Source organism: Xenopus laevis, chromosome 6L (assembly GCF_017654675.1).
Source record: "Xenopus laevis strain J_2021 chromosome 6L, Xenopus_laevis_v10.1, whole genome shotgun sequence".
NCBI lineage: Eukaryota > Metazoa > Chordata > Amphibia > Anura > Pipidae > Xenopus > Xenopus laevis.
This window is the reverse complement of record NC_054381.1, coordinates 82,421,628-82,998,343: the sequence shown is the minus strand read 5'-3', so window position 1 is coordinate 82,998,343 and position 576,716 is coordinate 82,421,628. Positions and strand designations below refer to the sequence as shown.

At 38.5% G+C, this 576,716-nt stretch overlaps 2 protein-coding genes and 2 long non-coding RNA genes across 6 annotated transcripts; 3 read left to right on the top strand and 1 right to left on the bottom strand.

Moving 5' to 3' along the window:
- Positions 1–93,265: 93,265 nt before the first annotated feature.
- LOC121394865 lies at positions 93,266–93,940 on the bottom strand. Its single transcript, XR_005962047.1, has 3 exons — positions 93,790–93,940; positions 93,594–93,676; positions 93,266–93,312 (listed from the first exon to the last, which is right to left on the bottom strand). It is a non-coding gene; the product is annotated as an uncharacterized LOC121394865 (long non-coding RNA).
- A 26,775-nt stretch (positions 93,941–120,715) lies between these two features.
- Positions 120,716–122,500, top strand: LOC121394465 (piggyBac transposable element-derived protein 4-like). The gene has a single exon (XM_041565621.1). It carries the CDS (start codon positions 120,716–120,718, stop codon positions 122,498–122,500), a length of 1,785 nt encoding a protein of 594 aa, XP_041421555.1.
- A 1,221-nt stretch (positions 122,501–123,721) lies between these two features.
- LOC121394864 lies at positions 123,722–125,560 on the top strand. 2 transcript variants are annotated; one of them, XR_005962046.1, is made up of 3 exons: positions 123,722–124,001; positions 124,412–124,491; positions 125,527–125,560. It is a non-coding gene; the product is annotated as an uncharacterized LOC121394864 (long non-coding RNA). The 2 variants fall into 2 exon arrangements; XR_005962045.1 differs by lacking the exon at positions 125,527–125,560 and adding an exon at positions 125,143–125,189.
- A 47,497-nt stretch (positions 125,561–173,057) lies between these two features.
- LOC108705572 (cadherin-18-like) lies at positions 173,058–558,822 on the top strand. 2 transcript variants are annotated; one of them, XM_041566239.1, is made up of 12 exons: positions 173,058–173,322; positions 320,454–320,935; positions 392,007–392,301; positions 418,779–418,898; positions 454,105–454,272; positions 478,068–478,249; positions 490,438–490,691; positions 513,727–513,863; positions 524,790–524,908; positions 536,092–536,209; positions 550,355–550,606; positions 558,127–558,822. In XM_041566239.1, exons 2-12 carry the CDS (start codon positions 320,708–320,710, stop codon positions 558,615–558,617), a joined length of 2,364 nt encoding a protein of 787 aa, XP_041422173.1. In that variant the 5' UTR covers positions 173,058–173,322; positions 320,454–320,707; the 3' UTR covers positions 558,618–558,822. The 2 variants fall into 2 exon arrangements, with proteins under 2 accessions (XP_041422173.1, XP_041422174.1); XM_041566240.1 differs by lacking the exon at positions 173,058–173,322 and adding an exon at positions 272,780–272,850.
- Positions 558,823–576,716: the final 17,894 nt, after the last annotated feature.

Below are 576,716 nucleotides of genomic sequence, written 5' to 3'. Positions count from 1 at the left end.
GACAATCCATGTTCTGCATGACCTTGATGCCATAGTAGAATAATGGGACTCCTAGGTACCGGATAGTTTTGATCATGGGAATGCAAACATTCTTCCATTTTTCAGACCCCACTGGAAATTAGATCATATTATAATTGTAACATTATTCATGATGAATAGTCTAAGTGTAGTTGCATCACAGAAAGAGTACAGGTTTAAAGTCTTAATTTTGTCAAATTTGCTTTGTGTTAGAGCTTGAACTTCTCCCCAGGTATCTGCTTTTGAGTTCTTATACTAAATGTGTTTGTTATGTACCCACCTGTAAGGTACCTTTGGTCGCAGCTCAGTCTTCTCGTGGACGCAGGCGCAGGGGTGTGCAGGGTTCTGCGCATCCTTGGCGTCTGTTTCCGGCGCCCGCGTCTTTGCGCGGGCGCGCGTCCGTTCATTCGGGCGCGCGCGCGTCGCGACGGTTGCGGGCGCGCTAAAGTTGACGCACCGCGTCCTGACGCTGCGTCCTTACGTTTGGCACCAATCTGTCCCTATTTATCCTTGTCGAAAAAAGCAAATAGCGCTTGGTGATTATTTTCCTTGCTCCTGAACCTTTGCTGTTGTACCTCTCTTTGAACTTGATTCCTGGATTTTGACCTCGGCCCGTTTCTGACCACCGCTTGACTTCTGCCTGCCTATCGACCCTGCTTGTTTTGACTACCGCTTGTACTCCGCCTGCCTTCTGACCTCGGCCTGTTTCTGGTTTGCTTGAACTCCGCCTGCCCTTCGATCTCTGCCTGTCTACGGATTCTTCTCTACTCTAACACGGCCTGCTACCACCACCTGTGAGCTCCTGCTGTACACTAAAGCAGTTTTAACTGCTAAGCTCTTCTCCAGTGGCTCCTACCCTCCTGGCACTCCTGACAGAATCACCAAGCCAGAATGGAGCCATCAGAAGAGTTGCCAACTCTAGTCGATCTGTCTCAACAGATTGCTGCTCTGACCCACGTTGTGAGGGATCTTCGGGGAGACTATCAGAATGTCCAAGAACAACTTCAAGACATTCGGATGTCCACTGCTGCCTCGCCTCCTTCCTCTTCAGGACAGTCGGATTCGGGAACTGCAGCTGCTAGTGCATCAGATGGGGAACCCAAGGTAGCGATGCCCGACAAGTTTTCTGGCGATCCTAAGACTTTTAGAACTTTTATTAATGGTTGTCGCCTCCTCTTTACCCTCAAGCCCCACTCTCATGCCACAGATCAAATCCGAGTGGGGGTTATGATTTCCCTTTTGCAAGGACAACCACAAGCCTGGGCCCATCGTTTGTTGGAACAGAATAGCCCTCTTCTTGCCTCCACTGATTCCTTTATCCAGGCGTTATCCAAGATCTATGAGGATCCTCATAAAGTAGAGACTGCTGAAGCGGCTATCAGTAATTTACGTCAACTCCATAGACCTGTGGAAGAATACGTGACGGACTTTCGTTGTTGGGCACCAGACACCTTGTGGAATGACAGGGCCCTCCGGCATCAGTTTCGCAAGGGTTTGTCCGATCAACTCAGGGATGAGTTGGCTAGAGTGGGTCTTCCTGGTTCTTTGGAAGAGTTGATTCTTCTTGCCATCCAGATTGACAGAAGATTAAGGGAGAGACGTCAGGAAAGAGGGTCCAGTATGCCAAGTCAGGCATGGGGCCATGAATGGGTGCTTCCTACAGCTCCTCCTCCAGTCCTTGTTTCTCCTTCTTCTGATGGCGAGCCCATGCAAATCGGGGTGGTACGCAAGACCCTGTCCACGGAGGAAAGACTGCGACGAAGACGGCTAAATTTATGTCTATACTGCGGTCTTTCTGGACATTTGTTAAGGAATTGCCCCACTCGACCCAATGGTAATTTCCTCTCACAGCAATCTTCTAATACTCCCTTGGTTCCCTCTCTCCAGTCTTATGTTCTTCTACGTCTCTCTTTGCAGTGGAACCAAAGAAAGATTGAGGTGGATGCCGTAATCGACTCCGGAGCTTGTGGGTGCTTCATAAACCAAGACTTCGCGAGTCAATACAAGATTCCTTTTATTTCCAAGGCCCAGCCAATACCTGTTAAAATGGCTGATGGTAATTTTGTTTCTTCTGGTTCTGTTTCGCAAGAAACCCCATATATTTTTGCTTCTTCTTTAAGAGGTCACTCTGAGTTAATAAAGTTTGATGTGATGGAAAACCTTCTTTTTCCCGTAATTCTTGGCATTCCCTGGTTGAGGGGTCATAATCCAACTATTGACTGGCAGGCTGGAACAGTTTTCTTCAACTCGGATTACTGTCGTTTGAATTGTTTTCCTCCAAAGATGCTGGGTGCAACCATTTCCGATGATGAACTTCTCCAATTTGTCCCACAAGTCTACCATGAATTCGCTGATGTCTTTAACAAGAAAGCGGCTGACTCACTTCCTCCCCATAGGAGTTATGATTGCCCGATCGATCTTCTCCCTGGCGCATCCATCCCTTTTGGAAGAATATATCCTTTATCTGAGCCTGAGTTAGCTACTTTGAAGGACTATATTGATGAGAATCTGGCTAAAGGCTTCATACGTCATTCTTCCTCTCCTGCCGGTGCAGGTATTTTTTTTGTCGAGAAAAAAGACCACTCCCTAAGACCCTGCATTGACTTTCGTGAACTCAACAAGGTGACAATTAAGAATCGTTACCCGTTGCCGCTCATTTCTGATCTTTTTCAAAGACTTGGTCGTGCTACAGTTTTTTCTAAGTTAGACTTGAGGGGTGCTTACAATCTGATTCGAATACGTGAAGGGGACGAATGGAAGACTGCCTTTCGTTCCCGATATGGTCATTTTGAATACACCGTCATGCCCTTTGGCCTTTGTAACGCTCCTGCCACGTTTCAATATTTTATCAACGATATTTTTCATGACTTACTGGATCAATTTGTCATCGTATACCTGGATGATATTCTTGTTTTCTCCAATTCTTTAGAAGATCATCGTTCTCATGTGAGGGAGGTTCTGCTTCGTCTTAGGAAACATCTTCTCTACGCCAAAGCTTCTAAGTGTGAGTTTGAGAGATCTCACATTGAATTTCTAGGATTCCGAGTTTCTAGTCAAGGTTTCAAGATGGACACTAAGAAAGTTGAGGCGATTATTAACTGGCCACCCCCGAATGACCGAAAAGGGGTTCAACGTTTTGTGGGATTCGCAAATTTTTATAGAAGGTTTATCAATAAATTCTCTTCCATCATCAAACCTCTCACAGATCTTACAAGTTGTAAAATTAAATTTTCCTGGTCCCCAATTGCTCAACAAGCCTTTGAACTTCTTAAAAGACTTTTTATTTCTGCTCCCATTTTAGTCCATTCCGATGTTTCCAAACCTTTCGTTCTTGAAGTGGACGCCTCTGAGGTAGCTATTGGAGCAATTCTTTCACAGCGAGCTGGCCCCAAAGACAACTTACATCCGGTAGCGTTCTTCTCTAAGAAGTTAACTCCTACTGAAAGGAACTATGATGTTGGAGATCGTGAGTTGTTGGCGATTAAAGGTGCTTTGGTAGAGTGGCGTCATTTATTGGAAGGAGCTGTCCATCCTTTTATCATTTTCACTGACCATAAGAATCTGGAATACTTAAGATCTGCAAAGCGTTTAAATCCTCGTCAAGCTAGATGGGCACTCTTTTTCTCTCATTTCCAATTTCATATAACTTACAAACCTGGGGCCAAAAATGCAAAGGCTGATGCCCTGTCCAGAGTTTTTCCGGTGGAGAAGGTGTCCATGGTTCCTGATACAATTCTTCAGTCTGGACATTTTTTACTTCTGCAGTCTTCTTTTATTGATCGTCTAAAGAAGGTTCCTCAAGCTCCAACAGATTATCCTGGTGTTGAAGATATTTTTGCTCAAGATGATTTACTTTTGAGGAACAATAAGTTGGTGGTTCCACCAAATCTTCGGGTGGAGGCCTTGAGAATAGTTCACGATCATCCTTTAGCTGGGCACACTGGTATTCGAAAGACCTTAGAATTGGCCAGACGTCTTTTTTGGTGGCCCTCGTTAATAAAAGAATGCACTGCTTATGTGCGATCGTGTGAGTCCTGTGCTAGATCCAAGTCTTCTTGCAACAAACCTGTGGGTCTTCTCCGTCCCTTACCCCTTCCTGAGAGACCTTGGAGTTCTATTTCCATGGATTTTATCGTTGAACTGCCTCCATCCAATGGGTGTAATACTATTTTTGTGGTTGTCGATCGCCTTACCAAGATGGCACATTTTATCCCTCTTCCCCGGCTCCCCTCTGCTGCCATGACTGCGGATGTGTTCATTAAAGAAATAGTTAAATTACATGGTCTTCCTAAAGAAATTATTTCTGATCGCGGTACCCAATTCACATCTAGGTTTTGGACTGTGTTGTGTAAATCCCTTGGTATCTCTTTGTCTCGTTCTTCAGCCTATCACCCACAGACCAATGGGCAGACCGAGAGGACTAATCAGACGCTGGAGCAATACATTCGTACTTTTTCTTCCTATTTGCAGGACAATTGGGTGTCACTTCTTCCATGTGCTGAGTTCTGTTATAATAATTCTATGCACTCTTCTACTGGCCAGACTCCTTTCTTTTCTAATCTGGGTTTTCATCCTATCATGTTTCCAGATGTCCTTTCTGAGGTGACCCTTCCTGCATTACAAGATCGTTTGGAGTTTCTTAAACAAAATACGTCTTTTTTGAAAGAACAGATAAGTAAGGCTCAACAAAATTTCAAAACTTTCGCAGACTGAAAACGAGGGAAGGATCCTGAATTCAAGAGTGGTGACAAGGTTTGGCTCTCTTCTTTGAATCTTCGGCTCGCTACTCCTTCCAAGAAGTTGGCTCCAAAGTTTCTGGGTCCATTCGTTATCAAGAGGGTCATTAATCCTGTGTCCTTTGAATTAGAACTTCCTGACTCTCTTAAAGTATATCCTGTGTTTCATGCTGCTCTGCTTAAAAAATTTGTGCCTAACATCTTTCCAGGTCGTGTGTCTCCACCTCCTCCAGTTATCTCTTGTCAAGGCGAGGCTGAGTTTGAAGTGGAAAAGATCTTGGACTCCAGAGTTCGTGGCAGAAGGTTGCAGTACCTCGTCAAGTGGAAAGGTTTTCCAAATGAAGAGAATTCCTGGGAACCAAAGAACAATGTTCATGCTCCGAGGTTAACCACAGCCTTTCATAGGAAATATCCTGACAAGCCTGCTTTTGACGTCCTGAGGCCGCCCCTCAGGGGGGGCAATGTAAGGTACCTTTGGTCGCAGCTCAGTCTTCTCGTGGACGCAGGCGCAGGGGTGTGCAGGGTTCTGCGCATCCTTGGCGTCTGTTTCCGGCGCCCGCGTCTTTGCGCGGGCGCGCGTCCGTTCATTCGGGCGCGCGCGCGTCGCGACGGTCGTGGGCGCGCTAAAGTTGACGCACCGCGTCCTGACGCTGCGTCCTTACGTTTGGCGCCAATCTGTCCCTATTTATCCTTGTCGAAAAAAGCAAACAGCGCTTGGTGATTATTTTCCTTGCTCCTGAACCTTTGCTGTTGTACCTCTCTTTGAACTTGATTCCTGGATTTTGACCTCGGCCCGTTTCTGACCACCGCTTGACTTCTGCCTGCCTATCGACCCTGCTTGTTTTGACTACCGCTTGTACTCCGCCTGCCTTCTGACCTCGGCCTGTTTCTGGTTTGCTTGAACTCCGCCTGCCCTTCGATCTCTGCCTGTCTACGGATTCTTCTCTACTCTAACACGGCCTGCTACCACCACCTGTGAGCTCCTGCTGTACACTAAAGCAGTTTTAACTGCTAAGCTCTTCTCCAGTGGCTCCTACCCTCCTGGCACTCCTGACACCACCTCAAATTGAGTGGATTGCCATTTTGCTGGAGATTTATCTATAGTACATTGTACCTGTCCCTCTTGGATTTCAAATAAATCACAAGGTCTCATCACTTTATATACTGAAGTTATTGTAAACATGTGGGACTATGGTTAAAATGCAGGAGACAGAAATTGTTGTTAGAAATGAGAAGTTGTGAGAAGTCAAGGTTTGGTGCAGGCAGCATGAATCAGGCAGATGCCAGCAATAGAAAATAATTGCAGGTGAATGGTTCACACATCGGGTAGCTGCAGGCAGCTTCACAATAATGGACATGACATGTGCCCTGTGGTAATGTTTGTGCTGTAATACATGCATTTTCTTCTGACAAAACAAAAGTTATTGGCATCGATATGGGTAGTGTCTTGTGTCTAAACATAGATCAATATTCTGAGTGAATTTATTCCTCTGTGTAAATTTGAGCTGCTTGATAAACAATGGGGAATACAAAGAAGAATACCCCATTCCATGTTTTTCAGAAAGTGTGCTATTAAGTTGCATCATTTAGTTTTATGGACTCATTGCTTATAATCCAGAAAACCCTATGCTTTCAAAACCTGCTGCTGCTGTTCCTTATACTCTCCTGAAAATGAAAGAGACCTTTATAATGCCACCACTTGTATCAGGGGTCCCCTACCTTTTTTACTCGTAAGCCACATTTAAATGTAAAAAGACTTGGAGAGCAATACAAACATGAAAAAGTCCATGGGGGTGCCAAAAAAGGGCTGTGATTGGCTGTTTGGTAGCCTCTATATGGACTGGCAGCCTACAGAAGGCTCTGTTTGGCAGCACATCTGGTTTTTATGCAACCAAAACTTGCCTTCTAGCCAAGAATTCAAAAATAAGCACCTGCTTTGAGGCCACTGGGAGCAATATCCAAGGGATTGGTGATCAAAATGTTGCCTCGAAAAGCTACTGGTTGTGGACCACTGACCAATATTATGGAGGGAGATTTTTGGCAAGACTGTGGTTGGGATATTGCATTGGTATTAGTCTCGTCTCTGTGTGAAAGGAATTACCCTTTTATGTATAATGTAACCAATTTCCACAGTATAATTCAGAAAGTTTTTAATGTGTATAGTTGTGTAGCAGCTGCTGCTTAATGCATCATACAGCTTACCGTATATAGTCGAGTATAAGCCGACCCGAGTATAAGCCGAGGTACCTTATTTTACCTACGAAAACTGGGAAACCTTATTGACTCGAGTATAAGCGATCCCCCCAGCGATCAACCGGACTTCTTTGCAAAGTTGATGGTGACAGAGAATTGCCAAATGGATTACTGTGTGCATTGTCCCACTGTCCCACTACCATGTGCAGAGGGTGCTGTGTGATATTGCCATCACTGTTAATCTTTCGTATAACCAACAGAGGGCGCTGTGTGATATTGCCATCACTATTAATCCTTCATATAACCAATAGAGGGCGCTGTGTGATATTGCCATCACTGTTAATCCTTCATATAACCAACAGAGGGCACTGTGTGATATTGAAGTCACTGTTATTATTTCATATAACCAACAGAGGGTGCTGTGTGATATTGCAGTCACAGTTATTCTTTCATATAACCAACAGAGGGCGCTGTGTGATATTGCAGTCACTGTTAATCTTTCATATAACCAACAGAGGGTGCTGTGTGATATTGCAGTCACTGTTATTCTTTCATATAACCAACAGAGGGTGCTGTGTGATATTGCAGTCTCTCCCAAGCGAACTGTTGGTATAGAAGTGACTGCAATCTCAGCTACTGCCAGCTGACTCAAGTATAAGCCAAGGTAGATTTTTTCAGCACATTTTGGATGCTGAAAAACTCGGCTTATACTCGAGTATTATGGACGCTTTTCTTTCACACTGAGATAGAATTCCTATAAGCACAGACACAGGGAGATTTAGAAACTTTGTGAACAAGTTGCTCAAAAGGGAGGTTATTCAGTCTATTTTTACAATCTGTTGTTGATGTATACTGCTGACTTATTTTCATCAGGGGCTAATTAACCTACATGTTGGTTTTTGGAGCATAAACGAAAACTAAAGTACAGTACCTAATGCTAACCCACAGAGTCAAGTAAGCATTCACAACATGAAGCTAATGCCATGGTAAGACTTCAGTGCTTGAAGGCAGCAATACCACCATAACTGTAGCCCTGGTTATGTTGTCAACTTAACCTGATATTTTTCTGGAAGGCATCAGTGGTTGTGCTAACCAATAATGCATTGGCATAGTAGCTATGAAGAAGATCAAATGTTCATAAATACAGTAGCTATGAAGAAGATATATATAGATAGATAGATAGATAGATAGATAGATAGATGATAGATTGGTGACTATCGTGCCTATAGTCTTCAGGATGAGAATAGGATCACTATTTGAATAGCAGCGCCACATTAGCAATTCGCCAGTCTCTCTGGCATCAGTAGTAGAATTACTAGAATTGGGTCTATTGAAAAGTAAATCCTGATTAGCTGCTTCTTCAGTTGTGTACATAGATGAATAGTAACAGTTAAGAATCTCTGTTTTTTCCTTTTCTCATCCATCAAATTACCTTCATTTTTATTTACTATTTAAATAAATATTTAAAGAATAATTTGGGATTCATTTTACTCCTACTGCAATACCATTTTCCATTTCTAGTTAAGCTTGCCTATCAGTTTTTTTAATGCTTTATTTGCCTCCTTGTAACTGAGAAAAGTTTCAGTTGGTCCAGCTAATGTAACTTGAATGCCTTACAAGGATAGATAGATAGATAGATAGATTAGTTGCAGGTACAGGTGCAACATACAAAACGGAGCTCTTCAGTCCTCCTCAACTAAGGTGTTAATTCTAGAACTCCATTGAACAGTGTTGGTGTGCTCTATACTTAGCACCTTTGCGACTTTTTCAGAAACGTACCTCTCAGCATTTTGTCAAAAAATGCAAGTATAAAAGAGCATGTATAGATGCAAGAACATTAGTTAAAAGTATTTCATTGCACTTGTCCTAGTGACTCTTCTATGAAAATGAAGTGAATGTTTGCCAAAAAAAATATTCAAATAGACTGAATTCTGAAAGAATATGTAAAAATACTTACTAAAATAAGATAATCTCAATGTCAATAATTTGAATGTGTCTCTGCAAGAAAATTACTATTTAATTTTATTTTGTATAAATATTGTATTTTACTTTTATTTTTCCCATTTTGACAGATAACATGGAAATTAATTTTAAATTTATGCAACAGTAGCAAGGATGTAATCCTAAGAAGTAAATTAAATATTGCATGTCTAGTAACAAGTTAAAAATTCAAAAGTTAAAAGAGAATCAAGTAATAACATGACCTTAGTTTTACTAGAAATCTTTTTCTCAACAATTAGGTTTAAACTGCAAAAGATAATAAAATCAAAGGGAAATACATCAAATTAGCCAATAAAGAATTTGGAATTGAATTGATTTGATTTTGACCTGTTCCCTCCGTTGTCATCATTAATGAGAAATTAATCAACGTAAAGAAAAATATTTATTAATACAGATAATCTGTAATGCTTTAATGTGAATTAGTGTTACTGTGTGAAACATAGGCATTGTCTACAATTTGTCATACAAAAAGCTTTGATTAACCTCAATTCAAAGTATCAAGACAGATTTTGTGGTGGTTGTTCTTTGTCTGAAACTAAGTTGTTGCACAGAAGAAGCCATCAGGATTTGACATTATGTTGCACCAGGTCATGCTTTGTAATTTTTTTGTGATTTATCTACCACCATCTAGAGGCATGACTTAGCACAAAAAAATGTCTGGACAATGTGCGACAAAATGAGAAATCCCGGTGGCTTAATCTGTAATTGAAATTTATATTTTCTCCACAGTCTTCTCATTAACATATGGTTGCCACTGGATCCACTGTGCTTGTGTGCAGTTGCCCATGCAGAGACATTGACACTTCCTGGTTCACCAAGTGCACAACAATTTGGTTTAAACTGCAAAGAATACTAAAGTAAAAAGAGAGATACATCAATGTAGCCAATAAATAATTTAGAATTGAATTGGCATGTTCCCCTCTTTTATCATCATTGATGAGAAATTAATCCACAGAAAGAAATATTTAGTAAGGCTAATAGAATCTGTAAGAACTGTAAGAATCTGAAAGGCTGTAATGTCCTCTTCTCTGATGCCTTAAAGAAAAACTAAACCCTAAAAATGAATATGCTTAAAAATTCCATATTTTATGTATTGAACTTATTGCACCAGCCTAAACGTTCAGCTTCTCGATAGCTGCTTATATAGTAGAATCAGCTCCCAAACTTTGTTAATTTGTGGGTCCTGGTGCACGTACCCAGAAAAAAAGAAAAAAGGCTCTGTGTAGCCTGAAACGTCGCTTATCCAGGTCCTGTCAGTGTTCCAATAAAGGCATTTTTATTCAAGAAAAGATTTGTGGTGCAGTACTGTACTTCAATCAATAGCTTCTCAATAGCAGCAATGATCCAGAACTTTTCACAGGGGGTTACCAACCCCACCACACATGCTTAGTGGGCTCTGAGCAGCTGTTGAGAAGTTAAGCTTAGGGGTCATTGCAAATTATCAAGCAGAAAATGAGGTTGGTCTGTAATATCAGTTGATGCTACAAGCCTGATGATTAAATTCTGATGCTAGTTGCACTGGTTTCTGTGCTGACACGTAGTAATTATTTATCTGTATTAATTACTAATCAGCCTTAAATTATGACATTTATATTCTATGTGTACTGTATATTTTGAGTCGGTCCCTAAGCTCAGTAACTGACATCAGCACAGAGCATGTGCATTGAATCAGCAGATAAGAAGATGGGGAGCTACTGGGGAGTCTTTGGAGACACATATCTTCCCTGCTAAGTCCACCAATTGACTCCAAATAGGTCATAGGAGGTCCCCCATAGGCTAAAACAGCAATTCGGCAGGTTTTAGATGGTGAATGGTTGAATTCTAATTCAGTACTAAGACAGTACATGATACATTTTGAAATTGCAATTTTTAAAATTTTTTGTAAATTCAAATCGAATTTGGACTATTCCCTAATCGAGGTACTCAAAAATAACTCGAAATTCAATTTTTTTTTCATTTAAAAAATTCATCTCGACCTTTGATAAATCTGCCCCCTAATATCAAAAGGATTAATTAGGTCTCATCAAGCAGCAGCACCAAAAATATCAGTATACAGTATGTCAATGGTTTTCATACGAAAAATTTGGGGTTTTAAGGCGAAACTCGAGACTTTTTCTGCACCAGCTTTTTCGAGCTGATTATTTATTATTATGAATGAGTTGAATTTATGGATGGGAGTTAGGTCGACTTGAGATAAATGAGTTTTAGTAAATACCCCCATTTGTTGATGTATCCCAGTCATAGAGCCAATAATTATTTACTATTAAAGTGATACTATCACACTCCTATGAAAAGCCATAGGATTGTGACAGTATTACTTAAAATAGTCAGTATTCTCTCTAATTCCTTTTCGGCTATGTGGGCAAAATAAAAATCTTTTTGCGAACATTTTAAACTTTTGTGCACAGTGTGCTCAAGTCAGAATTATTCCGACATTTCGTGGTTTCACACAAAATTATTTTTGCGCACAGAGGGAACATTGATGAGCATTTTGTTTCTCAAAATGACCACTAAACCACCCCAAGGATAGTCAATACTTCTTCATGTATCCAGTAACAGAGAACCAACTGCATCAAAAACTCTGAACTAAAGGTGCGGAGATCCTTCAGTTAGGTTTTGTTTGGTTTAGAAGGTATCTGATCTGTATATTTAGAGATACCAGAGCATGATACAATCAAATCATGATAAAGATACTAGTAAGATATCACAAATAGGGTGAACTTGATACAGTTTCACCTTGCATATATATTCATGCATTTTGTTTTTTGCACTGGTAAAAATACAGAAAAAAACTGAAATTGTCTGAAATTTTGCGATAACACACATTTTTCCATAGTTTTGCGTATTTTTCAGCAATTTAAATGTATTTAAGTATCACAAGTACATCTCCTTTTTATTCTGCAGCACATAGTATATGTAAATAATGATTTTTTTTTGTTTGAGCGTTGTCAGACACTTTATATGAAAGCTCATTCCAATCTTCAGACATGGATAATCAGAGTGCTATATAATTAAATGCAAAGTCATGTTATAAAGCAGTAGACTAAAACATTTCATTAAGATTCACGATTAGAACAAGAGCTTTTACAGAGTTGTAAAGGTTACAGAAATGTAGCCCAAGCTTAAGATAAATGTTATGGAAACAATGTAATTCAGAATGGAAAAAAAACACTGATTCTCCCCAATTATGCTACCATTTACTGCAAATTTTCATTATCCCAGTCGTCCAAGGTAGACGTGAGTCTCTTGTTCTGCAAGAAGGGAAAATATTCTGCATAGTCACCATGCTCAGAAACAAGTCTTACCCTAAACAGATGGTCAGAACTTATTTGTAGTTTACATTCTTCTTCTTCATTCTTCTTTTACTAAGGAACCACTTGGGAAAGTGACTTAAAGTACACCAATAAAACCAGTTAGAGCATACTGAGAACAACATTAGATGCACCATAAACTCATGTTGAACTTTTATTTTTTTATTGCTTCATCATAAATTACCACGTCTGAGTTTGTTCAATATTTTTACATTGATCTTCTAATGTTGTGAAATAGTCTAGGAAAATCAATGCAGCCTCTTCTAACTTTTGATGTACACTACTTCAGGTTTAGTCATTCATATTAGAGAAAAGGGGTAAAAAATGTTTATATAATTAAAACAATTCTTACATTTTCACATATACAAGTTTAATGTGTTAATTTGTTCTATATATAATTTTCTTTTTAACTAGTTTAATTTAGTTTAATCACATGAAACTCAAAAGAGATACACTTTTTTATTTTAAGTTTTAAATTTATTTAAAAACTATAATTTCCTCTCTAGTGGCACTAATAAAGCTTAGATACATGTCATATCAGACAACTAATCCATGTTTTAAGCTTTGATTCCAGCTATGTTGTGCAGTTCATAAATTACATTTAAATTAACAATTTGGCTCATTCATCTAGGTTAAATTCATTTTTCTATGGGGTATTTTTCACTAGGGTATTTAATTTAATCTCAAATGAAACCTTATTTGAAAAGCCTGTTAAGTGGCATTAACTTCATTTTTACCCTTTGATTAATGTTCAGTAAAACATATAAGGGCTCATTTGGTATGGTTTCTATTTTGCAAGTGACCAATGCCTGATTGGAAAGTTCTAATAACTCTTCCAAACCTCTTAGTTCCCAACCACAGTGATGGATTAGCAAACAAATTACTCGTAATCCTTACTATTAACCTATGGCCAAGATAACATAAGACCTGTCTCTGTCCCTATTTGCCATTAAGGTGAGAAGTCAGTGGTGGCATTTATAACACTATTGCAGTGAGGACTTTAAAGGAGAAGGAAAGGTATTTTTATACTCCTATTGCAAACTGTTGGTTACATTCCTTCCTCCTTAAACGCCATAGTTTAAGTAGCAAATTTAGTTTAGTTTAATTGTACCGGCACGTTGAAATAAATCACCACTGTGGCCTTTGCGGCCGCCATCTTGGTTAAGGTCACGCCATATCCTCTATCTCTGGACTATGAAAATAGTAGGAGAGGAGTCTGCTGCACGTGCACTTGGGATTAGAAAAGCAGGAACCAGCGTGCGCCAACAGTTTGTTTTTTCTAAGCTTGTTCATGCCTGACTCACTGCTCGTTCTGGTTCATTCTGGGAGGATCAGAGCTTGCTAATTACTGCACTGTAAAATGCCATGTTTAAGATCGTTATTGTTGTTGTCAGCAATCATTAAAACAAAGCTTTTGATATTCCTTGGAAAATAATTTTATCAAAGCAGTTGAACAGGTCAGAATTCCATTTAGACAGTCGCAGATCTTTGGAATGTGCCTGGCTTTGAGCTGAAGGGAGCTGGTCATCTGTAGGAGAGTTTCTTTCCCGTGCCGGATTGTTACTACTCATGCATTTCGGCAGCATAGTGATCACGAAAAGCAGCTGTGCTCTGAATAGTTGAAAGCTTCTCACAGTTCAAAGACAGGCACATTCCTTATTGCTGTGTGGATTTTACTGCAGCTCTGTAGCCACTGACATGTTTACAGGAGGCAGGCGCTATGACAAGGGGAGGGAGGATCTGCATAACATATGGCTTCTAATGCAGCCATTTCCTCTGAAGTTACCAGCCTCGGCAGTAAGCAAAGCTGCGAGGGAGTTCAGAGTGATTTTCTCCTAGACACTCATATTACAGCATTTGTGCTCTCCCACGAAGAGAACTGAGGGCGTGTCTGTCTTTACCACATGACCTGAACATCATCGCTGGTCTGAGGGAAAGTAGACTATCATTTGCTCATGAGCAGGGCTTGGATGATTTGTTCAGCGCATGTACAAGCCCTGTTGTGCAGTTTTCTATCAGCTGAGGGATGTCGTTTATATTTTATACACTTTTCAATATTTTTAAAGTCGATCTTTGCCTACAGCTAAGCAGGAACTTGTATAGAGGCAGCATTATTGTAAGTAGCTCTTCACTTAAGGGGCAATCCATAGAGCTTTATTTATATTTTATCTTTCCTTCTCCTTTAAGATGTATCAAGTACAGGTATGGACCAGTTACCCAGAATGCTCGGGACCTGTGGTTTTTTGGATAACCTATCTTTCTGTAATTTGGATCTTCATACAGTCCCCAAATCAAAAACACAGACATACATTTACCCCTAATTAATATGTTTTACTGAAATTGTCAATGCACCCTTGACAAATAGATCAATGACAGAGAGCAGAGAGTGTTGTGGGATGGGATGCACTGTGATCAGTTCTATTTATCCGTAACATTATTAATGGTTTAGCAAGTAAGGTTTCCTTATTTGAATACAACCGTAATCTTTGTAGATCTGTAAATCGGTTTAATCAGATTAGGCGTTTGTTCATTGCACAGCTCAGCAAATGCAAAATCTACTCCAATTATATTAACTAGGATCATGACACATTAGGTGTCCAGAACATGCATCGATCAATGTGCGCTCTAGCTTCTGGGTCAATGAATATTGTAAGGTATTTTTAGAGAATTTTGTTTTGGTGGTACAGAGCCATGCACTTAAATTTTGGAACATATAGGAATACTGGCACAAATCCTCTGGGTATGAACTTTTAATAATGGCTGGTTGTAATGTATATTGATAACTATATCCTTTTGTATGTTGACTGGGGTTTATTTACTAAAGCTCTGATTTATCGCATATTTTTATTAAACCAAGCTCCACCAAACTCCCTTCCAATATTTATCTTATCAATAAAATAACTCAAAAAAGTCTTTCAGGTTATCGCCCAAAACCTCACAATTTTTTGGAGTATTGGAGAGAAACCCAGTGCAGAACAAAATATCTTCAAATTGTAAAAGGGACATCTCCCATGGACTGATACAAGACTCAACAGATTTGAGATGGCATTTTTTTTTTTGATTCAGACCTTTTGCATAGTCAGGGTATAATACAACTCTAAAATTTTGTGGGTTTGTATCCATGAAAAATTCAAGTTTTTCTCCAAAAAACCTTGACCAGAAAAAGATGAGATTTATATATCTATATATATTATATCTATCTATCTATCTATCTATCTATCTATCTATCTATCTATCTATCTATCTATCTATATATATATATATATATATATATATATATATATATATATATATATGGGCTGCTGTAAGCCTCTGTGTAGTTGAACTAGCTGCACAGGCTATATGTCTATGCATGATTTATTGTACAGGTATAGGACCTGTTATCTAGAATGCTTGGGACCTGGAGTTTTCTGGATAAGAAAATTCTAAATGTTACAGATCATTTAAACATTAAATACACCCAACAGGGTTGCTTTTCCACCCATATGAATTCATCCAGCTCAGTTACCCGTACTTTAAATATTCTTAAAATAGACTTTATCTTAAGATAAATAGGCCTTCCCTTAATTCATCAGCATAATAACAGCATGTTTACCCATCACATCCAGTTTGAAGGCTTGCAGACTTTGATTGGAGAGAATGAGCATCTAAACTGGAGTTCCAGTTTCTGGTTGGCATACAACTTGGGGTAAATCTGCACAGCAAATGTGACACAGCTACCTTCCCTCTTGTTCTACTCTGCATTTGTATCCTAAGTACAAACCAAGGGGCAGTACACGAGGAAGGGTGGTAGAAAGGAAACTCCTATTGAAATCAGGGGTATTTATTTCCCTTTAAGGAGAAAATACAGACCCACAGTTGAGACCTTTGCTCTTTTATAATGTGGAATCCCTTCAACAGTACTATGCAACAGTAAAGTTTGTAGATGTATTAAAACTTCAGATAGTAAGAAATTGCATTTGTAAATATCTGTAGAGAATCTTGCTAAATTGGTAATAAAAGCATCTGTTGGCAAACTACGGTATATTTACAATATAAAAGTGATTATTTGTTATAGCATATGGGAGCATAAATTTATCTAGATTGGTTTATCTATGGGACCCAAGTAATCTTAAACACTTGCTTTTCAATAAAATCGTCTCTTTATCATTCCAAGAATGTTGTATTTATTTGGTTTTATGTATTTTCAAATACATTTTACCTTAACTGCACTTCAGCATTACTTCATATGTACATAAAATATATGCAGTGAAAACTGGTGTAACAATTACCATTATGATATTTTGACTGTATATAAAACTTTGGTTTCTTTTTTGAGCTATAATTACTTGTGTAGCCTTCCAGCAAAGTATGCTTCATCCATGTTACAAGTTAAAATCAATACATTCATTACCGACAACTGAACTGGATATGATTAACCACTTCTGTTTATCTTGCATTTGAATGTGCAGTATATCTGTGATTCTGCATGCAGGCTATTTATGTTATGATAAATATAAAATATATATAAATATAAAATATTGCGCTCACAGCAAAATATGATATTATCACTGGAACTTAAATGTCAGGATTCTAAAGGCACATTTTTTTTTACTCTATTTCAGATTGTTAAAGACATTAGAAGAGCCTGGTCATATTTGCAGCTTGATACTGTACATAATGTGTTAGCAACAAATGGTACCTTGCCAACATAAAAGTGTAAAAGTAGATGTGACATCATGCAAACAATAACAGTTAAATAATAATAATAATAATAATAATTAATACATACTGTATGTTTTTTTCTAGAATTCCTTTTCTAGGGTGATAATTTAGACAGACACTTTACCTTAATATCAGACTTTTTCAAGTTTTTCAAGAGTTCAGAATTCATTAAAAGAAAGAAACAGTATCACTTATATTAACACAAGCTTCCTTATGTGTTTATTATTGCATGTCACTTAGATATACAGTTGGTTAACATTCAAATCATTCACAGTAAAACATCTATATGTTTACATAAAACAGATCTATATTATACACCCAAACAGTAAATCTTAAAAAGTATAGGAAGAGGAACTTGGCCCAGTATCAAACAGTATGGCAAATGCAGGGACAAATACATGACATTGCATCCTCTACACCTTAAATTCCTATAAATAACAGGACATGCACATTTTATAAATTCTGTTGGAAATGTTATCTTTTGTCACAGCTTTATTACCATAAACATGTTACACAGATTCTGATAATACCAAAAACCATGAACACAATAACAACCATTGTTCTGTAACATAACCCTTATTAATATAGCTGAGTAATCCTGGCAAGGGTCCCTGGCAAGGGTCCCAAATAGGTGTACATGTAACCATACCAGCCACCAGCCGCTCAACCTCCTCCAGCATGGTGGGTATGCCGGGTTTCAATGACCTACTATACATCCTTGTCATATCCTGTGACAGACTCACTCTGGCCACTCCCCCTCTCCCCTACACCACAACCCTTCAACATTAACTCCCCCCAGGCAAGATTGTCCCACCTTCTCATGCCCCCTGTCGCCACATACACTGCTCTGGGGTAACCTGAATCCATGTAGCAGTTCCCTAATTACAAAAGAACTGTAACGGCACCCAACACCAGAACAAATGCCAAGCACCCTGGTCTCGGCTCGTGCTTCACCTGTAATGTGACCGCCTTTGGCTTCGGGAAGAGCCCTCAGCTACTTGGATGCCACCAGGACTTAAACGACAGGTGCAAGGCCAGATGTTCTGGATAGGCAGAGGGGCACGACTGTTTAGCAAGAGTCTTTGGGCAGAAGGTCGCAGTACAAGGCATTAGGCAATAGAGTAGTCAGATCATGCCAGGTCGGGGCAGGCAGAAAATAAACGTAGTCAGGCAGGCAAGGGTCACACCAGGAAGTCAATCAGAGGGGTTAAGCAGAATCAAAGTCGGTAATCAGGCAGGGGTCAGGATATGGAGAGTAGAATCGTCAAAAGCCAGGCAGGGGTCACAACAGGAATCAAACAGGTTCCAAACAGATTTAGCAAAAGCTAAGAAGCACCAGGAACAAACACCTATAACGGGCAAAGATTCGACATCCCTTTTAAACTTTTGAATTTCGCGCCAATTGCACACTGACATCATGATGCCAGGCGTCCCTGCCGTCCCCCCACTAGACCACCAGGGTGAGTAACTGCTGTTAAAAGAACATACAGGTAATTGTTTCAAAGCAAACATCTTGTTTATTTTTAAACAAACTATTAATAATTAAACAATAGATAAACTACAGTGGATTAGTCAAACTATTTTCCAATGTTTATATTGAAATAAACTTCAAAATGTTCCCTGTTCATACAGGGTACTCAACTTCCTTATTTTATATAGCTAAGTAAGACCAAATCTTCATAAACATGCGCTGGAAGCAATTTAAAATAATGGTGGTAAATCTGGCATTTGCGTGTCGTAAAATTTACACACACCATGCAATATTTTACACAGCTTTTTACACAATTTTTTTGGGCAAATTTTGTTATATACACAGCATAATAAATTTGCCCCTATATGCAACCTTTGCATGCATACTGATAACTGCTTTTGAAAGGACCCTAAAGATCAAAGGAAAGGGATTTTAATTGATAGTTCAACCTGATGAATTATAGAATACGTAAAGAGTAAAAGAATTGCTGGGAAGAGGAAAACATGATTAATTAATGCTCCTTAATTTTTCTGTCCTTGGAAATTTTGATGTTGTGATATGGCTTGTTGCCTGACTGTAGATTTATAAAACCCAGAAACCTAGAATCCATGGCTTTGACCTGTAGGTACTCATAACACATGCAAAAAAGACATTGGTCATTTCGCTTTTCCCTATACTCTTCAGTTAAGTTGTTATCTGGCCCAAAATGTGTGACAGTTATTTACCTCCCAGACCAGTTGAAATAACAACAGTTATGGATATTATTAGTTATAATATTAAACTAAATGCTTGCATGCCTGAAACTTAAAAATGCATATATATATTTCCTTGTTCTAAAATATAAGGCTTGTAAATTTCCTTGGAGCTCCATCACCCTGGTTCAGGACCTCATTACTTTATATATTACAAGAGGAGTTAGAGTATTCCTTATACAGGTAGAGGATATGTTACTTTATCTGGAATACTTGGTAATTGGATCTTTCCATAATGTGAATCTCCATACCATAAGTCTGCTATAAATTATTTAAATGTTAAATAGACCCAATAAAGAGAAAATTCTGGTGCATGGTGCTACTGAGCCCTATTCTTAACCGGTGGTAAGTACAGTACCGTTCCTTGAATTTTTGGTTGGTTTCCGGCACAATGAGCAGGCAGAGTAGATCCGCTGTTTTATTCATAAAACCAAGGCCATGTTGTGGCTTGTCTAAATAGGCACAGGATTTACATACAGGACATGACATTATGCAGTCTAATTCTAAAAAATACATTATTTTATACAAAATATCTTTTGTGCAGGGGATTTAGAACTCTTGTATTTTGGGTAAATATTATGTGTCTTGCTTTTATTCCTTGTGTAATGCTTTCTACTATGTTTTTAGATCTTGTTTTTATAATCCTTGTCCTAATAAAACAACAGTACTTTAAATTGATATTTAGTATTTTATGGAAAATTTTATTTTGTTTTAAAGACTAGAAGAATTATTCACTACTCTAAACAGTGGTTAATAGAGACCTCCATACTCAGTCGAGGTTGTTAATATTTTCCCTGCTATCCTGTGTCTACTATTGCTCCAAATGAATTTGTGGTAGCATGATTGAATGTCTCTCAACACATATAAAAGAACAGAAATAGGCAATGTTTGAAATAAATATAAAAACTTAGGTAAAATACTCATTTAACATTTGGATGTCGCCATCTGTTAGTTTAGGGAGTCCTGCCTCTGTGAGGAAGTTAGACAGTAAATCTGGGTCAACTTGTTGGGCCTGTCGGATTTATCCTCCCATTGTCCTCCAGGGATATAAGATTCTCAGCCACGATGAGTAAGTCCCTCTTGGATTTGAATAAATACTTACTCAAATCGAGCCTGGCCCCGAAGTTCCTCCTGGGCCTGACTTGAACCAAACAGATTCTCTCAGGAAATTAACCAGACAGCTTTATTTGAGATATACATTAATACAGAGTATTACAATACAGAGTATTAAATAATAGCTCACACGTGCTGAAAGCTCGTGAGGACGTTGGGGGACATTTCAGTAATATTACATGCAACCATTTAACCATTTCTTCCCTCATGGGGCTGATCCCCTGACATCCAATCATCGTCCTTGGTTTAACATAAAAAAGCCTCTCTGTCAATTTTAGTATAATCCTTCCTGACCCAAGTTTAGTCCAAATAAGTATATTTGCTGTGCTAGCACAGTGTCCAGAATGGTATCTATTGTGTGGGTTGATTGAGACCATATGAGATGGTTCACATCGCCCTCTGTCGAAAAAGCATTTTCTATAAAACTCCAATTACTGTTTGAGGTCCATCTGAACCATGCCAAAATTTATTTAAGTTGAGCAGCTTCATAATATTTTTGAATGTCAGGAACTCCGAGACCTCCATACTCAGTCGAGATTGTTAATATTTTCCCTGCTATCCTGTGTCTACTATTGCTCCAAATGAATTTGTGGCAGCATGATTGAATGTCTCTCAAAACATATAAAGGAACAGAAATAGGCAATGTTTGAAATAAATATAAAAACTTAGGTAAAATACTAATTTTTACTGCTGATATTTTGCCAAACCAGGAGATTGGATATGCAGACCATTTTCATAACAATAGTTTCATTTGCTGGATTAGAGCGGATAAAGTTTTTCTTAAAAAGATAAGGGTAATGTGGTGTAATTTGGGTCCCCAAATAGGATATCGAGACTGTCTTCCATTTATATTGGAAAGCTGATTGTAGAGCCAACAGGGTATTCTGAGGAATGTTAAGTGGAAGCGCATCTGTTTTACTAACATTGACTTTATAATTAGAAAGTTTGCTATAGATGTCCAGAATCCTATGTAAATTTGGTAGGGAGAATTGTAAGTTTGTCAGCGTGAGCAGCACATCATCTGCAAATAATGCTTTTATGAACTGCGTCCAATTAACATTTACCCCTGTTATGTCGGCCAAGTTCCTAACAGTGGCAGCTAGAGGCTCTATTCTTAGTGCATATAGAAGTGGGGAAAAAGGGCGCCCCTGCCTTGTGCCATTCCTAATGTTTATAACCGACGCTGCCTGACCCGAAAATTTCAGCTGTGTTGTCGGGTGACTGTACAAACGTTAAAGATCCAACAGAAAGGGGCCTGAAAAATGTAGGTGTTTGAGAAGGGCAAATAAGTACGGCCAGCTAAGACGATCAAACGCCTTTTCAGCGTCAAGGCTCAAGAGTAGTGCCTGTTTGCGCTTTCTGTTTAACACTGCTATTAGGTCAATGGTACGCCTTGTGTTGTCGCCAGCTTGACGACCTTGAATAAACCCAACCTGGTCCTCATTAATCAACCTAGAGAGAATGGGGGCTAATCTATCAGCTAGTATTTTAGAAAAAAGCTTTAGGTCTGAATTTAACAGCGCTATCGGCCTATAGTTGGTGCAATTGGTATGGTCTTTATTTTCTTTAGGGATTAGGGAGAGATAGGATTTTAAATTTGAATTTGGGATTGGGCCACCTTTTAGAAATTCATTTAACAACTTTACCATGTAGGGTCTTAAAATGTGTGCAAATGCCTTTATAATATTTATAGGGCAGGGCATCAGGGCCCCGGGTTTTCCCAAAAGGTAGACTCTTAAGGGTATTAGTCAATTCCTTGAGTGTTATCTCCTCATTTAACATTTGGATGTCGTCATCTGTTAGTTTAGGGAGTCCTGCCTCTGTGAGGAATTTAGACAGTAAATCCGGGTCAACTTGTTGGGCCTGTCGGATTTATCCTCCTTTAGTCCTCCAGGGATATAAGATTCTCAGCCACGATGAGTAAGTCCCTCTTGGATTTGAATAAATACTTACTCAAATCGACATTTCAGTAATATTACATGCAACCATTTAACCATTTCTTCCCTCATGGGGCTGATCCCTTGACATCCAATCATCGTCCTTTGTTTAACATAACTATGCCTCTCTGTCAATTTAAGTATAATCCTTCCTGACCCAAGAATAGTCCAAATAAGTATATTTGCTGTGCTAGCTCAGTGTCCAGAATGGTATCTGTGCAGTGGGTGTGTTTTTGAGGCTATAAGTGTCTTTCTCAACCTTGCACTAGGAATACTTGTGACATGAGACAACAGATGTATTCCTAGTTCTGTGCAAACATTCTACAACCCTAATTAGTAGAAAGGCCTCTAACCTTGAAGTGTAGAGTCTAACATAGCTGTTCTGTGGCAGTGTCCTGTTCTCTAACCATTGCAGTTTATACAATATATAACCCTTATATATATATACTTTTAATCTAAAATCCAGATATCTACAGGGCCGACTGTATGTTATATAACTGGTGATAGAAGTCATAGAATATTTCCCCTATCTGTTTTTGGTCATAGGTGAGTTGGCCTGTAGAGGTTTGTATAGAGGAAATTCAGGACTGCGATTGTTGGTCTTTTAAGTTTCTCGCTAATAACGTGTGCTGCTTGTCCCCTTTCTCATAAAATCGTTGTTTGGTCCATATAATAGCTTTTTGTGCTGCTGCATAGTGAAGCGTAGCCAACTCCTTCCTAATGCCTAATATCTGTGCTAACAACAGTCTGGAGTGACTTTTGTTGTATTGGTTTTCAAGGGTAGACAGCTGTACTGTTTTCCTTTGTGTTGAAATAGCTATAATGTGCCCTCTTATGGTGGCCTTATGGACCTCCCACAAAGTAGATACAGAGCTAAATGACCCCTCATTAAGTTGAAAATATTCCCTCAGCATTCCTTCCATTTGTTGGAGCATCACAGGATCATGCAAGAATGTCTCATGCATTCGCCAATAAGGTTGAATGCCCTTTATATACCGGGGATTTAGTATGTGTGCTGACGGTCTATTGTGGATTAATCCTCCAGCAATTAAAAAAAGAAAACTGTCTTACTAATTTCCTAAACTCCTTTGAAAGGCTATGAGCTGAGTGATCAGGGGAGGGTTGGGTTCTATCCTTGGTTTGTAAGAAGACGACATTCAAATCTTCTCCTATAATCTGATACGGTGTTAAATCTAGAACATTTTGTGAAAACCTTTTTTAAGAACTTAATTTGGCTCCTGTTTGGCGCATAGGCATATACAGTAAGAACTGGTACTTCCATATATTTACCCTGCAATATAATGTAGCGGCTATTTGGGTCACAAAGAGCCTGGTCCACTGCCAAGGGGCAATCCTTATGTATAAGGATAGCCACCCCGGCTTTTTTCTGCACATGTGAGACAAAATAACCCTTAGGGTAGTATTTAGACTGAAGCTGACAAGAAGAGTCTCGAGCAAAGTGAGTTTCTTGGAACAGAGCTATATCCGCTTTTTGTTTTTTTATCTCTTTTAAGACTAAGTTCCTCTTAGTGATAATATTCAGCCCTTTGGCATTGATAGAAACAAACTTAGCCGTTATAAATTATAACAAGATTAGCTTTGTACCTCATACCCACTTGGGGGGATGTGGAGAATGTATAATTACGTCGACCAGACTCTTTACCTAGAAGAAGGCCCATCATCCTATTAAACAGCTCTATAAATAAGCAATAGCTTGATTACCCAAATGAACATGGTCTAGCTGCAAAATAGTCACAGTTAAGAATCAAAAAAAAGAATATGAACAGTAATAGTCATGAACAACCAACATATAACATGCAACAATTATAACCTTTAGAGATCCAAAGCAGGCACATTGTTGTGCAAACGGAAAGAAAAAAAATAGAAAGGTTAGCTCTTGAGGTTAAAGACAAAATATTCAATCCCACAGATTTGGTTTCAGTCAATGCGGGATAAATGAGTGGCTTCCGGCCTCTCGGGTTAGGGGTGGTTGCAAGCTACCGGAGCAAACTAGTGGAGAACTTGTGGGAATTTGTATAACTGGTATGGAACTTATAGTTTTTCACAATTTAGTATCATCTGCAAAAATAGAGATTGTACTTGCAATGCCAAATTCAAGCTCATAAATAATATTAAAAAGCAAAGGGCCAAGGATAGATCCCTGCAGCACTCCACTAACAATTATTATTAACACTTGAAGCTTTTGCATTCACACCTGTAGGCTTCACATTTGCAGGCGGCACGTTACTTCTCATACAGTACATGCAGGCTGAACTTTGCCATTCACCTTTGCAGGCTGCACATTAGCACTCACATTTGTGGGTTGTACGTTTGCACACACAGCTGCAGGCTGCACATTTGCACACACAGTGGAATGCTGCTCATTAGTATGCGTGCCGGAGGGCTGCTCATTAGTATGCATTCCTGAGGGCTGCACAGCAGTATTGGCATGATTAACCTGCTCAGAAAAAGGAGTAGCATTTACACACACAGAAACTTTTCTTTCTGCAACAGAATATTCTGATTCTGACCCAACACAACAGCAATAGCAGCAGTATTAGGAGCAGCAGGGGACCCATCAGAACCCACAGGTGCATTTTCTTTAAACAGTTGAGAAACTTTAGTGGATCTCAGCACAGCCACATCCCCTCCCCCTCCTGATCTCATCAAACTGCTTTTAGTTATCATACAGTGCTTTCCATGGTTCCAACACAGTCAGAACATATTTTATATGAGCCTCAGTTTCCTCCAAGTCCTTATTCAGGTAGGCCAGTTCCCTGATAGTGTCAGTCCTTCTCTGTCCTTTCAGCAGTTTCAGGTCCCTCAGGGGCGTAACTACCGGGGGGAGCAGGGGGTGCAACTGGGCCAGGGCCCGCACCCCCGCAGGGCCCCCCCGGTAGATGGCGCTCGCTGCAGCCGGCTGGAGTCGGCTGCAGAGTCAGAGAAAATCACGCAGATGAGGGTGGGGGCGGGCCCGGCTGCACGGCCCGCACCAGGGCCCGCCCCCACCAAGTTCCGTTACTGAGGTTCCTAATGAGCAGATCAATGCCCTTAGCCAGAGTACGATGCTTAGGGGTATATTTATCAAAGAGTGAAGTTAATAGTGAAGTTCTGCCACTAGGGTGAAAATCCGCCACTCTCCATTCATTTCTATGGGATTTTTATAGGTGTATTTATCAAAGGGTGAACTTTCACCTTCACCCATTGATAAATATGCCTTTCAAAATCCCGTAGAAATTAATTGAGAGCTGCGGAATTTCACTCTAATGGCGGAACTTCACTCTTTGATGAATTTACCCCTATGTCTCTTTCAGTTCATTTAACCCTTTAATCATGGTATCAAATTAAATTGTCAGACTGCCACTGGCCACATAACGGTCTTTAGCTCCAGTCTCTACAGATACAGGCTTAGCTGAAAGCACAGTCTCTGTATCCACAACCCCCCAACATCCCCCTCAGCTGAAAACAAGTCTTCACTCATCACTATGCTGGGCCCGAGCTTTGCATCGGGAGTCTTTGGATCATCAAAGCTTTGCAGGGCACATTCAGCCACCCTACCTGCAACAGCACCCGCAGCATACTCTGCACCAGCAGCCATTTCCAGGTCACATGACTCCCTGTGACCACTCTCAGCCAGACTCTCTTTCCCTTCCAGCTTCATAGTTTCAACAGTAGCGCCACAGCTCCTCGTAGCTCCTACTTTATCAGCACCTGGATCTGCCATCACAGTTCTCCTCTGCATCACTGCTCGAGGACGTACTACTTCCTTTCCTCAAATGGCTGTTTGCTGCCTTAAACTGGCCATAGATGCAAAGATCCTCGTACGAATCGAGGATTTGTATGATTTTCGGACCGTGTGTGGAGAGTCCCGACATTTTTCGTCCGGTGGAGATTGGTCGTTTGGTCGATCAGACAGGTTAAAAGATTTCTTTTGGCTGCCGATAATATCTCTGCATGTATTGGCAATCGTACGATTTTCAGAGGGAGACTGTCACTAGCTTTGGTAGGTCATAACGTTCGTACAATTGCTGTCAGGGGCAGAACATCAGCTGATCTGTTCTTTTGTACTTTATTTGATCGGAATGGTTAGTGGCAGGTCGGGAGATGGGAAAGTCCGATCGTACGATGATTCATACGATCGGATCTTTGCGTCTATGGCCAGCTTTAGACATGCAGGCTCTCCTTGCTGCACACTCCTCAGACACTGCCATGCTGGCTTCAGCAGCCCTTTTCCCATAACCCAGCTGGATTCTCTACCCACTTGCAGGGGCCACAGCTCCCTTCTTTCTCATCTTGAGAAAAGGAGGGAAAAAAACAAGGTGGAAAAAAAATTAAATAAAAATAAAGCAAAACAACAACAAAAAACAAACAAAAAAGGAATCAAAAATCAATGAGGGGTATGTGGGAGGGGGTGATATCACTCCAAATTGCAGTATTGCAGTAAAGAGTGACTGAAGTTTATCAGAGCACAAGTCACATGACTGGGGACAGCTGGGAAACATTGCTGTACATTTCCCTCTTGCATCCTCATGTGTCCCGTCTGTCTTTCTGCTCCTTTTCTTTCCTGTTTCACTGGCATGCCTACAATTTGGAGATTGCACATTGCATTCCTTCTAGTCCTTTTTTTTAACCTTGCATCATTTATTAATGTATCACACTTTCCCAATTGTCAAGTGGGCCAGGGATATCTTTCCGTTACCTATGTTTTCACTACGTGAAAGCCCATAGAAAGTAGAGGGAATGCTTACTTTTCAAATCAACCAGAAATCGATTATTGCGTGAAGGCTTTTGCGATAAATTCCGGTTTCCCTTACTTGAACTGGCGGAAATGCTCTCTAAAGCCTTTTCACCCTCTTTCCATCTTCTATTTTCACACATGCACCTTATCACACAAGTGTTTAAAGGCACTTGAAATACTCTACGTGAAATAATCGTCATCATCCACTGGATTGTCATTTGTGGGGTCTAAATGGATGTCGTCTTCTGACCCTAGTGGAATGACTTAAAGAACTCCTTGTTCTTGTACCAGAACTACAGTATGTGAGCCATATTTGGAGTTGGTGACTTGATTTCACTTTCACTTGGTTCTTTGGGCACATCACCATGTGGGTTTGTCTCATCAGAACCACCTTGGACTATGTTAGGGAAACTTTTCTAGACAATTTTTCGTTTAAGTTGGAAAAAATATGTTTAGGCCTTTGAGACACATGTATATACACAGTGACATAAACATCAAAAAATGACATTTGCTACACAGAGAAGATTCAGCGTAATTGAAGCTTTCAAAACAAATATAGCATGGTGATAATGTTAACTTTTTGTTAATTGACTAACTGTTAATTGACGTATTTTTGTGTGGCATCATAGCTACTGCTGTTTTTCCTTGCAACACTTATCTAGTTGTTAAAGTATGTGACCATAGCAATCAAACCAGTTGTGTACTGACAGACTAGAATAGTATTATAAATGGACACAAACATAAATTATTTAGAAACCTAAAAAAATAAAACCTGATAAAATATGACAGTAGAATCAATGGCCAATCATGTAAATATTATAAAATAAATATTACATTATGATGAAATAATTATTACATATTTTTAAATGCACATTCTGAAGAAGCCAAATCATATTTAGACTAAAAATAAGTGAAAAAATTAGACATGATCAGTAAATGGTTTTAAATAAGTAAGCATATGCTTATTTGGATTGTTGTAGATGATGTTTTGTAATGTTATAGATATTATGAATGTTAAAAATATATTTGTGCAGATGTGGATTATTTTTGCACTCAAACATTAAACCTCATTTTGAAATAACAAACATACATAAGAGAAGATGAACACTTGCCAAAAATTAAAGATAGATGATCTATTTGGAAGGCTGGTGAAGGTCCTTTTCAGCTGGCATGGTGCACACTATAAAATGATATTGAGGATATGGTTTAGAGTGCAAGTTGACATTTTTAAAAATGTCCTTCAATAAAAATGTGAGGCTGAAGTTGTTTTTGTACACAGTTAGGTTAACATGGTTGTCTTGTGGGTTGTTAAAATGCACATGTGTATGTTTGCAAGTTCAAGCATACCTCGAATAGCAGACTTGGAGCATGCAAGCACATGCAGCATTGAGGGCAAAAGGCAGCCACAGAAAAAAGATATCTCTCTGGAAGGCTGGAGAAGGTCCTTTTTGGCTGGTTTGGGTACATTATAAGATGATATAGAGTATATGGTTAAGAGCGCAAGTGGAAAAAATGTAAATGTGTGGGAAAAAAAAGTGATGTTGAGGTTGTTTTTGTACACATTGTTAACATGGCTGACTTGTGGGTTTTTACAATGCACATGGGTGTATGCTTTGCAAGGCCAAATCTACCTGAACCTACCTGGACTTGGAACACACAAGCACCTGCAGCATGAAGGACAAAGGCAGTCCCACAAATTTTCCAGAACCGCAACTTTTTTATAGCATGTCTCGGTGTGGTGTTTAAGCAATAACCTTTAATTAGTTTGGATAAGCCAATATAAAGTAAGATGTTCCTAGAAATCTTAGGAAGCATAGACCTTTAGAGGGAAACCCTAATTTTTTTCTGTAATTAAAAAATTAGTAATTTGACATATGTTATATTAATGTATTCTAGACAGAGTTAGAATTTTATGTGTTAAGTTGTATCGTGATTTGTGGAAAAAACACCAGTGGGATCAATTGACTATATCTGGAAATGGTGGGAGCTGTATTTTGTGGTCACAACCTCATTGCATCCCCGCCTAATGGTTTTAAAAATTAGTGGTGAGCACAACTTTCCCTTGTCTGTTCTAGTTATACAGGAGCAGTGACCAGCTCCATGTTGTAGCTCCCACCCTTTCCAGCCATAGTCAGGTGATCCCACTGGTGTCTAATAAAAGGGCAGCCAAGTTTAGGAGTTTTACTTTGAAAGCAGCTAGTAAGGTAAAACTTTGTAAAATGTATAATGAAGCAATAGAATTCTTAATGAATCAGATGAAATCTGAGCGTAGGACTGGCCAGATATGGGATGACTTTGACGTGGTTTTCCAGCTTAAATATATTGCAATATATGGACAAACAATCCCTGTGTTGTTTAAAGGGCAAGGCATTTTTAGTAGCAGTATGCACAAAATGTCTCTGTCAGAGGCTCTCTTGTCCTTAAAAGTGACATATAACACGTTAATTAAATGGGTTAAATTTATCAAAGCAGTAAAACTCCCCCATCTGCACTACAGAAACCAGACAGGAGGGGGGAGAAGGGGCTGCAGTAGCCTCGTGTGTAGTCACACATACACACACACTCACACTAAACCACCAAAAAAAATTAACCCCCAATGAACATATTTTGGCCTGCAGAATATACCAATATGGCAATGTTATACTCTCAAAGATGATTTTGAGAAGTAAGCAACAATATTACATAACAGATTCTTGGAGAAGGGTTACCATGAGGCTGTTATTTCTAGGTCCTATGGGGCAAATTCACTAATATGCGAAGTTGCGCCAGGCGCAACTTCGCCGCACTTCGCCAGGCGTAGTTTCGCCAGGGCTCCGTAAATTCACTAAAATCCGAAGTTGCGCACAGGGGTAGCGTAAGGTTGCGGAGTTGCGCTAGCGTTGATTCGCTATATAAAGCGAAGTTACGCTAGCGAAGGCTAATTTGCATACGGCGCGAAATTCAAATTTCAATGGAGGAACACGTATCTGCACTACAAATGCCTAGAAAACCTTCAAATCAGCAAATAAAAATTTTATTTTGCCCTACACATGTGCCCACTGTCTAGGTAAGTTGCCATGAGTCAGGAAATGTAGGGGGGAGGAAGGGGAGCCCCAAAAAATTTTCGATCTTTTTCAGCCTATCAGCCATCATGTAGAAAACACGCCAGCGTTTTTTTGGGACTTAGAAAAAAATTGACTTTTTTTTAAACAATCCCTATCTACTCTATTGCGCTTCGCCAGGTCTGAGGTGGCGAAGGAAGTCTAGCGTAAAAGGTAGCGTTCAGTACACTGCACAAGTTAGTGAATTTGCGTAGTTTCGTCGCTAGCGAACATTCGCCTGGCGTAAGGTTGCGAAGTAACACTAGCGAAACTACGCCAGCGTTCGTTAGTGAATTTGCGCAGTAGCGAAAATGCCAAACGCTAGCGAATTAACGCTAGCGAATTAACGCTAGCGTTCGGCACTTCGCGGCTTAGTGAATTTGCCCCTATGAGAGAGAGCAATGGATATGAGTAGAAATGCTTTATTGACAACTGCAGGCTACCCCTGTATTTAAGAAATTATGACAACATTGGCATATTAAGAATTTGTTGGCCCTTTTAATATTTTCACTAGGCAACAACTGATGATTGTTAGGGGTGTTTATCTGTTAGATATACTGTAAGTGTCATGCTAGCAGATGTGGAACTTGTAAATTAGTTGCACCTAAGAGGATACATGATGAGCTTGATTTACCTACAGCAAAAAATTTTATCAATTGAAAGACTATATAAGTAGTCTACTTGCTAGTCTGTCCCTATGGATTAAAATATGGGGAGCATGTAAGAAATATCAGGAACTGCATGTTAAATCACAGTGCACCCCTACATTTTGTTGAACATCATGTTGGTGATCCAAGGGGCAAGGACAGTAGTAACTTTTGTGTAGTTTTAATAATCAAAACTGGAATATTTATGCAATTAAGCATATTTTGCTGACATTTGTTCTCTACCCTAGCTCAACATAGTTCTGGCTTGTGGAGATGCATTTCTTACAATATTTCAAATATGTTTTTGATGATACAGTATATGCCAACAGCAGATAAAATATTGGATATTGTACAGCTGTACGGATTTTATAGTGATTTTTCATCAAATAAAACAGAGACGGTTGGGTTTAGTTGTTCTTTATTGAAAGCTTACTTCACAAACTGTTTAAATGCCTCTATGTGCAGAAATAATAACACAAATATTTGTATGATTTTATTTGATGCACATTTTCACTACCTCTAATGCATTATAACTTTGAAAAGAACCTTTTTATTCAGTACAAGCACTTCACATTACATAAAACAGGAGAGAATATAAAAGGTACAGTATCCTTAGCACTTTCTTTAAAATTTGTATTCATTGCATTTTTCTATCTGCCATTAAAGTTGTAGAACAATTTGCATAATAGGCGACTGGAGAGCATGAGTCACCTAGGCACTTAAGCTGTAAAAGTAGCCCTGACAACATGCAACTTATAGATGTACCATACCTCATACTGTAAAATGATTATTTTCCTTAAATCCATCTATTTAGTGATTTAGTTGCATACTAACTTAGGCTGAAGAAAACTGCTGTCCATCATATTCAGTCTTATACAGAATTCATCCACAACACAAACAAACTCGAAAAAAAATGCAGATATTTTGCATTTTACCAGTAGAAATGAAATAAATGGCTTTGTGAGTAGCAGTCAGCATATATTTTAGAAATAAAACTGCAGTAATAATAACATGATGTAATGAACATTTTTATTATTGCTATTATTTATAAAACATTGCAGTGTATTTTTCATTCTACAGGAAGAACATGCAAATAGATTTTTGTTCTAGGCCCATGCTTATAGCAGCTTTAAAACTAAAGGATATTTTAATATGATTCTGATATAATTGAATTAGGGATGGGCAAATTTGGGGCGTTTAGCTTCACTGAAAAATTTGTGAATTTCCAGGGAAATTCGCGAAATGGCAAAAAAATTTAGAAACAACTCCGGTGTTTCGAATTTTCACAGTGGTTTCGCAAATTTATTAGCCGGTGGCGAATCATGCCGAATTCGCCCATCATTAAATTTAATATATGTGTCTCTGCTTTCAATAGAAATCGAAACAATTTGCTTATAGAGTATGATTTCTTAAAACATTTTCATGTTTCAGCATTTTATTTTGCAAGTTAAATAATATTTCCTTCCTTTTAATGTATATATATATATATATATATATATATATATATATATATATATATATATATATATATATATATATATATATATATATATATATATATATATATATATATATATATATATATATATATATGCAGTGAACGTGTGATTGAAGATAAATAATAAAGACGCATTACATCTGACACATTACAAACCTTTTGTTGGCATAAAAGTGGCTTGAGTCAGCATTTATATTTGTTTGCTCTGGAGAAATTTTTGGACACAGAAATAGAAATCTGCATTATGCTTTTTCTTCAAGTTTAGTACAATTTAGTTTGTGAGGTTCTGATCTTTATAATGTCTATACAGGGAGTTTTCTAGTTTGTCTAGCCACTTCTGAAAATCGCTTCCTTATTATAGATAAGGAAAACTATTGTGCTATTTAATTATCTACTGCCTAAAATGTTTTATAAATTGATCAGTTATTTCTAGCAGGCATACTCAGTCTCTAATGTTTATATTAATACAGTTACCAATACTAAAATGAATCTGATTTCTAATTTCAGCAGTAATATTTGTGTTCTTTGTATAGATTTTTGGACATAGAAAAAGACATCTGCATTATGCTTTGTCTCCAATTTAAAGTTTGTAAGTTTCTTTAGAAAGTCTGTAAAGGGAGATTTGTGTGAAAGTTTTAGTACCTGAAACCCCCTTCTTTATTAGAGACAAGGGAAATGATTGTGCTTTCTAATTATCTGCTGTCTGCCCAAAATATTTTATTACAGATCATAAACTGATCAGTTATTACTAGCAATCATAATTACAAGTCTCTAATTTTTGCATTGAGACAGTTGCCAAATACAAAACAATTCCGAATACTGAACTAAGTCTGAATTATAAGTTTTGTTTCAGAATTATCAGATGTTTGTCCTAAACTATCAGTATATATTTGAAATGCATGTTGTCTTCAGATATTCACATACAGTATATTTGAGTGAAATTAAGGGTTCACATCCAGATGCTGTTAATGAGGAAAGGAGGGATACAGGCCTCTTTGAGTATCTGTGTTCCTAGCTCTAGGCTAGTTATCACCTGAAATAGGTTAAACATGTTATATAAGTTTTTCATACACTTTTCATACAGGAATTTGTTTATGAAATGGTTGAAGGGAGCCTAGCTGTACATGTAGCCATTTAACCAATCTACCTAGATTTGAACTAGGGACTGGGTTCTGTAATTTTGTCTTCTTCACAAATGCTTAGTAGATACTAGTATAGTAAATAGTAACTGGACTGCTATTTCCTGTATCCTGTGTTATTTCATGTTGTGACATAAGTTTATGCAGAGATCTGGGCAGTCCGATGCAAATACTGGTCAATACAGGGAGTTTCAAAATAGATCACTAAAATGTGATTTTAAGATAATGTTTGCCTTTGTCAAATTTGAACAACTAATGTCATTAAAAACATTTATGTACTGTAATTGATCTTGGTTTTTAAAAGTTAAGCGGTTTCAATATACAGTATCTACCATTTCTGCTGGGTTTTTTTTTTTGCATGTTCCAAAATTTCTCTACCCAACACTAATGGGCACATCTACTAATGGTCGAATTTCGAAGTTAAAAAACCTAGAAATTCAACCATCGTATTTGATACTTCGATAGTCTAAGTATTTTTTCCATTGAAAACGTTCGTTTACTAGCAAAGTCAAAATCATTCAATTGAATGATTTAATCCTTCGAATCGAATGATTCGAAGGAACATACAAAAAAAAACCCTTTGACTTCTAAAAATGTAGCCAAAGACTCAGAGAGTTTCTAGGAGGTCCTCCATAGGCTAAACAGCAATTCACCAGGTTTAAGGTGGTGAAATGTCAAAGCTTTTTAAAGAGACAGTACTTTGATTTTCAAATGGTCGAATTTGTGCCCATTCCAGGTTAATCTGCATGTCTTTGATACTATTGGCTGGCATGATTCAGACAATAGGATCTATGATGATCTACAAATTAAAGGAGCACTTACAGTAGTCTTGCTTAACTGAACCTACCTCTTTGGGCAAGGCATGCTGTCGCAAGCAGGGGGTTGACAATTCCTCCAGTTTATGGAAATTTTAGAACCAGTAAAAAGCAGCTGCAGTGGTAGATCATGAAAATGTTTAACTTTTAAATACCCTATATACCATGTTTGAATTTGGACATTTGTCCCATGATGAACATTCCTCTTGTGATGTAAAGAAAATCTTAGTTCATACAATCTTATAAATTATTGGTATTGTAAAAGGTCAGTGGTACACCAGGTGTTTGTCTGCAATTGTAGTTGAGTCAATGCTCTAGAATTCTGACAAGGGACACATATAAAATGAGTAGCTGGAGACACACTTTTTCCCAAGCTGTCAGCAATGTTTTGTTATGGTAGGAATCTATATCACACTCCAGTGCCTCCTGACATTCGGAGCCAGGCAGGACAGGCTGGTAGGACAGAGTAAAAGTACACTATATTTTGCTGCTATAAAACCCTTATCATTGTAAACTTCCTTTTCAAGATTAGTAGGCCTCTTGTCATTCAAGGGCAAGGGGAGCTTTTGATTGTGGAGAGCAGTGCTGTCCAATTTCTGTGGTACTGAGGGCCAGAATTTTTCTGACCTACATGGTGGAGGGCTGATAATGGAAGCCAGTGTTAGCCACTCCCTCTTTTAAGCCACACCCACTTTAAACCACACCATTGTTACCACAAGTCTGTGTACACATTAATTTAGTAGCACACTGAAAAAACTAATGGTTGGTGCTCACTGCAGGAATATCACTCATGTGAAAAAGTTACATTAAGACATACCCTTATATACATATGCCTCATCCTCCCCTGTGGATAACACCCTCCAGCACATGATTAAACACCTTAGGGACCCCTTACAACAATTTTCAAATACTACAAAAAAAAAAAACCAGAACAAAACTCTACCAGGCTCATGTTCCACAGGCAGAACAGGGCAAAGTATGGCACACCCAAGTAGCATAGGACAGGCAGAGTATGGCACACACACAGGGAGCATAGGGTAGGCTGAGTATGGCACACAGATTGGCACGCATAGATTTGTGGTGAATTTCTGTTTCGCTGCTCGTGAATGTATTCACGAAATTGTGGAGAAAAAAAAAAATTGCCACGCGTCAGAATTGTCACTTGTATAAAAATTGACGAGCGTCGAAATTATTCAGACACCCCCTGTGACTTTAATGCATTCGGGAAAAAAAGCCACGCCTATAAAAATTGTCGATTGCTTCAAAATTATTTGGATGCCCATTGACTTCAATGGATTTGAAATTTTTTGGCCGTTTTAAGAATTTTTTCGCCGTTTCGTTAAAACCGGACAGATTCATCCATCAATACACGTAAATAATTGGGGCAGTTTCAGTCTACATCTCAGGGGTGAACAGTACAGGACTTTAGGGGTATGAACAATAGAGGCGTTACATGTGTGAACAATGCCGGGGGATTTCATGTGTTAGCAAAGCAGGTGTTTATAGTCTGAATTTGAGGTTAAAGCAATGTAGGGTCCCGTTAATCTCGGTACTGATACCTTTTAAATCTTATACATGTTAAGCAGACACATGACTTTCATGTGGGGGGGCCACACATGTGGGTTCGCCAGTTTGACAGCACTGGTGAAGAGAACCATGTGGAGTTCTCCCACACTATTTGACTTCATAAAAGAAGTGCCATCTTAAATCCTAATCTCACCTCATGCTAGAATAGCCCTGCATTTTTAGACAATACTCTTTGCTAATATGCATCAATTTCACTTAAGGTAAGGCAGGTTTTAGTTATAGGGAATGCAATTGTTAGAAAGGTGGATAGGGTAATGTGCCATAAGGGCTGCTGCTTGCCTGGTGCTAGGGTTTGGTATGTGGTGGAACAACTGGAAAGAGTATTGGGTGGGGCTGGGGAAGACCTGGTGGTCTTGGTACACATAGTTAACAATGACAAATTTAGAGGAGGTGGTGAAGTCCTTAAGAATGATTTTAAAAACTAGGTGTAAAGTTACCTGTGCCACAAGCAACGTTAAGAAGACAGCAGGAGATTGATGCGTGGCTGAGAGATTGGTGTAGGGAGAAGGGATTTGGGTTTCTTGAGAACTGGGCTGATTTCTCAGTCGGCTACAGGCTCTTTGCTAGGGTTGGGCTGGACTTCAATGATGATGGTGCAGCTGTTTTGGGGGAGAAGATGGCTAGAGGGTTGGAGGATATCTTTAACTAGGTGTGGGGGGTTTGAGTTCAGTGAAGGATTCCATGGAAGACAGGTTAGATGAGGTAGTGAGCAAAGGAAGTGTAAATATGGGTGATATTTTTCGTGGGTGTACTGTTAAGGACAGGAAGGACCACATTACCAGTATTACATTTATGTTTGCCAATGCAAGGTGTCTGACTGGTAAAATTGGAGAGCTAGACTCGGCAGTTAATACGATCAGCTATACTTTGTTTCGGAGGGACAGAGGCAAAAGAAAAGGAGGAGTTGTATGTCTGTTTGTTAGGCAGGATTTAAAAGCTACTATAAAGGAGGAGGTGATGTTAGAAATTGAGGGAGCAGAAGTCTTATGGGTAGAGCTCTTCACCGATTGTAAAGAGTCCAGCAAATTGATTGTAGGCATATGCTATAGACCCCCTAATGTAAGTGAGTAGGAGGAGGAGACTAAGCTCCTGATGCAAATAGAAAAAGAAATGGAGAAAGTAATGATAATGGGGGGTTTTAATTACCCAGATATTGCCTGGAGCAACATTACTGCCAGATCAGTTAATGGGAACAAGTTTATAAACTTGTTGCATGAACAATTTTATGACAAGTTGTTGAAGAGCCAACCAGTAAAAATGCCATACTGGATCTAATGATCTCTAATGACCAGAACATATAGCAAATGTGCAAGTATACCCCTGGGTAATAGTGACCATATTGTTTTATTTAATGTCTGGTGCAGAAAAGCTAATTTTAGTGCCCTAAGCCCTCAGAGCATTGAATGGGGCATTAAGTTTTCATCTTAAAACACAGAACAGAAATGATTGTCATTTAAAATCATATCCAATTGTTACTGTTCTCTATGTATTCCATTAAGGAGTAAATGTAGAATCATAAAGAAAAGCATTTAAAAACGACAAGTCTGTTGGGACAGAACTGCATTTAATGAATGCAAAAATAATAACAACAGTCAGGAAGGCTATGATAGGAAATGAGGATTGCATTGTGGCTGAGGCTAAGACTAACCCCAAAATGTTTTTTAAGTATATTAATAGTAAAAAGATGCTCCTTAAAATAATGGTACCAGTATGGTTGTAACAGACACAGAAAAGGAAAATGTGGGAAATCAGTTCAGTGTATACATTAGAGCAGTCGGAGTTCCCAGGCTCACTTCATAGCTGCACTGTTGGCTCAGCTCAATCTAGTCAGTGGCTAACTCCACAGCTTTAATAAAAATTTATGTAAAACAAGGCACCAGGGCCAGATGATATGCACCCCTGAGTTCTAAAAGAGATTAGTTCAGTTGTAAACCCTATTTCTGTTTTTTTCAGAATTGCTTTCATCTGGTATGGTACCTATGGATTGGAGAAAAGCTGATGTCATTCCAATATTTACAAAGGGATTACGATCTTAGCCTGGCAATTATAGCCAATAAGTTTGACATCTGTGGTGGGCAAATTATTTAAAGGCTTGTTAAGGGAACACATTCAACATTTTGTCCTAGTGAATAACATTATGAGCAACAATCAGTATGGCTTTATGAAGGTTAGGTCATGTCAGACAAATTTGATTGTTTTTTATGATGAGGTAAGTAAGATGCTGGACAGTGGGGGAGCAGTAAATGTGATCTATTTGGATTTTGCCAAAGCTTTTGATACTGTTCCCCACAAATGACTGCTTTCTAAACTAAGGTCTGTTGGACTTATAAGTCGTTTGCACATGAATAGGAAACTGGCTACAGGATTGGGTACAGAGGGTGGTTGTTAATGCTACATTCTGTGCTTGCAGTAAGGTTCTTAGTGGGGCTCGGTATTGGGTCCACTTTTATTTAACTTTAATTTCATTAATGACTTAGTCCAGCCCAATTAATTCCATCCAGGATGTAGCATCCTTGCAGCAAGATCCTGACAGGCTGGCAGTCTGGGCAGATGCGATTCAATGTTGATAAATGTAAAGTCATCAGGGATGTAAAAATATCCAAGCCACGTATACCCTTAATGGGACTACTCTAGGCAAATCCATAATGGAAAAGGACTTTGGAGTCCTTGTAGATAATAAACTTGGCTATAACAAGCAATGCCAGTCATCAGCATCAAGGACAAATAAGCTCCTGAGCTGTATTGAGGCATTGATTCACAGGAGGAGGGGGGGGTCATTCTTCCACTGTATAGGACACTGGTAAGGCCCAATCTAGAATATGCCATACAGCTTTGGTCTCCAGTGCTCAAACGGGACATTATTGAATTACAGAGGGTACAGAGAGGGCAACTAAGCTGGTAAAAGGTATGGAAATGTCAGAAGCGCCCATTGGCACTCCCGTTTCCGGCAGCATCCAGATCAAGATGGCAGCGCCCACTCTCAACGTGGGCCGATGCCGGCGCCTTGACGAGCCCGGCACAAACTTTGAATTAATAGGACTTCCAGGTCACAGGTTCAATGTCCAAATATAGGAATTGCTATATTGAGTTCCTGGGTTCTTAAATTCCTGCTTCCTGACCCTTGACTTGACCCTGATTCTGATTCCTGCTGCCTGCCTTGCTTAACATTTGCCTGAACTTGACTACGCTTACTCCTGACCCCTTTCTGGATACTGCAAACTTGGACTTCACCCTAAGCTTCCTCCTTGGTCCTGGGAGCCGATAGGCCCCCTGACAGGAAAATCTTAGCTATGAGGAAAGACTGGCCATATTGCGATTGTTTATGGTGGAGAAGAGGCGCTTAAAGGAGAAGGAAAGCTACGGAGGCATTTTATTGCCAATAGATTAGCTGCAATAGTGCAAGCTAGAATGCTATATTTATTCTGTAGAATGTTGTACCATACCCGAGTAAAAAGCTCTAGAAACTCTCTGTTTGTTTAGGATAGGAGCTGCAGTATTAACATGGTGTGATATCACTTCCTGCCTGAGTCTCTCCCTGCTCTGGGCTCAGATTACAGTAGAGAAGGGAGGGGGAAGAGGAGCAAACTGAGCATGCTCTTGCCCAGGGCAATGAGGTTTAAGCTGTAGGCAGGAAGTCTGATACAGAAGCCCATGAGTACACAATAGAAGGAAAGAAATGTGGTGTTTCTTTTGACAGAGGACTCAGAGCAGCATTACTTTGGGGGTTTACTGGTATATTTAGATGGACCTTTCTGATAAGGCTTAATTAGTTTTAACCTTTCCTTCTCCTTTAAGGGGTGATATGATAACTATCTATAAATATATAAGGGTATCATATAAAAATCTCTCTAATGCTTTATTTATAAGTAGGCCTTCCCAGCAGAAGCTGGTTACCCATTCCGAGTAGAAGAAAGGAGGTTCCGCCTAAATATTTGGACGGGTTTTTTTACAGCGAAAGCTGTGAAGATGTGGAATTCTCTTCCTGAAATCAGTCGTACAGGCTGATACATTTTATTGTTTTAAGAAGGCGTTGGATGGCTTTTTAGCAAGTGAGGGGATAAATGGTTATGAAAGATAGCTTATAGTACAAGTTGATCAAGGTACTAGTCTGATTGCCAGTTTGGAGTCAGGAAGAAATTTTTTCTCCCTCTGAGGCAAATTGGAGATCCTTCAAATGGGGGTTTTGCCTATCTCTGGATCAACTAGCAGTTAGGCAGGTTTACATAAAAGTTAAAAGGCTAAACTTGATGGACGTGTGTCTTTTTTCAACCTATCTTACTATGTTACACAGCATAATGCAGATCCAACCAGTAACATTTTATTTTTCTAATTGTTTCCTTCATCTAGCTTTCAACAGCCTCCATTAGAATTTTTTTTGGAATAAAATGGGGCAGCCATCCTTAAAAATGCAGTATTTATATTCTTATTAACCCACAATTTTGCTGTCATGAATAGTATATCATTCTGTCAGATTGTGGCTATTACAAAACACATTTAAAGCACTAGTTTCAAATATTAAAATGCTGCTAAGCTTCACATTATAGATAATAAATTACTATACAGCTATAAACTGATCTCATTAAATAAAGTGACATAGATAAAAAAGAAGCTGCATGAGGAAGTGTGCAATCTACAACTGTCATTTCAAAATCCCTTGTTAGCGTCTGACTTTTAATTCTATTGGGGATGAAATACATTTCAAGTACCTAATGCTTGTTTAATAAAACTTTACATAAATCTTTTTCTTAATTAATTGCTTTTTAGTAAGATTTTTGAGAAAGAAAAATAATTAACATTTCATTTCTAGAATACTTTATCTAATTAAAATGAGCTGAGGACCTTCATTCATAACTAACCATTAAAAATAATAAAAGGTGCCAAACAGTAGGCGATTATATGGATAATATATATCTTACATTAATCCAACATAGACAATGCAAAGCTAAACATGTAAAGCCAACAAATACAATATAATTATAGTTAATATAAATGGTGATAAATATCAGCTGGCAACAACCAAAAATACTTGTTTTATTTTAAATCCCTGTGGTTTCATTAGCATGCTTTTAAAAATAATATGTATTTTTAATGACAGTCAGGCCTTCCCGATTCTTTTTTCATTAGCTATTTAAATTGGTCTCATACATCTTGGCTAATGTTTAATTGGAATTGTTTGCACCTCTGTATAACAGTGGGCAGCTGGTTAAATAAGACAAAGACAGGAATTATGCACTTAAATAAAGTCACATGCCCTAGGCAGTGACAGCACAGTCATAATTTGGTATCGTTTGCAATTAAGGAAAACAGAGGGATGAAGAAAATGTATATCTGTCGCAAATCTGGTTGAAAACAATGGATCAATAGATGTTGGAATTAATTCTATTCTATTTATAGACGTACAAACTGTGGTCTTACATAACCCAAAATGTTGAAGAGCCTTTATGTAATTCTTCAACAGCTTAATGCCTAGATTTTTAATATTCCTATTTATTATTGTGGTATAACATTACTAAAATGAATGTACTGGTGCAATTTAGCAAATGACTTAGTAAAGCATAGTACTAATTTTTTTAATCTAGTCAGAGTGCAATAAATGTTGGAGTACATACCTCTCTTAGGTATATAAACATTGAGTTGTTTTTGTCTCAATTTACAGTTTAAATGCATCATCTAATCATTGTACTTTCAGACCTTTGGTCTTTGTCATTATTTTGTCATTAGCATGTTGCTGCATCACACATAGAGGAAAGCTAGAACTGTAGCACAGTTACTGCAAAGGGTACACATTATACTTCACACAGAAAATTGTAAATTTTTCTAGCAATGCCAGAAATTCTCAAGACATTCTCAAGACATTTTTTATTGCCTTTTGTGTTCATTGAGAGACAAATTTAATAGTAACATATATAGTAAACAGACTGTGTGTACATTCTTCCGTATCTCTATGTAAGATGCGATGGTAGATCGTCTGGTTCTTCTGCCTCCAGTCTGTGGGGCATAGGCACACCCGGCGCTGATGTCACGAGCCTTTTACTGACGCCAGCTTCACTGCACTGCCATTGGACGCTGAGCATTAGGACGCTTGCTTCTTGATGCCAAGAGTCATGACGTCATCTTTTGTCGTAGTTATTTTAATTTTGGTGCAGAGATCCTTTTAAAAGGCCCATTTTCCATTTTGAAAGTGCTTAAGCTGGCTTCTGTTTTTCAGATCCTGCCTAAGCGTTTGTTCTGTGTTTTGAATTCCTGGTTTTGATTCCTGACTGATTATTGACTTTGATTCCTGCTGCCTGCCTTGACCCTTTTGCCTGATTCTCAACCACGTCTTGTCTAATCCTTGTCGGTACCTCGTTTACGGACTTTCTAGTATATGCACTAATTCCGAGTTGGTTTCCTCAGCAGCCCCAAAAGGGTGTCAGTGAACACCAGAATCAACAGGGGTTCCCTGTGCATGTGAGTGTACCCATCATTGTTCAAGGTTCCTGATAACGAGAATGTTACACTTGTCTTAGAATAGTGATATGTAACAAATGTTAACAGAATGAAAGTTTGCAAAAATAAGAATAAAACATAGAGTTCCACAATGTAATATTGTTCATTAGACAATTTATTATACTGTAAATTTTAATTGCACATTATACATTTTTAAAGAGATATTTTATGTACAATGTAACTGCATTTTCTGCATCAAAATATAGGCAGTAAAGCAATGGGGGTATTTTAATGAGGAGTGTGCCATACATAAACATACACCCCAGGATACTTAGGATACTGTTATTTATACAGGTATAGGATCTGTTATCCGGAAAACCCATTATACAAAAAGCTCCAAGTTAAGGGAAGGCCATCTCCTATATTGAGATAAAATTAATTCAAATCAGAGGCAAAACAAATTACTGGAAGGGGGCTATCTCCCATATAATTCATTTTAATCAAATAATTCAATATTTTAAAATGTATTTCCTTTGTCTTATAATATTAAAACAGTACCTGGTACTTGATCCAAACTAAGATATAACTAATCCAAATCAGAGACTAAACAAATCTATTGGGTTTAATTAATGTTCAAATGATTTTTGAACATAGTATAGAGATCCAAATTTTGGAAAACCCCGCTATCTGGAAAACCTCAGGTTCCAAGCATTTTGGATAACAGGTCATACAGTGATAGCTGAGAAGATGTGGAATTTTCTCCCTGGATCAGTTGTGCTGGCTGGTTAGATAGCTTTAAGAGGTGGTTAGATGTCTTTTAAGCACGGGATAGAATACAGGGTTATGAAAGATAGCTAGTCATACGAGTTGATCCAAGGACTAGTCTGATTGCCTTCTTGGAGTCAGGATGTATTTCTTTCTGAAATTAAAGAGATTTCAAATGGGGTTTTTGCCTTCCTCTGGATAAACTAGCAGTTAGGCAGGTAATGTATAGACTTAAAAAGTTACTAATGACATAATTAATAGTAGATGGAGAATCTTAAAGAGAGAGTTCATGGATCTAGGTTCTAAGATTAAGGAAAGTCTTTCAATGTCATTTTTTCTGAAATTTTTGCTTTGCCACGTGCAAGTTTAGGAAGACAGTGGGAGCTTAAAGAGCTAAATGTATGGCTTAAGTCTTGGTGTAGGAAGGGTTTGGGTTCCTAGAGCACTGGGCTGATTTTTCCTTGGTGTTCAACATATATAGTCATGATGGATTCCACCTCAATGGAAGAGGGTCCACTGTGCTTTGGGAAAGAATGGCTTAGAAGTTTGAGGAGAGTTTAAACGAGGCAAAAGGGGGGGGAGTGAGCTAAAAAAATATAGGGAAGCTGGGTAAGTGGGATTAGTAAGGGGTCATGGGAGAGGAGTGAGGGGGCATACAGTTTACCAGCTAAGCAGATCCCTATGTTACAAGGAAAACAGGCTAACACTAACTTAACATCTAATTCTTCATTATGTACATTTCAAAGGGAAAATTAGTCATTTTGTCAGATATTTAATTGCATGCTGTGAAAATTATGACATAATTGGTACCTGAGACCTGGTGGGAACATCCGACTAGACTGTGAATTTAAACGGTTACACCCTTTTCAGGAGGGATAAAGGGATCAGAAATTGTAGCGCAGTATGTTTGTAAATTTGTTTGTAAAGCCTGAATTAAAGCCATGCTCTAATTAAATAAACAGGGATTACACGGGGGGGGGGGGGGTGATCCCTCTGGGTAGAGATTTCAACTGGACAAAACGTTACAAAGAAAATTCTCATTGGCTAATAATGACTTGGGTAATGGGGTTGCTACAGTAAATCAGAAAAAGCTAACAGGTTTGTAAATATGCTGAATGACAACTTTTATTTCAGCTTGTTCAAGAACCTACTAAAAATGACTCTCTTTTTGGACCTTGTAATAACTAATAATACCAAACTCATCTCTAGTTGGGATGGGTGAATTTGACCCATTTTGTTTCATTAAAAATTTGCCACCGCCGAAATGTTGCAGACGGCCATTAAAGTCTGTATGCGCCAAAAAAATGTTGACGCGCAGCAAATAATTTTTTTTGACGCAAAATTACATACAAGTCTATGGCCATCATTTCCACTGCGAAACAAGGCGAAAAATTTGGCCCATCCATAATCTCTAACCTGGCATGGGTGAGCATTTAGGGAATAGTGATCATAAAATTGTCTCATTTGAGATTATGTTGCAGAGACAACTCTGTAAGTGTGTAACTAAAAACACAAGATTTTAGATGTGTTTGACAGTTTAAGGGCATCTCTGCCACATATTAACTGGGAAAGGCTTTACATAGGGTTAAACACAAAACAAAAATGGGATGTCTCTAATATTTTGTGTAACAAATAAATGTCAGTTTAACCCCCTTTGTAAGCAAGAAACATTGTTGCAAAACAAAACCTTTGTGGTTCAATAGAAGTGTTGGAGTTGAGGTGCGTAAGAAAACACATGCTTTTTTTTTTTTATAAATTTTTTATTTATATAATTTTTTTAGGGAAGGATACAGAAAAAAGAAAGGGGGAAGAACATCGGTAACAAGGGTAGTTGAGCATAATATTCTCATTCAACTAATGATATCATCAAAATTACGATACAAATAAAAACAAAAACAAGCTAATTCGCTATTTCAATCATACCTTACACCTTATTGTTTATTCAGAGTTTACTATTTTCATGTAATGTTTTAATGTAATTCTCCCAAGGTGACCATATTTCCCAGTATTTTTCACTTTGGTTATGTATTAACAGTCTGATCTACTAGGATGATAGGTCTCAAGGAGTAATTTATACATATTGGATAACGGTTTACTCAGTTCTTTCTTAAAAATAATTATCGATTCCCAGGGCGTTTCCATTCTATCCCAATCTTCGTTCAATCTAGAATGTATAAACCCTTGTAGTTGAGTATAGCCCCAACTATCTCTGGGATGTAGGCCCCATCTATTTTGCATTTCTGCCAGGGAAATTAATCTCTTATTTCTAATTAAATCTCTTACTTTGGTGGTTTTAGTTCCCCAATTCTCCCATCTACTTAAAGCCCTGTACTCCATACTCGGTTGGAATTCCAAATTTTGTATTAATGTTTGTAATATATAAGGGGGTTTTGTCAGCCCCAATTGTTTCTTATTATTATGCCAGATTTTTAAGGTAGCGCCTGCTAAGTTGTAATATTTCAGTTGGTACTTTACCTATCTCCGTCCATAAATTATGTTCAATTAGGTATTCTACTATGTCTTTCTCCAAATCACACCAATCTTTTGATTTAGTACTATCACACCAGTCCCAGATTCTTACTAAATGAACCGCTATATAGTAGCGGTAAGGGTCAGGTAATCCCACCCCTCCTTTTTCCTTTGGGGCGGTTAATACTTGATATTTTATTCTCTGAGTCTTTCCTTCCCATATAAACCTTGATATTACTGTTTTAACTGAGGAGAAAAATGATTGAGGTATTGCTATAGGCATTACCTGAAAATAGTATAGTAATTTTGGCATAAAAATCATCTTGATAACTTGTATTCTCCCCAACCATGACAATTAAAGTTTTTTCCAGTTATCTATTAATTTCTGAAGAATACTTAATAAGGGTATATAGTTTTCTTGGTATAATTTCTCTGTTTCTGCCTTATTTTGATTCCTAAGTATGTCACTGATGGGTGTGCCCATTTAAACTGAAAATTCTGTTTAAAAACTCTTGCACTAGCTTCGGATATATTTATATTAAGTAGCTCCGATTTATTATAATTGACCTTAAAATTAGATAGATCTCCAAATTTTTTCAATAGGTCCATTACTTTCCGTATCAATAGGTGCGGTTTTGTAATATATAATAACAGATCGTCAGCAAAAGCCATGCATTTATATTCTATACCCTTTACTGTAATGCCGGAAATGTCAGAATCCTTCCTAATTTGTGCCAATAAAGTTTCCATAACAAGAGTGAAGAGGATTGGAGACAGCAGGCACCCCTGTGTAGTTCCATTAAATATTCGTATTTTCGGATGGAGATAATATCCCATTTATTTTAATTCTGGAAGTTGGGGTATCATATAATGCAAATATTCTCTGTATGATAGATGGACCAAATCCAAAGCCAACTAATGTTTCCCTTAGAAAACTCCATGATACTCTATCAAAGGCTTTTTTGGCATCAGTGCTAAGTTTGACCGATGGGATATCTTTTTTTTTTAGCTTGATTAATCAGTGAAATGATTTTAAAGGTATTTTCTTTCCCTTCTCTTCTAGGAACAAAACCTTTTTGATCCTTATTTATTAATTCAGGTAAATAGATTTTGATTCTATTGCTAATTATTTTTGCATAAATCTTCATGTCTATATTAATCAATAAGATGGGTCTATGGCTGGAACATATTTGGGGGTCTTTATTAGGCTTTGGAATAACCGTAATTAAAGCCTCTTGTGCTTGTGGATGGAATCTACTTTTCTCAGTAATACTATTAAAATACTCGAGTAAATATGGAGATAGTGTATTTTTAAAAATTTTATAGAATGAGGCAGTGTACCCATCCAGCCCGGGACTTTTCCCTTCCGGTATAGCGTCAATACAATCCTCACTTTCTTTGTTCTGAAAGGAGCATCTAGTATTTGATTCACTTCTTGTGGTAGTTTATTAATACCTGATTCATTAATAAATTTAATGATATTATTTATTTTATCATCTCCTGACGTTGAGTTCCTAAGTTTATACAGTTCTTGGTAGTATTCCTGAAAGGCTTCGGCAATACCCTTAGTGTCATACCTAATCTCATTGGTATTATCTTTTATGGACATGATGTTATTTTGGGGTTGAAGTTTCTTAATTGTTCTTGCAAAATGTTTATTACACTTATCCCCAAACTCATAGAATTTCTGTTTAGTTACTAGATACGCTTATAATTCAGTAATGACTTGAGTTGTAGTCTTTTACTTTCTAGGGATAACAGAGTTTTTTGTGCAAGACTCTCTTTATGTGATTGCTCTAATGTAGCTATTTCTCTTAAAAGATTAACCACTTCTTTTTCTCTTTCTTTCTTTAGGTTGCTGCCCAGGGCAATCAAATTCCCTCTTAGTACACATTTTAATGTTTCCCATAATGTCCCTGCCGATACAGTATATCAACTGTGTTATTATTTTACAATATTCCTTCTATCCAACTTTATATCTGACTTCGATGTATTTCCTTATGTAACATAAATTCGTTAAAGCGCCATGTAAATTCTGATTTTAATGTTTTAGGGATTAAAAATTCTGCTGACACCGGCGAATGGTCTGACAGAGTTGCATTCCCTATCTCTCCCTTTGTGAATAATCACAACCAGTGATGCGAGGCAAATATATAATCAATTCTTGAATAAACTGAGTGTACTCTAGAGAAATATGTGAAGTCTTTTTTTTCAGGGTTAAGTACCTTCCATATATCAATTAACTGTAATTCTGCTAACCGGTTTTTAATCTCCTTCAGTCCTCTATACGATAAAGAATATTTATGGACGATGCATCTGATAGTGGGTTAAGTGTTATATTAAAATCTCCTCCCAAGATTATTAAACCTTCACTGAAATTTTCTAGGACTTGAAGAAAGTGTTTTATATAATCTACTAGCCCCGAATTTGGGACATATACATTTGCTATGGTACATACTTGATCTGACAAATTACCTTTAATCAAAACAAATCTACCATCTTTATCTGTTAGTGTTTCTTGATGTTGAAAGGGTAAATTCTTGTGTATTAAGGTCATAACACCTCTGGTTTTTTTTAATGGGTTATTACTCATGTAAATATGAGGATAATTTTTTATGTTCAATATCGGGGTATGATTCAACTTAAAATGTGATTCTTGTAATAATACTATCATTGCTCTTTGAGCTCTACATTCATTAAATACATGTGCTCTTTTTATTGGCTCGTTTAATCAGTTCACATTTAGAAAAAAAAAATAAAAAAGCATATAGAACGGGAAAAAAAATTCTATAGAAACATAAGAAATAATAAAAAAAAAAAGATATGCTGTTAAAGGGCATGTAAAGTCTAAAATAGAATAAGGCTAAAAATGCTGTATTTTGTATACTAAATATAAACATAAACTTACTGCAACACAAGCCTAATCAAACAAATGATTTATGCTTTGAAAGTTGGCTATAGGGGGTCACCATCTTGTAACTTTGTTAAACATCTTTGCAAGACTAAGACTGTGTGCACATGCTCAGTGTGATCTGGGCTGCTTAGGGATCGTCATAAACAAAGCTTCTTGAGTTCTGCATGGCTGGGAAGTAAGGCGGGGGCTCCCCCTGCTGTTCATAAGTATGATTGTTTTCCTGCTCAGCAGTTAGGGACTGTATGACAATTCCTATCCACAGCAGTAAATTAAGGGAGAATTTCACTGCATACAGTCAGGTTTCTTATAAAAACGGTACACATTTTTTACTTAAAGTATATTGGAGATAGGTTTCTTTTTCATTAAAGAAAGTTAAAATGGGATTTTATATTTTTGCATTTACATGCCCTTTAAAGGCTTACATGGGAACCTGTCCATTGCTTGGTGATTACCACAACGGCTAAGGTGCTAAGCACCTGTATATAAGGGACACATTACTGTGAAATATCAAGAAGCCTCAATATAAGGCAATATTTAAACTGATCTGTAATCTGGGTCACACGGTAAAAGATGCACTGGCATAGCTTTACAAGGGGTTTTTATCATATTGTATATTGCCTTCGAACTTAAACAAACTATGGGCCATTTTCAACTCAGTGAGAAAAAAAATGATGGACGAGATTCCATTTGTGATGTTATTCAATGCAGAAAAACTTACCCCGCTGTTTATAACATGAAAACTATATTGAAGTCTATGGGAAAATAATGGAACTGAATTTAGAGAAAACATTTTTCTCTTACAATTGAATCTCATCTGTAAGTTTACAAGTGATAAATCATGAGATAACTTTTTGAATCTGAATCACTGGCCCTATATGTGCAAGACCTTTTATTTTGGCCCTGTAATTCCTCCTCAATAGAGCTCACATCACATTTTCTTTGCCAATGTAAAAAAAAAGCCACTAGAGAAAACCCCAGTTTGGACCTCCTCTGCTCGTATGTGTGTGCGCATTTGCAAAACTGTTACCTACCCTGTCAGTGAACATACAGACCAGATGTGAGCACTGACAGAAGTAAAACATGTTAGTAAGACAAATGTGGTGTGACAGCAGACTGAAGTATATGAGAGATAAGAAGGCAACCTACACAGGTAACACAGTTGTGAGTAAGGAATCAGAGACAGAGTGAGACAGATACACTGTAAATTTATCTGTCACATTCTGTCTCTGATTCCTTATTTCATTAAACGTAAAGTGCTGCTTAGTAGATTTGGATACAGCATATTGAACTGCATATTGTTTTGTTTAGCTTTAATGTTGAAACTCTTTTAAAACAATTTCCCTGTAGCTGCATTTATATTGCAGCCTTGTTATATATTGATATGCACACCTTTTATAACCATTCATCCCTCATCTTCTAGAGAAAATACCTACTTTGGTGCAGTACTTTGCTCTACTAATGCCCTACTTTGATTATTTTATTACTCATACAGTGAGCTAATTAGGAAGAGCTGTTTTCATTCTGACCTCTCATTAGCAGCTATAACCAATAACCCCTTTCTACGACATTTCTACTACCCCAAACTCATTATGTTTTTGTTCATTGTTATGAACAAACCCTGGAATAAATACTGAAAGAAGGCATGCTTTGTATTTTTCTCTTCATTATAAGCTAATTGTCAAAACATTCTCATAAAAGAAGTAAAACAATCACAATTTAGTTAGTGTACTCAACCAACTATGCAGCCATAATTGCAAAAATGGGCTCATGTATTTTATGTGCAACTTAACAAAGGTGAGGATCTTAAACTAATAATAAAGTTTAGCTTCTTCTTTAAGATACATTGAAGTTTACATGCTGTTTATTATATGTAATTAACTTAAACTAATGAGGTTTTCTACACTTATTAGTAACATATGCCAAAAGATATGTATATTTATATGTTTACCTGTACTGCAGACATTCTGTTTCGACAAGATAGATAATTTAGCCTAAGAAGCAAATTTTGCTGCGCGTCAAAATAATTTTGTCGCGGGCGCGTATCAGTGTTTTAGCGCGCAACATTATTTTTGACACGCAGTGCAATTTGATGAAACCCATCTTCTATGAGTGTTTTGTTTGTATAACCTTTTTTCACCTTTGGGGCTACGAATAAAAACATTTCCCTTCATTTCAAGCTTTGTAGTCTGTGATGATAAATGAATATGGTATCTTTTGCTTTGTGTCTAGGGATGTCGCGGACTGTTCTGCGGCGAACTTGTTCGCGCGAACATCGGCTGTTCGCGTCCGCCGCAAGTTCGCGAACGTCGCGCGACGTTCGCCAATAGGCGTTCGCGTCAAAATCGTTCGACCATTCGACCATTCGGTCGCTAAAATCGAACGATTTTCGTTCGATTCGAACGAAAATCGTTCGATCGAATGATTAAAATCCTTCGATCGTTCGAATCGAACGATTTTCGGATGTTCGAAGTTCGCGAACTGTTCGCGAACTGTTCGCATTTTTTGCCGGTGTTCGCGAACGGCGTTCGCGAACACATTATCGGCGGTTCGCTACATCCCTATTTGTGTCTGAATGTGCTGAATTGGATTGGACTCAATGGGAAGACCAATACACACGCGTGTTTCACTTAGTATACTGCTACACACATGCCCTGCATTGTTAGAGGACTCTTATCTTGAAAAAAATGTCTCCCATTTTGCAAGTTTCTTAAACTTTTAACGTTTGTGGATTTTTTTACATTACATTTTTTTTACATTTTATACATTACCTCTGGTAATGGTATCTACTACTACTCTGTTGCTATCACTGTTTAACCAAAAAGTACCATCTGTACTTTATATAACTAATAGTAGATTACAAACACAAGTACAACTAATAAATCTGAACAGATAGTATCTGGATGCTTAGTATATCAGATAAAAATGAATAAACCATACAGTATGTTTATGTGAATGAACCTTGTATTTACATCATGTAATTGTAATAATTCTGAAATACTATGTAATTTGAATGACTCCGATTAAGAATAGTCATCGTTGTGTTATTAGAATCCAAACAATTTCAAGTACCATCTGAGTATTAGTTTAGTTAAACGAAAAATGAACTCAAAATATAGAGATATAAAAAACTTTTTTAATAAACAAAATAGCACAACGGTGCTAGGCCAAGAGAAGAATAATACAATTACAGTGGAGGAGGAGCAATGACCCTCTGCAGGGACTCCACTATGTCCCTGACCTCCGCCAGATCCTGCCTGATGGCATTCACCTGGTGGACCAGGGTGACCAGGAGCTCAGTGTAGTCATAATAGGCATTCCCAGTCTGAGTGCCTACACTGAGCCCCTGGTTAGGTGGTGGTGCTGCCTGGTCCGGTGGTGGTGCTGCCCAGTCAGGTGGTGGTGCCCGGTCCGGTGGTGGTGCCCGTTCGGGTAGTGGCACTGCCCGGTCAGGTGGTGGTGCCCGTTTGGGAAGTGGCGCTGCCCGGTGAGGTGGTGGTGCCTGGTCAGCTGGCGGTGCTGCCTGGTCAGGTGGTGGCGGTGCTGCCTGGTCAGGTGGTGGTGGTGCTGCTGCATCATCATCAGGATCATCCACATCCTGGATCCACTCAGCTGGCAATGAATGAATTTCAGTTTGAGTAACACAGCAATTGCATTTGTACAGTATGAATTATACAGGATAAGGTGTCATGTTGTAACTACAGGAAAATTAACTTTGTTGTAGTTAAGAAGGGAAACCTATTTATTCAGTTTAAATAAATCTACCTTTATGTGAAGTCAAATTCTTATTAGCCTTGCCACAGTCCTAAACAAATACACATTTGCTCCAAAATAAATAGGAATCAAGTGCAGGGCCAGATTTACATAGTAGGCACCCCTAGGCCCACTGCCATTCGTCGCCCCAGTCCCCTCCCCTTTATTCAGGCAAATTTTTATCATCTGGACAGGAGCAATGGGGATTGCTGCATGGGAAACTATTGTATCTCCTGTGCATCCCCAGTGTTTCTGAACCAATATGGGTGTGGTTGGGCAACATGCCGCCACCCTAAAATCCTCCAGCCCTAGGCCCGGGCCTTGGTGGCCTTTCCACAGATCCGAGCCTGATCAAGTGGCTTTATTGTAGTTAAGAAGGGAAACCTATTTATTCCGTTTAAATAAATCTACCTTTATGTGAAGTAAAATTCTTATAAGCCTTGCCACAGGCCTAAACAAATACACATTTGCTCCAAAATACCAAAATAAATAGGAATCAAGTGGCTTTATTGTAGTTAAGAAGGGAAACCCGTGTATAAATCTATTATAATCTGTTTAAATAATCTCCAGTTGACAGCTCATTTACTTGTTATCTAACTTGTCTGCAATTATGACAGTCAATCGAAGTCAACTGTTCCAATCCTAATTACAGTATTCACTTAAATACATTTTTGCTGTAAAATAGCAAATCATTATAAGATGTTTTCTTTTTAAATAACTCTACCTTCAACCTCCATGCGCAGTTCTTCAACGAATGCGCTGTGGCGCCTTTTCAAATCGCTCCAGATCCTCTGGAGCACCCTCAAAGTTCGGCGAATGGCAAACTTCTTGCGCAGCCTGCGCCTCAGCTGCTCCATAATGCTGCGGCGGAGTGCCTGGATGCCTCTCACACCAGGAGGGATATTGTCGTATCCCTCCCGGTGCAGGACCTGATGAAGTACCGCAGCTGCTGGTTTGAAATCATGCCAGGTCCTGCCATTTTGTAACTGCACTCCTACAACTGTAAGCAAGGGCGGGGCTATATATAGTGGCGGCGCCCGTTTTTGACACACGCATGACGCACCGAATTTCGACGCGACGGCGCCAAAATTGATGAATTGACTACTGTAACACTCAAATACATTGATATTTTAAATACATTATAGTCACACTATATTTGCTAATTAGGCACTATTAGAAGTAACATTATTCCCCTAGCAATCATGCATTGATTTAAAATAAGAGACTGGAATATGAATAGAAGAGGCCTAAATAAAAAAAAGTAGCAATGACTAACAATACATTTGTAGCCTTACATAGTATTTGCTTTTTAGTTGGGGTCGGTTACCCACATTTAAAAGCTGCAAAGAGTCAGAACTCAGAAGAAAAAGGCAAATAATTAAAAAACTAAAAAAAATAAATAATGAAAACCAAATTAAAAGTTGCTTAGAATTTGCCATAATATTGCATACTAAAAGTTACCTTAAAGGTGAACCACCCCTTTAAGGGGTTTGCATTGGATCTATGAATACGTTGTGTAAAGTGTTTGGAAACAAAGGATGGTGTGTGTTCTCTTTGAAGGTTATGGACAGCAAACTGGGACAAAACTGCTTGTGAAGTTGAAAGTTGAAAAATAGCAGATGCAGCTGAAAGTGGGATTTAAGATATACATCATCATGGTTGGGGCCTGTTTGGGCCTCTGTGTAATTTGAATGCCAGGGCCTATTTTGACTCCCAGACCAGACATAGCTTTGGGGCTACCATTAAAACATTTCCCTTATTTTAAGCTTTGCACACAGTGATAAATGTATACCGTATATACTCGAGTATAAGCCGATCCGAGTATAAGCCGAGGTACCTAATTTTACCTACGAAAACTGGGAAAACTTATTGACTCTAGTATAAGCCTAGACACAACTACAGCCCTGTCTCCCAGCAGCTCACCTTCCGCCAAAGAGACTCCCCCAGCGATCGACCGGACTTCTTTGCAAAGTTGATGGTGACAGAGAATTGTGCAGAGAGTGCTGTGTGTCATAAAACCATCACTGATCTTTCGTATAACCAACAGATGGTGCTGTGTGATATTGCCATCACTGTTAATCCTTTATTCAACCAACAGATGGCGCTGTGTGATATTGCAGTTACTGTTATTCTTTGATATAACCAACAGATGGCGCTGTGTGATATTGCAGTCACTGTTATTCTTTGATACAACCAACAGATGGTGCTGTGTGATATTGCAGTTACTGTTATTCTTTGATATAACCAACAGATGGCGCTGTGTGATATTGCAGTCACTGTTATTTTTTGATATAACCAACAGATGGCGCTGTGTGATATTGCAGTCACTGTTATTCTTTGATACAACCAACAGATGGCGCTGTGTGATATTGCAGTCACTGTTATTCTTTGATACAACCAACAGATGGCGCTGTGTGATATTGCAGTCACTGTTATTCTTTGATATAACCAACAGATGGCGCTGTGTGATATTGCAGTCACTGTTATTCTTTGATACAACCAACAGATGGCGCTGTGTGATATTGCAGTTACTGTTATTCTTTGATATAACCAACAGATGGCGCTGTGTGATATTGCAGTCACTGTTATTCTTTGATACAACCAACAGATGGCGCTGTGTGATATTGCAGTCACTGTTATTCTTTGATATAACCAACAGAGGGCGCACTGTTATTCTTTCATAAAACCAACAGAGGGCATTGTGGGATATTGCAGTCTCTCCCCAAGTGAACTGTTGGTATAGGAATGATTAAAAGTGACTGCAATCTCGGCTACTGCCCGCTGACCCGAGTATAAGCCGAGGTAGACTTTTTCAGCACATTTTGGATGCTGAAAAACTCGGCTTATACTCGAGTATATACGGTATATGCCATGTTTTGCTTTGGAGTCAATGGGAAGAGCAATTCGCACCTATGTTTCATTCAGTAACTGCTACACACACATGCCCTCCCTGTATACATTTTTAGAGCACTCCTATCATTTCAAAAGAAAGAATAATGACTGAGGCACAGGACTTTTGGGTCATTTCAGGGGTAATAATAGTGTGACTACATTTGCCAACCAATGCGGCAGTATTCGAAGAAACATTTTTAGAAGCCATGTTAGGCCTCAACCAGAAGAAATTAGCCAACTAAGCAGCAAAAACAGAAGCAACATATTTAGAGGCCATGTTAGGCCTCAACTACTAAAAAAATTTGCAGGGAATGCAGCAGTAGTGTCAGTAACAGCAGTAGGAGCCTTGATAGGCCCCCACCAGACTTTTGCCAAATAATGAGGCATTAGTAGCAACAGCAGCAGCAACAGTCATGTTGTAATCAACTCTGTATTAGAGCCAGAAGAATTAAATGAGACAGGCCTCAACCAGAAGACCTTTGCCAAATAATGAGGCATTAGTAGCAACAGTCATGTTGTAATCAACTCTGTATTAGAGCCAGAAGAATTAAATGAGGCAGGCCTCAACCAGAAGACCTTTGCCAAATAATGAGGCATTAGTAGCAACAGCAGCAGCAACAGTCATGTTGTAATCAACTCTGTATTAGAGCCAGAAGAATTAAATGATGCAGGCCTCAAACAGATGACTTTGCCAAATAATGAGGCATTAGTAGCAACAGCAGCAGCAACAGTCATGTTGTAATCAACTCTGTATTAGAGCCAGAAGAATTAAATGAGGCAGGCCTCAACCAGAAGACCTTTGCCAAATAATGAGGCATTAGTAGCAACAGTACTAGCAACAGTCATGTTGTAATCAACTCTGTATTAGAGCCAGAAGAATTAATGAGGCAGGTAGTGATGGGCGAATTCGCAGCGAATTTGGGCAATTCGCGAAACGGGCGCAAAAATTTGCGGGTGTCCAAAAAAATGGACGCCGGCGTCAAAAACGAGACGCCGGCGCAGTTTCGCTAAATTTTCGCAGTTTTGCGAATTTTGCATGAAATTCGCTAATTTTTCGCCGAATCGAAATGGCGCAAATTCGCCCATCACTAGAGGCAGGCCTCAAACAGAAGACATTAGCCGCAAAATTATAAGAAATATATTTAGAAGCCATGTTAGGCCTCAACCAGAAGAAATTAGCCAACAATGCGGCAGTATTCAAAGAAACAGTTTTTGGAAGCCATGTTAGGCCTCAACCAGAAGAAATTAGCCAACTAAGCAGCAAAAATAGAAGCAACATATTTAGAGGCCATGTTAGGCCTCAACTACTAAAAAAATTTGCAGACAATGCAGCAGTAGTATCTACGATAGCAATAGGAGCTTTGATAGGCCCCCATCATAAAAAAATTTGCAGACAATGCAGCACAGCAGCAGTACTACTAGTGCTAGTAGCAGGCTGCAGCAGCAAGGGCAGCAAGTGCAGACAGATGGGGAATGGGCAATACTACTGAGGAGGAGAGAATGGGCAGCAATGGAGAGAGGAGGCTAAATCTGTGAAGAGGAGGAGGAGATGAGGCTAGTCTCTGCTGTCTGCAATGGGCAAAGGCAAATGCCTCATCCAGAAGCTTAGTTCACATGCCCCCCCCCCATCAAAGACAAGTATCCAGTCATTCATCCCTCCAGGATCATTGTCTCTCCTTCTTTCCTCCCAAATCCACTCAGCACAATTTGCTTTATCTCCTGACATTCCCTTTGTTATGGTTTATATTCCTTTTGAACTCTGCCCTCAATTTTGTGCATGAACCACAATTCTAGACAAGCCAACCATCTAGGATTACAAAACATATTTGAATTATTAAATTATCTGGTTTGGTGGTCCACCATGTCAATATGTCAAAGACTTTGTTGCTTCCTTTTTGTGCCTCCTCCAAAACAGCCACTTTGTTTCTAACTGAAGCATAACTCAAGTATATTTATAAATCTTATATCACTCCTATATATATATATATATATATATATATATATATATATATATATATATATATAGGTAATGGGAATAAAATCTTATATTACCCATATATATATATATATATATATATATATATATATATATATATATATATATATATATATATATATATATATGAAACGTCATCACAGGAGACGTGAGAGAGAGATTGGTTGGGGGAAACTCTTATACAAGTCTGCCCATATGTAGACTTGCCTCCATGCCTGGTGACTTTATCTATTCATCACTAATTGGGGCCTAGCAGCAGAAGCAGCAACAAAGGCGTGTGGAAGAGCTTTTTCAAGTCAGGCAGCAGCAGACCCTGTCAACACTCAAGGTCATCACCAACAGCAGCTGGAGCATGGTGGTTGACTACATGGGGTCTGTTAGTGTGCAGTATGTCACGCACACCGATGATGACCCCATGCATTTTTTGATGTTCAGGCTCGACCAGATTAATTATTAGTTGTGCCTGTGTTAGTAAGCTATTTGTAATATATAAACTATAGATGGTACTTTTTGGTTAAACTGCAGTATAGACTGAGTAGTATTAGATACCATTACCAGTTAACCAGAGCTAATTTAAAAAACCACAAATGTTTTTAAGAAACTGGCAAAATGTCAGCATTTATTTTTATTTTGAAAAGATAGGAGTCCACTAACAATGTATGGCATGTGTGCAGTAGTATACTGAGTGAAACATGCGTGTTAATTGGTCTTCCCATTCACTCCAATGCAATTCAGCACATTCTGACACAAAGCAAAACATGCCATATTCATTTATCACAGTCTATGAAGTAAGTGAAATCTTTTATTGGTAGACCAAAAGCTGAAAAAAGGTCACACAAACAAAACACCCATAGACTCTAATTTACTTTCAACAAATTGCATTGCGTGCCCAAAAAATAATGTCAGATTTGTGACGAAATTTGTTTGACGTGTGTAGCATCCATTATAAGAAATGTACTCTACTCTTCATTCATCTCTCATACAGGTAAAGAAAGCAACAATCTATATAAAATGTTTCTACTCTCTAAATGGTGCTACACCTGTGATGCATCTAAGCTATAAATGGGTTTGCATTTGATTTTCTATCTCAACCTAATTTCAATTAAATCGACTTGTAGTCTTCTAAAAAACTTTTTTTTTTTTACATAAATAGAAGCAAACATCGTTTCATCTGTGAAGACTAAAATAAACATATATTTTCCTTCATTGTGGGTTTAATCTCATTACTATATATTAATTTTACCCGACACATTTAACACATGATTCAAAATAGCATAACATTTTAATAATGTGTTAGATGGTTAGGCTTTAAGCATTTGTTCTGACAAGTAGATTAAACCTTGTTCTACTTAAGACAGTTGAAACAAAACAAAAGTTTTACAAATAATATATTTAATATATTAAGAAATGTAATCTCTTATAAACAATATACAATTCATCTGTTAAAGGGTTTGTATATCATCACATAAACCCACTTATTGTCCATTGTTAAAATGAGTTTGTGGAACTTTAATAGAGCCATTAAAAGAGGAAGAGGTAAAATGGAAATATTTTACTTGCCCAAGATGCAAGATGAGTACTGTTGCAGGTGACACAAATCAAATAGCAAAATGAACAAAATTGTGCAAATTTAGTATAGCTTTTATAGCTAATATACTGTAGCTTTTGCGAACCCGGAAACCATTTAACGACCACTTCTGATAGTGGAAGAAGGTTCTTGAGTTTTTTGTGCCAGTGCACATTCAATGTAATAAAATTTCTTAATGAAAAAGTTGTTACGTTTGCACCAAAAGATTACACCACCTTCAAGCAATAAAAATTCGCAATGCGCAATGAAAATTCACAATGCGCAATGAAAATTCGCAATGTAATAACAGCTTAAGGAAGAATATTATATTGTGAAATGCACATTTTTATTCTTATTTGTGCAAATTGTTTTGCTCTTTGCAAACTTTGCAAACTTTTATCATATTCCCTCAATAGTGACACAAAATGGTGTCATTTTGATCTTGACTTCTGTAGCTGCAAAAAAGAGGTGAAAAAGAGGCAGGTGTCAGTTATAGTTAAACATATAAGGGCTCATTTACAACCACAGTTGGAGTAGCACAACTCATTGGGGTCATTTATACAGTTTGCTCTCAGCAATATCTCCTATAGACACAAGTGTGTGTGGGAGGGGGGATAAAGCCCGTGAGATCATTGCATTAGTCAGAAGACATTGTAGGGAGGTGCCAGGCTGTAAAAAGTTCCTTGGCCTCATGAAATATATACAATGTTTACAGTACAAAAGGCAACATTATACATTTTCATTAAAATAACTCTTTTCTAAAGATATTTAAATTTAATTTAAATCTAATGCATTCAATTTTTGAGGCACATTTGCAAAACAACAAAACAGGTTTGGAAGTTCTGTTTAGAAATATTTTATTTGATTTTCACTTGAACAGGAAAAAATCAACATGACAGCTAATACCATGTAGATTGTGCACACACAATAGCATGCTATTTTTCAATAGATCAATAACATTGAATGGAGGAAGCTCTGAAATAAAGTTAGGTTTTCAATACTGAAACAAATATTTTTCTGAAGACCACATCAAGTAATTTGTTTGTCTCTGCTACTAACCATGAATGCTGCAGGTCTGGGCCTATAAGGAATTTGTGTTCATTTGCCTTCAAGACTATACGCTTGTTTGTATGACATCATCATTTTAAGAAATAATATAAATAATAGCGAATTTACTGCGAAAAATTATTTTGATGACGCAGATGGTTTCCACGCTGATGACAATTTAGACAATGGCAACGATTAACGGATGCCCAGTGACTTTAATGGGCACTGGTGTCAACTTCAACTCAGGCGCCAATTTGTTGCTGGTGTCAAGATTCGCACTTTGCAAATTTTTCGCCCGTTTCGCAAATTTCGCTGGAAATTCGTGAATTTTTTGGTGAACGAAATGGTACAAATTTGCCCATCACTAATTAGCTTTATATTTTGGGGGTAAGCATGCACCTCTTTTCTCATAAGACTTGCTTCAAGTTGTTTAGTCTAATGCAGTTTTCAAAAGGTGCCACAGATTCACTTGCTTTTGGCATCTATATCTACTTTTTTAATACTATAAAAGTATTAAAATGTCAAAAAGGCTAATTGATCATATTTCATATTTTCATAATAGTAATTTCACTTGAAAAATTATGACTTTCAGAGGCTGAGAGAAAAAAATCTGAATGCAACCTTTTTCCTGTAACCACATTTTTTGAAATTTTAAAACATGAGCATATTTAAGAAAAAAAACAATTAAAATAACTGCATTGTGTCTTGGAAAGAAAATTGCTCCTATACAGAAATCACATAGTTCTATTCATTTTCAATGAGGCTATAAAATCTTGACTGTTTTCATAAACATGAAAAAACTCAAACATATACTTGTTTGACACCCACTGATTTCTAAAGAGATTTGCCAGATTATATTTGCCAAGTGTTTTTTCATTTTTTTTCATTTAATCATTTAAATGTTTTTTTAAAACATATTAATTCTCTAATAATTCAGGACTATACAAGTTTAAACTACTAATAAAACTATAAGAATATTTTTGTTGCATTTTTTTAACCACAGAAAAAATGTCAGATTTTAATAAATTTGCCATAAAAAATTATCATGAGAACAAAATGTTATTCAATAAAATTAAAGAATCAATAAATGGTGAATGCTTTTTGCAAGGCATAATATAAGAAGTATGTTTTCAAACCAGATTATTTTTTTACATAATACAACCTGTTATTTGGAGTTGATGTATAATATTTAGTTGAAGTTATTTATCTTTGTCAAAAACAGATATTTAAACAGAAGTATACAGTCCGCATAGGATTCTTCCCATGAAGGTCAGTATCCCCAACTCAGCTTCCTCAAAGAAGAAATGTATGGCTAACAGCAGGTAGGGTATTTTTTGTTCCCCAAAAGTGAAGTCTTGTGTGAAATTCCCCCTAGGTTTTGATAAAAACAGATAAGCACACAACAAATTCCTCTTGCCTTGAGTGTCACATTACTGCCAACATAAGTACAATGTGAGGACAGCATTTATACCTTGTGCTTTCCTTAAAAGAACAGTTCAGTGTAAAAATAGAAACCGGATAAATAGATAGGATAAATATACTAAACAATTCCTTTAAAAGCTGAACAAAAGAGCTTTATCCATAGGATGTTACAGGTGAATAATAGAAACTCCAGCCCAATAAGGAATGTTTCTCAAATCCAATGTGTGAATATTCTGATTTCAAAAATAAAACATGAAAAGCCTAGCACTAAATCAGCTCAAGAAACAAAGAGAGCAAGAGAACAAAGAAAAAAACATGTAGTGTAATAATCTTTGCTATAGTTATTTTTGTTATTCATCTAGCAGATTCTTTTATACCTGCAAAGATCACTTATATAATTTAGCTTTATGAAATTCTGCTTGATGTCTAACTTAAAATAATGTGGTTCATTAAGAGTTGAAAGTATTAGTAATTTGTTTAAAAATGAACAGAGCCTGCACTTGTTTTGAACTTGTTCATATTATTTAAGTAGAATTATCTATGCTTTTTTTTCCAGTATTCTACAAGACATATACATAAACCAAACTTTTACCTTTGTGTTTTATCTACTACTGTCTTCCCTCAATGTTCATGCTTGGCTATTTAGATCAATATAGTGACCTAAGGGTCAATATAAGATCCATTTGTTTTTCTCATCTATCCTTCTTAATTCTCACAAATATTTATACATACTGTATGTTTACAGTGTGTATTGAAGATAAAAAAATAAACTGTAAAATGTTATCATAGCGATATGATATGCAAATCTGTCCCATTTCGCCTCACCGAAATAAATTGCGAAACTCTTTTGTGAAACAGCAAAAAAATATGCAAAATGCATTGAAGTCAATGGGAGTCAAAATTATTTTGACATGTGAAAATTTTTGCATGTGCAAAAGTTTTTACACACATGACTTTTTTATCCAAATGCATTAAAGTCAATGGCCTTTAAAATATTTTTTTGAAGCAGTTTCGAGAAAAAGTTTGCAGGTGACGAATTTACTGTGAATTCATGCCTGGCAAATACATTTTTTTTTTTTTGTATTCATTTTATTGTATTATTCAGAAATAAAATCAATGACCATTTACATCCGTGTAATAAACGCAAGTAAAAGGAAAAAAAAAAAAAACACTTACATTAAACATAGTTCTTGCAAATATTAATCATTGGTATTCATATCAAAGCTAGCATAAGAAAGCTTCTCGGTGTTAGGTATTGATTGAACATGTAGTGATAATTAAAGTAAACTTTTAACATTTTTAACAGAAAGTTAAACCAAATATTCCAAAACGTGAAATCTTATTCATGTACTAAACATACAAAATCAATATGGATAAGCAATTTTTTTTTTTTTTTTTGTAATTATCTGTCTTTTCTTTGCTTTCTTTCAGGTGTATCGTGGAGAGTGGGGAAGATTGCTTACAATCAGGTAGGTTTCGTTTGTAGCATAATGTCTTAGTGAGTCTCAGCATAATAAATACTTAAGGTGGAGAATGGATGGATATGTATTCTCTCCAAGGTAACCAGGTTGCTGCATAATCTAGATACTTATTGTTTATGGAAGCTGTAAGTTCTTCCATTAAGCAAATTTCATTGATTATATCGAACCATTTCTCTATCGTCGGGGTTTTTTTTTGCCTCCATAACATGGGTATTTGAGCTTTTGCTGCTATTAACATTTGTAGTAATAAGTTTTTCTTAGTGTTGTTTTCGGGTTCAAAATCATGAAATAGTAAGATTGCTGGTGGGTTGGTTTTCACTTGCTCTCCTATTATTTCAGAGCATATTTTGAACACTTTTGACCAATAAGTTTGTATCATGGGACATGTCAACCAGAGATGAGATAACGTGCCAGCGTCTAGTTCACATCTCCAGCACAGGTCATTGTCTAATAGGCCCATTTTTTTTAAAATCACTGGAGTTCTGTACCATCTAGATAATATCTTATAGGAGGATTCTTGTAGACGGTTGCTAATTGAGCATTTGTTGATATACTTAAAGATTTTTTCCCATTCCCGCTCACCAAGTGACATGTTCAGATCCTCTTCCCACCTTCTAGTGTAAGCTGGGAGATCTGAAAATTTAATGTCAATAATTATTTTATAGATTCGCGAAAGAATGTGGCTAAAATTATTTCCAGGTGAACATAGCATTTCAAAATTCGTCGGTTCTCTGGAGGGCATTCCAGATAATTTGTGTGAGGATATGAAGTTTTGAACTTGGGTAATTCTCCACTTATCTCTATTTGACCAATTTTCTTTCGTGTTATCAGCCTCTGGGGGAGCCCTTGCGTGGATTTGAGAAAGTGTCTTAATTGAGGGTTTTCTATATTGAAGGCTGAGGAGAATCCTTTATCTGCTATACTAGGTGGGAACTCTGTGTTATTATGAAGAGGCATGAACGGTGAGGGATATTTTGACAGTTTATTTGCTGAGTTGAGCTTGTTCCAAGTATTTATTCCATTATTAATAATAGGATGGTCTTTGGCAGTTTGGGGAACATTCCCTTTGCGCAACCAAGCCAGACTATGTAAGCTACCTTGTGTCCACTTATCCTCCAGGGAGCGCCAAAGTTTAGGTGAATTAAGATCACAATAATCAGGAAAGGCAGACAGTACTGCCGCTTGGTAATATGACTCAAAGTCAGGCATTGCAAGGCCCCCTCTACCCTTGGGTTGAAATAGTGTTTCTCTTCTGACTCTACCTCTTTTTGATTTCCATATATAATGGAAGATAGCTTGATTTAGTTCTACAAAGTACCTCTTTGGGATTGCAATCGGGAGAGCATTAAACAAATATGTAAACTTTGGTAGAATTGTCATTTTGACACTATTTATTTTCCCTTTCCAGGTGAAGTGCTTTGTTGACCAATTTAATAACAGCTGTTTGGTTTCCTTTAAAAGAGGTGTGTAATTGTAGTCAAATAGTTTTGCTATGTCTGCTGAGATTTCAACTCCTAAATATTTCAGTTTACATTCTTGCCATTTAAAGGCGAAGGACGCTTGCAGGAGTTGTTTTAGCTCTGCAGGGAGATTTATTGATAGAGCCTCTGACTTGCTCATATTTATTTTGTAGTTGGACAAATGCCCATATAATGTCAATTCTTTCAATAAATTCGGTAGAGAGACAAGAGGGTTTGCAATAATCAATAGGAGGTCATCAGCAAACACTGCAGCCTTATGTTCCAGTTTATCAATACAAAGCCCTCTTATGTCTGTATTTTTGCGAAGTGCAACCAAGAGGAATTCCATGCAAATTACATATAATAGTGGGGAGAGTGGGCACCCCTGTCTAGTTCCATTTTTTATCATAAATGGATTGGATAAGACTCCGTTTACTCTTACTTGAGCCGATGGGACTGAGTATAGAGCCATAACTTTTTCCCTAAACTGAGGAGGCAGACCAATCTTCTGCAACGCTAAGTCTAGGAAGTCCCAGCTCACACGATCGAATGCTTTCTCAGCGTCGGTTGACAAAAGCATTGTTGGGTTCCGACCTTTCTTCCCCCATAAGATCCAATTAATTACCTTAAGAGTATTTTCTTTTGCTTCTCTCCCTTTGACAAATCCCACCTGATCCCTGTGGATACAGTGTGGTAGTACTGGGTTGAGCCTTTGAGCTAGAATTTTGGATAGAATTTTCAAATCTATATTTAATAATGAGATTGGTCTATAATTTTCACATAGTGAATGGTCTTTCCCCGGTTTGGGTATCAGGGTTATATGGGCCTTTAAAAATTCTGGGTTTAAGGGAGAAGTAACTGAGATGGAGTCCATAAAAGGAAGCAATATTGGAATAAGTTTATGTTCCAACAATTTATAAAATTTAGCTGTGTATCCGTCAGGGCCAGGTGCTTTATTTAGTTTAAGGGATTTTATTGCCTCTTGTATTTCTAGGCCTGTGATGGGAGCTTGCAAGCTTTGTATGTATTTCTCAGGGACTAATGGAATTTCATTGTCTTGCAGATACTGCTGGATTTTTTCTCTAAGTCTATTCCTATTTTCTGTTTTAGATGGGTTTAAGTTATATAACTTCCCATAGTAGCTCTTAAATATTTCTGCTATGTGTTCTGGTGCCCACTGCGTTTTATTATTTTCATCTTTGATTTGTCTAATATATGCTCTATTTTGTTTAGTTTTTAAAGCTCGTGCTAGAAGTTTCCCTGTTTTGTTGCCATGTTCGAAGTATTTCTGTCGAACTCTGGATAAAATGTTCTTATTCTGGGCATTTAAGTAATGATGGAGTTCTAGTCTGCTTTTGGTTAATTGATTGAGTAGTTCTTGTGTTTGGTCTACTTTATGAGCAGATTCTAATTCTTGTATTTTAGAGATATGTGATTGTATTTGAGCTAGTCTAATTTTCTTCAGTCTAGTACCGTGTTTTATTAGGATACCCCTTGTCAAACATTTTAAAGCTTGCCATTTTGCAATGTTCGAAGTGGGATCTCGTTGTATGGCTGATTTGTATGTGTTTAGGGTGTCTTGTAAATCCAGGAAACACTCCTTATCATCCAGTAAAGAGTCATTTAATTTCCATTGCCAGGGGGTTCTGGAGCATTTTGGGAAATTAATTAGAATCTGTACAGCTGCGTGGTCTGACCATAGAATGTTTTGTATATTAGCTGATTTGATCCAACTGATATGTTGCTGTGAAATTAAGATGTAATCCAACCTTGAGTAAGTTTGCTTAGCATGCGAAAAAAATGTATAATCTCTCTCATTTTCATGGAAGCATCTCCATGTGTCTAGCATCCTGAGTTCAACCAAAGCTTTTTTAACCATATTAGTTGCAGAATAGGGTATTGTGGAAGTGCCTGTGGATGTGTCCATCCTGGGATTTAAGGTCATATTCAAGTCTCCTCCCATAATGACTATTCCTTCTACAAAGCTTTCTACCTCCTTCAAAATTTTAAGCAGAAAGTTTACTTGATGATGATTTGGAAGATAGACACATCCCAAGGTACATTGAGTATTACAAAGTACACCCTTAACAAAAACATATCTCCCTTCTAGTTTGTCTAGAAAGTCTAGTTTGTTGTGAATACCTATCGCTACTCCCTTGGTTTTGGAATCCACATTATTGCTATAAAACCATTGGGGGTATTCGTGGTATTTCTTAAGAAGTTCCGATTCACCCTTTAAATGAGTCTCCTGTAACATTATTATAGATATTTTCTGTCTTTTCAATTCTCTAAAAAGATTACTTCTCTTTTCAGGAATATTAAGGCCATTAACATTCAACGATAATAACTTAACATCAGCCATATTTCTTAGGTAAGAATATTTGCTTAGACCATAAAACACTGAGAGAACTATATGTCTTCATTTCCATAACAGATTGTATTCTAATTTCTTTATCTAATGATTTTGTATTTAAAGTAGCATTTTCACATTTAGGTATAACTGTAATTGTAAAAAAAACAAACTTGTGTCTAATATAAGACGCTTTCAACATTGGGGAAAAATAAGCCTGTTGTATCGGCTATGTGTGGACAGGTATAGCCAGTATACCTGTCCTAACCCCTGGGGGGAGGTGTACGAAGGGTTAAGGACTTAAGGGCCATAAGTAGTACCGGTGTATGTACTTGAGTAGGAAGAGGACCCACGGTTTTCCAGGTCCTGAGGATCATATTATTTGGTGGACTGATACCAATATCTTAAATTGTAGGTAGGGCAGGGCAAGATAGATCCTTGTATATATAACAAATCTCAAAAGAAAACATTCAAAACCCTTAAACATTCTTGGCTTTCTATATTTACCCTGAGGGGTCTGTTGTCGATGGGTAAGTATATGTCCAAGTTTATGTAAAAGGAAGGTGGAGGTATGTGAGAGAGAAGAAAAACTGTCAGTCAATTTACTCCTCACCACCCTTTCTTTTCTCTGGTGTCATCTTTGTCTTCTTTTTTTTGGTTTTAGGTGATTCAAACTCTATCCAATTTTCGCGGGAAGGCAGATCCGGAATTTTTGGATGAATGGTAAGTTTGCACCATTCCGATAAGTCTGGTTCTTTTATTCCACAGGCTTGGCAGAACGGCGATATATCCTCCGGGCTTGTTAAAGTTGCTGTAGTTCCATCTTTAGTGACTTGTAGTCCAAAAGGATAAGTCCATCTGTACAATAGTTTCTTGTCTTTTAAGCTTGACAATAGCGGTTGTATGAGTCTGCGTTGTTGCAGGGTATGCCAGGAAAGGTCTTGTAGTATAATTATTTCAGCGCCCATGAAAGTGATAGTCTTTTGCTTCCTTGCTCTGGTTAAGATTTCCTCCTTAATAGTAAATCTGGACAGGCAACAGATTATATCTCTTGGTTTATCTTTAGCTAACCCACGCGGTTTAAGTGCTCTGTGCACTCTTTCAATATCTACTGTAAAAGTGTCCGGTTTTTCTAAGATAAGTCTGAACAGTTGTTGTATTTTGGATTGTAAGGTTTCATTTTCATGCGATTCGGGCAGGCCTCTGATGCGCAGATTATTTCTGCGCCCTCTGTTATCTATGTCATCAAGACGCCTTTGCATAGCCCCAATAGTTTTGATATGGTGATTATTAGCCAGAATCAAGGCTTCCACGGTGGTTTCCACCTGGTCATGTCTTTCCTCTGTTTCAGCTATACGGGTATGTAAGGCTGCAATGTCTGCTTTGACACTACCAATTTCCTCTTTTAGGGTTGATTTAAATTGCGCGATCATTTCTGTGAGATCGGACTTAGTGGGTATTGATTTTAAGTGTGCTAAAGTTATCTTTCCTGTACTTACAGGTTCGCTGTCTGAATCTTCCGGCGGGCTGCGCGCTCTGCGCTGTGTCGCCATCTTGGGTCCTTGTCGTGGGGTGCGCGGAAGATCAGATGTTGCGAAGTACTGCTTCAATAATCTCTGTGAGTCTCCGAGTTTGTTAGTTTTGTTGTCGTCGCTATTTTGCTCCTTAGATTTGCCGTGCTTGCCCATTCCAGCAGTCCATCTGGCTATTACACCGGTACAAGGCCTAGGAGCTCAGCTCTCAAGCGTCCTCCATGCTCCGTAGCTGGCCACGCCCCCCTGGCAAATACATTTTTATATAGATTTTAAGGAATGTTATTCACATATTATATACGTTGTGATTCACGTCACTTTGGGTTCCCACCACACATAGTATTTGAGTGGATGTTTGTTAGTTATTATTCTTGCCCAAGAATGTACTGCATATATCCCTTCCATTCACCAGCTCCATTGGATTTTCATAAAACAAATCTTCTCAGCTTTCACCCAATGGTCATTTTCTTTATCTGTGATGCTTACATCTCCAAACAGCTCATGTTTGCAAAGACCCTTATTCAGAGTAAACTTCATGCAATCAAGAATGCAGGCTTATTTTACTAAAAAAAACCTGCTTTCATTGAGCACTGAAATTGTTATGCCTCCAGCATTGTTTATAGTTTTGTATTGCATCCAATTGTCATTCATTTGTATGGTTATGCCTTTTCTATAGAAATGTCCTTCTTAGGCCACCATACCCCTACCATGTGATCCTGTGTAATACCAGGAAATGATCACTCTAGCTGCCATCTTTTCACTGTGCACAGCTAGCACGTCACTATCTGCAGCAATCCTACTCCATCCAGCTTCATGGTAGCATCGTTGGTTAGTATTGTTTATATCCCAAGCCTATCTATAAAGGCAGATAGTTATTTACTTGTTTGTACATTTATATGCAAGTTTATATATGTTACATATGCAGCTACCTCATGGCACTGTTATACTGTATATACCCCTGCCCAGGTATCCAGGCCCTGTTACCACTCATCCCTTTAGTTTAATATATGCTACATATGTATTTATATGCTATGTTGTATTTTACAACTTACTAAGAACTGTCATTTCTGTTTTTCCGTAGTTTTACACCTTGCCCTTTGTTAATAAACTGAATCTGTGTCAGTGGGTTAATGAAGGAAGGAGTTTAGCTGCATGTCAAGCTACACACTACCCCAGGGTAACACATAGTGAGGACAGAACAGTAATAGTTAAGTTGAGCTCTGGATAGGGGGTTAGGGGAAAATTAGGAGCTGGCAGGTAGAGTAGAGATTCTATGGGAACCTTCTATGGGAACTAGCAATGCCATCTCATTATTGGTGACTAGACTGAAGTGAGCTTGTTTAAAAATCTAAGCTGAAAGATTTACTGCCTCATGTTCAGTAGTCAACATCCAAAATAAATTCTCAAGGCAGGGGGTTGAGTGGATTAGAGGAGAAGGAATCCTAAGTGATTAAGTTATTGCTGTAGCTATTAACCTTTGACAACTGGAGTGGCAGAGGCTGTTCACATATTACATTTTTGTGGGATGTTACATGTCCTTTAATGCCTGGATTGGATGTCTTAATAGCCATCAAATAACAGCCAGAACCCAACCTCCTGCTTTGCAGTGCTCTGTTTGCTTTTGAATCTGACCTGCATAAGGATCAATTGAAAACTCACTGAAGGTTTATGTCCCATGTGGCCCCTTTTCAAATCACTGACTAACTAAGAGTTAGAGAGATGTAAAGCAGGTTGGTTATTTTATTAGACATCTGTTCACTCATTTTTACCTAACTATATTAGAAACTTTTTTTAATTTTGCAGTCTATTAACAGTTTTTATTTTTATACTGAACTGTTCTTTTAAACCTAATTTGCTAATTTTCTGCCCAGTTCTACAATTTGGTAACATCTTTCTGCAAAGGGGTAAGATCCTTTTTGGGTTCTGCATAGTTTTGCACAATTTTGTATCAATAGCAAAACACACAGTACTTAGACCCACCTCAAGGTCATTACTAAACAAGTTGAAAATCAAAGATTAATAGATCCTTCTCCTCTTATAAACTTTTTAGGAGCTTAGTTGTCCCTCTCTGGACTCTCTTAAATTCAATAATATACCATTTCAGAACTGTAGAACAAAACTTTTTTTGAAATACTCTAGATGGGGCCTTACCAGCACTATAAAGTGGACAAATAACCTCCTCCTCCAGCAAATCTATGCCCGTTTAATACAGCTCAAGATCTTGTTTGCCCTTGCAGCTGCAGACTGGCATTCCATGCTACATTCAAGTTTATAATCTATAAGGACTCCATGTTCATTTTCCATTTTTTTATTTGGCTAGTGAATAATAAAATAATAGTATAATAGCATATTTTTACATCTCAAGTACATGACCTTACACTTATCAACATTAAATCGTATCCGCCACTTAGCTGCCTAGATTGGCAGTTTGCCAAGATCCTGCTGCAAGGATGCCACATCCTGGATGGAATTAATTGCACTGCATAGTTTTGTGTCATCTGCAAACACTGATACATTACTTACAATACCATACCCTGACTCAATAATAAACAAATTAATTAAAAGTGGACCCATTACAGAACCCTGAGGGAACCCACTAAGAACCTTACTTCAAGTAAAGAATGTACTATTAACAACTCTCTGCACCCAATACTGTAGACAGTGCAAATTACTTATTTGTGGTCAACAGACCTTAGTTTAGAAAGCAATTGTTTGTGGGGCACTGTATCAATCACTTTGGCAAAATCTAAATAGATCACATCTCATGCAACACAACTGTCTAGCTTCTTACTAACCTCATCATAAAAAGCAATAAAATTTGTTTGACATGGCCTACATTATCCTTCATAAAGCCATGTTGATTACTGCTCACTAGGGATGGGCGAATTTTTTCGCCTTTTTTCACCAAAAAATGACGCCCATAGACTTGTGCGTTGTGCGTCAAAATAAAAAGACGCACGTCAAAAAAAAAATGTTGTCGTCCAAAGACTTTAATGGGCGCCAGCGACATTTCGCCGCCGGCGAATTTTGGGCGAAACGAAACGGGTCAAATTCGCCCATCCCTACTGCTCACACTGCCATTCTCTATAGCATAATTTTGAATGTCTGAGAAAAACAGGTTCCTAAATTGAAATAAGCTCTTGCAATACCCGAGGGTGTATTCCATCGGGCCCTGGTACCTTGATCACATTAATTATGAGTAAACTTTTATGTACCATATCCTGTGTCAGCCACTAACTAGATTAAGTGCAAAAAAGTGCATCTATCAGATGGGTCTTGGAACTCCTCCATTGTATAAACTGAAGAAAAGAACTGATTTTGCAATTTTGCCTTTTCTGTGTCTGTTACAACCATATTGGTAAAGTTATAGGGTAAAACGTTTGATATGAGGCATAACAAAAGTAATGCAAAGGTGATATGTTTATTATGCCAACTACCTCAACTAACATGTTTTCCTCAGAATTCCTGTCAGTGGTCGGCACCTACAGGCACCTACAGGCACAATGTCCCACACAGCGGTCAAACTTAATAAAAATGCCCACTTGTTTCCTTATTCTAAACTTTACACACTGCATTTGCATTGGTAATAAGACCTTTTTGTCTCCTCGCACCCTTCTCTTCTACAGTGCCCATTTATATAACATAGTAACATAATAAGTTAGGTTGAAAAAAGAAAGTCCATAAAGTTCACAATTGAAGTCCATTTTAACCTGCCTAACTGCTAGTTGTTCCAGAGTAAGGTAAAAAAAAACCCATTTGAAGCTTTGTGTGACCACAACTGTGCTCAGTGTCATAACACCCACCCAGCCACAGGCACACAACTCTTCTAACCACCCATAAGTAAAACACAAGGGATCATAATAAATGATATTGCTTAAACTTATGCCTAGGGGGCAGTAGAGGGGGCATGACCAAGCACTGGTGGTGGGGTCCAGCTTGTACTTTTGAAAAATATAAACAGGACACTGATATAAGAATACTTTGGAATACATGTGAAATTCATTGCATGGTTACATAACTATACTAATAATACGGGCTATTGAACATTTGCCCCATGGGTATCCTGGGGATCCTCTTCTGCACAGGCTTGCACTGCTGCCTCTGCAGGGGTCTGACAAGAGGCCACTCTCCTCTCTCTGTGGTTCCTTGTTGCTGTGGCGCTGGTGCTTGAGTGACAAGTTAACAAAAGGAAAAAGAATGCTTAACAAGGTTTTTAATAATGTAACAGACCAAACGTATACAACAGTCAATATTACACATTGATTGTGGAAAGAAAATGACATATAGAAATTAACATTGTTTCATGTGTTCTGATATAATATATAAATATTTATAGGGCTGTTGCACCCAAAGGATCAAGTAAGAGAAAGAGGTCCTTTCAGCAAAGGAAACAAACATAGACATTGATTAATATATTAAAAAGATTTTTCTAAGAATTGTAAACTTATGTATCCTTACATGTCCAGATATTCACCTTCAAACCTGCATACCTCTTTGCCGATGGTGTCCAGAAGGTGGTGTTCAAATGGCTTGAGGGGTGGTGTAGTCCCTCTGCCAGCCTTCTGGACCTTTGCCCTCCAGACCACCAACCTGTTTCTGATGGACCTCTTCAGGTTGCTGAAGCACATGTCTGTCATGGCACACAGCACTTGCAGCACTCACATAATCCACTACATGCTGCCACAGTTGACTGCATCTTGCAGCAGTGATCAGATAGGACTGCACACCAAATAACAAGTGCCATTGTTACAGCACCTCATCCGCTAATACTGCATTCTTCTCACTGGAAAACTTCAGATTTTTAGAGACCGTCCTTCCGCTTCCTCATCCTCTTCCTCCTTATCTTGTTGGGTTTGGGGACCCTCCTCTTAACCCACCTCTTAACCAACCTCCCTATTAAAAGTCTATTCAAATTTATTCAAATTAGAGCCAAATTCAGAAGAAAACTTTTCTTGTGCTTTACTTGGAAGTGAGGTTGTCTTATGTTATTGGATGTAAGTGTGCGGAGCAAACTATATTTTTAATAGCCCACTCAGCTAAATGTTATGTTTATTAGTCATGGCTGACCGCCAACTATACTTTTACTTCCCCCAACTAAACTGGTCTCTTAACACTATGCATTTATATCAGTCATGTAGGTGCAAAGTGACCCTGAATATTTTGCAGAACCACCAATATTTAGTAAATAATTAGGCACAGCCGCAGTCTAGTTTCCAGATTGAAGGGAATAGGTTTAAATTTTTCTCTCTCTTCAATAGGATATAATTAGAAATTCAACTTTATTAAATGTACTTAGTTGGGAACTGCAATAGCAAAGGAGTGTCCCAACCTTATAAAATGGAACTAATTAAAATGAAAGCAGAAGGTAAAATTTATTGTACATTCTGCTTGTACACAGTTGGAAATTCTAATGAACTCAGTAAAATAAGAGCAATGTTTTTAACTTATTGTACCGGGTACATGCAAATTAAATGTTATTGCAGTAATATGAACTAAACTACAGTTAGATAATCAAAATTATAAGAACACTTATACAAAAGATATTCAAGATATGGGTGATTGCGATATGGGTGATTGCCTTTATCTGAAAATCAGCTTTTTTGCCATATACCATCAATTTCAGGCTTAGGGTTAACAATTGCTGCTTATGTGAGTCACAGAATTGGTTATGGTTTGACTTTGAGAATTTTTCTCTAGCTAAGTGCTTTCAACACATAGGGGTTTTTTTAACAAGGTCTGAATGTATCTCAGTATTTCTAATATCAAACATCAAGCAACTCCAAACATCAAGCAACTCCAAATTCCCAAATGGACCTTATTTATGAATAAAAAAGCCTGAAAAAATAGGGTCGGGCAAACTTCTGAGCTTTCCCCGAAACCCCAAAATCATCGGATTTTGGTACAGACATCAGCGCAGACACTGGGACCTTTCCCATTGCCTTATACAGGACCTCAAGAGCTTTTAGATGCCGGGAGACAAAAATGTCGCCATAAGAAAAAACACCCATTGACTTTAATGCATTTGGACAAAAAAAGATGCAGACAAAAAAAGTCGCCACAAGAAAAACACCCATAAAAAATTGTCAGTCGTAAAAAATTTTTTGATGTCCTTTGACTTCAATAGATTTTGCACATTTTTCGCAGTTTCGTGAATTTTTCACTGAAGTCAAATGGGACAGATTCACTCATCACTACTTCTGATTTGAAAAGTTCAGTGATAGCAATTTTTGAGTTATGGATTTCTACCTTACAGCCATATTATTGCGGATTTAAAATTTAAAAAAATGAAATGTAACCAAAAGTTAAAAAATGCCAAATGTAACAAAAAAAATCACAGAGAATTCACCAATGATAATGCTGTAAACAAAAAAAAAAAACTATGCAACATTTTCCAAAAGGAACATTTATAAGAATGAGGAGTTATTACATGAGGGATTTTTCATATAACATTGAAATATTAGATCAATTTGTAGAGAAATCATATAACAGAAGGTTTTTAACTAAATAATTCCTTAAAGCAGCAGGTTTGGATTTCCAGATAGATGTACCACTATTGGGGAAGGTCTTTCATATAGACAAGATAGGTCAAGTCATGACAATGTTGTATCCAGATATTAAACGGGATGATACATTTTAAAGCCTGGGAATAGAGAAGATGGAGTAAAATGAGACCAAGTTAAATACAATGTAGAAATGGCGTAACAGAAAGAAAGTTGAAACTAAAAAATAAATAAAATAAAAACAGGGAGATAAATATGTATAATATTACAATAAAAATGTATTTAAGAAGTACTATGTAAATAAGGTAGAGAACATGAACATGACAGTCTGTTGCCAATGAACTGCTCAATTTGACCCTTGTGGTCAGATATCACTCAATCAATTATAGATTGTAATAAATATAGTTGAAAAATATTGGTCTATAATTTTAAATTATCCTAATATTAAAAATATAGTACCTTAAAGGCTACTACTTACATGTAGAAAAAACAAAACTTTAATAATCTTTTAAAGAGTCTTTTAGCTCCAAATGTTCTTAGGCAACATAAAAGTAAAAACAATAATGAGAAAAATAAGATTTTAAAGAACAAAAGTGAGGTAAAAAGTGAGGGGGGTACAGGAGGAATATAGAGATGAAAAATTATAAAAATGTTGGTTAGTTAACTTGAGTGGCAGGCTAAGATGCAGGCGTTACAGCATCTGGAATATAGAATCAATAATTTTATTACTTGTTCATCCCAATTTGTGATATACAACCTATATGTAAAAAATATCTCTAAGATCAGGGAAGTAACTAGGGAAATGCTGCTGTATAGACATTTTGGTGGTATAGATAAGTCAGATACAACAGACCAGATTCAATGCACTGAGAAATAAACTAATGGATCAAATTCAATTTGAGATGCAATTAAATTCAGAAAAACTTATCTCACTGTTTATCTTGTGAAAACTCTATTGAAGTTCATGGGGAAAAAACTAATTGAACTATGAGAAAAAAAAGTCTCCTCAAATTCAATTTTGTCCATGAATTTCACATGAGATGATAAACCATGAGATAACTTTTTCTCACTGAATTGAAGCTAGTCCTATGTACCTAAGAGCATGGTGATATAACTATGGAAGAGGAAACAGGATAGATACTTTGGACAAAAGAGAAATGTACTGCATGTTTACATTTAGTAGTTTTGATCCAAATGTTTTTAATAGAAATTGGAAAATTAAACTATTTATTAAATTATTATTAGATAATACTAAATACTACATTAGTATTAGGGTGAAATGTCTGTGTTTTATTAGAATCTATAAAAGTATTAACATGTAACTAGATGGTGTCGTTTCTGAAGAAACCACAAGATGTTGGCTTTGAAACACAAGAGGTGTTGGGGCCAGTCGCCCCTGGTGCATAGAGAGTACACAAAGTTGGTAGAATCTGGTTTAAAACGGTGAAAATTGAAGCACATCAAATTGTACTATTAAAATCAATCAAAAAAACTGATTGGCTGTTTTTGGCTCCACCCACTTTTAAAATTTGAATCCCAGTCCCCCTGTGACCGACTGTGCCAAGTTTGATGTCCCTGCCATTAACTGTGAAAGAATGGCAGCAACTTATATATTGACATTGATTAGCAATAGGTAACATTTGATTGGCTGTTTTAAGCTCCACTCAGTTTTCCGAATTTTCACCCCAGTCACCCAGTCATGGTCTGTACCAAGTTTGGGGCCTCTGGCTTTAAAACTGTGAGAATGGCAGTATTTGAAACTTTTACATTGAAGTCAATAGGTAAAATCTGATTGGCTGTTATTGGCTCTGCCCACTTTTCCTAAATTTTGACCACAGTCACTCAGTGAGTAATTGTGCTGAGTTTGGGACACTTGGCATGGACGCCGTAATAATAGCAGCAATTTTGCGTTTTTCATTAAGGTCAATGGCTGAAGTCCGATTGGCTGTTGTTGCCCCGCTCCCTTTTTTTCCTAATTCTGAACCAGAGTCACCAAGTGACTAACACTTTAAGGTTTCGGAATCATAACATTTAACATGGAAAAATGGCAGCAATTTTATGTTTTTCTATTGAAAATCAATGAATGACATTTGATTGGTTGTTGGTGGCTCCACCCACTTTTCCTAACTTTGAAGTGCAAACACCCAGTGACCACATTTGTGATATTCGAGGTCCATGACATCAATAACGTGCAAATGGCAGCAATTTTAATTTTTTCCATTGAAATCATCAAAGAAATCTGATTGGTTGTTTTTGGCTCCACCCACTTTTCCAGATTTTGATCCCGGTCCTCCAGTGATCAACTGTGCCAAGTTTGAGGACCCTCCCATGAACAATCTAAGAGCGGCGACAGTTTTAACTTTTCCCATTGAAACAAATGGCTAATATTTGATTGGCTGTGGTAGACTCCGCCCACTTTTCCAAATTGTAACCCCAGTGACCCATGGTGCCAAGTTTTGGGTCTCTGGCTTTAACACTGTGGGAATGACAGTGTTTGACATTTTCTCATTGAAGTCAATAGGGAAAATCTGATTGGCTGTTTGTTGCTCCGCCCACTTTTTGGAGTCCCCAAAATGTGACTGAACTTTTCAGGTTGACCACATGACTAAGTGACCCAAGTTTGGTGAGTGTAACTTTAATGCTGTACGAGTGGCAAAAGTTTAAAATTTTCCAATGAAAGTCTATGGGAAAAAATGGGGTCTTTGGGGGGCCGCCACAGGGCCACGGAGGGTGGGATTGCTTAACAGAGCACAAGCAACCTATTTGGGTATGAGCCGAACAAGTGTGCAAAGTTTCATAATTGTACTCCTAAAACTCTGGGAGGAGTAGCGTTTAGAAAATTGCTAAAATTTCATTGGCTGTTGGTAGCTCCGCCCACTTTGGGGTGCCCCCCCAAAATACATATTTTTATTCGGGGTGGCACCAACAATATGTGGTCCAAATTTGGGGAGTGTAGCTTCAAAACTGTACGAGCGGCAGCGATTTGAAAATTTTCCCTGTCAAAGTCAATACGAAAAACGGCGTATTCGGATGTCCGCCGCACGGGCGCAGTGGGTGGGATCGCTTACTAAAGCACAAGCAACGTACTTTGCTATAAGGCGAATAGGTGTGGAAAGTTTGGCGCTTGTACCCCTAAAACTGTAGGAGGAGTAGCGTTTAGAAAACCGGGGGGCGCTAATAATAATAATAATAACAAGAAGAAGAATAAGAACGAGCTGAACTAGTAGATCAAGATGTTGGCTTTTTCAAAGCCAACATAATAACTAGTAGATCAAGATGTTGGCTTTTTCAAAGCCAACATAATAATAAGAAGAATAAGAACGAGCTGAACTAGTAGATCAAGATGTTGGCTTTTTCAAAGCCAACATAATAATAAGAAGAATAAGAACGAGCTGAACTAGTAGATCAAGATTTTGGCTTTTTCAAAGCCAACATAATAATAACTAGATGGTGTCATTTCTGAAGAAACCACAAGATGTTGGCTTTGAAACGCAAGAGGTGTTGGGGCCAGTCGCCCCTGGTGCATAGAGAGTACACAAAGTTGGTAGAATCTGGTTTAAAACTGTGAAAATTGAAGCAGATCAAATTGTACCATTAAAATCAATCCAAAAAACCTGATTGGCTGTTTTTGGCTCCACCCACTTTTAAAATTTGAACCCCAGTCCCCCTGTGACCGACTGTGCCAAGTTTGATGTCCCTGCCATTAACTGTGAAAGAATGGCAGCAACTTATATATTGACATTGATTAGCAATAGGTAACATTTGATTGGCTGTTTTAAGCTCCACCCAGTTTTCCGAATTTTAACCCCAGTCACCCAGTCATGGTCTGTACCAAGTTTGGGGCCTCTGGCTTTAAAACTGTGAGAATGGCAGTATTTGAAACTTTTACATTGAAGTCAATAGGTAAAATCTGATTGGCTGTTATTGGCTCCGCCCACTTTTCCTAAATTTTGACCACAGTCACCCAGTGAGTAATTGTGCTGAGTTTGGGACACTTCGCATGGACGCCGTAATAATAGCAGCAATTTGGCGTTTTTCATTAAGGTCAATGGCTGAAGTCCGATTGGCTGTTGTTGCCCCGCCCCCTTTTTTTTCCTAATTCTGAACCAGAGTCACTAAGTGACTAACACTTTAAGGTTTCGGAATCATGACATTTAACTTGTAAAAATGGCAGCAGTTTTATGTTTTTCTCTTGAAAATCAATGAATGACATTTGATTGGTTGTTGGTGGCTCCACCCACTTTTCCTAACTTTGAAGTGCAAACACCCAGTGAGCACATTTGTGATATTCGAGGTCCATGACATCAATAACGTGCAAATGGCAGCAATTTTAATTTTTCCTATTGAAATCATCAAAGAAATCTGATTGGTTGTTTTTGGCTCAACCCACCTTTCCAGATTTTGATCCCGGTCCTTCAGAGACCAACTGTGCCAAGTTTGAGGACCCTCCCATTAACAATCTAAGAGCGGCGTCAGTTTTAACTTTTCCCATTGAAACAAATGGCTAATATTTGATTGGCTGCGGTAGACTCCGCCCACTTTTCCAAATTGTAACCCCAGTGACCCATGGTGCCAAGTTTTAGGTCTCTGGCTTTAACACCGTGGGAATGACAGTGTTTGACATTTTCTCATTGAAGTCAATAGGGAAAATCTGATTGGTTGTTTGTTGCTCCGCCCACTTTTTGGAGTCCCCAAAATGTGACAGAACTTTTCAGGTTGACTACATGACTAAGTGACCCAAGTTTGGTGAGTGTAACTTTAATGTTGTACGAGTGGCAAAAGTTTAAAATTTTCCAATGAAAGTCTATGGGAAAAAATGGGGTCTTTGGGGGGCCGCCACAGGGCCACGGAGGGTGGGATTGCTTAACAGAGCACAAGCAACCTATTCGGGTATGAGCCGAACAATTTTGCAAAGTTTCTTGATTGTACTCCTAAAACTTTGGGAGGAGTAGCGTTTAGAAAATTGCTAAAATTTCATTGGCTGTTGGTAGCTCCGCCCACTTTGGGGTGCCCCCCCAAAATACATATTTTTATTCGGGGTGGCACCAACAATATGCGGTCCGAGTTTGGGGAGTGTCGCTTCAAAACTGTACGAGCAGCATCGATTTGAAAAATTTTCCCTGTCAAAGTCAATACGAAAAACGGCGTCTTCGGTGGTCCGCCGCACGGGCGCAGTGGGTGGGATCGCTTAATAAAGCACAAGCAACATACTTTGCTATAAGGCGAATAGGTGTGGAAAGTTTGGCGCTTGTACCCCTAAAACTGTAGGAGGAGTAGCGTTTAGAAAACCGGGGGGCGCTAAAAATAATAATAATAACTAGAGGGTGTCGTTTCTGAAGAAACCACGGGATGTTGGCTATGAAACGCTATAGGTGTCTTGCCCAGTTGCCCCCGGTGCCTAGAGAGTACACAAAGTCGGTAGAATCCGGATGAAAACGGTGAAATTTAAAGCCAATCAAATTTTACCATTGAAATCAATCCAAACAAACCGGCTGTTTTTGGCTCCGCCCACTTTTAAAAATTTGCATCCCAGTCACCCAGTCACCAAATGGACCAAGTTTGAGCACTCTTACATTAACAGTGTAAGATTGACAGGAATTTAAATATTCCCATTGAATAGCATTAGGTAAAATTTAATTGGCTGTCTTAAACTCCGCCCAGTTTTCTGAATTATAACCCCAGTTACCTAGTCATGGTCAGTGCCAAGTTTGGGGCCTCTGGTTTTAAAACTGTGAGAACGGCAGTAATCCAAAATTTTACATTGAAGTCAATAGGTGAAAACTGATTGGCTGTTTTTGGCTCCACCCACTTTTCCTAAATTTTGACAGCATTCATCCAGTGAGTAATTGTGTTAAGTTTGGGACACTTGGCATTAAATATAATTATATTGCTATTAAAAATTAGCAGCAGTTTTTTTTTCCATTGAGATAAATGGCTGAAATCTGATGTTTTCCCGAGCAAATTTTTAAATTTGAATTCCAGTCAACTAGTGACCAAATGTACTAAATTTGAACACTACTCCATTATTAAATGGGTGGTTCACCTTCAAAACAACTAGATGGTTTCAGAAAGATCACCAGAAATAAATACTTTTTCTAATGACTTTCTATTTTCTATGTGTGACCGTTTTCTAATATTGAAGTAGAAAGTGTATAAACTGTCATTCTTCACCTTCTGAAGCAGCTCTGGCAGAGGGGTCGCCGACTCTGTAAGCTGTTCTAAATGGATACATTCAGTTCATACATTTCTAATCTTTCTCCCTGCTGAGCAGAATCTCTGGGTTTCATTACAGACAGCTGTTAGACTTGATACAATAGTTACTGATACATTTAGTTTTTACATTTCTTATCTTTGTCCCTGCTGAGCAGAATCTCTGGGTTTCATTACAGACAGCTGTTGGAATTGAAACAATTGTTGCTAATACTCCAGAGATGCAGAACAGAAATGTATCAACTAAATGTAGTAAAATTGTAACAATTACAGTCTGCGCCTGAATTACTGAGCTACCAGAATCAAAAACCAGCGTCTGCATCCGACAGTCGCGTCGTGTCGGATCAACGCTGCGACACCATGCGACAATTCTATTACTTACCTTAGTTTTGTCGCAGCGCGTCGGATCGCGTCAAAAACGCTCGTGGAGTCCTACCCTTAAGCTCCTCTTTGAAGTGCATTAGAGAAATCTGATTGGCTGCTACTGATGTCACTCTAGCCTCAGTGTTCAGAGTAGTTGTTGGGCAAGTTGCTGTGCTATGTGAAACAGTCAGTGATAAAGACAGTGCTAGAACAGTATATATGGACATTTATAACATTTTAAAACCTGTCTTTTAGTCTGCTTAGGAGAACATTTTCTTGTGTGCAGTCTGTGTAAGTCTTTCAAATCAGCCATTAAAGCAAAGAGACATAGAGAAAACAGCTTGATTTTCCCCATTGAAATGCATTAGAGACATGCTATTGGTTGCTGATGCTCTGCCTCTAGGTTTGATTAACATAACATCTTATTCCACCAATCAGAGTCAGCTATGTTTCTTGGTGGTGACTGTCATCTGATTGGACAAACTGCTTCACCTCACAGGACACAGTATAAAAGGAGATGTTAGCTGTCATTCTGTGCTGTGTAGAGAGGAGTTACAGGTGAGCTTACTGTGATTTGTGACACAGTGAGCTTACACAGTGATAGAAAGACAGTGCTGGGAATATTAGATATGATTTATAACACTGTTTTTAAAATGCTTTTACCAGTGTGGGAGGATATTTTGTTAGATGCTGCTTTTTTTTACTGATTTTAATTGGCAGGCAGGCTGATGTAGATTAATAGTGTACTGTGTGTGAGGGAAGTAAAAGGTTTTTTTTACCCTGTCCATGAAATAGCAGTATTTTATATTACATGTTTATGTCAGTATTACTATGACATTCACAGACAGAGCAATTATATCTCAGCAATCACTGCTATTGTCAATGAGTGTTCATTGCATGTGAGGGAAAAAATATTTCATGTGTGGAAAAAAAAAATTCTGAAAAATATCTGCAGTTTTTCTATAGAAATAATATAGCAGTATACTAAGTAATCCACACAGAAATGAAAGTATTTGTACATTAACTGCTTTTTTGACTGACCGTATATTACTTGAGAGTGTGAGGGAAGTAAAAGGTTTTTTTTACCCTGTCCATGAAATAGCAGTATTTTATATAGCATGTTTATGCCAGTATTACTATGACATTCACAGACAGAGCAATTATATCTGAGCAATCACTGCTATTGTCAATGAGTGTTCATTGCATGTGAGGGAAAAAATATTTGGAATATTTGCCCTTTTTAAAAGAATCATATATCAGTATTCAATGTAGTCAACACACAGACATGAAAGCATCTCTACATTCACTGACCATGTATTGAGTGAGAGGAAACAAATATGTGTACTTGCAAAGTGTGCAGTTTTTTATACCAACTAAATAGCAAGATTACTGTGAGATCCATATACAGACCAACCCCATGTATACTAATGCACTTTTTGTGGTGTGACAGTGTTTAATATGAGAAATTGTTTTCTCTCTGTATTATATATATAGAATCTTTTATTTAGCAAACAAATAACACTATTACCATAAATGACACCCACAGACAGCACAATTATATCCGATCAACCACTGCTATAGTAAATGACCATTTCATGTGTGGAAAAAAAAAATTCTGAAAAACATCTGTACTTTTTCTATAGAAATAATATAGCAGTATACTAAGTAATCCACACAGAAATGAAAGTATTTGTACATTAACTGCTTTTTTGACTGACCGTATATTACTTGAGAGTGTGAGGGAAGTAAAAGGTTTTTTTTACCCTGTCCATGAAATAGCAGTATTTTATATAGCATGTTTATGCCAGTATTACTATGACATTCACAGACAGAGCAATTATATCTGAGCAATCACTGCTATTGTCAATGAGTGTTCATTGCATGTGAGGGAAAAAATATTTGGAATATTTGCCCTTTTTAAAAGAATCATATATCAGTATTCAATGTAGTCAACACACAGACATAAAAGCATCTCTACATTCACTGACCATGTATTGAGTGAGAGGAAACAAATATGTGTACTTGCAATGTGTGCAGTTTTTTATACCAACCAAATACAAGAGTACTGTGAGATGCATATACAGACCAACCCCATGTATACTAATGCACTTTTTGTGGTGTGACAGTGTTTAATATGAGGAATTGTTTTCTCTCTGCATGATATATATAGAATCTTTTATTTAGCAAGCAAAAACCACTATTACCATAAATGACACCCACAGACAGCACAATTACATCCGATCAATCACTCACTGGTATAGTAAATGACCATTTCATGTGTGGGAAAAAAATTCTGAAAAATATCTGCAGTTTTTCTATAGAAATAATATAGCAGTATACTAAGTAATCCACACAGAAATGAAAGTATTTGTACATTAACTGCTTTTTTGACTGACTGCATATTACTTGAGAGGAAAGAAGTCTGTTTATTTCCAGTGTTTGCAGTTTTTTTGATAACAACCTGATAGCAAGAGTACTGTCAGATTCACATACTAAACAATCCCATATACACTAATGCACTTTTGTGGTATGAAAGTTGATTTTGAAGATTTTTTTTTTCCTCTGAATGATCTGCAATTATTTATATAGCAAATATATACTACTATTACCATGTATGAGATCCACAGACAGAGCAATTCAATCTGTGCAATCAAAATTAGATTGTGAGCAACTCTGAGGGACAGTTACAGTAAGTGACAAGACTACATACTGTGTATACAGGGCCGTTCCTGCCATGAGGCAAGGTGAGCACCTTGCCTCAGGCGGCAAGGAACGGCCAGTTACAGGGGGCGGCAAAAAGCCGCCTCCTGTAACTTTAAGAGCAGAATTTCCGGTTTTTAAATCGGAAATTCAGCTCTGCTAGTGCAGAAAGCGCTTGTATGCGCTCATTGCACTAGCGATGCCGCTCCTTTTGACCCGATCCGACGCTAATCTTTTAAGCGAGGAGCGGGAGACTGGGGCGGCATCGGGGTTGCTGCCTCAGGCGGCACCAACCCACGGATTGCCACTGTGTGTATAGCGCTGCAGAAGATGTCAGTGCTATACAAATACAAAATAATAATATTTACAATTGCTGGTATTATAACTGACCATTTCATGTGAGGGGAAAAAAACTTTTTTTTTTTTTAAATATTTGCATTATTTCTATATGATTCACATATATGAATTCTAATTAATCTGTACAAAATGAAAGTAGCTGTACATTTGCTGCTTTGCAACTGTGATTTCGTGTGATGATAAAAAAAATCCAATTGTACAGGCAGTGAGTTTACATGCAAAATTATTCCCCAATACTATGTATATTATGTAGATACCTAATTTCTTTAAAAAGTATAGATATTTTAAACACACTAAACTCTGCTTCACAAACTATAAATTATAATTACAAAGATACAGATGCCATTATTCTTTTTGAGGTGCTCTTAGTTTTAACAAAGGAGAATATTTATTTTTTCATATAAATTAAATGATTTGTCATCACAGTCATTGTATTTATGGGACTGGTCTGTGTATGGATCTCACAGCAGCAGTACTATGATCTTTCTATAGAAAAAACTGCAGATATTTGAAATACATCTTCCTCACTCAGAATTAATGTTCAGTGACAATTGCGATGGTTATAAAAATAGTCTATGTGTTAATCATACAGCAGTAGTATGTTTTGAATCCTATAAAAAAAATGCACAGTGGTTTTCCCTTTCATTTGCATATAAATGGACAGGTCTCTTAATTATACCCAAAAGATCCAAAAGATGCATCTTTACAGGATTTTGCCCCTAGACTTTCACCCTAGAAATTGGGTTCTGATTGCTTCAGGTAACATTAGTCTTACATGTGTAGTAATAATAATAGTTTTTTGTTTGCCCTTTTTCCCTTGGGGATGTGTCCAGACCTAAAGTCCCCTCCCACACAGACCCAGACAGCATTAAAAGTAATACAAAAGATTCTGTCTACTGTCCTTAGCACTGTCTCCTACACTGTCTAACTCATTGATTCCCCAAATATTATGGGTAAGTGATTTAATGTGTAATGTGTGTAATAGGTATAGAAAGGAATTATCCCCTTCAAAATATTCAGATTTTGTTGCTTTATTACTCTGCCTATCACTAACCTCTCCCACTTAACAGTAACCTTCCCCTCTGTTCATTCTTACACTCACATCTCCTCTCTTGTGCCTAAAACTAACCTTCCTTCTTCTCTGCCTAACATCTGCTCTCCTGTGCCTAATACAAACATACCCTTTCCTCTGCTTTACACTGACTTTCCCTCTCCTATCTACTTAACATTAAACTCTACTCTTTAAAAATACCAAACACTGACCTCCCCTCTCCTCTGCTTATGAAAAATCTTCCCCCTCCTTTACCTAAGACCAACCACCTCACTTCTTTGTCTAACACTAACCTCTCCTCTCCAATGCCCAACACTAACCTCGTCAGACTACATACAACTTAATTTATATTTTTTTTTATTACAGAGTTTAGTAACGCTAACCTCCTCAGCCTACATACATCTTTATTTATTTATTTTTTTTATTCCAGAGTTTACCCACTAAGGAGTAAGCAGTTTACAGTTTTCAATAACTACCACTTTCTAACTTAGTTTTCTGTTAATAAACAGTTAACCATGCCAAGACAAACGAAAAAGTCTCAGATGTCAAAGGAGCGTGAGAAAATGAAAAGAGCTTTAAAGGAAGTTGCACGTCCTTTACAGAAGGAATATATTGCAAGGAGTGAGTCAACATTGGCATCACATTGGCAAGGTGATGCTAGGTACAGCAATTTTTCGCGAGGGTTCCAGTGTACCTGTAATGCTTTGACATTCCTTGCTGAACACAATGAAAAAAACGGCTTACATCAGCAGGACCTGGACAGAATCTTACAAAAAGGTGACTCATTGTATACCAGTGTCAAACTTGGATTGCAAGCAGAAGGCAATTTTATATCAAACTTGCTAAATTTTGATGAGCTACCATCAACAGTTAGCACAGAAAAAAAATTGCTACAATGTTGTAAAACATGCTGAAAAATTTGGGTTACTGAAATCCACCACCCATCCGGAAATGCAGGAATATGCCAATCTAGAGACCACACTGCATTGTCTAAAACATCAAGTGATGAATGCATTGCTTTTAATTGGTGGCACATGCATAGCTATATTTAGAGATTTAGCAGGAAGATTTGGCTTCTTTGATTCTCACTGTAGAACACCAGTAGGATTAGTGGCTAGTGAGAGCAATGGCACTGCTGTAATGATAACTTTCAGCACAGTAGAGGAAATGACTGAAAGGTTACTTCTTTTATATCTTAATGACCTGTGACTCAGCAGTGAAACACAATATGAACTTCAGCCTGTTTCATTTGCAACCATAACTTCTGCAACAAATACAGATGTAGGCCAGATTTGTCAAGATAATCATATGTTGAACATAAATCAAACAGATTTTACTGAAAATAATCCACCCGAAATAACAGAAGGTAGTACCAACATTTTACCTTTGGTAGCACATAAGATGAGATTTGATCAAGATTGTCATTTACACCAGTTACAGAAACAAAAAAAATTAAATAAAATACAACAACGACGAACATATTTTCAGAAAAAGGCACAAGGTCAGAAACATACATGCACCTTTCAAACAGAAGATGAACAAACTATCTGCAACAATATGAAGAATAAATTAAAATCAAAGCATTTGGAATTCACAGAAAATGAGAAAATACGCAAACATTTAAGCTATTTAAAAAATAGAGATCAGCAAAAAGAAAAAATCAGACAGCAGTACAAAAACAATGTGGCATACAAAGAGAAACAAAGGGAATATATCACTAAAAACTACAAAACTAACGCTATGTACAAAGAGAGGCAGAAATGCTATATCACCAAAAATTACCAAGAGAATGCTGCATACAGAGAGAGGCAGAAAGGCTATATCACCAAAAATTACCAAGAAAATGCTGCATACAGAGAGAGACAGAAAAAATATACCACCAAAAATTACCAAGAAAATGCTGCATACAGAGAGAGACAGAAAAAATATACCACCAAAAATTACCAAGAAAATGCTGCATACAGAGAGAGGCAGAAAGGCTATATCACCAAAAATTACCAAGAAAATGCTGCATACAGAGAGAGGCAGAAAGGCTATATCACCAAAAATTACCAAGAAAATGCTGCATACAGAGAGAGGCAGAAAGGCTATATCACCAAAAATTACCAAGAAAATGCTGCATACAGAGAGAGGCAGAAAGGCTATATCACCAAAAATTACCAAGAAAATGCTGCATACAGAGAGAGACAGAAAAAATATACCACCAAAAATTATCAAGGAAATGCTGCATACAGAGAGAAAAAGAAAAAATATGCTACCAAAAATTACCAAGAAAATGCTGCATACAGAGAGAAAAAGAACAAATACCAAATTAAAAGATATTTAGAGGATTTTGTATACAGGGATACACAAAGGAATTATTTTACTCATAGAATGAGAAGTGATAAAAACTTCTATGAACAAAGAAAACATGTCTTTAACAGAAGGTATAGAACTGATAATATGTTCAGGTCCCATGTCAGAGAAAATTTGCGAAATAGAAGAAAATGCAAAGATTACATACTTAAGAGACTTCACAATTTGCAAAGTGCCCAAAAAGTTTTAAAGAAATATAGATTTTATCAAGCACATCACAAACTATCAAGAAATATTAATTTCCAAACAGAATATAAAAATATTTTAGTTTTGAAAGCACTAGCCAATTTTAACAAAGTGATAAGATATGGCCCAACTTATGTTTGCACTGTTTGTCACAGAACATTATTTCCTGATCAAGTTTGTCTATGTGTGCACAATTATCCAAAAAATCCTACGGTTACCTCTATTTGTCTATCTGAAAAATATGTGCACATTTGTTCATCTCACTGCTCAAATAAGTGTAACATTGAGGAAAGGAAAAGTGAATGGATCTGCCACAGTTGCCACGATAACCTAAACAAAGGAAAGATGACAGCTATAGCAGCCGCAAATAAACTTGAACTTACTCCTATCCCTATCCTGTGAATTAAATATCTTAGAGAGACACATAATCGCAAAATACATCCCTTTTGCTAAAATTATATCACTTCTTAAAGGTCAACAAAAAGCTATTAGGGGTGCAGTTGTATCAGTTCCTTCTGAAGTAGAGACTACAGTAAATGCTTTACCTCGTCCTTTAACCCTTTAAGTGCCAGCAGAATTTCACATTTTGGTTACGCGAAATGCCAGCCGTTTTTAAGCATTTTGTACTTGTTCAGATTAACAAGGTTTAATTGTAGGAAAACCTCCACGAAACTAGGAAAATTATATATTGTTTTTTTCGTTACAAATTGGGCTTCGACATGCAAGTGGAATTTTGTGACTTTTCAGGAGATTTAATGTATATTTTGGGTGAAATATGTAAAAAAAATAAAAATTTGTTAAAAAATTGTGTATATCTTGAGTTTTTTTTCCACAGAAAAGTTAATTTTACATGAATTTTTTTTCTGTTTCTAAAAGCCCAGATCCTGCCAAGTCCAACGATACCAAATATGTATCAGTAACCCACTTTCTTTGTCCAGGAGTAACCCCCAAACTAAAACAACAGTTTGTATAATTTTACACCAGAACAAAGTAGATAAGCACACGTGACAGTTGATGCTGCATAACTTATATGTAAATCTAACTTATCCCTTCATGTTTGGTATTTTTAAAAACTACAGACCTTCAGGTTTCTAGGGGTGGTGTAGTTTTCACTCAAAATTCAAACACATTTTACCAGTGCATCATGATATTTAGAGCTTTTTTGTTGCATTTTTAGTTTTTTTCTAAAATGCAAACTAAGACGCAGGAACAAATGTAAATCTGACAAAATAACACCGTTCTAAATGCTATAACTACAGACAATTTGAAAGACAAACTTCTCTTGAATAAAACGATACCCCATATGTATGGATACACATAGAGACGCAGCCCCCAAATACCCCAAAACAGGAGCAACGCATAAGGGCAATTGCAGTTGAAAATCTGGGGGCTGCGCTCTATGTGTACTACTTGCAGTTCTTCAGTCTAAACACCCCCAAACTGTGAAATAACCCCCACAAACCATATATGTCCTAAAAGTGCACTTCTTCAGCTATTCAAAGATGCGATTGTTGCTTTTCTACACGGAAAATTGTGGGCGCAGTCATTCGGAGAAGTCAGCGATTTGGTCTGAAATAAATGAAAAAAGAGTTCCAAAGTTAGATTTCTCCCTAAGTTTCCATGGCAACTAACAAAAACCTGCTCAATAACAATCTGCAGGTTCCCCTGAATAGAACGATACCCCATATGTATGGATAAACATAGAGAGGCAGCCCCCAAACACCCTAAAACAGGAGCAACACATAAGGGTAATTGCAGTTGAAAATCTGGGGGCTGCGCTCTATGTGTACTACTTGTAGTTTTTCAGTCTAAACACCCCCCAAACTGTAAAATAACCCCTACAAACCATATATGTCCAAAAAGTACACTTCTTCACCTATTCAAAGATGCCATTCTTGCTTTTCTACATGGAGGATTGGGTCCGCAGTCGTTCATAGAAGTCAGCGATTTGGTCTGAAATAAAGGAAAAAAGAGTTACAAAGTTCAATTTCTCCCTAAGTTTCCATGGCAACTAAAAAAAACCTGCTCAATGACAATCTGCAAGTTCTCCTGAATAGAACAATACCCCATATGTTTGGATAAACATAGAGACGCAGCCGCCAAACACCCCAAAACAGGAGCAACGCATAAGGGCAATTGCAGTTGAAAATCTGGGGGCTGCGCTCTATGTGTACTACTTGTAGTTTTTCAGTCTAAACACCCCCCAAACTGTGAAATAACCCCCGCAAACCATATATGTCCTAAAAGTGCACTTCTTCACCTATTCAAAGATGCCATTCTTGCTTTTCTACATGGAGGATTGGGTCCGCAGTCGTTCGTAGAAGTCAGCGATATGGTCTGAAATAAAGGAAAAAAGAGTTACAAAGTTCGATTTCTCCCTAAGTTTCCATGGCAACTAAAAAAAACCTGCTCAATGACAATCTGCAAGTTCTCCTGAATAGAACAATACCCCATATGTATGAATAAACATAGAGACGCAGCCCCCAAACACCCCAAAACCGGAGCAACGCATAAGGGCAATTGCAGTTGAAAATCTGGGGGCTGCGCTCTATGTGTACTACTTGTAGTTTTTCAGTCTAAACACCCCCCAAACTGTAAAATAACCCCTACAAACCATATATGTCTGAAAAGTACACTTCTTCACCTATTCAAAGAAGCCAGTCTTGCTTTTCTACATGGAGGATTGGGTCCGCAGTCGTTCGTAGAAGTCAGCGATTTGGTCTGAAATAAAGGAAAAAAGAGTTACAAAGTTCAATTTCTCCCTAAGTTTCCATGGCAACTAAAAAACACCTGCTCAGTGACATTCTGCAAGTTCTCCTGAATATAACAATACCCCATATGTATGGATAAACATAGAGACGCAGCCCCCAAACACCCCAAAACAGGAGCAACGCATAAGGGCAATTGCAGTTGAAAATCTGGGGGCTGCGCTCTATGTGTACTACTTGTAGTTTTTCAGTCTAAACACCCCCCAAACTGTAAAATAACCCCTACAAACCATATATGTCCGAAAAGTACACTTCTTCACCTATTCAAAGAAGCCAGTCTTGCTTTTCTACATGGAGGATTGGGTCCGCAGTCGTTCGTAGAAGTCAGCGATTTGGTCTGAAATAAAGGAAAAAAGAGTTACAACGTTCAATTTCTCCTTAAGTTTCCATGGCAACTAAAAAAAACCTGCTCAGTGACAATCTGCAAGTTCTCCTGAATAGAACAATACCCCATATATATGGATAAACATAGAGACGCAGCCCCCAAACACCCCAAAACAGGAGCAACGCATAAGGGCAATTGCAGTTGAAAATCTGGGGGCTGCGCTCTATGTGTACTACTTGTAGTTTTTCAGTCTAAACACCCCCCAAACTGTAAAATAACCCCTACAAACCATATATGTCCGAAAAGTACACTTCTTCACCTATTCAAAGATGCCATTCTTGCTTTTCTACATGGAGGATTGGGTCCGCAGTCGTTCGTAGAAGTCAGCGATTTGGTCTGAAATAAAGGAAAAAAGAGTTACAAAGTTCAATTTCTCCCTAAGTTTCCATGGCAACTAAAAAAAACCTGCTCAATGACAATCTGCAAGTTCTCCTGAATATAACAATACCCCATATGTATGGATAAACATAGAGACGCAGCCCCCAAACACCCCAAAACAGGAGCAACGCATAAGGGCAATTGCAGTTGAAAATCTGGGGGCTGCGCTCTATGTGTACTACTTGTAGTTTTTCAGTCTAAACACCCCCCAAACTGTAAAATAACCCCTACAAACCATATATGTCCGAAAAGTACACTTCTTCACCTATTCAAAGAAGCCAGTCTTGCTTTTCTACATGGAGGATTGGGTCCGCAGTCGTTCGTAGAAGTCAGCGATTTGGTCTGAAATAAAGGAAAAAAGAGTTACAAAGTTCAATTTCTCCCTAAGTTTCCATGGCAACTAAAAAAAACCTGCTCAGTGACAATCTGCAAGTTATCCTGAATAGAACAATACCCCATATATATGGATAAACATAGAGACGCAGCCGCCAAACACCCCAAAACAGGAGCAACGCATAAGGGCAATTGCAGTTGAAAATCTGGGGGCTGCGCTCTATGTGTACTACTTGTAGTTTTTCAGTCTAAACACCCCCCAAACTGTAAAATAACCCCTACAAACCATATATGTCCGAAAAGTACACTTCTTCACCTATTCAAAGATGCCATTCTTGCTTTTCTACATGGAGGATTGGGTCCGCAGTCGTTCGTAGAAGTCAGCGATTTGGTCTGAAATAAAGGAAAAAAGAGTTACAAAGTTCAATTTCTCCCTAAGTTTCCATGGCAACTAAAAAAAACCTACTCAATGACAATCTGCAAGTTCTCCTGAATAGAACAATACCCCATATGTATGGATAAACATAGAGACGTAGCCCCCAAACACCCCAAAACAGGAGCAACGCATAAGGGCAATTGCAGTTGAAAATCTGGGGGCTGCTCTCTATGTGTACTACTTGTAGTTTTTCAGTCTAAACACCCCCCAAACTGTGAAATAACCCCCACAAACCATATATGTCCGAAAAGTACACTTCTTCACCTATTCAAAGATGCCAGTCTTGCTTTTCTACATGGAGGATTGTGTCTGCAGTCGTTCGTAGAAGTCAGCGATTTGGTCTGAAATAAAGGAAAAGAGAGTTACAAAGTTCGATTTCTCCCTAAGTTTCCATGGCAACTAAAAAAAACCTGCTCAATGACAATCTGCAAGTTCTCCTGAATAGAACAATACCCCATATGTATGGATAAACATAGAGACGTAGCCCCCAAACACCCCAAAACAGGAGCAACGCATAAGGGCAATTGCAGTTGAAAATCTGGGGGCTGCTCTCTATGTGTACTACATATAAGTTTTTCAGTCTAAACACCCCCCAAACTGTGAAATAACCCCCACAAACCATATATGTCCGAAAAGTACACTTCTTCACCTATTCAAAGATGCCATTCTTGCTTTTCTACATGGAGGATTGTGTCTGCAGTCGTTCGTAGAAGTCAGCGATTTGGTCTGAAATAAAGGAAAAGAGAGTTACAAAGTTTGATTTCTCCCTAAGTTTCCATGGCAACTAAAAAAAACCTGCTCAATGACAATCTGCAAGTTCTCCTGAATAGAACAATACCCCATATGTATGGATAAACATAGAGACGTAGCCCCCAAACACCCCAAAACAGGAGCAACGCATAAGGGCAATTGCAGTTGAAAATCTGGGGGCTGCTCTCTATGTGTACTACTTGTAGTTTTTCAGTCTAAACACCCCCCAAACTGTGAAATAACCCCCACAAACCATATATGTCCGAAAAGTACACTTCTTCACCTATTCAAAGATGCCATTCTTGCTTTTCTACATGGAGGATTGTGTCTGCAGTCGTTCGTAGAAGTCAGCGATTTGGTCTGAAATAAAGGAAAAGAGAGTTAAAAAGTTCGATTTCTTCCTAAGTTTCCATGGCAACTAAAAAAAACCTGCTCAATGACAATCTGCAAGTTCCCCTGAATAGAACGATACTCCATTCGTATGGATACACATAGAGACGCAGCCACCGAACACCTCAAAACAGGCACAATGCATAATATTGGGGCTGTGAATTTATGTGCAGTTCTCAACTCTTTTCATTCTAAACTGCCCCTTACCTGTGAAATAACCCCCACAAGCCATCTATTTCCTAAAAGTACACTTCTTCAGCTTTTCAAAGATGCCATTCTTTCTTTTCTACACAGAGAATTGTGGCTGCAGTTCTTTGTAGAAGACAGCGATTTGGTCTGAAATAAAGGAAAAGAGAGTTACAAAGTTCGATTTCTCCCTAAGTTTCCATGACAACTAACAAAAACCTGCTCAATGGCAATCTGCAAGTTCCCCTGAATAAAACGATACCCCATATGTATGGATACACATAGAGACGCAGCCACCCAACACCCCAACACAGGCACAATGCATAATATTCGGGCTGTGAAGTTATGTGAATGCATCCATATTTTATCCTAAACTGTCCCTAAACAATAAAATAACCCCCACAAACTATAGATTTCTTGAAAATAAACACCTTCAACTATTCAGAGATGCCATTCCTGCTTTACTACGTGGATAATTGTGGCCACAATCCTTTGTAGAACTCAGTGCTTTGGTCTGAAATAAAGGAAAAGACAATTTACAAAGTTAGATTTATACCCAATAATTTTGGGACTACTCTGATGGATCTGCATCTGGGCCCCACTACCCCAAAAATATATTTCACTCACCCTTTTCGATTTAGTGGAGCGTCTGAGTTTCATCTGTCCTGTTGTGCAACGACTTCATCTGTCCTGTTGTGCTTCTTCCTACACTTCACCAATGACAAAATCTGTACCACATTTGCAAATATATTTACCAACAGAATCCATAGTAATCATGCAAAAAATGTAGGATAGGAAGGAGCATTACAATCCGCAGACTTGGCTGCAAAATACCTTTATTGTCACAACATGTTTCGGATCATCATGGATCCTCACTTGAAAAAGGATCCATGATGATCCGAAACATGCTGTGACAATAAAGGTATTTTGCAGCCAAGTCTGCGGATTGTAATGCTCCTTCCTATCCTACATTTTTTGCATGAGTAAAAGTTTGGCCTGGCTGGTGTGGCCTGAGTAGGAAAGTGAGCTACACAGGTGGAGATCGTTTGGACAAAACTTAATTTTTGCAAGAATCCATAGTACATTTGACCCATAAATTATGCAAGTGTCCTAAGAAGTGCACACCAGAAGTTTGTAAAAAAGCTGGTGCCCTACTGGTGGCAGACATGGCACGTGATCAAAGTACTATTCCTATTCAGAGAGCCACTGCAACTTGTCCAACCTAATTACTGCATAAATATTCAATGTGCGCTACAAGTACAAAAAAAATGGATTGTTCCAACCACAACTTTTCGGGAAAAAGATTCTGAATGCCTACACTATAAACAATTCTAAATGGAAGACCATAGTGTTCCGCCACCCTGTGCTCAAAAACCGAAAACTGAAGACATGCTACCCACAAATCCAGAGATGCCTAAATCTACAAAAACAAATGCAAATGTTGCCCAGAAATACAGACAAAACTATAGATAAATGCGCTGATAGAGGAGCTTTTGAGGTGCCAGTAAAAAAAAAAACTTGTGGCATCAGCATTAGAGATGCACATCATCCCATGTATTCATCACACACCACAAGTTCTATCGTGCGCCCTCTCGACCAACCAGCACCTCAGTTTGCTATAGCACCAGCGCAATACAAATGCTATCCATAAAACTACAACTGGCCTAAAGCACCATAGCTCAACACAAAAGCTGAATGCATAGACTAAGAACAAACCTACATACAATTGTTTTTACTGCTACACTGCACAAAAAAATTGCTCACCCTGTGCCAAATTCTACACCATAAATCACTACCAAGATCACTACTATACAGAAAAAAAAATGCCAACTTTTGCATCGTCAAACTTTTTTTATCAATATCTATAGATTACCAATATCTATAACCTAGTTATAAGCCAAGTAGGTACCTGCCAAAATGTTAAATCTCAAGGGGGGCTTGAATCTGAAAAACCACTGCACAAAACAAAAGAAATGCACATCATTTTGCCAGCACATATAACCAGTTATTGCTAGTTCATGCATAAAAACCTAGAGCGTGAAATGTTAGAACTCGATGGGGGGCTTGAATCCAAAAAACCACTGCACAAAACACAAAAAAGCGCATCATTCTGCCAGCACACCTAACCAGTTATCGCTAGCGTGTGCATAAAAACCTAGAGCGTAAAATGTTAGATCTCAATAAGGGGCTTGAACCTGAAAATAAAGAACAAAGAAGGACCGCTACTGCTCACCGCTCTTGCCTATATCCAGGTGCTCAGTCAAACAGTGTCCCCACTGTGGACGCTACAAAACTCGCCAGACAGGCGGCACTTCTGGAATAGGTTTATTGGGGTTGCTGCTGTAAAAACCTAACGCGTTTCGGGAGTAGATCCCTTAGTCATAGGACCTATGACTAAGGGATCTACTCCCGAAACACGTTAGGTTTTTACAGCAGCAACCCCAATAAACCTATTCCAGAAGTGCCGTCTGTCTGCCGAGTCTTGAACCTGAAAAACCACTGCACAAAATACAAAAGAAAAAGCACATCGTTTTGCCAGCACACCTAACCAGTTATTGCTAGCGTGTGCATAGACACCTAGCGTGTGAAATGTTATATCTCAAAAGGGGCTTGAACCTGAAAAACCACTGCACAATCACAACTTCAAAAAAACACGAAATAAAAAGCATCACTTTGCCAGCATGTGCATAAAAACAGAGCATGCCAAGTTTACTACATCCTTTTACCACCAACAAACCCAGAGAACCCTAACCTACCAACACAACTCATGGCCTCTCGTAGTGTACCACAGTGTGGTACACCTCAAAACAGGGTTGGAAACACAAAGCAGGCTTGCTAGGACACTTGGGACAAAAATATCGCACATCTTTTCGAACACCCCTGGAACGGCAAACCTTACAAGTTCTCTGGGCATATCTTTTATTAGGAGTTGGTGGAATTTGTGCAATGAAATGCTTACCCACCATTCGGGCAACATTGTCATTGCCAGGCATTTCTGGAACCTCCTGTACATCACCAAACAAAAGGGCAGGGAGCAGTTGCAGCAGATAATTGTATAAAGACAATTTTGGGCCTGGTACTGCCGCCTTGTAAACGACATAGGAATTATAAAGGGCCATTTGAATCATGTAAATTGCTGCTTTTTTGTACCAGGCCCTGGTTTTTCTGGTGGCGTCATAGTAAGTTTGAATTTGGTCTGTTTTATCAACGCCACCCATATGCTTACTATATTCTTTACAACAGAGTGGCTTTGATTTTGCGGGCCTGCCACGTCTGTGTTGGACAACTACACTCTCATTGTGGATAGTAGTAAGCATACAAACATTTTTTGTGTCTGCAAATTTTAGTGCCAGGAGCTCATCACTTCTAAGAGCATAAACTTCTCCACGTTTTAATTTCTTTTGCACCAGTTCCTTAGGCAGTCCTTTGCGGTTTTGCCTAACGGTGCCACAGGCTGGGGTGTCCAACCAGTAAAGCGTTCTAAATAAGGGGATGCTAGTGTAGAAGTTATCCACGTATAAGTGGTAACCTCGGCCCAACAGTGGAGATATGAGCTCCCAGACAATTTTACCACTGGCAGTCAAATCAAGGGGACAACCGGGGGGGTCCAAATTAGTGTCCTTTCCCTCATAGAACATGAAAGAATTAGTATAGCCCGTGCTGCTTTCGCAGAGTTTGTAAAATTTCATCCCATAGCGAGAACGCTTACTAGGGATGTATTGGCGGAATCTTAGGCGCCCTTTGAAGAGCAAAAGGGACTCGTCCACACATATATTTTGGGAGGGGGTGTAGACCTCTGCGAAGCGCTGAGACAGGCTATCTATAAGGGGCCTCAATTTGTAAAGCCTGTCGTGACCGGGCTCATTAGGGGGAACAGCCGCTGCATTGTTGCTAAAATGAAGAAACCGCAGTAAAATTTGGTAGCGGTTTCTTGGCATAACGGCTGAAAAAAGAGGGATGGAAAGGACTGTAGTGGTATCCCAGTATGAAGCTAAGGTATTGCGTTCTACGAGTCCCATTGCCAATGTGAGCGCCAGGAATCTTTTGATTTCATTTACAGTAGTGGGATACCACGCCTGGGCTCTTGAATACCCTGGTAAAGGGTGGCTGGCAAGATACTGCTCAGCGTATAAATTTGTGTACTGGACCATGTCCTGTAGGATGGCCTCTGTGATAAAAAGATTGAAGAAATCTATGATTTGAAAGTTAGTGGTGTCCACCTTGACGCCCGCGACTGCAGTGAATGGGGGAATTTCGGGGGCATAATTACAGGGAGGCCCCCACATAGGCGCTCCAACTGCTGCATCATCACTACCCTCACCCTCTTCAACCTCCATGGGTGCATCTGGCACACTGCCACCAGCCTCTGCCTCTTCCTCTGCTTCTTCAGCAGTAAGCGTGCCGCCACTACTAGCCTCTGCGCTAATAGTGCTGCTATCACCAATCTCTGATTCCTCACTAGAGTCATCAGATGGGACATACTCAGAATCGGAATTACTAAATTCCTCTGAGCTGGAGTCCTCGCAATACCTAGCCGCTTCCTCAGCGGTATAAAACCGTTTGGCCATTGTGCCAGAAATTTACAGACAACTACAAAGCTAAGAATCAATAGGCAAGTCAAACAAATAAAAAAAAAAGCTAATACAATCAACCACAAGAAAAAAAAAAAAAAAGCAAGCCAGCAAGATGACTGAGACCCCTGCTAATATAAACAACCAGAAGAAAAAAAAAAGCAAGGCTGCCAGATATGACCAACAGTTAACCCCTGCTAACAGAAACAACCAGAATAAAAAAAAAAAAAAAAGCAAGACAGCAAGATGACTGAGACCCCTGCTAATATAAACAACCAGAAGAAAAAAAAAAAGCAAGGCTGCAAGATATGACCAACAGTTAACCCCTGCTAATATAAACAACCAGAAGAAAAAAAAAAGCAAGGCTGCAAGATATGACCAACAGTTAACCCCTGCTAACAGAAACAACCAGAAGAAAAAAAAAAGCAAGGCAGCAAGATATGACCAACAGTTAACCCCTGCTAATATAAACAACCAGAAGAAAAAAAAAAAGCAAGGCTGCAAGATATGACCAACAGTTAACCCCTGCTAACAGAAACAACCAGAAGAAGAAAAAAAGCAAGGCAGCAAGATATGACCAATACAAACAAGCAGAAGGAAAAAACCTTGAGCTTGAACAAATGAACCTTATGGAATGCTATGGAATAAAGATATGGCACAGTTTACAATCCACGTAATCCCTGACTTTCTGGAACAATCACCTAAAATCAGAAAACAGAATAAGACCACTAAATGGTGTCACAGCAAAGGGAACTATCTTTTGGGGCACTAAACAAGCAATAAAGTGTGCAATAAACAGTGCAAAGAAAACTCCTGAAAAATCACTAAAATGCAACACTACTCAAAGCAATAAAAGAACAGCGAATACACTAAAATCAGCGGTCAAGGGTCCTAGATTCACTAGTGACCTACAAAGGGAACTTTTTCGGGGGAACTAAGCAAGCAGTAAAAACAGCTAAAGCAATAAAAAAACTGTTATTGGAGTGAAATTGGTGGTCAGAACTATAGATCCACCAGCGTCACTGCAAATGGAAAGTTTTTTGGGGAACTAAACTAGCAGCAAAGAACAATGCAAAGGGTAAACGTAATAAAACCACCAAAAGCAATACAGTGAACAGTTATTTGGGTAGGGGAAAACTTTTCTAGAAAACTAAACCAGCAGTAAAGAAAAATATAAAGAATAAACGTAATAAAATCACTAAAAGCAATAAAATGAAGTTATTGGAGTGAAATCGGTGGTCAGAAATCTAGATCCACCAGCGTCACTGCAAACAGAAACGGATGAGAACAAAACAAGTAATAGCGCAATAAAAGTGCAATAAAATCACAAACCAATGATGAAAATGGCCAAAAAACAGTAAAACGCAATCAAATCAGAGCAGAAATAAAGTTTGAGCAACAAATAAAGACAAATGACTAAAGAAATCAAAGTAAAAAATAAGTAGAGATAAAAAGTAAGAAAGTAAGTGTGTAAGTGTGAGTGTGTGTGTGTGAGTGTGTGTGAGTGTGTGAGTGTGGGAGTGTGAGTGTGAGCTTGGCAAAGTTGCCTGTAAGTGTGCTAAGGCCAAAGACAGAAGAAAAAAAAAGAAAAAAAAAAGATTTTTTTTTTTAGAGAGAATATGTAAAGTAAAGGGTGTAGAGAGGTGCAGTTCAGCTCACAATGTTGAATCCAGGCAATCCAGGCGACCAATCCAGCGATCAAAGCTCAGACAGGCAGCAGGGGGAACTCCAGCAACCATAAGTGCGCAGCAGGAGGGAAGGTGTGACAGTTGGGGGGAGTTATTTATAGGGGGAGCAGTGGAGACGTCATCAGTGTGCTCCTCATGGTCTCCACTGCTCCCATTGGCTGCCTGCGACGATCGACGAAGGGATCCGGTAAGTGGACTGCCTCTGCTCGTTGCCTAGGGGGATCTGTGCCTGTTAGAAGCGATGCGCCGGTTTTTTTTGCGCATCGCTTCCTGGCCTGGGGGAAATGCTGCAGAACGTAGAATCTACGTTCTGTGGCATTTCAAGTTACTTTGCCTCAGAACGTAGATTCTACGTTCTGTGGCACTTAAAGGGTTAAGTGAATCACAGTTGCTCACAGTAAAACTAAAAAGAAGACTTTGTTACCAAGGTCATTACCAGTTTCACCATCTCAACATGCAAAAAGTCTTGTCTGCCCTTCTGAAATTAAAAGAAATGCATTCAGAATACAAAGACATTGTACTAAACCCTTTAAATGACACAGAAGGATGTTTTAACTATCTTCACCAACCCACAGATGACATGAGAAACCAAATGGACATTGAAGAGGAACATAATGGACCAGAACAAATTCCTGAGGATTCTAGTGAACAAATATCAGAAAATATTAACTCTGGTCTTATTTTGGACACGTGTCTTCAACCACCTGATCTTGGACAGCAACTTTTATCTTTTAATGATGGGATTTTTGCATTGCACCTGCCGAGGGAAACACACCTGTAAGCATGTTTAAGGTCCCTAGGCTAGAATCCATGGCTTTTCCTGTGCAGTTTCCTGATGGCAAAAACACATTGGATGAACCTCACAGAGAGATAGTGCTATCACCTAGCAGATATTTTAATGCAAGGCTATTCTCTGTGGATAATCGTTTTGCAAGAGATACAAACTATATTTTTTTTGCACAGTTTATAACAGAAATACATTTAGCGTTTTCAAGCATGTCTATTCAGTTAAGAAAATCAAAATCAATAACCCGTGATGGCCGCAGAATCAACAGTTCACTATTGCAAGAAAGATCTGAGCTAGATAAACTTGTGCAAAATAATGAGGTGACCAGGTTTATGCAGCCCTTGAGAGGAACACCTGCCTACTGGGAAAAAACATTACGAGATTTGTTTGCTATGCTTAGACAGCTAGGAACTCCCACGTTTTTCTGTACATTTAGTGCTGCTGAGATGAGATGGCCAGAGGTAATAACTGCAATTAAAGCACAACAGGGAGAGTCCATTGACTTTTCAACAATAGACTGGCAAGAAAAATGTGATATATTGCGATCTAACCCTGCAACAGCTATGCGAATGTTTGAAAAAAGAGTAGAAGCTCTCATCAGCCTCATACTGTCTCCTGCACAACCTATTGGAGAGGTGATTGACTGGTTTTACAGAGTTGAGTTTCAGCAAAGGGGGTCACCGCATATTCATGCTTTGTTTTGGGTGAAGGATTCACCCGTATTTGAAGATGACCCTGATCAAGCTATATGTGATTTTGTTGACCAATACATATCCTGCAAGCTACCAGATTGTACCAGTTATCCAGAGCTCCATCAGATTGTAACAGAAGTACAGACTCATAGCCGTAAACATTCAAAATCTTGTAAGAAGAACAAAAAACACTGCAGATTTGGATTTCCTAAGCCACCCATGGCAAAAACAATCATAACTCAGCCTAAATATTCTGCTGAAGCAGTTGTTGAAGAAGAGATTGAAGCTGAAAGAAATGATCATCATTACAGAATGGAAAACGCTAAGAAAAAGGTTCAGGTTGTGTGGGAATTGTTAAACAACCCCTCTCAAATATTTGAAAGCATCACAGAGCTGCTAAACAAAGCCAGTCTCTCATATGATGAGTACAAGGAATATGTTCAGACTCTAACATCTTCTAGTGTTATTCTAATGGAGCGCCAGCCAAAAGACTCTTGGATAAATGGATACAACCCTGTCCTTCTAAAAGCATGGAATGCAAACATGGACATACAGTTTATTCTTGACCCATATAGCTGTATAATGTATATACTGTCTTATATTTCAAAAGCGGAACATGAGATGAGTGACTATTTGAAGAGAATTATTAAAGAATCCTCTCACACCACATCTGAACGTGAAAGCATGAAAGAAGTGATGCACGCCTATGCAAAAAACAGAGAAGTCAGTGCACAAGAGGCTGTTGCTCGGACGTGTAGTTTGAAACTAAAATCTTGTTCTCGTACTGTAATTTTCATACCAACAGATGACAATGCTGTACGGATGAGTTTGCCAATGAAATCCCTTCAGAATAAACATCCTGATGATGAGAATGTATGGATGACTGGACTCAAGGAGAAGTACCAGGCCAGACCAAATACTCCAGAGTTTGAAAACATGTGCATGGCAGAATTTGCTAGCGAGTATCGTATTCTTTATGGAGAACAGAAAAAAAGCAAAAATGTTTTGCCATTACAAAATAATAAGGGACACATTCAAAAACGAAGCAGAGGCAAGCCTGCTATAATTCGATACGCACGATTTTCCCAGCAAAAAAATCCAGAAAAATTCTATGGCACTCTACTCAAATTGTATCTACCTCATCGAAGAGATACACAGCTGCAGTCTATAACGTTCAGAACATATCAATCATTTTATGCATGTGTGTTTGTACAACTGAGTGGCACTAATATGCTTCAGAGCGTTTATAGCATTGTGAAGGAGAACAAAAAAAGTTACGAAAAACACAGTCAAGCGATTGAGAAAGCCATTGAGGATTTTCAGCAGTATGGCCCGGTTGAAGATGCCTGGACAACGTTAGCTCCAGAAACTGAGTTAATCCGTCTGGAAAGTATCATGGAGTGCCAACCCGCAGATCCTAATGATTTAAATGAGCAAGATGATATTCCAGATTGCATTAATTATGCTGCTGTTAAAAGCTCTGTTACACCAGCAGTAGAGGTTCCACGGGTAAGTCAAGCACAAATCAGAAAAATGTACCAAAGTCTGAATGAAACACAGGCATCTATTTTTTATGCAGTGCGTAACTGGTGCAAATCCAAAGTGTGTGAGGAAACTCCAGAACAGTTCCTTTGGTATGTTTCAGGCACGGAAGGCACTGGTAAAAGCCATCTAATTAAGTGTGTCTATACAGAGGCATCAAAGTTGCTATCGAAAATGTCATGTGTAAGTGAAGAGATTGACATTTCCCAGCCCACAGTACTGTTAACAGCATTTACAGGTACAGCAGCTTTCAACATTAATGGCCAAACTCTTCACTCACTCCTTAAACTTCCTAGAAGCTTAAAGCCCCCTTATCAAGGACTTGGAAACTGTCTAGATGAAATTAGAGCAAATCTATGCAAAACACAAATTTTAATTATTGACGAAATTTCTATGGTGTCAAAGCCATTGTTCGCATATGTTAACTGGAGGTTGCAACAAATAAAAGGAAACAAAAAGCCCTTTGGAGGAATTTCAATATTGGCAGTAGGTGACTTCATGCAGCTACCACCAGTAAGAAAAGCAAAGCCGTTGTGTGTATATGAACAACATGTGCCAGATTTTTGGAGAGATCATTTCAAAATGATCACACTGATAGAGATAATGCGGCAGAAAGATGATCTTGCCTATGCTGAAATGTTAAACAGGTTTAGGATTAAACAAAAACATGAGCCATTATCTGATGGAGACAGAGAAATGCTGGCAACAACAATAAAGTCTCCTGAAGAATGCCCCACTAGTGTGTTACATATTTATGCAACTAATAAAGAGGTAGAAGACCACAACTCAAAATCGCTATTCTTACATTATTCAGATATTATAAACATTGAAGCTGAAGATTTCAAAAAAGATCCACAAACTGGTCAAATGAAAATGCAAGCAACAGCTGTTGGAGGAAGCAAATCTGAACTAAGTGACACACTGCAGATTGCAGTTGGTGCAAAAGTAATGATTACAAGAAATATAGATGTAGAAGATGGTCTGGTTAATGGAACATTTGGCAAAGTAGAAAAAATAATTACCAAAACACAAAATAATGTACCTTCTGTTGCCATGATAGGATTACAACTGGATAATATCAATGCTGGAAAAAAATATAGAAAAAAAGACAGCAACACTAAAACTAACAATACTGTATATATAGAGAGAGCAGAGGAACCCCTAAAAAGAAAGGGAATCATTCGAAGGCAGTTTCCTTTAAAGCTAGCTTTTGCTTGCACTTGCCATAAAGTCCAAGGAATGACTACTACGTCTGCTGTTGTGTCTCTTAAGCACATTTTTGAACCAGGAATGGCGTATGTCGCTCTTAGTAGAACAACATCACTACAGGGATTGCATATCATTGACTTTGATGAAAAGAAGATCTTCAGTGATCCCGAAATTACTGAATCTTTAAATAATATGGCAAGAGTCGACTTATCAAATACTCAACCACTACTTCAGATTGTAAAGGCTTCAAATATTCAGTCATCACTTACTATTATTCACCACAACACAGAAGGGCTACAGAATCATATTGAAGACATAAAGAACCACCATGAACTTCTTTTAGCGGATGTACTGTGCCTAACAGAAACACAATTACATGGATCAGTTGCCCCTGACAATCTAAACATCAATGGCTACACCTTATTCACTCGCAACAGACATGTGTCCTACACAAATCTTTCTTACCTTTCAAACAGGAATGGAGGTGGAGTAGCACTATATGTCAGAAACAGCCTTGAAGCTCATCCTATGCAGTACATACAAAATGTGACTGACTTGGAATATTATGTTCTAAAAGTCAAAGCCCCTCAGAAGGTACTTATTGCATGCATCTACAGACCACCAGACTACAAACTGACTGAGTTCTTACCAAACCTTAAAGGCCTTTTGACGTCTTTAGACATAATTGGCTACAGACCCATTGTGGTTTGTGGTGACTTCAATGAAGATCAGCTCTCATCTGCTAAAAAGCCTATTTTAGAAGTATTTAATGAGAAAGGATATGCGCAAGTAATAAACTCTGCCACTACTGAGAAAAACAGCCTATTGGATCTACTGTTTCTTAGCAGTTGTGAAAAAAATGTATCATCTGGAATCTTACATACCTATTACAGCTACCACAATCCAGTATTTTGTGTACTATAAAAAGTGGTAATTTCCATTGTAACTAAAGCTGAAATACAGCATATGTTTACTTTATTTGAGATACCTAAAGTAAAATGCTCTTAACAAATGGATGTCACTCAAAAATGGTGCCATATTCTACACAATGTACAAATGTCTTTTTTTTATTATGATGTTTGGTCATATTTACAATCACTTTGTTGAAAAAGTATGTTTTTTTCAGTTTACTACAATGGAGAATATGTTCATAGTTTAACAGTTTTTTAGTTAGATCTTATATTATTATTATTATTATGTAGATGTTGTACAGATCTCCAAGCATACATCCTGGATGGCAGCGTCATTTTCTCTAACGTAGAGCAATGATCCCTTTAGAACCAGGTGTGAACTGGGGAAAGAGCAAAGGTTAGTTTTGGTAACCATGTGTTGCCAGTTTTTGTTCTCGTGTGCAGGTAAGGATCAGTGAATGGTAGCACAATTTAGTTTTGCAAAACTGTGTTGGTGTAAGTGGGCCATGAGAAAGGGGATTAGCTAACCCTGGTTTCCACCTCTTGCCATTGCACTCCATACTGCACAGCCACCCTCCATATACTTCCTCCTCCACTGCCAGAAGAAAGAAATATCAGGAGGATGTAAAGATGTGCATAGAATAATGACCAGAGGCAGTAACCAGGGTGAGTTAACCCCTAATCACAGCACACTTTCACCAATGATATGTTTCAATTTCACCTTAGACAGAGCTGAATTATACTGCCAGTCTGCCACCCTCTTATCCTTACCTGCAGGGACCTGCAGCTCTGGAACAGGGAGGGAGGTTATTGGGTGGGACCCCCTGTTCCACCCCCACCCCATACCTTGTTTTGGAGGAAGCCAGGCAGAGCGAGAGAGAGAGAGAGAGAGCGCTTTCTGCTGGAGGCAAAGCTCATTTATGTACCACTACTGTGAGATATTGTGAAATTTAAAATACAGCTGTATAAGATTTACATTTGTCCCTGAGTAAAATATAATATACATGTATTTTTTTTTAAACTGTCACTTATAAAAGGTACTAAAATCTGATGGGGTATATAGGAAGCAGGACACATCCAAAGCAGTTTCTATGACTGCAAGTGTTTATTGAGGAAAATTGCACCACAACATGTTTCGGGCTAGGCCCTTTGTCAAGTGTGAGTGAACAAGCAACAGGAAGCATTTAAGGTTACATTGGCCTTTCACCTCTTTAAGTGATTAGTGAATAAGTAATACAATAAGTTATACAAAATTTTAAAATACAGTACTTCCTAAAAGTTGCAAACATGTAACATCAAATCATTCCAATTAGACCTGATTATAGATAAAACTGTGTAATAAAACACTATACTGAGTCCTGGTGACTCCTGGTGAACAGTAACATCCAAAAAATTTTGCCGTGTCCATTCCCACAGACGTATCCAAAGTTCAAAATTTTGTTAAAAGATACAATGTAAATGTTATTTTTCTCTTTCACAAAGTCCATTCTCATTGCAAAGTATAACACTTGGCCACTGCCTCTGTTGGCCTAACCTGTGTAAAAGGGAAACTGCTTGGTTAAGCCTATCCAGGCTCTAACGTGAAACATGTTTACAAAATGTAACATTATATCAAATTAGACTGTTGGTAATTAATGTTACTAATGTTATTGACTTATTGAAACATTATTAGACCATATTCTGATATATCTACTAGAAACTTAAGTTGCAACAAATCTTTACCCACTGGTTACTAACTGAAAAATAAAATTCGACTCACCATCATCTGATACAGTGCTGCTTCGTAACCTGAGACTATCTGTCTATCATTATCTCCTGAAAAATACGAAAAAGTTACATAGAAACAATTAGAGAAAACATGTTAGATTCAATTGCTCATTCATACCCTTAGGTTGGGTACATTCTAACCGCCTACTCCATCGAGCTTCTCTCTGTAACAACAAAGTGTTTCTATCGCCTCCTCTGTCTGGCTTTGGTACTGCTTCCAACACTTTCCACCTCATTTGGCAGACATTATGCTTAGCATTTGCGAAATGTCTAGAGACAGAGTTATCGCTGTATGTATCAGCTTTAAAATTCTGGATAGCATTTTTATGTTCCTTTATCTGGATATTCACAGATCTAATTGTTTTTCCCTACATATAACATCCCGCACGGGCATTTCAAGACATAGACTGCATAAGTCGTAGTACAGGTAGCAAAACAATTTAACTTAATTTCCTTGCCTGAAACTGGGTGATTGATATTAGCCCCTTTTATGATAGAGTTGCAACAATTGCAACTTAGGCAAGGATAGATGCCAATTTTCGGTTTACCTTGAAAAAGTCCCCTTTTTGGCTCCAACCTATTGATTGGACAGAGTATATCCCGCAGAGATTTACCCATTTTGTAAGCAAAACATGGCGGTTTGGAAAAAATTTGACCATAGGTATTATCAAGCTGCAAAATCGGACAATATTTTTTAACAATTCTTTCTATATTCTTACTACGTTGGTCGCATTTGCTAACAAAGGTTAGTCTATCATTATCTTTTACTCTTTGTTTATGACTTAAGAGGTCATGGCGAGTTACTTTCTGGACTTCTTTCTGTATTGCGGAGAGTTTCCCTTTAGGGTAGACCCTTTCAACAAACCTTTTTGTTAAGTCATTAGCCGCTTCCTCATAGGCCACATCTGTTAATGCTATCTTCCTAGCTCTTAAATATTGGCCTTTGGGGATTGCCTCTAATGTTAATGGATTATGGTAGCTCTTTTTATGTAGGAGGTTATTCCTATCCATTGCCTTCTGGAACAAGTTGGTAAATATCTTATTATTCTCCAACAGTATATTAATATCGAGAAAGTTAATCTCGGTATTGGAGAATTCATAAGTAAATTTAATTGTTTTATGTGATTCGTTTGCAACTCTCACCATATTCTCAAATGTCTCCAGCGGTCCATTCCAAAAAATTCGAATATTGTCCACATATCTGTAATATTGTTTAATGTGGCACTTAAAAGGTTCTTTAAGGAACAATTTCTTTTCTAATTCGAAAACAAAAAGATTTGCAAAGGATGGTGTGACTGCTGAACCCATTGAGGTCCCCTGTACTTGCCAATAGAAATTATCCTCAAATTTGAAGTAATTATTTTTTAATACGACTTCTAGACAATCCAACATGAAGTATATTTGTTCATTGGGGATATTAGTTTCCAACAAAGCTTCTTCAATACATTTTAAACCCTCATCTTGCGGTATTGAGGTAAAGAGGCTTTGGATGTCAATGCTACATAATAGGGTGCCAGCCAGGGTCTACTGTTAGTTGTTGGTTCAATGTGTTCAACAATTCCTTAGTATCCTTAAGGCATGTGGGTATTGTAGCTACTAATTTATGGAGGTGAAAATCTACATATTTAGATAGGGGCTCTAAGACCGAGCCAATTCCTGACACTATCGGTCTACCCGGGGGATCCACAAGTGTCTTATGCACTTTTGGAAGAATGTAAATCATAGGGATCCACGGGTAGTCGGTAGTGAGGAATTCCTTGGTTGATTTGTCAATTAACCCAGTAGAATATGCATCAGTGACCATTAGGTCTATCATTTTTTTTCAATTTCTCTGTAGGGTCTCTATCAATAGGAGAATAGTGGCCTGGAGTATCAAGTTGACGCTTGATCTGAAGTAGGTATTTATTTTTATCCATAACAACCACCAAACCTCCCTTATCTGCCTTTTTTATTACTATCTCCGTGTTGTTTTTAAGGCTTTGAAGCACTTTTCTATCAGCATAAGGGAGATTTTGGTGGTTGGTATGGGATTTTAATTTCCAGTTGTTTTTAACCTCGTCCAGAACCACCTGTGAAAAAGTGTCCAATGCATTACACGTAATATCTGATACATAGGTACTTTTCTTCTTTAGACCTTGTGGTCTTAAACTGGGTAAGGAATCTGAAAAACACATTTTTAACTTGGTGGAACGAATAAACTTAATGTGTACGGAAATGCATATGTTTAAAAAACTGAAAGTCAACTACTGTGAACTGTATCTTCACCTACCTCTCTTTTTTATTTATTTTTTGATGTTTGTATGTTATTTTGTGAAAACAATAAAAATGATTTTAAAAAGAAAAGTACATAGTGAAAAAATAAAGATTTGCATATGAATAATGAACATTCTACACATATGTATTTCAAATTTAACACATTTTATGACACTAGTCTTTTAAAAGCACACCACATCAGCTGCTACTGTGCATTATTATACCTGTCTATATATATAGTGTAGATTTACTCTTACTAAATAGTGAGTCCCTATAATGGTGTGTGGACATGGACTAAATTTGGACACTGGGATATTTCACGTCTCAGGAAATTAGACTTACTACTACAAGATGAAAGTATGCTGTTATTAAATTTTCCTTTTCTAAAAAAAAAAGCACATTTTGTTTAAGAATTTTTTCTGGGTCTAAATACAATATACTTTTTAATTTCATATCTCTGGCCTGCATACCACCTGTGGATCCAGAACTCTCCCTATGGACCCACTGACCAAATAGTGAAGTGTTTACCATTCCGACTTATAGAATGGCAAAATATTTATATAGTATAGTCAATAGGTGGAAATTGATTAGCTACTAGTGGCTCCCTCCTTTTTCTGAATTTTAACACCAGTCACCCAGTGGACAAGAGTGCCTATTTTAAGGACCCTTCCATTAACAGTGTAGGAATGATACCAATTGAAATATTCCCATTGAATAGCATTAGGTAAAATTTGATTAGCTGTCTTAAGCTCCACCCAGTTTTATGAATTTTAACCCCAGTTATCCAGTCATGGTCTGCACCAAATTTGGGGCGTCTGGCTTTAAAATGTTGAAAACGGCAGTATTTGAAAGTTTTACATTAAAACCAATAGGTGAAAAATGATTGGCTGCTTTTGACTCCACCCACTTTTCTTTAATTTTGACCGCAGTCATTCAGTGAGTAATTGAGCCAAGTTTGGGACACTTGGTATTGAAACTGAGAAAATAGCAGCAGTTTATCTTTTTTCATAAAGGCCAATGGCTAAAATCTGATTGGCTGTTGTTGCTCTGCCATTCCCCCCCCCCCCTAATTGTTAACCACACTCACCCAGTGAGTAACACTCCAAAGTTTGTGAATACTAGCATTTAACATGTAAAAATGGCAGCATTTTAATTTTTTTCTATTGAAAATCAATGAATGAAATTAGATTTTTTGTTGGTGGCTCCGCCCACATTTTCTAAAATTAAAGTGGAAACACCCAGCAAACACATTTGCGATATTTGAGGTCCCTGACATCAATAATGTAGGAATGGCGGCCTTTTTAATTTTTCACATTTAAATCAATCAAAGAAATCTGATTGGTTGGTTTTGGCTCCACCCACTTTTCTGAAATTTAATCCCAATCCCCAAGTAAACAACTGTGCCAAGTTTGAGGAGGCTGCCATTAACCGTCTGAGACTGACGGTAATTTTTAATTTTCCCATGTAAACAAATGCCTGAAATTTGATTGGCTGTTGTAGACACCACCCACTTTTTATCAATTTTAAATCCAATCATACAGTGACCCACTGTGCAAAGTTTTGGTACTATGGCTTTAATACTGTGTGAAAGACAGCTGTTTACATTTTCTCATTGAAGTCAATAGGGAAAATTTGATTGGCTGTCTTAAGCTCCGCTTAGTTTTCTGAATTTTAACCTCAGCCACCATGTCATGGACAGTTCCATGTTTTTAGACCTCTGGCTTTAAGACGGTGAGAACGGCAGTAATCAAAAATTTTACATTGAAGTCAATAGGTGAAAACTGATTGGCTGTTTTTGGCTCCACCCACTTTTCCTAAATTTTGACCGTAGTCACCCAGTGAGTAATTGAGCCAAGTTTGGTACACCTAGCATTTAAATCATGATAATAGCAGCAGTTTATCATTTTTCATTAAGGTCAATGGCTGAAATCTGATTGGCTGTTGTTGCCCCGCCCCTTTTTTTCCCTAATTTTGAACCACAGTCACTCAGTGACTAACATTTCAAAGTTTGGGAATGCTGTCATTTAATGTGTAAAAATGGCAGCATTTTTATTTTTTTCTATTGAAAATCAATGAATGAAATTTGATTGTTGGTGGCTCCGCCCACTTTTTCTAAACTTGAAGTGGAAACCCCCAGTGACCCCATCTGTGATATTCAAGGTCCCTGACATCAATACTGTGAGAATGGCAGCCTTCTTAATTGTTCCCATTAAAATCAATCAAAGAAATCTGATTGGCTGTCTTAAGCTCCGCCCAGTTTTCTGAATTTTAACCCCAGTTACCTAGTCATGGTCAGTGCCAAGTTTGGGGCCTCTGGTTTTAAAACTGTGAGAACGGCGGTAATCAAAAATTTTACATTGAAGTCAATAGGTGAAAACTGATTGGCTGTTTTTGGCTCCACCCACTTTTCCTAAATTTTGACCGTAGTCACCCAATGAGTAATTGAGCCAAGTTTCGTACACCTAGCATTTAAACTGTGATAATAGCAGCAGTTTATCATTTTTCATTAAGGTCAATGGCTGAAATCTGATTGGCTGTTGTTGCTCCGCCCCTTTTTTTTCCTAATTATGAACCACAGTCACTCTGCGACTAACATTCCAAAGTTTGTGAATGCTGTCATTTAATGTGTAAAAATGGCAGCATTTTTATTTTTTTCTATTGAAAATCAATGAATGAAATTCGATTGGTTGTTGGTGGCTCCGCCCACTTTTTCTAAACTTGAAGTGGAAACCCCCAGCGACCACATTTGTGATATTCAAGGTCCCTGACATCAATACTGAGAGAATGACAGCCTTCTTAATTGTTCCCATTAAAATCAATCAAAAAAATCTGATTGGCTGTCTTAAGCTCCGCCCAGTTTTCTGAATTTTAACCCCAGTTACCTAGTCATGGTCAGTGCCAAGTTTGGGGCCTCTGGTTTTAAAACTGTGAGAACGGCGGTAATCAAAAATTTTACATTGAAGTCAATAGGTGAAAACTGATTGGCTGTTTTTGGCTCCACCCACTTTTCCTAAATTTTGACCGTAGTCACCCAATGAGTAATTGAGCCAAGTTTCGTACACCTAGCATTTAAACTGTGATAATAGCAGCAGTTTATCATTTTTCATTAAGGTCAATGGCTGAAATCTGATTGGCTGTTGTTGCCCCGCCCCTTTTTTTTCCTAATTATGAACCACAGTCACTCTGCGACTAACATTCCAAAGTTTGTGAATGCTGTCATTTAATGTGTAAAAATGGCAGCATTTTTATTTTTTTCTATTGAAAATCAATGAATGAAATTCGATTGGTTGTTGGTGGCTCCGCCCACTTTTTCTAAACTTGAAGTGGAAACCCCCAGCGACCACATTTGTGATATTCAAGGTCCCTGACATCAGTACTGAGAGAATGGCAGCCTTCTTAATTGTTCCCATTAAAATCAATCAAAAAAAAAATCTGATTGGTTGGTTTTGGCTCCACCCACTTTTCTTAATTTTAATCCCAGTCCCCCAGTGACCAACTGTGCCAAGTTTGAGGACCCTGCCATTAACCGTCTAAGAGCGGCAGCAGTTTAACATTTTCCTATTTATTTGAATGGCTGAAATTTGATTGGCTGTTGTAGACTCCGCCCACTTTAGGTAAATTTTAGCCGAGTCACCCAGTGACCCACGGTGCCAAGTTTGGGAGCTCTGGCTTTAATACTGTGAGAATTACAGCTGTTTACATTTTCTCATTGAAGTCAATAGGGAAAATCTGATTGGTTGTTTGCGGCTCGGCCCACTTTTTTGGGTCCCCAAAATAGGACAGAATTTTTCAGTTTCACCCCATGACTAAATGAGCCAAGTTTGGTGAGTGTAACTTCAAAGCTGTACAAGTGGCAAAAGTTTCAAGTTTTCCAATGAAAGTCTATGGGGAAAAAAGGGGTCGTCGGGGGGTCGCCACAGGGGCACAGAGGTTGGGATCGCTTAACAAAGCACAAGCAACCTATTCGAGTATGAGTCGAACAAGTGTGCAAAGTTTCATAATTGTACTCCTAAAACTCTGGGAGGAGTAGCGTTTAGAAAATTGCTCAATTTTCATTGGGCGTTGGTAGCTCCACCCACTTTGGGGTGCCCCCCCAAAATACTTATTTTTATTTGGGGTGACATCAACTATATGTGGTCCGAGTTTGGGGACTGTATCTTCAAAACTATACAAGTGGCAGCGATTTGAAATTTTTCCCTGTCATAGTCAATGGGAAAAAAGGGGTCGTCGGAGGGTCGCCACAGGGGCGGGGTGGGTGGGATCGCTTATTAAAGCACAAGCAACGTACTTTGCTATAAGAGGAATAAGTGTGGAAAGTTTGGCGCTTGCACCCCTAAAACTGTAGGAGGAGTAGCGCTTAGAAAATGGGGTTCGCCAATAATAATAATAATTTTAATAATAAGAAGAAGAAGAACGAGCTGAACTTGAAGAACAGTATGTTGGCTATTTCATAGCCAACATAACTAGATGGTGTCGTTTCTGAAGAAACCACAAGATGTTGGCTTTGAAACGCAAGAGGTGTTGGGGCCAGTCGCCCCTGGTGCATAGAGAGTACACAAAGTTGGTAGAATCTGGTTTAAAACTGTGAAAATTGAAGCAGATCAAATTGTACCATTAAAATCAATCAAAAAACCCGATTTTCTGTTTTTGGCTCCACCCACTTTTAAAATTTGAATCCCAGTCCCCCTGTGACCGACTGTGCCAAGTTTGATGTCCCTGCCATTAACTGTGAAAGAATGGCAGCAACTTATATATTGACATTGATTAGCAATAGGTAACATTTGATTGGCTGTTTTAAGCTCCACCCAGTTTTCCGAATTTTAACCCCAGTCACCCAGTCATGGTCTGTACCAAGTTTGGGGCCTCTGGCTTCAAAACTGTGAGAATGGCAGTATTTGAAACTTTTACATTGAAGTCAATAGGTAAAATCTGATTGGCTGTTATTGGCTCCGCCCACTTTTCCAAAATTTTGACCACAGTCACCCAGTGAGTAATTGTGCTGAGTTTGGGACACTTGGCATGTACGCCGTAATAATAGCAGCAATTTGGCGTTTTTCATTAAGGTCAATGGCTGAAATCCGATTGGCTGTTTTTGCCTCGCCCCCTTTTTTTCCTAATTCTGAACCAGAGTCACCAAGTGACTAACACTTTAAGGTTTCGGAATCATGACATTTAACATGTAAAAATGGCAGCAATTTTAAGTTTTTCTATTGAAAATCAATGAATGACATTTGATTGGTTGTAGGTGGCTCCACCCACTTTTCCTAACTTTGAAGTGCAAACACCCAGTGACCACATTTGTTATATTCGAGGTCCATGACAGCAATAATGTGCAAATGGCAGCAATTTAAATTTTTCCCATTGAAATCATCAAAGAAATCTGATTGGTTGTTTTTGGCTCCACCCACTTTTCCAAATTTTGATCCCGGTCCTCCAGTGACCAACTGTGCCAAGTTTGAGGACCCTCCCATTAACAATCTAAGAGCGGCGACAGTTTTAAATTTTCCCATTGAAACAAATGGCTAATATTTGATTGGCTGTGGTAGACTCCGCCCACTTTTCCAAATTTTAACCCCAGTGACCCATGGTGCCAAGTTTTGGGTCTCTGGCTTTAACACTGTGGGAATGACAGTGTTTGACATTTTCTCATTGAAGTCAATAGGGAAAATCTGATTGGCTGTTTGTTGCTCCGCCCACTTTTTGGAGTCCCAAAAATGTGACAGAACTTTTCAGGTTGACCCCATGACTAAGTGACCCAAGTTTGGTGAGTGTAACTTTAATGCTGTACGAGTGGCAAAAGTTTCAAATTTTCCAATGAAAGTCTATGGGAAAAAATGGGGTCGTCGGGGGGTCGCCACAGGGGCACGGAGGGTGGGATCGCTTAACAAAGCACAAGCAACCTATTCGGGTATGAGCCGAACAAGTGTGCAAAGTTTCATAATTGTACTCCTAAAACTCTGGGAGGAGTAGCGTATAGAAAATTGCTAAATTTTCATTGGGCGTTGGTAGCTCCGCCCACTTTGGGGTGCCCCCCCAAAATACATATTTTTATTCGGGGTGGCACCAACAATATGCGGTCCGAGTTTGGGGAGTGTAGCTTCAAAACTGTACGAGCGGCAGCGATTTGAAAATTTTCCCTGTCAAAGTCAATACGAAAAAAGGCGTCTTCGGTGGTCCGCCGCACGGCGCAGTGGGTGGGATCGCTTAATAAAGCACAAGCAACATACTTTGCTATAAGGCGAATAGGTGTGGAAAGTTTGGCGCTTGTACCCCTAAAACTGTAGGAGGAGTAGCGTTTAGAAAACCGGGGGGCGCTAATAATAACTAGAGGGTGTCGTTTCTGAAGAAACCACGGGATGTTGGCTATGAAACGCTATAGGTGTCTTGCCCAGTCGCCCCCGGTGCCTAGAGAGTACACAAAGTCGGTAGAATCCGGATTAAAACGGTGAAATTTAAAGCCAATCCAATTTTACCATTGAAATCCATTCAAACAAACTGGCTATTTTTGGCTCCGCCCACTTTTAAAAATTTGCATCCCAGTCACCCCTTCACCAAATGGACCAAGTTTGAGCACTCTTACATTAACAGTGTAAGATTGACAGGAATTTAAATATTCCCATTGAATAGCGTTTGGTAAAATGTGATTGGCTGTCTTAAGCTCCGCCCAGTTTTCTGAATTTTAACCCCAGTTACCTAGTCATGGTCAGTGCCAAGTTTGGGGCCTCCGGTTTTAAAACTGTGAGAACGGCGGTAATACAAAATTTTACATTAAAGTCAAGAGGTGAAAACTGATTGGCCGTTTTTGGCTCCACCCACTTTTCCTAAATTTTGACCGCAGTCACCCAGTGAGTAATTGAGTCAAGTTTGGTACACCTAGCATTTAAACTGTGATAATAGCAGCAGTTTATCATTTTTCTTTAAGGTCAATGGCTGAAATCTGATTGGTTGTTGTTGCCCCGCCCCTTTTTTTCCTAATTATGAACCACAGTCACTCAGTGACTAACATTTCAAAGTTTGTGAATGCTGTGATTTAATGTGTAAAAATGGCAGCATTTTTTTTTTTTCTAGTGAAAATCAATGAATGAAATTCGATTGGTTGTTGGTGGCTCCGCCCACTTTTTCTAAACTTGAAGTGGAAACCCCCAGCGGCCACATTTGTGATATTCAAGGTCCCTGACATCAATACTGTGAGAATGGCAGCCTTCTTAATTGTTCCCATTAAAATCAATCAAAGAAATCTGATTGGCTGTCTTAAGCTCCGCCCAGTTTTCTGAATTTTAACCGCAGTTACCTAGTCATGGTCAGTGCTAAGTTTGGGACCTCTGGTTTTAAAACTGTGAGAACGGCAGTAATCAAAAATTTTACATTGAAGTCAATAGGTGAAAACTGATTGGCCGTTTTTGGCTCCACCCACTTTTCCTAAATTTTGACCGCAGTCACCCAGTGAGTAATTGAGGCAAGTTTGGTACACCTAGCATTTAAACCGTGATAATAGCAGCAGTTTATCATTTTTAATTAAGGTCAATGGCTGAAATCTGATTGGCTGTTGTTGCCCCGCCCCTTTTTTTTCCTAATTGTGAACCACAGTCACTCAGTGACTAACATTCCAAAGTTTGGGAATGCTGTCATTTATTGTGTAAAAATGGCAGCATTTTTATTTTTTTCTATTGAAAATCAATGAATGAAATTCGATTGGTTGTTGGTGGCTCCGCCCACTTTTTCTAAACTTGAAGTGGAAACCCCCAGCGGCCACATTTGTGATATTCAAGGTCCCTGACATCAATACTGTGAGAATGGCAGCCTTCTTAATTGTTCCCATTAAAATCAATCAAAGAAATCTGATTGGCTGTCTTAAGCTCCGCCCAGTTTTCTGAATTTTAACCCCAGTTACCTAGTCATGGTCAGTGCTAAGTTTGGGACCTCTGGTTTTAAAACTGTGAGAACGGCAGTAATCAAAAATGTTACATCGAAGTCAATAGGTGAAAACTGATTGGCCGTTTTTGGCTCCACCCACTTTTCCTAAATTTTGACCGCAGTCACCCAGTGAGTAATTGAGCCAAGTTTGGTACACCTAGCATTTAAACCGTGATAATAGCAGCAGTTTATCATTTTTAATTAAGGTGAATGGCTGAAATCTGATTGGCTGTTGTTGCCCGCCCCTTTTTTTTCCTAATTGTGAACCACAGTCACTCAGTGACTAACATTCCAAAGTTTGGGAATGCTGTCATTTATTGTGTAAAAATGGCAGCATTTTTATTTTTTTCTATTGAAAATCAATGAATGAAATTCGATTGGTTGTTGGTGGCTCCGCCCACTTTTTCTAAACTTGAAGTGGAAACCCCCAGCGACCACATTTGTGATATTCAAGGTCCCTGACATCAATACTGAGAGATTGGCAGCCTTCTTAATTGTTCTCATTAAAATCAATCAAAGAAATCTGATTGGTTGGTTTTGGCTCCACCCACTTTTCTTAATTTTAATCCCAGTCCCCCAGTGACCAACTGTGCCAAGTTTGAGGACCCTGCCATTAACCGTCTAAGAGCGGCAGCAGTTTAACATTTTCCTATTTATTTGAATGGCTGAAATTTGATTGGCTGTTGTAGACTCCGCCCACTTTAGGTAAATTTTAGCCGAGTCACCCAGTGACCCACGGTGCCAAGTTTGGGAGAGCTCTAGCTTTAATACTGTGAGAATTACAGCTGTTTACATTTTCTCATTGAAGTCAATAGGGAAAATCTGATTGGTTGTTTGCGGCTCCGCCCACTTTTTTGGGTCCCCAAAATAGGACAGAATTTTTCAGTTTCACCCCGTGACTAAATGAGCCAAGTTTGGTGAGTGTAACTTCAAAGCTGTACAAGTGGCAAAAGTTTCAAGTTTTCCAATGAAAGTCTAACTCTGGGAGGAGTAGCGTTTAGAAAATTGCTCAATTTTCATTGGGCGTTGGTAGCTCCGCCCACTTTGGGGTGCCCCCCCAAAATACTTATTTTTATTCGGGGTGACATCAACTATATGTGGTCCGAGTTTGGGGACTGTATCTTCAAAACTGTACAAGTGGCAGCGATTTGAAATTTTTCCCTGTCAATCTCAATGGGAAAAAAGGGGTCGTCGGGGGGTCGCCACAGGGGCGGGGTGGGTCCCCAAAATAGGACAGAATTTTTCAGCTTCACCTCATGACTAAATGACCCAAGTTTGGTGAGTGTAACTTCAAAGCTGTACAAGTGGCAAAAGTTTCAAGTTTTCCAATGAAAGTCTATGGGGAAAAATGGGGTCGTCGGGGGGTCGCCACAGGGGCACGGAGGGTGGGATCGCTTAACAAAGCACAAGCAACCTATTCGGGTATGAGCCGAACAAGTGTGCAAAGTATCATAATTGTATTCCTAAACCTCTGGGAGGAGTAGCGTATAGAAAATTGCTAAATTTTCATTGGGCGTTGGTAGCTCCGCCCACTTTGGGGTGCCCCCCCAAAATACTTATTTTTATTCGGGGTGACATCAACAATATGTGGTCCGAGTTTGGGGACTGTATCTTCAAAACTGTACGAGTGGCGGCGATTTGAAATTTTTCCCTGTCAAAGTCAATGGGAAAAAAGGGGTCGTCGGGGGGTCGCCACAGGGGCGGGGTGGGTGGGATCGCTTATTAACCCTTTAAGTGCCAAGAACGTAGCTCCTACGTTCTGGCTTAAAAAGGCTCTAAGTGCCAGACACGTAGGAGCTACGTTCTTTACTAGAAGCGCCGTCTCTCTGCACTTCAGCCGCAAAGGAAGTGCAGAGAGGCGCTCCGGGCAGCATAACCCCCTAGGCAACGAGCATACTAGCCTGTCTTGCTGCTCCTGCCCTGCGATCGCTCCCACGGCGGCCTCCAACAGCAGCGACGTCATCAGAAGAGGTCTGCCGTGGGAGCATGTCGCAGGAGTCGCCAGAAGGCGATTTTGCAGCAAGACAGGGGCGCTCCTGGTGCCTAAACCCCCTAGGCAACGAGCAGACTCACCGCTCTTCTTCTGGTGCCCTGCGATCGCTCCCACGGCGCTCCTCCAGCAGCGTGACGTCATCAGGAGAGGACTGCCGTGGGAGCATGTCGCAGGAGTCGCCAGAAGGAAATTTTGCGCAAATACAAGGGGGCTCCTGATGCCTACACCCCCTAGGCAACGAGCACGCTCACCAATCATTCCTCCTGCCCTTTGATTGCTCCCACGGCGCTCCTCCAGCAGTGTGACATCATCAGAAGAGGACTGCTGTGGGAGCATGTCGCAGGAGTTATTAGAAGATGATTTAGCAGCTGCTGATAGGCTGCTCCAGTTCCCTGAACCCCCCTAGGCAAAAAATATTCTGGCTAAATCCAGCCCAGTGATCACCCCCAAGATGACCCTCCTGCTCCAGTGATGTCATCAAGGGATGCCAGCTACAGGAGTATAAAACTGCAGTCCCCAAACACCTCCCCCTCACTGTGTTGGTCGTGGATTTTCGAGGAGCCTTCCTGCTGTCTGCTGTGGTCCCCCGGTGTCGTGTGCCAGCGTGATCTGACTTGCCTGAACCAGGTACACCTGTTACACACCTGTTACACACACTTGATTGTACATTTTTGCATAATCTGACTTTTTTTGCAGTGTTTCATTTTTTTCCAGTTAGTTGAGCACACACACACATACCCTGATACACGTATACAGTAGTATTTTGCACACTAATCCGTGGTTGTCACGGTTGATCACTGTTTTTTTTTGTATTTTATTGCTTTTCCAGTGGCTTTATAATTTGTATTGCTATTCATTTGCTGTGTTTTACTATTTTCTTGCTTATTCGTGATTGTTTTTGATTGTATTTACTGAATTTGTGTTTTTTTTTGTTTCCATTACTTTTATTTCACTCCTTTTGCCCTTTTCAACAATTTTTATAGCATTTTAGTTTGTGGTGTTTGCTGGCTTTCGATTGTTTTCCATCTTGATTATTGTTCATCTTGATTGGTTTCTTTTATTATTTACTGAATTGTGCCTTCTTTGTTCTTTATTACCTTTTATTGCTAGCATTTGTTCTAGTACATTTTTTGTCCCAGTTTCGGGTATTTTATTAAAATTTTAGTTGTGTGTTGCTGATCATTTTGATCATCTTTGGTTGTTCTCAATCTTTATTGTAGTTATTGAATTTTCATCTCTATTACTTTTTACTGCTTGCGTTAGGTTTATTACGCTAGTGGTTAGGTGTCCTTAACTTTGTTCTTTATTACCTTTTATTGCTAGCATTTGTTATAGTACATTTTTTTTCCCAGTTTCGGGTATTTTATTAAAATTTTAGTTGTGTGTTGCTGATCATTTTGATCATCTTTGGTTGTTCTCAATCTTTATTGTAGTTATTGAATTTTCATCTCTATTACTTTTTACTGCTTGCGTTAGGTTTGTTACGCTAGTGGTTAGGTGTTCTTAACTTGAATCATTTCATAGTGTGACTAGTGATCAGATTGAATTTGTTGGTTCATAGGTGTTTTATTTGCTGTTATTGTTATAATTGCTATAGAATAGTGAGGTTTCTGTTCTAGAAAGATCCAGGGAGTTGCAGGGAGTTCAAGAGTTCATTTTTTTTCTTTGCCAGATTTGTTTATATTGAGTTTTTTTTTTTCTTTCTCAAGTCTCTGCCTTGGTGAGTAGTTTCTGTGTTTGCAAAGCTGTTAGTGGTAAATCACACCGCATAATCACTTTCTGTTTTATTGAATTTTTCATTGATTTTATTGAGTTGGTCATATAGTTATATTACTGTTCATTATTGCTGTTTCTGTTCATAGTTTGTAAAACCTGTCCATATTGTTGTGTAACTAGTGATCAGGTAATAATCACTGTTCAATCTGTTGATTTTTGATTGAAGTTGTTGGTTGATAGGTGTTTTATTAGCTGTTTATTGTAAGTACTATAAATTAGTGTGGTTTCTGTTCCTAGAACGTTCTAGGGAGTTTAGAGGTTGACCTTTTTTTCTTTGCCAGATTTGTTTATATTAAGTTTTTTTTTCTTTTATAGTCTCTGCCTTGGTGAGTAGAGTAAGCTGTCAGCCTTTTTTTTTTTTTTTTTTTTTTGACTGCAGATCCCATTTCTGATTACTTTGTTTACTGTACTGTATTTCACTGATTGTAAGCTATAGATTTTGTTGGCAACATGGCCAAAAGGTTCTTTTCAGCTGAAGAGGCAGCTGCTCTGTGCATGGCATCTAGCTCAGAGGAGTTTAGTGACTCTGACTCTGATTCTGAGTATGTGCCATCAGATAGTGACTCGTCTACTGACGAGTCACCAGGTGGGAGTAGCAGCACCGTTACTGCCCTTGAGGAGGCCATGGAGCTTGAGCAGGATTTGGATGATCAGGTTGATCAGGGTGTTGAGGATGAGGGAGAGGGCGATAGGGCTGATGCTGCAGTTGGAGGAGAGCCTGCGTGGGGGCCTCCTGGTAATTTTCATCCTGAAATCCCCCCATTTACTGCAGTCTCAGGTGTAAAGGTGGACACCAGAAATTTCGAACCAATTGATTATTTCCAATTATTTTTGACGGAGGCCATCCTACAGGATATGGTCCTCTATACGAATTTGTATGCCGAGCAACATCTTGCCCAAAATCCCCTACCCAGATATGCTCGAGCACATGCGTGGCATCCCACACATGTTAACGAGATCAAGAGGTTTGTGGGCCTCACTTTAGCAATGGGTCTCGTAAAAGCTCATTCTTTGGAGTCCTACTGGGATACAACTACAGTGTTGTCTATCCCTGTTTTTTCAGCCACGATGCCCAGAAACCGGTATCAGCTACTGCTCCGGTTTCTTCATTTCAACAACAATGCCACTGCTGTACCCCCTAATGAGCCGGGACATGACAGGCTACATAAATTGAGGCCCCTTATAGATAGCCTGTCACAGCGCTTTGGAGAAGTGTACACCCCCTCCAAAAATATTTGTATAGATGAATCACTTCTCCTCTTCAAAGGGCGCATAAAATTCCGGCAGTACATCCCAAGCAAACGTGCCCGCTATGGGATCAAATTTTATAAGCTCTGCGAAAGCAGCTCGGGGTACACCAGTTTTTTTATGATTTACGAGGGCAAGGACTCCCAATTGGACCCCCCTGGTTGTCCCCTTGACCTGACTGTCAGTGGCAAAATTGTATGGGAGCTCATCACTCCACTTCTGGGCCGAGGTTACCACTTATATGTGGATAACTTTTATACAAGCATCCTCCTATTCAGAACCCTTTATTGCTTGGACACCCTAGCCTGTGGCACTGTAAATCGTAACCGAAAAGGTTTGCCCAGGGATCTGATAACCAAAAAATTGAGTCGTGGAGAAATTTATGCCCTGCGAAATGATGAGCTCCTTGCCATCCAATACCGCGACACAAGAAATGTATTCATGCTGACGACAATCCACGACGCGTCAGTAATTGCAGAACAGAGAGTTGGCAGGCCCCCTAAAAACAAACCTCTCTGTTGCAAAGAATACAGTAAGAACATGGGTGGTGTTGATAGAACTGATCAAGTCCAACATTACTACAACGCCACCCGGAAAACAAGGGCCTGGTACAAAAAAGTTGGTATTTATTTGATTCAAGTGGCCCTTCGAAATTCCTATGTTGTGTATAAAGCAGCAGTACCAGGCCCCAAATTGTCATATTATAAGTACCAGCTGCAGAGAATCCCTGCCCTGTTGTTTGGTGGTGTAGAGGAGGTAGTGCCCGAGATGCCTGCTAGTGACAATGTCGCCCGATTGCTTGGGAAGCACTTTATCGACACTCTTCCACCCACTCCTGGCAAGCAATTTGCACAAAAAGCTTGCAAAGTGTGCCGCAAAAGGGGTATCAGACGAGATACACGGTACTATTGCCCAAAGTGCCCTCGCAACCCTGGGTTATGTTTCAAACCATGTTTTGAAATATACCATACGCAGCTACACTATTGAAATATAAATTGTTGTGTGCACTGATTGGCTATACTGTATAACAAGAATTGGTATCCCCTTTGGAAATTGTATATTGTATGCATTTGGTTTATATGTGTTCAGGGCAATAGTAGGATTTTTCTTTTGTTTTTAGTTTGGTGTTTTTTTCCCTGCTGCACTGGGAGGTGTAGTTATTTGAGGTGTAGGTGAAGGACAAGGGCGCCTAAAAATGTGTGGTGCGTGATGACTCTTGAGATAATTTCATCTTGCCTGCTGATGATTTCGTCTCTCTGATGCCACATATGTTTCTTTACTGATACCTCATAAGCTCACATTTCAGTGCAGTTGCTAACGCTGTATTTCTGAGCAACATATTAAAGTTTTACTAGTATATTAGGTTTCCCTAGAATCTTGGTTAGTAGGGGCTTCAGCTTTTTTTGTAAAGTAATCTTGGCACATTCAGGGTTTGCAGTTCTGCAAATAAAGTTATGGTTTACTGGCAGATGTAGACAGATGGCGTTTCAAACTTTTAGGATAGGTTTAGGGCAGAGACACATGGTCAGATTCGGGGAGATTAGTCGCCCGGCGACAAATCTCCTCTTCTTTGGGGCGACTAAAATCCCCAAACTGCCTTCCCCTGCCTTCCCACCGGCTAGAATGTAAATCGCCGAGGGGATGACACTTGGAGTGCTTTGTTTTCCGAAGTCACCCGAAGTTGCCTCTTGAGGAAACTTCGGAAAATGAAGCGCTCAGAGTGCCATCCCGCCGTGGATTTAAATTCTAGTCTAGGGAAGGCAGGGGAAGGTAGTTTGGGGAGATTAGTCGACCCAAAGAAGAGGAGATTTGTTTGCGGGTGACTAATCTCCCCGAATATGACCATGCGTCTCTGCCCTAAACCTATCCTAAAAGTTTGAAATGCCATCTGTCCACATCTGCAGAGTTTTGTTTAGGCTAGGTTTAGGGCAGAGACACATGGTCAGATTAGGGGAGATTAGTTGCCCGGCGACAAATCTCCTTCTTTGGGGTGACTAATCTCCCCAAACTGCCTTCCCACCGGCTAGAATGTAAATCGCAGACGGGATGACACTTGGAGTGCTTTGTTTTCCGAAGTCACCCGAAGTTGCCTCTTGAGGAAACTTCGGACGACTTCGGAAAATGAAGCGCTCAGAGTGCCATCCCGCCGTGGATTTAAATTCTAGTCTAGGGAAGGCAGTTTGGGGAGATTAGTCACCCCAAAGAAGAGGAGATTTGTCGCCGGGCAACTAATCTCCCTGAATCTGACCAAGTGTCTCTGCCTTTAGGGTCAGCTTCTTATATAGCCATTATATTCTTTACTTTACCACTTTTGTTGTGGTGGTGTAGCCTACGGAGGTTGGTTGTTTTCCATAAATGTGCAGATTTAGTGTTCTAAAAGTACCTTCCCCCCCCCCCTAAAAAAAAAAGCGAAGAAAAAACAGCACTGCCGATGACATGAGTACGGATGAAACAAAAGGTCCAAAGAAGCTCCACTAAACTGATATAGGTAAGTAACTTTTTATTACTCGTCTTTGGGGAAATTGGAGAGAAATCAAATGATGAATCTGTAACCGTGTAATTCTGTGAAGAATAGCCTTCAGAAGTTTGTATATACAATGGCAAGGACAGCACTTCTACAAAACTAAAGGTGTGTATGTTCAGTACTTATACAATTTGTGGGGTATTTCACAGGTAATGGGGGAAAATCTGCAAGATGTCATCTTGAGCGCACAACCCCAAATTTAGCTATTGCCTCAGTTTTAGGGTGTTTGGTTTCTGCCTCTTTAGATGCACCCATATATGTGGGGTATCTTTTTGTTCAGTAGAAGTTGAAGACTGAGATTTAGTAGGTTTTTTTAGTTGCCATGGCAATTTTGGCGGGAAATCTAACTTTGGAACTTTTTTTTTTTTTTTCAGGTCAAACCGCATTTCTACGGAGAACTACGCCCACAGATCTGCATGTTGGAAGCAAGGAAGGCGCCACTGAGTAACTGCAGGTGTGCACTTTCAAGGCATATATAGTTTGGGGGGTATTTTAGATGTAAGGTGTGTTTAGACTGAAAAACTGTAAGGTGTGCACAACCCAAAATATAGCTATTGTACCAGTTTAGGGTGTTTGGAGACTGGGTCGTTAGGTGCAACCATACATGTGGGGTATCATTTTATTCAGAAGAAGTTCTACATTGATGTTAAGTAGGTTTCTTTTAGTTGTCATGGCAATACTGGGGAGAAATCTGATTTTGGATGATTTTTTCTTTATTTCCCGCCAAACTTCAAATTCTATGGAGAACTCTGTCCACAGTTCTGCATGTAGGAAAGTAAGGATGGCGATACTTAATAGCTGCAGGTGTGCACTTTCAAGGAATATATAGTTTGTGGGGGTATTTCACAGGTAAGGGGGTGTTTAGACTAAAGAAATGCAAGGTGTGCACTTCGAGCGCAGCCCCAAATCTTCCATCTGAAATTGCCTTTGTGTATTGACCTTGTTTTGGGGTGTATGGAGGCCGCGCCTCTAAGTGCACCCATGCATGTGTGGTATCGTTTTGTTCAGGACAAGTTGCAGATTGATATTTGGTAGGTTTTTTGTAGTTTTCATGGGAATTTTGGGGAGAAATCTAACTTTGTCTCAAATTTTTTCTTTATTTTAGGCTAAACTGCAAGCTACTACGGGGTGCTGCGACCACAATTCTCCACGTACGAAGGAAAGGATGATGCCGCTGAATAGCTGCAGGTGTGCACTTTTTAGGAATATATGGTTTGTGGGGGGTATTTCACAGGTAAGTGGGTGTTTAGACTGGGAAACTCCAAGGTGTGCACTTCGAGCGCAGCCCCAAATCTTCCAGCTGAAATTGCCTTTGCGTATTGACCTTGTTTTGGGGTGTTTAGAGGCCGCACCTCTAAGTGCACCCATGCATGTGTGGTATCGTTTTGTTCAGGACAAGTTGCAGATTGATATTTGGTAGGTTTTTGTAGTTTTCATGGGAATTTTGGGGAGAAATCTAACTTTGTCTCAATTTTTTTCTTTATTTTAGGCTAAACCGCAAGCTACTACGGGGTGCTGCGACCACAATTCTCCACGTACGAAGGAAAGGATGACGCCGCTGAATAGCTGCAGGTGTGCACTTTTTAGGAATATATGGTTTGTGGGGGGTATTTCACAGGTAAGTGGGTGTTTAGGCTGGGAAACTCCAAGGTGTGCACTTCGAGCGCAGCCCCAAATCTTCCAGCTGAAATTGCCTTTGCGTATTGACCTTGTTTTGGGGTGTTTAGAGGCCGCACCTCTAAGTGCACCCATGCATGTGTGGTATCGTTTTGTTCAGGACAAGTTGCAGATTGATATTTGGTATGTTTTTTGTAGTTTTCATGGGAATTTTGGGGAGAAATCTAACTTTGTCTCAATTTTTTTCTTTATTTTAGGCTAAACCGCAAGCTACTACGGGGTGCTGCGACCACAATTCTCCACGTACGAAGGAAAGGATGACGCCGCTGAATAGCTGCAGGTGTGCACTTTTTAGGAATATATGGTTTGTGGGGGGTATTTCACAGGTAAGTGGGTGTTTAGGCTGGGAAACTCCAAGGTGTGCACTTCGAGCGCAGCCCCAAATCTTCCAGCTGAAATTGCCTTTGCGTATTGACCTTGTTTTGGGGTGTTTAGAGGCCGCACCTCTAAGTGCACCCATGCATGTGTGGTATCGTTTTGTTCAGGACAAGTTGCAGATTGATATTTGGTAGGTTTTTTGTAGTTTTCATGGGAATTTTGGGGAGAAATCTAACTTTGTCTCAATTTTTTTCTTTATTTTAGGCTAAACCGCAAGCTACTACGGGGTGCTGCGACCACAATTCTCCACGTACGAAGGAAAGGATGACGCCGCTGAATAGCTGCAGGTGTGCACTTTTTAGGAATATATGGTTTGTGGGGGGTATTTCACAGGTAAGTGGGTGTTTAGGCTGGGAAACTCCAAGGTGTGCACTTCGAGCGCAGCCCCAAATCTTCCAGCTGAAATTGCCTTTGTGTATTGACCTTGTTTTGGGGTGTTTAGAGGCCGCACCTCTAAGTGCACCCATGCATGTGTGGTATCGTTTTGTTCAGGACAAGTTGCAGATTGATATTTAGTAGGTTTTTTGTAGTTTTCATGGGAATTTTGGGGAGAAATCTAACTTTGTCTCAATTTTTTTCTTTATTTTAGGCTAAACCGCAAGCTACTACGGGGTGCTGCGACCACAATTCTCCACATACGAAGGAAAGGATGACGCCGCTGAATAGCTGCAGGTGTGCACTTTTTAGGAATATATGGTTTGTGGGGGGTATTTCACAGGTAAGTGGGTGTTTAGGCTGGGAAACTCCAAGGTGTGCACTTCGAGCGCAGCCCCAAATCTTCCAGCTGAAATTGCCTTTGCGTATTGACCTTGTTTTGGGGTGTTTAGAGGCCGCACCTCTAAGTGCACCCATGCATGTGTGGTATCGTTTTGTTCAGGACAAGTTGCAGATTGATATTTGGTATGTTTTTTGTAGTTTTCATGGGAATTTTGGGGAGAAATCTAACTTTGTCTCAATTTTTTTCTTTATTTTAGGCTAAACCGCAAGCTACTACGGGGTGCTGCGACCACAATTCTCCACGTACGAAGGAAAGGATGACGCCGCTGAATAGCTGCAGGTGTGCACTTTTTAGGAATATATGGTTTGTGGGGGGTATTTCACAGGTAAGTGGGTGTTTAGGCTGGGAAACTCCAAGGTGTGCACTTCGAGCGCAGCCCCAAATCTTCCAGCTGAAATTGCCTTTGCGTATTGACCTTGTTTTGGGGTGTTTAGAGGCCGCACCTCTAAGTGCACCCATGCATGTGTGGTATCATTTTGTTCAGGACAAGTTGCAGATTGATATTTGGTAGGTTTTTTGTAGTTTTCATGGGAATTTTGGGGAGAAATCTAACTTTGTCTCAATTTTTTTCTTTATTTTAGGCTAAACCGCAAGCTACTACGGGGTGCTGCGACCACAATTCTCCACGTACGAAGGAAAGGATGACGCCGCTGAATAGCTGCAGGTGTGCACTTTTTAGGAATATATGGTTTGTGGGGGGTATTTCACAGGTAAGTGGGTGTTTAGGCTGGGAAACTCCAAGGTGTGCACTTCGAGCGCAGCCCCAAATCTTCCAGCTGAAATTGCCTTTGTGTATTGACCTTGTTTTGGGGTGTTTAGAGGCCGCACCTCTAAGTGCACCCATGCATGTGTGGTATCGTTTTGTTCAGGACAAGTTGCAGATTGATATTTAGTAGGTTTTTTGTAGTTTTCATGGGAATTTTGGGGAGAAATCTAACTTTGTCTCAATTTTTTTCTTTATTTTAGGCTAAACCGCAAGCTACTACGGGGTGCTGCGACCACAATTCTCCACGTACGAAGGAAAGGATGACTCCGCTGAATAGCTGCAGGTGTGCACTTTTTAGGAATATATGGTTTGTGGGGGGTATTTCACAGGTAAGTGGGTGTTTAGGCTGGGAAACTCCAAGGTGTGCACTTCGAGCGCAGCCCCAAATCTTCCAGCTGAAATTGCCTTTGTGTATTGACCTTGTTTTGGGGTGTTTAGAGGCAGCACCTCTAAGTGCACCCATGCATGTGTGGTATCGTTTTGTTCAGGACAAGTTGCAGATTGATATTTGGTAGGTTTTTTGTAGTTTTCATGGGAATTTTGGGGAGAAATCTAACTTTGTCTCAAATTTTTTCTTTATTTTAGGCTAAACCGCAAGCTACTACGGGGTGCTGCGACCACAATTCTCCACGTACGAAGGAAAGGATGACGCCGCTGAATAGCTGCAGGTGTGCACTTTTTAGGAATATATGGTTTGTGGGGGTATTTCACAGGTAAGTGGGTGTTTAGGCTGGGAAACTCCAAGGTGTGCACTTCGAGCGCAGCCCCAAATCTTCCAGCTGAAATTGCCTTTGTGTATTGACCTTGTTTTGGGGTGTTTAGAGGCCGCGCCTCTAAGTGCACCCCTGCATGTGTGGTATCGTTTTGTTCAGGACAAGTTGCAGATTGATATTTGGTAGGTTTTTTGTAGTTTTCATGGGAATTTTGGGGAGAAATCTAACTTTGTCTCAATTTTTTTCTTTATTTTAGGCTAAACCGCAAGCTACTACGGGGTGCTGCGACCACAATTCTCCACATATAAAGAAAAGGATGACGCCGCTGAATAGCTGCAGATGTGCACTTTTTAGGAATATATAGTTCGTGGGGGGTATTTCACAGGTGGGGGGTGTTTAGGCTGGGAAACTCCAAGGTGTGCACTTAGAACGCAGCCCCAAATTTTCCAGCTGAAATTGCCTTTGTGTATTGGCCCTGTTTTGGGGTGTTTGGAGGCCGCGTCTCTAGGTGCACCCCTGCATGTGTGGTATTGTTTTGTTCGGGACAATTTTTTCTTTCATATCTGGCTTCATTGAAAATTTTTATTGGATATTTTTTTCTCAAATGGAATTTTGACCTTGTGACTGTGTTAGTGTTTCAGAAAAAAATTAAAAACTTGAAAAGTATTGTTGAGTTTTATGGTGGTTTGTGTGACGGCGACTACATTTACAGAAAAAACTACACCACGTCTAAAAACCTAGAAGTATGCTGTTTCTAAAAATACCAAACTTATGGGGGTATTTAACGTCTATCATTAGATACACCACGTTAACAGAGAGGTACACAGAGAGGTTTTGTTTTGAGGTAAAATTGTACAAAATGCGGTTTCATTATTGGGGTGTCCTGTGGACAAGAAAAGTGGGATACCAATATGTATTTGGTATCGTTGGATTCAGCAGAATCAGGGCTTTTACAAACAGTAATGTTTTTATCAGCATACGTAATATATCTTGGAAAAAAGACACAAAATGTAAGTACTTTTTTCTTTATTTCACTTTTTTTTTTACATATTTCACTCAAAATTTTTGTTACATCTCCAGAATAAGTAAAAAAATTTTTTTACAGCGTTCAAGCCAAGATCGTTACAAAAAAAACAATATATAATTTGCCATATTTCGTGTAGGTTTTCTTGTCAAAAAACCTAACTAAATGCAATGAGTTCAAAATGTCTGAAAACTGCTTGGCAGTAGACGTTCACTTATGGAACATATCGGCTGGCAGTTAAAGGGTTAAAGCACAAGCAACGTACTTTGCTATAAGAGGAATAAGTGTGGAAAGTTTGGCGCTTGCACCCCTAAAACTGTAGGAGGAGTAGCGCTTAGAAAATGGGGTTCGCCAATAATAATAATAATTTTAATAATAATAAGAAGAAGAACGAGCTGAACTCGAAGAACAGTATGTTGGCTATTTCATAGCCAACATAATAAGAATAAGAAGAACGAGCTGAACTAGTAGATCAAGATGTTGGCTTTTTCAAAGCCAACATAACGAGCTGAACTAGTAGATCAAGATGTTGGCTTTTTCAAAGCCAACATAACTAGAGGGTGTAGTTTCTGAAGAAATTACAAGATGTTGGCTTTGAAACGCAAGAGGTGTTGGCGCCAGTCGCCCCTGGTGCATAGAGAGTACACAAAGTTGGTAGAATCTGGTTTAAAACGGGGAAAATTGAAGCAGATCAAATTGTACCATTAAAATCAATCCAAAAACCTGATTGGCTGTTTTTGGCTCCACCCACTTTTAAAATTTGAATCCCAGTCCCCCTGTGACCGACTGTGCCAAGTTTGATGTCCCTGCCATTAACTGTGAAAGAATGGCAGCAACTTATATATTGACATTGATTAGCAATAGGTAAAATTTGATTGGCTGTTTTAAGCTCCACCCAGTTTTCCGAATTTTCACCCCAGTCACCCAGGCATGGTCTGTACCAAGTTTGGGGCCTCTGGCTTTAAAACTGTGAGAATGGCAGCATTTGAAACTTTTACATTGAAGTCAATAGGTAAAATCTGATTGGCTGTTATTGGCTCCGCCCACTTTTCCTAAATTTTGACCACAGTCACCCAGTGAGTAATTGTGCTGAGTTTGGGACACTTGGCATGTACGCCGTAATAATAGCAGCAATTTGGCGTTTTTCATTAAGGTCAATGGCTGAAATCCGATTGGCTGTTGTTGCCCCGCCCCCTTTTTCCCTAATTCTGAACCAGAGTCACCAAGTGACTAACACTTTAAGGTTTCGGAATCATGACATTTAACATGTAAAATGGCAGCAATTTTATGTTTTTCTATTGAAAATCAATGAATGACATTTGATTGGTTGTTGGTGGCTCCACCCACTTTTCCTAACTTTGAAGCGCAAACACCCAGTGACCACATTTGTGATATTCGAGGTCCATGACATCAATAACGTGCAAATAGCAGCAATTTTAATTTTTCCTATTGAAATCATCAAAGAAATCTGATTGGTTGTTTTTGGCTCCACCCACTTTTCCAGATTTTGATCCCAGTCCTCCAGTGACCAACTGTGCCAAGTTTGAGGACCCTCCCATGAACAATCTAAGAGCGGCAACAGTTTTAACTTTTCCCATTGAAACAAATGGCTAATATTTGATTGGCTGTGGCAGACTCCGCCCACTTTCCAAAATTTTAACCCCAGTGACCCATGGTGCCAAGTTTTGGGTCTCTGGCTTCAACACTGTGGGAATGACAGTGTTTGACATTTTCTCATTGAAGTCAATAGGGAAAATCTGATTGGCTGTTTGTTGCTCCGCCCACTTTTTGGAGTCCCCAAAATGTGACAGAACTTTTCAGGTTGACCCCATGACTAAGTGACCCAAGTTTGGTGAGTGTAACTTTAATGCTGTACGAGTGGCAAAAGTTTAAAATTTCCCAATGAAAGACTATGGGAAAAAATGGGGTCTTTGGGGGGCCGCCACAGGGCCACGGAGGGTGGGATTGCTTAACAGAGCACAAGCAACCTATTCGGGTATGAGCCGAACAAGTGTGCAAAGTTTCATAATTGTACTCCTAAAACTCTGGGAGGAGTAGCGTTTAGAAAATTGCTAAAATTTCATTGGCTGTTGGTAGCTCCGCCCACTTTGGGGTGCCCCCCCAAAATACGTATTTTTATTCGGGGTGGCACCAACAATATGTGGTCCGAGTTTGGGGAGTGTCGCTTCAAAACTGTAATAGCGGCAGCGATTTGAAAATTTTCCCTGTCAAAGTCAATACGAAAAACGGCGTCTTCGGTGGTCCGCCGCACGGGCGCAGTGGGTGGGATCGCTTACTAAAGCACAATCAACGTACTTTGCTATAAGGCGAATAGATGTGGAAAGTTTGGCGCTTGTACCCCTAAAACTGTAGGAGGAGTAGCGTTTAGAAAACCAGGGGGGCGCTAATAATAATAATAAGAATAAGAACGAGCTGAACTAGTAGAACAGTATGTTAGCTTCTTCAAAGCCAACATAATAATAATATAGTGAATAAAGTACCCCCTCTTGTAAAATATAAGGATATTATAAGTTACCGAGGAGTTTCATGACCATATAAAAACACGAGGCCGAAGGCCGAGTGTTTTTATACAGGTCATGGAACTCCGAGCTAACTTCTGATATCCTCATATTTTGCAACTGGGGGTACTTTATTTATTATAATACACAAATTTCAGTGAGTCATGTGACAGAAATGACATCAGAACTCACTGTTTATAACTGATGACATCAGAACTCACCGTTTATAAGGATATAATTTACAAGATATTCATGGCTTTTGTGTATTATAAGAAGAATAAGAACGAGCTGAACTAGTAGATCAAGATGTTGGCTTTCAAAGCCAACATAATAATGCTGATGTATACATCAGATAGGTTACAGTATATCTATCTCTGATTCATGAATCCCTTACTGTTATTTTGCTATGAATACCTTTATAACTCATGTTTGATGGCATACAGGTATGGGACCTATTATCCAGAATCATCGGGACCTGGGGCTTTCCGGATAATGGGTCTTTCCATAATTTGGATCTTCACACCTTAAGACTACTAGAAAATCATGTAAACATTAAATTAACCCAATAGGCTGTGTTTACTTCAAATAAGGATTAATTATATCTTAGTTGGGATCAAGTACAAGCTACTGTGTTATTATTACAAAATTTTGGATTATATCATTATAATGGAGTCTATGGGAGACAGCCTTTCCGTAATTCGGAACTGTCTGGATAGCGGGTTTCCGGATAACGGATCCCATACCTGTAAAAGACCCCCTAAGGGAACCACTGCATGAAGTGAGTGGAGCTCTCTAAAGAGATTATTTTTCCTAACCAGAAGAGATAGTGTTTTTAGGTAAAGTTCATTATTTTATTTTCAGGTCTACAGTATATCTAAGAAGGGTCCTTGTATAAGAAATTGGGCCATTCTATTAGAATAAGACTTGAATATAATTTAAGGTGTGCATGGCATTTGTCTTAGGAGAGTTGAGTGAAGTTTTTATAATGTAATAATTGCTGACCATAATATTGTTTCTACAATCTATATGCTGTTATTTTATAGTGAATAAAGTAGCCCCTATTATAAAATATAAGAATATTACTGAGGAGTTCCACGGCATCAGGATGAAGGTGACTTCTAATATCCTATAAACTGCGATTATAATCGATGACATCACCATTTATAAGGATATAATTAACACAATATTCATGGGTCTTGCGTATTATATAAAATTATCCCTGGGGAAACTGAAATTTTAGGTATACTATGCTTAAAATATAATCAATCTATTTTGTGAATTCCATTGATTGTACTATTTGTGGGGGTGTAGATTTTACACAGTTTAACCTGTAAACCCAACATGTGTTAAGATTTTTTTTTTGAAAGCAATATAGCTAGATAAAAATTGTACCCAGCTCTCCAGTGCTATAGCCCAATTAAATTGCAACTTAATCCTTCACCTGATCTGTGTAAAGCTGGCCACAGATGCAAAGATCCAATTGTACGAATCAATGTACGATCTGACTTTCCCATCTTCCGACCTGCCACTAACCATTCAGATCAAAGTCTTACCATTCCGACCAAATAAAGTAGTTAAAGAACAGATCAGCTGATGTTCTGCCCCTGCCAGCAATCGTGCGATAGACAAAGCTAGTGACAGTCTCCCACTGAAAATCGTACGATCTGCAATACACGCAGAGATTTTATCTGCAGCCGACAGAAATTTTCAAACCTGACCGATCGCTGGATGAAAAATGTCGGGACTCACACGTTCTGAAAATCCTCGATTCGAACGATGAGATCTTTGCGTCTATGGCCAGCTTAAATCTGGCTCCATATTTGTTCCTGCAACTGGAGCTTGAAGCTTTAAGGTGCTTTTTATCACAGAATAACTACTTCTGATATATGATTAAAGAGTAGCCCTAAATCAAACTGCACAATATTCTCAGTGCAAAAGAAAACATCAAAATGACTGGCATTACTCTGGCAAGCTACATCCTCACTGGTGAATTATCATGCATCTGTAATTAAGTTTTTGGTAATTTACAGTTTTATAGAGGGTTTATATCTCCCCTTAAGGGTGGCATAATACTTTTAAACTTTTACTACCTAATATGTTATGTTACTATCATAAAAACAAAATCAATGTTCAGTTATCAATAAAAGAGACTAGCACAAGAAAAAAACAATATTTATTTTAAAACTCTCTGTTTACATATCAGCTATGTACCTAAGCATACAGTATCTACAGTTTTTTTCTATGATTTTAGCTCTGTCCCTTATGAAAATAGTATACATATATGTTCTTTTATCTTCCAAGTTTTAAAGCTAATACTGTATTTAAATTTAAGGTAATAGCCACTGGTCTTGTCTATACAGACACCTATACATACAGCAAAAATTCAATTAGAGCAGAAGGAATTGAAATATTCCTTTATGCAACTGAAAATGTGGCTAATTGTTTAATTATCTGCTGATATGAGGAAAGTTGCAATGAAAATGTCGGTCATCTGTGCATACGTTGTGTCATTGCATGTTTAAGGAATTTCTTGGTTTACCTGATATCCTATTTTTATTTTTTAAGAATGGAAGCAGGGACAGCGCCTCGAGGGATAGTAAAAGATAGAGGATGAGGTGAAGATGCTGTATTGAGATATGATATAGAGAAAGTGTGGTTTGATGGATAAGAAGAGAACAAAAACATCTCTAAGCCCAAGTGATTGTAGAGTTCTGATGAGATGGGGGTGATATACAGTGTGAGATGCAGCTGAGAGATCAAAAAACAAAACAATAGAAAGTATCCTTTTTCTTTGGTTGAAAAATGTCATTTGGGATTTCATGATGACTTCATGATTTAGCAGATATCTTGGAGTCTAGAATGTGACTCTCTGTTAGTACTTCAGACTAGTTTTTCTCTGATATTGTATATAAAAAAATAAATATTTGTTTTATTAGTTCAGAAAATATTTAGTCTGCATTACTACTATTGGTTGAAAGGAATGCTCTTTTTAGAGCTGCTTTGGTTCTATATTGGGGTCATAGTTCTTGGTCTGCTTCAAGGTTGGACAGTGTTAAAATGGCAATTTGGCTTTTTAAAGGGAATCTTCGGCGCCAAATGATGACATAATGACACTGAGCCTCATGACAGAGAGAGAGAGAGATACATGGGGGCAGTGAAGCCATAAATAAAATCTTTATACAGTCTATAAGGTAGTAGGAGATAATTATGGTATGTTTTTTTACTGTAAATGAACTGAGGCAGATTGAAACAATGAAAAGAACGAAGGCTTTATTAACCACTGTTGTAATGGAGATGTGGCTGTCTGAATCTCTGACTTTAGGATACAGAGACATGGTCAGTGTAATAAGTGAGTTGAATTAGAGTACTATAACGTATTTGGAATTGATAATGTGATTCTTGATGAAATGCAACTTTTTTCCTGGAACTACTTGTGCTACACAGTAATAGGCAGAGGAACATTTTTTCAAACCAGTAGGCACATAAAATGGTTGTTAAGCTATAAGATCTCCTTAGAGGAGGATCTAAGGAGCTGGTTAGGTTTAGAGTATCATATTGAGTATCATATTGAGACTATTGTTTAAATTTGGATTCATGATATTACATTGTACAACGGTAATCCAACACTGGAAAAGAGTGCATATTGCTTTTTAGCCGTATTATAATTAGATTCTACTTGTAGCAATAAAGAACATACAGCAAGACACAAATCAGGAGGAACACTGGCCTTGAAGAACTGAGGAAAGGTTTTTGTGATCAATATTGCTGTAAGACAATATACAATTACCCACATGTTAAAGGCATGTTGTGTTCACTCTTAATAATAAAGTGTACAGGGATATGTAGTCCATCAACTAACTGAAGTATTGTTGGGCAGCAATATTTAAATTCTCCATAATGCCTGTTTTATTTGTAACCTCATGCAACTCATGCAACACTATGTCATTTATTTTATTGCTAATTTGCTTACTTGTGTTACACAGCAATAGGCAGGAAAAAACAAAAATATTTGAAACAAAATGGCTAATAAAACGTCTGCCTTGCTATATGCCCAGTCAATCAAAACAGAGGCAAAAGCATTATTTTACTGCTGTTTTGATATCTTAACAATACTGGCTGGCTCAGGCACTTTAACAGGGTCTTTAGATGCCCACTTTGAAAAAAAGGACATTGTATCAGTAGAGAACCAGGATTTTAACTATGTTGGCAACTATATACAGTAGACTGTCTATCTCTGTCCAATAACAATACACACACACACACACACACACACAAAACACAGTATATTTACCTGGAATATGAAAAAAAAGACCAAAACAAGATTATTTTGACCCCTTTTTCCAGTTCCTGTTTCTTTTTAGTACTTCAATTACAAACAATCCCACTTGTCAAACCAGTAAAAATAAACCAATTGTTTCCCCTAGTAATTGTCCAAAAAACTTGAATTTTTAGAGGTTTTAGAGATATTCATATTTTTGATAGCATCATGTAGCATTTTTTCTGTTTGTACTTTTTTTTGGATCTTTTAATAACTTTCACTGGAATTTGTGGTTTTGGAGAAATAGAGTATAATTGTGGTCTCAAAAAGCTCTAATAACACTTCAATTTGACCATTAATAAATGGACCCCTATATCACGCAATACAAATAAGAAGAGAATGGTATTGAAGTCAATAAATAATGCAACAACCATGAAATAAACAGAGTACACGTGGCAGTTCACTTACTGACATGCATCAACAGCCACAACCGACATATGACAACTGAATTATTTTTATTAATGTTGTGTGGCTGAAGTACTATTCTATCTACTGGCTACTCAAACATGTATTTTATAATTCCAATGCAACCTTACTCTGTGTTTTATATTGTGCTTGTTGATATTTGTGTCCTGATGCTGCAATTCTTTGCATTCTGAAGCATAAAATTATTCAAAGAAAACAGGAGTTACAAAGCAAAGAAAGTGATTGTCATAACAGGGTATCTTGGTTTAAGACAGCCACCTTCTTAGTTTTGGAATACACTATGCATATAATAAGAGTTTGTCTGAAGCATTAAACATTAAATATTTTTAGGAAAATAATTATCCTACTGTATCCAGTATGAAATGCCAAAGTTTAAATACCAATTTTATGCAGTGCGTACACTTTAATGCAGATATTTATTTCTGCCATGGATTCAAGACAGGGGGAAATAGTAAGGCCATGTCGCTATATGGGTGAATTAAAAATTATTCACTGACTTTATTAAGAACATAAGTATATATAATATATACTAAGACCATATATACGGAAATATAAGTCATGTCATCTGGTATAAACATGCTGAGAAAAATAGGGAGGAAAATAGTGTATCCAGGGGGAATTGGTTGGCAGCCATCCTTCTGGAGCAGCGAGGTGAAGCAGCATGGCTAGCTCTGATATCACAGCCATGCTGGAGACCTTGAGGCCACAAAAAGCTCTAATACCACTTAAATTTGACCATTAATAAATGGGCCCCTATATCACGCAATACAAATAAGAAGAGAATGGTACGGGATCAATTGGGGGGGCATCAGTGACCCCCAGGGCGGTGCTGTGTCTTCTCCCAGCAGGCCGCAGCGTCGATGCAGGCCCCCAGCGCGCCTCAACCCTGAGGCGTCGGGTAAGCAGAGGCGCACAGTTAGTCCGAGCCCACGGACGGTGAGGGCCCTAAGGAATGATGGGGCACCCAATCAGCCCCCTATGGCTGCTGGTCGGAGTGTCCGGAGCGGTGCTACAGGCCGCACAGGAGAGCGGGCTCCTCTATTACCAGCAGCAGTACGAGCAGGGGGCGGAGCCTGCGCTCTAGCCGCAGCTCAGTGCACCGTAACAGAAGTGATGGCGCTTCTTTCCCCCTGCTCTCCCAGTCCCCACCACACAGTGAAAACACCTCACAGGGACCCGGGGGCAGGCACGGGGGGCCACTAATGAACCTCCCACACTACCAGGCGGCTCTAGTAGGGCCCCTCTATCACCCCACAGGCAAGCTGGGCATGCTGCTTCTCCCTGCCCCAGCTCCAGTGGGAGGGCTCTGGACAGCCAGGCAGCAGCTGCATGGGGACAGAGTTAATGACAGCCCAGAACAGGGCTCATGCTGGGGCATCTGGACAGCGCAGAGAGAAAAGGGGGCATTCCAGGAGAGACCCAGATAACAGCAGGGCTCCAAGGCAGGACACAGGACCAGGGAGATATTTTCTTCCAATAGACAGCACTCCAGTAGTATTAAAACCGTCTTTATTTGTAGGACAGCAGCACAGATGCAACGTTTCGAGCGGCACCCCACTCTTTGTCAAGCACAGGACCAGGGAGGTTGGGGAGAGCACCATCAACAAGGCCAGAGAGACAGGAGCAGGCCAACAGCCTTCCGGGTTCAGACTCAGACAGCTCCCAGGACAGGACCGCACGCCGCAGCTGGCTGCCATCACACCCCAGTAATAATACTACAGAGCAAGGCTATGCCAGGGAGGAAACTGCAGGTGTGGACCGCATAGCAGAGGCAGGACGCCCAGACTAACGGCCAGAGACTTCCCAGGCTGTTACGGGTGGTGAGTACACTGCTTTGCCATTGTTACAGTCGCAGCGTGTAGTCTTAGCGCAAGCTGGAACTGGTGGGGCACAGGGATCATTGTTGGGTCTGTTTGAGGGGATTAGGGACATGGTGGCATCATGAGAGATCGGTAAAGGGGGGACACCCCCGGTGTGAGGGGCAAGCCCCTCTAGGACGGAAGGGCAGACGACAGTGATATCTGGCAACCCCGCACCCATTGGGGGGATGGAACAACCCGGTACGGGGGTGAGTGTGGTGGACCCTGCAGAGCAACAGGCTACTATGGTAGCCACAAGTGTAAAAGGCGTGGGGGTCCAACTCGCGGACACTGCCTTAGGCGGGTCATACTATTGTTGCGCTGGTCCCCTGGGGGTTCACCTTAAGCCCGAGGTGAAAGATAAGATTTGGAAAGGGGAGTTTATAGAGTTGTACTCGTTACTCCCTAGGGAAGATTTTATAGATGTGAATGAAGAAAAGGATAAAGAGAAAGCAAAAAAGCGTGAAGAGGAGGAAAAGAAGCGATATAGAAAAATCCCAAAAACATTTGGGACTTGGCTGAGGGCTTTTTGCATATATGCCGGGGTTCTGGGGGAAAAACAACCCCAATTGTGTTCATCCCTCTTCTGCTATGTGGATGAGATCTGGTCGGCGAGCATAGACTTTGGGGGATATGCATGGTGGAGGTACGATGAGCACTTTCGCCAATGGAAGGCTGCGCACCCCACCATGCGTTGGGATTATAAGGACATAAATTTATGGTTGAAGAGGGCGCCAGTGGGCTCCACCAGCCCGGCTCGCTGGCAAGCACGAGAGAAGGGAAGCCGGTATGTTTTCAATTTAATGAGGGACAGTGCCGGTGGAGGAACACGTGCAGATTTCGGCACGAATGCTCCGGTTGTGGTGGGGGGCACCCCTTTGCCAGATGTTTTAAAAAAGGCAAACCAGGCAACAAATCTACAGAAGGGAAAGGGGAGCACTCCCGTGAATCTAAAGGGGATGGAGCGATGGCTAAGTAGTTACAGCCGTCAGGGGGATGCAGTCTTGTTGAGGGACGGCTTCATGAGGGGATTTTGGATCCCTTTTCAGGAGACCCCTGGGTTGGAATGTGGGAAAAACTTAAGGTCGGCGTCCGATCATCCGGAAGTGGTGAGGGAAAAACTTGTTAAGGAGGTGTCGTTGGGACTGATGGCAGGCCCCTTTGAGACATTGCCCATTCATAATTTGCGGGTATCACCACTGGGGGTGGTCCCACAAAAGGAACCCGGCAAGTTCCGCCTAATTCACCACTTGTCTCACCCAAAAGGGGGTCGGTCAATGACGGCATTTGCCGAGATCTGGCAACAGTGCAATACACATCCTTCGATGAAGCCTTGGACTTGGTCAGGAGCGCTGGTAAAGGAGCGCTGCTGGCTAAGGCCGATGTGGAGTCTGCATTCAGGCTGCTGCCAGTGCACCCAGACTGTCAACACCTGTTGGGCTGCAGGTTTGAAGACAAATTTTACGTGGACCTTTGCCTGCCCATGGGGTGTTCCATCTCCTGCTCCTACTTTGAGGCATTTGCCCGGTTCATTGAGTGGGTGGTGAGGTTTGAATCGAATTCCAAAAAGTAACCCTGAAAGAGATGCAATCACTAGTGGGCAAGCTGAACTTCGCATACAGGATTCTCCCGATGGGGAGGGCCTTCAGCAGGCGCCTCTCCCTGAGCACATCGGGGGTGGTGAAGCCACATCATCACATCAGGGTTACTAGTGGAATGCATGAGGATTTGAGCGTTTGGGGACAATTCCTAGACTCCTTCAATGGACGGCAGTTCATTCAGGAGAAAGAAGTGGTGGCTGATTCTTTGCAGCTATACACAGATGCGGCTGGCAGCACAGGCTTTGGTTCGTACTGGGCCGGTAAGTGGTGTGCTGAACCTTGGCCTGCAAGCTGGGCGGATTGTGGCCTAGTAAAGAACGTGGCATTCTTGGAGCTGTTCCCGATCCTGGTGGCGGTAGAGTTGTGGGTCAAGGATTTTGCCAATCGAAAGGTGCTGTTTAATTCGGATAACATGGCAGTGGTATCTGCTATTAATAGCTTGTCGGCGTCTTCGTTGCCGGTCTTGGCATTGCTGCGGTGGCTGGTGCTACGCTGTTTAGAGCTTAACATCTGTTTTAAAGCAGCGCATGTGGAGGGTTGCAGGAATGTGATAGCGGACTCTTTGTCTCGTTTCCAGTGGGATCGATTTCGGACAGTGGCGCCTACAGCGAAGAACGTCGGCTGTCATTGCCCGACTTGGCTCTGGACCGTGGGACAGAAATATTGGGGTCGGTAATTTCAAAGACCCTTGCCCCAACAACATGGCTGGCATATCGGAAGGTTTGGAGACTGTGGGAGGAGTTGGGCGTGGACATAGGCTCTGTTGGAAACTCTTCTATGGTTTCTTTGCAGGAGAATCCATCAGGGCTGTTCTGGGGCTACGGTGGGTAGGGACCTATCTACCTTGTCATTTTTGTTTAAACTGCAAGGTGTCAGAGATTTGACAAAGCATTTCTTAGTTAAGTTGATTAGCAGGGGTATTCGGAGGAACGCCAGGGCTAAGGAAGGGAGTCGACCCTTGTCTTACGAATTCTTGCAACGCATTTTTAAGACACTGAAAACGGTCTGTGAAACTGAAGAGGAAGTGCTGCTATTTAAAGTTGCATTTGCATTAGCGTTTTTCGGTGCTTTTCGGGTTGGGGAGCTGACCAGCGCAAGCAAAGCACGCCCAGGTGTAATTATGGTGGGTGATGTTAAACCATTCAGAGTAGGGTGGAGATTTGGCTGAGGAAATCGAAGACAGATCAGCAAGGAAAAGGGGTGCTAGTTTCTTTGGAGGTGATCGGGGGGGAACTATGCCCAGTTCAACTAACACGCCAATTTTTATTGAGTCGAGGGGATTCCCCGGGCCCCTTTCTGCTGCATGCGAATTGTACCCCGCTAACCCGATATCAATTCTTTTTTATATTGCGAAAAACCTTGGGGGAGTTAGGACTTAATCCTATGGAATTTGGAACTCACTCTTTTCGGATAGGGGTGGCCACAGAGGCGGCTCGGCTAGGCCTGTTGAACAGTTCCATCAGGCGTATCGGCAGGTGGGAGTCTGCAAGTTATAAGTCTTATGTGCGTTTGGATGGGGACTGGTGGCATGCGCTGGGAATAGGTATTGCTCAAATTTTCAGGGCAGGTCAGGATCGCTACACCACCGGATATATTGGTGGTATATTGTGGAGGAAATGATCTGGGCTGAGTAACCCAGAGGGAGCTGATAAGAGTCATGCGACGTGATGTGGAGCGGATCCTGCAACTGGCGCCTAAGGTGAAAATTGTTGCATGATATGAAGAAAAAAGGAACTGAAATATTACTACTGGAAATGTTGTTTTCTTGTTTTCTTATAAACATTAGTCCTGCTAATGAAAGTGTAGAGGTATTGTGCAGAGGTATAGTATATAGAAATACCGAAAAAATACCAGTCTTTGATTGCATGTAAATGTGCCACATCAATAATATTATTTAACAATCATATCTTGCCAAGAGTATAATTTTATCGTTTCTGGCCAAAAAGCAAATGAGAAAATAGTGGTTTAGTGTCATATCTTAGACAGAACTGAATGATGAAGTGTTTGAAAACCTCATTAACAGAAAATAAATATAGTGGGCTTTTACTCTAACACATTTTTTAATGGACCACCCAATGACTGCAAGTGGATCCTTGAACACAAATCCTGCCTGTCCTATACTTGCCTTAGTATTTTTTCCCAGTGATTTTTCACTTAAACACCACAGTATCTGCCTTTATAGTGCGTTATTACTGTGCAACTTTAAAAGCCAAGACTCTCCTTATGTACATTACCAACCAGATGATTTTGTTAATGGCTTACTCAAACAATATCTGCCTGAAAATCTATCAGGCATGTTTTTAAATCCTGTCAGGCTGAAAACATCTTCTCATAGGTCTTCTTAGCTCTTGATTATGATTGCATTATTGCATTTTTTTTTTCAGGAATTATGTGGAGAGAGATACAAGTATATGTCTCTGTTGCCAAAAATGCTTCCCAAATTAATAGTGTAATGACTCATGTGCATTATTATATTTAACAGTAATCAAAAGAAAACAACATTTAGTGAAATGTGTCCTAAACATCCAACTAGTTGGTCATTGGAGTAGATCAGTATAGTACAAGTTATTGTTCCACATGGACTATACTGCACTAATATTGGTCTGATTGTATAATGGGACCAATATACCTCAAAGGGATCTCATTGTGGCCAGCTTTAAAACAAGCAGCTTACAAATAAACAAAATTATTTTAGTAAACATCAAGGCTTGCACAACGTTTTGAAATGGTCTTGACAATAGGGTAATTGCAAATATATTTCTCTTAATGGTTTCAAATTGCTATTTGCCTTTAGTCCTTTTTAATGGCTGAAGAAAATGTAACATGCAGGTTTCTGAACAGGTAATGTATCTTTAAAAGCCTATTTGCTCCAAGGAACTGTAGGGGAGGGGGTCATATTAATAGAACTTACTGGTTTATACAAATGCATGAATAGTGTAATATAGTAAAAATGTAGCTTACATTTAACAGCAGCAAAATGTAGTTATACATAATTTTAGAGGAGACATTTTTCTTAATGATTTTAAAGCGTACATTTCCCTAATGATTTATTTATAGAAAACAGTCATTTCAAATACATTTTGTTTGGCATTGTGAATATGAAATTAAACAGCTTGCAAATATATCTGTGATTCAGTATGTGCCAAAATTTAAATCAGTCACCCAAATGTAATGCAGAAGTGCATTCTGCTTTGATTTTCAGTAATGCTATCTTACTTTAATGTGACTGAGACGGTGGACATTTTACTTCAAAACAGCAAAGAAATCATTTGTTTTGAGAAGGGAATTTCTTTTAAAAGGAAATATACATGGGAAAACACCATTTTTTGCAGTACTCATTTTTATAATTTTGTTCTTGGAAAATTTAAATTAGAATTATAAGATGTACTACATTTTGTATTTTCAAACAGTTGAATTTATTATTTGTTCCTCAGGTTCAGGCATATCATTGTAACAAAATGCAATAGAGATCTTAATATCATAGTAAAATAGTAACTTAAATAGAAAAAAGATATGTCTATTAAGTTCAACCTTTTATGTCTGAATGTGAACTACCAAACTTCTGTTAATTCAGTGGAAGGAAAAATCCCCCATCCAAAGCTTCTCCAATTTGCCTCAAAGGGGAAAAATACCTTCCTGACTCCAATATCAGATCAATAAGATCAGATCAATGGGACCATTCCCTGAATCAGTTTTGTACTAAGAGCTACTTTAAATACCCCTGCACTTTTCACTTGCTAAAAGGCCATCCAGATACCTTCTTTAAGGTATCTAATGTATCTGCCACTTGCATTTTTTTTTTTTTTTAAATCAATCTTTTTTTCCACTATTCTGGATAAAAAAAAAAAAACACAATCACATTTACTATAACATTTTCTCATGATATTCCTGAGCACATGGTACAAATTATAATAAATTTGCCCCTTTGTGTTGCTTTGTCTATGAGACACAGAATCAGACTGGCCTTCTGGCATAATGGTTAATATTTTTCTGGATATGGGATGACTTTGACATACATACATATTTACATAGTAACATAGTAAGTAAGGTTGATAAAAGACACATGTCCATCGAGTTCAACCTTTTTTTTTTTTTTATTAACTACCTATCTGCCAGTTGATCCAGAGGAAGGCAAACAAACCCATCTGAAGCCTCACAAATTTGCCTTAGAGGGGGAAAAATTCCTTCCTGACTCCAAAATGGCAATCGGACTAGTCCCTGGATCAACTTGGACTATGAGCTATTTCCCATAACCCTGTATACCCTTACTTGCTAAAAAGATATCCAACCCCTTCTTAAAGCTATCTAATGTATCAGCCTGTACAACTGATTCAGGGAGAGAATACCACATCTTCACAGCTCTCACTGTAAAAAACCCCTTCCGAATATTTAGGTGGAACCACTTTTCTTCTAATCGGAATGGATGACCTCGTGTCAGCTGGAAAGACCTACTGGTAAATAAAGCATTAGAGAGATTATTATATGATCCCCTTATATATTTATACATAGTCATCATATCACCCCTTAAGCGCCTCTTCTCCAGCGTGAACATCCCCAATTTGGCCAGTCTTTCCTCATAGCTAAGAATTTCAATACCTTTTACCAGCTTAGTTGCCCTTCTCTGTACCCTCTAATACAATAGTGTCCTGTTTGAGTGATGGAGACCAAAACTGTACGGCATATTCTAGATGGGGCCTTACAAGTGCTCTATACAGTGGAAGAATGACCCCCTCCTCCCTTGACTCTATTCCCCTTTTAATACAGCTCAAGACCTTATTTGCCCTTGATGCTGCTGACTGGCATTGCTTGCTACAGCCAAGTTTATCATCTACAAGGACTCCAAGGTCCTTTTCCATAATGGATTTGCCTAGTGCATTCCCATTAAGGGTATAAGTGGCTTGGATATTTTTACATCCCAGGTGCATGACTTTACATTTATCAACATTGAATCTCATTTGCCACTTAGCTGCCCAGATTGCCAGTTTGTCAAGATCCTGTTGCAAGGATGCCACATCCTCAATGGAATTAATTGGGCTGGATAATTTTGTGTCATCTGCAAACACTGATACATTACTTACAACACCCTCCCCTAAGTCATTAATGAACAAGTTAAATAAAAGTGGACCCAATACTGAGCCCTGGGGGACCCCACTAAGAACCTTACTCCAAGTAGAGAATGTCCCATTAACAACCACCCTCTGTACCCGATCCTGTAGCCAGTTTCCTATCCACGTGCAAATGACTTCATTAAGCCCAACAGACCTTAGTTTAGAAAGCAGTCGTTTGTGGGGCACAGTATCAAACGCTTTGGCAAAATCCAAATAGATCACATCTACTGCCCCCCCACTGTCCAGAATCTTACTTACCACATCATAAAATGCAATCAAATTCGTCTGACATGACCTATCCTTCATAAAGCCATGCTGATTGTTGCTCATAATGCCATTCATTAGGACAAAATTTTGAGACTGAGATCGTAATCCCTTTTTAAATATTGGAATAACATCAGCTTTTCTCCAATCCATAGGCACCATACCAGATGACAGTGAATCTGAGAAAATCAGAAATAAGGGCTGATCTAAAACTGAACTAAGCTCTCTTAGAACCCGGGGGTGTGTGCCATCAGGCCCTGGAGCCTTGTTTACATTAATTTGTATTAAAACTTTTTGAATCATATCCTGAGTCAGCCACTGACTAGATTGAGCTGAACCATTCGTGCAGTTATTAAGTGAGCCTGTGAACCCAGACTCCTCTATTGTATACACTGAAGAAAAGAACTGATTTAACACATTTGCCTTATCTGTATGTTACAACCATACTGGTACCATTATTTAATGGAGCAACACTCTCAACCTGCATCTTTTTACTATTAATATATTTAAAAAACTTTTTAGGGTTAGTTTTCACCTCCACCGCAATTAACTCTTCATTTCTTTTCTTAGCCTTCCGGATTGCTGATGTTCAACATTTATTACAGTGTTTATATTCATTAAATGCAGCTTCTTTCCCTACAGATTTGTAGTTTTTAAATGCCTTTCTCTTCTTTCCCATTAACTTCTTTACTTCTGTATTAAGCCACACAGGATGATTCTTAGAACTTCTACGTTTAGTCCTTAAGGGAATAAATTGAGAACAGTAATGATTTAATACCATTTTAAAGGACAACCATTTCTGTTGAAAGCTGAAAACCTAATGCCCCAATCAATGCTCTGTAGGGCTGCCCTCAAGGAACTAAAATTAGCTTTTCCAAAATTCATGGTTTTTGTTGCCCCAGTATATTTTTGTTTTTTGCACCAGACATTAAAAGATATAACATTACGGTCACTATTACCCAGGGGTTTAATGACTTGCACATTTGCTATAAGTTCTGGGTCATTTGAAATCACTAATTCAAGAATAGCATTTTTTCTGGTAAGCTCTTCAACAACCTGTGCTAAAAAATTGTCGTGCAATAAGTTTATAAACTTGTTCCCATTAACTGATCTGGCAGTACCGTTGCTCCTGTCAATATCTGGGTAATTAAAATCCCCCCATTATCATTACTTTACCTAAACTAGCAGCCTTTTCTATTTGCATTAGGACGTAGTTGGCCATCTTAAATATATTGCAATATATGGAAAAACAATCCCTGTTTTGTTTAAAGGGTAAAGCATTTTTCAGTAGCAGTATGCACAAAATGTCTATGTCTTAAATATATTGATAATGGGTTGAGTGCAGAGGACCTCTTGTATTTGTTTATATGTATTTTGTTGTCACAGCCTCATTACACCCCCACCTAATATTTTTAAAAATTAGTGGTGAGCACAACTTTCCCTTATTTAATATTTTTCTGGGCCCAATGTCTAAAGGAATTATTTTACTTCATTCATTAATTGTATTTTTATGATGGGTATTAAAAGCATTTTATTTTGTTGTGCACTTGAAACAGCATAGCATATGATTCCTGCATGCCCAAGCCACACCCCTTACCCACTTGTGACAGCACCAATCGTTTTGAAGAATGCAAATATTATGTTAATAACTGGTGCAATAGCTGTAATGTATCCAACAAGAACTCTTAGCATGCATATGCCTGGCCAATAAAAGACTTGAGCTGCTTTTCTAACACTGGTTATGTAAATTCTGTTTAGAAAAACAGGTCAAGTCTAATATTACCCAGCATACTTTGAAGACATAACTCACTGACAAGTGAATGAACATTGAACCAGGATGAACATCAGACCAAAAAACATATTCACTATATTATATGGATTTTTTTTCTGTAAGTTTCTACAAATCTAAAATTATGCATTTTTTAATTAATACAAATCTTATTTAACCTCCACTGGGCAGGGACTGATGTGGGTGATGTACAATATCTGTGTTGTAGACTATGTCAACACTATATAAATAAAATAACTAAAGAATGATAGTAATATACAGTAAGTCTTACAATGCTATTATCTTATGGCTTTACTTTTAGGTGACATTTAGGGAGAGGACATACTGTTTCTAGTTTTGAAAGATCGCATATGATACAAACACTGGCTCATTTTTGACATCATCCTCCTGGGCCTGACCTGTTTCCTCTCACTCTGAAATGATTTATTTGTTTGTGTAATGAATTTACAGATGCATTTGTTCTTTTCATGTTCAAAAGCTTTTTCTGGTTCCACTTAGTCTACCATGTGTTTAATAACTACACTGTTTGTGCAACTATTAGCTGCTTATTGACTATGATTTATATTTCATATGAAACAACACTCACATAGAACTTGATTACCGTGTAATTTATGTCAACAAAAGGAATGCTGATTGTAGAAGGTCATAGATCTTTTCTCCATTATCTAAAAACCTTATATTAATCAAGTCACTTTGGAAAAGTATGCTGTGGTGCTTGACATGATGAAAGTGCTAATGAAAATCTGATAGGGTGTAGATGGATGTAGATAAAAATAAATTGACAGATAGACAGACAGACAGATACATCACAATCCGCAAGGTCTACTTCAGGATAGATGTCTCAATCAAAATAATTTACTCCCTGTCTGATCTTATACATCTTAAACCTGGGTCACAGGACTCATGAAAGAATTTTGGTGGACTAAAATAAATAATGAATTATGATAATTTGTGCAGGTTAATTATAATTATTTACCATAACACTACTGTATAATTTTTTTTTTTATGAGAGAGTATCCCAGCATGCATATGACACAGGATAGGTCGATGCATCCTGCAATTCAATGTCACATGCATGCTCATGATGCCAGAGCTGGGGCACTCAGCACTTTATTGTATTTTATTAAGTATCTGTTGAGGAAGAGAGCTCATTATCTCCATTTCAACAAAGTCCCCTGTTAAAAGGGAAGAAACAGGAGGCAGTTCAGGGAAAGTTGCAGAAAAGTTTTTCTATGTGTATACTGCCCCTTTAATGTTTTAAATATGTAAAATTACATTCAATTTTTATCAATAAAGCATGCGTCTTTACTTGGCTGTTGATCCTTAGATTGCAAAGGATTAATAGAAAATATTGTAGTTAAATGCTAGCTTTGGTTACTGAATCTGCACTTTATATGTGAAATCATGTCTGTAGAGAGAAAGACTGCTAGAATAAAATATAAGCAAATTAAAGTTTTGACCTTTATCCTCATCACTGGATATGGAACAAGCTATTTAAAACCTTTCAATTTCACAAAATGATGCTACTTGCTACTCACAATTCCTATTCTTCTGCTTAGATAATTCTGCAAAATAATATTACAGCAATTATTATTGCTTCTGTTAATACAATGCAACTAGCATACCCTCTATCCATAATTAGACTTTATCCATCAAATTTGCACTGCAGATTAAGTCTAGATCATTTACTATTCTAAGGTACTGAACCTCCAAAGTGTTTAGAAAATGTATGAACAGGTATGGGATCCGTTAACTGGAAATCTGTTATCCAGAAAGCTCTAAATTACAGAAAGGCCATCTGCCCCATTTTATCAAAATAGTCAAAATTTTTAAAATGTATTTTCTTTTTCTCTGTAATAATAAAACAGTAGCTTGTACTTGATCTAAACTAAGATATAATTAATCCTTATTGGAAGCAAAACCAGCCTAAAGGGTTTATTTAATGTTTACATGATTTTCTAATAGAAACTTAGTGCAGGGCAGATTGGTTCACACAGTGAATATATTTGCCCTGCGCATGGTTACATTTATAAAGCTGAATAATGCGCAAACAGAATTGCAATTTTTTTTATCACAATGCAAATGTCTTTAAGAGCTTTTTAAATATGTCAAAAATCGCAAATTGCGAATATTTATGTGCAAACTCTTCGTTTGAATTACGCCACAACTTTGGTGACAGAGAAAATATTCGCAAAACAGTTTCACAATTTGCGAATTTAAGTTACTGTCAACGCTATTTTAGCACACAACAACCTCACACAGTGGGTGCACTCACGCAAACATCTGTGTCATTTGTGAGCCATTTTCAAAACTGTACTTACAATGCGAATTCGAAAAAAACAGAAAGACAGGCAGAGTAGTGCAATAAATCAGCTTTCAGGAAAAAACATGGACAATACAAGCATTTGCGAATAAATATGCACTGCGGAAACTTTATAAATGACCCCCAAGTTATGAAGACCCACATTATGGAAAGATCTGAAACCCCAGGTCCCAAACATTCTGGATAACAGGTCCGATACCGGTATTGAGAATGAAAAACAAGGAATTCCTGCCAAGTTCAAATATTATTGCATATCTTTTAGAGTTTAGCTTAGAGACACATTTATGGGGTTATTTACTAAACCTCAAATTTATCTGATTGGGATTTTGGGGGGAAAAAACCTTGAATCTTTATAGATTTATTATACCCTGATTCAGCAAAAACCCAAATCTGAAAATCTGCCATCTCAGACCTGTTGAGGTCCTGTAAAAGTCAGTGGGATGTGCACCTATCTCAATTTGAAGCTGTTGTGGTTTGCGCTGGCTTTAGAACAAAAATGCAACTTTTGGGGGGGTTTTCGGGCAAAAACATTTGAAAAAAATAGAATGATTCGGGAAAAAAAGCCCCAAAAATGTGTTCAATTAAGTTTTTCACTTGAATTAGAGTTTTTCCACAATCTGATTCATTTGGGTTATTTTATTCATAAATAAGGTCTTTAACCCCTTTTTGGCCACCCCTCTGTGCCAAAGGTTATACATCACATTTTTCCTTATCAATGCAGGTCCTGAGTCCCCTTTGCAACGTGAAAGGGTACAGGGAATTATCTCTCATGGCAGTGCCTCCACCTAATGGGATCCGGGAAAACACCTGCGGTTGGCCCCATTAGGAAAACATTCAAACACACAAAGTACTGTGTAGCAAATAACTTTATGTAGAAGAAAGGCAAAGTAAAATACATTTACATATTCATTGACCCACTACCCTGGGAATATATGCAGCCCAAATCCTGGCCCTCCGTCCTGAAGTCAAAGTCCCGAAACTCCTTTGGCAGACAAAGAGTCTAAGTCCCCTTTTCCCAAAAGAGTACCATTGTCCCCATGTAGCGCTACCTGCCCCAAATACCTTTCCCACTGGACAAGATATTGGCTCCCAAATGGCAGGCACACAAACCGCCTGTTTCACAAACAGGAGCTAAGCTGGATCCATATTCTTTTTCTACCCTCCCTCAGGCACAACTCACCCGAGGGATTCACTCGACGCTGTCTTTAGCGTGAGCACACAGAATTCCTCCCCTGCAGAACTACAGCTCCCAGCACTCTCCATAGCACAAGCACAATAGAAATCCAGATTTGGAAATCAGGAGTTCTAGACTCTCTTGTTCTAGCATCCAGGCTTGTGGCTGCTGCACCCCCCTTGGCAGCCAGAGTCTTACTCCCACTCTGTCCTCAGTGAAATAAAAACAACAAATCCACACATGATCACATGGCATCTTCTATTGATAGCAGCGACACCTTGTTACATCCTCTGGTATCTACTAGCATGCTGCACAGGGACATGGCTCAGCCCCACCCAAGACCCGAGGAGACCCTCTAGCTGTACAAACAGAGGATTTTCCACCATATGGTTCAGATTATCAGTGTATCAGGGTAATTTGCCCTCTGTATCCCTACAGGTCAAATCCAGCATGAAAGTTTGGTCGTAGTTTTTAAATATGAGATAAATTCGGATTTTAGTTAATAACCCCTTAAGAGTTTGCTTAGAGACAGTAAACCGAACCACTAATCCGCTCAAATGCACCCACAAGTTTCTAGTTTTTCTCTTTTTCACAATCAAATTAATTATGTATGAAAAACTATTCACAAATGAGAATACTACTTACTAAAAAATTCAATTATGATGCAAGATAATTTAAGAACACACTGATTACCAGCACTATTTCAGACATCCTGCCTTTATTATACATGTATGTAATTTTAGCTTCATTATATTACACTAGATTCAGACATGGGGATAAAGGTCAGACTAGTTCAGTGCTAGGAAACTGTGTTTAAAGCATCCAACTCCAGTGGCAGGAGCAAAGACCATGGAGCCATGGACCCTGGTGAGCTGGCGAAGTTTTATTGAACTTATTGCTTTAAGAACATTGATGTTGCAGAAATACAGCTCTTGTCATGCCTTGACCTTAATAACATGTTAAAGTATTCTGGAATGTGTTGTTCCACAACATCTGAGTAGTGATATGAGTGTGATTGAAAATTGCAGTAGAGTTTAGTGTCCCTTCCAGGATATATTGCACCATAATCTGAGGACTGAACCAACTTTATTCTGATTGTTTTGCTGTAAAAAAATGCACACATCATTATTATGCACCCCTTGCCTTCCACATTAACTAATGTGCCCTCCACAGCCCTCTCCTTTTCTAGTTAAGGAGTTGATTAGGCATTGTTTTCAGAAAACATTGGTACCATGAGATGTTTTTTTCCTATTAAGAAAAGCTGTGTAGTGTGGTGTAGTGTAGATGCTAAAAACATCTTAATCACAATGCATTTCATCTGCATTTCCGTGATTTCACAAATTTGCACCAGTTTTGCTCATTACTACTAAATACAAAGTTGCTAATAAATGTGTTATTCTGAATAACACTGCATAAACTATTCTGTGTATTTTTTTCAATACAAATATTAAAGCAATGTAACTCCTATTCTAAATGTATTTTAATATTGGAATGATGTGTGCTTTATCCTTACACTGCACTCTTTACGTGTCTTGTTTATAAACTCTGTGCCCTATTCACACACACTATAGAACATGCCAATTCATTGCAGTTCAATGCATTGAATAACTTGGACATTCAAAGTCTTAACATTTTGTGTAATTTCTGTAAAAATAGCATTCATGTACATTATGAAAAAGAATAATATACCACCTACTGTACATAATATATAACAAGGCATCTCTATAAAGACACTCATGCTGTGGCCTTGTATATTAATATGGTCATAGAAACTTTTATTGATTTAAAATATTTGTATAGACTAACAAATCATTTAATCTTGTTTTTTTGTTATGGAAACTTCCATGAACTTATTAAAGTTGAGGAATTTTTATTACAGTAAACATTGCTCTTCATTTAGTATTCAGATGAATGCTTTATTAAAATGTAAACATTTCTCCTTTTGCAATGTTAAAGTCATATTGATGTATTCCTTTAATAATAGGAATTAGTAATGAGCTAAAATTTTTTCTACAAGTTTTGCTACGAAAACAACACCTATAGACTACAGATGGTGAAAAAAATTGTTGCGCGTAAAAAAAAATTTGTGTTGCCCATAGACTTCAATGCATTTCTGCTAATTTTCAGTGAAAGGGGTCTGATTTGCCCATCACTAGATGCAAGGCTGCTCACCATACAGCTGAGCCATACCAACACTCTACCACAGGTTAAGTGCAAAGCATGGAGAACAGGTTCTGTTAATCACATTAATTCTTTAAGTACTGTTTTACATTTGTACACCAGTCTACAAACATTGTCCAGCTCAACAACAATGATTGAATGCTTGTACTGATTACAGCTAAGAGTCCTGCAGTCTAAATACAGCAGGGTGGCCGACTTAGTGAAGCATAATCATTATCTATTAATATTCTATTACTTGTGACATGTTCTTATACATTATAGGAATGTGTTAGTATGTTTGTACACTTTAATAGACTTAAAGGGACAATACACCCCCTTGTTCAACATAGGGTTACCACCTGTCCGGTTTCGACCTGGACAACCTGGTTTTGGAAATTTGGAAAACCAGGCAGGATTCTCCTAGATTGACCTGGTGATAGAGCAATCGCCGATTGCCACACTGTGATATCAGTGACCCACCCTGCAACATCAGTGGTTTACCCTGCAACAGCACGTACATGCCCCCCTGCCTGGATCGCACGGCCCCGAAAAGTGTCAACCTTAGTTCACAGGGCCGAATTTACATAGCGGGTCCCTAGGCCCACTGTCGTTCATCTCCCCCCGTCATCTCCCTTTTATTCACATAAATTTTCATAATCAGGACCGGAGAAATGGGGATTGGCGCACAGGAAATTATAAAAACTATTTTATCTTCTGCAAATCCCCAGTGTTTCTGAACCATTGTGGGTGTGGTTGGCCAGCATGCCGCCCCCTAAAATCCTGCCACCCTAGGCCTGGGCCTTGGTGGCCTTTCCACAAATCTGGGCCTGTTAGTTCAACATGAGTTGAATGATTGTGCTGAATATACTTTATTTACAATATACTTTACTTTGTTTTAATCAAGACAAATACATAATTTGAAAACCATTGCACAGATGAGCCAAAAATTCATTATGCAGGGGGTTATTTGTGCCCTGGTAATATTTACCACACAATCAAACATGGAGTATCTTTAATTTCCATTTTTGCCCTGTTTAGCTCATGAAATAACAAAAATCACAAAAGTATATTCAACTCATTACACCAAGGCTGAACTATATGGTATACAGCCACTTTAAACAGAGGTACATTTTACCTATTATATTGAACACAAATATGATCCTTTTAATTTTTCGTGCTCATTATTATGTGCAGCGGATTATAAGGATGGATACATTTGTTTGTTTCTTAAGTTTGTTGGTTTTTGGGGTTGGGTTTTAATATCATTATAAGTTTCAAGTTTTATTTTGAATGTTTCTTCTTCAAATTTTATCTAGCTTATGATATAGGCTTAAATAAGGTTTCAAGTTTTGATTTTTTGTTTTTTACAGTGTCATAAACAATAGGATGTCTGCTCCTTTCAGATAAGAATCATTGATCTTTCCCTGTCTGCTTGTTTGTTTGGAAAGTTGTTCATAAAATATCACTAGACTGGTGATTTTTGACAGAAGAAGTAGATGAAAGTGATTGAAAAAAGCTGTAAAAGTAACTGTAGTATTAATTTATTAAGGGAGTCATACTTTTACAAAAATATGTTTCTATTTCTAGATTATGTTTCTAATATAAACCAAGCATCGCAAACCAGGTCTGAATGCTAACATTTGATTTTGAAGTCAATTGGGGAAATTTAATAAAATGTATAAATGGAAAAAACACAACAAAGAAACCTATTTTACAATGTAACATTTTTCAGTAGACAGATATTGCACAAATTAGAAATCCAACTCAACATGGTTAAAACAATCATCATTTCTAGTTTTTTTCAGTGAGGTGTGATGCTTTAAGCAAAGCAAGTCTTATGCAAAGCCATTAGAATGCACCCTATATGTCTGAATGTAACCATTTGGCAACTGTTTTTAAAATTATTCATTTAGAATATGTGCTGACAACATGGTGTTTTTTTAAATAACTAGACTATGACAATTGGATATAAGCAACTCGCCTGTAAAACTAGATGACTAGTGCAGAATTTGGATTGTTATAAACTGCTTACTCTTGTAATGGTGTCACTAGTGGTTAGTAAACCTCTGTTACTAAAATGTTGTAGTTGCAATAGGCACCTTGCATCTGTAGGCATTTTGCAATACACCTGTAGTTATATTTATTGCACATCCATAATGTACCATTAAAGCTTATCCCACATGAATTTACTTAACATCAACAATTTTCTCTCAAATTCATTTCGCCAATAATGTCTGAGAGTAAGGGGCAAATCAATCAAGGGTCGAATTTCGAATTGAAAAAACATAAAAAATTTGAATTCAAAAAGACCAACTGAAATTGAGTCAAAGTTTTTTTTTGGTCGAATATGTCTGTTTTCGATCGAATAAGTCCGTATTCAGCTGAATTCAAATCGTACGAATCAAAGTAATATCGAATTTGAACGAATTCGAAGTTTTTCCCAAAAAAACAGCACCAATTGACTCCAAATAAATTCTAGGAGGTCCCCCATGGGCTAATACAGCAATTCAGCAGGTTTTAGATGGCGAATGGTCGAAGTCAAATTTTTAAAGAGACAGTATATGATAAATTTCGATATTCAAATTTTTGAATTTTTTTTCAAATTCAAATCAAATTTGGACTATTCACTAGTACACAAAAAATAGCTTGAAATTTTAATTTTTTTCATTCCAAAATTCATCTCTACCTTTGATAAATCTGCCCCTAAGAGTAAGATAGCGAAAGAAAAGCCTCATAGCAGAGCAGCTTGTAGAAATTGTGAGATTGCCTTGTGTCCTATTACAGGTCCCTTTCTGTTGTGTGCTAGACATCTGAATCACCGCACTGCACACACAGCACCCCAGGTTTAGCACACTGACCTGAATACTACACACTTACTCTTAACTGTGGCTTCATCCCAAGTTCATAATTGTGACTTGGTCTGCCCCACTCACTAGCCTGTGTAACTCACTCACCTAGTGTGAGAAGCAGTTCCTTCTTTCCTGTCATTGTCTAGGCCTGTGTAAGATAACATGGAGTGGCACATATACCAAAAAGGCTATTCCTTATAAATATAATATAAAATATCCATATAAATATCCCAATTTCTGTATGTTCTGTATGTTTCTGTGGGGAACACCCATTGGTTTGCTGCCATCTATTGCCCTTAGTAGGAATGACACTTAACTATTCACATTACAATAAAAATAATTAACTTACTTCCACTACTTTTCTGTTACTGAGTATACAGAAATGAGTGGGGATGTTTCATGAGTGACTGTGATTCACATCTATTTCTGAGCTGTTTTCAAATCTGGTTCCCAAATAATTACAGTTATACAAATGATATGTACACTATGAGGTGGGTCTCTCACCTCATAGTGTACATATCATGATTATTTAAAGAGATACTGTCACCTGAAATTAAACTTTTTTTTACATCTATAATATTGGCTTTGCAAACTACTTCTAACTTTGCCATAACGTATTTGCATGATGCTTTTACATTACCTGTCTGATCCGCCATGTTCTTGTATGAGGGGGCTGCCATATTTGTGCAGCAGGAGTCCGTTAGCTTTAGAAACTGTAACTAACAGGCTGAGATGGGACAGTCAGGTTGGCAAAGTCAGAGTGTCAGAGAGTCAGGCTTAGGAACTTCAACTAACAATTATATACAAAAACAAACCTCTCAGCAAAAAATGATCAACATGACCTATAGGTAACATTTAATGTACATTCATATGCTAAAATTCATTTTTTAGTGTCAGTATCACTTTAAGGTACTTTTGATTTTAGAGACTTGCCACTAGTATTGTACGTTTTGTGCAAACTACTAAATTACGTTTGCTCAAAGGAAAAAATTATTTGCACATCAGAATATTTTTCTTCATGAACATATTTTTGATAATATGATCATTTGATCATATTAACACCACTGTCAAAACCTGTCACTTTTTCTTACGCAATATTGCCAAAATCCGTCCCTTCCTTTCACCTGATACATCCAAGACGCTCATGCATGCTCTCATCCTATCCAGACTAGATTACTGTAACCTTCTACTAACTGGCCTCCCTAACTCCCATCTCTCCTCTCTACAGTCTGTATTAAACACTGCTGTAAGAATTATCCTCCTCTCATCCAAAAGGGTATAAGCCCCTCCGCTGCTGAAGTCCTTATCATGGCTTCCTATAAAACAAAGCATAACTTATAAACTCCTCCTCATAACCTTCAAAGCCCTTCATTCCTCTGCACCTAACTACATCTCATCTCTTGTCTCTCTATATGTTCCTGCCCGAAACCTCCGCTCCTCTCAGAGCAACCGCTTGGTTGTACCCCCCAATACTAATGCTGTTTCCCGCATCAAACCCTTCTCTCTTGCGACTCCTTATATTTGAAATGCCATTCCTGAATCTCTCAGGAGAGAATCCTCCTTCAATGTTTTTAAAACAAAACTCAAAGACTACCTCTGGGAGCACCTAGATAACACCTGAACTGGCACTTGTATAACAGTGTAACAAACTGTAACCCACAGCACCTTAACACCCCTCTGAATTGTGTCTGTATGTTACCCTCCCTTTTAGACTGTTAGCCCTACAGGGCAGGGTCCTCTAGCCTTTTGTTTCCTTGACACTGAGCACTTAATCTGCATTGTAATTATATTTTATATTTATGTGAATTGTATTCTAATAATGCACTTATTGTTACTTTTCATTCCAATGACCCCTTGTTTGTTACTACTAATTTATTGTTTTGCTGTAAAGTGCTTTGCCCTCAAGGAGCACTTTACAAATAAAAATATACATACATACATAGTACATACATTTTTCCATTATTTACTTTTATTACCTTTCCTAAAAACATATTAATCATGGCAATTTATGGGGAAAAAATAAAACAAATATTTAAAACATAAACCTATGCAAGACACTTGTAATAGAACCAAACACATCAAGGAACACATTCAGTATTGTTCTGGATAGAAATGTTGTTTATTTTAATTCCATTCACAACTGCAAAGATATACTAAATGCAGATGTAGTAAACCTTTAGGGGTTTTTTTCTCAGATAATTTGAGATTTGCACCTGCTTCAATGCACATACAAGGAACCCACTGAGAGTTATCAACACCAGAATACTTTCTACAGCAGAGCAAACCAGTATGCCAAAATTGATCACAAAGGACTTCTACATATGTTGAAGTTCCTTAACAATTAACATACTTTATTTAGATGAACTGTAATTTATTTTATTGAGAAAACAGAAAGCTTCCATGTAAACAAGCATGTTTAACCCCATAGTTAAACAAATTTAAACATTAAACACCTTTCCAGTGCCAGTTGATTTTTGCCCTTAACTGACAGTAAATATAAACCAAGTTTTGAACATTTTTGTGCTCTTTAGGATCATTTCCTGGGGGAGAGCTTTTACTTTTGGTACTATATATTGTTTTCTTTTCAGATGTCTGAAATATACGTATATTATTACATGCATGACCATAACGGTAAGTTGGCCCCAGAAAACCATATATTTGTTGAACTTACACATTCTAAAATTTCTGAAAATTAAAGCTGACATTTCAGCTAATGCAACACATGGCCCATATTCTGTAAAAACACATTAAAGATGACCCCAGAAAAACATACAAAACTTATTTTATTCTTCATGGGTCTATATAAAGTTTTAGTGGGAAAAGCTATCACTGAGAACTCTTACTGGTACTCCAAATTGAATCTTCAGTTCATGCACTGTTTGTCACTACTAACACTTTTCATTCACCTATGGGGGTCCCACCTGTAGATGGATGTTATTACAATTAGGCAGACAGAATGTTGGTCTCTCCAGACATGGAACAAACCTCCACTCAAGCATGCTCCAAAAGATTGTTTCTGACAGATCCTTCCAATTTTCTTGGCCCACAGGCAGCCCTCTCCTTTTTTCTACTCCATCTGGCTTTGCTGGACTATCCAGCTCCATTGTCCTTTTAATGACTCCACAAGGTCAATTTATTAAATGTCGAAATGTAGTGGTTTTACAGGTTTTTGAAACCACGACTAAATTCTCTTACTCTAAAACCATGAATGCCATAAAAAGTATTAAAAGATCAGAATAAAAAAAAAGTATGAACTGAAAATAATGCTGAATACCTCTAAAACTTCTAAAATTCTAGCTTCTCAGACAATTTCTAGCTAAAACAATATCCAAAACCTCTAAAAGTCTGAATTGATTAAAAATTGTGAGCAATGAGGTTGATGTTTAGCTGCCAAGCAACTGCTTTCAAAAACATAGCAGCGCCGATAGAAAAACATAGACTCATTCTACACAGTTCATTCTTCACTACAAAAAACTGCTGCAGGAGGGGGGTGTGTACTGATCTAACACTACAGCCCTACTAGGGATGGGCAAATTTTTTTGCCATGTTTCGCCGCAGGATTGACGCCCATAGACTTGTATGGCAGCGTGCGTCAGAAGAAAAAGACGCACGTCAAAAAAATTTAGCCACACGTCAACAATTTTTTTTACTTTAATGGGCGTCGACGACAATTCGCCGGCGGCAAATTTTTGGCCAAACAAAACGGGTCAAATTCGCCTATCCCTAGTCCCTACACAAAGTTTATGGATCTGTGATTTTCGCAGGAACAAAGCACAATTTTGATCATGGTAAAAAACACAATAAGGATTTTGCCCAGAATTTCAGCAAAATCACAACCGAAAAAATGTATACGTTTGCCTCTAAAGTGACGTGTAAAACATCTCCTTTAGATAATTTTCCTCACGCAAGAAATAAATATGCATATTCCTTCTGAGATTTATTAGGAATGAAGGATTCTAATTTTATTGTTAAACTAATATGTATTGACTAGATCTATTATTAATAACTGATAAATTGTGGCTGAGCTATAACGCTAAATTGACGTGTTCTGCAAATGATGAAGTCTTTCATAATTCTATCTTTCTCTAATATCTAAACTTTGTGGTGGCTTAAAATAGAAGTAATTTCTGTTGAAATTGCCTAGTAAAATAAGAAGACTTGAGGAAACTTTTTCTTTCGAATCAGTGTGAATCAGTGTAAGTGGTTCTTCACAGTGAGGTTGTGGAATGCTCTGCCGGGTGATGTTGTTATGGCAGAGTCTATTAATGACTTTAAGGGTAACTTGGAAGATTCCTTGAACCAGCATAATATTCACTGATATTGGATCTTAAGATCTACAGTTTATTTAGCATAAGCATCGATATATACAATTTGGGGGTTATTTCTCAAAGTCCAAATTTATCTCAATATTTTCTGCTACAAATGTCAAACTTTTGTGCTCATTACATTTTCCCGGAAATTTGCTTTGAAGGAAAAAAATTAGATTTTCATGATTTTTTCAGGATTTTCCTTCTGATTTTCACGATTATTTCGTATTTTTCACCCGAAAATGTCAATTTTTTTCCTGAAAACTTTTTTCGTATTGCACAAAATCCAGCACACATCAAAAAATTATTGGGACTTCTCCCATTGACTTATAGACAACCCCGACAGGTCTGAGTTGCTGGATTTTCTCATTTGGACTTTTCCATCCTCGGGGTTTCAGAAATTCCGAAAAAGTTGTGATTTTTTAAAAGTCTGATTTTATAAAAAAAAGCACTAATATTTAGAGTTCAGTAAATAACCCCTAGATGTATATATGTAAGTATATAAATACACCTGTATATGTATGTGATACATGTGCACAGGGGTTCATTTGGAGGGGTTGAACTTGATGAACCTTTTGTCTTTTTTCAACCCAAAAAACTATGTAACTATATATTATAACTGATGAATATATGTATTTGTAAAGACTCTTTTATATAAACTACAGCTCCAAGCATATTATCATATCTATTTATCACCATCTAAATTCTATATCTGGGAACTAATGATTATGTTAGTGTTACTATAGATAATAATTTAAGTTTTACTGCTGATTTACTGATTTCAAGTGACATGTTATTTTAAAAGCATATCATATATAACATCAGGGTTGCTACACCATGAGGAATACAGCTTAAGAAAACTCTTGAGTAAAACATGTCCCATTTTCATGACTTTATAGGAGTTGAGCAACCATTACTATATAAAGAGGGGATGCCATGATATAAAGGCATCATAACATTTATGTTTGTATGGAATCCATCAGCTAAGATATCTGTTTGATTGAGACTGAGAATGACTGAGCTTAAGGGCAATGGCATAAGGGACAGTTCATTGCCTGCTGTACATCTGGGAAAATAAGATGTACCGTAATTTTACCAAAAAATGTCTTACTTTTGCAGAATCATTTAATATATGTTAACATGTTGGTGTTATGAACACCTTGGTTGTTATCACAAGCATGTATGTAAAGCATTTTGTATTGTATTTATTTATATAGCACCATTCATGTACAAAGTGTTTTAGAAGGCATAAACACAAACAAGGGTAGAGTTATTATAAATTAGAATAAATACTTCAGTTTACACACTAACACAAAAAATACCAAATTGACCATTGACACCTCTCTTCTTTTTTGTTCCCTATCAAAAAGACAAACTAAACCACTGTCTCATTCTGTGTTATGAAATATTTTGAGTGCACTAGGGCCCAGCCACTTTTTTCCAATTTTCCAGTATAGAAAAATTATAAACTTTACCTGTAATTCGTTGGGAAAAATGGGTCATCAAAACCACTCTGATATTTGTCACATCACACTACTGAGACTGAAGCTAGGAATCAAAACGTTTGCATGAAATTTGATGCACTTTGATTGATAGTAACTGTACACAACTATTTTTTTTCAATTGTACTGTCTTCCATAGTGCTGTAACTAAGCATCATTCTTAGCAAGACCTGCGGTTTAAAACATCAGTCCTACACTCATCTTAGTGCGTGTGCAGGCAGACCAAAGACATTTAAATTCCAGGTCATCAAACTCTGTTGTCTGCACCTTGCCATGATGTTATCAACTTATGTTTATTTGATGCTGTTATCCTATAAATATATTTATATCTTAACAAAATTGTGCCATGTTCCAGTTTATTATTTACTGTATATATGCATTAACCTGTCATATTTCTGTAAATATCCTTAAATACACATAAATACAAAGAGATTGATTAATTGACACAAATATCTCACTAGAGATCACAGCATGTATTTGCATATGTTGTGTAAATAGTTGTGTGATTATAATAGGACACATAATTAACTTTGCCATTACATTAGAATATGCACTTTTTAAAATAATGTCTGCTATTGGAAACCAATTTACAAGGTAAAACACTTGCTTAAGGTATGGTAGTCAATCAACACAGGGTCGAAGGGTAAAAGGACATTACTCAGCCCCTCTCTTGCACACAGTAGTATGGGACACTGGATAACTGATGGATGAGCCAACACAGCAGCTGGATGTTTAGCAGTCCGTGAGGAACAGGAAGAATATAACTATACATTAACATCTTGTCACACATGTGCCCCCACCTTTTTGCATCTCTTTTCATTCTCTTACACCTCCGGCTCAGCTGGCAGTAAACATTTTCCCTTTTTCAGCCCACTCGCAATTATCACTGAACTCAGCTGTAATTTCTCAAATCCAGTTACAGCAGAGCTGGTCCGGTATTCTGGACAGCGACATGTTTTTTTCTTAACCTGGTTAGCAGGATGATTGCATTTATTATTATTATTATTATTATTTTCATCTTTTTTACTGCTTGAGGAATCTCTCTGCAGCCAGAAGGTTTTGTACAGTCAATTCTTTCTGACACAAAGTCTGAGTCCTGGCAAATTCTTTTTATTGTGTATATTGTGTATCTGGACAGCCTTATAGGAGTGGTTTCACGCTGTGCACGAGCACTTACAACTGCAGGGTCCTAATTCAGTTGCTGTGCAGTAAACTACATTTGTATTCTATGAGGCTTTTAAGTGCAGGCACTGTAGTGGAATCTGGCTTTAACCCCCAATGTCATGGTTTGTGGTAGCATTTTTCCATGTTTAATGTAATTTTGTCAAATCAGTATTATTATTTATATCAATCTAGAGTAGATAAATAAATTAATATAATAATAATTATTAATGCATTTTAGCTAATTCTGCGATATCCTCATCTTAATTCATACAACAGTTAAATGTGATTCATGGTTATGGTCATTTAGAGAGAGCATGTAGATCAGATGGTGGTTTGTCAAAAATACATTCAATTATATATATATAGGTTATATATTTGTGTGTTTGTATAGTTTTTTTACCCTTATGAGTAAGGTGGGGTCTCGGAGATCAATGCTGTGATCAGGTCAAGCCAATGTCCAAACATGTATTCAGCTAAGGAGTATTGTCCTGCCATATTGTCATGTTCCTCATTCCCTACCAAACAGAAAAGGTCAAAATATTGCTACTGATTTCCCCCAAGAAATCTTCAAAACACTGGTATACTTTTAAATTTTGTTACTACTACATTTTTAGGGACTAGGTTAACACTCCTATCTACACTATGCAGATAGACATGTTCCCAGCTTTGGGATTTCTTAACCTAGTAAGGGCTTTTGGAGATGCTCTTCCTTAAAGAATTTAAATCCTATCCTAGACCTAAAATAAACAACATTATGCTTACATGTGTGTGTTTTTTTAAACTTAAAGGTTTTTTTACTACCAGTAATGTTATTTATTTGGTCAAATGCCCCTGTGGCAAGGCTTACATAGGCCAAACCAAATGAAAGTGAAAGAATGAATTAAAGAACATAAGGGAAATATTAGAAACTTTAAACCTATTGTTAAAGAATGTTACATAGTTAATTAGGGTTGAAAAAAGAAAAAAGGTCAACCCCTCAAGATGACACCCAGTACATATTTTTGGATCAATGCACTCACATATAAATTGTAAATATACATAACTATGCAAAATTAACTTTAGATTTTGATATCTCTGTGTTACAATAACTTAATACTACATGTCATGTGACATAGTCAAGTAATTTCCTGACTAGTATAAATTTTGGATGGAAATTTTGCTTCAAAACATAGAGACCTAACCAGTATTTGGGCTACCTTTCTTTGGGTGCATTACCAACATGAAGTAGGCATGGACAGTAGGTTGCTCCTTGGGTGGATATATGCAAGTTTTTTTTCCATGGAAGAACAGTAGCTGGTTGACTGAGATAGTTTTACCTTTTTGGAAAAGACCTATGTGCCAGCTACTGTTACAGCGCCATATCAGGAACCCAGAACATGACATTAAAATAAGTGCATTTTAATCAGGCCCTTACTTGAATTTAAATTATGCAAACGTTTTACATTCTTAACAACTGGTACCCTATACTAAGTTAAATTATAAACCTCAAAGTGCATGGCTCTTGGTTTTTCAGTTAGCGTACTCTAATCGTAAGGAGCCAATTTTTTGGAAAAATACATGATCATGCAATTAGTGTTAAATAACTGGAATGCGGATTAACACTTTTGTGGCATAAAGGAGTGGGAGAAAAGAGTGTTTTTTGACACTCTGCAGAGACTAAATATATACTGTAGAATAAAGAATTGTGTAGAGCCAATATTTTCAAAAGCAGCAAACCTAGAGTACGGTTCGCGAACGTCGCGAACCCCATAGACTTCAATGGGAAGGCGAATTTTAAAAGCTAGAAAAGACATTTCTGGCCAGAAAAATGATTTTAAAGTTGTTTAAAGGGTGCAACGACCTGGACAGTGGCATGCCAGAGGGGGATCAAGGGCAAAAATGTATCTGAAAAATACATTGTTGACACAGCGCTGCGTTTTGTGCTGTAAAGGGCAGAAATCACACTACGTCACTCAGGTGATGTTTCTGGACACGGAATGTGAAAAAGCTCACACAGCTAGGTGGCACTTGGTTAAAGACTGGGCAAACAATGCCTGCAAGGGCAACGTATACAGTAGTGGATACGGAATATATTATTGCTGCTGTAAAAACATCACTCAGGTGATGTTTACAGACACGGAATTATTATTGTTATTTAGACAGAATGTGAAAAAGCTCACACAGCTAGGTGGCACTTGCATACCTCCCAACTGTCCCTCTTTTGACCACTCAATCCCCTGTCCCTCTTTTGTACTGGAAACTCCCTCTTTTCTCTGCACTGAACAGCCAGAAAAAAACCAGTTTCTAACTTAATTGGCTTTTGGCAGAGAGCTCAGAACAGCTAACAGGTGCAAATAAGATACTTTGTAACAATTTTGACTCTGGTTGGTGTTGGTAGTGGTGAACTACTAGGAGGAGCAGCACACCAGTCCCTCTTTTCTCTGAACTGAACAGCCAGAAAAAAAAACAGTTTCTAACTTAATTAGCTTTTGGCAGAGAGCTCAGAACAGCTAACAGGTGCAAATAAGATACTTTGTAACAATTTTGACTCTGGTTGGTGCTGGTAGTGGTGAACTACTAGGAGGAGCAGCCCACCAGTCCCTCTTTTCTCTGCACTGAACAGCCAGAAAAAAACCAGTTTCTAACTTAATTGGCTTTTGGCAGAGAGCTCAGAACAGCTAACAGGTGCAAATAAGATACTTTGTAACAATTTTGACTCTGGTTGGTGCTGGTAGTGGTGAACTACTAGGAGGAGCAGCACACCAGTCCCTCTTTTCTCTGCACTGAACAGCCAGAAAAAAAACAGTTTCTAACTTAATTAGCTTTTGGCAGAGAGCTCAGAACAGCTAACAGGTGCAAATAAGATACTTTGTAACAATTTTGACTCTGGTTGGTGCTGGTGGTGGTGAACTACTAGGAGGAGCAGCACACCAGTCCCTCTTTTCTCTGCACTGAACAGCCAGAAAAAAAACAGTTTCTAACTTAATTAGCTTTTGGCAGAGAGCTCAGAACAGCTAACAGGTGCAAATAAGATACTTTGTAACAATTTTGACTCTGGTTGGTGCTGGTGGTGGTGAACTACTAGGAGGAGCAGCACACCAGTCCCTCTTTTCTCTGCACTGAACAGCCAGAAAAAAAACAGTTTCTAACTTAATTGGCTTTTGGCAGAGAGCTCAGAACAGCTAACAGGTGCAAATAAGATACTTTGTAACAATTTTGACTCTGGTTGGTGCTGGTAGTGGTGAACTACTAGGAGGAGCAGCACACCAGTCCCTCTTTTCTCTGAACTGAACAGCCAGAAAAAAAACAGTTTCTAACTTAATTAGCTTTTGGCAGAGAGCTCAGAACAGCTAACAGGTGCAAATAAGATACTTTGTAACAATTTTGACTCTGGTTGGTGCTGGTAGTGGTGAACTACTAGGGGGAGCAGCACACCAGTCCCACTCCCCAACACAGCTAGACTAATAGCACTGGGCTCTTACAGTAGCAAAGTAAAAAAAACAAAAAAGAAAATAAAAGCAGTCCTTACAAGGACTATTGGGTTACAGGCAGCAGTCAGCAGATGAGAGATCAGCAGCAGGGCAGCTGCCCACAGCAGCTACATACAGAGCACTGCAGTAGAAGGTAGATTACAAGTCAGCAAAGCTAACTAACCTAAACTCACTGTCCCTCAAATCCCTGCAGAGTTCTGTCCCTACAATACAGAGCAGTATCAAGTAGATTACTAGCCAGCAAAGTTACTATCAACTGTCCCTCAAATCACTAAACAGCTCTCTCCCTACACTAGCTCTTCCAAGCACACACAGGCAGAATGAAAAAACGCTGCAGGGCTTCAGTTTATATATGGAAGGGGAGTGGTCCAGGGGGTGTGGGGGTGGTCCAGGAGGGAGAGCTTCCTGATTGGCTGCCATGTATCTGCTGGTCTGGGGTGAGAGGTCAAAAATAAGCGCCAGCTAAGGCGAACCCAAATTGGCGAACGTCGTGCGACGTTCGCGAACATTCGGCGGACGCGAACAGCCGATGTTCGCGCGAATTAGTTCGCGGGCGAACAGTCCGCGACATCCCTACTCAACACTCTTGGAGCATCACAGATGAGGCATGCTAAACTCCATCCATAGACCTAACCTGCCCATGATGTCAGACTGATTCCTCCAACTTCTCTGCACTGATGCTTATTTATATGGTCACAACTGCACGCACATACAAATGTACTGCAAGCAGTACATTTTAGGGCATTTTAATTTCATCAAAACTGAAAAGAAGATTATGAGTGGAAAAATAAAATGAAATCACTGGGTTGTAATAATAGTCAATTGTCACAAACATAAACAGTAATTTTATTCTTGTATTCCTCATGTATATTATCTATATAAAGTGTATAAAAGGTTTTACCTATTGTATCTAATTTGAGTATGATAAACAGAAATGTTTATTTTTATGTATTAATTGCATTCATGTCATAAACTAATTTCTGCATATATTGAATATCTCCTAAACCCAGCTAAGCTGAAGGGTTCTCAAATCAGAATAAAGTGATTTTGAAACTAGTAAGAAAACAAAAGATTCTGATTCTCTTGGGTAAGATTATCAAACTAAAGCACACCTCCAAAGCTACATCAGGCAACAGAAAGAAAAACTGAATCACACAAATATATTTCAATTGTAGAGTAACACCAAAATTTAAATTATTAAATGGATGAAAGTGTAATGACTATACTGTTTATCACACAAGCTGGATTCTATGCTTCACAGACTGTCTGGACTTACAGCAATTCGAGAAACAGGTCCATAAACGGGCTGAAGGTCAGGGCTGGCGGCAAACAACATAAGTCCTTATAAACAGGCCAGTGGTCAAAACTGGGAGATCTGCTATGCAGGAGGATTGAACAGACTTACTCAGGAACATAAGGAACTCTGGAGCCAATGAGCTCAGGGGCAAGGGGCCAGATCAAGGAAAATACTCAATGATCCAGCAGAGGGGGTAGAAAGAGGTTGTCTTAAATGGGCCATTGATTAGGCAATTACCAGTGGTTTGTTTAAATGAAGAGATGTAGACAACAGAGACAATATAGACTTATGATGGCTGTCAAGATACCTTATGCAAAAGAACTCAAAAGATTCCAGAGGATCAATAGGATAATGCAACAACTTATGACAACACAGATCAGGATTTGAACCCTGACAGTTAGCTGGGATCAAGTACAAGGTTCTCTTTGACAGTCAGTTAGGATTAAGCACTAGGTACTTTTTTTTATTGTTATCATTTATATATACAGATATATATATATATATATATATATATATATATATATATATATATACAGATATATATATATATATGAGAATCAGCACTCAACTGAAGAGGAAGTGGCGCCACCAGGTATTCTCACAGACCCATTCTATATGGGTACTTTTAGACATTTAGCTTTTTTACTTTTTGATCTGCCCATGCTGTTCAGAAGTCCCAAATGGCGAGCTGACTGGAGTTGTTCTTTCTATTGAGACATGCAATAGAAAGAACAACGCCGGCCAAATTCAGGGCTTTTGAATAGCACGGGCGGATCCAGGTTGATTCGATATACTGTACCTACTAAAACATTACCACTTTGAGTGTACTTTTAAACAAAGTTTTATTTGTAGTAAAGGTTTTGCACTATATTTGCATTCTGCATGTTCCATAATAACAGGAAGAACCCTCTGGCTTTCTCTTATTGGGTTTTTTGATACATGCAAGTCAAAAACTAAACACCTGTAAGTACCCATACAAGACCTCCACGTGGTGAATTTAAACCTAACCAATATACTTCACAGTGTCTAGAAGGGCAGATGATAATATTGTTGGGACCTAAAAAATAAATGTCACCATACTGATAATACAATATACTATATCATCTTTTTGCTATACACTTTTTCCCTGAGCTTCACTTAGCACTGTCTTACATTTGTGGGTTCTATAGAAGCAATGATCAGCCTTGCCAATTACCTTGCAAAAATGTATAAGGTCAAGCTGTTGACCTTAAAAATAAGATACCATTGCCCAATTTCTATGCAGCTTTCCATTATACATTAAACATGTTTATTACTTGTAAATATATTTGTAAATATAATTAATATCACTGTCCTTTTCTCTGCATTTTTTGTTCTGAAGACATGTATTAACTTGGTTCTCATATGCTATTCCTATTAATAACTTGATTTCATATGGGTGATTTAGTGCCATGTTTTGATGGCTATAAAGTCTGTAATGTTGTTACATCACTGACGGCATTTTTCTGCTAAATCTAACACCTTTAAATATGAAAGTACTTTCTGTCCATGGCTTTACACCTACAGTGTAGAATGAGGATAAGAACAAGATTTAATTGCACCCTATTTTTGATGGGGAAAGTTGTGTGGAATGACAATGAATAAAGTAGAGAGTATGTTATAAGAGAGGTGTGTGGGGACAGGGAACTGGAAAGCAACTGGGAAAATGGGTTCTGAACCCCAGAAACCCCAGAAAACCCATAATTGCAATTTTAAACTGCCTTAGGGAAAAGGCACCACCATTCACTACTGAGGGGAGGCCGAGAGACTGGTATTCCTCTCATTAATGTCCTTTGTAATTTTGTGAAACCTTCCTCCACACCTGCATGTGTGTAATCTGGAGAACCAATAATATGAAGGACTGCAGTAGAGTGATAAGCAAAAAAAAAAAAAGCCCATAGACTCTAAATTATTGTGCATTGTTACATTTGTATTCTAGGTAAATACTGCCAGTTAGGGGCTCTGTTATGGCTCTATGTTTACAATGGCACCAACATCCTTTGTGTATCACTAAATAAAATTACTTAAAATTATATCCCTGACCTCCTAGTTCCCTTGCCTGAATAATATACTAATCTAGGAGCCTGAGGTTGCAGATGAGTTGGCCTGTTACAACATGTTACAAGTCAGCGACATCCAAAGGCACACAGGTCTACAGGAATTCTTCCAAAAATTCTTTATTTACGGATTGCAAATGCATTTGCAATCCGTAAATAAAGAATTTTTGGAAGAATTCCTGTAGACCTGTGTGCCTTTGGATGTCGCTGACTTGTATCCTGTCGTGAGGTTGCCGAGCCTCTACCATCGTGCACCAGGCGTCTCTCAATTTCCTATAGGGTGTGCGGGGTCCTACACTGCTGTTTACCTGTTACAACATGTACCTGTAAAACAATATTGCATTAGCTCTCCACCAGTCAAGACTCCAAACACCACAATACTGTGCAATTCCTGTGATTAACAGACCTGTAAAAAAGTGAATCCCAGAAGAGTGCACGCCATTGTACTCTCTCTGGAGGAAAGCTTACTACTAATATATTGTTTCAACTGTAATCAGGATGAGCAGTGGGAAAAATCAAAAGCACTAGACAGATAATGTTCCAATTAAGCATTTTCATTACTGTTAGTATATGGGTTGAGTTCCTATATAATCAGGGCAGATTTAAAGGATTTCATTGTACAGAACATTTCATCCAATAATACAGAACTGGAAACATCTAGTAAATGGATGCAGATGCACTCCGTGTCCTAATAGCTTTAATTCTCCTATACATCCCAAGACCTTCCCAGAATAGTCTACATTTTCAACTTGTGTATTAGTACCCTGACACTGACAATTTAAAACTGAGACACTAAAATGTTGATGAGTGTATGGTTTTTCATAAGGAACATATAAAACAACAAAAAAGGGGCTGAGAGGTTAATTTTTAGATTTTCATTTATTTATATTTAACTATGTTAAAATGGGCATGTGGGAGGTTTATTAAAGGGATACTGTCATGGGAAAAAAAAAAATTTCAAAATGAATCGGTTAATAGTGCTGCTCCAGCAGAATTTTGCGCTGAAATCCATTTCTCAAAAGAGAAAACAGATTTTTTTATATTCAATTTTGAAATCTAGACATATAGTCAATTTCCCAGCTGCCCCAAGTCATGTGACTTGTGCTCTGATAAACTTCAATCACTCTTTACTGCAAGTTGGAGTGATATAACCCCCCTCCCTTCCCCCCCCCCAGCAGCCAAACAAAAGAACAATGTGAAGGTAACCAGATAACAGCTCCCTAACACAAGATAACAGCTGCCTGGTAGATTTATGAACAACACTCAATAGTAAAAACCCATGTCCCACTGAGACACATTCAGTTACATTGAGAAGGAAAAACAGCAGCCTGCCAGAATACATTTCTCTCCTAAAGTGCAGGCACAAGTCACGTGACCAGGGGCAGCTGGGAAATTGACAAAATGTGTAGCCCCATGTCAGATTTCAAAATTGAATATAAAAAAATCTGTTTGCTGTTTCCGATGACAGGATCCCTTTAAAGTACTTGGTGGCGGGCTCCACCATATGTAATTCCCTTCTCAGACTATCCATTTTTAAAATAAAAATCTATATAATGTACATATATGTATTATATATACCCATGCATGGACACACATAACCCTATGGTCACATATCTCCTGCATAACTGCTCTCATCATAACTGCATCTCATCAAAGTATCATGTAACCATCAATATATCAGTGCTAACTGAATATGCTCTCTGACAATGATATATGCACTGGCAACTACAGAGGAAGCAGACACTATTGTGTTGAAAGCTCCCTACCCGCTGTTTTATTTTTCCTTAAATTGACGTGAATATTTTTCTGGTGGGGGGGGGTCCAGAGCGCTATTGTTACAATTGTTTTCAAATATAGCATACAGTTCATCAGAAGGACCCGCACTCCATATAGCGTGAAATAAACTTATTTAAATGCATATCCAACATTTCGGCCCACATTGATCAGTTGGTACTTGATAAAGGCCCTAATGTGGGACAAAACGTTGGATATGTATTTACAATAAGTAAGTGCGGGTCCTTCTGATTAACTATAAATATATAGTATATATATATATATATATATATATATATATATATATATATATATATATATATATATATATATATATATATATATACACACACACACACACACACATATACACACACACAAATTATCTGACATGCTGCCACTGATAACTCAAGTGTTGCTGAAAAACTTAAAGAACAATGTAGGTCATTTAGTTATGGGATAGCTGTTGCATGTGAAAATAATGTGGCGAGGAAACGGAAAGTTAAATATAGGATGAACGGCAGTTCTTACTGGACTAACACTCACAACATACCCTAAACTGCCTTCAGACACTGGAAGCTACAGCTCAGCTTGAGGGTAGCAGGTCAAAACCCCCTGGTTCAAATTAAAAGGTAATTAATAATAATAATACAGGTATGAGATCTGTTACCCAGAAATTTGTTATTCAGAAAGCTCTGAGTTACGAAAAGGTTGTCTCCCATAAACTCTGGATAATAGAAAGATGGAATAAACAGCTTCAGAGGTAGTAATTTTAAACTGCAAGTGCTTTCTTTAGTTAGCAGTGCTGGCACCTAAAAATTATGCCTCCCATAAACTCCATTTTAGCCAAATAATCCACATTTTTAAAAATTGTTTCCCTTTTCTCTGTAATAATAAAACAGTACCTTGTACTTGATCCAAACTGATATATAATTAGTTCTTATTGGAAGCAAAACCAGCCTATTAGGTGTACTTAATATTTACATGATTTTCTAGTAGACTTAAATTATGAAGATTCAAATTACGGAAAGATCCATTATCCAGAAAATCCCAGGTCCCAAGCATTCTGGATACATTTAATAATAATAATAATAATTTGAAATATATAAATATTGATGCAGCAACTGAATAACAAGCAATAAAAATCAGAAACAAATGATCTATTCATGGAATGGTTATAATTAGGAAAAGTGAGGTAAGAAATTGGATATGACATAAGAAGTTTCAATACAAGGAAATCACATTCCTTGACAGTATAATAACTGTTGTAACAATATCTGTCTTGCTATGAATATTCACTCCACTACTGGTCCTAAACCCTGAAAGAAAACAGAAAGAAATAAACAAATACTGCTTTTAGGTATATTTCTCTTTGCATATAACTTAAAAACATTGACAAATTGAATTCATGTATTAAGCACTGTCTGTTATAATGACATTTTCTTTCTTTGTGCAAAAACAATTTTTGGTGGAGGTTCCCTTTAATATATGTATTTCAGCACCACGGCCAGCAACACAGTTGTATTACTTAGGACCCTGCAGCTACTGCCTGCTCATGCCCTGCACTAAAACCCCTCCCATAAGGCTGTTCTGACTGGAATCTTGCAGGATACAGTCTTGTTGTGTACCTGTCTGCTTCTTCCAAGCCATAGTGTGAGTCATATCACTGTTTTAGGCATACTGTAGGGGGGAAAATCATACCGGATAAGAAAAGCAAAGTGGAAAGACTGCTAAGAAAGCAGTTTGGAGGAGGAGAAGACGGAGGCAGGGCAGTGATCAGTAACCAATCGAAGCAGCCCCAGTGAGTTGCAGCAGCACAGCAGACAAGCTGAGGGTTTTGAAGGTGCACAGTGCTGGAGTCGCTTGCCTCTCTGAGGACATGAGAGCAGCTGTGCTGGGAGCAGTAACAAACTCCCCTATTTTCTTCAAAAAATAAGTTCGTTGACAGCAGTTTAGGGCAAGTCAGCCAAGGTAAGGTTAAATTAAACAGCACTTAATTATTCCAGCATATAATCTACACTGCAGAGCAGCACTGGCACAGTCTATGCAGGGTCATTTATATTTGGCAAGATGTTACTATGCATGGAGTCAACTGCATTTTCTATATGGCATTATCCCAAGTGTGCAGCACAGAACCTTTTCTTTCATGTGTTTGCTAAACTAACAAGTCCAATAGCTGAAAGCTTTCCTTTTTGTCTGGATGTACTTGAGTATAAACATACAGTGATGTGGCATGTACAGCTGAGCTATGAAGGGGGGAAGACTTGCTTAATTAAGGTTTCAGCCTATGGCTTCTTTAAATATATTAACTAACTACTGAGATGCCAGGCATTTATTAGAGAGTCACCTTTTCATTTGTGATGATGTGGTTTATTTGTGTGGAAATGTGCAAGTGTTCTTGTGCAAATACGACCTAACTGCGTGCAAACTTCACATGGATACGCTTTACCTTTTACCCCCAAATGGAGGCAGGTTAAGTCCAGGACAGATGTGTGTGTGTATATATTGATATATATGACACTTCTAAAAATTCAGATGCACCATTTCATATTTTTTGAAATCATGCTCGTTGTTAAAAGCGGAATAGGCTGTGCAATATCAAGTTATTGTATTCATTTAAACTTAAAACCCAGACAATGAAAGCAAATTTAAAGCATTCACATTTTTTTATCGATTCCCTACAACATATAGTAACATATGGTTTAAATTTAACACTTAACACTGTGTTGATGCATATTTACTCCTGATTTTTAAAATTAAATGCAGAATTATGTTGTGTATACGGCAAGGGTTTTTGGTCTGTTATATGGGAATGTTATGCAGTGCAGATTCAGGAATTGTTTTAAATTGTTTTTAATTGTTCTAAATGTTTTATATTAATATGAGCTTAAATGCCTAGACAACACTTGAAGTGTATTGCGAGAAAATCCCCTTTCATGTAAAATCTAAAATATGTATATGTCAAGAAGAAGCCAAATACCTCTTTTGGTGGCAAAGTCTAGTGTATATCTGTCCACAATGTAACTACCACAATAAACACAGCTGATGAGTATTTATATGTCCTGTAGGAAAAATAAAATAAAATATATATATATATATATATATATATATATATATATATATATATATATATATATATATATATATATATCTATATATTACAAGCATACATTCCTATGATTTATTAACAAGAGTAGACTGCACTATCACCATATTTGCTTCAGATATATAAAATAAACTTAATGATGGGTATTCTTTCTGTACCCCCAACCCCCCCATCATATACGTATTTGATAAAAGTATTAAATGTCTTACACAAACATTCCCAGCTCTCTAAGGCTAAGCATCTTTCCTTGTCAGCCATCATTTTATTTTTCTGATTGTCAGTTCCCATAATACATATACCACACAACATATGTAGCTGAGTGTCAACATGATTCTTGGCTAGTAGTTTTTCCAATAAAAAAAAGACTACAACATACTGTATGCAGGAAGGGATTACAGATGTGCTGGCTAACACAAGTACTGCACACCTCATTATTGTGTCTATTAATCATAGGTAGCATCTAAAATGCAGGTGCTAAGACACACACACTTATGGAAAATACCCAAGAGGATATTTACTTAAATTGACAAGAAGATGCAACTCAGAACTCAGACGTGTCTTATTGAATATCATTTCTTAGAAGATATGGGCCTTTGAGAGTTTACCAAAGCCCCTTGTACTACAGTGATAAGAAAGGTATAGCAGGTATAACAGCAGTTCTTTTAAATTCTAGGAAAATGATTAACTGCATCCCCTCGTGTAATGTATTCATTGTCATTATGATACTTTTTCTAATTATTCGAAAATACAGCAGACAAAACATGGAATTGTCTTTATGAGTACTGTCCAGAAAAATCAAATATTACCTTATATTATTTGTCAGAAGAAACACACATTGGTGTTAGTAGAATGTGTAAATTATGTTTCCTTAGTATTAATTTAGGGATCAATAGTCCTAGGAAGTCATTAAACATATTCAGCAAATAAAGCACATGTCAAGACAGTGGGAGGCAGAGAAGGTGAAAGACAGGGAGACAGAGAGAGAGAGAGAGAGAGAGAGAGAGAGAGAGAGAGAGAGAGAGAGAGAGAGAGAGAGAGAGAGAGAGAGAGAGAGAGAAACTCAGGATAAGAGAGAATGTAAAAATAGAGAAATAGAATGTCTGCAGGAGACACTGTTTATATTTACTGAGCATATGCACATCATTAGCATAATCTTCATATTTTTTTTTCAATGGCTGTAATGTACTAGCATGTTTATTTATTTCTTTGGATTTGTAAATATAACTGAAATCTAAGCAATTCAAGTGCATTTTCCAGAAGAGAAAAATAACTGATTCATGCTGCTCTGAACTGGGTATTATATTTAGTCAATCTGTGGAGATCAGAGAGTATATTTAAAAGAAACACCCTCACAAGCAAAATGCTAACATTTCACTTCTTTGTATCCAATACAATGTTATTCTCTACTCAATGTAGTGCTGTGTTGATGCAATTAATCAAAATGTGACCTTCAGTTATTATGGTATAATTATAATGGTTATGTTATCTCATTCAAAGTAGAAATATTCATAGTCAGCAGGAAAAGCAGGCACATGTTTGATTTTCATAGAGGAATTCCCAAGAGCCTATGACAGCATTTTCATTGTTTTGATATGTTCTAGAATAGGCAGCTAAACATCAAAAGCCTTATAATCAGCATGCCATTTTAGTAAAATTTTAGTACAAAACAGGAATTAAGAAAAGTATGCCAACCCTTTCAGTGAAAGAACTAGGGATACATCACAGCGAGCAATGATGGAAACCTATCACCCTTATGAGACTAAAAATATGGGACCATGCAACAGAGAGGAATAAATTATATGCATTTTCTTTCACACCATTAGAAACAACAATGCATTTCAATTAGTCACAAATTAAGTTTAAAGAAAACAGGAATTTAAACCTGTTTAAAAGATACAGTCAAACGTGGTATTGCTAGATAGAATTTTGGATGAAAGGAAAAAAAAAAAATATATATATATATATATATATATATATATATATATATGTTTTAACCGAGACACTGTTAGGAGGAATGAACTGTTAAAATTTGCAGTGTCTTGCAGTCTTTCTTTCTGACTGGCCCCTTAACCCTGTTAATTCAGCACACTGCTTGGGGGTCATCTTCAACCATTCTCTCTCCGTCTCTAATCATATTCGTACTATTGTCAAAACCTGCCATTTCTTCCTTTGCAATATAGTCAAGATATGCCCCTTTCTTTCACAAACAACATTCAAAACACTAATCCATGCCCTTATCCTATCTCGTTTAGACTATTGCAATCTCCTACTAAGTGATCTTCCCAACTCCCACCTCTCTCCCCTCCAATCAATCTTAAACTCTGCTACTAAGATACTTATGCTCTCTAGAGCATTAGTCTGCCCTTACCTTTTGCACTTTTTCCTATCCAATATTTGCCTGTATGTTAGCCAACCACCCACTTAGACTGTAAGCTCTACAGGGCAGGGACCGCCTTCCTACTGTGTCTCCTAACACATAGCACTTAAGCTTTGTGTCCTTATATGAGCTCTGTGTACTGTGTATATTTATTGTATTTATTGTCTGACTTGCCTTCCCGTGTGTACTTTTATATATTCTACTTTTATTTATATTGTACTTTTATGCATTGTACAGCACTGTGGTTGTTAGCATGACTTTACAAAAATGTTATACATACATACATACATGCATCACATGACAGAATGGCAATTGTTTGTGATTGACAGCTTCTCTTACATGCAGACTGAGGAATAATTGCAGAAGTTTATCTTTTATTAAATACCTTAATGTAGGCATGCTTTTCTGCCTTTAGCAGCCACCTCTGGCTTTAGGCCTGTTCAAGCCAAACTACTGAGGTGTCTTCATATCTTACTGCACAAGAATCCGAAGACTTCCACTGGGCAAGCCAAACATATAACTCTGGTAATGACCCAGTCCAGACAAAAAATAGTAAGATGAACCAAGTCAAAACCAATAACCAATAATAGAATTGTAAGGAAAACTCGTAAATAGAATCAAGCTAGGTTCAAAACCAGGCATAGGACTAAGGCAGGAGTCAGGATCTAGAATAAAGTAAAAGGAAACAGTAATCATCACACCTAGGTAAAAGCAGTTTATATACAATAACCAGTAAATTAGTTTAGATCTGGGGATTATATAAGGAGGCTAATGGTAAACTCAAAGCATCTTTAGCCAAATGAATGACAGCTGAACAAACTTATGAACAACAAAGCACTGAACCAAGAATTTAGCTGTCAGCTCATAGAGAGGAACTGTATGACAACCTGCCTAGTAGACAGCAGATCCCTGTTTCAGGTCCGGACAGGATAATATAGATCGCCACCAGTAGTCTAGTTCTGTAGTCAGGTTCTTTATTATTATTGTTACAGATAACACATTGATCAAAAATGAAGAATTGTATCAGTATCAATTATCAGCCTGTCAAAAATCCACTAAGACAACTAACTTCTTGCTTGTTTCTGAACATTTCACTATTTGTCACAGTTTCAAATTTACCCAAAGTATTATATATATTTAAACAATACCACTGCTATTACTACTAAGGGTACTAATAATATTACTAATAATAAATGTAACAATAGTTTACCCTGGTTGTCTAGTGGCTTACCCTGGTGGTCTAGTGGCTTACCCTGGTGGTCTAGTGGCCAGCGGGGACTCCCGTTGCATGCTTCCTTCTGTCTCCAGTGCACTTCCGGGTTTTATGCACCAACGTGATGACGTAATTGCGCTTGGAGCAAAATTCAAAAGGCATTTAAAGGGATTTTGGAATTTAAGTAGTTGCCCATTGTTAGGTCTAACTTGCTTAGTTCCTGGGTGCTATATCTACGTGAATCTTTTGGTTTTGACCCTTGCCTTCTTGCCTGACTATTTTGAACTCTGTAATCCTGACCCTGGCCTGCCTGATTATTCTGAACTCTCCAATCCTGATCCTTGCCTGTTTGACCTTGCTTGAACTCTGCCTGTACCGACCTGGCCTGTTTGAACTTGCTTGAACTCTGCCTGTACCGACCCAGCCTGTCTGACCACACTATTCCGCTGGCTCCTCCCGAGTTGTGTGGCTTTCCATCCAAAATCCTTGGTAAACAATTGTGCTCCTTTGCTCAACCAGAACTCTTGCTAGGCTCCTCTCTTATTAAGACCTGGCGGCATCTGATTAGCGGAAGGCTCCTCCCGAAGTGAAAGGCGGCTGCTACAGGCAGAAGTGGAGCCGAGACCAGGGAGCCTAGCACTTTTTCTGGATTTAGGGTGCTGATCAAACTGATATCTTCCCAGAGATACACACATTTAAATATCTATGAAAAGGGAAATAATGCAAGGCAGTAGCTAAATCTGCTTTTACACATTGTTCATCTAAAAGCACAAGATGTTTTATGTCCTTTTTAGCATTGCCTGACTAAAGTCATGCAACTGTTCACAACAGGGTACTGGATTATGATGTTCACTGAGAAACCTTCTATAATGCCATATTTTTAACCTGACCAATTTTCTTGTATTTACTTTTCTTTTATTGTTCATATAAGCTGATAGAATTTTTATCTTCTTTCATTATTTGTGCTAGCGACAGAGACATGACAATAAAATAGCATCTAGGAGCTTTGAAAACAGATTTGAATATATTGTATTTGTCTCTTTTCATTTTTTTCAGTAATATTTAAAAAAGTTAAATGCAAAAATACTTAAAAGAGTTTGTAGGGAATATAAAGACATATGTATAAAGGCATATAAAGAATGTAATAATTATACCACATAATCCACTTTACCACTGATACCGTGTCAACTTATATGTATCCTGTAATGAATTCTAGTCAGATATACACAGGTAGGCCTATTTATCAAAAATCTTAATTTTTGCATAATTTTGATTGAAATCACAGAAAAAATCTGGAATACCTAAAATGTCTGAGTTTATAAGCTCCCAAAACTTGAATTGAATTTTTTTTTTATGTGGACCCTGCAGAATGCTTCCCTCAACAAGCATAGTTTGAGATAATGTACTGTAGGTAAGTGCCAGCAGCTACCTCCCGTGTGGGTGTCCACCAATCTCGCTATATCTGCACCACTGCCACAATAAATCTCCCCAAATGGTTTATTGTTCAACAGTTGCACGATCTGGGTCAGGGCCAGACTGGGAGTTAAAAGCAGCCCTGGCAAAAACATCTAAGCAGCCCACGTCCGGGCATGTTATACAGGTTTTAAATGTTAACAAATGCTATACACAAAATGCACAAGGTTTTCTCAGGAAAAGTAACCCATGGCATCCAAGCTCAAGTTAGAATGCAGTTATTGGACCCTGCAAAACTTTATGGCAGATATGTTTTTTCTATGTGTGAAATTTCTCTGAATATAACAAGGTCAACATAAAGGATTCACCAAAAACCTAGAGAGTTTAAAATCACAGACATCATTGTAAACATTCTTTGAAAAGTGGACTATTGAGTGCAGAAAATAGGTTAGCTATGCCGCTACAAAATGAGGACTATTTCATATATACAGTATAAATACCATAGAACTTATAGTAGGATGGCACAGAGATTATTTCAGAACTCATAGTAGGATGGTATACCTTATTTGGTAGCAGGGCCGGAACTAGGGGTAGGCAGAATAAGTGGCTGCCTAGGGCGCCATCATTGAGGGGCGCATTAAAGATGATTTTTTTTTTTCTTTAGTTTTTCTTTTCTTTTTTTTTTCTTTTTTTTGCGCTTATTCAATAATTTATTTCTATAAACATGGTACTCGGGCTGCCAGGCAGAACGGAATCCACCTCCCGCCTTACCTTCCTCATCTTCTCCCTCAAGTGCTACAGCTTAAGAGCTGCTTCTGTGTGGTGGGCTTGTTTGCCAGGTACATGTGCAGTATGATGGTTGGCTGCATATACATATTTATATAAATGAAGATTTTCATTCATTAATGTATTGTATACTTTTATTGCTTTCTTTATTTAAATATCGTCATGGTAAGGTGGGAAATGGTAATGCCTGAAGGGGGGGGGCCTAATTGAAGCTCTTGCATAGGGTGCCAAACTACCTTGGCCCAGTCCTGTTTGGTAAAACTACAACTCTCTAATTGTGGGTAGTCAACATTAACTGATATTGCAGTTCCTCCAAATAGATTTACAGATAATTCATTGGGGTTGGAAGCAGAATGATTAAATAATGAATTATAGGTTGGCATACCAGCTGAATCTGAGAGCTGTAGTTCTACCACACTTAGCAGTATGATATACATAATAATTGCTAGCATGTGCTGTATTAGGAAACCATTATATTAAAATGAGGGGAAATCAATGAGCTCTTGTACATTTCCTTCTATTTTAATGACAGTTATTGTCATTAAAAAAAATCAGGCAGACATCTCCTATTGAGCATTTCCTCCTTGCTGCCAACTACAGTCAGGTACAAGTTCTTACTGTTTTGTCTTTAGCTTGGGCCTGCTATGCTCAGGCGCTCCCTCTCTGTGCAGATCTGTTCAGATCCAGGCTAAGGGTTAATTGATTCCTGCACGGTCGCACAGCCCCAGTCCCCACGGAGCCAGAGAGATACGTTGGCTGCAGGCTCTCTAAAAGAGGCGCGCCTATTGTATCTTCTCCTATAGGTCAGTGAGTAAGTCATCTGACCAATAGAAAGAATTGGCTGGCTGCTGCAAGATAATGTAAATGTACAGCAGTTCGGGACCCAGGAAGAGGGAGGGAATTATTTCAACTCCTGCACACACACTGCAAAGCTCTTCAGTACGGATGTTCAGATTCTTTATTTCTAATTGCTTCTATTTGTATAATGGAAAGGCCCCAGCAGCCCATTTATATAAGGAAGAGGGCAGCCCATCGGGCAATTGCCCGATCTCACAGACGGTCAGTCCGGGCCTGATCTGGGTCATCGTAAAGAATTGCCATGCTGTTAAAGAAAGTGTCAAGGGAATTAACGAGCAGGATCAGAGGAAGGCAGCCTTAGGGCCCAAAATTGTGGGTCACCCAAAAGCAGGGTCATTACGAACCTTACTTTCTCCTCACCAGATTGGAATGAGTGAGGGAAAAAACGAATGTATAACTAACATGCCTCTTTAAAGACGAAAAATTTAGTGCGATCCCCACTGAATTTCTCGGGGAACACAATTTTGGGTTCACGAGGTTTAGATGAGTTACCCCAATTGGGGTAAGAACCCACAGGAGGTGCAGGAACAGGATTAGGCGGCTGCTGCGAAGGCCCCAACTGACGGGTCAGATTGTGGAACCCTTGAAGCAAATAGTTCTGCTTTTGCTCTTGCTCCTCCATACGTTGCAGCAAAGTAGAGAGCAACATCTCAGTGGAAGTTTGAGGAGATGGTGTAGCAGAGGCAGCAGCAGCTTCATGAACGTCGTCCTCCATGGCCCGTGATTATGTCACGGCCGGCACCCAATACCAGAACAAGTGCCAAGCACCCTGGTCTCGGCTCGGCTTCACTATTAGTGTGACCACTGTTGGGCTTCGGGAGGAGCCTTCAGCTTACTTGAGTGCCACCTGGACTTAACAAGGGGTACAAGGCGAGATGTTCTGGCTGGCAAAGGGGCACAGCTGGAAGCAGAGTCTTTTGGGCCAAAGGTACAAGAGGATTAGGCAAGCGGATGGTCAGACAGGCTGGGTCGAGGCAGGCGGATATCAGAATCGTCAGGCAGGCAAGGGTCAAAACCGGGTAGTCAATCAAGGGGTTAAGCAGGAACAAGTTCTATCATGGGCAATTACAAACAGACAGACTGGGCTTTAAATAATATTTGAATTTTGCCACTGACGTCATACGTCAGCGCGCCTGCGCCTTTAAATAACCAGGAGGCCACGCGCGCCCTAGAGAGGAGCCGGTGCCAGCGAAGACACGCTGGCGTGGCTAGAGGGAAGAGCGGTGCGGTGGGCTTCCCCGCCGATGGCGCGGCGGACGACCCAGCCACACAGGTATTCTTACAATAACCCCCCATTAATGTGATATTTCAGGAAAGCCATAGCACTTGTACCAGTTGTATAAATTCTAGAACCATTTGGTAAAGGAGCACACTGAGATTGCATGTTAACCGCTTTCCCACTGTTTCATCGTCATCAGATCAGGACAACTGTAAAGATGAAATCATTGAAATTATTATATTTAAAGTTATCATTTTTATTTGTCCTTGGGAGCATTTACAGAATGTTTTCTAAATCCACAGAATACATTTTAATATGGTTTAATTTAATATGATTTGAGTTTCTAAGGGTTACATTATCCAGGTTTACTATTTACTTGTTTAATTATGATTTATTTAGGTTCACAATTTACTAGTTAGGATTAGATTTTCTCAAGATAAAAACCTAGATAGTGAGCTAGACAAGAAAACATTCAGGTGAGCTTGCATTGGGAGGGATAAAGAGATCAGAGCTGAAACATAGGGAGGGGTTTCATTGTTAAGGGCTTCAATGTGAGTATTAGTAATTTGAATTTGATTCTAGAGTGATTGTGAGCCAGTGAAGAGATATGCATAATTGAGCGGCTGATGTTGAGTGGTTAGATAAATGAGTCTTGTGAAAGGAATGTGATGCAATGGTTGTAAAAAGTAAGTTGCAGCAGTCAAAGTGGCAAAAAATAAGAGACTGAAGTGTTTTAGTTGTAAGTGTTACAGATGTTGAATGTGCAGTGAAAAAGATGTGTGTCTAAAATAATTCCTAGGCAGTAGGCCTGTGTGGTTGAAGCACTTTTTTTTTTACTTTTAAGGAGAAAATGCCATCAAACACAAGGTCCCTACCAAACATGTGTAAACTTTAACACATTTTTTTTATTAGTATTTTATTAGGTTTCAGAACTTAAAGGGGGTTTTCACCTTTAAATGAACTTTAGTATGATGAGATACATTTTTACACAATTTATATAATTTGTTTTCAATTGCATTGATTGCTATAAGAGACTGGAATGTGAATAGGAGAGGGCCTGAATAGAAAATAACAATTCAGGCTTACAGAGCATTCATTTATAGATGGGGTCATTGACCCCCATTTGAAAGTTGAAAAGAGTCAAAAGAAGAAAACTACAAAAAAAAATAGGTCAAATGAAAACTTGCTTAGAATTAGCCATTCTATAACATTAAGGGGCAGATTTATTAAGGGTCAAATTGAAAATTCGAATTCTCAATTTTTTTTTATGGTCAAAACTCTCAAATTCAAATTGGCCTAATAATGCATCTGTGTTTCAGAGTGCTGCTAACCCTGACATCTAATCATTTCATGGACATGTTTTTCAATCTACCATTTCCTTATTTGTTTATATTTCATGTGCACTCCTGGTTACCAAGCACACAGGTTCCTACCCACCAGTCTCACACCTGTGATATTCCCTGATAGACAGGTACTACTTAGTACAATTGTATTTGCACATGACCATCACTGACTCTGTTGCTTTTTTTTAACTGACCGATGAAAGCTATTTATATGGGTATATAGGGTGTTTATCTGCCAGATGTGCCATTAACCAAATACTCTTAATACTCTTAGTCTTGAAAATCACATGCTTAGTACACATTTATAGTAAATATTAATTAAGCCACCTTATGAGTTGCTGCCTTGTCATACAGCATGGCAGGCCTTAGCTTTTTGAGTGGTTAAAATAATATGCAAGTGAAGAACAGGGAAAGTCTGTGTCAGTGCTGATGCAGGCCACTGCAAACTAATGCACACCATCGGTATCCAAAATAAGAAATATTAAAGTCTCTTAAAACACTGAATTATATGATAACTGTAGCATTCCAATGTCATCTTTTCTGAAATTTTGTTTAGTTTAGGGAGCTAAACGCGTGGCTCAAGTATTGGTGTGGGAAGGCAGGGTTTGGGTTCCTAGAGCACTGGGCTGATTTTTCCTTGGGGTGCAACCTATACAATCGTGACGGTTTACACCTCAATGGAAGGGGGTCCACAGTGCTAGGGGAAAGAATGTTGGAGGAGTGTTTAAACTAGGCAATGGGGGGTGGGTGAGATAAAGAATTATGTGGAAACTAGGGTAGATGGGGCAGTGGGGTTAGTAAGGGGTCATGGGGGAGGAGCAAGGGGGGGCGTACAATTTACCAGCTAAGGAGGTCCCTCTGTTACAAGGAAAACAGAATAATACTAACTTAACATATAATATCTCCACTAAGTAATGCAAATATCAAAAGTAAAAGTAGTAACCTACGCTGTATGCTGGCAAATGCACAGAGTTTGTCAGGTAAAATCGAGTATGAAGCCCAGCTACTCTTGCAGATACAAGCTGCTTCACAGCTGGGTCAAGATGTTGCTATGGGTGACTTCAAGACAGTAATGGGGTTGCTAAAATAGAAAAAGCTAGCAGGTTTGTAAATATGCTGAATGACAGCTTTTTATTTCAGCTCGTTCAACCTACTAGGAATAACTCTCTTTTGGACCTTGTAATAACTAATAATACTGAACTAATTTCTAACATTTGTGTGGGTGAGCATTTAGGGAATAGTGATCATAACATGGTCTCCTTTGAGATTCTGTTGCAGAAGCAATTCTATAAGGGAGTAACTAAAACACTAAATTTCAGATGTGCAAACTTTGACAGTATAAGGGCATCTTTGCAACATATTAAGTGGGAAATGCTTTTCACAGGGTTAAACACAGAACAAAAATGGGCAGTCTTTAAAATGCTGCTTAATAAATATACTTGTCAGTATATTCCACTTCTAAGCAAGGAACGTCATTGCAAAGCAAAACCTTTTTGGTTCAATAGAAGCGTTGGTGTTGAGGTGGGTAAGAAAAGACATGCTTTTAAGGCTTTCAAGTTAGCTGGGACAGCCAAATCATTTATAAGGTACAAGGAAGCCAATAAATCATGCAAAGAAGCTATAAGGCAAGCTAAAATTGCTATAGAAAAGGATATTGCAGCAAGCAGTAAAAAAAATCCAAAATTATTTTTTAAATATGTTAACAGTAAAAAAATGAAGCAGGAAGGGGTGGAACCCTTACTATCAGAGGGGGGTCAGCTGGTTGATGAAAACAAAATAAAAGCACAGATTCTGAACTCATATTTTTCATCTGTCTACACAAATGAGGAACTAGTAAGAGAAGGTTTCCTTCTTAATAGTCCAAATTCTAGTAATACAACTAATGATGCATGGTTCTCACATGAAGAAATTCAAAAGAGACTAGAACATGTTAAGATTAACAAAGGTCCGGGGCCAGATGGCATTCATCCCAGGGTAATTAGCGAGCTTAGCTCTGTGATTGCCAAACCTCTTTACTTAATTTTTCAGGATTCATTGAGATCTGGCATAGTGCCGAGAGACTGGCGAATTGCTAATGTGGTGCCTTCAAAAAAGGACCCCGTTCTCAGCCTCAAAACTATAGGCCAGTTAGTCTGACGTCAGTGGTAGGAAAGCTTTTCGAAGGTTAATAAAGGATAAGATACTGGACTTCATAGCAAATCATAATACTATGGGGCAAATTCACTAAGCCGCGAAGCGCCGAACGCTAGCGTTAATTTGCTAGCGCTTGGCATTTTCGCTACTGCGCAAATTCACTAACGAACGCTGGCGTAGTTTCGCTAGTGTTACTTCGCAACCTTACGCCAGGCGAATTTTCGCTAGCGACGAAACTACGCAAATTCACTAACTTGCGCAGTGTACTGAACGCTACCTTTTACGCTAGACTTCCTTCGCCACCTCAGACCTGGCGAAGCGCAATAGAGTAGATAGGGATTGTTTAAAAAAAAGTAAATTTTTTTTCTAAGTCCCAAAAACGCTGGCGTGTTTTCTACATGATGGCTGAAAAAGATTGAAAATTTTTTGGGGCTCCCCTTCCTCCCCCCTACATTTCCTGACTCATGGCAACTTACCTGACAGTGGGCACATGTGTAGGGCAAAATAAAATTTTTATTTGCTGATTTGAAGGTTTTGTAGGCATTTGTAGTGCAGATACGTGTTCCTCCATTGAAATTTGAATTTCGCGCCGTATGCAAATTAGACTTCGCTAGCGTAACTTCGCTTTATATAGCGAATCAACGCTAGCGCAACTCCGCAACCTTACGCTACCCCTGTGCGCAACTTCGGATTTTAGTGAATTTGCGGGGGCCCTGGCGAAACTACGCCTGGCGAAGTGCGGCGAAGTGCGGCAAAGTTGCGCCTGGCGCAACTTTGCATCTTAGTGAATTTGCCCCTATGAGTTTGTGCCAGCATGGTTTTATGCGTAATAGATCTTGCCATACTAATTTAATTTCTTTTTATGAGAAGGTAAGTAGAAACCTCGATTCTGGGATGGCAGTGGATGTGATTTACTTAGAGTTTGCTAAAGCATTTGATACAGTGCCACACAAAAGGTTACTGGTTAAATTAAGGAATATTGGTCTGGAACATAGTATTTGTACCTGGATAGAGAACTGGCTAAAAGATAGACTACAAAGAGTGGTGGTAAATGGAACATTTTCTAATTGGACCAGTGTTGTTAGTGGAGTACCGCAGGGTTCTGTACTAGGTCCCTTGCTTTTCAACTTGTCTATTAATGACCTGGAGGTGGGCATTGAAAGTACTGTTTCTATTTTTGCAGATGATGCTAAATTGAGCAGAACTATAGCTTCCATAGTGATTTGTCTAAACTGGAAAACTGGGCAGCAAACTGGAAAATGAGGTTCAATGTTGATAAATAGTGATGGGCGAATTTGCGCCGTTTCGAATTTCGTGCGAAATTCGCGAAACGGCGCCGGCGTCTCGTTTTTGATGCCGGCAACCGTTTTTTCAAAAGAATTAAATTTGGACGCCCGCGAATTTTTGCCGCAAATTTTCGCGAATTTATTCGCTGGCGGTGAAACGCGCAAATTCGCCGCGAATTTGCGCCTGGTGAATAAATTCGCCCATCACTATTGATAAATTCAAGGTTATGCACTTTGGCAAAAATAATATAAATGCAAGTGTGTTGGGAGTTTCCATAAATGAGAAGGATCTAGGAGTCTTTGTAGATAACAAGTTGTCTAATTCTGGGCAGTGTCATTCTGTGGCTACTAAAGCAAATAAAGTTCTGTCTTGCATAAAAAAGGGCATTAACTCAAGGGATGAAAACATAATTATGCCTCTTTATAGGTCCCTGGTAAGGCCTCATATGGAGTATGCAGTGCAGTTTTGAACTTCAGTCCTTAAGAGGGATATAAATGAGCTGGAGAGAGTGCAGAGACGTGCAACTAAATTGGTTAGAGGGATGGAAGACTTAAATTATGAGGGTAGACTGTCAAGGTTGGGGTTGTTTTCTCTGGAAAAAAGGCGCTTGCGAGGACGGAACATTACACTTTACAAGTACATTAGAGGACATTATAGACAAATAGCAGGGGACCTTTTTACCCATAAAGAGGATCACTGTACCAGAGGCCACCCCTTTAGACTAGAAGAAAATAACTTTCATTTGAAGCAAAGTAGGGGGTTCTTCACAGTTAGGACAGTGAGGTTGTGATGTTGTGATGGCTGATTCAGTTAATGCCTTTAAGAATGGCTTGGATGATTTTTTGGACAGACAATATCAAAGGCTATTGTGATACTGAGCTCTATAGTTAGTATAGGTATGGGTATATAGAATTTAATTAAAAGTAGGGAGGGGTGTGTGTATGGATGCTGGGTTTTCATTTGGAGGGGTTGAACTTGATGGACTTTGTCTTTTTTCAACCCAATTTAACTATGTAACTATGTAACTATTTAGTTGTAGTTATATACTATAGGATAACATAGCTTGTATCTAGTAACATGAGAACATGGTAAGCTGAAAAGATCTCCTACGAAGTGTAAATGCATTACCTAAGTATATCCATTGGTAACTGACTCATATATTAAATTTAAAGTCTTTCAGACTGCTCACCAGATGTAACGCACATTAGTACCACTTGACATACAATGCTTCACAGCTTAGACAGAAACTCAATTTGAAGCTAGTGAAATCTCTCATTGAAAATGCAATGCGTGATGACTTTGAACTTATAATTGATTGCTTCCAAATAATACATATCCTATAATAAGAAAACTAATACCAACTAAATTATAATATTCAGTAGTATAATCTGTCATAATGTTTGAATGTTTGTTTGCTGCATGAGAGATATTTAAATATGCTTTAGTCATTGCTTTATAAATTTAAAATCATTTATGTTATATTTTTATATTACTTATTCATTTAAGAATATGTTCACATGTTCATATGTACAGATGTTAACTTCTGTAGAGATGGAGCAGCAGATTATTGCAGAAAAGACCCATCCTTAGACCCATCATTAATCCACTGACTGTTAAAAGTTGTGTGATCCCTTTCAATTTAGAGGACATTTACATATGGTCCACATATCCTGTTTTTACCAGATGAAGGCAATTGATAAATAAGATTATATAATTAACTGTAGATGTTTCCTCTCAGCTAAACACCTCACATATTTTCACGTTATTTAAATTCCACAATTGCCCATATGGACCAAATGTTGTTTTGACAGCACCATGGCACAATATGTCTTAGCTTTTATTTCAATTTAAGAAAGGTGTGACCGTAATCTATTTACATTGTAGATCAAATTGTGCTCTCCTATATTTATTTATTTTTTTTGGTGCCCCCCCAAATGAAATAATGCTCAATGGCTTTATAGTTTCCATATTTACAGCTTTAACGGTAGAATGTAATAAAAGTCGCAAAGAGAAAAACAATTTGCACAAATAAGATAAAAAATTGCATTTAACAATGTAATATTCTTCCTTAAACTATTATTGCATTGCAAAATTATATTGCAACCTGAAGCTGTTGTAATCTTTTGGAGCAAACATAACTTTTACAGTAAGAAGTTTAATTACATTCACTATACGATTTGCAAACTTTATTCCACTGTCAGAATAGGTGGTTAAACTGTTAGGTTAGTTATCTGAGGTCGAGGTTGTGAGGTTTTTTCTACCTTGAATAAACTCACAACTTGAATGTTTGCTTATTTATGAGAAAACTCGAATGTAAAAAACCTTGAATGAATGCAATCAGGGGTAATAACTGGAATACCCAAATTGATTGAGTTTTTGAGCTCAAACCACAGAAAAAAAACCCCTGAAAATCATGAAGGCTAAAAACATCTTCAAATGGTTAAAGGGTTCTCTGCCATTGACTTCTACATGACCTTGACAGGTTCTAGCAGTTTGGAGCATAATAAATCTTGAAAAATTCATGTTTTTTTAACCCAAAAAATTTGAGTTCTTACTGAAACTACCCTCAAAAACTTAAAATTTTCAGTAAAAATACAATTCTACCTTGGAAAATTTGTTCATGCAAAGGTTTAACTTTTCATATTGCAAATAGTCTTTGTGTTACCAACTTTATTTACATTCAACCATAAGTCGTGTATTAGTATACTATAGTCATGAATTTTAAAAAGTACAATCTTTTTATTGACAGGCCCTTCTTTTGTTTTGTAGTTAGTAATTGGAGAATCTGTCCCAAATTAGTAAAACTGCAGAAATATTTGCAAACTTTGAAAAAAATAGCAAAATGCATCAATGGCTATTTTGTGGTGTTTTTTTTGCAGAAAATACATTTAAGTTAATGGGCTTTTTTTTCATGCAAAATGTATTAAGTTGATGGGTTGTTTTTCCATAGTGCTCACTGAGTGCAGCATCAAAAATCTGGCACTTGGTTCCAAGAGCAGTATCAGGAGGTGCAGCTCAGTCCAATTGCAGACTTTTTTGCACACCGAGTCCTGCATTTTGACTGTACAAAACAAGTGTATGATTGGTTGTTATTACAGTGTAATGTAAGACCTATGATCATAAACCAGCCCCTACATCTGGACCACAGGGTGCACTTTTATATTTAAATTTATGGAGTACTGTAGATATTACTATCTAGTTCTGTTGACACTAAGGGGCTGATTTAATAATATTTTAATTTTTTTTTTCACAAATCTTATTTTTTTTTCTAAAAATTCATGTTTTAAAAAATGTCTCTAAAAAAAGAGATTTATTAATTGTAAAAACCACAAACACAAAATGTCTCCAAATAAAAACAGTTGAGGTCCAATATCCTATTGGACCTTTTTTTAACCATTTAAACTGTTAGAGGTTCTTGGATTTTTTTTATAGTAACTGTCCAAAAAAAAGATTTTTAGAGGTTTTAGAGCTATTCATATTTTTTTGTTAATAATTCATAATTAGGTATATTTGAATCTATTAAAATATTTCATGACGTTCCTGGTTTTAGAGAAATATAGTTCGTTTGTGGTTTCAAAAAGCTCTAATACCACTAAAATTAATAAATGGGCCTCTAAATAACGAGTAAGTTATGCTTACAAATGATCTGTTTAAAATGGTCTCATATTTAAAAAATTTTTGCATCCATTAACATTTTTTTCATTTTGAGATATACTTAAATACTCATTTTTATACTGTGTGTTATTGCCTAAGGATTGCAAGATCCATTGGAATGAATAAATAAACATTACCCAAATATGTGATATCTGTTGCAGGTAAATGATGTGAGACGGTTCAGTAAACACATCATAGTGAATTACAACATATGTGTCTTTAAATTTGAAAGAGCTTGGAATATTCAACTCTTGAACTCTTTAAAAGGAACTGCATATTTATATCACTCCTAAAAAGAACTAGGAAAAAAGAAAACTAATGCATGACTTCTAAATGACTTATGCAGAAGTTTATGTTTAGTGTGTCTGTGTAAATAACATAATTGCAAGGCATCATCATGCAATCAATTTCAGAAATACATGACAAGATGTCTGCTCACATCCTACACATCAACGCGTCTAAAATTCCCTTCAGAGTTCAGTCTGAGCACAGAAAGAGCACATTTGTTTTTAGCAGAAAATCTGGGCTTTGTTGTGGAAAACAAAATACAAATAATGTGAAAAAAGGAAACAAAACACAAAGAATATAGGAATTATGAGTGATGACTAATAGTCTTAATTAAAATAAGAATATAGTGGGCTGGTGCCTTCTCTACATACAGCAGTTCTAAGTGTAATAATGAAAAAATATATTTTGTCTATCGTAGAGGTAGACAATTAAGCTGAAGTATATGCAATTCCCTCTTCAATGCAAAACACATTTGCGCTGGGCAGATTGGTTTGCACAGTGAATATATTTGCCCTGCGCATGGTTACATTTATAAAGCTGAATAAGAGTGTGCAAACAGAATTGCGATTTTTTTTTTCACAATGTGAATGTCTATAAGAGCTTTTTAAATATGTCAAAAATTGCAAATTTCGAATGTTCATGTGCACACTCCGAATTACGCCACAACTTGGTGGCAGAGAAAATATTCGCAAAACAGTTTTGCAATTTCGAATTTAAGTTACTGTCAATGCTATTTTTGTGCACAACAACCTCGCACAGTGGGTGCACTCACGCAAACACCCATCTCATTTGCGAGCCATTTGGGAAAATTTATTCACAATGAGCAGTGCAATATATTAGCGTTCAGGATAAAACACAGTTACATCAACCAAGGCATAATAAGGCTTATTTAACATTATGCAGAAAGTTATATCACAGGAAGCAAAGAAATCCTTTAAATATAACACAGTTCTCCGTTAACTTGAAGGAGCAAATAAAAAAAAAATTCTATTTCTTGATAAAGCAGAACCACCTGGAATCAGAGTAATATAAAAGAGAAATAGGCATGACTTAAAGTATCCCTATATTGACACATAAGTAATGACTTACATATATTTGTGTAACCCAATGTATTATTTATTTTTTATCCAAGTTTTCATACAAGTTTTAATACACGTTATAAAACCAAACAATCAGAAAAATACAGGAAAACCACCAAAACACGTTTTGAACATTTTGTAAACCTAGGAATGAACTAAAAATGACTACTCAGTTTCAGTTTTGTGGCAAGTGGACCAACAAGGTATATTTTATGTCTAATTACCCTTTTAATAAATAAATAGCACAAATAAACATTTGTCATTTATGCCAAAAACTGCATTGTGTATAGCCCACAGGGAAAGTAAAAATGGAACAGGAGGTAAAGCTGCAATATGCTAACCTGTCACCACTTACTTTTTTAATACCTGACACACAGGTACATACAGTAAGTGAATTTGTTTGGGATACCTATGTATGCACTATCCATACATGTTGTAGGAACATAATATAGTATAGTTAAAATGGAAATGTTCAAATAGCTTTACATTTAAGGTATGTATACATGTCTTCCTCTTGGGAAATGATGCTAAGAAAAGGCCACACATTTATATTCCACCACCTAAAACCTAAAAGAAATGAGGAATATATGAATAACATATATTGAACATTTCTGGGATATGCTTATCCATGACTTGCCAAGTTAGAATAAAATGGTGCCTTTGACTATCTGTCTGTCTGTCTGTCTATCTATCTATCTATCTATCTATCTATCTATCTATCTATCTATCTATCTATCTATCTATCTATCTATCTATCTATCCATCTACCTATCTGTCTATTTTTCTATGAAGTTTAAAATATAGAATTGTCATGTATGGAGATTCCTGCATAAATATATATATGGACAAAATATAGGCTATATTCCTTGCATATTGGTTTTAATACTGTTCTTTCAGTAGAGAATATAAATGACCCAGTATTTCAAAACCCATGTAGAGATAAGCAATACATATAGAGGTACATTTATCAAGGCTCGAACTTTGATTTTATGTGAGTTTTTTGAAGCTCACATAAACTCCCATAAATTCAAAATTTGACAAATCTAAATTTATTAATAAAATTAAATTTTTTCAACTCGGACAAATTTAAATGACCCCAAAAACTCAAATTGAATTCAAATGAAATTTGATCAAACTCAATTCAAGTTTTTTCTTAGAAAAAAACTTGAATTTCAGGAAGGCTGCAAACATCTCCCAATTGATCCATGGACCTCTCCCATTGACATAGCAATTCTGCAGGTTTTAGGTGGCGAATAGTCTAATTCTTAAAGTGCCAGAGTATGATAAATCTAGAAAATCTAGTTTGAATTTTTTAAAATACTTGAATCGAGTTTGGATAACTCCCTTGTAGAATTTGACAGTTTAGACCTTAAAATTTTTTTTAATTAATTAGATTAAAATTTTAAATTCAACCCTTAATAAATCTGCCCCTTATTGTTAATGTAGGCACACATTATCTGCTGTAACTGTGTTATTCATTAATGTGAGACCCCTCCAAAACCATATAGAACTATAAGTAAAGTAAAACAGATCTGTCCAAAATGTATTCATAAATACAAAATGGGATTGATCAATACAAATTCCCAAGCCCACGTTTTAATTTTAAAAGTTGATCTTTGAAACCATTGCTTTGGTCAGGAGGGACAAATAATCAAATAATTATTCAAATAATGATTCAAATAATCAGGGAGGTGTCATCCTATAAAATATTATATGACATATCGATCATTGTATGTGATTTATATTAATATGGTATGGTGGCTTAGTAAATTTTACGATCATAAAATTGTAAGTAGAATACCCTTACTTGTTTTTCTGTATAAAGGAATGTCAGACTTCCTGATATTTTTAGCACCTCCAAACCTGCTCATTGTGATCTTATGCCTAAATTCCTCTTCCAGTGCCAACCCCTTTACCCATAGTTCTATGGGATCCGATGGTCTGGGCTAGGGTACATGCAATGGCTTAGTTGTGCCTGAGGCACAGTATAATCCATATGACTAGCAGTTTCACCCATATTAGTGCATATACCTTACCATTCGAAGGGAGGGATCTCTAAGTGGGTGAAGGGGTTGGCACTGGAAGTGGAATTACTCGGGTGGCTCTGCCGGTGATTGCAATTCACTATTAAGGCATACTGTCACTGTCATGTGGCTTGTTAATACATTTATAACACAGCCGTATATTGTTTATAACAGATAGAACAAATTGAAATTGCCTTTAGTCAATCTGCCTTCTTGTCATTAACTAATATTTGAATCCATATACACTGGACATTGTATTAATGCTTTATTAAAAGTTATTTTTTAATTACTATTATACATGAGTTTTGGATTCAACGGACGGGAGGGTGCAACCATATGGGTCAGTTCTTTTTTTTTCTTTTTCATACATGCTTTACTGTTAAGTGCTTGCTGTATGTATGCAGCTGTCAAAATGCTTTATAAAGACAACTCCATAGGTAACAGAACATAGCAACAAAACTGGATTGTGTTTTATTTTTGTTTCACGCAATTACTGTTTTTTAAGTATTGCTTTGTATGCCTTGGTTAAAATTTCCAGAACATCATAGAAGTTTCTGTTGCTGTTTATAGCCTTGGAGTAGTAAACATTAAACCTGCTCTTGTGCTATATTAATATGGATATTCAATGACAATCAGTCACAGTATATTCTGCTTAATTGAACATTTCACCTCTTTAAAACAATAGACAAAACAGTATATGCTGCTGTAAAGCACTGAACCAGAATGGTAATTAACCAAATATCCCAGTGGAGAGGGAATGAAATGGCTCCAATTTAATAGTCCATCAATGTCTCAGGCAATAACTACTCCCCATAAACCAAGAAACCAAATAAAGCACAGTGCAGAAACTGCAATGAAAAGCAAGAGCATCCAGCCACCCGGAATGCACAGTATGCAGATTTGATTATGATAATTACTAATCTTCCTTAGTTAAATTTTTATCATATCGCCTGCATACATGATACCATGAATGCACACACTTTTTTATTTCAAGATACTGATGTTTAGGTTGTTTAATCTCCCTCTCTCTTTTTATAGACAAATAATGAGCATGAACTGCTGCTTGGTATCAGTCATGAACACATTTTTGCTATTTAATTAAAATCATAAAGATATACATGATTGAAAGATGTGTCATCTGGGCTGCAATTTGATTAATAAAATACCGTATCCATTGTGATTGGAAGAAGAGCTTCTATATATAGTATATACAGTATGACATTCACATCTTAAAGGGGACCCGTCACCCAAAAAAAATATTCAAATTCTTATTTTATCACATTAGTCAAGCAAAATTAACTTTAATTACTCTATATAAATTATATGAATCTTGCTTCCTTCAGTCTGGGATTTCAAAATTATAGCAAGCAGGCAGCAGCCATTTTGTGGGTACTGTTATTAAGGCAAGCCTTGTATCATCTCAGAATCTTGTTTATGCACCAGAATGGGGGACCTGATGTCCATCCCCATGCCCTGGCTACACTATTAAATGGTGAAGAGAACGGGGGAATGTGGGGAAAGCAGTGAAATCTAGGAAGCGCTGAATGGAAAGTGAAAGTAATTGTCTGCCCGGCCTCTATGCCCATGGCCTAGAGGAGGGGCAGACAATATTTGATTGACAGCTGAGATTTTTAAATGAGCTTAAAACAGCTATGAATGCTTTAATAAAAAATAGAAATTGGATTTCATGTTTAATTTGAAAAGGACTTTAATTATACAGATTTTTGTGTCTGGGTGACAGGTCTACTTTCATAATACAGTATATATTGCTTGCTGCTTTTTTTTCATGTTTACTCAGTTCCCATTTCATACTGTCAGCCAATTCATTCACATCTGAAATAGCACAATAGTCACTGACTGATGATCTGATATTCTAGATCTGTGATCAGGCTGTTTGATTAAGAATAAATGTTAAATAATATCATACTCACAAAATATAGGTTAATGTTTCACTTGAACGTGAAGAGATGTATATTTGTGTGCTATCACAATTTTAGGTTAATACCTTTTTAATGAATATGTTTATTTTGAACACAGAACACATAGCTTGACATTGACTTTGCAGTGGGATAAGATTGCAAAATGGATAAATATATAGCACACTACAGAATGGACTTTGTGGCTTCATGCTATAGATCATTTTATTTGGGAGAAGCCTATTTGAACAGTAAAACTTTAAAAATGTTAAAAATAAATAGAAACAAAGAAGGACTAATCTGCAGCTTTAAACAATGGTCATGTTTCATCTCTTGTTCGAGTTGGATTTCAGACTCACTACACTCTCATCATTGTGTAAATGTAACAGTTATTGAGTTAGAGTTAAAAGTCTAATTTTATTCTAGTTAGTGTTATTTTTTTTTTTTTACCCATGAGCCACATTCAAATGTAAAAAGTGTTGAGAAGCAACACAAGCATGAAAAAAGTCCCTTGGGATGCCAAATCAGAGCTGTGATATATGGACTGGCAGCTTACAGGAGGCTCTGCTTTGAGGCCACTGTGAGCAACATGTTACTTGTGAGCCACTGGTTGGGGATCATTGCTTTAGGCAAAAAATTACATTTTGAATCATAGCCATATCTAGAAAATGCAATGCAATATAGCAATCCTAAAATTATATCATAACATCAGCATATGCATTTTTATCACAAACTCACAAACATGTCATCTTAGCTATATTTGAACTACATTAACATAGAACAATGTCTCTAGATAGCAGATATTTAAAGGGATACTGTGACTATGACTTGTGCCTGCACTTTAGTAGAGAAATGCTTTTTGGCAGGCTGCTGTTTTTCCTTCTCAATGTAACTGAATGTGTCTCAGTGGGACATGGGATTTTCCTATTGAGTGTTGTTCTTAGATCTATGAGGCAGCTGTTATCTTGTGTTAGGGAGCTGTTATCTGGTTACCTTCCCATTGTTCTTTTGTTTGGCTGCTGGGTGGTGATATCACTCCAACTTGCAGTACAGCAGTAAAGAGTGATTGAAGTTTATCAGAGCACAAGTCACATGACTTGGGGCAGCTGGGAAATTGACAAAATGTCTAGCCCCATGTCAGATTTCAAAATTGAATATAAAAAAATCTGTTTGCTCTTTTGAGAAATGGATTTCAGTGCAGAATTCTGCTGGAGCAGCACTTTTAACTGATTCATTTTGAAAAAATTTTTTTTCCCATGACAGTATCTCTTTAAAAAAAAATATTTTGAGGAGCAGGATTCCTAGCACCCAAGTTTTAGTCAAGATAATCAATTATATTTGTTTTTTACATTGGTCTGGATCCCCTTCCTCAAGTAGCTCTTAATCATCAAAGGTACTGCTGGGCCTGTTTTGTTCACTCCTGCTCATAATAAAATAAAAACCTTCTCAATCATAAGTAAACCTGACTAAAAATGACTACAAGGGAGACAGCTATTGCTCCAGTGAACTTTTAATTAAGAGGAAAAATGCCACACTCAATAACAATAGATAGAGTGAACTGCACTCATTCAACTCAGAAAAGAAAATCCTAACCTCTACATCAGTCATTTAGTCAGTAGGGAAACTGACTCAAATTCCAATTGTCAAAGAAAATTAGATTTACAATCAATGGGAAAAAATCCCATAAAACTGGTCATTAGCACCACTACCCCAAACCCATGTTCATGTACTGGAATTATATGTTTATGAAAGTTATGTTGTAGTATGTATAGAGAATAAGAAAACCTTTTTCTCACACCATTTTCTTCTTATTATTTTTTAATCAGACATCATTTCTGTTACTGCTGACTTTAAAGGATTCTTCAATGTAATATGGCAGTGTATAAATCTATGAATGAATAGAAATATGCAGAGAATGAATGTCATTTGCACACATGTACTGTACATTACCAAAGAAGAGACTAAATATATTTTTTTTACTACAGTCTTCAAGTCTCTGTTTTTACAAGACCAGAGCTAGAGCAATTATCTTTAGTAACAGACAAAATAGGATCTAGGGGCATGAAAAATCAAATCCCATTTCATTTTTAGTGTATTTTAATCACAAAGGGGTGACTGACATATTTATGAGAAGGTGATTTTATTTTCTGCACAGAGCAAAACCAATGTTTATGCACAGGAAATTGCTGACTTGAGAAAGATGGTAGGACAAATAATGAGAATTTCACTTGCCTACTTGACGTAAATTCTCTTTCTTCTAGTCCCGACATGTCAGTACACACCCAGACCCGAGTGTGAGCTATAAAATAGCCAATCAAAATTAATCATGACCTATATTACTATGAGTATTTGTACCTGGATAGAGAACTGACTAAAAGACTACAAAGAGTCGTGGTAAATGGAACATTTTCTAATTGGACCAGTGTTGTTAGTGGAGTACCACAGGGCTCTGTACTAGGTCCCTTGCTTTTCAACTTGTTTATTAATGACCTGGAGGTGGGCAAGTACTGTTTCTATTTTTGCAGATCATACTAAATTGTGCAGAACTATAGGTTCCATGCAGGATGCTGCCACTTTGCAGAGTGATCTGTCTAAGTTGGAAAAATGGGCAGCAAACTGGAAAATGAGGTTCAATGTTGATAAATGCAAGGTAATGCACTTTGGGCAAAAATAATATAAATGCAAGTGATAAACTAAATAGCAGTGTGTTGGGAGTTTCCTTAAATGAGAAGGATCTATGGGATTTTTGTAGATAACAAGTTGTCTAATTCTGGTCAGTGTCATTCTGTGGCTACTAAAGCAAATAAAGTTCTGTCTTGCATAAAAAAGGGCATTAACTCAAGGGATGAAATTATAATTATATCTATTTATAGGTCCCTGGTGAGGCCTCATCTAGAGTATGCAGTGCAGTTTTGGACTCCAGTCCTTAAGAAGAATATAAATGAGCTGGAAAGAGTGCAGAGACGTGCAACTAAATTGGTTAGGGGGATGGAAAACTTAAATTATGAGGGTAGACTGTCAAGGTTGGGGTTGTTTTCTCTGGAAAAAAGGCGCTTGCGGGGGGACATGATTACACTTTACAAGTACATTATAAACAAATAGCAGGGGACCTTTTTACCCATAAAGTGGATCACCATATCAGAGGCCACCCCTTTAGACTAGAAGAAAAGAACTTTCATTTAAAGCAATGTAGGGGGTTCATCACAGTCAGGACAGTGAGGTTGTGGAATGCACTGCAGGGTGATGTTGTGATGGCTGATTCAGTTAATGCCTTTAAGAATGTCTTTTTTGGACAGACATAATATCAAAGGCTATTGTGATACTAAGCTCTATAGTTAGTATAGGTATGGGTATATAGAATTTATATGAAAGTAGGAAGGGGTATGTGTATGGATGCTGGGTTTTCATTTGGAGGGTTTGAACTTGATGGACTTTGTCTTTTTTCAACCCAATTTAACTATGTAACTATGTAAAGACTGGCTGCCCCATCAAAGCCAGCAACCACAAGTCCCCAAGGCCTATAATAAAAACAAGTGGCCACCTTAGCCAAGGGCCACAGAAAAAAGGCCAACAGCCTAAGAACCCTGTTAAAAGGCCAGCAAACATCTGAGCTAAGTGCCATGGAAAAGACTATCAGCCACAATAATACTGGTAAAAAGACCAACAAAAGGGCCATGGAGAAAGGCCACATGAGCCAAAGGCTCATGCAACAGGCCAGCAGAACAAGAGCCAAGGGCCCTGGTAAAAGGTCAGCCATTTAGCGAAACGCGCTTTGGCGGATTATTTGCTGTGTTTTTTTTAAAAAAATTTTTTTTTTTTTTAGTTTTAAAGCCTTCTAGTTAAATAAGAAATTGGTTGGGCAGGGTGGTTGTGGACTAACTGGCAATCGGTTCAATCTCCTTCTCTCTCTTCTATTGTGATCCCGCACTGGGATTATCAAGGGACCAGTGATTTGTGGTTTTTTGAGGCTAAGATAGTTCTTCTAAGTTAGGGCAAGTTAAAATCTGAGACCACAGTCCTGGTTACCCTGCCTTCTCCATCATTGTGGTGTCCCAGGATTAGAAAACAAATAGGCAGAAGTTTTGGGGACAACTCCACCCTCTCTTTTTTCCTTTTCTCACTATTTTCAGTTGAACTGAGTCCATTGGAATTAATTTATCCTGAAATACTTAATTGGTCACAATGAATTTTACTATTTATTAATTACTATTACATGGGACAATTATTTATTTGCACTGCGCTTTAATGGTTTGGAATCACTTTTAATGGTTTTATGAACTGATTTATTGGTATTGTATGAATTCATTCAACTAAAAGCACTGCACTTTACAAATTATTAATTTTCTAAATTTACTAATTATCGGGTTATAATCAATTATACCAAGCACTCCTGATACATAGTTTTTTAAGGTATTATCAAATACGCTTCACTTAGTTTTTAGATATTTATTAATATATATGCACTGGCACTTTAATTCAAAATGTGCTAATTTCAATATTAAGATCAAGTGGGAGCACTATTTATCCTAATTAAGAGTGGTACCTTATAGTATTTTTTTAGATATCATTGTGTAATTTCAGCACTGGTGGAAGAGGGGTTCTTTTTTCCTTTGTAAAAGGTCAGCAGACCCATGAGCCAAGGTCCATGAAAAAAGGCCAGCAGAATCATGAGCCAATGGCCATGGTAAAAGGTCAGCAGACCCATGAGCCAATGGCCATGGTAAAAGGCCAGTAGACCCATGCGCCAACGGCCATGGTAAAAGGCCAGCAGACCCATGAGCCATGGTAAAAGGCCAGCAGACCTATGAGCCAAAGGCCATGGTAAAAATCCAGCAGACCCATGAGCAAAGGGCTATGGTAAAACCAACAGCAGCAGCACTTGAAGGTCAGCATCCATGAGAGCTAAAGACAATAACAAGGGCTCTAACTCAAGCCAAGAGCCATAATGAAGGTCAGAATCCACACAAGCCAAGCTCCATGATGAGAGGCCAGAGGCCACTCATATCAAGGGCCATAGACTACAAGCTGGCTTCAAGCCTGTTAAGGTGCCAGCATTACAGTACAGCATTACAATAAGTACCCTTAAACATACCAACAATTAAAGAAGGGAAACATACAGCCACCAAAACTCAGCAGATGTAGTTGAACTACAACTGAGCTCTCAACTAAAACCACCAGATAGGAATACAATCTCGAAGAGAAAACCTACATCACACAAAAAGGCACCATACAATAAGGAAAACTGCCTATTAAGTGCAGAAACATCATCAAAAAATATGGGGTACAATACTGCTACAGCAGAATAAACCCCTTGCCAGTCCTGGAAATACCTGGTTTAATAAGAGCACACATACCTACTGTGTCTGCACAGAGAACCCAGGCTCACAAGTCTAAGACCTCAGATGACAACAATACAAGAAGTAAGAGGAACACAGGCACCCCACAAGATAACATGAGCTGGACAGTAGGAATACTCCAGTATGGGCCCTGGTGGCAGGCTGCTTGCTAGCAGACTAAGTATAAGAAATGAAGGGGGTACCATACTGCTTCAGCAGTGCAAAACTCCAGTCAACCCTGCAAGCACCTGGTGTAATAAATGCAAGTATAAATGCACACAGGACCCAGTGAATACTGAGAAATCATACTCACCAGATTCATCAGCAGAGCGATTCACCAGTCATTACTTAAAGTACCTTGTGTAACAAGAGCAAATGTGTTTTGCACAGGGGACTCAGGCTCACACCATAAGACTTCAGATAATACAAGCAGTCAGAGGAACACAGGCACCTTACCCGATAGCTCAGGATTGTCGGCAGGAATACTCCAGTCAGATGGAACACTGCTTGTTAGGAGCAGACTAATAAGAAATGAGGTGCCATACTGCTTCAGCAGTGCAAACCTCTAACCAGTGCTGGAAGTACCTTGTAACATGAGGAAGTATAACCTCTGTGTCTGCACAGAGGACACAGGTTCACCAATATGAAACTTAAAATATTAAATAGCAAAGAGGCCGAAAGTAACATCTGCACCTTACAAGATAGTGACTAGTCAGCAGGGTGGAAAACTCCAGCCAAAGCCTTGATAGCGTTCAGCTGAGGGACATAATTAGCTAATAAGAATGCAGACTTCCCAGTGCACTGAACATTTTAAACACAGTGGATACTGAAGAATCATACTCACCAGCTTCAGGCTGTTATAACTAGCCCATATCCATACCCATGGTCCCTTTGCAGAAGTTCCATAAAGCCTCACGTAACTCAGAAGAAAAAGGGGGAGGCCAAGAAAAGCTTACAGGTGATGTGGGAAGCCCACACCTGTATTTCTTTCCAAAAAGCAAGCACTAGATTGAATCTTGTGCCTCACTGGACATATAGCAGGGGGGCTATTTTAGCACAGGGATAGGACCATGGGTATACCCACATCTGCATTTCTCCCAATAAGAGATAATTTACAGATTATGCACGTAGGGGCATCAGGTAAATTCCTCTCCATTACCTGGGAATCATCCCTCTTTGTCTACACAGAGGTAAAAAATAAACAAAAAATACAAAAGAAAAACCAAAAACTGTGTTTGACTTCTATCAAAATTCACCAAAAAAAAGACAAACAATAACAGTGGTGAGAAGGAAGTCATGTGGTCTTATAGGTCATAATTAATTTTGATTGGCTATGTTATAGGTCCTACCTCCAGGTCTGGGAGGGGCAATACTGCCCGTGTGTACTGACATGGAGGGACGCAGAAGAAAATTACAAAAGAAATACAAAAGTTAGCAGTCAGGCATTTGTTGCCCTAGCTTACCCAACCAAAACTATGCTTGCCAAATTTATGATCTATACTGTATGTAATTTTGAATACATTGCATATTTATATTTAACCTTTTTACTAAAATAGAACTTCTTATTCAGCTTAATTTACAAGAAACATCTCTCATTATTTTAATCATAACATGATTATTTTAACATCCAGGTATTTGGTGACAAGCTTTTTCATTTTGTCTAAAAAAACTATTTGTGGGGAACCAATGGTGTAGCATTTTTAAGAAAAGTTAGTTAGTTGAGAAAAAAAATATATTTTGAGATTATACCCCGATGCTGCAAAAAGCCTGAATCTGAAAATCCTCCATCTCAGACCTGTCAAGGTCATATATAACTCAATGGGAGATGCTCCTCTCCCAATTTGAACATATCGTGGTTTGCACTGGGTTTAGCCCCATAATCTGAAAAATTTGGGGTTTCAGGCAATAACCTGAAAAAATCAAGCGATTTGGGAGGTCCAAAAAATTATACAATTTGGGTTTTCGCTCAATTTTATTGAGTTTTTTAACTATTCATTTTGTTCGACTTATTCTATTAATAAATAAGACAAAATCCATTAGGGATGGGAGTTTGGTCAAGCTTTTTTTATATAAATTATGAGATACATTTGGATTTTAGTAAATAACCAAAGTGCAGTGTAGTATTTGCATAGTTTGGACCTAATCACAAACTGCTGCTTTGGGAATAATGGTTTTATCAGTGTAAGGTTAATTGCTGTCCTTATTACTTGGATGGATTGTTCATGGGTATTTTTTTTTTTTTTGACTCTCTCTAATCACAAATAAATACATATGAAATAATAACAATACTGAATAAATAAATAAAACTTCAAAAACCTTTCTGTTCGCAAATTGCTTTCACCTAAGAGTACTTACACCATTAGATTTTAATTTGTGTTGATGCTTTACATTCCTCTAAATGATATTTTTCAATATTTTCATCTTTACAACACTATCTAAAGCTTTTTCTTGGTTAAGAAAGCATACAAATTTGCTTACATGTATTAACACACTTTTGTATTCATGCAAATTCACTGTGTTTCAAAAAGAAAGAAATACTCTCAAGATATTATAAATATTCTTGTAATCCAACAGATAACGCTTCTGAGACCTCTTGTTATAATGGAGATAAATTCTGTTAGCAGTTTATTTCTTTAACATTATTGTCTTAAGCTCCAACAAGATAAAGTGATGAAGCTATTTCTAATATTATTTCTTGTCATTCTTGTCTCTAAATCATAAATATAGCTTTATTTGTGTTACTTGTTTACCTTTTGAAATTTTGAATATCATTATGGAATTTGGTATGATTTAACAGCCCATCTTCTATTCTATTCTATGCATTCCAATGTATTACTTGGGTATATTAAAAAAAAAAAAAAAAAGTACAGATAATAAGTTCATAATGGTCTCACACCTCTCCAAAGATACACAGGCATAACATTTCTAATAGAAGTCACAAATTATTCAACTGTATTAATTTAAAATACACTACTGCCAATACTAATGAAAAGGGAAATATGAGACTATTTGTCCTCAATATAATGGGGCTCATTTATACACAATAGGCAAATTTGCACATGGGCAGTTACCCATAGCAACCAATCAGTGGGTAGCTTTTTTTCACCTACGTAGCTGCAAGGAAAGCAAACATCTGATTGTTTGATATAGGTAACTGCCCATGTGCAAATGCGCCCAGTGTTTATAAATGACCCCAGTGTATTTTATCAGTCAGGTTTGTGGAGACAATCCCAGCCTATGTATGTTCAGTGGGACCTGGAATGCTTGAGAACTGGGATTTTCTGGAAAAGGGTCTTTCTGTAATTTGTATCACCATACTTAATAAGTATATAAAAAAATAATTAAACATGAGCATAAATCATACTCCCAATAGGAGTGTTTTGCCACCGATATGGATACATGCAGCTTTGTTAGGATCAAGTGCAAGGTATTGATAAGAATATTATACTATAAGTGTATATATAAGTGTAACAGGTGGCTGGGTCAGGGGCTTCCTAAACCTTCCCTTGGATTACTATCCACTGGTTTCGGTACCCGGGCAAGGGGTCCAACTCCCAGCAACTCCCGGTAGGCACGATATAATTTGACTCTTTAGCCTCAGGTGGGGCCCTCGAATTACGGTATGGAGGAAGGGATTACCACACTGGTATAAGCACACACAGTATTCACTCACAAATAAACTTTGGGCGCCAGTGGTTCACTTCACGAAGCAAGTACTGGCAGCAGGTCATTTACACAAATGTATTACTCACAGATACTGTCTGATCCTTTGTTAGTCAGCTTTGTGAATTGAGCCACCTTTCCTGCCTTTGGTGCACATTCCCCATTGAAGGCGACCTCACAGCTGGTTTTACACTCCAAGGATCTCTCTATCCCTGAGCTTAACCACTTGAGTCCCTAACCTGGCGGCAATTTCACAGCAGGGTGCTAACCCTTCACTAACTCCTCGTTGGAGCCTTAGCCGCTAACTAACTTTCCTGAACTGATCTGTCACTCCTATAGTGACCTATTACAGTTTCTGACCTGACACTCACTTACTTCTATACTGAGGCCTACCTTCACCTCAGGCCCAAGTAGCACACCCTTCTTCCAATGGGTGCACTGGACAGAGGCAGAACACATGGCAACATCCCTTTTTATAACTTCTGGGGAACTACACCCCTCCCCTATGGGAAAAAGGACCCAACCTAGCTGGCTAAGGACCCTGCCTAGCTGGCTAACACATTCACTGGGGCATAGGAAAACCTTTACCCTTTTCTATAGTGACATCTACTGGCCAGTCACTGAACTGCCAATAGAGTACGTTCACATAGGTTAAATGAAACCAAAGAACATAAAGGTTATCAAAAAATGTACCCTCCTACATAAGTAAAGAGGACAAGCTTCAAAATTCTATTAACTGCTGAAGTTTTAGTTATAGTCTAACAAAGCTACCATGAAGAATATGGCACTCACAGGACATATTTTTGCCAAATACAGTAACTGCTTTAAAAATCTTAAATTTAATTTAATTAAATAAATAAAATAAAAACAATATAATCTTAATTTACAGGGCAAATTTACTGCTGTTTTGGGCCCTTTTATACAAATACTAAACTAACATTTGCACTTGAGAAATTATGCATGATGATTCTGTGAAAGTATCCCTGTAACTAAGTGAAAATGGTTTAAGGCATAACAGATGAATGAGTTGAAAAGTTCAAACATATGACATGCTTGAGTTAATAGGGGAAGGGGAAGTGTAAAAAAAACAGAGCAGAGTATATAAAGTACTGAATCAAGCTGTGAAATCAGCCTTGCAGAATTAGGGTGGTGGTTTAAAAATGATATGCAGGTGCTCTCTGTATCAGATAATTATGACTGCAATTGGTTACACCATACATACAGTAATGGTCATTTACAGATCCATTAAAGATGTATTTCATTTATTCTTTGCAATTAAAACTTAATTAAGGCTTTTTATCCCTACAGGATATTTTAGTTAGTTTTGCCACCTCCTTGACAGATTCTATCAGAGCATAGATTACACAGTTACTATCACTCAAATAGACCCTGTAAATTGTAAGAAGGTATTACAGTACTTTCTTTACACAATAAACCTATTGATAACAACTGATTAGCTGCCAAAATGTGACATATTTTACAGAATCACATTCTTCGAGATGTTTATAAACATACTTGTTCTGGGGTTCTAGTTTATCCTTAAATATTCACATGTACTTTCAGTCCCCCTTTTTGTTTGGCCATGATCTATGAATCCACTTATACAGTACCAGCTAAATACATTGTGAAAAAGTTTTTCGACCATAAGTCCATCAGTAAAGTCTTTAATAATTCTGTTCATATCCATTATCTTGGGATAAAACAATAAGTCAGATCTTCTGCCATATGAATTCTTATCTTGTGTATAAAGAATATGTTTACAGATAATGATACAAGAAAATATTAAGTAGTTGACAGGTATGGATGCCTATGATTAAGTGCTAAGTAAGTTTGAAACACGTTAGACTTTTAGGGGGACTAATGAATATTAACTTCTTCAAATACATGTGATTTTTTAAATCTAGTTGTATGAGTATATGTGTTTTGTAGTTTTTTGTACATGTAATTCACTTGACAGACTTATGTATTGCAATATTAGTTTTTCTTCAGATAGGCAATATGTTTCCAATATGAATATGGATATTGATATGAATATGCACTATAACAGACTTCAAAAGAAGCCTGAAACATGTAATGAGCTTTATACAGCCTTTGCAACGCAGGTGTTTGCTTTGTGCCAGCAGATCCTCATATACATCTGGATGGGATACAATTTCTCCCACCCATGCTTACACAAACAGTCCTCTATCCCAGGCCATTTAATTATTCAAAAGACCCAACAGCCATAGGTAAAGGATAAATACCTACTATTTTTAAACAAACCAGAGCTCTCTCTATTGTGATGTTGATTTTTTGTGCTGACACACTTTAAAAAGGTGCTAAAACTCTGCAAATTACCAGTTATTCTATAATTAATTTGAATCTAACAATTATGAACAATTCAAAGGTGGTTTCAGCTAATGAAATTACCACTGTCTAATCAATTTATATTTTGATGGATGGCCACAATTCAAACTAAATCAAGAGTTATTCTAGTTTTGTTATTAGTCTATATTCATAAATTAGCATTGCGTGTACAGTAAATTCTATAAATGATACATTGCAACAACACACCAGGCAACAATGAATCAGCATGCAGACACCCTGACATAATCTCTTATGCCAAAAACAAAAATAGTACTCCTTACTTATCTACAAAAGCCTATTTGTGTGCCAAAATTGTTATAGTGCTGCAGTGTTGATCATATTCAGCAATACATATTCAGAATTTCAGTCTTATAACTAATACTAAATACAGAAAAGCATCTTACATTGCCCACTCCTCTAAATTCATATACATTTTCATTTATACTAAGATCAGGCTAAAAGAAATGTGTAGCCACTGTACAAGAGAGTGTCACACTCGCTAACTGTGTCTTCAAAGCCCCATACCGCTTAATGCTACACATACAGTATCAAACAAGTCCAAGATAAAAAGAAATGTAAGAAGCTGTACAACTCTTATTTCAAGGAGAATAAAATATAGTTTTCCATCAATCAGCACTTCACTGGAAGGTAAATTGCTCTTTCCCTTTCTAGTATTGATTTAAGGGTTTATCTATGTCCAAGAAAGCATCTTAAAATCAAACCAATTTACCTAGAAAAATCTTGAGTCAGAAATCCCAAAGGAGCTATTCGAAGTAAAGAAAGAGCTTTGTGAAGTGACTGTTCAAAGAAAAATTAAAGGGCAGCCTTTAAGGTGAAATTTAGCTACGGTATTTCTATACGTTATTTTCAAAAGAGTGCCCAACATTAAAATGTTATTATTTTCTAAAAACAATTACATTTAAAATATTATAATATATATCTTATATATTATAAGATATATGCATTTGCAAGAAAAAAACAATTTAGTATGTTTACTTTACCAATTAAAATTACATATATATTTTTTGATATGTATATATTTTTACCTTTATATTTTTAGAACTATTTTGCATTATTTGTTGTTGCTAGATGACAGGTGTAAATAACAGGTGTACATGATATTTCATGTATACTGTTTATTTTTGGGCCTTACTATAATTTTCGATGGTTTCACCATTTGATAAAAATGCTTCTAAAAATTCCATAGGAATAAATAGAAACTGGTAGAATTCTACTGGGGTGATCTCTAATTTCACAGTGTGATAAATCTGACCCAGAGTGCCATGGTCTGTTGTACAGTCACATTATTCACTGGAATAAATGGACACACTGTATACATTATTTTCCTTATGTTCGCACTTTCAGTTCCTCTTTCACACACACATTTATACTCAAAAACTCATTAAACCTGAAAATTCACCCTTACAGTTTCTACATAAATCTACACACAGTCACCCACACACAAAATATGCATTTATAATCTAGTTACTTCCTCTGAATAACTGACTCATGGACTCATGGACACACACATAGTATACCGACTATTATATTCACAATGTCACTACTGAAATTATATATGCTTGATTGCGCATAAAATTTTACAGAGCAGTAACAAAAGCTAATGGTATCTTTATTGAGCATTATAGATTTAACATTTTACTATGTATTGCTTGTGATACACATCAGGCAACAAGGATTAGGATAGGTAATAGTGGACAGTGCTGCAGCTTGTTAGTGTTGGGCACCATCACTTTATAGAACATAGCTACAAATAAACAGACAAACATACACACCCAAACTCAAACACATATAGCTGTTATGCATAGAATAACTGGTAATTTGTAGAGTTTTAGCACCTTTTTAAAGCGTGTCAGACCAAAATCAAAATCACAATAGAGAGAGCTCTGGTTTGTTTAAAAATACACAAATTGTATTATGTCATGTTACAGGTGATTTGCTAATATACAGTAGGTGAGTGGCAAAAATGTTTACCCATAGCAGTATAGTAGGGTATGTATTTATCCTTTACCTATGGCTGTTGGGTCTTTTGAATAACAGCTATTTGTTTTGTGGAGAACCATAAATGACCTTTGAACTTTATTTATCTCTCTATGTTAGAACAAAACCCATCGTATTCTATAAAGCCTATCTGCTACCTGCTGTGCCACCATGTGCCCCCATTGTTTATAGTAACTATAGTAGTGATTTGAAGGACTAGCTGACAAGCTTACAGTCCATACCTTGAGGGAACAATTTAAATAATGATTTTGATAACAATTGGTGCTAGTTTATACATTGACTTCTGATTATTCAGGGTACATTGTTTTTATTGAATAAGTGGGAATGCTTGAAGCACTGGAGACAGGCCAAAGACGAGGCCAAAGACGAGTCACAAATGGTATGCAAAATGAAGCCAGGCAAAGGTCAGAGTGCATTTTGAGGTCAGAGCTAGTAATCTAAATCAGAATCAAGAGGAATGTGGAAGTCAGTAAAGAGATTTGCATAAAACTACGAGCACAGACTGAATAAGTAATATGTATCTTGGAATGTCAGCATAACTTGATGCAGATGCTGATGCATAAATCAATCCCAGTTAATAATGACTATTGTTTACATATTTTGTAGAAGAATATAATTTCTTGAATCAGGCAATTATAATATGGTGATATTTCTTCAAGTTTTTTTTTTCAAAGTTTCTCAAAGATAGACAATCACATGACTATAATCAATGCAATTTCTATTGAGTAGAATAAAAACCAGTTATTTCCGCTCTTTAGTTAAAATGGTTTTCTTGTGAGCAACATTTCAATGTGCAATTAGTCTTAGTAGACTAGTTAATTGATTATATTAATATATAATCTCATTTAGAGTAGGGCAAGGTCCAAACTGGAAAAAAGTATATATTTTTTCAATTCTCAATGTCATCAATCTAAAGTATTAAATTGTGAAATGTGAACTTTTATTTTAATTTTCTCCTTTTATTAAACTAAGAAGTGCATCATCCATTAACAGGAAATAAATTGTGTATTTTTTAGTTTCACAATGTAATGACTGCCTAATAAAACATATTGCATTGTGCAAATGCAGATGTTTGTTTTATGAATGCATTTATATTGTATTATATGTAATATTTTAATCCCAATTTACCATTACTATAAGGTGGTGGCAGTCTGTTTTGGGTTCAGTTTACTATAATCTATTAGTTAGAAAAAAATGTGACTTAATGCTATGTTGTAGGGAGCTCATATATAAATCATTTATTTCTCTTAAATGCAGTGGCACAACTGGTTGATATAATGTCTATAGATTCTGCTATATAAAAAAATGTGGTTTGTAGCTGTAATTCATTAAAATGATCTGTAACAACTTTGGTAATTGCTGTGAAATTAAAAACAAACAGTTTGCCATTCATTTTACTTGAGCTTATTAGGTTGTGGCTGCTCTGACAGCAGCAATGATCAAGATATACTGTAATCCATATGCCTGAAGCAACAGTTTTTGTTGATTGCTGCTGCTGCTCCTCAAACTCAGTATTCATATACTTAATTTTTTAATAGACCCAGTCTATACTATCATTTATAGTTATGATTTTTATAATTTCACTTGGACAACAATCATCTATCTATCTATCTATCTATCTATCTATCTATCTATCTATCTATCTATCTATCTATCTATCTCTCTCTAATAATAATTTACATTCAATGTCCCCAGATGCATATTCCATGACCTGAAAAATAGTTATATAACTTTTATCTACTATTCTCTTTTAAAATCTTAGTTGTTGCCTGCCTTAATTTGGCAACGCATTTGAGTACCTGCCCTCTTGATCCAATTCCTTCCAAACCCCTTAGCAGTCCAACCCACTGTTTAATCAATGCTGTAAGTCATTCACTCTTTCCCCATCAATAAAAACATATAATTATATGTTATATTTTGCCATCTTGACCTATGGAATACTTCTAAAATACTACCTTTGTGACTCAATATGCACCAGAATTTTAATGCACTACTGCAATGCAGTACTACTCTCTGTTTATAAACTTACCCTTTATAGACTGTCAACACTCCAGTCCACTCTTCTTTTGATATGCCACTCTGCAATTCCTACCACTGGCTTCCACTATCATGCAAGGTAAAATTTAAACTTCTAACCCTGTCATTAAAATCAATTGATATCTCTGCATCACCCTATATCTCTGAACTGATTTTCTGTCTAAGCCATTCATTATGCTTTTTTAACAGTTTAACATCTCAGTGATTACCTCCTTACAAGACTTTGCTGGAACTGTACCCCTTCTCTGGCACTCCTTCCCAAATTCTATCAGACTTATTCCCAAGCCCTCTGCCTTTAACCATATTTTTACCCGCAGATCAGCATTTTCCCAATAATCCCGGTGAAATTGCAGATGTGCACATACATCAAAATATTGGTTTGTAGGCCTAAAGCCTGCCACATTTTGAGGTTGTGGTAGCTTTAGCGTTCCCCTGCATCAATTTGCCAATGCATACAATTGCAAAAAACCTTAGTGGATAAGCTGTGTGCAGTGGCATAACTATAGAGGAAGTTGACCCTGCTCTACTTTACTCCCTGAAAAGCTACACAACCATTGTAAACTATCAGCAGTGGCCAGGTATGTGTGGGGGGCAGGGCTGGGTTTGTGGCTGTTTGCAACAGGCCCCTTTTTGCATGGGGGTGAAGCTGTGTTGTTACACCGCTGTTTGTGTGTGCAATATATATTCTATTTTTTTAGTGTATATGGAGTGCACCCAGTTGGACAAGTATAGATGATTGCCTACATTTATCACATGTGCACTGATAATAGACTCCCAATGATCTACATCCTTATTGATTTCATGTTCCATCAATTGATTAATTGATAAAAAATAAGTGTTGCAAAAAGATTATTGCTATGGGATGCAATTCTAGAGTCAAAAATCTCCAATTTTGTGACTTAACATTATACATAATTCAAATTTTTAAAGAAATAAAGGAATGTTTTAAATGAAATCCTGCAGAATATATTATTTACATTTTAGGTATAGTAAAAACAGATCTCCTTTTCCTATCATAATGTGATGAGTATGTGTTTTTATGTACACCCTTAAATTAAAAATAACCTTTTGACTTTGGTCTGCAGGAGACTTTACTGAAAAACAACATAACCACAGCAAAACCTGAATTCAAAATATTTATAAGTTCACAAGTACCCAAATACTAGGTCAAGGTTTTATCATTTGCAAATCTTATATAGATCCTGGCTCACCTATTCTACAGAGAATAATATAAGATGATTATTTTAAATGTATACTGTATATATTTTTTATATGCAAAAGTATAGCCAGGTATGTGATTTTCTTATGAGACATGCAGTCCAGAGAATAACAATTGCTAAATGTTTATTGCATCCAGTACTTGTTTACCTTAGATGTAGAATATAAATATTGAAAAACAAAATAAAATACCCATTATAAAGAAACAACAGTGCTCAAATTATTAAAATTGTATTCAGTAGGCTTTTTAAATATACATTTTCTCCATGCATGGCATATGTTTTACTTTAAACAAATCAGTCTCTTCTGGAACAATAAATTCTCAACCACTCTTTCTTTAATTTCAATATAGAGCCAATGTTTAACAGCTTGGCCTCAGAGGTGCAAATGACTGTAAAAATACAGTGCTACTGCCAGGACATCTCAGAAATGCTGTTATCGAATAAATTCCCAAGAGTTCATTGAGCTTGGACTCATAACATTAATTCAGTCTGATCATCTGCAGTTTACACTTTTTCAGTTATAGTGAGTATATAATCCAATGCTGCACAGAAAAACATGCTATACATTCCTAAAAAAATAATATTGTGGAATGTCTTTGTTTGTTTCCCATGCAAAATTGAATATTGAGGTATTATTTGTCCTCATCCATGTATTAAAAGCATTAGAAAAAAATAGGAGGAGAAGGAAATAAAAGAAAATAGTCTTGATAAATAATTATTAATTTCTTTCAAAAAGAGTCTTTTTAGTATTTACTTTTTTATAGAACTTGCAAAAAAAAAATAACAAGTAGTTAAATATGCAAATACTTTACAACTTTCTCTAAGAGAAATTCAAACTTATAGTCAGGAAATGTGAATATGATTTTATTGCCTAGACAGTCAATGAATATTGATTTGATGATTTTGGTTAGAAGTAGCAAGGATGTAGAGTTTTATACAAATAATTTCTGAACTGCAGTTTTCATCTTGCATAATTTTCTTATTTGAATTTTATACAGGTGCTTTATTTGTGGAATTATGTAAAATGACCAGAATAGACTTTTTATGATGGGCTTTCTTGACGTAAAACATATTTTCTAAAATTACAAATGACTTATTATTTTATTACAAAAATTGTAGTTTATCACCCTCCAGTAGGAAAATGATAGGAATTTCTACTTTTGGCAGAAACTCTATCAGCCAATATAGTGTAAATTAAAAAACAAATCCTTTACTCTTTTCAGTTTTCCTATTTTTCCCCCCAATATATCTTACTTCTTACTTAAGCCAACTTGCAGCATTAAACATTTTTCCAATATTTCCCAGGGTAGGGCACTTAGCACTGTTACAATTATATAATTACTTATATCTGAAAATAATGTGTAGAATATTGTGTAACATGTAAAGTTGTGCATTTTTGGGAAAAAATGTTTGACTTCTTAAAAAGTGTCAAAATGTTGCCATGGGTGAATCCATTTCCTGGCACTCTTATCATTACTTCATTTTTGACAGGTAAAAAGAGTTCTGTTTTGTTTGATGGCAAGGATACTAAAAATACTTTTGGATCTGAGCACTTGACCCACACCATAAAGAATGACCGAATATCCTATATTTGAATGGCTGATTAATATTTATTGCACTGCTGTTTGTAGATGCATGTGCTTGATATAACAACCAGAATGAAGAGATAAAAGAGCTCAGCTGAAAGTCAAAATATTCAGTCTTTAGGTTAATGGCAAACAGGACTTGATGACTGCTGTTATAGGGCAGAAAACAGTGGCTGTCAAATGGCCCCCTTTCTGCCTGTCACCACCTCCCATAGTAATCTAATCAGAAGCCCCTCTGTCACTGTTACTTGTGCTTAAGGCACCATATTTCCATATATACTATGTGAAGTAATGATAGACAGAAATGGGTGAGTTTCCCACAGCTCTGTTTCAACAGTGGGCAGTGGCAGACAAAATGCCCAGCCCAACAATAGACTAATACTATATATGAAAATAACATTATATGGCATTTAAAAAAAGAAGGATTATATAAGAACTGTATATTTTAATCTAAACAGACTGTATATTTTAATCTAAACAGCAGACTAGCTAGCAAATTGTCCTTTACGTCTTCCCGATGGGATTTCTGGTGAATTCTCGCTAGCGACAATGTTTTGCTCCTCATTCCCTCATTACAAGACTATATATATATATATATATAGAGAGAGAGAGAGAGAGAGAGAGAGAGAGAGAGAGAGAGAGAGAGAGAGAATGTTTTATTATTAAGCTTAATAATAAAACATTTTTTGTTTTTTCACTAAAACCCTGTGAGTGCCGCAATCCTTTTTCACTGCTTATTTCCCATGCTGGCACCCAGGTATTAATTTTGTCGACGGAGTGCACCACTCTTTTGGTTATATATATATAGAGAGATAGAGACAGAAAGAGAGAGAGACAGAGAGAGAAACAGACACAGACATAGACATTAGGTGCACACCACAGACAGTTGTTTCATCAGGGTGCCCGAGCTAGGAAACAACACAAGCAATTCAGAAGAATGTCACTCACAGGACTTGAATCAATCTTCCAAAGGTTTATTTTGCTCAAGTTTTGGCCCCCAAACTGACATGGTGAGTTTTATAAGCAGGCAATCATATACAATAAAATTCAAAGGTATTTTTGGGTGCTTTGTCACCTGCAGGAAGAGTAATTTCCCATGGGACACTCCAGCTGCCATTGTAATTAATGGGAAGCACCATGGGCAATTTGGCCTGTTTCTCCACTTGCTAATGGTTTCTTAACTAGCATGTGCCATTAGCATGAAACAGAGAAACAGTGGCAGCTTATAAACTAGGAGCTCCTATCAGTAAAGGAAGTAGAATCCTGAAGGAGAAGTATTAGAGAGAGATGTTATTTGGTTACCTGCTCATATCTTTTTTAAGGTCAAAGAAACATTTCCATGAAAAAAGGAAGATGCAGAGGGACAAATTTACTAAAGGGCGAAGTGACTAACGCTGGTGAAAATTCGCCAGCGTGACATCATTTCGGTACTTCGCCGATTTACTAATGGTCGCTGGCATAACTTCGCTAGCGCTACTTCACACTCCGCCAGGTGAAGTTTCGCTCTGGCAAAAGAGTGTTACTTCGCAAATTCAATAAGATGTGGATTTTACTGAATGTTACCTCTTGCGCCAGACTTGCTTTCGCTGCCTCAGACCTGGTGAAGTGCAATAGAGTAGATAGGACTTCTTCAAAAAATAGTTGGCAACTTTCAGGGTGATAGGCTGCAAAAGATCGTAAATTTTTCCTGGGGTACCCGGCTTCCCCCTACATTTCCTAACATATGGCACATAAACTATTCACTGGGCTCATGTGTAGGGCAATATAACAACTCTATTTTATTTCATTAAGGTTCCCTGGGCTTGTGTAGTGTAATGTATTTGCTGCAACATATACGTCCATTCAACTTTAACTTCCTGCTGTATGCAAATTAACCCTGGACGCAACTTCAGCTTTTAATGAATTAGCGTTGTCCTGGCGAATCTACGCCTGGCGAAGTGTTGCGATGTGAGCGAAGCCGTCGCTGGTGAATTTTCGAGGTTAGTGAATTTGCCCCCAGAGTCGTTTGGGGAATGTAATAAAAGTCAGTAACAGAAAAACTATTTAGAATGTGAAAATGTATGCCTTTGCACAAACAACTTTTTCTTTGCTCAGATTTAATGTAGCTTTTGTGAACCCTGAAACTTTAGCGACCACTTCTGACAGTGGATGAAAGTTAGCAAATTTTATAGTTTGTGCCAGTGTGCAGTGAATATAATAAAACAATTCAATAACAATCGAAGGAAGAATATTACATTGGGAAATGCAACCCCCCTCTATATTTGCATCACTGTATACTGTATAACACTGGGCAAACAAGATGCCTCATTTATAGCATACTTCATCAAAGTTTATTTCACAAACCACAAATTTTCAATCTATGACAATTGATGGGATCCCTAAAAAACACTGCTTCATGCTGTGTGTATATATATACCATGTTACATGTCTTTCATCATTTATTTTGTACATAGATGTTTCGGTTCATGGTCTAGAACAGGGGTGTCCAAACTATGGTCCACAATTGATTTTTAATTGGCCCGCAGCCAGGGCCTGTTTTAGGGGCCTGGTCCAATAGGTGGGTGACGCGCCATCCTCCACTCCCAGACTCCAACCAATCAGGGCCCGCCTAGCAGAAGGGGCCTGGGCGGCCGGTGCATCATGGAGAAAAGGATCACCTGCCCCCCGCATCTTTCGGGCCCCTGCCGTGACGTCCGGCACACTTCTGAGGTCGATGTGTAGGAAATGCTGCCGAACTGTGGCAATACTACGGGACTCCAGTGCCGGAGAGTGAGTCCCCTAAGTTTGCTTATAGTCTGTACAGAGAGATCCCATAAAACTATGGCAGCATAGGTATTTCCCTGTACTAAGCACAATTCAGCAGGAACAGTCCCCTAAGTTTGCTCATAATCTGTACAGAGAGATACCATAAATTGCAGTGGCTTCAAATTTCATTTTGCCTGGGATCCAGCATGCCAGGCTGAATGGTCGGCCCCCACACATTTTCACCTCACCATATCTGGCCCTTGTTGTAAAAAGTTTGGATACCCCTGGTCTAGAACATTTCTCAAGATGCATTACCATAATAGAATCAGCAATAAAGTTACAACATTTATGACATACAATCCTGCCCATAAAGTGACATCACAACCTCTAATTATACCAATGTGTGTAACATAATTAGGGTACTTATAATCAAAAAATACACAAATAAAGATTGTAGTGTGACCTATTGAAAAGATATGTATACTTCCACTTAAGAATAACTAGCGTTTTGCCACTGGTTTAGTGGTCTTTTGATCTCTAAACGCAATGTTAATGGCAGAACATCAATACTCAGTCTAAGCATGAGGTTTGTCTTGCTTGCAGACAAACTGTAGGGGCACAAAATTAAATAAATTACATGTGTCGTTGTACAAGTAATGTGATGTTGAATAGTATAATTATGTCCAGGCCGTGGATGCACAAAACTTGTCCCAGGAGTCATATATCAGCAAGACGGAAACAAAGGACATTTAAAGTATCCTAACTTTTTTGGACTGAGCCATGATGTCACTGATCTTTGTGTTAAATAACTTTATATTGGATCACCCATTACCAATTAGGCCCCTCAGATTTTGACCCCTATGGTAACCAAACATAGGAAGGATTAGGACTAATATTATTCAGTTGTTTGTTAGCACTTATAATTTTCCAATTGGACCGAACTACAAATAGATGGGGACAAATTATTGAAACACGTAGACAATATTGAAGGAGAAGTATCCTGTTTTTTGGTTTGTGGGGATAACATTTTCTGTCTTGCTGAACTAAGGGCCAGATCCAAATCCTTGATTTTATAACCACGTTCTAAGAAACGTTCCTTCATGTGTGCCAGCTGTATCTCACAAGTAGCTGTATTGGAATTATTTCTGAACACACTACAAAATTGTGATAAAAGGTAATGAATGTTTCAAAGCTGGTGCATGGCAACTAGATGCATGCAGTAAGGTGTTGCAATCAGTCTTTTTACAAAACAATGAATAACCCAATCCAGTTCCAGTTCAATTTTCAACCAAGTGCAAATCTAAAACATTTGAGTTCCTTGCCACAACTAGATGTAAATGTAATGGTGTCAGGGCAAAGATTAAGTTCTGCGAGCATACAATCAAAGCTATGTTCACTGCCTCTTCATTTTAACACAATGTCATTGATGAAACGCTTATACCTGACAATGTTCTGATCATATTTGGACAGAATGTGGATGCGTTCAAATTGATGCATTGGCTCCCTGAGATCTGTTGATAGAAAGTTTATTGAAAACTGAAAAAATTAAAGTTAAGGCACATTGTCAGTAATTCAATTATACAATTAATAGGTGGTCCCTCATAGTTTTTAGATTGTAATAAGGATTTCTCCACTGACTTTAATCCATCATGATGTGGAATGCTTGTATAAAGGATAACCATATCTATGGTAACCAAAATCAAAGAATCATCATCAGGAAGGTTAAAATTATAAATACAATCTAAAAAGTGTGGAGTATCCTGTAGATAGGACTGTCAATTGGACCACAGGCTGTAGCACTTGATCAATGTAGATACCCAACAGGTGTAATAAACCATCTCTGGTTAACACTATCGGTCTACCTGTAGGTGACACCAAACTTTTGTGCACCTTCAGGAGAGCATACAAAAAAAAAAAAATATATATATATATATATATATATATATATATATATATATATATATATATATATATATATATATATATATATGTTAGCAGATATGCTTTTTCCCTGCAGGGATGCAGACATTAAATACTGAAAAGTTTCTCTGCAATTTTTTTTTTTTTTTAAATTCGGGTAGTTTATTGAGAGAATAAAGTAAGCAGTTTACAGTGTAAAGACAAATTAAGGAAAAACATTGTGTCACATGTTACATGTCTAGATCAAGCAGGATGAAAGAAGCGTATCATACAACATACATTTCGTCATGAGTATAACATTTCACAACAATATCTAGACTCCCTCCTATGAGGGATTCATAACTAGTCAGACAAGTGAAATACATATACCAGTTACCTGTCCTGTACCCTAATTTGACTTAAACCGCTAGTGATTGTCTTGGGTGTAGGGGGTAAATGTCAGTTAAGGGTCCCCAAATCCTATGGAATTTGGTGGGGGCTCCCCTTTTTAAGTACATTAGATATTCAGTGGTACAGGTATCCTGCATTATTGCTTTCCAGGTAGAGAAGGTAGGAGGAGACACAGCTCTCCAGTTCTGGGTAATTAATCTCTTGGCTAGTAGCAGTGCCTCTAGGAGGAACAGGGATTGATATTGATTCAGTTTTAAGTCCTGAATTATGGCCAAGATGCAATTTTTAGGTGTTCTGGCTATTATCACCTAAGCACCCCTTCCAATGTATCCAGTATTTCCCTCCAGTATGCAGTAAGCTTTGTGCAGCTCCACAGCATGTGTATCAGAGTTCCCCTGTCCAAAGCACATCTAGTACAAACATCAGGGGTGTTGCCATTGATGTAATGAAGTCTGACAGGGGTGTAGTAAGCCCTGTGAAGAATATATAGTTGGATTAGCCGTAGTCAATGGTTGGGGGATACTAACTGAGGGGATTCTTGCGCTTCTTGCCATTCCTCATCTAGGATTGTGCCCACATCCACCTCCCATTTAGAGCGTAGGCCATCTAAATTATTTCCGTGAACTTCTTGTAGCAACTTAGCATATAACATGGTGACCAAACCTTTAGTATGTCCCCTTTTAATATAGACTAGAAAGGGGTGCGTGGACAGCGATAAATCATGGCGCTTGTGAGTAACAGTGAGAGCGCAGCTGAGCTTATGAAAAGTCAACCATTGGTTACGTGGGATCAGGAAATGGTCTCTCAATTGAGCAAAGGAGACTAGTTTGCCGTCCTGCCATACATCACCTAAGGTATTCACCCCTAGGTCTGACCAAAGACTCATTGGGCCTAGCTTTACCAACAAGGGGTAATTTTGGTTGTTCCATAGTGGCGTAAGCGGGTCAATGGGAGGAGACTTCAAAAGCGCACTAGCCACTTTCCACACCTTACGTAGGGAGTTGATGGGGGGGAAAGTAATGACTGAGGTGTAGCGACAGATTTCCCTAGAATCCAGCTTACTGGGTTAGCAGTAAAGCCAGTCAAGTGAGCCCAAAGTGAATGTAGCACTCGGTGACGCAAACCTTTCACCCACGTAGTGAGGTGGGACAGTTGTGCTGCCAGGTAGTATAAATACATATCTGGAAGGACCAGGCCAGCTTTACTTTTAGCACACATCAATGTTTCAAGCTTTAGTCCTGGCCTGGAATGAGCCCACACCAGTTGCCTAAATATAGCATTTATTTTAAGAAAATAGGGTTTCGGTATCCATCCAGGGGCTTGTTGTAGTACATAGAGTAGTTTGGGTAATATAATCGTCTTTATAAGATGGATCCGCCCTGTAGGGCCTACCGGGAGATTAGCCCATGACTTAAGCTTTTGAGACATCCAATCATTCAGCGGGTCTAAGTTAAGTGCTAAGTATTGTTGGGGGAGAGCTGTGACCTTAACTCCTAATTAAGTAAATTCGGGAACTACTTTAAAAGGGAAGGTAGTCATTCTCTCTTCCTCAGTAAGCGGGTCCAGCATAAGGGCAGTGGATTTGGATTTATTAATAACCAGACTGGAGACAACACCAAATTCTGCCAAGACCGCTAGGGCATTGGTTAGCGAATCACCCCTATCCCCCAGATATAAGAGGGTATCATCCGCATATAATTGAACACGATCCTCCCTATTACCCAGAACAAAACCAGTTATATTGTTATGAGATCAGATGAGGTAAGCAAGGGGCTCAATGGCTAGTGCAAATAGTAGAGGAGAGAGTGGACAGCCCTGCCTAGTACCTCGGTAAAGGCGGAAGGACGGGGTAGACATATTACTTGTTTTAATAGAGGCGGCGGGAGCATTGTATAACAATTTAACCAAATTGATGTAGTTGGGGCCAAATCCAAATTCCTTCAGCAGTTGCCAAAGATACGGCCATTCAACTGTGTCAAACGCCTTGGCAATGTCCAGGGCAACCACAGTCCTTTGACCCTGGTTATCATGGGGGAGGGAAAGATTAGTGTAAAGTCTATGGATATTCAGAGCTGTGGATTTGCCAGGCATGAAACCAGTCTGATCCTCATGTACCAAGCGGGGAATTACTGCACCCAGTCTCAAGGCCAAGACTTTTGTCAAGATTTTAACATCAGTTGTAAGTAGTGAGATTGGGCGATATGCGTCACATTGTTTGGGGTCTTTACCGGGCTTGTTGAGTAGCACAATTGTGGCATTAAACATAGATTGGGGTAGGGACTGGCGCTGCAGTGCATCCTGAAAGGTCTCACACAATTTTGGGGCAATTTCGTTTTTGAATCTTTTATAGATTTCGATTGGTAGGTCATCTGGGCCAGACACCTTACCATTAGGGAAGGCATCAATGGCTTCAGAAATTTCCTGCACTGAGATCTCAGCCTCCAGGGTGTTGACCTGTTCTATCGTTAGAGTAGGCAAGTGGATATTATCAAAATAGGCCTCCATTTCCTCTGGGGAGGTCGTATTTTTAGAAGTGTAGTGATGGGCATAGAAGTCATGTAAAATCCCTAATATCTCATTGGGCTGACTATGTAATACTCCCTGTGAATCGTAAAGGTCAGAAATCACTGGGGGGGGGGTGCCCTGGCCATATAAGCTAGTAGTTTTCCAGCCCGTTCACCTTGTTCATAAAAAGTAACCTTAGAGAAAAGCAATTTCCTCTTAGTTTTTTCATGCATATGCCGCATAATCCTGTTCTGCATGGCGTAACGCTATTAACGTGGGTGGGGAGGGGTTTGCTTGCATACTAGCAGTAAGGATATCAACCACCTGACTTAACTGCATTTCAAGATGGCGTGAGGCCTTTTTAACTGCCGTAATCTCGGTGTGGAGAATGTACCTGAGAGTGGCTTTGAAGGCCTCCCAAACTGTTGGGGTATCAACAGGGGCATGATCTAGTGAGAAGTATTCTGTAATAGAACTGGCAATTGCGGCATCGTTATTGATAATATTGAGCCAGACTGGGTTGAAGGACCACTGTCTATTACTTTGGGAGCTGGGGCCAGTATGCCAAGTTATCTTGAGCGGGGCATGGTCTGAGATACCTCGAGTGTGATAATGAGCACTTTGTATATTTAAAAGAAGGTTTTTGGAAAGAAATATTATGTCCAACCTTAATAAGGACATGTGAGTTGTGGAGAAGCAGGAGAATCCAGGTTGTGAGGGGTAGCAATGACGCCACGCCTCCACTAGAGAAATATCCGCCATCAAAGCTGCCAAATTAGATGCTCTAGTACTGGAAGTAGTGGCAGAACTCCTTACTCTATCCACATTTTCATTCAAAACTGTGTTAAAATCACCTCCACAAATAATTTGAGCATATGGGAAGTCCGCTAAAAATTTAACAAATTGGACAATACACTCATCTGTATAAGGGGGCGGAATATACATATTGGCCAAAACAGTATTCACAGAGTTAATCTTACAATTCAGAAAAATGAATCTGCCCTTGGGGTCAGACCTTAGAGACAGTAGTTGGAAATTAACAGATTTTTTGACCAGGATTGATACCCCACCAGTGTAAGGAGAGTATGTGGCGTGAAAGGCCCAACCCACCCAGGGACGTCTAAGGGCTAAAATCTTACTCCCGGTAAGATGGGTTTCTTGTAGCAGTATCACTTCTGCATCAAGTGATTTGACCTGATCTAGTACCAACTTTCTTTTAATCCGGTCATTTAAGCCCCTTACATTCCAGGAGAGTAGAGAAAATTTTAAATTAGATGCCATGAGGAGGTAATGTTAACGTTTTGACCAATGTTGTGAGCAAGAAAATAAGGCAAAAAGAGGCATAAGCTATGCAAACACTTCAGCAAAATTGTAAACATGGTCGTGAAGATGAGGCATAGAGGCCACTTGGGCCTGGGGAAAGTATAGACATGCAAACTTTTCAGTGCTACCCGTTGAACTTTTAATAACTGGTTAACTCCCGTCCCCTGCACCCGAGTGCGGGGAGCCCCTCCCTTTCTGCCAGACCCCAACTGTGGCAGAATTTGATCCCTGAACCTACCAACAAAAAAACACATTCTTATTGAAACGTAGTTAAACCGTTCAAAAGCTGTACTTGACAGCTGAGAGGGTTCCAAATACAGTCAAACTATCCTGGGCTCGCCGGCCAACAACCAGGATACTTGGAGTGAGACATGTGGGAAAAATCAGAGTTAAATGTGAAATGCGCCATGGGAAGAGTGAGCCAAAGCTATGAAAAGTTAACTGCGACACAAAAGTTCCCCAAATGTGGCAGCATGGATCCATTCAAAAGAACAATACAGTAACCTGTAGGTAAAAGGAAATAGTGTTAGTCAGATAATGACCACATGCTCACGTGAATAAGAAACACCCGGGAGAAGAAGCGAAGATCCCCATGACCAATGCTGGAAAAAAACAAATTTTGTAATCCAAATGAGGGCTGTAAGGAATTCAGAGAGATGAGCTTTAAAGTGCCGCGTTATCCAACCATGTAGAGACTTTGTGTGGGGAAGAAAAAAATTGGGTGCTGCCGTTCGCTTGAATCCGAAGCTTAGCAGAGTACAGCATGGCATACTCAATCTTCTTTTCCCTCAGAGGTTTCTTGACCTCCTGAAATCTTGACCTTTGCCACTGAACCTCCAGTGAGAAGTCAGGGTAAAGAGAGATCCTGGTATTCTGGAATGTGATCCGCTGCATGTTCCTTGCCATCCTTAGTAGGGCATCCCTATCCTTGGCGTTTAGCAGCCATGCAATTAGAGCTCTAGGAGGAGCCCCAGGGATAGGAGGATGCATTGGGATTCTGTGTGCCCTTTCCACAGTGAAGACGGAAAAAGCAAGGGGACTTCAAAGGTTTCCCTGATCCAGGATTCAAGGAATTTTTCAGGCTCTGTCCCCTCTGCTCTTTCAGGGAAGCCCACAAACCTGATGTTGTTCCGACGCAATCGGTTCTCAAGATCATCTGACTTTGCTTGACACACTGTGAGTGCCTGCTGGAGCTCATTAATCTGTTGTGGGACAGGTACACATGTATTTTCCAATGCGTCAATACGGTGCTCAGCTTCTACCGTACGTTCACAAAGCTTTTGAATGTCCTGTTTAAGAATGGAAAACTCCACTTTAAGCTCTTCAGTTTTGGCAGTAATCAGTGTTGTGCAGGTATCCCTGGTCGCTTTTATCTCTGCAAGCAGATCCGCCAACGTTGGTTCCTGTGCTGCGGCAGGGCTATGTGCGGGAGAAGAATCTGGGGAGGATAAAGCAGATTGAGTTCCACTATCCTTGATAGAGCCGCTATCTCGAGCAAACCTTCCCAGCTTCACAGCAGCTTCCGGAGCTTTTTTGAAGGTTTTCCTGGGGCCCATCTTGTCGCAAGAAGGCAAGAGTAGCTAGAGAGGTCAGTGTAGTCAGTGGTGGAGCGGTATTTTATCTCACAGGTAGGGATGTAGCGAACGTCGGAAAAAAAGTTCGCGAACATATTCGCGAACTTGCGCAAAAACGCGAGCGGTTCGCGAACGGTTCGCGAACCCCATAGACTTCAATGGGAAGGCGAACTTTAACATCTAGAAAAGACATTTCTGGCCAGAAAAATGATTTTAAAGTTGTTTAAAGGGTGCAACGACCTGGACAGTGGCATGCCAGAGGGGGATCAAGGGCAAAAATGTATCTGAAAAATCTGCCTGTGTGTGCTTGGAAGAGATAGTGTAGGGGGAGAGCTGTTAGTGATTTCAGGGACAGATGATAGTAAGTTTGCTGGCTAGTAATCTGCTTGATACTGCTCTGTATTGGAGGGACAGAAGTCTGCAGGGATTTGAGGGACATTTTAGCTTAGGTAGCTTTGCTGGCTAGTAATCTACTGTTCTCTTTAAACAACTGCCATACGTTGACCTTGTAGGCATTGTTTGCCCAGTTTTTTTGGACGCAGCCACTGAAGCACAGTTGCCAGAAAAAATATGCCATATAAATGCTGAAAATAGTCATTTTTCGCCATACGTTGACCTTGTAGACATTGTTTGCCCAGTTTTTTTGGACGCAGCCACTGAAGCACAGTTGCCAGAAAAATTATGCCATATAAATGCTGAAAATATAAATTTTTTTGGTTGCAGCCACTGAAGCACAGAGGCCAGAAAAATTATGCCATATAAATGCAGAAAATATGCATTTTTTTGGTCGCAGCCACTGAAGCACAGTTGACAGAAAAATTATGCCATATAAATGCTGAAAATATAAACTTTTTTGGTTGCAGCCACTGAAGCACAGAGGCCAGAAAAATTATGCCATATAAATGCAGAAAACATGCATTTTTTTGGTCGCAGCCACTGAAGCACAGTTGACAGAAAAATTATGCCATATAAATGCTGAAAATATAAATTTTTTTGGTTGCAGCCACTGAAGCACAGAGGCCAGAAAAATTATGCCATATAAATGCAGAAAATATGCATTTTTTTGGTCGCAGCCACTGAAGCACAGTTGCCAGAAAAAATATGCCATATAAATGCTGAAAATAGTCATTTTTTGCCATATACGTTGAGTCAACGTATGGCAAAAAATGACTATTTTCAGCATTTATATGGCATATTTTTTCTGGCCTCTGTGCTTCAGTGGCTGCGGCCAAAAAAACTGGGCAAACAATGCCTACAAGGTCAACGTCGTTGACCTTGTAGGCATTGTTTGCCCAGTTTTTTTGGCCGCAGCCACTGAAGCACAGAGGCCAGAAAAAATATGCCATATAAATGCTGAAAATAGTCATTTTTTTGGTCGCAGCCACTGAAGCACAGTTGCCAGAAAAATTATGCCATATAAATGCTGAAAATATAAATTTTTTTGGTTGCAGCCACTGAAGCACAGAGGCCAGAAAAATTATGCCATATAAATGCAGAAAATATGCATTTTTTTGGTTGCAGCCACTGAAGCACAGAGGCCAGAAAAATTATGCCATATAAATGCAGAAAATATGCATTTTTTTGGATGCAGCCACTGAAGCACAGTTGCCAGAAAAAATATGCCATATAAATGCTGAAAATAGTCATTTTTTGCCATACGTTGACCTTGTAGACATTGTTTGCCCAGTTTTTTTGGTTGCAGCCACTGAAGCACAGAGGCCAGAAAAAATTAAACCAGTAGGGTTTGCACCCTAGTTTGTAACGGTGGCGGAGGGAGGAGGAGGACGCTAAAGGACAGCTGTGTGTGGAGTCATGAGGCTTGAAGAGAAGGACAGCTGCATAGAAGTCAGAACAAGTCTTCCGGCGTGCAGTAACCCTCCGAGATCCACCCCTCATTCATTTTAATAAAGGTCAGGTAATCGACACTTTTGTGACCTAGGCGAGTTCTCTTCTCAGTTACAATCCCTCCTGCTGCACTGAAGGTCCTTTCTGAGAGCACACTTGAGGCTGGGCAAGACAAGAGGTTCATGGCAAATTGTGACAGCTCTGGCCACAGATCAAGCCTGCGCACCCAGTAGTCCAGGGGTTCATCGCTCCTCAGAGTGTCGATATCTGCAGTTAATGCCAGGTAGTCCGCTACCTGCCGGTCGAGGCGTTCTTTGAGGGTGGATCCAGAAGGGTTGTGGCGCTGCCTTGGACAGAAAAACATTTGCATGTCTGACGTTACAGACTGGCCAAAGGGCTTTGTCCTTGCAGGTGTGCTCGTGGCAGGATTACTGGCACCTCTGCCCCTGGAATGTTGATGAGTTCCTGAAGTGACATCACCCTTAAAAGCATTGTACAACATGTTTTGCAGGCTGGTTTGTAAATGCCGCATCTTTTCGGACTTGTGGTATGTTGGTAACATTTCTGACACTTTATGCTTGTACCGAGGGTCTAGTAGCGTTGCGACCCAGTACAGGTCCTTCTCCTTAAGCCTCTTGATACGGGGGTCCTTCAACAGGCATGACAGCATGAAAGACCCCATTCTCACAAGGTTGGATGCAGAGCTATCCATCTCCGCTTCCTCATTATCAAGGACTGCATCATCCACGGTCTCCTCCCCCCAGCCACGTACAAGACCAGGGGTCCCCAAAAGGTCACCACTAGCCCCCTGGGAAGCCTGCTCCTGTTGGTCCTCCTCCTCCTCCTCCACAAAGCCACCTTCCTCCTCTGACTCCACTTCTGGCACCTCTCCCTGCGTTGCAGCAGGTGCCTGGGTTCGTTCTGGTGATTCCGACCAGAAATCGTGCGCTTCCAGCTCCTCGTCACGCTGGTCTACAGCCTCATCTGTCACTCGTCGCACGGCACGCTCCAGGAAGAAAGCGAAGGGTATTAGGTCGCTGATGGTGCCTTCGGTGCGACTGACCATATTTGTCACCTCTTCAAAAGGTCGCATGAGCCTGCAGGCATCGCGCATAAGCACCCAGTAACGGGGGAAAAAAATCCCCAGCTGTGCAGATCCAGTCCTACCACCCAGTTCAAAAAGGTACTCGTTGACGGCCCTTTGTTGTTGCAGCAGACGTTCCAACATAAGGAGCGTTGAATTCCAGCGAGTCTGGCTGTCAGAAATCAAACGCCTGACTGGCATGTTGTAGCGCTGCTGAATGTCAGCAAGGCGTGCCATGGCTGTGTAGGAACGTCTGAAATGGGCCGACACCTTTCTGGACTGGGTGAGAACGTCCTGGAATCCTGGGTACTTGGAGACAAAACGTTGGACTATTAAATTTAACACATGTGCCATGCAGGGCACATGTGTTAAATTGCCTAGTCTCAACGCTGCCAACAGATTGCTTCCATTGTCACACACCACTTTTCCGATCTGCAGTTGGTGTGGGGTCAGCCACCGATCGGCCTGTGACTGCAGAGATGACAGGAGTACAGATCCGGTATGGTTTTTGCTTTCCAGGCACGTCATCCCCAAGACAGCGTGACAACGGCGTACCTGGCACGTCGAATAGCCTAGGGGGAGCTGGGGGTGCACAGGTGTGGAGGAGGAGAAGGAGGACCCAGCAGCAGAGTAAGAAGAAGAAGAAGACGAGGTAGAGAGCGATGGAGGAGTAGAGGTGGTGGCAGAACCGCGTGCAATCCGTGGCGGTGACACCAACTCCACTGTTGTTGTTGAGCTACCCATTCCCTGCTTCCCAGCCATTACCAAGTTCACCCAGTGGGCAGTGTAGGTGACATACCTGCCCTGACCATGCTTGGAGGACCATGCGTCAGTAGTCATATGGACCTTTGGCCCAACACTAAGTGACAGAGATGCGGTAACTTGGCTCTGCACATGTTGGTACAGGTGTGGTATTCCCTTTTTAGAAAAAAACTGCGGCTGGGTACCTTCCACTGCGGTGTCCCAATTGCTACAAATTTGCGGAAGGCCTCAGAGTCCACCAGCTGGTATGGTAAAAGCTGGCGGGCTAAGAGTGCAGACAAGCCAGCTGTCAGACGCCGGGCAAGGGGGTGACAGTCAGACATTGGCTTCTTACGCTCAAACATGGCCTTCACAGAAACTTGGCTGGTGGCAGATGACTGGGAATGGGAACAGGTGGTCAAGGTGGAAGGCGGAGTGGAGGGTGGTTCAGACGGGTCAAGGAGAGCAGAGGTAGAGCAGTAAGATGCTGGACCAGAAGGAGTGTGGCTTTTAGTTTGCCTGTTGCCTTTGAGGTGTTGCTCCCAAAGTGCTTTGTGCTTGCCGCTCATGTGCCTTCGCATAGAAGTTGTACCTATGTGGCTGTTGGGCTTACCAAGGCTCAGTTTCTGACTGCACTCATTGCAAATTACAATGCTTTTGTCAGAGGCACACACATTAAAAAAATCCCACACTGCTGACTTTTTGGAAGTGTGCGATCTGGCGGTAACAGTAGAAGTTGGCGGAGTTGGCGGTATTGGCGGCAATGGCGGGTGCGTTGGCCGGCTGAACACAGGTGCCGATACATGTTGTTGCCCTGCTGATCCCTGCGGGCTGTCCTCCCTGCTTCTTCTAAGTCTTATTCTCCTACTGCCTCTCTGACTCTCCGTCTCTCCATCTGAACTACCCTCCTCTTGCTCTCTTCTACTAGGCACCCACAAAACATCAATCTCCTCATCATCATTCTCCTCAGATGCATCAATTTCTTCTGACACATCACAGAAGGAAGCAGCAGCGGGGACCTCCTCCTCATCACTCATTATGTCCATCTCTATCGTGTTCTCTGCCAGAATTAAATCTGGTGTAAGGTCCTCATCTCCTTCATCTTCTTCTGGCAATAATGGTTGCGCATTACTCAGTTCAAGAAACTCATTGGAAAATAACTCCTCTGACCCCAGTGAAGAAGGGGCACCGGTGGTGGAGGAAGTGTTACGTGGGGTGGCCATAGCAGTGGAGGATGAGGAGGATGTTGTGGTAAAGTTAGAAACGGTAGAGGATGGGGTGTGCTGTGTAAGCCAGTCAACTACCTCTTCAGCATTTTGGGAGTTCAGGGTCATTGGCTTTTTAAAACTGGGCAATTTGCTAGGGCCACAGGATTGCATAGCAGCACGGCCCCTAGCACGGCCTCTGCGTGGCGGCCTGCCTTTGCCTGGCATTATTTTTAAAAAAACAACAACAACAACAAAAACTCAGTTGGTTTTTCTGGAAACGATAATACACACAGCTAGATGGCGGGTTGAAGAAAACACTGTGCAAATAATGCCTACAAAGTCAACGTATACACTACTACAGCGGTGGATACGGATTACGTAAAATATATGAATGCTGCTTGAAAAAAAGTAACTCAAGTGGTTTTTCTAGAGACGATAATATTATCAATATTTAGACAAAATGTGAACAAGCTCACACAGCTCGATGGCGGGTTGAAGAAAACACTGTGCAAATAATGCCTACAAGGTCAACGTATACACTACTACAGCGGTGGATACGGATTACGTAAAATATATGAATGCTGCTTGAAAAAAGTAACTCAAGTGGTTTTTCTAGAGACGATAATATTATCAATATTTAGACAAAATGTGAACAAGGTCACACAGCTCGATGGCGGGTTGAAGAAAACAGTGTGCAAATAATGCCTACAAGGTCAACGTATACACTACTACAGCGGTGGATACGGATTACGTAAAATATATGAATGCTGCTTGAAAAAAAGTAACTCAAGTGGTTTTTCTAGAGACGATAATATTATCAATATTTAGACAAAATGTGAACAAGCTCACACAGCTCGATGGTGGGTTGAAGAAAACACTGTGCAAATAATGCCTACAAGGCCAACGTATACACTACTACAGCGGTGGATACAGATTACGTAAAATATATGAATGCTGCTTGAAAAAAGTGACTCCGGTGTTTTTTCTGGAGACGGTAATATTATGGATATTTAGACAGAATGGGAACAAGGTCACACAGCTCGATGGCGGGTTGAAGAAAACAGTGTGCAAATAATGCCTACAAGGTCAACGTATACACTACTACAGCGGTGGATACGGATTACGTAAAATATATGAATGCTGCTTGAAAAAAAGTAACTCAAGTGGTTTTTCTAGAGACGATAATATTATCAATATTTAGACAAAATGTGAACAAGGTCACACAGCTCGATGGCGGGTTGAAGAAAACAGTGTGCAAATAATGCCTACAAGGTCAACGTATACACTACTACAGCGGTGGATACGGATTACGTAAAATATATGAATGCTGCTTGAAAAAAAGTAACTCAAGTGGTTTTTCTAGAGACGATAATATTATCAATATTTAGACAAAATGTGAACAAGCTCACACAGCTCGATGGCGGGTTGAAGAAAACACTGTGCAAATAATGCCTACAAGGCCAACGTATACACTACTACAGCGGTGGATACGGATTACGTAAAATATATGAATGCTGCTTGAAAAAAGTGACTCCGGTGTTTTTTCTGGAGACGGTAATATTATGGATATTTAGACAGAATGGGAACAAGGTCACACAGCTCGATGGCGGGTTGAAGAAAACAGTGTGCAAATAATGCCTACAAGGCCAACGTATACACTACTACAGCGGTGGATACGGATTACGTAAAATATATGAATGCTGCTTGAAAAAAGTGACTCCGGTGTTTTTTCTGGAGACGGTAATATTATGGATATTTAGACAGAATGGGAACAAGGTCACACAGCTCGATGGCGGGTTGAAGAAAACAGTGTGCAAATAATGCCTACAAGGTCAACGTATACACTACTACAGCGGTGGATACGGATTACGTAAAATATATGAATGCTGCTTGAAAAAAAGTAACTCAAGTGGTTTTTCTAGAGACGATAATATTATCAATATTTAGACAAAATGTGAACAAGGTCACACAGCTCGATGGCGGGTTGAAGAAAACAGTGTGCAAATAATGCCTACAAGGTCAACGTATACACTACTACAGCGGTGGATACGGATTACGTAAATATATGAATGCTGCTTGAAAAAAAGTAACTCAAGTGGTTTTTCTAGAGACGATAATATTATCAATATTTAGACAAAATGTGAACAAGCTCACACAGCTCGATGGCGGGTTGAAGAAAACACTGTGCAAATAATGCCTACAAGGCCAACGTATACACTACTACAGCGGTGGATACGGATTACGTAAAATATATGAATGCTGCTTGAAAAAAGTGACTCCGGTGTTTTTTCTGGAGACGGTAATATTATGGATATTTAGAAAGAATGGGAACAAGGTCACACAGCTCGATGGCGGGTTGAAGAAAACAGTGTGCAAATAATGCCTACAAGGCCAACGTATACACTACTACAGCGGTGGATACGGATTACGTAAAATATATGAATGCTGCTTGAAAAAAGTGACTCCGGTGTTTTTTCTGGAGACGGTAATATTATGGATATTTAGACAGAATGGGAACAAGGTCACACAGCTCGATGGCGGGTTGAAGAAAACAGTGTGCAAATAATGCCTACAAGGCCAACGTATACACTACTACAGCGGTGGATACGGATTACGTAAAATATATTATGGCTGCTTGAAAAAAGTGACTCCGGTGTTTTTTCTGGAGACGGTAATATTATGGATATTTAGACAGAATGTGAACAAGGTCACACAGCTCGATGGCGGGTTGAAGAAAACAGTGTGCAAATAATGCCTACAGGGCAAATAATGCCTAAAAGGTCAACTTATACACTACTACAGCGGTAGTAAAATAAAAAAAAGTAAAATAAAAAAAAATGAATATTAAAAAAAAAAATTAAAGTTGGTGCTGCTGAACTACTAGGAGCAGCAGATTAGCACACCAGTCCCACTCCCCAACACTGCTAGACTAATAGCACTGGGCTCTTATAGTAGTAGTAGTAGTAGTAGTAGTAAAACAACAAAAAAATAAATAAAAGCAGTCCTTACAAGGACTACTGTTATTGCAGCAGTCAGCAGATGAGATCAGAAGCAGGACAGCTGCCCACTGCAGCTACATACAGAGCACTGCAGTAGAAGGTAGATTACTAGCCAGCAAAGCTACCTAAGCTTAAATGTCCCTCAAACCCCTGCAGACTTCTGTCCCTCCAATAACAGAGCAGTATCAAAACGATTACTAGCCAGCAAACTTTCAACTGTCCCTGAAATCACTAACAGGCAGCAGCTCTCTCCCTACACTATCTCTTCAGCACACACAGGCAGAGTGAAAAAACGCTGCAGGGCTTCGGTTTTTATAGGGAAGGGGAGTGGTCCAGGGGAGAGCTTCCTGATTGGCTGCCATGTACCTGCTGGTCTGGGGTGAGAGGGCAAAAAAAAAGCGCCAACAATGGCGAACCCAAAATGGCGAACGTCGCGCGACGTTCGCGAACTTCCGGCGAGCGCGAACACCCGATGTTCGCGCGAACAAGTTCGCCGGCGAACAGTTCGCGACATCTCTACTCACAGGGAAGAGAGTAAGTGCTGGCTGGCGGAACCCAACAGAAGACAAACCTCTCACATAGATACGGTAGCCACACCCCGAGGGCCGTTACTTGGCCTCCAGAGTGGGCCTCAGGCCGGCAGGGGTTCTATTGTCCGAGAAATTTCCCCGTGGACATAAGTTCTGCCATAGACCCCCTCTGTAGTTGTTGTGGCTACTGCAGTGGTCCTTAGGTAATTTAATTTAATTGAAGGACTTGTTATACAGCCTGGCATGAGGGTGCCAGACCACAGAGTGCTGGGATGTTATAATCAAGTTATTATGCAGGCAGAAGAGGTAATACAGGGTCACTTAGGCACTTGCTTGCCCCCCCACTCTTGGCCTGAATTCCAGCAGCTAGATAGTGAGAGGGAGAATTGCACCCACTTAGTCAGGGCTAACACCTTCTATTGGGACTTATCCTGTAGGGAAAGGGGCCCCCGGGGCTCCAGAGCCGGTCACCTCAGCTGACTTGCAGACACTTTTGCAGGGCTGGTAGAGCGGTGTTAGAGGGAACCGTGCCGGTATGTGGGCCCAGACTGGGGACCACAATTACTTGAGGCCACGGCTTAGCACGCGCCGCTAGGCTTCAACTGGCTCCGTGTCACAGCGCGCGTCCCCGAGCTCGTTCTTGCTGCAGTCGGGCGGCTGGTCGGTCCCTACTCAGACCGGATCCCCTGAGGGTGAGTAATGTGGTAAGGGGCTGCCGGATTGGGGAACTTTTAGGGATGGAGCCCCAGGAGAGCCTAGTATGTGCGGCCACTCTCTTCTCTGCAATTTAATCTAAGTTTTTTATGTAATGGAACTGCTAAAAGATGTCAAGTTATATCCTGGATGCATTTGGAAGAATTTTTAAAAATTGCACATGGAGAATTCATCCTGCCCTCTATCTTTTGAGGATTTGGCCTTCTGAAATTGAATTTTGGAATATATATATATATATATATATATATATATATATATATATATATATATATATTATTTATTATTAACATATATTTATATAGAGCCAACATATTGTGTAGCACTGTAAAGTAAATTATATGTGATTATACAACTAAATCACATGAATTATATACATAGAACCTATGGAGTTACATACATCACATTCAATACCGGTACAAAAGGTGAGGAAGGCCCTATGCAAAAGAGCATACGCTCTAAAGGGAAGGGAGTAATACACAAGGTGTGGGAGTGGGCAAGATTGAATTAAGTGGGTGAGAAATGTGGTACTGTATGTGGTGTTGCATTTGGTAGTTAAGCATAGTGAGGGTAGGCTTCTCAAAAGAATTGCATTTTAAGATATTTCTTGAAAGGTTGGGAGAAAGTCGGACAGACCGTGGGAGAGAGTTCCAGAGGAGGGGTGCATCTCTTGCAAAGTCTTGAATGCAAGCATGTAAGGAGGTAATGAGGTAGCAGGTCAGTAGAGGAGCATAGTAAGCAGTTGGGTGAGTATATAGAGATGAGTTCAGAGATGTAGGGTGGGACAGAGTTATGAAGTGCTTTGAATGTCAGGGTCATTAATTTAAATTTGATTCTGAAAGGTAGCGGAAGCCAGTGCAGGGATTGACAGAATGGTGTGGCAGAGGAGGAGCCGTTGCTGAGGTGTATGAGCCTCGCAGTAGTGTTCATCATGGACTGGAGAGGTGACAGTCTCTGGAGGGGAAGGCTAATTAAAAGGGAGTTACAGTAGTCTAGACGTGATATGACGAAAGAGTGAATAAGAATTTTGGCAGCACCTTGTGTGATAAATTATCGTATTTTGGATATTTTCCTTAGGTGGAAGTGACATGATTTAATAAGTGACTGGATATGAGGAGTGAATGACAGGGCAGAATCTAGGATAACCTCAAGGCACCAGGCCTGGAGAGAGGGGGTGATAGTGGAATTGTTAGCTATGATGAATACTTCCGGGATGTTACTGGTGTTAGTTGGAGGAAAGAGAACCGTTTCAGTTTTAGAGAGTTTTAATTTAAGGTAGTGTTGCGACATCCAGGTAGAGATTGCGGACAGGCAGGAGGAGACGCGAGTTAAGAGTTCTGGGTTGAGATCAGGAGATGAGAGATAGATCTGAGTATCGTCAGCATAGAGGTGGTAGTGGAAACCATACAAGTTGATTAATTTGCTGAGGGAGGAAGTATAGAGGGAGAATAGTAATAGTCCCAGGACAGAGCCTTGAGGAAAACCAAAAGAAAGAGGTAGGGGCGAAGATGCTACTCCATTGTAGGAGACACTTAAGGAAAGATTGGAGATGTAAGAAGAGAACCAGGACAGGGCTGTATCACGAAGGCCAAGTGAATGGAGGGACTGGAGGAGGAGAGGGTGATCTACAGTGTCAAATGCAGCTGAGAAATCAAGCAGTATTAGTAGTGAGATATGATTGTTGGCTTTAGAGGTAAAAAGGTAATTAGTTAGTCGAGTCAGGGCAGTTTCAGTGGAGTGTTGTGGCTTAAAACCAAATTGTAGGGGGTCCAGCAGGTTATTGTCAGAGAAGAATGAGGTTAGTCGGTTGTAGACTAGGCACTCAAGTAGTTTAGAGATGAAAGGTAGCAGAGAGATAGGTCAGAGGTTGTCAAGATTGGAGGGATCAAGAGAGGGTTTTTCAGAATGGGGGTGACAAGAGCATGTTTTAGTTGAGAAGGAAACAGTCCAGTTGAGAGTGAAAGATTAAATAGGTGAGTTAAGGCTTTGATTAGACAAGGATTGGTATTGCAGAGAAGTTTTGAGGGAATTGGATCAAGCGGGCAGGTGGTAAAGTGAGAAGAGGCCAAAAGCTTTGAGACTTCCTCATCAGTGACATGGGTGAAGGAGCACAGGAGAGACTGGGGAGTGTGGAGGGAGGGTGGTGGAAGTCTAGCGGGGTTGAGTAGTGTAATGTCCATTCTGATAGTGTCAATTTTGTTTTTGAAGTGCTCAGCAAAATCTTGAGCAGAGACAGATGTGCATGGAGGGGGTGGAGAAGGGGAAAGGGAGAGAGGGAGTTAATGAGTGAAGTAAAGTATGTTTGTTTGGCTTGGAAGAGGCTGGTGTTATAGGAGCACATGGCAGATTTGTAGCTCCAAAAGTCTGATTCTGAGCGGGATTTGCATCAGCGATGCTCAAGTGCACATGAGTGTCTTTGGAGCACTTTTGTATGAGCAGTATGCCAAGGTTGAAGTGGTTTGGGTCTAGCACGTTTAGTTTTTATAGGAGCAAGCTCATTGAGGGCAGTGGTGAGAGTACTATAGTAGACAGAGGTAGCCACATTAGGACAAGAAATTGCTGAGATATTAGAGTGAAGAGAGTCAAAGGAAGAAGAGAGATGTGACACGTCTACAGCTTGCAAGTCACGGTAAGTACGTGTTTGGGGAATAGCAGGGGGTGAGGAGGGAGTTAGTGAGAGTTGAAATGTGAGCATATTGTGATCAGAGAGGGGAAATGGTGAGTTATTAAAATTGGTGGTTGAACAGTCTGGTAAATATGAGATCCAGAGTGTTACCATTGGAGTGAGAGGTGGAGTCTGAGCACAAAGATAAACCTAGGGAGGAGGTTAGTGGAAGAAGTTTAGAGACAGAAGGGTTGTTCGTGTTGTTAACGGGTATATTAAAGTCACCTTATATGATGGATGGGATGTTAGATGAAAGAAAGTAAGGAAGCCAGGCAGCAAAGTTGTCCAGAAATTGTGCAGTTGGTCCTGGTGTTCGATATATGACAGCAATGCAGAGTGAAACAGGAGAAAAGAGCCTAATGCAGTGAGCCTCAAATGAGGAGAATGATAGGGAGGGAACAGGTGGAAGAACTTTAAACATACACCGGGGAGAGAGAAGCAAACCTACCCCACCTCCAGGTCTGTTACCAGGTCTGGGAGTATGAGTAAGGTGTAGGCCCCCATAGGACAGGGCAGCAGGTGAGGCAGTGTCGGTAGGAAAAAGCCAGGTTTCAGTTAGTGCGAGTAGGTTAAAGGAATTTGCAATGAAATGATCGTGTATAGCGGTGAGTTTGTTGCAAACAGATCTGGCATTCCAGAGAGCACAGGAAAGATTAGGGTTTTTGGGTATAAGAGTAAGAGTTCTGTACTGTTGGAATTTGCAACGAAGAGAAGGAGCTCTAGGCCGTGATATAACTGGGATGGGGTAAGGGCCAGGGTTTGGGGAAATGTCCCCAGCTGCCAGCAATAGAAAGGAAAGATAGACTATGTGAGAGCGGGATTTGCAAGTTCTTAGTTTGTATGAAAAAGAGTTTTGTGGAATAGCTCGACAGAGTTCTTTATAAACTTCATGTGTGTAGAGGGAAGGAGAGTAGAGAGGCTGAGATTTGTATAGAACTGGGATTTGATGGGGGAGGTAATGAAAAATGTTTTATGAAGCATGGGAGTGAAAGGAGGAGAAATGCAGGATAAAGCATGTTTGGAGTAAAAAGCTACAAACTGGCAGGTAAAAACAAATCTGTGTTCTTCTTATCCCAGCTGGTTCAAAGTTGATAGAAGGTAGTCCGGTTCCTTTTGCCTTGTCAGTGCCTTGTTCAACTGCCTTGTATAACTGTCATTTCTAAGCACTTGTGAAATATTAGCACTTAGGAAATGTTAGCATTCGTACCATGCCCCACACACGAGTGCCATTCCCACTACTGGGCCTGAATTTATAAGTAGCTGATTGCAAAAAAACAGAGCCTAATTAACTAATTAATCAATTAACCAGCTAGCAAAGGGCAGAGTTTTACAGACACCAGAACCAGGTTTGGGGCTATAAAAATATCTCTTGTTCACTGAGGAGTGGACACAGATGTGTGCTTGAGATATTTATCAAAGAACTAAAGCAGAATAGGCCTAACAGACAAAAGTTATTGGGGTTAACAGATACAAGTAGGGATATAAGAAGAATTACCAGAATACAGAGTTGCAAAAGATATATAGCAGTATATGGATAAGCAGAATTACCAGAATAAGGAGTTAAAATAAATATATAGCAGTATATGGATAAGCAGAATTACCAGAATACGGAGTTGCAATAGATATATAGCAGTATATAGATAAGCAGAATTACCAGAATAAGGAGTTGCAATAGATATATAGCAGTATATGGATAAGCAGAATTACCAGAATAAGGAGTTGCAATAGATATATAGCAGTATATGGATATATATACAAACACACAAACACACAGGAAGATTTACAAAAAAAGGTTGAATGAAGGGTTAAAAAGTAGTAAAATTGCTCACATACTTTTTCATTGATGCTGTGAGTGTCATTCTTTATTTGATAATCAAATAAAGAATGAAGGTCATATGACAACAATATTAGTTAGCTGTTTACTAGCAAATGTGTGCTCTTTATTCTTTTTCTTTCCTTGATTTTTTGCATCAGTTTATATCTGATTAACCTCTGATTATATTGTCAAAGTAACGCCAATTGGCAAATATACTTTCCTTTTAAAAAAAAAAGTATAACTATATAGTTTTGTTAAGTATAATACATTAAACTCAAATAAAACGAGCGCATCAATAATAAAAATAATAATTTTGCATGGAAAATGTGCAGTTTACAGAAAGCTATCAAATCATCTGTTCATTTAAGGCAAGATATATGGAAGATATGCTGTCAACTAAACATAATTTCCTTTTTTAAATACACGTGATAAAGTTTTTAAAATTTTTTTACTTCTTTACCACATTTTTACTTCTTTACTATTGTTAGTACGTACTTGAAAAGCTGGCAATTAACAGCACAAAGCAGTAATTAGCATCTTTGTGACACAGGCACAGCAAGATATCAATAAACTGTAAAAAATAATGTAAATATGGAGGTGTATATATCAAGTAATTGCTATAAAGTTTTAGTAAATTATAAAACAGTTTCCTTGAGCAAGAAAAGAATCTGTTTGGTATTCAAAGAATGCCTGTTTCATAAATAAAACATTGCACAACATCAAAATGTACCTTGGGATGATTTTTTTTTCTAGGCACAGAAAAGAATAGAAACACATTTAATAATCATTTCAGTGTATAATAAATACAATCTTGCCTGTGTTAAGGAAAAAAAAAAAACTAGAATTAACATACAGTAGTTAAATCTTTCCCAGAACAATTTCAATCATCAAAAAATCATGTTCAAAAAGATTAAATAGTTCTGTATTTTAGCATTGCAAAAAATGGGTTCAATGTTAACCTTCTTTTAACATTTTGAGCAGTGTTGGATGCCATTTATTATTAATACAAAAGATGGTGGGGCGAATCAAGTACAGGTAAGGATTTATTGCCTGTAACCTAGGGGCTTTCCAGTAAAGAGTTTTCCATAATTTGGTTCACCATATCTCAACTCTACTAAAAATATTTTAACATTAAATAAACCCAATAGGATTGCTACCAATATGGATTTATGCAGCTTAGATACCATCAGATACAAGGTACTGTTTAATTATTGCTGAGAAAAGAAATAATGAAAAAAATCAGTTTTAGAAGGAACATTGTCTACATGAGAATTAGGGTAAAACTCGATTATAACATAAAAAAAATCAATGGGGTAATATTGTTTTAACAATTATTGGAAATAACATATACATATATTACCTTTACAACCGTTGACTTATTGTTCTGATGTTAGTGTGGTTCAAATTACAGCAAATAAAGGCTAAAAAAAGAACACTTACACTTTCTGGGAACCCATTGGATGCTGGTTTTCCAACTCCAAGTACTAGCAGCTGAGTCCTACGGGTTGGCCATGCTTAAATTACATACAATCACCTTTAATTTTTAATAATTTGTACTTTGTGCAAAAATATTGTACTTGAATGTTTTTTTTCAGCAAACACCCCACACACATCATGTCAAATAGACAGAGCAAAGCACTAACAATACCTTTAAATTCACTTCAGGTAGCTAAAGGCATCAGGCTTTTTTATTTACTATAGTAGGTGCAATGGCTTGTAGTGCTGTTTTTGAAAGCACTTGTATAAAGATAAAATCAAATGAAATAACAAAATGAAACTATTCATTATTAGAATTTATTCTGGCTTCCAGACATATTTCTCCAGCTATATCAAATAAATATATATCCTTGTGGACCTTATGCATAAAAGGGTTGTACGCCCAAACATAATGCTATCTCTAGTGATAATGACGCCCAAAGACTCCAGTGGGTGAAAAAAATTGTTGCACCTTGACTTCAATGCATTTCATCAAATTTTCATCGTTTCATAAATTGTCGGTGAAGTGAAACGGGTCAGATTCACCCATCACTAGATCACACTGCATCCCCTAGTTTTTTATAGAAGTTGCCAAAAAATAAAATTATAGATGCAAGAAATTTCAGCAATGAGAATTCTACTGACCAAAAAAGTCATTATAAATGCAAAATAATTCACCAAATGGGAATGCTGATTCCCAGCACTATCTTGTTATGGTTTTTAAGGTTTAAAGTAGATCTTTCTGTGTATGTGGACTGAGTAATTCCAAACAGAAGGCAGGTGATGTTAATGAAATAGGGTGAAAATAATATTTAAATGGATGTCTTTGATGCTTTGCCAATTACATTATATTTAATAAACTTGCATTAAAATACTATAGGTATATTAAGTTACCCATAAACATTTCAAATAATTTCTATACTGCTTGCATAAGAAAACAAAATTATATGGCAAAGAGCATAGAATCCCATCACTTGTGCATTTCCATTCATTCATTAAATTCATTTATGTAGTACAGGTATAGGATCCCTTATCCGAAAACCCGATATTTAGAAAGCTCCGAATTACGGAATGGTTTTCTCCCATAGACTCCATTTTATCCAAATAATCCAAATTTTTAAAAATGATTTCCTTTTTCTCTGTAATAATAAAACAGTAGCTTGTACTTGATCCTAACTAAGACATAATTAATCCTTATTGGAAGCAAAACCAGCCTATTGGGTTTATTTAATGTTTAAATGAATTTCTAGTACACTTAAGGCATGAAGACCCAAATTACGGAAAGATCCGTTATCCGGAAAACCCCAGGTCCCGAGCATTCTGGATAACAGGTCCCATACCTGTATTTAGCACTTCAATAGCACATTCACATAATATTACAGATTGGCTAATTTCCAGAAGATATATATATATATTATGTGACACAGAGCTATGTCCCAAAATGCCTGTATATGATGGGAGGTATACAGCACCCACCCTGAGGTATTGGCTCCTTTAAATCTCCAGGGTAAGAAAGGCTAGGACCCTAGAGCAAGGATAGTTCAGTATGCTGCCCAATTAGTCCGCAGGTGGGGCTGTTTAAAGGAGCCTGTCGGGACAGTGGGGGTGTGTTGTACTGGGAGTCAGAGAGAACCTCTGAACACACGTTGTGAAGTGTTTTGCACAAACTGTGTATTTGACTGCAACTCAAAAGCACGACTGTTTGTTAGTGCCGCAAAGAACTTTCCTGTGTACTGTAACACTGCAAACTGGTGAGGTTTTCCTTATTATTAACTGTTTTACCTGAGCCCTACCCGCTGCTTTGAGCTATTCCCCTCAAATGGTGTTTCGGATGCGGGCAACAGAGAGACAGTGAGCATAATAGGACAGCCATTATTAAAAGGGCAGTGTTATCTGCTGCAGACTGTGGGAGTTGTAGTTCAACAACATGGAGGAACTTGTGTTGCAGCTGGCCAAAGTCAAAGCTAGTCAGCAGGAGGCAAATGCTGCCCAGCAAGAGACCAATGCCATCCAGAGGCAGAGTATGGCCACCCAGCAAGAGACTAATTGTTTGCTTGCAGCTCAACTGGCAGCATTAGCAAAGGTGGTTGAGGCTGATCGACAACTTTTGATGGATGTGGTACAGCTGATGGCTGCACTGGGGTCAAGTGGGGCCCCTAACACAGATAGCTCCATTAAGGCCAGTAGTTTTCTGCAAAAGATGACGCCACATGATGATGTTGAGGTATATCTGCATACTTTTGAAAGGACTGCTGAGAGGGAGTCTTGGCCCAAGTCCTAGTGGGCAGGTCTGGTAGCGCCTTTTCTGACTGGAGATTCCCAAAAGGCATACTTTGATTTGACCATAGCCGATGCCAAAGACTATGACAGGTTAAAAACGGAGATACTCCACCGTTTGGTTGTCACATCAGCCGTGCGAGCTCAACGGGTGCACAAGTAGTCATACCAGCAGGATAGGTCTCCCCGTGCCCAGATGTATGACTTAATCCATCTTGTGAAAAAGTGGCTGCAGCCAGAATAACTGTAAGGGTCACTGTGGACCACTTTCTAAGAGCTCTTCCGCAATCCTTGAGGAGATGGGTGAGTCATGCAGATCCCCAGACAGCCGATCAACTGGTGGAAATGGTGGAACGCTATATTGCCGCTGAGGACAGCTTAGGATCGTTTCCACAACAGCGCAAGCCAGCCACAAAACATCCATCTGCAAGGTCCCCAGGAAAAGCCAGTGAGTCATTGCCTCAGGATACCGTGGCTGACCAAAAGGCTATAGAATTGTCTAAAGGAGCTGACAAAACCCAGCTGTCCCCTCCAACCAAGGGTCGAGGCCAAGTGCAAAGCTGGCGATGTAATGAGTGGGGTCATGTTGCTGCCAGGTGCCCACTACCTGCAGAGCCCATGGATTGTCACTCGGCTCAGCAGGTGTCGTTGTTTGCTCACCCTGTGTGCACTGCAGACACTGACTTGCATATGGCGGTGGTAAAGGTGGGTGGAAAGTCTGTTCAAGCTCTGTTGGATTCTGGGAGCTTAGTTGCAATGGTGCATGCCAGTTTGGTAAGCCCAGACCAAGTTAATGAACGTAATCTTGGGGTGCTCTGTATTCATGGAGACTGTAAAAGTTATCCCACTGCTATAGTGACATTTGAAACTGTTACTGGTACTGTCTGTCATGAAGTGGGTGTTTCCTCTGTTTTGATGCATAGTGTAATTTTGGGACGAGACTTTCCCCTCTTTTGGAAGCTTTGGGGAAAGGAAGGTTCTCCACAGGGGTCTGAGAAAGGGATTCCTAAGGATGTACCAGGGGTTTGTGAACCTAACTCAGAGGTAGTTACTGAAGGGGTGACCAGGCTTGAAGCAGGTCATTTTCCCCTAGAGGTACTAGCAGGTGAAACAGAGTTGCCCTTGGAGCCCTCCGAAGCATCCAATATGCCAGAATTGGAGGTCTCTCGGGTTAACTTTGGAACAGCCCAAATGAGGGACCCTACACTGAATAGGGCCTGGGAAAATGTTAAGGTAATAAATGGTGAACCTCAGGAACCTGGTGCTGAGAGTGTCTTCCCTCATTTTTCTGTCAGTCAAGATTTACTGTATCGGGTTGACAGTCCAAGGGGGGGGTGGTAGAGCAGTTGTTAGTGCCCCAGTCCTATAGGCGAATGGTCTTGGACCTGGCCCACACTCACCCCCTGGGTGGTCACCTACGTCAGGAGAAAACCCAACAGCGAATTTTACAAAGGTTTTATTGGCCCGGTATATTTGCTGAGGTGAAGGGGTATCGTGACTCTTGCCCGGATTGCCAACTGTCTGCCCCGGTACCTCACTTCCGTAGTCCTCTAGTGCCGTTGCCTATCATTGGTCCCATTTGAAAGAATTGCAATGGACCTGGTAGGGCTACTGGTAAAGTCGGGGCCATCAGTATATTCTTGTAGTTATGGATTATGCTACGCGGTACCCTGAGGCGGTCCCTTTAAGAAATACAGCCTCTAAAAATATTGCTAAAAAGCTGTTCTATATGTTTACCCGCACTGACATTCCTAAAGAAGTCCTCACAGACCAGGGTACACCCTTTATGTCTCGGGTTATGAAGGAACTATGTAAGCTTTTGAAAATTAAACAGTTAAGAACTTCTGTTTATCACCCCCAGACTGATGGGTTGGTAGAGCGCTTTAACAAAACCCTGAAAAATATGTTAAAGGATGTGGTAGATAAGGATGGGAGGGATTGGGACTGTCTCCTGCCATACCTTATGTTCGCCATTAGAGAGGTGCCCCAGTCATCCACAGGCTTTTCGCCCTTCGAGCTATTGTATGGTCGTCTCTTGGATGTAGCAAAAGAGACCTGGGAGCAAGAGGTAACACCCCATAAGAGTGTGGTGGAACATGTTACCCTCATGCACGATAGAATTGCTGCAGTCATGCCCATAGTCAGGGAACACATGCAGCAAGCACAGGAGGCCCAGAGTCGGGTTTACAACAGTTCGGCTAAGGTTCGAACTTTCAACCCTGGGGACCGATTTTTGGTTCTTGTCCCAACAGTTGAGAGCAAGTTCCTGGCTAAGTGGCAGGGCCTGTATGAAATAATCGAGAAAATAGGTGAGGTGAACTATAAAGTTTACCAACCAAATAAAAGGAAGAAAGAATAGCTTTACCATGTAAACTTAATAAAACCCTGGAAGGACAGAGAAGTCCTCATGGCTATAGTTCAACCCCTTCCTCCTACCCAGGAGGGTATACAAAAGGTGAAAATAGCTGAAACCTTGTCAGAGCCACAAAAGCAAGAAGTCAGGGAGTTTCTGCAAAGAAACACTGAGGTCTTTTCTGACATACCAGGTTGTACAAATCTGATAAAGCATGATGTCATTACTGATCCTCAGGTTCGGGTCCGCCTTAAGCCCTATCGGATCCCAGAGGCCCATAGACAGGCAGTGGACGAGGAAGTGCAGAGGATGCTGGATTTGGGGGTAATTGAGAAGTCTGTAACTGAGTGGAATAGTCTCATTGTGCTTGTTCCTAAACCAGATGGGTCTATACGATTTTGCAATGACTTCAGGAAGGTAAATGAAGTCTCAAAGTTTGATGCTTACCCTATGCCAAGGTTTGACGAGTTGATTGAATAACTAGGTCCTTCTAGGTACATAACAACTCTTGACCTAACTAGAGGGTATTGGCAGGTACCAATGTCTAGGGAGAAAACAGCCTTTTCTACCCCACAAGGGCTCTTCCAGTATGTTCGTATGCCATTCGGGCTCCAGGGGGCCCTAGCCACATTTCAAAGAATGATGGACCAAATTCTTAGACCTCATCAACATTTTGCCTCTGCTTATTTGGATGACGTGGTAATTTTTAGCAGGGATTGGCAGTCACCTCCCCAGAATACAGGCCGTCCTAAATTCCATTAGAGAGGGTCCACAATGGTTAAGTGGGGTCCTGAGGCAGAGGAGGCATTCCAAGATTTGAAAGTGGTTTTATGCCAAGATCCAGTGTTGGTCGGACCAGATTTCAAAGAGAAATTTGTTGTGCAAACGGATGCCTCTGGTGTTGGATTAGGTGCGGTATTGTCACAGTTAGTTGGGGGAGAAGAGCATCCAGTGGTCTACTTGAGCAGGAAGTTGACCCCTGCAGTAAAAAATTATAGTAATGTTGAGCAGGAGTGCTTAGCATTCTCCCTTAACCTGGATGTCACAGGCAAAAGAAAGAAATGCAAGGGTCACATGTTGGTTCCTTTCCTTGCAGAATTTCAATTTTACAGTGGAACATCGAGCAGGCAAACTGCAGGGTAATGCAGATGCCTTGTCAAGGGTCCACTGTATGGTGGCTAATGGTGTCCGAAACCCCGGGTTCGAACAGAGGGGGGAGGTATATGACACAGAGCTATGTCCCAAAAGGCTGCCTGTATATGATGGGAGATATATAGCACTCAGCCTGAGGTATTGGCTCCTTTAAATTTCCAGGGTAAGACAGGCTAGGACCCTGGAGCAAGGATAGTTCAGTATGCTGCCCAATTTTTCCGCAGGTGGGAACACACGCTGTGAAGTGTTTTGCACAAACTGTGTATTTGACTGCAACTCAAAAGAGCGACTGTTTGTTACCGCCGCAAGGAACTTTCCTGTGTACTGTAACACTGCAAACCACTGAGATTTTCCTTATTATTGACTGTTATAGCACGGAACTTGTGCCTGTTTAAGTTGTCCAGGTTTGAACAATAAAACCCCAGGCAGGAGCCTGTTTCATTTTTGTTGCAAACCTAAGCCTCCTGTCTCCTCTGTAAGAACTGTTATATATATATATATATATATATATATATATATATATATATATATATATATATATATATGTATATATATATATATATATATAATATACATATACATATATATATATATATACATATACATATATATATATATATATATATATATATATATATATATATATATATATATATATATATATATATATATATATATATATATATATATATATATATATATACAGTATATAGTATAGTGAAGTATAATAAGACATTGCTTTTTCAAATGTGACATAACAAAGTACATGGGGATATTTAATATGCTTATGTTGAGTCATGAAGGATTTCATAATGTTATCATAAAGAACAAAGTTGAAAGAAGGGTATGCTAACAAAGCTTTAACAAAGAGTCTTTAATGCAAAGACTATGGAGAGTATAGTTTATTTTATACCATCATACCTTCTAAGTTAAGCAAAAGAGATATGTTAGCTGAATAGGAGTATACCTTTTTCAGAGTAAGAGAGCAATATACAGGGCAATTGATGCAGGTATGTACCTGTATTTTTTGACAGCAGGGGTTCTACACAATGAAATGCACATTTCGATTTTACAATGCCTCAGAAACCATTTGGTCAAATATGCAGGACAATTATAGATATTTATGCTCCAATTTTCTCCTCAACTTTCTCTGCTGTACCCCAGTGAACACAGCCCACATTATTCTTCTTTTCATTTGCTCTGTCTCATAGCGCATTTTGGAAAAAATTGGCTGAAAATACAAGGCATTTCCTGTTAAGATGTTACTTTTATTTCAAAATGACTACCCTGCCTTCAATACTGGTTCTGTTGCAGGCCTATTGAAGAAATGGCTAATGAGAATTGATATTCCAAATAAAATATGACCTTATTTTTTAAAGCATTTTTATTCTTTCATAATACATATATAAGTGTGTAAACCCCATTTCAAATTGCACCTCATTGATTCTCTCTGAGAATATTACTAAGAGGCATATTTATCAAGGTTCAAATTTCAAATTGAAAAAACTCAGGAATTCGAATTCAAAAAGACCAACCAAAATTAAGTCAAAAGTTTTTTTTTTTGGTCGAATAGGTTTGGTTTTATTTTTGGTCAAGTAAGTCTGTATTCGGCCGAATTAGAATCATACTAATGTAATAGTGCATTCGATCAAATTCGATTTGTTTTTCCCCAAAAAAAACAATTGACTCCAAATAGGTCATAGGAGGTCCCCCATAGGCTAAAAAGCTATAGCTTTTGGTTTAAGACATGCCATAAAGAAAACAAGAAAAAAAAATTATTGTGATCTGCCAAAGCAGGGAAGACAGTAACAGTATATGTTAATAAGTAGTATTTGTTTTCATCTATCCCCTCACACATAGACAGGACACATTTCACACATTTTCCTTCCAGCCAAAAATTCTTAATACAGCTTTAGGACTCATTTTTCCGCATGGCTGGGACCTAGGGTTTTCCAATTAAACATATTTCTGTAATTTGGATAGCCATACAATTCTGCTAAAATAATTTCAACATTAAATAAATCCAATAGGATTGTTTTAATATGGATTCATACAGCTTAGTTAGGATGACATGTTTTATTATTACAGAGAAAATGGAAATCATTTTTAAAAATAAGAATTATTTACTTAAAATTGACTCTATGGACTATCAATCCACCACAAGAGGGGGACTGGCCTTTCCAAAATTTGGAGAATTATAGGAAAGCAGCTATATTAGATCAAATAACTAAGTGGCACTCAGATCCTAATAATAGCAGATGGGTAGAACTTGAAAACCAACTGACCACTCCCAATACAGCTGCAGATTTGCTATGGTTAGAGCATAAAAATAGAACTAGACAAAGTTTAAGTAGCATGTTTATTAAGTACTCAGTGAATGAATGGGATAAAGTAAAATCAACTCTATATTCTTGAAAACTCCCCTCCCCTCTTATTCCACTGTTTCATAATCCTGCTTTCCCTCCAGGGATGAACTCTTCAACATTTACATGGTGGACCACTAATGGTATCTAGAGTTCAGGATATGTTCGATAACTCAAAACCATTATTATGGGATACTTTACGGTCGAAACGCCAAATACAACTAAAGGAACACTATAGATTTCAACAGATCCATCATAACGTTTCTGGGCTGATGGGACAAAACTACCCAGATATCTCCTCCTTCGAATCTGTATGCAATAATCCTTTACGCAAACATAAAATCAGTATTTTATATTCTGGTCTTGTAGAAGCCACATGCTCAAATGGGAACATAGATTAGGGGAGCCCCTAGAACTAGAAGACTGGGAGAATATCCACAGAGTAATGGCAAAAGCTTCTATAAATACCTATATTAAAGAAAATGCGTATAAGATATATCATGACTGGGATTATACTCCGAAGAAGTTGCATAAATGGTTTCATTCTTCTGATTTATGCCCAAGCTGATGTGGGGAGGTAGCGGATGAAATGCACATGTGGTGGGCATGCCCTACAATATACAGGTTATGGGAGGAAGTATTTAAAACAATAAATGGCACTTTGGTGACATTGGTGCTACCTGACCCTTGGTTAGCTCTTTTATTACGTAAGCCCAAACAACTGACATACAATGAACATAAACTGTGTGTTCAATTATGCCTAACCACGAGAGGTTTAATAGCTAAGAGATGGAAGGGCCCCCCTCCAACGATGCAGGAAATCCGAAACAAACTATGGTGGATTATTGAAATGGAGAAGCTTACTGCTTTACTGAATAATAGGCTTAGTAAATTTGAGGATGTATGGAATATTTGGCTCTATAGAGAAGGATTGTTACAAAGACAAATATAATATCTCAACCACCGAAAGGTCTCACTCAACCCCACCCCCCACCTTTTTCCCCTCTTTTTTTCCCCTTTAAATAAATATTACAAATTTGTTAACACATAAATAGGTTTGTACTTGTGATATAATGAGACAGGCGAGAATGTATCTCAGTAAAGTTTTTATTGATGTATGTATAAACAGGACAAAACATTGCATTCTGTCAAATTTTTGTGTTAACTTCAATAAACAGAAAGTTAAAAAAAAAATTGACTCTATGGGAGATGGCATTGCTATAGCTCAAAGCTTTGTGGACAACTTGTTTCTGGATCTTTTACTTGTATACCACAACCAAAATATGCAGAGAACCAATAAATTGTATACATGTAAACTGTCCTGACTGAGTTGATTGTCATTTCCCAGAATTGCTCAGCATTTTTTTCAAAAATAGAAAGATTTTTTTTCTAGCATACATTTAAAGGAATGTTACTTTGGACCAACTTCAGGAGTTTGGCAGTCCACTTATAAGCATAAAAGTTGCAGTTAAGAGAAAAAATAGAATTCTATCCTAAATATTAAAGCTGACCAGCTTCTGGAAGCAATATATAATGATATTTTACAGACAGAAAAGAGATAAACAAGTATCCTGCTCAAATTCAAACCATGTAATTACATTTATTTATTTTTAATAAGGTAATGGTAGAAACTTTACCCTAAGATGTAAGTGTGTTTTCGATTTCAAAGCTTTCATTGTCCAAGAGTCCCACAGTAACTTTAGATTTAATGATATATTTATGCAAACCCTTTATTAAGCCATGTTCACTTACCTTTTACCAAGAGATCTTTTATGGTAACAGACTGAGAGGCCTACCCTTTCCATGCCACAGATAATAGGATGTAGAGCACTTACAAATGATTAAAGATACATTTATGTTGCACATTATACAGGAGTACCTCAGTTTCACATACCAGGAATTTACATTTTCCCAGAATTATAGAACCTTCACAGTTCTATTAGCAGAATTTTTTTTGATAGACATAAACCAAGTTCAATCTTAAAAGTCTAATTTGATTAAATGTAATTATCATATCAGGTACATACCTTTTACTCGATCAATAGTAAAGAAGGATTTTTATGGAAACTTCATAAGCTATAAATAGGTCTACTGTTTTATGTACATAAAGGAAGCCCGTAGGTAAATAAATATTGAGAAGATACTTTGATTACAAAGCAGACGATCTGTTTCAGAATACTAAAATAACCTGGAGAGTTGACCCTAGACACAAATACACCCTTAATAGTGTTTTTAAAATGATCATACATGTAGAGTGCAGGCCAAAATGTCAGTCACCACAACAATAAAAAATTGAAGACGTTTCACACTGATCTGAGTTGTGCGGATGCATTTGCTCTGATATATATATATATATATATATATATATCAGAGCAAAATGCATCCTCATTATATATATATATATATATATAAATATATATATATATATATATATATATGTATATATATATATATATATATATATATATATATATATATATACAGTATATATATATATATATATATATATATATATATATATATATATATATAAATTTTGCGTACATTAACAAGGCTTTTAAACTACAGTAGTTCTAATTGTAAAGCATACATACATAAAGCATATATTTCATATTTTTCCTTTGCATAGCTTTCATTTGTTTAATACTTTATGTTTGCCGTAGTTACAGAATCTAATTGTATTCTCAGGTATACACTTTGGTAGTATTTACTTAAACTATTCTTTTTAAATAATATAGTAATTCTCACTTCTCTGTATAACAGAAAACATCTAAAGAATTTCCCAGGTTCACAGACTATAAGGGGAAGATTAATTAAAGTTCAAATAGTAAATTTAAATTAGAATTTTTTTGGGAACAACCCAAACTCAATTTAAATTGAAAAATCAAGATTTATCAAAATTTTACCTTGGGAACAATTCGAATTTGACTATTCGCCACCTAAAACCTACCAAGTTCATGTAGAAGTCAGTGGCAGGGGTCCAGATAATAAGATAATAATAGCCATCCTGACATTAAAGTTTTTTTCTGAGAAAAAACAATTCAATTCAAGTTTTTAAATGAGTAAATTAGTTTGAGTTTTAGACGTTTTTTCTTAACCTCCTATTCAAATTTCAAGTATATTCAAATTTATTAGAGTAAAATAAAATTCACATGAATTCAAATTTGAAGTAATGTACTTCTCAAACTACGATATATGTCAATGTAATTTACTGAACATTTAAAAAAACAAAGTGAGTACAACTGCTTTTAAATTTACAGAAGGTTCTATGTCTAAGCCATTAAGTAGAGCAGGACGTGCTTCTAACAACAGATAACCCGCAAGTTTGTATCAAATTAGCAAGGTGCTCAAGAAACAAAACTGTATCAAATTCGGAAGGAATGTGAGACACTCACACCCCTATCCTATTGAAACAAGCAAACTAGTTCAGGTGTCTGTTGCAACAGTGTATCTAAAACGTAACTTTTAATGATGTGCCAATTAAAACTTGCTAGCCAGACCAAACAACAAACTCACAGCATATTGAACTTATAGCTGTGCAGGATCAACAAACTTTGCTGAAGTGACTTGCCACGAACTTTGCTGAAGTGACTTGCCACTGCTCACCACAAGTGGAGTTTTTAATTGCCGAGGGAATTTACTGCAGTACTAGTGGTAGCTGTGTACTTGCCACCTAGCTCAAATGTTAACCTGGCGCTAGGAGAGCTGTACAAGGCTATCAACAAGCTTCAAACAACACAACCATGCAAACCTGAAGTCAGTGCTTCCCAAATTCTTTCAACATGTGAACTTTGGTACAAGGGGAGAGAACTGTTTGGACAAAGTCTATGCGAACGTGCCCGGCGCCTACAAAGCCTTCGCGCGCGCCCACATAGGTTCCTCTGACCATTGGACAGTGATGTTATCACCCACATACACATCGCTGCTCAAACGCATAAAACCAGCCAGAAAAACCATCACAGTTTGGCCGAGTGGAGCTGTGGAAGCACTTCAGGACTGTTTCGACTGCACAGATTGGAACATGTTCAGGGAGGCTGCTACTCACAATGGCTCCATCAACTTGGAGGAGTACACAGACTCTGTGACCTGCTACATCAACAAATGCATAGAGGATGTTACCGTCTCCAAAACTGTCACCACGAGAGCCAATGAAAAACCCTGGTTTACAGCAAAGGTTCGTGCACGGCTAAGAGAGAGAGATGCCGCTTTCCGATCAGGGGACAGAGTTGCTCTTAAAATAGCCAGGGCCAACCTCTCTCGAACCATCTGACAAGCAAAGCAGGAGTACACACTGAAGATTCAAAATCATTTCAACAACTCAAAAGACGCAACTTATGGCAACGCATTCAGGCTGTCACACAGTACAAGCCTGCCTGGAGCAGCAGCGACGAAGACGCCACACTCCCAGAGGAACTGAACAAGTTCTACGCACGGTTTGATGTGCTAAACAAAGAGCCTGTGAGGAAAGCCACGCCTCCTCTTACCGACCAAGTCATCTGTCTACCCACGGCCGACGTGAGGCGAACCTTAACCAAGGTCAATTCACGAAAGGCTGCCGGACCAGACAACATTCCTGGTCGTGTGCTCAGAGACTGTGCTGATCAGCTGGCTGACGTCTTCACTGACATTTTCAACACATCGCTAAGCCAGATGATCATCCCCACATGCTTCAAGTCCACCACCATCATTCCAGTGCCAAAGAAATATTCAGTAACCTGCCTGAATGACTACCGCCCTGTTGCACTAACCCTAGTCATAAAAAGCTTTGAGAGACTTGTGATGGCAAGAGTACCCTCCCCCACTCACTGGACCCACTACAATTTGCATATAGGCCAAACAGGTCAACTGAGGATACCATATCTTCTGAACTCCACCTCTCACTAACTCATCTGGACAAGAAAGACAATTATGTGAGAATGCTGTTTATAGACTTTAGCTCAGCATTCAATACCATCATCCCTCAAAAGCTGAGTGGGAAACTGAGCGAGCTGGGATTGAGTACCTCTTTGTGCAATTGGATCTTGGACTTTCTGTCAGAGAGGCCTCAGTGTGTTCGTTTTGGAGACAACGTTTCCAGCACCATCAGATTGAGCACAGGAGCTCCTCAAGGATGTGTTCTCAGCCCGTTGTTATACACATTGTTGACAAATGACTGCATAGCTAGACACAGCTCAAACCACATCATCACGTTCTCCGATGATACAACTGTGGTAGGGCTCATCAGCCACAACGACGAGTCAGCATACAGAGATGAGGTTCAGCAGCTGACGGTCTGGTGCAGTGAGAACAACCTGTAAAACGAAAGAGATGATCGTCGACTTCAGGAGAACTTGCCCTGCTCACACACCACTCAACATCAACGGCTCCACAGAAGAGACAGTAAAGAACACCAAATTCCTGGGAGTCAACATCTCTGATGACCTCACCTGGAGCACCACCTCCATCACCAAAAAAACTCAGCAGCGTCTTCACTTCCTAAGACAATTGAAATGGGCCAGCCTTCCGCCTCACAGTGTTCTACAGGGACACCATAGAGAGCGTCCTGACGAGCTGCATCTCCATCTGATACAGTAGTGCCAGTTCTGCTGACCAGAAAAGTCTACAACATCATTGGAGTGGCTATTCCATCACTGCAGGACATCTTCCACAACTGCTGTGCAAGAAAGGCCTCCTGCATTGCACTGGACTCCACACACCCCTCACATGGACTGTTCACGCTGCTCCCATCCGGCAGACGCTTTCGCAGCATTAAAGCCGGAACAACCAGGCTGCGCGAAAGCTTTTTTCCGCAAGCTATCAGACTCCTCAACTCACTGCCTGCCCTCCCACTACATTCTAGACACACCTGAACTGTGAACTTAACGTTGTGAACTGTTAATTTATTTGCACAATTCTAAAGGTTTACACATGTATATATCCAATTTCTGCCAATATATTGCACATTTCATGTTTACATATTTATTGTGTACTTTTAAGTGCCTTTTTGTGATATGTACTAGCTGAAGCCACTTCGTCTCGTCTCACTGTATATTCGTATACTGCTGAGATGACAATAAAGTTTACTTTGACTTTGACCATGTCCTTAAAATAACACATAATTAAACCGTACACATAGTGTGGATCAGTGGTGGGTAACTTTAATAGCTTTATAGGATTCGAATATCCATATTTTAACAAAGCCAGGTATCATATTTTACAAAAATGTTGTAGCTAATACTACCCTCCCTTCCACCCTTTCCTTCCTGTCTACGTTGGGAAAGAGTGGGAGCTAGCCACACCACCTTCCACCTATGCTGCCCTATGCATTTCACTGTAGATACAGCTTTGTCAGGGGCATATGTGATGGCCGCACAGTTCCTGGTGACGGAGTGACGTTATCCAATTTTGATAACATTTTATGCATATCAGGGAGGTTACAAAACACAGTTTAACAAGCAAGTATCTTCTTCATTTTATGTAAAGGGCAACTGATATTTAAGCTTTTTTTCTACAATGTATTTGTCATTGCATATACCCACTTCAAATTAGCTTTGTGGTGTTTGCCATAAAATGTGTGGATAGCAAACATATCTCACTGCACTCTAGGAGGCTCAGCTTATTACAAAAGATACAACTCTCTCCACCCTTCACAACAGCTGTAGGACTTACTATTTCTTAATATCATTTCCATCCCTAAGCATTTCCAGAGCAAATTGTAGTAAAATGCTTTTAAAGAAGCCAATTTTATATTAGTGAGTGCACACTTTTGGTACAGTATATTTTTTAAGTAAAAGAATGGCTATTCTTATGTTTGCCTTCATGTTTCAGATGGGATTCACTCCACTCCTTTTTCCACTAGCAGTTGTTTTATATTATATTCATCATGTTGTTTGGTTTGCTTGGAAAATTGGTTTTAGATATATGAGGCATAAGGCAATTTGAGAGAAACAGTTGTTCCTTTTTCATATTTACATTCAGTAGCTGTGCTTTCTATCAAGAGCAAAACAGTGGTTATCAGTACTATTTGTAATTTTGATATGTAATTTTGTTATAATATAAAAGGCTGTTTGCAGCAAGAGTGGCTGCATTGCTTGTTTCTTGTCATTTAAGTTGTGGTACATTTGTTAACCTTAATGAAATTGCACAGGCATAAGTGAGTTTGAGCTATGGACATTTCTTGACAAGCTTCACAATAGTAACTTTTAAGAAGTACAGTGCTAACAATCACATAACAGTCAGTAATGATACAGAAGATGGGATGGAGGAAGAGAGGACCCCAGATGAAATAAATGATGTTTCTGGTTGAGTGTAAGAAAAACAATATGGCAACATCCATTGCATATGTCTAATGGACATTTAGTTCTAGCAGTCAAAGTAAGATAATAGATTCTAAAGCAATTATTCCAATTATCGCATCTAGAATTTTCACTCTTTCTGGCGTATGCATATTTGGCAACTGTTTCTCTTTTCCATGGCAAAATTATGTTATTTTAATCTGGTCCCAGAAATAGTTTGAATTTGAAGCAATATATAGTAATGTGCAATTATGCCCAGTTTTCACTTTTTTTGTACAGCAATTCAGAATAACCAGTGTATATATACTCATTTGAATGTAGTCTTCAGGGAGGTGGTACTAGTCAAGTCCAGGGCAGACAAAAGATTAAAGGCACAAGCTTTGTACAGCTAGATACAGTAGTTGTGACTACTCTGTTTGCCGATTAAGGATATAAACCCACATTTGGGGCTACAATTATAATCACTATTACTTTCCCAGAGATGAAAATTTTATTTTTTATTGATACCTATGTGTTGGTATGTTTTCCACAAATCACAGTATACTGTACATTTGAATTTGTTAATATAAATTATTAAATGTTATATTTAAAATGACCAATAACATCACAATAGATGTTATCCATTGAAATTATTTACAAAAGAAACGGAAATAAATATATGGAAATAAGAAAAATTAAAAAAAAAAGTGTGTGAAATGAAAGGGGCTTTTTCCCCCTGTTGTAATTCACTAATAATCTTAGCCTTTAAGTATCATTTTACTGCCTTCAAAGCACTGGTACTCATATTAAAAGCTATTTTTATATGTCACAGCTTTCTAGCTGCAAATTATCTCTGCAAATTATTTTGAAACCTTTTATCATTGTGTCTTGTAAAGTGAGTAATGCAAAATGTAGGGTTTTCACTACATTATATAATATATACTGTGTATATGTATACATATATATATATATATATATATATATATATATATATATATATATATATATATATATATATACATATATATATATATATATATATATGGGCACATTTACTAAGCTCGAGTGCAGGATTCGAATAAAAAAAACTTCGAATTTTGAAGTATTTTTTTGGGTACTTCGACCATCAATAGGCTACTACGACCTTCGACCTTGAATTTGATTCGAACAATTCAAACTAAAAATCGTTTGACTATTCGACCATTCGATAGTCGAAGTACTGTCTCTTTAAAAAATACTTTGACTACATACATTCGGCAGTTTAAACCTACTGAGGTACAATGTTAGCCTATGGGGAACTTCACCAGCACTTTGCGTTAAATCCTTCAAATTCGATATTTGAATTCAAAGGATTTAAATTTGAGGGTCGAATTTGAGGGATAATTAAAGGACCAGTAACATCAAAATTTTTTTTTAAAAAATTCGTTAGTATACAACGAAAAAAAACACCAAGACAAATGAAACTTTAAATAGCAAAGCCTTTATTAAGAAATAACTTACAGAAACTCCACTTCCGCTCCACTTCAGAAACGGCGACACGACGACCATCCATTCTGCGGCGCTTGATTTCTCCTCCCTGGCTATTCACTGACAGCTGTTCTCTGTCCCGATCTCCTTCTCTTCTTCATCCTCCTCCCAGGTGTCCAACAGCAGCAGTAGGAAGTCGATGAGGTGCAGTAAGGTAGAGGAGTGCAGACACGAGTGTGCAGCCTGCGGGGGAGCCGAGCTGAACCGGTACCTATACCGCCTCCTAATCCTCCTGCGCTGCCGGTGCAACTGGTCATGACAGAACATGGACAGACAGAAACTGGATCCTTCCCGTGTATCTAGAGCCCACCAGCAGCGGGTATGGGGGTCGCCTTCCTATTTCCGTGTTAGAAAACCTGGGATCTCCACGGACGTGCAGCCTGCGGGGGAGCCGAAGCAGAACCCCTGCCTATACCTCCTCCTCCTGCAGCTGCTGCTGTAGGTAAGAACTGTCCAGAGATGAGGTTTGTGGGGACACTGAGGACTGGGCCGATGGCTGATGTGCTCCTGCTAAGGACCAGGGGCTGGTGGCTCATAAGGGCTGACTGCACTGTCACTGGGGGTCGCAGGAAAGTCTGGGGTGCCACCGAGGAGGCTGCTGACACCCCAATAATGTTCTCTATGCTGCCGGCTGCTGGGCTCTAGCGCTACTGGTCATGGAGACATACAGAAGATCATAAGCTGCACAGAACAGGGGAAGAAGCTTCTCCCCCAGCACAACTGATTGGGGCTTATAGCCTGGCCAGTCCCTATGGGTCACCACTATGGACTCCACTCCACTCCACCCTACACTCACTCTGCTGCCCTGCAGTATCGTTATAGCCCCCGTGGGACCCATGTTACCCCCCGGCGGTGCCACTTCTGCCTTCCTCTGAACTGAGCAGGAAAGCCTTCAGCTCGCAGCTCAGCCCCAGCCTCCAATTGCAGCTCAGCAGCCTCAGCAGCACCGCAGCCTCCATCAGTTCTTCTGGACAGTTCTTACCTACAGCAGCAGCCGCAGTAACCAAACAGCCGGCGCAATAATCTCTGAGGCAATCACACACTAGCAGTTTACGATCTTCTGTATGTGTTCTTAACCAGTAGCGCTCGCAGCGCAGGAGGAGGAGGTATAGGCAGGGGTTCTGCTTCGGCTCCCCCGCAGGCTGCACGTCCGTGGAGATCCCAGGTTTTCTAACACGGAAATAGGAAGGTGACCCCCATACCCGCTGCTGCTGGGCTCTAGATACACGGGAAGGATCCAGTTTCTGTCTGTCCATGTTCTGTCATGACCAGTTGCACCGGCAGCGCAGGAGGATTAGGAGGAGGATGAAGAAGAGAAGGAAATCGGGACAGAGAACAGCTGTCAGTGAATAGCCAGGGAGGAGAAATCAAGTGCCGCAGAATGGATGGTCGCCGTGTCGCCGTTTCTGAAGAGGAGCGAAAGTGGAGTTTCTGTAAGTTATATCTTAATAAAGGCTTTGCTATTTAAAGTTTCATTTGTCTTGGTGTTTTTTTTTAGTTGTATACTAACGAATTTTTTAAAAAAAATTTTTTGATGTTACTGGTCCTTTAACCCTCGATATTCGACCCTTGATATATGTGCCCCATAATATATATATATATATATATATATATATATATATATATATATATATATATATATATATATATATATATATATATATATATATATATATATGTATATATATATATATATATATATATATATATATATATATATATATATATATATATATATATAACAAAAAAGGGAAAGTTGTGCCCACCACTATTTTTAAAACCATTCGGCGGGGGTGCAATGAGGGTGTGACCACAAAATACATATAGTCAACTACAAGAGGTCCTCTGCACTTCAAGCAATTGAATTCTTAATGAATCAGATGAAAATTAAGCGTAGGACTGGCCAGATATGGGATGACTTTGATGTAGTTGGCCAGCTTAAATATATTGCAATATATGGACAAACAATCCCTGTGTTGTTTAAAGGGTAAGGCATTTTTTAGTAGCAGTATGCACAAAATGTCTCTGTCTTAAATATATTGATAATGGGTTGAGTGCAGAGGACCTCTTGTAGTTGACTATATATATATATATATATATATATATATATATATATATATATATATATATATATATATATTTTTTTTATATATACACAAAAACAAAAAATGCAGCTCATCCATGTGTTGCAATTAAAATCAGTCTGTTGCATGGGTGTGTGGCTTATATCATATACTAAACTAAACAAATTATCCCAGCACTGTCATTATACAACTTTAAGGAACAATTGGATTAGATGGAACTTATCTGTATTTGGCAAAAAGAGACACTTTTAGTTACATGGTTTGTACAAAGTATGCATAAGCTGATGTGTCCTGCCAAGGCAGTGTCCATGCATCAGTCCTACCTAAGTGAAAAAAGGGTATTTTCTTTGGGAGGAGAAAGACCATACCTGCTTCTCTCTTTATTTGTCATGACCTCTTCCAAAGAAACATTCAGCATTATGGGCTTTTAAGTAATCTGTAGGACTGTGTTTAGAGGGGCGGGGGTTGGGAGAGCAAGCATTAAAGGGAAAGCCACTTTGCTTTATAGAATATACAAAAACAAAAAATGCAGCTCATCCATGTGTTGCAATTAAAATCATACCTGCTTCTCTCTTTATTTGGCATGACCTCTTCCACACAGTCCTACAGATTACTTAAAAGCCCATAATGCTGAATGTTTCTTTGGAAGAGGTCATGACAAATAAAGAGAGAAGCAGATATGGTCTTTCTCCTCCCAAAGAAAATACTCTTTTTTCACTTAGGTAGGACTGATGCATGGACACTGCCTTGGCGGGGCGCATAAGCTTATGCAGACTTTGTACAAACCATGTAACTAAAAGTGTCTCTTTTTTGCCAAATACAGATAAGTTCCCTCTTATCCAATTGTTTCTTAAAGTTGTATAATGAGAGTGCTGGGATAATTTGTTTAGTTTAGTATATATATATATATATATATATATATATATATATATATATATATATATATATATATATATATATATATATATATATATATATATATATGTGATACTGTTGAAATGTACTTATGTACTTATGATCTTATTGGTTCCAGAGAGATAAATCAAGCCTATTAATAGAAAATGAATGCCATATCTTCACAAAGAAAGCAGAGAATTTGTTTTCTGCGTATACAATGAGTTATGAACACAGAGAAATGAAATAAAAGTTATAAATGAAAAAACAAATGCATAAATAAGATTGAACGAAGAAAAATTCACATATTGCAATATAATAGTCTTTATTTATGAAATAATTTTAGACTTGTTATGTATGTTTTTTATTTTACACACTGCATACTGGTGCACAATCTGTCTTCCACTGAAAGGTGGAAATGCAGCATACTTATTTTTATTACTTTTTTTTTATGCTCGATTAATTCTAATTTCTTTGTACAAAGGCAAATGAGGCATATTTTTATATTTTCATTGCATATGTTGTACTGTAATTACGTAAAGTTCCTCTATACTATGCCATCACTTAAAACCCTCTGTGACTTGTTCCTCTTAAAGACAACATTTTTTTCATCCAATTGATTTTCTGTTGGTATCCCACAAGGATAGGTTTTAGGTCTTTTTCTTTCCGTATAATCTGTCTCATGGTTTTATTTTGTGTGACATTTATATACCACAAGTGCAAGCTGCAATCAAAGCATCTATTCTAGATGTATTCTGACTAGATAAGGCCTACATTTTTTACTTCCTCTTTATCTTCTTGAACATTTTGCTCAGTCTGGCATCAAAAACTCAATGTGTTCAGACAGCTTTGTTTTATTCTCTCATCAGAGAGGAATCCATGTAACATTTAAACATTAAAGTGGATGACATGACTACTTATTTCCTCTTTAGGGATGCTGTTTTGCTGACTTTTTGATTTTTAATAGTTTGTATATACATTTTTATAAAATGACATGTATAAAAGCCTCACCCACAACTAATTCCAAAAATGACTCCTTAATAGATGTGATTACTACATGACACAACTAAAATATAAAAGAATCTGGATTCATTTTAGGTGATGGGGTATTCAAGCAGTAGTTTTTAAGGCATCCATTAAGTTTGTATTTCTAATGCAGGTATGGAAACCTGTTATTTTGGTTGAACTGCTTTGCTTTTTTTCTGTAATAATAAGACAGTGGGGGTCATTTATAAACTTAGTGCAGCACATATTTATTCGCATATGGTCATTTTGAACATCCCCTAAGTGCTTAAATATTGCATTGCCATGCATGTCTTTCCTTTTTGTGTGAATCTCAGCAAGATGCACATTGCAAACAAATATTTGCAAATGGCTCACACATGAGATGGGTGTTTGCATGAGCATGATCACTGTGTATGGTGTACGAATATATTGTTGATGGTAATTTTGCAAATATAAAATTGCAATTTTTGAAAACTATTTAGTGAATATTTTTTCCATCACCAAAGTTGTGGCGAAAAGAAATATCTCTAATTTGTGGTTATGTCATATTTAAAAAGCTCTTAAGGATAATTTCAGAGCAAATAAAAGATTACAATTATGTTTGCCAAATACACCAATCTTGCCCAGTGTTATAAATGTGCTGCGCAAATTTGTTCACTGTACAATCATTCTGTACTGCTCAAATTTTGTAAAAGAGCCCCAGTGTCTTATACTTGATAATTACTTGCATAAATTGCTGTTGATGGCAAAACAATTCTATTTTGGGTTTTTTTGTCATTTTTTATTCCAAGACTTATGTCATAATGTGATACATTATGGAAATATCACATATCTAGAAAACCCATATAATATATCCCATACCTCCCATACAAATTATAACCAATGAGATCACTAAGTACCGTTTATAAGGATATAATTTACAAGATATACATGGCTCTTGTGTATTATTCAGTTATGATCACTGCATGACTAACTGAAACATGTGTTATGATAAATACTGTACTGTATCCTCTGTTGTAAAATATGAAGATATTCACCTTGGAATTCTATGACTTGTATGAAAACACGGGACCTTTGGCCTTGTTCTTTTATATGATAATTGGCTCCTTGGTGACTTAAAAATCCTTATATTTTACAATAGGGTTACATTATTCATTATAAAATGTACAGGATATTCATGACTGTAGCATATACAATTCCAAACAAGTAGTGTATTTTAAGTTATCAACAGCAAACAAAAACAAGGATTCAATTGTTATGTACATTAAGACTATAAATATGAGATAATGTTAGCCTTTGATGGAGAAATCTATACTGTTTTGCCAACAATTTGCAATACTGTGAAAATTAGCACAATGTATTTAAGTTTATGCGTTTAGGCGTTTTTTTCACTGGGAAACATTTTGCTCCTCACTATTAAAAAGTTGATTAGACAACCTGAATGTGAGGTAGGAGGATGCTTTCAGGCAAGGAATTCGAGTGTGTGCAGCAATATACATTTTCCTTTACAAGCTATTGTCACAATCTTTTAATGTATTACTTTGAAGAGTCATGCTGCTTTGCAAAGTGACAAGAGAACATAAGATACAACCATGCAGGTTCATGTATTTGTATGCGATTTACACAATTAATTTTGCAACATCTATAGTTCTTGGGCCATATTACATAATCAGGTTTTTTAAGTTCCAGTAATGCTTTAGCCAACCCATATGGTTTCTATGATGTTTCTTGCATTTCCATGTGATTCATATGTTTCTTGCATTGCCTTGGGCATTGTGTGATCTTATTCAGCTCCTTGTTCCTACAAAGGGAAGTGGTTCTATTAGCATGGCATTCGAGTTGATAAATAATTTATTTTGAAACATCTAGCTAATTGTCAGTTTATTATTTATCTATTTGTGCCATCAACTGGTATGTGACTGGTGCTATACTTGCTACTTGCCGTGTTGGAGTACAAATAACACAAAATCTAGTGCTGCATAGTTTTAATATCATTGTATATTAACTCTACAGACTAGTTTTCTTCAAGGAAACTAACAGGAGAACAAGGTCTATGGTAAGGATGTCTAGTTTGTCACCATGTCCAAAGATTTATTGACAGCTCTTTTCCTTGAGCTGTAGATGCAAAACAGATCACACATTGAAGATTGATGGTGTGAATTAGAGATGTCCATCCTGCAGTCTTCTGTTAAACTGATGTTTCTAACTGAAGAGAGTAGATTGAAGGACTGGGTTGCTGAATGTCTTATTAAAGGAAAACTATACCCCCAAAATGAATACTTAAGCAACAGATAGTTTATATCAAATTGATTGACATATTAAAGAATCTTACCAAACTGGACTATATATTTACATAAATATTGCCCTTTTACATCTCTTGCCTTGAACCACCATTTCGTGACTCTATCTGTGCTGCCTCAGAGATCACCTGACCAGAAATACTACAACACTAACTGTAACAGGAAGAAGGGAGGAAGCAAAAGGCAGAACTCTGTCTGTTAATTGGCTCATGTGACCTTACATGTGGTTTGTATGTGTGCACAGTGAATCTTACGATCTCAGGGGACAGCCCTTATTTTTTAAAATGGCAATTTTCTATTTATGATTACCCAATGGCACATACTACTAAAAAAGTATATTATTATGATAATGGTTCATTTGCATGAAGCAGGGTTTTACACATGAGCTGTTTTACTCAGTATCTTTTAATAGAGACCTACATTGTTTGGGGGGTATAGTTTTCCTTTAAGCATTTGTTCTAGCTTTCCAGTTTTTGTTGGGAAGTCTGGGTGGCAGTTCAGCAACAGCATACTTAACACTTTAACTCTGAGGGTAAGGCCAGACGTGACGTTTTTACGTTGCATTTTTAAAAAAGCTCAGTCGGGGTCGTAAATACAGATAAACTGCACTACCACTGAAATTAATGGAAAACACACTATGGCAATTCTCACAGGGTGCTTGCAAGCTGAAATCCGCCACGGGACGCCAGTATTGGCATTTTCCAGCATAAATGCCAATACATCAAGAAACTACCAAATCAATAGCCTCAATGGGATCTGCAAGTTTGAAACCACACTTTACATAAATATGCAGCGTATTTTAAATATGGTGTCCAAATATATATACTGTATATATAGTTTTGTACCTACTAGTAGTTAACAGCTTTGAGTACCTAGAATAAGATACAGTAATATGTATTAGCCATGAAGTTAGCAATGAACACTGTAGGGCTCATTTTCACTTAAGCAGTAACACATAGGGGCCCATTTATTAAACCTCAAATTTTTGGATGAGATGGAAAGAGGGATGGAAGTTCTTTAAGGTCCCTTCCATTTTGATCATTTTAGCTTAACCTTTAGGTTATGTAGAAGTTAGGCACTTTCCTAGAGGTTCAACCAAATATATTTGCTCACTCTGTTTTTAGAAAATTGCCAATAACTTTTATTTATGTTTGTGAGCTACCTACCTACTTCAATTATAAGATGGATGTGGTAGCAACCGCCATTCTATTGTCCTCATGATTTATTTTCAATTATATCAAGCAAAATAGGTTACTTTGTTTATGTTATTTTATGAATATCACATTCATGTACTCAACATATTTTATAGCATTTGTTTTTCATTTTTGGTCTTCAGAACTTCATTATTGTAGCTCAATGTATTGTCTACAAAATATATCTCTTCTTTTACAGTAAATACATTGAAATGTATTCAAACTAACTCTCAAAACTATGAAAAGTCCTGAAATGTATTGATTTTTTCTTCTTTGTGGATGCTTACAAGAGATGAAATGTGTGTTTCTGAAACATTTGTTTAAATGATAAAAGGAGTATTCTGAAACAGTAGGGTCCTTTGTTACATTGCCAAATCGGCTATGTATAGGACTTTATGAGGTACATAATGTCTGGCTAAAGTAACTTCTGACTATGAAAATGGGGAGGACTTTATTCTTTAAACCAATTCCCATTCATGCATGATACAACATTCCTTAAAATAGTTAAAGGGCTTGAAGTTGTGTTAAAATAACTTTAGTAAACGTGTCTTATAAAACTTTGAGCATGTTTACCACTAAACTCACATCAACAAGAAATGCATTAAATGTAAATAAAAATGCTCTTTGTGTTTTATAATTTAGAATAGGCATCAATGCATCACATTCACAATAAGAAAATGGATCATCAGCCTTTGAGAGTTACAACCACATAATGTTGTATTACATTAAGAAGTATGCAGTCTCATACTATCTCAGTGCTGTTTACTGTACTATGATATGTTATGCATTGCAAGTACAGAAACTGTTTACTTTATATAAAGTGCATATCTCAGGGAAGAGATAATCAGTGGGCATCCTTTTAGTTGAAGGTGACTGATGACATTTCTCTCAGATATCAAAATTAATTTATTAACAGTACACTGCATATTTTTATCTTTAAAAAAAAGCTATATACAGTAGATGCATGCATTCTTTTGTATAAATCTCATTACCTTGTATTACACACAAATATATGCATTTATATTCCATGAGTAATATGTATTTTTATTAAAAAATCCACAACACTGCTATTAATAGATAAAGCCATAACACTGCTTAATAGATGTCCTTTCCAAGAGCTGTGTAACACCCAAAAGCCTGGAAAATTCAAGTATAATTTAAGGTCTAAAGAAAGCATTTTGCACTCTTCTGTTCTGCCACAGTCAGTGATCTTATCTAATACCAATCAGTTAAAGATTTCTCATAGCTACTTAATCAGCAGTAGTGCATTATGGCTTCTCTGTTGTATGCTAGCTATCCTGCCTGCCTCTTTGTCAATAATACATAGTTCAAATATAAATTAATAATATATAATATAAAAATATAACATATACTAATCTCATTCATAATCAGTTTAATTAATAATGCTAAAGCAGCATATGCAACTGGAAATGCAGATTGAATTACATTAAAAAATTAAGATTGACACCGGTTATAAAGTCCCAACATTTTACATCCCGCACTGCCTCGTCTGAACTTGATCACTTAAGGCAGAGAGAGAAGTGACTTCTATCTTCCTACCTTACCTTTTCTCCTCCTCCCCCTTCCTCCACCCCCTTCCCTATGATACTACAAACCCTATTCTTTACTTTCCTTCTTCTCTCACTGTTTTATCTTCCTTCTCTTTCTTTTCGTTACCTTTTACTTTATTTACTTTCTAATCACAATGTTGATGTTTATGTTGATGTTTACAGCTCTAATGTTCTCATGTGACCCAAATGTGACCCCGGGACAATCAAGATACCCCCGGCCCCAATTCCGGAAGTGCAGGTCTGCTCGCTGGGACAGACTTGACTCCCTTACTATTCCATCTCATACTGCACCCTGCCCCAGGCAGGGAGTGGGTTAATTTACAGATCTGATTAACTTCTAAAATGACTACTCCCGTAGCTAACACGTCTAATAATGATCTCATGATACTCTCCTGGAATGTAGGCGGCCTAAATTCCCCAACGAAGAGGAGAAAAGTATTGGATAAATTAAAAAGGGAAAAAGCCCAAATAATTCTCCTGCAAGAAACCCATTGGCGTAAAAAAGATAATCAAACGCTAAAAGATAACTGGATACAATCCGTGATAGACGCCCCTTATAGGTCTAAATCGAGAGGGGTAGCAGTACTCATTAAAAACTCTCTTCGATGTGAAATCCTGAAAACATACAAAGATCGAGATGGTAGATATGTGATGGTGAACCTTGAAATACAAGGGACTGTATATACTATCGTGAATATTTACGCACCAAATACTGATAATAAATGTTTCTTTGCAGATGTGCTACAAAGACTAAACTCCTGGGGGGCCTCCAACATAATACTTGGTGGTGATGCAAACGTGGTCTGGGATGACTCCATAGACAAGTCAGGTAAATCTACCTCGCACTCACGCATTAGAGCAAAACCACTCCATAATCTCTGTGATGTTCTACAATTATATGACACATTTCGACACTTACATCCAACGTCCATTGATTATACCTTCTACTCAGGAGTACACAATACACATTCAAGGATTGATTATATATTCCTATCACAGACATTGCTTCCAACCCTATCCTCTGCCGCTATAGGCAATATAGACGTTTCTGATCATGCACCTGTTTTAACAACGATTAAATTGAAAATACCTCAAGCCACATCCTTTAATTGGAGATTCCCGGCTTATCTGGCTGCTAATGTAGACTTCCAACTATTTTTGAAAACGACTTGGGCCAATTACGTGGACGATAATGTTGACCACTGGGATGACCCACAATTGTTGTGGGCAGCGGCAAAGCCGGTTTTAAGAGGACAGATCATCTCCTATCTAATCAAATTAAGAAGGAGTTATAACAAAAAATATCATACCTTACAAAAATTATTGACCCAACATTATACAGATTTTAAACGGTCCAATTCCCAAGATGACAGAAATAAATATAAAGAGACAAAACAACTTTTTGACACTTTATTATCGGAAAAAGCATACACAACCATAAGCCACACAACTAACAAATTCTACAGATACGGTAATAAATCTGGAAAACTCTTGGCGCAAATAGCCAAAAGACGCACTCGCCACACCTTCATACAAAAAATAAAAACACCAGATGGATGGACTCATGATCCTAAACATATTACACACATTTTAACTGAATATTTCAAAACTTTCTATGATAGCGCCACAGATGATCCTCACGATGGCTTACAATTTCTCAGGGAAGCCAACTTGAAAAAACTGACGCCCCAGGACAGGGAAATTCTAGACGAACCTATAACGGAGAGAGAGATATTAGATACGATAAAACACTTAAAAAACGGGAAATCGCCGGGTCCAGATGGTCTGACCGCGGAATTCTACAAACTCTTGTCCCCCGACATAACTCCGACCCTAGTCACGCTATATAACGATACCTTGAGGGGTGTACCTTTGTGGCGAGAAGCAAACGTAGCTAGAATAATTTTAATCCCTAAAGAAAACAAAGACCTGACTGATCCAGCTTCATATAGGCCAATTTCACTCTTAAATCAAGATGTTAAAATCATGACTAAAATCATGGCGGATAGACTACAGCGGATCTTACCCACTATACTCACCGAGCATCAAGTAGGCTTTCTTAGGGACAGACATCCAGTTAATGCACTTCGAAGGATTGTGACAGCAGTTTATTATAGCAACCTAGAAAAAAGAAAACACGGCATGTTAATAAACCTAGATGCTGACAAAGCCTTTGATAGAATATCGCATGCACATCTACGACGTCTTTTAAAATTTCAACATTTCGGTTTAAATATATTCAACCTATACAAGACTTTATACTCCACCCCCACGACGTTTTTAACGGTAAATAACATAAATTCTGACAGATTCCCGATCAACAGGGGTACCCGACAAGGATGCCCTTTATCGCCACTCCTCTTCAACATTGCCACAGACCCGCTACTTAGACACATAATTCAAAACACATCATTCCAGGGTATACAAATAGGCCAAACCAACCTCAAGGTCACGGCCTTCGCAGACGACATTTTTCTATTCCTCGGACAACCCAAGACCGACATACCGATATTATTAAAGATCATACAGAGATTTGGGAACTTAGCTGGATTCCAAATAAATCTAAATAAATCGGAAGCACTCCAGCTTCACCACTCCGACCCCACGGACTGGCTCCCTCACTTTCCCTTTAAAAAGACCAATAATAACATTAAATACCTAGGGATTATGATTCCATCACACTATAACCGTCTATATGAGCTAAACATTAGGAAGACTATTGATGACATACAACAGGAGACACAACAATGGAAGCATTTACACCTTACCTTTCTAGGCAGGATACATTTAATAAAAATGATCATCTTTCCGAAGCTTTTATATCCCATACAAATGTTACCTTATTACATCAAACCCACAGATATCAAACGAATAAACCATATATTCCGAACCTTTATTTGGAACAGAAAACGACCCAGAATCAGCTTGTTCAAATTGGAACAACCCAAAGCTCAGGGAGGAGTCAATTTCCCCAATATTAAAGACTACAACACCGCAGCGCTATTACGGTATGCAGGGAATTGGCTCTTCCACAAAGATCAATACGCTACGCCATCCCTAGATCAATACCTAAGCAGAGACTACTCTCTTAATTATCTACTACACGTTTCGCCCACCGATACCCCCTTATGCCTTCGAGACAACCCCCTATTCGCAGACACCTACAAAGCGTGGCATATCACTAGGAAAAAACTAGGCCTATCACCGACCGTATCTCCATGTTTAACCTGGGTAGGGAACAAACAATTCCCCATTGGACTACATAACCCGATACTCATCCAATGGCGTAACGACGGACTTTCTATCCTCAAAGACTTACTAACGAATGAATACTCCCCAATTACTCAAACACGATTAATGGAAAACTTCCCATACACTACACAACACGTTTTTTTAAGACTTCAACTCCTTCATTTCACGACCCACACCTTGTCTCACTTAACTGCCAAAGACAAGGAAGACCCACTTTACAAACTATGGAAAAATACAATGGTCAAACATTCCACATCACATATATACCAGACTATACGGACTATAATAGACACGGATAATGAGGACAACCCAATCTTTAAATGGGCCAAGGATATCCCCGACGTAACACAATCAGACATCCTAAACTATCATATGAAAACAATGCAGCTACTCCCGGCAAGTAGATATCAAGAGATGTCTCTGCAAATTTTACATAACTCCTATCTTACCCCACTTAGAAGGCATAAAATGGGGAATCTTTCCTCTGACAACTGTTTACGCTGTGCCTCACAAAGAGCTGATTTGCTACATAGCCTCTGGTCGTGCACGGAACTGCAAACATTTTGGCAGGAGGTGGTCACATACGGTGGCCAGATGATCGGGAAACCCCTCCAACCACTAATTGAATGGGCATTATTTAGTCACACTACTTACTATACACAGCTGTCGAAATCTGAGAAATACCTGATAGGCAGATTAGCTGCGGCGGCGAGAAAAACGATCTTACAACAATGGCTGACTACAGAACCCCCATCTATTCTGATAGTCAAACAAAAATTACACCATTTATTTCACATGGATTGGTTGGAAGCAATGACCAAAAAAGAACACAATGCTCCGAAATTCTTTACCACCTGGATGTCGTATGTGACATCACTCCCACTTCACACTAGATGCCTTACGGTTTACACGTTTCGTCGTACAACTTGGTACGATGAAGAATCACTCAGAGACCACCCACTGGTCATGGAGTCATCCCAGTACCTCGACAACTGGCAACACGAACAAGACGGGCTGGTTTTTTCACCCCCCGGGAGTCATCAGATAAACAGATTATTGGCAACATTCCCACTGAGTCCCTCTTGAGATCGGATGCTGTATTTAGAGCTGTATGTTTTGTTGATATTGTTAAAAAATTATCTTTGACTAATGTTCAGTTTCTGCACTATGGGTTCTAACTATACGTATCATTGCAACGACAGAATGTACTTTATTTGTGCTGTATCTGAATAAAAAAAACACATTTGGAAAAAAAAAAAAAAAAATTAAGATTGGGTCCAGGAAATTTTATGCTTTAAGAACATAAAAAAGAACAAAGTTTTAGAAGCTGAGGAAGAGCAGAATTTCCCCTCTGAAACATTGTATATTTGCTGATAATCACAAATACTAGTTTCTACTACCTGGACTCAATTTAAGTTTTGTAAGTATTATTAAAGGGATACCGTCATGGGAAAAAAATTTTTTTTTCAAAATGAATCAGTTAATAGTGCTGCTCCAGCAGAATTCTGCACTGAAATCCATTTCTCAAAAGAGCAAACAGATTTTTTTATATTCAATTTTGAAATCTGACATGGGGCTAGACATTTTATCAATTTCCCAGCTGCCCAAAGTCATGTGACTTGTGCTCTGATCAACTTCAATCACTCTTTACTGCTGTACTGCAAGTTGGAGTGATATCACCCCCCTCCCTTTCCCCCCCAGCAGCCAAACAAAAGAACAATGGGAAGGTAACCAGATAACAGCTCCCTAACACAAGATAACAGCTGCCTGGTAGATCTAAGAACAACATTCAATAGTAAAAACCCATGTCCCACTGAGACACATTCAGTTACATTGAGAAGGGACAAACATCAGCCTGCCAGAAAGCATTTCTCTCCTAAAGTGCAGGCACAAGTCACATGACCAGGGGCAGCTGGGAAATTGACAAAATTTCTAGCCCCATGTCAGATTTCAAAATTGAATATAAAAAAATCTGTTTGAAATGGATTTCAGTGCAGAATTCTGCTGGAGTAGAACTATTAACTGATGCATTTTGAAAAAAACATGTTTTCCGATGACAGGATCCCTTTAACAATGGAAAGTGGGGTGACTTTTGGAAAAACATCTCCTTTGAGCTGTTGTTTATATTACAATTGTGGTTAGGGTTTCTTAAAAGACAAAATGAAAATATTGTACATTAGAGGATAGATAAATAGGGGACCTTTTTACCCCTAAAGAGGTTCACCACACCAGAGGCTAAACAACTTTAGTTTGAAGCAATGCAGGTGGTTCTTCATAGTGAGGTTGTGGAATGCACTACCGGGTAATTTTGTGATGGCTGCTTTTAAGAGTGGCTTGGATGATTTCTTGGACAGACATAATATCAAAGACTATTTTGATACTAATCTCTATAATTAGCATAGATATGGGTATATATCATTTATGTGAAGGTATGGAGGGGTGTGTGTATGGATGCTTTGGAGGGGTCGAACTTGATGGACTTTTTTCAACCTGATTACTACTAATGCATAGCACTCAAAGATTATAAAATTGAATATGAATATGTTAGTTTAATGGAGCCTGTTAACTTGATATTGTTATAGAATCCCCCAGACAAATTCATAGAAAAAATCATAATATTTCTTTTTTCTTCTGAAGCACTATTTCTTAACATTTGGGCCATTCGGGAAAAAAAAAATAAAGGTATGGTGAACCCCTTAAGAAACAATGGTTTACAGAGCCTGCAGTGCAATATAAAACTAGCATACAGTTATTGCAGATTCTGTTATAGGCAATCATCTTCTGCTTTTGATGTGTCATAATAAGTTGACTCAATGAGCTTTTAGCAAAAAAGAAAAAGACCAATGAGGCTTACAGATAATACTAAAGTCTGCGAATAGTACATTTGTACATTTGTATACAAGTCAGCCAAAGAAATTGCAGTCAATGGGTAGTGATGGACGAATAAATTCCCGTAAGCAAATTAATTTGCGAAACTGCGGTGACAATTCGTGGGTGAAAAATCCGCCGGGTCACAAAAAAATTGGCACACATCAAAATTGGTGCACGCATAAAAATTGGCGTGCCATAATTATTTTGACACCCATTGACTTCAATGCGTTTCGCAAATTTTTCGAAAACTGCACAGATTCACCCATCACTATTAATGGGATAACTGTTTAAAATTTAATATCATAAAATAATATACTTTAACTAAAGTTATGCAAATAGAACAGAACTTTGTACCTGTACATTCAACTTTGCTAAAAGTACAGGTACTTTTCACAACTTATCCTTGCAAAATGTGTTTGCATAAATAAATGAATTTAAAACATGAATATGCAACTGATGGGGCATTTTAGCACTGTTAGGATTTGAGGTTACAGAGTTGCAATTAGTAATATTCAATTGCTGCAAAATCATTTGCTTTTACATTACAAAATACTCAGTGTATTCATGTTAGAAAACACATAGTCTCATTATTATACATTAAAGATTTTTCTGTCCACCATTATACAGTTATGATTTTTCAGTACATAAATTATTTGAACAGAACATAAAAGAGTAAAAATCAGCACTTCTCAGGAACTGGTTTACTGACCACTACCTCCTGTTACTTTGTTGTACAGTAGGTTATAATCAAGCTACTATATCATGCTAATTTCTTTTCTTTCAACATTTTGTGACATCTATTTTACACACTGTAGACACTGATAGAATAGATTTTATAATTTATCTTAAATTTTTCCCTCAAACAGTTAAATAATTTCCATATTTTTTGTGTGTTTTTAAGATTCCTTTAGATGAATAATAAAAAAAGCTCCAACAGTGAGTGAACTGCTGGGAAAAGTGCCGTCTCAGGTACAGGAGCCTTCTTTGGTTCAATTTTCCTTGTCTGATTTGAAGCATGTACTGTATGTATATGTGTGTTTTTGAGTCAGTGTTCTTTTCTTGTTTTTAATCTGTCTGCATGTCCTTTAAAATCAATTCTCCCTAATTATACAAAAATCTCCTTGAATATAATATTAAGGCTGAATTATGAAACCAATGTAAAGTGGAAAAATTATATGATAGGCCATGTTTTCCCACTATATACTGTGCAAGTTACTTTTCACAATATTGCACCTATATAAATAAGTAGACATAAAAGTTTGCAACAGATAAAGGTGTTTGTGCAGATAAATAAATTTTTAGTGTATTTCTTAGGGGAAGGATGACATTGCTGTGCATTTAAACACCCTTTAAATGTATGTAATTCTACAGGAATTATATTGAGTTTTTATAAGTGCAACACATAAAGGAGGTCAAGCAAGCAAGGGTTCCTTTGTACTCAAGTGCCAAGGTAAATGCAGTCAGCAAATGGTGCATGTAGGGGCACATTTACTTAGCTCGAGTGAAAGATTAGAATGAAAAATACTTTGGATTTCGAAGTATTTTTTTGGCTACTTTGACCATAAAATTGGCTACTTCAACCTTCAACTACGACTTTGAATCAAACGATTCGAACTAAAAATCGTTCGACTATTCCACCATTCGATAGTCGAAGTACTGTCTCTTTTAAAAAAAACTAAAACCTACCGAAGGTCCCCATAGGCTTTTCTAGCAATTTCTGATTGAAGAGAAATCGTTCGATTGATGGATTGAAATCTTTCAAATCGTTCTTCGTTCTTCGAACAAATTGCGGTAAATCCTTTGACTTTGATATTCGGCCCATAGTAAATGTGCCACTGTAGTGTCATCATTCTCTAACCTTTTTGCATCTTAGGAATGCACCATTTGTTAATTTGAAACCCTATTGAAATTTTAATTTGAGCACAGTTAATATTTGCTGTTCTCTACATTGGTTTACTTTTCTCACACCCAGGTATTAGTACAGGTATTGTATTATTGATGTGCAAAGACATGTATTCTGTAGATAAATAGGTTATACTTTCTGACATTTTAGTTTAAAATGGGAAATGGACTAGTGATGGGCGAATTTAGGGCATTTCGCTTCACTGAAAAATTTGTGAATTTCCCACCTGGCGAATAAATTCGCCCATCACTAAAAGGGACCATTTTGGCTCTGTGGATTTGAAAATTTCCCAGGAAAATAGGGACCAGTGGAAGGTATCTGTGATGTAAAAGCAATCCCCCCTGGGATCTTAAATTCATGATTTCCAGTCAGGATGACTGCTTAGAATTAATTACAGCAATGTTATCAATGCTTGTCACAAAAAATAATTGTGTGTATTTATGAATAAGTAATATACCCCTAGGCAATGACCAAATAGGAAGACAATAATGACACAATTGTACTAATCTCTGTGGTTTGTAGTGGTAAGGGCTGTACATTTGTATCCCTTTGGACCCATACAGTGGCTGCACATTTGTATCCCTTTGGACCCATACAGTGAACACTCATGTCCATATATCCAGGGGTAGTTGAGATAGGAGCAATGGAGCCCTGTACATAATTACTGCCATAAATAGGCTTGGTAATGATACAGGGCATCCGAGGGCTGTATGTCATACGGTGATCCCAAACATACACATTCTGACTAACACACTAGCTAGGGGCACTCCAGGGCACTACCATTTATTTATCTCTTCTGTAAGCCTCAGTGCAAAATATATAGGGCAAGGCAAAAATGCAACAAAAAGGACACTTGCTCAAATTAAAACACTTTAAATTAGACCCTTTATCTTAAATTGCCAGTATACTGTATGAGACAACTACACACATTTGATTTGTCTGTAAGCCCCCATAAATGGTTATATTGATTGCCCCCATCATCATGTCTATGTCTTAGTGAATAGAGATGTCCAAAACACTCTCAAACTGAGAATCATTTACTACTTGCTACCTCCACAAATTGGGGTTACACATGGGCAGTGAGAAAAGATGCATTAAGAGAGGGTGCAGTGAATCCTTGCCACAGCATAGTTACTGGATTTATGTATTATTAACTTGCCCATTTCCATAGGTGTCTGGGGTGCATTGTTGGGTACAAGGCAGCTATAGGGCATGGGGCAGGTGGTAAGCACAGAGCTTCTTTGTACCCTGCATCTACTGACATGCCCTCACTTGCTAATCTTAAAGACTCGGATCTTTTTTTAATAATCAACACTATCACATTATGGATTCTGTAAGCATTAACTATTTTTTAGTTTCAACCATTTGCTTGTATATGTATAATCAAACATGCTCCACAAGTGGGAAAAGGTACAGATGACGTTTTTGAGAAATATGACACAAATTACTGAGCAGTTATAGGCATTTGAAGAAAAGGCATTTAACGAATATGGAAAAAAGGAATAAAAAAAGCTAAAGAAAGCAAAGGTCCACCCAAAAAGTGGTATTATAACGTATATTATAATTATTGTAAGACCCCTATTTTTTATAAATTAGTATAAAGTGCTGGGGCTTCATAAATAAATGTAGATGATGATAATGTTAGCCATTAGACTGAAGCCTTCCACAGTAAGAACCATTTTAAGAAATACTGTTCCTGTGCAAATTGGACAGTAATAATGTTTATGAAGGAGAAAGATAAACCATTGATAAAGGATTGCTAAACTGCTAAGACTGCTAGCACAAGTTATAGGGATACGGAAATGTAGAAGACATGTCCAAAATCTACTGTTAAGGGCCAGGGCAGGAAGCAGACAAGAATAGAGAGGAAAACTTCTAGCACTCAAATTCAGCCTGTATAAATCCCTTTAAATACAATTTAAATTTGAGGTGTTAGTACAACATTTTGGTCAAAATTTATAAGTTCATGTACAATAAAAAGGATATAAAAGGTTCCGGTAGTCCACTTCCGGTGCCGGTCCACAGAATTGTATGTTCTCCCTCAGACCCGTAGCAGGAGTTAAAAAAAAAATTGAAAAAGGGCACTTATTATTTTTTATAATATTTCAATCTCACTAAGCGGTGTATTGAATCTATGTAAAAATACTACACTATATTGGAATTACTCTTTTTGCCCCCTTATTTTGTTTAAACCTCGTGCTAGTGAACGTGGTTCTTTCTACAATATTAATATAAGCTCATGTGTCATGTCAAGGTTCAATCTACTGTTTACTACATATTAAAGTACATTTAAAAACATTTAAACTCATTAAACCCCTAGCAACAATGTGCATTATGTCTGAGTTGTAGAAATGTGTTCACTTACCCTTTGTACTTTGTAGCTATAGGAGCATTTTCATTCATTGAGCTCCCAGCAACACAGAGTGGTGGGACCATGTTCACTTACCCTTTGATCTTACCCTTGGCCAGCAAGGAAGCTTTTTAAATCCTATCAGTTCAAATAAATGTGTGTATTTTTGTGCAACACAAAATTAGAACTACATGACACTACAGTGAAATTGAGCTTTAAGATTGAGGCATGACAGCATATGCGTGAGCATCCCGCCATAATGATCTCACAGCATGACATTTAGTCATTACTGATGTCAATGAGACTGGGAGGCACCCACATATACAGTATCCTATATAATAATCTTCAAGTGTCTCTGCGTCCAGTCCCTGTGTCCGTGGAATTGCGCTACTGCGCATGTGCCCCACGGACCGACACAGGGACTGGATGCAGAGACAGGATCTGTAGGATACACATTCCCATAGGTGCCGCTGCCAACCCGTTGGACGAGCTCGAAGTCCTGCTGCGGGTTCTTGCGGAGGATATCCGCGCTTGACCGCGCTTTCTGTAAAGGAAACCGACAATAAGCCAAGGGAGCGTGACGTTTGCAAAGGGAGTCCCGGAACTGAACTCTTACTTTGCGTCGCGAGATGGGACAGTAACTTCTCAGCTCCCGCACACTGGAAGTAGGAGGAGGAAGCAAAGGCACCGCCTTCCCGTTTGGGCCTGCACACTGCACTGGGCCTGGACTACACAAACACTGGGGGTAGGGAGGAGGAATACCTGACCAGGCGCAGGATTGGGGAAGGCTGTGCCCGTGGTTCAGTCCAGCAGTAGCGGCGTGAAGTCTCGCGAGATGAGACTATGCGCGTGATGTCACAATCTGTCGGCTGAGCCTGAGGGAGGAGCCAGGACAGAGGTGCGGAGTGTGACTGCAGCCGGATGGGGGTGAGAGAAAAATTAGGCGATGGCATGCAGCATTATTTTCTTCTGCACGTATGTGCCCATCAGAAGTGCTAGATACTTCAATTCATTACTCACGCCCATTCATGCTTCCTCCTCTCCCTCACTTCTGCCGCTGGAGATGAAGATTCCGGGAAGTGATAGGTAAACAAACAATGCAGTCGGGCAATGCAGTTTCACAATTCTAAATGTGAAGCATGAAATGTTTTGTGTTTCGGTCATTACAGTTTGGGCGCATTCGTTACTAATCTGGTCACTCTGTCATTCTGTGCAAAGGCTCAGTGTGGCAGTAATTTGATTGGGTAGGGCAATTTATATAACTTATATAGAAATCCAGTGAGGATTCTCACTGTGTACTGGGTGCTATTCTTGAGCATATAAATTAGACATCGCAAATCACCTGAATGAAACACTTATTGCCCCTCCCCTGACCGCCATGGTATATTCCTGGACCCTGGCTGTGCAGTCACATGTCAGGCTCATACACTAGGCTGATATCCTCTTCAGCTGCAAAATGCACATACCGGATGCTTTATAGATAAATAATTTGTGTGTTTTTGTTAAATGGGCGTGACTTATGAGGGGGAGTGGCCATAAAGTGGGCTACGCACAGCACAATTTTTTGTCCCTCTTTTTTAGTCTCAAATGTTGGGAGGTATGGTAGATAGACGTGCAACTTCGCACCCTTACACTGTGGCGTGTTTTACCATTCTGGGTGATAGTCTGAAAAACGTAAATACGTTACCGTTCGCCGACCTAGAACAATTCTGTTTTTATAAATGTTTGACTACATATGTTCTAGCGCCCGTTAATTTAACGGGCTTAATGTCTAGTATATATATAAAACAGGAGAGCAATACAGTGCAAAGACCTTCATCCATATTTCGCTACATATAATATATCCCTTATACTTTATATATCCACTACTGAGAGGTGATTAATACAAGGGCCTAATGTTTCCATGAGATGATTGGTTTAACTGGTTTAAATACAATCACTATTTACAATTACTGTCAAATAGCTTAACCTAGATATTTTATGGCTCAGTTATAAAGTTTAGACAAGGGTTTAAACTACATAATACATGCCCCACCACAATGTTTTTACACTTCATAACCTGCATGCCCACATATGAAGGTCTTTAAACTGCCTTTGGGAAAGCCAATGCCTACACCTCTCTAATAGATGCAGAGTTGCCAGAATTCAGCAGGGCTGTATTCATGTGAAGGACGACTAGGAGAGAGGAGGACACAGATGGTTGTAAATTCTGCTGCATGGTTCCAAACAACTGCTTCTTGCGGTCCTTATGTCCATACAACAAAATGAGAGATTTCACGGTAGGGGGAAGGAGGGTGCTATCCCTGCCTCCCCATGTGGGACCTAGCTAATTGTAGTTATGTTACTGCATGTATTGGAAATGCATAGTGTATAAATATGTGTGTATGAATTGTAAACCAGAAAAAAAGAAACACGAGGAACATACAGAAATTGCTTTTTATCTCATTCTGTAATTGAACATTTAGACAGCATAACAAGAGAAAGCAACATAATGCAATACTTAATAATGCATGTACACTTCCAACTAAAAAATATTCATTCTCAAAATTCTTACCAAGCATAATCTGCTCCCAGCTTAAAATCAAGATCTCAATTTTTATATGCTTTTCCAGCTCAACTGAAAGTCATTAGAGTTTAAACAAGCTATGCATATTGTATGTAACTTGTAATAGATGTTCAGTGCACATCTTCCAAAGAATCTATAAATAACAATGACATTTTTTAAACAGCTTTAAACAGGAATGATCAAGCAATTTCCCCATATGTTGTTAACATCATAGGTTGTTGTTGTTTTACAACAGCAACTGAAAGGTTTGTAACTCAATGCACCTCTTCAAGTCTTGGGTGATGGTGCTGTGTTTCTGTGCCTCTGATGCTAGGCAATATGTTGAACGTTCTACATTTCACATATATCAGTAGTGTCCCTGATTTTTCAAGCAATATGGAAACCTTACCTTACCTTAGACCAATGAAATAGAGTATTAAGCATCAATAAAAGCTGCCCAATGGAAAGAAGATGAAATGCTACGATGGAAGATAAAAATTAATTTTCAATCAGCTGCATACATCTTGATGCTTGTATTGTAGAGCATGCATCTTGAAGCAACACCATCTGCCCAATAATGTAATAAAGACAGAGTGTCACTATTCAACTAAAGTACTGCCATATGCCTTGAAAGGAATAGAAAAACAAATAGAAAATGCCACACAGTAATGTTTATATAACCTGTGACAACATAAGCAGAGTTTTTCTGATGCATACAAAGACAAGTGGTCCTCTGCACTCAACCCTTTGTCAATATATTAAGGACATTAATTAATTGCTAGTGTGCCTTAAGCTATTAAAAATGCCAACCATGGACTAAACAGGAATTGTTGGTCCATATCTTGCAATATATTCTGGCTAACTACTTCAAAGTTATCCCTGGTCTGGCCAGTCTTACACTCACTTTAATCGGATTTATAAAGAATTATATTGCTTCATTATACATTTTACACAGGGACTAAATTGTACCTGCAACTTGCTTGCATTCAAGGTTAACATTTCCCAATGGTTGCCCTTTTATTGGCCACCACTGGGATAACCTGACTGTAGCTGGTATACATGTAAAAGATATTTCCAATCGGTGTGTCTGGGCAGCATGTAATATTGAGCAACTCCTCTATAAGTAAATTATACAGATGACAACATTTTGCATTAAAAGATCATGTTCATGAAATACCCTATAGGTTAAATTTCATCCAATTGTTTTAAGTCACTGTTGTGCAGGAGCATATGTAGAGTCAAGTGATTCCACATAAATAGCAGCGAAGGAAAAAAAGTGAGGATACTCACTACTCATTTGGATGAAAAGCAGTATGTCTCATGTGCAAGTATAATACACCCACCCCCATACAGACATAGATATGCACTCTTACCAAAAGTATCTAGAAAATTGTCTGTATAGCATATAATTCTGAAATTTTTGCTGATATTATAACTTTTCTAGGATTACTTGGCACTAGTGGTAATTAGTGATGAGTTATATTTTCCACAAAAATGATGCCTGTAGACTGTAATGGGTAAAAAAAATTGTTGCACGTCAAAAAAAGAAGTTGTCGCCCACTTGGACTTCAATGCATTTCGGCACATTTTTGGTGAAGCAAAATGGGTCAGATTCGCCCCTCACTAGTGGTAATTGCTTTTGTACATCTACAAGAGCCATTAGTGAGCTTGGTCACTGACATTGGCTGACCAGGCCTGTCTAACAGTTGAAATGCTACATCATCAGACTGGTATTGATTTGAAGTCAAGGCTCAGAGGAATCAGTCAAATTCTTCAACTCCCATCTTATAATTACACACCAACATTTTGAGGTGGAAATTGTACACCAGCTGGACATTCAGAGACAGTGAGTGCTTTAAATTACAGAATTGTAATCTTCCCTGTGCACTGGTGTTGCAAGCAGACCACAGTGCAGTCAATAGTCTAAATGCAATTTTGCATTACTACCAACAGGAAAAAGTCCATGGCTAGAAGTAAGTTAATTAGCCTCTGGAGTCAATATTCTACAAAAAGTAGGTTGACTCATGCCAATGATGCATGATATGATTGTCTGCAACTGCAACCAGTTTACACATCACAGGCAATGTAGCTGTCCTTCTGATGGTACATCAGCAAATGGTCATTTAATTACTCCTCTAGATAGTATGTGCACCTTTTGCAATTTTGATTAAAATCTGAATTAAAAAACTTGCTATTCCTTAGGTTCAGTGCAGTTTTAATGCAAAAACAATCTTTGGCCTGGGGGAAAAATGTCATTGCCATGGTATGGATGTCAAAATGCTAGACTTTTGTTGTCCTTTAAGAAGGAAAGCCCTGGAGATATAAGTACAGGGGCTGCATGACAAGGGATCCAAATGACCAGTAGCTACTGTAAATTATACTGGTCTAGGTTAAAGATGCGCAGAATCACATGTAGCTGTGTTTAGGTGCACTTTGCAATTAGACAGCACCAGGCAAATTTAATTTTTTCTTAAAAAGCCTTTATTAGAAGGGCTTTACTCTGACAAAAAGCAACGTTTCAGGCTTACATTAGCCTTTCCTCAAGCCCTTCTAATAAAGGCTTTTTTAAGAAAAAATTCGATTTGCCTGGTGCTGTCTAATTCGGCTGGAAGTGGCTGCCTGGGACATGCACCTAATTACATTATATTCGGTTGGTGAGTGCTGACTTCGTATGCAGAGCATAGTAGCAATCTCTTGTTAAATTCTGTTTTTAGAATATTGCCTCAGGTTAAGCTGGCAAGGTCCTATTTGTTTGATAAAATGTAAATAAATGCTGTGGCCATTTCCCACCCATCGCTGTCTCCTGGTTTTAAGGTATATAATAATGGGGTTCAATTGGATAGCTCAAGGTAAAGGGTCAAATTGAGGAGTCCCCTTGTCAAGCTCCTTCTACCTTTCTCCTTCTAGTTCTACTTGAAATAAAAGCAAAGACTGCAAATACAGCCTGAGCAACTAAAGCATTGCTGCTGGAAAAGCATATTTTTTCCTATAAACTCTCTTTGACACGAATGACAGGCAAACCAATATAACTGATGTAATATCAGTTCCATAACTTTATTACAGGTGGTTAAATAAAAATAGTGACATTTTCAAAGAGAAAATTTTAAAGGGAATATTATTTCTTACCAAAAATAATATATACTCTGGAATTTAAATTCAAGGTGATATGCCACATCTGAAATGGTCTGAAATGGTGTAAACTTCGGTGTATGGGTGATATAAGAAATACATGGTTTTGAAAATTCAGGTATGAGACCTGTTATCAAGAATGCTTAAGACACAGGGATTTCCAGATAATGGGTCATGCCATAATTTGGGTCTCCATACCTTGAATTATTTGATAAAAATTGAGTCCATGGGATATATATTATTCAGAGATTAATGGATAACAGGTTTCCAGAAAATGGATTGCATACCTGTACTTATGGTTTTCGTCTGCTGATTTCTACAATAGTGAAACAATAAACAGCGTAAAATTACACCTGCATTTTTCTGGTGACTTAATTTGGTATCTGGCTCATTAGGATATAAGTTGTAAGAACTTAAATTGTGTAATATTGTTCCCTTATACATTTCTTAATACCAAAAGTGCTATTTGCATCCCGGACAGTCTTACATAGATGTGTAAATTATGCCATACATGACAATTCCACCACCAAAAAATGTGTGAGTTTTAGTTTATAATTTAGGAATAGAACATTCATTCCAAAGTGGTGTAACATTTGGCAGGTGCTATTTTATCATGAAACCCGTTTCTTCTGTGGCACTTTCAGGGGGTTATTTATCAAAGGTCCAATTTTGAATGTATGTGATTTTTTTTAACTCTAAGTTCAAATGTATTGGTAACCAAATTAGATGTTCATTTTGTTGCTGTTTGTATTGTTTATTGATTATCTTCCATTATTTGTCCCCAATTCTGACTTCCAAATTGCTGCCTGACTACTAGGCCAAGTAGCAATGCACATCCCAAGCTTAATGCATGCAGAACAATATTCCAAAGTTAATTTGAAGTTGAACTACTCCCTTTAATTATATATAGTAAAACTATCCTATTTTGTTTTACTTTGTGTTTTTTGTCTTCATTTGTATTTTTTAGAATTTTTTTTAACATTTCTTCAGTTGATTCAAGTGTCTTCCACGGTGAGTGTTGGTTGGCAGAATACAGTATATCTGTTTTGTACGCATACTTCAACAGGACACTCTAAATTGACTGAGAAAAAAATCTTGAAACTTTAGTGGGGATCAGCCCTTCCTATTTTTCCTGCCAGATAAGAGTTTTGTTTAATAGAAAAAGAGATTGGAGCCTTCTTCTCTGCATAAATTACAGATGTCTCCATAAATGACAGAATTAGACAAGAGAGACACTTTGATCTTCATATCTGCACTTTTATCTATAATTTGGTGTTATTTCAGTCCTGACAAGGTGTGGAATATAGTTTTTTCATAGTCATGGAGAGTTATAACAATATAATTTGTTAGCAAAGACCCAAGTTTACATGGTCATAATTGTAATCTACTTTATCATTAGTGATGGCCAACATTTTTCACCAGGTTTCACAGCAAAAATAAATGGCCAGTTTGTAGAAAAAATGTATGGCTTGCAAAAAGTCATAATGAAAATACACCTATTAACTTCAATGTGTTTTGTGAATTTTAAGTTTTGCTAATTTTTCGGTGAACCAAAATGGACAGACTTACACAACACTATGGGGCACATTTACTAAGCTCGAGTGAAGGATTCGAATTTCAAAGTTTTTTTTGGGTACTTCGACCATCGAATAGGCTACTACGACTTCGAATTGAATGATTCAAACTAAAAATCGTTCGACTATTCGCTCATTCGATAGTTGAAGTACTGTCTCTTTAAAAAAACTTTGACTACCTACTTTGCCACTTAAAACCTACCGAGCACCAATGTTAGCCTATGAAGACCTTCCCCATAAGCTTTCTAAGCAAATTCTGATTGAAGGAAAATCGTTCGATTGATGGATTAAAATCAAATTTTTCAAATTGTTCGAATTGTTCGATCAAAGTAAATGCAATAAATCCTACGACTTCGATATTCGAAGTCGAAGGATTTTACTTTGATGGTCGAATATCGAGGGTTCATTAACCCTCGATATTCGACCCTTAGTAAATGTGCCCCTAGTATCATAATTTTGTTCAACCATCCAGAGCATATTTAACATATTCAACAGGTGCAATACTACTTGGTTCAGTGCTCTGCCTGTCCTTTCCTCCAAGCACTCCAACTCACCCACAGTTAATCACCTGTCACTGCTGCTTGGTTCACAAACCTCCATGCACTTTCATGCTGCTCTCAGTTAATCCTCTCCCTCTAGCACTGGTTGCACTCCCTGCAGATGAACCCCATTTGTCTACAACAATTTTGGCCCTGCAGGAATCCCCCAGACTTGTTGGTCTTAAAGCACTATATCAAATCATTGGCTCTGAAGATTACTTTTTAACAATTGTCAGTTGCATTTATTTTGTAATTGTATCTCTCTTTCTTTACCAAGAAAGGAATCAGTCATTAAATCTCTACAAGAGGATGCAGCTTTTCTGACAGTTACAATGGTTTTCACTTCTAAACTGATACTGAAATATTGAGACACTATGTAGAAAGTAAAATGCCTCATGTAGAGAGAACAGATCTATATTGTGCCAGAGGAGTTGTGCTGATGATAAACTGCATGCCTGTGAATTGCTAAAAGAAAATAAAAAACACCCCAGGAACATTACTTTTGATGTAAATGAAAGCCGATGAGCTATGTGCTCTCGTACTCTGCTGATTGCATGTTATAATCAAAAACTACGTTTTCTACCATTGTGTGGGAGACTCCTGCACTGTTCTGCAATTAAATAATGTTTTATATAATGCAAACCTCACACTACAGAGAACTAGCTGAACAAGTGAGAGAAACTGCGAGGGAGGACCCTTTAACGTATGAATAGTAGACACATTATTATTATTATATCTATTTTTATCCTAGATCATAAAGGATTACCTAAAATATAAATGAGCCTTATATTTCATAAAAGGTTAAGGGATTGATGCAGAAAGCAAATTCTAGATGTTCTGCTGCTTTATGCCAATGGCAGGCATGAAATTCACTTTTGAAGAACTAGTGTTTCAAACATCATTTTCATATCAAAGGTGCTGAAAACCTCATGTCCATCACTAAGGTGTTACAGGTTATTCCTCTCTACCAACATCTTCCTTTGATGTGATACAGCAAAAATATGATTCATGTCAGTTTAATTCCTATTTTCTGTATATACAGTATATTTATATATAAAAACTTATAGTGTCTTGTTCCTAGAAAATTAAATACAATATGGACTCAAATATAATTTTATCCTGGCAACTATCTTAACTATGTATAACTACCCAAAAGAATTGAAATGTTTTACAGCCATTATATTCTTTGCATATCATTTGCTTGAAAAGTGACTCAGTTCAATTAGGTTCAGTTAGAAAAAAAAGGTTAGCAATTTTGCAAGTGATGCTGCCAGACTGGTAAGATTATATACATTTCTAAGGGCTTAAAATTATTTTGTCTCAAAACACAGTATACTGTATGTTCAAAAGCATGCATGAATATTTTTGTACTGTAAATTAAAATGATACCTGTAGAACTTTAAGCACCCAGTAAGACTGACACAAGTGAACCTCACATCCATTCACCAGCTCATCTTCCACAGCCATTTTATCTTTCATTCATTGATCAATAATTGATGATGAATCAATCAATTAAAAATGATCAACCATACTTGCTATTGAATTTGTTGGAAGCTACTGAAGGAGCTGCTTTAGTTCAGGACATACAGGATTAACCTCACTGCGTCATAATGACAAATGGAATGCTGTTGCATGTATATAATGGGGGTGGTAATAAATTATGTTCTTATAAGTGATATTTCAATGGAAGCCATTCTTATACAAAATCTTTAAACAATCTAACAAATCCTACATATTATACTAAGTTGGCAGTAACTAAAAATTATGCATAATACACTGATATACATACTGTATATTTGACAATACTCTAAAATTAATAGTAGTACTCATCCTAGTGGCAGAAAGTTATTAAAGCATTGTCTGCTCTGTTTGGAGTTCGACCATTAGTTAGAATAAGGCATACTTCCAAATAGCAATGAAACAGCACTCAAAATACACTAAAACAGGTGAATTGCATTTCTGTCTGGAGTTTAGTGTGGCTGCCATTCCAGGAAAAGAGAGAAAGAATACATTTGCTAGAACCTGAAATGTACATTTAACGACCATAGACCCATACACAAACAAAGGGAAAGCACACAAGTACAGTAAAAGTGTTTATAGTTATACATAGTTATGTTGATAAAACACACACCTGTTCTGGTAATGGGACATTTTAGCAAATGTTCTGTTACTACACTATAATAAATGCATTAAATATGACGAATACGTCTGATATTTAAACACATTCAAAATGAGTGTGGTTGCAAAGAAAAGCATCTGAAAGCAATTGGATATATACTACTTTAAGTAGGCATTTGTTAAAACTTGAAAAAAACATAAATTCAGCTAAATGCAAGCAGAATTATGAAAATATATTTATAGAAATTAAGAGATTCTGCTTTTTGGCTTAAGAATACACACATAGGACACTAATATGACATCATTGCTAGAGTGCAAGAATAAAAGCCTTTGGATTCTTAGACTGACATATATTCCCATGTGATCTGCTCTTGTTTCTATACTTAGCAATATTCAGTTTGAGAAAATGTGCTCAACCCAGGGACATGAACTTAATCCTTTTCACATTGTAGACTAGCTTAAGGCACAAAGGCAATATATAAGCAATAATCACACAGTGAAATCACACAGATGGGTTCATTTAGTAGAATGCAAAAATCTTGGAATAGCCATGTCTCTTTGCCCCCAATGCCCCTCTTTCCCTGTCTGTTGCTTGTTGATGGTGTTCCAACACCATCAGATTGAGCACAGGAGCTCCTCAAGGATGTGTTCTCAGCCCGTTGTTGTACACATTGCTGACACATGACTGCATAGCTAGACACAGCTCGAAGTTAACCAGTAACCTTTTGTGTGTTACTGTATCAAACACTTTAGTAAAGTCTAAGTAGATTGCACCCACTGCCATCCCAGATGTTCACCTTCACATAAAAATAAATTAAATTAGTCTGACAAGACCTTTTATGCATAAAACCATGCTTGCACACAATATATTATTATTTGCAATGTAGTCAAGTATAATATCCCTTAATACCCCTTTTAAAAGCTATCCTACAACTAACGTCAGACAAACTGGCCTATAATTTTGAGACTGAGAACGAGATCCCCTTCTGAATAGTGGAAATTTGCTAGTCTCTCGGCACTATGCCAGACCTCAATGAATCCTGAAAAATTAAGTAAAAAGTTTTGGCAATTACAGAGGTAAGCTCGTTTAGTACACTGGGATGAATAGCCTCCGATCCCAGACCTTTGTTTACCTTTACATGTTCTAGTCTCTTTTGAATTTTCTTGAATTTTTGATTGTTGTATTACTAGAATTAATTTCTAGAATGAATGCATTTTGTTTTGTTAAAAATAAAAAATAAAATATACCTTAAAAAATCACAGTAGCACATTCCCAAATTAAGTTACATCATAAAAGTCATCATTTAAAACAAAGCTACCACAACTTCTATAGTCAATGCGAAAATTGGTGGAAAATAGGTCACATAAAATGATATCCCATTAATCTTAACATCTATAAAAGTCCAATTTTGTGCTGCTTTAGAGATTGCTAAGGATTTAACTTAATTCACATTGTTTTTATTGATTTTGTACTTACTGTTTAGGGGCAAACTGATTAGTTTTTCTCCATATCCTGCTTTCTAGTAGCTTCTTCTTGTGACACCTGCAGGAATGTATATACAGTAAATTAAGAATATATACATAAGTAAAGCAAAAGTAGCCACATAATAATTGCCAAATATCCTGTCAACTAAAAAGTACATTTGGGAAAATTTCACCACAGCAACCAATCAGATGTTTCATTTAATTATTTCTTCTGCAGCTGACCAATCAATACTGCTTGCTTTTGGATGCTATTAATTATATAGTTACATTGTCAATGTGGGTTGGGAAAAACACAAAAGTCCATTAACTGTAGTTCAACGACCCAATATGCCTTCATTTTTCTGATCTGGCACAAAACTGAAAGACGGGGAGGTGCTAAAAGGCTAAACACTTAAGGGAAAGGTCACTTCTTTAGATTGTTCCATATTAGTCCATTCACTGTCTGCTGTCTGGAAACCAATGTGTTTTACTCAGTTAATAGGTTTTTAGGTCTGCCTACTTTTTCAATACTTTACTAGACCTGAAACATTGGTCCAGTGCCAGGTATTATATCTAACCATTTTTTTTAAGGTTCAGGGAAGAAAATATAATATGATTTAATTCTGGTTACACATACATTATCATTGAAATACACTTTTACATTAAACTATAATTTATATTTGCACATTGTTAAAACTAAGATAGTAAAAATAATAATAATTGTACAGAAAAAACAAAACACAAATGCTATATAACTTTACAGTTTATACAGAAACTTATTTTATGGTTAAAATAGTGTTGGATTCAACATGAGTTTACCCACCCTATCTGTTTAATGTAATTTAGACCAGACTAGAATTTTCTCTGACTGCAAGAACATTGTAAGACACACTCTGGTTAGAACTGAGAAGTGATGATTGAAAATGCAAAAAAATTTGCGAAACACCAAAAATAAGACACATTGAAGTCAATGGGCGTCAAATTTTTTTTTTACATTTTTCTTAGCCAAAGGGCATTTTTGCCGCGGTTTCATTAAAAAATTTGCAGATGGCGAATTGCTGAATTTTGCTGCGAATCCAAAATTCACTCATCACTGGAACGGAGTCTACTTTTTTCCTGCATTTCTTCATTCAGTAAAACTGTGTGCAAACATGTAGCTTTAGTTGTACCCTTACTTGGTTACAGTATGTTCAATTTGTTAAAGTCTATGTGCAGAATGTAATATCCTGCCTGGAGTTGAACTGGGGACCCGGTGTTCCTGTACTGTGCACATTGCTGTTCACTCCTATGGCTATGCTTTGTAATAGCAAATAAGCATGGCTTGTTTCACCTGTTGCCTATTTGGCTACAGGTGATCTGTGTAAGCTATTAGTCTGGCTATAAAACCTCCTGCCCTGCACTGACTCATTGCCCAACGTAGGTCTTCTGTATTTCCTGATAATTCCTGGGTGTGATTCTTGTCTGATTATCTGTTCCTGACCTTGGAACTGACCCGGCCTGTTCTATAAATACGCTCACTGTACCCTGTCCTTTCTGTGTACGTTACGGTTCCCTTGCCTACCCAGAACATCCCCCTTGGTTCTCTCACTTTAAGACCTTGCAGCACCTGAGTAGCGGAGGGCTCCTATCAGAGCAAAAGGCAGTTGTTAGAAGCAGAAGTGTGAGCCGAGACTAGGAACTGTGGGCTCCTTTGGGAACTTTGAGGAAGTTTTGGGTTTTGAGAAAACATATGTTACACAGAATCCTTGATTTAGACTTTTTTAAGTTGATATTTATGTTCTTTCTGTGTAGCATCTTGCAGGACTTAAAATCTATAATTATCTTCTCATATTCTGGCATATATACCGTAGAAGCATGTCAAGTCAAGATAAAAATTCACACAGAACAAAATATCAAAGCTATTGACCTTTAGTTCCCATTGGCTGGCTAAATATTCTCAGTGAATCCAAGACTACATGAAGTGTGCACTAATGAATACCTATTAGCTTGCTCTAGCCATGTCACGGGTCCACAAGGTTTAAAAAACATGTGCTGGGTAATGAAATAGATAGAACAATTTGCATTTAGAGGGCTATACAGTAAGTCAAGAATTCTTCATCAGTCCCCAAATTTTGTTTGAAGTGTTTTAGTTTATAGCCATCTTTATTATAAAATTAATTTTAAGCAAAAGCAAAATAATACAGTACCTGATAACTCTATGTTCTCTTTGGTGTCATGCATCACTCCATCTAATGTTAATGAGTCTGCTAAAGGTGGCCATAGATGTAGAAATCCGCTAGTTTGGCGATGTCGCCAAATGAGCGGCTCTCTCCCCGATATGCCCACATTGAAGTGGGCGATATCGGGCTGATACGCCCTAGGGCCCAACAATCGGATCATAATGATTTCAAAACGGGCAGTTGGATTGCGGGACCGCATAAACGCACAGATGCGGATGCGATCCAACAGTATTTATTAACCTGCCCGATCGACTTTTGGCCAGATATGGATCGGGAAGCCCGTCGGATGGCCTCACACATGGGCCAATAAACTGCTGACTCGGCCTGTCGGTAGCTTTTATCGGGCCGTGTATGGGGACCTTAAGTAATTAGGGTTAGCTATATCCACCCAAGACAAGTGTAATGTGGGTAGTATAGCATCAGTTCAAAAAAGCTATCCTACACAGACATACAGTAGGTAATTAAATGTTACATACATAAGCATTTCAAATTCAAAGCCCAGCCTGATATATCATGTCTGCATATATCTTGAATGTTTATTGTTACAGCATGGGTGAACAAGACACGTCACAATAACCAGAAGCATTATTGTGGAAAGTGGCTTTCACATTTGGTATACAAATGTATTATTCTAAACACAAAAATCACATAAGCATAAAAATACCCTGATTATAGGATTTTTATTCTCTTACATTTTATTTTATGCTTTTAAATTAGTGTCTACCAGTATAATGAATACTTTTGACAGTATATTACTATTCTGTATTAAATAAAGCCTGGGGATATCTGTATAACAATTTCTCATCACCTATGCATACTATACTATATGGGAAAGTATAATTTTAGGAATATTATAGGAATATTAAAAGTAGCATTGTTAGAAAATTAGTTTAAATAAAATGAAAGAAAAACACAGCACTGGTAGCCTTGATCCCTGTTTAATGCATCCAAAACTTTTTCTGAAGAATTTCTATTGCAAAGTGCAAAACTCTTTACAGAAAACACATGATAATGACACAGAAGATTTACATTTCCTGTCTCTATAGTAATGGGGTGGAAAATTGAAAAGATGTACGAAGCTTTTAGAACTGGAGCAAGCAGAATATTTGCCTAATTGAGAAAGAAATCTATTTCAAGGAGCACCATTTTCAGTTTGAATTTCTAATCTACTCATTTGTAGTGCTACATGCAGAATAGAAATCATGTTTAAAGCATGCTATTCAAAATTATTCTTTACCTATTATTATTCATTTGTATATTTATATTGACCTAGGGGCCAAAAAAAGAGGGATCCAGCCAAAATATCCAAATTAAACCTTTGTCAAGACTTGCAGGTCTTTAATTTTATTCATCACTACAACAAAGACAATCATGCTCATCACTATATCCCATGTAAACAAGAGTGATGTGGAACATTCTTCCTTATTCCTACTAGGATACAGCCTGATATATAGAACATATACAGTCGTGTACGAACAAGACATTTCCTTATTACTGTGTCCCCTTCTCAGCATTGTGTCTTGGGTTCTTTTGATAAAATAAAACAGGCTAAGTAAAAGTACTGAAAATAGTAGTTATGTTAATGGTACAGGTATAGGATCCATTATTACAGAAAGGCCATCTCCCATAGACTCAATTTTATCAAATAATCAAATAATTTATTTTTTTCTCTGTAATAATAAAATAGTACCATGTACATGATCTACTAAAATAGAATTAATCTTTATTGGAGGCAAAAACCAGTCTATTGGGTTAAATGTTTACATGATTTTCTAGTAGACTTAGGGCATGAAGATCCAAATTAGAGAAATATCTGTTATCTGGATAACCCAAGGTCCCAAGCGTTCTGGATAACCAGTCCCATACCTGTATTTCAGAGGTTCTGTTTAATCAGAACAGGATTATTATATACAACTAGTGATCAGTGAAATTTTTCTACAAGTTTGCTATGAGAATGATGGCCATAGACTCAAATGGGTAAAAAAAATTATTGTGCATCAAAAAAAATTGGAAATTGGAAATATTTGGAAAAGTAAATGGGTCTGATTCGCCAATCACTATACACAACCTATTGCAATATAATATTATCAGTTTGTAATTATTAAGAAAGGTGGGGCAGTATTGTAACACAGTTGTTGAGGAGACATAGAGAATGAGGAGGCCACTTATAAGTTATTTGCCTGTTCATGTAATCTCAGTTTACCCAATAACAAAGTCAAAGTAAACTTTATTGTCATCTCAGCAGTATACGAATATACAGTGAGACGAGACGACGTGGCTCCAGCAAGTACATATCACAAAAAGGCACTTAAAAATACACAATAAATATGTAAACATGAAATGTGCAATATATAGGCAGAAATTGGATATATACATGTGTAAACCTTTAGAATTATGCAAATAAATTAAGAGTTCACAAAGTTAAGTTCACAGTTCAGGTGTGTCTGGAATGTAGTGGGAGGACAGGCAGTGAGTTGAGGAGTCTGATAGCTTGCGGAAAAAAGCTTTCACGCAGCCTAGTTGTTCGGGCTTTAATACTGTCAAAGCATCTGCCAGATGGGAGCAGCATGAACAGTCCGTGTAAGGGGTGTGTGGAGTCCAGTGCAATGCAGGAGGCCTTTCTTACACGGCGCTTGTGGAAGATGTCCTGCAGTGATGGAAGAGCCGCTCCAATGATGTTACCAGCTGTTCTGACAGTCCGCTGTGGACTTTTCTGGTCAGCAGAGCTGGCACTGCTGTACCAGATGGAGATATAGCTCGTCAGGACGCTCTCTATGGTGCCCCTGTAGAACACTGTGAGGGTGGGAGGCGGAAGGCTGGCCCGTTTCAGTCATCTTAGGAAGTGAAGCTGAGCCTTTTGGTGATGGAGGCGGTGTTGGTGGTCCAGGTGAGGTCATCAGAGATGTGGACTCCCAGGAATTTGGTGTTCTTTACTGTCTCTACTGTGGAGCCGTTGATGTTGAGTGGTGTGAGAACAGGGAGAGTTCTCCTGAAGTCGACGATCATCTCTTTCGTTTTATCCACATTCATTGACAGGTTGTTCTCACTGCACCAGACCGCCAGATGCTGAACCTCATCTCTGTACGCTGACTCGTCGTTGTGGTTGATGAGCCCCACCACAGTTGTGTCATCATCGAACTTGGTTCGAGTCATGGGCGTCCACAGAGGGGGGCAGTGCCCCCCCTGGGACTGTGCACATAAGTTTCCACCTGTTCGTGCATTGGCCCCAGCTTACTGTGGTTTCTGTCGCGATCCCTCAAAGATTTTTCTTCTGTGCAGCAGAGTTTTCTTTTAGCTCCTTCCCTAGGTGCTCGCTCCCCCCTCCCTTGTCACGGTGCTGCCGGATCGTATTACTTCAGCTATGACAGAGAGAGAGAGCAGCCAGGGAGCATCTGATTGGCCAGTAGCACAGATTGCAGCGCGGGAGAAAATGAAGGAAGGAAAGCCCTATCTATTGCAGTCTGCAGCCTTGTACTTGTGAGTTCTGGGGGTATTTATACAATTACTTGCCCCTGTGCCATCTGTTTGTGTGTTCTACTGGTATTTATGTATGTACTTGCCCCTGTACCATCTGTTTGTGAGTTCTGGGGGTATTTATACATGTACTTGCCCCTGTGCCATCTGTTTGTGAGTTCTGGGGGTATTTATACATGTACTTGCCCCTGTGCCATCTGTTTGTGAGTTCTGGGGGTGTTTATACATGTACTTGCCCCTGTGCCATCTGATTGTGAGTTCTGGGGGTATTTATACATGTACGTGCCCCTGTGCCATCTGTTTGTGAGTTCTGGGGGTATTTATGCATGTACTTGCCCCTGTGCCATCTGTTTGTGAGTTCTGGGGGTATTTATGCATGTACTTGCCCCTGTGCCATCTGTTTGTGAGTTCTGGGGGTATTTATGCATGTACTTGCCACTGTACCATCTGTTTGTGAGTTCTGGGGGTATTTATACATGAACTTGCCACTTTGCCATCTTTGTGTGAACTAGGGTTGCCACTTGTCAGACAACCGGTATTTTGAAGGGTTGCCCGGGTCAAAACTTCTTGGATGGTTTTTCAAATTAGGGAAACTGTGCAGGATTCCCTTGATTGACCCGGCGATCGGCTGATCGCCGTGGCATAGCTCCACCCCTGATGGCAGTGACACACCCACCTATCTCACAGGCCCGCCCACAGATGCCTCCTTGCCCCACCCCGGAAAATTTTCTGCGGACACCCATGTGGTTAAGCAATGTTGACTTGGAGCACAGTATTTGTACTTGGATAGAGAACTGGCTGACTGATAGATTATAGAGAATGGTGGTGAATGGAACATTTTATAATTCAACCAGTGTTAGCAAAGTACTGCAAGGGTCTGTACTTGGACCTTTGCTTTTCAACTTGTTTATTAATGACCTGGAGGTGGGCATTGAAAGTAAAGTACTGTTTATATTTTTGATGATGATACTAAATTGTGTAGATGCTGCCACTTTGCAGAGTGATTTTACTGAAATGGAAGCAAATGGGAAAATGAGGTTCAATGTTCACAATTGCAAGGTTATGCAGAAATCATATACATGCAAGCAATACAATAAGTGGCAGTGTGTTGGGGGTTTCCTTGACTGAGAAGGATCTGGGTATTTTTGTAGATAAGTTGTCTAATTCCAGGCAGTGTCATTCAGTGGCTGCTAAAGAAAATAAAGTCCTAACTTGCATAGAAAAGGGCAGTAACTCAAAGGATGAAATCATACTTATGCTTCTTTATCGGTGTCAGGGGGCCTATCGGCTCCCAGCAGGAGTAGTTGGGACCAAGGAGGAAGCTTTAAGGGTTCAAGTCCAATTTTGCGGTACAAATAGGATCAGGCATAATTCTAGGTTTTAATGGTCAGTATAGATAGTGACCGGGTTCGAGGTCCCTTCTAAAAGGTGGCGCCACTGCTCGAGGGCGAGCTTTACTGCCAGGAGTTCACGGTTCCCAACATCATAGTTCTGCTCCGCAGGAGAGAATTTCTTGGAAAAGTATGCACACGGATGTAATTTCCCATCAGCCGAATGTCTTTGGGAAAGAATATTACCAGCCCCAACATTGGAAGTGTCCACCTAAATGGAAAAAGGTAACAGGATCAGGATGTCAGAGGACTGAAGCAGAGGTGAAAGCATCCTTCAGGAATTGGAAGGCCTCTATGGCTGGAGGAGGCCATGAGTTAGGTTTACCCCCTTTTCAGATGAGAGCAAGAATGGGGGCAATGCGGAAGGAGAACCCCTTGATGAACTGTCGGTAGTAGTTTGCAAACCCGATGAATCTTAGTATGGCCTTGTTGCTCGATGGAAGGGGCCACTTTTGATTTGCAGAGACTTTGGTGGGTTTCATCTCAAAACCTTCTGGGGAGATGATGTAACCAAGAAAGGGGATCTTGGACACCTCGAAGACGCATATCTCCAACTTTGCAGAGAGAGTTCTCCCTCAGTAAAGAGAGTACCTCCTTCACCCGGGAGCGATGACTTTCCAAGTCTTTGGAGAAGATTAAGATATCATCTTGGTACACGACCGTGGATTTCCCCAAATGGTCCCGGAAGCAACTTTGCAATATACATCATTTAAAAAATATGCAGACTTTTCATTATTTTTAATGGTTTCTGACAGTTCCCTAAGCCTAGCCCCCTGCTCTCCTGCTGATCTCTCTGACTACTTTGATGAGCTGGCTGACTACTGTTACTTTGTATCAATAGCCAGCTGTCCTCAGCCTGCATCCTTCAAACCCCCTTCAAACCCCATAAATCCTTGATAAGGAAAGGAACATCACAGTGCAATGCATTGTGGGTTATGTAGTTCCTGCATGCTGTCTGTAAGGTGTGGAGAAGTTGTTACAATTTGTAACATTAGTGTTTTAGTCCCTCCTTTCCTGCCAGGATTTCAAATTATGCAGAAAGAAAAGAACTGTTAAACAACTGGATTTCAGCATAGAAAATTACATTTATTCATACTTTTTGAAGAAACAGGTAACTGTGATGGATATATTAGGGGTTTCTGTGTTATGTGGGATGGAAAACTTAAGTGTAGACTGTCAAGGTTGGGGTTTGTTCCTCTGGAAAAAATTTGCTTACGAGGGGACATGATTACACGTACATTAGAAGACATTATAGACAAATAACAGGAATGTTTTTCCCATAAAGAGGATCACCGCACCAGAGGCCATCCCTTTATATTAGAGGAAAATAACTTTTATTTGAAGCAGCATAGGTGGTTCTTCTGTTATTGTTTTTAAGAGGTGCTTAGATGTTTTCTTGGACAAGCATTATATCCAAGGCTATTGTGATACTAAAATCTACAAATACATTAGTATAGATATTGGTATATAAAGTTTATGTGCGTGTATGGAGGGGTTGGTGTGATTGTGTGTATTTATCGATGCTGGGTTTCATTGTAAGGGTTGAACTTGATGGACGTGGTCTTTTTAAACCAAATTTAACTATGTAGCTATGTACAAAACCAGTTACATTAGCATTGAGTTGGTGTCATGTTCAATATAAAGAATGTGAGAGAAGAAGGTATTACAGTTAGGTATTAATTACTGAGACACATTTGTAGTAGTTTTTCTATATATTTTGATGTATATATATATACAGATATTTTATTTTGGACCATCTATAATGTTACATACATGCTCAACTACATATAATATTATTTGATAATGGATTGTCCATAAACATCATTTTGGAAAGAAATTGCATGAAGACCACAGTATTTTTCTATAAGAGAGACATTGTTTATTTTAGGTCAAAACACCTAATTTTTTTTAGTGTATTTAGGTCAAATCACCTATTTTTATTTAGTGATACCGAAATGTGTTATCACAATTGGCAAACATCAACTTTGTGTATAAGTGTCAGCTATGAATCCAGCTTCATGTGTTAGATATGGAGTGTTCCACCAGGCATCTTCCAACACTCTACCATAGTAAAGCTACATTTGAAAAATTGAACACAAGCAGCTCAAGCTCAGGTGATAAAATTGGGAATTGGGACATGGTATAAATGTTCCAGACTGTAAAATTAAGAACACAGTCTACATGTTCAGTTCAAGTGAGAAACTATTATTTCCGGTTTTGAATTTGTATTTAATAAGTGCAAAATCAACAAAAGAATGTCCATTAACAGCAGAGCAGATAAAAATAGATACTGATAATACACTAAACAAATTAGCACATATAACTGAAATGAGCCGTATGATGGAGTCTGTGCTGTTGAAATATAGTTTATTGTACTTGCTAGAAATGTGGAGGTATAGTAGTGGAGGAAGAGCTTAATGTTAAAAATCACCATTAATGTTAATTATTTTGTAAATATAAATATCCACTATAGAATTTTTCACTTTATCACATTACCTTATTTGTATTTAGATTAGTGCAAGCTGCCATGCTGCTTCTTTTACTATTGGGTTTCCTGCATCAATAGGCACAGCATACTTATGTCTTCAGAATGAGGTGCAATCATTACTTACACCTGAACACCAGAAATTTAGCCAATCAGACTTCTTTGGGGGGGGGTACTTGTCCCGAGGTGCAAGGCGAGGGGTTCTAGACAAGCAGAGGGGCACAACTGGATCGCAAAGTCTTTGGGCAGAAGGTCACTGTACAAGGTGTGAGACGGAATCGTAGTCACAACAGGCTGGGTCTGGACAGGCAGAATACAAGCGTAGTCAGGCAGGCAAAGGTCAAACCAAGTGATCAATCAGAAGGGATTAGCAAAAGAGGTAGTTGGTATTCAGGCAAGGGTCAGGATACTACAGTTCAGGATAGTCGATAATCAGGCAGGGGTCAAACTACAGGATCAGATCAGGATTCAGAACAGCACAAAGCTCAAACACCACGAGGTAACAAAACCTATAACGGGCAGTGTCTAAAAATGAAATGTACCTTTAAATACTTTTAAATTTCACGTCATTGCGCACAGGCGTCATTGCGCACAGGCATCATCACGCCTGCGCCTTTGAATTACAAGGAGGCACGCCGAACGCGCCCTAAGAACCGGCGCCTGCGGTGTTAGAGGAACCAGAACGGCATGGCGGGCTTCCCCGCCGAGGGGGCTGCAGGCGTCCCTGCCGTCCCCCCACTAGACCACCAGGTATGATCACTACAGGGTTGTGCCACAAAGCACATTAACCCCTATAGTTCCTTGCCCTGCTGCTCCATTGAATACCCTGTCTATGTGTGGCCTCACTCAATTCACTGTCCTATTTCACCCTTTCCCTTCTCATTCTGCTGAGTTACCCCCACACTCACCTCTCTGTTGCCATTAACCCTCTGCCTCACTCTATATATTTGTATAGATAGAAATATCTATAATATTATATAGTTTTGCACCTCACCCCCTCTCCTGCTCCTGTATCCACCTCATTGTTTCTTTTTGAATGACATCTTTTAACCCTTTCTGCTCTTGGAACAAAGCACCTAGACTGAAACAGAATGTATAAACATATATTCTATACTAGTTCTATACTATATTAGTTGTGCGCAGTCTCTTCCAGCTGTTGTTACTCTACTTTATGTACAGTAAAACCCCCATTTTATGTATTTCAGGGGACCAAGAAATGGTGTAAAGTCAGGGAAATGTATTATGCATTGTATATTGATGGGGCCACAAAAAATATATGGAAAAACTTAAAATTAGGGTACGGTATATACTCGAGTATAAGCCGACCCGAGTATAAGCCGAGGTACCTAATTTTACCTTGGAAAACTGGGAAACTGTATTGACTCGAGTATACGCCTATACTATATACTTGCTATACCTGTATACCGTAAGTGAAACAGAAAGTTATCAAAGATCAGTGAGCTCACATTTGAAAAAGTTAATTTAAAAAGTTAAAAGTTAATCATATACAGCTTCATGCCACAGATTCTGCACAGACACACACACACAGCAAAAAAAAACAGGTGCAAGGACAGAAACAAATGTGTATCAGCTCAAGTGCAACAACACAGAAGGCCCAATCCAGAAATCACACATATAGCATTTCAAAAAGCCTACCTGCATGTTGCTGAACTACATCTCCCTGCAACACCCAAATAACTTAAAGGTGCAGATTAGCATGTGTGAAAACATGACAGGAATAGTGGAAATCAGCGCCAGTCAGCCCTCTCCATGAGGCATGTAACTCCAGTGGGAGCCGGTCTATTACGTCTATTCATACAAAGGCAGACTCTGTCTGCATTAAACAGTGCACATAAGGACATCGCCAAATTGCACTATCAAACCCCCCTTCGTCGGATCCTTGCTGTCCTTAGCCTTAGCCCTACCATCATGGCACTGCTATCCTGCGTATACCTGGATCCTATATTGGGCGCAGGTAAAGACGCTTATTTCACCGCTGTATAAGTATGAGCACCGGCTCTGTCCCCATTCTGCCATGCACTCTCTGATAGTTGCCTGAGCCTCAGGCTGTACTTACAGGAAGACGCGAAGACTGCATCTACTTTCCGGGAAGCGCATTCTGCAGTTGGCAGAAAGCGGTCACACTCAGGCCGCAAGCGTGGGTGGCGCTTCAGTGGCGAGTCTGCTACTGCCTGGCCTGAAGGTAACAACGGAAGAAGGAAAATCCTGGGGGGGCGATCCATTGGACTGGGACTCTAAAACCAAGTGGGCCATAGCCTAGGGTGCCTTGTGGGAATGATCCTTCTCGAGTCGCGGATCCTGTTTGTTGGTGCACAAGGTCTGTTACGGCCAAGAAGGGAGCGCACCGATCTTTGACTCGAGTATATGCCGAGGTAGATTTTTTCAGCACATTTTGGGTGCTGAAAAACTCGGCTTATATTCCAGTATATATGTATGTATGTAAAATGCAGGCTTCACTGTATGTATCCAGCTGTAACTAGAACTCTAGAGGGAATAACATTCAGAAAACTGTTGGCTAGTAATTGTGCTAAGAAAGTAAAAAATACCAAGTGCTGTCTTGGCAAACAAGGAGTTTGTGTCACTAATAAAATGGCAATGCTATACATGTGCAACAGTAACTACTTTATATATTTATAGAAAAGCTGTTGTTAGGTTTGTGTGGAACCAAAATATGGGTACAAGTCATTTGTGTGATATGTTTTCTTTCTTACTCCTCCCCCCTGGAAATTTTTCTATACAAATTTCATCCTGTTCTAATTAATGTACATACTAAATAACAAAAGGGCGAATTTATGAGGATAATTTTAAAAGCAAAGACTAATTAGGATCTAAATTTTCATAAATAGGTTGCATTAGAAAATGACACTTGGCATTTGTTAAAAAAAAAAACCCTTAACTAAGGAAGACCCTCAATCTACTTCTGACCAAGCTTCTGTCTACGTATGTGTAAGTCCACCTAATGCGGGAAAAGTCTTGCACAAAATAAAAAATGACAATTCAAATCTTAAGTATTTTGACACCTAAATTGATTAACCCTGACTTTTTCGCTTTATCCTATGAAAACCAGTGCAAATAACAATGTTAAGAAACATCTTTGTGAGACATCTGCTATTGACTTCTAGGTGACCTTGAAAGGTTTTAGCTAGAATGTTCTCTCTAAAAGTTCGAGTTTTCCAAGCACGCGATGCAGTAGCAGCACTTTCACATCGCCTCCAGGGAAATTCTCTCTACTAGCCTCTTCGGGCTTGCTATAAGCAGTGGCCAGAGTCTCAGTCTACCCCCAGTGCCTCCGGATCGACTTCCGCTATGGGTAGGGTGAAAAAAAAGCAATCTCCACTCAAACTCACCTCTTTCTACAATAAAAAGACGGAGCTGGATCCCATCCAAGATGGCGCTGAAACGCAATCTGAGGAATCAGCGTCGCAGCACAGCTCTCCAGGCGCAGAGAAGCTTATTCCCTCCACACCACACCGATCCTCTCCCGCTGAACAGCATATTAAAGATTTGCTTTCTACCTTTCGGGCAGACCTGCAAATGGACTTTAAAAACATGCTCAAGGAGCTTAAGCCTGAAATCACTGTCTTGGGAAATAGAACGGGCCACTTGGAGGACAAGATGGAGGAAATGGTTAATGTGCACAATAATTTGGTGGATGAGACTCATAAATCGGAGGAAGCCATTGTCGACATTAAGCGCAAGTTAATGGATATGGAAGACAGATCCAGGCGTAATAATGTGCGAATCAGAGGCATCCCTGAGCAGATATTGCCTGCTCAGTTACAAGAGTTCTTTATGGACTTCCTACGCACTATGTTACCTGAAGTGGAAGGTAATTTTCTACTCATTGATCGGATCCACCGACTGTATAAACCTAAGAATGCACCCCAACCCGCACCCAGGGATACGGTTGCCAGATTGCATTTTTTTCACGTAAAGGATCTCCTTCTGAAAACGGCTAGGAATTCGGAATCCAGGCCTGAGAGATATAAGAACATAGAGTTGTTCACAGATTTGTCTCCAATGACTCTACAAGCCAGGAGGGAATTTCAGGAAACGACTTCCATACTTCGGCAGCACAATATCCCCTACAGGTGGGGTTTTCCTTTGCGGCTGGTGATTATGAAAGAAGGAGCTACAACCAACATCCTAACTCCAGCGCAAGGGTGTACACAACTCCGCACTTGGGGTTTAAAACCGATACCTCATCTACCGCCTGTAGGAGAAGAGGGGGGAAGTTCTGTTTCTGGTCTTTGATCCCTTTACAGCAAGTTCTATTATTTGCCCGACTGGGCATTACTGTTTTCATCATATCTCCCGGGAGCTGTGATAAGTATATTGGAATCAGTTACTGTTTGCTTGGTTAACCCCTGATACAGACTTTACCCTGTGGGCCATTTGCTGGCAGTAGGCCCCACGGTTCAGTGGAAGTATCCACCTTTTTAATTATAATGTTTTTTTCTTTTCTGTATGTTTATACTCTTCTCCTTTCCCCCCTCCTTCTTGGGTATGCGTTCCTTGGGAAATTGTATATGCTTTGTGGTGTTATGCTAACTGGGTTCGCTGGTGACTCTTTATGTGTGCCTCTATGCATCCAACATTATCTTTATGATGGCGTTTAATGTTTTAACCGTTAATGCTAAGGGTCTAAACAGCCCTTATAAGAGATCCTCTTTATTGTATGAAGCCAAACAGCAGCGGGCTGATATTGTGTTTGTTCAGGAGACACACTTTACTTCTTCTACTACATGTGTTCCAAAAAACAAATTGTATAGTATATTCTATTCTGCCCCAGCATCTACGAAAAAAGCGGGTGTTGCAATGTTGATAAGCTCTTCCTTAGCTTACACATATGTGAGTCACCATGTGGACCCTAATGGTCATTGTATTGTGTTGAATTGCTACATTTATCGGAAACCTTATACTTTGGTCAATATCTACTCCCCAAATTCCTCTCAACTTACATTTCTTAGAAAGGTATTGCATAGGATAATCTCTTTGAAACATGGGTCTTTGATTTTAGGAGGAGATTTCAACCTTGCCCCTGATCCTGTACTGGATAGATCGGGTACTCCTAAGGGCCGCAATAAGCTGAAACTCTCCTCATTCCAAAACCTTTTACAAAAATATGGGCTTTATGATTCATGGAGACTTTATCATCCTGGGGAAAGGGACTATACATTTTATTCCCATGTGCATTTGTCCTACTCGAGGATTGACCTGATCCTTGTTCAGAAGGATATGCTAGACTATATCGCACAGTCCCATATTGGTCTGATTTCATGGTCGGATCATGCCCCTGTGCTGTTATCCGTAGCAGGCCAGGTGCGGAGATCTTCTAGGGCCCAATGGAGACTTAACCCTTTACTGACCACCAGACCTGTGTTTAAAGAAATAATCACTAAGGCTATACAGGAGTATTTTGCCCTTAACGACAATGGTCAATGTAGTACGTTTAGTGTATGGAATGCCCATAAGGCTTATTTGAGAGGGCTTTTCATTAAACTGGGCTCTAAATACAAAAGAGATAAGATTATGCCATATCGCACACTTTTGTACAAACTATATAGTTTGGAACAAAACCATAAACAGTCACCTGATCAATCTACTGCAGTCTTAATTGCTGATACTAGAAGGGAGCTTCAAAATTTAGCGATGGTACAAATTCAAAGTAAATTGACATTCATTAAAGCCACTCATTACAGGATGGGCAATAGAGCATCTACGCTTTTAGCTAACCAACTGCGCACCAGTCAGGCCAAAAAACTTATTCACATGATTAAAGATAACCGTAACAACCCCATTTATGACCCAAGAGCAATAGGGAATAGATTTGCAGAATTTTATACGACTCTTTACAATATAGCTGACGACCCTGCTACTCCTCAACCCACTTTACAACGCATAGAGGATTTCCTAGATTCCATTCAGCTCCCCCGAATTACTCAGACTCATTTGGAACAGCTTAAAAGTCCTATAACTGAATTGGAGGTCTCGAAAGCTATAGCATCATTTCCTAGTAATAAGGCCCCCGGGCGGGATGGGCTCACGCATTTATATTATAAGACGTATTCCCCACTATTACTCCCACATTTAACAAACACCTTTAACGAAGCTTTTGCCACAGGTTCTTTTCCCAAGGAAATGCTTCTATCACAGATTGTAACCCTACCTAAGCCGGGGAAAGACCCATCTTCCGTACAAAATTATAGGCCAATCAGTCTACTGAAAGCAGATATAAAAATATACGCTAAGGTTATAGCTATACGTCTTCAGTCCATTATGCCAGAAATCATAGATCCAGACCAGGTGGGATTTACAGTCGGTAGGGGTGCCCCTGATGGTACTCGTAGAGCCATTGATATTTTACATTGGCTGGGGCACTGTCGGACGCCTTCTCTGCTCCTTTCCCTGGATGCGGAGAAGGCGTTTGATAGAGTTAACTGGTCGTATTTTTCTAGGGTCCTAGGAAAATTTTACTTCCCCCTAGAATTAATCACTGCAATTATGGCATTGTACAAAGGACTTTCGGCACAGATCAATACTAAAGGGACTTTATTGGCCCCCTTTGACATATCTAATGGGACCCCGCAGGGGTGCCCGTTATCTCCTATTATATTCTCCTTGGTGATTGAACCCCTTGCCCAAGCTATCCGCCAGGACCCGGATATCCAGGGTATCAATATAGCAGGTCAGATTCAGAAGGTGGGTCTCTTCGCGGACAACACTATTATTTATATGTCACACCCATCTCACTCCCTAAATAAATTACTAGGGTTATTACAAGCATATTCTGAGGTATCATATTACAAGCTTAATGAAACCAAAACGCAGGCTTTATGTATTAATCTGTCAGATGCTGATACCGAGTGGTTTAAAAGTAATTATCAGTTTCAATGGAAGGGGAATTCAATAAAATATTTAGGCATTGATATTATGATTTCTCCCAGTGATATGGTTAGGGCAAACCTTACAAGGTTGTACCAGGAAATATCTACTGATGTCAAAACATGGAAGTGCCAATTTTTGTCTTGGTTGGGACGGCTGCAAGCTTTGAAAATGTTGGCATTGCCAAAGGTTTTGTATGTGTTTAGAACTATGTCTGTACATGTACCACCTACCTATATTATGAAACTGCAGTCAATCTTCAACTCCTTTTTGTGGGCGAACCAAAAACCTAGAGTTGCACAGAAAATTATACAATTGTCAAAACGCAAGGGGGGTCTTAATGCCCCTAATATATTGATTATTACAAAGCGGTAACTCTTGATCAACTAAAAGGCATGGATGACACTAGATATGGAGAAACGGTGGGTTCAAATCGAACAAAATTCTGTCTCCCCGCTATTACTTCCACAGATTATGGGCACCCAGACGCCACTCTCTTATATTAATCCGCAAAAAGTTCCTCCAACTGTCACCCATTCGCTGGGCATGTGGCAAAACCACAAAAAATACTTTAACACCTCTTTGCACGTTTCTCCCATTGCACCAATTGCAACGATGGAACTACTCATTCCGGATCTCAATCTAACCCATTGGGGTGATTTCCGATTGGCTCCCATTCACTATCTTACCAAAAAAGGTCAACTTTTGTCTTTTGAGGAGCTACAACGACAACTGCTCCTTCCGAAAATGGTGTTTTACCAATATCTGCAGATAAGACATTATTTAGGGTCCATTGGCTGTATCCCGCTGAGGAAACCAACTGTGTTGGAACGCTGGCTAACTACCCTAGCACCTCTGAAAGGAGGAATAACACTTTGGTATAAAACACTGCAGCCTTCTGTTGAGATTAAGAGCACTTCCACAATCCTCAAGTGGGAGAAGAGGTTGAGCATATCTTTGTCTGAGGACGAATGGTTGCATATATTTACTATTCCTACCAAAGTTTCTAAATGTATTTCTCACCTGGAGACTTCTAGGAAAATATTATATGATTGGTATATGACCCCCAGTAAACTCCACCGCATTTACAAGACTGTACCCAATACGTGCTGTAGGGGATGTCATCAGAAAGTTGATATGCTCCATATCTGGTGGGGATGCCCTAAGCTCCAGCAATTGGGGCAACAATTGGAGGCCTATTGCAACACTCAGTTGAACCTACAAATAAAGTTTACCCCAGAAACTGTTTCCTGGGCCTTCTGGATCCAAACGTTCCGAAGGAGTTATGCACAACCATGCACCATCTGATCTTTGCGGTCAGGCAATTGATTGCAAGGCAATGGAAGTCCGTCACGGTTCCCACGGTTCGGCAGATTATCAAGGAAGTGGACATTCATTATCAATATGAGAAATTGGAGGCATTGGCTACGTTTAGTGCAGCAAAATTTTATAGGAATTGGGAGAAATGGTCCTCTGTAAGACACAGGCTGGTTTACGTTAATCCTCCGCTTCAGGTATCCTAGGAATGCATACCCCCCCAAACCCCCCCTCTATCTTTTCCTCTATACTATGCTTTTGTATTTTATTTTACTTTCCCTTTATTGCATTTATGTGTATTGTTTTCTTTTGAAACTCAATAAAAAGACACATTTAAAAAAAAAAAAATACAAAGTTCGAGTTTTCCCCATTAGAAACTGGACCAGAAAAAAGATATATATTTAATTAATAGGTGCCTATAATAGGCACCTATGTGCATCAGAAAATTGAGCACTGTTCACAATTAAGAATCATACCTTCCTCTCTTCCACATCTGCCTTCCTCTATGTAATATTAGGAATAATTTTGGGTGCTTATACTATGTGCTTTTTATGATTCATTGGTGATTTTGAGCATTGGAGGCTTCTGTGTTCTCTTCATGAAGTGTCAGTGTGGACCATAAAAAAAAAATCCCAATTCATTGACAGAAACTTCAAGAACAAGGAAATACTGATTCAGGACCAGATAGCTCAAGCAAAATAATGTGGAAATCTTAACTAGCTGCCTTGTTCTTCTTTCCTTGCAGGCTCAGAGCAGGAGAAAATTAAGTGAAACTGAGCAAAGTACACCATAAAGAGACCAGAATATGTGTAGTTAGGACTGTACAGGGAGTATGGCTGCAACAGAGAGGTTAGCTATTATGGCATGTGGTACTGTCCTGAACATTACACTCTAAGGGAAAAACAAAAAACATCAAGTCTGGGCATTGTGTAGTGATAACAGATTATACGATACTGGCTTATTAAAGCACTATATATAATGACAATGTAGAGAATTTCTCTTCCTAATGTGCATAGTATGAATTTTTATTTGCCAGTCAATGAGTGAATGAAGTTGTGAATGAGTGAAGAGGATGCCCCGCTTGTTCTTTGGAAGGGAATTGTGAAACCAGTGCTAAACCTGAGAATCAGTAAACATAATGACACTATTTTATTATTTTGTCAACTATTGTGATGAGAAAAGTATAGTTTACTTAAATAGTGGCACAGAAGACACTAGGATAATGCATAATTCAATGCAATATATGGAATGTTTTGGAATTATAGTAGATTGCTTAACAGTAGCATTCATTTTAAACATAGCCCCTTTTGAATTGAATGAACAGCTTAGCTGTACAACAATGGCAGCCAAAACCTTAATGAAATGTAATAACTCTAAAATCCCTTTTTCATAGTAAGAAGTGCACTTCTCTTTTGTTCACCCAGAGATTAAATCCAAAAGTGTGAATAGCGTTTTAGGAAACCTTACTTAGATCATAAGATTTTCTTTACAAACTGTAATAAAACTGATAGTTTGCCCTTGTCATTTACACATTTGGCTATTGTAGAACTTCACATAATACTCAATGAACAGACAGCTTAATATTGAGAACTTGCATACCAAGCTAATAATAATACATAATAACTATACATAATAGTATGCAATAGAGTGTTGATGATTTGGTAAAATAAATAAAATGCAGTAATGCTTGTAAAAAGTATCTGTATTTTGATCTGTAAGCTTAGCAACCAGATTGACAAATCTCAAGGGGCAGAAGAGATGGAGAGATATAAAGAAAAATAAGTAATAGGGAACACTAAGGGGCAGACTTATCAAAGGTCGAGGTGAATTTTTGAATGAAAAAAATTCGACTTTCAAGCTATTTTTTGTGTACTTCAACTAGGGAATGGTCCAAATTCAATTTGAATTTGCAAAAAATTTGAAAATCTAAATTTATCATGTACTGTCTCTTTAAAAATTCGACCATTCGCCAACTAAAACCTGCCGAATTGCTGTTTTAGCTTATGGGGGACCTCCTAGAATTTAGTTGGATCTATTTGGAGTCAATTGGTGGACTTTTTTGGGGAAAAACTTTGAACCAAATTCGACCAAATACGATATTCCTTCGATTCGTATGATTCTAATTCTACCAAATACAGACCTATTTGATCGAAAACGGACCTATTCAACCAAAAATCAACCTTCAACTTAATTTAGGTTGGTCTTTTTGAATTCAAATTTCAACGTTTTTTCAATTCCAAATTCGACCCTTGATTAATATGCCCCTAAATTATGATTTTACTGATTAACACTGGCCTGAGAGCTATAGTGAAAAGGAACATGTAATAGAAGCCTCATCTGACTGAAATAAGCGACTTTCTAAATATAATCAATTAAAAATTCTGTACTGTTTTTAAAATAATCAAGTTAAGCTTCAATATTTCCCTCTCAGCATCTGTCTCTCTCTTCATTCTGTCTTCATAAAGGATTTAGAGTTAGGGCTAATACATCCTTGGGGGTGCACTCTTTCCTAGAAGATATTTTAGAGCTCACTCCTTCAAAATAGACAACTCTGACAGAAATAATGTCTTGATACATGCAGGATTTCTGTTACAGTCAGTCATTTTGATAGCTTTTATTTGTGCTGGATAGATACACTGCTATATATGCTCTTCCAACTTTTGAACTCTGCAGGGGAACACTGAGCTAAGTATATGTAGGGGCCAATAGGATCTGCTATCCCTATAGAGTTAATTCCCTGCCCTTTTTCTCATATCCTTTGTTACTGGATTAAGCCCTTGTAACTTAGAGTTATTTTATAACAACTACAGCTATAGGCCAAAGGGTGTAATACCACTTCCTGCCACACTGCTATATAGTGTTGTGTAGGGAGTGGCCTCTTCCTCTTTGGCTCCTGGTGTCTGTGCTGCTAGGTGATTCACCAAGGCCCCAGTAAAGCCATTTACCCCAAAGGGACCTGACACCTTCAGTGCTTAAGTAAATGAGGAATAGCTAGCTTAGACAGTCAATTGTAATAGACTCTCTCGGAGAGTGAGGCAGAGAGTTTTTAGCAGAAAGAGCAGTTGTCACTCCACCGAGGATTGGTAGAAGGAAGTAGCTTCCTACAAGGCATCCCTTGTTGTTGCCTTTAGTGCAGGGAACTCAGTGATAGGGACCTAGGTTAGCAGAGGACTGCCTGATCTCTACCTTGATTGATCCTGATCCCCACATTGTAACATCTGTCTTGTATGAATTGATGTACACCTGCCTGCTGAGACTTTAAGGAGTTAGAACTATCTGACTGTATTTTGGCACTCTGCCCACTGTGATTCCATCTGCTGTTACCTCCTATGTCATGTGAGTAAAACCTGCAGACATTTGCTTTGCATAATAAATCCTTCCTGTTATTTAATCAAAGAACTTCCTGGCATCCATTTTATCTACTTTTGCACCTAATAGCCTGTATTGGGTAGTTCTACTACGTCTTAAAGGGGAAGCTTCCATCTGGCGAAGGCCCTGCCCTGTTGTGTAGGTCACATGTAACCCATGCTCACTCCACTAGCTGGAATCTTTAACTCCTTATTGGCAGGATAGCCCAAAAAAAGTGTTACATATGTCTGGGATAACAAGAAAAATTTAATTAAAATACTGATGCAGGGATTTCTCCAAACAGGAGCACCAGCCCGGGAAAAAAAACAATTTATTTCACTGCCTAACATTTTGACACCCCCAGAAAAATTCACTTTTTTTGCCATTCAGCATATCTAGAGCAGCCTGTGCCTTTCCCATTCACCTAAGTGGAAACAGATACACAATTTGTTCTACAGATAAACCAAATAAGAAGGGGGCAAGGTGGGATGAGGTCACTTATTGCTGACAACCAGGTTACAATACCTTCACAAACCTTAGTTCAGTAAAAGCGGGGCATACACACTCAAAGCTCTCAGTGTGTCTTATACATCTGTCTCATAAAAAGTGTGGGACTAGATAAGTTTAAACTGCAATCAAGCAGCTGACACTAGGAAAATATAACTCTTTACAACTCTAAATTCACTTTGGTGAGCTTTACCAGGGCACTAAATACAGATGCAGCCACTTTGGTTTGTCTGTTTGACACAGAATAACTAAACACAGATATCCCATTTATCTCATTTAACACAGAACACTTTGTCACAACATCCCATCTAATTAAACAATGGTGCTTTGGTATGCTAATGAAAAGTTTAAATGCATTAAATGAGTTAAGATGACTTTAGATAACACAGTTTCTTCAATTAACCCTGAGTCATGACGCATTTAACTCACAAATCCAAGTGGCTTCATCTGTATAGTCTCTAAATGCATTTTATAAATACAATTTTACCCTTTCATTTAGTATTTTACCCTTTCATTAGCTTACTAAATACAATTGATTTAGCAGATTATTACAATGTAAACTCTCCCCAAAAATATTTAGTAGTGACTGTGAATCAATTTTAGTAAAATGTTTTGTCTGAATATGAAAACCGTTAGGTCTTGTATTTGTATCCCTTGTATTATATATTATTATTATTATTATTATTATATTTCTCAACATGATTTCCTAGTTTAACCCTTTCCCTGCTAGATGCGAACCTCTACTGCCAAGCAGTTTTTATATATTTTGCACTCTTTCAGTTTAAGGGCCTTTCCTGGGGTGGTCTTTTAGTTTACCCAGGAAAACAATATATTGTTTTTTTCAGGACAACCTGAACTTTCACAATATGCAAGAATTTTGGTGTAATTCTACTTCTGTAAAAAAATATAGGCTTCTAAGTGTATGCATATGCATAGATTTACCAAAGTATGTGGCGTATGGACCCCAAATGAAAAACATGCATATGAATTTTCACGCTAGCCAACTAAACTGCAGAAAAGAGAGCCCCAACTGTGTGTTATGTGCCGTAAGACCCCAAAACTGTAAAAAGACCCCCAGAAAACTATATATATTCTGGCAAATCAAACTAAGTAAAATAAATCTTTCTATACCAAAGCACCAAACAGCAAAACTATACTAAACATACATAAGGAACAATAATGCATGAATAAAATTGCAATAAAACCACAAAAATAGCGTAAATCAATGAAATAACAAAATAATTGATCCAACAGCGTAATTAGTGGCCGAAATCGATTATCCAATAGTCACGCAGTCAAAATAACATGTTTTTAGGCAAAACAAACGGTACAATGAATAAGTAAAAAAAAACACCAGTTTGTGAGTTTTTGTGTATACATATTTGTGCACTAATAAAAGTTGTCTGAGTGTGCAAATACATGTAATTAAGTGTAAATAAGTTTACCAAAGGGACCAAGTGTGCTAAAGTAAAAAAAAAAAAAAAAATTCCAATCTTTACTAAAATGTTTGTGTAAGTGTATAAATGTACTGTAAGTATGTGTAAGTGCAGGTAAGTGTGTAAAAAACGTGGACTTACCGTTTTTGTAGCAGGAGGATCGCTGGAACTGAAGGAGGACACGTGGCAGCGTGTTAGCAGAGAAAAGAAGAAAAGTATCCCCGTCTTCTTAATCAGAAAAGTTACAAAAGAATATATATTATCACTGTGTGATCTGTTTTCAGTTAAACCATTAGGTTACGTGATCCAATATCTATGAATTCCCTCTTTTTATTTCATTAATGCGGGACCCCACAAAGGAGGAAAAGTCAGTGCTTCTGGAACTGTGGTCTCAATTCTATTTTAACTGTCTAGATTGAGAAGCTGTCTTGTCTAAAAAACACACAAATTCCAGAGCACTTATAGTGAAAACAGTAAACAAGAACACAGATGAGGAATCTCCTATAATCTGAGCAGAGAGAAGTGCCCAGATCACTATAAAAAAGTGTTTTTGTAAAAATTGGTATAAACCAGTAAGAATAGAAAGCCAACGAGGGTTTCGCAAAATTGCTTTTTCAAGGCTTGAGTTCCAGAAGCACTGACTTCTCCTCCTTTGTGGGGTCCCGCAGTTAGTAAAACAATCAGCTAGACAATACGGGACTTCTCCACCATTCTACCAATTTCCTTTTCCTACCTTTTCTTGGAATCAGAGATGTTCATAATTGCACTTTAAGTAATTTATATGTGAATTGATTACATTTGGTGGCACTTTACCATCCTTATTGGTGTTTTAGTGGGTAGTTAGTAAATTATCAATTAATGTTAAATGAATTATTCATGAGTTAGAATTTACCTAATATACACAATAATTAAAAGGAAAATTAATTGTGTTATAGTTTTACTCTATTTAATGTTAACTTATTGAGGTTAAGCACTAGCACTTTGTGGGATTAAATAATGAAATAAAAAGAGGGAATTCATAGATATTGGATCACGTAACCTAATGGTTTAACTGAAAACAGATCACACAGTGATAATATATATTCTTTTGTAACTTTTCTGATTAAGAAGAGGGGGATACTTTTCTTCTTTTCTCCTATACAAAATTAAATACTGACGGAAGTCAGATCCCCTCCTCTTAGTCAATTTTTTATATATCTGAAGTTAGATCATTCTTTTTTTATTGAGCGTGTTAGCAGAGTTACTGCGCAGCAGGAAGTGAGTGGGAGGGTGGTGCGACATGGAGCAGGTAAGGAAGTAGCAGCAGCGCTTCCATTGTGCTTCTGCTACTTTGAAGTCGGATCTGCGAGAATTGCGTCGCAGATCCGACTAGACAGCCCCCCAGCCACGTTGCCCAGGGGGCTGTCTACCCTCCTGACTCTGCAGAGGCGGCAAAAGCCGCCAAAGCAGAGAGAAGGGCTCAGCTGCAGGAGAACATACAGTGTACGTTCTTGGCAGCCTGAGCCCTGAACCGCCAGCACGTACGCCATACGTGCTTGGCGGTTAAAGGGTTAACAAATCTGGAAACACTTTTAGGTTTCCATCTCCTTGTTCTGATACTAACCTGGTGCCCTTAATATTCATATCTGCTAATTTTTCCAATATTACGTTTCTGTATACATTTTTCTGATACTAAAATGGATCTGCTTTATGAAGAAGCAGCATGTTTTCTTTGTGTATGCATTTTCATGCAGGGTGATTTCATGGTGAAAAGGATAAAATCAGACTGTTCAAATCATGCATGTAGACCTAATTCTGTGGAGGATTTACAAGAAAAAAATGGAAACCATTACAGCACACTATTTTTATTTATCATAGTTAATATCTAGAATGCCCAGGGCCTTTGGTTTTCCAGATAAGGAGTCTTTCCCTAATTAGGAAAATAAACATTAAATAATGGTGTTTGCCTACAATAAGGATTCATTGCATTTTAGTTTTGATCAAGAACATGGTACTATTTTATTATTATAGAAAAAATCAAAAAAGGTTTTACAATTTTGAATTATTATTGGACTAAAATGGAGTCTATGGTAGATGGGATTCCATATTTCAGAGCTGTCTGGTATCTGCATAAGGGATCACATGCCTGTATATGTAGATGAAGCAATCTATTTCCCATCTCAGTGTTGGGAGACTGTTCAATCAACAGAATTTGCAATAAAGTTACATTAAGTTTAATTTTATCAAAAATGTATGAATGCCTGATATTCTCCATAAAATATATCCTCTTGTGACAAATCTCTGTTGGAGGTGCAGTAAAGAGATTGGCACACCTTCAGATATCTGGTGGCACTGCCCGATCCTTCGTCCCTTCTGGTTAGCTGTTTTTCAGACCATTTCCAAGCTAACGGGCCTGACATTACAAGCTGACCCCGCTGTGGGCCTCCTTTCAATGTTCCCAGGCTCCCCCACTAGATACAAAAAAACACTTATAGGTCTCAATGCTGCCAGGGCAGTAATTCCCCGACATTGGCGTTCTTCTTCCCCACCCACTGTCTCTGAATGGTGGGAAGAAATGGGTTTTGTCATGAGAATGGAAGAATTATTGAGTTATGCACACGGTAAACAAGATTTATTTGTAACTACCTGGTCGCCCTGGATTGTCATGTTGGGGTCCAAATCCCTTCCTACCTCCTAATCGGACTAGTAGCACTTTTAACACCTCCTTGTTAAACCTTAGGATTCTCTATTCGACCCCTCACTTTGCATGTAACTTGATGTTGTGTAAGGCACCTCGGAACAGCTGGACTTTTCTTTTTTCTTTTCTCTTCTTCTCTTCATTCTTCTCTCTTCTCTATGACTCTTTCCCCTACTTTTTCCTTTTACTCATTGATAATACAAGGGCAAAAAGCTTTTACATGGCTAGCTACTATTCTCAATACTTCTGCATTTTTGACTACTGCAGTGTTTAATGTGTTTAATGTGTGATGTATGGATAATCTCTATTTTGCTACTCACTTATCTGAATAATTTTATATCTATGCAACTTGGCTATATTGTGTTATTCGCACAGTTGATGTTTGAAAATTGTGAGAGTTGTATGATATATCATTTTATCTTTGTGGACTCGTCCACCCACTTCATGCTGGTCGTTTATATGTGAAATGCTTTTTGTACTGAAAAATAAAGAATATATATAAAAAAAAAATGTATGAATGAAGTCATGGTAATTTTAAAGGGCACATTTACTAAGGGTCGAAGATAAAAAAACGTTGAAATTCAAATTTGATATTTCAATAGTCGAAATATTTTTTCTAAAAACATAAGAAAAAAAATTGTTTGATTGATCGATTAAATCGTTCAAATGATTTTACAAAAAAAAATACTTTGACCACTCAAAACTTAGCCAAAGTTTATAGGAGGTTCTCCGTAGGCTAAACAGCAATTTGGCAGGTTTAAGGTGGCGAAGTGTCAACGTTTTTTCAATTTGAATCGAATTTTGGCCTATTCGATGGTCAAAGTACCCAAAAATTACTTCGAAGTTTTTGAATTCAAAAATTCACTTCGACCCTTAGTAAATGGGCCCCTAAATGTATGGCCTAGCTAGATATACTGAAACATAAACTGAACATAGAAATAGATATTGACTAGATATTAGAGATGAACATTGTGAAGCCACTATTAAATGTCATCAAAAATATATAAAGATATGGATTCAAATGGTATTTTACATAATTAAAAAACACTGAAAAACACTGAAAAATTAATGAAAAGAGAAACCCCTTCTCTGCAAATGTATATATAAATATATTATATGTATAGGTTACGTTCATTGAACAACTTTTGCACAAGTCTGAAACATGTATTCTGAAACAGGGAAAATTTTTCTCTTAAAATAAGAGGAACATAGTTTTGTTCACTGTACATTATGCCATTTGGTCAAAAGGGATCTGAACTGCTTTTAGACTCAATTCATAGGGGATGAAAGTGTTGAGCCTCATTTGCACAAAATATTTGAAGTGTCTGATTTTGCTGACACTATCTATGGATAGCTTATTTTTCACGTATCTGTAGTTGATAGTTTTTCATGGATGATTGAACAGAATTGCTCCTTCTACCTTTGCTATACAGGTATATCACATAAAGTAATTTTTTATATATATATGTACATATCTATGCAAAGCAATTGGATATTCACCGGCTAAAAATTGTTCAGGTTGCTTTTATATAAAACAAAAAGCTGATTACATGCAATGAGATAAATAGCAGCACAAGCATCATCCTAGCACACTGTAAATTATGAGGAATTATCAGGAACGATGAACATGAAATAAACCCAATATGATTATTTTCCACCAATATGGATGTATGTAGTTTAGAATTAAGTACAAGGTATTGTTTTATTATTATTGTTTTATTATTCTAGAAAAAAAGGAAAACATTTTTGAAAATTAGAATTATTTGCTTAAAATTGAGTCTATAATGAAAGATGGCCTTCCTGTAATTCAGAGCATTCTGGATAACTGGTTTCTGGATAACAGGTTTCTGGATAACTAACAGATATGGACTCTTCCTTGGTTGTCTGAAGGAGACAACTCTTCTTGTATGTGAAAAGGATGCACAGAGGATGCCTGAAAATACCAAGGGACTTGTGGAGCCTGAGCTTGAGACAAAGGGGCACATTTACTAAAGGACGAATTGTGGTTGCCAAATTCGCCAAAAAGACAATTTGCCACGACTTTGCTTATTTACTAAATGGTGAAGAGCACAATTCACAAGCAAAAAATTTCAGCACTAGAGAACTTTTGCACCGTTCTGCCAGTGAACTTTCGCCAGCAAAAAATCTCTAGTGAAAATCTGAGATTTTATCAATTTGCGAATGCTACCCTTTTCTCTAAAGTGTTTTTCACCAGGTTCAAACTGTCTAACTCCCATTATAACACTATAGCAGCCACTGTTAAATTGCAATCAACATTGTCCTTTCAATGCACCATGGCGAAAATTCTCAGAGAAAATTCTCTAAAGAATATTCCATACTACTATTTTATATACTATTTTTATAATATATTTATATATTCCTATTAGGAATAGGAATATACATTGTATATAGGAATAGTATATAGGAAATATACTGGTGAATTTTCTAAGAGAATTTTTGCCAGGAGAAAAATCGCCACAATTCTCAAAAAAGTTCAAAAAAGTTAAATTATGATTTTAATAAATATGTAGATGTGTGGTGAAATTAAACCGGGTGAAGCGAGGCGAACTGTGGTGAAGTTATATGAAGAGAAAATTCACACTTTAGTAAATGTGCCCCAAAATGAGAGTGCAAAGATGCCTGTGACTGAGCTTAGAGAAAGGCTGTGGGGCAAATTGACTATGCGCCGAACGCTAGCGTTAATTCGCTAGCGTATGGCATTTTCGTTACTGCGCAAATTCACTAACGAACGGTGGCGTAGTTTCGCTAGTGTTACTTCGCACCCTTACGCCTGGGGAATTTTCGCTAGCGACGTAACTACGCAAATTCACTAACTTGCGCAGTGTACTGAACGCTACCTTTTACGCTAGACCTCAGACCTGGCGAAGCGCAATAGAGTAGATAGGGATTGTTTCAAAAAAAGTCAAAAAATTTTCTAAGTCCCAAAAAACACTGGCGTGTTTACTACATTATGGGTGATAGGCTGAAAAAGATCGAAAAATTTTTTGGGGCTCCCCTCCTTCCCCCCTACATTTCCTGACTCATGGCAACTTACCTAGACAGTGGGCACATGTGTAGGGCAAAATAAAATTTTTATTTGCTGATTTGAAGGTTTTCTAGGCATTTGTAGTGCTGATACGTATTCCTCCATTGAAATTTGAATTTGGCGCCGTATGCAAATTAGCCTTCGCTAGCGTAACTTCGCTTTACATAGCGAATCAACACTAGCGCAACTTCGCAACCTTACGCTACCCCTGAGTGCAACTTCGGATTTTAGTGAATTTGCGGAGCGCTGGCGAAACTATGCCTGGTGAAGTGCTGCGAAGCGCGGCGAAGTGCGGCGAAGCGCGGCGAAGTTGCGCCTGGCGAAACTACGAATGTTAGTGAATTTGCCCCTGTGTGTTTGGAGAAAGTGCAGCACTGAAGCTGAAATCGGTTGTGTGGCCGGCTGAGAGTTTGTGAGTAACAGGGTGCTTGTGGTGCACAAGTGTCTGGGAGACAACATTCTCCTGTGTAAGAGATTTATATAATTTGGATTATAGTGAACACAATACATTTAAGACTAATAGTTTGAACTTTCAGTTTAAATTTACACATGGGGGGCCGATTCACAAAGTGTCGAATATCGAGGGTTAATTAACCCTCGATATTCGACTGGGAATTAAAATCCTTCGACTTCGAATATCGAAGTTGAAGGATTTTAGCGCAAATAGTGCGATCGAAGGATCGAAAGAATAATCCTTCGATCGAACGATAAAATCCTTCGAATCGAACGATTCGAAGGATTTTAATCCAACGATCGAAGGAATATCCTTTGATCAAAAAAAACGAATCTTCCCCATAGGCTAACATTGAGTTTGGTAGCTTTTAGATGGCGAACTAGGGGGTTGAAGTTTTTTCTTAAAGAGACAGTACTTCGACTATCGAATGGTCGAATAGTCGAACGATTTCTAGTTCGAATCCTTCGATTCGAAGTCGTAGTCGAAGGTCAAAGTAGCCCATTCCATGGTCGAAGTAGCCCAAAAAACACTTCGAAATTCGCAGTTAGTGAATCGGTCCCCTACTGATGTTTTACTAAAAGCCAAATTACTCAAATGTTTAATGAAAGCAAATCCAACCAATCTCCCTTACATGATTTTAACTGATTTATGAATACATTTTCTTGAAAAAAATTGAGCGACAAAACATCATGACAAAATCAAGCGTAAATTTGTTATCATACGATTGACTATTTTTTCCGATTATTGTCTGAAACCCCGAAATTTCTTACATTATCCAGCGCAGATCACAATGTCAAGAAACAACTTCAGGGACATCTGCCGGTGACTTCTACATGAACTTGTCAGGTTTGAGATGGAGTGTTTTTGGATTCGGATTTTTAGCAGCTTAGGGGTTTTTTTCCATGAAAAAATGTGAGTTCTCCCTAAAAACCTCGACCACAAAAATATTGAGGTTTAATAAATGGGCCCCTTTAAATATGCTGGTGTGGTTCTTTATGTTATTATACTTTGAAGGATCATATTTGAGTTAATCCTAAAAATGTAATACAGATCAAATAGCACAAAGTTAGATAAATAGCATTGTTTCTGAAGACTCTTTCTCCTAAAGACATCAACAGTTGGAACATAAACTGTTTAAATTAGTATATTGAGGAGCTGCACTGACTTTGTTCCACTCTCCTTGATTTAACATTTCCCTAAAGATACAAAGGGGCAAATTCACTAAAGCGCGAAGCGCCGAACGCTAGCGTTAATTCGCTAGTGTTGGCCATTTTCGCTACTGCGCAAATTCACTAACGAACGCTGGCGTAGTTTCGCTAGTGTTACGCCAGGCGAATCTTCGCTAGCGACGAAACTAAGCAAATTCACTAACTTGCGCAGTGTAGTGAACCTTTTACCTTTTACGCTAGACTTCCTTCGCCACCTCAGACCTGGCGAGGCGCAATAGAGTAGATAGGAATTGTTTCAAAAAAATTCAAAATTTTTTCTAAGGCTGAAAAAGATCGAAAATTTTTTGGGGCTCCCCTTCCTCCCCCCTACATTTCCTGACTCATGGCAACTTACCTAGACAGTGGGCACATGTGTAGGGCAAAATAAATTTTTTATTGGCTGATTTTAAGGTTTTCTAGGCATTTGTAGTGCAGATACGTGTTCCTCCATTGAAATTTGAATTTCGCGCCGTATGCAAATTAGCCTTCGCTAGCGCAACTTCGCTTTATATAGCGAAACAACGCTAGCGCAACTCCGCAACCTTTCGCTACCCCTGTGCGCAACTTCGCATTTTAGTGAATTTGCGTAGCGCTGGCGAAAATTCGCCTGGCGCAACTTCGATTCTTAGTGAATTTGCCCCAAAAAACCTACAAAATGATAGGAACACCAGTGGACAACTTAACTCAGATTTGATGCAAGAAGGAGAGCACAGCTTGCTACTGCATCAAAAATGAATATCAGGGAATTCTAGGTAAAGAAGAGAATGTACATTATACCATAGACTCAACCATCTTTCTGTGCATTAATTTGTTAAAAAAAAGGGAATAAATTGAAGTATTGTGCATAATAAAAGCTTGATGTTTTTCTAATAGCCCATAGAAACCAATCAGCAGGTAACAATTAATTGTCGGCTGTTCTGTATCTCTGATTGTTTAGGTTACTAGATGGCCCTATAATACACGGTAATAGATAATGCAAAATAATGATGAACCTATAATGCTTTTGTTGCCTACTGATAAAACATACTAGAGCATATAATAAATTATAAGATTGTACTTGAAAAATCTCCATAATTAAAATAGAATGCATATGTTCTGAAACATGTAGTGAAGAAATAACAGGTTTGAGCTCAAATCTTTTAACAGATACTTGTAATTGTCATATAACCCATATGGTTTAATCTTGAGGAGCGATGACGTCCCTTGACTAACACATTTTCTAATTGCCCATACTTGGAAATCACACAGTTCCTGATTATATGAGTAAACATAGCTTAGAATGTTGACAGTGATGATAAATCGTAGGTATTAGGACTTTACTATGCATGACTTCACAGTTTTGATTAAGGGGAACAAATGATCACAGACATTTTTATTTTTTTAGATGGGAATAAGCTAAATAATTTTCATGCTTGCAATAATTAGAAACAGAAATAGCATGCACATTTGAAGACTTCTAGCAACAATAATGAATAGCAGGTATGAGGTGTGATAATGTCAGTATCACATATTGTGGAAAATAGTTTGAGTGTCCCATTTGATTTAAATTTTTATTACTGCAATATATTTTCTCTTGCTATATATTCTTTTTGGAATTAAAAATGATTTATCTTTGTTGTATTCATCGTTTTTAATTAATTATTTTTTCAGTGGCTACACTGTATATGGATGCATTACATTAGTTGCACATTGTGCAAAAGCTGCTTTACATGTACTTATTTGTGACCTTCTCATTCCTTCTATCTGAAATCATACAAATTAGGGCCTAAATGGCAAACCACCTCCAATTTCCATGTGGGTTCATAGACTGAATATATTTCTATAATTATTTTTTTCCAGACATGCTTTCATTTCTGGTCATGAAGCAGCTCACTAATTTGGTTCCATACATGAGGTGTAGAAGTGCATCCATTGTTGCTAAAGTGAAGAGGTAAAAGAGGACATAATTCTGTAAAGACAGCATAAGAAAAAAGGAACAGTGTATTCCACACTGTGCAATTTCTAAATGTCCTATATGAAAGGGGAGCACTTTTTACACTTGTCAAAGCTATGAAGCTTTTTCAAGGATTTCAGCAACTTTGCAGAATTTGTTAACCAATGATAATATTTATGTTATGGTTTAGGGTATCAAATAAATCAGTGTATTTAAGTAATTCTAAGTGACATTTATGGGCAAATTTGTCCCATTTCACTTTGCCGAAAAATTCTGATGCTCTCGTTAATTTTGATGCCAGCATAAAGTAAATGGGCGTCCTTATAATGTTGACAAAAATTTTTGGCGACAAATTTTCGCTGCAGTTTTGTGAATATATTTGCAGAAATTCAGAGCAAATTTGCGCCTGCCGAATTTATTCGCCCATTACTAGTTAGAATAACTTATTTAACCATCTGTAAATATTACCTGCATACATGTTTTATTTTTTACACTGTAAAAATTTGATTTTATGCTTCTATATGATGCTTTGTTTCTGCTTTGATTTAGATCTTAGATTAGAAGAAAATGCTTCTACTCTGGAAAAGGCTACATGGGATTTCAAAGTAAATCAATCTGGACATATTTTATGATGTAAATGAATTATTATTAGTCAAGATCAATAAAACAATGGGTGTACAAAGAAAACCTTATTGGATGGGGTTTCCCAGAAGAATATAGCCTGTTTTGCATTCACCTGCTCATTTGGATTACAAAATCACAAGGAAAAGGGGAAGCCTTTTTCATTTGGAAGAGACACTACAATGAGAATTCCAAATACATCAGGTATCTGCCCCGTTCTAGTGTGTCTCTGTTTTGTGCAGAGGTGTTATGGAACAACACATCACACCTCCAACAAGGTGACTAGAAATCAAACCAAACACATAGATGGGGAAACAGAAGTACATCATCGCCCAAAACGTGGATGGGTATGGAATCAGTTCTTTGTTTTAGAAGAACATATAGGACCAGATGCTCAGTATGTGGGAAAGGTAAAAAATATTTACTTTGCTTGAATTGTTTGAACTGTGGCAATTACGGTTTGACATGTCTAATTAGCTAGCTGTTATTGTGTGAATGTAGAATTAACTAACTAGTTGTGATTTATTAATTTATAGACAAAACTACTGTAATTAACCTGTTACAGATAATATAGAGGAGCAAAAATTGCAATGCCATTCAAAGTTATTTTTTAATCTATTTTGTGTATTGTATCTGTATACATTTTAAAACAACAGTGATTTTTATAAATATTATTGCATCTGTTCTTTCACTTTTTACATTCACATTATTTACCTACCATGGTACTATGGTGAAAACTTCTAGAAATAGAAACCATAAAACTTTTGAAGGAGGAACATTGATTTTGCAATTATGGTTCTGTGACTCTTGCTACTATGATACATCTATCCAGCACAACTCTAAGCATACTGTTGTCAAATGCAATCATACAATATATCATTAACTTCTTGATTTGCAATTTTTTCATTCCAATAAAGACTTGTCTAATTTTGGTTCTTCTTTGACTACAGATGAATTTACACATCCTAGCTTACATTTTTTACTGTAAGAATACCTCCAGCTAACCAAAAGTCTGTTTCTTTAGTCCATTCGAGCTAATTAGTGGCAATGTGTTACTGTACCTGTACATATTCCAGGAATTAGGTCTATGTCACACTTGTTATGTGATTCATTGCTGTGAACAAAGCTTATGCAAACCTTGGATTTTACATGCACACTATATACAGGCTGTCTTTAGTGGCTTTGAAAATATTCAATTGTTAATCTGGCAAAATGCATCATCAAAGTTAATGTATGGGGTAATGTAAGAAATCACAGACAAGCACATGTAGTTTGCTCTTGTAGCCCAAATAATTAAAAAAATAATGTTCAGGAGAACTGAACAAACTGATGCCTATGAAATGTTAAAAATCTACAAAAGGTACAAAAGGTGCTGTTACAATGCTAGACTAAATATAGGAAGCGGATGTATTATTACATTCATATGTTTATGGATCTATTTATATATATATATATATATATATATATATATATATATATATATATATATTATATATATATATATATATATTTGTGTGTGTGTGGTTGGATGGCTTTTTAGCAAGTGAGGGAATACAGGATTATGGAAGATATTGCGCATAGTAGAAGTTGATCCAGGCACTAGTCCGATCTGCAGATCTGTAAATGGACCAAAAGTTAAAGTAAAAGCTGGTGCCCTATACAACAATTATGTGCAGAGTAACATAGTAACATAGTAAGTAAGGTTGAAAAAAGACACATGTCCATCGAGTTAAACCTTTTTTTTATATATATATTAACTACCTATCTGCCAGTTGATCCAGAGGAAGGCAAAAAACCCATCTGAAGCCTCTCCAATTTGCCTTAGAGGGGGAAAAATTCCTTCCTGACTCCAAAATGGAGACTAGTCCCTGGATCAACTTGGACTATGAGCTATTACCCATAACCATGTATTCCCTTACTTGCTAAAAAGCTATCCAACCGCTTCTTAAAGCTATCTAATGTATTAGCCTGTACATCTGATTCAGGGAGAGAATTCCACATCTTCACGGCTCTCACTGTAAAAAACCCCTTCCGAATATTTAGGCGGAACCTCTTTTCTTCTAATCAGAATGGGTGACCTCGTGTCAGCTGGAAAGACCTACTGGTAAATAAAGCATTAGAGAGATTATTATATGATCCCCTTATATATTTATACATAGTCATCATATCACCCCTTAAGCGCCTCTTCTCCAATGTGAACATCCCCAATTTGGCCAGTCTTTCCTCATAGCTAAGATTTTCAAAACCTTTTACCAGCTTAGTTGCCCTTCTCTGTACCCTCTCTAATACAATAATGTCCTGTTTGAGTGATGGAGACCAAAACTTTACGGCATATTCTAGATGGGGCCTTAAAAGTGCTCTATACAGTGGAAGAATGACCCCCTCCTCCCTTGACTCTATGCCCCTTTTAATACAGCTCAAGACCTTATTTGCCCTTGATGCTGCTGACTGGCATTGCTTGCTACAGCCAAGTTTATCATCTACAAGGACTCCAAGGTCCTTTTCCATAATGGATTTGCCTAGTGCAGTCCCATTAAGGGTATAAGTGGCTTGGATATTTTTACATCCCAGGTGCATGACTTTACATTTATCAACATTGAATCTCATTTGCCACTTAGCTGCCCAGATTGCCAGTTTGTCAAGATCATGTTGCAAGGATGCCACATCCTGGATGGAATTAATTGGGCTGGATAATTTTGTGTCATCTGCAAACACTGAAACATTACTTACAACACCCTCCCCTAAGAGGCTTAGTGGTCTACCTGTATACATCGTGCATATTTTTCCAAATTCAATTTGGTAGTACAAAGAGGTCTCTGACCTTTTATCTCATAATTGTACAGGTTTGTGGTCTGCACTTTATCACACATGCAGGGCATTTTTATAAATGGGCAAAAAGAGCAATTGCCCAGGGCCCACCAGGACTAGGGACCCACTATCAGATAAATGTACCTAAATATTTATATTTTTAATGTAAATGAATCAAATTGCGATTGCCTTTTATCTTCCCCCCCCCCCGCTGTTGGTGTTTGAGTTTAGTCCTAGTAGAGATTTATTGGAGCAGTTTGGGCACACCAATGAGATCTTTGCCCTTGGCTTACTGGTACCTTAAAGTCAAGCAAGACCATTCCACAATGCAATGTTGGCTATTAGAATTGAAGATCTGTGTGGGAAGTGTGCTTTGCAGTATATTGAAAGATCATAGTTATTGAAAAAAATAAATGTTCACAAGAGGGGAGCTCCCAATTTACTATTAAATTTTTAGGGACAGTATATTTAAATATACTGTATCAAAGCTGATTGTAGGGAACAGGATAGTGTCCTGGGCCCACTGGTACTGTATTTGAGCTTGCAAAAAAACAATATAATAAATGTTATTTTGACCCAAACAATAAGTGTTTAACACACTAAAATGATAAAGAAATACTACAAATTTTATTTTAAGATATCTCGTGGTGAAATCAAAGATGTTTGGTGAAACATTGAGTTCTGTATAAAACTGAAAGGTAGGGGTTACAGTAGAACCCCCATTTTACGGTTTTCAGAGGACCAGAAAAAAATGGTGTAAAATCCAGGAAAATGTAAAATCAGGTAAATGTGTTATGCATGATATATAGGTGGAACCACAAAACAATGTAAAATGAGGGAAAACTTCAATCAGGGGATGTAAAATTGAGGTTTTACTTTATTTAATTTCACTTTTCCTTCTGAGAACAGAAATAATAACTACGTTTTCCAGCTCACTGTTTGTCTGCATTCATGGTGACATGGGACTATTTAAAGGTGGTACAAACTTTTAACGCAGCAGCAGCAGTTAATCCATTGCAACACAATTTTGTGTTCAAGTTGGTAACGTCTCTGTAACTTTTGTTTTCATTTATGGCCCTTTTTACACTTTGTTGATTTTCAAATGGAACAAAATAAGGACACTCTCTGCTGGGAAAAAGGGTTAAACATACATGACATATATTTGCAAATTATCCATATAATGAGTGTTTATGGACTAAAAATCACCAATACTGATGCTGTTAGCTATTCCAATTAAAGTAATTGGGAGACAGCAGTTAGGGATTTGGATATTAGAACACAAAATGGTCGATAAGGAGGTAACTACCATAAGATGTAAGAAATTTTAATTTTTAATTACCATAAGACGTAAGATGTAAGAATTTTAATTAGAGAAACATTCATTAAAAACACTACAAATATGTGTCTTTTTTTATCCAAAGAAAGCTAGCCGAGAATAAAACTAAATTTTCTTTTTACACTGGCACCTTAAGAGGCAGTATTATGCAGAGCTCAAAATATAACTACTAAAAAAGCTGTGTTTGAATTCATGCTGTATGGTACACAAATTAGTTTGTATTTTATATAAACACAATCATCGTACTGACAGATACAATATCATAACCATTCACTTTCTTTCCCCCTGAGTACTTTGGATGTGTTTTCTCTGCCAGATCACAATTACCAGCTGTGGTAGGAATGATTATAGTCAGAAATACCTAAGGAAATGCTATGCCATGTGTACTAGGTCAGAGAGCAATGTGTCAGAGAAGACACCAGTAAATTATTGACAAAGTGGCATTTTAACCCTTTAAGTATGAGAATAAGAGAATGCTTAATTTATATAAGTGCTGTCAGTATCCTATTTCTATAATGTAAAAGCATACATGTACCACCATGTACTTTAGGACTGCCAAGGTGGAGTGCAACATAATGTTTTTCATTTACAGATACCCACTATAACTGCAATAGTAAGCCAAACCACTTTTTTAAGCTGCTATGACCTGTTTTTCTAGCATATGGTGGGGGTCTTGTTTTCATGGGACCCCAGGAAGAAGCTTAGGTAGAATTGTAGGTAACCTACTTTCTTTAAAGGGGTTGCTGCCTTTACCACACAATTGGCCAGATTCAGTTCAGTGTGAAAAAGGTTTATCATCTGAAATCTCATGGACAAGATTCAATTTGAGATGCAATTTAATTCAGAAATCTCACTGTTAATCATGTGGGAACCCAATTGAATTATGTGGGGAAAAAAACCAAACTGAGTTAGGAGAAAAGTTTTTTTCCCCTGAATTAGTAACAGTGTTAGGTTGAAAAAGAGACACGTCTGTAAAGTTAAATTTTTTATATCTATATAGAACCTGCGAACTACTACTTGATCCAGGGGAAGGAAAAAAAAAACATTTGAAGCCTCTTCATTTTGCCTAAAATGGGAAGAAAATTACTTTCTGACTCCAAAATGACAATCGAACCAGTCCCTGAATCAACTTGTACTATGAGCTATCTTCCATAACCCTGTATTCCCTCACTTGCTAAAAAGACATCCAACCGCTTCTTAAAGCTATCTGATGTATCAGCTTATTCAGGGAGAGAATTCCACAACTTAACAGCTCCATCTGTAAAAAACCCTTTCTGAATATTTCAACAGAACCTCTTTTATTCTAATCAGAATGGGTGACCTTGTGTCAGCTGGAAGGACCTACTGGTAAATAAAGAGAGATTATTATACAACCCCCTTATATATATTTATACAGTACATAGTTATCATGTCCCCCCTTAAGCACATCTTCTCCAGCAAAAACTCCTCCAACTTGGACAGTCTTTCTTCATAGTTGAGATTTTCCATATCTTTTTACCAGCTTCGTTGCCCTTCTCTGGACACTCTCCAATTCAATAATGTCCTGTTTGAGCGCTGGAGACCAGGGATGTCGCGGACTGTTCTGCGGCGAACTTGTTCGCGCGAACATCGGCTGTTCGCGTCCGCCGCAAGTTCGCGAACGTCGCGCGACGTTCGCCAATAGGCGTTTGCGTCAAAATCATTCGACCATTCGGTCGCTAAAATCGAACGATTTTTGTTCGATTCGAACGAAAATCGTTCGATCGAACGATTAAAATCGTTCGATCGTTCGAATCGAACGATTTTCGGATGTTCGAAGTTCGCGAACTGTTCGCAAACTGTTCGCATTTTTTGCCGGTGTTCGCGAACGGCGTTCGCGAACACATTATCGGCGGTTCGCTACATCCCTACTGGAGACCAAAACTGTACGGTATGCTCTAGATGGGGCCTTACCAGCATGCTGTAACATGGAAGAATAACCCCCTCCTCCCACTAATCCCACATGAGTTTTCACGGATAAATCGTGAGATATCTTTCTTACTGAATTGAATGTGATACAAATTTTGCAATTTTATGAAAGGCATCATATGACTTTATGAATAATAGGTTCATGGAAATCCATTCATGCAGAATTTGTTAATGGCTATGTTTTATTAAGGGCCCTACAGTGAATTCTACCCAGAGTATGTACTAAAATATAGCTGTTAGTTCAAACACAATTGTGGAAAAAAATTCTTATGTATACCAGTTTAAAATATATTTCCGTTTAGCTTGCAGGCATTCTTTTCTTTATGGTTACAATTAAAAACAACATGAAAATCAATGGACCCAAGTCGCAGACGTCCATTAAAGTCTATGGGCGTCACTTCCGCTGTGAAACAAGGCAAAAAATGTTGCCCATCCCTAGTCCCCGGTTTAAAAAGCAAGCATCTTATTGGTTGCTATGGGTTAATGCACCTGAGCATATGGGTTAATGCACCTGAGCAAATTTGGTGCCTTGCATTGCATAGTTTGGATTATAGCATATTACTGAGATAAATTGTAATTGGTTTTAATTTTTTTGTGTTTTTTAAATTATTTAGATTTTATTCAGCAGTTCTCCAGTTTGTAATTTCAGCAATCTGGTTTCTATGGCCCAAATTACTTTAGCAACCATGCAATGAGACACTGAAAGGCCCTGGATAGAAAGACGAGTAATAAAATGTAGCAATAACAATTAGGGGGTTATTTATTAAAGTCTGAATGCTTTATCAAGTTTTTCCCTGATCCGATTAAATCAAGATTTTTTTAATAATAAATAAGGTCAAATCATGGATTCTAGTATGGTCAGACTTTTTTAAATACAATAAATAAATAAATACAATTAATTCAATTTTAATAACTCCCTACCCCCTACCTTGCAGAACCTTTGTTTTATAGATGGGGTCAGCTGAAGAGAGTCAAATCATTCCAAAAATATAAAAAAGAAAAATGAAGGCCAATTGAAAAGTTTGAATTAGCCATTCTATAACATACTAAAATTTAACTTAAAGGTGAACCACCCCTTTAAGTTAAAGGGATACTGTCATGGGGAAAACATTTTTTTTTCCAAAATGAATCAGTTAATAGTGCTGCTCCAGCAGAATTCTGCGCTGAAATCCATTTCTCAAAAGAGCAAACAGATTTTTTTATATTCAATTTTGAAATCTGACATGGGGCTAGACATATTGTCAATTTCCCAGCTGCCCCAAGTCATGTGACTTGTGCTCTGATAAACTTCAATCACTCTTTACTGCAGTACTGCAAGTTGGAGTGATATCACCCCCCTCCCTTTTCCCCCCCAGCAGCCAAACAAAAGAACAATGGGAAGGTAACCAGATAACAGCTCCCTAACACAAGATAAGAGCTGCCTCGTAGATCAAAGAACACTCAATAGTAAAAACCCATGTCCCACTGAGACACATTCCGTTACATTGAGAATGCAGCCTGCCAAAAAGCATTTCTCTCCTAAAGTGCAGGCACAGGTCACATGACCAGGGGCAGCTGGGAAATTGACAAAATGTCTAGCCCCATGTCAGATTTCAAAATTGAATATAAAAAAATCTGTTTGCTCTTTTGAGAAATGGATTTCAGTGCAGAATTCTGCTGGAGCAACACTATTAACTGATTCATTTTGAAAAAATTTTTTCCCCATGACAGTATCCCTTTAACAGAGTTCAAAAGAATGCTGCACTCTAATTCTGAGATCTCCTGTAGAAGTTACCTGTACAGTACGGTTTTTGGATTGAACTTGTCCACGCAAAATATGCGATGCATGAAAATCCAATAAAATGTAAAAGCTTAATTGAAATATTTTATTTTTTTCCTCTCTGGTTTCTTAATTTAACACATGCTATAGTACATCTAGGAAAACTGTGATTAATTAATTTTGCCTATTGATCTTAAGAGATGAGATGTATTTCAATTGTTGTGCAAATGCATTTCAGTGAGGCAGAAGGATATATTTTTTGCAGGGGGAGGTCTTACAAAAGTCTTTTTTTCTTATTTGCACTGCATGTGCTCATTTAAAACAAAATCTACCAAGCAGACTTACTTAGTCCATCTTCCTTAGGCTGTAGCACCCCATATTTATCCTTAGTGAGGCAATAGAAAGGAAGCATGCTTAAATCAATTATTTTATGATGCTGAGTGCTTAAAATGAGAAAACTAATCTATAAATACCAGATAAATCTCCGATATGCATCCTCTTAAGTGCTGCACTTGAGGAAACTTTGATAGCTCCTATTTAAGAATATTGACAATTGCAGAAATGGCTAGAAAATAATATTTATTTGCTGAAAAAAGCTTTATGCTTAACAAGATCTTTCTAGAATTACAGTCTGATGCACTTCGATCATTAAAAACAATAAATGGTGATGATTTGTACACTTCATATATTTCTTCCATGTACATTGGAGTTCATTAGAAAGTAAATTCCCAGCTGGTAGATTGGTTGTGAATCTTCTCTTGCAAAAAAAGCATCACAGCACGATAGAGACTGTATGGCTCCTTGCCATTTATACTAAATGTCCCTGTTAATGAAAATGTCTGTGCAGTGTTATTTTTACCACAAGCGACTAGTTTGATGGGGGGAAATTATTTCATTTTCATTTCGAATTTCCAGAGCTTCTGCATAAACACTTGGAAAACAGAGAAGTAAATAACCTTCTTAAAATCAGACACAATCATGAAGCACAAATTTATAAATCTTAATAATGCCTAAAATGACACTCCCGTTCTTCTGCAGCAAAGGACATGTGACTGACAGCATTTAGTAAGTGGAAGGGAATTGTTCAATATCCTCCTATATTTGCTTGTAAAAGAGTTGCATGAGACCATCACAGAATGTTAATATTTAAGGGAAACTGGAAACATTTTACCATTGCAGTTAACCAAGTTACTGACTGATATACTGTATGTAGGAATGCAAGCTCTCAAGAATAAATTACATCTATTTATCGGGTATTTTCATGATGTTACAAATTCTGAAACAGTAGCTGAATTTATATACACACAGAAACAAAATAGGATGTGATTATTTCAAAGTAGGAATATGACATGGACAAATAAAAATAAAAAGTGGATAACAGAGTTAAGAATATGTTAAGGATATCTCGTTTGTCCTGTAAGCACTTTGGTACCAAATGTGCAGTTTGAATAGGGACATGTGCAATGGTCATTTGGTGCTGTCAGTAGTGATAGCCGAATTTATTCGGCAGACATGAATTCACGCAAAATCTCTGAAATTCGCCACTTGCGAAATGTTTTCGGGAAACTTTGGTTAAAATTCACAACAAAATTGGCGCACATGTAAAAATTGTTGTGCATAAAAATGATTTGGACACCTGTTGACTTTAATGCATTTAAGTGGAGAAGGGGAGTGGGTGGGCTTAAGGTATGAAGATCCAAATTACGGAAAGATTGGTTATCTGGAAAACCCCAGGTCCCCAACATTCTGGATAACAGGTTCCATACCTGTATATGTTTTATCTGTTTATGGTCCCTGTTTAGGGTAAGCAAACAGTTGAATCAGTACAAATAAAGCTCCATGGGAAAACATAAACCTAATTATAAAACCTTAGGGTAACCCCTGAGCAACAGCAGGATTCTGACTGACTTTAGTACTAATCCATGCTGCTCCCAGGATTACTTATTAGAAAGAAAATCAATTAATTGATCAACTATGACCTATTTCCCCCCCCCCATTGGAAATACAATCAAACACAGAAAATTAAAAACAGTGCAAATTATCTATCCAAGCAAGAAAGAGAGTTCAGCACAGATGTTTGTAAAATTAAGTTCTCCATAACAAGAAAACTTAAGACTCTGGCCTAAATTTTTTAACAAGCAAGCATTATTCCTCCTTTGGGACTAATTATAAGTGGATAGAATCTGTATTTGCTTGATAACAATGCTCTATACAAACACATGCATTGTGCAATATTTTCTTTTGGAGTGTCGTTGCCTCACTGCTTGATAAATCTGGGCCTAAATGGCATTTAGAGAGCTTCTTGTAGCCATGCATCAAATGCATACTTAATTAAAAATGAGTTTGGATTTGTTAAGTACTTTGCAAACCGCCAGTCCAGCATTTATAGTACCCAAGTGTAAAGTGTGATTGTTTATAAAACAATAAATAATTTGAAAGAGGAAAAACCTTTTTATTTGTTTGTAATTTCCCAACTGGGAAGTTCATCTTTTTTCACTCTGCCTTATTAGTTAGTTTTTTTGCATAATATAGAAATACAGGTATGGGATACCTTATTCAGAAACCTGTTATCCAGAAGAAACTGAATTATGGAAAAGTCATCTCCCATAAACTTCATTATAAGCAAACAAAAATATATATATTCAGTACAATAGCTAGTACTATTACTTAACAAAGCTGTATGGATCCATATATGTAGTAAAACAATCCTGATATGTTTGTTTTTGTTAATTAAATTATTTTAGCAGACTTATGGTATTGTGATCCAAATAACATAAAGATCCCTTATCGGAAAAACCCCAATTCTGTTAACAAAAGGTCTATACTCACAGGTCTTATCAAAAATCACAATGTGCATCATTAATGGAGAGTAAACTAATAAGAGTGTAAGAAGAGGGAAAAATAAAGTTGCCCAGAATAAAGAGGGTAGAAGATGGTAATATTAAAGAAGTAAAAACAGAAAGATAGCTCAGAAAAAGGGAAGAGGAGATGTATGTGCCACTAAAAGTTCAAGAAAAAAGGGTCCAGATGGTTACAGAACAGGAGGGCATACAGGGGGCTCATAGGTGGTGAGCAAAACACTTATACATACATGGTACCATACACAAGCTTTTAGAGTGAGTGGGATTTATTCATCTCCATATACCACCTCTAACTCTGATACAGAGACAAAAATACAGGGCAGGGCTAGACAAAGGGGTAGAGCCTACCATACATTGACAGACACAAATAACTCAGCAACATCTACACATAGCCCTCATTTTTTAATGTTCCACAAGCAGGTCAAGAATCAGGACTGGACAGGACAGATTGAAGAGGGCCATGACTCAGGACAGGAAAAGACTAGATGGAGCAGGAGTGCAACAGGAGTGGAACAGGAACAGACTGGATGGAGCAGGAGTGGAACAGGAATAGACTGGATCGAATAGCAGGAGAGGACTGGAGCGGATAGCAGGAGAGGACTGGAGCGGATAGCAGGAGAGGACTAGAGCGGATAGCCAGAGAAGGAGCTGAAGCAGAAAGTACGAGAGGGAGGAAAAGGTAGAGCAAGATGCAGAGGGAAGATATAGACAGGGTACAAGTCAGAACAGGAAACAGAAAGGCAAGGTCAGGTCAAGGCAGAATAGGGTTAAGGCAAGATCAGATTTGGAGTGAAAAGATTAGATTCAACTTTATTGTCATTACACAAGTACAAGGAAATGCAGTTTAGGTCTAACCAGGAGTGCAATAAGCAGTAAGTGCAGGTTAAGGTATAAATTATAATTGATATGTACAAGAATGAACTGAATAATATTTACAGAGGGATTTACAGTCATATGAACATAATATACAGTTTGTATTGACTATAATCAGGAGTTATGAGCAGATGCACAAATGTACAGGTTGCTGCAGTAATTATGAATATGCAAAGGATATGAACAAAATTTACAGGTTTATTTATTTATGGGGAGAGTGTATGGTGGGGGGGGGGTTAAAGGAGTCAGTAAGGTGCAGACTTCAGTATGGAGACAGCTCTGGGAAAAAAAACTGTTCCTCAGTCTGCTGGTTCTTGTCCGGGGTAACCTGAAACGCCTGCCTGAAGGCAGAAGCGAAAACAGTCTATGGGAAGGGTGAGAGGAGTCCTTAAGAACACTGCATGCTCGACTAAGACAGTGCTTCTTCTGGATGTCCTCAATGGATGGAAGCGGAGTCCCTGTGATCGCTGGGCAGTTTTCACCACCCGCTGCAACGCCTTGCGCTCAGCAACAGAGCAGCTCCCATACCACACTGTGATACAGCTGGTCAGGATGCTTTCTATTGTGCAGCGATAAAAGTTCACCAGGATGGCTGAGGACAGCTGGTTCTTCTTTAGTGTTCTCAAGAAGAAGAGGCACTGGTGAGCCTTCTTGACCAGGCTGGAGGTGTTGTTAGTCCAGGACAGGTCCTCCGAGATGTGGGTCCCCAGGAACTTGAAGGATGACACAGGCTCAACAGCCATCCCGTTAATGTGGATGGGATCATGAGAGCCACTTCTCTTCTTCTTCCTGAAGTCCACAATGTGATCCTTGGTCTTGGTGGTGTTAAGGAGCAAATTATTGTCCGCGCACCAAGTGGCCTGATGCTGGACCTCCTCCCTGTAGGCAGTCTCATCGTTGTTGCTAATGAGACCAATCACCGTGGTATTGTCTGCAAACTTAATGATGGAGTTAGATCCATTTACAGGTCTGCAGTTGTGGGTGAAGAGGGAGTAGAGGAAGGGGCTCAGCACACAGCCCTGTGGTACACCAGTGTTGAGTGTGATGGTAGTGGAGCAGATGTGGCCTGACCTGACATGCTGTGGTCTGTTGGTTAGAAAGTCCATAATCCAGTTGCAAAATGAGGAATTAATGTCCAGGGCTCTAAATTTAGTGATTAACTTAGAGGGTATGACGGTGTTGAATGCTTAGCTGAAGTCAACAAACAGCATCAGCATAACAGCATAAGTGTTTTTATTGTCCAGGTGTGTGAGCACAGAGTGCAATGCTATGGAGACTGCACCTTCTGTGCTCCTATTGCTACGATAAGCAAACTGGTGTGATGTGGTCTAGAGTTGATGGGAGAGAGTCTTTCAGATGTGACAAGACTTACCGCTCGAAGCACTTCATGATGATGGGTGTGAGTGCTACAGGGCGGTAGTTGTTTAGGCACGATGGGCTAGAGAGTTTTGGCACTGGCACAATGGAGGTGGATTTAAAGCATGTTGGAACAGCTGCTTGGGCAAGAGACATGTTAAAAATGTCTGTGAATACCCAGGCGAGCTGCTCTGCACATGCTCTAAGTACGCGTCCAGGGATACCATCTGGTCCAGCAGCCTTGCGCACGTTGATCCGGCTCAGTGCAGTGCAAACATCTGAAGAGGCCAGAATGATGGGTGAGTGGTCGGTTGAGGGGGAGATCCTGGTAGCGGGTTGGTTGTTGTCTCTTTCAAAGCGAGCATAAAAGCAGCAACAATAAATGCAGCCTCTGGGTGAGCAGTCTGTTGTTTACTGATGGCTGCATGAAGTTCCTTCATAGCAAGCTTGGCATCAGCATTGGGTGGAATGTAAGCAGCAGTTAAAATGGTGGATGTAAACTCCCGCGGCAGATAAAACGGTCTACACTTAACCATGAGAAACTCTAGGTTAGCTGAGCAAGATAAAGAATAGCAAGAAAAGCAGGACAGGGCAAGGTCGAGGCAAGGTTAAAAGCAGGACTGGAGTAGAACCGGAAGGGGAAGGCAAAGCAGATCAGGGCAAGGTAACAAAGACGAAGTTTGGGACAAGGCAGGACAAGACAGGGAAGGGTTCAGTCAAGATAAGGCAAGACAGGGAAGGACAAGGCAGATCAAGGCAAGGGAGAATCACAGGGAAAAGGGCAAGAGCTGGAACAACCTAGCTAGGGGCACTGCCACAGTACTAGGAAGGCCAATAATGCCCCAGCAACCAATCAGGCTCCTGCTAGGCTGGGGCCACAGAGACCAGGTAACATATAGTGAGCTGGCCAAATGGTTAAGTTATTGAGTCAGAAACCCAAAGGTCCCTGGCTCGAATCCCAGCAGAGCTTGACACATGCTAAGAGTAATTATGAACAAACCCATAATACCCCAAAGTCAAATTCACATGCCTCCTTATTGATGTATCACACAAACCAGCATCTATATGTAAACAGGTTGTTTATGATAGTAGTGGAGATTTTCTTAAAATACTAACATATTTAGTTGCACACTATTGTTTTCAAGTACGATAATATTTTAATAATGTTTTTAAACTGACAGCTCTGTTTACAGTGTCTGCCATAACTACTATTTCATTTGTATTGTCATGATAAGGCTGTTCCTTTAGATATCCTCTATTTATCTGTCCATATACCTAAATACACGTATACAAGTATTTGCCCATTATTGTTAATTTTAATACAAAAATGCCCCACAAATCTCTGTCTATTTTGACAAAGAAACAGGTCCAAACAGAAAATTGCACATTTTATTGATAATATAGATATAACTATGTGTGCATTGCAGAGTTGTAATAGGTTTATGTGTTTATGGTATAATTTGTTAACTGTGGGAACATAGATTATCTGTTCTTATACTTGAGTCCATTAGAATACAATGATTTCACCTAGTCTAATTATCTAGAAATACTCTCAGATGGAAGTCTTTTAAGGAGCAAAACCATTTGCATATGAATGGCAACTAAGATGGGGCAGTTTAAGTGAGACTGCTCAAACTTAAAATGTCACATGATGATGTCCAAGGTTCAGCAGCTCTGTTCATAGAGGCCGTTCATCAAAATGATTGGATCTGTTCTTATTGCCAAAACTGAACAATATCCTACCAAGCCTCCTGCAGGATTGGTGTCTTTTTAACAAGCTAGCATATTGCTTTCTTGTGTAGCACAAGCATGTATATAGCATTTATGTAGCACAAGCATGTATCAAAAACGATTGTCAGCTTGTGGCCTTTGTGAACATAACAATAAACTTCAACTGATTTCAAAGCTCTCCAAAATGAATTACATGAGTAACATCAAATTCCATTTGCTATCCTCCAAATAAAATGTAAAATACTCTAGTGGAGTAGGACTTTTTTGCATAACTTGGTACAATTTGTAAAGTATGCAAACACGTTCATATTGTAATTTTAGGATATCAGCAAACCCTTTACTACAGTAATAAGCTTCTCAGCTGAGCTAGGTTGTAGCACATGCAGTACTTGCTGAGGGTCATGGCTCCATTGATCTCTTAGGTTTGCTGTGAGATCATCTGTAGAAAATACATGCAGTGTAGTTCATAATTTAGGAATGAAATGACTAATGAGGCTGATCTTATGGGGATTTCAGGTACCTATTTATCAAACTCAACATTGGATTGTTAACATGGGAAAATATGTGAAGAAGGAAGAAGACATTATAGTGTTATACCTACAACATTCAGAGAGGCATAAAAATATAACTTTCAGAATATGTAGATAGGAAAGTCCATTTACCCCAGGTTCACCAAATTATCATACTAAATAGCTTGTTTTCATCAATCAATATAAAACATTTTGTCATAACTCCACAAATATGACTGTTAGTAATCAAAGGGGCAGAACCCAAAGTGATTTCAAATTACAATACAGACCCCTGATATAACTTGCTGAATAAAAGGTATACCATCTGCCTCCCACTGGAGCAATATAGTGCATGATCTCTGCATATCTCTTCATTTCTATATATTTGAATTGTAAGAAAACTTAATTAAGAAAGAATCACTTCATTGTTAAATCTTTTTCAGTACTAACAGAGCCTGCTCTTCTTGGAGTGTGCAGTCTTAATGTTTGAAAAAAAGGAACGGAGGAAAAGTAAAAATATGTCATTGTTATAGATATTCATCATGTCTTTTACAATGTCTGCTCCATCTACTATATGTCACCTATAACAGGTCAATTCCAACCTCAAATACAAGTGTGGTCATGGTATAATAAATACTCTTTGCACCTCCACATATTTGCCCTGAGGGCTATTGCAGGCACCCTACCACTTCTGAAGGATTGTGCAGAAGTGCACCTATTGATGCTCAGCTACCCTGAAGCTACTGCCATCCTGAAAGTGGCAGTACTTTCAGGATTCCTACAGTGGGCTGATTCAATAGGTGCACCAGACTTGCTTAAAAAAATGGCATTATTAGTATTTTAACAAACAGCCACACAAAGAATTATAAAAAAAAAAAAATGTGTAAAACAAATAATAATGGTATAATTATTCTGAACCACAAGAACACAATATTTCTGCACTGTAAGTAGTAATCAGTTCACAATGCATGCTATAGTTATTCATTAATGCCGAACAGTTTCATGGTACTATGAGTATCGTATGCACTGGGTGAGATTCAGGTTAGCAGGGATAAATAGCACAGCACTGTTTCAGCACTGTTTCAGCACTGTTATAGCACACAATGTGAGTCAAAGGTCAAATATAAACTGCGTCCAGGACTTTCCAATGCATTCTGTCACAACTGCATAACACAAAATGCATTTTGCACAGTAACTATGTGTGTGTGTTTTTTATATTTACAGTATATGTATCATTAACACATACTAGATGCAATGTTAGGTATAAAAATGAAAATATGTATGCCACAATAAGATTGCACTTATATGCTCTCCATTGCACTTGAAGGGAGTTGCAAGTTTTTCAATTATACCTGCTTTGATGTAAGTTTACTCTGCAGGGGCAGACATAGGAGCAGATTTTACTAAAGGGTGAAGTGACTAACGCTGCCAACGATTCACCAGCATTACTGCTTTCAGGCACTTCGCCGATTTACTAACGGTCGCAGATGTAACTTCACTAGCGAAAGAGACAGAAGGTAGCGCTCATTCGCACTCTATCGTTATAATTTTCACTCTGGCAAATGGACGTTACTCCGCAGATTTACTAAGCTCCGGATTTTACTGAATGTTACCTCTTTCGCCAGACTTGCCTTCGCCAAGTCCCAAAAAACGCTGGCGTCTTTTCCTTTTTTCAGAGTGATAGCCTGAAAAAGTCCTTCAAAATATTTTTGGGTAACCGGGTTCCCCCATACATTTTCGAAGATATGGAGAATAAACAGTGGGTTCATGTGTAGGGAATTATAACAACTCTATTTTCTTTATTAAGGTTCCCTGGACTTGTGTAATGTACTGTATTTGCTGCAACATATACGTCCATTCAACTTTATAATTTCCTGCCATATGCAAATTAGCCTGAGCGAAGACCTCTAACAAAGTTGTGCTAGGCATAATTGAACGCTATAGCATCTTTGCTTTGTTTGCCGAAGTAACGCCAGCGTTTTGTGCCCTGGACGCAACTTCGTATTTTAGTAAATTAATGTTGTCTGAGCTAATTGTTGCCTGCCGAAGTGTAGAGAAGTGTGCGAAGCCGTCGCTGGTGAATTTTCGCCGCTTAGTAAATTTACCCCATAGTATCTGTGCAGCTGCACAGGGATCAAAAAGGAAACAATGGCCCTTACTCAGACAATCTATTTATATTTTCAATTTTAAAAGACAAAAACTTTTGTCGCAACGTTTGCTGCAAACATGATTACAAGAGAATTTTGTAGCGACAATTCATTTTGTAATTGAAACATGTTTTGTGGGGCAAAATTCATTTTGAGATCAAAAAATGTTGTTTTAGTCTTCAATAGAAATGTTTTAACAAAATATAGAAACACTTTCCTGACATTTAGGAATGTTTGTAACTAAGTGACAAAAGCAAATATGCAACAGTCCAGCAGAATGTGTTCAACAGTTTGAGCATTCTGCTCTATGGGGTATAACCTTAGTTACCGGTAAAAAGTATTGATCATTAGTGATAGGCGAATCTGTGAGAAATGCATTGAAAAAGGGTAAGAAGAATTTCACTGGCAAACAGGAGTTGCGGTAGCAGGGCAAGCCCTTGCAATTTTATTATGCAGTTGTGCAATGTTTCGGGGACACGCCCCTTTGTCATATTGACTTCAATGCACTTCTCTTCCAGAAATGAAGTCAATAGGCCGCAAAATAATTTTGCAGCCTATTTGTCCAAATGCATTAAAGTCAATGGGCATCTGAATAATTTTGTCATTATTTTTTTTTTTTTGACGCACTGAATTTTCCCTGCAGTTTTGCTAATTAATTCACTTGCGGCAAACGTGGAAATTCTGTGCAAATTTATGTCTGACGACTTTATTCGCCCATCACTATTGATCATTAGTACAGCACATATTTCATATGTGCTTAATTTAATGACAAACATTAGTAACTTTAAAGATGTGAGTTACCAAAATCCTACAGAATTTATTTAGCAATTCAAATTCTAAATTGATCTTGTGTAGCTGTGAGCAAAAGTGTCAAAAAGTCAATATATTGACAGCTCATGTGGTCTTCACTATATGGCAATCTGTATATGTTTGCAGCTGTCCAGATCACTTTTACAGTAGTAACTTGGAATTAAGATGTTTTTGTCATTAATTAGACTTAATTAATTAATGTCCCTGTCTAAAAGCAATGTTTGCATGCGTGTGTGTAGTTTGTCAAATCTGTTCCATTTCTATCCATTTACAGTATCTAATCTCTTTCATGTTCCATAACAGGCGACTTTAAATGGCCTTAGACTATTAAGTTATTTTTATATATTTAGAACTAAGACCTAGGGCAGTCGAAACTGGTAATTTAAAAATGTAAATCAATAAAAAACTTGTAAAACCTGCTTGACATATCAGCAGATATGAAATATTTGATAGAATCACCTTATAGGAGTTTCAGTGCAGCTAAAGCTACAAAAAACATACACAATGAACAAAATGAACCTTATTTTTGTACCCTTTTTATGAAAATAGTGTAGATGTAACACAGATTTTCATAAGATTGTTCTTCATTCAGATCATCCCCACCCAAGTGAATCATAACATTTGACCACATGCTTGTATATGTTTAGAGTGATGAAGGAAACTGGAGTACCTAGGGATAATTAACATAAACACAGAAAAAATATACAAACTCCTTGCTTCTTTACACACAATAAAGCAATGAGATTGGCAAGTGGGAGGAGAGCTGTTTACCTTATTGAGCTGTGTGCATCCCTTCTTTAGCTGTTCCATTGGGATAGTGAGAGCACCCCTTGCTTCCTTCCATTGGTAATTTTTTGTTCCCTGTGTGAATTGTGTTTTATATTGCATGTACTGGTGAATGTCTTTCTCACAGCTTGGTAATTGCAGATCTTGCTATGTAGATTTATTTCACTTTATGATGTGCATGCTAACTTTTCTTGGAACTATGTTTATGTATCAATATTGTTCTCCAATGTTGCTATATAATGTTTAAAGAATGAATGGGTAAGCCTCATGGCAGATGTCCTGTTGCTGAAATAAAACCTTGGCTGACCCTCACCCCCCATACATATATGCACAACATACATATAAATGTTAGCACTATATTAGCATTACAGCTGTTGGGCTCAAAGTTGCAGTTCAGCTGAAACGAAACAACTACTAAAACAGCATTTTTTTGTTTTTTGTGAATCATTGCTCAATACATTTGTAATATAGTCCTCGTGCAATCTCCTTTTTTATGTAACTCAGTAAAACTAGTGATGTGGATTTTTTATAGTTAATAATATACAGTGTTATGTTATGTACAAAGATTGGATAACTACTAACAATTTTATAGCAAGCTTTGGATTTAACAGAAATGAGCCTTTAATGAATTAAAGCTGACTATAAAAGATGGTTATGCATGTTGTATGGGTTGAAGATTGTTTCATAAAAACAGAAATCTAGCAAAAAATTATGTTGTTTTGGTTTTTATAGGAATATAACTATGCAGTGCAGCACATTACAGAATATATTGGATGACAAAACAGGCTTCATGAAATGACAACTTTATATAAAAATACAATGATTCTCATTTTCAGCCCAGTGTGATATTTGTCAATGCCAGTATCAACACATTTCTTTGTTTGAAAGAAGTATTATTGTCTCTTTTTATTTTTCAAACAATACAGTATGAAAAGTCTTATTGTACAAAGACAATACAGTATGAAAAGTCTTATTGTATAAAGGCTTCTATGGCCACTTTATTTAATTGCAAAATTTTCAAAAGGCTTGTTAATTTAGTATTTGTGTAATTTTTTATTATGGCATTTTTATCTTTCAAAATCATGCCCTGTGCTTCATTTTTCCATTGACTTGCTTAACCCAAACCATACTTTGTAACCTGTGCATGACAATTTCCAGCAATACTTAGGGGCAGATTTACTAAGAGTCGAAGTGAATTTTCGAAGTTAAAAACTTCGAATTTCGAACTATTTTTTGGGTACTTTGACCATCAAATAGTCCAAATTCGACTTCAATTCTAAGTAAAAAGTTTGACTTCGACTGTCTCTTTAAAAAAGTTCGACTTTAAACCGAATTGCAATTTTAGCCTATGGGGACCTTCTAGAACCTAGAAGTTTTTAAAAGTCGAAGTAAAATAGTTAGATCGATTGATGAAATCGTTCGAATCGTTAAATTCGAAGGATTTCATTGTACGATCGATTGTATTGACTTCGTACGAAAACGGTCAAATTTGATAAAAAAAAACCTTTGACATTCGAAGTCGAAGTAATCCAATTCGATGGTGGAATTTCCACTTCGAAATTCGACCCTTGATAAATCTGCCCCTTAGTGTTATGGATACTCTATACAGTCACACCCAGGGGATTAACAAAGTTAAGCTCTAGAGGGATGGAGATGCAATTTACTGTATATCCATAGTACAGTCAAGAGAGTGTTAGACTGTTCCACAGCTAGGGCAATCATCAGACCAGTGAAGATCAAATTAAATTGATACTGACAATATTCCAATAATATATATAGGACGTATGAGTATTGTTTTAAACATTTTAGGGATTTGCTTAGTCATTTTTCCACAGATATGAATTGATCTGTGAAGTCACATCAGTTGTAACCTTTGATGCCAGGCACACAAATTACTCTAATCACTCATGTACAATTGCAAATAAAATCAACACAACCAATGGGAAAAAGTTGTCAGCTTTATTTAATACTATACTATATAAGTATATATTATAGGACTATAGGTCCTCCATATGCCATTTGGCCATATAAATACTAAACAATAACAAGGATAGGTAACAAGGATAGGCGTATAAGGTAATTCTGACTTCTTCAGTCAGTGACCAATACCTGCAACTTTCCTAATTTGTCACATTAGCATGTGAAGCACTGAATTAATAATTGAGTAGTTTTTGGCATTAAGATTTACTGGATCAGTATAATAATAAAGAACTACTATTATAGTTTTACCTTTACTTGTTGTTTATCAAACCAAATTTAGGAGGTTGAGGTCCTAGAGTCTTCTTTGACTATGGACATTCACCTTCTCCATGCTGTCACCCAATTGACATAGTAACATAAACAAGCCCAGATGAAAATAAACCTCAAGGCATATGAAAGACTGCAGACCTTACTCAAAGGCTTGGAAATATAGTCAATTTTGTTAACACCTGTATATGGGTGGGATTAGAAGTTTGGAATTTCATGATAGATGCATAAGATCATTTCTAAATAGGTTCAGTTTAACCTGGCAATGCCTTATTTTGTGGTGTCTATGAGTGCCATTAGTTGACCTCATGTTATTGGAATCCTGCCTTCAATTCATAAAGCCAATCTCATCTTGGGAAATAATCAGGGGAGTATGTATATGAATATAGGCCAAATAAAGCATGAAAGAGCTCACAGAAGACAAAAATGGCACTCACCAAGTAGGAAATGTGGTCTGGGTGCACCTGCCTCAAACCCTCAGCATAGGGAGTGGCAAGCTGTAACTAATAGCAGCATGGGCAATCAGGCACTCCAAAGTATTTCACAAAGGGTCACAAGAATATGAACGTAAAATGCTTTATTCAAAGTTGCATTAAAAAATCACCATCATGCGCCCTTTGCGTTTCATGTCACAGTGACACGGGGAGGCACATTTATTAAAAGTCGAATTTTGAATTCATGTGAGTTTTTAAAAACTCCCCTAATCTCCCATAAATTTGAAATTGGACTGATTTTTTTCTCCAAAAATCAAATTTGAATAATGAATCAAATTTGAATAACTCCCTAGCTGATTTTGACAGCTTTGACCATATAAAAATTCAAAAATTCTAATTTTCAATTTGACCCTTGATAAATCTGCCCCATAGTCATAAGTCCATAACTTAGGTCCAGATTTATTAAGGGTCGAAATGAAAATTAGAATTTGAATTTTCAAATTTTCTTTGCTCAAAACTTTCAAATTCGATTTGTAAATTATCCAAACTCAATTTAAGTTGCAGAACTTGCAGTTCTTGTAACTAGTATTGTATCAAATGATGTAACTTGCACTTGGTGAATTTTGCAGATGAAGCTTCTCTTCCTGTTGATTGGTGTTCTTATATGTTTATAACTAATTTATTATCGTTAATTTTTCTTGCTCAGAGCAAGAAAAATTTGAAAAAAACATGTTTTCCGATGACAGGATCCCTTTAAGGAGGGCATGGCTTTTAGTTTTGATATGTTTTTTATCTAGATAAATTACTGGTGTAGTTCCAAGCTATGAGTGCCTTATTTGGACTATTATAAACATGTTTTGATAATAGCCTTTTTGCTACTTTTTTGGGTTCTTAACAATATGTTCATTCGGTTTCTATAAACATTTCGTGACCTTGCTAGATTAAGTTTGGTTTGGGACATTAAGATATCTGCTTAAGATTGCCTCACTTTTTAATTTAATCAGAATTCTTAAATAACTTGTTTCAGGAGTGAGATTATTTTGGTATAGGGGCAAATATGCTAAAAAGTATATTATGTTATATAATGATAGCACAAGTAGTAGTAGACATCTACCATGGTGTCTTGCCTGCCAATCGATGGTTTGTTTTTTTGAATGCCAGATTGTGACTTCTCTTTTTTATTCTTTTTTTGGATGTGTAGTATTGAGTGAATTGTGAGTTTAAGGGGCAGATTTATCAAGGGTCGAATTTCAAAGTAAAAAATACTTCGAAATTCGACCATCAAATTTAAATACTTTGAATTCGACTACCAAATTCGAACTTTTTTTTCATCAAATTTGGGTATTCTGCAGTCAAACTTTTTGAGAGATTTTATCATACGATCGAACAATTTTACTTCGACTTCAACTTAGAAAAATGCTGTAGAAGGTCCCCATAGGCTAACATAGCACTTCGGCAGGTTTAATTTAAGATTATCGAATATTCAAACTATTTTACTTCAAATCTAATTCGAAGTAAATTCAAAGTCGTAGTATCCTATTCGATGGTCGAAGTATCCAAAAAAATTACTTAGAATTTCAATTTTTTTTTTACTTTGAAAATTCCCTCAAATTCACTTCGACCCTTGATAAATCTGCCCCTAGGTGTTGGTCATCTTTACCAATGACACAATTCTGTAATTCTTTCCCTTGCTTGGAACAGAAGAACAGCTCATGTCCCATGTTGTATCAGATTTATGCAGCCTTTTGTAATTTAGGGCTTATTTACTAAAGTTATTTTAATAAGATTCCACTATACCGTTTTATATACCAGCTTATATAATGGGTTCCTTAAGGACAGGGATCCCAATACAAGCATGCAGAAAATTCTTTGGGGTGCCAATTATGGTCTGTGATTTACTATTGCTAGCCCCTATATGGGCTTTTTATGCAATTAAACTTACCCCAAGCCAGGAATTCAAAAATAAGCACCTGCTTTGAGGTCGCTGGAAGCAGCATCTAAGGAGTTGGTGAGCAACATGTTGTTCATGAGTCACTGGTTGGTGAAAACTGCTGTAGCATAACCAGAAATCCTACAGTATCCCATTTAGTTTATAAAGCCATTGGGTCTTACCTTCCAGTAGCCCTGCTTTGCACATGGATGGATCACAATCAACTCAAATGTATTAATTATAATAATTGTGATTTGACTATTGGCATGACTGGCCAAGTTGCTACATCTGTAAATGTTATTTGTGCTATTATTGCTCATTCTTTTACCTCTTGGTCCATCTTCTCCCTTCCAACTTGTTTTTCTAAAGTGAATACTGTATATTTGCAAAAAGCTTTATACATTGTAAGACTTTTTCCAATGTAGCAATGTAATTCATGTAATGGCAAGTATAATATACTCAGCTGGTTTAATATTATGCTTTTTATCTGTTTGACTTTGCCTGCCAAGAGGAAATTGAGAAGGCCTAGAAGATGTGTCAAATGAGCTATAATCTTCATTTGAATTCACATAGTAGGCATATTAAGGAATACTCTATAACTGAGAGGATTATCCAAAGAATCAGTACCCTAGGGATACTACTGATACTGATACGGACAGAAATTTTCTAACCTGTCCGATTGACCAAACGACCATTCTCCACCGGACAAAAAATGTCGGGACTCTCCACACACGTTCCGAAAATCGTACAATCCTCGATTCGTATGATGAGATCTTTGCGTCTATGGCCAGCTTAACTCGGGGGGTCCTCACCCTCAGTTTCAAAAAAATTGTATTCTAACTCTGACCAGATATCATCAGTGAGGTTGTTTATTTGACCCTGGCCAATAAGCTTAGTCACTTCTTATGGACCTGTGTTTAGTAACATAGACAGTGACCATGGCTTTGTGCAATTCCTGCAAATATTGTTAACAATGCATACTAAAGTGCAATGTTATAATGTTATAATATTATAAACAAAACACAGCAAATCATGATTAAGGAGCCTAATAGCCTGAGGATAAAAACTTTTTCTAAACCTGTCTGTTCTGACCTTAAGACTACTAAAATGTTTTCCTGATTTTAATCAAGGAAGTCAAACAAATAATTACAAGCAAGAGTTCTTGCTTTAATCATTCTGAATGCTCTAACCTCCTTACTTAAATAGCTTGTAGTGATGGTAAAGTGAATCTAGTGCAATGTTCTGCCGCACGTATTATGATCTTGTACACCATAATGCCCATACCATGAGATGATATTCTGTGTCAGAACACTCTCCATAGCACCAATATTAAAAGCCTTTAAAATTTCTGCTGGAACTCCGAATTCTCAAAATTTTCTGGTCTTCTTAGACTATGCTAGAATATGGTCAGACCATGGGATATATTTATCAAAGAGTGAATTAGAGATCTCCACATTCCTCTAGAGTGAAATTCCGCCACTCTCCATTCATTTCTATGGGATTTTGAAAGGCAAATTTATCAAAGGATGAACTTTCACCCATTGATAAATACTATTTAAAAAATCCCATAGAAATTAATGGAGAGTGGCAGAATTTCACTCTAGAGGACTGTGGTGATCTCTAACTTCACTCTTTGATAAATATACCTCCATGTCAAGTCCTCAGAAATTTGGACCCCTAGACAGTTATAACTACTCACCCTTTCTACTACAGCCCCACCAATATTAAGTGGGGAGTAAGACCTCTGCTGTTTCCTACTCACCAACAACTCCATAGTATTGCTGACATTCCAATAAACGAATGAGAGTTGGATATAGAGAGAATAGAGCAAAGGACTAAGTACACATCCTTGTGGAGCAACTGCATTTAGTATGATAAATGTAAGCGACACAACTACCAGCTCTCACCACCTGTGATCTTTCCATTAAAAATTAAAAACCCAAATTTAGTGAAGAATCAATATGGAACTATTGTGTTAAAGGCTGAACTATAATCAATAAATAAGTAGCCTCACATAATTTCCAAGCTTATGTACTGTAGCTCTATTTGAGCAATAAGCAAATTGTTAATTAAATGTAGTTAAAATCCCTAAAGATGGGTCCTCATGTTTGTCATGCAATGCAATGCATCTCACAGAAATGTGAGTTTGTTTCTAAATTTCTCCATTGTAGCCCTGTACCATTAGCCTAAGATTAAGTGCCCAGGTGTGGCAAAAAACACATCAGGCTTTTTTATACAGTGTACCACAAGTAAGAATTTGTTAAAAAATATAATTAATATTAATATTATTAAGCTACATCTGGGGCATGTGATGAGTCTGCTACAAAAACAGGGTTTATTTGTCTCTATGTCTACATTAACTACTCTTGGGTACAGAACCTAAGGCCAACAGCCATTTGCACATCTTCATAGTGGAGGCAATTTGTCTATTTGGTCTAGTATTTGGTTTTGCAATGCATTCTTATGAAGTGAAAGTGTATTTCACTTTCAGCATGAATATTGCAAATAATCGTTTGACATTAGTGCAGTGTAGTACAGAAACACAAACTTACTATTGTCAATGCATGGATTTTACCTCGGATTGCAGCTGCATAATTTGTGATGCATTGTTCATATAATAATTACATTATAAAAAAGTATTGGTTTATACTCTGTAGAGACCGTTACAGTTTTATACTAAGCCAGATATGTTGTCTTGTCTTGCTGAGTATGTGTGATTGTCTTACAGCTATATTATGCCTCTGTCTACCAGTCATCCATGTTAAATGTGTTACTGGTTCCATTTATTTGTACATGGCAGGTTGTTGATGTAAACAGAGCACTGCTAATAAAGGCTCTGACAGTGCCACATTTGGTATCCTGAAAAAGCTTTAGGGCTGCAATATCAGACACCCCAGGGACAAATAAAATCTCTTCTTAATGTCTCTTGAGAAAACTGTAACATAAGGTTTGGATACTGACACAGCTTTCAAAAAACACTCTTCTTTTATGTGGTAATTTTGCCAACATTTACATAAGAAAACAGTTGTAGTTTAACTCTATGCAAAATATATTTCCAAAATACATTATCAATGATTAACATCTATTTTAATGTAAACATCCATATACCATAAGTTGTTTTAATTATTTCTGATCAGATCATCAAATTAATCAGCACACGCAATTATTTTTACTTCAGTGTTTTAGATTACATCACAAAAAATTGCAAAACATTTTAATGAAAATATGTAGAAGATCTTAAACCTGGCATGTCTTGGAAAAAAAATCTATATAAGATATTTCTTTTCATTTAATACCATGTAGCCAGTATAAATGAAGTCAGATTTTTATTTAGAGAGAGGATGTGAGATAATGACCAAATAAACATGCCAAAAGATGAGTTTTGCCTTAAATTTCTCCATAGTGGTTTATATAAGATCCAGGAAAGATGTTGCTGAACAGAGAATATGTTTCTTCTAGGAAGAGAATCTTGCTTTTGGGTCCTGAAAGCTGGAGTGTTTTGGAGGGAACGGGTGGGCCACACTCTCCAACCGGGCCAGTTCACAATTGGAGCAGACTTTGCACAAGAAGGCTGCGAAGGGAAAAATGGTAGTTGTCTGCCACTAAAAGGAACAGCGTGAGGGAATGATTGTGCCTGAACATCAAAGAAATTGAGAGTACAGCCAGGAATTGTCAAGTACCTTGAGTTCAGGGGTGACACCAAACATTTTTGTTTTTATTTACTGGTAGTGCACAAGGGGCTCAGTGTCACTACATATAATATAACTCATTAAATGTGGGGCAGGAGCTATGCTTTATGCTTTTTAAACTGAAATGTGCACTACAGTGTATCAATAAACTTGATACAAAGGTCAAATATCAGCGGTCGAATGTTAGAGATTTTAAACCTCGAATGAACGCAACTCAAATATATCTTATTTAAGAAAAAACTCAAATGGAAAAAACTTGATTCTGTGAGTTCGATTTCCAAAGCCGGAATACTCAAATTAATTGAGTTTTTCATGGGAAAAACCTTGAATCGCTCGAATTATTTGAGTGTTCAGGCAAAACCCTCTGAAAAAAACTTGAACATCATGGAGGCTATTAACATCTTCAAATGGTTCTGCCATTGACTCCTCCATGACCTCAACAGGTTTTATATGTATTAGGTGAATTTTTGGATTTCAAGTTATTTCAAGGGTTGGTGTATAATAAATCTAAAAGAAAATTTAGGTTTTTTTTTTTTTAATTACAAAAATTTGAGTTTTTTTGACCAACAAAATCAACTCAACAACTTGAGGTTTCGTGGAAAACACAACTCAAACCTTAATAACCCCCTATTGAAGAAAGTGTCTGTTGTGGATTCTGCAAGTGTACAATGGATTACAAGGAGCCATTTTCAGTTGTTGGGGGTAATTTGGTCTTAAAAATAGAACTATACTGCACACTGTACACACAACTCTTGATATTTTCACTGGGCATTAGCACTTTAGCTACCTCACTATTATGTGTTACTGCCTCAAACACAAGTGCTCAAGTAAAAATTAAGAACAGTACTTTGCCCCATGTGACTGTGTGCCAGATGTTTCTCTATCTTCCAGGTTAGCACTGCTGTCTTGCAATGTTAGGGTCTTACATTAAATTCCAGCAAGGGCACTATCTGCAAATATTTTACAAAATATATTTTTACTGTTCTTGTGGGCAGTGCTTGAATTGGGGTGGGACATGGCGTTATGACATCTGGGAGTATTCTACATGAAATTGCCACTGTGTCATGCTGCTATGAGTTCTGGGGGTATTTATAAATGGAATTGCCACTGGGCCATGCTGCTTTGAGTTCTGGTGGCATTTATACATGGAATAGCCACTGTGTCATCCTGCTATGACTTATGGGGGTATTTATAGATTAAACTGTCACTGTGTCATCCTGCTATGAGTTCTGGGAGCATTTTACATGAAATTGTCACTGTGTCATTCTGCTATTAGTTCTGTGGGAATTATACATGAATTTGCCACTGTGCCATCCTGCTATGAGTTCTGGGGGAATAATACATGAAACTGCCACTCCGTTCATTTATATATTTATATATTCACTGATGGTGTATCTGTAATTTGACTGGTTTATTGGGGGAGAGTCCACCAAAAAGGGTGTGGTTTTAAAAATATTGCTGTGTCGTGCTTTGCCTGTCCCTGGATTTTACACTGAAAATTGTTGGGCAAGGCTTATTATACAAATTGGTGTGATGTTTAGTTATGAGTGTGGCTTTTGGCTGAGCTGTGCCTAGCAAAGTACACATAGCACCCCTCCACTTTTTTGTGCCAAATTCAAGCACTGCTTTTGGGGGTTTCTTCCCATTATTTGATTTCCTGCAACATTCGAAAAACAAACAGACTCCTGATAAAGAAATTGTCATAGTGTGTATAAATGTGGCAAGGATTTTAGATTGTAACAAATAATAATAATACCAAAATAGAGCATAAGCTAGGGGCATTTGAAGAAAGGCATACTTTAGATTCAGTGCTACAGTTATATTTTAGGAGGACAAACAGTTGATGTAGAGCAGGGTGCAAAACAAAAAAAGGTTGCTCTGTGTAGAGACAACTTAAAGGGTCTTACAATTATCAAGCAAGAATGTTCCATTTGTAATTATGGGGGTCTAGCACATGGTCTCCATTCTCCAACCGAGTCAGCTTTTTCTTCTTTTTGTGCTGGTTAAGTAATTTTTGCATCTGAATTACTTACTGCACAAAACAACATCTGTATTCCTACCCTGTGGATTATTTTCTCTTTTTAATAGATTTCTCCATTATTTATCTTACAGTTTTATTCTTGTGGATTAATTTGCCTCACACTAAAGCCTGTTTTTCTGCCAAGTTGTTTAACCCACCCTTCTCCTTTTTCTAACAAAAAATCATTATCACTTGTAGTCCTATGAATATACAGTTATAATTAGGTAAGGTAGAATTCAATGTGATGGTCCTGAATTTATTTAATCTATACCTAAAGAATGGTAATATATTAACGACATAATTTGGATCTAAATATTATTATTTTTTTAATTTTTAAAGGGGACATTTTAAATAACGCTCATCTTTTGTTATGTTATTGTTCCTTTATTACAATATGTAGTGATGTAGAAATAAAACTGTTTTTAAAGCATTTTACCTTGTAAAAATGCCATTACATCAGAGCTGCACAGAGTTGTTTACTCGTCTGCGTCTTTGCTGAAATGAGGAGTGGGCGTGTCTTTTCTTTCTCCCACAGGAAATTGTTATCACACTGACTGACAGGCTGAACACACACACAGCAGGGAAAGCCCCTCCCAGGTTCCTGCCCATGGCTCTCACCAGCCTGCAAACATGCCGATTCTCCCTGTATCTAACCTTATACTGATGCTGCACAGTATTTATTTTTATCATATTTTTATCATATTAGAGAAAAACATCTGCAGGTTTGGTTTATCCTGCAACTTCCTGCAACTAACTAAAGAATCAGCATATTATTTGATGCAGATGAACCCAAGTAAATGTTCAGTGTTTTCTGCAATTAAGTGCCACACTCGTTTGATAAATTGCACCCATTAAAAAAATGTAAAACATACCTCCCAACATTTTAGAAGTAAAAAGAGGGACAAAAAATTTTTTTGCACGTAGAACAGCAAAATATTTTGACCATGCCCCTTTCTGTGGCCACACCCCCTAATTACCATGTTCATTTTCGAAAATTTGGCAGGTTATGAAAGTTTGAAAATATTTCTCCTTATCTAAACTGTTTTTTTGTGTCTCAAAATTGTTACAAAGTATCTTATTTGCACCAGTTAGATGTTCTGGGCTCTCTGCTAAAAGCCAATTAAGAGAGAAACTTTGTTTCTTTTTCTGGCTGTTCAGTGCAGAGAAAATAGGGACTTTCCAGTACAAATGAGGGACTGCTGGTTGAGCTGTCAAAAGAGGGACTGTCCCTCCTAAAAAGGGACAGTTGGGAGGTATGGTAAAAGGCTTTGATTTATTTTCATATGTGCTGGGAGGACGGTAGCAGATTGTGTAGGTGGCGATTGGGGGAGGTGGACGGGGAAGGCAGCAGGAATGCCATCGGGGGAAGGCAAAAGCAATAGTGTAGAAAAGCAATGTGGGTAAGTGAATGGGGAAAGCAGCGGGAAGGAAATAATGGAAAAAAGAAGGGGGGGGCAGTGGGGAGCTGAACAGGGAAGCAGCAGAGCTGCAATGGAGACAGCAGGGAATCGATCAGATTAGGTGAGCAAGGAACACAGCAGGAATGCCATCGGGGAGAAGACTGGGGAGGAGAGAGGCAGAGAGAAGGCAGCAGAAATGCCATTGGGGAGGCGATCGGGGAAGAGAGTGGAGGAAACGTTCTTCAGTGAGGAGGTGAATGCGGAAGGCAGCAGGGAAGAGATCACAGAATGCAGTCGGGAGAAGAACGTGGACAATGAACAGGGGAAGCAAGCCGGTAGGTGGTTAGGACACGTGATGATGAGGCAGCCAGGGCAGGACTAAGAGGGACTGACGTAAGCAAAAAAGTACCTCCCACATCTGCCCGCCCAGTCCTGCCAAAGTGGTTATGCCGTTGCTTCTGGCTTGGGAACGGCCGTCGGCCGTTGAGAGATATGGAGAGGAGCCTTGGACCGGAAGTATGCGAAAGGGGTGGGCTGAGTGCTGTTTTTTTAATTTTTGATATAAATTTGACCTGGAATGTGCAAAAGTAAAAATGTATTCTTCTATTTCATGTTCATTAGCATATTTTAGTGCACTCTGAAATTTTATAGTATATGTCCCCTTTAACAGTTTTTCAGATACAGTTTTCCAAGTTTGTTAATGGTGTTGCTGTGGGGGAAGTTGTGACTTATTTTTGGTCTGAGATTATCATTTAACTACAAAAGCCAGTTTATACTGTAAAAAATTACATTAGAATTGGCTGCACTACCCTCCATTAGTGATGAGTGAAATTTTTGCTAAGTTTCTTTGTGAAAATGATGCCCGTAAACTCCAATGGGTGAAATAAATTGTTGTGCATTAAAAAAATGATGTCGCCCACAGACTTCAATGCATTTAGGCAAATTTTGGCTTTTTCACAATTAAAAGAGCTTTCCTTATTAAAAGAGCTTTGCAGTACTTTAGGGATCAACTTCATGGAACTATTGCTTTTAGTGGTGAATTTGATACTCTCTAATGCATGTACCCCATAATAAACTCCAAGGGAAGGTAGATGATTGCTCATGCCAAGTTTAAGACTTTCAGATACTTCCTTTGATATGTTGTCACTAACCACCTCCACTATACTTGTGGTTACCCATATAGCAGTGCCAGCATAAAAAAAAACTGTTCATATAAACATGATGGAAGCTTTATAACTGTTATATATTGGGTAGCCGAGGATGAGTAGAGTATAACAGTGCTTTATTAGCAGAGTCATGCAGGCATTACACAACAGTAAGCTTTCACTTTCAAGCTGTACAGAAATTCCTGTGTATGCACAGTAGAAGTCCTGTGCACAGTTACACCTGCAAGCCATTTGTATAAATTTGGGCAAATGTAATAAACAACAACAATGCATCTTAAAGCAATAATATACATTATTCACATCACATAGTCCTGGGTCAATGCAGGTAGTTTTTTGATTCTCTCAGTACGCTTATATACATGTAATAATTTAGCAGGAGATGATTGAGTTGTTGCATGACACGTAGTTATGTTGGAACTCTGTTGTAAATACTTTCCAAGATTTCCCAGTAAGATTTTCTGTCTGTAGTGCTTCTTTCAGACTTCTGTTGAATCACTTGATTCCTCCATTTGCTTGTGGGAATACACTGAAAATTTTCTATGCACAATATTCCTCTCTCAGAAAGGATTCAAACTTATATGAGACAAACTGTGGTCGGTTGTCTGATATTAACTCCTTTGGATTACATTCTCTGCTGAAGACTGTAGACTGAAATGTTATTACTGTAGCTGATGTTATATGAGAAATAAATTAAATTTCAGGACATTTACTGTAATAGTCTATCAAGGTTATAGCAAATCTACAGTCTAAAGGAGCATCTGTAAAAGGACCGACAATATCAATAGCAAGTTTTTCCCATGCTGAATCAGGGAATGGTACTGGCTGAAGTGGTGGTGTGATAGCTGTTTTGTCATGATTCTGACAAGTAACACAAGAATGAATGGCAGTTTCCACATCAGCATCCATTGCTGGCCACCAGTATAGTTCTCATAGTCTTTGTTTTGTATGTACAATTCCTTGATGACTCTCATGTGCAAGTTGTATGAGCTTTTCTCGCAAGGTCTCTGGTACAAGTAAACGATGAGCTCCACGGAAAACATAGCCATCTACTAAGGACAGTTTGTGTCTAATCCTGTAGTAAGGTTGAAGATCAGGACTTAGTTTCTTCTCAGCATTTGGCCATTTGCTTTGTAAGATGTCCCGTAGTTTTACTTGAATTGGACATGTGAGGCAAGCTTGCTTAAAATCAGCAGCTGTAACTGTAGATGATAGTAAATCAGTCAGTGCTACAACTTATATGTCCTCACCCAGTGTATCAGAAGCTGCAGGTAAAGGTAAACGTGACAAACAATCAGCAGTAACATTTTTCAAACCTGGTTTGTATTGCATTTTGTAGTTGGAATTCAGTAGTCTTGCTGACCATCTAGCTATATGCATTCCAGCTCTTCCTAGTCCATTTATTGTAAGCAGTGTAGTTAAAGGGCTATGATCAGTACATAAGGTAAATTCTCTACCCCATAGGTAGGTTCTCCATTTTTCCGTTGCCCAAACACACGCTAGAGCTTCTTTTTCAACAGTCTTACACTCTCTCTGTAAGTGTTCTGGATGCAAATGCAACAGTTTTCTCTGTATGATCAGCATGGATCTGTGTGAGAACTGCACCAACGCCATAGTCTGAAGCATCTGTAGTAACCATAGTGGTTAGTGCAGGATCAAATAAAGCTAGCGCTGGACTGTTCACAATAAGCTGTTTCACTATTTCAAAGCTATGTTGAGCAGACTCTGACCACCCCAGACTTAAAGTTCCATGTAATAGTGCTCTAAGTGGCTCCACAACGGAATCATAGTTGGGAATAAACTTAAAATACCATGAAGTAAGACCTAAGAAAGCTCATAAGGTCTGGAAATCAGATGGAGGAAGTGCTTGTGTTACAGCGTTGACATTGTCAGGGTCAGGAAGTAATCCATTTTGGGAGATTATATGACCCAGAAATGACAGCTGAGTTTGTCTGAAGTGGCATTTGGAAAGGTTCAGTTTCAATCCGGCAGAATCAATGCATTTCAGAACCTTTTCTAGGTACTTGTCATGAAGATCCATAGTTGGAGCGTAGACAATTATATCATCCAAGTAGCATTCTACACCAGGTATGCCATGGAGTATGCTTTCCTCATGCAGTAATATTTGACGATAAGCACACTGAAGATCTAGAGCAGAAAAGAATTTTGCTCCTATGAGTTCTGAAAATATTTCCTCTATGTGTGGCAAGGGGTGATTATCCATAACAACTGCTTTATTAGGTTCACGGAGATCAACACACAATCGAATACCTCCAGTTTTCTTCATTGTTACAACAATTGGTGAAACCCATTCAGAGGATTCTGATTTTTCAATCACATCTTGCTCTACCAGTTTCTTTAGTTCCTGTGAGACAGTCTCCCTAATAGAGTAGGGCAATCGCCTCAATTTCTGGTGTACTGGTTTTACATCTGGTCTCAACTTAACTTTGTGTACAAAGTTCTTTGCACAGCCCAGTGAAGTGTTGCTTTGTGGTGAAATTTTAGACACTGGCTGTGTGGCAGACACTGGTGATGTAGTAATGAGACCATCAACTAATTGTAGGTTTAATGCAGCAAAGAGATCCCTTCCAAGTATAGCAGTACCCTTATTCACAATGTAAAAGCCACATTTTGCATTATTTGATTCAAATTGTACATTCACTGGAAAGCAACCAAGTAACTGACCAATTTCAGGGCAGGTGCAACAAGGGGATCTTTTGCAAAGTATTTCAAGAAAATATCCTTTGGTAACTGACCAGTTTCAGGGCAGGTGCAACAAGGGGATCTTTTGCAAAGTATTTCAAGAAAATATCCTTTGGTAGTATAGAAACAGCTGAACCTGTATCAAGCATCATGTTAATGGAGTGCCCCTTGTCAGCAGAAGCAGTACTGACACTGACAGTGCATATAAATTTGTCTGGAATAAATGTACCAGCTTTATCCACACTTAATACTTAGTAACTTAGTAACTGACCAGTTTCAGGGCAGGTGCAAGAAGGGGATCTTTTGCAAAGTATTTCAAGAAAATATCCTTTGGTAGTATAGAAACAGCTGAACCTGTATCAAGCATCATGTTAATGGAGTGCCCCTTGTCAGCAGAAGCAGTACTGACACTGACAGTGCATATAAATTTGTCTGGAATAAATGTACCAGCTTTATCCACACTTAATACTGTATCATTTGTAATAGTGACTTCATGAACGTCTTTAGCAGAACATTTAAGTAACTGACCAGTTTCAGGGCAGGTGCAACAAGGGGATCTTTTGCAAAGTATTTCAAGAAAATATCCTTTGGTAGTATAGAAACAGCTGAACCTGTATCAAGCATCATGTTAATGGAGTGCCCCTTGTCAGCAGAAGCAGTACTGACACTGACAGTGCATATAAATTTGTCTGGAATAAATGTACCAGCTTTATCCACACTTAATACTGTATCATTTGTAATAGTGACTTCATGAACGTCTTTAGCAGAACTACGGCAGATCTTAGCAAAATGTCCTACTTTTGTGCAGTTGCGGCACCCGTTTAGCTTTTGCAGGACATGTAACATGATTTGCAGTGTGTTGTGTTGATCCACAGCGAAAGCAGTATGTTCTATTTGTATTTGCTGCACTGTTTTGCAATGTATTTGAATCCCTTTCCTTAGCACTGTATTTTGCCTGTGACTGTGAATTATTAGGTGCTGAATTCACAATCTGTACATTCCCAGCAGTTCCCTGACTGAGAGTTTTAGCCTCTGCTACTGCTGTTTCAATTTGGCTAACAACTGTAATCGCCTTTGCAAGGGTTAAATCCTGCTCTAGGAGCAGTCTATCTCTAATGCGAGATGAGTTTGTTTTTTCCACTATTTGGTCTCTTAGCATTTCATCTGTTAGAGTCCCAAACTCACAGGTAACTACCAGCTCTCTCAGAGCTGCTACAAATTGTTCTGTGGATTCGCCATTACATTGGTGGAATTTATATATTTCAGCAACCACATTTACTCTTGGCACAAAAAAGTTCTTTATAGCAGTAGGAGCAGTTTCATAAGTATCATCAGGTAATGGTAATGTATAGAAAATACGCTGTCCCTCTGCTCCCAGGCAGTGAATAAGTAAAGCACGCTTTCTAGTAGCAGAAATCTCCCCTTGGTCAGCAGCAATAATGACATTTTCAAACATTCGAATCCAAGCAGTAAAAGGTATGGTAAGCTCACCAGGGTTTGGAAGAAAAGGTGCAGGCTGCTGTAGAGGTAGAAGAGCCATCCTTGTCACCATTTGTTATGTATTGGGTAGAGTATAACAGTGCTTTATTAGCAGAGTCATGCAGGCATTACACAACAGTAGGCTTTCACTTTCAAGCTGTACAGAAGCTGTGTATGCACAGTATAAGTCCTGTGCACAGTGACACCCGCAGGCCATTTGTATAAACACCACAATAACAGTCACATAAAGATGGTATCAGCAGTGTATAGCCTAAATAATATACTATGTAAAATGGTTGTGGGCCCATATATGTGTCATAACTCTAAATAATTAACTAAAAACGGTTCCCTTCTATACAATTAATTGCCTACGCAATTCCAATTTCACCTTCACAATAAAAAGCTTCACTATGATCTGACCATCTATAAAGGAAGAAGGAAATTTATATGAATTGTGTATTTCAAATATATTGATATGCTTTTTTTTTTCTTAGTCTCAAAAGTGTGCATCCACCCTTTTCTCTTTGGTTCATGGCTATAATGCTTGTGAAAAAATGATATACAGTAAGATAGCTGCAATACTTTATACACAACTTGTATACAACACTTGTTAACAAGGTTGAAACAGGTATTTACTAGATAATCTAAATATAAACGCTGTCCTTTCTGAAGAATAGGTTAGGGACTATTTAATATAGATAGGAAAAAGATAGGCCTATTATTATACAGAATAGAGAGACAGCATTGTACACTCACTCAAAACATTTCTACTTTCCTGGGCTAGTGAACCTACAGATGCAGCCACAGATATCCCCTTTATCTCATTTAACACAGAAAACTGCATCAAAACATCCCATCTGATTAAAGCATTCACCATTGTGAACAATGCTGCTTTGGTATGCTAATGAAAAGGTTAAATGCATTAAATGAGTTAAGATGACTTTAGATAACACAATTTCTTCAATTAACCCTGAGACATGACGCATTTAACTCACAAAACCAAGCTTCATCTGTATTTACATGAAAGATAATATTGCATGTTAATTCTACCTCATCTGTATTACTGCGCCTCTGTGTTCTTTGGTTCTGAGGCTGGATTATTACACAGTAAGCTCAGTATGAGATATAATAGCAAAATGTATGACAAAGGCTGGCAAGCAGTAAACTCACATTTGTTGATTTTGGCTCACTGACCCATTTAGCTACCAGGAACTTAACCATAGCACTGGTGCTGGAGCTGGGTAATAGATTAATTAAAATATATAAACTATTATTCATTAAAATATATATAAACTATTATACTACAGTGAACTATATAAAATTGCAAAGAGTATTCCTTTTCTGTATTTAGCACCGAAAAGAGTAAAAAAGTATGTTGTTGCAATGTAACTATTCAACATAAAAAGTGACACGAGAGAATAAGTTCAAAGCATTCAATGCATTATGAATATGTTTCTGCCACTGCAACCTCCACGTGAAAAGAACTATGCTACTGTTTTTCTAGACAGGCCTTGACCTGAACATACATTTGATCTACTAGAAACACTTTCCAAAGACTAATTTTAAGAAATATGAGATTAGTTGTCTTCAAAGTTGATCTTACATTATATTATTTTAGGCTGAATAAAAGTCCATATTTAAGTATATATGTTATATATACTCTATGTTCTCTTAATTGTACTCTTCATCATCATTTCAAGGTAAATGACATAGCACTAGTTACCTGCTCCATGTAAGGGTCAGAATGTGGGTGGGCCTAAGACAGGTATTACGTTCTTTACCCCCTGTCTCCTGCAGAAACCTCAGCTATGAAGGACTATATCCAGGAGCATCTCCAGCTAGGATTTATTTGTCCCTCTACCTCACCGGCTGGGTCTGGTTTCCTCTTTGTGGAAAAGAAGGATGGAGGTCTCCATCCTTGCATTGACTACCGAGTACTTAATAAAATTACGGTTAAGAACCTTGCCCCTAATCTCAGAACTTTTCGACCAGTTGAGAGAGGCTAAAATCTTCACCAAGCTGAATCTTCGAGGGGCGTATAATCTAATTCGCATTTGTGGAGGGAACAAATGGAATACAGCCTTCAACACTCGGGATGGGCATTACGAGTATCTTGTAATGCCATTCGGCCTCTGCAACACCCCGGCTGTCTTCCTGGAGTTTGTAAATGACATCTTCCGGGACCACTTGGGAAAATCTATGATCGTGTACCTAGAAGACATCTTAATCCTCTCTAAATACTTGGAAAGTCATTGCTCCCGGGTGAAGGAGGAACTCTCTCATCTAAGGAAGAACTTTCTCTTTGCCAAAATGGAGAAATGAGCCTTTGAGGTGTCCAAGATCCCTTTTCTTGGCTACATCTTCTCCCCAGAAGGTTTTGAGATGTACTTCACTAATGTCTCTGCGATCCAGAAGTGGCCCCTTCCCTTGTACACCAAGGCCATACAAAGATTCATTGGGTTTGCAAACTACTACAGACAGTTCATCAAGGGGTTCTCATCCCGCATTGCCCCCATTCTTGCTCTTATCTGAAAAGGGGGTAAACATAACTCATAGCCTCCTCCAGCCATAGAAGCATTCCAATCCCTGAAGGATGCTTTCACCTCTGGTTCAGTCCTCCGACATCCTGATCCTCTGTTACCCCTCTTCATTGAGGTGGACGCTTCCGATGTTGGGGCTGGTAATATTCTTTCCCTAAGACATTTGGCTGATGGGAAATTACATCCATGTGCATACTTTTCCAAGAAATTCTCTCCTGCGGAGCAGAATTATGATGTTGGGAACCATAAACTCCTGGCAACTCGCTCTCGAAGAGTGGTGCCACCTTTTAGAGGCTGCCTCGAACCCGATCACTATCTATACTGATCATAAAAACCTAGAATTCAAACAATCTCTCAAGAGACTAAATCCCCGACATGCAAGGTGGGCCCTTTTCTTTTCCCACTTTAACTTGACCTACCGCCCTGGCTCCTAGAATTGGAAAGCTGATGCACTATCCCGAAGCTTCACTCCAGTGGATCATCTTCCTGAAAGAGAAGATCCTATTATTCCTCCAAAATTATGGGATGGCTTTGTACCCTCTGAGCTTAGCCTGCCCATCTTACAACAGACTTATTGTTCTATGCAGGCTGGACATCCCGGTCCAGAAAAGACTCTAGAGCTCCTACAACGCCTAGTCTGGTGGCCGACTATCCCCAAAGACGTCACAGATTTTATCGCTGCCTGTACTATTTGTGCCACTTCTAAGGCTAGCCATACTTGTCCAGCAGTCTATTACAACCTCTACCCACTCCCTCTCATCCTTGGACTCACCTAGCAATGGACTTTATTGTAGAACTACCACCCTCTAAAGGGAACAGTGTCATCTGGCTAGTTATCGTTTTCGCCTTGTTTCACCTCGGAAATGATGCCCATAGACTTGCATGTCGATGCGTCAAAAAAAATTTGATGCCCATAGGCTTTAATGGGTGTCTGCGACATTTCGCCATTGGCAAATTTTTGACAAAAAGAAATGGGTCAAATTCGCCCATCCCTACACACTTCATTCCTCTGCGAAAACTTCCCTCAGAGGTGGAACTGTCCCAGCTGTTCATCCAATTTATCTTTCGGCTGCATGGCTTCTCTGTGGAAGCCGTACAGCTCATAACAACGCATGTCACACTTCTACCGGGAGGTCTCCTTTTATGTCCGTTTATGGGCAACATCCTCAAGCCTTACCTCAAGACTTCTTCTATTCGGGTGTCCACGCCGCAGATGATCACGCAGCCCATATGTCGGCTATTTGGGCTGCGGCCAAAGCAAATTTGGAGAAGAGCGCTCTGGTGCATAAGACTTTTGCTGATGGAGACTCTCTCCTCCATATAAAGTTGGAGACATGGTGTGGATGTCCACTAGGAACATTCATTTAAAGGTTCCTTCTCCCAAGTTGGGCCCAAGGTTTCTCGGTCCTTTCCCCATTTCAAACATTGTTAGTCCTGTGGCAGTCTGACTATCACTTCCCCCTGAGATGCGAATTCCTAATGTTTTCATGTCTCATTGGTTAAACCAGCAATTTCCAATCACTTCTCTTCAGATCAGTCTCCCCCTTCATCTATTCCCAGGAGTACGAGGTGGAAAAGATCCTGGATTCCAGACACTCCAGGGGTTCCCTCCAGTTCCTCATTAAGTGGAAGGGCTTTGGTCCTGAGGAATGCTTGTGGGAGAAACACTTTGATGTACATGCCCCTCAATTGGTTAGGGATTTTTACACACAATTTCCCCAAAAGCCAAGGCATGTTGGTCCAGCGGCCCCCCGTGGGGGAGGGGGTACTGTCAGGAATCCGGCGCCTGAACTTTGACCTTGCTTCTATTCTGCTTGCCTATTGGACTTTTGCCTGGATTTGGACTACGATTTTGCCTGACCCCTATTTGTACCACGAACTTGGACTTTGACCCCTGGGCTTCCTCCTTGGTCCTGACTACTCCCGCTTAGAACCGATAGGCCCCCTGACAGGTAGCTTTCCTTGCTATAGATTACTGGTGCACTCTTTTAATTTTTAACTTTAAATTCATGAATCTCCAGGTTTATTCTGGTAGTCTTAGAAAGAAGCCAGTATGTACATTGCAATGTCGATATTCATTTTCTAACCTTCTTTTTCTACAAATCAGCTTTTTCTTCCCTCTTTTTGTTCTTATAAAAAATATATATTTTCCAAACATAATTTTGTGCATGACATTTAATAAAGTTAAATTTTCTTTGTTAGATGTTACACTATAATCACAAAGCTACAACCACATTTAATTTTGATTAGTATAATTTTATCAGTTTCTTATAGTCCATTTGCACCATACAAAAAGTGAGCCAGGCTGAGATTAAAAAAAAATAGCCTGGCTAAAAGTGATTTAAGATAAGTTGAGCTCCTAAAAGATGTTAAAGATTGAAAAGAATGTTAACTTCAAAATAAAACATAATATTATCTAATATAAAAAGGAATTAGATTAATGACAAATATTAACATTTAAGGTTTTCACCATATAAAAAAGTTATAATACTAAAATATTGAGAATGCATTGGGAGGCAAACATCTGGGTCAAAGAAAGGGGCTTTATAAATACAGTAAGAAAAAAAAAATTTGGTGTGCATCAGAATAGTTCTGCGCATAAAAATTGTCACACATCAAAATTATTTGGACGCTCATTGACTAATGCATTCTGACAAAATAGGTGCACGTATAAAAATTGTTGTGGGCATCAAAATTGATGCATGTCAAAATAATTTTGAAGCCCATTGACTTCAATGTCACTATATGTGACTATATTGTTATTTACATGATGCTAAGATACAAGCAAGGTAAGATATAACATTAGTACCAGGCTGAATGTATGAGTTTCATTTCATATTCATGGGCATTACAAGTGGTTTTCCACTTTCTAACACACACACACATGATGTGGAAGGTCTTATTTTTGATCACCACCATGGAACAGTGTTAAGATGTAGTGTAACCAATACATCTAAATTTGCTTCCTCATAATGATAAGCAACATATGCAGAATTATATACCCACGCCTATATAATAATATATATCAATGTTTACATTACAAATTGAGGTTTTGAATAGATGTGTAGCTCCTGGACAGAAACATATTTGTAAAATCAAAATTCAGATATTAGAGTACAGCACTGGAGCCACATAGTAGCTATGCATCCATGTTCTGCAGGACATAAATGATATCTGTAGAAGAATTAGCTGGAGAAGGCAGGGTCTGTGTCAGGATCTGCTGGTAATCAAACTCTAGTCACTGTGTTTCCACTCGCCTGCATTACCTCAGTGAGCCACTGGAAGCATATACCACTTGCACTGACTAGTTTCTATAATGGGTCTTTTACATTCCTTTCTACACAGTGCCCTTCTACCAGCTCATTTGATTCATCTATTCTTGATCAAGCAATCTGGGGCCTTTATAAGCCTGTTTCCTGCATCTCCCAGTGCTTGATCATTGTATCCCACAAACCTGATCTAGCCCGTTACGCTGTTCCTGCTTGTTGCCTGCCTGATTCCTGGTTCATGATTTAAGTTCTTGTCCTTGTTCCTGAGCCCTGCCTGTTTTCGACTGATCTCCTGCTACTGACTTCGGCCTGTTCCCTGGTTTATCCTTTGTCTGCAACCTGCCCCTGACCTTGGCCTGCCTATCGGATTTCCCTTATTTGCTCCCTGTCCAGAACTTAACCTGTTTCAAGGACTCTGATTACTTGCCGCCTGCCTCTGACCCCTGGCTTGGTAAAAGTACTTTTTCGTTTATTTTTAACCTGCTACATTGTTCTTTATTTTCAATAATAAATCCTCTTCATTTATAACATGTCATCTGCGTATTATCAGGCTTTATTCCTGCATTACCCTCGTTATACAGCACATAGGCTCCTACGTGCAAACCACACACCTGTGGTCAGTCCTTACAGTCTGTTAATGTGTCATGATTTTAAACTTTTTGCCTACTGCATTGCACTGCTTGACAAGCTAAGAAGATGAAAAAAACAGAGATCTGACAATAAATCATATGAAAAATAGCAGTTGATATTGGATCCCTGAATGCAATGCAGCAGAAGTGTCAAGAAAGCCATCATTAAGCCAAGAAAGATGTTGAGTGCAATGACCCAGCACACAGCACTGTTGCTTATAGCCAGCCCTACAGTTCAGTGTGCAGAAGCAAATTTACAGTATAATCACTTTTTGTAAGAGATATAGATGGACATGAGGTATTCTTAAAAACATTGGGGCATCTTAATCCATATGACACCTTGAAACAAAACTAAATAACATTCAAAGAAAACTGTAAGGGATATCATGAGTTGTTAGTTTAAAATACATTTTCCTATATAGGGGTGATATATGAACATTTGATCCTTGGATGCGAGTGACATGACTCTGGACTGTTAAAACCCTAAAAGTGTGCAAGTGTGCCTATTGGCACAGGGGAACCCTGGAGCTACTGAGCAGGGGGACTTCCCAATCTGACAATCTTGCATGCTATTGCATCTGATGTAAAATGTGCAGCACAATGCAACTGCATCAAACCAAATTCACATAAAAAATGGTTAATTATGGATAAACCACATGAATCTTTTCTTACTGCAGTGAACAGTGAGTTACTTTAGGTGGTGCTAGCAAAGCTTTCTAGATGCCTGATAGATCATAATACCTATTGTAATTAGGAACCTCACATGCCAGGTCTGCACTGCATTTGTAGTCAATGAGCCCTTATGTCTAATGACATGTTAATGATCTGAGTGTTAGGAGAGTATGGATAGGAGCATATGTATACCATTATATTTTACCTAATAGCAAGCATTACATTTTTTTAAAATGACAGCATTGTATCTACAATCTACTTGCTTACATATGGTCCCTAGACAGGACTGCCTGTCTTGATGGGTGGGCCTGCAAACTACATCCTGGGCCTAAGTTGCTGCACAGTCAGTAAATGCAGGGGGGAAGGTGCAGCCTCTGTCTTATAATGTATGGATATCTAGCTAACAGTGTTTAGAGAATATCTGGGATGTTCTGCTTGGCATTTATACCAAACTTAAATTAGTTGTGGCTATAATTAAGTTCACAATAGCATGTAATTGTGTAAATTCTGAGACTAGTCTGAGGAAATGGATGGTTTTCGAACTGGGCCAAAGGGCCTAATTTAAAGGTTTCAGATCCGACTGTGGGATTTTGATGAGCAAAGTGTTAAATAATGTTGATGACTTTTTTCTGTGTTTTTTCTGTGTTTTAGTGTGTTTACTCTGTCACCCCACCCCCATTGATTTTTGGACAGTCACATAGCATGATAAGAGCTGATGAGGATTCCATTTTAGGGAACATGCTTTAAGCCATGATTATGTATGGAAGAATATTGTTAGTTGTAGTTCAGCAACACATCTGATGTCAGTGGTAGGAAAGCTTTTCAAAGGGTTAATAAAGGATAAGATACTGGACTTCATAGCAAAAAACAATACTATGAGTTTGTGCCAGCATGGTTTTATGCGTAAAAGATCTTGCCATACTAACTTAATTTCTTTTTATGAGAAGGTAAGTAGGGACCTCAATTCTGGGATGGCAGTAGATGTGATTTCCTTAGAATTTGCTAAAGCATTTGATACAGTGCCACAAAGAAGGTTACTGGTTAAATTAAGCAATGTTGGCCTGGAACATAGTATTTGTACCTGGATAGAGAACTGGCAAAAAGATAGACTACAAAGAGTGGTGGTAAAAGGAACATTTTCTAATTGGACCTGTGTTGTTAGTGGAGTACCGCAGGGCTCTGTACTAGGTCCCTTGCTTTTCAACTTGTTTATTAATGACCTGGAGGTGGGCATTGAAAGTACTGTTTCTGTTTTTGCAGATGATACTAAATTGTGCAGAACTATAGGTTCCATGCAGGATGCTGCCACTTTGCAGAGTGATTTGTCTGAGTTGGGAAACTGGGCCGCAAACTGTAAAATGAGTTTTAATGTTGATAAATGCAAGGTTATGTACTTTGGCAAAAAATAATATAAATGCAAGTTATACACTAGATGGCAGTGTGTTGGGAGTTTCCTTAACCTTTTCACTGTCAGACAATTTGGCCAAGTTGGAACAGACCGTTTTTGAACATTTTTTGCTCTTTCACTTTAGGGGACTTTCCTGGGGGGGTCTTTTAGTTTACCCACAAAAACAAGATATTGTTTTTTTCAGGACAACCTAAGCTTTCAAAATATGCTAGAATTTAGTTGTCATTCCAGTCCTGTAAAAAGATATGGGCTTCTAAGTGTATAAAAAACAGTTTCACATGATACAAAAATTTATTTTATGCATGAGAACAAGGCAGATTTGGAAAATTCTGTGTTTCCCGAATGGGCAAATACCAAATATATATAGTTTTATGGAGACTTCTCACTTCGATAGATCAAAAACTCCGAAGCAGTAAACTACCAAATTTCCAAAGCACCACTCCACAAAACTGCATACCTCTGATTTCAAGGCCAAACATTCCACAACAGTAGGTTTACCCTAAAAAACTACCCCTTATTGGAAAGAACAGATTCTAACGAGTTCAAAATGGGTAAATATATATTTGTACTCCAAACTACCAAGTTGCAATTCTTTCCTAAATTTAGCAGTTTTTATAAAAATGTGTTACATTTTTAAAAAATTACCTCAAAGTATCCAGTCTACAGCATTGTATCTCCCACATATCATTATATACCAAGATACTACACACGCTGAACAGTTTGATGCCCAATATGTACACCTAAGTATGTGGCGTATATGGGGCTCCAGAACGAAGACACCCCATACGAGTTATCAGTTGTGGAATTCCAAATACTGCAAAATCAGCACATTTACAGCATTTTTCAAGGGGCAAAAGTACAAAAATGTATGTTCACCCCAGAAAACCATATGTTTTTGGAAAGTACACATTCTGACGAATCTAATATGGGTATGCACGTCTTTCTACTACAAAGTACCAATCCGCAAAGCTTTCCTACATTTCGCAATTTTTATGACATTGCCGAAAATCACCTCAATATTGCAACTCTGAAGCATTGTATCTCCCACATATCATTATATACCAAAATAAAATACCCTAAATATGAAAGCCCAGGGTCCGCTGATAAGTTTGATGCCCAATATGCATAGGTGCACCTAAGTATGTGGCGTAAAGGGGCACCCCATATGAGTTATCAGTTCTGGAATTCCAAATACTGCAGAAGCCACAAAAAAGATAGCTCTCTGTTTGATTTCAAATTAAGCAGAGAAATCCCTGTCTAAGGCAGGATTTTTTGTTCTCATTTGGTATGTGAAGGTGTTAGCTACTTGGTGTGTGAATTTTGGGGAGTTTTGAGTTGATTTACTTTATTTAAAATCAAATTTTATTTTGACCCAGAAGGTGAGTGATTGCTAGCCCAGTTCCCTTCACTTCCTGTGGGCTACAAACTCACTGACAGATCCCCCACACCTGGGTGTCAGTTTCACTTGTTTTTTGTATTTATTTTCAGCTGAAATTTATCACTATTTGCACAGATTGTGTATGTGCTTTTATTTTTATCCTTGTTTTGTAAGGAGAGAAAGCTAAAGGGAGAAGGATTTAAGAAAATAAAACATTTTCTAGTAGCAGTGCAACTCCCAGGCACCTGCTCACGTTAACCCTCTCCCTGCTAAAGCTTCTCATTTTTGCATTTACTTTTGTTGATTAATAGAATTAAGCTTACTTTTTTGTGGATTGTTTTGTAAAATAATGGGAGGGAATAAAAAACAAAATTATAAAAAAATACCTCAGGCTCCTAAAGGAAAAGGAGCTGAAAAACCTGGCTGTAGTTATGCTAAAAAGCACCAGTCACAGCCTTTGTCAAACAGCTCCATTGTTTCTGTTTCTGCTGCTGCAGCCAATGTGACCCCTGCTAAAAGTTTTGCACAGGCAGTAGCTACCGGCAACAACCCAAGCCAAGTCACTGCTTGGGTAGAGCAGCTTACAAGGAAGCATGATTTAGAGCAGCTTACAAGGAAGCATGGGGTTAGATGTCTAATGTCAGGAGCTCATGGCATAGAGGCTTACATAAAAGCTGCAGCTGAAGTGGTGGGCCCCTCTGCAATAGTGGCAGCAAGTAAAATGTATGGGAAAGCCATAATATTTGCCCGTACACTAACTGCAGTGCATACTCTAGTGCAGAGAGGCATAACAGTAGGGGTAGTTATATCCCTGTAGTCTTATCTAATGTGCCCCCTTCCTGCAAGACCTTTTATTGCTACCCCACCTGCAAGCACTCTGTGAAATAAAGTCAACTATTTCTAAACTTCCCTTGGGTTGCAAGGAGAGCAGATTGAGACATATCCTCTCTTTTAAAAGGCAGATGCAATTACTTTTGCCTCTGGGTCAAGATACTATTGAGGGGTCCTTTGGTGTTCCATTTGAGGGGGTGCTGTATAAATTTTTTTACTGCACAGAAGAAGTGAGGTGCTTCCTTTGCAAGAACCTGGGGCACACTCGCCAGAGTTGCCCCAAAGGGCATATTAAGACCACAGTCCCGGTTCCTGCTCCAAGTACCTCTAATGCAACATCATACCCTGCTACAGCTATTGCTGCAGGCTCCTCAAAGGAGAAATCCCCTTCAGTAAAGAACCTTAAGGTGGTTGTTGCAAAACCCACCTCTGAAACCTCCAAACCTCCTCCTTCTTCAATCAAGTTATCTAAGGATGCAGCCTACATTTCAATTTCAGCAAAAGAGAAGGGAGGGAGGAATGTCAATGCATCCCCCAGTGCTGCAGTTGTTTTTGCCAAAACCCAACTTAACCCTGTTATGAGCAATCCTAAGGGTGTGGGGGTGCCAGTAGTTGTAACACCTGTCATGTTGGAAGCAGAGAGTAGCATTTCCTCTTCAAATGACAAGAAAAAGAAGAGGAAATTTAAATCCAACAGGATGATACCTGAGGAATGGGTTTCAGTGGTCAATGATGGAGCACCCCCATCCAAGGGCAAAAAGGGCAGCAAAACATCTGCTCCTCATGCGGTGATATTGTCTGGTCCAAGTGTTGGATGCAATCAGCTGGTGCCGGACCATACACCTATAGACTCAGTTGGGGAAGAGGAGATAAATGGTCTAGAGAAATTTGAACAGGGGATTATGGGTCTCCCCACAGAGTCAGGGGTAATGCATTGGGTCTCCAATAGGGGATCTTCTCCTGGAGTATAAAGGGACAGCTAATGAAACCCCTTCAGAGTGGGCCGTAAGTGTTCCTGAGGTGCTGAGCTTTGGGAACTACAAAAACCTCAGTGTTTAGTGCCTCAGGATATTTCACTCCAAGAAATGGAGAATATTGGGACAACCCCCATACAGGACCCTGCAGACAATGCTGTGAGGGAGGATAATGAGGCTGGAGTTGTAAATATAGGAGGATAGCCAGACAGACTCGGTAAGGTCTACTGTGCATGTTAAGATTTCTCCTCCATTCTCTTCCACTGATCCCAATGTTATTGCCATTCAGGAGGCAGTGGAAAGGGCAGAGGTTGCCCATCGAGCCTCTAAAGCTCCTGTTGATAAGGAGATGATTCCATCTGCTACCCCTGAGCCAAACACCTCCAAAGGTGTTCCAAGTAAAATTAAAGTATTATCTGAGCCGTTGCAGGGTCTCCAGATAGCAGGTGCTTCTGATCCTTCTCCTGCAACTTCTTGTGTAGATATTATCAAAGCTCTAGTGGAGAGGGGGGATTATCAATCCCTTAGCAAAGAAGAGTTCATGGATAAGGGGGACATCAAAGAGGAGGTTGACACAGTTGTGACAAATCCTTCTACCCCAATCATCCCAGTTGAGGAACTCAAGATGTTTCTTGAGAGCACCCTTGGTGTTAAATTGGAGAAGAAGCTACATATGGCTCTAGAGAAGTGGCATGATTTGACTTTGGTGATCAGTTCTGTGAGACAATACATCAAGGTCATAAAAGAGGCCAAAAACTATGGAACTGCAGAATATCTCCGTAGTGTTAAGTTCCACAAAAAGTGTTTGTCTCACCAGACCTCTGTGAGGGCTAAAGCATTTACTAACACACAATAATGGCTCTAAGTATAAGCACTCTTAATACAAATGGGACTCTTAATACAAATGGCTGTCGGGAGCCTTTTAGAATGTTTTAGGTACTTTCTATGCCAAGGAGGGTACTCTGTGAGTTTCCTTCAAGAGACCCATATCACTCAGGAGCTTGAAGCGACCTGGCATCTGGAATGGAAGGGTCTTTTTTAATTACCTCACATGTATGTCATGTGGGTGGTGACCTTGTTCTCAGAATCCTTCCAGCCAGAGGTACTGAGTGTTAATTCTGTCATCCCAGGCCGTCTGTTACATCTCCGGGAGTCTAGTGGAACATACAATCTGATAAACTTGTATGCTCCAACTACTGGAGCAGAAAGAAAGTATTCTTTCAAAAGTTTATCAGCCTATATGGAGACAATTGACTCAGATGAAGCCGTGATTATAGCAGGTGATTTCAATTACACCCTTGAGGCTCGGGACCGAAATGTTCCCCAGAAAAGGGATTCATCTGAGTCAACACCCAGAAACCAATGCTTTCACCTATGTTAGGGTGAGGGATGGCCGTGTGTCTCAGTCCCGGATTGATAGGCTTTATATATCAAGCCATATTATGTCACGAGTTCGGTCCAGTAATATTAGCTTGGCACCTTTCTCGGACCACAATTGTGCTTCTTTGATAGTGGCAGTTGCACCATCTCTACCCAAAGCAGCCTATTGGCACTATAACAACAGCGTATTAAAGGATGAAGGGTTTGCAAAGGCAGTCCAGGAAATGTGGACAGACTGGAAGGGTTATCAGGATGAATTTGCCACACTGAGTCAATGGTGGGATGTAGGCAAGGTTCACCTAAAGCTCTTGTGTCAAGAGTATACAAAATGTTTGAGCAGACAGAAAAACGCAGAGATTGAGGCTCTGAATAGGGAGGTGCTTGATCTTGAGCAAAGGCTGTCAGGCTCATACAGTGTGAATATGTAGAAAAGAAAGAGACTCTGCGTAACATGGAACAGCGACAGGCTTGTGATGCTTATGTGCAAAGCCGCATGCAGTTACTCTGTGACATGGATCGTGGCTCGCGTTTCTTCTATGCTCTGAAGAAGAAGAAGGGGAACCGAAAACAAGTCACATGCCTTCTTGCAGAGGATGGCACCCCCCTTGAAGATTCAGGGACAGAGCCGGGGCTTTCTATCAGAACCTTTTTTCTCCAGATCCCATCTCTCCAGATGCCTGCAGGGAGCTATGGAATGGGCTTCCAGTGGTTAGTGAGGGGAGAGAGAGAGGTTGGAAAAACCAATCACTCTGAATGAACTCTCTCAAGCACTCCACTTAATGCCCCATAATAAATCTCCAGGGCTGGATGGATTGACTGTAGAGTTCTTCCAGTTCTTGTGGGATACTGTGGGACATGATTTCCATAGGGTTCTAAATGAGGCCCTCGAAACTGGTGAGATGCCACTTTCTTGTCGTCGAGCATTGTTTTCACTGCTACCTAAGAAGGGGGATCTCGGCCTTATTAAGAATTGGGGACCGGTCTCATTGCTCGGCACAGACTATAAAATTGTAGCCAAAGCTATATCACTCAGGCTCAAGTCTGTGCTGGCAGAGGTGGTTTACCCTAACCAGTCCTATACAGTCCCCGGCCGGACAATTTTTGACAATGTCTTTCTGGTTCGGGATTTACTACATTTTGCCTGGAAGGCTGGTCTATCTCTCGCTTTTCTCTCCCTGGATCAAGAGAAGGCATTTGACAGAGTAGATCACAAATATCTTTTAGGCACTCTGCAAGCCTATAGCTTTGGCCTACAGTTTGTGAACTATCTGAAAACACTGTACACCTCTGCAGAGTGTCTAGTTAAAATCAACTGGTCTCTGACTGCACCTCTGGCCTTCAAACGAGGAGTTCGACAAGGATGCCCTTTGTCGGGACAGCTGTATGCACTGGCCATTGAGCCTTTCCTGTGTCTACTAAGGAAGAGGCTTACAGGACTGGTGCTCAGGGAACCTGACATGAGGGTAGTTCTTTCAGCATATGCTGATGATGTCATCCTTGTGGCCCAGGACCTAGTTGATCTTGAGCGAACACAAGAATGCTGGACCACTTGGTCAACTGGACCAAGAGCTCAGGCCTTCTGGAAGGTCCTCTACATGTAGATTCTTTGCCTTCTGCTTTTCGCGACATCTCGTGGGAGACTAAATTTATCAACTATTTAGGTGTCTATCTGTTAGCTGAAGAGCGTCCGGTTCCACAGAATTTTATTGAACTTGAGGAGTATGTTCTTACCCGCCTGGGAAAGTGGAAGGGTCTTGCTAAAATGCTTTCTATGAGGGGGAGGGCTTTGGTGATTAACCAGCTGGTGGCCTCTCAACTCTGGTATAGGCTGACATGTCTTAGCCCAACCCAAGAATTCATTGCTAAAATCCAGAGAAGGTTGCTGGACTTTCTCTGGATGGGAAAGCACTGGGTCTCTGCAGGTGTTTCAAGCCTACCCTTGAGAGAGGGAGGACAGGGAGTTGTATGCATACGCTCTCAAGTACATACTTTCCGTCTCCAGCAGATACAGAGATACTTGTATGCAGATCCTTCTCCACAGTGGTGTACCCTAGCATCCAGCTTTTATCAACAGGTACGCAATATGGGGTATGACCGGCAATTGTTTGTCATCGAACATGAAGGATTCTTAAGAAGCCTCTCACCATTGCCGGCTTACTACCAAGAGACTCTAAAGACCTGGAGCATGGTAACTGTGCAAAGGCAAGGAGGCATTCAGGGGGAGGACATTCTAACTGAGCCCCTACTTTACAATCCATCTTTAAAGACTAGAATGTTGGAGTCAACCAGCATCCGCCACCGCCTTTGCAGGGCTCAGCTAACCAGAGTTGGGGATTTCCTGGATTTCGAGAGGTCAGATTGGGTGGAAGCTCGGGCAGTTATGCCACGCATGGGGTACCTTACCACTAGAGTTCCACATCGTCTGCTCCAGGAGATCAAGAATAACCTCTCTCCTGAATCTGAATTGATGGGGTTTTACGGGGTGGAGAACCACATCCACCTTGGAACTCTCCACCTCCAGCCATAAAAATAGCACCCAAGACCCGTCAATCCCCTGACACACCTCCTTTCCCCAACTTGAGCCAGTTGGAGAATTTTACCTCAACTTGCTTTTATGACATGACAAGAAAGCTATTGTACTCCCTCATGCTCCATACTGTACACTTTCTTGCTCTTGTCTCCCGCTATGATACCATCTGGAGGCGAGTGTTTAATGAGGGTGAGAAACCCCAGTGGCAAGCCCTTTATTCCAGCCTGGTGCCCAGACCCACTGGAGACTTGAGTTGGAGAGTGCTCCATGGGGCTTTGAGCACAAGAGAGTACCTGGTCCATTTTACAGACTCCACAGCTGCTTGCCCATTCTGTGGCAAAAGGGAGTCTGTGTTTCATGCTTATTTTTTGTGTGCCAGACTGCAACCTCTTTTGGCTCTTTTGAGGAAACTTCACCTGCAGTTCTGGTTAAATTTTTCCCCTCACGTTTTTATTTTTGGACGCCCAGTATCCCGGGACAATCGAGAGAAAGACCTTCTCTTCAACTTGCTCCTAGCTTTAGCCAAACTAGCCATTCATAAGTCTAGAATGCAATGTTTGGAGGGTGTCTACCGGTAGAGGCTTTGTTCCGGGTGCTGGTGCGTTCCCGCATCCGAGCAGAGTACACCCAGGCAGTGTTTACTGGCCGGATGAGTGAATTTGCTGACCAGTGGGCAATAGATGGTTTGCTTTGCTCAGTATCCCCAGATTTGGTTTCTATTAAGACAACTCTCACACTTCATATTTAAGTGCACTTTAATTTAAGTGACAGATCTATTATATTCATCATCAACATCTCCTTTGAGGTGTAATTAATTTTGGTGAGCAATCACTCACCTGTAATTTGAATAATATTCCAAATACTGCAAAATCAGCATATTTACAGCATTTTTCAAGGGGCAAAAGTACACAAATGTATGTTCACACCAGAAAACCATATGTTTTTGGAAAGTACGCATTCAGACGAATCTAATATGGGTATGCACGTCTTTCTACTCCAAAATATCCAAAAATACCGAGCCGCAAAGCTTTCCTAAATTTGGCAATTTTTATGACATTACAGAAAATCACCTCAATATTGCAAATCTGAAGCATCATATCTCCCACATATCATTATATACCAAGACAAAACACTCTAAATATGAAAGCTCGGGGTCCGCTGAACAGTTTGATGCCCAATATGCATAGGTACACCTAAGTATGTGGGGTATAGGGGCCCCAGAACGAAAACACCCCTTACGAGTTATCAGTTCTGGAATTCCAAATACTGCAAAATCAGCATATTTACAGCATTTTTCAAGGGGCAAAAGTACAAAATTTTATGTTCACCCCAGAAAACCATATATTTTTGGAAAGTACACATTCTGACGAATCTAATATGGGTATGCATGTCTTTCTACTCCAAAGTACCAAGCCGCAAAGCTTTCCTATATTTGGCAATTAATGACATTTGCTAAAATCACCTGAATTTTGCAACTCTGAAGCATCGTATCTCCCACATATCATTATATACCAAGAAAAAGCACCCTAAATATGAAAGCCCGGGGTCCGCTGAACAGTTTGATGCCCAATATATATAGGTACACATAAGTATATGGCGTATAGGGGCCATAGAACGAAGACAGTTCTGTAATTCCAAATACTGCAAAATCAGCACATTTACAGCATTTTTCAAGGGGCAAAAGTACAAAATTTTATGTTCACCCCAGAGCGTTTTTTATGATATTTCTGAAAATCGCCTAAAAATATTGCAGTTGGTTGCATTTATCTCACCCAATTTCTTATATACAATTAGAAAACACCATAAATATTGACGCTAAGGGTCTACTGAACAGTTTGATGCCCAATATGCATAGATATACCAAAGCAGGTGGGCACGTGCGGACCCCAAATGAAAATAGTGCTTAAGAATTTTCACGGCTGTCAATTCGCCTTCTGTGAAGATAGCACTCTGACTCCATATAATGTGCCGTAAGACCCCCTAACAGTATAAAGACCCCCCAAAACCATATATTTTTGGAAAGTACACATTCTGCTGAATAAAAATTTGCTATAACTGTCTTTCTACTCCAAATTTACACACTGCAATACTATGCTAAAGGCAGCGGTTTTTATGATATTTCTGAAAATCGCCTAAAAATATTACAGTTGGTCGCATTTATCTCACCCAATTTCTTACAAACAATTAGAAAACACCATAAATATTGATACTAAGGGGAAAATTCATCAAGGGTCGAATATCGAGGGTTAATTAACCCTCGATATTCGACTGGGAATGAAAATCCTTCGACTTCGAATATCAAAGTCAAAGGATTTTGCGCAAATACTGCGATCGAACGATCGAAGGAATAATCATTTGATCGAACAATTAAATCCTTAGAATCGAACGACTCGAAGGATTTTAATCCAACGATCGAAGGATTATCCTTCGACCAAAAAATTTAGCCAAGCCTATGGGGACCTTCCCCATAGGCTAACATTGGGTTCAGTAGCTTTTAGGTGGCGAACTAGGGGGTCGAAGTACTTCGACTATCGAATGGTTGAATAGTCGAACGGTTTTTAGTTCGAATCCTTCGATTCGAAGTTGAAGTCGTAGTCGAAGGTCGAAGTAGCCCATTCGATGGTCGAAGTAGCCAAAAAAAAACACTTCGAAATTCAAAGTTTTTTTTCTTCTATTTCTTCACTCGAAGTTAATGAATTGGCCCCTAAGGGTCTACTGAACAGTTTGATGCCCAATATGCATAGATAAACCAAAGCAGGTAGGCACGTGGGGACCCCAAATAAAAACAGTGCATAAGAATTTTCTCGGCTGTCAATTCGCCTTCTGTGAACATAGCACTCTGACTGCATATAATGTGCCGTTAGACCTCCTAACAGTACAAAGACCCCCCCAAAACCATATATTTTTGGAAAGTACACATTCTGACGAACACAGAATTGCTAAAAATGTGTTTCTACCCAAAATTATCAAAGTGTTAATGATGCTAAAAAAATACATAAGGAAAAACAATGCAAGCATAAAACTGCAATAAAAATCTCAAAAAAGCAAATACAATTAGGAAAATCAACTAAATAACAAAATAACTGATCCAACAGCGTGGTTAGAGGTCAGAATGCTTGATCCAGTAGTCATGCTGTGAAATCTAAAGTTTTTAGGGAAATAACATAAGGGAATTTGTTTGTAGAATTTGTTTTTTTATATTCAAGTTTTTTTTAAGTAACATACCATTCGAGTTTCAAGTTCATTCGAAGTAAAAAACACCTCTAACAATAACCTTTGATAAATAACCCCCTTAAACATTAAATAAACTCAATAGGCTGATTTTGCTTCCAATAGGGATTAAGTATATCTTAGTTTGAATAAAGGACAAGGTACTATTTTATTATTGCAGAGAAAAAGGAAATCATTTTTTATTTGGATTAAATGGAGTCTATGGGACATGTCCATCCCATCAGAGCATTCTGAATAATGGGTTTCCAAAGAATGGATCCCATACTTCTAACTCTACTAAAAAATCATATTAAGCACAACAATTAGTCATATGCATTCTCATGGAAAATGTATATTCTGGACACATTAATGGGGAAATACAGGTCCAAGACATAATACCAGGTATAAATTGCTAAAGATTTTGAGAGACAATAGTCAATGGTGTGATCCTGTTAGCACACACAGTATGTATTGATTTTAAAACATTCTAAGAATTAATAAACACTGCCTTAGATTCTGTTGCTTTGATCTGTTTGTTCTTCTAAATTAAAGTTATTGATTGCTAGATATATATCAAATTCTTATTTTCCTCTACATATTCAAATCATGATTCTCCTTACATCTCTACCTCGACAACTAAACTCATAAACCCTTGTGCTCTAATACTTTATTATCTGAAATGTTTTGGAACAAATTAGTGCACTTGAATACCCTAGTGTAAAAACATACCCTGGAATCTGCCCCAGTGGGCTCCAACTTTGTCTTCATGATCCTATTTAAAATAGTTTTTTTTTCTCCAAAGAATTGTCATGCTTTTTATATGATGACTGTGAGAATACAGGAAAATACATTTTTTAAACTGTCAAATATACTTTGAAAAAATATTGACTCCAAGAAATCAAACAACAAGCAGAAAGGATTAAGACTACCATATTGAGGCCCTGACCTATTAGAGTTTGTTAATAATTTCACAGTATTCCATTCACAACAAATGGAACTGGTATATGACTTATCTGTGTTATGCATAATCATAGCTTTGAGCCAAAGGATTGCTGCAATTTTATTTCAGATTTCTCAAGCCAATTATTTTCATGCAGTCCTACAAAACATCCCTAACAAATGTACTGTTGTTCATGGGTGCATAGAGAACACATCTGTCATTATAAAGAAGCAGTAAAATGCAAAGTAACTGCTTATTCAAAATAAAAACAAAATAACACAAATAATATATAATATATTTATATTACCCTTAATCGTGTATCCCAAGAAAAACTAAATCTCCCATAAATACAAGTATATGTGTACCCATCAAAACCCTGTTTACTACAACTCTACCTACTATGAGGAACACGTGTTAACTAGATCATTGTCGATATTTACACCACTTATATAGTAATTCTCCATATGCTAATATGCTAGATCCAATGACTTATGCATGAATAATAAAATAATAAGTATTAGATAGAATGAAGGTAAAACTGAAAGTAGGATAAAAATATAAATATAAACCCCATATGAAAACCACCATCTAGGCAGTGCAGCGTTCATCTTGTAACAAGATAATTAACCATGTGTTACTCCAAGTGAAACCCCCATTGCACCCATAATGATCACTGAAAGTCCCACTGTTAATCCCCGTGGCAAAAATCCATCTGTAGTCTCCTGTCAAGTTCTCAAATCTGAACTGTACTGATAATGAAGAATTGCACCAAAAGTCAACGGGGCACATTCTCAGTCAGAACTATGGTGCATCACTCACCGCAGGTCGTCTGGGAGCTACCTATATGCCTCGAGGTGTAAGCTCCCATTCCTTCATGATTGCCATGCTTGCCATTGGCCGGGGCACAGATGACAGGCCAAACCACCTCATCCTGGTCATTCGGCTCGGCCACCATATTCTCAATTAATCAGAACACATGTGCAGGGCAAAACACGCTCAATAACGGGCTGCTCAGTGGAAGTTAACACAGGATGTTATAGGCTTATGTTCTATAATGCCTTTACCTCCCGATCTCAGTGTCCTCAGTCGACGCCCACGGGTCAAGCCACTTAAATAGGTAAATTACATCGGGTTAGTCAGCCACGTAGCCCCCCCCCAAAGTTTAATCTAGGGGAAATATGAAGGCAACCAACTCTATAGGAAGAACCCATGTTTCATCATAATGGCGTCCTCTCAGTTGTTGTGGTGATCAGCTCTGTGGTTCCCAACGCCAGTCATGGATATGTAAGAATATGAAAAATATGACAACTACAGAGAATCACGGACACGGAAGCCAGGCTTAATTTCATGCTTACAACTCCACAGGAAGCCAGCGCTCTCGATAAAACGTGCCCTAATAACGTCAAGTACAACCACGTAGCCCCCCCCCAAAGTTTAATCTAGGGGAAATATGAAGGCAACCAACTCTATAGGAAGAACCCATGTTTCATCGTAATGGCGTCCTCTCAGTTGTTGTGGTGATCAGCTCTGTGGTTCCCAACGCCAGTCATGGATATGTAAGAATATGAAAAATATGACAACTACAGAGAATCACAGACACGGAAGCCAGGCTTAATTTCATGCTTACAACTCCACAGGAAGCCAGCGCTCTCGATAAAACGTGTTAAGTTGCCTGGGAGGTTTCGTTTTTCTTGGGATACATGATTAAGGGTACTTGGAGGTGGTAACGATTATACACACCACATCATCCATTGTAACATTTGACTCTTGTCACCCTCATGAGTATGGATAAATACACTTAAAACTTTTTTATTATATAACTTATCATCTGGATAACACCTGAACTGGGAACTGGCACTTATAGAACAGTGTAACAAACTGTAACCTGCAGCACCTTAATACCCTTCTGAATTGTGTCTGTATGTTACCCGCCCATTTAGACTGTAAGCCCTACAGAGTAGGGTCCTCTAGCCTTTTGTTTTCTTGACACTGACCACTTAATCTGTATTGTAATTATATTTTATATTTATGTGAATTGTATTTCTAATAATGCACTTATTGTTACTTTTTATTTCAATGACCTCTTGTTTGTTACTACTAATTTATTGTTTTGCTGTAGAGTGCTTTGCCCTCAAGGAGCACTATACAAATAAAAAAATATACATACAACTAAGGGATTGAGTCGGTCCTTGTATAGTTCCATATAGTTAGGATAACACTAGAGGGTAATCATAATTTGAGTATATCACGCTAGAGTAGAGATCCTCAACCTTTTGAACTCGTGGGCAACATTCAGAAGGAGTTGGGGAGCAACGCTAGCATGAAAAATGTTCTTGGGGTGCAAAATAAGTGCTGTGATTGGTCATTTGGTGGCACTATGTGAATTGTCAACCTACATTGAGGCTCTGTTTGGCAGTGCACCTGGTTTTTATTCAACCAAAACTTGTCTCCAAGCCTGGAATTCAAAAATAAGCACCTGCTTTGAGGCCACTGGGAGCAAAATCCAAGAGGTTGGAGAGCAACATGTTGCTCACGGGCTACTGGTTGGGGATCACTGCGCTAGAGGTATGTTGTGTCCAGCTGTGCTATAGACCAATAGGGTTAAAAATTGAGAGCCAATGCGATAATTTTTGTGAAGGTTAAGCCTATAATATAATTTGTAATAGTCCAGTTAAGTGTTGTGTTAGACTCAATGTTTCACACATGAACAATATAATGAACAGAATGTAATTCAGCAAAGAAATGATACATGAATGTTATAAGTTGTATTAGCAACATTTAGGAACATTTCCTGTTTTTTTTTTTTTTTTTTATCAGTACCATGATAGATATGAATACATTATTGCTATCATGTTATTGCTTTTAAGTTTGTTTCAGTACTACGAAAGATAAACAAGAACTCTCATATTGATGAGTAGTATACTTTGCTGAAGATTTAACTGGTGTTAATTAATGACTTTTGGTCATGTGATAATGCTGTAAACTGTTAGTTTTCCCCACCAGAGTGTGGTTAAAAGACATGTTCTGAGTTGTATTTGGCACTTTCAGAAAGGCTGAAGAGTCAGACGAAACATCAGTCTGCTACTTTTTTACTGAATACATTTTTGTTTATTTTTTAAGTCCTAAGAAGTGCTGATCTTTCTTGCAAATTGTATGGAGATGTCTATTGATCGTGCCAGGCAACTTAACATGTTTTATCGAGAGTGCCGGCTTCCTGTGGATATATATATACATATATATATATATAAATATATATATATATATCCAGGCCCGGACTGGCAATCTGTGGGTTCTGGCAAATGCCAGAGGGGCTGCTATAAGGTCCCATAGAAAGTCAGTATTTAGTGGGCTGGTGGGGGCTGATTGGGCCTCTATGTGGGCTGTTTGGGCCTCTGTGTACCTGAAATGCCAGGGCCTATTTTAATTCTCAGTCCGGACCTGTATATATCCATAAAGAAGGCGAGCACTCTCAGGTCTTAAGAAAAAATAAGGTGAAAATTTATTAAAGGAAAAGGTTGCTGATGTTTCGGCTAGCTCTCTAGCCTTTCTCAAAAGGCTTTTGAGAAAGGCTAGAGAGCTAGCCGAAACGCCAGCAACCAGCAACATGGTATTTGAGTGGGCACTGAATAGTTTTTTTCAACACTTTTTCTAAACGTCAGTCTGTTATGTGTAATAAATGATAACTTTTTTTAAGTCCTGTGAGTGCGGTATTTTCGATAAATTGACTCCTTAGTGTGTGTGTATATATATATATATATATATTCATTAGTAGAACAAAAGAGACAAATATACATTAAAAACATATTGTGAAATGAAAAGCACTTTTAATTATACTGTAATAATTATTTCCTAAGGACATTTCTAAACTAAAGAAACTTGATTTCCATTATCCTGTGATCTCAGTGAGAGTGAAGGCACAAATAAATAAAGGTCTGCATGTTTACCTCTAGATTAGTACATTAATTTTCTTTTTTTAAAAATGAACCGGAAGGAAAACGAAATATGATGGGCTTCAGTTTTCTTGTTCAGGATTAGACTGATCATCAATCAAGAAAAACAAGCATCCGTGTGACAGCTTACTAATAGTTTCATTAATGTACATGATTACCTTTGTTTTATTATGGGAATAACATTACTTTGGGGATTTTCTTGTGCACCTGAAAATAGTTTCTTTTAATTGCACTGGTGGGTCCCTTTGCAGCCAATAAACCTAATAACGTCAAGTACAAATTTACACAATTTACTTCAGTAGATGGATTTGATGGAATAATGGAAAATTTGTCTGCTAGTGATTTTCATACACTTTAAGGGGGCTATATAAAAAAGGTTGAGCTTGTGAGGTTTGCGAGTTTTTTCCTGCATTATACAATGTATACAATCAGAATGTAAAAAACTTGATTGAATGCAATCGGGGGAAAACTTGAATATTCTAATAGATCAAGATATATATATATATATATATATATATATATATATATATATATATATATATATATATATATATATATATATATATATATATATATATAAAAAAACTCAAATACCTCAAATTGATTACGTTTACAAACCACAGTAAAACCGAAAATCATGAAGGCAAAAATATCTTTAAAGGGATAGTGTTATGGGAATTTTTATTTTTTTTTTCAAAATGAATCAGTTAATAGTGCTGCTCCAGCAGAATTCTGCACTGAAATCCATTTCTCAAAAGAGCAAACAGGTTTTTATATATTCAATTTTGAAATCTGACATGGGGCTAGACATATTGTCAATTTCCCAGCTGCCCCAAGTCATGTGACTTGTGCTCTGATAAACTTCAATCACTCTTTACTGCTGTACTGCAAGGTGGAGTGATATCACCCCCCTCCCTTTTCCCCCCCAGCAGCCAAACAAAAGAACAATGAGAAGGTAACCAGATAGCAGCTCCCTAACACATGATAACAGCTGCCTGGTAGATCTAAGAACAACACTCAATAGTAAAAACCCATGTCTCACTGAGATACATTCAGTTACATTGAGAAGGAAAAACAGCAGCCTGCCAGAAATCATTTCTCTCCTAAAGTGCAGGCACAAGTCACGTGACCAGGGGCAGCTGGGAAATTGACAAAATGTCTAGCCCCATGTCGATACGTATCTGGAACTCCTAGACCACCCTGCTGTTTGTTTCTGGTTAGCCTATTAAATTTTTGTCTCTGCGTTTTGTTGTGCCATATGAATTTAGAGAATGCCCTTTTCATTTTTTTGGAAGAACTTTCACTGGTAGCATTTGCAGAATATATAATATCTTAGGAAATATTATTAATTTGAAAATTTGGACTTTACCAAACCATGTTGTTTGTATTTTAGTCCATCTCTTGAGCGACTCCTCTCTCTCTAGTAATAGTGGGCCGAAATTGTACTTATATATATTATGCAGCTCATTCGGTATGTTTGTTCCCAAATATTTATTTTTCTCAGCCCATTGGAAGGGGAAATTCTGCTTATCCTTTTCACCTCTTGTTCTGGTAAATTTATGCTCAGTGCTTCAGACTTGTTAGGGGTAATCTTGAAATTTGAGACCTCTCCAAACTGCCTAAGGAGGAGTACTACATTAGGTAGGGAAATATGGGGTTTGGTTATAACTAACAGCAGGTTGTAAGCAAATGCAATGGATTTATGCTCTGTCATCCCAAGCTTTAACCCTGTAATATCTTTATTCGCCCCATGTCAGATATCAAAATTTAAAATTTTGATTTTAAAAAAAATCTGTTTGCTCTTTTGAGAAATGGATTTCAGTGCAGAATTCTGCTGGAGTAGCACTATTAACTGATGCGTTTTGAAAAAAACATGTTTTCCAATGACAGGATCCCTTTAAATGGTTCAAGGGACCTCTGCCATTGACCTCTACATGAACTTGACAGGTTTAATCTGGACTTTTTTCGGATTTGGGCTTTTAGCAGCTTCGGAGCATAAGAAATCAAAAAAAATAATTTTTTTTTCCTCAAAATAATTTGAGTTTTTAGTAAACTAACCTCGAAAAACACAACTCAATCTTTAATAAATGACCCCCTAAGAGTGTCTTTTTAACATTTTTAACAATTAAATGAATATATTTTTATACTGTTATAAGCATAAAATAAATTACCACAAAAGTACAAAAAAATTGTATTTTAAGACGATTTTATTTTTTTTACAGTATTAAGCTTATGAGTGTTAGAAAAATCCATTATTTGTGGTATACTCTGCATGTCCATCCAAAACTTGTACCTACATTTTCAAAGTCATATTTTGAACAAGTTAAAATATTGCAACGTTTATTGTAATGTATCAAGAATAAAATCATGATACAGAGTTGGTAATAATAAGAGATTATGAAAAAGAGACTAATTAAGGTTATCAAATAAAAGGTGCAATGTTTGTTACAGGTCTAATCACCTATAGCAACCAATCAGCATTTACTGGTCAACCATTTAAAAGCAACATGTTATTGGTTGCTATGGGTTACCGCACTTGGACAATTTGTATGAACTAGTTGCCAGCTATAAATGACAGGGACAAGTATACATGTATGGAATTCTTAGGACATGGTTTTCAAGATATGGGGTATCTCCTTAAAGGAAAACTAAAGCTTAACTAAAACAGTAGGCTAGAAATATTGTACATTATGTTTTAGGCTTCTGTACCAGCCCAAAGGAAACCACAGCCCTTTAGCAGTGAAATATGCGCCTGCTAGGATGACTCAAGTAGCTCCCCATTTTCTTTCTGCTGATTGACTGCACATCTCTCTTTGGATACTTTACAGTAGCTCTTCAGGAGAGTTCAGCATTTGCAGCCATGCAGTACGACTACCAGCCCCTTTGGATACTCAAATGGGGATCCCCTGCTGGTTGTTCCTCCAGTCTGGATTCCTCTCACACTCTCTGTCTCTCCTGGCACAGTATCTGACTTCCCTGTGCCAGCCTGATCCAAATTACTGCTTTTGGTGTGGCCTTCCAGCTCTCTGTGCCCACTTGCAACTCTCAGGTCTCTGTCTTCTTCTCCTCATGGCTTCCTCTACCAGACTTTCCTGTTTCCTTCTCCTGGTGGCGACTACCAGGCTGCTTTGCAAGTTCCTGCAGCCCTGAGCTCACTGTGCAGCTGGTTGCTGGGTAACAGCTTAAAGCAAGCAGACATAGTCTTAGTGCTTTTTGTGTGGGACCTGTGGTTTTACCCGTGGGTCGAGTGGATTTGGGAACTTCCTTTGCGGGTCATGGATTTAGGTTGAGCTCTTCGGCCTGCTCTCTTCATCTGCAACCTTAAACTGGCAGTTTCCGGCTTCTGTTTTGATAAGTATGCACACACCACGCCATCGGCAGGTGGTGTGGGCCTATAAATAGATGGTAGGAGGCAGGCTTGGGATGGGTGTGGGTCGGGTCGGGTGGGGTCAAGAAAACCCGACCTGCACATCACTAGCCTGCTCCACTACAGGGGACAGCTGTGGGGATCCAGCAATACCTCCCTACAAGTCTTTTGCCAACATTATAGATTTATGCTAGCTTAGTTATCTTATAATTACAAAAAATTATTGTTTAAAGAGGTCAGTCACTGTGGAAAATGGCATTGTAATGCTTTTAAAAAATAACAATGTAATAATAAATAATAAGATTGCAGGTTACAGCGTAATCGAACCCTGAAATTATCCATTACAAAAAATGATTGTGTTATTTACAATGCTAGGCATTTCTTTTTATTTGCTTGAATTCCATAATGCACAACATATTTTAAAGGGGACCTGTCACCAAAAAAAATGATTACCAAATCCTACTTTATCATGTTACTCAAGCAAAATTAACTTTAATTACTCTGTAAAAATTATTTGAATCTTGTTTCCCTCCATCTTGGAATTCATAATTATAGTTATGAGGCAGGAACCACTATTATTAAGGCAAGCATTCTCTCAAAATCTTGACTAAGGCATAGAGGAGGGGCAGGCAAGATTTTATTGACAGCTGCAGTTTTAAATGAGTTTACAACAGCTAGGGATGCTTAAATAAAACATTAATTTGGATTTCATGTTTCATTTAAAAAGGACTTTTATTATACAGCTTGTTATGTCTGGATGACAGGTCCGCTTTAAGGGTTTGTTGCTTTTTATGCCAGAACCTTACACTGGGCTGTGCAGTCACCTATAATCAATACACATCTTTATAAATACTCTGGATTTTATGTGCTGATGCCTGCCATTCAGATGGTGTTATGTAGTATTTTTACACACCATTTTGTTAACTCGTGTTGATAAATAGGCCATTTTGTCTATCTACTGTACCTTAAATGACAAATGTATTGAAGCTCTTGAAATAGATGCTGTCATCCTAGGTTAGACACTTCTAGACAATGTAATGCCGAAATATTCCAGTAACAATTTACATTGCATATACTGTATGCTGGTATTTGTCATATAAAAAAATACAATATAGACAAAAAAACTAGTAAAAAAACAGGAAACACAACAACAAGTTGCCATGGTGCCATGCACTTTGTACCTTTCCTTAAGTGTTTGTGGCTGTGGGTGCACATCCTTGCACTGCAGAATGTAGCAAAAGGACCTGTTCTTCTAGATTAATTCAATATAGCAGTTCTGTATCCATGAGAATGAGGCTGGAGTAGGCACATACAGTAGATGTCCCTCATGCCACCTTCCCCCATCCCCTAAATTGCACATGATTTAGACATTAGGGGGCAGATTTATCAAATTTGACTATTCACCATCTAAAAACAAGGTAAAACGTACTGTATATATTGTGGCAAAGTGAGGGATGTTGTGTGCAAAGGAAGCAGTATTTCTGCTTTAGGGTTAATGCTGTCAGATAAGCATGTACACTGGTGTTCAATTAAAAAGCTTGCCACCAGCTCACTGTAGCTACAATTTAGATTAACATTAGTTATATATTAGTTATATATATATATATATTTTTTTTTTTTTGAAACACAGACACTTTCTTCACTTTAAAGTGGAACTGTCACCTACACATAAAAAACTGCATAATGAAAGTCCTTTCCAAATTAAATATAGAACCCCAAAAAATTTTTTCATTAAAACATCCATACCTGTTATAAAGGTGTTTAAATATCTAAACTGTCAATCAAATATTACCTGCCCCGCCTCTATGCCCGTGGCATAGAGGAGGGACAGTCAATTACTTTCACTTTCCATTCAGCACTTCCTACATGTCACTGCTCTCCTCACATTCCCCCTTCCCTCCTCAGGCTCTATAATTGTGTAGGGCACTGCACATGGACATTAGGTCCCTCATTCTGGTTCATACACAAGATTTTGGGGTGATACACAATTTCCCTTAATAACCGTGTCCACAAAATGGCTGCTGCCTGCTTGCTGTGATTGTATAATTCCAAAACAGAAGGAAACAAAATTTAAATAATAAATACAGTGTAAGTAAAGTTTATTTTGCTCAACTAACATGATAGAAAAGAATTTGAAATTATTTCTTAGGGTGACAGGTCCCCTTTAAGGCAAATAAATCCAGTAGGAAATGTTCCCTGGCATAAATGAACAACACATCTAAAATGTTATTGAGCATTAATAAACATTAAACTGTTTCACAACTGCACTAATAAAATATGAATATTTATTTCATAAAACAAGTCAGAAATCAATATAAAAGACCATTAATTTAAATTGCATATTAGAAATAGTTACATATTAAGAAGTGTGTTGGAATTAAAACTAACTGCTTATGGTAATGTTTGGAAAACAATTCACAGAGATAGCACATCACCAGTGTACAGGCACTTTACAAATAATTTGCAACCTAATTAACAAAGTATTAAAATATAAGCACAAATTGATTACAAAAAGTGAACTTTTGCCTTCAGTGGAAATTGTCTTCTTACAATAAGACTAAAACCTTCTGAACTTTGTCAAAAACATGTTCTACAAATAGTTATTATGTTCTAAAAACCATTGGTTCAGAGTTTTTGAGATTAGGCATGATTTTGATCCACTTTCCTAATTGATGAGGTTAGTTATTGTCTGCCTGAGGTAGTTGATGGTCTCCTGTAACTACTGCAACTCTTATTATTTTCAGGATATAATCAACAAATACATAGTTGATTTCCAGTCTGGACTGGAAAAAGATTTTTAGCGTATCAATTTTAATTGTGTTGTTCATGACAGTGTAAAATATGTATAAAGAGACAATATATCGTACTTAAAGAACAGGTGTCATTATTTTATTTGCCTATTTTCTTCTTAGTGAGGTAATAGCTATTAAAGCCTTCCTAACTCTCATGGGTCCGTGCTCCAAAGATAGAGTACAAACTTCTAGTCGCCAGTTTAAAAGAGCATCACCTGGTTTTAAAAAAGGATCACTAATATAGGTAATATGCTTAATCCCAGGCCACTTTAGGATAAAATCAATATGCCCTTATAGTGTTATTTTTACAATGTTTCCTTTAAAAATACATTTTATTTTTCTAAAAGCCCTCCATACTGAGAAGCAAGGGACTGGTCAAATGTTTCTTTTGCTACATACTTATATTGTTGTATATTAATATGACACAAAAATTATTAACATTCATTTGTAGTTCATAGGTAATTCTAAAACCATTAATAAGTTTACTTGCATTCATCTATGCTAGTAGCAAGTGCCAGTTTGATAATGTCTCCTATTTTGATACATATGGTATTGATACATATGGTATTACATATGGTATTAAACATGCTTTAATCAAAGAACCTTGTATTTAGAATCTTTCTTGTCAGCAAAAGTACTGTAACTAGTCAGCAGGTCAGTGGCCCATGTATGGGATGCATCAGGCCTATCCGACCAATATCTGTCTGATAATCATGCAGATATCTATAGAGAAGGGTACCACGTCAGCTCAATGCTGTGCTTGCCTCTATGGCCTGTGTGTCTTTTATTGTGATCCGGTTGTTTCGAATCAGCTTGATATCACCCTGCTTAATGAGGCCGTATAGGGGAAAAAGATCAGCTCATTTGAATGGAGATCACCAAATAAGCAGATCTTTGGGTGTATGGGCAGCTTAAGTGAATGGTAATCTTGTGAATGCTTCCTCTTCGCTTGTAGACGCAACTTATGTTCATTTGTCAGAAATGTTGTCTACAAGGTGAATTGTACCATTTTGTGTACTATGCCCTAATTAATTCTACTGTAATTTTTATATATTCAATGTAAAACTTTACTATGTACTGTATATGGCTACCATATCAGACTAGCCCACTGCGATTCCAGGAAAACTCCAGGAGTGGGCCCAGGTGTCCTCAATCCACCATTTGCCTTGTATGGCAATACAATGGCCATTCCCCATTTCTACACGAGAAAGATGAGAAGTGAAGTATAGATAGATGATAATATGTGATTAAGAAAATAAACAGAATGAGTGAAGAGTGGGCTTGTGATCTAGGAGTTTCTGGTGGGCCCCAAGCACCCTAGTCTGACACTGTGTGGTTCAACACATTCCGTCGCAAAAGTATAATTATCTTATACATTTTTCCATAACTGCATTTTAGAAGTGCTCACTGAATGGATAATGTGGTTCTCTGATCATTCATTCTGTGCAAGACTGAAGAAAGCACCTTTCATTTTATTCGATAAGTATTCACAAAGCCTCTTTTCTTTTTTACTCAAAATTAAGACTATAGTAAAACTACAACATTATGTTAAATTCATCTGAAAATTATTATATTCCCCTCAATCCCATTGTATGTAATGTGGGCTTGAATATGGCAAACTCTTGACAGGTAGACCTCTCAAACACTGGGCAAAGCTCATTTTATTGCTTAAATTGCTACTTTGAGCAACTAGTGAAAGCAGCGATCTCAACCTTGGAGGTTTTTTGCCCAGACCATGCCCCTGCATGGCCCCCAGCAGAAGTATAATTACTGTAAATGTGACTCACAAAAAAATCCAGTAGGGTTGTTGATGAGTCTTTAAACAGTGTAAAACTGATATATGTGTGACTTCTCTGCTAGATGGTAAGGTAGTAAGTTATAGAATGCATTAGCTTTTATTTAATGTTGCATGTGTTTTTCTGTGCACCTTTCTACTTATATTGTGAATAGTTTATAGTATGTACAAATGACAATTCTGCAGTAAAAATGGAAAGGGTTTTAAATTAAATATTGAATTATGCACCCTTTTTTTAAAACATAAGGATATTATAAATCACAAAGGCGTTCCCTAAACTCCATTCATAAGGATATCATTTAGAGAATATTCATGGTTCTTGTGTATTATAACATACACGTGTGAGAAAAGTATGTGTTTTATTGTAGTACAAATGTATTTGGCTGTATTAATGAAAGCAATGATGATATTTATAGGTTTTCAAAGACTTGATTCACAATATGATTTTTTTTACCTTGAACTGCCAGCAATTCCTGTGTTTCCATTGTCATCTACCACAGAAATTCCCATACTTTATTATTTTCTGATCTAAAACTGTTTAACTAGAGCAATGTGAAAAGTGTATTCGCTTCTACATCAAGGTATATAACATAAGTTTGGTTTGCAAAATACCCCTTTATTTTAGCGCCTAAATCATAGATGGATTTTCATTAATCATAGGTGGATTTCCCCAAACTTGTTTGCCTAAAAAAATTAAAGAAAAAGCATTAAAAATTCTCTGTCTCTCCAATGTATCTATTTAAGCTTGTCTGGGGGAGGGACAGAGGGGTGCTGCTGACTAGTGTCTTTAGAAAAAAAAAATCCCTGCCTGGTAACTCTAGTGATGTCATCATGAGATTTTGCACTGAAAATCCTGTGAGATTTCGGATGGGAAAGCTTAAAGGGGACCCGTCACCCAAAAAAAAATCTATATTTATCACATTAGTCAAGCAAAATTAACTTTAATTACACTATATAAATTATTTGAATCTTTTTTCCTTTAGTCTGGGAATTTATAATTATAGCAAGCAGACAGGAGCCATTTTGTGGACACTGTTATTATGGCAAGCCTTGCATCATCTCAAAATCTTGTTTATGCACCAGAAAGGGGGACCTGATGTCCACCCCATGCACTGGCTACACAATTAAACAATGAAGAGAGTGGGGGGATGTGGGGAGAGCAGTGACATCTAGGAAGTGCTGAATGGAAAGTGAAAGACATTGTCTGCCCCACATCTATGCCTAGGCATAGAGGAGCGGCAGACAATATTTGATTGACAGCTGAGATTTTTAAATGAGCTTACACCAGCTATGAATGCTTTAATAAAAAAATAGAAATTGGATTTCATGTTTAATTTGAAAAGGACTTTTATTATACAGATTTTTGTGTCTGTGAGACAGGTCCACTTTAAGAGCTGATCTGAGTGCCAAGCTCAGTTACTAGGAGAGTCTTAGCTTTACCCAGGATAGCTGTTTGTGCTAGGGTCATGGCTAAGAGACAAAGTACAGTAGTTGTTAATCCTCCACCTGTTTGTCTGTGCCACATACATTGCATCTGAACTCATCCTGGATAAGTGGTTTTGGAAGGGGTTATTGGCACACACCATAATGGTCACTGGCAGTTCCATTGAACTTTTAAGGTAGCTGTTAGCTAAAACTGTGAAGGTATGATGCTGTCATTATTGGGACCATTGTGACCAGATGACGCTTTCACACCCCCTGAATAGCTCAATGGAACCATTGTGATTGGATATTGGAGACAGTTTCCTTACGGGGTTAAAGGCCTTGTAACTTTAGCTGACTACCAACTAAATATGCCATTCCTTCTTACTGGATTTCTGCCTTAATTTGTATCACAATTTAGACTGCAACATACATGCCTTTAATGTATTTTCAACTTCCTCAGGATAAGCTAGCACATCATTTTGGCTACTTTCACTAAGACACAAATTTTGTGTTGATGGTTGAATGCAAGTTGTTTTCAATTTAATCTATTATTATATTGTAGTACAGGTATGGGACCTGTTATCCAGAATGCTCGGCCTGGGGTTTTCTAGATAACAGATCTTTCTATAATTTGTATCTTCATGCCTTAAGTCTACTAAAAAATAACTTAAACCTTTAATAAACCCAATAGGCTGGTTGTGCCTGCAATAAGGATCAAATATATCTTGGTTTGGATCAAGTACAAGGTGCTGATTTATAATTACAGTGAAAAAAAACTTTCTGGATAATGGGTTTCCAGATAATGGATCCCATACATATACTGTGAAACTGCAGTAAAAGGGTAGCTACTGTTTTTTGCAAAGGGACAAAATATATCTGCATTATACTTTCTATTTAAGATTTCCCATAAATGACACAGTTAACATATCTTTTGTCTTTTATGTGCAAGTATACCAAGAAACATAGTTTAATGTTAAACAACCCAATCATTAGCCCTGATTTCCAGTAATGTGGCTGAACTGAACTTTTTCTTTAAATTTGGTAATAAGAGAGTGCTATGAATAGTATTTTCAAAATAGTCTGGGCTTCAGACATGGCAAAAAATCCACCCTGTGTGCTCAGACAGGTGAATTACAACTTTTACCAGTGTTTATAATATGAAACCGAATCAGCTGTTTCTCCAACTCGCTGGGGAAAACCGTTGAAGTAACATTAGACCCTACCCAAACAAAAAATCACCCTCCGCCTATGGCCTGAATTATAAACTGTTTTTTTGTTTTGTTTTCATTTGAATATGTACAATGATAATTTTCAATAATGGAGAATGCACAGTTCACAGTATTCTTTAATAAGCATGAACTGATTTAGGTTGTAGAATGAATGTAGACTTGGGTACTAATGGGTTCAATAGTTTAATCTCAGCATACAGGAGGTAAATTACAAATCAAATTGTCATATTTTATGAAACTGAAAATCCTTCAAGAATGATTTTTTTCATGAATATAAGTATATTCAAACCCAGAAAATCACTCTTATTTCTGAAATGTGCATTGAACTTTGTTTATCTGTCATTATGTCATTTTCTGTCCTGTTACCTTATACAGTAAATGCAGTTCTAAAATGTTTTTAAAGCTTCTGAAAAAATGTCACTGTGCTATAACATGGATACTCTATGTGAATAGGAAACGTAAAATATATTTTATTTATATCACACAGACACATAATGCCGGCGTGTTGCTGTTCTTTTCAGTTTGGATTCAGAATGCCTTATTTATGAATACAGAAGATAAACTCAAAAAGATAGGCTCATGAAACAGCCTTGACAAATAGCTTCTGAATTATTCAGACAGACAATCGTGCATATTCAGGAAACCTCTTACTGAGTAAAGAATCTTAGTATAGTTAAGTTTTTTTGTTGGCACAGACTTCAAGGAGATTGCAGATTTAGAGTGCAACTAATGCATGTACATAATGCATGTAAACTTGACCTATGCTGATCTGAAAACAAATCAACACTGCTTAGCAAAAAACAAAGCAGGATAATAAAATATGGATGAAGATACTTACAGTTAGTACTGAATTATAAAAAAGAACAATGAAGATAACATCATAGTCATAATTTTGACAAAGATTATTCACAAAGATGTTATATCCTGCTATTAAAAGTCTGAAAACATTATGGTTGTAGACAAGATATAAAACTGACTTAATGACTTTGTCTGTGTGTTGTGATATCATTTTTGGAATTTACGTAATTTGTAGCTGTATCATGGCAGGTGATGTAAAATATGAAACATTACCAATAATTGATATGCAGGAATACAACATTCAAAATAGCAAGCAAAAATATACCTGTGTTATAAAATATTCTCCTTTCTTTATAAATACATTTTTGTTTTTCAGTTGCACTCAAATTCAGACAAAGGTGATGGATCTGTAAAGTACATACTAACAGGAGAAGGTGCTGGAACTATATTTCTCATAGATGACACAACGGGAGACATTCATGCAACGAAAAGCCTTGACAGAGAACAAAAAACACATTATGTTCTACATGCACAAGCAATCGACAGGAGAACAGACAAACCACTTGAGCCAGTGTCAGAGTTTATTATTAAAGTACAAGACATTAATGATAACGCACCTGAATTTCCTGATGGACCTTACATAGTCACCGTTCCAGAAATGTCTGAGATTGGTAAGAAAAATTACTTATTTATTTTAATTTGTCCCTAACAGGCCTGTTGTATTCAGTCTACCAAGGCTAATAATGCTTTGATGGTTTGTATTAAGCTGTAACGGAAGTGTATTAGTTTATGCATGCAAGTGTGAGATTTGAAATTGTTATAAACTCATCAAATATATATGTATATGCAGTACATATGCATATGTACATGGGCAACTATTTTATACAGTATTAATAAATAAAAATACAGTCAGACAAATCATTCTATCTGACATTGGAGAATGACTTTACAAATTTAATGGAATGTTTTGCTCAACATCAACCTTTGCAGTAGACACTTATAGCTGTAACTGCAATTTGCTATACAAACTAAAATCTGGCAGCTCAATACTTTAAAGGGGCAATAAAGGCATACATATTGTTTATGTTATTCTAAATTTTAGGCAAACTAGTGTATGCATTATACTGATACATTTACTGAATTGGTATATACATTCACTATAATGCACAAATACAATCACAAGCATGCCTACCTAAGAAACTATCTGGCTCTATTACTTTGCTCTCTGTGGATAGTCTGCTGATGGTCTCCACATTCAAATGTAAAAAGAGTTGGGGAGCAACACAAGCATGAAAATAGTCCCCAGGGATACCAAAAATGGGCGGTGATTGGCGATTTATTAGCACCTATTGCAGCCTCCCGGAGACTCTGTTTGGCAGTAGACCTGTTTTTTATGCAACCAACGTTTGCCTCCAAGATATACCTACAATGTGAGAAATGCGTACAGAGAGCAAAATGTAAGGATACTGTAAAAGTTGAGGGACTAATTGCTAATTTAAGGGTAAGTAAAATTGGATTTATTTTAAATCGAGACTGTAGTTTAATATTAAGCAGAATATTTAGGTACAGGCACAAGTTATATTGAATTTTTTTTTCATTTTCTCAGAAACTGTATGTGTGAACCCTCTAAAATCCGAAACAATGCAAATGGATGTGCTGATTAGCCCTTTTCATAAATGGAGCTCAGCCAGTGGCGGAACTACACTGGGAGCAGGGGGTGCGAGTGGGTCAGGGCCTGCACCCCCTCAGGGCCCCCCGGCAGCTCAAGCGCCACTGACAAATGTGGCCAAATGCGGCCGTACGGAGGGGGCAGGGCTCGGCTGCGCGTCACGCACCAGGGCCCGTCCCCCTCTAGTGATGCTACTTAGCTCAGCAAATGAACTGAGATAAAAGATTGAAGGTTACCCATGCTTTAAGACAGGTCCGTCCAACTGGTGCCCCCCCTCCTTGTGTGGCCCCCACCTACCTGCTGTGTTTTCTTACCATGTGTAAGATTTAAATGGTATCACTACAGAGATTAACTGGCCCCTGTATTGTTTAAACCTCAAATTCAGATTTGTCACACCTCTATTGTTCACATCCTAAAGCCCTGTACTGTTCACACCTGAGACCCAGACTGAAACTGTCCACATTGTTCACTTGTTCACACTTTATACAAAATACTAATGTCACTGTAAGTAGTACATCTTAGAATGGTCCTGATGGGTTTCCCTGTATCCTGCTCTGTTCTGCCTTCCCTATGCTCCATGTGTGTGCCATACTCTGCCTGTTTGTGCCCCACTCTTCCTGTGTGCCATACTCTGCCTGTGTGTGCCTACTCTGCCTGTGTGTGCCTACTCTGCCTGTGTGTCACATACTCTGCCTGTGTGTGCCATTCTCTGCCTATGTGTGCCCCACTCTTCCTGTGTGCCATACTCTGCCTATGTGTGCCCCACTCTGCCTGTGTGTGACAGACTCTGCCTGTGTGTGCCTTGCTCTGCCTGTGTGTGACATACTCTGCCTGTGTGTGCTCCACTCTGCCTGTGTGTGACATACTCTGCCTGTGTGTGCCCTGCTCTGCCTGTGCATGCCCTGCTCTGCCTGTGCGTGCCCTGCTCTGCCTGTGTGCCATACTCTGCCTGTGTGTGGCATACTTTGCCTGTGTGTGACATACTCTGCCTGTGTGTGTGTGCCATACTCTGACTATGTGTGCCCAACTCTGCCTGTGTGTGACATACTCTGCCTTTGTGTGACAGACTCTGCCTGTGTGTGCCTTGCTCTGCCTGTGTGTGACATACTCTGCCTGTGTGTGCCCTGCTCTGCCTGTCTGTGCCATGCTCTGCCTGTGTGTGACATACTCTGCCTGTATGTGACATACTCTGCCTGTGGGTGCCCCACTCTGCTTGTGTGTGCCCCACTCTGCCTGTGTGTGACATACTCTGACTGTGTGTGCCCTGCTCTGCCTGTGTGTGACATACTCTGCATTTGTGTGCCCTGCTGTTCCTGTGTGTGCCCTTCTCTGCCTGTGTGTGACATACTCTGCCTGTATGTGCTTCACTTTGCCTGTGTGTGACATACTCTGCCTGTGTGTGCCCTGTTCTGCCTGTATGTGTGCTGCTCTGCCTGTGTGTGCCATACTATACCTGTGTGTGACATACTCTGCCTGTATGTGCCCTGCTGTTCCTGTGTGTGCCCTTCTCTGCCTGTGTGTGACATACTCTGCCTGTATGTGCTCCACTTTGCCTGTGTGTGACATACTATGCCTGTGTGTGCCCTGCTCTGCCTGTGTGTGCCATCCTCTGCCTGTGTGTGCCATCCTCTGCCTGTGTGTGCCATCCTCTGCCTGTGTGTGACATACTCTATCTGTGTGTGGCATACTCTGCCTGTATGTGCTCCACTCTGCCTTTGTGTGCCCTGCTCTGCCTGTGTGTGAGATACTCTGCCTGTGTGTGACATACTCTGCCTGTATGTGCCCCACTCTGCCTGTGTGTGCCCTGCTCTGCCTGTGTGTGCCCTGCTCTGCCTGTGTGTGCTCTGCTCTGCCTGTGTGTGTCCTGCACTGCCTGTGTGTGCCCTGCTCTGCCTGTGTGTGCCATCCTCTGCCTGTGTGTGCCATCCTCTGCTTGTGTGTGCCATCCTCTGCCTGTGTGTGACATACTCTATCTGTGTGTGGCATACTCTGCCTGTATGTGCTCCACTCTGCCTTTGTGTGCCCTGCTCTGCCTGTGTGTGAGATACTCTGCCTGTGTGTGACATACTCTGCCTGTATGTGCCCCACTCTGCCTGTGTGTGCCCTGCTCTGCCTGTGTGTGCCCTGCTCTGCCTGTGGGTGCTCTGCTCTGCCTGTGTGTGTCCTGCTCTGCCTGTGTGTGCCATCCTCTGCCTGTGTGTGCCATCCTCTGCTTGTGTGTGCCATCCTCTGCCTGTGTGTGACATACTCTATCTGTGTGTGGCATACTCTGCCTGTATGTGCCCCACTCTGCCTGTATGTGCCCTGCTCTGCCTGTGTGTGCCCTGCTCTGCCTGTGTGTGCCCTGCTCTGCCTGTGTGTGCCCTGCTCTGCCTGTGTGTGCCCTGCTCTGCCTGTGTGTGTCCTGCACTGCCTGTGTGTGCTCTGCTCTGCCTCTGTGTGACATACTCTGCCTGTGTGTGCCCTACTCTGCCTGTGGAACATAAGCCTGGTATTTGTTCTGGGGGTTTGTTAGCACTTGAAAATAAATTATTGTTAGGGGCCCCTAAGGTGTTTAATCATGTGCTGCGTGTGCTGTATTATCCACAGGGGATGAGGAGGTATATGGATTTAAGGGTATGTCTTAATATGACAACTTTTTTTTACATATGAGTGATAAGTGATAACCCTGCAGTGAGCACCAACCATTTGGTTTTTTTGGTGTGCTACCACAATAAATGTGTATATGGTCTTGTGGTAACATAGGTGTGGTTTAAAAATGGGGAGTGGTCATCACTGGCTTCCATTATCGGCCCGCCATCATGCAGGCCAGAAAAATGTCAGCCCTCGATAACACAGAATTTGGATAGGGCTGCTTTAAGCAATCTTCTCACTCCTTGGCATGCAATGTTTCAGCTCTTACAAATCTGTGGACACATGCTAGTAATTGCAATTGAATTTAGCAACAATGCTATGAAAACAAATATTTTGAAAATTAGATAAATTTGGATTTTAGTAAATACTGTAGCCCTCCAAATCTGTGAGCACAACATCAGTGATCAGATGGCAGCAGCAAGGATAGACTGGTTCTTAACTCAGTTAAGAAAGCTATTTCTCCCCAACATGGAATTACTAGTATTTCTACAAATGCAAATTCCCAAGTTCACAAACACTAGTAAACTATTAGATTGCAATTATAGCATAAAAAATAAAACCACATTTGCTGTTGCCGAAATCAAAGATGACATTACTTTGTATTGTGGTTTAGTAGTTTTCATGCAAATGAATTGTTTAATAACATATTGCCATCACAAAATTTTCTGTGAAGGTATAGTTACTGCAAATACTAATACCAATAACACTGGCAGAAGAAGGGGAATTAATCAGCGGCAAGGTGAAAGAGTTGCGAGTTTAACTATATACTTGTATGTTTTAATATCTATTTCCTCCATTATCCTGTTGTAATATATTCAGAGATTGCTAGGTTATTTGTTTTTAGAAATCTTTAATACACCATTTGAAATGCATAGTATGTTGTTATTAACAGTGATGAGTATGAAATGATGTCAGGCTGAATAAATGTAGTTGCTACTTTGATGAATAAAATTAACATATATTTATTTGGAGAAAATAAACTGAAATAAGCTTTGATAGTAATTTATTTTATTTTTGATATTTTTGATATTTTCAAATGAAATTAGAAACATATACTGTAGGAGCTAAGCCTTTCAACATGTTCACAGAACATTTTCATAGTACAAATATAAGATATGAATGCCTTGTCACAGTGGATTCTTTACATGCAATATTGCTGAAATAGAACAACACAGAGAATAACAAATCACATCTAACCAGATGAGTTTTCTAGAAAGGTTACAGCTTTAGAAAGTGAAGTATCAGTGTATATACTCTACATATTGAGGGCATGTTATTATCAAAGATGATTTTTAGATTATTTTTGTAACATGATGAATTTGATGGAGAGCATAATGGTGCATCAAATTAAAGAGAACAAATGTTTACTTTATTTATTGAGCTTGATACTAAAATAAAATGTTAGATTCTGTTTGTTTGTTTGCTAAATGTATTAAATAATATCATGTCTCAGATTTTCTTATAATACACAAAAGCCATGAATATCCTGTAAATTATATCCTTATAAACGGTGAGTTCTGATGTCATTTCCATCACATGACTCACTGAAACTTGTGTATTATAATATATAAAGTACCCCCAGTTGCAAAATATGAGGATATGGTCATTAAACTCATCGGTAACTTATAATATCCTTATATTTTACAAGAGGGGGTACTTTATTCACTATATAATATCATGTCTTTGATTTTCTTATTAATATATATATTGCTCCTCTTTTAAGTACGTTGCCTTGTTTTCCATGTTGTATATGACCCTTATGATATTACTACTTAATGCATTTAGAGAAATCTCAAACCTATTACTCATATTAATACATCCATCAAATATATGTAAATGTGTACAACGTTAAACCATGTACAGTATGCCTTTATCTAATAATATCAATGCTTGACTTCTTAGTACTGTTGTCTTTTGCATACCATATAATATACTTGTCTATATATATATAAACATTGATCTATTCTGAATTATTCACCTAGGATTAGAATTTCTGATACAAAAATTGGATTAGAATTTGGCTGATGCAAAGTTTTTTTCATTAAGTGGTCTTCAAGTGACCAGATTTCATTTGTGTTTTTTTTTTTTTTTACTCCCTCTGTGAAATTGCTTGTGGGCTTACAGTGCTTACAGAAGGGACTGGTTGCAGACAATACCTACTCATATCTCATGTGTCCAATATACTTAAGGGAATTGGTTGCACTTGGTTGCTACTGCAGCCCTCAGTATGAGGTTGTATCAGCACATTGTTTATATTTTAAACCTAGCTCTATTCCTTTGTAAAGTGACCTCTAAAATAGAATGTCAGTTGTGTCACTTTCTTCAATACAAAAGACCTCCAAAAACATGCTTTAGAGTTAAAAAATACAAATTTATTACATATCATAAAATGTCAACACAACCCATCATGGAGCCTAACGTGTTTCATGCTGTTGACATTTTATAATATGTAATAAATTTGTATTTTTTAACGCTAAAGCATGTTTTTGGAGTTTTTTTGTATTGAATGATGTTATACCTCTATTTGATCACTAGGGGACTCCAACATGCGAGCTTACATTTACTAAGGTCTATACCCAAGTAATTTTGGGTTTAATTCATTACTTGTGTCACCTTGACTCCCCCTAAGGTAATAACTGCCTTGTATGTTTATTTGTGATTGATTTATTCATTTACAGGATTTCTATCATTTCTATCTATTTTTATCATCAGCCCAAATGTAATTTCTCATACTAGTTTAAATTAGCATATTTACCATTTGAGATGTTTTCTTAATGATTTAAATATTTTCATAAATTTTTAAGGATGGCTGAAATAGTTTTTTGGAAAATGTCTCCCAAAAAAACCCAAAAAACCCCACTGACTTCAATTTGTTTTGGCGAATTTTCTAAAAATGTTTGCAGTCAAACGGGATAGATTCGCTTATAACTCGATAATTATATTCTGAGGCTAATTGTTATATTTCTGTTACTTGCGTTATTTTTGAGGGTGGGGATCTGCTATTCAATAGTATCTTTGATGTATTGTCTCTTGATTCCATTCCATTATTTATTATTAGATAAAACTAGTTTAAAAGTGTCCCACCCTGGTATTCCAGGCAGTATGAGTAAAGTATGGTTATGGGGGGGGGGTGAAATTTAGGTTGAGGAGTGTTTTAAATGTATATTGGGAGGCAAATTTATCACGGTTTGAATTTTGAATTCATGTGAGTTTTTTTAAACTCTAATAAATTTGATGAACCTCGAAATGTAATTGGGGGGTTATTGATTAAAAATAATCGAATATTAAACTCAGACAAATTTTACTGATCCGAAAACTCAAATTGAATTAGTAATGAATTTGACCAAACTCAAATTGAGTTTTTTTTGCAAAAAAAAAATCGAATGTCAGGAATTGATAAATTGGTCATTGGACCTCTCCCATTGACTTATACATGAATCTGGAAGGTAATTGGTGGCAAATAGTCAAAATTTAATTTAATGGGCCAGAGTTTGATAAATATCGAAAATCGAATTCATATTTTTTTAAAAATTCGAATTGAGTTTAGATAATTCACTAGTTGAATTTGACAGTTTAGACCATATAAAACATTAAAAATGAGAATTTTCAATATGAACCATTAATAATTCTGTCCCTTAATCTGACAAAACATGTACTTCATTTGAAGCACATATTGATAGCTAGGAGGGTTTCCATAAAGTATACATAAGTACAGATTTAAGAGTCATCTTCTTGCTATAACAATATTAGTAGTTCTAGTATTATCAAGAAACATATGTAGCGCTATAGTAAAATGAGTGGCACCGTCTCTACTAAAAGCTTACTTTCAATTATATTTGTGCTCCTGATGAGATCTTTCTCTCAAGGTGTAAGTCCTCGCAATGGTGTGGAGGCAGGGTGTAGTGTAACTGTAACAAAGTGCTATGCACAATAAGTGGGGCGCCAGTGGTTCTTTATACTTAACCAGAGAACTTAGTTTATTCACAAATTGATCCACACAGTAGCTTATAGAAATAACAGGAACATAGAGCAACATAGGATAGCATATACTCACAGCACCTTAGAACAACATAGTCCCTGCAGGCAAGGGAACACACAGTGAAGAAGCAATTGAAGCTACACCCAGCTTTTAGCCTTTTCCCTAAGTGCAACCCATGGAAATTTCTACATCCCTGTAGATGTCCCTACTTCTGGGCAATTAGTACCCGGGATCTTAATCCCTCTGACTCTCCTCGTCGGAGCCTTGGGCTGCTCAACTAAATAACATGACCTATTACAGTGTATTGCTTATTCTTTGCTAGGCCTAATGTACCTAGGTTCCAGTGCCCATTCCCTTCCTGCCTGCTCAGGTAAGGGCTAAAGCAAAATGGACCCTGAGAGCATGGCTTCAAGGGGTTTTATACTTTAACACAGTGCCATCTAGCCTCCACTGTCAGAACTACAGGGGTTACATAAGCACAAGCTCCCCATAAGGACCCACTTAGGCATCCATATTAGGATGTGCCTGTCAATAACGTATAAGAAAATACGTAAGTAAATTTTCACATCCCTACACATATAAGCATTCTCTTTGCCCACTGGTCTTTAGCTGAAGTTTCCATCCACTGATCAATTTAGACCCACCTAGTTTGGCAGCCCCATAGTTTAAAACTTCAGTTTTAATTGCTCCCTAGTTTCCTTGCTTAAAAGTTGGTTTCTCATGCATATTGTTACCGATTTTTCAGTTTTCTATTAATGTTGACTATTATGGACTGCTAAAAAAATTAACCTAAGCTAGTTACTAACCCTTATTATTAAATCACCTACTCTGACCTTTTGGCCTCAGTCATGACTAAATTTCACGTGTAGCTTTTTAGCTAGAATGTTCTGAACTGTTATTTTTCTTCTGTCTACACAAATAAGGGACCAGATAATGAAGGTTTCCTTCTTAATAGTCCCAATTCTTGTAATACAACTAATGATGCACGGTTCACACATGAGGAAATTCAAAAGAGACTAGAACATGTTAAGATAAACAAATGTTCAATGTTCATTACAGGGTACTTAGCAAGCTTAGCCAGCCTGACAGCATAGTTTTTTGCATAATAGATCTTGCCAGACTAATTTAATTTCTTTTTTGAGAAGGTGAGCAGGGACCTCAATTCTAGCATGGCAGTAGATGTGATTTTCTTCGACTTTGCTAAATCATTTAAAACAGTGCCACACAGAAGGTTACTGTTAAATTATGGAATGTTGGCCTGGAAAATAGTATTTGTACCTGGATAGAGAACTGGCTAAAATATAGATTACAAGGAGTGGTGATAAATGAAACATTTTATACATTTTATAATTCAATCAGTGTTGTTAGTGGAATTCCACATTCCTCTTTACCTGGTCCTTTGTTTTTCAACTTGTTTATTAATGATCTGGAGGAGGGCATTGAAGGTACTGTTTCTATTTTGGCAGATGATACAAAATTGTGCAGAACAATTGGTTCTACGTAGAATGCTGCCACTTTGCAAAGTGATTTGACTAAATTGGAAAACTGGGAAGCAAACTGGAAAATGAGGTTCAATGTTAATAAATTTGAGGTTGTGCACTTTGGCAAAATAATATAAATACAAGCTATAAACGAAATTACAGTGTGTTGGGAATTGAAACTGAGAAAGATCTAAGGTTTCTGTAGATAAGTAGGGGAATTTTTTCACCTTGTTTCTCCGCAAAAATGACGCCCATAGGCTTGTATGACAAAAAAAAAAAATTCACTGCGCGACAAAATTTTTGACATTTCGCCGGTGGCGATTCTTTGCCGAAATGAAACGGGTCAAATTCACCCATCCCTAAACAAGTTGTCTTGCATAAAAAGGGCCTAAACTCTAGAGATGAAAACATAATTTTGCCTCTTTATATGTCCCTGGTAAGGTCTCACCTGGAGTATGCAGTGCAGTTTTGGGCTCCAGTTCTTAAGAGGGATATAAATGAGGTATTTAATCATGTGCTGGGGGTGCTGTGTTATCCAAGGGGAAGAGGAGGCATTTGGATTTAAAGGCATGTCTTATTATGACAACTTTTTTCACATATGAGTGATAAGTGAGTAACATGGGTGTGGTTTAAAAACAGGGAGTGGTCAACACTGGCTTCCATTATCAGCCCTCCACTATATAGGCCGGAAATATTTTGGCCCTCTGTACTACAAAAGTTGGACAGCACTGTAATAGAACATTAAGGGGTTATTTTTTAAAATCCGAATTTTTTGTTTGCGATTTAGGAAAAAATCTGAAAAAAATTATGATTTTAGCTCAATTTTAATTGAGTTTTTAACCCTATCTGAGTTCTAAGTGCTTTTTTAAAAAAATAAATATTGTGGATTCTAGTGTTTTTTTTTAATTGAAAATGCACAATGTACAGTAATTATGAAAAAGTCTCATTGTAAAGAACAGCATATTGCCATAGAAGAGATTATCTTCCTATGGGCCTGCATGGGCCTTGAGGGTGGACAGTCACTGGCCAGGGGATCAAATTTATGGAGCATCTCATTTTGACTTGCTACCTGGGTGGTCAAACAGGAATATCTTTTTGTGTATGACAAGCTTTCTAGGTTTGCACTACAGATAAAGATTTCTAAATGTGCTTATGTGAATCAGCAGAACATATTGCTATATTTACTGTATATACTGGCATACATCATTTCATGCTCTAATTAGTTTAAAGCTCTTATGTCAAAATATGTATAAAAGCCATGCAATATGCTGCCACTAAAATATTACTGTGTGTTTTTTTTTTTGTGTGCAAATAATTTCCCTTGTTAAGATATTGTTGCGAACATATTGCAAGTCAAGTGCCAGAAAAAAAAAAATAGTGCTTTTCATAATTTGTGCCAATACACAGTAATTAAATATCTTAAATCAGCGATGTGCAAAAATAATATTATGAGCAGGGGGTGCAGCGGGCCAGGGCATCACTCACCAGGGCCCGCCCTCCTCTAGTTACGTTACTGTTCAAACATAAAGGATACACATTAAAATGAACAATGCAAAAACTAATCTAATGAACATTATTACATTGTTGTGAATTTCCATTCACTTAACATCATTCATTACATAATGATGTGTGGGTCTAGAATTTCTAGACCCGCCCCCGACACTAACCTGTCCCCTCTATTTATAGACCCATGCCTGACCCACCATGCAGTGATGTCACAAAAGAGGCAGGGCAGGCACGAGTCTATAAATTTTGGTGCCGAAAGTGCTAGACCCGCGACCCGAAGATTTTGTGCAGGAGTCGGCCCGAACCTGCCTGAGCCATGGGTAAACCCACAGATCACTAGTTTGCAGGCTCTGGGCTAGTCTAGTCCCCTGACTAGACGTAAGGCCTGTAGCAAACAGACACAGAGTCAAAAACAAGGTCAAGACATGTAGCAAATGAAGGCAAGCCCAGTAAGTTCAAGAACAAGGCAGTGACTCAAGAACCAAGGCAGGTGGGGACTCAAGATACATTCTGTTCTTTATATATTTAAGTTTCTCAAGATAAAGTTTTTTTCCATCTCTACATGCATATTCTATTAGTCAATGATAGATTTTACCTGGTCTGATTCTAGCATAAGTGAGCAACTGACAATACACTTCTGACACTTCTCATGGCTGGGTTGTTTGCAGTATGAAAAACATTTGGAAAACCCAAATTTCAAAATATAAATAGTTTATGAGAGGTTTCTTTAATCTAACATAATTTGAATCAACTAAACACTTGCAAAAAAATGTAAACACTTTACATAAGCCAAAAGGATTGTTTTGCTTAAAATGTGGATTTATGCTAACTTACCACTCAGTGCAAAGTAATGTTTTATTACAGACAATACAAAGGACATTGCCATATTTCAGTCCTTTCTGGAAAATGGGTCCTAGTTTAACAGATCTCATAACATGTTTTTCTGTAAGAAATGTTACTACGTACTGTACACAGTACACAAGTGTTGTTTGGATTTGCAAATGGTTAAAACTCTTCACATCATGCATTTTCTTCCAATAACAACATTTATTACATCCCCATTTCTATTTTGTTCTGATAGAACCCAAAGAAGGCAGCTTGATGCTTGAGTATACTTAAGTCGACAAATGGTCGCAGCTTAGATCTATTGGCTAATACGACAGAAGATTGGTTAATACAGCAGCAGCAAATAATTCCTAAATTCCTCTTTATCTATGTCCATATATTATGTTCCCACAGGTTGCCTTCAGTCCTTAAACATTATCAATTTTTCCACACTACCATCACTGTCTTCTCCAGATCCAGCTGTCAGAAATCTCTGTCATCTAATATCATCAAACCAAACATTTAGTTCTTACCTTTTGGAGAATCAGCAGAAGATCCAATTTATTTTTTTTCTGAATTTACAGGCCAATAACTCCAGGATTTTGAGCTGCTGTACTTAATACTATTCTGTCTGCATGTCAGTTGGTACTGTACCATGAACTACTCAAATGTCATTTATTGCCTCTAAGAACAAATACCTGCCATGTTCTCCTATATTTCACCAGCTTATGCACTATGGTTGGATAGAAAACTTTGAGGCACAAACACAAAATCAGATGAGTGCTCTGACCTGTTGATCAGTGACAGCATCCACTTAAGAGACTGATTTATGGGAGGGGGGTACAGGCACCAGTAAATTAAAAAAAACTTTACATTTTCATGAGTGTTATCTGACAAGCAATATTTAAAGGAATTGTTCAGTTTGAAAATAAAAACTGTATAAATAAATAGGCTGTGCAAAATAAAAAATGTTTCTAATATAGTTAGCAAAAATGTAATGTATAAAGGCTGGAGTGACTGGATGTCTAACATAATAGCCAGAACACTACTTCCTGCTTTTCAGCTCTCTTGGTTTACACTGACTGGTAACCCTGGTTATCAGAAACTTGAGGGGGCGCCACATGGGTCATCAGTGTCGGGCCAAGCGGACCAGGCGCCCTAGGCGACCTGGCCCACCACCGCGCTCCCCCCCAGGAGGCAATGCCAGGCACTATCTGCAGCCCTGTATTGTCTTCAGCTGGCGCCATTCACACAACTAGTAGGTAGTACCTGCGGAAAGCAGAAGGACGAGGATCAGAGGCATCGCTTGACTTAAACAGGCCGTGGCTGTGCGTGCATGTCCCTGGAGCGCAGTTGCAAACGCATGCGCAGATCGCCGGAGGGGAGGAAGGGTGAGAGAGTGACGGAGGGGAGGGGAAGAGAGAGAGCACCATTGGTGGGGTCAAGGGGAGAGAGTTCCAGGAGGGGAGGAAGGGGAGAGGAGTGAACATGGGATAGGCAGAAGACAGGTACCTGCCCAGCGCCCCCCTTTGGTTGCGCCCTAGGCAGGTGCCTCTTCTGCCTACCCCTACTTCCAGCCCTGTGGGTCATATCTGTTGCTTTTGAATCTGAGCTGAATGCTGAGGATCAATTGCAAAGTCACTGAACAGATATGTACCATGTGGCCCCCCCTTCAAGTCGCTGACTAGCTCAGAGTTAGAGAGCTAAAAAGCACGAAGTATCGTTCTGGCTATTATGTTAGACATCCAGTCACTCCAGCCTTTATACATTTTTTTATACATTTTTGCCTAACTAACTAGATTAGAAACATTTTTTATTTTGCACAGCCTATCTATTTACACAGTTTTTATTTTCACACTGAACAGTTCCTTTAAAGAATACAATTGAAAATGTGAACAATTTTTGTCATATCTATGTTTAATCAGGGCATAAAAAGACATAAACACACAATTTTACATTCATTTATCTTAGTGGGAACCATAGTACTGTTCACCCCATTTTTATATGGCATGTAATGACCAAATTACTATGATACCAAGTATCACCCCCGCTTTCCATTAATAACAAACCAACCACACCTGCTATCTTGGGTGAAAAAGTCTGCAGCTTATTTATTGAAATACAAATAACGACCAACATAAACCAAAAGCATTGAGTGTAGGGCAATACACCATCACATTTATCAAATATTTAACTATTAACTTACTTAGCCGCTAAAGGCTGCAAAGAATTGTACCCAATAGCGAGGGGCCCGCCTGCTGTCCTTCCTAGGCATAGCTTTTCTCCGTAACTCATGCCCCTTCCACCGGGCCCTTTCCATCACTTTGGCCCCAGGCCTAACCCCTGTTAAGCCTTACACTTACTACTATCACTGGTTCCCCCTTAGGAGAGTACCTTCCACTGCAACATTATGCTAACACTACCAACCCCACCCTTACCAAACTACGCCTTTATTCTGGGGAGGGTGGGCGGGAGCTGTTCAAGGTAAAAGAGCATGCTCCCTTCACTTCCTTCCTCTTTTAACTCCTCTTATCTCTACCCACCCCAATAGTAACCCAGGCAGGCAAGGATTTGTGCTTCCTCCGTCGCCCCTCCCCTCGGATTGCGCACATGCGCATCTGTTCCGTCCACAGCCAGAGCACTGGGACAGGATGCAGAGTCCCTAGTGCTCTGGCTTGGCATAGATTTAAGTGCGGCTGGGCGGCTTGCCGCCCCTGAGCTTCTGCCACCCTAGGCCCGGGCCTATGCAGCCTCGCCGCAAATCCGGGCCTGAACCCAGGAACTACAACCCCTATAATCCTTAATCTCCTCTTCCGGTGCCCTCATTCCTAGCCTTGTCATGGCCCTGTCGTTTCCAGTTCCTGGCTCACTCCCCCAGGCATTCTGGATATAAGCACAATGTATATCCAATTTTTCAAAATGCTCATGATCAACAGTGGGCACAAATGCCATAATTATGTTGGAGATATGGAAAAAAACATTTAAAATTACATTTTGCACAAGTCATTTGTAAATGACGTATTGAGTTAAGGTGTTTATTTATAAAATGTAATTGAGATAGGTAACAATTGAATGAAAGTATGTCATAATCCAAATATTCCAAAAATAGGACACTTACCATATAATTATTTAAAGGCAATTTTATAACCAAAGTCTAAAACGTGGCTAAACTGCTATTAGTACAAAGATATAAGACTTTCATCTATGGAAATTGCTTTAAACTATTTATATTTCGAAAACAACAACCATTGGGCTCTGTTTCTAATAATGTTTCATTTGTTCTATGAAGTCTGACAAGCCTTTTGTGCTCTTATGGGGTACAGCGTCTATAAATCCCTTCCATTAGTGGGAAAAAGTGCAAGGGATTTGCTCTAAAACAAAAAACCCTCTAAAAAGGACTTTTACACTGGACTGTGAAAATGCCAAGTTTGCTTTCCTTCAATGCTTGTGAAATTTTCCACTTGGGAGATCAAGCATATACTTGTCATCTGTTTGGGCATCATACCCTTATGCATCTTCTTCAGACTTAAAATTAATATGGTTTTCCTATTTAGGCTAAGTTCAAAACAAACAATAGACTACTTAAATAGATATATTGATATTACAATATCATATTTAAATAATGCAAATTAATGTATGCAAAGTACATTAACTAGCTAATTATTTCCGATAATAATTGCATTTTAACAACCATTCTTTTGAAAGTTAAATATCCTTAAAATCAAAAGAAAATTGTGGTTAAAAGACACATAATAATTTTGCAAACCATGAACCAACAAACAACGAAATAGCCCCATAAAACATACTGTGTGCTTAGTATTACAGTACTAAATATGAATCCATATTCATGTAAGATTCTAAATAAGCACATTACCTCAAATTGCTACAATCACATCCATTTTCCCATGTCTACAATCTGTCTTCAAACTCCTAACAGCAACAGTGCTTCCAATCCAAGCATTATGTTAAGAAATGAAACATATGCTTATATTGTACAGACTCTTGCAGAAAAGCATGAAATCATAAATTGTTTAGTTATTTGGTTTTTTTTAAGAACAAAGGCCCAATTCCATATAATATAATAACCATACATGCAAGGTGTGCACAGTATGTAATATGATGTCCAAATTGTATACATTTACCTGTACATGAACGTCAAGAATAGTACAATTCTAGAGCTGCCATGACCAAATAGTTAACACAAATAGCTTTCTTCATAATTTTTAATATATAATTAATATGATAAAATAATGTAGCAGTACAGTATTATAATTCTTACTAGTGAATGATATTGGTCTTAATAAAGGTAAGTTTTTTTTTAAAATATTTAAAAACTGGGTCAGGATCTGGGTCATTCAGAAATCTCACAATATAAATTTGCAATTTTGTGCCACCAAAATTGTAGTGTAATTTGAATGCAAAGTGTGCATATATGTTCACAATTTGTGATTATGCCATATTTAAAAAGCTCTTGAGGATAATCACAGAGCAAATACAAATTCACATTATGTGAACAAATTGACAAATTTGTGAACAAATTATGTTTGCACATTAAATACATAAACGTTGTTGAGATTTACAAATATAAACATACTTAGGGCAAAATATGTTCACTGTACAAATCATTATGCGTTGTACGAAGTCTATAAATGAGCCTCTGTGAGTTTATGTTAGTAACTTAAAATAATTTTTAATAATTTGCTATCTCTGTTTTTCAGATAATTTTCCAGAAATGTACTCCAAATCAAACTTGAGAAGTGGCATAAAGACCAATCAAAAGACACACACACACAAACACACACACACACGTGTTTAGGGGTAGTGTTCTGTCCTTCCTACGTGTTACCCTGGGGCAGTGTGTAGTTCGACATGCAGCTAAACCTCCCCACAATTCAATAAAGAGACTAAGCTTGGAGTCTGTAGATTTTACTGGATAAGCAAGTGGAATAGAGGTGAAACTGTAATACAAACAGCAGAAAATATAATAAGTATGCTTGCAATGAACTATATAAAAACATGAAAATGAACATGTGCTGTGCTGTCCGTTGTGGAGGTGTTTTGGTGTAACTATTTGCTTACCAGCGATTCTATCAAAAAGGGAAATGCAGAACTGTGTGCTTCTTCCAGCAGCATTGTCTGTGAAATGGAGTCCTGGCTGCCACAAGGCATTGCTCTAGGTCGCATGGTGGGAGTATGGTAGCCTGATTAGTTTAGATTCTGCCATAGGCCTTATGGAGGTGTAAATTCAATAAAGGAAATGGCCTTGCGCAATTACAGCAAGCCTCCAGCAGAGGGAATCCATCGCAGATGAGTGATGAAATGTAACAGCATGATGACAGCTTATGCTGGAGACATGACACTCCCGTCTGGTGTCTATGGATGCCACCACTTTATTCCTCAGGAGACAACAGTAAAGTCAGTTCAGCACTGGTCTGAGGAACAATTTGGTTTCTCTTTGTTTGGAGGTCTTGACCTCAACTTAAGGACTCTCCCATCCTCACTTGGAAGTAACATAGTGTGTAAGGTTGAAAAAAAGACACACATCCATCAAGTTCAACCTTTTAGTTTTTTTTTTGTTTTTTTTTATCTGCCTAACTGCTAGTTGATCCAGAGGAAGGCAAAAAAAAAACCATCTGAAGCAATCTCCAATCTATGAGCAATCTCCCATAACCCTGTATTCCCTCACTTGCTAAAAAGCAATCCAACCCCTTCTTAAAGCTATCTAATGTATCAGCCTGTACAACTGATTCAGGGAGAGAATTCCACATCTTTACAGCTCTCACTGTAAAAAACCCCTTCCGAATATTTAGGCAGAACCTCTTTTCTTCTAATCGGAATGGATGACCTTGTGTCAGCTGGAAAGACCTACTGGTAAATAAAGCATTAGAGAGATTATAATATGATCCCCTTATATATTTATACATAGTTATCATATCACCCCTTAAGAGCCTCTTCTCCAGTGTGAACATCCCCAATTTGGCCAGTCTTTCCTCATAGCTAAGATTTTTCATACCTTTTACCAGCCTAGTTGCCCTTCTCTGTACCGTCTCTAATACAATAATGTCCTGTTTGAGTGATGGAGACCAAAACTGTATGGCATATTCTAGATGGGGCCTTACAAGTGCTCTATAGAGTGGAAGAATGACCCCCTCCTCCTGTTACTCTATGCCCCTTTTAATACAGCTCAAGACCTTATTTGCCCTTGATGCTGCTGACTGGCATTGCTTGCTACAGCCAAGTTTATCATCTACAAGGACTCCAAGGTCCTTTTCCATAATGGATTTGTTTAGTGCAGTCCCATTAAGGGTATAAGTGGCTTGGATATTCTTACATCCCAGGTGCATGACTTTACATTTATCAACATTGAATCTCATTTGCCACTTAGCTGCCCAGATTGCCAGTTTGTCAAGATCGTGTTGCAAGGATGCCACATCCTGGATGGAATTAATTGGGCTGGATAGTTTTGTGTCTGCAAACACTGATACATTACTTACAATACCCTCCCCTAAGTCATTAATGAACAAGTTAAATAAAAGTGGACCCAATACCGAGCCATGAGGGCAGTGCCGGGCCAGCCTGGGCAGACGCCCTAGGCAGCCCGGATGGTTAGAGTGCCCCAGAAGCTTATGCACAGAAAACCTGGTGCGCGCAGAAAAACGTGTGCACTCACATGTGCAAAATAACCTGTTGTGCGTGCATGCGTGAAAGCATGAGATGGTGTGAAAGGCACAGCGCGCATGCACAAACTAACAAGCTGGCCAGAGAGGGGACCGGACTAGAGGTAAGAGAGGCAGAGAAGGTGCGTGCCTGGTGCCCTTCCAGCTTTGCGCCATAGGCACGTGCCTACTCTGCCTACCCCTAGTCCCGGCCCTGCCAGAGGGACCCCACTAAGAACCTTACTCCAACCACCCTCTGTACCTGATCCTGTAGCCAGTTTCCTATCCATGTGCAAATGACTTCATTAAGCCCAACAGACCTTAGTTTGGAAAGCAATCGTTTGTGAGGCACAGTATCAAACGCTTTGGCAAAATCCAAATAGATCACATCCACTGCCCCCCCACTGTCCAGCATCTTACTTACCTCATCATAAAAAGCAATCAAATTTGTCGGACATGACCTATCCTTCATAACGCCATGCTGATTGCTGCTCATAATGCCATTGACTAGGACAAATTTTTGAATGTGATCCCTTAACAAGCCTTCAAATAATTTTCCCACCACAGATGTCAAATTTACTGTCTTATAATTGCCAGGCTGAGACTGTAATCCCTTTTTAAATATTGGAATAACATCAGCTTTTCTCCAATCCATAGGCACCATACACGAGAGAGAGAGAGAGAGAGAGAGAGAGAGAGAGAGAGAGAGAGAGAGAGAGAGAGAGAGAGAGAGAGAGAGAGAGAGAGAATCTGAGAAAATCAGAAATAGGGGCTGGTCTAAAACTGAACTAAGCTCTCTTAGAAACCGGTGGTGTATGCCATCAAGAGCCTTGTTTACATAAATTTTTATTAAAGCTTTATGAATCATATCCTGAGTCAGCCACTGACTAGATTGAGCTGAGCCATTAATGCAGCTATAAAGTGAGCCTGGGAACTCAGACTCCTCTATTGTATACACTGATGAAAAGAACTGATTTAGCACATATGCCTTTTCTGTATCTGTTACAACCATACTGGTACCGTTATTTAATGGAGCAACACTCTCAACCTGCATCTTTTTACTATTAATATATTTAAAAACTTTTTAGGGTTAGTTTTCACCTCCACCACAATTAACTCTTCATTTCCTTTATTTTTCCTTACGGATTGCTGGTTTACAACATTTATTACAGTTTTTATATTCATTAAATGCAGCTTCTGTCCCAACAGATTTGTAATTTTTAAAAGCCTTTCTCTTCTTTCCTATTAACTTCTTTACTTCTGTATTAAGCCACATAGGATGAATCTTAGAGATTCTACATTTACTCCTCAAGGGAATAAATTGAGAACAGTAATGATTTAATATCATTTTAAATGACAACCATTTCTGTTCTGTGTTTTTAGCTGAAAACTTAATGCCCCAATCAATGCTCTATAGGGCAGCCCTCAAGGCAGTAAACTTAGCTTTTCCAAAATTCATGGTTTTTGTTGCCCCAGTATATATTTGTTTTTTGCACCAGACATTAAATTATATAACATTATGGTCACTATTACCCAGCAGTTCAATGACTTTCACATTTGCTATAAGTTCTGGGTCATTTGAGATCACTAGATCCAGAATAGCATTTTTTCTGGTAGGCTCCTCAACAACATGTGCCATAACATTTTCATGCAACAAGTTTGTAAACTTGTTCCCATTAACTGATCAAGTCTGGGTAATTAAAATCCCACATCATCATTACTTTACCCAAACTAGCAGCCTTTTCTATTTGCATTAGGAGCTTAGCCTCCTCCTCGTCACTTACATTAGGGGGTCTATAGCACACACCTACAATTAATTTGCTGGACTCTTTACTATTGGTGAAGAACTCCACCCATAAGACTTCTGCCCCCTCATTTTCTAAAATAACCTCCTCCTTTATATAAGCTTTTAAATCCTGCCTAACAAACAGACATACCCCTCCTCCTTTTCTATTGCCTCTGTCCCTCCGAAACAAAGTATAGCCACTGATATTAACTGCCTAGTCATGTGACTCATTCAGTCATGTTTCAGCCACACCAATCACATCATATTTTCCCTTCAGATCTTCCATTTTGCCAGTCAGACTCCTTGCATTTGCATTTAATACTGGGACCATATTGAACATATGACATGTGGTCCGCCTTATCCTTAAAGGACCAGTAACACTAAATTTTTTTTCCCCAAAATTCGTTAGTATAGAACGAAAAATAAACACCAAGGCAAATAAAACTTTTAAATTGCAAAGCCTTTATTAAGAGATAACTTACCAAAACTCCACTTCCTGTCCTCTTCTAAAACGGCGAAAGGGCGACCATCCATGCAGCGGCGTTCAACTTCTCCTCCCTGGCTATTCTAGTGACAGTATGTGAAGAGGAGGCAGTGGTCCGCTCTGCAGCGCTTCCCCTATTCCCAGCAGTCGGACTTTGACTCCAGCCTTTCCTCCTCCGACGAGGAAGAAGAAGAGGAGGAGGGCAGCCTCTGCCTCTCCAGCGGCAAGTGCTGTCTGCAGAATGGTAGTAATAGTAGGCGGCAGGCGCACCGATCTGCTGAAGAATATCCCCAGGACTACAGTGCACAAGCGCATGGACGAACCACTTGTTCCCCGTCGATGTGCCCATCTGAGTGTGCCTGGGGCTGGCAGTCCCAGCTGCTGCAGAAGAAGCCGGCGATTTTAGACTCCGGTTGCTGCAGAATCCATGGATGATGTGGGAGCGCTGAACCACTTGCTACCCGTCGATGCGCTACGATTGCGGGTAGCAGTGGCCAGTGTATTTAGTAAAAATAAAAACGAGCCGGTAGCACTCCCGGCTCAAAGGCGGTGCGGAACGCAAAGCCAAGGTTTGCAGGAACTGTGCACTTGGAGAGTGCACTTAGCCGCATCGAAAGCCTTGAGTGTGCGCAGCTCCTCCACGTAGCACTGGTTCGTCTTCACTTCGCTTGTGCACTGTAGTCCTACCCGCAATCGTAGCGCATCAATGGTTCAGCGCTCCCACCTCATCCATGGATTCTGCAGCAACCGGAGTCTAAAATCGCCGGCTTCTTCTGCAGCAGCTGGGACTGCCAGCCCCAGGCACACTCAGATGGGCACATTGACGGGGAACAAGTGGTTCGTCCATGCGCTTGTGCACTGTAGTCCTGGGGACATTCTTCAGCAGATCGGTGCGCCTGCCGCCTACTATTACTACCATTCTGCAGACAGCATTTGCCGCTGGAGAGGCAGAGGCTGCCCTCCTCCTCTTCTTCTTCCTCGTCGGAGGAGGAAAGGCTGGAGTCAAAGTCCGATTGCTGGGAATAGGGGAAGCGCTGCAGAGCGGACCACTGCCTCCTCTTCACATACTGTCACTAGAATAGCCAGGGAGGAGAAGTTGAACGCCGCTGCATGGATGGTCGCCGTTTCGCCGTTTTAGAAGAGGACAGGAAGTGGAGTTTTGGTAAGTTATCTCTTAATAAAGGCTTTGCAATTTAAAAGTTTTATTTGCCTTGGTGTTTATTTTTTGTTCTATACTAACGAATTTTGGGGAAAAAAAATTTAGTGTTACTGGTCCTTTAACAGTACCCCTAGCCAAATTATCCCTCCATTTTCCACTGAATCTTTTACTGAACTCTCCCCCCATGCGTAGTTTAAAATCTCCTCCAACCCTCTAGCCATCTTCTCTCCCAAAACAGCTGCACCATCATCATTGAGGTGCAGCCCATCCCTAGCAAAGAGCCTGTAGCCGACTGAGAAATCAGCCCAATTCTCCAAAAACCCAAAACTCTCCTCCCTACACCATTCTCTCAGCCACGCATTAATCTCCCTACGCTCCCGCTGTCTTCTTAGCGTTGCTCGTGGCTCAGGTAATATCTCTAAGAAAATTACCTTGGAAGTTCTCACCCTCAACTTTACACCTAGTTTTTTTAAAATCGTTCTTGAGGACTTCACCACCTCCTCTAACTTTGTCATTAGTACCTATGTGTACCAAGACAGCTTGGTCTTCCCCAGCCCATCCCAATAATGTCCACTCGTTCCACCACATGCCGAGCCCTAGCACCAAGCAAGCAGCAGACTGTTCGGCATGTAGGGGCCTTACGACAGATTACCCTATCAACCTTTCTAATAATTGAATCCTCTATAACTAAAACCTGCCTTCAGGGCCGGAACTATGGGTAGGCAGAGTAGGCACGTACCTGCTCTGTCGCCTACCCCGTGTCCGGTCCCGTCTCTCCCAGACTGCCTAGTGTAACTTTAACGGAAATGCACCTCTGCGCATGCGCGAACACCATTTCGCGCATGCGCGAACACCATTTCGCGCATGCGCGCTGGAGCGTAATTTCGCGCATGCGCAGTTTCACGCACACTGAGCCGGCGCCGTGCCCGCCAGGTTGCCTAGGGCGCCTGGCCGGGTTGGCCCGGCTCTGCCTGCCTTTCCTTCCTTGCACTCCCCCCACCACCCGTATTAGAACCACTGCCTCCCAGGGTGCTCTGAGAGTTAGTCTGCTCCATACATGCCAGTTCAGATTTTTCCTCACCAACATCTTCAGCCAAAATGGCAAATTTGCTGTTTTGGACAAGCTGTGGACCAGCCCCCTACCCATCTTTCCCCTACGTCCCCTCCTGACTGTCACAAACCTTCCTCCCTCATTAGCCTCCACTGCCCCTTCTCCTCCCCCCACTCCACTAGCCCCTGCCAGTGGTTGCTCTGTGAGCCTCCTTTCCTCCCCCTTGTTTGCCACTGCTCTCAGTGCTGCAAGTTCACCCCTTAGAGTCTGCAGTTCAGATTCCAAGATGAAAACCCACCAACATCTCTTACATGTAAATACTGCATGGAACTGCTGCTCCAACACCACATACATGTGACAAGACACACACTGAGTAATACCAGCAAACACACTCGCACTCATATTTACACTGGGTACTTACAGTCTCCCAAATGCAATTCCTCACAAATGCCTTAAGGTTTTTAACGCTGCTTAACACTTAATTCACATGCAACACTTAGTCACATGCAACACTCGCTTAGCAGCTCCCACGCTCGCTTTGAATTCACAAAGTTAAGTGTTTTAGTGACAAGACCCAAGTGCCATTTCTTTCTCTGTGATTGACAGATTGTTTCAACAGAAAACTTTTCCAGGTTTGAGGTTGGGTTTGGTAGTTTGTCATTTGCAAAGTGGCTGGAAAGTGGAGATGTATTGCTTTCTCCATCTTTCCCATAAGGTGTTCGCAAGATGGCCTCCTACTCTCATTAGTCCAGTTTGGTTGAGGAATGAGTGAGGCTTCCTCAAAATGCTGTCTTTAGGGACAGGTTTGTTTCTTGTGGTGCAAAGGAATGTGGGTCCTGTGAAGCAAGTTGTATCTTTAAGCTGACTTGCTGCAACAGCTTCGGTTGCGTGGTCTGCAGGATTGTAGTCGGTATAGAATACAGTCTCTTTGAGCTCTGTGCCTGTCTCAGTTGTGATGAACTCAGATAGCTCTACCGCTAGAACGGCAGCACAAAGTTCTAGTCTGGGTATAGTGTGTTCAGGAATTGGTGCCAGTTTTGCCTTACCCATAACAAATGTAATGTGACATTGTCCATAGTTGTCCACAGTTTTGAAGTATGATACAGCAGCTATGGCTTTGACAGAAACATGAGAGAATACACAAAGTTTTTGGCTTTGTACCTCTGTAGAAGGTATTGGGGCATATGGACGTGTAACACAAAGATTGGAAAAAGTTGCTAGAGAACTCCAATCTGTCCACAAAGTCTTTTTGTCAGGAGCTAGTGGGGTGTCCCAATCGGATGTTTCAAGGGTTAAGTCTCTTAGAAGTGCTTTACCTTGCATGGTGACAGGAGCAGTGAATCCTGAAGGATCACACAGGCTATTTATTGTGACCAGGACACCTCTACGAGTGAAGGGTTTCTCTTCCCTGTTTACTTGGAAGGCAAAGGTATCAGACTTTAAGTCCCACAGAAGCTAGAGGCTCCGTTGCGCGGGTAAAGCGTCAGCTCCCAAGTCTAAGTCTCTTAGATCATTTGAATGGTCTTGTGAAGAGAAGGCTTCCATCACTACTTTGTTGTCAGAAGCTATTTTGTGAAGCCTGAGGTTGGAGCAGGCAAGTGCTTCCTGCGCTCTTTTGAGAAGACTGATTGCAGCTTCGTTTGAAGGTATCGATTTTAAGCAGTCATCTATATAGAAGTCTTTTTCTACTAATTGCCTGACATCTGACCCATACTCTACCTCACTTTCTTGAGCAGAGCGTCTGAGTCCATAGATCGCAACTGCAGGTGAAGGACTGTTGCCAAAGATGTGCACCCTCGTACGGTACTCTGTGATGTCCTTGGAAGGATTGTTATCTCTAAATCTTAAAGGTAGAGGGGCGACCCAACTGTTTGAATCATTTTTGGCTAGTTCTTGTTCCATTATTTTTGGAAAGAGTTTCTCCTCATCAACATGCCAATTGGTTATCCTCTTTTATTCACTGTAACACTGTGCATCCCAAATGATCTTGAGGCAAAAGGCTCAAGTCGCCTCATTGGTGAAGCGCCCCTGCACGAATTTATTCGCCGGCGCTGAATCGCGGGAATTCGCCCATCACTAGTACACACAGGTCTCTGCACTCCCATGTCTGGCAGGACAGAAAGTGCAAAAAACACATCACTTTGTCTCTTTTTTGCACTTTGCACCCTGCCCTGCACTTTGTTGTAAAGACCCATATTGACTTCAACTATTAATTATTTAGTTCTAAATTCTAATGTTGCACATAAAATAAATTGCTTAAAGGCCATTATTATCAAGCTATCATAGTGTTTTATATTTTAGTATGTCTTGTTAAAATTTCTAAATGTATATAGACAACTGTTAATTAATCCATTGAAATGAATTAATAGGTAATTGTACTTTGGATTACATTTGCAACATAAGCAAGTTTGAAATAATGGTATAGAGGTGTTTGGAAAGATACACACTTTATATAAATAACTAAGTGCCCTGTCTTCAGAACAGAAGAGGTTTAATGGATGTCCTTGTAATTTAGTCAAATTTATGTTGATGTGTGAAATATCACTGTGTGTTATTAATTACATGGTATTCTGCTGATATTAATCCTTTTATTGCAATTTGGGGGGGGGGGTTTAATAAATAACCCCCTAAATATTGTGTTAAAACAGGACGCCTGAATAATATGCAGTGTTTAAGTTACTAGGTAATGACATGGGAGAATATATAGACTCCTGCACCCTGGCATGTAACCTTATTTAATGGTTTACACACTTCATGATTAGTAAATTGAGTAGAGTGATATACAGTATACATGATTGGGTGACTGATGATTGAATAAAAAGTTTAGCAGAATATGGAATATATAACCCTTCATTAATAATTAATGAAAATGAATATCGTATTGTTGGCAATGCAAAAATGGATGCCTCTGTATGAACAAATTTTTCTTTGCGTAAAATTAATGTAGCTTTTGCAAACTCAGAAACTGTTTAACAATCGCTGACAGTGGAAGAAAGATTGAGAATTTTAGAGTTTGCGCCAGTGCACAGTGTTTATAATACAACTTCTTACTGAAAAAAGTTTTATTTTGTTCCAAAAGATTATGTACCTCAAAGCATGTCTAAAAGTGTGCAATGTACCATTACAATTCACATTGAAATAAGTCTAGTGAATAATATTTCATTGTGGAAAACAAACTTATTATTTGTGAAAATGTTTCTCTTTGTGAATTGTTATTACATCTATTACATTATCTATTAAGTTTGTAACTTGGTATTAAGGGTATTTTTTTTATTAAACCTCAATTTTTTTATGGTCGGGATTTTTGGGGCAAAAACTTGAATTTTTCAAGGAAAAGGATTTTTTATTCGAGATTTATTATACCACACTGCTGCAAAAATCCAGAATCTGAAAATCCAACATCTCAAACCTGTAGAGGTCATGTACAAGTCAATGGTAGATGTCCCTATCCCAATTTGAATACATCATGCTCAGGCTCGATCCTGGCCCCTCCGCTGCCTGAGCCAGCAGCAGTTGCTGCTGCCCCCCCCCCCTCCCCCAGTAATTCGCTCTTAAAGTACCAGGAGCAGCATTTTTGCTGCCCCTGGTACCTAGTGGGGCACTGCCGCCTGAGGCGACAGCCTCAACTCACCTCATTGGCGAAGCACCCCTGATCATGCTCTTTGCTGGGTTTTCAGGAAAAACCCAGAAAAAAAATGAGCAATTTCTGATTTTTCTCAATCCAATTGATTCTAGTTATTTTAATGATAAATAAGGCAACATCAGGGATAGGAGTTTGGTTGAGCTTTTTTTATTTAACAAATGAGATAAAATAGGATTTTAGTAAATAACCCCCTTAATCATTTTATATGAGCTAAAAGTGATATTGGTGATACATTAGAATCCATAATTTGTTTTGTTATATTCCTTTTTGTCTAGGTACCTCAGTTATTCAGGTGACAGCTACAGATGGAGATGACCCTACATATGGAAACAGTGCAAGGGTTGTTTATAGTATTCTTCAAGGGCAGCCATATTTTTCAGTTGATCCCAAAACAGGTGAGTTCAGATTTCTTAATGTGGAACTGTTCTACAACCAAAAATCTAATGTTATTCAGTGTGTGCCTTATTCAACAATACATGAGCAACACTCATATCAGGAACACATTTATACCACTGTTGAAGTGGGCGTTTCTGAGCAGGCAGCATCAATAACAAGTTCAAGTAAAGTAAGTTGGCACAAGTAGGAACACCTACAGGTGTAACATACAAAGGCAATATCTGGCACAATTTTAGGCTGATTTAGGTGCCTAGCATTGCAACTAAATCATACATGGACTCTCTTTTGTTTTATTCTTTCCCTCTCCTTTGTATTTTAGACCGTGAAGTTACGTCTTTAATTCTAGTATTTATCTGTTCTTGTATGCTTTAATTCTATTCTCCTGCTAAAGACTGACCCAGTAATTTACTTCTTCTTAAATGCATGATGAGGTGCTCTAGAATATATAATTGCATATAAAGATATGTTTTGAATGCATAGAGGTATCTGATGTTAATTTGATTCCTAGAGCAAAGAACTTTCCTTGTACTGATTTTCATATGGGTTAAAATTTCTCTTTGATACTTTAAAGCTGCCTAGGACAGGTGCGTGGTAACAATTCAGGCAAATTCTGACAACATGTCTGCTAACAATAAAGGGCCAGATGACTGTATCTCCTTATTTAATCTCAGACTGTCCTATAGAGCCAGATGCAATTTGCAAAAAAAAAACTTGTTTCACTGTTTATCTCATGAAAACTCTATTGAAGTCTATGAGACAAACTGGAACTGAATTAGAAAAAAAACATTCTACTCATATTGAATCACACTCATAAGCTCCCAAGTGATCACAACTATTTGAATCTGGTCCAATGTTGCAAGAATGTATGCTCAACAATCTTGGAAACAAGAAACAAAAATCTAATACAGCTCAAAAATAGTAAGTGAAAATAATCTGTACACATATTTCTGTTCTGAGTTAATGTTCTATTGTACAGGTACAGTATGGGATCTGTACAAAGAGTGGGGTATCACTTGAAACATTGCAGCGTGGTACGGGCAGAAGCACCTTTGTGGGTGCCCGGGGTTCTGTGATACTGGCAAATCCCCCCTTGCTGGTGCCCAACTCAGAGGTAATGCTGTGGGTAGAGCCACCTTCATGAGTGCCCAAGGTTCTGGCCATGATACAGGCAAAGCCACCCTCGTGGGTGCCCCCCTCATTGGTGCCTGGAGTATTGGCAGTGGTAAAGGTAACTCAACCCTCGCAAGAGGGTTGTCAAGAGTTAGGTAGGGGGCGCTGTGGATGTAGAGAAGGAAGGTGAGACATTTAGGGGCAAATTCACTAAGCCGCAAAGCGCCGAACGCTAGCGTTAATTCGCTAGCGTTTGGCATTTTCGCTACTGCGCAAATTCACTAACGAACGCTGGCGTAGTTTCGCTAGTGTTACTTCGCAACCTTAAGCCAGGCGAATTTTCACTAGCGACGAAACTACGCAAATTCACTAACTTGCTGAACGCTACCTTTTACGCTAGACTTCCTTCGCCACCTCAGACCTGGCGAAGCGCAATAGAGTAGATAGGGATTGTTTAAAAAAAAGTCCATTTTTTTTCTAAGTCCCAAAAAAACGCTGGCGTGTTTTCTACATGATGGGTGATAGGCTGAAAAAGATCGAAAAAATTTTGGGGCTCCCCTTCCTCCCCCCTACATTTCCTGACTCATGGCAACTTACCTAGACAGTGGGCACATGTGTAGGGCAAAATAAAATTTTTATTTGCTGATTTGAAGGTTTTCTAGGCATTTGTAGTGCAGATACGTGTTCCTCCATTGAAATTTGAATTTCGCGCCGTATGCAAATTAGCCTTCGCTAGCGTAACTTCCCTTTATATAGCGAATCAACGCTAGCGCAACTTCGCAACCTTACGATACCCCTGTGCGCAACTTCGCATCTTAGTGAATTTGCCCCTTAGGCAGGGACTGTCTGTGCCCACAGAACACGTAAAGGGAAAGGAGGAACATGGTGAATATTGCGATGAATCAGACTGGATAGGAAGATGAGGGTGAGGAGTCAGGACAGGAGCAGACTGGGTAGGAGCGGGATGGAGCAGGTGTAGAACAGGAACAGACTGGATGAGTCAGTATGGTGTGGGCATAGATGGGGACAGGATGGAGAGGGTGCAGAATCAGATCAGACTGGGAAAAGGTTAGCAGAAGGACTGGAGCAGAAGGACTGGAGCAGAAGAACTGGAGCAGAAGAACTGGCACAGAAAGACTGGCTAGGCAGACGAGATACAGATAGGAGAAGGAAAGAAAGGGCAAGGTATGGTCAAGGCAAGGTTAGGATTGGAGCGAGGGGCAGAGCAAGATTCAAGGTATAAGGCAGAACAGAACTGGAAGCAGGAACAGGCAAGGTCAGGTAAGGACAATGCAGACTAAGGTTAGGGCAAGACAGGATCAGAATGAGGCAAGATAACAAGGCAAGGTAACAAGGCAAGGTTCAAGATAAGACAAGACAAGGAAAGACAAGGAAAGGAGTTTAAAGCATGAACCTCTAGCTAGGGGCAGTGTCACAGTGCTAGTGTAGGTAGCCAATGCTCAGGCAAGGAGTGTGAGGAGGACTGGCTTTATATAGGGCAGGGTCAGCCCTGATTGGCTAACCCCAACCACCAATCAGGCTGCTGCTGGGATAGGGCTTCAAAGGCCAGGTAACATATAGGGGCAAATTTACTAAAGGGCAAAGTGACTAATGCTGGCAAAAATTCGCCAGCGTGACGTCATTTAGGTACTTCGCTGATTTACTAACGGGAGCAGGCATAATTTCGCTAGCAAAGGAGACTGACGCTGGAGCTCATTCGCACTCAATCGCCAGGCAAAGTTGTGCTTTGGCGAAGGGACGTAACTGCGCAAATTCACTAAGTTGCAAATTTTACAGAAAGTTACCTCTTGCGCCACACTTGCCTTCAGCACCGGATTTCTTTTCCGGTCCTAGCACCCGCCTTCCGAGTGCACCGGCGAAAAAACACCAGCGCCTGGTGTAGTTGAACGGGGACACGAACGTCCCCATAATATGGCTGGGCGGCATGCCGCCCCTATTTTTTGCCACCCTAGGCCCGGGCCTATGCGGCCTTTCCGCAAATCCGGGCCTGCTTGCCTTCGCCACCTCAGACCAGGCGTAGTGCAATAGAGTAGATAGAACTTCCTCAAAATCTAGTTGAAAATTTTCCCAAAAAACGCTGGCGTCGTTTTCTTTTTTCAGGGTGATAGGCTGCGAAAGAGCGCACAAATTTTTGGGGTAACGGGTTTCCCCCTTACATTTCCGAACATATGGCACATAAACTATACACTGGGCTCATGTGTAGGGCATTATAATAACTCTATTTGCTTTTATTAAGCTTCCCTGGGTTTGTGTAATGTATTTGCTGCAATATATACATCCATTCAACTTTAACTTTCCGCCGTATGCAAATTAGCCAACGCTAGCGCAACTGAGCTCTGCTTGCCGAACTAACCTTAGTGCAACTTCGTCAGCATTCAGCGCCCTGGACGCAACATTGTATGTTAGTGAATGATCGTTGTCTGAGCGTTGTTTGCTAAGCCGTCGCTGACAAATTTTCATTGCTTAGTAAATTTGCCCCATAGTGAGCAACCCTGCAGGCTGCACACCTGGCTCAATGGTTAAGGTGCAGAGCCAGAAACCCAAAGGTTCCTGGCTCGCATCCCAGCAGTGCCTGACACTATTATCAAGAATGCTCAGTACCTGGGGCTTTCTGGATATTTCCATAATTTGGATCTTCATACCTTAAAGGGGTTGTTCATTTGTGGTTTATGAGTTATTTAGCTTTTTATTCTGCAGCTCTCCAGTTTGCATTTTCAGCAATCTGGTTGCTAAGGTCAAAATTACCCTAGCAACCAGGCACTAAATGGAATAAGAGACTGGGGTATGAACAGGAGAGGGTCTGAATAAGATGAAAGATGAGTAACAAAATCTAGCAATAGCAATACATTTGTAGCCTTACAGAGCATTTATTGTTTAGATGGGGTCAGTGACCCCTATTTGAAAACTGGAAAGAGTCAAACAATTCAATAAACGATAAAAAATAAATAATGAAGACCAATTGAAAAGTTGCTAAGAATTAGTCATTCTATAACATACTAAAAGTTACCATAAAAGTGAACCACCTCTTTAAGTCAAGTAGAAAATCATGTAAACATTTAATAAACTCAATACGCAATTTGTGCTTCCAATAAGGATTAATTGTCTTAGTTTGGATCAAGTACAAGGTACTATTTTATTATTACAGAGAAAAGAAAAATCATTTTTTAAAAATTGGAATATTTTTATAAAATGGAGTCTATGGGAGATGGCCTTTCAGTAATTAGAGCTTTCTGGATAACAGATTTCCAGATAACAGATTCCATACCTGTACTTGGTATAATGTGTAGTACAGACCACTATAATGTGCCTTTGTGTTGGGCCATGGCAATCTCCACAACCTGGCTTTTGAATCTTGGAATAATGGGGTCTATGTAGTAGCCTGCTGTCTAACAAACTGAAGGATGTCAGATTAAGAACAAGCAGATATAAATCTTAGCAGGCATTTTTACCCCATCAAAAGCCCTTGCTCCACATACAGTTTTTGTCAAAGAACCTATGCAGATTAGGTTGGCATGTCCCTTTGAGCAGGAAAAGCTCCACAGACATTCTGCAGCTATTTGCCTTTCTGCTTGCTGCCTGCCTTGAACTTTTTTTCTTTTCTTAATAAAACAAATTCTTTAAGCCTCTGAATACTACATTTTTGGGCTTTTGTTGTGTTCTTGGGCTTCTGAATTCTGACTTCTGCCACAAGTGACCCAGACACCTTATTGTCAATAAAAAAATAAAATGTAATTGTGAATGAAAATTGTTGCTGTTCTGGTGTAGAGTTCATGTTACTTAACTTGGTATATTAATAGAGGAAAATGCTTCTGTTTATTAAAATGGATTTACAAACAATATTTACTTTATTTTTTAATATGGATTTATATATGCAGCTCATTCGGTATGTTTGTTCCCAAATATTTAACTGTCTTCTCAGCCCATTGGAAGGGGAAATTCTGCTTATCCTTTTCACCTCTTGTTCTGGTAAATTTATGCTCAGTGCTTCGGACTTGTTAGGGGTAATCTTGAAATTTGAGACCTCTCCAAACTGCCTAAGGAGGAGTAATACATTAGGTAGGGAAATATGGGGTTTGGTTATAACTAACAGCAGATTGTAAGCAAATGCAATGGATTTATGCTCTGTCATCCCAAGCTTCAACCCTGTAATATCTTTATTCGCCTTAATGTAAGATAATAGGACCTCCATGACCAAAATAAAGAGAAGTGGCGACAACGGCCAGCCCTGTCATGTACCATTCTGAATATTAACTGTATTAGAAAGGGTGCCATTAATTCTAATTCTAGCTGTTGGGCCTTGGTATAGTGCCAGTATCTTTTTGATAGTATGGTCTTCTATACCAAAGCCCATTAGTGTATGTCTTAAGAAATCCCAGGAAACCCTATACAATGCTTTTTCCGCATCTGTTGTCAAAAGCATGCTTGGTAACTTTCTGTTTTTGGCAGAATATATAAGGGAGATCAACCTGGCGATATTGTCCTTTCCTTCTCTTGCTGGAACAAACCCTGCCTGGTCTTGATGTATTAGGGAATGGATTATTTTTTTGATTCTATTTGCTATCATCTTGGCATAAATTTTAAATCTATATTGATGAGTGTTTTTGGTCTATAGTTCCCACATATATGATGGTCTTTCTTGGGTTTGGGAATTACTGTGATGTGGGCTTCTTTCGCTTGTTGAGGGAAGGGATTATCTTCGCTGGAATGATTACAATATTTCAATATGTGCCTACATATTTCCTCTTTCAAAACTTTATAATATGATGCTCCATAGCATCAGGGCTGGGGCTTTTGTTATTGGGAAGATCCTCTATCGTTTGTTGGAGTTCTAATTCCGCAAAGGGTTTATCTAATTGATGTGCTTGGGTTTTGCTTAATTGAGGTAAATTAGCTGTCTGTATAAATTGTTTAATTTTATCTCTTTCTTTGGTCGTGTTTGGCACGCTTTGGATGTTATACGAGTTGTGATAATAGTCATGGAAGCACTGAGCAATTTGTTTTGTTCCCTGTTGTAGTCTTTGATTTTTATCCTTTATGCCCGAAATATATGTTCTACTTTGTTGTTTACAGTCATATTCATAAAATTGTTGTTTGGTACCTAAGTATGCCTTATATGTGTCATTTTCACAGTCCCCTGTGTTGCTTCATAGAAGATTCTGAGAGGTACTGTATATACCTTCCTTCTATGATTTTTCTAACCATGCTACAATGCCATAATACATTCAGAACTATTGAATTTCACAAGTAACAAAGAAGAGATGCGATGGCCAACTGGAAGTGAAACTGATCTAACCAAATTAGCTACAAGCATACAAAAAATTGTTTATTGATTAATGCACATTGTGGATTGGCAATTTTGTACTTACATAACTTTGTAACCAAAAACCCCTGTTACTGAAAATTATTTGCACAGATACTGTACTTAATTATTGATGGAACATGTACCAGGAACATGCATTTATCAATCCCATCTATTTTGTATGCTTGTAGCTACTATGGCCAGATCAATTGCCCTTCCATTGTACTTATATATTTTACTTAGCCTTATAGTGCTCCCGCAAACTCTTTTTATATATTATTTATATATGTACTCTAAATATAAGGAAATTAGTATTCCTGATGATTGCCTTTTTTCCAAACTTTGGACTAGTTTCACTAAGAAAAATTTCCTTTAACTTCCCTTAACTCTTGCATCTATCACTGCTTGTTCATTGGCAGTCCAACAATCAATGCCCAATAGTGTTCTTTTTTTATTGTACTGCAGCATTGACATTGATGTTGTGTGGACAAGAAATTATGGGGGGCAAGAGTGTATGCCTATATACATGTGTTCCATCACCTCTTTTTCATCACTTTTCATCAGTTGCAATATCTTATCCCTCTACTGAATTATCAGTGTGTGACCACTCAAAGGCACTGAAGTGTTTCTGAAGTAAGAGTTCTGTTTGGATTATGAAAAAAAATTGTGTTTTTGCTATCATCTTCAAACTTTATGACTGATCAAAACTGATGTTTTTGGATGGTTTGGGTAAGTAAAACCCTATTGGTTTCATGCAACTTTTTCTGATCGGATTCAAACCATGGTCAGCGAGAATCACTAACTTCCTGCAAAAGACTCAGAAACAAGCATCTTTTAAAAACTACAGCATGGGATCCAGCTATTTGTTCTGTAAATTTATATGAAAAAAATATATTTTTAAATCCCAATCACACTTCAAATGTGATTTAATATCCTGCAGAACCTGCATGGTTAGGAATGTGTCCAATTGTTCAAAACATTGTTTTACATTCTACAAAAAGCTGTAGTGCAATTTGTTGGTAACTTTTAATGATCCACATAAAATAAAATAAAAAATTGGAAAAATATGGAACCCGTTAAAAAATATATCATGTGTGTTTTGGTATCATAACAAATATATGTATTAGAATGACAGATGCAATGACACCAACATATATTTTATTACAAGCTCTTGCCGCCCTTAGCAAAACGTTATTTTCTTAACTCATGCTTATTATTCCTTAATGGAGCATAAAAATGATAAAAAAAAATTTGTGATAGATGATAGATAGATGATAGATAGATGATAGATAGATGATAGATTGATAGATGATAGATAGATAGAAGTACAAGTACAACCTGTAGTGAAATGTACCCTGATCATTCCAAAGCTGTGTAATTTTTTAAATAGCAATATACTCTTTTACTGCATAAAATTAAAAAAATTGCAATAATACTTAAATACAACAAACAATGACATTGCAATGCATTAAACAATAATATATATATATATATATATATATATATATATATATATATATATATATATATATATATATATATATATATATATGTATGTTTTGGGTAGCCAAGGATGAGTAGAGTAAAACAGTGCTTTATAAGCAGAGACATGCAGGCATTACACAACAGTAACTTTCACTTTTACTTTTATGCTGTCCAGGAAGTATGCACAGTTTGTCTTGTTGACGTTTCACAATGTCAGCAGTAGATAATTTTGTAGGCACAGTATTTTGTGGAAGTTTGATGTCTGCAACATGTAACTTAGTGCGCATCTGTCTGCCATGTAATAATTCAGCAGGAGATGATTGGGTTGTTGCATGGCACGTTGCTCTGTAGTTATGTAGATACTTTCCAAGATTACCCAGGAAGATTTGCTGTCTGTAGTGCTTCTTTCAGACTTCTGTTGAATAGTTCAATATCTCCATTTGCTTGTGGGTATACACTGAAGATTTCCTATGCATAATATTCCTCTCTCTCAGAAAGGATTCAAACTTATATGAGACAAACTGTCGTCCGTTGCCTAATATTAACGCCTTTGGATTACCTTCTCTGCTGAAGACTAGACAGAAATGTTATTACTGTAGCTGATGTTATATGAGAAACACATGCAATTTCAGGCCATTTACTGTAATAGTCTATCAAGGTTATAGCAAATCTATAGTCTATAGGAGCATCTGTAAAAGGGCAGACAATATCAATAGCAAGTTTTTCCTATGCTGAATCCAGGAAATGGTACTGGTTTTACATCTGGTCTCAACTTAAGTTTGTGGACAAAGTTCTTTGCACAGCCCAGTGACGTGTTGCTTTGTGATGAAATTTTAGACACTGGCTGTGTGGCAGGCACTGGTGCTGTAGTAATGAGTAGACACAGAACACACCGGCACAACATGGGTAATTCTAGCAGGTACAGTATAACCTTGCTCGTTTATTGCGGATGCAACGTTTCGGGGCGTGACCCCTTTCTCAAGTCACGCCCCGAAACGTTGCATCCGCAATAAACGAGCAAGGTTATACCTGCTAGAATTACCCATGTTGTGCCGGTGTGTTCTGTGTCTACGCTGTTTTTGAGGTTGCCCAATCCCTCTAACATCGAGCACCTGGGAGTCGTTTGAGTTTGGACAGCCAGGGTGTGCGAGTGTAAGTTTTTCTTTTTTGCTGTAGTAATGAGACCATCAACTAATTGTAGGTTTAATGCAGCAAAGAGATCCCTTCCAAGTATAGCAGTACCCTTATTCACAATGTAAAAGTCACATTTTGCAGTATTTGATTCAAATTGTACAGTCACTGGCAAGCAACCAAGTACAGGGATTGGATCCTTTTTTTTTTTTTTTTTTTTGGAAACTGACCAGTTTCAGGGCAGGTGCAATAAGCGGATCTTTAGTATTTCAAGAAAATATCCTTTGGTAGTATAGAAACAGCTGAACCTGTATCAAGCATCAGGTTAATGGAGTGTCCCTTGTCAGCAGAAGCCGTATTGACACTGACAGTGCATATAAACTTGTCTGGAATAAATGTACCAGCTTTATCCACACTTAATACTGTGCTATTTGTAGTAGTGACTTCATGCACATCTTTACTGTTGCCAGTGAATGATGCCTGTCAGGGCGCATGTGTAGGCATGGGCTTGTGTAGGCGCGCATGCGTGCGCTCGTGTAGGACAAGACAAGAGTCCTTCAGTAAAACCACCTGATATTCAGAAACAATATTGAAAAACAGAGTATTAAGCTCTCAGACTTTATGCATTATGTATAAATAATTAGTATTGCATGTCATAAAGACTGCAGTGAGTGGTTAGGTGAATGCATTTCTGCATGTGGAGAAATACCATTCTTCTAGGTTATATAAGCATCTGCTTTGTTGAATTTCATGCCAATGAGACACCATACGTGTGTTGTTAATATTAACCCTATGTTTATTGTATAAACACATATGTCTCTGTTTTGCTGTGCTCTATATTTGTTCATTTTATAATACAATAGTATTTATTCACCATTTTATAGGATGTAAGTGATTACAGAATAAAGCAGAAGGCTAACATGGCATAACAGGATTCTAGAGGTATCATGTTTTCATCTATGATATGTCTTAGATGTCCTGCCTGATATATTGTCTTGCCAAAATATTGAATCTCTATAGTGATATAAGTATATCTTTGTTGAAGGCAATAATAAGTGAGATCAAGCAGATCTGTGCTTGAGTTCAATTAAGTTTCAGTAAACGGTATTTTTTTATATTTAAAAAAACTTTGAGAAATTCTACATTCCACAGGTTATCAGTATACAATAAATGTTGGATATATTCTGTATAAAATCACATTAAACTGTGTAATTGAAGGTAAACTATTAACATAGGTGAATTAAAGTAATATAAAAACATAAGTTCCAATATTTTACAGCAGTGTTTTCACAACACAGTTTCTAGGGCAGCCCTACCTGTCAGTGCAGGAAGACTGGGGGTTGTTCCTCTCTGGAAGCAGGACAAACTGAAAAAAACTTCTCAATCTCCCACCTACTTAGAGTCTCCACCGCTTCCTCCAGTTTTTTCAGTTTGTCCTGTCTAGGAAGCAGCAATTCTCCTCTCTCCTGCAATCAAACATATTACGCTTCTAAGAGGAAAACATCAATGCCAGCACCTATTTGAGCCCTTTACATAGCGCAATCCTTGGTGGAATATAATGCATCATCAGAGGGCCCATAAAATGTTCTGCTTCACCCTTGGTTGAGCCCTAAACAGCATGCTTCTGGCTGTTATCTACCTCAGGAACAGATTCTATGCCCTTACAGAGTGCTCCCTGCGGGTTGAGCCCTTAACTAACAGGGGATAGATGCAGTGAGCTCCCTGCATGGTTGAGCCTTTACACTGGTGAGTATCATGCCAGAGCGCTCCATGTCTGATGGAGCCCTGGCAATGCCCCTGGATACTTTGGTGTAGGCTCACAGGCTACCTAGGTTGAGCTGACCAACAGGCCCTTTCTCTAAGGGCTAAGAAGGAACCGCCCATTTGGAATTCAGCGTGCAGTCAGCCACTCACGCTGACGTCATTGACTCCTATGAGAGAGCTCTATCCTAGCAGCTCATTCAGACAGTGTCGGACACACAGTAATGACATACATGCCCCTATCTTGACTCCCAGTCAGAGCACTCGGAACTCAGAGCACGATCTGGTTTGGGGACTAAACTGTTAGGGGGTCCAGATACATCCTTCTCATCATCACTACTATTCCTACAACAATAGAAAAAGGATCAGCAAAATCTCTACCAACTAATCACCTTGTCATCACAGACAGACTGCAGCCTGACATGGTGGACACACTTGTCACACCTCACTAGCGGCAATTTGTTGGATTGACAGGTAAAGAAAGTAATGCAAGTCATCAAGGCTGGGGGGGGGGGAGCATGGCCCACTAGAGTTTGGCCAGGGAAAATGGTCACACAAGGAGATCAGGCTTCACATCAATTGCCTGGAACTCTAGGCAGTATTTTATGTGCTTCTCTATTGGTAAGACTCCCTTGAATAGAAACATGTCAGAATTCAATCAGACAGTGGCACTACTGTGGTGTACCTGAATCAACATGGAGGTACATGAAGTGCATCAGCCCTAGCAGAAGTAAATTGCATCATGCATTGAGCAGAATCTTGCAGCGTAGTGATCATGGCCATTTTCATCCGAGGAATATTGAACTGGCAAGCCGACTACTAAAGCCTGAACACTCTGGACCCAGGAGAGTGGCAGCTGGCAGAGTGGGGCCACCCCTTCATGGAAGTGCTGGCATCCAGATTCAACAATCAACTTCCCGATTAATCTCAAAGGTCAGGGACCCACGGAAATGCCCTGGTTTGCCCATGGAGGTGCCGGCTAGCTTATGCCTTTCCACCAATTCCACTCATTCTCAGATTTCTGGATAAAATCAGACAGGAAAGAATAACCACAATCCTGATTGCTCCTTTGTGGCCGAGAAGGGCCTTGTTTGCAGACCTGATCCAGTTGTCGGTGGACCACCCATGGCAACTACCCTTAACTCTGTATCTCTTGTCGCAAGGGCCAACAAAAGCAGACAACATCTGTCAGCTACATTTAATGGCCTGGTTTTTGAGTTTCAACTATGGCAGCATAAAGAATTTTCTGACCCACAAATCCAGACCTTGTTGGTGGAGCATACATTTTCCACTTCAGCTTCCAACCATAGAATCTGGAGATTGTTTCTAAATTAGTGCCCCATGCATTGCTTGGATGGCCTTCTCAAAGGGTTAAGTCCATCAGCCCTTAAGGTTCAGGTCTCAACTCTATCAGCCCTATTTCACAAACAATGGACATTGCTTCTGGAAATTAAGCTTTACTTTCAGCCATTATTGAGAATTCATTCACAATGCAGAGACCCAGTCCGACCTTGGGACCTGAATCTTGTAAAAGCTATACAGAAAGCACCATTTAAACCATTGGCCTCTGTGACCTTGCAGTTCTTATTCTGCAGGGTGGCATTTCTTCTCGCAATTTGTTCAGCTAGAAGGGTTTCTTATCTGTTGGCACTTTTCTATAAGCAACCATGGACAATATTTCACCAGGATAAGGTTGTCATGACACCAGTTCCTTCTCACCTTCCTAAGGTCACTACTTGATTCCACATCAATGAGGACACTGTGGTCCCATCCTTTTGTCCAATGTCAAAGCAAAACTACTGCAGTGAGTTGGATGCAGTGAGAGTCCTTAAATTTTCCCCAGTCATCCTGCACTGACAGGCATGGCTGCCCTAGAAAAAGAGATTTTCTTACCTGAAAAATTATCTGTTCAATCTCCCCTAGCAGGCTACTTACAAAACTGGAAGAAGAGGTGGAGATTTGAAGAAGTAGGGAGATGGAGAAGTATTTTTCAGTTTGACCTGCCTCCAGAGAGGAGCAACTTTAACCCCCAGTCACCCTGCACTGTATGGGCCTACTAGAAAAAGATTTTTCAGGTAAGAAAATCTCCTTTTTTCCCTTCATTTTTTTTTCTCCATTTATGGAAGACTAAACCCTCAAAATAAATGGCTTGAAATGTTACATTTTATAAACTTAACTGTGCTGCAGGGGTTCATAAAAGATGTCAAAAATCATCAAAACACTAGCAGAATGTAATGGAAGCTGATGTTACAGGGCTGATTTTTATGCATTTTGAATCAGTATTAATAACATATAATGCATACTATATTGTAAATATTTATTGTATATTGTAAGTCAGCCCCTTAGCCCAGAGCATGTGTGTGAATTAGAAGAAAGGAAATTGGAAGCTACTGAGAGTATCTTGACTGCTAAAGGGTTGTTGGCCTTGGGCTGGTAAGCAAACTAAAATAATAAGTTGCAGCATTTGTAGCCTAATTCTTTGTTGATTTAATTATCTTTTCAGTGGGTTATGTTAGCTCTATTATAGTAATGTTAGTTTGACATAAAACAAAATATTCAATTACAATGCTTTCACATGTAAATATAACAACAAATCCATACACTACTTCTCATCAGTGTCCGACTGGGACACCAGGGGCCCACCCAAAAACCTTTGACCAGGGGCCACCAAGTAACCTTAGACCAGGGGCCCACTCTCACTACTATTATTCTTCCTCTCCTCACTCAACTTCTTTTCTCCTAGTCTCTTTTCTTTACATACATTAATACTATAATCTATTATCAGCCTGAGGCAGCTCCTGCAATGCCGCCCCCTCGCCGACTTTCCTGTTGGGAGGGGAGGCAGGAACACTATTGTGGAGAGTGCATTTGCGCTCTCTCGCAATAGTACAGCCAAATTTCCGATTTAAAAAACGGAAATTCGGCTCTTAAAGGTGCAGGAGCATCTATTTGACACCCCTGGAATCCTCTCTGGCTCTGCCCCCTGTGGTGAGCGGCTCAGCTCGCCTCATTGGCAAAGCGCCCCTGTCTATTATTCCATCTATTAAGCCACTTAGTTCTCATTGAAATAGGGAATGGACATGGAATAGGCCAAATATCTAGCAGCATGAGGGCCCACTGATACCTGGGCCCACCGGGACTTTTCCTGGTATCCCGGTGGGCCAGTCCGACACTGCTTCTCATGCTGATTTTATGTTTTATTTAAATCATTTTGTTTATCTATATCATTTTATTAAAAAAACTGTGGATGTGACACATTGAAGTTATATGGTCATATTCAAACAGCTTAAAATTCTGCAGTGGATAGTGGTGTAAAATACCTGTAATGATCTGTGACAGTTTACATAATTTATGTTGCTTTTTACAGCAGGAACCTTAGCCTACATATGGAATCAGGAAAGCTTTATAAACATGATTGATTTTATTAAAACCTTTTCAAGTGAGACAATGATCAGATTCTTATCAGTAGCTTCACTAGAGGGGGATGGGCCCTGGTGCGTGACACGCAGCTGGGCCCCGCCCCCCTCCCTACGGCCGCATTTGTCAGTGGCGCATGGGCCCTGGCCGGCTCGCACCCCCTGCTCCCCTGGTAGTTCCGCCACTGATTCTTATCACGAAAACTCTTTTGTTGGGAAAATTATCCTTTTTGCACTATTGTTAGCTGTTTCATGAGAAGTCCATGCTATAAAATACATTTATATTGGTGTTTCCAGGCTTTTAATTACCTATGTTTTCATTTTTGCCACCAAAGATGTTACAAATATTCCTTCACAGATCAACTATGGCAAACCCCAAGGGAGTGACTGGATTCCTGTCTAGAGGTGCTCTTCTGCCTATAACAGCCACCTTTGACTTTTGGCCTGACCCTCAGCTACTCAGGACCACACAGGAATCCAGTACTCCCACAGGGGCAGGCAAGGGCACCAAACGTATATTCTGGGGAAGGAGCCAGTAAGGAAGGAGCTAGGCATAGCAGGAGCAGAATCATAAGGCAAACTCAAGATCAGGAACAAGCAAAGCAATATTTGGAGCACCTTAGAGCAAGCACGCTTGACCTATAATGGGCAGTAAGTCAGTGCAGAGCAGGGGATTATATGGACAGAACCAGGACCTTATCTCTATTATCACTATGCCCATGTAAAGCAGAGGATATGCAGATGGCATGAAAATGCCAGGCCACTGATCCATCTCCAAGCAGGGTGTTACAAGAATTTCCTGGCATCTTTTCAAGCAAAAGCATTTTTAGTGAAGTTTAAACTGGCAAAAATTTATTGGCAGAGGTTTGTGAAGTCAATCACAGACACCATTCAGTGATTCTTGGATGAGTGTCTAACTGAGATATTGACAAAGTGGAACAGGTCCTTGTGTCTGCCCTAGCAATGATTTACATACTTTACTCAGGTGACAGGTCTATACTTTTAAAGGAATAGTTCAGTGTGAAAATAAAAACTGGGTAAATAGATAGGCTGTGCAAAATAAAAAAAGTTTCTAATATAGTTAGTTAGCCAAAAATGTAATGTATAAAGGCTGGAGTGAACAGATGTCTAATAAAACAGCCAGAATCCAACTTCCTGCTTTTCAGCTCTATAACTCTGAGCTAGTCAGCGACTTGAAGGGGGGCCACATGGTACATTTCTGTTCAGTAAGTTTGTAATTGATCCTCAGCATTCAGCTCAGATTCAAAAGCAACAGAAATGACCCATGTGGCCCCCCCTCAAGTCTCTGATTGGTTACTGCCTGGTAACCAGGATAACCAGTCAGTGTAAACCAAGAGAGCTGAAAAGCAGGAAGTTGGGTTCTGACTGACAAGTTATACATCCAGTCACTCCAGCCTTTATACATTACAGTTTTGGCTAACTAACTATATTAGATACATTTTTTATTTTGCACAGCCTATCTATTTACCCTGTTTTTATTTTCACACTGAACAATTCCTTTAATTATTTGTTCTGATTTAGCAAGAAATAAAGAATATTCAATACAGAATATAATGCAAATGATTTACATCTTTGCAATCAACAATACTCATCAACCCATTTTTGGTTTTTGTTTTGAGGTTAATAATCAAATCTTTTCCCACATGCTATTTCCTACTTTGGGTATCTTTTAATATACAGTGAAGACGCTAGATGTTTTAGCTAGCAGAGTTGCTTTATTGCTCAATATTAACTAAGTTCAGTATACATGATTTCAGGATCGCTGCAAGGCAGCAACTTGGTAAGACCTCAGTGTAGTATTTCTACACTGCCTATAGCAGTCTTAGGGGCACATTTACTAAGCTCGAGTGAAGGATTCAAATGAAAAAAACTTTGAATTTCAAAATATTTTTTTGGGTACTTCGACCATCGAATTAGCTACTATGACCTTCGACTTCAACTTTGCTTCGAACGATCCGAATTAAAAATCGATTATTCGACCATTCGATAGTCGAAGTATGTCTCTTTAAAAAATACTTTGACTACATATTTCGGCAGTTTAAACCTACCGAGGTACAATGTTAGCCTATGGGGACCTTCCCCAGTACTTTAATAACCTTTTTTTGATAGAAGAAAAATCCTTTGATTAATCGCTTAAACTCGTTCGAATTGTTCGATTCAAAGGATTTTATCCTTCGATCTAAAGATTTTTACTTCGATCGATCGAACGATTTGTGCTAAATCTTTCTAATTTGATATTCGAATTCGAAGGATTTAAATTCGACCCTTGATAAATGTGACCCTTGGTATAAGTGTCCCTAATGACATCAGTACATTAAACAGTACAAATCATATATTTTTATTTCTGAATTTGCAGCTGAATGGGAGACATTTGTGTATTGCTGGTTGATATAGTTAGATATCTTGGATTAATCTGCAAAACAAAGGGGTCTTTCCATAATTTGAATCTCTATACCTTGTCTGGTAAAAAAACAAATTGTATACTTTAAAGAATATAGATAAGATTGATTCCAATCCAATAATAAATATAAATAAATAATTAATTACATTATAGTTATGATCAAGTAGAACGTACTGTTTTGTTACTACAGAGAGGGAAATCATTTCTAAAAATAGAAATAGTTTGATTAAAATTGAGTTTATGGAAGAGGGCCTTCCTGTAATTTGGAGCTTTCTGGATAATAGATTTCTAATAATGTAATGTAATATTGGGTTTCCTGTATATCAAATTACTTATGTATTCTTACTGGATTACTGAATCACTGATATAGTATAGAAGATTAGGGCTCTTGCCATATTTAAGTTCCTCATATCTAGCAATAATTAGCCTATAGTAGAACACAATCTATGTAAATGCTAAGCTCTATACCAATTTGTTAACTGCGTTAATATTCATGCAGTCACTTTTTATTTCGTTTGTACTCAGGGGTGATTCTAGCCCCTCTGCCGCCCTAAGCAGGCTTGCTGCTGACGACCCCTACCCACCACGCTCACATTTTTGGTGCGCTAGCGCAGAGAAGCACAATTGCTTGCAGAAATTCTGCTCTTAAGAGTTTATCAACTCACCTCATTGGCATAGCTTCCCTGTTTATGCTCCATATTTTATGAAAGAAGAATATGTATTGTCAGAACCCTAAATTTATGTTTAAAAATATGGAGAGACCTATTCTATTCCTAGCTCTGCCTAATTGGGACATGCGTCATAGGATGTCTTAGTAGTTAAAAGTTTTTATGTTGAAATGTATACGTTTAATGCTTATATGCTTACCCATTATTATGCTTCCACCTAGTGACCAAAGATATATGGCAGACTGTATTTCCTTGTTTGTAAGCCCTCCTCTTATTCCCTTCCTTATGTGTGATGTCAGTTCCTCCCATCATCCTTTTGTGTTCCTGCCTTCCATGAGTGAGGAATTACTTTGAGGTTAGGAAAATAAATATTCTTTTTGACCTGCAGCACTTGTACATCCACTCCTACATTTGTCCATCCACCCGAAATAAATCAGCTGTTCCAAGTGTCTCGTGAATTCAGCTATTTGGCAAAGATTTCCCTCAGTGGTTGTAACAGCTCCATACAAACCCAGCAGGGAGTTCTTACAGGGAAATCAGACACTATCACAGCAACTGGATTCACAGTCTCTTGAGAGTCTTCCTATGTACTTTCAGTGGGGCATATCTTATTAGTTATGTGCCAGTAACTATGGGATATACGTAGTACCCAGGGGCCAGGTAAAGACCTACTACAGAGGGTTCCTCAGCTAATTACACTCACTGTTATTGAAAACCTTTTAATTTTGACATAGCAAATCAGACAAGAATGATTTCATGATTATAATGTATAAATCAAATTAAAACTTATGTGACATTTAACTGATTCAGTTCTTGGTGAATATTTGTCTTTTAGTAATAAGATTGCTGGGTAATGAAATACAGTCTTATTTTTATTTTGTCAATTAAGTTTCTAGTTTATTCTACTAGCCACAGTAAGATGTTTTACACAGCACTAGGGACATGGAAGTGGAGCTTAAAAATAGATTGTATACTTATTATAGGCCTATTTTACCTGCCACTCAAATGTTGATGGGGAAAAAATATATAAATGCATGAATAAAATGTAACCTTCATTTATACACATTCATTTAATATTCTACATAATAAAGTGTCAATATTGTTCTAAAAAGTTAACATTCATAATATGAAAAATGCTAATATATTGCACAGGTAATTGATAAGAATGAGAGATAATAATATAAAATATATGCAATCTGCCAGTGTGACTATGACTGTGGTTAATATTAGTGTCCAGTGTGTATGCTAACATGCTAACACGGGTAGTCCTTTCCCAATGTCATTTACAGTCTAGAGGCATAATGAAGGACTTATAGGAACAGTATGAGTATAATTTCAGTGACTGATTATCAAGTTCCATTTCTTGATGTCAAGAGCTTCTGAAGTCAGTTATATAGGCATGAACAATAATAATATGTTTCTTATATTAGGTGATGTTTCATGATGACTAAAACTGATTCATATCAGCAGGATGTTTGCAAATCTATAATTTGTTTTAACATATTGTAGATACCAGTTCCCTTTTTCCCTGCATGAATGTGCTGGCAATTTATTTAAAATATTGTTAATATGTGTCTGACTCCAGAAGCATTTGACCTAAAAAAAAAAAGAAAAAAGTTTGCAAATCAATCAAACCACTTATACACCTAGGGGCATTTTTATTATGCTGTGTAAAATTACATTTGCAGAAAAAATTGTGTAAAAAGCCGTGTAAAATATCACACGGTGTGTGTAATTTTACACCATGTGAATGCCAGATTTGCCACCCTTAATTTACATTGCTTCTGGCGAAGTCACTAAGAAAAAACGTTTGCCTTTTTTAATGCTGTTTTTACATGGCAAAGCCTGATGATATGTGGTGTATTATCTGACAGCATTATAAATATGTCCCCTACTGTGTTCCTAGGTCTTTCTTTGATTCTAAACATTAATGGGATTTAATACTCTTAAAATATCATCACCTTTTGTGTCATAAATAATTATTAAAGAAAATCAATACACCTGCGCAAGTCAGTTTCAAGGCATCTTCATACAGGATGTGTGTTGACTACCAGGCATGTGGCCATGCAGTCCAGAAAATAGATTCCCGCAACTGTTCCACTTGTGTTTAAAGTTACCAGAAACTAAATTATTGACGTAAAACATGGCTATATTTGTGTGTTATTATAATTGAATAAGTTTTGATGATGAATATGTCATCATGCTGTAAATTCCCTGCACTTTTTCAGGCATCTTTACTTCCACCTGTATGTGCTGGCTACAAATAGAGATCACCCTAATGCATTTATGTAGGTGTGTAAATAAATGTGTCAGAAATACTATTTTCTGCACCTTTTTTAACAAAGCAGTTCATTTTTGTAAAACACTGCAAACTTTGTATTCTTTCAAAAGTTTGTGAAGTCATGTCGATGAAACTTTGTCAAAAGCAAAGCGACCTCTCTAGAAACTGCATAGCTAAATAGGCTGTTTCTGAACTAGTTTACCAATGTATTAATTTGAGTTAAAATCTATGTAAATCCTTGATCTTTCATGTTTAACACAACCAGAGCTATAATACATAATTAATGCTAAATAAGAAGGTTAACATTTAAAAAAAAAAATCACGATAGTTTTCTATGCTAGTATTCATTTTTATGTAATACACAGCTTTACAAATATGCTGCTAGTACAACACTGCACAGGAGGTAAACGAAGGAGTAAGAATTGAAAATAAAGGTGTACTGGTGCTATTTCTGTGTACTATAGAAAAATATCAGCATCAATTTATGTTTTGCTTTATGAACATATTGTGAGTAGTAGGAAATAAATACTGTATTTTATATATTTTTATCATTTGGCATTAATGAGGTATTATATAAAATAAATCAACGATGAAAGGTGAATAATTTTTGTTGTCAAACTGTCTGCTTGGCTCATAATATATGTAGATATTACCATATGTTCTTATACTTTTTGCTTAAATTTACATTTAATTCATGAATAATTAATAATTATATTTTTAACAGCTGTTATTTATATGATCATTTTGCTTTCTTTAATTGGATAAATCGTGTACAGAAAATTGTCGTATACACAAATATATCAAGGAATTAAGTTATAGCTAATTATAGGTAGTTTACATAACATAGCCTTAATATATAGGTCATATAATTTAAATATGTATGATTTTGTGTATCTGGCAAGTACATTATTAGAGTTCTTCTTGTTTAACTGGAACAAAACTACTCTTGACCTATAGGTCTGCTTTTGTAAGTAATTTTTGCTTGAAGTTCCCAAACCTGACTGCCCCTTCTCAACCTGCCAGTTTCTAATGCTAACTGACTACTGCTGCAGATCAAAAAGGTAATGTAAAAGCACTCGACAAATACTTTTAAGGAATAATTATAGATAACAATGTTATGATAGATGTCATAAAGGTTTAATTTCTGGTGTCAGTATCTCTTTAATGTAGGGGTTATTTAATTCCCCTACTGGCCCAGGAAGTCCCCTTATGGCAGCTTTGCCCTGTAAGAGGAAGGTTCCAAATTGGCCCAGAGATGTCTGTTTCTTGTCCTTATTCTATAAAATGGGTCTCTTTCTGTGTTCATGGACGTTACCAGGACGTGGAGCTTCTATGTGGCCTGATTTAGAGGTAGGCTTCACTTTGGAGTCCACATGGAACCTATGGCAACCCAAGTCTTCGATAAGTTGGGAAAGGGACAATATGAATTAGTAAAAAGTAGTGGATAGCAGCTCTTATCTCTTAGCACACCTGTAGGGACCCATAGGGCTAATGTACCCCTATGGCTTTAAATTCCTGCACTTCCTGATTTCCCTAGTAGCTGGGCAGATGCCCATGTAGCTAGTTGTAATTTACACATCCCAGTTATTGGCCAAGAGGTGTTGTGACCACATCCTGTCACACTTTGGTATAGTGAGAGAGAAGGGGTGGATCTTACTCTTTGGCTCCTGGTGTCTGACCCAGCTGGATGTTTCCAGCCTGGGTACAACAAGGCCCAGTAAAGCCTAGAGAGAGATATGCTGGGGAGCATGAACCCCCTGAATGAGGCTAGTGAGTGGCAGGAATATATTGTTATATACTCTCTAGGAGGGTAAGATAGTGAGGGAAGATAGAAAGAGCAGCTTTGTGTTCCATCAAGGAGGCATAGGAGGGAGTAGCTTCCCAGGCTGTAAGATTTGCATACAGTGAAGGGACACAGTGGATAGGGTGTCAGGCTTTAGGTTCTCCTCCATGACCACTCCAATGGGTGAGATCCAGACCATGTGTGAGGCATTTCTGCCTGGAGGTGCTGTACTGCCTTGACTACATCCTCAGGGAATGCACCTATACTGTCTGAGCTTTGTGCCTATATATATTCTGCAAATGCCTCTTTATTCATGTAAGTAACCTGAGGATCATTTGTCTCTGACAAATAAAGTTATTCTGTTCTGTTTGACTGCAAGAACCTCCTGGCACCCATTTCTTTATTGGTTAAAGCACAGTAGCCTGTGGGAGTTGTAGTTTCATGACACTGCACCTTTAATACTTCCATTTTGTGAAGGCTCTGACTTAAGTGTTAGAGTCCAGTGTAACCCATGCTCTAGTATATTAGTTGGTGATTAACCCCATTGGCCTGTATAGCCCAAAAATATGTTACACACTCTTAGGAGTTGGGAGTGGTAGCATGGAGTTAGTACTCTTAGGTGGCACCCACCTAGTGGTAAGACCACAGGCTGGAAAGGTACTCAGGCTATGGCCTCCATTTTAATCAAATTATTTCCGTTTTCTCTGTCATAATAATACAATACCTTGTACTTATACTGACTAAGACATACTAATCCTTATTGGATGCAACACAATCATATTATGTTTATTTAATGTTTAAATAATTTTTCAGTAGAGAAAGTATAGTGATCTAATTACTGAAGATGTCTTATCTGGAAAACCCCAAATACCAAGAATTCTGGATTACAGATCCTATGCCTGTTTATTATTTCTTTGGATGCTATGTGAGATGGCTCCTCTGTAAGTTTCTGGATACAATTCACATACCGGTACAGAATTGCATTTTTATTTTACATTTAAGCAGTGTTTGTTAGGGAAAAGCATATACATGCTGGGCAGTAGTCTTAAGGTTGCTTAAACTTAGTACACTACATTCTAATGTGAGCATTTGGAAAGTCTGCCTTGTAGTTGTAGTGGAGAAAGTGGCGTGATGACTTCACGGCGCAATGGTGCGAGATTCAAACTATTTAAAGGGATCTCAGTAGTTGAAACATTGCCCGTTGTTAGGTTCAATTAGTTTGTTCCTGGTGCTATTCTTAAGTGATTCCTATTGATCCTCTGGTGTTTGACCCTTGCTTTGCCTGACTATTCTGAACTCTGTATCCTGACTCTTGCCTGCCTGTTTATTCTGACTTCTCCAAGCTGATCCTTGCCTGTCTGATTATTCTACGCTCTCCAATCCTGATTCTGGCCTGTCTGACTAGTCTATGCTCCTCAATCCTGATTCCAGCCTGTCTTCCAGCCCTATTCTAACTCTGATTGTGCTGGCCCGGCCTGTCTGTTCCATGCTGTATTGACTGGTCTGCCTTCCAAGTTGTGTTCTTCTATCCAGTATCCTTGGTTAGTTGATTGTGCCCTTTGCTTGTCCAGAACCTGTAGCTTTGCTCCTCTCTTAGTAAGACCTGGCAGCATCCTATTAGCCGAGGGCTCCTCCCGAGGTGAAAGGCGGCTGTTAAAGGCAGAAGCAAGAGCTGAGACCAGGGAGCCTAGCACTGGTTCTGGATATAGGGTGCCGAACGTGACACTAAGATACCTCTAAATATTATCCCCTTAAAACTATAAATGTGCTCCACGTGTCTGGGAGGACCCAGGTTTAGCACCTTCAGAACCTTCATTCTGAGCAGGAGGCATAATCCAGATGTTCAACACTATCTTTAATATAACAACCAAGAAGCTTAATATAGATGCCTAAAACATATCGCATTAGACAGAAGCTTTCCCAATATCTTTTTCTCCTGCAGCAAATGTAAAAACTGCATTTCTCATGGCATGGTCTGGACATAAATGAGAACTGCTTGAGGAGAGCTCTGCTAGTTGGGGCAATATAACAGCAGATCCAAAGACCCAATAAAAGGTTTATCAACATGGGCAAGACTAAAGAGGGTAGGAAAAGTCCAGGCTCACCAGAACCGCAGTTCTCCAAGTATTTTCAACTCCATTCAGTATCCTGCTCAAAAATACAAACACACTTCGAATCAGGCACCATCTAGGACTGGTGCCCAAACTATAAAAGCAACCTCACAGGCCACCAGGGACACAATGAAGAATCAGCTGATCTAGCTGCAGCACTAACTACAACCACTGGAGGGGGACTTCAGACTGACCTTACAGAAACAACACAAGCTAAAGCATCAGGGGTATTGGAAAACAACGATGATTGCAACACTCTTCACAGTAACAGTTGGCATCACAACCTGATGTAGCACAGAGTATGTCTAAAGAAAGAAATCAGAATTTGCGGGTAATCTTGAGGACAGATGCACTATTGTATGATACGGAGGAAATCTCTCATAACCAACACATTGATTTTATTTATTTCAACAAAACACTGGCAATAATACAAACACTACTACAATAGATGAGAAATGATGGGCCCATGTTCTCTCATTGTCCTCCCATGCAGATATCGAAATGTTGATATGCCCAACAAAGGTTAAAAAAATAAATAGAAATAGTCATTGTAGCCTGACAAGGAGCTTGATTTCTTGTTACTTTTAAATCAAATGGTAACCACGTGACAGCTTCAGACACCGCTTGGGCCCCCCCAGCCCCAAACTCCCTGCCCCCCGCATACCTTCCTAATCTTGTGGCTGCAATCAGGCCCACACAGCCCTAGCCACAAACCCCTCAGGCCCCTGCCCCAACAGCAACCACCCCACGGGCCCCATTGCAATCCCTCTGGGAAGCTTGTGTCTTTTTTTTTATTTTTTATAATGCCTTTCTTTTCAATGTGTATTTTATTTCCTTAGTTTTTTATTTTACTTTTACTGAGGAAAAGATCTTGTACCCTATAATAATTCTTCAGCTATATATAGGGAATTATATAATTTTAAACTGTTCTTGTTAATATTACACACTCTTGTATAAAGCATTCAATCAGCAGTATGTTTGACCCTTTTATTTACTTATGGAAACTCATAATGACTCATATTAATTAAACTTCTCATAACTTTCCTGGAACTGATATGACTTACTTACATCTGAATGAATATTGTAATATATAAGGTCATTTACATAAATGCATATTATTGTGATCAAAATTGTGATTTTACCCTATATAATTTTCTTTTGTTTTCTTTCTTTGCTACAACTTTTTATTTTATTGAGTTAAAAACTATGAAACACAATCAAATAAAATTTAAATATTTATTTTAAAAATTTTTTTGGTAAAGATGTTTTAGTAACACCATGAAGTCTTGTGGCTACTGTATTGGGCTGATTATTTATGTATTGGCTCTTGTACAAATGTAACTTTGTACTTGCCCTTGCATGCCATTGCTGTGGAATGATCCAGTTAGGGCCAAAGTTACCAGATCACTTGAAAACTCTTAAATGGAAGTTACTTGGTTGCAGTGATTGCAAATTGATTGCAATCCAATCAGTGTAGCAATTCTAGCTGGATATTCTAAAAGTGGCCCCGATCTTTCACATGATCTGGCAACCTTAGTCTGGGCTGAGTTGGTGAAGAAAAAAACGTATCGGGTTTTTCTTAATAATAATCTTTCACGTTATATTATTCCTGAAGCAAAAATATTGTATTGAATATTAAAGTATGTGCAATCACAGTGATTATTAATTATAATAATGGGCAATTATTTAATCATCACTTCCAGCTGTTTATTTTCATGACATGCCTAAGGGAAAAGAATACACTTGCAAAAAGATTGTTTTAGTAACCTGTCAAAGTGATGAATAAAACAAATATCTGTGACTGGATTGGATCACATACAGGTGACAGCTGGATTCACTGATTAAATAAATCAACTGGTAACCAAAATAAGCAAGAAAATGTGATCGCTGAAAAACAAAATAAAATAAAGTGAAACCAAAGTACTGAATTTATCATGAACTGCCAAGTTAGAATAGCCAGTAATTTGTTTTAAAGCTTTTTTTGTTCACATGAAAATACCTGCCATTATAGTCCAGTTGCACAGAGACACTAACACTGGATACTTCTTTAATAATTACATTTTTGAGATTCTTATTAATTAAAGGACCAATAACATCAAAAAATGAATTTGTAATAAAAATATAATGCAGTGTTGCCCTGCACTAGTAAAACTGCTGTGTTTGCTTCAGAAACACTACAATTGATTATATAAATAATCTGATGTGTAGATGGGGGCAGCTATTCAAAGGAGAAAAGGCTCAAGTTACACAGCAGATAGCAGAAAATCTCTGTAGAACATAATGTTATCTCTTATCCATTATTTATCCTTTGCCATATAGCCTTTTTTCAATTTCCTTCATTGCTACTCAGCAGCTTGTTTATATGAACAATAGTAGTGTTTCTTAAGCAAACACACCAGTTTTAACAGTGCAGGGCAACACTACATGATATTTTCATTACTTTAAAACACTTACATTTTTTGGTATTACTGTTCCTTTAAGTCAATGAAAGACACATTGCTTACTTTCACATTCCTTTTCTATTCAAACCATCTCAGTGTAATTTATACCTGAGTGCTTTGCTTCCATCTTGTTTCCTTTGTTATGTGTGCAGTATAGTACATTTTCACTATATCAGCCCAGGATAGCATTCTTGGAAAAACAAAAGATGATGATAGTGTAGAACCGTGATGGACAATTACTTGAGCCAGTGTGTTTTCCACAGAAAAGTAGAGTAAGAAATTAAGCATTCCTTGTAGGGATGGGCAAAAAGTTTGCAGGGACCCATAGGATTAAAGCCCCTATTGCTTTAATTCCCTACACTTCCTGATCTCCTTAGTTGCTGGGCAGATGTCCATGTAGCTAGATGTCATTTGCATATCCAAGTTATTGGCCAGGAGGCGCAGTGTCCACATGTTGTCAAACTTTGGTATAGTGAGAGAGAAGGGGTTGATCTTCCTTTTTGGATTCTGGTTGCTGACCCAGCTGGATGTTTCCAGGGAGCCTGGGTACAATAAGTCGGGGAGCAGGGACCCCGTGAGTGAGGCCAGTTAGAGATAGTATACTACCTGTAATTGGACTCTCTAGGAGAGTAAGATAGGCAGGTTAAGTAGCAAGGGCAGCTTGGCTTCAACTAGGAGGGATAGCAAGGAGGTAGCTCTCCCCTCAGGCAAGACTGGCCTGTAGTATAGGGACACAGCCTAATAGGGAATTAGGGCTAGTAAGTTCCTTGATCCAACTTATGGGATCCAGTTCACGGTGCTGAGATCCTGAGGGTGTACCTATCCATGTGTTATGCTATCTCCTCAGGGACTTCCGCTGTGCTGTCTCGGAGGGACATGTTGTAACCATGTCATGATTTTCTGCTGGGGCCTCTGTTGCTTTGGAAGTACAACCCCGTGGATCATTTGTCTCTGACAAATAAAAGTTTTATTCTATTTGACTGCAAGAACCTCCTGGTGCCCATTTGTTTCCTGTTTTATTGCACAGTAGCCTGTGGGAGTTGTAGTCAAACTACACCACACCTTTAAGCTTCCATTTAGTGAAGGTCCTAGCCTGAAGTGTTAGAGTCACGTGTAACCCATGCTCTAATGCACTAGCTGGTGATTAACCCAGTTGGTCTGTATAGGCCAAAATAGTGTTACAAGTTTTTGCCAGGTTTCACAGCAAAAACCGCCATAAATTTCAATATATTGAGAAAAAAAAGTCAAGCGGTTTGGAAAATGCTGTACAAGAAAATATGTCAATAGACTTCAATGAATTATGACTAATTTTCACTGGGCCGGCGGGACACCGGGAAAATGGCCGGTGGACACCGGGAAAATGGCCGGTGGGCCCCAACCCTCATGGGCCCCCGTTGGCCCTGGACTGCTTCCCCAGCCCCATGGACTGCCAGGAGGGCCTATCGTTTGCAGCCCCGGTGGGCTCCCAAGGCTCCAGTCCAACCCTGTTTGCACAGTTTTGGAAAAGCAAAATGGGACAAATTCAACCATCAATAATTCCTTGAACTTTAGGTCAGGGGCTGGTGTAGATACACCAGCAGATGCTTCAGAAACATAACAATATGCCATTTCACACAAGAATTCCCCTTATGTGTGTCCCAATGCATATGCGTTTTTTTCACCAAAACCTGCCCACAATGTTGTGGTATTTCTAATCACATAAGTAATCATACACCTTTTATCTTGATGCTACTACCTGTAAATGGTACTCTTAACCATTAGCAGTTACAGGGGTATACTGTCTTGGACGACATGCATAATAATAATAATAATAATAATAATAATAATAATAATAATTAAATAACAATCAAAGTGATAAATGAGTATAAATATACTGTTAGACTAGTCGCAGATGCAAACTTGATTGAGTGAACCACAGTACAACAGCCTCCCCTATGTCTATCATTCATTTCATTTTTCAATAGTTTTTAATGGTATTTATAATAATACATCACCAGAATAACATAAGATATTATGAACATATACGATCTTGTTGATTTAAGTACAAGTTGTATTGGCCAATATTAGAGGTAATAAATAACAATAATACATTCAATGAAAAGTTGTAGTACCAATAAGGTACATTACTGGTACGCAAATGAGTACTCAAATGAGTGCATCCGTAGGGCCTGATTTACATCGTGGGTGCCCCTAGGCTTGCTGACATTTGGTACCTCGGTCCCCTCCCCTTTATTCACGCAAATTTTAGGAGCAATGGGGATTGGCTTAGGGGAAGTTTTAAAAACTATCGTATCACCTGCACATCCCCAGTGTTTCTGAACCAATGTGGGTGTGGTTTGGCAGCATGCTGCCCCCTAAATTCCTGCTGCCCTAGGCCAGGCCTTGGTGTCCTTTACACAAATCCAGGCCTGTGCATCCGTATGCTTAGTGCTCACACTTAATAAATCGCATCCGTGTAAAAAGGTGCTAATATAAATAAATAAATATAAAAAATAAATAAATAAATAAAAAGTGAATTAATACAATGAATCACAACCAATTTTGTGAAATTAAATATTGAAAGCACATTGCTTAATGGTCGAAGTCAAATTTTTAAATAGACAGTATATGATAAATTTTGAAATTCAGATTTTTTAATTCTTTTCAAATTCAAATCGAATTTGGACTATTCACGAGTTGAAGTACTCAAAAATTAGCTCGAAATTCTAATTTTTTTCATTTGAGTTTTCACCTCGACCTGTGATAAATCTGCCCCTAAGTATCGCATCACAAAATGTGTGAATCTAAAAATATAAAATTATCATTTCCGACATTACTATGTTTATCTCAAAGGCTAATCCTAATCAGACTATATTTAGTAAATTTATCACAAAAATGTTTTCTAGACACAACAAGCTAAATCAAAATCACAAATTTAAACCCTTTTTTTTTTACAAGTAAGCAAATAAATTACAAACATAGTGTTGCAATTTATGAAGAACCTGTGGTATTAAGCCAAGATGCTGCACTACACTTTCCACTAACATCACTTGAGGATAAAATGTTACCCAGAGTTTTAGCACGTCACGTAACAAACTTACAGCCGTGCTGCATAACCTTCCGTAGCCTTTAAAAGCTGTAATGAATATCCATGGGCTAGAAACAGATCTTTCAAGCTAATCGATTGAAGTATATATTCCTCATTGGTACTACAGTTTAGCCTCAAACAGTGGAATTGTCTATTGACACTGCTTTTAAGACATGATTGGGATGGCAAGATTCTGCTCTTGATAGGGAATTACCAGCTGTTTTCTTTCTAAAGACAGTACTCTTTATTTGACACTGATCACCCAATAGTTTTAGATCCAAAAAGCAATGGTGGTGTTGTTGAACGAATACGTAAAAACCTAAATTGTAATCATTGTGGTTCAGCTCTTTAACAAATTCAGTGAACTCCACTTCTGTCCCTCACCATATAAACAGGAGATCCACATAATGCTTATACAGATTAATGTATTCAACTCCTCGTACCTTTCCCCCAAAGATGTGGACCTCCTCCCACCAACCCATATAAAGGTTGGCATAAGTTGGTGCAAATTTTGCCCCTATCGATGTAGCACACAGTTGGAGGTAAAAGTGAGCAGAGGTGAAAAAATTATGTGTCAGAAGAAAACTTAAGGTATTCAGAATAAACCCTTTCACATTATTCTCATAGCTACTGTACTTATCCAAATGGTATTGAACTGCCTCTATTCTTAAGGCATGTGGTATACATAAATATAAACTAATCACATCAACTGTAGCCCAACTGTATTCTACCTCATCCCATACAAAGCTATCCAAAATCTTCAACACATGTTTCGTATCTCTCAAATAGGAATCTAATCGTTTTACCAAAGGCTGCAAAAGCATGTCAATAAATTCAGCCAAGTTATCATTTAGAGACCCTATACAGGAGACAATAGGTATGCCCTCCGGTGGACGTTTCTCTTTGTGAATTTTTGGTAGGAAATGAAAATGGAAACATTAGCTTTATCTGGTACTAGAAACCTATTTATTCTCTCATTATAAATACCTTCACAAAGACCCACTTCAGCCCGAGCTGATAAGGCTTTTTTAAACAGACTCTGTGGATTAAAACTTAGAACTTTATATGATTTCCCACCACTTTTCGAATAATGATGTTAACATCAGATTTTAATTCTTTCAAAGCTACTTTTTCGTTTATTGACAAATGGTGGATTTGGAGGTGGATTTCTTTTTCTCAATGTTAGTTTTTAATTGTTTCAAATCTATCTCCACAAGGTCCTGAAAGATATCTACTGAGGATCCCCTAAATTGGACTGGATAAAAACCAGGCTTATCTCTCAATACATTAAGTTCACTCAGAGCAATACCAAACATTCTATGGCTTAAATTATCTGATTCTGTAAATAAGGTTTTTAGATTAAACAGAGCCATTTCATCCTGAAAATCCTTTGGCAACAAACTCACGTCATCTAACATGATATTGTTTGAGGAAACATCCAGCTGGAGGTCAGAGAATTTACTAGGACCTATGCCACTATCTTATGCAACATTGTTACATTCCCTATTAACAGCCTTGTGCAACAAGCACAAGCAATATTATATGCAACATTGTTGCTTTCATTTTACAGTATCAACTAACCCCTCATCCTCACTCATAAAAAAAATTTTCAGAACGATTTTCCGGACAAACCTATTGGTATCTACTAAAGTCTCAGATTAAACTTGGCCGTGGGAGAAAAACATAAAGATAGGTTCAAAACTACATTTTCTTGAACCTCCCTTGCTTCTTCATACAGATGTGCTCTCTTTCTTTGTCTTCCAGGTCTGGTTCTGGCCTTTTCTTTTGTGTACCTTTTTCGTTGTATGTGTAAGTTTGTGTAATTTTTTATTGCAGTAAGTTCCGGAAGTTGCTCAAGAAAAAAGCATGTAAAAAATTACGCAATTTTTATGCAGTTTTTTACACAGCGATGCCTGGCTATGTGTGGCAAATTTATTTTACACCACATAATAAATTTGCCCCTCAGTGTCAGCTAGGAAGGATGATCACCTCACAGTGAGCTGCAGGCCTCGGCATCTATTTACCCAATCTGCATGTGTCAAAACACATGCGCACAGTGTGTAAAGTGAAAAATGATGCCCATAGACTCCAATAGATGAAAAAAAGGAAAATTTGTCTAGCCGCCTCGCGCATCAAAAAAAAATTGGAAATAGACATTGACTTGGCCCATCACTAATAAGAAGGCAAACTACATAACCTCAGTGGGATGACTGACATTCAGAAAATAAATGCTATGTGTTAAAAGATACAGTAGGAAGAAGGTACGTTGCCCAGTAGAGTTTATAATCTAAGGGGATGGCACATTATGCCTTACAGTATAAGGCCTGAATAAAGTCCCTGCAAAAATGTTTTATGGAAAGCTATGTAAACATTGGTGATGTTATCGTAAACATTGTCCCCCTATAATAAGATATTCAAGTAGAAAGCCATCTAAGGCTCCTAAACCCCGATTCACAAAACCTGCAATGCTGGAACAATAAAGCTGTAAAGCAATAAATCAATAAAATGTATGCTTCAAAACCTAAAGTAATTTTACAGTCACACAGGCAATCTCACACATTCATCTCTGCTCAACATAGTGTGTGTCTGCCATTTGTCTTCTGTACTACTGTCCTTTGTATTTTCATAAATTATACTCTCTTTGTGGTAGATATCGGAAAATGGAGTAAACATCACATTTCTTCAAAATGTATCATGCATAAAATAAAGTTCATGTTTCTAAATAACATTTAATAGAAGCAAAAGAAGCAATTTTAGCAACCCATCCTTTTTATCTTAAACCTTTATATAACCATGAAAAAGGGGGAAAAATGATTATATTTTCTTTGCGTTGTACTCTTTATATTTGGGCATAATATAATTGAACACGTTGGGAATGTATTCAAATGATTCTGTGGTGCTCAATAGAGGAGAGGAAAGAAAGAGATTGAAACACATATAAATCAATTTGTTACACCTGACCTACAGAAAGAAATGGCATAAGAGAAAGACAGAATAGGTTTAATACCTCATTACTCAAGAAGGTTTGAACTTTTCCAATGATTTTGTAGCAAACCTTTGAACATGGAATTATCAGAAAAAAATGTAAGAACTGTAAGAAATTAAATAAGCAGAATTAGAAGATTTTGCTATTTTGCTTATAATAATAAACTTGTATTTTCTAGATTAATATATGGACATTGTTGGGAAAAACTGATAATTTTCATGCAAAGACTTTTAATACAAACGGCCATTCACAATTTTTAAATTGAGAAATAGAGGGCAGTTGGTACTATAGCTGGTTTTACAACATAAAAAGTGCATTAACCCAAGTGATGGAAACATAATCTTGCCTCTATATAAGTCCTGGTGAGGTTTTTACTGCAAGCATACATTGCAGTGTTGGGATCCAGTCCTTAAAGGAGAACTAAAGCTTAACTATGAAGTAGGACAAAACTGATGTACATTATGCTTTGGGGTTTTTTTTTACCAGCCCAAAGCAACCACAACCTTTTAGCAGTGAAGATCTGTGCCTCCAAATATGCCCCTGTAGCTCTCCATCTTCTTTTCTGCTTATTCACTGCACATGCTCTGTGCTGTTGTCAGTTACTGAGCTGAGGGACTGATGAACAATGCACTGAACATGTATATAATAGAAATGTCACAATATAATTAATAATCAGCCCTGTTGCATCAGAACCTAACCTCATTTTCTGCTTGATGATTTGTGATGACCCACAAGCTTAGCTTCTCAACAGTTGCTTAAAGCACACAGAGAATGTGCGAAGAAACTCCTGTGACAATTTTAAAGGCCTCAATTATTGCTTATATATATATGCTAAACCTTTAGGCTGGTTCAATAAGTTCAATATATAAAATATGGCATTTCTAGCCATAGTCCTTTCTTCTATCCTAAGAAGGATATTAATGACGTGAAAAGAGTAGACTGCTTAATTGAATAAAATAATTAAAATATGAGCAAAGTTGGGGTTATTTTCTCTGGGGACATGATTAATCTTTACAAAGAACATTAGAGGACATTATAGATAAATATATAACAGGGGATGTTTTTTGACACAGAAAATAACTTTTAGGAATTTAGGAACTTGAAGCAGCAAAATGGTTATTCATTAAGAGCCTGATGAGTTTGTGGAATGATAGGTTGATGTTGTAGTGAGAAATTCCACTAATACCATTAAAGGAGAAGGAAAGGCTTCATGCACTTGGGGGTGCCTAATGTTAGGCACCCCTAAGTGATTATATTGACTTCCCTGAAACCCTGGGCCGGTGCTCCTATTAGCAGAAAACTGCACCAGCTTAGGGTTATAACAGTGACCACCATGGAGCAATCCTCTTTCATCTTCCTCTTTCTTCGTGTGGCTGCGCATGCACAGTAGAACAAAAAGCTGAACTTTAACTAAAAGTCGGCTATTTCATTCAACTGCTCATGCGTTTGAAGAAATTTGAAGAAAGAAAAAACCTGGAAGAGGATCGCTCCATGGCGCTCACTGGTATAATCCCGGGCCGGTGCAGTTTTCTGCTGATAGGAGCACCGGCCCGGGGTTTCAGGGAAGTCAATATAATCACTTAGGGGTGCCTAACATTAGTTTTCAGGTAAGTCCATACAATCACTTGGGGGTGCCTAAAATTTGGGACCCCAAGTGCACGAAGCCTTTCCTTCTCCTTTAATGAGTGGCTTGGATGGCATCATAGACAAACATAATATCCAGGACTACAGTGATTACAAGGTCTTGGGCGGCATAAAAAGTATGTTTTGGTGTACTCTGGAATTCTGCAAAAAATACTCTATCATATGTAAAGATTAGAACATACATCCATTTTTGCACAAAGCAAATAAACATGTGTTTGTACAAACAATCTCACAGTTGATGCATCTGTTTGTAGTATATATGATTTTGAATGATTCAACACTATATAGGAGAAAATGTTTTGAATGCAAGAGAATATGAGCAAAATTCACTGTTTGCAGTACTTGTTCTCCATCTGTTTGTTGACTGAGATTAATGAGTTTATAGAAATATGTTTCTTGCTTAACAAATACTGCCTGCCTTAGTAGTGTTTGATTCTTGTGTGATTTTTTAAAGTTAGATTTTTCGCCCACGAGCTCCTGCATTTTTATAATATTTAAAATAAAAAAACTAACAATTTATAAAGGAGGATTGGAATATACTGTATATATTGTCCAGTACAAGAAGCACTCAAAGGGGTTTTACAAAATTATCCTGTGTAATCCACTCTTATCATGCATGGTCTAATACACAGAAAACTGGTGTAATGGACTAATTTATAGTAGGAGATGTTGTCAATTAACAGATTAAATATCTAAGTCGTTTCCTTCTAATGTTTCTAAATGCAACAGTCTGGGTATATTTGGACATACATATACAGCTTTTGCATATTTAAAAAAATACTAACTGACAACTGTTCAACAATGATAGAAGATGGTCTTCAAAAATATCCATAAGTACTGTATTTGGTAGTACTGATGTGCTCAACACATATATCTTGGAAACCAAATTGTGCGGATGACTCTTCACTCCCTTTAGATATATCAAAATTCATTACCTTTCCTGTAAGCTGATGTTTACCCACTAGGGTTTGGAAGCATAATCATGGTAAATATTGAACTCATGTTGCCTACACATTAATGGCATTTACAGAGCCTATTCATTGTTGAACAAGGAGTATAATGTCCCTTTAAAGGGATGGTTTAAGTTAACTTTTAGTATATTATAGAATGGCCAATTCTAAGCAACTTTTCAATTGGTCTTCATTATGTATTTGTTTTTTCATTATTTTCAAATGGGGTCACTGCCCCCATCTAAAAAAAACAAATGCTCTGTAAAGCTACAAATGTATTGCTGCTTTTTATTACTCATCTTGCTATTTAGGTCCTCTAATATCTTCATATTCCAGTCTCTTATTCAAATTAATGCATGGTTACTAGGGTAATTTGGACCCTAGATTGCTGCCATTGCAAACTGGAGAGCTGAAGGATAAAAACAAAATAACTCAAAACCCACAAATAATAAAAATGAAAGCCAATTGCAAATTATCTCAGAATATTGCTTTCTACATCTTACTAAAAGTTAACACAAAGGTGAACAGCCCCTTTAAGTAGGAAATGATTGTATGAGAGAGAATGTTACAGGATCCTATTGTATTTATCTTTATACCAACATTACTAATATATGATTATTGTTTTACAGGTGTCATCAGAACAGCATTGCCAAATATGGACAGAGAAGCTAGAGAACACTATACTGTTGTTATTCAAGCTAAAGACATGGCTGGTCAAGTTGGAGGACTTTCTGGATCAACAACAATTAATGTAACCCTTACTGATGTTAATGACAATCCACCAAGATTTCCTCAAAGTATGCAGGTCCTTCTATTTTATACAGGATTTTTTTACAATTACCAAAATTGAAATAACTATGATGGTATTGTTAAGTTAAAATGTATGTTAATATATAAGTTTGTAAGAATGCTCAGGACCTGGGGTTTTCCCAAGAAGGCGTCTTTCCATAACTCTATAATTCCTTCTCCATACCTAGTAAAAAACAAACATTTAAACATTAAATAAACTCAATAGGATTATTTACTCCAGTAAAGACTAATTTTATCTTTGGATCAATACAAAGTACTGTTTTATTATTATAGATAAAAAGGAAATAACTTTTAACATTTGAATTATTTGATTCATTTCAGCCTTTACTGTTTTTCTTTAAATCAGATATATCTGTACAGCCTGAGCTAAATCACTGAAGGTGCAGTGACATACTGCTATTTATAGTCCATTGATGCAAAGATCTAAGACTGATGTTCCCAAACTCAGAAACTCTTGCTAATGATGAACTGCAATTTCTGTTAACCTCTGCTCGAGAAAAAGTAGAGCTGCATTATGTTGTAGCTCTGTATAATCATTTTAGATGCTTAGGCCCTTCAATATAATAGTTGGGCATGAGTTCTTTTCTAAATCAGATATACTGCCTATGTATAACAGAAAATATTAAAGAGATGGTTTGCGGGTTAAGCAAGCGAATTATGGAAGTGTACAGCTACGAGGTAGCTTTTGTCTTATATATTCTTTATCTACTCTACTTTATTCTCATCTACTTTTTATTATTTTATCTATTTATATCTCTGCTATTGTAATATTCTTGTAAAAAGTGTTAAATAAAAAAAAAAATGAACAGAAAATATGTTACAGAAATAACACATTTAAGGGCCAGTAAAATCAAGTCTTTCTGTGTAGCTATTTCATATGCAAAATCGCCACTACAGGGCCCTGCGTGCAGCACGGCAGCTTGCAAAATGGCAAATTCCATGAACATTTGCCAAAAGACTAATGTGTAAAGTCACTTATAAACGATATAAGGGTGTCTAAAACAAGTCAATCTTTGAATTACATGGATGAAACCCTGTTATTTGTCACTGACATTTATGAGAGTGCTATGTTTGGAGGAGTCTCTACTCCATTCATGGAGCAGAATTTGTGGCAGTATCACCCTCCAGCAGGGTATTGAATATTATTCAGTATTTTGAACATTGAACCTCACTTTCCTGTTTGCTGCCCAGTTTTCATCCTGCATGCAACTTATGGTTCTACACAATTTATAACAAAAATAGTTTCAATGCCCATTTCCAAGTCATTAATAAACAAGTTGAAAAGCAAAGGACCACGTACAGACCCCTGTGGTACTCCACTGAAAACACTAGTCCAATTATAAAATGTTCAATTTACCGCCACTTGTTGTAATATATCCTTGAGCCAGCTCTCTATCCAAGTACAAATACTATGCTCCCATCCAACATTCCTTAATTTAACCATTGACCTTCTGTGTGGTACTGTATCAAAACTTTAGCAAAGTCCAAGTAGATTACATACATCGTCACAGAGTCGCAGAGTCAAGGTTCTTGCTCATCTCATAAAAGGCAATTCAATTAGTCTGGCAAGATCAGTTATGCATAAAACCATGCTGGCCCAAACTCATAGTATTATGATTTGCAAAGAAGTCAAGTATATTATCCCCTAATACCCCTTCAAAAAGCTTTCCTACAACTGACATCAAACTAATTAGCCTATAGTTTTGAGGCTGAGAACAGGATCCCTCATATAAATTTGTCTTTGGCACCATGCCAGTGAAACTTGAAAAAAATAAGTAAAGAGATTTGGCAATCACAGCACTAATCTCATTTAGTACCCTGGGATGAATACAATCCGGTCCTGGACCTTTATCTTTACATGTTCTAGTCTCTTTTGAATTTCACATTGTTCATTTGTTGTATTACTAGAATTGGGACTATTACGAAGGAAACCTTCATTAATTGGTTCCTTATTTGTGTAGACAGATACAAAATAACAGTTCAGAGTCTCAGTTTTCATCAACCAGCTGACCCTTCTCTGATATTAAGGGTCTCATTCCATCTCACTTCATTTATTTACATATTTAAAGTATTATTACTTGTATAAGCCTAATTTGGTTACTGCCTCTTTAAATAGCAATCAACCCTTTGGCAATCCAGGGGCCCTGAGTCCCTTTTGCATGTGAAAAGTACTGGGAACTGGGATTTACAGTGCAGTGCCTACCCTAGGGAACACTGCGGAGCACACCTCAGGGGTTTTCCACTAGGAAAAATAAAACACACACAGTTTGCAATAAAACAAATCTAAACTTTATGTAAACTGTACTTAGTAACTGTAAATGCAAATCACACAACATAGCTTTTACTCTGGGGAACCTGTGTGGACTATCAATACCTGGCACAGTCTCTCAATGCCACAGTCCCACACCAGGTGGATAAATGTAGAATAAATCCGGTTAGTTCAATGTCCGTTCCCCAAGAGCTCTTACGTCCCCAGGTAGCACTACCTGCCCCAAGGTACATTTCCCTTTGAAAGTAGAAGCCACTCCCATCTGGCAGGTACATGAGTAAGACCTGTCCTCACCCTGGGGAAACACACAGTAGCAAAAAGATCCACAGGCAGGAGATCGAAACTGGCTCTCCCTAATGCTCAGGTACTTTATTCAGCAGAGCAAAATGCAGCCTCTTCTTCTCCTTCTTCCTGGAACTCCTGTGTAAACAGCCATGTCACTTTCCACAGCTCTCTAGCTGCTGCAGCAGGGATTCCCCTTCCAAGCTCTGTGGGAAACCCTGTACATTTGGCTCAAAGTCAGGCACTCCCTCTCTCCCAAGGATGCACTGGGGCGCCCAGCAAATCGGATGGCTCTCCAGCCTGTCACAGACAGAAAAACAGGGGAAGGATTTGTCTGATCCCCTACATTTTGTATGGAAAATAACTGAGATTTAAAGAATAACATCATTTCAATGTTTTTACTATGACCAGAACTCCTGGGGTACTTAATTTCTATCTGAGCACTGCACTACTATGTTATTTAATTTTTACAGGGAACCCTTGCTCTGCCCTGGGTTGGTGCATGCATAGTATAGTAAGGTTAAAAAGTATACTATACTTTGCACGTATCAGTATAGGGAGACACAAGATATTCCTGTAAAAATTAAGCAAGATACTAGAAAGTACTATAATCCAAAGCATTTTATACCAGAGAGGTGTTCCAGCCCTGGGTAAAAAGCACCCCTCCTCCTGTGAATTTGACTTTTTTTCTGGCTGAGAATAAAAATTGCTCACACTTGCTGAAATAAATGCTGCCCAAAATGTTACATCTGACTTTTTTTTTTTACTTGCCTTTTTATGCTCTCTCTTTCCAATAAAAAGGTGATCTGGATGTGTCAATGACTCCAGCAACAAAAAACTTGCTTTAATTATTATTGCTGTTGCTTATATATATATTTTTATTTATCCAAGTTTTACAGAAAATCAGAAAACAGATTTTGTAAAAAGAATTGTAAAAAATAATCAACATTGGGCAGAAAGTACACATTGAGAAAGAAATCAGAGCTGTAACCGTGGTTAATTTTACATTGACTTTTAAGCTACAGTGTTACACAGGGTTGGAATTGAACATTTCTAAAAGACTCATAGAAAGTGAACTTTCTGAATAATACCAAACAGAGATAATGGCCTCTCAATTGTGTTTCATTCAACCAGTTTCTAACATTAATTAAAACTATAAATATGTCTTATTATGAAAGATAGAACATAATCAAGAATAAGTTGATTATTTTAAATATTGATTACCAAAAAAGGTTTTAGTATATGGCAGTGCCACCAAATGTGTACTGGGGTTCCCACTTGCTTTTTGCTTCTCAAACACAGGTTAGAAACTTTGGATACATTTTGTGTAAGATTTCAGGGCATCTGTACAATCTGGCTACAGTTTTGTAATGTGTTTCTTGTGCTTTAGAAGCTATGGAAAAGTTATTATTGAGATAAAAGCAGGTGTTCCATTGTTTTTCAGAGTATTTAGTTTGTAATTCCTTTTCCCACTTTCACGTATGTTTGGGAAGGGTAGTTTTTTCTTTGGGATCAGTTAGTTTATACAATAAATAGATCATATGTTTGATCAGGGCTGTATGTGAACAAAAACACATCTTCAAAAGCAGAGAGGAGTACGCTTGTCATCATCTTATTAGTGGATTCCTCAATCCAATGTCTGAGTTGGGCTTACTTCAGTTGGAACATGAACAATTCTGCTTGGTGCATATGTGATTGTTTTTATCTTTAATATCATATATATATATATATATATATATATATATATATATATATATATATATATATATATATATATATATATATATATATATATATATATATTGTGGCAAGCTGGCGGCTTGAACACGTAACTTTTGGGGGAATTAGTCAATGGTAGGCAGGCAGCATAGGACAAAGGAGCATAAAGACAGGGACACACAGCTTCTTCCAGGAAAACACAGGTTTATTTTCCCATTTTTAAACAAACACCGTCAATAATGCACAGGGGTGATCATTGTGGCAAACAAACATAAATCATAAAATAAAAACCTTGCCCACTGGGCTCTAACTTCACACGTTGAAGCAGTCCCTGACTAGACTGCGCCCCTTGTGGACTACCAGCAAACAAAACAATGTTGTGGCTCACCCCTGTACTCACAGGACTCTTTCCTGTAAGATTCAGCTTTATGGCTTCCTTCACTCACGTTGCCTCAAGCTTGACTCACCGTTCAGGTCACTTTCTGCTTCAGGCAGACACAGACAGCACTCCCAGCTCCTCTGGGAGTTCTTTACACACCCAGGTCTCCTACCTGCTGTGCGCTGCTGAGAGACACACTCTCCCATTCTAATTAACTTTAAATAGCCTTTCCACAGGACAGCTTTCCTGTGGAAGGTGAACTCCAATCTCTGGACTGGATCTGCGGAATGGAGTCCCTGGCTACTAAAGTCTTTAAACAGAGCACTGATTCTCTGTTTAATAACTCCCTTCCTGGATCCTCTCTCAGTTCCTGGGGAGAAATTAAAGGCTAGAGTGACCTTTTTCCACCCTTTCCTAGTCACTCTACCATATATATATATATATATATATATATATATATATACATACAATATATTTAATATTGGTCCTCTTTTCACGCTGTAGGAACAACCAGAACTGTGTCTCTCCTCAAAATATCCAGGAGAGACCTGTCTCCTCCAGACATCCAAGGAAGAGACCATATAATACAACTCAAATGATTAGGGATGGGCAAATTTTTTCGTCTCGTTTCGCCGAAAAAATTATGTGTAAAAAAAAAAAAAAGACGAGCGTCAAAAAATTTTCACTGAGCAACAAAATTATTTTGACGCCCATATACTTTAATGGCCATTTGCGACATTTCGCCTGGCAGCGAATTTTTTGCGAAACGAGCACTAGCCGAGCCGAGTACTGAAGTGGATGCAACAGCCTGGCGCTCCTGATATTTGGGAGATTTGAGGCAAAAACTCGCACATCTAAAGCACAATTCTTCTTTTTGGGTCACCGGAAGGTGTAAGAAGATACTAGGGGGCACATTTACTAAGCTCGAGTGAAGGATTCAAAGTAAAAAAACTTTGAATTACGAAGTATTTTGTTGGGTACTTCAACCATCGAATAAGCTACTATGACCTTCGACTATGACTTCGATTTGAACGATTCGAACTAGAAATCGTTCAACTATTCGACCATTCGATAGTTGAAGTACTGTGTCTTTAAAAAAAAATTTGACTACATAGTTTAAATCTACCGAGTAGGGATGTAGCGAACGTCGGAAAAAAAGTTTGCGAACATATTCGCGAACTTGCGTCAAAAATGCGAACGGTTCGCGAACGTCGCGAACCCCATAGACTTCAATGGGAAGGCGAATTTTAAAAGCTAAAAAAGACATTTCTGGCCAGAAAAATGATTTTAAAGTTGTTTAAAGGGTGCAACGACCTGGACAGTGGCATGCCAGAGGGGGATCAAGGGCAAAAATGTTTCTAAAAAATACATTGTTGACACAGCGCTGCGTTTTGTGCTGTAAAGGGCAGAAATCACACTACATTTCTAAACCTGTGTAATAAACTGCTTTAAAACGTCCAGCGTCTACATGTAAAGGTTACAGCCTGTTCACACGCAAAGACGAAACGCGGCGCTTACTGCAACGCAAAAAAACGCAAAGAGCTTTAATGAATGATACCGTCAAGTGAGCAAATAATAGTTGTTAATTACTAGTTGAGCTTGTCACCTCCAGGATGTTCGTCCTGTTGGTGGCAATATTTCTGTAGTGGTGTGTTTAGCAGTCACCGTGCTTGTGCGCACGTGCACGGTCAGGCAGAGGTAATTCAATGTACAGTGGAGTGAACCAAAAAACACTGATTCTGCAGTGTGGGCCCAGTTTTGGTCTACTTTATTGATCACCTGCGGTGACCATAAAAGATGCGATTTTGCCACTGTTGCAGAACCCTGAAAAATTAGGCATGTGTACTTTCCTGAAAAATTATGTTTTTTTTGTCGCAGCCACTGAAGCACAGAGGCCAGAAAAAATATGCCATATAAATGCTAAGAATATAAAATTTTTTTGTCGCAGCCACTGAAGCACAGAGGCCAGAAAAAATATGCCATATAAATGCTGAAAATATAAAAAAAAATTGTCGCAGCCACTGAAGCACAGAGGCCAGAAAAAATATGCCATATAAATGCTGAAAATATTCATTTTTTTTTGTCACAGCCACTGAAGCACAGAGGCCAGAAAAAATATGCCATATAAATGCTGAAAATATTCATTTTTTTTTGTCACAGCCACTGAAGCACAGAGGCCAGAAAAAATATGCCATATAAATGCTGAAAATATTCATTTATTTTTGTCGCAGCCACTGAAGCACAGAGGCCAGAAACAATATGCCATATAAATGCTGAAAATATTCATTTATTTTTGTCGCAGCCACTGAAGCACAGAGGCCAGAAAAAATATGCCATATAAATGCTGAAAATAGTCATTTATTTTTGTCACAGCCACTGAAGCACAGAGGCCAGAAAAAATATGCCATATAAATGCTGAAAATATTCATTTATTTTTGTCGCAGCCACTGAAGCACAGAGGCCAGAAACAATATGCCATATAAATGCTGAAAATATTCATTTATTTTTGTCCCAGCCACTGAAGCACAGAGGCCAGAAAAACTCAGGATTTACCTGGATTCAAATGAAACCAGTAGGGTTTGCACCCTAGTTTGTAACGGTGGCGGAGGGAGGAGGACGCTAAAGGACAGCTGTGTGTGGAGTCATGAGGCGTGCAGAGAAGGACAGCTGCATGGGGAGTCAGAAACTCAGAACAAGTCTTCCGGCGTGCAGTAACCCTCCGAGATCCACCCCTCATTCATTTTAATAAAGGTCAGGTAATCCACACTTTTGTGACCTAGGCGAGTTCTCTTCTCAGTTACAATCCCTCCTGCTGCACTGAAGGTCCTTTCTGAGAGGACACTTGAGGCAGGGCAAGACAAGAGGTTCATGGCAAATTGTGACAGCTCTGGCCACAGATCAAGCCAGGGGTTCATCGCTCCTCAGAGTGTCGATATCTGCAGTTAATGCCAGGTAGTCCGCTACCTGCTGGTCGAGGCGTTCTTTGAGGGTGGATCCAGAAGGGTTCTGGCGCTGCCTTGGACTGAAAAACATTTGCATGTCTGACGTTACAGAGTGGCCAAAGTGCTTTGTCCTTGCAGGTGCGCTCGTGGCAGGATTACTGGCACCTCTGCCCCTGGAATGTTGATGAGTTCCTGAAGTGACATCACCCTTAAAAGCATTGTACAACATGTTTTGCAGGCTGGTTTGTAAATGCAGCATCCTTTCGGACTTGTGGTATGTTGGTAACATTTCTGCCACTTTATGCTTGTACCGAGGGTCTAGTAGCGTTGCGACCCAGTACAGGTCCTTCTCCTTAAGCCTCTTGATACGGGGGTCCTTCAACAGGCATGACAGCATGAAAGACCCCATTCTCACAAGGTTGGATGCAGAGGTATCCATCTCCGCTTCCTCGTTATCAAGGACTGCATCATCCACGGTCTCCTCCCCCCAGCCACGTACAAGACCAGGGGTCCCCAAAAGGTCACCACCAGCCCCCTGGGAAGCCTGCTCCTGTTGGTCCTCCTCCTCCACAAAGCCACCTTCCTCCTCTGACTCCACTTCTGACACCTCTCCCTGCGTTGCAGCAGGTGCCTGGGTTCGTTCTGGTGATTCCGACCAGAAATCGTGTGCTTCCTGCTCCTCGTCACGCTGGTCTACAGCCTCATCTGTCACTCGTCGCACGGCACGCTCCAGGAAGAAAGCAAAGGGTATTAGGTCGCTGATGGTGCCTTCGGTGCGACTGACCATATTTGTAACCTCTTCAAAAGGGCGCATGAGCCTGCAGGCATCGCGCATAAGCACCCAGTAACGGGGGAAAAAAATCCCTAGCTCTGCAGATCCAGTCCTACCACCCAGTTCAAACAGGTATTCGTTGACGGCTCTTTGTTGTTGCAGCAGACGTTCCAACATGAGGAGTGTTGAATTCCAGCGAGTCTGGCTGTCGCAAATCAAATGCCTGACTGGCATGTTGTACCGCTGCTGAATGTCAGCAAGGCATGCCATGGCTGTGTATGAACGTCTGAAATGGGCCGACACCTTCCTGGACTGCCTGAGAACGTCCTGGAATCCTGGGTACTTCGAGACAAAACGTTGGACTATTAAATTCAGAACATGTGCCATGCAGGGCACATGTGTTAAATTGCCCAGTCTCAGTGCTGCCAACAGATTGCTTCCATTGTCACACACCACTTTTCCGATCTTCAGTTGGTGTGGGGTCAGCCACCGATCGGCCTGTGACTGCAGAGATGACAGGAGTACAGATCCGGTATGGTTTCTGCTTTCCAGGCACGTCATCCCCAAGACAGCATGACAACGGCGTACCTGGCACGTCGAATAGCCTAGGGGGAGCTGGGGGTGCACAGGTGTGGAGGAGGAGGACCCAGCAGCAGAGGAGGAAGAAGATGAAGAAGACGAGGTAGAGAGCGAAGGAGGAGTAGAGGTGGTGGCAGAACCGCGTGCAATCCGTGGCGGTGACACCAACTCCACTGTCGTTGTTGAGCCACACATTCCCTGCTTCCCAGCCATTACCAAGTTCACCCAGTGGGCAGTGTAGGTGACATACCTGCCCTGACCATGCTTGGAGGACCATGCGTCAGTAGTCATATGGACCTTTGGCCCAACACTAAGTGACAGAGATGCGGTGACTTGGCTCTGCACATGGTGGTACAGGTGTGGTATTCCCTTTTTTGAAAAAAAATTGCGGCTGGGTACCTTCCACTGCGGTGTCCCAATTGCTACAAATTTGCGGAAGGCCTCAGAGTCCACCAGCTGGTATGGTAAAAGCTGGTGGGCTAAGAGTGCAGACAAGCCAGCTGTCAGACGCCGGGCAAGGGGGTGACTCGCAGACATTGGCTTCTTACGCTCAAACATGGCCCTCACAGAAACTTGGCTGGGGGCAGATGACTGGGAATGGGAACTGGTGGTCAAGGTGGAAGGCGGAGTGGAGGGTGGTTCAGACGGGTCAAGGACAGCAGAGGTAGAGCAGTAAGATGCTGGACCAGAAGTAGGGTGGCTTTTAGTTTGTCTGTTGCCTTTGAGGTGTTGCTCCCAAAGTGCTTTGTGCTTGCCGTTCATGTGCCTTCGCATAGAAGTTGTACCTATGTGGCTGTTGGGCTTCCCAAGACTCAGTTTCTGACTGCACTCATTGCAAATTACAACGCTTTTGTCAGAGGCACACACATTAAAAAAATCCCACACTGCTGACCTTTTTGAAGCTGGCAATCTGGCGGTAACAGTAGAAGTTGGCGGCGTTGGCGGCAATGGCGGGTGCGTTGGCCGGCTGACCACAGGTGCCGATACATGTTGTTGCCCTACTGTTCCCTGCAAGCTGTCCTCCCTGCTTCTTCTAAGTCTTATTCTCCTCCTGCCTCTCTGACTCTCCGTCTCTCCATCTGAACTATCCTCCTCTTGCTCTCTTCTACTGGGCACCCACAAAACATCAATCTCCTCATTATCATTCTCCTCAGATGCATCAATTTCTTCTAACAGCTCACAGAAGGAAGCAGCAGCGGGGACCTCCTCATCACTCATTATGTCCATCTCTGTTGTGTTCTCTGCCAGAATTAAATCTGGTGTAACGTCCTCATCTCCTTCATCTTCTTCTGCCAATAATGGTTGCGCATCACTCAGTTCAAGAAACTCATGTGAAAATAACTCCTCTGACTCCAGTGAAGAAGGGGCGCCGGTGGTGGAGGAAGTGTTACGTGGGGTGCCCATAGCAGTGGAGGATGAGGATGTTGTGGTAAAGTTAGAAACGGTAGAGGATGGGGTGTGCTGTGTAAGCCAGTCAACTACCTCTTCAGCATTTTGGGAGTTCAGGGTCATTGCCTTTTTAAAACTGGGCAATTTCCTAGGGCCACAGGATAGCATAGCAGCACTGCCCCTAGTGCCTCTGCGTGGCGGCCTGCCTTTGCCTGGCATTATTTTTAAAACAACAACAACAACTCAGGTGGTGTTTCTGGAGACGGTATTATTATTGATATTTAGACAGATTGTGAAAAAGCTCACACAGCTAGATGGCAGTTGTTTGAAAATGAAGAACACACTGGGCAAACAAATTGAAACAATGCCTGCAAGGTCAACGTATACACTACAGCAGTGGATACGGAATATATTATTGCTGCTTGAAAAACGTCACTCAGGTGGTGTTTCTGGAGACGGTATTATTATTGATATTAAACAGAATGTGAAAAAGCTCACACAGCTAGATGGCTGTTGTTTGAAAATGAAGAACACACTGGACAAACAAATTGAAACAATGCCTGCAAGGTCAACGTATACACTACTACAGCAGTGGATACGGAATATATTATTGCTGCTTGAAAAACGTCACTCAGGTGGTGTTTCTGGAGACGGTATTATTATTGATATTTAGACAGAATGTGAAAAAGCTCACACAGCTAGATGGCCGTTGTTTGAAAATGAAGAACACACTGGGCAAACAAATTGAAACAATGCCTGCAAGGTCAACGTATACACTACTACAGCAGTGGATACGGAATATATTATTGCTGCTTGAAAAACGTCACTCAGGTGGTGTTTCTGGAGACGGTATTATTATTGATATTTAGACAGAATGTGAAAAAGCTCACACAGCTAGATGGCCGTTGTTTGAAAATGAAGAACACACTGGGCAAGCAAATTGAAACAATGCCTGCAAGGTCAACGTATACACTACTACAGCAGTGGATACGGAATATATTATTGCTGCTTGAAAAACGTCACTCAGGTGGTGTTTCTGGAGACGGTATTATTATTGATATTTAGACAGAATCTGAAAAAGCTCACACAGCTAGATGGCCGTTGTTTGAAAATGAAGAACACACTGGGCAAACAATGCCTACAAGGTCAACGTATACACTACTACAGCAGTGGATACGGAATATATTATTGCTGCTTGAAAAACGTCACTCAGCTGGTGTTTCTGGAGACGGTATTATTATTGATATTTAGACAGAATGTGAAAAAGCTCACACAGCTAGATGGCCGTTGTTTGAAAATGAAGAACACACTGGGCAAACAAATTGAAACAATGCCTGCAAGGTCAACGTATACACTACTACAGCAGTGGATACGGAATATATTATTGCTGCTTGAAAAACGTCACTCAGGTGGTGTTTCTGGAGACGGTATTATTATTGATATTTAGACAGAATGTGAAAAAGCTCACACAGCTAGATGGCCGTTGTTTGAAAATGAAGAACACACTGGGCAAACAAATTGAAACAATGCCTGCAAGGTCAACGTATACACTACTACAGCAGTGGATACGGAATATATTATTGCTGCTTGAAAAACGTCACTCAGGTGGTGTTTCTGGAGACGGTATTATTATTGATATTTAGACAGAATGTGAAAAAGCTCACACAGCTAGATGGCCGTTGTTTGAAAATGAAGAACACACTGGGCAAACAATGCCTACAAGGTCAACGTATACACTACTACAGCAGTGGATACGGAATATATTATTGCTGCTTGAAAAACGTCACTCAGGTGGTGTTTCTGGAGACGGTATTATTATTGATATTTAGACAGAATCTGAAAAAGCTCACACAGCTAGATGGCCGTTGTTTGAAAATGAAGAACACACTGGGCAAACAAATTGAAACAATGCCTGCAAGGTCAATGTATACACTACTACAGCAGTGGATACGGAATATATTATTGCTGCTTGAAAAACGTCACTCAGGTGGTGTTTCTGGAGACGGTATTATTATTGATATTTAGACAGAATGTGAAAAAGCTCACACAGCTAGATGGCCGTTGTTTGAAAATGAAGAACACACTGGGCAAACAATGCCTACAAGGTCAACGTATACACTACTACAGCAGTGGATACGGAATATATTATTGCTGCTTGAAAAACGTCACTCAGGTGGTGGTTCTGGAGACGGTATTATTATTGATATTTAGACAGAATGTGAAAAAGCTCACACAGCTAGATGGCATTTGTTTGAAGAACACACTGGGCAAATAATGCCTGCAAGTGCACTACTATTGGTGCACTACTATGAAGAACAGCAAACAGCACTGTACACGTTAAAGAACAGTAAGATAAGTAAAATAAAAAAAAAAATTATATGTATATTAAAAAAAAAAAAAAATTCTCGGGTTGGTGCTGCTGAACTACTAGGAGCAGCACAGTAGCACACCAGTCCCACTCCCCAACACTGCTAGACTAATAGCACTGGGCTCTTATAGTAGCAACTAGCAAAGTAAAAAAACAAAAAAGAAAATAAAAGCAGTCCTTACAAGGACTATTGGGTTATTACAGCAGTCAGCAGATGAGATCAGAAGAGATCAGTGCCCACAGCAGGCAGCTACATACAGAGCACTGCAGTAGAAGGTAGATTACTAGCCAGCAAAGCTACCTAACCTAAAATGTCCCTCAAATCCCTGCAGACTTCTGTCCCTCCAATACAGAGCAGTATCAAGTAGATTACTAGCCAGCAAACTTACTATCAACTGTCCCTCAAATCAGTGAAATCACTAACAGCTCTCTCCCTACACTAGCTCTTCCAAGCACACATAGGCAGAATGAAAAAACGCTGCAGAATGAAAAAACGCTGCAGGGCTTCAGTTTATATATGGAAGGGGAGTGGTCCAGAGGGTGTGGGGGTGGTCCAGGAGGGAGAGCTTCCTGATTGGCTGCCATGTATCTGCTGGTCTGGGGTGAGAGGTCAAAAAAAAGCGCCAGGTAAGGCGAACCCAAAATGGCGAACGTCGCGCGACGTTCGCGAACATTCGGCAAGCGCGAACAGTTGATGTTCGCGCGAACAAGTTCGCCGGCGAACAGTCCGCGACATCCCTACTACCGAGGTACAATGTTAGCCTATGGGGACCTTCCCCATCACTTTTCTAAGGTTTTTTTGATCGAAGAAAAATCCTTCGATCGATTGATTACGATCCTTCGAATCGTTTGATCGAATGATTTTTACTTCGATTGATCGTAGTATTTGTGGTAAATCCTTCTAATTCGATATTCAAATTCAAAGGTTTATTAACCCTCGATATTCGACCCTTAGTAAATGTGCCCCCAAGTGCCATAAAAATCCGGTAAAAATGTATGTGTGTAAACGGGACCACTGCACATAGTGCGGCCTGGAAGGATGGCTAAACCAGGTGCTAGAGTGAAGAAGGTTGAAAAAGTGTCCAGACCAGAAAAGCAAAGACACCCGGTCCCAACAAACTCAGAGACGGGAGAAAACAAGGAGACATCATGGATTAGAGCAGTGAAGGGTGTAATAATAATAATACCGTGGGCCACTACACCTAAAACACAATCTAACTGCACAACCTGAATCTGGCACGTACTGAGCAAATAATTGCGGGTCAAGTTGGCTGGATTAAATGTTATTAAAGGCTATAACAAGGACTGTAATATCTACAAAAGGAGGGTGGTGGAGCCCAGTACAGTACCAAATGCTGTCTTAAATTAATCTCTGTTTGCTCCTATGAAAGTGGATCCCTTTATATAAATAAGGATGGGAAAACTTGGTAAACTAAAAGAATTCCTGAGAGAAGATCTAAAGAGTGCAAAATTGGCAGAATCACATCTTTTATTAAAAAGAAATTTTGTAACCCCAGAGTTGGAAAATTCTTTACAAGGGGCTGAATCAAAGCTGGGACAGACTCTAGAACATGCCTCAGAATCAGATGGAGATTCAACCATTTCAGAACACAGCACCCTTAACTATTTGAAATCTCTGCTGACTAAACAAGACCTCATTGACATAGTGGGCCAAATCAAAACAACACTGAAAGAGGAAATAGCAAATGTCAAAGCAGAAATTACTTCACTGCATACACGGACAGCAGAGATTGAGAATAGAAATGGAGCTATTGAAACAACTATGGAATCTCTAATGGAGGTGATCACTTTTCAATCTACAACTATTCAGTCTTTAACGAGAAGACTAGATGATTTGGACAACAGAGGAAGTAGATGCAATTTAAGACGTAGGGGGGTTGCCTGAAACAATTTAACCCACAGCATTACGACAAGTAACAACTAAAATATTCAATACGGTATTAAACCAACCAACAGATGAAGTGATTGGGATTGAAAGAATACACAGGGCATCAAGACCAAAAAGTCTGCCTACAGAGAGACCAAGAGATGTCATCTGTTGTTTATCAATCTGATGATAGCTCGAAAGATGCCCTCACTAAAGTATGAAAATGTTGATATACTCATCTCCTTAAACCCCTGACAGATGCACTTAAAGAGAAAAAGATTCTATTTCGATGGGGATTCCCACTATCCATACAATGCACCATAGATGGGAAATTAGATTCATTAGCAACTCCAGAAGAAATCCCAAATTTCTAAAAAATATGTGGATTACCTGATCTAATCATCTCTGATTGGATCAAATTTGTTGGATCTCCTTCAATAATTGCTTTACCAAGTAAAGAATCATGGCAAGAAGTGCAAACGCCAAAAGGAACGCGCAAGAAATATAAACAAACACCCTAAAAAGCAACAAAAGCATTGGACCTGTCAGATGATGGTTGACTTTTATCCCTATTTATATTACAGCTGTGATAAGTATTGTTACTTTTCCTGTATTTAGTATTTATTATGCTAATAATATTTGATCCATGTTTGCGTAATTGTTATGTCTGACCAAATGTGGGAGCAGCAGGAGTGCTCCTGGTCCTCGATTACCAAACCCCCCATACGATAAGGGCGAAACAGGAAGAATCCTGAAAACATAATATTCCAACCAGCCAACAGGCTGTAGGCCCAAAAATACCAAAGGTGGTACAAGTGTTTCCAAACATGGTTATATGGTTTGTATGTTTAAAGAGAATCAGTTTCAATGTTTTGTTTTTTTTCCTTTTTTTTTTTTTATCTTTTTTCTTTTGGTTTTATACTTGGAGGCACTTATATAGGTGGTCAGCTCAATTGTTCATGTTACCACATGTTGTGCAATGATGCACAATATTATTTCCCTGAATGTAAATGGAATGAATGTCCCAGAAAAAAGACGGCAATTGGTTTCCATTATGCGAAAAAATAGAGGTGATATTTTACTAATTCAAGAAACACATTTCAGAAAAGAACCATGTTTGTATGGAGAAGTTGAGAACTTATTCTAAATGATATTTTAGTAATCATCCGAATAAAAAAGTTTGTGGTGTAGGCATTGCTTTTAGGAAAAATATTGACTTCCAACTAACTGATTCCCTAATATACCCTGAGGGGAGATTTATTTTGCTAAAAAGCCTGATACATCACACTAGGTGCATAGTTGGCAGTATCTACTTTACCTAAAACTAAACAAACTCAATATCTGTCCCTTCTAACACAACAAATTAAGGCATTTAGTGAAGGGCTTATGATTCTAGGTGTTCTAGGGAACAAAAGGTACCTCAAGTATTCCCCAAACCAAAATAAAAATGGCATTGAAAAATATACAATCTCTCCGAATCATAGACACTTGGAGATTTTTTAAATCCCTCCTCTAGGCAATTCACCCATTATTCAGCTCTGCAAAATAGTTATGCTAGATTGGATTAAATTTTCATATCGCAACACAATTTACAAAGGCTCAAAGTAGCCTCCATTGATAACATATACTGGTCCGATCATGCAGCGATTTCAATCCAGGTTAATTTCCCACATAGGCCGGGTGGGTCATCTCAGTGGAGGCTTAATGTTAGTTTACTAGATGATTTGGATTGTGGAGCAGATTTGAATAAAACAATAGCAGTCTACTTGCAATTGCAAACTATAACAGCAGATAATTCATCTGACCTTGCTAAATGGCAAGCTTTAAAATGTGTAACTAGAGGGGTTCCTATAAAGCATGGATCTAGGATTAAAAAAAAGGCAAAGAAAAGATGGAAAAGTTATTGAATCAAATCAATTCATTAGAAACCAAACATCAGACTAAACCAGATGAAAATACCTTATCTGAATTGATAGAGAGGGAGAGAGAATTAAAAACATTAATACATAATCAGGAAAACTTATGGCAAATAGTAACATAGTAAGTTAGGTTGAAAAAAGACACACGTCCATCAAGTTCAACCTGTTTTACTTTTTTTAACCTGCCTATCTGCCAGTTGATCCAAAGGAAGGCTAAATGAAGCCTCTCCAATTTGCCTCAGAGGGGGAAAAAATTTCTTCCTGACTCCAAAATGGCAATCGAACTAGTCCCTGGATCAACTTGTACTGTGAACTATCTTCCATAACCCTGTATTCCTTCACTTCCTAAAAAGCCATCCAACCCCTTCTTAAAGCTATCTAATGTATCAGCTCTCACTGTAAAAAACCCCTTCCGAATATTTAGGCGGAACCTCTTTTCTTCTAATCGGAATGGGTGACCTTGTGTCAGCTGGAGAGACCTACTGGTAAATAAAGCATTAGAGAGATTGTTATATGATCCCCTTATATATTTATACATAGTTATCATATCACCCCTTAAACGCCTCTTCTCCAGCGTGAACATTCCCAATTTGGCCAGTCTTTCCTCATAGCTAAGATTTTCCATACTTTTTACCAGCTCAGTTACCCTTCTCTGCACCCTCTCTAATACAATAATGTCCTGTTTGGGTGATGGAGATCAAAACTGTATGGAATATTCTAGATGGGGCCTTACCAGTGCTCTATACAGTGGAAGAATGACCCCCTCCTCCCGTGAATCTATGCCCCTTTTAATACAGCTCAAGACCTTATTTGCTCTTGATGCTGCTGACTAGCATTGCTTGCCACAGCCAAGTTTATCATCTACAAGGACTCCAAGGTCCTATTCCATAATGGATTTGCCTAGGTCAGATCAGTACTGTATGTACATAAAATCAAAAATCATAAGGGGGATATAAAAGTAATCCCACAACATTTAGCTGAAATATTTCAGCAGTATTACGATTCACTATATAATATTTCACCAAATAAGAATTCTGCTGATATTTCAAAAGAAGAAACAATATTCCATTGGATACAGAGTTCTTGATGGCACATACAGTATAACAGTTACACCTAAAGAGGGTAAAGATCCAGCAGCGTGTAATAGCTACATGCCAATTTCCCTATTGAATATATATCTTAAACTATTCACAAAATTACTGGAACTTAGATTACAACCCCTCTTGCCAATATGGATTCATAGAGATCAAGTTGGTTTCGTGCAGGGATGTGAAGGGAGAGAAAATACTATGAAAATTCTTAATATAATTGTTTGGATGAGGAAGCTTAGAAGGCCTTCTCTGCTTCTTTCTACAGATGCAGAGAAGGCCTTTAACAGAGTAGATTGGACATTTCTAGATTTAACGCTAGATAGTATTGGTATTGGAGCGGGTTTTAAAGGTAAGATCATGGGCTTATATACACAACCAGCAGCGAAAGGTAAAGTTTTTATTTCTTTTTATTATTTCATTTTCATATTGCAGTTTTGATGGTGAACACAATTAACCGGGATAAAACGTTTATTATGATGTTCAGATCAATATTGTCAAAAAGTACATGTAAAATATGTGACTTAATGCAACTGTTTCAATAAAAAATTAGTTGACATACCAAAAAAAAATGATTCCTGTACATTTTCATGCCAGACAGATGTGTTTTCTAAACACACCTTCACAATATATACTGTATATATATATATATATATATATATATATATATATATATATATATATATATATATATATATATATATATATATATATATATATATATATATATATATATATATAGGTCGACCTGTTTTAATGTAACTTAATAAACATCATATGTTTTAAGTAAATCCCAGTGTGCACTCATGCCTTCCTGATCTCTTATGCTTTTGCTTATATGAGTGGCACCTGGGTGTCATGCAGATTCCAGTGGACTGCGGATTACCAAGGATTATATATATATGGTACTCCATTATGCATATCTTGTATTATAGATGTATGCTGTCAATCATTATAAAACATAGTTTGCTCAATATTCCTGTAATTATATTGATATATGTTGAATTAATAACAAACAGTGCACCGCATTTATTTTCTTACAGGTGCTAACATACCTTAATGAGATCGTTTACTTGCTGACAGGATAAAAAATGCCTTGAGTAATGCAAAAAAAGTGATTTGGTACTCCATTTTACCAGCAAATTAGTCCCTTTGTGGCCAATTGTTTCATGAATATATGACTTTTAATGCATTAGATATAATTTATTTGAACATTATTGACTTAACAATGTTCCAGGTACATGCTATCATATTGTGAAAAAAACACAAACCTATACTGAAGCATAATCTTTGGAACATTGAATAATCAAGATTTTTTAAAGAATAAAACCATGAAAAATGTCCAGAAAAAAATTTGGCAAGTAAAAGTAAACAGCTTTAATTATATATTTATTTCCCAAATCATTCGTTTTTTAGTCTAATTGAAAATGAATGGAACAATGTGATCCTCGCTGAGAAAAAATGTGCACAGGAATATTCTGGAACATTTTTTTCTTGAATAAGCTAGCAATCAAGAAAAAAAGTTGCATTAGATTTGTTGCTAGTTTTTTTTGGCACTCAAAAATTAGTAAATAGGCCTCTATGTATGTAAGTTAGAAAATAGCTCCTATCTGTGTGCAACCTGAAAATAGTTGATGCATCTGATGCACATAAAGCGTATAGTATATGCATTAATTTTTTGCAGAATAAGGGAGTTAACGTATAAATGTAGTGTGTTTCATGTGCATATTTTACAGACATGTTTTAATACTAATACATTTACTTTGTAGACATCTACCCATGAATATACTTGCACTGATTCTAGGAATCTCAGCATGGACATATTATCTTGCTGAGAATTTGAAAAGTACCACTGCAAGCTGGAGTCTGTTACTTTCCTCATTGCATACTATAGATTGTTGGCAAAACCATAACTGGCAGTAGACAGCTTTAGGAAAAAAACCTAATTGAAAATTAAAATATTGGAGGGATGGTATTTTTTTTCCACAAAGGTGGCTGGACAGCTCCAATGTAAAGTCGATAATGAATCCTTAGTGGAGGCAACACAATTATATTGGGTTTAATTAATATTTAAAATATTTTGTATTAGCCTAATGGTATGGTGATCTAAATAACAGAAAGATCCATTATCCAGAAAACCCCAGTCCTGAGCATTCTGAATAACAGTTCCTGTAAAATGTTAGGTAGGCAACTAAAGCATTTAGTTTAAAATTCCTTTTTTTCCATACTTTTTTTTGTAAAAAAAAAAAAGTGTATTGTGTCTCTTCATAAGCTCATTTGTTTTCATTGTGTCGAGGCGCTAACCTGATGTACTATATTTTCAAATAATGGAGCTGGTTTCTATTCAGCACTCAATGCAGCAGTCCATTTAATAGATTCAGGCACAGTGGTGCCAAATGATTTACATCTCATCTAGAGGAGCAATTCTGGTCCACATCTCACGAATACTTTAAGGCTTAAAGTTAATACTGTGATTGCAATTCATGGCAAGTCCCAGTTGGTATCAGTGATGATCTGGCTATGGAATAGGAGTTTTCAAGAAATACATCAAAATAAAAATATTACATAATGGCAGTTTTTCATTTTCTTTTTAAGAAATGAAGCAAATTGAATTGGTACCTGAAGCCAACAGTAAATGGTAAAGTATAGTATTACTTACAGTACATAAATTTCTAGCCAATACAGTAAACACATAAATTACAGAAAGTGGTTGTTGTTTGAAGGTTGAAATAAAACATTTATTCATAAAATAGATGAAAAATATTACATTGGTCAAAATTGTGCATTAATAAACCAGTTTTATCTTTAGCATAAAAAAATCTATTAATAAATCAGGTGTTGTTTTCAAACAAATGAGTTAATGCTATCTGCTGATTGTTATGGGTTACTAGACAAGTAGCAAAATTAGGCTGATGGCAGATGGGACATTTTGTTGCCTATGCTTAATCTCCTCTAGCACTAGGCAATAGTTTTATTCTACCACCCACAGTTTACATATGTCCCCTTAGGAATATACTGTAACTTCAGCTCAGTGATAGCTATAAGTGCAAAGTTCAACATTAAAAAAAGCGATTAAAAAATACAAAGCACATTGCTCTGGAGCACGCCCCTTGAGCTCCTTCCTTTCACTTCCTAAATGATGCACAGAAAGAATGTACCAGGAAGTAGGGATGAGCAAAATATTTTCCTTCAAAAAAACACCCAAAGTAATCAATAATCAGTAATCAATGTAGTAAAAATAAGTTGGGTGAAAAAAGGCCCATTGACTTCAGTGCTATTGGAAATTTATTTTGCCAATTTACAAATTTTCTGAAAACAGAAATGGGTTCAGATTTGCCCACCACTAGGAGCTCTGGCAGGCAGAACCATTGCTGCATACAGGTAGATGACTTCATTCCAGAAGGGCAAAGTGTAGTGCCTGTCAATGACAGGTTCAGATGCCAGGGAAATAGCGAATTAATTATTTGCACTTGGAGCCTTCCCCCCCAACCGATAATATAATATAAATTAAATAGGTTATCTACTTCTCAAAACGTATGGATTGTATTTTTGTATTGTAATTTTGCACTTATTTGTTTCTGAAATAACTCATTTGTTGAGAAATATGTCATACAAACATACCTCTATAAAATTAAAATGTATATAAACCCTGTGTCAAACAGTTACACTGTGCCCCTAATGCATTTGGCCCAAAGATTAAAGGGACACATACTGTACTGACTCATGAAAGGATTTAACATTACTTAGTTATCTTTTCTGTGCATCTTTGCAGATTATGTATTTTTTGAGTATTTTCTTCTATAGGTGTTCTTCATTGCTAATATCCTGATTGATCAGGAAAGAATGACACACATTTATTTTAATGATGCAGGAAGTGTCTCCTGATGTGTTTCTGCTCACTTCTATCACTCAATATGATAGCAATGTAACAAACATACCCATACACGGGCTGATAAAAGCTGCTGACAGACAATGTCAGAAGCTTACTGGCTTAGGGCCCAGTGATCAGATCAGCTTGATATCGCCCACCTCAAGGTAAAGAATATTGCATTATGGTTAAAATACATGGCAATTAGTATCTGTAATTGCATTTTGCACATTGCACTTGTGGTAGTGAATGACTTCTTTCTTTCACTTCTTTTTCCTATATAAGTTATATTTAATACTCATTAATTTGAATCTATCAATTGGAAATACGTCAGACAAAAGGACCAGAGGCGTTGCAATTACCTTTTGCATAATTCAAGAAATAAAGACCAAATGTAAGCAAAAGTGCTGTCTTTTATGAGTTTACAGGGCTGCTTCTGTAATAAGACAAGGTGAAAACCTTGCCTAAGGCAGCACTTTAGCAAAATAATTTTCAGGCCACACACAAACATACAATTACACAAAAAAAGCTTCTGAAAACTAATAAATCACTTTTCAAGAACAGCAAAACAGCAGCACTGCACTACCTGCTACATGACAATTCCCCAAAATCCTGTTCTAAACTATACGGAAAATAGATGTTAATGTATTAATAAACATATCTTAAAAATAGATGTTTATAAGCTAATTAACATATCTTAAAAAAGTATGTCAAGGTATTAATGAATGTGTCTTAAAAAATAGAACATTAACTTTACATTGTCATATAATAATACAGTATATAGCATGACAGCATGCTGGCAACTTGCCAAGACCTGTATGATGTATCAAAATGCTTGCAGGTGTTAGAGTGGCTTAAAGTATAATGACAAAAGACATGGGTAACTAATATGTCCTTTAGATTTACTAAGAAGTCATTCCTCCCTATGCATCAAGAAAATTTCTTTGGCCATTTTGCCATAACAAGAGGTTATTCCTGGAGCATCATTTGGAGCCCTGTGGTATGTCCCAAACAGCACAGAAAAAACAAATGTTAGCCTTGGTAGGGAACATCTTAATAACACTAAAAGGTTCAAAGCTGCTGGGAAACAAAGGAATCCACATAGAGCAATATTAAAAAGGTGCAGATAGGCTAGTTAGATGAGTCGCGAGAAGTGCCCAATGAACTGATGACAGCTGATATTAAGTTGTATAACAATTTGAAATCTAAATGTAATGAACAATACCAATCCCCTTATAGAAATAGGAACACTTTTGTTTTTTTCCAGATCTGTATTAGATTTCATCCTCTGCATAGGAAAAAATTTTGGTGGTGTAGGAAGGGTATGATAACATCAGAATAATGTAAGTTGGAACTCTAACGTAAGTTGTGAACTCTAACAAAGGGTGACAATGTTTACTTTATGGGTCCAGAATATAAGTACAGGTATGGGATCCGTTATCCAGAAACCCATTATCCAATATGCTCAGAATTACTGAATACCCGTCTCCCATAGACTATATACTAGATTATTTCCAAATAATTCTAATTTTTAAAAATGATTTCCTTTTTCTCTGCAATAATAAAACAGTACCTTGTACTTGATCCAGGCTAAGGTATAATTAATCCTTATTGGAATCAAAACCATCCTATTGGGTTTATTTAATGTTTACATGATTTTTACATGATTTTCTAGAACACTTAAGGTATAAATATCCAAATTATGGAAAGATCCAAGCATTCTGCATAACAGGTACTATACCTGTATGACCATTGGGGTTGCAGCTAAATTGGCTTTAAAATGCAGTTGATCTGCTTACTAGGCAGGTATCTATTTAGGCTACTGTATCTATGAATATAAAACATATTCAATGCTCAAATTATTTTGAACTAAAATCTTTCAATGATATATATATATATATATATATATATATATATATATATATATATATATATATATATATATATATATATATATATATATATATATATATATATATATCCAAGAAATGAGGTGCACACTGGGAACATTTACAGGAGTAAAAAAAAAAATCTAAATTTTATTTAATATATGTTTAAAAGCAGGTCAACGTTTCTGTCATTTCCTAAGACCTTTATCAAGACCAATAATACCTATTAAAACATCATGCAAATAAGTAAAACCAACAGCTCTCACCCAATCCCGTGCCCCCCTATAGGACATGTGACGAAAAGTGAACCACATCAAAAAATGGAAGAAACACAATCAACCTCATCAGCAGTGATATCCACTACTGCTATGTATCAGAAACATATGTGAAACAGATAACATATATATATATATATATTGATTTTTCTACAGAACATTATCAGCTGTACGTTCCTGAATCAGCACAAGTTGGCTCTGCAGTTGGCAAGATCAAAGCAAATGATGCAGACACAGGATTGAATTCTGACATCAGGTACTCAATTACCAATGGAGATGGGGTTTTCTCAATATCTACTGATAAAGAAACAAGAGAAGGAATCTTAATGCTTAAAAAAGTAAGCATTATTTTCTGTTTGGTTTCTTCTATGTTGTTATGTTTGCTTTTATTTAATTTGTTTTACTACTTCAGTTGCATGAATTTATCTTTTTTATCATCACCAACACCTTAAAAACATCTTAGAGCTGTCATTTGTGTATTTGGAGGATGAGGGCAGATTGCAAGGGCTTGCAATAGCTGACAAACTTGTAAAACCCTTCTATTTGAATTAATTAATTATGTTTAGAATCTGAAATATGTTTGTCATTTGACAAAACATGATTTAAAATAGTTTAAACAATCAGCCTCTATCACTGATTGTTTTTTTAATCTTGCTACATTTAATATGTGTGTTTATTAATGCAGCCTTGGCACATAAAATTACATATATCAGCTATTTATCAAGTAGAATTTATAGCAGTATTGTATGTTTAGAATATTTAACTAGTTTTGCAGTGGTAATTTAAGCATTGCTTTGATCCTGGCAATTGTCTCCCACTGAAAACAAATTCATGTTTTTATAATATTGAAGTCTTCAACAGCAGTATGGAAAAAGTACAATAAACAATAAACATATGTATTAAATCAAAATAAATTTGTTCTGATCTCCTAGAGGTATGTGGCAAAATGCACTGTGAACAAGATGAGTCATTATGTCCATGTCATTAAATGCTAATTAATTGGCAAGCCTAATAAATCACACAAATAAGACAATAAATATCGCTCGCATAATTAAACTTACTGTATATTTATTTGCTTAAGTAAGCCAATAAGAGTAAAAAAATTATTTGGGAATAATTTACTGTATTTAGATTTAGATAAACACCTATGGGATTATAAAAAAATCTATGTTTTAGTAAATACCTTCCAAGTTAAATATTTAGTAAATATTTTTTTTTAAATGTAAAAAATTATAATTTAGTATGCTGTAATATTTAAACAGATATAGCTATCTATGTCTTCAACACCCATTTTTTTACTTAAAAAACCTTTTTCATCAGAAGATAAGGAAAGGTGGGCTCCTGCAGCAAAGGCATGATTACATAGTGCCGAGAGACTGGCGAATTGCTAATGTGGTGCCTCTATTCAAAAAAGGATCCCGTTCTCAGCCTCAAAACTATAGGCCAGTTAGTCTGACATCAGTATTAGGAAAGCTTTTTGAAGGGTTAATAAAGGATAAGATACTGGACTTCATAGCAAATCATAATACTATGAGTTTGTGCCAGCATGGTTTTATGCGTAATAGATCTTGCCAGACTAACTTAATTTCTTTTTACGAGAATGTAAGTAGAGACCTCGATTCTGGGATGGCAGTGGATGTGATTTACTTAGACTTTGCTAAAGCATTTGATACAGTGCCACACAAAAGGTTACTGGTTAAATTAAGGAATGTTGGCCTGGAACATAGTATTTGTACCTGGATAGAGAACTGGCTAAAAGATAGACTACAAAGAGTGGTGGTAAATGGAACATTTTCTAATTGGACCAGTGTTGTTAGTGGAGTACCGCAGGGCTCTGTACTAGGTCCCTTGCTTTTCAACTTGTTTATTAATGACCTGGAGGTGGGCATTGAAAGTACTGTTTCTATTTTTGCAGATGATACTAAATTGTGCAGAACTATAGGTTCCGTGCAGGATGCTGCCACTTTGCAAAGTGATCTGTCTAAACTGGAAAACTGGGCAGCAAACTGGAAAATGAGGTTCAATGTTGTTAAATGCAAGGTTATGCACTTTGGCAAAAATAATATAAATGCAAGTTATACACTAAATGGCAATGTGTTGGGAGTTTCCTTAAATGAAAAGGATCTAGGGGTCTTTGTAGATAACACGTTGTCTAATTCTGGGCAGTGTCATTCTGTGACTACTAAAGCAAATAAAGTTCTGTCTTGCATAAAAAAGGGCATTAACTCAAGGGATGAAAACATAATTATGCCTCTTTATAGGTCCCTGGTAAGGCCTCATCTGGAGTATGCAGTTCAGTTTTGGACTCCAGTCCTTAAGAGGGATATAAATGAGCTGGAGAGAGTGCAGAGACGTGCAACTAAATTGGTTAGAGGGACGGAAGACTTAAATTATGAGGGTAGACTGTCAAGGTTGGGGTTGTTTTCTCTGGAAAAAAGGCGCTTGCGAGGGGACATGATTACACTTTACAAGTACATTAGAGGACATTATAGACAAATAGCAGGGGACCTTTTTACCCATAAAGTGGATCACCGTACCAGAGGCCACCCCTTTAGACTAGAAGAAAAGAACTTTCATTTGAAGCAACGTAGGGGGTTCTTCACAGTCAGGACAGTGAGGTTGTGGAATGCACTGCCGGGTGATGTTGTGATGGCTGATTCAGTTAATGCCTTTAAGAATGGCTTGGATGATTTTTTGGACAGACATAATATTAAAGGCTATTGTGATACTAAACTCTATAGTTAATATAGGTATGGGTATATAGAATTTTAATTAAAAGTAGGGAGGGGTGTGTGTATGGATGCTGGGTTTTCATTTGGAGGGGTTGAACTTGATGGACTTTGTCTTTTTTCAACCCAATTTAACTATGTAACTAACTATGTAACTATGTAACATGAAGAGGATAGGTCCAGCTTGATAGTGTCTTATAAAGGTTTGAGCTAATAAGTGTAAAACAATTAATTGGGAATAATTTACTGTATTTAGATTTAGATAAACACCTATGGGATTATAAAAAAATCTATGTTTTAGTAAATACCTTCCAAGTTAAATATTTAGTAAAATAAAAATATTTAGTAAATATTTTTTTTAAAATGTAAAAAATTATAATTTAGTATGCTGTCATATTTAAACAGATATAGCTATCTATGTCTTCAACACCCCCTTTTTTTTACTTAAAAAAACCTTTTTCATTAGAAGATAAGGCAAGGTGGGCTTCTGCAGCAAAGGCATGGTTACTTGAAGAGGATAGGTCCAGCTTTATAGTGTCTTATAAAGGTTTGAGCCAAAAACCATGAAGCCACTTCACAGATCTGTGGTGTTGGAACTTCCGCTGCAGCCCCTCCAGGAAGACGAAACAGCCCTAGTAGAGTGAGCCTTGAGACCCTCTGGAGCTAGGTTGCCTTGTTCTTGATGTGCTTTGGAAATGCACAAGGACATCCATCTGCTTATGGTTGAAGTAGCAGCAGCTTGACCCTTCCTGCTCGCCCGCTGGGACAACTAATAGCCTGTCACACTTCCTGAAAGAGCCTGATACTTCTAAATATTGTTTTAGGCAACGTACGCCGGCTTCTGTCATGCAGAAAAGAGATGTAATCTGGATCCAAAGAGAGGGCCTGCAACTCTCCTACTCTGCAAGCCAAAGTTATAGTCAATAAGAACAAAGTCTTGAGCGTAAGGTACCAATGGGAAATCAACTCCAAAGGTTCAAATGAAAGCATGGACAAGGATTTAGCAAATAAAGGAAGACTCTAGGCAGTAGGTGATTTTATCACTGGAGCCCGAACTTTGAGAGTAGCTTTAAAGAATCTAAGAACAGTTGGATCTGCCTACCAGGATCTCTCTGACAGAGCTGAAAGGGCAGAGGCATGAACTTTCAGGGTTCTGAATTGCAAGCCTTTGTCTAGACCTGCCTGAAGGAATCCCAGGACTTGCGGGAGAGTGTCTTCTTCGCATGAATATCCATTTTTAGTGTGCCAACACTGAAAAGCTTCCCAAACTCTGTAGTAAGTTGATGAAGTAGAAGGCTTCCTAGCCTTGAGCAAGGTGTCTATGACAACTTGAAGAAGACCTAAACTTGGCAGTCTCTTGTGCTCAACCTCCAAGCATGTAGGGATAAGGCCAGGGGAAACCCCGATGCCGCTTCCCGATCCACGTTTAAAAGTTTAGCGTTGGAAATTTGGCTCTTAAAGTTACAGGAGGTGGCTTTTTGTCGACCCTTGTAACTGGCCGTTCACTGCCTCCTGAGGCAAGGTGCTCACCTTGCCTCATGGCAGGAACGGCCTTGGATAAGGCTGCTGGATTCAGGTGAAAAAGAGGTTCTTGGCTCAGCAGATCTTTCCTCCTCGGAAGGTGCCAAGGAGGCACTGTCACCAGTTTGAGAAGCTAGGGGTACCACGACCTGCGTGGCCAGTTTGGTGCAATCACGATCAATTTGCTCTTGTCCTGGATGAGCTTCTGAAGGACTTTCAGGATAAGTGGCAACAGAAGAAAAGCATAGGTCAGTATGAAGGACCAAGTCAGAAGCAGAGCATCTGACCATCTTGCTGTTGGACAAAACTTCCTCGAAAAGAAAACTGGAGATCGATTTCCAGAAATCCATACCTCCCTATGAGCATGTGAAATACTTCCTGGTTCAGAGACCATTTGTGACTTGAAATGCTTTAGTGGCTGAGGAAGTCTGCCTTCCACACAGGTCTTTCTCCACCCAGTGAATGATGGGCTGGACTTCCTGAAGGAGAGCCTTGCTCCTGGTACCCCCCTTGTCTCCTGACATAGGCCACAGTCGTGGTGTTGTCTATCAGGAGCTTGACTGCGAACCCCATTCAGTTCTTCGGCAAAAGCGAACAGAGCTAATTTCACCACCCTTCTCTCCAGGATGTTTGAAGGCACTTTTATCTGACGTGTAGGCCATTTTCCCTGTACCCACTGTGTAACCAATCTGGCCCCCAGCTCCAGGTTGAGACATCTGTGATCACCACCTTCCATTGAGGTTGGGACAAAGGAAAACCTTCTGCTAGATTTCAATCTGAGATCCACCAGCTGAGTGAGTTATTTAAGAGGCAAGAGAGATGAATTAATTGTTCCCAGTTTCTCTCTTCTTTGTTCCACTGGTCCAGGAACAAATGTTGGGCCGGCCTCATGTGCCACCGTGCCCACTGGAATGGTTGATGCCATTGTACCCAATAACGAAATCAGTTCCCTGGCTGGAACTTGGTCCCTTGTCAAGAAACTTAAGGCTGAACTGATGAGAACTGCAGTCTTCTGAGTGGGCAGAGATACCATGTCTTCTTTGGTGTTGAACCAAGCCCCTAGATAAGTCAGGGACTGGGATGTAAATAATTGACATTTCTACCAATTTATAAGCCACCCATGGGATTCTAGGAAGCTGATGACATCACGATGCCTGAACAGGGTTTCCTTCTTGCCTTCTGACAGGAGGATGTCATCCAGGTAGTGCCATATGGAAATTCCTTCTAGCCTGAGGGCTACAATCAAGGTGACCAGGATTTTTGAAAACACTCTCGGAGCGGTGGCCAGGCACTGGAACTGGAAGTGCCTTCTTGCAACAGCAAATTGAAGGAAGCGCTGGTGCTGGGTCGCCACTAGGACATGCAGGTAGGCATCCCTTAGGTCTATAGACCCCGGGAGTACTGTGAAATGATTGAGAAGATGGACTCCATTTTGAATGTGTGCATCCTCAAGTACTTGTTGACCAGCTTTAAATCTAGAATGGGTCTCCAACCGCCTGAACTTTTTTTGACCAGGAACAGTACTGAGTAAAAACCCCTCTTCTGCTCTGCCGCTGGTACCAGAATCATAACCTCCTTGTCTATCATCCATTGCAAGTCATGATCCAAAGCCTCCCTTTTTTCCCCTTTGCTGGGGTAAGAAGCGGTGACAAAATGGCCTTCTGCTGGCATGGAAAGAAACTCTAGGGATATCCTCTTGTCAGGATGTCTAACACCCATTTGTCTGAGATGATGGATAGCCATCTCCATAGGAAACCTGTCAGCCTGGCTCCAACCTTCCCTTTTTTGGACCTATAGTCAGTTAGAGTTCTTGGTGGCCTGGGAAGGCAGCTTGACCTTTCCTCCCAGAAAAGGGCCTGAAACCTTCTCCTGTTGACCTGAGTTAATTTCTGGCCTGTCATGGGTCTTTTTGAGCCCCAAAAAAATAGAGGATTTAAAGTGTGTAGACCTCTGCTTTCTCTTGGGGAAGAAATAAGCTTTTTCCCCCTGAAGCCTTTGCTATGACATCATCCAATTTTGACCCGAAGAGGTCACAAACTTTGGATGAGACATTTGCAGCCCAAGATCTGAGCCAAAGAGCACAGCCCGCCGCCACTGAAAATGCCATGGAATGAGCCGCCAGTCTGGTGAAATCGACAGCACCTTCAGAGATGAAACCTGCAGCCAGGTTTAGCTCTGCTAAACTGGAGGAGATCTCCTTCTTGTCTACTCCTTCTGTCAATTCCATCTATCCAAAAAGACATGGCTTTTGCCACCGCAATAAGAGCCACTGACGGCTTGCATGCTGACCCTGCTACCAGCAGGGAGACAAACAGGCGGTGCCGGAAGAGAAGAGCACACTTCCGGTTGCATCGCCTAACTTGCCCTCAAACAATATGGCCACTGCGCCTTCCGGAAGACGCTGATGAAACTTAGCCAGCGAAAAATCGTGAGATCCAGAGAGCGCATTCGTCACATCAAAGCCCTTAACCAAAATGGCCACCGCACCTCTCGGGTGCTTGTCCCTTCGATACTGCCTATGGCAGACGCGAGAAACCGCTCTTGTCTGAGGAAGCAGACCCAAGGAAAGGAAAGAAAAAGGAAAGAAAAAGGAAAGAAAAAGGAAAGAAAAAGGAAAAGGATTCCTTGTGTCACAGGCAACTTTAAGAGTCACCTACATGACATGTAACCGGGGATCCTGGGGCAACCACAAGATATCCATGGGTCTGCCCCCCCCCCCCCAGAATGCCTGCCAATCCCTACCTTCACAAGAAAGGGAGGAAGGCGAAAGCACTCTGCCGACATTCAACAAAGGAAGCTTACAACTACCCAGGGAAACTGAACCAAATTAGGATGGACCCTCTGGTCAGTCTATGCAAGGACAGAAGGAAAAAAGACAAGGTAGGTGGGCTCTGGAGGATCATTTATTTGATTTTGGGAGGGAGGGAGGGACGGTCTGGTCTATGGCAGGGATGGGAGCAGCCTCCTGGTTGTGGCCAGGAGAAATAATTATTTATTATTAACATTTCATTGTTTTAGTAGCCTAAAGTATGGTGTTCAATACTGAAAATAGACACAAAATACCAGATAGCTTAGGTCCCAAGCATTACAAGTTGCTGGAGAACCAGCCCATTAACCAACTGGGAATTGAACAGGAGCTAGCAAGCAGGGAGGCATTGTTGATGAAAACATGAACCTCAGGCAGAATTGCTGTTTTAGCCTATGGGGGACCTCCTAGAACCCATTTGGAGTCAATTGGTGGACTTTTTGAAAAATCAAAGGTTTTTTGGGGGGAAAAACTTTGATTCGAATTCGATCGAATGTGCTATTACTTCGATTCGTATGATTATAATTTGGCCGAATATGTACCTATTCGATAAAAAACTAACCTATTCTGCCAAAAAAACTTCAACTTCATTTTAATTGGTCTTTTTGAATTAGAATTTGAAGTTCTTCAAATTCGAAATTCAACCCTTGATAAATATGGCCCATAGAAAAGGAAATCCGGGGGCAGGAAAATAAATTAATCAGAAATGAGTTGCTGGATGAGTTTATCATATGTTTACTTAAAGGATTCTCTATTAGTGATGTGCAAATCGAACCCATTTTGCTTTGCCAAAAATTAGTGAAATTGAAAAAATTCACCAAAATGCATTGAACTTTATGGGTGTCAACTTTTTTTGTAGCACAACAATTTTTTTCACCCATTGAAGTCTATGGTAATCATTGTTGCAGTGAAACTCAGTGAAAAATTTTGTTCATCGCTATTCTCTATTGCTCAGGAATTTGTTTTTTGGGATGTATTACTAAAAGTAAATACAACAATCTTTCAATCCTTACTTGGATTGTCCAGCCTTGCCATATGTAATAAAAGTCACAAAGATTACCCAGGTGCAGTAACACATACAGTAGGAGTCTATTTGTCATGCTGTGTAAAGAGTGAAACATTACCGGTGATGTTGCTCATAACCACCAATCAGATCTTTGCTTGCTTCTTTTCAAACTGTTGAAGTTTAATTGCTGACTGGTTGCTCTGAACAACATCACCTGTAATGTTTCACTACACTTTTTACACAGCATTATAAATAGGCCCTTTAGTATACTTTTAATAAAATGACCAGTAAATGCTATCTGCTGATTGGCTGTTCTTGGTGATAAGGGCTGTAGCAAAACATTGCACCTTTTATTACCTAAACCCCCATTACTTTTTCTATCCCAAGGTAGGATGCTAGGGTTTGTTAAACTTGCTCTCAAAATATTCTGCAGATGGCTCTTAACACCTTGTTGAAGAGAAAATATGTTTTTCATAGTAGACTAACCCAAACTAACTTTACTAATTAAGTAGAGTCAGATTTTGTGTTTAAGATTGAATTGGGCAAATATTTGTCTCAGCTATCATGTTACAAGGTACAATGTATGTTTTACAAGGTATATGTGGGATTATGATATACAATCATTTCACATCTATCGATGAACAAGGATTTTTTAAATGTTTTGTGTTTTTTTTAGTTAAAATGGAAAGAACATGTATTATAGGAACTAAGCCATATTTACTTTTTAAAACAACACATGACACTGACAGTGAAATTATACAGCACTTCAACAATAAGGGTCCTATTTATCATGCAGTGTAATACATTGGAGGAAATCATCACAGGTGAGACTGCTCATAGCAGCCAATGAAATCTCTGCTTTTATTTTCTAACTTGTCTGTTGAAATCTAATTGCTATAGGCAAAATCACCTATGGTTTTTGTCTCCAATATTTTACACAGCATGATAAATAGGCTCTTCAGTGTTTATGCACAAGGCAACATAAAGAGTGCAAATGCTTCACCACATAAACATCACAATCAATGCAAAATAAATTAAGTTATATGAAGGCAAATAAATGTGTATTATAAATGTCCTTGTAGAGTATAATGAATAAATGGTGCAAACTATTATTTCCCACAGGAAAGAAATATAACTAACAGTCCTTTTCTTTAACAAAAATACGATTGTAACTTTATTTTTTGCTTTAAGATATATGCAAAAAAATGTTGTCATTTATTCCGTCTACCAAGTTTATTATCTTTGATCAGATTTTACAGTGCTATATTATTTGGAGTTATGATATCATAACTATCATTTTACAACATAGTTAAAATGGGAATAGCAATTTCTACAAGTGGCAATAAATATTTTTTGTTCTAAAATTTGATGAAATAATCAGGGAATGACCATATATGATTTTGATGGAGTTTCTTAGGGATACAGAAATATGCAGTAACATTTTTGTACTGCTTTTGCATTTTTAAAATAAGCTTATGTACAAACCACTGCTACATAATGTATATATACTCGAAATTGTGGGTACAAAAACTCAATTTTTTTGAGTTTTTTCCACTCGAAAAAATTGAGTTTTTACCCAAAATTTAGAGTTTTGACTGAAAATTACACTCAAAAATTTTTACGGGTATTCTCAAATTTTACGGGTAAAAATCGATGTAACCTTTGTTTACTCAACATGTTAGTAGTCTGATTTTCCACTGCTTGTGTACATTAAGGGGCCCATTTACTTAGCTTGAGTGAAGGAATAAAATAAATAAAACTTTGAATTTGGAATGATTTTTTGTGTTTCTTGATTTACAGACAAATAAAAATTTTTCACTGTTTTGTTTTTCTGTTAATTAATATCTTTTATTCAAATTAATTATTTATAAAGAGTGTAATATTTTCCTTTTTTAACAGAAAACAGAACTTAGATATTTGCTACCCCTATTAATGAAGGTAAAATAGATATTAGAGTCTACACATTAGCTTTTTGTAAGTGGAATTCATTACAATACCAGTTAAGTGATTTTTTTTAAACAGAGTGGCATAAAAAAAGGTAAATGCTAATAATAACATCTATGGTATAATTACTTTTGACAAATATTAAGTGGCGCATATACATGTTTATTAGAAGAACCTGGGGATAATGTAATAACCAATGATGTATTTGCTGCTCATAAACAATCAGGTGTTTGCTTTCAATACATGTTACTTGCTGGTTGAAAATATATATCCCTAATGCCAGTTCGTTTACCAGAAAAAAATGCACTGCATAATTTCTGTATCATGTTCTTATTAGTGATGAGCAGATCTATTTGCAAGCCATGGATTCGCTGCAAAAGTCTGCATTTCACCATCTGCATTTTTTTTTGCAAAAATCCACAGTAAAAAATTTGCTGCAACAAAAAAGTTGCCATAAAAAAAGCCCATTGACTTTGATATTGGACAAAAAAGCAGCAGAGACAAAAAAAGTCAGCACAAGAATAAATGCCCATTGACTTTAATGCATTTGAGGTGAGAATTTTTTTTTTTGTCACCCACTGACTTCAATGCGTTTTGCAATTTTTTTTTCGGCATTTTGAGAACTTATATGCTGTTTCGCAATTTTCAAGTGAAACAAAAAGGGACACATTTGTTCATGTCTAGTTCTTAAACATGAACTTGATACTGCCATTAGAAAAGTGTTACTTACCTGAAAATTATGTTAAACAATATAGGAAAATCTTGTTAAACATTATAGGAAACTCAGAAAAAGGCAAAAAAGCCCAGGTGCTGCCACAAAAAAGTAATATCAGCACAAAGAACACAGAGCACTCATGGGACTTAATTTATGTGCAAAGCTTTAATGGTGTAACAGAGGATCTTGATATTGCAACGCTGATCACTATTACTACTTTGAAGGTTCAAGATGTTTCTCATGTCTTGACACTATCGGGAAATTTGCTCAAGGCCAAATTTTTGCTTCAGAAAGCTCCACTGCGCAACTTCGTTAAGCATTCATTTGCAGACGAACGCTGGCAAAGTTTCCCAGTAAAAATTTGTCAGCGCGACCATTTCTAAGCAACCTTTTGCTATTGTTACTTTCTTCCTAGCAAAACTTCTTTAACACACTTATGCTTAGGTCATCTAAATAGGGTGGGTACATATAGGTCAACTCGAAAACTTACTTGAAGCCGGCACAGCACGTATAAATGTTAAACGTGCCTGGGTGCAAAATGCAAACAATAAGATAACTGTCCCAAATAAGGCATGCTCTCACAGGTCTTATCCAAGGTGCAAAAATGGTGTTTATTCAGTAAAGAACTACTAATGTTTTGGCTAGCCCTCTATCCTTTCTCAAACTTTGATGCTAATAATAACAACCATGGTATAATTACTTTTTACAGATATGAAAGTGGTGCATATACATGTTTATTAGAAATATTTATATATATTTAAGTTATATTTATATATATATAAACAAACTACTGGATAGGTGCACTCAGAAAACAATGGAAATGCCTAGGTGCTGGAACATATATCAATATCCATAGAGCAAAGAAATCCGAACTCATACAGTAAGTCTTTTGTGATGAAAGAAAAAAATGGGTTTATTCAACGTTTCGCCTCTTAGACTCGAAGAGCCGAAATGTTGAATAAACCCATTTTTTTCATCACAAAAGACATATGAGTGTGGATTTCTTTGCTCTATATATATATATATATCTTTATGTCTTTATTAGAAATGTAGGTGAAATTGCTTGAAGTGGCCACTTATTAAAAATGTCCACAGAAGCAAAATAAAGACAAAAGAGATCCTCTATTGTCCTAGACATGAGCTCACCCTAAACAAAATCACTTTAAAATATGAAATACGCCGGCTTTTTGACTTGTTTTTATGACTTTTCGTCATACAGGATATGACGAAGCAGACTCTGGTTAAAAGAGTAACGTAGTGAAAATAGTGATGAATTTACAGAGTAACAATTGTTCACCTGAGCAAAAATTTGCCTTGTCAAAAGGGGCGAAACTTCGTTAGCGCTGACCCTCTTTTGCTAGCAAATTGTTCTCTACGCCTTTAAGTAAACTGCCAGTGTCCCTGCAGGGTGTCTTTTTTGGCAAATTTTCGCTAGCGGGGACCACTTTGCCATTCTTTTTTGCTTGTCGTTCACATGTGTGCACATGGGTTACCATGGTTACAGTAGCCTTTTGGGTTAGGATCACTGTGTTTGGGTATTTAGGTGTTTGGTAGGGTGGTGATCTGGTGGTTTGTCCTTGGAGGAAGAACAAAGTTTGTGCTTGAAATGTTGGAACTTTTGTAAATAAACCACTTTTTTGTAGTTTAAAATATATATATCTATCTACTGGAAGAATGCATCACTCACATCAAAACAAAGTTTTTGATTGCCTGGATGCAGGGCCACATGATTTGATAGGCAGAGAACATACAATGTTGAAACTGTACCAAAAGTAATTTGTATGATTGATTGTTTTGTCTTTTAGCCTTTGAACTTTGAGAAAAAGAAGTTATACACTCTTAACATAGAAGGAGTGAATACCCACTTGGATTTCCGTTTTTCTCATCTGGGACCCTTTAAAGATTCAACAATGCTAAAAGTCAATGTAGGAGATGTAGATGAGCCTCCATTGTTCACGTTGCCTTTCTATGAGATGGAGGTTTATGAGAATGCAAAAGTTGGAACTGTAGTGGGAACAGTGACTGCACATGATCCAGACAGTGCTAACAGTCTAGTAAGGTAAGTCAATGTTGAATGAAAACTTAATTCATTCATCAGCCATCATACTGTTAATAACATGTTCTTTGGTATAGTGGATGTGCAGTATCATGGTATATTGCAGGAGAGAATGACTGCAGTTCAGATATGAGTATTATGTTTCCTAGTATAAGATGGATTGTTTTGCTGTACTCTTTTAAATCATTCCATGTCTAAAGTCTAATTAAAAACCAAACTTAAAAGGATTCTGTCATGATTTTTATGGTGTAGTTTTTATGTAGTTGTATTGGTGTGTAGGCAGCCATCTTAGGTCATTTTGCCTGGTCATGTGCTTTCAGAAAGAGCCAATACTGCACTATGGAACCGCTTTCTGACAGGCTATTGTTTCTCCTACTCAATGTAACTGAAGAAGTCGCAGTGGGACATGAATTTTTACTACTGAGTGATGTTCTTATATCTGCCAGGGAGCTGTTATCTGTGTACCTTCCCATTGTTCTGCTGATGGGTGGGAAGGGAGGGGGTGATATCACTCCAACATGCAGTGCAACATTAAAGAGTGACTGAAGTTTATCAGAGCACAAGTCACATGACTGGAGGCACCAGGGAAACTGACAATATGTCTAGCCCCATAAAAAAATCTTTTTGCTCTTTTGAAAAACTTATTTCAGTGCAGAAGTCTGCTGGAGCAGCACTATTATCTGATGAGTTTTGGAAAAAACTTGTATTCCCATGACAATATACCTTTGAAACAATGTCTGTTTTAATTTTGCTTTGCGTCACTTATAAATCTAAGCTTGTGATTAGAATATACAGTTTGACATTTTTATATTTTTCCATTATAGGAGAATGTAATATGATAAGGTAACATAAAATGCTTAGTTTGATTGGACAAAAAACATCATGTTGGGAAGAAATTGTTCCTTCAAACGTTATGCAAAACAAAATACTGTACACATTTTAAAGTTACTAGAATCAGAAAAGAAATGCTTTTATATGTTATACTGTCTTTACTCATAAGTGGATTTAGGTTGTGCAAATCCGATTTGGGTTAATTAGGTTTACATGGCTAATATGTTATATAAAGAAAATATTTTTTTATGATGGACTAGAAGGGATCACCAGAAATTAGTTGAAATGATTGTAACGACAGCATTGAACTGAATACTGTTCCTCAACTATTGTAAAGGGGACAATAGTGCTTGCCACTTAATAGTTGCAGGTGGCATTGCAATGAGGATGTGACCAAATAGAGACAACTATCCAATAGAATATTTCTTGCTACTTTCAAGATTTTTTAAGGCCTATCCATTTGAAAAAGCCTGCATTTTACACCATTTCTGGTTACTATTTAAAACTTTCAAGTAAAGGTATAAAAGGTTTAATTACAGCAACATTCAAGATGCAGTACAATAAAAATTCACAGGGCAGGGCAAATTATCAAAATCTGAGATCATGGAAAAAAAATCTGTGTTCAATTTTTTTGTGTGGAAAAAAGTTGCATGCCTGCGTAAATCACGTTCATTTTCAATGAGGCTGAAAAACTTTGAATGTTTTAAAATAAATTAAGAAAAAATAAAAAAGCCTGTGTTATACACCATTTCTGGTTACTATTTAAAACTTCCAAGTAAAGATCTAACAGGTTTAATTGCAGTACCATTCAAGATGCAGTACAATTAAAATTCACATGGGCAGGGCAATTTATCAAAATCTGAGATCAAAAAAGTGACAATATAGTCAATTTAAATTTTTTGTGTAGAAAAAAGTTGCATGCCAGCAAAAATGAGGCTGAAAAATGTAAATGTTTTAAAATAAATATGTGTTTTTTCATTTTATAACTTTTTGTTCGATTTTTTAAAAAAAATCAAGATACAGTGACGACAGGGTACATTAACATAAAAAGTCTTTGTTTGTTGTACAAGGTCTTTGGCTAAAGAGTCATGTATCTGTTTCACATTATCATCTATAGAAATCCTTAGTATTCATACGTAGCAATGAGTGAAATGTTTCGCGAAGTTTCACTGCAAAAATGATGCCCATAGACTCTAACGGGAGAAAAAAATGTTGCGCGTCAAAAAATTTACGCCCATAGACTTTAATGCATATCACCAAATTTTTGCTGTTTCGTTAATTTTTGGAGAAAAGGAATGGGTCAGATTTGCCCATCACTATTAAGAGTAATTTAATCAAATATCAACTTACAAGTAAAAAAAACATATAAAATCATTCCTTTCCAGGAGGTATATGTGATGAGTGGTTACAAATTTCCAAGTACCCAGGGAAGTTGTAGGAACAAGGATTGGGTGTGAACATGTGTGGGGGCCCTCCCCTGTATCAATGTTTTCTGATGACACAAAACTTTGCAATTTATTAAGATTCCTACTGATTGCTGATTGATTAATCAAAAGTATCAATTAAAAGATTTAAAAACGTTCCATTTCTTTCTGCTTATTTGAATATGCAAAAAGTAATTTTATTGCTCATAGCTAAGATTAGATCTCTGCAACTAGTGATGGGTGAATTTGCACCGTTTCGCTGAAAAATTAGCGAATTCCCCACAAAATTTGCAAAACGGCGAAAAATTTATGAAACAACGCCGGCGTCCATTTTTTTGACGGCTATGCCCATTTTTTACGCCGGTGTCCATTTTTTTTGACGATGGCGACAATTTTTTTTGACGCTGTCGAACTTTCAATTGGTAGAAATATGTGGCGGTGTGTGCCAGATGCTTGAACTCTCTGTATTCTCAGTTTTTGACCTTCATGCTATTTAATAAGCTGGCTATTGTATCTGCTCAATGGAGAATGCATAATAAAGTTATTGATACTATTTTCATGATACATTATATTTAATTGCTTATTTCACTGCCACAATCATAAAATGTAGCTATGACACTTTGGCTGTGTACAGTCTCTTTCTCTCATACTCATTAAGAAGACTATGAATTGGCAGTAACTTGGATTGGGCAAAAATAAACTCAGTAATGATATGCTGCAAGCACAGCTTCCCTTACACATATATAAACCCCTTCAGATTCAGGCTATGTGAGTTTGTATGATTATAAAAATTCCATTTCAGTTTGCGAGAAACCCTCTGATACCTAACTGCTGCCAGGTCTTATAGTCAATAATTCTAAGAGCAACCACAAATGTAGATAAAAGATTTACCAAACTTTTTCGAGTTTATTAAAAAAAACTAGAAAAAACTTAAAAAGGCCCACTGACTTTAATACATTGTCTTTGATAGTCTGAAAAAGTTGCTGCAATAAAAGCCTATTAACTTCAATGCATTTGGCGCAAAAAAGGACATTTTCTCCAATATATTTTGCACAAAATTGTGATGGATGAAAGTGCTTTTATGCTTAAATTCTGGAGAAAATTCTGCATCAAGGATAAAAAATACATCCATTTGCATGAGAAAATGACATTGCACCATTTGTTATGATCATACATGAGGCTTTTGTGTCTTACAAAGTAAATCTAGATTTAAAGCAGACTTCTCATGTTTGGTGCGTTTAAATGTGGTAATTGACTACCTTTAGGCACTTTTTTCTGCTTTAATATGTACAATTCATGTAAGTCAACTGGCTTAGGCTTCATTTGAAAAGGGTGTAACCATTAACCTGTAAAAATCAAGATAATTTGCTTTGCTGAGACAGATTGCCTTTATCACTTTTGTCAAAGGTAACGAGTACACAGTGATTTGAAAGTGGCGGCAGTATATATGAGCAGGGCCGGGCCAGGTGCCCCAGGCAACCCGGCCGACCCCATCACCCTCTCCACAGCACGCGTTAACATGAACATGCTCATGCATGCATGTACGTGAGCGCACGCATGCACTGACCAGCAGGATCACCCGTCCTCACCACTCGCAAACCAGCAAAACTAGCCAGACTTTGCAGACCGGACAGGGGTAGGCAGCGGTGAAAGTTACACCCCTGGTGCCCCCTAAGTTTTGCGCCCTAAGCACATGCCTGCTCTGCCTACCCCTAGTTCCAGCCCTCTACTGTATATGTGTGTCTCTGTCAATGAGAACTGCAAGCTTGTTTCTTCAGAAACAACCATTGCTTTTTCCTTTTTAGAAATAAATACAAAACGTGTATAAATGTCATGGTGTCAAATCCTGTAACCTACAGCTTTATGGAATGTTCTCAGATTCTTTATTTTGGCTTAATGAAAACCTCAGCTTTGTTCCTTTGTATTATTTTGGGTGTGCAGCTATACAAAATGTGTTTTTTTTTTAATAGAAGAATGGAATATTTAAGACCTTTAGCAATGTCTTGGGTCTGTCTTTTAAGGTTGTGAACATATTCATTTTTAAGATGAATCAAATACATTGTGTGCAATAGAAAGCTTTGTGCTTGTCTACAATTATTTCATCCTGTTCTCATGTGCAAGAATTACTCTTCATATTTTATTTATTTTCAAGGTTTAATTATTTGTACAAATCAAGGGCAGTTTACTGTAGCCATATACAGTAGCCCTGTATTCCATTTAGTGAGAAAAAGAAACTCAATAAATCAACAAACCTGTTGTAAATTTTTCTTGACAAATTTTAGATGTTAGAGCCTACATTGTGATACAAGGAAATATTCAGATGTAGGGGCTGATTTATCAAAGGACAAATGTTAGAGTTTTTTTTACCTTAAATGAACTTGAATGACCTCAAATGACATTGAAACTCAAATAGTAGCTTGTTTAAGAAAAAACATAAAAGTTTAAAACTCAAATAAATATTACCAATCCAAAAACTTGAATCAAATTAGACTAAACTCAAATCAAGTTTTTCTCTGAAAAAAACTCAAATGTCAGGAAGGTTATTATCATCTTCAAATTGGTCACTGGACCTCTGCCATTGACTTCTACATGAACACGGCAGGTTTTAAGTGGCGAATAGTCAAATTAGAGTTGTTCCCAGGGTCTAGGTATGATAAATCTCAAATTCAAATTCTAGTTTGGGTTATTCCCAACTGAAATTTGTGAGTTTTGACCAAAAATCCAACTCAAAAATTTGAATTTACAATTCAAACTATAAATAAATATGCCCCTTAATGTATTACCACATTATATTTCATGGCCTTAACATAATGTAACATAACATAATTTTCCACATAATGTTATGAATTTACCTAGAATTAGATATTAGGAATTAGACAGATACCTGTAGATTACCTTAGATAGTTTGATGACCCGTGCATACAGCAGTTTTCAAACAATTCTGCAGATTCTTGACTTAACTATAATCAGTGCTTTGACCAAACCAGGAGTATGCAGTACATTTAGCTTTTTTGTTCTTGAACAACTTGAATGTTACTTTTATCTGTATTTTGTATAACTGTCCTGCGCAAAGATTATCTTTCTTCCAAGATCCACATTTGTAGCAAACTGAAAAGTTATTTTGCAGTTGTTTTACTTGCAATTTGAATTCATGGGAGCAAACCCAACAGTTGGAAAAAACAAAGCATCTCTTATGTGTTTTGTGGTTACATGCCACTTCATCAGAAACAAATGCTTCTTATAAATCCACCCTATTTACTCAACATCTGCCCCACCCATCAAAAATCTCATAGATGTAGAATTAAGTCAAATAAATTAAGGTAATACAAATAAATTAATGCACACTCATAATATTAATGTAAAACCATTATTATACAGACATTATTACCATAATAATAACACCCTTAGTCCCAATTACAACTGAGTTTCCATTCCTGGTTGAGATTACCTTAATTTTAATTTTATAAAGTTTTTCATCTATAATCCACCAGGCCTCACAAGCCCTACATTCTCACTTTCTGACATGGAAACCTGTTCTATGACTTGGAAGTGGCATTCGTGTTATCATCATGAATCTGAATCACAGAGTTTCTTAACGTCCATTGAAACTGTAACTTTTACACTATGTCTTTCAGTATGTTGCCACATACCACTTCTATACCAAAGGGAATATTTAAACTTCATTTGCTCTGTTTTTAAGCAAAATACTTAACAAAATTACTTTGCTGCACAGTGCTGACAAAACATAACATTCAATCATCCATTGACCTTTGTAAAGTATATCAAATTAATATTGTCCAATTCATCTGAGAACATTAATAGCTTATCTGCCTTGTGTGTTTACATAACCAAATTATGGTTCCAATAGGAAAGTCCTATTATTGTAAAAGTGTTTGTAAGAACATTAGTTAAACTAAATGTTTTCTGAGTACATATAATGGGTATTCTAAATGGGTATTTCAGCCAAAATTAATTATTTAATTTTTATTAATTTACCTATTTTTTACAGTTGGATTTCTTCCAATGAGTCCCTTCAATATATTCCAATTCAGTGAAGACAGATGTCAAATTAACTGAGGGGTACTGCTAATGCAGCCTGTCAGTGACATTGACTGATAGTCTGAACAAAGGAGAGAGAGTACAGCACATCTGGGAGGGAGAGCCATCAAGTTAAATGGCAATTATACCATTAAATTGTCCTGCAGAAATGCACTCAATACGTGCCATAATTTATTTTCTCTCTGTACAACTTTAATGGTTTGATCTTGCCTATGCTAACAATAGAAATTTCAGATTACTTCTATATTTAACTGGTCCCACCCCCAATGACTCCATGTCACTCCTTCTTCAAAGGAAAACAAAATAAAAACAATATAAACATAATTGTGCATTCAGCATTTAATATTGAAGGGGTGAGTTTCTGATATCACATATGTGTATTGTGGTCTAATTTGTCAGTGTATTGTGGATAAACTTTTCCTATTTTATCCTATGGTTTGGGTAACTAAGCTGGTAAAAGGTATGGAAAATCTTAGCTATGAGGAAAGACTGGCCAAATTGGGTACCATATACTCGAGTATAAGCCAAGTTTTTCAGCATCCAAAATGTGCTGAAAAGTCTACCTCGGCTTATACTACAGTCAGTGGGCAGTAGCTGAGATTGCAGTCACTTTTAATCATTCCTATACCAACAGTTCGCTTGGGGAGAGACTGCAATATCACACAGCGCCCTCTGTTGGTTATATGAAAGAATAACAGTGCGCCCTCTATTGGTTATATGAAAGAATAACAGTGACTGCAATATCACACAGCGCCATCTGTTGGTTATATGAAAGATTAACAGTGACTGCAATATCACACAGCGCCCTCTGGTGGTTATATGAAAGAATAACAGTGACTGCAATATCACACAGCTCCCTTTGTTTGGTTACATGAAAGATTAAAAGTGATTGCAATATCACACAGCACCCTCTGCACATGGTAGTGGGACAGTGGGACAATGCACACAGTAATCGACTTTGCAAAGAAGTCCGGTTGATTGCTGGGGGCGTCGCTTTGGCGGAATGTGCGCTGCTGGGAGACAGGGCTGTAGTTGTGTCTAGGCTTATACTCGAGTCAATACGTTTTCCCAGTTTTCATAGGTAAAATTAGGTACCTCGGCTTATACTCGGGTAGGCTTATACTCGAGTATATACAGTATGTTTACGTTGGAGAAGAAGCACTTAAGGGGTGATATGATAACTATGTATAAATATGTAAGGGGATCATATAATAATCTCTCTAATGCTTTATTTACCAGTAGGTCTTTCCAGCTGACACAAGGTCACCCATTCTGATGAAAAGAAGAAAAGAGGTTCCACCTAAATATTCGGAAGGGATTTTTTACAGTGAGAGCTGTGAAGATGTGGAATTCTTTCCCTGAACCAGTTGTATTGGCTGATACATTAGCTAGCTTTAAGAAGGGGTTGGATCACTTTTTAGCACGTGAAGGAATACAGGGTAATGGAAGATAGCTTATATTACAAGTTGATCCAGGGACTAGTCCGATTGGCATTTTGGAGTCAGGATGGAATTTTTTCCCCTCTGAGGCAAATTGGAGAGGCTTCAGATGGGTTTTTTTTTGCCTTCCTCTGGATCAACTGGCAGATAGGCAAATTAAAAAAAGTAAAAAGGTTGAACTTGATGGACTATGTTACTATGTTATGTTACATAACATTATAATGCTAATCCTTTTCAACTGGCCCATAAGCATTTTCTATTACTGTTTATAGATAATTTTGACAAGTTTGGCAAACTTGCCACTGTTTTGGCCTAGATTATAATTGTACTTATCACCTCATTGTAAATCTATGGCCAAAATAGATTATATGAGAGTGGCAAGCACCATTATAATCTGTTCTTTTAAAATATTACATGATATAGCCCTCATTGTATGTGTTTTAAATGAAATAGAAGGCATCAATCTACACTTTCAATATTTTGGGCAATGAAGGCACCTATGATCTGAATAGAAATAATAATGTATTAGACTTCATAAAATGTATTTTGCTGGACCAGTTAGAACTGATAACCTTCACAAAGGTACAGAGGTAAACCCTGGATAAAAAGCAACATAATGCAACATAATGTACAATGATTCTGTATAACATACTAGGGCACACGTATTGAACCCTCATGTAAAGGGATTCTGTCATGATTTTTATGTTGTAGTTTGTTAATTACAGTATTTACAGTGCAAATAATTCACACTGCCATGTAAAATTTAATTCCTAAACCAGCAAGTGCGTTCTTTTTTAGTTGTAATATTGGTGTATAGGCAGCCATCTCAGATCTTTTTGCCTGGTCATGTGCTTTGAGAAAGAGCCAGTGCTGCATTATGGAACGGCTATTGTTTCTCCTATAACAAACAAGGGAAAGTTGTGCTCAACACTAATTTTAAAACAATTAAGCAGGGGTGCAATGAGGCTGTAACCACAAAATACATATAGACAAAAACAAGAGGGCATCTGCACTCAACCAATTATCAATATCAATGTCCTAAATATATTGATAATGAACATATCCTATATGCCAGAAACTCATAAAAGTTGTAAAAAACGCTGGCGTTTTTTGTTTTTTAAAGCAGGATTGCCTTAAAAAGTCCTAAATATAAAACATTTTTGTGTTAACAATTTATTTAACCAATCTGAGGGGCATGACACTTTTTTTTAGGGTGGGCTCATGTCTAAGGAATTAGAGGATCTCTTTATTCTTTATTTTGCTTCCTTGTGCTTTATTTTGCTTCCATGGACATGTGTAATAATAATTAGCCACTTCAAGCATTTTAACCAACATCTCTAATAAAGATAGAAAGCTTTTGGTTAAAGTCCAAGTTCGTGGTACAGAAGGGATCAAGAATAAACATAGTCAGGATACAGGCAATAGTTACAAAAGGCTGGTGGCAATAATCAATGTCCAAAGTCCAGGCAAGGGTCAAAAATCCATTAATTAGCTATCACATGAAAATAGGAATACCCAGGAATGAAATAACCAAATCCTATAGTCGGGCATTGAACCCGTGACCTCTGCGTCCTTTTATTTAGAATTTTGGTGCCAGACGAGACATGATGTCACTACAATGGTTGTCCGTGTGGTGGCTATGGGTGCCACCATCTTCAACTCGGCACTGAAGAGGAGCGCCACCGGGCGCTCCTCACGTTACCCCTTCCCCCAGGGGGGGCCACTGGACCCCCATGTCCAGGCTTCTGTAGAAATTGTCTGTAAAATTCCTGTAACAAATGAGGAGCATGGACATCAGTATGTTTTTCCCAGGAGCATTCTTCAGGGCCAAAACCCTTTCATTTAATGAGGAATTGTAAAGACCCCCTGAAAATTCTGGAGTCCAGAATATTCTCTACTTCGTACTCCTGTTGACCATCCACAATAATAGAAGGAGGGGAGAACTGATCAGGAGAAAAAAGATTGGTGATAGCTGGTTTTTACCAGGGATACATGGAACACACTGGGAAATCGCATCTCAGGGGCAAGTTGCAGACGGACAGCCACTGGGGTAATGATCTCCGAAATAGGAAAAGGACCGACAAATCTTGGACCCAAATTGGGAGAAGGAACTCTGAGATGAATGTTTCTCGTAGACAGCCACACTTTGTCCCCCACCTTATATTGGGGAGAAGATCTTCGTCTACAGTCAGCATAATTCTTTTACTGAACTCTTATCCTAGTTGGCCTTGGTAGCGGACCAAATAGCAGACATATGGCCCACTTGATCATCAGCAGTGGAAATGTCTGCTAAGAGAAAATCTTGAGGACAGGCAAGGGTGATTTCCCAGTGGAGGTGTGACACAAGTTTTAGGTGCAAATTCGACCCATGGGAGGAGATCAGACCAATCATCTTGGCACACAGAGACATGATTTCTTAAGAACTGGGCTTGATTTACACTACCCCACTGGATTGTGGATGGTATGCTGAAGAGAACTGAAGAGCAATAAATAAAGCTTTACACAATGATCGTCAGAATCTGGATACAAATTGGGAAGCCCGGTCTGAAACAGTCTCTGCAGAAAAACCATGTAACCAAAAAATAAATTGGATAAATAGCTGAGAGAGCTCCACCACAGAGGGAAGTTTCCAAAGAGGAATAAAGTGAGCCATCTTACTGAAGCGGTCAATAACTACCCAAATTACGGTGTTCCCCTTAGAGGGTGCTAATTCCACGATAAAGTGCATGGCTAAGTGGGTCCACAGACGAGAGGGAATGGGTAAAGTTTGTAATAGACCGCTGGGACAAGAATGGCTTAGCTTGGAGGTGACACAAATAGTGCAGGCAGCAACAAAGTCTTTGACATCTTTTCGTATGGTCGGCCACCAGACGAGTCAATTTAATTGCTCAAAAGTCTTTTCTATGCCAGGATGTCCGGCCTGCTTGCAACAATGAGTTTGCTGCAGGATGGGGAGATGGAGTTCAGGTGGTACAAAAGCCATTGGGTGTATCTGGAGGAAGTCAGGGTACAAGGAGGCAATGATTTTAGCGGGGGAATAACAGGATGCAACACTTTGGTGTGGCGATCTTCAGGGGTAAAACTTCTGGAAAATGCATCCACTTTTTGATTCTTGGAACCAGGGCGATAGGTCAGAACGAAGTTGAAGCGGGAGAAGAAGAGAGCCCACCTCTCCTGTCGGGAATTCAGTCTTTTGAGAGTCTGTATGAATTCCAGATTCTTATGATCAGTGTAAACAGTGACTGAATGAGGGGCACCCTCCAAGAGATGACGTGACTCTTCAAGAGCAAGTTTCACTGCCAGGAGTTCATGATTCCCAATATCAAAGTTCTACTCTGCTGGGGAGAACTTCTTGGAAAATTATGCACATGGGTGGAACTTCCCATCTGTAGAATGTCTTTGGGAAAGAATAGCTCCGGATTGGAAGCATCCATCTCGATGAAGAAGGGTAACTGTGGGTCAGGATGACGAAGAACCGATGCCGAAGTGAAAGCATCTTTCAGGGATTGGAAGGCTTCCACGGCAGGAGGAGGCCAGGTATTAGGTTTTCCTCCCTTTTTAAATAAGAGCAAGGATGGGGCTACAAGGGAAGAGAAGTCTTTGATGAACTGCCGGTAGTAGTTAGCAAACCAAATGACTCTCTGTATGGCCTTATTGCTTAAGGGAAGAGGCCACTTCTGGATCGCAGAGACTTTGGCAGGATCCATCTCAAATCCTTCTGGGATCTTGGGCACATCGAAGACGCATTTCTCCAGCTTGGTAAAGAGGGAGTTTTCCCTTAAACAAGTGAGCACCTCCCTCACCTGGGAGCAATGACTATTCAAGTCTAGGTATACAACCACTGATTTCCCCAAGTGGTCTCGGAAGATGTTGTTCACAAACTCCTGGAAGACAACAGGGGCATTACATAAGCCGAAGAGCATTACTAAATATTCGTAATGCCCATCTTGGGTGTTGAACGCAGGCTTCCATTAGTCCCCTTCACGAATGCAGATTAAATTATATGCCCCACGAAGATCCAGTTTGGTGAACTTCTTGGCCCCTCTCAATTAATCAAAAAGATCAGAAATTAGGGGCAAAGGGTACCGGTTCTTGAGTGTAATTTTATTAAGACCCCAGTAGTCTATGCATGGACGTAATCCTCCATCCTTTTTTTCCTACAAAGAAGAAACTGGCTGGAGAGGGACAAATGAACCCTCGCTGGAGATTCTCCTGAATATACTCTTTCACTGCAGATGTCTCAGAAGGAGATAAGGGATAAGTACGACCTCTGGGTGGCATAGTTCCGGGAAGATGATCTATAGGGCAATCATAGAGATGATGAGGGGGAAGAAATTCCGCGGATCTTTTGAAGACGACATCAGCAAAATCCCCGTAGACTGCTGGCAGAGGTCGGGGATCGGTAGAGGAAACAGATACCCACTGGATGAACAGATGGGAGTAACCGGTAGGCAATGGGTTTGACAGTATAAACTCCAACGGGAGATCTGACTTGAAGACCCTTCAATGGAGGGATTGTGCAGACGTAGCCAGGGTAACCCCAACACCACAGGAGCGGATGGGCAGGTAATAATCAGGAACGATAGTCTCTCTTTATACAAAGTCCCAACCTGCACAGGTAATTCCCCTGTCATCTTGGAGATAATTAGTGATGGCCAAATTTCTCCAATTCTTAAATTTCCCAGGAAATTTGAGAAATTCACCACGAAAATTGATGCCGTGTCCAATTTTGGATCCATGTCAATGGGCGTCCGAATAGTGCAAGCAACTTTTCGGATGCGCGTCCTCAATGTTTTGATGCCAACGTATTTTCGTGGGAGATTGGCAAATTTATATAGCGAAATGCGGAAATTCGCTGCAAATTCGTGACAGGCGAATTTATTCGCCCATCACTAGGATAATCGTTAGTTGTCTGTCATCAATGGCTGTAAACTGCAAGGGAGTATGTACAGGAGAACACCCATGTATTTGGCAAAGGAAGCGTCCATGAAATTCCCTGCACCCCCGGAATCAAGGAAGGCAGAACTGTCGATAGTCTTAGTGTCCAGATGAATTTGTAGAGGTAGGAGAAACTGGTGACGATTCCCTTGAGGAACAGGTACAATGCTCCCCACATGAGACACCCCAATTTTACCTTGGTGAGAGGAACCTCCTGGCTTCAATGGGCAGGCAAAGTGAGCCTGGCCACCACAGTATAGACACAGGCCAGCTGGAAGTCTCTGAAGTTTCTCCTGCTCAGAGAAACTCTTGCTGCTCTCCTTGTTGGCTTGGTGCTCTCTAAGTCGTGTGTCGACGCAAGAGCAATCAAATCTTTCAATTGCTCGGGAAGGTCTCGAGACCAAATCATCCTTAAGTCTGCTTGAAAGGCCCTGATAGAAAACTGCCCCATAAGGCCCCTCATTATTCCACTTTGTTTCTGCCATTAAAGTTCTATAAGTTTTTCAAAATGGTTTTGCTGTTTCATGAATTTTCCTGCAGTTATGCACATTGTTTTGGTCATGCTTTTGTGCATCTATAGCATGTTACCATGTGTGTCTGCATCCTTCAACATTCAGATCTGGTTGTACTATAAAATACTTTTGATTTTGAGCATATCTTGTCTCAAAATTGTATATTGGCTGCAGGAAATGAGGTCCCTTCACAGCCAACTGACATTAGGGTTAAATTACTGGCCCTGGGCAATTTTGCCCTAGCACAAAAACCAATCAGCTATTTTTTTATAATGTTACCTGCAATAGACAGTTTAATGCTAAATGCTGATCGGCTGGAATGGGATATTTGTTCTAAGGCAATTGCTAAATGAGCCCTGTTGTGTGACTTTTTGAAGGCAGTTTATATTAGAGAAATACAGTATAACATGGTTTGGTTATGAATATATACTAGATAAAACAGTGCTTCCCAAAATGGTCTGTATTCTTTCAAATAATATATTTTATTTTCTGAGAAGTAAACATTATGGTTTAGAAAAGAATACTGCAGTTTAAAGTTATATTTTTTAACAAAATACCAATCTTTCTACTGTTCAAGCATTTATTTACTTGTTTATTTTTTATTTTCAAAAATAAAGTGATATGGAATGTCAAATATCTGTGCTCTCATCTGTAACCCACCACACCATGTATCTGCTGACCTTCATTGCTTACAATGAAGTTCACTGTTATCCATTCACGAATACTCAGCATCTCACATAATGCTTTCCAGTTATTTCAAAATACCTGTAAAATTGCATTGCTTCCCTGTTGACTTGATGTCTACAATGTTGCTATGGCAATGTGATTTCTTTTTTTTTTTATGATTCCATCTTGGAAATAGACTCAGTATTAAACTGTAGCTTTTCTTACTGTATTAAGCACAGAAACTCACGGAAAAGGTGCTAGCCTAACTTTTCTCTTTATAACAGCTTTTGTTGGCAGAAATATCTTTTTATTGCATATGTTTTTTTAAGGGAGACCAACATTTTGTTAATTTTTAAGACATATTCTACACCATATTTAAAGTAGCACAGCAGCTACTAATATAGATTTTCAGATATTTTAAAGGAATTATTCTTTATAAAAATTAGGCTGTGCAAAATTAATTATTGTTTTCAATATAGTTAGTTAGTCAAAAAATGTAATCTATAAAGGCTGGAGTGACTGGATGTCTAACATAACCAGAACACTACTTGCTGCTTTGCAGCTCTCTTGGTTTCCACTTATTAGTTACCAGGCAGTAACTAGTGATGAGCAAAATTTTTCACCAAGTTTTCCTGTGAAAATGTCTCTCATAGAAGCCAATGGGTTAAAAAAAAATGTTGAGCATCAAAAATATTTTGTTGCCAATAGACTTCAATGCGAAAACAAAACATGTCAGATACACCCATTGCCAGCAGGTACCAATCAGTGACTTGAGGGGGGGCATATGGGTACATAACTGTTTGTTTTTGAATCTGACCTGCATGCTGAAGGTCAATTGCAAACTCACTGAACAGTTATGTATCTTGTGACCCCTCTTAGGGCAGAGATACACATGGATATTTAGGGAGATTTCAAAGTTAGAGAACTGAAAAGCAGGAAGTTGGGTTCTGTTCTGTTACACATCCAGTCACTCCAGACTTTATAGATTACATTTTTTGCTAACTAACTATATTAGAAACATTTTTATTTTGCACAGCCTATTTATTTACATAGTTTCTATTTACAAAGTTTTTATTTTTACACTGAACTGCTCCTTTAATGATGTATTGTTAATAAATAAATGGGGTATAGCACAGCAGTAGTGATGGGTGAATCAGGCCCTTTTTGCTTTGCCAAAAAATTGCGAAATGGTGAAAATTCACCAAAATGCATTGCAGTCTGTGGGCGTCATTTTTGACGCCCAACTCAGCAAAAATGTTTGCTCATCACTACACAGCTGCAAAAAAGTTACAGCAAGACTAAAATATGCAGTGGGGATAGGCAAACAGACATGGTTAACTCAAAAAACTAGAGGATATCATGCAGTGAAGCAGGCATATTTCATTCTTTGTAGACTAAAATTCATTTTTTTACACAATGCAAACTGGCCAATTTAGACAAACTGGCGAATAAGCATAAGAGGCCTCCTGGAACTTAAAGATAAGAACAATCCACTGAAAGGGTGCTAAAAGGATATACCATACATTTATCTACTAGAACAATATCCTAAATGATAATTTGTGCCTTATAAACTGCTTTTTGCATTACATAATCTTTGTACAATCTTTTTACAATCTTTTGTTAAAGTACAACTAAACTTTGTTTTGTACTATGCCCTTACTTGCTGATACCATAAAAAGGCAGACTTCTATCAATGTGAAGCAAATAGAAGTGGCAGATTTCTAATAAAGGGCTACTCATTGTCAAGCTTAATATGTTGAATAAACTCATAGAATTCAGTGAACTCCTTATAATTAGGGATGGAAGATTTTGACCAGTTTTGGGTTGGCAAATGCATAAAAGTCTATGGGCGACAATTTTTTTTTTTTTTTTGACCTACTGCAAATTTTTTTGATATGCAACATTTTTTTTTGACATGCAACATTTTTTTCTCCCATTGGAGTTTATGGGTGTCATTTCTGCGGTGAAACTCAGCAAAAGATTTGCTCATCCCTACTTATAATATGTTGAGTCTGCATTACACTGTTCAAAATGACCTGCCAAACAAAGGTATATTGAGATATTTAAAAGTCTGCATTACAGTGTCCAAAATGGACTTCCAAACAAAGACTTTACATTTTACTCCATCTCCAAAAAAAATATCAAACATAGATTATATTATTATATCCCATTTCTACCTTTATTGGCTTTAGCCACAAAATATACAAAGTATTTTGGTTAAAACGTGCCCATGACAAAATAATATTGGATATTCCGAATTAAACTGAAAACCTCGGCAGTGAATACTAAATGATAGTATTTTGAATGACAGACATTGCCTGTCAGATCTGACTGAAACCCTTATGAAATATACTGAAAATACAGTTCATGATCAGTCAACCATGCTATAAAACATGTAGCTAGAGGAATTTTAATAAAGCACAATTCCTGCATCAGGAAACTAAAATCTAGAAAACATTTTTAAAAACTAAAAATAAGTCCAGACTAAAACTATTAAGGCATTTAACATGCAGTCCAATAAACCATTTTCCACAAAGACATTTCTCGGTCGTCCCTAGGCAGCACAGGGCACTCGTGGGTTAATACACCATTCCCTTTAGGAGGCAGGATGGAACTAAACTTTCGATCCCTCTGAGGGATCCTCCTCTTCCCCGTATTAACCCCGCCTACTTCAGTTTTTTTCCATCCTGCAAGGAGGTAGGATGTGTGGGAGCAGAGCTCCCATTCATTATCAAGTTTTGTTATTTTTATTTAATTTTTTACAGGAGTTATCCATCAGAGATAAAAAGGGGATAAGCTTCAGCGCTGCCCTGGCGGACTTGTCAATTTATGACATAAAGGCAAGCTTCAGCGCTGCCCTAGTTGTTTTACAACGTATGTCTCGCCCATTTTCAAGGCAAGCTTCAGCGCTGCCAAGTACGGATTAGGCGAAAGGCATGCCTTAACGCTGCCGGAACACCGTCCCTTAGAGAGAAGCCACATCAACCGGCATTACACTGAGCTCAAATCTCGCGCCAAATGTCGTGCACTTCCGGCCGCCATTTTGGATGCGCACATCGTGGCAAAGAGTGATATACCTAGCCGCGCGGCCATTATCTGCTGCCAGCACTGCAGGAGTGACGCGTCGGAGATTCAGGGGAACCTATTAAAGTAACGGCTATTATCCGTTTACTACTGGTACAGCTTATATTTTCTCCTTTTCTCTGTGCTACCCCTTTCTCTCTCTCTCTTTCATTGGCACATTACTAACAGACTGCATAGCCTAACATGGCGTCTGACCTTAATAAAGCAAACTTATCTGCACAAGATAAGATAGACACTCAGTCAGGCTCAGATACAGCCTCAGTATCTGTGAAAAAGAGACATAAGGATAAGGAAGTACAACAATACCAGAAAAAACGGAAGCCCACAGAAGTGAGAGCTGATTCAGCAGCACCTTCTGCTTCACAAATTCCAGATTGGTTTCAGCCATTTCAGGCATCATTGTTGACTATGTCATCTGCTATTGAAAAGATAGCAGCTAACCAGATAACTCAAACTCCACAAGTAGTGACTCAAAACCCCTCTCAAGCAGAGGTGGATTTGCATTCCTCAGAGGAAGAAGGGATAATTCCTGAGGACGATTCAGACTGGGAAGATGAGGAGCACACTAATCCACATCTAGAAAGCTCCCACAAATCCCAATTGGAAGCTATTCACTCACTGTTAGCAGACATGTTCCATACACTAGGCATTCAAGAGGAACACAAAGAATCCAACAAGCTGGATAAACTGTTTAGCCCCACTATAAGGAAACAAAGATTTTTCCCTGTACATGAGACAGTGCAGGAGGTCATTAATAAAGAATGGAAAGCTCCAGACCGCAGGGCAGTCAAAGAAAGAGAATGGATATACTGTATCCTTTCAGCCAAGCTCATAGAGATAAATGGGAAACCATACCCAAGGTTGACGCCCCGATAGCTAGATTGGCTAAAGGTACGACTATACCTTTAGAAGACGGAACAGCGTTCAGAGATCCCATGGACAGGAAGGCTGAAAATCTTTTAAAAAGCTCTTTTGCCTCATCTACAGCGGCATTTAAACTGTCAATCGCAGCAGCATGTGTTGCGCGAACTATGACCCTATGGCTAGAAGAAGCGTTATCAGGCTGTTCTGAGGATTCTTTTGACATGCATGGTCATCTCTCAAAGGTGCTTAATGCGGCACACTTTTTATGCGATGCCTCTATGGACACCCTTCAATTACAATTACTGCATTTTCAGTAGGTGCTAGAAGAGCACTTTGGCTCAAATCTTGGAGTGCGGATCCAGCCTCCAAGAAAAATTTAGTTACTCTGCCATTTTCAGGGGCTTCACTCTTCGGGCCGGAACTCGATACTTTGATAAATAAGATCACTGGAGGAAAAAGCAACTTTTTACCTCAAGACAAAAAATCTAAACCTCCAAACACACAGTCAAGAAGACCATTTAGGTCACTGAATTTTGGGAGACCTTCCCCGCAGCATTCCAGGCAACAAACATACTCTAACCAACCCAAGGGTAATTTTCGTCCCTCCAAGAAACCCTCCCGGAACTTTCAGAGATGCACTACCACGGGAGCAACAGACAAGACACGAGACGCATGAAGGGGCAGCCTCCCCCGATCTTACGGAGGCGATAGGGGGGCGCCTCTTAAAGTTCAGGGAAACCTGGCTAACCACAACTTCAGACACCTGGGTCCACAACATAGTTTCAATGGGCTACAGGCTACAATTTCACAGGTCTCCCCCCCAACGCTTCATTCGTTCAACCCTGCCATCCCTACCAAACAAACAGAGAGCTTTCAAACTGGCAATCCAAACTATGCTCAAAGCCAAGTCAATAATAACCGTTCCCACAGATCAATGGGGGCTGGGGTTTTATTCAAATCTGTTTCTGATACCCAAAAAAGATGGTTCACAACGTCCTGTACTAGATCTAAAATTTCTCAACAAGTTTCTCTATGTACCTTCATTCAAAATGGAATCTCTGAGATCCGTGATCGCAAACGTGGAACAAGGAGATTTTTCACGACCATAGATCTAAAGGACGCTTATCTACACGTCCCAATTCATGTGGACTCTCAACAGTTTCTACGCTTTGCAGTTCAGGGTATCCACTACCAGTTTCAAGCTCTTCCTTTCGGCCTCGCAACAGCGCCCAGAGTATTCACGAAACTTATGGCAGCTCTAGTGGCACACTTAAGACAACTAGATATTGTGGTTCTGCCATATCTGGACGACCTACTAATTCGGGCACACAAACCTCTGCAAAGAAGTTTTAGAATCTCACGGCTGGAAGATCCACTTTTCAAAAAGTACTTTAATTCCAACTCAGTCCATCATCTTTCTGGGAGTCAAGTTCGACTCTCGGCAGCACAAGGTTTTTCTGACGACTCAAAAGCAACTCAAGCTTTAAGCTGCGGCAAATCAGGCAATATCCCAAAGATCGATCTCGGCCAGGGACTGCATGCGGCTACTAGGACTTATGACCTCAGCCATAGAGGTCGTACCTTTTGCTCAAGCCCACATGAGAAACCTCCAGCTGGATTTTCTCCAAAAATGGCGCGGAGATTACAACCATTTGGACTATTCAATTTTTCTATCAGAGACAACCAAAATTTCTCTTCAGTGGTGGATTCAAATAGAAAATATCAAGAAAGGAAAACTGTGTTCCATTGCCAACTGGGCAATAATCACCACAGACGCCAGTCTCACAGGCTGGGGCGGCGTATTCAACCACAGGTCTGTACAAGGTCGGTGGTCACAGAAGGAAGCCTCACTCCACATCAACGTACTAGAACTACGGGCGGTGTACCTGGCGCTAAGACACTGGTCGGATCTTCTGAGGGGATACCCAGTAAAAGTCAGGTCAGACAATGCTACAACGGTGGCGTATATAAACCACCAGGGAGGCACTCACAGCAGTGCAGCATGGAAGGAAGTGTCCTGCATTCTACAATGGGCGGAAGACAATTCATGCAGACTAGCGGCCGTGTACATTCCAGGTCAGTTGAATTGGGAAGCAGACTTCTTAAGCCGAACCACTCTCGATCCGGGAGAATGGGCACTGCACCCGGAAGTGTTTCAACAACTTACGGTCAGGTGGGGGACCCCACAGATGGACCTGATGGCCAGCAAGTTCAATCACCAAATTCCGGATTATTGTTCCAGGTATCACGACCCCAATGCTTGGTCAGTGGATGCAATGACGTTGGATTGGGACTTTCAACTTGTCTACATTTTTCCACCCATACCAATGATCCACCCTGTTCTCCGTCGTCTGTGTCTGTTTCGAACAACAGCAATAGTGATAGCACCGTTTTGGCCCAGGAGGGCTTGGTTTTCAGATCTAAAGAGACTTTCAATTGCTCCCCCGTGGCCACTTCCTCAACGGCCAGACTTGCTTCAGCAGGGCCCCTGTTGGCACCCATCTTTGGAAAGATTATCCCTTGGCTATTGAAAGCTCCATATGGAAGGGTAAGGGGTTCTCAGACAAAGTCACCACCACTCTGTTGAGAGCACGCAAACCAACAACAAACTCTACCTATCACCGCATATGGTCATGCTACATTGACTGGTGTAGACAGAGATGCTCTGATTATCAAACGTGCACAGTTCCTCTACTCCTGGAATTCCTTCAGGATGGCATGGATAGAGGATTGGGAGTCAATTCACTTAAAGTCCAGATCTCAGCATTATCAGTGTTCTTTCAACTTCAGCTAGCATCGTTTCCTGATGTCAGGACTTTTATCCAAGCCACCACTCATATCAGACCACCATATAAAGATCCTTTACCACCATGGAACTTGAATTTCATTCTTCAAGTGCTGCAGGGTCGCCCTTTCGAACCTCTAGCTTCTATAGATATGAAGTTTCTTACTTGGAAGGTTGCCTTTTTAGTGGCTATCTCGTCGGCGAGACGAGTTTCGGAAATTGGTGCTCTCAGCTGTAAACCGCTGTTTTGCATTTTCCACGAGGACAAAGTAGTACTACGAACTATCCCATCCTTCCGTCCCAAGGTGTCTTCTGAATTCCACCTCAACCAGGAAATTGTCCTCCCTTCATTCTGTCCAAAACCAACATCTGAGCTTGAAAGACGCTTACACACGCTAGATGTGGTTCGGGCCCTCAAATTCTATTTGCATAGGACGGAAAGCGTCAGGAAGACAGACGCTCTTTTCGTTCTCTATGGTCCACAAGGTAAGGGGAATACAGCTTCCAAGATGTCCATTGCTAGATGGATTAAGGACTTAATTCTGTACATTTACAAGCTCAAAGGTCTACCCACGCCTTTAAAGGTTGGAGCCCATTCAACAAGGGGCATGAGTGCTTCATGGACTCTTTATAATCAAGCTTCCATGGATCAGATTTGTAAAGCAGCTACCTGGTCGTCTTTGCACACATTTACAAAGTTCTATAAGTTCAACGTTTATGCTTCAGCGGATGCCAGTTTTGGCAGAAAAGTTCTACAAACAGTTGTTAACAAGTAAAGGTCTTTCGCACATGTTAGTGCCTTCCACCTTAATTTTTTCAGTCTCCTCTTTCTTACTTATCTTTCCCACCCTATCAATTAGCTTTGGGACTCACCCACGAGTGCCCTGTGCTGCCTAGGGACGACCGAGAAAAGAGAATTTGTTATCATACTTACCGATAAATCTCTTTCTCTGAGTCCCGTATAGGCAGCACAGGGAGTTTCCCTCCCTAATTCTTCACTGTTCTATACTACTTATAAGTTGTGCTAGTCGAAACTGAAGTAGGCGGGGTTAATACGGGGAAGAGGAGGATCTCTCAGAGGGATCGAAAGTTTAGTTCCATCCTGCCTCCTAAAGGGAATGGTGTATTAACCCACGAGTGCCCTGTGCTGCCTATACGGGACTCCGAGAAAGAGATTTATCTGTAAGTATGATAACAAATTCTCTTTTCTTGAATTTAGTCAAATCTTTGAAAAAAAGATAATCGACCCAACCTCAAATCCCTATTCATAATGTAAAAATGTTAGACAATTCGCAAATGGATAAAATGTACCATTAAAACAATGTACTGTAATTGTACTGTAATTCCCAAAAGTCCACTCTCTCACACAGTGGAGGAAGTTAAATAAAGGAATACTCTAAATGATTGATTGATGTCCAAAAGACTTCAACTAGAAGCAAAATGTATACTGATTAAATACATTGTGCAAATTCAAAAAAATCTCCGCAACTAATCCTTTACCCTTTCCTGCTAATGTCTATTGGAGGCAATTCATGCTTCCTACCAGGCTGCATCAAGAAAAAGGAAATTAAAAAGCCCTTTGTTCTTAATAATGTACTATTAAACTCTGTCTTTCCCTATTAATAGTCAGAACAACAAGACCTCTTGGTCAGTTATAGAGCATAGGCGAAATCGACAAATCATTCAATTCCAATTTGAAAATTCAAGCTAAATAACCCCTACAAGTCAACACATTAATTCTGAACAATATAATCTACTAGAGTTAGTGGGTAAAAATCCAACTTACATTTGTCATATCAGAACAGGAACATGATTTTATATGGAATCTACCTAGAAAACAAATATTGACATATTTAGAACATATTTCAGCTGTAAATATTTACAGGAATATGTATACGAATTGCAGGTATGGGATCCATCATCCAGAAATTACAGGAAGGACATCTACCATAGACTACATTTAAATCAAACAATTTAAATTTAAAAAATGATTTGCCTTTTCTCTGTAATGATAAAATAGCACCTTGTACTTGATCCAAGTTTTAAAAACTCCCATGAATTTGAAATTCGAGCTTTGATAAATGTGCCTCTATAAGTCACTATGAAAATATAATATAACACAACTAACAAAGTGGTCTCCCTTCCCATACAATTATTTAATCTTTTCACCACCTCAGCTATTATTGTTAAGGTACAAGTTTTATACTCACTGTTGCACTACTACGTATCTTTGTTGCTATTTTTCTCTTCTTTTAACACTGTTACTTCAACATAAATATCGACATGGAATAATTTAAAAAATAATTTTCCAGGGCATAACATTATTAAAAGAGAATAACAATATTATACATTTTCAGTCATGGAATTTTTTATTAGTATTTATTATAATATTATGTAGTATTATATTAACATATTTCTATTGAAATACATTTGTAGATATTTTATTGACAACAGCTCTGAAGAACAGAAAGGATTTGATATTGATTCAAATACTGGCTTGATAACAACAGCAAAACATCTGGATCGGGAGGAGAACCCTTGGTACAATATTACTGTCAGTGCTTCTGAGACAGGTAGTTATTTGTAAAACCTTTTCTGCTGTTAATATTTGACCAAAACTGTGTCAATTAATATGGTCTGTTTAAAAAGGTTCTAATAAGAAATCATTATATTTACTGTATACTGTATATATGTACAGTATGTATAGGTAGGGATGTAGCGAACCGCCGCCGATGTGTTCGCGAACGCCGTTCGCGAACACCGGCATAATTTGCGAACTGTTCGCGAACTGTTCGCGAACTTCGATCATCCGAAAATCGTTCGATTCGAACGATCGAAGGATTTTAATCGTTCGATCGAACGATTTTCGTTCGAATCGAACGAAAATCGTTCGATTTTAGCGATCGAATGGTCGAATGGGCGACCGATTTTGACGCGAACGCCTATTGGCGAACGTCGCGCGACGTTCGCGAACTTGCGGCGGACGCGAACAGTCGAAGTTCGCGCGAACTAGTTCGCCGGCGAACAGTTCGCTACATCCCTATGTATAGGCCTGTTTTTAACATTCCATATGCTATTTGTTTTGGGCACAACAAAAGGTATTTAATATATATGCGATAAATATATTATTTTAATGAATATTGTATTATTTTTGAAGACTTAGGTGGTTATTTACTATAGTTATTTATAGTCTAGTTATTTATTAGACTCCGAATGCCAAAAACCCAAAACATTTGTGGGGGGTTTTTTGTCTAAAATCCGAATTTTTAGTGGGAAAATTTTTTTTGGAATTTATTATGCCCCGAGGATGGAAAAAGTACAAATCCGAAAATCCGCAATCGCAGACCTGCCAAGGTTGCAAAGTCAATGAGAGAAGTCCCAAATATTTTTCGAACTGCCCTGGGTTTCATGGAATAATATGAATTTTCCGAGTTTTTGGGTGGAAATTCCCAAAAATTCGTATTTTTCGAGGTTTTTTTTCCCGCAAACAAAATTTTTGGGAAAGTGTATTAATAAATAAGCCAAAAAAACCCACGCGGATTTTTTCATAAAATATTGAGATAAATTCGGACTTTTAGGAATAACCATATAAAAGAAAGTTGCAAATATAGCAAGCAAAATGATTGGATTTGGTAAAACTGTTGAGAATCACAAGTGCAGGGTGGGGGAAGGGGGAAATTGAGGCAGTTTCTCAGACAACAGATAAAACCAAACTGCCCCAACCATATAACCCACACAGGTTAGTGTACAATTATCTAGGGTCACATACAGATCTAAACACCACTAAGGTATTAAGAAACATAATATAACATGTAAATGTGTTCATTGGGGTACACCTAGAATCTAGGAGAGTGGTAACCAATTGCATTTTTCATCCACATAACTGGCTAAATGAACTATAACAGAATAAAAAAAAAAATTGCTATGGATTATTAGTTATGGAGTGAACTTTGGGCCTGTGTGGTCTGTAAAGTATAAAGTGCAATAAAAGATGGTACAAAATAGTGATATAATAGATCACTGTCGTTTTACACTCTTCCTTATTTCAAAGCAATTATGGGACAATGAATATTAAGGGCACATTTACTAAGGGTTGAATATCGAGGGTTAATTAACCCTCGATATTTGACCATCAAAGTAAAATCCTTCGACTTCGAATATCGAAGTCGAAGGATTTACCGCAAATACTTAGATTCGAAGAATTTTAATCCATCAATCAAAGGATTTTCCTTCTATCAAAAAAAGCTTAGAAAGCTTATGGGGAAGGTCCCCATAGGCTAACATTGTAGCTCAGTAGTTTTAAAGTGCCGAAGTAGGTAGTCAAAGTTTTTTTTAAAGAGACAGTACTTCGACTATCGAATGGTCGAATAGTCGAACGATTTTTAGTTCGAATCATTCGATTTAAAGTCATAGTCGAAGGTCGAATTAGCCTATTCGATGGTCGAAGTACCCAAAAAAAACCTTCAAAATTCTAAGTTTTTTTTACTTCGAATCCTTCACTCGAGCTTAGTAAATGTGGCCCTAAATCTCTGTAGCGTAAAACCTCTTGTATATTAAACACCTACTGCTCTATAAACCATAGATACAAATCAGCATTTAGGGCCATTTTTCAGGATACTATCAATAATAAATGTACTGTAATCTAGTAACCATAGATGGATTCTTAAAGAGGAAGCAAGATATAGATCATAACCCCCCCCCATACACACACACACACACATGAATGAGATATAGATCATAACCCCCCATACACACACACACACATGAATGCTTGCAAGAACAAAACTGCTTCAAAGCACTGGGTGTCCTAAGGCAGAGCTAAACAGTGACGTTGATGGCCACCATGTTTGGCTGCTTCACTGCCAGACTTCAGTCATCAGTGCCAAGAAGTCAGACACTAAAAAACAAGCAGCCAAACATGGCCAAACAATGTACTGTTTTATTATTACAAAGAAAAATGAAATATTTTTTAAAGATTTGTATTATTTGGATAAAATGAAGTCATTGGGAGATGGTCATTCCATAATTCTGAGCTTTCTGGGTAACAGGTTTCCAGATAACGGATCCAGTGCCTGTCAATATCAAGAACTAATACACTTAGCAGTTACAAATCCCAGTTAGATCCTTAATTTTCAGGAATATTTGGTTCATACTTGTGTATATTTTCTATTGTCAGTACAGTTCTTAAGGATACAAATCTCGTAGGAAAAGTTCTCACTACATAGCAGAGGCACTATAATATATAAAATGAGTATATGAAATTGTCATGGAGAGATGGAGAGGGGTTCCTATAACAAAAATACAGATTTCACAAGCTGAAAAAAGCTAAGCTAGGATTTTATGTAGCCTGTTAAGAATAGAATCTTTAAAATTAATATTCATCCTCCAACATACATATAGAGGCCTTTTTATGAAGCCTCGGTTTTTCTGGTCAAGTTTTTAAAGGGAAAAAACAAATTTTTTAGCAATTATACTCCATCTAAAACCTGTCAAGGTTATGTAAAAGTCAATGGCAGATATCCCTGAAGTTGTTTTTTTGACTTTGTGATCTGCGCTGGATAATTCAATAAAGTTGGGGCTTCCAGGTAACAACTCAAAAAGATTGTTTGATTCGGGCAAAAGTTTAAATTGTTGCACAATTTTTTTGCAACTTTTCCTTTTTTTGATTTGATTTCTTGATAAATGAGTAAAATTCATGGATGGGAGTTAGGTCGACTTTGTTTTAATAAAATGTGTTTAATTAATTTGAGTTTTAGTAAATACCCCCCATATACATACATCTAGAAATCCTGTGAATTAAAAAAATGTTTATATGCTAACAATGGGCAAATCTACACTATGGCAACCAAAGGCATTTTTGTTTTCATTGCTCTTCCTGAAGATATTTGAATAAAGTTAATCACTGGTTAAATTATTGCCCAGGTTCTAATTTGACCAGGGTTAGTCTATGAACTCAATTGTGGCAAGATAGTTGGAAGCCAGATTTAGATGGAATTATGTGTGGAGAGTGTTTTAAGGCCACAATGGTGTTAATTTAAAATCCAGGGTTCTGTCTTGTTCTAATTTTATTTATGCTAATTTTGAACCTTGCCTCACTATTACTAACCTATGGGGAACTAATTGAATTTCTGGGACATGACACATTCCCTCTCAGGTGTGTTAGACACTAAGGATCAAAAACAGTGAAATTCTGTAACCCAGCTTAATAAAATAATAAATGTATAAAAAGTGAAAACCCCATAGTAATAATTGAATTAATAAACAACAATTATTATTCACCGTGCTATCCATATTACTATATGCGATTAACTTAATTGCCCATCCCAACGTGCTAAATTCTCTTTAGTTAGTGGTAGTGCAAAACTTGCATAGGAATCTCCCTTGTGTGTGAACACCCAACCATGTCAGTTAATATATATAATATCCTAACTAGAGAGAGTTACCCATACAAACAAAATGTGTTCGCCACATACAAGTGTTAATTGTTCAGGTGTCGGCCCCTGTCTCCATAGTGTATGGTTTAGATCAAATAAAGTTAAGGAGAAATAAAAAGGAAAAAATAAAACGTGCAAAAAAAAAAAAACTGCAAATGAGGAAAAATGAATAAACACCAGACCCTTATGTTGTTAACCCCATAGTGTCCATAGTTCAATCCAGAGGTAAATAGTTCACAAAGTCTATGGTAAATATGCAGTCTGAAAGAGTATGCAGCAAGTCACTTGCCCCAGTTCCTGTGGGTTTCAATCCCCACTCGTAGGCAGAAAGTCACAGTTCAGTTTAATAAGTGTTGGCAAATAGTGAGTAATTAGAAATTTCAGAGGTGTAGCATTAGGCAAACCGTTCATCGCTCATCAATTTATTGTATGTATTGTATTCACAATGACAGGCTGAATGGGTGGTCGCTCCATTATGATGATGACTATATGTCACTGATTATGCTGCTGCTGTTTCCCACTAAATACACACATTTTTAAGGCATTGTTTATTGTTTATGTGACACTTTGAGAAAGGCCATGGGTCAGCCAAAACGTCAGACCGTGTTTTAAAAATAAAGCTTAAATTTTAATTAGTAAGACCTGTGAGTGCGGATTCTTCTGGATATATGTATGTATGTGTATATATATATATATATCGAGGCATGAATTGCCGGCACTCACCTCTGCCATTAGCCAATTGAGCCGGGTACTAACCATATTGCATATAAAGTCCAGAAATGAAAGGAAGCACTCACGGCATAAGGTTTTCTTGAAATACCTTTACTAGATCATATAAACATCTACGCGTTTCGGTACCTCAATTGCCAACACACTTAAATACCTCCCACCCACAAAGGACCCTCCCCTCACATCGTGCATAATTAATTAGTTTTACATCAGTTGTATAAAGTGCTTCATTCAACAAACATATACTAATGTAATTAATAAAAGCAAGTGTTGCATTTAAATATAAAATGTGTCCTTTTTAATATAATATATAACCATTACAATAAATAAAATTAAATGACTAAATAGTAAAAATGTGTTCCATAGTGATATAGCCGTCAGTGAATGTATCTTTCTGATATAATTTGTAACTTTTACAAGTAGCAAAGTCAGATACAAAAGGATACTATTTATATTATGTGTCAAACTGTGCATCATCGTTAATTGTGTCCAATTTATTGTTACATCAGTGTATTTAAAGTGTCAATGTGCAATAAATATAAAACTACAATAATACAAAATAAACAGTAATATCACACAGACATTCTAAAACCATATATTAAAAACAAACTCAACTATGTTTGTATGGAAGCTCCACATGTCACCAGAGATCACAAAGCTGGTTCAAATCCAAATGATTTTTAATACTATTTTTTAACACAGTTTCTAAGTAATTTCTATATTAAAGGATAAGTCACATATTTAGAACTCAAGCTTATTCCTTTCAATCAAACCAATGTGTAATGTCATCACCATCATTAGTAAAAAAGAGGAATTCAATTAATTTTTATTTACATGTAGGTAGTTGGCAACAGATCTAAATTTTCCCAATGTGTTCAAAACAAACTATTTCATCATCTGTTAATACTTAAGGGGATCGTCATCTGATCATTCCCCAATTACAAAAAAAATTTTCTAATCATTCAGAACACACTGTTTCAATATATCCACACTGGATTACCACATGTATCTTCAAGAAGGAGCATTCCATATTACATTGTGTTGAGAAAAATCTGAGTATGTTCTAACTTTTCCCCATTATTTATATATACTTCGTTCTTGGATCAACAAGTCTAAATATTATAATTCAAATTTTTGTACATAATTCAAATGAAACATCTCATTTAATCCACGTGGTGCCATCGTATTTAGCCTGTGGATCCATTTAGCCTCACTTTACAACAATAATTTGTCTCTATCACCACCCCTTCTGAGAACAGCATACACTTCAAAGATGGCAATCCATGCTGTTTATTTAGGCAATGTCTAGCTAGCTTGTGGTGTCTGCTTTTCCAGTAGCTAAAACGTTCCTTATACTGGACCGATGATTATTCATCTTTAATCTAAAAGATGTCACACATTTGCCCACGTAGTAAAGTCCACATGGGCATGTGATAAAGTACACAACATATTCCGATATGCAAGTAAGTCTCTGTTTAATCCAGAATCTTTTACCCGTTAAGGGATGAGGAAATGTTTGTCCAGTCAAAAGAAATCTGCAAGTGCGGCATCCACTGCATCGATAGCAACCTGGTTTTAAATCTGGTAGCCATCTGTTGGTATTCTTAGTATTATCAGGCCAATCAGTTACCATCAATATGTCTCGAACGGATTTACCTTTCCGAGATGCACAAATTGGGGGAGGTGTTTCGACAAAGGGTAAACTAGAGTCCATTTGCACTATTTGCCAATTATGTTGTATGATCTTGTTGATTGCTTTACTTTTAGGAGTGTAATCGGAAACATAGACTAACCCTTTATTTATTTGTTTCTGAGATTGTACTGTGTTTCCACAGATAGTTTTCCATGCTCTATCCAACTCCTGTTCCAAATGAATACGTTGGTAACCTCTTTGAATAAATCTGTTAACCATCTCCCTTGTTTGTTCGTGGGCAACCTCAATATTAGAGTTATTACGGTAAACCCGTAAAAATTGTGAATATGGAATAGTCAGTTTCTTTACGGAAAAGTGTTGTGCCAATTTTGTCCTCAACTCGAAAGATTCTAATGTCCAAAAAAATCAACAGATTGTTCATGGACCGTCAATGTTAATTTGACAGTCATAGGCAAATAATTAAGTGATTGGATAAATGAATGGACAGTGTGGTCCCCATGCCAAATAAGAAAAATATTGTCAATATATCTACAATAAAATAATAATCGATCTGTAAAGCTTGGATAGATACATTTTCTCTCAAATTGATCCATAAATAAATTGGCATATGAGGGGGCCACATTGGAGCCCATTGCTGTACCCATCATTTGTAAGTAAAAATTATTCTCAAAGCGAAAATATTGGCATGCATCAACTCCGCCATTATGAGGAGTGATTGTATAAAGGCTAGAGACATCTAATGTTGCCAATAGTATGTCCTCCGGTAAATCCTTAATATCTTGTAATTTTTTTCAACAATGCCGGTGTATAAGCAATATAGGAACGCATTGTCATGCATAATGGCTGAAAAAAACTATCCAAATATTGTGAAACATTTGAAAACAAAAGAACCTCGTGCTGAAATAATTGGCTGCCCTGGTGGTGTATTTAGGGATTTGTGTATCGTCGGAAGGCTGTATATGATTGGACAAATGGGAAATTTGGTAGACAAAAAGTATGGCTAGAAAAATATCTAATAGGTTTTTGAATTCATCCGTGGGATCTGATGTTAATTGAGTATAAGTCATCTGGTCTCGTAATTGAGTTAAAAGTTCCATTCTATAATAAGAACGATCCATTAATACAATGGATCCTCTTTTATCCGCTGGCCGCACTACCAGGTCTGGATAAAGTTTAAGGGATTTGATGGCCTCTCTTTCCAATATAGACAAATTTGGATGTACTTTACATGGTTCTTTAAGTACTTTTTGTATATCCCTCTTAACAACACCTCCAAATATTTTAATTGAATTAGCTACATTCGGAGGATCAAAGGTGCTTTTAGGCCGAAATTTCTCCATTGATTCACTCGGACTATCTTTAAAGTGATCTCTCAATTTCATTTTACAAGTCAACCTCCACATTGAATTCGTTCTCTCTAACTATGGGAACAAACGATAATCCTTTACTCAAAAGAGAAATTTTGCCCTGTGTAAGAACATGTTTACTTAAATTGAAAATTACTTGTTCGGTTTTCTTGGGGGTCTCCCTCTGCGGCTTGAGGCCCCTCCGTCTAATGTGTTTCCTCCTCCTCCTCCTCCTCCTGCTCCTAAAAAATGCACCTGTGTCTGTGGTCCCAAATTGGTTGAACCTGCCACCCCCGTAGTCTGATCTATAGATGCACATGCTGTATAAGTATTGCTAGGCTCACTGTCAGAACAGTTAGTCTCCCGAATTATAACAGTAGAAAAATTTCTATCCCTTTTATGCTTCGATATGTTTCTCTTAATACGATGATTGCCACCAATTAGCCAGCTATATACCCTGCGATCTCAGTAATCTTGTTCCACCTTAACTATCTTAGTATGCTTAAAAGCAACTAATTCTTGTCGATATGATTCAATGCTGTCATCAATTTTGCGTTTCCAATCAACAGTTTTATCTGAAATTAATGAAGTGGATTCAAGTTCAGAGATCTCTGAGCGTATTATATTTAAATCCTTACCAGCCTGATCAATGACTAACAGCATCAGATCCAAGGAGCATTTGTTTAGAATGCCTCACCAGCGGCTACAAAATTCGGGGTTAGATCTCCCCAATGTTGGAACATTCCTTATTCTAAAGCCCCTTGGAATCTATATATATATATATATATATATATATATATATATATATATATATATATATATATATATATATATATATAAAACAGAAAAGAGGATCAGCACTCACAGGTCTTAGAAAAAGAAATAATAATGTTTCGGCCCTTCCAGAGCCTTTCTCAAAGTACTAAACAAAAAGTGAAAGTTGTTTAAATAGACATACTGGCGGGAAAAAACAGCAATGGTTACATATATGTGTCGACATCTAATAAAATCTTCCAAACATCACACTGGTGTTACAGTTTATAATCCAAAAGAAGTTAAAACTTACCCATAAATACATTGAATGAATCATTTCCTAAATGTATCATAATATCAAGTAAGACTAAAAACAAAACCTATATGTAACATTATTGTATCTAGTAATTAGTAACTTTGTATCTTTCACATACACACACACACACACACATGTAAGAGAAAAAAGCAAAAATTTAAAGTTTAAACAGTTACTTTGCAGTAAGCTGCTAAATGTGGACAGATGTGATGTCAATTAAAGTAGGAACAGCTGGTATTTACCCTGAGTTTACTTTTCAGGAGAGACCTAATGGAACTCAGTGAAAAGGATGTAGTGATGATAACATCTCATTTACATTTTTTACTTCTCATTAACACATCTGTCATTTAGAATTTTATTTTTAAACATAATGTTTAAATAACACTGTCTCACTTTAGTACTAAATGCTACAATAATCCAAATTATACTTATAAATTCTCAAACAGAAAGTTTTTTTTGTTTTTTTTTTATATGAGGCATTTTTTCCACTTGCTAGTTATTTATTCCCCAGTCCACAATTCTAAAATGTTGGCTATTTGCAAACATTTAAGTTTAACTTTCTAGAATGTAGTTGTTTTCTTTTTTCTGATCTCATGACAGTCAGAAATCCAGAGAGAATTTAGCATTTGTGTATGCCTGTTAAGCATGTGGATGAAGCATCACAATAGCAGGGATCGAGTGGGAGAACTGTGTTCACTTGTCACCACGTTGTTGTACATAATAAACATTGTTACTGGGGCTTAAAGGAGAACTAAAGCTTAACTAAAGTAGGCTAGAAATGTTGTACATAATGTTTTGGGCCCAAGGCAACCACAGCCCTAGCAGTAAAGATCTGTGTCTCTGAAGATGCCCCAGTAGTTCCCCAATCTACTTTTCTGCTGATTCACTGCACATGCTCTTTGCTGCTGTCAGTTACTGAGCTTAGGGACTCACTCAAAATATACAGTACACGTAGAACTTAAATGTCACAGTAATTAATACAGATAACTACTACATGGAAGCATAGAAACCAGTTCAACTAGCGTCTGAATTTAATAATCAACCTTGTAGCATCTGCTTATATTACAGTCCAATCTAATTTTCTGCTTGATAATTTGCAATGACCCCTAAGCTTAGCTTCTCAACAGCCCACTGAACATGAGAGTGTCACAGACACTTTCCAAAATGGTGACCCCAAGTGACAAGTTTGAAGTCTTGAATCATAGCTGCTATTGAGAAGTTAAAACTTTAGGCTGGTGCAATATGTTCAGTATATAAAAAATGGCATTGTTAGCCATATTCATTTTTAGGGTTTAGTAATTGTAAAAGCCCAATAGCTCCTCATTAAAATGGGTAAGTGAACACAGTTCTACTACTTGCACATAATGCACTTTGTAGCAAGGGGTTTAATGATTTTATTTCACTTTATTATTATTTAGCACACAGTAGGCAGTGTAGGACTCAAGTAAAATGATTGGCCTTGATGTGGCATAAGCCAGTGGCTACTCCAAAATATTCGGTACGATTCACAGAGGAAGCATTATTTTAAGTTTACATTTTAGGATATTCAATTAATTCTACTGCTTAGTTGTTTTCCAAGATGTAAAATAGATTTCAATTGTTTAACATAATCTGAATTCCGTTTGTTACATTTAGAACTGAAATGGATTCACACCTCCCTTGTTAATGGTGAGCCGTTAAGTGTCTATTAAAAAACATTATAAACTATTTTTTGTTTTGCAGCATTGTATTTATAGTTGCAAAAACAGTGTGCATCAATATAATAGCTACATAGTGCATGGGGTTGAAAGAATCCACATCAAGTTCAAAACAAGTATACCCTGCCTAAGTTCTAGATCATTCCAGATCATTCAGAGGAAGGGGGAAAAAAACCACAAATCTTTTTCAGTTTGATGTGTGTTGAGTTAATGTCAGAGTGTCTTTTAATATTTAGACAGGTCAGGAAGCAAAGCAATTTCCAAGAATAATGATAACGTTTAATGTCTCCTTGATGATGGAACCCATCTTTGGCTTCCTATTACCCACACCTTAGCTTTAGTTTCTTAGAACAAAATGTAATGTTATAGTTCTACTTTAACAGTTATCAAATATATTGTTGCCATTTGAATCTCAAATAAAGTAAATAATTAAGGGCTTATCTTATTTTGAAGGACACCTATTAAAGGTAAATATAAGTAAAATAATTAATAAACTGAGTTATGAAAATATGATGTTTACACTAAACAGAAAAGAAGTTTTATAACTTGATTTTTTTTTACCATTTTCAGACAATCCTTCACTTGTGAGCCATGTTTCAGTTGGAATCAGAGTTTTAGATGTTAATGACAACCCTCCATATATTCCTAATGAAGACATTGTTGTTTGTGAGAATGGCAGGCCTGGCCAGGTAATATACTTTTAAAACTGGCTCTGAATACCTAACTTTACTGAGTAATGAAATCTTGATATGATAAATGTACACAGCGCACAGTGATTTTGTGAACTATTACATTTATACATGGTATATGCTAGAGCAGGGGTCCCCAATCTTTTTTACCCCTGAGTCACATTCAAATGTAAAAACAGTTTTTTTTACAAAACAGAGCAACACACGCATGAAAAATAAAGAGCTAAATAAGAGCTGAGATTGGCTATTTGGTAGTGCCTATGTGGACTGACAGGCTACACGAGTCTCTGCTTGGCAGTACACCAGGTTTTTATGCAAAAATTGCCTAAAAGCCTGGAATTCAAAAAGAAGCATCTGCTCTGAGACCACTGAGAGCAACATGCAAGGGGTTGGTGAGCAACTTGTTGCTCACGAGCCACTGGTTGGGGATCACTGTGCTAGAGGTACAATATTATACAAATGTTTATGATCTATGATCACACTTATGACATATATGTATATAGATTGATGTCTTATTTTGTAATATACTGTAATGTATACATAGTTATGAAAAGTAACAGTTTGCTGTTAGCAAGAAAAATTCACATTATTTCACACTGTATTTAATTCCCATTTACAAGTATTATGGTTTAATGAAGAAAATTGATATGTGAATTCCCAGAAGAGAGAGTTTAAATAAGAAACAAGAACAAGGAACAAGAATTTAAAAGTGAATTAGAATGTGGGCAGACTACCTGGATCAATTTGTTTCACCACCATTCAATATGTTCTGTAGCAAAGCAAACTATGAGGTTTCAATAATAAATTCTGAACAGCCTTTGAGGGTGCTACATTCCATTATACAAAATGATGCTGGGTGAGTACTCCATTGTGTGACCAAAATACCCAAATGAATAATATTAAGGTTAGAAGGTATGATTAATAAATGTTCCTGTCATTGATCATGCTACCTCTATTTTATTCAAAGGGCAAGTCTTTTTAGAAACCACAGTGCAACTGTCTACTCATATAACTCAGTTAATTTGTTCTTCCTTTATAGCCTTTCTTTCGATATTTTTTTCTTGTATGTTTTAACATAGCGAATGCATTGCAATGTAGCTATCTTGCTAGATAACATGCAACACAATAGACAACTGGTCAGATAACAATATAGACACAATATTACATCAATATATTTTATGCATACAGTGCTGCTACAGTAACACAATAAGGAAATATAGAAATAATGCATTTTAAGGTAAATATCTGCTATCCCTATAAATAATTTCCATTACTCCATATTATAAGTCTATGAAATCAGTTAGTATAATTTGTGTAGATTGCATTGAAGCAGTTTGACAAGATGTGTATTAAATTATTCAAAATAACTATGGCAATAAGAGAACAATTATGTCACAAGCTCTTTCATTCAGCCCCTTCTAACCACACATACTGTGCTGGTGCAGTTGGAGTCCTCTATGTACTAGGATGAACCAGAACTGAGGTATTTGTGCAAATTTATAGTGAAAAGCTTTGTGTTCCTTGAATTATTTCATATTTTTTTATATATTCTTACTCTTTAACAGCAGTATTCTTTCAGCCTGTTTTCCTATAACTTAAGGGAGGACACAAACATATTGATAATGTGTGGTATAAATCATCCTACAGTATGTATATAACTTTGTATTCTACTGTGGAATCTATTAAATTGCTTAAGGAGAGTTACTTGTTAACGAATGATACTAAACAAGCAAGTCCTATACCCAACACTTAGGGTGTATAGTTTTGGGGATCTAATTTGTCTGATATCCCGCATGTTTGGTATCATTCTAACTGGCCACCTTATTACCCTTTATTTTACTTACTGTTCGTAAATTTATATGTATACTCATTGTATATTCATTTTTGTATATACTGTTAATATGGAATCTTTGGAGAAGACAACCCTATTCTAGGGAATGGGATCCTTATTGAACTAAGGTTACCCTTCACCCATATTTATAGGAACATTTTATCACCTTAAAATGCACTTATTATATAGTAGATCACTTTTTTTATCCTCAACCCTTTCAGAGTATAATATTTGCTTCCCTGTAAGCATTGTATATGATTTACAATTTTTTAATATGTATTTTAACCCTTTATCCAATGAAAGGGCATAGATGGGTCATAGTAATGGTAAATAAAGATAATATATCACCTGAACTTTCTGTAATCTGAAATAACCTTGTGTTTTCCTGAGCAGTTCTGATATCCACACTTCCACTATTTCCCACTGTCCCCCTCATGTTTGCAATATAATTATGTCACAGCCCAGCAGCATTACATTGATCTCATATGATAGGACCTGAGTTGGCACCAATTTCAAAATCAATAAACTCCAAGGACATGAGTTCAACAAGATTTTGATTGATAATCTGTTCTTTACCCTCCAGCTTTTGGGATCTGTTCTGTCTATAACTGGGATCCTTCCATTGTTCTGCCTGGTTCACATATCCAATCAAGTTGGAGATAGGATGGGATTAGTGACACAGGCACATCTCAGTGTGTAATAGAAGATCTACCTTCTTCTAGAGTGGAGTCCAGAAATAAAGAGTCATGTACTCACTCTGATTAATTCAACTATGCACAAGTGCAGGCCACAAAATTTCTGGGCTGATTGGCTAAACCTTCTTCCCACAGGGCCTAGGTGACATAACTAGTACTACCTGAACAGTAAGAGAACATAAGCCTTTATGGCCATATAATTGCATAGTATTTACAACTGATATTATGGGATAAATGTGCTCCCTTTTGTGAAAGATAAGTATAAAAAAATGGTAGTCTTGGAGGTGTTCCCTCACCAAGAACTCACCCTATTTTTTGTAATATAATGTACCTTCTATTATTATTATTTTTAAAAAGTGTCAAGTTAGTCTTGTGAAGCTAACAATTATTTATTAGGATTCATTATATAGATTATGTATTGTTCTTGTATAGTTCTTGTAGATAATGCATCGATTATGCATAGATACAGCATCTGCAAGGTATTGAGATAATTTCTCTTACAGCCTGTGAAAAATAGTTTTCCCAGCAAAACTGGTGAGAAAAAACTTGGGAAGTAAAAGGAAGTGGCAAAGTATTTAGTATTGTTTTGCAGCTATAATATGCAATATCATTTTTTAGTAAATAATACCTTTTTTTTAAAAAACAGCAGAACACAACAAATACATGTTTTTTGTTAAAAAAAACTATTTAAGAGTGTTTTAATTTCTTCAGAGCAATACTGGGAATGTCAGAAGTCAATAATCAGACACAGCTAAACCTTATGTATAATGAAGTCTTTCTTCAGACACAGGAAAAAACTAGGAGAAGGGAGCACTCATGATATAGAATATTTATTAACTATGTCCCCTGATTCTGATTTTGAAAACACAATTGCATGTTAATACGTTATAATCAAATATACTGTATAAGAACACATACACAGTATTAAGGGGTAAGATTCTTATATAAAAATTAATATAAAAATGTTGTAATACTTAGTGGTGGTCCGATATAGTTATTCTATTGCCATTTATATTTTGGAATCAGTAATGATTGTTTACCCCTCTCCTCTGCAGCTGTAAACTGAAAATGACATTTGACTTCTATGATCATCCTATATGAAAAATAGCTGAAATGTCCAGCCTTTTTTAACTATATGTGATTCATATTAATCTTAATAATTTTGGTAAATTACACCTTGCTATGGGTTAATTTATAGCTGACTTGATATTATATCAAAGGGGAGTGCAAAGAAGAATAAGCAGCTTTTAGTTATAGGAGATTCAATTATTAGAAAGGTGGCTAGGGTAATCTGCTGTAAGGACTCTTCATGCCGAAAAGTCTACTACTTGCCTAGTGCTATTACCTGTGCCACGAGCAGGAGAAGACTGCTGGAGCTTAGGAAGATTAATGCGTGGCTGAGAGATTGGTGTAGGGAGGAGGGTTTTTGGAGAACTGGGCTGATTTCTCAATTGGCTACAGGCTCTTTGCTAGGGATGGCTGCACCTCAATGATGACGGTACAGCTCTTTTGGGGAAGAAGATGGCTAGGTGGTTGGAGGAGATTTTAAACAAGGTGTGGGAGAGAGGGTTTAGTAAAGTATTCTGTGGAAGACAGGTTAGATAAGGTAGTGGACAAAGGAATGGAAAATGGGGGAGTAGATTTGGTTGGTGGTACTGTTAAGGATAGGGAGGACCACATGTCATATGTTCGATATGGTACAAGTATTAAATGTATGTTTACAAATGCCAAATGTCTGACTGGTAAAATGGGAGAGCTAGAGGTGATGGTGCTGGAGGGAAAATATGATGTGATTGGTGTGGCCGAAACATGGCTGAATGAGTCACATGACTGGGCAGTTAATATCATTGGCTATACTTTGTTTCGGAGGGACAGAGGCAAATGAAAAGGAGGAGGTTTATGTCTGTTTGTTAGGCAGGATTTAAAAGCTAATATAAAGGAGGAGGAGGTGATGTTAGAAAATGAGTCTAACAAATTAATTGTAGGAGTATGCTATAGACCCCTTAATGTAAGTGAACAGGAGGAGGTTAAGTTCCTGATTTAAATAGAAAAGGCTGCTAGTTTGGGGAAAGTAATGATAATGGGGGATTTTAATTACCCTGATATTGACTGTAGCAACAGTACTGCCAGGTCAGTTAATGAGAACACGTTTATAAACTTGTTGCATGACAATTTTATGGCACAAGTTGTTGAGGAGCCAACCAGAAAAAAATCTATGCTGGATCTAGTGATCTCTAATGTATAGCGAATGTGCAAGTAATTGAACCCCTAGATAGTGACCATAATGTGATATAATTTAATGTCTGGTGCAAAAAACAGATATACACTGGGGCAACAAAAACCATAAGTTCTTACTTACATACTTAAGGAGGTAATGTAGAAGCACTCTATGTGCTATATGAATCACCCTATGTATACCTTAATATAGTAGTAAAGACGTTAATAGGAAAGAAGAGAAAGTCTTTTAAAAACTACAAGTCTTTTGGGACAGTAGCTGCATTTAATAAATATAAACAGTATATTAAATGTTGTAAAACAGCAATCTGGAAGTATATTAATAATAAAAAGATGTGAGTTGAGAGTGTTGCTCCTTTAAATAATGGTACCAGTATGGTTGTATGGAAAGAAGAGAAAGTCTTTTAAAAACTACAAGTCTTTTGGGACAGTAGCTGCATTTAATAAATATAAACAGTATATTAAATGTTGTAAAACAGCAATCTGGAAGTATATTAATAATAAAAAGATGTGAGTTGAGAGTGTTGCTCCTTTAAATAATGGTACCAGTATGGTTGTAACAGATACAGAAAAGGCAAAGGTGCTAAATCAGTTCTTTTCTTTAATGTACACAATAGAGGAGGGCAAATTCCCAGGCTCACCTCATAGCTGCACTGATGACTCAGCTTAATCTAGTCAGTGGTTGACTCAGGATATGATTCATAAAGCTTTAATTAAAAATTATATAAACAAGGCGCCAGGGCCAGATGACATACATGCCCGGGTTCTGAGAGAACTTAGTTCAATTTTAGACCAGCCCTTATTTCTGATTTTCTCAGATTTGCTTTCATCTGGTATGGCACCTATGGATTGGAGAAATGATGAAGTCATTCCAATATTTAAAAAGGGATTGCAATCAATTATAGTCCAGTAAGTATCACATCTGTGGTGGGCAAATTATTTGAAGGCTTGTTAAGGAATCACATCCAAAACTTGGTCCTAGTGAATGGCATTATGAGCAGCAATCAGCATGGCTTTATGAAGGATAGGTCTGTCAGACAAATTTGATTGCTTTTTATGATGGGATAAGTAATATGCTGTACAGTGGGGGAGCAGTAGATGCGATCTGTTTGGATTTTGCCAAAACGTTTTATACCATGCCACACAAACAACTGCTTTCTAAAGTAAGGTCTGTTGGGCTTAATGCACATGGATAGGAAACTGGCTACAGGATTGGGTACAGAGGGTGGTTGTTAATGGCACATCTCTGCTTTGATTAAGGTTCTTAGCGAGTTCCTCAGGGCTCGTTATTGGGTCCACTTTTATTTAACTTGTTCATTAATGACTTAGGGGGTATTGTAAGTAATATATCAGTGTTTGCAGATCCCACAAAACTATCCAGCCCAATTAATTCCATCCAGGATGTGGCATCCTTGCAACATGATCTTGACAAACTGGTAATGTGGGCACCTAAGTGGCAAATGAGATTCAATTTTGATAAACATAAAGTCATGCACACGGGATGTAAAAATATCCAATCCTTATACCCTTAATGGGACTGCACTTGGCAAATCCATAATAGAAATTACCTTGGAGTCCTTGTAGACAATAAACTTGGCTGTAGCAAGCAATGCAAGTCAGCAGCATGAAGGGCAAACAAGGTCTTGAGCTGTGTTAAAAGGGGCATTGGTTCATGGCAGGAAGGGGTCATTCTTCCAATGTATAGAGCACTGGTAAGGCTCATCTAGAATATGCTGTACAGTTTTGGTCTCCAATGCTTAAATAGGGCATTATTGAATTAGAGAGGGTACAGAGATGGGGAACTAAGCTGGTAAAAGGTATGGAAAATCTTAATACTATGTTACTATGTTACCATAGGAAGGAAAGACTTGTAAATAAAATTTCTGGAATGCAAGTTCTGTACTACAGACTGATTTATTTAATACATTAAAAAATGTTATTCAGGTCATAAATAAAGCTGTATTATTTCAGACTATAGTTTATGTTATGTCACAGTACAATTGTCAGAATAAAGTTACATTTTCTTATCTGTTAGGAATATTTGAAATAGTGTGAAAAAAATGTATTGACTTTTCAGAATTAAACAAAAAAAAAAAAACAAGAGCATAAGTCAGAACCTGGTGTCTTCTTGGTAGAATCTAGCTAAATTTACCTATCTTTTAGAAACAGCTAATATATAATTGTCATAATTTTTTATTTCTGTATATATTTTCTTCTAAAATATTTGTAATGCTGTAATTGTATAAATACAGACTGTACATGAATTTGGCTATTAACTTATAGAATAATTAACAACTTATTTGTTCTCACAGTGGATTTTACCTCTTTCACAGGATTACTTTTTGGCATATTTTAAACGGGTTTTGTAAATGATACGCCTGAAATTCAAATTTAAAAGTTTGCACTAGGGATAGTAACCCCTAGCAACCAATCAGCAAGTAGTATGTATTAGTCACCTTTTTAAAAGCAAATATTTGATTAGTTGCTATGGTTAGTAATAATGATATTACACTAGACCTAGCACATACTTGTCTTTTATTACATTATCCCCTTATTTGAACTGTAAAAACAATGGTCAACGTTTGCCATGCCAGTAACAGTAACACCCTAGCTTTTCTTGTCATACCATGAAACACATTTTCTAACACAGATTTAAAAAGTAAAGTGATTTATTATACCTTTCTTTTGTAATAACTATTTGTTTAAGAACATGTTTTAGAAGGCACAGAATGTCTGTTATTATGTCGAAAAGATACAGATTGTCTTGAAAAAAGGTTTTAAACCATTTTACTGTTGGCAAAAATACACAAAGAGCAAGCACTAGATTAATAAGTTATAACAGAGAACTAATAATTGGGAATTTAACATAGAAGCAAGAGACAGCAGTAAATTTGTCAAAGAATTATCAGATTAAACTACATGTATAACCTGTAGTGAGAGGAAATTGACTTAGTTTCTGGCAGAGATAGGCCAAAATAGCATGCTTAAGATTAAAGCATTCACTGACAAAGAAAATAAAAACTACAATCTTGGTTTTATGGGTTGCAAGACAATATTTAAAAGATTTTTTACAATTAGCAAATCTAGAAAATGTGTCAAATAGACACAATACATAATGTAAAATATAAAAATACAGAAATAGATATTAATAACATAGAGCTAGCAAATCAGGCATTAGTTCAGTGCTACATGAGGTTTTCTTAGATATATCACATTTCTAGTTTTGCTTAATCACCATACTGTAAATGTGATCCTTTAGTGCTCCACATCATAATCCCATCTCCTACCTGCCAGCTGCTTGCTCTACCTAAACTTGAATTCACTGTGGTTCTTTCCTCCAAGAAAAGGCTGCTACAGACTGGTTTGATTTGATAAAGATTTTACACTTGGTGTGCATATATCATATTATTCTAGAGTTGTCAGCAACAGCTTCAAGCACTAATACCCATTCAAATACTTACTTGAACTGTTTGAGCACTAAACATTAAATTGTTACATTCAAAAGTGTTATTACCACTGTATTAGTACTGAATAAATCACCCCTCTATATTTTGAAAATCATATACAGTACATTGACTGAAAATTTTCTTTCAGAAATTCCCTTATTTAAGTTAGGGAGGTAAATATCCCCTTCTCTACATACTCTCCACATAAACATGAGTATTGTAATGAAAATAAAATTAAATGAGAACTACGCTTTTAAGTGAAACTTAAAGGAACAGTAACGTCAAAAAATAAAAGTGTTTTAAAGTAATGAAAACATAATGCAGTGTTGCCCTGCCCTGGTAAAACTGCTGTGTTTGCTTAAGAAACACTACTATTGTTTATATAAATAAGCTGCTGTGTAGCAATGGGGGCAGCCATTCAAAGGAGAAAAGGCTCAGGTTACACATCAGATAGCAAATAAGCTCTGTCTGTTTAATGGTGTTATCTTTTAGCCATTAGTTATCCTGTGCCATATAGCCATTTTTCAATTTCCGCCATTGCTCCCCAGCAGCTTGTTTATATGAACAATAGTTCAGATCAGTTTAACCAGTGCAGGGCAACAGTGCATGATATTTTCATTACTTTAAAACACTTACATTTTTGGTGTTACTGTTCCTTTAAGAACAGGCATTTTTAAATATTTGGAGCACAATGTGTTTCCTACGTTCCCTTCTTTATTGTGTAGAGGTGGTTTTATAAATTATTCTGCAGTAAGCTTGGTAGGGAGAAAAATAAGCTTCCACATTTATCCTTACACAATATCCTTGCATAAAGCCAAACATTAAGGGGGTTATTTACTAAAACCAATTTTTTTTTTCAAAACTGTATGAATTCGGTTTTTTAGCATTTTTTAAAAACCATGATTTTTTGGTTATTTATTCTAATCCATGAAAATATCAGTATATTCGTACAATTTTTTTGTATTTGTTCCCCCAAAAAAATCATACTTTATCAAACCAAATCTTACGAATAAATTGGAAGACTTTAGTAAAAAAATGAATGCTTACGAGCGGAAATTTAAATGGACATTCATTTCCATGCTTCCATTTTAGGAGCATAGACAGACATTTTGAGCACTTTCTACTTGGAAAGCAAAGGAGAGGGAGACACATTTGCAAATTCTTAAACCAGTCTCTACCTGAAATACAGATATACATACTGAACTGGCTAGTACACGGATGAAAAAGACACCTGCTTAATCAAGGATATTTGATTATGTGTAATCAAACACTGAACAAACTTCATAACCAAAAGGTTTTGCCAGAAGGTTTTTTTTATATCATTATATTCAAATGTACAGTGTAAGGATAGATGATAGATATATAAATAGATAGATAGATATAAACACACAACATACAACAGTGCATTAGTGACCCATCTGTTTAAAGAAGTAACTCTACTTCTACTACTTTCCCACTCTCTGTCGGAGTTCCTCAAGGCTCTGTTCTTGGCCCCCTGCTGTTCTCGCTCTATACAACTTCACTAGGAAAACTCATTCAGTCATTTGGACTTCAGTATCACCTTTATGCTGATGACACCCAACTCTACTTGTCTACTCCTGATCTTTCTAATTCTGTCCTTTCCCAAGTCACAGACTGTCTCTCTGCTGTCTCCTCCTGGATGTCACAGCGCCACCTGAAACTGAACCTTTCTAAAACAGAACTCATTATATTTCCTCCAAGATCTTCCCCTGTCCCTCAGATATCACTCACTGTAAACAACACCACCTTTCATTCCACCACACAGGCACGCTGCCTAGGAGTCATCTTAGACTCACATCTGTCTTTTTCACCACACATTCAAACACTTGCAAAATCTTGCCGTATTCAACTGCACAACATTGCTCGAATACAACCCTATCTCAGTTCAGAATCAACTAAAACACTGATTCAGTCTCTCATCATCTCCCGCCTTGATTACTGCAACTTACTCCTCACAGGTATTCCAACAAGTCACCTTTCACAACTCCAATCTATTCTAAACGCGGCCGCTAGACTCATTCATCTAGCTCGCCGCTCAACATCAGCTGCTCCCATATGTATGTCCCTTCACTGGCTCCCAATCTCTTCTAGAATCAAATTCAAATTACTTACACTCACATTCAAGGCCCCTAATAATGAAACCCCTCCCTATATTTCATCTCTAATCTCCAAATACACTCCTTCACGAAACCTACGCTCTGCTTCTGATCTTCGCCTCACTTCTCCTCTGGTCACTTCTGCCCATTCTCGTCTACAAGACTTCTCTTGGGCTTCTGCTTTTCTCTGGAACTCTCTGCCACAAGCTGTCAGACTTTCTCCTACCTTCCAAACTTTCAAGCACTCCTTAAAGACCCATCTGTTTAAAGAGGCCTATTCGATGTACCTTAATTAATCATTGCTGTATCAAAAATGACAGTGTTTATACAATCCTAATGTCTCAATTGTACCCTAACCTTTTAGTTTGTAAACCTATTGTATTCTGTAATCCTTGTCTGTTATCCACCATTTATTCCCTGTTTGCTATAACTGCAGTAAAGCACTGCGTATCTTGACAGCGCTATATAAATAAATGATGATGATGATGATGATTAGTGAGGTCCTAGTGGGAGGACATATCAGCAATATTAGAATATTCTTACCTGTGTAAGGCTCTATACCATTTTGCCAATTGATAAAACCTCCACCTAAAAGTTACCTCTGCAGTAAAGCTTTGAGATGAATTCTGAAAAAAATATATATACATTAACTTTGTAAGGGAATTAAAAGTCCTTTTGCTAGGGGCAATTCATCTTTGTGGTCAATGGAGGACGTTGAGATGACCAGGGTAAAACTACAAACTGGTAGTTGTGCTCAAATTAAATATCCATAATCTTATTTATTTCAGTTTTATTCAGGATAAATATTAATTATAGCATCAACTTAATCATAATTGTTATTTGTGTTTCTTTCCACAAGGTTATTTGTACTATCAAACCAATGGACAAGGATGACACTGCAAATGGAGCAAGATTCTATTTTTCTCTACAAGATTCTCAATCTATAAATCCAAATTTTACATTGAGGAATAATGAAGGTAAATACTAATATCTCTATTGCTCTATCACTTTTTTCTTCTGCCGGGTATGCTGATACTGTATATGTATTATAATTTATTAGCAACAGCAGCAATTGCAGTGGTATACTTTATGCTGTGACTGGCACATGCTTGTTCTGTTAATATGGGAAGAATACTTACAGTAGCTAGCCAAAGACACACCCAAGGTGGTGTATCATTGGATATTACCACCACTATAAAATGATTTGTTGTATTCAGTATTAAGATTCAGGTTTAAATTATATTAATCCAATATTTGTAATTTGTTTAAAAGTTGAACAGTCAGTATAATAAAAATGCAATAATCTCTTGAATCTCTCGTGAATCATTTTTATACCATCTTGTAGATTATTAAAAGTCAAAAGGTTTAAAACTGTGTTAGATTTACTGCATATGAAACAAAGTATGTGCACATGCTTGGGGGTGGCATAGGTTAATGTATGGGAAGATTCCATACTGTTTGTCTGCAGATGCAATGAAATGTACCTCATAGGCTCCTCCGTGGTCAAAGAAAATGTTATAGATATGTTATCTAGATTATGCTCCCTTCTGTATTTTCATTTGATAATGCAATTGGATTGGCTTGCACATGCTGATTCCTATGGTTTGCATTTTTGCTTGTTTCATTGCATATGTGGAATGCAATATAGCATTGCCAACAAAATGCCTTGTGTGTAATGGCCCTATTAGAGACAATAAGCTCCACCCCACCTCAAAGATAGAAAAAAGAACACAACTTAGATTAACACAACAGTTACTTTTAAGTAAAGCTTTAGTATGATGGTAAATCTCCACTGGTGTATTTACACTGAAGCACCCACTGTATCCCTTCATTTAAATGGCAAACACTTGACAGCTTTGGTGCTGAAATCTAAATAAAGTCCCTGCACAACCTCAAAGGAAATTGGGGGATAAAACAGAAAATAGAAGAAAATATAGTGTAGCATTCTAATTCAAATGGACAACCAGAGTGTTCAACACTTAACACTTATCAGTGCTGGGACTCTCACCTTATATATTGCTTAAAGAGTTCCAATTAAAGATGAAAATATATCGAATATATATATATATATGAGTGATAAAGAAGAGAGAAATAGAATATGGTTGGTACCATACTCTGATTCACAGTGGCTGTGGTAGTAGATTATATGCACAAACACATAGGGGATCGTTTAATAAAATAAAATAAAATAAAAATAAAATCAGATTTATCTCATATTTTTATTAAACCAAACTCCCATCCATGATTTTATCTTATTTATAAATAAAATAATTTGAAAAAGTTGGGTTTGAAAAAGAATCAATAAAATTGAGCGAAAAATCAAATCGTACAAATTTTTAGGATTGGAGGTCTGGATCACATGGTTTTTTGGGTTATTGCTCGAACACCCCCACATTTTGTGTATTATTGAACGACACCCAGCACAGATCACAATATCTTCAAATTGTAAAAAGCCATATACTTCTACATGACCTTTCTCAAATCCAAAGGGTTAACAGTCATTTCCAAAGTGCTTCTTCTCTTCTGAGACAATAAACATAATATAATCTAAAATTACAGATATCACAATAAAAAAGCTCTAAAATTAAAATCTTTTTTTATTGTGATTTTATTGAAAATTATTTATATTGTGATATAAAAAGGAATATTAATAAAGTTTTACTGTTTTGTAATAAGTTGGTATTGAAGTGATGAATGTTAGTGTTAACGCTGATTGGAGAGACAATTGTTAGTGTCATTAAAGTTTTCAACTTCAAACATTGTGGGACAATAAACAGTGACCATTTGAGAAAATGTCATTGGTCTTGGAGGAAGCCTTGTAGAAGAAATGAATCAGTGATGACTGGGAGGTGCAGAAGCGTGCTGGTTCGGGGGGGAGACATGCACATTGGGGTTCGAAGGACTCCAAAGTAGTGATGGGCGAATTTGCGCCGTTTCGCTTCGCGGAAAAATTAGCGAAATTCGCGAAACTGCGAAAATTCGCGAAAAAGCGCCCGTTTTTAGCGCCGGCGCCCGGTTTTTTGAAAAAAAATGTTTTGACGCCGGCGAATTTTTGCCGCGAATTTTCGAGGGCGCTTCGCGAATTTATTCGCTGGCGGCGAAACGCGCAAATTCGCGCCTGCCGAATAAATTCGCCCATCACTACTCCAAAGAACTTGCGGCATCACTGTGGTTTTAAATATGTTTACAAAGAAAGTTTTTAGTGAGTGCAATTTTATTTTATCTACTAAGTATTGAAAACGCTCCACGAAGGGAAGAAGAACATTGGAAGTAACTGTTAACCCTTTGGATTTGATTTTTAGAAAACACAAGTGACTTTATATATTTACTAATAATTTGGCAGAAAAAATAGAATTTTTTCAGTATTGCTAATATCGAGATTTATTTAAGTGTTCTCGACATATTATGATAGTTTTTCACAAATTGTTCAAGTTTTTGGGGGGTTTCCCAAAAAGTTCAAGTTTTTTTGGGCTTTATATTGAAAAAAATTGTGAATTCGGGAAATGTGTTGAGATTTATTAATTTGAAGTTGGATTTTTTTCCAAACTAAAAAATATGCTTTAGAAATGGTTACTCGGTTGCTGGCAAGCACTTCTTTCATGAGACCTAATGCGCCCCTACAGCCAGGTGAGGGTAACAAGGCACGGCTCAGTCTGAACATAGACATTATGTAAAAATATAAAACATCACAAATAATACTTAACATTAATGACATACAGATGCAGCCACTTTGGTTTGTCTGTTTGACACAGAATAACTAAACACAGATATCCCATTTATCTCATTTAACACAGAAAACTGTGTCACAACAACCCATCTAATTAAAGCATTCACCATTGTGAACAATGGAGCTTTGGTATGCTAATGAAAAGGTTAAATGCATTAAATGAGTTAAGATGACTTAAGATAACACAGTTTCTTCAATTACCCCTGAGTCATGACGCATTTAACTCACAAATCCAAGTGGCTTCATCTGTATACATAGTGTAATAAAATTACCTGGTAGTCTAGTGTTGCGGTGTCGTGGACGGCCGCCATGCCGCCGCGCTCCTGTTCCGGTCTCCAGCGCCGGCGCCATCTTGGTTCTCTAGGGAGCGCACGGCGTGCCTCTTAAAGGTACAGGTGCGCTGGCGCGATTACGTCAGCGCGCATTCGCGCACGTTTTGGCGCGAATTTGGAGGTATTTAAGGCCCATTCTTACTCCCAGCCAGTGCCCGTGATAGAATCTTGATTCTGGTGGTTCCTGAAGCCTTGTGCTGTCTGTTCCTGTGAAATTTGTATCTGTTATTCCGGTTTTGATCCCTGCCTGTTCCTGACTATTCTGATATCCGAATCCTGACCTTTGCCTGCATCTCGACTACTCTTTCTGCCTGACCCCATCTGTTTGATTACCCAGTTTGACCCTTGCCTGCCTGACGATTCTTGATATCTGCCTGCCTCGACCCTGCCTGTCTGACGATTCTACCTGCCGTGCCCCTCTGCTAGCCAGAACATCTTGCCTTGTACCCCTCTTTAAGTCCAGGTGGCACCCAAGTAAGCTGAGGGCTCCTCCCGAAGCCCAACGGTGGTCACACTACTGGTGAAGCCGAGCCGAGACCAGGGTACTTGGCACCTGTTCTGGTATTGGGTGCCGGCCGTGACATTATCACGGGCCATGGAGGACGATGGTCATGAAGCTGCTGCTGCCTCTGCTACACCTCAAACTTCCACTGAGATGTTGCTCACTACCTTGCTGCAACGTATGGAGGAGCAAGAGCAAAAACAGAATTATTTGCTTCAAGGGTTCCACAATCTGACCCGCCAGTTGGGGCCTTCGCAGCAGCCGCCTAATCCTGTTCCTGCACCTCCCGTGGGTTCTTCTGCCAGTTGGGGTAACTTATCTAAACCCCATGAACCCAAGATTGTGTTCCCCGAAAGGTTCAGTGGGGATCGCACAAAATTTTTTGTTTTCAAAGAGGCTTGTAAGCTGTACCTTAGTTTCTTTCCTCATTCTTTTCAATCTGATGAGGAGAAGGTAAGGTTCATAATAACCCTGCTTTTGGGTGATCCCCAAATTTGGGCCCTCAGACTGCCTTCTTCAGACCCTGCTCTTTATTCCCTAGACACATTCTTTACCAGCATGGCCATTCTTTACGATGACCCGGATCGTGCATCATCTGCCGATACCGCGATTCGTAAGTTGCGCCAAGGGAAAAGGTATGCGGAGGTGTACTGCACCGAATTCCGCCGGTGGGCAGTGGAAACTGGGTGGAATGATTTGGCTCTAAGGAGTCAATTCCGGTTGGGGTTATCCGATTCTGTAAAGGATAGTCTGGTTAATTACCCCCTGCCTTCTAACCTGGATGGTCTCATGTCCCTCGCCATCCAGGTAGATAGAAGGCAAAGGGAGAGAAGGGGTGAGAGGAGTACAAACTTCTCTGGGGTTACCAATATGAGATCCAATGTGGTGACCAATGTAAAATCTCCTAACCCCTTTGTGCCTCTGCCTCAGGAGGAGCCTATGCAATTAGGCATATCCCACCTAACTCCTGAGGAAAAGGCACGCAGGCGTTCCATGGGTCTCTGTATGTACTGTGGTGAGAAGGGACATTTTCTGAACCAATGTTCTAAGAGGCCGGGAAACTCCGAAGCCTAAATGGAGAAGGGGAGCTCCATTTGGGTGCAGGAGTTTCCTCTCCCCAATCTGCCGCTAAAGTTTTGTTACCAGTTAAACTTATTTGGCCTACGGGCTCTGTTAAACTGTCCGCATTTGTGGACTCAGGGGCAGAGGGTAATTTTCTGGATACTGCTTTTGCAGCTAAATTCTGTATCCCTGTAGTTCCTCTAAGTGCCCCCATGAGAATAATGGCAGTGGACAGAAGACCCTTAGGGTCAGGTGTAATTTCTAAGGAGACGGAAACTCTTTACATGTGTGTTAATAACTTGCATTGTGAGGAGATAGCTTTTTACCTCATAGAGGGTGCTTCCTCTCCTCTTATTTTGGGGTTACCGTGGCTCCAGAGGCATAACCCTCTGATTGACTGGGTCTCAAGGGAGGTGGTTCAATGGGGTACTATGTGTGGTGGGGTATGTTTTCCCTCTGTAGTTGCAACTACTTCACTTGAAGGGTTACCTGCTGCATATGCAGAATTCGCTGATGTCTTCTCTAAAAAGGCAGCAGAAACCTTACCCCCACACCGGCAGTATGACTGCCCAATAGATCTGGTCCCTGGGTCAACTCCTCCTCGTGTTAGAACCTATCCTCTTTCATTGCCCGAAGCCCAGGCAATGAAAGAGTATATAAAAGAGAACCTAGAAAGGGGTTTCATCAGACCATCTAGTTCCCCTGCGGGGGCGGGCTTCTTTTTCGTTGGGAAAAAAGATGGTGGTCTTCACCCCTGTATTGATTATAGGGGGCTCAATAAGATTTCCATAAAAAATCGCTATCCTCTCCCTCTAATTTCTGAACTTTTCGATCAAGTTAAAAAATGCAAAAGTCTTTACCAAGCTTGATCTTAGGGGGGCTTATAACTTGATTCGAATCAGGGAAGGGGATGAGTGGAAAACAGCGTTCAACACCAGGGATGGCCACTACGAGTATTTGGTAATGCCATTCGGTCTTTGTAACGCCCCCGCAGTGTTCCAGGAATTTGTCAATGACATCTTTCGGGACCTGCTGGGGATATTCCTAGTGGTCTATCTTGATGACATTCTTATTTTCTCTTCTAATCTGGTTGAACACAGGAATCATGTTTGTGAGGTCTTACGTAGACTAAGAGAAAATAATCTGTATGCAAAACTTGAGAAGTGTACTTTCGAAGTTACCTCTGTTCAATTTTTGGGTTTTAACATTTCTAACAGGGGTCTTGAGATGGATGCAGGGAAGGTGAGAGCAGTCCTGGAGTGGACCCAACCCCTTTCTTTACGAGCAACCCAAAGATTCCTTGGTTTTGCAAATTATTATCGCCAATTCATCAAGAATTTTTCCCTGGTAGTTGCCCCAATCACTAACTTGACCAAAAGGGTGCTGACCCTAGTATTTGGCCCCCAGAAGCAGTTCGAGCTTTTGAACGCCTCAAACAAGAGTTCAGTTCTGCCCCTATTTTGCAGCATCCAGATACTGCTTTACGATTCATTGTGGAGGTAGATGCCTCTGAAGTGGGTGCTGGGGCAGTCCTTTCCCAAAGGCACCCGATTACCAACAAGTTACATCCCTGCGCCTTTTTCTCTAGGAAGTTTTCGCCTGCTGAGGCAAACTATGATATTGGGAACAGGGAATTGTTGGCTATCAAGTGGGCCTTTGAGGAATGGCGGCATCTACTTAAAGGTGCTAAACATATGGTAACCGTATATACAGTACAGACCATAAAAACCTGCTTTACATAGAATCGGCCACACGGCTAAACCGTAGGCAAGCTAGATGGGCATTGTTCTTCACCAGGTTTAATTTTTCTTTAACATATAGGCCTGGATCTAAAAACACCAAGGGGCAAATTCACTAAGGCTCGAAGCGCCGAACGCTAGCGTTAATTCGCTAGCATTTGGCATTTTTGCTACTGCGCAAATTCACTAACGAACGCTGGCGTAGTTTCGCTAGTGTTACTTCGCAACCTTACACCAGGCGAATCTTCGCTAGCGACGTAACTACGCAAATTCACTAACTTGCGCAGTGTACTGAACGTTACCTTTTACGCTAGACTTCCTTCGCCACCTCAGACCTGGCGAAGCGCAATAGAGTAGATAGGGATTGTTTAAAAAAAAGTCAATTTTTTTTCTAAGTCCCAAAAAACGCTGGCGTGTTTTCTACATGATGGGTGATAGGCTGAAAAAGATCGAAAAATTTTTGGGGCTCCCCTTCCTCCCCCCTACATTTCCTGACTCATGGCAACTTACCTAGACAGTGGGCACATGTGTAGGGCAAAATAAATTTTTTATTTGCTGATTTGAAGGTTTTCTAGGCATTTGTAGTGCAGATACGTGTTCCTCCATTGAAATTTGAATTTCACGCCGTATGCAAATTAGCCTTCGCTAGCGCAACTTCGCTTTATATAGCGAATCAACGCTAGCGCAACTTCGCAACCTTACGCTACCCCTGTGCGCAACTTCGGATTTTAGTGAATTTGCGAAGCCCTGGCGAAACTACCCCTGGCGAAGTGCGGCGAAGTGCGGCGAAGTTGCGCCTGGCGCAACTTCGCATCTTAGTGAATTTGCCCCCAAAGCTGATGCACTCTCTAGGAGTTTTGAATCTACCTCTTCTGACTCTAGTAAGTGCATCCCCATCATTCCTAGGGAGTTGATTGTAGCCGCATTGGATTCTGACCTCTCCACCTTGTTGTCCCCTATCCAATCTTCTGCTCCAGCAGATGCTCCCGCTGGGAGAATGTTTGTGCCTGAGGAGCTGAGGGAACACGTTCTTGAAGAGGTTCAGAACTCCAAAATGGCTGGGCATCCTGGCATTGCCAAAACTATTTCTTTGTTAGCCCGTCATGTGTGGTGGCCTTCTTTTAAACAGGATGTGTCACGGTCGGCACCCAACACCAGAACAAACACCAGGCACCCTGGTCTCGGCTCGTGCTTCACCAGTAGTGTGACCACCTTTGGGCCTCGGGAGGAGCCCTCGGCTTACTTGGATGCCACCTGGACTTAAACGAGAGGTGCAAGATGAGGGTTCTGGATAGGCAGAGGGGCACGACAGTAAAGCAAAGTCTTTGGACAGAAGATCGCAGTACAAGGCGTTTAGGCAAAGGAGTAGTCAGATCAGGCCGGGTCGAGGCAGGCAGAGAATAAACGTTATCAGACAGGCAAAGGTCAAACCAGGGAGTCAATCAGAGGGTTAATCAGAGGCGGTAGTCAGTAATCAGGCAAGGGTTAGAATCCAGAAGTCAGAATAGTCAAATAGCCAGGCAGGGGTTAAAAACAGGAATCAAACAGGTTCAGAATATAGCACAAAGCTCAGAAGCACCAGGAACAAAATCCTATCACGGGCAATGACAAACTGTGGGAATGCCCCTTTAATACTTTTGAATTTGGCGCCATTGCGCGCTGACGTCATTACGTCAGCGCGCATGCACCTTTAAAATCGGAAGTGCGCATGCGCACGCGCACTAGGAGAGAGCCGGCACAAGAAGAGGATCGGCGCGGTGTGACGGGCGTCCCCGTCGAGGGGGCGGCAGGCGTCCCTGCCGTCCCCCCACTAGACCACCAGGGTGAGACTTTGTTACAGGATGCTAAGGTTTTCGTAAATTCTTGTCCAATTTGTCAAAGGTCAAAAACCTCTCGTCAATTGTCACAAGGTTTGTTAAATCCGTTACCAATCCCTGAGAGACCATGGTGCCATCTTTCTATGGATTTCATTGTAGATCTGCCTCCCTCTCAGGGTAAAACTGTAATTTGGGTGGTGGTGGATAGGTTTAGTAAAATGAGCCATTTTGTTTCCCTTCCACACCTCCCTTCTGCCAAAACCTTAGCCGATCTGTTTATCTCTCATATTTTCAGGTTACATGGGTTTCCTGTTAACATTGTGTCTGACAGAGGTGTTCAGTTTGTCTCGAAGTTTTGGAGAGCTTTCTGCTCTTTAGTTGGTATTGATTTATCCTTCTCAACTGCTTACCATCCCCAAACCAACGGACAAACTGAAAGAGTGAATCAATCCCTGGAGCAATATCTCAGGTATTATGTATCTGATAACCAGTCCTCTTGGGCGGAATTGTTGCCCTGGGCAGAGTTTGCCTACAATAATGCCACTCACTCCTCTTCTGGGGAGTCTCCTTTCTTTATTGTAAATGGGCTACATCCAAAAGCATTTTCTTTTTCTGGTTTAGATTCCTCTGTACTCTCTGCTAATTCCTCAGTCAATTACTTTTCTAAAGTTTGGTCCCAAGTTCATCATTCTCTTTCTGCAGCTTCCTCTGCAGCTTCCTCTGCTCAAAAGAAAGCTGCAGATAGATCTCGTAGAGAGGCTCCTCAATACAAGGTGGGAGATTCTGTTTGGCTATCTACCAAAAATATTAAGTTGAAGGTCCCCTCTCTCAAACTGGGGCCCAGGTTTATTGGTCAATACCCAATAACTGAATTAATCAATTCCTCTTCTGTTCGTCTCCAATTACCAGCAGAGTTTAAAATATATAATTCTTTTCATGTTTCTCTTCTAAAACCAGCCACTCAAGTCCGTCATATTCCTGTTCCTCCCCCAGTGTTAGTCGAAGGTCAGCCTGAATTTGAGATCCAGGAGTTCCTCGATTCTCGTCTGGTACGGGGTAAGCTCCAGTATCTTATTAAGTGGAAGGGCTATGGCTCTGAGGAGAACTCCTGGTTCTCAGTCGATGATATCAAAGCTGATCAACTCAGCTTTGATATCATAAAAAATTTCCAGGGAAGCCTGGGCGTCCAGTGGCCCCCCCTAGAGGGGGGTAATGTAATAAAATTACCTGGTGGTCTAGTGGTGGTCTAGTGGCGCGCCTCTTAAAGGTGCTGGCGCGATTACGTCAGGGCGCATTGGCGCCCATTCTTACTCCCAGCCAGTGCCCGTGATAGAATCTTGATTCTGGTGGTTCCTGAAGCCTTGTGCTGTCTGTTCCTGTGAAATTTGTATCTGTTATTCCGGTTTTGATCCCTGCCTGTTCCTGACTATTCTGATATCCAAATCCTGACCTTTGCCTGCATCTCGACTACTCTTTCTGCCTGACCCCATCTGTTTGATTACCCGGTTTGACCCTTGCCTGCCTGACGATTCTTGATATCTGCCTGCATCGACCCTGCCTGTCTGACGATTCTCTTGCCTGCTCCATTTGTACCGTGACCTTCGGCCCAAAAGACTATCTACCTGCCGTGCCCCTCTGATAGCCAGAACATCTTGCCTTGTACCCCGCGTTAAGTCCAGGTGGCACCCAAGTAAGCTGAGGGCTCCTCCCGAAGCCCAACGGTGGTCACACTACTGGTGAAGCCGAGCCGAGACCAGGGTACTTGGCACCTGTTCTGGTATTGGGTGCCGGCCGTGACATTATCACGGGCCATGGAGGACGATGGTCATGAAGCTGCTGCTGCCTCTGCTACACCTCAAACTTCCACTGAGATGTTGCTCACTACCTTGCTGCAATGTATGGAGGAGCAAGAGCAAAAACAGAATTATTTGCTTCAAGGGTTCCATAATCTGACCCGCCAGTTGGGGCCTTCGCAGCAGCCGCCTAATCCTGTTCCTGCACCTCCTGTGGGTTCTTCTGCCAGTTGGGGTAACTCATCTAAACCCCATGAACCCAAGATTGTGTTCCCCGAAAGGTTCAGTGGGGATCGCACTAAATTTTTTGTTTTCAAAGAGGCTTGTAAGCTGTACCTTAGCACCAGGGTACTTGGCACTTGTTCTGGTATTGGGTGCAGGCCGTGATACATAGGAGCTATGAAGGCTGCCCATTAGTACAATATTCCAGAAGGAGCTGCCATGTAAAACATACTTTAGCATAGCATAGTAATAATAAACATATGGCATTTCCTCTGCACATTAGATTGTAAAGCAGAATGTGACGTTCAGGTTAGCTGAGACCATAGCCGCGGCACAATTTAAGCACAGAAATGGAGTCTGACACAACCTTTAAGAATTAAATGCAGCTTAGTTGGCATTTATTAGGGACAACATCAACCCATTCGGCATACTTGCTTCACATAGAATTAGCAGTCTCATTTTAACACCCACATTGGTATACACAGTAACACAAATTTCCTGCACTTACAGCCTTGGACATAACAAGTCCCAGAATCCTCTCACTTAACATAGTCTCTTAGGAGCGGTTTTCTCTTCACTCCAGTCACTTGGAGCTCTCTCCAAGGAGGTGTCCACTGGCCTCTCACCCTCCTCCAGCACAAGGAGGTATCCAGGGGGCACTCACCCTCCTCCAGAATGAGGAGGTATCCAGGGGTCACTGAGGTGTTGTCCCACACCTCTTTGTAACTGCAGCTCACCTGCAGCCTAATTAGACTGCTGCCTGAAGCTGGACAGCTGAAAACACTCAAAGGAGCATGGAATGGAAGGTCCACCCTGCTCTCCTCCATTCACTCCACTTATCCAGCTTTTCCTGAGCTGGCAAAATACATACAGCCACACTTGATCTAGAAACATACATATTTTGCCTGGTGTTTCTATTCACCAGTCTAATACTGGTGAAATATACATAAAATCATGCCCTTTTCAACCACATCTCTTTCAAGAGGAAAAGGAGTTAAAGCCAATGGCCCTTTAAGTCAGTCATAAAAGAATGAGGTGAGAAGGAGCCATGTTTCTTTGGCATTACAACACAAATGTGCCTTTTAACACACAACCTGTCCTTAAGTGCACTTAATAAAATTCCCAGATGTTATTGGGAAAGAGTGCCACTAGATGTTATTGTGGCGCCCCTCAGTGAGGAGAATACAGAATTTACAGAGGAGGATTTTTTAAAAAAATGAGACTTGTTGTTTGGTTTTCATTCCCATTGGATCATGTGAGTCCTGAAGAGATGCATCAGTTCAGTTTGTGACCACAGAGGGACTGGAAGAGGTATGGCCACTACAAGTTGGAAAGCAACAGCAGGGACAAAGATAGCTACTGTACTTGGACACTTACTTGGGCTTTGTAGTGGACCCGTGGATAGGGTCGGACCCCCTTCCACGCCCCTTGCCCTAGCCGGTTGTGCAGCATGTGGGGGTGGTGGTAAAGGTGCAGAAGAGGACCCAGGGAGTGACCCTTCATCAGACCCAGCAGAGGCAGGCCCATGGAGTGCATGCCCCAGGACTTCCATCAAAGTACCCTCGATATTTTTTTGTGGAAACTGCACATAATCCTCAATTTTTTTCATGGAAAACGCTCATAATCCTTGCATTTCTGGGGGGGGGGTTTTCCAAATGATTTGTTTTGATAAAATCAGATTTTTCGGGTAACAAATACGAAAAAATTGTACAAACATACTAATCTTTTTGTGAATCACAATATATAACCCAAAGACTCAAGCCTGGCTTGAGAAAGGGCCCAGTGGGGTCCGAAACGTTGCCTTACATGTATCTACTTTTGGGGCCAATAAAGAAATGTTGATGCACTAAATCTCCACGTCTGGTGTGCCACAGTGTACCTGGTTTCTTACATATGTTCTGGATCATAGGCAGGTGATCCTTTCACTGTTTGAGCACCCTACCCAGCAAAAGGGTTATCTACAGGTCGAAGCTCTTCATACTCGTGTGGAATTGTATTTACTGTAAGAAGCAGGCATAGTACACTTGATGCAATTAACCAAGGCAGACTTTTGTTATCAGCTTCTCATGGGTTCATAGGGGAAGACCGGAGCCAATGAACCAGCGATTTTCATTACACAAGTTACTCTTTTTAGAAGATACTCTCCTGCCCTCTCTGTCACACGTACGCACTGAGACAGAGTGATGTTAACTGTTGAGGGAGCTTCGTCTTCCCTGCAATGTCCAGCATAGAGTGACCCAAGCTTCTCCTGAGATGTCTCACTACAGGTTGCCACTTATTGTACCTTGTCCTGCATGCTCTCAATTGCTACCTTGCAAACAATTGCTGTAGGACTCTACCAAAAACACACACTCCTCATTGGCTGTTTTTGCTAGCTACCCTATATATCTCTCACGCCTAGAGTGAGCTAGTAACAACCTCCTACCTCTGTATTTAGTCCTAGCAAGGACATAGACCCACCTGGTCTAACCCAGTATTGTCTGTTGCACCTGCTGATTATGTTAGGCTAAAGAGGAGTTGTGGGTCCCCTGCTCTCCCTTATATAGATTCCTGAACAGGAATCCATCTTCCAGGCCAACCATACTGGCTGGTGCCCCCTTGTGGCTGAACAAAATATTGCCTTAACAATGACAACTTTGAAATAAAATTAATTCACCTCCTTACACATAGGGTTGTCACCTGGCCAATATTTTACCGGCCTGACTGGTAAAAATGATGCTTGAAATGTTCAGTGCATGTATCACCTGTGTTTAATATGCTGTTTTTCACACAGACTCATTTTAAAATAATAATGTTTTTTTAAAAATGCAATGCAAAATGTGACATCTTGAAAATGCAATCCTATATAACATAGTAATATAGTAAGTTAGGTTGAAAAATGACACATGTCCGTCAAGTTCAACCTTTTAATTCTTTTTTAACCTGCTTACTGCTAGTTGATCTAGAGGAAGGCAAAAAAGTAACATCCTGTATAACATACTAAATGCATCATTACCAATACACATATTTTCTCTACTTCACATTGTCCAAAGAGGCATATTTATTAAGGTTTTATAGCATGTTTATAAATGTTATATATAATATAAATGTTTCCCACCAAAAACAAGTTAATGTACACTATCATTTTATTTTAACTCAGTTTAAACCCAATGGTATTAAATTAGGCAGAGAAGATTTTCTTGATTAGAAAGTGCTGCTCATTTGAGTCATGAAATTATTTCATGATTACTCAGCAAGTCTAGTTGCTTTAGACTACGACATTTTACACTGCATTATACATCATAACTGTGAACTCTAATTACACATTTTTATAAATATAAATTCATGTTTTACTCAGTGTAGCATGAAGTTAATGTGGTGATGTGCTGTGTATTTAGCTCCACTTTTTTACACTTTTTTATAAATAAGCCCCTAATCATTCAAAGTAGTTTATTTATTTTTTTGTTTCTTTTCCTTTTCTTCTGGATTATTTAGAAAGAAAAGAACATTTGTGTGCTTTACAAGGTGTATAGGAAAGTCACACTGCTTCCTTAAGTCTCCACACAATGAAAGACAGCAATGAACCAAGAGAATAAGGTTACAATGCTAGGAAAGGCCTGTAGTGTCTTAGAAAGTAGACAGTGATTGGTTAGCTTGTATGTATGCTTCATTAGTATATAAGAAATAAGAACCTTTATTGTGAAAAACTAAAACTAATATATAATTATAATGCATTCCATTTTTGTTTCCTTGTATTTAGAATAATATGAACAGATTTTGGCTTCAAAATTAGCAGAGCAAGCTAGTCAGGGAAGTCACTAATAATCAAACTGATAGAGTAGTTTATTTAGTATCTAAATGACAGAGTTGGCAAGGGATTTATGTACTGTCTGTACCTTAACACAAACTGCTAGGACTGACACTTGGCTTTGTTTTGGGCTCCTTTTAGATAACACTGCAAGCATTTTAACACGCCGGAAAAGGTTCAGTAGAACATCACAGGATCTGTATTATCTTCCCATTGTTGTGGCTGATAATGGAATTCCTCATTTAAGTAGCACAAGCACACTTACAATTAGAGTATGTGCCTGTGAGAGAGATGGCCGCGTACGAACATGCCATGCTGAAGCCTTTCTCTCCTCTGCAGGACTAAGTACTGGAGCCTTAATTGCAATTCTTCTTTGTGTTGTTATCCTATTAGGTAAGTGACTTTCAGTTCCTATTTTACTGACCAATTTATCAATATTAATTTGTTGTTATATGCTACATTAGCACCACAAGATGTAGATTTAGGGTTTCCACCTTTTGGCCCGGTTGAATCAGGGCCATGGCACAATGGGGCAGGGTTGTGATGCTGCAGGGGTGGGTCATGACATCAGGGGTGGGGTCATGACATCAGGGGTGGGGTTATGACATGTCGATCTCTGATTGGCCGGCCGCTGAATATTCTGTATAGAAGGCTTTTAGATTGGAATCTTAATGCACTGATATTTAAGTTTTTGTATCACATAGGTTAGAAGACATTGTTCTGGCTGAGTTGATTTTCAGTTTTGCTATAATGCATTATTTAATTGTATGCATCAGCCAACAATGTCTTTTTAAATATTTTATCATAGCTTATACTTAGTGGTGCATGACATAAATCCATTAGAGAATATTATATTTTAACAGATATGCTTAATTTTCAAGCACTGAACAATTTTCCAGCTTACAAATCTATTTTTATATTAAATAACATTGTTCTGTGTTTATATTAAATAACATTGTCAGAGAGTTGTTGCACCATGATGCTTTAAAAAGCCAAAGTGTCTTGAACCAACACTAGACATCTGAAACACAAATTGGAGAAGCTAATGCTTTTGGGCTTCAGTCCAAATAAGTGTTATGAGATAAATAAAAGAGATGGGTGACCTGAGTGCCTGGACACTTTACAGAAGAGACTAGATACCTAGCAATAGAAAGAAAAAAAAAACAGGTGGTGGCAAAGATAAAAGCATGTTAGACTCAGTTTGCTGACGCTAGTAAAGTGAATGAGCTACACATCATGTACTTCATAAACACTGAAAGAGAAGATGGGTCAGTACTTGCAAGACAATAAAGAATAATTTTAAAAAATGGGGGGGGGAAACAGCTAACCCCACAAACATTACCAATCAAGAGAGAGCATAATACACCCCCACCAGCCATCCCAGTGACAAATATTGAGTTCCAAAAATTTGTATTATGTACTCAATGCAGTACATTATACAGTATAAAGAATACACATATATACATTTTGGACAAGGATATTTGGTAGCACAATACAATTCAGCTCATGTCCTTGCATTCACTCTCTGCTCAAGTGTATATAACCATCCCAAAAGCATGGTACATATTGTACGTACGGATATCATTGAAACATCTTGCTTGAAGTCAGTCCTTAGACATGTTCTATGCTTTTTGCGGAATAAATGTTATTAGAGGAACAGAGTAAGTCTAGTTTTGTACAGGTGACTTGTGGACACCACATATACAATGTTATCCAAAGAACAATAATCAGGAAAGATTTTAGACATTTTTCTGCCCCAAACACAGCTAAACTTTGGGTAGCCAAAAGAGATATGCACTGCTCTCTTTACACACAGATTGCTTTGTCTTATATATTGTACTTTCTCTCTTAAAATTAATCTTTATATTTCTTAGCACATCATCACATCATCACATCATCATTAGCACAGTGTTGTCCAACTTCTGTGGTACCGAGGGCCGGAATTATTCTGGCCTACGTGTTGGAGAGCCGATTATGGAAACCAGCGTTGAGCACGCCCTGTTTTTAAACCACACCCACTTTAGCCCACACCCATGTTACCAAGAACCCTCAAGACCATATCCACAGTAATGGTGGTAGCACACCAAATGAGTTTATTATGTCATATTAACACATGTCCTCCCGCAGGCAAAGCATGGTGCACACAGGCAGAGCATGACACATACAGGCAGAGCATGACACATACAGGCAGAGTAGGGCAGGCAGAGTATGACACACATAGGGAGCATAGGGCAGGCAGAGTATGGCAAACACAGGGAGCATAGGGAAGGTAGAGTATGGCACACAGGGAGCATAGGACAGGCAGATTATGGCACAAACAAGGAGCATAGGTTAGGCAGAGTATGGCGCACACAAGGAGCATAGGGCAGGCAGAGTATGGCACAAACAAAGAGCATAGGGCAGGCAGAGTATGGCACATACAGGACGGTTGAACATACTGTGCTACTAACTGTGACACAATGCTGGTGCCCCTCCAGCAGTTTGTATGAGATGTGAACTAGTGAACAGTGTGGGTGCACTTTTAGTCTGGGTGTGGGGTGTGAACAGTACAGGTCTTTAGGGTGTGAATAAAGTAGTGGTATTAAAGGTATGAAACTTTCTGTCTTAATTTGAGGTGTAAATAATGCAAGGGCCAGTTAATCTCAGTACTAATACCTTTTAAAGTTTACACAAGGTAGTCACAGCAGGCAGACTTATGTGTAAGGGACAGCAAATATTAGAACATCATTTACCATGCAGCCAAATCTTTTACACTAGACATATGGAAAAGGGCAATAATAACCCCTTTGCATTTTTCTGAGTGCTCTACTCATTTAAAAAAAACACTTGGTATTTAATGCTTCACAGGCTACAGTAGATCTTCAATAGATGTTAACCTTCTGATCTGTGCTGGAGAAACTTTAGTCAACAAGTAGATATGCTTCACATTATGTGGATCAAGCAAAACAGGCAAACAAATCAGAAGAAATCAAATGTTCTGCAAACATTATGAAAATTGTATGTGCAGCAGAAGGTGGACTTTGTTACTTCATGTGAATCCTTGCTACATTCTATATGAAAAATCTTTACTAATAAATGTATGTTTCTCCATTCAAAAGTATAATAGAACATTTAATGTAAGGAAGGTTTAATGGAAAGTAAACATGTTTTCTCTGGGGTATGGAATGATTTTTGCAAGTCTATGGAATTAAATGTAACTTACAGCTACACTATAATATAGATGGAAAAATGTGTTTCATATATTTTTTATGTAAAATCAATTTTAAGACACAGCAACCTAGCAGCAATCAATCAATAGTATCTATCACATTTTTATTTTATTTTAAGTTTTAGATTTGTGTATAGTAAACAGAACATACATTAACAGATATTAAAATATAATTGACCAGACTTACTGATGCCTTACTGATGCCTCATTCTTTGCTCCACATGCCAGCTATGGTGCTACTCCTAGATTTGGTCAAGCATTTTTGTTAAAATCAACCAAACTGTTCATACAATTTTGGGCATGAATGTTCACCTTCAGCTTTGCTCACATATGGGGAAATATAATAAAAGGTGCAAAGTTTGCTACAGGCTAAATCATCTATAGCAACCAATCAGCAAGAAGCATTTACTGGTCACCTATAGCGATTATTTTATTAATTGCTATGTCAACTGCAACTTGACAAACCTGACATTCATTGTTTGAGTTTGTGAATTTATTTGTGGTTTCAAAAACCACGAACATGAGACTGTTAATTAATAGGCCCCTCAGTGTAATTTATTACAATGTTTTATACATTTAAAGGAACAAAAAAAAAAAACTTTAATAGTAAGGTTAATTTACCAATTACTATAATAGCTAACTACAAAAAAGTTTTCAGAGTGGCAGTATGTTTTATTCAATTTCTGAAACAAGATACCTATACAGTCATAATGGTTTGCGCCTCAATGGAAGGGGGTCCACTGTACAAGGGGAAAGAATGGCTAAGAGGTTGGAGGAGTGTTTAAACTAGGCAAGGGGGGTGAGATAAAGAACTATGGGGAAGCTAGGGTAGACGGGCAGTGGGATTAGTAAGGGGTCATGGGGGAGGAGTGAGGAGGGCATACAGTTTACCAACTAAGGAGGTCCCCTGTTACAAGGAAAACAGAATAATGCTAACTTAACATATAATTCTCCGCTAAGTAATGCAAATTTCAAAAGTAAAAGTAGTAACCTCCGCTGAATGCTGGCAAATGCACAGAGTTTGTCAGGTAAAATGGGAGACCTAAAATTAATTGCATGCTCTAAAAATTATGATATAATTGGTATCACTGAGACCTGGTGGGATGAAACATGTGACTGGATTGTGAATTTAAATGGTTACACCCTTTTTAGAAGGGACAGAGTGATTAGAAACAGTGGAGGAGTGTGTTTGTATGTAAAGCCTGAATTAAAGGCATGCACTAAAGCAATAACCGTAGCTGGCACTGGTGAGGGTTTAGAATCCCTCTGGGTAGAGATTTTGACTAGGCAAAAGGTTACAAAAAGAATTATCATTGGTGTATACTATAAACCACCTCCTATAAGTGTTGAGTATGAAGCCCAGCTTCTCTTGCAGATACAAGCGGCTTCACAGCTGGGTCAAGTTGTTGCTATGGGTGACTTCAATTATCCAGACATTGACTGGGGTACAGCTGGGTTAAGTTGTTGCTATGGGTGACTTCAATTATCCAGACACTGACTGGGATAATGGGGTTGCCAAGACAGAAAAAGCTAGTAGGTTTGTAAATATGCTGAATGACAACTTTTTATTCCAGCTCATTCAAGAACTTACTAGGAATAACTCACTTTTGGACCTTGTAATAACTAATAATACTGAACTCATCTCTAGCATTTGTGTGGGTGAGCATTTAGGGAATAGTGATCATAACATGGTCTCCTTTGAGATTCTGTTGCTGAAGCAATTCTATAAAGGAGTAACTAAAACACTAAATTTCAGACGTGCAAACTTTGATAGTATAAGTGCATCTCTGCAACGTATTAAGTGGAAAATGCTTTTTACAGGGTTAAACACAGAACAAAAATGAGAAGTCTTTAAAATGCTGCTTAATAAATATACTTGTCAGTATATTCCCCTTGTAAGCAAGGGACTTCTTTGCAAACCATAACCTTTTTGGTTTAATAGAAGTGTTGGTGTTGAGGTGGGTAAGAAAAGACATGCTTTTAAGGCTTTCAAGTGAGCTGGGACAGCCAAATCATTTATAAGGTACAAGGAGGCCAATAAATCATGCAAAGAAGCTATACGGCAAGCTAAAATTAATATGGAAAAGGATATTGCAGCAAGTAGTAAACAAAATCCAAAATTATTAAATAATTTAATAGTAAAAAAATGAAGCAGGAAGGGGTGGGACCTTTAGTATCCGAGGGGGATCAGCTGGTTCATGGAAACAAAATAAAAGTGCAGATTCTGAACTCATATTTTTCGTCTGTCTACACAAATGAGGAACCAGTTAATGAAGTTTCCTTTTTAATAGTCCCAATTCTAGTAATACAACTAATGATGCATGGTTCACACATGATGAAATACAAAAGAGACTAGAACATGTTAACATTAACAAAGGTCCGGGGCCAGATGGTAATCATCCCAGGGTACTTAGCGAGCTTAGCTCTGTGATTGCCAAACCTCTTTACTTAATTTTTCAGGATTCATTGAGGTCTGGCATAGTGTTGAGAGACTGACAAATTGCTAATATGGTGCCTCTATTCAAAAAAGGATCCCGTTCTCAACCTCAAAACTATGGGCCAGTTAGTCTGACGTCAGTGGTAGGAAAGCTTTTCGTAGGGTTAATAAAGGAGAAGATACTGGACTCTATAACAAATCATAATACTATGAGTGTGTGCCAGCATGGTTTTATGCATAATAGATCTTGCCAGACTAACTTAATTTCTTTTTATGTGAAGGTAAGCAGGGACCTCGATTCTGTGATGGCAGTGGATGTGATTTACTTGACTATGCTAAAGTATTTGATACAGTACCACACAAAAGATTACTGGTTAAATTAAGGAATGTTGGCCCGGAACATAGTATTTGTACCTGGATAGAGAACTGGCTAAAAGATAGACTACAAAGAGTGGTAGTCTAATTGGACCAGTGTTACAAGTGGAGTACCGCAGGGCTCTGTACTAGGTCCCTTGCTTTTCAACTTGTTTATTAATGACCTGGAGGTGGGCATTGAAAGTACTGTTTCTATTTTTGCAGATGATACTAAATTGTGCAGAGATATAGGTTCCATGCGGGATGCTGCCACTTTGCAGAGTGATTTGTCTAAGTTGGGAAACTGGGCAACAAACTGGAAAATGAGATTCAGTGTTGATAAATGCAAGGTTATATAAATTCAAGTTATACACTAAATGGCAGTGTGTTGGGAGTTTCAATAAATGAGAAGGATCTAGGGGTTTTTGTAGATAATAAGTTGTTTAATTCTGGGCAGTGTCATTCTGTGGCTACTAAAGCAAATAAAGGTCTGTCTTGCATAAAAAAGGGCATTAACTCAAGGGATGAAAACATAATTATGCCCCTATATAGGTCCCTAGTGAGGCCTCATCTGGAGTATGCAGTGCAGTTTTGGACTCCAGTCCTTAAGAGGGATATAAATGAGCTGGAGAGAGTGCAGAGACATGCAACTAAATTGGTTAGAGGGATGGAAGACTTACATTATGAGGGTAGACTGTCAATTTTGGGGTTGTTTTCTCTGGAAAAAAGGCGCTTGCGAGGGAACGCAATTACACTTTACAAGTACATTAGAGGACATTAAAGACAAATAGCAGGGGGGCCTTTTTACCCATAACGTGGATCACCGTACCAGAGGCCATCCCTTTAGACTAGAAGAAAAGAACTTTCATTTGAAGCAACATAGGGGCAAATTCACTAAGACGCGAAGTTGCGCCAGGCGCAACTTCGCCGCACTTCTACGCACTTCGCCACACTTCGCCAGGCGTAGTTTCGCCAGGGCTCTGCAAATTCACTAAAATCCGAAGTTGCGCACAGGGGTAGCGTAAGGTTGCGAAGTTGCGCTAGCGTTGATTCGCTATATAAAGCGAAGTTGCGCTAGCGAAGGCTAATTTGCATACGGCGCGAAATTCAAATTTCAATGGAGGAACACGTATCTGCACTACAAATGCCTAGAAAACCCTACACATGTGCCCACTGTCTAGGTAAGTTGCCATGAGTCAGGAAATGTAGGGGGGTGGAAGGGGAGCCCCAAAAAATTTTCGATCTTTTTCAGCCTATCACCCATCATGTAGAAAACACGCCAGCGTTTTTTGGGACTTAGAAAAAAAATTGACTTTTTTTTAAACAATCCCTATCTACTCTATTGCGCTTCGCCAGGTCTGAGGTGGCGAAGGAAGTCTAGCTTAAAAGGTAGCGTTCAGTACACTGCGCAAGTTAGTGAATTTGCTTAGTTTCGTCGCTAGTGAAGATTCGCCTGGCGTAAGGTTGCAAAGTAACACTAGCGAAACTACGCCAGCGTTCATTAGTGAATTTGCGCAGTAGCGAAAATGCCAAACGCTAGCGAATTAACACTAGCGTTCGGCGCTTCGCGCCTTAGTGAATTTGCCCCATATGGGGTACTTCACAGTCAGGACAGTGAGGTTGTGGAATGCACTGCCGGGTGATGTTGTGATGGCTGATTCAGTTAATGCCTTTAAGAATGGCTTGGATGATTTTTTGGACAGACATAATATCAAAGGCTATTGTGATACTAAACGCTATAGTTAGTATAGGTATGAGTATATATAATTTATGTGAAAGTAGAGAGGGGTGTGTGTATTGATGCTAGGTTTTCATTTGGAGGAGTTGAACTTGATGGACTTTGTCTTTTTTCAACCCCATTTAACTATGTAACTATGATTTTTACTTAAATAACTTTTATACTTTTCTTTGTAGCAATTGTGGTTCTCTTCATAACTCTGAGGAGAGGAAAAAAAGAGCCTCTTATCATTTCTGAGGAAGATGTTCGAGAAAATGTGGTGACTTATGATGATGAAGGTGGTGGAGAAGAAGACACTGAAGCTTTTGATATTTGTGCGTTGCGAAACCCTTCTGCTGCAGAGGAGTTGAAGTACAGGAGGGATGTAAGACCTGAAGTTATGTGTACACCAAGACTTCAAGCACTTTCAGCTATTGACAGCATCAATGTTCAGGAATTTCTCAAACAAAGACTGGCTGAGGCAGACCGGGACCCGGGTGTGCCCCCTTATGACTCCTTGCAGACATATGCATATGAGGGACAAAGATCAGAAGCAGGATCTATCAGTTCTCTAGATTCGTTAGGAACACAATCTGATCAGGATTATAACTTCCTTGATGAATGGGAACCGGAGTTTAAAAAGTTATCAGAACTCTATGGAGAAATGGAACTTGACAGAACAACTTAATTTCTTATTTCAAAAACAGTATTTTAATAACAAAAAAACTGGAAGCTAACCACAAATTTATCAATAAATTCATACTTGGAACTGAAAAAGTTGTTCACTTTTAATGTAGAAACAAGTGCCATTTTCATATATACAAGCAAACTATTTTCCCTTGTGTATATTTTTTTTAATTGCTCAATAAAGGAGTTGACACATCCATACTAAATATTTAAAAAATTAGTATAATTTACTTTACATTTAATGAATATGGTATTACAAAGTTACCACAAAGCAAAGCTTCCATAAATCAGTGAACATACATATCAATGCATATTTAACTATACTTGAAAACAGTATCTTCAGCAACTAACTATGGTACATTTTTGCTTTTAAATGAGTGAGTGAAATGAGTGAGTGAAATGTTCACAAATGTTCAAGTGCCAATAAGTGTTTTCTTGCTTTAGTGCTGTGTTATGTGTCTGGTTTGTGTTCAGTGGACAGCTATTAATCTCAATATGGGTTTAAACAATATGTACTCTGTGAGTGGAAAAAAAAAACTGAAAAAAGGAATGATGTGTATATCCATTTAGTTCTTGAAGGGAACATTTTTGGCAAAAAGTATTTTGATGCTATGTGAAAAATTATTGAAATAGTATTTTCTAACAATACCTTTGCAGAACATTGTTTGAAATTGACAATGGTAGTACAATTTTCCATTTCACAGGTAACAATGTTATTATTTGGTTATAACCAACTTCTATTCACAGGTAACTATATTGATATTACTAGAGAATAGAAATCCAGCTACATAGTCATGTTTGTTCTTTAACAAATTATGAGATCACTGTAGACTGGATCATGACTTTTCTTTGGGAACTTAAGAACCACATTCAGATGTTTTTATTGCATTTGGAACTTTTTAGCAGTATTGTATTTTATGTTTTGGAAACATAGGGGCAAATTTACTTACCTCCGAAATTGCGCCAGCAACGGCTTCGCCAGGCACAAATTCGCCAGGACAACGCTAATTCACTAAAATGCAAAGTAGCGTCCAGGGCGCCAAACCATGGTGAAGTTTTGCTAGCGTTAATTCTGCAAGAAAAGTGAAGTTGCGCTAGAATTGGGTAATTTGCATATGATGGGAAGTTAAATTTCAATGGTCGTATATGTTGCAGCAAATACATTATACTACACAAGCCCAGGGAACCTTAATAAAAGAAAATAAAGTTGTTATAATGCCCTACACATGTGCCCAGTATATACTTTATGTGCCACATGTAAGGAAATGTAGGGGGGAAGCCAGGTACAAAAAAGGGGGGTTGTGGGTGCACTCCTAAGGCTATATATAAAAACATATTTAAGTACAATAATCCCCTGTCTAAATAATTCAATGAATATGCAAGTGCATTTATTTAAAAAAGAAAAACAGGGTTTTTTGTTACAAAGTTTTGATCATAAAGTTGATAAGCCACCATACCATGTCAAGGTAAACCTCATATGGTGGTCCCTAAAAAAATTTATGATATTTTGCAGCCTATCACCCTAAAAACTGAAAAGTTGCCAGCATTTTTTGGGACTTAGAGGAACTCCTATCTACTCTATTGCACTTTGCCTGATCTGAGGTGGCGAAGGCAAGTCTGGCGCACGAGGTAACGTTCATTAAAATCAGCATGTTAGTGAATTTGCTTAGTTACGTCCATTCGCCAGAGCGAAAATTTGCCTGGTATTAGAGTACGAAGTAGCGCTACAGTCTATGTCCTTCGCTAGCAAATTTACGCAAGCGTCCGTTAATCAGCAAGGTTCCCATAATAACGTCATGCTGGACGAATTTTCATGAGCGTTAGTCACTTTGCCCTCTAGTTAATTTGCCCAATACTGTCTAAAGAAAGCTATCTCACCAATCTGTATAAGAGAGGGATGGCATGGCTGCGAGGGGGGTGGGAGACAGGCATACCAGGGTTAATAGTGATCATAACATGGTCTCCTTTGAGATTCTGTTGCAGAAGCAATTCTATAAGGGAGTAACTAAAACACTCAATTTCACACGTGCAAACTTTGGCAGCATAAGGTCATCTCTGCAACATTTTAAGTGGGAAATGCGTTTCACAGGGTTGAGATCTGCCATAGTGCCGAGAGACTGGCGAATTGCTAATGTGATGCCTCTATTCAAAAAAGGATCCCATTCTCAGCCTCAAAACTATAGGCCAGTTAGTCTGACGACAGTGGTAGGAAAGCTTTTCGAAGGGTTAATAAAGGATAAGATACTGGACTTCATAGCAAATCATAATACTATGAGTTTGTGCCAGCATGGTTTTATGCATAAAAGATCTTGCCAGACTAACTTAATTTCTTTATATGAGAAGGTAAGTAGAGACCTCGATTCTGGGATGGCAGTGGATGTGATTTACTTAGACTTTGCTAAAGCATTTGATACAGTGCCACACAAAAGGTTACTGGTTAAATTAAGGAATGTTGGCCTGGAACATAGTATTTGTACCTGGATAGAGAACTGGCTAAAAGATAGACTACAGAGTGGTGGTAAATGGAACATTTTCTAATTGGACCAGTGTGGTAGTGGAGTACCGCAGGGCTCTGTACTAGGTCCCTTGCTTTTCAACTTGTTTATTAATGACCTGGAGGTGGGCATTGAAAGTACTGTTTATATTTTTGCAGATGATACTAAATTGTGCAGAACTATAGGTTCCATGCAGGATGCTGCCACTTTGCAGAGTGATTTGTCTAAATTGGAAAACTGGGCAGCAAACTGGAAAATGGTTCAATGTTGATAAATGCAAGGTTATGCACTTTGGCAAAAATAATATAAATGCAAGTTATACACTAAACGGCAGTGTGTTGGGAGTTTCCTTAAATGAGAAGGATCTAGGGGTTTTTGTAGATAACAAGTTGTCTAATTCTGGGCAGTGTCATTCTGTGGCTACTAAAGCAAACAAAGTTCTGTCTTGCATAAAAAGGGCATTAACGCAAGGGATGAAAACATAATTATGCCTCTCTATAGGTCCCTGGTAAGGCCTCAGCTGGAGTATGCAGTGCAGTTTTGGACTCCAGTCCTTAAGAGGGATATAAATGAGCTGGAGAGAGTGCAGAGACGTGCAACTAAATTGGTTGGAGGGATGGAGGACTTAAATTATGAGGGTAGAAGGTTGGGGTTGTTTTCTCTGGAAAAAAGGCGCTTGCGAGGGGACATGATTACACTTTACAAGTACATTAGAGGACATTATAGACAAATAGCAGGGGACCTTTTTACCCATAAAGTGGATCACCGTACCAGAGGCCATCCCTTTAGACTAGAAGAAAAGAACTTTCATTTGAAGCAACGTAGGGGTTTCTTTACAGTCAGGACATTGAGGTTGTGGAATGCACTGCCGGGTGATGTTGTGATGGGTGATTCAGTTTATGCCTTTAAGAGTGGCTTGGATAATTTTTTGGACAGACATAATATCAAAGGCTATTGTGATACTAAGCTCTATAGTTAGTATAGGTATGGGTATATAGAATTTAATTAAAAGTAGAGAGGGGTGTGTGTATGGATGCTGGGTTTTCATTTGGAGGGGTTGAACTTGATGGACTTTGTCTTTTTTCAACCCAATTTAACTATGTAACTAACTATGTAACTATGTAACACATTTAGGGTTTTTTGGGCAAAAACGAATTTGTTTCACGAAAAAAACTTGAATTTTTTGACTTGAAGATTTGCTATACTCCAATGCTGCAAAAAGCCTAAATTCAAAAATCAGCATCTCAAACCTATCTAGGTAATGTATAAGTCAATAGCAGATGTCCCTATCCCAATTTGAAGATATCATGGTCTGAACTGGGAATGGTCCAATAATCTGAAAAATTTGGTGGTTTTGGGTGATAACATAAAAAATCAAGCGTTTCGGGAGTAAAGCCATAAAACACGATTCGAGTTTTCACACGATTTTAACAAGTTTTTTCCCAACCCACTCTTTTGAGTTCATGGGATGGGAGTCTGATTGAGCTTTGTTTAATGAAAAAAATTATATAGACAAACATGAATATTGGGGAGGGCATGGGGAGCACAAGAGAGTGATGCAGTAATTGTTCTAAGGAGAATCCTGAGTTTATTAAATATATATTAAAATTAATTTTAGAGAGGCTTGCCTTCCATCAACTTCCAATCCTATAGTAGTTACCATCCTCCTATTGCTGCATTTGACCATGAGCCAACAGGATCCAAAGTTCTCCAACTGGATCATGCCACAAAGGATAAAATAGGGGAAGGTCAATTCATAAATATCATTCTTTTATTTTCATTAGGAAAAGATTCTGTTGCTAAACCATTTAAAATAACCAGACAAGGATGAAAAAAAAGCTTTCATTTCCTCATACCGTCGGTAACCGGTTACAAGCTTTTGCTACCTATGCTAGTATAATATGTGAAAAGTACCCTGAAAATGGTTCATCCTTATTTTGTTATCTAGACTTAATTTGGAGTGCATACAAGATTTGCAGAAATACGACGAACAATTTATGCGTAGGATTGCAGCTCGCTCATTCATGTGCTGGAATTGCCAGGACATGTATTTATGTTTACTAATTATGACACCCAGTAGCTACAATTTGAGCTTTCAGGCAGGAGCTGGTGTTGTTCCTAGCAGGACATCAGCAACTACAAGAACTGTTTATGCTGGCTCTAAAATGAGAGCCACTGCAGATGGTTTTCTTTCTGTAAAATGAATGTTCATTATGTGGAGGTGCACATCCTGCAGTCTGCTGCTTTAAGAAAGTGAAAGTGGCTGTTCAAAAACAAACTTCCAATAAACAAAAAGGCAAGGAGCCCAGTAAACGTCCAAAAGATGCTTCTGTGGCTAAACAAGTATCCCAATAGCAGAGATGCTTTGATCCTAAGTTCTGGTTTTGATGTTGGGTTTTGGATCCTATTTGTTCCTTCTGATACCCCCACTGAATCTAAAATCAGTTGTTAAATTTGAGCAAATAGTGGCAGATAAGTTGGATAAAGAGATATCCCTTGGCAGATTTGCAGGCCCATTTGATACTCCTCCATACTACAACCTCAGGGTATCCCTTTTATGGGTAGTACCAAAAAAAAAAAAGAAAGGAAAATAACGTCTCATAAATCCTCTCTCATACCCTAAAGACAGTTCAGTCAATGACTGGATTGACAAGGATAAGTCACGAGTCCATAATACATGTTTCAATAACGCTCTAGAGCTAGTTTGCTAGGCAGGTAGAGGTGTCCTTATGGCAAAATCAGATATAGAGTCTGCATTTCCGCTCGTACCAGTTCACCCTGAATGCTTTAATTTATTAGGATGCAAATTTGCCAACTATTACTTATAGACATGTGCCTGTCCATGCGGTGTTCAATCTCGTGCTATTATTTTGACCTTTTTAGTAGTTTTTTTGGAGTGGGTTGTTTCCCAAGTAACACAGTCAAACTCAATGCTACACTACCTGGACGACTTCTTATTTGTGGGTCGAGGTAATTAATCGGAGTGTTTATGTTTGCTTCAGTTATAGAAAAAATTTAATCTTTTGGCGTACCTATAGCTAGAGATAACACAGAGGACCCACAAGATGTAATTACTTTTCTTGGTATATAAATAGATTCACAAGAGATGTTTTTTTGACTTCCACTGGCAAAGCTAGAATCATTGTCTCAAGCAATTAGCAGGGCAATAAAGGCCAAGAAGATTACTTTATAGCAACTTCATTCCTTACCAGGTCAACTTGCTTTTGCTTGTAGAGCAATGCCTTTTACCGTAGGCTGTCTCTTTCCACAAAGAAATTATTATTATTTTTTTTAAAAGGTTTTTATTTTGTTTTCAAACGATATACAAACAAGACAATCACAGTCTATATATAGTTCAGCATAGACCTTACGAAACTATCTTCTGACAGAGCAATCACAATACTTATACAATATAGGGAAAAAATACAAAAAGAAAGGAAAAGGTAGCAATACAGTTTAAATCCCTGATTAATGGTCTGTGCTCTACCACCAGGAATATCTAAGCAGGAGGTACCTCTGGAAGCTCAAGTGTTGGGTTGGCATCTAACCATGAGGCCCATAAAGAAATTATTATTAACATTTATTTTTAGAGCGCTTACTTATTGCACAGTGGCATATCCAAATGAGTAAACCTACTGTATAAAGGAAGATTTAAAAATATGGCAAAAGTTTCTGTCTGAATGTAATGGTCAATCTTGCTGGCAATTCAATGAAACATCCAACATTGACCTGGAGCTGTTCACTGATGCTGCAGGCAGCATAGGCATGGGGGGTTACATTCAAGGGCAATGGTGTGCTGAACAATGGCCCTTTTACATGGAAGCATTCTGATTTGATCCACAATTTGACTTGTTTAGACCTATTCCCAATATTGGTTGCCTCGCATATTTGGGGTGATTCCCTTGCTAATCATCAAGTTATATTTTGGTGTGACAATTCTAGTTTAGTGCAAGTAATTAATAGGCAAACCTCATCTTCCCCTCCAGCATTTAATCTGTTAAGGGCATTGGTTCATCAGTGCTTCCATTTAAACATGGAGGAGTACAAAACAATATTGCTGATGCCCTTTCCTGTTTACAGTATGGAGAATTTGGATGTCTGGCTCAGCAGAGATAGAAGGACAGAAGGTCCAGAAGCTCACTTGTGGTCTCTCATTTTCCAAAGTTAATATCAATGGTTTGTGACTACATTACCCCATCTACTGAAATGTTTTATAACAAAGTTTGGCAAGACTGTTGACAATATCTGATGGGGAATGTGTCATTGGGGATCATGGCAGCAGGTTAGTGGCTACATTTACTAGTTTCCTCTTATCCTTAAATTACATCCACACTTCCTTATATATGTAGAAATTCATTTAAGATGACACTTTTTAAAGTGGCCTTTGTCCTAGCCTTTTATGGAGTATTTATATTTGGGGAATTTATATCCCCATTTGCAAATGATCCAAGAGGGCTACTATTGTCAGATGTTCATCTGTAAATATTTTGGTAAGGTTTTCAAAAAAATGTTTTGCGAATTTTTCACAGTTTCGCAAGTTTTTCCGGAGTTTTGCAATTCTTTTGGGACTGATTTGCCCATCGCTAATGGCAAATGTATGAGCTATTTTTCACAGCTCTCTAATGAAGTTAGAGCCTTTAGCATACGGTACACATTTGTTCTGTATAGGTGTTACAATGGAGGCTAACCACATGGGTTTATCTGTGGAACAAGTAAAATGTATTGGCAGGTAGAAATATAGTCACTTTAGGACATGTATCCATCCCCATTTAATGCAACATTTTTATTTACCATTCACTTATTCCAACAGGTATCCCACCCGTATGTGTATGGATTCTTATTCACTCACATGTAAAGTGGACCTCAATAAGAGCTGATAACCACCAGATTAAGCGTGTGTAAGATGGAGAGGTGTATTTGGTCTGTTATGGTCTCAGATCTTTCTTGAGGTGTTAGATACATGTCATAAAGGCTCAAAATACTTGTTATACATGTGGATGGGAATGACACTGGACTCATTTGCAATGCTGATTTAATTTACAACATAAAGCAAGATTTAGCACTCTATTGTGCTCTGATTGATGGATTGGTTTAAGTATGGTCAGAAGTTATATCTAGGCAACAATATCTAGGGATCAAAACCTGTTATTATTACAAATAAGGATTGTCATGTGTGGACAGAACCATTCCCCGACTCACACTCACCAACCAACTACACCCCCTACCCAGATCAACAACCCAACCCTACCACAATGGGTTAACTTTTATTCTGACCCAGAGAACTGCTAAACCAGAAGTGATGCCACTGTAGACCAAAGTTGCTTCAGAGGGAGATCAACTGGGTAAGGGGGAAAAATAAGCTTTTTCCTTGGGGAGGTGGGAGGGGATCCCAGCCACATGTTATCCATGTTCCCTGCATGGTCAGGGAATAAGGTACTTTCTGCTCAAAACCCAGCCACTTTGTGGCGTACCCACAGGTAGCAATTGCAGATTTCTATCATATGTAATAGAATAAGACTATGGAGGAAAAATCCATATTGTTAAACACATCACATTCAAAGATTCATAATTTATAAAATTATTTTCTGCACTGGAATGGATACAGTGTGTAAATTAAATGGTTAAATCTGAAAAGTATCAAATATGTTTTGTCAAGTGATAAATTATTCTTAACTTAAAAATAATAAATTTATTGTGCTTGATAAATTGGTCCCTATACACTACAGTGTAAATTACTGCATACATGGCATTAATACTTAGCCAATCCATGGTATTACAGTATTTGAAGTTATTAAACAAAGATAGGTTATTGTTTACTAGTATTTTGAAACTGGTTGTTGATTAGAAAGTAAAAGTATGTATTAAAATCAATTATGAAAAGATATCTATGGAAGCCTTAAAGGGTATCTAAACCCAAAAAATAATTTATGGAAACTTATGCAGGGTGCTTTTCTGAGCAATTTACATTGATTTTCTATTTTTAGTGGTTTCTAAGATGTTTGCATTTCTATTACTACTAATAGCAGGCTTTTTTTGCTCAATTGAAAGCCAACAAAACAAGGGTTAACTGAATCCATGAAGTGCATAGACAGTGTACAAACATTTAGGGGCACATTTCTGCCTGCATTCCGTTTAGCTAACAGACCTACGTGTGCCTTGTAGCTGTACTGTGCGCTGGATTAGCACTGGGCGCAGGAGCAGAGGAGGTGCAGCGGAGCGGGGAAAAGGAAAGCTGTATCGCATCCAGCTACAAGGCACACGTAGGTCTGTTAGCTAAACGGAATGCAGGCAGAAACAATCACTCACGTGCAGGGAACGGAGCAGGAGCGACCAGGGCAGGGAGCGGTGGAGGAGGAGGGGGCCTGGCCATTGACTGATGATGAGAAGCGGCTGCCGCTGCCAACATTGATTTACAGCTCCCTCCACCGCCTCCACTACCACCGCTTCCTCCAGTGTCCAGATGGGCACTCTCATCTATAGTACAGGAGGAGGAGGGGGCCCGAGCAGTCACTGCATCGCATCGCAGGCATGAGGCATCCATCTTGCTCCTTCACAAGCTGACAGTAGAGTAGCCAGGGAGGAGAAATCGAGCCCAGCAGCATCGATGGTCGCCCTTTCGCCGTTTCTGTACAGGACAGGAAGTGCAGTTTCTGTAAGTTATTTCTTAATAAAGGCTTTGTGATTTTAAATTATAATTTGTGGTGGTGTTTTTTTTTTTGATGTGTACTAACGATTTTTTTTTAAAAATTTTTTTGATGTTACTGGTCCTTTAACCCTTGATATTCGAGCATCGAAGTAAAATCCTTCGACTTTCCTTCATTCGTACAATCGAAGGAAAAATCGTTTGATCATTTTCCTTCGATCAAAAAAAGCTAGGAAAGCCTATGGGGACCTTATAACAATTTATAGTTTGAATCATTCGTTTCGAAGTCGTAGTCGAAGGTCGAAGTATCCAATTCAATGGTCGAAGTAGCTAAAAAAATACTTTGAAATTCGAAGTATTTTTTATTCTATTCCTTCACTCGAGCTAAGTAAATGTGCACCTCAGGGTCTCTGACATTCTTGGCCTTTGAAAAGCTGTTTAGGTGAAGCCAGCCGAGCAGTATAAAACTATTTAAAAGTATGCTTATATCTCAGAAACCACTTAATATAAAAAATAATGTAAATTACAAAAGTTCCCAAAGAATCACTCAAGACAGCAAGCTACTTTATATAATTAAATAAAATATGAGACAGCTGATGTAATAATTTATAATATATTACTACAAGTGAGAGTAATTAAGGTGTGGTATAACACATAGAGAACAAAGATATAGTTTTAAAATACAAAAAGGAAGAGGAACATTTTTAAAAAAACATAAAAACCACATGCAGGATGTAAGATAACATTCCTTCATATTGGAAGGGATTCAATTCACAATTATATTGATAATTTTGTTCCCTGCAATGTAAGGGAAGTTCAATATTTAAATTATTACAAAAGAAAAATAGATTAGTATAATGAAGGTTTTTTCTATTGAAGCCATGTATTAATGGAAAAATTATGTTTATTTCAGCATGCAGCTCACTGAATAATTTCATTTAAACTAAGGTTGCAATTTAAAAGTCAAGGATAGAAATATGTCTTTATCACAACTTTGTTGTTTTACAAGGACAGGCACATATCTCTGAATTTCAGAAAGTTAACTTTCCACCAGGGACCATAAAAGTTAACTGCTATTAACTGTAAGGCAAATGCTTCCCTTCAGAGTCTTCAAAGGATGTCCTGGAGAAGCAAGAAATTACTAATCAATCACAATACTTTGAAGATGGACAGTCCTGGGAAATTAACCTGGCCTACAAGTGTAGAAGAAGAAAGGAAACCACTAGTCAATTAGCAAATAATATTTTTACAATTGTTTGACATGATTTGTTATATGTTGTAACACTGGAAACAATGACTTCAAAACCATACTGATATATTAAATGATCTACATATCCCAGGGGTAATTAAGTAAATATAGCTAGCAAAGTAGAAGGGAAGTATTTATAGAGTTCATTTAATAAGGGGTTTTAAATTGCCAATATGCATTTGTTTATAATATGCACTACAAGGTTTTCATGCCTTCTTTTCTACATGATCCAATTGACACTATATACAATATATTATTGCCGCTCCAGTAGTCCTTCCATGCTGTGTAGATCTGCTCTGGTAGCCCTTCCTCACTTTGGAGACCTGCTCCAGAAGCCCTTCCATGCTGTGGAGACCCACTCTGACAGCCCAGCCCACCCACTCTTTAGAGACCCCCCCTCCAGCCGTACATGCCTAGCTCAGAGGGTAAGGTCAACCAATCACTTTGCCATGCAGGTCCCATAGCCGCCCATCCACACTGTGGAGACCTGCCTCCAGCTGTACTGCCTGACTCAGAGTGTAAGGCCAACCAATCACTTTGCCATGCTGGCCCTGTTGCCATCCATACACACTGTAGCGACCTGCCTCCAGACGTACCTGCCTGGCTCAGAGGGTAAGTCAACCAGCCACTTTGCTATGCTGGTCCCATAGCCGCCCATCCATGCTGTGGAAACCTGCCTCCATCTGTACATGCCTGACTCAGAGTGTAAGGCCAACCAACTACTTCACCATGTTGTTTCTGTAGCAGCCCATCCTCTGTAGAGACCTCCCTTCAGCCGTACAAGCCTAGTTCATAAGTGCCCAGGTCAGAGGGAAAGGTCAACCAACTTCTTTTGCTTAAGCTTTGATATTATTGTCCCTGTAGTGACAACTAGCCACAGAAAGAAATAACTGATAACCTTGTCATGACTGCGATGGGGACTATTAGTTTCTCACTTGCTTGTAACCTTACTCCTCCATTGCCTCCACCGGTGACCATTAAATGTTATATTGACAATGTGTAACTGCTTTCTGCTCAGAAAATCAAAACTAGGCGCTATGAAAATGAAGGCTGGCATTGTGTCGGGAAGCTAAGTGATCATCTTAAATATATAAATATAGTAAACATACCTCTACACTCGGCTCACAAAGGGAAGCTACAATAAGCAGGCCTGTATGATATAATATTGTGTGCTGTTAATTCTATATAATTGTGCAGATATGGTAAAATTGCATCTACCTCCCAATTAATATCCAAGCGGAGTGGAGTGAAACTGTGAGCGACATTGTGCTACGTGTAGAGTATTTTTGCAGGAACTGTGGATTTTATACAAACTTAAAGCATGAAGTAAAATTAGCCCTTTTCTCAGAGAATGCTTGGCAATAATCAAACAGCCTTCCTGGGCTGCCTGACATGCTAGCAACCCAACCGCTAGGGGTCGGGTGGGCAAGTGTAATCAGGCAGCCAATTGTCACTACTCCTACAGGACCCCTGCCTGTAAAGAACCTCACTACCAGTTGGCTACTCAGCCCTATCAACCCTGGACATAGCCCCCAAGGCAAGCATCCCTACATTATTCTAGTTGTAAGCCACAGGCACTGCAAGACCTATGTTATGTAGTCGCTGTCTGTTATACACTCCTACATATATATAACCTTAAATACAGGTCCGGACTGATATTCACCTGTATTCAAGATATCAGCGTTTTCTTGCAACTCCTGGCTTACCTTCAGTGCTTTCCAGCTTGGAATCAGCTTCTTGGGGCTGTCCCAGCACGTTTCTGCCTACAGTGCATTTCCGCTCATTTAAACTCCGTTACTAGGAAGTTTCAGCCATAGCAACAGCTTCCAATTATAGCTACCAGCTCTTCAAGCAACAGCTCCAGTCACAGCAACCAGTTCTTTAAGCCACAGCAACAGCTTCCAGCCCATAGCAACAGCTTCCAGTCACAGCAACCAGCTTTCCAGCCACAGCAACGGTTCTACATTATTTCTTCTACCAATGAGTCAGTGATTAAGTATTACCTAATCTTGTATAATCATTGCCGGGGCTAAATATTGCTCCAAAGAATTATTCAACAGCTTTGATTAACTTGTTCAAGACTTGCTGCCAAAGACTGTACTATAACTTGCTTGCCTGTATTGCCTGGCTCATTATGCTAAGACTGTGCTGTTAAACCTTGCCTCTCTACTTGCTTGGCTCATTACATGAAGACTGTGCTGTTAACCCTTGCCTCTCTACCTGCCTGGCTTATTATGCTAAGACTGTTTATTTATCCTTGCTTCTTATTTGCCTGATCCAACTGAGGAAATACTGTGAACACTTGTTTGCATATATTTCTTGTTGCCTGTTTGAACATTGACTATTCGCTAAATATTCAAGGAAGTAGGGGTATGGATTGTTGCTCCCTAATTCTGGAAGTTAATGCTCATTTATGCTACCATGTTCCAGTGTTACTTACCTTGAGGAATTGATCCGTTCCTGCTCAGTTGTACAGTTCACGCCATTCCATTCTTAAGGAGGATTCATCCGATTCCGGATTTGTTCCTCTGAGTTCCTGTGGGAAGAAATTATCATTAAAGACTATTTACTCACTAAGAACTTTTTCCCAATACAGCTATACTTTCCTGGAAGTTCCTGCTAATTTCTGGACTTTATGTGGGATTGCCTTCCTGGGAATTACAGGGATTGTTTTTATTTCGAAGCCTGAAAATAAAGAGACTTTGTTTAATTTACAAGTCTTCTTCTGCTGCACAATACAGGATTCTCTTAGAAAAAACTACATTAAATTCCTAACAATGCCACATATGTTACACAAATGCTAGGCAGGTCCCTACCACGTGGTAGAGGAACCCTGCACCTCATCACCAACTGAAGTTCCCAGCGAGACCCCTGAGAAACCTGTACCTCCTTCAGTGCCTGTACAGTCAGACATTTCTGCAGCGGAGGAGGGACCTGCTTTATGTGAGTTTTCAGAAAAGAGGTCCTATGTTGCTAGGAGATTATCTATCACTACCACGTCCACTTCCTCATCACCTGAGGTCACTAGGGCCCTTTCCAAGTTAGTGACCAGGGAGACCCAATCCTTGTCTGATGTACTGGACAAACCATCCCCAGGACAGGGGAAGGGCAGTGGCTATGGCCGTGGAAAACCAACTAAATCCCCCATGCCTTTTTCACACAAGGAGGAGTCTGGAAAGGAGAATGACCAGTCTTGCCATGATTTGGTGTCTTGGGAGGAGGGTCTTGAACATAGATTGTCTTCTGTGTCACCTCATCAGCCTAGCTGCAGTCTATTACCACAAAGGGTGTCATCCTCTGCACTGATAAAAGACATGTATGGTTTCTTCAAGTCATATGAATGGGTATATGATGAGATTGAAAAGCACTTGGGAGAGTGGATATATGGAGAACTGCTTAACAGAGAGCGTTTTGGGTCTGTGGAAGTTTTCCACAGTGACCCCGTAAAGCTGCAACATGAGGTGGACTACTCTTATAACATTATCCGTAAGTGGTGGTTTGGGCGCACCATCCTCAAACACTCCATAAAAAGTTGTGGAAAGTTCCAGGATGAGTGAGGAACTTCCCAACGGTGGGTGCATTGACAAATTGCATCCAAGCTACTATTTATTCTGGGAGTAGACCATGGCACACTACAACAAGAAGCCATGAATTTACCCAGAGGTATTCTTCTCTTTTGTTCTCAGGAGTCCACTCCTGAGATCTTTTACGCTTCTCTACAGGTTCACTGAAGTTGGAGACTCCTAGAGTTAGTGTACTGTAAAATTCCTGTTTTTGCCCAAGCGAACAATTCTTTCACTTAGAAAAAGCCCTGCCTTATGCTACTTCTGCCCTATGCACACAGCCTGAATGACAGTGTGCAGCCTCTACAGGGTATGATAACAGGGGAGCTTCAATGGTACCCAAATAAGTATATGGCTAGCCTGCAGGATCTGCATGGGTTAATAATTATATATATATGTATATATATATAGGTAAGTAGATGCCGGTGCACACAGGGAATTTTTTCAAATCAATAATCCTTTATTGTATCGACGTTTCGGTCCTCTATCGGGACCTTTCTTGAGAAAGGCTATTAAGACTTTAATGTCTGATACCAATATTGTGATATGACCGGCGGATAAGGGTTTGGGCATATTTATTATGAACTATATGGACTATCGTACTGAAATCATGAATCAACTTTCCGATCCTTTGATATATAAACAGTTAACCAGTGATCCTGTTACTAAGTTTAAAGCTAAGGTGGATGCATTGATTGATAGGTCCATATATGCTAACATAATAGATAATACCCTTGGTGATTTTTTGAAACAAAGTTTTCCTAAGTGCCCAGTGCTATATACGCTGCCCAAGGTACACAAAAGTTTATCTTTGACCCCGGGACGCCCTATAGTTTCTGGCTGTGATTCGCTATTACATCCAATAGGGATCTATTTGGATACGCTACTGCAACCTGTAGTATGTGCCACCCCCACATACTTACGTGATACACCTCACCTCTTAGAATGCATTAAGAATGTATCCTGTATACAGGATGTGCCATATCTGTTGGCAAGCATGGATGTGGTAAGCCTTTATACCATCATTCCACACATGGCAGGTTTAGCTGCCATTAAACATGCTCTCCTAGAATCGACAGCATACATGGGTCCACCAATTTCCTTTGTACTAGAATTATTGGAATTGTCGTTAACTTTAAACTATTTCCGTTTTGAAAATAATTTTTATTTACAGACATCCGGGACAGCTATGGGGGCTGCCATGGCGCCCGCCTACGCTAATCTGTTCATGCATCAGTATGAGCAATGCCATATAGTCCCACAATTTGGTGACAAAATCCAATTTTTTAAACGCTATATCGATGATATGCTGATCATCTGGCGTGGGTCTCATGATGAATTCATCGAGATGGTTAGTGAGCTTAACACATTGGAGGGTCCAGTTAGATTTACTTACACAATACACCCAAATACAATCCAATTTTTGGATATTGAATTACAATTGAATTACAATAATCAATTGGATTTTACTCTTTTTAGAAAACCGACTGACAAAAATACACTTCTCCATTTTGATAGTTGCCACCCACCCTCAATGAAAAAATCTCTCCCTATTTCCCAATTTTGTAGGGTACTTAGAAATAATTCTGACATATATGCTGCGGAACCTCAGCTTGGGGAGATGTGGCTCCGCTTTAAAGAGCGAGGCTACCCGGACAGTTTGTTACAACAGGCCCTTTCTACCGCTAGACAAAGGACATCTGATTCAGGTAGGCCACTACAAAAAGAGCCTAGACTTATCTTCACAACCACTTACAATACATGTGCCAAGATGGCCAGTAACCATATAAGGGATGAGTGGAAAATTATTGAGGCGGATAAATCTTTAAGACAAGTGGTATCAGGGCCCCCAATGTTGTGCTACAAATGGGGTACTAATCTAAGAGACCTATTGGTCAAGAGTGATCCAATAATGTGCTATTCTAAAAAACCCGGAGGTTAGCTAAGTACTTTGAAACCTGGTTGCTTCAGATGTCCAAATTGTACATCTTGTAGATACATGAGCCCAGGTACATCATTTCTCCATCCCCAAACTGGTAAAAGGCTGACCATTAGACATCACATTACCTGCACTACCACCCATGTGATATATTTGATCACGTGCCCCTGTGGGCTATCTTATATAGGCAAAACCGATCAAACATTGCGGTTACGGATGGATGGGCATCGCTCTGCCATCAGCACAGCCTTCAGGGATGGCCATACCACCAAACCTGTGGCCAAGCATTTCTTGGAAAAAGGTCACAGATTACCCATGTTCAGGTTCATAGCTATCGATCATATCCCACCGCTGAAGCGAGGTGGAGACAGATCTAGATTGCTATTGCAGCGTGAAACCTTTGTGGATCCGTAAACTTAACACTGTTGCCCCTGCAGGATTAAATGAATACTGTTCCTTCTTATGCTTTTTAAACCAGCGATAACCAGGAGCTACCAGTTATATTGTTGCCATTAAGCTTTAAATGTTTCCACATTGATTTGTCTGTATGTTTTGTTTTATTTTGTATCAATTTTTGTGTAACAAGGTCTTTTTTTATACTTTGTAGCAACAACACAAACTTGTTTTACCTACATGGTGCTGGGTTTCTTCACAGTCACATGATTGCGGGGGTGTGCACGACTGGGTGAGTGACATGTTTTTAGCTATTTAAACATGGTGGATTTACTAAGATTATGGTCTTGATAAAGGTCTTATGAGCAGACAGGCCGAATTTTTAATGTAAATTAATAAATATGGAATTTTAACTTTTTGTATACAAATCCTGGTGTGCATCTTTTTCCTTTTCGCTATTTATATATATATATATATATATATATATATATATATATATATATATATATATACATACATATATACATAGTGTATATGACATCTGCGACTCAAGGACGCACAGTAAAAAAAGCAGACATTGTGAATTGTAGCAATTTTTATTTCAGTTTCATCTGTTATTATCTAAACAACTTATAACACAATACAAGGTGTTATTAAGTTTTTTTATTAAGAGGCATAATTGAAAAACTAATCACAAGAAAGTGTCAAAAATAATATATATATATATTCCTTAACCAAGGAAAATCCCTTTTAATAAAGTGCTCCAACATATAACAAAGACATATTAAAATATACAAAAGATAGTGGGTCAAGGTTAGTTCAGCTTCAAAGGTAAAAGTAACATGACAAAAAGCAATATATCAATAACTGAGCAAGAAGCATGCTCAGTTTGATCCTCTAACTCTCCCTCCTCCCCTCCCTGCTGTAATCTTGCCCAGAGCTATGAGCAAGCATTGAGAGACTGAGGCAGGAAGTGATGTTACACAAAGCTAATATGGCAGCTGCTATCCTAAACAAACAGAGACAGTGTCTAGAGTGGTTTACTCAGGTATGGAAAAACATTCTAAAGAATATAAATGGTGTTCTAACTTGCACTGTTGTGGCTAATCTATTGACAATAAACTGCCTTGGTAGCTTCCCTTCTCCATTTAAAATGGTTGCTCGGATAATAATGACTTTAGTGATCACTGGTTACCCACCACACTTGTTACTCTGTAATTAGTATTCCTATAGAGATCAGATTTAACTTTACCTGAGCACTTTTTGTCCAAACCTGCTTACTTTCTAATTGATCCAGAGCTTTCCATTTCATGTTCTATATCAGTGGTTACCAAACTCTGTAGCTGGGGGCCAGGAGCAGTGGTAGGGAGCTCAGTGTGAAAGCCAGTTGAGATCTTCAGATAATCTTTGTATCTTTTTCAGCTAGACGATCAATTTGGGGTAAATATTTATTTGCTGTCCTAGATATTCTTGGAGCTATTGTTGATTGCCTTGTACACCAAAGAAATCTGTTACCATGTTTTTAACCAAAGCACTTTTATAAAAGATGCTATACATGATCTTCCACTTGTATTTTGGACAGCACCACTCACGATTCTCTTTTTCTTTAAAAAGCCTTTATTCAGCCATGGGCTCTGACCCCAAACAATTCAGCAACGTTTCAGACCGCCATCGGTCTTTTGTCAAGCAGTACAAGATACATGATCTTTCAACATGCAGTGGGGAGCTACTTAATTTATTACCTCTAATATGAAAACAAATAGTTCTAGTTAAAATGGACTCCAACAGACTTGAAAAAGTATATCAATATTTATAGAG

Excerpts from the sequence above, each read along its gene's own strand:
- LOC121394465 (XM_041565621.1), top strand. The coding sequence starts at position 120,716 with ATGGCCAAAAGGTTCTTTTCAGCTGAAGAGGCAGCTGCTCTGTGCATG.
- LOC108705572 (XM_041566239.1), top strand. The coding sequence starts at position 320,708 with ATGAGAATTCCAAATACATCAGGTATCTGCCCCGTTCTAGTGTGTCTC. Across the intron at positions 454,273-478,067 it reads TCCACCAAGATTTCCTCAAA|AACATTATCAGCTGTACGTT; the intron begins GTATGCAGGTCC and ends ATTTTTCTACAG. Across the intron at positions 513,864-524,789 it reads TGTCAGTGCTTCTGAGACAG|ACAATCCTTCACTTGTGAGC; the intron begins GTAGTTATTTGT and ends TACCATTTTCAG.